The sequence below is a fragment of the Plectropomus leopardus genome, chromosome 12, assembly GCF_008729295.1.
Source record: "Plectropomus leopardus isolate mb chromosome 12, YSFRI_Pleo_2.0, whole genome shotgun sequence".
In the NCBI taxonomy this organism is placed as follows: Eukaryota; Metazoa; Chordata; class Actinopteri; order Perciformes; family Serranidae; genus Plectropomus; species Plectropomus leopardus.
The window spans coordinates 12661479-13238194 of NC_056474.1; the positions used below are offsets into that span (position 1 = coordinate 12661479).

The 576716-nt window shown below is 40.3% G+C and overlaps 11 protein-coding genes across 28 annotated transcripts in view; 6 read left to right on the forward strand and 5 right to left on the reverse strand.

Annotated features, from left to right (window-relative positions):
• Positions 1-2652: 2652 nt before the first annotated feature.
• LOC121951040 (zinc finger protein 521-like) lies at positions 2653-109503 on the forward strand. Of its 5 annotated transcripts, none has more exons than XM_042497218.1 (8): positions 2653-2783; positions 10361-10417; positions 18618-18818; positions 48766-52277; positions 52442-52526; positions 87037-87168; positions 94463-94578; positions 108055-109503. In XM_042497218.1, exons 4-8 carry the CDS (start codon positions 49122-49124, stop codon positions 108082-108084), a joined length of 3519 nt encoding a protein of 1172 aa, XP_042353152.1. In that variant the 5' UTR covers positions 2653-2783; positions 10361-10417; positions 18618-18818; positions 48766-49121; the 3' UTR covers positions 108085-109503. The 5 variants fall into 5 exon arrangements, with proteins under 5 accessions (XP_042353152.1, XP_042353153.1, XP_042353149.1 ...); XM_042497219.1 differs by having other exon boundaries at positions 10364-10417; XM_042497215.1 differs by lacking the exon at positions 2653-2783 and adding an exon at positions 2949-3477.
• An 11470-nt stretch (positions 109504-120973) lies between these two features.
• LOC121950886 (histamine H3 receptor-like) lies at positions 120974-127326 on the reverse strand. The gene is made up of 3 exons (XM_042496973.1): positions 127167-127326; positions 126527-126693; positions 120974-121726 (listed from the first exon to the last, which is right to left on the reverse strand). Exons 1-3 carry the CDS (start codon positions 127318-127320, stop codon positions 120974-120976), a joined length of 1074 nt encoding a protein of 357 aa, XP_042352907.1. The 5' UTR covers positions 127321-127326.
• Positions 127327-142241: 14915 nt separating this feature from the next.
• Positions 142242-176913, forward strand: LOC121951385 (oxysterol-binding protein-related protein 1-like). Its single transcript, XM_042497685.1, has 28 exons — positions 142242-142311; positions 142599-142779; positions 143524-143609; positions 143679-143753; positions 145201-145312; positions 145428-145513; positions 146637-146781; positions 146965-147032; positions 148364-148408; positions 148710-148783; positions 149881-149944; positions 150115-150216; positions 150335-150472; positions 150581-150659; positions 152612-152718; positions 161312-161480; positions 164432-164624; positions 167337-167412; positions 169210-169344; positions 169632-169729; positions 169863-170045; positions 170145-170252; positions 170543-170632; positions 170885-171011; positions 171102-171218; positions 172600-172723; positions 172835-172925; positions 175389-176913. Exons 2-28 carry the CDS (start codon positions 142656-142658, stop codon positions 175489-175491), a joined length of 2919 nt encoding a protein of 972 aa, XP_042353619.1. The 5' UTR covers positions 142242-142311; positions 142599-142655; the 3' UTR covers positions 175492-176913.
• Positions 176914-185567: 8654 nt separating this feature from the next.
• LOC121951723 (tetratricopeptide repeat protein 39C-like) lies at positions 185568-205620 on the reverse strand. The gene is made up of 14 exons (XM_042498172.1): positions 205165-205620; positions 201025-201073; positions 197796-197924; positions 197512-197626; positions 195730-196129; positions 193527-193695; positions 193318-193411; positions 193129-193236; positions 192274-192383; positions 191210-191333; positions 191007-191104; positions 190702-190806; positions 188527-188565; positions 185568-186352 (listed from the first exon to the last, which is right to left on the reverse strand). The coding sequence occupies exons 1-14, from the start codon at positions 205308-205310 to the stop codon at positions 186260-186262; spliced, it is 1779 nt and encodes a 592-aa protein (XP_042354106.1). The 5' UTR covers positions 205311-205620; the 3' UTR covers positions 185568-186259.
• Positions 205621-207293: 1673 nt separating this feature from the next.
• On the reverse strand, positions 207294-285725 carry LOC121950945 (laminin subunit alpha-3-like). The gene is made up of 78 exons (XM_042497082.1): positions 285438-285725; positions 283982-284134; positions 268921-269038; positions 266630-266748; positions 266358-266528; positions 264769-264869; positions 262896-263011; positions 262057-262175; positions 260779-260869; positions 260542-260673; positions 257942-258073; positions 255214-255264; positions 255042-255092; positions 253747-253881; positions 252837-252971; positions 252268-252402; positions 251204-251256; positions 250610-250709; positions 248388-248440; positions 248146-248251; positions 247150-247249; positions 246865-247021; positions 246184-246322; positions 245844-245986; positions 244206-244309; positions 243777-243933; positions 243077-243240; positions 242851-242959; positions 242670-242767; positions 241423-241621; positions 241148-241274; positions 240717-240865; positions 240096-240211; positions 239594-239805; positions 239296-239500; positions 237461-237605; positions 237210-237350; positions 236707-236865; positions 235406-235507; positions 235228-235311; positions 234399-234629; positions 230335-230448; positions 229236-229354; positions 229056-229136; positions 228212-228312; positions 228055-228108; positions 227806-227957; positions 227189-227299; positions 226973-227084; positions 226582-226749; positions 225648-225844; positions 225232-225348; positions 224772-224926; positions 224473-224614; positions 223572-223671; positions 223381-223497; positions 223091-223261; positions 221970-222121; positions 221671-221877; positions 221435-221583; positions 220686-220848; positions 220457-220587; positions 219096-219240; positions 218890-218985; positions 218478-218635; positions 218263-218380; positions 218004-218144; positions 217749-217879; positions 216747-216881; positions 216470-216590; positions 212153-212286; positions 211794-211974; positions 211507-211665; positions 211213-211378; positions 210068-210222; positions 209708-209801; positions 209473-209592; positions 207294-208528 (listed from the first exon to the last, which is right to left on the reverse strand). The coding sequence occupies exons 1-78, from the start codon at positions 285708-285710 to the stop codon at positions 208386-208388; spliced, it is 10395 nt and encodes a 3464-aa protein (XP_042353016.1). The 5' UTR covers positions 285711-285725; the 3' UTR covers positions 207294-208385.
• A 2447-nt stretch (positions 285726-288172) lies between these two features.
• On the forward strand, positions 288173-299897 carry vps4b (vacuolar protein sorting 4 homolog B). 2 transcript variants are annotated; one of them, XM_042497873.1, is made up of 13 exons: positions 288173-288280; positions 290292-290403; positions 291097-291197; positions 293953-294064; positions 294395-294545; positions 294703-294761; positions 294915-295034; positions 295171-295327; positions 295457-295605; positions 297678-297759; positions 297844-298063; positions 298169-298309; positions 298388-299897. In XM_042497873.1, exons 1-13 carry the CDS (start codon positions 288260-288262, stop codon positions 298487-298489), a joined length of 1527 nt encoding a protein of 508 aa, XP_042353807.1. In that variant the 5' UTR covers positions 288173-288259; the 3' UTR covers positions 298490-299897. The 2 variants fall into 2 exon arrangements, with proteins under 2 accessions (XP_042353807.1, XP_042353808.1); XM_042497874.1 differs by lacking the exons at positions 288173-288280; positions 290292-290403; positions 291097-291197 and adding an exon at positions 292297-292518.
• Positions 299898-300630: 733 nt separating this feature from the next.
• Positions 300631-308386, forward strand: kdsr (3-ketodihydrosphingosine reductase). Its single transcript, XM_042498193.1, has 10 exons — positions 300631-301088; positions 302125-302214; positions 303601-303657; positions 303793-303858; positions 303951-304046; positions 304716-304907; positions 305213-305296; positions 305383-305466; positions 305576-305677; positions 305779-308386. The coding sequence occupies exons 1-10, from the start codon at positions 300900-300902 to the stop codon at positions 305896-305898; spliced, it is 1080 nt and encodes a 359-aa protein (XP_042354127.1). The 5' UTR covers positions 300631-300899; the 3' UTR covers positions 305899-308386.
• Positions 308387-310291: 1905 nt separating this feature from the next.
• bcl2b (BCL2 apoptosis regulator b) lies at positions 310292-347995 on the forward strand. The gene is made up of 2 exons (XM_042497777.1): positions 310292-311330; positions 344089-347995. The coding sequence occupies exons 1-2, from the start codon at positions 310779-310781 to the stop codon at positions 344224-344226; spliced, it is 690 nt and encodes a 229-aa protein (XP_042353711.1). The 5' UTR covers positions 310292-310778; the 3' UTR covers positions 344227-347995.
• Positions 347996-352972: 4977 nt separating this feature from the next.
• Positions 352973-385213, reverse strand: LOC121951088 (5'-AMP-activated protein kinase subunit gamma-1-like). 3 transcript variants are annotated; one of them, XM_042497302.1, is made up of 16 exons: positions 385007-385213; positions 383006-383065; positions 379702-379963; positions 368040-368266; positions 364974-365025; positions 363415-363521; positions 361623-361704; positions 360598-360656; positions 360463-360508; positions 360296-360350; positions 360050-360176; positions 358725-358890; positions 358590-358627; positions 358323-358469; positions 358128-358221; positions 352973-353531 (listed from the first exon to the last, which is right to left on the reverse strand). In XM_042497302.1, exons 1-16 carry the CDS (start codon positions 385082-385084, stop codon positions 353500-353502), a joined length of 1632 nt encoding a protein of 543 aa, XP_042353236.1. In that variant the 5' UTR covers positions 385085-385213; the 3' UTR covers positions 352973-353499. The 3 variants fall into 3 exon arrangements, with proteins under 3 accessions (XP_042353236.1, XP_042353237.1, XP_042353238.1); XM_042497303.1 differs by lacking the exon at positions 383006-383065; XM_042497304.1 differs by lacking the exons at positions 379702-379963; positions 383006-383065; positions 385007-385213 and adding an exon at positions 374889-375525.
• A 2536-nt stretch (positions 385214-387749) lies between these two features.
• kmt2cb (lysine (K)-specific methyltransferase 2Cb) lies at positions 387750-477921 on the reverse strand. 11 transcript variants are annotated; one of them, XM_042497369.1, is made up of 62 exons: positions 477198-477921; positions 470827-471015; positions 458449-458537; positions 454678-454825; positions 452383-452589; positions 449932-450041; positions 449636-449745; positions 448865-449027; positions 446626-446797; positions 445227-445341; positions 441447-441622; positions 440878-441251; positions 437228-437305; positions 436215-436933; positions 433909-434031; positions 431049-431165; positions 430556-430660; positions 429444-429548; positions 429147-429328; positions 427099-427263; positions 426886-426992; positions 426594-426665; positions 426240-426452; positions 424579-424698; positions 424159-424284; positions 423903-424033; positions 421877-422069; positions 419195-419287; positions 418862-418909; positions 416412-416552; positions 416267-416299; positions 415125-415271; positions 414889-415030; positions 413942-414183; positions 413702-413775; positions 411279-411476; positions 409067-411046; positions 408162-408475; positions 405560-407139; positions 405362-405473; positions 404455-404521; positions 404292-404352; positions 403925-404157; positions 400871-402227; positions 400596-400774; positions 400154-400372; positions 399012-399176; positions 398782-398911; positions 397952-398099; positions 397645-397829; positions 397355-397494; positions 396476-396758; positions 396125-396264; positions 394955-395068; positions 392855-393971; positions 392620-392756; positions 391657-391799; positions 391372-391546; positions 391176-391292; positions 391000-391073; positions 390141-390249; positions 387751-389600 (listed from the first exon to the last, which is right to left on the reverse strand). In XM_042497369.1, exons 2-62 carry the CDS (start codon positions 471012-471014, stop codon positions 389508-389510), a joined length of 14898 nt encoding a protein of 4965 aa, XP_042353303.1. In that variant the 5' UTR covers position 471015; positions 477198-477921; the 3' UTR covers positions 387751-389507. The 11 variants fall into 11 exon arrangements, with proteins under 11 accessions (XP_042353298.1, XP_042353303.1, XP_042353301.1 ...); XM_042497364.1 differs by having other exon boundaries at positions 387750-389600; positions 398782-398908; positions 400596-402227; XM_042497367.1 differs by having other exon boundaries at positions 400154-400345; positions 400596-402227; positions 440899-441251.
• Positions 477922-528595: 50674 nt separating this feature from the next.
• LOC121951312 (dipeptidyl aminopeptidase-like protein 6) overlaps positions 528596-576716 on the forward strand; it is a 125364-nt gene continuing 77243 nt past the window's right edge. The window contains exon 1 of the mRNA XM_042497587.1: positions 528596-528843. Within this exon, the coding sequence (XP_042353521.1) occupies positions 528658-528843 (186 nt within the window). The 5' untranslated portion in view covers positions 528596-528657. The remainder of the gene's footprint in view (positions 528844-576716) is intronic.

A 576716-nucleotide genomic window follows, 5' to 3' on the forward strand; every position in this document is an offset into this window, starting at 1 on the left:
GAGACACTTCATTGGGATTAAAACTTTCTCCGAGTTTTAAAGTTTGGTTACTAGTTTTTTTTCTTTTGGACAATGTGCAGTCGGAGCCAAATGGACAGAGGGTGAGCGGGCCACAGGTCAGGAAAAACTGCTGAAGGGTCCCGCCACCCGAGGGCCGCGGATTCCACAGGGGAACATTTCATCCTGCTGAGAGGCAGAGTGAAATCTCTGATGCTGCGGCACACACACTTGCCGTGGCGTCTCAATGTCTAACTAAAAGCTACGGGTGGTGAAAAAAATCTCCACATAACTGCTCAGTTTTACTACAAATGCTGTGGTAAGGAGCTGAGGTGATCTGAAAACAGACTGTGCCTTTGCGCGTTTGATAGAATATCAAAGGCTTGTAGTCTGCGTGTAGCATTTTTGAAGGACGAAACAATTACAGAGAGGATTAATTAACGACTAAATATTAAGATGCACCATGTTTGCAAATTAATTTTGCAGTATCATATAGGTGAATGCTGGATACAATATTTCCTGGCTGGCATCGTTTTTATGACAAACATGTCACATTTTTTTATTTATCTTTGTTTGATTCCCTTTTCCCTCACGCTCAGAGGTGAGACTTGAAACAAAAACATTTTTGTTGATTTTCATTGTGCCTATTTGCTCCCCAAAAATTTATATTTGATTCTCCTTTCCATATTTATAAAGTTATCCCTGAGGGACAAGCCGTGTCAGACAGTTTTTTGGAGCATCATGAGCAACATTTCCTCACATGAGGTTTCTTCCACTTGAAGAGAAAAAAAAACAACTTCTGAGCAAGAGTGTACTGTAACTTAGAGACTGAACTGTGCAAGCACTGAGTCAAGTCAAGCCTTTTCCCAGTTACTTTGTCACTAATGAAAGTAGCAAAGAGCCCTGGAGGACTGAAGAGCACTGTTTGTTTGTGTTTGAGAGCATCCGAGAGGTACGAGGAGGGGGAGGCAAGGTGGTAAAACTTTGGGAGAGCCGCCTGACAGAGCGCCGAGACAGAGAGGGAGAACTTTGGAGCATTGTTAAGATTGAAGTTTTAAGGCAGCTGAGACCCTCCTGACAGATTCCAAGCACCTACAAATAGATGTTTCATATGTGTGTGTTTACCAACTTTACTGTAGTTTGCGAGGGCTTTGAATTTACCAAAGCACATCACGTCAATCTGTGTCATACTTTGTGTTATTGATCTTTTCGTGCACATTTTATGGCAGCGCGTGGGTAGGGAAATTATTTGAAAAAGCAAAGGGCGCAGATAAAATTACGAGATTCCAAATTGAGCAAACAGAATGAAAAGCCTCAACATCATATGTAGGTCATTTATTATGTTTAAGTCTCTGATCTGCCACTGATCAGGGACTAAAGAAGCAAAATAACAAGGCCTACTTGAAATAAGAATCTAATAATGACTGTCAGCTAATAGATATGTCTCCTCTGTAGCTCTGAATTTTCTTACATTTATTACTTTGTGCCACTGTAGGTGATTACCTCAGATGTCTATAACAGTATATGGCCTCATTATGAACTCCAAAGTAAAAAGGTGGGAATACCCTATAGAATAAGAGCAGCCTTATTATGTACTCACATCATTAACTTTTATAGTTTTGGTTAACTTTTATGGGGAATTTTCTTTAACAAAGTTAAATTCCGTCTCAGTAAAGGCTATCAAAGGTTGTTGTTAATTTTCTTCTTCTACACCAGCTTGTATTTGGGAGTTGCCCTATCGACTGTTTCTCTCCTTTCCCCATAGGCGTGCGGCGAAGAACATCGGTCTCCTCTTCCATTTGTCTCCATGAATCAGCCAGAGTGGAAATGCATTGGAAGTGGGAAAAGCAGTAGCGTGACTGTGATTTTTAGATGGGGCCCCTGGCAGAGGCTACCTCCAGGCTGCGGAGGGGCAGAGTGCAGAGTGAGAAGCCCACTGCAGGACTTCGCTCTGGATCTCATTTTCACATAGCAGGGGTAGCATGAGGCCTGGATATCCTTGTGCAGGTGAGGGTGTATTCCAATGCACCATTGTGTGTGTGTGAGAGAGACAGAAAGAGCGTGTGTGATGTTTTTTAAGACAAATAATCCATCTAATTAAATTGAAAGTTTGCAGTCGGACTGCATTTTGCTGATAATTAAAATGGTTGGAATTACAAAATAAGACAATATAAAGATTCTATAATAATATAAAAGGGGGGATGCTACATTGTTTGACTGAAAATAAATATAATTTTTTTAATCTGATATTTCTTCTTTTTTTTCAAATAATTAAGAGGACAGAGAATCTAATTTACAGTGAACAATCATAATGCAAAAAAACTCTCATCTGTAAATAAACAGATCGTCCCCCAAATTCTATGCGTGCCATTACATGTCATATATGTCAACAGTCACACAGAAAATGTATCTCTGCTTAACCATTTCTACCAGAAGGGGGACCAGTCCGTCTGCCGTAGACGGAGAGTGGCCGACGGCGAGCTGAGGCAGAGGAGACGCCAGGGTGAGCAAGCCGACTTTGGGTTTAGAGTTCGACTCCGGATCCGGGGACCAGCAGATCCAGCATTCCGCATCTTGCCATGATCCCTAGGATTTTAATCATGCCTCTCTGTCTGTGTGTGAGTGCAGGCAGGCTGACAATGATTTCCTCAGTGATTACGTACAGAGCGAGTCCCTGCGGGGTAGGGGCCCCCTCTGGAGCCATCCTGATGGCTTTGGGGGCCTTGCTTCCATTTTCCATTATTATGTGGACTACCGGAGCGACAGCGCAGTCCAAGACCTTGCAGGTTTGTGATGAGGAGGGAGCTTCCATCTTCTCTCTGCTTCTTCATCCTCTTTTAAGAGCAATTTAGACGTAGACTTAGATCAGATTCCCGAACCTAATTCATGATTAGCTGACTGGAGTGAGAAAAGGAAGAGTCTATAATAGTTTTGATGCTGTTAGGTGGATATGAAGTGAAAAGTGTTATTATCATTTTTTCCTCCTTTTTTTTTTTGGTTTTGTTGCATTTTTTTGCACTCTCACAGGAGGCGTTTTGCTGATGTCTTTCTCACGCGGATGCATTTGAGATGAGATGCGAAAAGCAAATATTCCGCTTTTATTTCTTAACGAACATGATGCCTTCACGCGTGTGTGTTTTCCCGGAGAATGGAAGCGCATGACGGGGATTACTATATTCTCACACTTTTCCCGATACCCTGCTCAACTATATAGAGTCGCCTATACCGATCGGGGGTAATTGGATTTTATAACATCCACCTACTCATCACAAAATAACAGCAAACTCGTGTTTAGACCGCGCGGCAACGGGGGCTAAGTTGCATCTTTCTGTAATGCTAGAGCCGCGATTTCGGTTAGTGAAATTTAGAGACCTTTAGACTATCCCGTCTTGCACAAATTGTCAGACAGAAACTGAGCAACTTCAGCGTTTTTCTATAGGATGTCGCGCCGCAAGCAAGCTAAACCAAGATCACTGAAAGGTAAGTGACAAGCCTATGTTTGGTGGCTCTCAGAACATTTTTTTATTTTGACAAGTCTAGACGAGCATGAACTGAACTTATCGCTCACTGAAATGTAACTGTCTTTTTTTTTTTTTTTTTTTTACGCATTACGAAGTGTTCTTCCTGTTATGTTGCGCATGAAATCGGCTTCATTTACGCACTTGGCATCGGGGAAAAGCTGGTCGGCTATAGTTCAGACTGTAATGTAGTGATAGTTAAAGTGCAAGGGCAGGGCATGGATAATTTAGAGAGCAACAGTGCAGCCCGACGCTGGTAAAACATCTGGATGTGTTGAAGACGCTCCTGGTCGGAACTTAAGCCGTCTGATGGAATGGGGTGCAGAGTCACGTGACCCTCCCCCCTGTCTGAGAAACTAAGGAGGAAACATTTTATATGTTGGGGAAAGGGAGGGCTGTGATGTGTGTGTGCATACATGTGTGTGCACAAAAGAGAAATTAAGAGGTAGTGTTGAGTGCTAATTGGATATTAAAAAGTTGTAAACATCTGGATTTATCAGGCAATGCTTGAAAACATCAGAACTTTTAGGATGTTTTTATACCACATAAAATCTCAGCACTGCATGCCAAGATACACACAGCAGACAATGAGTGTGATTTTTGTAGTTTTTCTTTTTTTTTAGTACTTTTTTGTAGGTTTTGAAACAGTTAGACCGGTGGTAATTCGAGCGTGCATTTGTGTCTGAGTGTACGTGTGTGATCGAGGGGGGAGGGAGAGAGAAATAGAGACAGAGCAACATGCATGAACACACTGACACACACACACTCATATTCACACACTACTTTTCTCTGTAGCATTTTGGCTGGGGGAGCTGCTGGGTTTTTGGAGGTTGAGCTCCAGTTCATCTGGCAGGCATTGTATTTTGCTCAGCAAATAATTGTCCACAATTTCACATTCCCAGCTTGTGGTCTGTGGACCCCTTTCTGTCTCCCCTTTCGTTCTCGGAAGTCTTCATCTCAAAGGAAGATTACATGGTCTGCGGTAGTACATTCATGCAGCCACCATTTTAAATCAATACCCAGGAGAGGGGGGAAATGTGAGTGCATGCACATCTTAAAAATTGTCACATTCTGTTTCCAGACCTGCACTGCTCTTTTCACAGTAAACAGCTCTATACATAGATTCCCTATTTTCTCAGACCAGATTGGCATTGACTGCTTTTTTCTTTAGTTGGTGTGACAATTGCTATTCTCAAAAGACACATCACTTATATATAATCGTCTCCTGTGAGCATGCCTACATGCTACAAGTGTGTGTGTGTGTGTGTGTGTGTGTGTGTGTGTGTGAGAGAGAATTGAGAAGAACATCTGTCAAGATTTGTGTATGTCTATGTGTGCAAGAGAGAGGGGTAGAGAGTGAGCAAATCAGTATGCAAATGAAGTCAGAGTGATGACATTGTTTGTTTTGTTATTGTCAGTAAAATTTAAATTGGAAAAATGTGGCGCACAAAACATCCCCGACTTTTATGTCCTCGTACCGACTGCTGAAGCGGAGCAGAAATGCAGATACGTCATAGATATTTCCCTGTTTTGGATCAGACCCAAGGAAGGCCAGGCAGATGTTATTTATTGTTCTTTGTCTATCTCTTTCCTCTGGGACAGACATACACTTATACAGATGTCCACAATAACTTTCCTTGTCATTTTTTAAAATAGTTGCTTGACACTGTATTCTCCATTATTGTTTTGCAGGAGACAGGAATTGTATTTTTATTTGTGGACTTTTTTTTTTAAAATTATTTGGTTAACGCAAAAGTGGCACCACATTTTTCATGTGTGTCCTCATGTGCATGCATGTGCGTGAGCCTGTGTCTGCTCGTACTGTATGTGTTCACGAATAAGAGTTCAGGTTACACTTTTATAGGTTGTCTTCTGCCGACTTGAGGCAGTGGTCAATGTGTTTTTTTTTTTTTTGTGCAGAAAGAACACTTTGTTCTGCGGAAAGGAAAATAAACAGAGGTGCCGATGGAACCTGGAGGCAGAGAGCGGGCATCATGTGCGGCGATTTAGGGGCTGTTATGGATAGCATGGACATGGAGTGTACGTAGAGGAGATGAGAAAATAATGCTGTGACAGTTGGCACTCTTTTTTCCCCCTGTGTGCCCCCAGCACACCCACTTCCTCAGTATTGGCTGCTTGTGGGAGTCAGAGGTTATGTTTTTGGTCCCATCGAGGAAAAGGGCAACATTACAAGTCCCGTTTCAATTAAGTCTGAGAGACAGATCCGGCTACGTTATTGCTTGGGGGAATAAATGGCACAGGACAAGACCATACATCATTCGCTTATATGCAAACACTTCACCCCAGCCACTGACATTTACTCAATCCAGAGCCTTCTACATTTCTCAACTGTAGGCACATTGTAATTTTGTTTTGATGTGCAGAGGCTTTGGGTCAGCACATTGCCTCAGTCAGTGGTGAGCAGCGAGGAAGGAGGATCTCACTCCCAAATCCTGCATGTAGCGTGTGATGACTGCCACGTTGCCTGTCCTACAGCACTTCCTGAATAATGTGAGGCTGGCTTGATATTTTCATTTGGAGCACAAATGACAAGTCTCAAGCCTGATGTGTTTATTGGCTGAGGAAGGAAGTTTTCCAGGTCTGTCATTCGCATATATAAATATATTTTCTGCTCCATTTACTTTAAGTAGAGAGGTTGTCATGAAATCAGCGCCGTGTCATGTACACCTTTAATATTTGATGTTTTTGAGGAGCTGAAATTTGTCGCCACACGAGTGAATTCGGGTAGTTTTGCCTGGCTGTACACGAAAGGAAATATTATTTTACACTAAATATAAATGGCATCAAACAGCGTGATTATAGAATCTGTGAAGGACGTTTTTAAAATAAAGTTAATATAAGTTAAAATTAAAACTAAAGACTTAAAGTTGTGTTTATTTGTTTATTTCCCTTCATGTCAGGGAATAAAATTTAAATTTGACCCATTAAGAAAAACTAATATAGATGTGCTTTTTTTAAAATCCACAATTGTCATTTTCTTTTATGAAGAAACTTGACGGTCTCCGTTATGTCCAGAGATTTATAACCACTCCCCCTTTCACTCCTCATAATCATAGGCCTTTATAACTAAAAAGTGATGACACCTTTAAGCTCAAGTATTTTTGTCACAAGAACCACTCAAAAGCTCATGTGACTCTTTATATTAAATACACACTGTGATCAGTTTGTTTCATGTTAAATGTAATAAAGGCCTCCTCTTAATTGGAACAATTAAAAACGTACAACATCCCGCTCTATTTTTTTCTCCCTCCTTTTAAAATGTCTGTTAACAGTTGCGTCATTCTTAGTTTATAGGAAGCTGCAGTATTCCAGTCTGTTCACAATTAATGATCTGTGGCATAACACCCATTAACACTTTTCTAATGTGACACAAAAATATGGTTAGTATTATCATTAAGGAAATTATGATGGAGCCGTGGAAAAATCCCATTAGCACGGCTGTCAGTGCTCTTGACATGCGGCTCAGTGTGTTGGACTGGGTGTCGCGGGAGCTGGCCGATATCTCTTCTTATTCCATGGCATGTGTCTCTCCTGTTGTCATGGGTTGTCTGCCACATGGAGAAGGAGTTCTGATTCAGAGACAATGATTGATTTCCACCGCTGCTGCAAATGAAATGATACGTTGCTGGGCTTATTTGCATCTGTCTCATTCCCCCTGTATGAATAGCATTAATATTTTTTTTTTACATTTAGGAGCAGAATTTGCAATAATTGCATGAGGAGATTATTGATTCATGACACTTTTTTTATTGCTGCTGCTGTTTCTTTTTTTGCTCCTATGATTTGCTTACAGTACATGGCAATATGTAAAGGATTACAAATATTATGCAATGTGATTAACATGCTCCTCTATTGCAAATTATTTATGACACTAATCACCAGTTCAAATAATGCTCATTAAGAAAGTTATTCATGTGCAGTGTGTGTCCTCCTCCCTCCCTTCCCCAGCCCTAATTGAGGAGGGTTGACCTCTTGACCCGAGCTAAATTGAGTTGTAGTCCCTGTGGCGAGCGTCTCCTTCCCGGTCAGTCAGGGCGGATTACACAGCCATTGTGTTCGGCACTGTATCGTCCAAGCTGGCTGTAACCAAGCAGATGAGTCACGCATATCCAGGAACACACTCAGGGCTCTTTTTTTTCTATGTGTGTGAAGTGCTGCGAGATACACACACACACACACACACACACACACACACGCACACACACACATACACACAATACGTGGCAAATAAAAGCACAAAAATGTACAGTAATTATACACACATGTTGGCGTGCATGTACGCGCTCTTCACTCTATTCTCTTACACAGCAGGATTTCATTTGATGGATTAGGAAAGGTCCAAGCTGCTGAGAGTTTGTCATGTTTTGCTTATTCATGTCTATTAAATCATTAGTTTTACGCAGGTGTGGTGGGCTGTGCATGTGGTGATCAGTCTGTTTGTTGTTTTTTTTTTTTTTTTTAATTTTGTATTTTTTCGCTTCCTGTTTTGCTTTGGGAAATTAATTCGCCCCTAAAAAGGAAATGTCCTGTCTTGGGGATTGTCACTCTCAACATAATGACAGTTAGTCGGCGTTCATTTTTTGTGTGTGGCCAGTGTGTTAATTAGTGGCCTTTAATGCTGTGCCACTTGTTGTGGGATTATGTCTTTTCCTGCTCCGCGTTTTGAAAATCAAAGGAGCAGTGCTGAAATGGTCCCATGTGTGTTTGGTATTGTATCAACAAAACCTAACAGCATGATTACAGTTTGTCACTGACTGAGTGATACACTGTACCTTGTCAAACATTAATTAACTGATAGCGGTGATGCATTAACAAGAACGTGGACTGGAGCTTTATTCAGCTGCAGTTATTGTCATTATGAAGCGATCACCAGTTTTTAATTAAAACTGTCCAGCTATTTGGATTTGCACTGATTGTTGATCAAATGTCCAGCCTGTATGAAACATCACAGGAGCCTGCCCTTACTTGACAGCTCACCCTCTATGATCGCTCCTGGCTAGCTATTAATTATCTAGAAGACAGGTGCAAATGAGAAAAGAATTTGCAGCGCGATGGAGGTTGTTTACTTTAAATGACAAAACTTTTAATAAGTTCACAGTGGTGACAAATCATCGCCAACTGCCGTAATGTTTAAGTTCTTATGGCATTGTGAAATAGAATTTTCTGCCTGAACTCCCTCATCTCACCAACAGGGACGGTAATCAAAACAAAAACTCCAGCTCCCACCACCAATCTCTGATAGAACCATGGGGGATTTATTAGGACCCCCATCTCTAGCCCATTTAAATGATCCTAGATGCAAGGCGCTCAACAGTGCTGGAGAAACTCATTAAACTCTCAGGGCGTCAGTCACTAAGGCCTCCTTTAACAGGACAAGGTTTCTGTGTTGGCTGATGCAGTCCTCTTAGGCGGCTCCGTGGGATACACCTCCATGGTGTCCAACTATGTCTATTCCATCACTTTTAATTGATTTTGCTAATTAATTGCCAGGCCCATTTGTTTAGCATATTTTCTGCGTACATCAGTTATAATTGTTACTAGGGGAAATATTACCCATTCTAGTATTTTGAGTGAATTGTGGCATTTTTTCCCACAAAGGTTATTTTGAATAAAAGCTCCTCATAGGAATTACTTTGGAATTCAATTTTGGCCGGACAAGGCCTGACAGCGAAACATAGTTGCTCTGTCGTTTGCCATCTTCATAAGAAACAGCTCGACACTTTCCTCTTCATTTTTCACTGAGGTTTGACACCCTGCTTGACACTGACTCTTGCTCCCCTGAGGGAAAGGCTTCTGCCACCATAGGATCCTGCCTTAATTATGCAAAGTACAGGATATTTTGTGCGATTTTAAAAGTGCGCCAGTTTCTGCTTTGGCAGTCACTGCCACACTCCCCTACTGGGAGGTCCTGTCAGACTCCCCCTTCCTCTTTGCCCAGGAAAATGAAAGGCTAGAAAGAAAAGACATAATGGAGAATGCATTTCAACTGCAGGGGTGGAACGCAGAGGCGTAAGAAGTCCTCAGTGAGACCCTCATTTTACATGGAACAGGTGGGAGACTCTTTTGTTCTCTTCCCGCTGTTAAAATCCATTTCATTTTTTGTACTTGACATGCCACAAGGAACTCTCACCAGTTCCAAAAAGGCTCCAGTGTAAAAGGTTCCTACCTTTTACTAAACAGAAGTCGTGTTTTTCAAGGCCATGCTGTTGTCAAAAAGTCAAAAGCGGTTTAGTTGCCATGCGCCTAATGAGCGGATTTTAGCGCCGATCAAGCTGTCACTGTTTTGTCAGCCACCCTGTTAAAGAGCAAAAGCACTTTGCCGCTGCTTTGGTTGTCATGATACGTAATGCAAATATATATTTTACGAATGTATGTTTTCTTTGCGTTTGGTTAGGTTTGGATCAAAGCTCCGTATTTATGCTGGAATCCTCTTTTTGATACCCGTCTAATTTAGCTAACCGAGGCACTATACAACCCTCTTACTAATGCAGTCATCAAGGTGTTTTTTTACTTGGTCACTGTTGATGTTGGGAGGACGTTTCATGGGAGACGTTCATAATTCATCACGTCATTACCCAGTCCAATATGTTATTTACGTGGGTGGCTGTTTGCCTTGTTGCCAAACCTCATACATATGAAAGGCTTGTGTGGATTCCCAAACCACAGGTTGAGCTGTCGAAAGCTGTTGAAATCTCTTGGAGTTTCCATACAGAAAATCTCAATAGTAAATAATAAAAAAGAAGGAAATCTCAATGTGTCTAACTTGTTTTTCACTGTTAACTGTTTCTTTCCCTCTTTTTCTCCCCCTTCTCTTTTTCTGGCAGTAGAAGACAATGTGACAGAGGACCAGCACAGTCCTGGGCAGACTGCCATTCCAAGCGGTAATGCTCCATTTCATATTTCATCATTTTCGGCTGGAAAGTGGATCATGTGTCTGTGTGTGTGTGTGTGTGTGTGTGTCTGCAAAATCTTTGTTGGGTTCAGAATGATATAAAGTATGCATTTCCTGTTTTTGAGGTTTTCAGAACTGCATGGTTGCATGTTTGTAGGAACCAGAAGGGCAGAGCGGTGTCTTCATTGTTTGTGTGTTTGTGTGCATGCAGACATGCAGGTGTGCTTATAGCTGTCCTTGTGTTTCTGTGTGTTCCTGCCGTTTTTTTTTTGTTTTTTTTTACACTCTTTGTTTCCCAACCCCTCTGTATGATGTAGAATAGAGCTACCCAGATGAATGTGTCCTGTCTCCACGCGTGCCATTCACAGTGGCCCTCCAGGAACAGAGCGGTAATTCAGGTCAGGCTAGCAGAAAGCCCCCTATGAATGAAGCCTGCTCCTGATGCGCCACACTGTATATTTTCATTTCATTTGTCTCTGGTAAAGGTTAAGTCTCAGGCGTGGTTATTTTAAACCCGATATGGATGGTTTTGCCCAGCAGGCTGGGGACCCTGGGTACTCCTAGGCTGCCACATTAGTCCAGCATTTACCCATAGCTTTCTGAGTGCTCCTGTGCAAAATACAGTAGCATGGTAGGTCTGGGCTTTTCTCAGGTACTTAAGACCAGATTTCAGGGCGAAATGCAGTGGACACATCCCCTTCAATATTTAGAACATGCGCATTTGCCCCCACAAATAAAAGTATTAAAAAAATAGCATAGCACTCTTATTTAGACGGGATTAAAGACACTTGCAGCATAAATCAATGCAGAAAATGCACAAATTATTGCAAAAATAAATCGCCAAAATTCAGGAAATTGATTGTTTGATGCTCAAAATTTTCTTGCCATCATATGTGGCCTTATTTGTCTACCTACGCTTTAACATTTAGCAGGTATTTAGAGGTAGATTTGACATTCTTCAGTTGATGGCAAACCGGATATAATTTTAGTGTATGAGAGCAGAACAGTAAAATTTAGTGAGGACAGCAGAGAATATCAGCAACAGTAACAGTAAAATGGTACAAAACATAAACTTTTTGCTGCAATTTACAGCTGGATGTTTCATAGCTCTATCACACAAGGAGAAAACACGGGTGTACTGGACAATTACTGGACAGTACTAGAATAATAACATGAAACATTAAACAATTGTACTTAATGTAATTTATTTCCGTCTTTGTAAACAATGCAGCATCACCATCGCAAAATATTGACATGCGTGTTTCATTTGCTATTCAATCAGACTGTGTTTGTTTTCCTGTGCCATCTTGAAGGTGTTGTCCATCTTTCGTCTGCCTGATTCCATGTGATTGCAGCTATACATCCTATAGTTTCTGACCTTTATGCATCATCCCTTTCATGTGTTTCCGATTGACCCTTTAGTGCGTAATTGATCAGATATGCCTGTAAACATTTTTGTTCATCTCTGGAAAAAAAAGCAGATCTTGAGCTCAGCTGAGTTAATGTTTATCGATAGGTTATTGGTGGGTGATTCTGTGGAAAGAAACTGCCTCCTTAGCCCCTCTAACCCCAGCTCAAGGGATGAAGGACTGGGCATAAAAGGCAGACTTGCCTCGGAGACCTCCTGTCATCCAGAGCCAAAGTAGAGCTAATGAGTGTGCCTGATTACAACGACCCCCTCAGACACACGAATCTCCCCTCTCCCCATCCCTCCACCACCTCTATCTCCAGAGTGAGGGGAGACAGCCGCCACATGATCGATGTCTGCCTGTGGAGAAATCAGGAGGGCGCACAAATTAATTTCTCACTTTCCTCATTTGACTTCGTCTGACTGATTTATTTTTTAACCCCCTCTCAGGATGCAGCTTGACGAATGGTCAATGAGGAAAGTGTTGTTTGTGGTGGTAAACTTTTAAGATGCTGGCTGATTTCTCTTGCTATTTGCCGATTTGTCTCCCCCAACTTTTAGAATGTTTTCACCGCTGCTTAATCGTAATTCATCCTTACGGTTAAACCGCTGCCCGAACAAGCCCCTTTTTAACATCAAATTGAAAAGCAGTGGAAAGGCTTACCTGCTTTTCATGCATTTGCCACTTTGACAGACACGGCCACAATAGCCATTACACTCCTGACAAGCCGAGGGCTTTATCAGGCGTGGTGTCAAGATCTGCCTCATAAGTAGACCCCCAGTTGTGCTCTTCTGTGACTCTGCAAGTGTTCTGCAGGCCCTGCATCCTGTTTCTCATTCATGTTTGATATGTAGCAAAGGCAAAGGAGAAATGCTAACAAAAGAGGCCCTCTAAAAGATAGACAGTATTATGCATAGTATAGAGGGGCAGGAACAGTGTGATATCTGAGATTTAATGAGGCAGTGCGCTTTTTTACCCAGAGAGTGTCGAGCAGGCTTAAGATCTGCAGCTTGGCTTTACCACTGCGCTGCCTGTGTGTAATTATAACCACATGCTCCGTGCTTTTTCTTCTCTCTTATATATACATCCCTTTCTTTTTTTTCTCCTTTCTTTTCTTTTTCGCTCTCGGCTATGTCAGATCGAGGCTGTTTTTTTGGAAGAGGGTGTCAGCTTTGTCAAAGCGGAGTGGACTGAGGCAAATAGAAGTGTTCTAGAGATCTGAAGGGGCGTCTGGGTGGCAAGGTGCCGTAGCGTAGAGTAGTGCAGCGTAGTGGTGCGGCGTCTGAGACTCGGGCTCTGGCTGAGGTTGAGGCTGCCCACAGATCAATGTACTGCAGGGCTCGCTACAGCGGGAAGAGGAAAGGACTCTTTCACTCTACCACTTCAGAAAATCATATTCTCTATTATTCATTTCCTTTGATGTTTTACTGCACTAATGGCATAGCAAGGCGCTCCGTTCAATATTATCACTCCCTGTGAGAGAGCAAGTGAGACAGTGTGAGAGAGAGAAAGAGAGCATTTGGTGCGTTCAAATGTTGTTTCTCATTCAACCGCTTTGATTTCCATTCTTCTTTGTGTGCTCATATCTTTTGGGGGGATTTTAATGGTGGCTGATACCGTCTGTACACCTGTGATTATATGTGCCGCTTCATTCATGTAGCGATCTCGGTGTTGTCGTCATTGTTTGTAATTGTTTAGCACCTTTTCTCGCTCCGTGCCGCTCTTATCTTTATCTCAGCATGCGTCATAAAATTTTCATAAGTATACTGCATGTTTTTTTGTAACGTATAACAAGGTGTGAAACATTTGTCTGTTAACTTTGAGCTTGTAATGAGTTTAGCCTTTTAAGAGAAACAGCTTTCGACAAACACCTCTGCTAATCTTTCAGATTTCAAATGCGCCAAAATATTAAACAGCAATTAGTGTTTAATATGAATCAGGGGGGCCTGAAGCTGATGACTCAAATTGTGTGCACCGACCATATGAACACAGCCCCCCATGCCATGCAAATTCTTGAGGATCGTTAACAATCTGGCAAGTGTCAAGTGCACAGCCGCGTCGTCGGATCATGACATTCTTTAATGATGGGGGATCAGTGGATGTGACGGTCTAAGTGGAGAGCCCCAAATCCCATCCACACAGAGGAGGATACACTCGGAGGCACACGTGGCATTAGAATGTAGTGTGACCTATATATGGCGGGTGCTCGGCAAAAGTTTTAGATTTTTAAATAATGAGGTGCCGGCAACCGTGTGAAGGTTATTCAATCTTAATGTCCTCCTATTTCTGACAGCCTCCCTCACTCTGATAAAGGAGCGCGCTCACCTTTGATCAGGCCCGCCGACATGTGTCGACAGAAGCTGCTCGCTGGTTAAAATAAATTCTTAATTCGAACTTGGGGGTGGGTGGTTGTAGGGTGGGTTTGCTGGGGAGGGGGCATCATAGGATCAGGATCTCTGGGAAATGATAGGGAAACGAGGAGATGGGTGAGCGTGTAATGATGTTTTCGACACCAAGGTCTTTTCGTTGCACAAAGAAAGACTCAGGCTAAGCCCTGTTGGAGCTAGACATACCATATCTACAGGCAAGTAACAACATAGCCCTCAGTGATTTGACGCTTTTTCGCGCTCAGTGTTTTGGGGCTTGATTTGAATGCATTGCAGTTTTAAACACTGACATCCATCACATGTTGCATTTCAAAAAATGGCTCAGTACCCAACAACAACTTTTCTTTCTCTTTTCCTTGTCTAGGCACTCAATATTTTTCTTAATCTTTAAGCTTAGGGTTAGACATAAGATCTCCAGCGAGGTTAAGGGCACTGTTTATGGTGAGAGTTAACTTTTTAGAGTTCAGGCTTTGCAGCTTGGCCAGACTCTTCACTTTTTATCTTTTGAGTATTCTTGTACGTTCATGCCCTTCCTCCTCTCCCCACGGTCAGTGTCTCCACCTTTCTCAGTGTGTGGGCCAGACAGTGGGGGGACGAGGCTTCCCTGCTAGGGACCACAGGTCCCCAGTGGGGCTGATGGAGCAGAGAAGAGAATATCAATTAAAAGGTTATAAATATTTAAGAGCAGAAATATTCAATAATATAAGGGTGGGGGGTCCAGGGGACTCTTTAACTCACAAGATGAAAGTTGTGGCATGATAAATGTCACAAGGCACCATAAGAGACATGAGTGTGTATGATGGATGGACTCGGACTCAGGTGGCTATTACATGGTTGTAAAGATGTCAATCACCATTTAGATATCCGCGTTATATCAGTGTAACGCAAGCTTTAGTGCCACAAAGATTAAAAATTCATCCTTAAAAAACAGATCTTCATCATATTCCCCTCATGAATAGTTTCTCATTCTGAGCTACAATCATCTTGCTTCGAGCTGACCTTATCAGAATATGGATCAGCGGTCAATGTAGCTTCCCTCTTCTCCTTACCTGCCGCACCAACATTGTCCAGCTGATTAAGAAAATTAACAAAAGTATCAGGGATGATGAAAAATTCTCAATATGCCACACATCTTCCCCCCCATATTCCACATGTGATTGTCAGCCATTCCAAGCATGTGGGTATTGATCTGCTGTCCAGCCTGTAGAGACTGGTAGAAGAGGATGTCCTGATCTGATGGATTACTGTATGAGGCCCAGAGGCACAGAAACCTCAGTATTGACGTGGCTCTTTAATCCCAGGGTTGGACGTGACCTTGCCGTGTCAAGCACCCCCCAACTCCCCCTCCCCTGCTCACGCTCCCCCAAGCGCCACCCCCAAATGTGTAGTAGTTTACACTTCCAGCGCCGCATCACAGCAGTGCACCGGAGGTCACTCGGCTCGACCGAGAGCGCTGACCCAGCTCGGATTCACTGGAACTTGGAGCTGAAACTTGTCACACAAAAACAAGCGAGCGAAACTTACACATGCATAAAGCTCTTTGGGCTTAAAGGAATAGTTCACCCACAAAATGACCATTTGTATATCAAGAGCTCATGTAGTGTTACCTTGAATTCGTTAGGAAACTTTTTTTTCTAGCATCCATCTAATATTCAATCGTATGCTCGGTGCCTTGTAAACACATGCATTTTTGCGAAGACTTAACAATTTAAAACATAATTTATCTATGCTGTATTGGAGTCTATGCTGCAGACTCTAATACTTACTATTTTCTGTGAAAATGAATGTTTTAAAAATTATGAGCCTACGTCGGGATAAATTAGGCTTGGATAATACTGCATGGGTTGTGTGAGGGTTTGTAAACGGATGTTTTGATAAAGTTTTGCTGTTGTTCAAGGTGGTCCCCAATAAGTCAATTAATATGTTTGTTGTTTTCTGTGGAGGCATGCAAGAAAAACAATGTTTTCTTTACAAGTTCAATGTAACACAGCATGACTAACTGATTTACAAATGGTGGGTAACATATTCCTCAAAATCTCATAAATGTTCCTGTTTCTCTGAAATATTTTAATTCCATTTGGTTGTTATGGTAGATCTTTTACCCTTAAAACAATATACAGGGTTCCCAAGGTCATGGAAAACCTGGAAAAGTCATGGAATAAGTAAGATGCATTGAAAGTTTTGGAAACGTCATGGAATTTGTTGTGCGTAATGTTGTTGTTACAGTAATATTCCTTGGATAACCTCCCACATAATGTAACAAAATGGCGTTTTTTTCTGTAGCTCTTGATGTAGCATTGCTCTAATATGCGTCTATATCTCACAAAGTTTTGTTTACCATCACGGACGTTTTCTCTGCGCGTTTCGTCTCTCCCTTTATGTATGCCAGCTAGGTAAAACTATATTTGAATAGATTTTAAATCTGATATGTTTGAAAAAGGCTGTGCAATTAGGGCAAGAAAAAAAAAACATATTTTATGAGTCCTTTAAAAGTCATGGAAAAGTTTTGAAATTTTGTCCAGAAAACATGTGTGGGAACCCTTATTATAAGAGTATCAGCCTTACACTACCATCAGAATAAAACACATCTACATTCTGCACTGAAAAATGCATTTTTATTGCCGATAAACTATAAAAAGCTTAAATATAGCCATCAGTTGTTTTCTCTGACAGGACTGAGCTGGAGTATTAGAGAAATGAATGATTAATAAAGGCCGCTGGAAAGTCTTTACCTCCTCCACAGGCACCCTGTAAAAAAAGACATGAAGTGTTCACATTTCAGTGCATATTGTGGATTCTGTGTCTGTGTCTGCGGATGAATCATTAGTCTATATTGTGTGGCTTTTGGCCCCAGTCAGAAGTGTTTCCCCCCAGAGCAAGAAAGGCCTGCATCTGTGAGGATTGGGTTGGGATTTTCATTTTCTTGAAACACCTTCTGTTCTGTTCTGCATGGTCCCACCGGGGACCACAGTGCTGATATTTTTAGAGGGCATGTTCCGAGAGCCTCAGTCGCCAAGAGGGAAGGACAATGGAGGGTGTGATGTTACATCAATACTTGGCGCAAGTGGGGGAAAGGAAAAATCCTGGGTGGCCTTGATGAGTTCTGGAACGCCTTTCCTCAAGGAATTTCACAGTTTGAGAGCACCCTACACAAGACTTAAAATGGCTGCCTATGTGTACAGACACACGGTATATGAACACCCACACCTACACGCATCGGTGCCACACACGCCTTTGTCCTCGGGCACTGTTAACTGTGTGCTAGGTGGAAAAAAAAGACTTCCTCCTAACGTTCCCCTCTGGAGTTTCAGGACAAGCTGAGGAACACTTGCATCAGTAGGGCTTAAAATGGCTGCCAGTGGAGTGCAAGGGCTCTTCTACCCTTACAGAGCCTTAACCAGGGTGACATGATTGTTTGATTGTGAGTATGGCTTTTTAATCAGTCTTATTGTGAAGTGTAATGGTCACAGCAGGGGAGAAAGAGGGCTGCAGGCCATGCTGCCTATTTATAAGATGCTGCTGTTGCAAGCCAGATTTACTGTTCTTCTGAGTGAAGATGTTTATGGTGTGAGGTTTGATTTGTCGTCCAAATATTTTAGCATCACGTGAAGAACTTCAGATTAGGCCAGTATCTTGAAAGATGATCCGTAGTCCTGGTTCAGTCAGTCGCCCACCCCTGGCGCTGCTGCAGCACAAAGCCAACAAGAGACAAAACTGCAGATGGATTGGAGAATATTGATGTGTGCGACCCGCGGCTGCCTGCGAGCAAGGCTGAATAATTTAGGGAAGTGTGTCGTGACGACAGCCTAACACACACCAATCTCGGGTTTTGTGTGTCTTACTGTGCTGCTCTCCATACATCCACAGTTCTGGCCTGGATGTCTGGATAATATGGCAAGGTCTGTCTCCTTTGATAGACGCTGACTGATGCAATTCAGCACTCGCTGGCGGAATTTCATATTTCTTTTGGTCGAGCCAAAACTGCAATCCAGGATTTATTAACTACACATATTCCCATCAGTCTAGTTTCATATACTGAAGTTTTGCTTGGGTGAAGCAGGGCAAACACAACGTAAAACCATTTCTAATAACAGAGGTGTGTGTGTGCGCATGTGTGTATTAGATTTGTGTGTGTGCGAGTGTCGTGCCACCTTGTCTGTGTGCGCCTGTATATCTCTCACCCTCACCTGCCCAACAGTTCTGTTATGGCATGAGTGGTTGAGTTACAGAGGCCCAAATTGAACCTGCATTTTTATTACAGCTTTTATTATTGTTTTTATTAAATCCAGAGTCTAGAAATCCATTTTATTGTCACCCAGAGGAAGCTGTAGTACCTCACTGTGTGGGTCACCCCTCTGACTATGTGGTGCTGTCATTTCCTGTGGCTCGGCAGATCCAGAGTGCGCCCTCGAGAGGGTGGCGGAGGATGGTGAGACCGGGCGTCTGAGGAAGAGGCTGCTCTCTCCAGAGGAAGGAGAGGAGGGAGAGGAGGAGGACGAGGAGCCTGCGCTGCACAGCTGCGACAGCTGCCGGCAGGTGTTCGAGTCGCTGAGCGATCTCACCGAACACAAGATTAATCAATGCCAGCTGACAGGTAAACAACGTTCAGCCCACCGAGCCTCCCCTCCACTCTGCCACTCAGCTCTTCTCCCACTCCCACTCTCGCTCTATGCCTTCACCAGAGAATATGCCACACTATGTGTGTTAGTACACTGCGCCAAGGGGAGCACAACACCAGACTACCAGCTTCCTTGGTAGATATCCAAGAACACACAGGCCTCACACACGTAGCACATTTTTTATACGTTCTGTACATCAATATCTACAGGCGTGACATACAAATAGGCCTCCATGTGTCCTTATAATAGATCACTGTAGGCTACAGTATGTGTATTTATAGTATGTGCATTGTGTCCTTGCCTGTTTCAGTGCAACATTTTATACAGCACTATACTGATTCTAGCATTTCACTAGAGTGTAACACGCAGCTACGAGGTCCCACAGTAACCAGACCACCAGCTGGAAACAGATCCTTGCTCCAGGAAAGTCCCTCAGCTGGTCCCAATGCTAGCTAGCTGAGGTAGTAGGGAGACTGAAAGAGAAGGATGCCATTGGCAGACTGTGTCATTGACCTGTTGATGGATGAATAGCGCTATAAATACCCTGACAAGGTGGCAGACAGAACTAATGATGTGAACTGAAGGTTTCCATGTGCTTCTCCTGGACTTGCTGTCCTCCTTTACACGTCCTGATGGGCCCGCACTGAGAAACGCCACCTGACACACATTTCCTAATGTTTAGGCAGAGACCTTGTCTCACACTATATTGTTCAGAAACATGTAATGATCCTGTTTCTGATGTAGTACAGAAGCGCCCGTTTATTGTTTCAAAGCAAATTCAAAATGCTGTTCATGAGAAAGCTAGTGAAGTCTCTTCTCTGTTTACATTCAAGCACAGTTTGATTTCATATTTTGCAACCCACAATCAGCAAGCCACAAATTATAGGGGAGATATCCCACGAGTTTTACAAAGATTTTCCATTAACTGTAAGACGGTCTCACAAACCAAGTCCTGTATTTGTTTGTGTGTGTGTGTGTGTGTATGTGTGTATATAAGTTTGTGCATTCTGTCATGCCCCCCCTCCCCCCAATTTGTGTTAATTGAAGCAGAAATGAATGCATGTTCATTGAAAGAGTGACTTTTTATGCGCAGGCTTGCTAGTTTACATGTTCGTGCACCTCGGGTGCACTCGTGTGTGTGCAAATTCAAAGTGACGCTCAGTCGACTAAAGGTGTGAAAATCAATGCACTGTTCACTTTCACATTACTGTCATCCAACAAAAGCACTCATTGGTTTGAGGGAAACTGTGTGCAGAACCTCCTGTCACCTTTTTTTTTTTTTTTTTTTTTTTTAAAAAATAACACATAATTCCATCAAGCCAGCACAGATTTGCGGACAGTCTGTTTGGGGAACGTAGGAAATAAAAACACAGAGGGTTTTAATAAAGGTATCGGAGGATGTGCTCTAACACAGTGTTTCCCAACTGGTTCAACCACAGGGTTCAGATTTTTACTTAGTCAGTAGTTCAAGGTCCACACATAAGATAAATTATCACATATTCAATTTTATTTAAAAAAATTGTGGCACTTCAAATTAAAAGCTTTGTGGTGGAAATTCACTGTACTTCAAAATGAGGTGTGTTTATTTACAAACTTGACATGTTCACGGGTCACTTGTTGTCCATCTAGAAATGATCTGTGACCAATTTTTGGACCAGGACCCAGCAGTTGGGAACAGCTGCTTTAACACTGCATGAATAGAAATTGTCCTTAGATTATACTTATTTGGTTATGTCATTATATTATGGAGATGGTCAATAATGTTGCAACAGTTTGATTCAGGGGCAGGACTTTTATGTTCAGCCCTGCTGTAATATGGTCATGACTGACTCAGCCATATTTTTTTCAATAATTAAGCCCAGCTTTTATAAATGTCAATCTTACGGACAAATAACTCTTAATTGCTCAATGATGAAAAAAAAACACAGTTTGGATAAGAGCCCCCGTGGAAACCAAACAAAAGAATCTAATTGCCATTAGGGTATTGTGATTGCGCAGAAACACTCTATTAGTATTCAAACACAGTGGGAGAAAAGAAACTTCTAGATGGCATACTAAGTACTTTGAATGTGTGTGTGTGTGTGTGTGTGTGTGTGTTTGTGTATTCTCTGGAATATGGGAGGAGATTTCCTATGTGGCATTATGTAGACATCCATGACCAATTAATCTGCCTTACATCAAGTCTCTACTCACAGATGGATCCTTTATTAGAACCATTTTCTAATCAACCACCAGCACCTGCTAAACCCTCCATTTTTTACAATTTCAAATGTTTTATTTTTGGTAAACAAATTGCAGTGCTTGACTGGAACCAATCCACATATGGAGATTTGCTTGCTGTTCCCTGACAGAGCTCCTTTTCCCCCCCAGCTGATATCCCATAAGCGTATACAGTGTATTACCACAACCAGACATGCCTGTATAAACCCACTACATCACATGTGTTTATTCTGGGCCTCATTATACTTTGCGTCCATAAAGTAAAACACAAGTTTCACCCAAAGAGTGAGACGAAACAGACTAAAATAAAGTCTAAACAGATTTGAGCTGCTGGTGGACCACGCCCGATGGACAGAGAGAAAAAAGAAAGATGTTACATGTCACTGCGATCAATGGCGGCCATTGTCTCTCCCCCGTCTGGCAGAGGTATAACACCTTTCCATGCACTTAAGCCGTGACCACTGCAGTGCGCTAAGGGAGCGCATGGGTATGGATTGCCTCGTGTCCCTGATGCGATCGGTGCTATTGATCGCACTAATGCTGGACTGCGGAGGAAGGCGAGAGTCTGAGAAAGGGAGCGAGGGAGAAGGAGGGAGATGGGGGAGAGAGAGAAATAGAGGGAGAGAGTGCTGCAGGAATGCGTCCCCAGGGAGCCCGTCTTGGGCTGGGGCAGGGCTTCAGGAATGCTCCCCAGGAGATCCCAGTGAAGGCTAGGGCAGGGCTGGAAGAATGCTTCTCTAGAGAGTTGAGAGTGGAGGCTGGCTGGGGCAGGGCTGGAGGAATGTTCCCCCAGAGCACCCCTTTAACTCTGGAGCAGAAGTGGAGGGGCTCCGCGGGGGGAGAGCGCTCCCCCGTCCCCCCTCCGGCTCCAGGATGGCTGCGGATCAGGTTTCCGTGTGGGGATCAGCATCCTGCCGACAGGGCTTTAGGCTGCCCTGGGGAGGAGACAGGAGGCTGGAGGCACTGCTATTCCATAGGCCTTTCCAAAAACACTTCAGAAATGCTTTGTCTCACTGTCTCACTGTATTGTCTGTGCACCCTTGTATTGTTAGGGATCCTTCACGGAGAAAGAGAAACAGAATCCACAGTTTGACTTTTGTTCTCAGTTGGCACAAGACATGTTCATCTGCTGGAAATGAGATTGCACTGGTAGGCAAGGAAACATGCCCTCAGACCTACTCGCCAAAGAAATACCTTGCTCCTTAGCTCATTTCAACTTGTGTTTACTAGCTAGCCCACACTGTAAATAAAAATAACACATCCAGCTTCGAATTTAATTCAAAAGATTGCACTTTCTCAAAGCCTTTTCACTGTCACTCCTCCAATCCTGCGTCTCTGAAGGTATTTGAATAGCCCAGTGCACACATGGGCTGTCAGCCTGGTGGCCATTCTTTCATTATGGGTCCAGCTCCCTTGAGCAACACCTTTTCTTGTGTCCTTCACTCGAGGAGGGGCATGGCTGCTTCCCCCAGAGATATCTGTGCCCTGCTATTTTAACCCTCTGTGAGATGACCTTTTTAATAAGTGTCTTTCTCTGTTTTCCTGCCGGCCACTGTGCGAGCAAACAGAGCATGTCTTCTGCTTCCCTCAGATAAAGGAATCAATCAGAGAGGGTGCAACAGAGAACGAGAGAGAGAGAGATAACTGGGCCATATATGGATTTATATTATGTAGATTTCCCCTTTCTTCTTCCCTGTAGACATTGCAAAATGCACTCAGCTTCAATAAAATACATTTCAGATTTATGAGAAAAATACAAATGAAATATTAATACTCTGTGAAACACAATAAGATTCCCCCACAATGAAGAGGATGGCAATATGATAGTTTAGACAAATTTCTAATATGAAGTCTCTGTTTGCGATGGGGAGCCAGACAAATTTTTTAAACCCACTGATATATGTTTTCCCTGTTCCATTCCCAACCTCGACATGTTTGTTTGAAGTGTTTGAATTCATTTACATCAAGTCGTTGGGTCAGCAGCATGGAAACATTCAGTAATACCCTCAACTATGAACAGGCTCCTGGCAGTCCGTGTTTTATACTAACTGTTTCCAACAGACTCCTATTGGTTGTACTGTTTCTTTTTTTTTTTTTTTTCTCAACTAACTTTGTGTATTGATCCAACAGCTGCTTTGTGGCTGCCAAGAAGAATGTGCCAAACTGCAAAGACTTTATTTGCTTCAAAAGGGCTCACATTAGAGAAAAGGGACATGAGCAAGACCTGATTAGCCGAACTCTGAGCCGCTGCCGTTCATCAGAAATTCTGCTGTGTTTTTGCCGGGGCGTCTTGCGACATCCTGGTACAAAGAGCAGCACACTGATTACAAGGCTTTGAAAGGAGGAGAGGCGGTCAGGGGAGAATAGCTACTTCTGGCACAACGCAGCCACTGAAAAGAGACCTCATGCTAGAGTGAGCTCTCAGAATTGGGCTTGAGTCTTTCCTGTGTGTTTGTGTGGGGGGCATTTTCTGTGCGAGTGTCTATGGGAGAAAAAAAAATAGGTAAGGAGAGAAAGAGAGGCTGAGAAAGAAAGGGAGTATTAAAGTAGATGTTTGACTCCACGGCGTAGCATCCCTGTGCGTTTCCTCTCTGTGCGACAGCGCCAGTAACGTTAACAGGAGTGTCATTAGGAATTCAAAGCATATGCCCTCGTGAGGACGCCCTCTTTCTCTCTCCCTGGTGCTTCACACCGCACACATTATGCACTATATAAAGTATTTATTGGTCTTTGTCAGACGAGGACTGCATTTTCTGCGGAAAAACAATCAAAATAAGAATAGAGGAGTCTGCTTTTTATGCTTGTGATTGTGTGTTCATATCAGAGATGATGATGGCCAGCACTGCAACTCCTTGCCTCCCTTACATTCACATCCCCCTTGATCCAAAACACTCGTGTACTTGCTTGTTCAATCAGTCATCTGCTTAGGCATGCAAACACACACACACGTATTATTGTGCATGCGCACACACGCTTCCTCACAGCACCTGTGTGCTTGCACTTTGCATTTTAGACGACACATAATTCATCGCCCAAGAGGGTAAACACACTATGACTTCATCCAGTTGACCTCTTTCTTAAGTAGGTAGCCACAATAGCAGGGGTGACGTGGACAAAACAGAGATAATCTCATGTACTCACCTAGAACTACACGCACTGAGTGAAAACACTATAACAACGACACCGTTATTTCCCTCTCCACTATGTAGCATCCCTTTGAAACTACTGACTTCAGTCGTGTGACAAAGACCTGGCCGTGGAGCGGTTGTCTCGGTTTCTCTTGCTCTCTTCATCTCTCCCTGGCCCTGGCTCTGCCTGCTCTTTGTTCACTCTCTTCCTCAGCCTGCAAGTCTTTTTCAGCGGCACAAGCAGAAGAATGGCACATTAAATCTTAATAGGACTGCGTCTGGCCGTGTTGAATTGCAGAGCGTGTTAAGCCGGCGCTTTCCTCCCCCTTGGCACACGCTCGTGGAAGTGGAAAACAATTGAATAAAAGAAACCGCTCCCTCCCTCTGTAACACAAGTGACTTCGGCTGCCCTGCTGAAGCTATGAGACTGAACTGACTCTGGCTCACAAATGGCATAGGCCCATGTTGAGAAACTGTAACATAAATGGCATTAGTCCTTTTAAAAAAATGCACAGATATACATGTGAAGGCAGACACAGGATGTCCATGACCACCCACAATGTAGCTGTTGCATGTTCCCTCTCAGTGACAGTTGGAAAATACTGCCGTAAAACTCGTTCTTATATTGTAATAGCTTTCTGGCTCAGAGAAATACAAAAGAGTAGAAGAGGACAAAACTAGCCAGAAGAGACAAGTGAAATTTATTGAGACATGGGAAGGACAGAGATAGAAAGGGGGATGGGTAAAAGACAAAGAAGTGGAGAGAGACAGAGTCAAGGTAGGAGAGAGCCAATCTTAGCAGCAGCAGCAGCAGCAGTAGCGATGTGAGTCCAGGCCTGCTTTGTAAGGCAGTCAGAGGTGGTAATTAGCCAGTGATGAGTTGACTGGTTGTGTGTCCAGTGCACGGCACTGCTGGGTGGGGCTGTGGGAGGTAGATAAGGCCAGCAGTGGGCTTATCTCTGAGAAGGACAGGCACCAGGCCTGCCAGGCAAATCCACCCACAGACCAGCCGCATTTTATTAACAACATCATTAATGCCAGACAGGTTATGTGCGGTGGCTCGGAAGAGAGACAGGAAAAAGTAAAAAACAAATAAAGTCTCAATTCCTGCTTGGCCGGCCAGTCTAAAGTACATAGGCACCGGTTGACGTGTTTTGAAAGCAAGGAGCTTGTGGAGATGTTTACCAGGTAGGCAGCCAACGGAAGGGCACGGAGAGCGAGCTTGGATCTTACCTCTGGGTTTTGCTCACTCTCCTCTGGGTCCCCAGAATTCAAATGATTTTCTTTTTTCTCTTTCAAACGTGGGACTGCTCACCAGAATAATGATGAAGCAGATACAGAGAAACATAACTAGGCACAAAGAAAAGGCAAAAATGTATTTTAAAAACTTTGTGGACATTCCGGGCTTAGTTTTCTAACAAATGCTTTGTGAAATGTTGGATTTTTTTTCTCCTCTTTGAATCTGCAAAGTAGAATCAGGTGTGCAGGGTACTTATTTTAAGTCATGAAATATACTTTTACGCCAAAAAATGCAAATACCTTAAGAAATTATTTTTACACTTTTGTTTGCTGTAATCCAATTTCCTTTGATCAGATGGCAATTTAACAGGTGTCTTTTGTGTTATGTGGCAAATGAGCATTGACTCTATCGTTTGATTTTTACAATCGTGTGAAGTGCCTATTAGCATATAAAATGCCAAAGAGCTTCTCAGTGGCATGTTTACGTACGATAATTTACAGCAGGAATTGACAGGATGTAACATGGCTTCGAGACAAAGAAAAGTTCACCAATCAAGACGTACCTCATTCACAGACACGTTAAAGAAACATCTACAGGCTTTTGAATCATGTCAATACTCCCTAATGAAAAGGTCATAGGATTTAGCTTATGTCTGCGTGGAAATGTTCTGCACATTGATCCCCATAGGGCTTTTTCCTTAGATGGCTTTTGCCAAACTCGCCAGTAATGGGAGGAAAGGAAGGAGGGAGATGGAGGGCGGTGGAAAGAGTGACCAGTCCGACAGGTTTATGTCTCCCAGCAGGCTGAGCTCCATGGAGCGGGCCCACAGGAAGGAGCGGAGCCAGCTGTGACGGCATCCTGCTCGCCACTGCGGTTTAGGAACTTTGGGGCTACACTATCACCGACTCAACATTTCCCCCTCTCCTCTACCCCTCCCAGGGGTTGTTTTTGTTGGCCAGGGGGTAGTGTTTGGGTGGGGGCTGCTATAGGGCTCCGTGGAACAGCCACTCCTATATTTCAGGATATGGGGAGTTCAGCCACCCACAAGGACAGGGATTCTCAAATATCATGTGAAGTAACACATTTGTTCCTTAGTGCTAATTGCCATTTTCGGACTGGAAGGTGGGTTCATAAATTTAGTTTTATGGGCAGGATGGGTGTCGTTTAAGGTCTCCGAGGCCACCAGCTGGACTACGCTTTGGCAGAGGGAACATTGTGTGTCGGTACAGAGTGTAATGGTTTGACAGTAAAGCCATGCTGTCAGGTAACACAGAGATGTCCTCTTAATGTTAAGAGCAGTGGACAGTGGGGGGTCCCATCACTGCTGAGAATGTAAAGGTCATCTAATCTATTCCACCTCCAACCTGCCTGGCTGATCGATCATCCTGGAGGAGTCGATCGATTTGATCAGAGAGCCTCTCCTAAGAGATGGCCTCCCAACGAGTGGCTGGGATTCTGCGGAAGGCTGCAGAGTGTGCCAGCTTGGTACATGTCTCCACGATAAACGGAGACATTAAAATCTCTGATTGAATAGTAACTCACCACCTGTGTTAGCCGTTCTCAAAGTAAGTCGCTGATTTAAGACGGCAAAGAACATGCAACTGTTACCGTTACTTCATCGTGTTATCAGGCTCATTCTATATGCAACACATGTACGCACAAATCAGATCAACAGAATCCTGCAGGACTGAGTGACAGCCTAGAGAGATTGGGCGGAGGTAAACAGAGTGGTAATCTGTATATTAGGACATTATGTGCCCCCAGTCAAAGCATGATGCATCTTTCTCATCATGAACTTGGTTTGTAGAACATACCCCACAAACAAAGTCAACAGACAAAACCATCGTGTGATTGGATTTTAATCCAATTGCATTATTATTCGGGCCTCCCATTGGCCATTCATTACTCTCACATGGAGCCTGTGTGGGTTGTTATCACCCAATCAGGCTCAAGACTGTATTCTGGAGAGCATGCTTTCGTTTGCATCCTTTAAACCCTGTGAGCCTTCCCTCTCTCCGGGCCCGCCAACGGAATACCTAATTCCAAAGTAAACTGATTGCTCTCTCCAACAAGATTACGCTGTGATGATGTTAGCCAAATGAGACCGCTATTCGGATGCAACCAGGGCAGGCAAGGATGCTTACCGCAAGATGACTGATCAGCATGTTAAGAGAAACGAGGTTGGGAAAGGAAGGGGGAAAAAAAGGAGGCAAAAACGAGGGATTGAAATCGAAAGAGTGTGAGAGAGTTGTGAGCGTGGGGGTAAGCAGAAATGTAATTTGCTTCTCACCTCAGGCGACTGGGCTCTGAGGCCAGTAAATATGCAAACAAGCTGAGCCTGGCCATCAATATGAAGACCCTAGATGATTACTAATCTCCACCACAGAAGTAGATTGAGGTCTGTTGAGCAGCGCCATGCAACATGAGGGGGGAAAAAACAGGGAGGTTAGAGTCCAAACTACATCTCCATATTGGCTCCAAACAGAGTTATGGGTATATTTGACCTTCACTCTGAGATGTCATATACTATTTATGATGCATAATGATCAATCAATCAATATTACACCATTAAAAATAAAGGTATCTTAAACCTAAAGGCCCAGACACACAACTTACATCAAAGAACTAGTGGCAATGAAGGCCGACTGTTGCGTCACCCCATATTGCTGTGATTGATGTCTTGCCCAAAAAGTTACACTGAACACACTGCAAAGACTACAGCCAACAACCAACTTGCACATACATTCTGCGCTTGCATGAGAGGAAATAACTTTAGCAGCAGGAGGCGATAGTCTGTATCATGGATGTATTAAGAAGATTGGATTACTTTTTGAAATTGTTGTCCATTGCTAAGCTTTCAAAGCAAGTGACACAAATAAATAGAGTGTCTGACAAAAGTTCAGCTCAATGTGGCAGCACTGCATCCCTTGCAGAGAGAACTTTTCAATAACAAACATTGCGATCAAACTAACACTTATATAGTTTGGTCACAAATAATGAAATCCCTTCAAGTAATATATTTTTAAAGACAGTAAATGTACTCAGTATACCTATCAATTTAAATGGTAATTATCAGAATACAGTTACTCATATGTTGCAATCTGAATACTTGGGCTGCCCCTTGAAAGTAGAGATCCAAGTCATCAGTCAGAGACCTCTTAGTTGACTGAGATTGCTGCAAGGCAAGCAGTCATTTTTGTTTTTTTGCCTGTCAGTGTGCTGTGCAGTGTACTTCTGGGGATGTTTTTGTCCCCAGATTTTGCTGCAAAGTGAGCGTTCTTAACTTTCACAATACTATTTGGTACAGACAGCTGCGGACATGATGCAAATTGTGCACCGCAATGTTTCAAGTTGATAACATTATCCTCTCTCTTCTGCTTTCAAGTAGTGAATTTACAGCACACGTCAACGTAATATGATATAGAACCTATCTTTTGTTTTATATCTAGAGGCGGCAAAAAATGTTGCACATTTCCAGTCTATTCTTTGCTTCAAACTGTTTCTGCTAAAGAGCTCTATGGTGAGAAAAAAAAAAACTAAACTAATACAACAAGTTTGTTTCGATCTTACACCCTCTTTAGTCATTTTTTTGTTTTCCTCACTTCTGTTTCTCTCATCATGTGTCAGCGACGGGCTCTGCCACCTCCAACATGGTGAATCAGCTGAAAAACAGCCAACAAAAACTGACTAATGCCAACAGTGCTACACACACCACAAAAACTTGGTCAACAGATGCTCACAGATAGACAGACATTGACCAACGGCAGACCATCAGCTTGGTGTGTCAGGGCCTCTAGGATAAATTCATCATATTGTAAAAAAGGCTGCCCCCTGAAATCCGAGACATGAGTCGACTTTCAGCTGACTAAGATTGCCTCAAGCTGAGCAGTCATTTTTTTCTGTACAGTGTACTTTTGGCGACATTTTGGTCCCCTGACTTTGCTGTGGAGTGCAGGCAGCTGCCTGGAGGAAGAGAGAGAAGTGGTGAATTTACAGCTCACAGCAAGTTAATACTATACAGTCTCTGGTTTTTGTTGATGTCTAGTGTCGGTAAAAAAAAGTCATTGCGCATTTGCGACGCATTGTTAGCACTGTTAGCTTGTTTACTATATGACGTGAATGCCGCTTTCACACTGAATGCCCTGCTGAGCCCGTTCAGACTTTGAAACGTTGCATGCAAAACAAAACGAATCGTCAAATATTTTTATTGAATAGCCAAATTAGATTAGGAAGAGTCGAGTACCACCCCAACAGCAAATATAATTCAGAAACTACTGCCATAACTTCTCAGTAACTTTGAACCTTGCTCTCAACTCACCCCGGTCTTTTCATCATGGAGAACTCCTTGTCTGATATGAGCTCTAGACATGAGGCACAGTAGTTTACTAGCCCATTGTCATTCCCCATCCGTAATCCGGGATAAAAAAACCTATGGGACACGGACCAGGCTGGAGTCATTAGGTGTGTGCGTGGCTTACCCAGACAGCTAGATAAACCAGATGCCTCGGGATGGCCAGGGGTCATCTCTCTGTGAGAACAAGTTGTTGATGTCCTTGTTTCTCTCTACCTCTTCTTCACCCGCACTCCTTCTCTCGCCCCTCTTCATCATTCCTTCTCCCGCTTTCTTTTCTCTCCGTCTCTCCCTTGATTGTTCTGCACAGTCATCTCGAACACAGAGGTCCGTGTTGGAGCTTAGCAGTCAGAAGAACCTGTCAGCTAAAGGGAAGGAGGAAAGACAGACAGGGGAGCTGTCTGTGGCCCTAGGTTGAATGCCTGAGGGTGTATTACGTGTGGAGGATAGTTAGTGCAGTAGGACGCACCGCAGTCTGCAGGTGAATCCTCTCATTTTGGGAGACTTAATGCATTTGAATCATTACCTCTAGGGGGGAGTGTTATGACTTTCTGTTTCAGAAGGAACCTTGATATAAAATGCAGCAAAAGTTGTGTCTTTTTTTCTCTCTTTTTTTTATTTCTAAATACAGCAGGAGGGCCATGTAAGAGGAATATATATTCTAAGAATGTCTTTCCAGTCCTAAACATAATTGACTATTCGTTGTATTTTAGAGTGTGTTTCCAGCATTGAGCTTTACCCTCTGCAGTGAGTGCACAAGGCTTGAGGATGTTTACCTGGCATGGTGCCTGTTGTAGCTGCCCTCCTGTTGAGGAAAAGCAGGTCAGGCTATAGCTTTGTTTGTTTGTGTGTGTGTGAGCACTTTTGTGGCTGAGAACATGTATGTGTTTGTGCATGTGCATGTGTGTGTGTTTGTGTGTGTGTGTGTGTGAGAAGAGGGGGGAGATCATTAGGATGGAGAGGGTCAGAGAGCATTATATACAGCCACGACAAAAAAAAAGATGAATCTCCAATGTAAGCATTTATTTTTTGGATAGGAGGGTGGTAGGGATCTGGGTTCTCAATCCAACTGAACCATCCATCTGCTCAGCCATCAATCTTCCCCCTCTCTATCTCTCTGTTCATTTACTCATCCAGCCATTTATCCATCCTTGCCCGTGGCCAAAGGGCCATGTCTCTTCGTGGCCCTGATAATCTGGACCAATTTCCCCTGCAATTTATTTCCTAGCCAACCACCCACCTGGTCAAGCAGCATCGGGCTTCTCAAGGTAGAGCCACTCATCCCAGCAAGCCCCTTTTCACCAATCATATCCTGTTTTTTTTCCTCCTCAAGCCTCAGATCTTTTGTATTTTGAAGTTTCAATTCAGCAACCGTTCCTCCTTTCTTTACTGTAGAGGCCGTTGTTTACCTCTAATGTCCTAACCCGTCTTTGTTTTCTATTATCATTTTCCATTTCTACCCGTAGCTTTCTCTCTGCGCTGTCTCACCTCTTTCTCTCCCTCCCTCCCTCCCTCCATCCTGTCATGGCTCCTCAGTATTCTGCTGCTGTCTTGTGTGGAGTGATTTTGCCCAGACACGTCTGGCTCTGGGTAAAGTGCGGTCCCCAGAGAGTGCGCTCCGCAGCCCCCAGGTCGCCGGCACCATGAATACATTATGATCCCCATTTCCATCCTGTTGCCACGGCAGCACTTTTGGAGCCGCAGGGCGATTAAGACGTGTGCTGTCGATACCCTGATAGGAGCAAAAGTTGGATCTGGAAGCTGGCCTTTGATCAGATTCCATCCTCCCGCCTGCTATTGGTGGCTCCGGTACAGGAAGACAAAGAGGAGGTCTTTTGGGCTTCTTATTGGTTTGACAGGCTCACCTGCTGCACATAAGCATACCGTGCATCCTCAAGCTCCTTTTTCCCACCTCTCTGCTTTATCTCCTTTCCTGCCTGAAACCATTTCCCTCCCTTATTCTCACTTCCGTCGCTCCTCCTACATCGCCGCAGTTCAGCTAAGGCAGCATTATACGCAGTCTCTCTCTGCTCTCTGATATTCTGCTTTCCTCACAAAGGAAGCAACTCCCTTACCTTTTATTGTTTCCTTTTTTTCTTTGGGGGATGATGTATAAAACATGGTGCCTCAGGTAGAGGATGTTGGGTAGGAAGCCATGTCCCCCTAAATGGCCAGCCGTGTGCATGCGCCTAACACTTCACTGAGCAATCTGTCAACATGTCAGCAACACATGTTTTGTAAAAAGCCTCTGGTGGGAGCCAGGGGAAAAAAGGCACTCCTGCCAGACCAGAGAGGAAATGCTTTTTTCTCCTCTATGCAGTGGATTTTCTATTGCTGGTGCTCAGTCCCACGGGCCCCCCAACACCACCCTCCCCTCCCCCATACATACACCCGTTGTCTGCACTTCAGAAATTTGAACTGGGGACCCTCGAGGGGGTTTACTGGGAGGGTGGGGGTGGGCAGGGAGGGAGGGGCTCCCTCTTTTTCAGAGCGTATGAAATTGTGAAGGTATATTGTGGCAGGTCCCCAAGCGGTCTTTTCTAATACCTGAGTTTCTGGCGAAGCTGGAAATTACCAGCGGCTCCCCCGAGGGACGGCTTTATCCACACCAGGAAGGGGAGCAGAACTCAGTGGGGAGGTTACTTAATGCATGGCTGAAATAAAAGAATTTCTGAGACAGAGGCTGAAAAGCAAGCTTTTTTCTTTTTCAACCCCCCCTCGCTCCCGTTCCCTCTCCCTCTCTTTTTTTTCCTCCCCAGTAGTATAGTTTACTACTCTCTGCCTTCTCTTGAAGGGTTCTAGTTTAATAAACTTTCAGAGGATCCTGCTGGTGCAGACAGCTAGACAAATACCCTTGTGTGTTCTCTTTTGTCGGAGATACAGCTTTTTGTTATGTTCTTGCAAATTTGATTTCTCCCTCTGTCTTTCGTTTTCTCTGCCGCCCTCTGTCTCTCTCCCTTTTTGCATTTGTCTTCATCTCCCTCGTCCTCTCCACTCCCTTTCTGTCTCCCTCTTCGACACACACACACTCACACACACACACACACACACACACACACATATACACACACACATATACACACACAAAGTCAAACTCTGTCTCTTGTGGTTGAGTTTATTGTTTGGTCTGTCTCTTCGTTCTCCCCCTCTGTGCTCCCTTTTGTTTTCTGTATGTTTTGTTGTATTGTGCGGAGAGGCTGAGATGCAGATAGAATGCAGACAGTTTGCCCTGGGTGAAGAGTGCGCACAAGAACCCTTGGTATCTATTTAACAAAACACATTCGTCTATTTACACATGACCAAATGTATAAAACTCTACCTACTTTTTCAGTGCCACTCGTAAGATGTTTTTAATCAAAGAGATTTAATGCAGCAGATTTTGGCGGTTATTTACTCATCCCTATATGGCTATATTTTCTTATATTTTCTACTTACTATATGCCAGGATGCCCTTTTTCCTTAGTAATCATCACCTGTATCCATCGTCCATGGATCATTAATCTCACCTTGTTCATAACCTCAAAAAAAAAAAACAACATAAAAATCTCATCCCATGTATGAAATGCCTCTCTCTGTTTCTTTCTCCCTCTCTCTTCCTCCCTGTCTACTGTTGGTAAATAATTCAACCTTTTCCCTGTAACAAGTGCTGGCCTTAATAGGGAGCAGTACCTGTAGTTGGGATAAACAAGGCAGCCGGCCTCACCAGTGAAACAGAGGGATTTGAGCTTCATGAGGGCAGAGGAATAAGTCGTTTCCTTCTGAAAGGCAGAGTAGACTGGCTGACATTAATTAAACCCTATAGGATAAAGGTTATCTGAGGCCTAGCAAAGCAGAGACCGTGCATGCGGGATGTTATGTCTGCCGAATCCTAATCAAGACTTCTTATTAAAGCGACATGTGTGGGCTCAGGCATGTATAAAATGTGCCATGTGTTTGTGCTATTATGTTTGTAAACCTGTGCGTCACTGGCATCTATTGACGCAACACCTTCCCTTACAGATGCAGCCTGATCATGCAGATAAATAGATATAAAAAAAACAAAATATGACAAACAATCATGCAACCACCTCTGCTACACTCTCAGTGTTCTGCACTCTCCTAAAAATAAAGACCGAGGCAACTTCCTAGAGAGTTCCGTGTTTAGAAAACATTGTGTTGCCCACCATGCTCTGTTGTGGGAGGTGAGCCTCCTCACCAGAGATCCTCCCATGGTGCACCTGTGACTGAGTCACCTGACCCGAGCATCAGCATGGCGCTCGGGTGCCATGGCTCATGTTTTACAAATTACCCAGGGGGTCGTGCACCACCTCTGTGCCCGTATTTCCTCCCTGCTGTATGCATAGTGCGTGGGATTATATTCCCCAACTCCAACTCCTCCCTCAGACAATGAACCGCCGCATAAGATGACAGTCACCTCACTAACCCAAAGAACGCTAAGGAAAATACAAATTAAGCAAGGGAGAAAGCACAGCTCTGACCTATCGGCTTCCTCTGTTTGTGCTGGATGTATGCTGGTTATAGGGGGAAAAAAAGCAGCATGGATCCTGTTACCAGGCGAGTAGGGCTCTATGTGTTATGTGTGTGTCATAAAGACTCCAATGGTAATCTTAGAACATCTATTTCTCACGCTCTCTTTCTGACTCATCAACTTATTTGCATGCCAAATGTAATTAAAGGTCACCTTATTGGTAATATTCTCTTGATATTAAAAGTAGCTTAGCAAGATAGCCACTGGAGGAGCAATGCAGGTTTTATTAGCACCTCATTGTATGTTCCTATATTAGTGGTACAGCAACACGACTCTTTCACAGTAATAGCATAATAGTAATGTCTTCTCCTTTCATATACAGATAAAGGCTGATGTCCTCTCGACTACAAGCCCAGCGAAAAGTAATTAGCTGATATGGATGTTGCTGTCAGTGATAACTGATATTGGGGGACTATTACATTCACTCTCTGGAATGATGATCCTTGAAATGGGTTCATCACAGTGAGCTGCACATTCAGATAGACGTGAGATTACCTCATAGAAGAGGGAAAGCTCCTTGTTCTTTGTACCTTTACAAAATAGTCACATATCCACAAAATTTAAATAAATAAAAAAAGTCTAAAGGGTGAAGGATTTAGGGGGACATATTGGAAGAAATGGAATACAATACAAAAAGTATCTTTAGTGTATGAAAAATTAGAAATGTTTTGTTTTTGTTGCCTTAGAATGAGACATGGAGCCCGACGTGTGTGACAAACCGAACCCTGGCTATAGGTAGGGCCATTCGCGCTTTTGTATCGGCCACTATAGTTAGAACCTCCTCCGTCAAGAGGGGCGGAAAAAAATGTTTGGTTTTTTTTATGTGAAACTTCTCTGTTTGACACAATATTATCACCTTCAGTCTCCTTTATAACTGTTGTGTACGCACAAAACAATTCCTTAAAGACACATACGCCACTTCCCATTCAAAACTGCCGATCTTTAAAAACAAACTTGATAGGAGAATGTGTGCACCTGTACAAAAACTCAGACCCATGTGTATGAACGTGTTGGAGATGGGAAATTGGCGACACGGATAGTGAGGTGGTTAATTGAAACAAGATCGTAGAAATTAAATGTGAAAGATTCCTTATATGTATAATGATGCCTCTCTTACATTTAATTTTTTTTGTCCTGTTTCATTAGTACATATTTAATGTGGATCCTACCTGCTGTTTTATAAATTAGTATTAGTAAATTAGTCATTGGTCTGTTTGTAACATGAAACTCTTTTACTGTGTTTTACCTGGTCTGTTTTTTTTTTGGAGAGGATGAGACCCCTGTGGATAATTCAGCTCATGGTAAAACCCCCCTGAACACTGAACACTGAGGGAATATTAACCAGGAGAAGTTTAAGCTGGTTGCACAATTTATTCTCATAGACTTGTTTTTACGCTTGTCTTTGAAAAGTAATGCACCCAAATTTGTATATATCCCACGTAATCATGAGCCAGTAATTGTGCGTTATATTGTACTTTCGGATGCTGGGATCATTCGACCAATGCACTGACAGGAGTTAAGAACAAAGTAGTCCCAGGCGGTCTTTAAGGAAGTTCGAACAGGTTGATGGGTCAGAAAACCTCGGATTTTCCCACGGGACTTTTCCACACAGTGACATGTGCTCGGTACCATTTGAACTTTGATTGAACTCTAAAGTGTTTTAAGGTATGTCCTCACTGTGTTTCTTTTCTTAAACTTAACCACAGCAACTTTACTTGCCTAAACCTAACCTCTGTAACGATGTGATGACGTAACTTCATGTTAAGGACGTAATCTCCTTCGTGGGGTGCTAATTTGTAAGATATTATACTAACTATTGTGTATCCATTTTCAAAAGATGTCGTAGCAGTCTTCAATCCTCACTGTCAGATTCCACTAAATCCGCCTAAATCTTTCACACTGTTCCTTTAATATACTGCAGTCTTTTTTTTAATCAGCACATGACTCACTTCTAGTATTTGATTTATTCACTTAATATTGTATAAGACGATTCCAAATTCATACTGGGCACCTGAGGTCTTTCCTCAAGTTTACTTGTATTGAATGGATGATAATTCATACGGGGGTGTTGGTTGGCAGTCAGACCGAGTTCCTCTCCAGAGAGAGACATAAATAGCCTCCCAGGTGGTGGTGTGTAACTAAGTAAATGGTTACTAAGCCAAGGAGTGCTGGGCCGATGTAAATAGGGAGAGGGGAAGTATCCATCGAGGTGTTGGAGAGAGAGGAGGGTATTCAAGGGTAAGATGAACCTCAATAATCTCTTTTAGGGATTTTTCTACAGTGACCCTGAAAGTTTTCCACTAAGTACCTCAGCATGCAAACTTTAAGCAAAACAATCCAGGGGAAAAGTTTTTTTTTTCCAGCTGATAAATAGATAAACAGGAATAAATCAATGTGAAGTGATGAATGAATAAGTAAAATGCCCTGTAGTCATTTGTCTGGTTGTATTCAGGCCTCATATTCCAGCCCCGTTCTGCAAATGAAGATGAGGGCGAGGGCAGCGAAGGAACTGCCTCATTCGGTGAGGCGTGTGCGTGTTTGCGTGCGTGTTTTCATAATGCTTAGTAGTATTAAGATATGATGATGAGCTGCCTGGATACCAGCAGAAAACAATAGAAGGGGAAACAAAGCAAACCCCTAAATCTGTCTGCCATTTGCGCTCACATACTGTACACACATGTCATGAGTATTCTGGCACAGTAACTGGGCCAGGGAAGTGCTGGTCTGGGGCCTGGCCCATTCTCCAGAGACAACCCCCCCCACCCGCCTCCTCCCTCTCCGCCCCCTTCCCCCTTCCTGTGCAAGTCTGTGGACACAGTCTGAGGCGACAAGGTTGCACAACAGCTCGCACAAACCTCCACTTTACAAACATGATCATAAAAAACACAGCCTGACATTAGAAATCTGTTAAAAGAGGGAAAAAATAATTAGGAGGACTGTGATAATTGTGTCAAGGGGGAAATAGATCAGACGAATTATGGGAAGAACCAGAAAATCTTGCCGTGGCTTTGTTACTTTGCTGTTGGTTCATTTTCGACATTGATCCACCCTTCCATCTGTCATCCTTTTCCTGCGCTCCTTCGTCAACTCTCCGTTCCTTTCTCTCTTTCTTTTCTCCCTTTCTTGGATTCGAGAGTGGAGGAGCCTTCTGGCTTTAACGGAGAGGGGATGAAGATGTTTATTCATCTGGAGGGTATTAGAGCCATGATTAAGGAGAAGAGGGAGTAGCGAGGCTGATGCGACGTCTGCATCGCTCGTTCATGGGCCGCCTGCGGGATTCTGGCCAACACGCCAGCAAAACAAGAAATGAAGAAGAATGAAAAAAAACTTGTAGTGAAATTCGAGTCTCTCGGGAAAGGACAAGAAGTTTAAATTTTAGCCGTCTCGCTCGCTCTTTTCATTCTCGGTCTCACTCCCTGTTCTCGCAGCTGAGCTAATTATTAATGAATGCGGTTTCTGTTGAACCTTGGAGAGGTGTCAGTGCTGCAGTCACTGAGGGTTAAGAAATCTTGACATTTAAGACAGGGATGCATGAAAATACATCGTCTTGCTTGAGTTGATGCTTGTTTTTTTTCTTCCCCCTCCCGCTCTCCTCTCCAAGATGCATGTTTTCTTCTCCCTCCTGGGCTGTCTCCAGTTGTTTTACCACTGACAAGCCGGGATGGCGTTGAGGAGATATCAAATAGAGCCACAGTGTATTAATCAGGGGAAGCAAAGGTCGTGGGTCAAGAGGCAGGGTCAGGCTTTTCAGATACATGCTAATGCTAAAGCTAACACATGCATCTAGTGTTGTTTGCCCACATGCATGCGATTTCATTGTCCTCTGTTGAAAGAAAAAAAGATGTTGATGTAAGACTTTTATGGGCGTTTGGCAGACTAACTGCCCTTTTTCCAAATATTCCCAATGTGCTGAAACATAGATCCAAGTGTCTGAAGTTATCCTTAAAAAGTGAAATAATTGTGAGTTGAAGCCCTGCCCAAGTTTTATGGGTCACTATGAGGAAGTTTGATTAAAAAGAATTAGACACTATTTTCCGAATTCAGTGTGTGCTGTGCATGGTTTTAAGTAATGGATAGCGCCTCTTGAAACTTGCAGAGCAAACCCTATTTTAATGAAGCAACCATACAGTAACTCAGCATATTTCTGTGCGCACAACAATTTTTTTCTTCTTCGAGCTGATCACATAAATCAAATTTCTGTGAGTAACTAAGAGCCGGAGAAAATAAAAGAGCATCCAACTAAACTCTTGCGCAGTGAGGAAATATTAATAGAGTCGTAGCATAGCACAGCACAGTGCTGCAGCATCTCTCACAGTGGCTGACTGACTGACTGGCTAGCTGACTGTCCGCTGGGTCCTGGTCTGCCGCAGTGTTGAGGGAGCAGCACACACAAACACACACACACACACACACACACAGAGGCTCCCCTGCCGATTGAAGCCCAGCCCAGCCCGGTCCCGCCTGGCCCAGCACTCCCTTAGAGCCAGTGCAGTGAGGCAGGCGGTGAAGGGGGCATGCTGGGGGACAGATTGTTGTCCTTCTTTCTCCCCCTGGGAGGCTCACTGTGGCTGCAGGTCCAGCCAAGACCTGGGGAACAGTCTCCTTCCTGTTTGTGCTGTAGCTCTACCTGAAGTGGTCAACTGTCCTTCCTCTCCACACCACCTGCAGCTTCGCTTCTACAGGAGATGACACCATAACCACCACCGCTCTCCCACACACAAACTGCTCCACCTACATCCCAAACACATCCTCTTACCATCTTACAATGCAGCACCCTTAGGTCTTATCACTCATAATGTGGCTGCCTTTTTTTAAATCAACAAATACTATGTAACACACAGACCATTTAAATTATTTGACTTTACTGAAATGTATTTTTGCTGCAGTATGCAATTAACATATATTTATTTTAATATAATAACGCTATATTCAGCCTCACAGAGGTAATGACCTGCATGCTGTGAAGTGTATTTTAGTTACAGTGTGATTCACTTTTAATATTTCAAACACTTCCAATCAAGTCAAATTCAACTAAAACAATAAGACTTCAGCATTAGCCCTGGAGCCCACCCACTGCACTCTGAGTACTAACCTATTATGAACCCCAAATCCACCTTTCTTGAATAATAGTGTAATTAAATGTCTCCCTTTTCTTGGCTTTCGTTTTCTTGTTTGAGGGAAAAAAAAAGATTTAATTTTGAAAGCAGCAAGATGAAGCACTCTTGACAATTTAATTTCTTGTTAACCCTGCCTCTGTGACTTTGCCCTGCCCTGATTTAACACTTGTTTCTTCTACAAGAAAAACACACAACAAACAGCAACAGGAGTGCAGACTCATCAGGGGTGAAAAGGTGACAAATACTAATGCGGATTTTGCTCTTTGCAGCTGTTGGAACTGCTGTTTAGTCAGTTAAAAGACAGAGCTAATGTGACATTTATGAATTGATTTCACAGCCACTGCAACTAAAAGAAGAAGTGTCACAGGGTAATTTTAGTTCAGCTTCTGTCATTTTCAGTGAGATTGGTATTTGCCCACTTCTCAAGCGACATAATGAGGCTACTGTAATAAGAGTGCAGTTTAACTTCATTATAAGTAATGTTGGTCCAATTTAGCTAAAATGTCTACAAAGTTATCTCATTAATTAGTCTCATGTTGCAAAACAATGCCAAAAGTTAATTGTTTAATTGCATCACAGTTATGACAGAATTAGCTTTGCTAATATTATGTGTGCATAAACAAAATAGAACCATCAGGGGCTAATGTTAACATTAGGTAAGTTGGCACATCTGGCTGAGGAGTTAAACTTCTGTTGTAGTAATTGGCAATATTATACTGTTGTAATGTTAAAATGAGTAGTCCAAGAGCGCTGACATCAATACTGTTATATGAGTGAAATCTAAAATAACAAGAATGCCAACTAAGGTCAGACAACATAAAAATAACTTTAACACCAAAGAGTCTTACTCCCAACTAGTCAAATATCGATGCTTGGGCAGTGGCTCTCAGCATCAAATACAGACTCACTGAGGCACCTTTCAGTAGCAGTATGAGACGCACAGGACGGTTGCATTTTTTTCACGCTCTAAGCAACTGCCGCAGTATAAACAGTGAGAAAGTCTGCATCGAGCGGGTGGGAGGAACAAACTCTGGACTTTCACCCAGGATACCGCTGTTCGTTTTCAGTGTGCAACAAAAGTAAATCAAGTTATTTTAACAACAACATATTGTGCCAATATGTGTAGCATAGTACACTAGTGTGGTACTTCATGTGACATATTTAACATATATGCCCACTTTGATGTTAGTGAAGCTAAAAAAAAAAAACAACCTTTTTTTATCCTATATTTATTTTTAAAATTCTGCTTTTAATGAACGGAAACCTGAAATTTATTTTAAAAAGCAACACAATGCAAGTAACAAGTGTAATTTGACATGCTGTCCCTAGGCGTTCAAAACTGACTCTGGAGGGGTACATACAATGTCATAGTTTGACATGTAGACTGACCACTGGTGTGTTGGGATTGAGAATGTGTTGTTACACCTAATATACCATCCAAAATGTGTTACCTAACGTTTGCTAAATCTAAACAACTCAACCTTGATATGAAGACAAGTTACATTGGTCCAAATGAAATATTGATAGTATTTCTAAAACAGTCAAATATATGACTAACAGCAGTTTTAAAGGCCTGGTCATCCATTATCTGCCATTCATATGTTGTGTTTAAATGTGACCTCAGTGACCTCAGTGTAATAATATGCAGTTGTTATGCAGGAAAAGAAATGTGTTACCCAGCAGTATCTCTGGCGTGCTTTCAGAGCTCAAACACTGCGGTTTATGGATTGTTACATGATGCAGATTTTCATAGGGAATAAACGCGGCTGACCCTTCCCAAAGCACAAACATAATTTTGCGGCATTATCTCAAGAAACATTATCATTGATTGTCATCATTAGTATTGATTTAAGTTTGTCTGTGTTGGTGGAAAGACATCAGTGTAGCAGGGACACATCTCTGCCATAAGTAATGGAATTCCACTTTTCATCGTGTCTTGCTATCACGGAAAGAAAAAAGCCAAGTAAAGGATGACTGGCCGCCCTACTTTCCCTCCTCTGGCCTCCCATTTGTCTAACTTTCCTGGGACGCCACTGGGGCACTGTGATTTCTGGGACAGTGACCAAGTGCTCCTGTCTGAGCTGGGGGACGTGGGTAATGTGGACAAAGTAGTTGACAGTTTGCCGCTTCCCCATGGTTGAGAGACAGAGCCATGAGGGCCAGAATAATGGACACCCAGACCACAGAGTCAGGACAGTGCTTGATGCTCCAGCTCTTTGTGTCAGGCCCTGTGTGAAAAAAATCCCCATTGACTGCAGCTTTGGGGGGTGTGTGCATTTCTCCTCCAAGTTTGTTTGAGTGGAAATGCGTTGTGTACATGATGTTAGGCCAGAGTAACTCGCTGCTAAGGCACTGATGAAACCGCGGGAAGTGAATCTTTATTTCATCTACTGTTTTTCCACCTTGTTCTGTAAAAGATAGCATCCTTGTTGGCTGCTCCTCACAGTCGAAACCCCTCCTTCTCATCCTGTAGCATAGTGGATTTGATTGATCTGTAGCAAGGGGAGGTGGGGGGGACCTGACATTTCTCAGTGATGTGTAAAAAATATATTGTGTTTGCTAAGAAAAAAGAGGAAAAGAGGGAGACAGGCTGAGTATACACACAACCCACACAGGCATAGACAACGCTATGTCTGGGGTTGAGTAATGGCAAATAGCAGCTCCTTTAAATACCTCTACTTGTGCGTATTTGTGTGTGTTAATCAGCTGCACAGTGCAAAAAGCCACGTCTAGCCACCTGGCACTTTTGTTGACAGCTACTGGGAATTATCAGTGTTTCATTTTGACTGGATTTGATGTCTTAAAACGGGGATGTAGCAGGACTACTGTGAGTAAAGCCCAGCCCTGGGCCTCTTCCAACAGCTCTGCGTCCTCTGAGCTCTCGGTCCTGAATCAACTGAGTGATTCGTTCATCTGACTGGAATTAGTCCCAAAAAATCGACCACCCCTCTCTCTCTCTCTCTCAGTCAGAGAGACTGGAAGCTTAGCTAATGTAAAAATTTCTCTCCCCACCTCCTCTATTAGATCTTAAGTGGTTGTGTCACAAACAGGGCCGTACATGATAGTGTGTTGTTCAGACACACATCGCTATTTGGGCATCAGAACAGGAAAAGCGTTGAGATGACACATGCATTGTCTCTTGGGAGAGGCTCACTACTTTTCCCAGTAACTGTAAAAAGATCCCCTCTCTGAATATGAAGTGGGGTCACGGTGTTACATCAGACAAGTTGTCAGCTTTTTGTTTATTCATTGAATCCCCAATCCCCAATGTGCCACAAATACACTCACACAAACACATCTCTTATGACAACCACTACGTACAGATCTCTGGTACAACACACAGGAAGATAAGGTTTGGCGGCTGAAAGCACGGCCATGCTTTGCTTCACTAGAATGGCTTTTGAACAAAGTCTAGCTCTGCTATAGAAGTGGCAGATGAGTGATAGCAAAAACACTTTTCTGATAAGATAAGGTCCTGGACCTGGATAAGAGTTTGGCTTCCTAAATAGAAGAGGTGTACTCTGTTGCTGTCAGGCAGTGATAAGCCATCTTGAACTGCTTCCAGGACCTCAGACACGAAAGGTCCGAGCGCCAGCAGTGAGTTATTCCCGTGGTCCCTGAAAGGTTTCAGTAGGGTGTATTACTAAATAAAAACAATAGAATCACAAATGCTTGTTTAGTAAGCACCATGTTTAAGAGTGAGCTTTGGGCAAAAACCTGCCAACAATTGTCAAAGTCTTTGAGAAAAAAAACAAAAAACGGAATAAAACGTAAAAATATTTATGTGATTATTTCATATTTAGAGTTACAAAGTGCTTCGCAATAAAAAATAGACAAGGCAGTCCAACAGAAATAAAAACTTTACAGAAAATCATAAACATTTATAATCACACACTTAATCTACAATTAAAATGAATTTTGTAATTATTTTTTATCAGTATTTTGCAGTGAAAAGTATTTTATTGTAGTTTGAAGACATCTGTGTGTGGAGCTGGTGGTTGTAAAAAGACATTGAGCAACATTTTAGAATAGCAAGACAGAGCTGCGTCTGGGTTTGAGAGTAACAAAATACCCCTGCTGAGCACTCTGCACATAGGTGTAAATTCTGGGGAAAATGCAGGGGAGATGTCTTCCAAATAAAAACATGAAAATAGCAGAGGACTTACTTTGACAGAAGTATAGGCATTTGCATCATAAATGACTACAGAAAAGGTTCAAATTGGTGCATAAAAATTCACCTTAATGCATAAAATTAAATGTTTGGCAGAGGACTCCCAACCTCTCATTTCATATGTGCCTCCCTTAGTGTTAAAACACCCTTGAATATGCATATATGGTATTTTGGGAATAGACTGTTTCTGTTTTGAGAATCACATTTCTTCTACCGAATATCATTTAAAATAATAATTATTAAACTTTTTTTTTTGTCTGTCTATTTTATTTCTTGAACATATGCATAATAAATAGAAAGATATTCTCTAATTCTGTTATCGAGGAAATTGTTCTACAAACCAAACATACACATATTTTTGTTGCACACTTTTGCAACAAGTGTGAAGAATTAAACAATCAAAGGTAGTCTTCCCTATGATCTTGCACAAAGCTCACACTATGACAGAATGTTATCTGTACACAACAAAATAAATTATAATAATTCTTTTCAAATTATGCATATTATTTAGCATTTAAAATGTAGACAGTATTTTCCACCATATGTGTTACAGTCCAAAGGGAAACAATGTCATCTGCAAAATTAATGACTTACTCTCTTAGAAACATATTTATATATTTTGCTAATTCTCAAATACATTAATTGCATAAATCAAAACATTCTTCGGGGGTTTTGAAAGCTGTGCTGCTGAGTACAGAAATGGCAGACCTACCTGTTCCCAGCATTAAGGATTTTATTTGAACAGGAGTATTTACTCTGGGAAAGGGTGCTATAAATGAACATAGAGGAAGTGGCGCACAAAGAGCAGTTCAGACTGGCTTAGAGGAAACTGAGACCTGCGTGTGAAGGGGGAAATTTTAGAGGTTACTTCTGCAGTAAAAGAAGAAAAGAAACACTAATTTGTGTAGCAGTGTTTAAAATGTTTTTATTGACCTTATGGATTCCTTAAATTTGACAGGCTGTGCTTTTTTAATTCTTAAAAAAGTTCTCATGTACTATAGCTCAAGGCTGAGTTTATGTCTTAGTAGTAAATATGGCACATTTTATGCTATCCCCTATAGGAGCTCTCCAAATGAGGTTGTTTTGTTCCATATAGGAGACATTTAAAAGAGAAAGAGGGAGGGGGTAGGGACAGAACTCCCAGAGAGGGACAGGCCTTAAGATGGAGGTCTTCCTCCCAGGACGTGACAGGCTGTTGGCTGGAGGATGCTCAGGAAGGCCTTGGCAGACCAACAAAGACAGCCCTTCAGCTGCAGGGTGTAGTTTTTCAGGCCCCAGCATCCCCTTTGGCAGCAGCACAGAGAGTGCTGGCGTGCACAGGCCCCCGGCCCGAGAGACAGGGAAGTAAGGCCCGCTCTTTTATTTACTCAGGCTGCTGCTGAGGCCTGGGCATTTCTTGTCTGGGTGAAGAAGGAAAAAAACAAGTCTCTCTCTCTGTTTCCTCTTGAGGTCTCCTGAGGAAGATTGCTCTTTCATCTACAGTTGTTCACACACTTGTTTCGGCCATTGCGCTTGTATCTGTTTCTTCTATGTGTACATGTATGTCTGCACATCTATATGTTTGTTACTATGAGGGAGTGTGCAGTTTGGGCACTCCTACTCTCTTGTGTGTATATTAGTGTGTGTGTGTGTGTGTGTGAGAGAGAGAGAGAGAGAGAGAGAAAGTAAAACTGTAGTAAGTCTTACTGTGAGGGACAATTGTACTCAAAAAGTTCAGTTTCAGCTCTGAATGCATTGAAACAGATATAATCTTTTTAAAGAAGCATTTTGATGGTCAGCACATAAGACAAAAGACTGCTGAAAGCAAAGGCGTAGGTTTCGTTCCAACATCTGGGGGAGGTACATAAAAATCTGAGCATAAATCACTTAATTAAAAATTGGGGTGTGCTGCATCAGGTGCTCTTTAAGGATAGGGCAAAACATTACATGAAAATAAAAGGCATAGACTGTTCCAGTTTACTCAGTGTGGCGGTCCATGGTATGAGCTGTCAATCTAAAAACGCATCCGAGGCAATTGGATTATAGTTATCATAGTATATCCTTTATTCTCACATGAATAAACCAACATGTTTCGGATTCAGACAGTCTTCATCAAGGTATAAAATGTATAGGAACAGGTGTGTCCATTTGAAACTTATCAAGAGATGATATGACAAAGGGCACATGATATGCTGGTAGTGCCCACTCAGAAAAAAAGAGAAAGAGAAAGTACAATGAAAAAATGACAAGAAAGTAATAAAAACTGTGACTGATTCACATGTGTAAAAGCAGAATCAAACAAACAAATAAGATAAAGCTTGAAATGAAAAAAAAGTGAAATGGAATAAGAATCATTATATACTGCAACAAACCTGCACATGAAATGACACAAAATAATAAAACTATAAGAAAAAATAGGATAGAGAGTAGTGCATAGGGTTGACTTCACAATACTTAACAAAAAAGCGATAACAGTAAAGTTAAGATTAAATATTATTCAGAGACAGAGACAGGAAAAACTTTGTAAGACACACAAGGAATCACCCAGAGTAATATATGTCCAAAAAACATCAAAATACAATATTGTGCATTTAGAGGAGAGTATGCAAAAATAATCATAAGGGATTGCCCTCAATAATACTTAATCAAAGATATAATACCATAAATGGTAGATACTGAGGAAAAATATATAGTTAAAAGGAAAACCACGATAGCTGACCCTTGATAACACTAATTCAAAAGCATGACAAAATATAAGAAGCAACACTTAATTTCCTGTATTAAGGTGATTTTTTTGCACCAAATTGAGCCTTTCTTGCATCAGTTTATGTTGTATGTTATATTTATTTATGTTATAAAATATCTCTGCTACCATTATGTTTTTATTGGCAGGAAGACCATTGCAAAATGTTCTAAATATTGAAATCTACACTTATGGCTGAAAGCAGACATTCTGGGTTTTTGGTCCAGCACACATAAAAACATATTGAAGTCACATTAGTATGATAATACTTTAAGTAGTACAATAGGTGCAATGCAGAGGCAAATTAATTACATTATTACTCTCTATGGTATAATTTCAGTGTACAGCAGCTTCTGTTTTATTTCAAAAACCTAATATTAGCACAGCAATTTGCCCATCTAAACATGTTAGCTGCTGGTAGAACTCAAGTAATGTTTGCGACTCCCACATGTCCCCACAGATACGCCTTTATGTATGTGTGTTATTGAAGCTAAGGCACTAAATAAATAATATACATTAAGTAAACAAACCAAAAAATGGAATGAGTTTGTCCTGACAGCTTAGTAATGTCTCAAGGCAAACACATCATTTAAGACAGTAGAATTTAATTTAGCCTTGTATACTGGCCCATTTATTTGTTTGTTTTATACTATTGTCTCCAAGCCAATATGTTTGACTGTAAGGCATTGGCTGGGGTCATTCTTCTTGCACTGTCTTCTTCTCCTATACCCTGGGAGGCAGTATGAGTGAGGGCAGATCCGCCTCCTCTGTGGAGGAGGGCACTGCACTGAGTCACCCATCCTCCCTCAAACCAGAGAGAGAGAGAGAGAGAGAAAACATTGAGACATGCATGAGAGATAAAGCAAGTAAATCAGGCAAGGTTTGCTCCTTGAGTGAGATGTGTGTGCAGAGTGGGCGCATTGCCAGGGGTGGGAGGTTTCCGGGAGGGCCACGGTGTGGAGGTGGGCTCTCAATGTGCCGCTTTCAGCAGTTTGGAGGGGCAAGGGAATGGCCTCCGACCCCATCTGTTTCCTGAAGATAGGCCCTGATGGGGGTAAGTGCTCAGAGAGGGCATGATATCCTGACAAAGGGCAGATCTCCCAGCAAAAACAACAGAAAGGGGGAGAGAGAGAGAGAGAGAGAGACTTAGATTTGTCAGCTGAAGGAGAGTACAGAGGTTGGATCCTGGAAAGAGCTCATGCTTTTCCTTCGTCCCTCTCATAAATCTCTACAGTTTCCTCTTGTTTTTCCCATTCCAAGTTTTGGCCTTTTGACATAGTTTTTTTCTGAAGGGGCTGGGATTACGTTGTTTTATTTAGGTAAGGAAGTTCACAGCACTTAGAATTCGGCAGCGGGAAGAAGTGGTCGGTAACCTTTTGAACTTGTGGAAAGTGGTGTTCTGTGTTTTCCATTCATATCCCTGCACAGTGAACCAGGGGATTGGAATGTCGGCAGAGGAGCGTTATGAAAAGGGACGCATTAAAGTAATTGCAAAACAAATGGGGGCTACATTGTCAGTTGACTGGTGTTCCCTGGTCAGTCCCTGCACCTGCTTGTCCTTGACTGGGAGAGTTAGCCACTGTCTTGCCCTATCCGTTTCCCTATCCCCCCTTCACCCCCCTTCTGCATCAGCACATGGTACATTCATCCATCCTGTATCAGTTGCCTCACGGCTCAGCGCAGATCACACAGACAAATATGATAATAATGCATATTCTATAATCTGATATCTATTGACTGATGTTCTGAAAGGCCCATGTTTCATGAAAATCATCTGTTTTGCAGCGGAGGCTTCCTAAAGGCTATGCGTAGCTGTGGTCTAAATTACACATTTAATCTTCTTTTTCACGCTTGAGAACTGCTTTTGCATGTTTTTTTTTCTCCCTCTCTTGTCTTAAGGTCATTTCAAGGGCTCTTGTTTTTCAAAAATATGCTAGTAATTGTTCAGGAATAATAGAAATGTTCTAATTTACCTCATGCCGGGCTTACATCCTAAAGTACACCCATTGTCTTGTGTTGGCTTTAAATGTCAGAGAGATTATGTTTTGAGTCACAGTGGGCTAAGCCATTACATGGCCACATACAAGGTTAATTGTGGTAAAAGTATTTCCACTTATTCTCTTCTCTAATTATACTTTAAATTGCATATTTAAGTGTAACTTTTTAGATAACACCTAAGGAGAGGTATTGTTTCCAACAAAGGAAAAAAAAGTATGGTCCAAGTTGCAAAGAATTCTGGATTCATACACTAGAACCTTATAATTACTGTGACAAATAACACCACGGTGGCCCACCTTTTGTATTCGAAAGAGTGAGACGAATGAGTTGCTAATACAGTCTTGCAAAACACCTCCCTGACTCACACTCTCCTTCTGTCTCCATCTTTTTCCCTCTCTTACCCCACATACACTCTTTTCTATCTTTTTCCTCTGTCTCCTTCTCCAGACGGTGCTGATCTTGAGGATGACCCATCGTGTTCTTGGCCGGCTTCATCTCCCTCCAGTAAGGATCAGACTTCTCCAGGACACTGTGAGGACTATGATTTTGGCGAGGATGAAGGGGGCCCTGGCCTGCCGTACCCATGCCAGTTCTGTGACAAGTCCTTCAGTCGCTTAAGCTTCCTCAAGCGCCACGAGCAAAGCCACGGCGATAAACTCCCCTTCAGCTGTACCTTCTGCAGCCGCTTGTTTAAGCACAAGCGCAGTCGAGATCGACACGTGAAGCTACACACCGGTGACAAGAAGTACCACTGTGGAGAGTGTGACTCTGCCTTTTCCCGCAGCGATCACCTCAAAATCCACATGAAAACTCACGCCTCTAACAAACCCCACAAGTGCCCTGTGTGCCGCCGAGGCTTCCTTTCCTCCAGTTCTCTCCACGGCCACATGCAAGTACACGAACGGGGCAAAGATGGCAGCAGCTCAAGCCTTTCTAGAGCTGATGAATGGAAGCTGAAAGAAACTCGTAAGTGCAGCCGATGTGAGGAGGGTTTTGATGTCCCAGAGGAGCTCCAAAGGCACATCGCCGAGTGCCACCCCGAGTGCTCTCCGTCAGAGGATGGAGGCCTGGGTGCCACCCTGCAGTGCATTTACTGCCATGAGCCCTTCAGTGACGAGGGCACCCTGCTGACCCACATTGACCAGGCCCACAGCCGAGACAGGAAGGGCCACACCTGTGCTATCTGCTCCGAGCACTTTCTGTCTGTTGAGGACCTCTACGCTCACATGGACATCCACCAGCTCCCTGAATCTAGTAACCATAGCAACAGCCCTTCTTTGCTGACTGTGGGCTATACCTCTGTCTCCAGCACCACTCCTGACTCCAACCTCTCTGTCGACAGCTCCACGATGGTGGAGACAGCACCACCTGTGCCCAAGACAAGGGGGAGGAGAAAGAGGGCCGCTCAGAACACACCAGACATCGGAGGTCGCTCCTCCAAACAGCCTAAAGTCTCCTACAGTTGCATCTACTGCAACAAGCAAGTATTCTCCAGTTTGGCTGTGCTTCAAATCCACCTGCGAACCATGCATCTGGACAAACCAGAGCAGGCTCATACTTGCCAGTTTTGTTTGGAGGTTCTGCCCTCTTTATTAAATCTCAATGAACATCTTAAGCAGGTCCACAATGCGGAAGACCACGCCGCCCTGTTAGCAAGCTTGCCTGATGCCCTCCTTCAGTGTAACTTCTGCCCTGAGGTATTGAGTGACCTCAACGCCCTCCAGGAACACATTCGCTGCTCCCATGGCTTCCCCAGTCCTGTGGCAAAGGAGAGCAATGCCTTCTTCTGCCCCCAGTGCTTCATGGGGTTCCTGACAGAGGCTACCTTGGAAGAGCATGTTCGTCAGACTCACTGTGATGGGGGAAGCCTGCGCTTTGACTCCCCCCTGGCTGTAACTCCCAAGGAGTCTATAGTGGAAGTGTACTCCTGTTCATACTGCACCAACTCCCCCATATTCAACAGTGTTCTGAAGCTCAACAAGCACATTAAGGAGAATCACAAGAACATTCCTCTGGCACTGAACTACATCAACAATGGAAAGAAATCTGTGCGCACTCTCAGCCCCTCTTCTCCAATCTCTGTGGAACAAACCATGCTGAAACAAGGCAGCTCAGCCTCACGCACTACCAGTGAGTTCATATGTAACCAGTGTGGAGCCAAGTATACCAGTTTAGACCTTTTCCAGACTCACCTAAAAACTCATCTGGATGGCCTGCAGCCTCAACTCACCTGCCCGCAGTGCAACAAAGAGTTCCCCAACCAGGAGTCCCTGTTGAAGCACGTGACAATTCACTTCACTATTACCTCCACTTATTACATCTGTGAGAGCTGTGACAAGCAGTTCACCTCAGTGGACGATCTGCAGAAGCACTTACTCGACATGCACACCTTTGTGTTCTTTCGTTGCACTCTGTGTCAGGAGGTGTTTGACTCAAAGGTGTCCACCCAACTCCACTTGGCTGTCAAGCACAGCAATGAGAAAAAGGTGTATCGTTGCACCTCTTGTAACTGGGACTTCAGACATGAGACTGACCTACAGCTACATGTCAAACACAGCCATCTGGAAAACCAGGGCCGTGCCCACCGCTGCATTTTTTGTGGGGAGTCCTTTGGGACAGAGGTGGAGCTGCAGTGTCACATCACCACCCACAGCAAGAAGTATAACTGTCGCTTCTGCAGTAAGGCTTTCCATGCTATTGTCCTTTTGGAGAAGCATCTGAGGGAGAAGCACTGTGTGTTTGATGGAAAGGCACAGAACTGTGGTGCTAATGGCTCTACTGTAAGTGGTGGGGATGGCCAACCGAAAGAAGATGCCGAGCTTCATGGTCTCCTGACTAACAGCCATGGTCCAGGGGCAGCAGTAGGGTCTGTGGTGGAGTCCCAAAACAGCCATGATGGAAGTGAGGAAGAGGTGGACACTGCAGAGCCCATGTATGGTTGTGACATCTGTGGTGCATCTTACACCATGGAGTCGCTCCTCACTAACCACCAGTTGAGGGACCACAACATACGCCCAGGTGAGAGTGCCATCATGAAAAGGAAAGCTGAAATGATCAAGGGCAACCACAAGTGCAATGTCTGCTCTCGCACCTTCTTTTCCGAGGCTGGGCTGAGGGAACATATGCAGACCCACCTTGGGCCTGTCAAACACTATATGTGCCCCATCTGTGGGGAGCGCTTCCCTTCCTTGCTCACCCTGACTGAGCACAAGGTCACCCATAGCAAGAGTCTGGACACGGGCAGCTGCCGCATTTGTAAGATGCCACTGCAATGTGAAGAGGACTTCCTGGAGCATTGCCAGATGCACCCTGACCTGAGGAACTCCCTGACAGGTTTCCGCTGTGTGGTGTGCATGCAGACAGTCACCTCCACATTGGAGCTCAAGATCCATGGTACCTTTCACATGCAAAAGACCGGCACTATGTCCAGCAACCAACAACCCATGGGCCGCAGCAATGTCATCTCTCAGAACCAGCAGCAACACCACACCCAAAAACCTTTCAAGTGCGCCTCTTGCTTGAAAGATTTCCGGTCCAAACAAGACCTGGTGAAGCTGGACATTAACGGGCTGCCTTACGGACTTTGCGCGTCCTGCGTGACAGCTGCTGGCTCCAAGAGCTCCAGTCCAACGGTGAACGGAGGAAGGCAACAGCTGCAGCACGGTGGAGCCACCACTCCAGCAACAACCACAGCTGCATGGATCCAGGGTGAGAGTCTCAGCCCCGGAGAGGGGAAAGGCAAAGCTGTCTCTTCGTCATCTTCATCCTCTTCCACATCCTCATCGTCCGCCGCCAAGACACGATGCTCCAGCTGTAATGTGAAGTTTGAGTCTGAAGCAGAGTTGCAAAACCATGTTCAGACGGTGCACCGGGAACAGGCTGGGGACAGCAACGGCGGACAGCTCAAGACCCCCCAGGTGTCTCCAATGCCCAGAGCCAGTCCCTCACAAACTGAAGAGGTATTGTCAATCAGTGTTGTATCAAATGAGGTTGAATAGTTCATAAAAAAATCCTGTTTTGCAGTGCTGTGTTGAATTGGTCAAACAGAACTGTTCTCTAGTGTTTAGTATATTTCTTTATCTAAGTTGATTAGAGTCATTTTTTCTCTTGTTCTAATTTTCAGAAGAAGACATACCAGTGCATCAAATGTCAGATGGTGTTCTACAGCGAATGGGACATCCAAGTCCATGTGGCCAACCACATGCTGGGTAGGAGATAACTTTTTATTTCATTCATTATGGTCTCTGTTGCACTCCTGGAACAAAGTCATAAAAACAGTGCTTGTGTAATATCTATGTAAATATGTTTTTCTACATTATAGCAACGATTTAATCAATGTGGCTGTTAGGTGTGCGATTTAAATGTTAGAGGGAATGACTTCATCAGTTCAATATAAAAACGTTAAGGACAATTCGCCAAATTTCACAACAAGTATTTTAAATAAATTTCAGTCTTTTTTATACATTTTTTTAAAAAAAAGTGAATCACATACTCAGAACTGATGTGATATATGTAATAAAATATTTGACCCTGTCTCATTCAGGCTCACAAGTATCTGGATCACATCACCAAATAGGTGGAATTATTTTAATATTTTGACCATCAACTGCATCCCCAGTGTTGTGCATTTTTAAACCCATCCTCTTCATTCCCCCATGCATGTGAATGGTATAATATAGTACGTGTGCATGCTTGTGGAGCAGAATCTCTCCACTTCAAACCACTCTGTACTGTATGGAGGTCGTTTGAAGTAGTGGAAATATACAGATGATTGAAATATTAAAATACCAAAACAGATTTTATTTAAACAAAAAAAAAAAAAAATCCAAATATTATTCCACTGTTGTTGTTTTTTTGTTTTGTTCTTTTTAAATCTCCACACTGCTACTGTACATTATTTCATTTGTTTGTTTATTGTGCCTCCTTACTTAAGTAGTCTGTTCAGATGACTGAGATTTGAATATTGGAAAAATACTTCCGTGCTCTGCATTTACTGACGTCAAATCAACTGAAAAAATGGATATTTGATTTTATTACATTGTGTATCACTACAAAAGAAATATTCCAAATTTCTCATTTTCTTTCACAAGATTCCTAAACAAAGAGTGTTGGTGTAAGACTAACCTCCACATTTTCAAAATGTCTCTACTTTTGGTCGTCATTTGTATGCAGGCAGAATAATTTGTAGAGAACAGACAATTGGAAAACAGGTTTTCTTGCCTGCAGTAAGTAGGCGTCTGAATTCCGGTCTCACGTTCCTTTATTCATTCATTTATTCAGCTCGTTTGGCGGCTCTTTCATTACACTGCATTATCTGTTGTCTTCAGTGGGAGAGAGACTCATTGATCTGGAACCAAACCGCCTCTCTGTTTGGGACACGCTTCTAGGCGCAGGTGAATTTAAACACGGTGGGCAATTCTATCAGGACCGGTAGGCAATTCTATCAGGGACCCACTGTTTGTGCATAAACAATCAGAAGCATGTGATTTGTGATTTTGATGCTTCGGTGTATTTGCAAAGGAGAGAGACGAGCAGAGAGTGTGTAGGTGTGTATTTTGTATTCATCTTTGCGATCTGCTCACCCACTATTCTACTGGGGGTGCCTAATACAGTACCATGCCAGCATTAGTCCTTTCTCTCGCAAAGGCAGGCACGGAGCACACTGGGAGGGTAGAAAACAAACCCCCCTACTGGTTATTTTATGTCTGTCAGCCGCACAAGCACACAGTTCCCCCATAATAGTGGAATTCAGACAGCTTAAGATAACAGGAGGATAGGTGATTGGGTTATTGTCTGATGTCTTACTTCTCTGATATGCCGTTGCTTTGTATTCAACATGATCACGGGTTTCATCAGACTCCTCAAAAGGGTTTCTGTTAGATGCATTTGTTTTGTGATCTCTAAAATATGGAGAAAACAAAACTCGTAATGAAAATTTGGTAGAAAGATGAAGTTCCTGAGAAGTGACTTCATTTTGTAAAATAAACAAAAAGGAATTGAATAAAGGTAATATATGTGGCTGAGTTGATTTATGGGGAAAAAAACGTATGCATGAGGTTAGTCTCTTCTATTATATAGCTGCTAAAAAATCGGTCCCCTTTAATGTAGAATGGGGTTAAATTCAATCCAGCCGATAATCACTGCAAAGCCAATTTGGGCCAAAAATCACACAAAAAAATACTCATTTGGAAAAGCTCTAAATACCTTCTCTACTGAAAAGGGGACACTTTCTCCTTTTAATGGCCATCTGCACAGGAGAGGGGAAACAGGGGGCTGGGGTCATCTCCGCTCAGCTGTCAGCGTTATTAGCGTAGGTAATGGAGCAGACGCTGGATTCATAGGGGTGTTGTTTTCATCCATGCCCCGCTCCATGGTGTCAGTTCACACTGATAACTCTATATATAGTGATGTGCCGTGACATAACCATAGTGCTAAGTGTATGGAACAACAAAACCTGAGCCTGTCTCACCCAGACAAGTCCATATTAGCTGCCTTTGTAATACAATCGTCTCCCTGAACCACTCAGCCTCCACCCTCACCTCCTCCCATCGGTCCGAAGTGCTCGTGGCTGCCTCTTCTGTACGCCTGCCAGCACATTTTGATGCATGGATATTACACTCAGACGATGACAGTCCTGCTTCAGACATAAAGCGCAGCTCTGGTGCCCAGCTACTCCACATTTACTATGATAATAGAGGTAAATGAAAGGGAAGGAGGTGGCCATGGGTGCAGAGGGGTGTGTTGCAGAACAGCCCCAGCCAAGCCTGTGAACGGCCCCACGTGTTTTAAGATGGAGGCCGCAGCCTGCTAGGGCCCAGATGGATCAGTACACATTTGCTGTACAGCTGGTCGCTCTGTTTGGGGACCTGGTGTGATACTCCTATGGAGAAAAAAATGATATCGCCACCATCCAAGGAGCAATTTAATAGCAGGCCAGAAGACAGCTGGCCACTCTTTAGTTTAGAGTTTTTTTGGCATGGCTCACTTACAGAATTGAGGGTGTCCGATTTTTCTCTAGAGACACACAGATTTATACAGCTTTCAGCTGCTGCAGTCACTATCAAACCTTTTATTTCTATTTTTCTTTGAGATTAGAAAACAAATCTGTCCAGCAGTTAATTTTGCCATCTTGATCCGAGGTAATTGCAAGGGAAAAAAATATTTAAAATCACAGTGCTTTCACAAAGTCGTCGGCCGTTTTTTAAGAGGACCTTTGAAGGTCTTTCATTGACACAAAAGCCTGTTTGGTTTTATCAGCATGCCATCATGCCACCCCATTGCTTCACTTTGACCCCACTGTAAACTATGACATTTGGAGCCTCATGGGGGGCACGTTTGGCCCATTTATCGCACTGTTTCAAATGTCCCTGTGTGGAATTTCAGAGCCCTGACATGTTTTGAAGCACGGGCTCTGTCTTAAAGGGTTTTAAAGGTGAAAAGGGTTTTTACTTTCCTGTTATATCTGCTCACAATCCAATTCTCATCTCACTCCCGTCCATTCCAAGCAGCTACTGCCAAGGTGGCAGCGCTCAGAAGGACAATTGTAAACAAACAAACCAAACCACATCCCAGAAAAGTGTTTTTTGGGGTCACCTCTACGGATTTTTGGGTCGGTGACAGCACTGAGCTTGAAGCCAAGTCAGGGAGGAGCCTTCTCTCACAGAGAGGAGCCGGTGGCCTGGTCGGCCCAGGCAGAGGGGGGCACTGGAGGGGTGGAAAGGTTCGGGGGCGGAGAGGGAAAGGCACATTTGCTGTACAGCTGGCCGCTCTGTGTGAAGCAGGCACTGTGGGCCGTTACAGAGCTGGAGAGGAGAGCAAGTGAGAGGCCTTTAGCTCTCCTCTAGTTTCTCCTCCTCCTCTCTGTTCTCTCTTTCTCCTTTCCCCCCTCTCTCTCAGTCTGCTATCTCTCCATTTTCCTCTGTCTCTCTATCTAGCACTCACATTTTCATATAAACCGTGCTCCAACCTGGCATAACAAACTGCGTTGGCCGTCAGTGGGGGAACAGACAGGAGGCACACTGTAACAGTATTTGAAGCTGGAAGGCTTGTTTTGTTTCTTGCTAAGGGCCGCAAATTATCCTTGACACATATCCTCTTGTCTTCGGCCCCCAGAGCAACTTGGCCAGTGTATGTTGATTACATGGTCTCCATCACTGTCTCTGCCCTGGTGGCAACACATTTACCACTCCATTAAGTGCTTCTTTTTTCCTCTGGTGCATAAACAGAATTTAGTATTTCCATTCTTTGTTTCTTTTCCTATAATCCGCTTTGATTAGGCATGTCTGTTGGTGTTCCCTCCATTTCTGGGACTCATTCATAGAGCACACACACACACACATGTAATCTGCTAACAAACATGGCCAAACACTCCTCATTTGACTCCTAGGGGGCTGGATCAGAGTCAGAACTCAATAGACAACACGGCACAGGAACAGGATCAATCTTATGAAATAAATAAGAGAACAGGCTTGGACCAGCCAGTGGAAACAAAGGAAACCATGCGTGCCATATACTGAGTGTGATATCTGCCTGCTTTTATTAATTGGTGATTAATAACGCCTCTCTGTTCGTTAGCGCAGTCACCTCCCGTGCAGCCAAGTGTGTTGCTGCTAATATGCAATTATGCGCACCTTACTGCTCGTTACATTATACCTCTCCCTGACTAATGTGGCGTCCATGAGGAGAATAGAAAACAGAGTGAGCTGCAAGAAAAAAGCTATCAATAAGATTCTCACATTCACTGTGTTACCTACCTGTCTGGATGGAGAGAAAAAAAAGAAGTTTCTTACAAATTCCTCAATGTAACCAGGAGACTGCATTAAAAGTTTTACAGCATTGCAGAGACTGTTTTGCTCTTCCTGGTGTTTTTGTTGTAAAGCAGAGGTAATTGACATCACCATGGGGATGCTCTGTTGCTAGGCCAGACAAGCTCAGGCTGATGTGGTCCTTATCTATTGATTTTCCTGACATTTCCCCACACTTCACAGACTAGGCCAACATGTGAGAAAATATCTGATGCTCTCAGTTCATACAGCCTGTTTGTACAAACTCCGAGCGAACACTTGCTGCCCCTTACTGCATCGCAATTGGTAGGTTGATGTCACCATGGTGATTTGGGGGCAAATTCCTCGCAGTGATTGGTTAAACTGTGCTCATTTGTTGAGCTGATCACTCTAAAGGATAAATATCAGGGCTGTCAAATTATTATATTTTTAAAAATGCTGAATAATCACTGAACTTAAGAAGTTCATCATGATTAACCACAGTTTTAATTGCAAAATTGCATAATTTTGCATTTTAAAACAAGTTTTAAGAGTGTCATGATTGGGAATCAAATTATTGCAACAAATTTACTTTATGATCTCGACTTTTACATTTGTTTCTTTAAACCCTTTGAAATCTGGAGCAACATCACTTTGCTTGTGCTGCTTTCAGATGCTTTTCAAACCTGAACCTTTGAACACAAATTGGCATGATTTCTTTCGAAAACATGGGAATTTTTGAAGATTTAGAAAATTGTTTTTAAAAAGCTAGACATTTTAAAAATGTCTCGAGAAAAAGGAAAAAAAGGAAGGGAAAACTATTTTTTATAATTATCATAAATACATATTACATTAGGTTACAACATTTGTTATTATAGTAAGCACTTTTCACGGGTCATTTCCTTGGGTTTTTTTTTTTGTCTTTTTCTTTTCTTTTCTCTTCTTTTTTTCTTTTATAGTAATTTTCAAGTAATTATCTTATACTTTTTAATAATTTATTGCAAATTTCTGGGTCATTTCTTCTGTCATTGCTCATTGTCTTCATCATGTTTTTGAAAGAATCAATCCAATTTGCTCAGGTCTCAAAGGGTTAAACCAGTGCTGCACTGCTGCAACAGTGTGGCCTTATAACCATGACTTCGAAGTAGGAGACAACTTCAGAGTGCTTAATTTGTGAAATACAGTAGGGTTTTGACCGGTGCATTGAAGGGACAAAATACTTTTTGACCTTAATCATATTGTGATTAATGTGTTAACGCTTACAGCCCTAACAAATAGATACAATAATGCAGATTTGTAAAATAAAATAAAATCTGAAATTTTCCGTTAAATTTGAAGACATCATCTAATGAAGGAATCACTGGTGTACTTTTAGAAACCTCCTATGCAAGTCTAGTCAGGGACTGAATAAAGGTAAGCCCTTCCTGTGCTTCTGGCTATGTTTTATTGATATACAGGAGGGATGTCTCCTTTAGAGTGTTAATGCCAACCCTTGTTCTGAAGTGAAGCCCATAAATACTGGATGATCAGAATTAACCTCTGCATTACTTCACCTCCCCATGGTCTCCGAGATGTCACCAAGGCCGTAGGTGCACGCGCACCCCTGGTCTGATGGGGTTGCTTAGCAGTCTGACTGGAGGGGGGCTTATGGGAGAAGTGCAAACAGACAGTCCTGCCTTAGTAAAGGTCAGAGCTGCAACCCACACCTCTCAAATCCCAGCCTGGCCCTGATGGGACCGGGGTTCCAAGCGTGCCTAGAGATGCTTGTGGTAAGGGAGAATTGCAGCAAGAGTGAAGTGGAGCGCTGCTGCTGAACTGCATTGCTTTTAGCGGTTGTCAGCACCAATAGCAGTGTGACAGATTTGATCTAACTTTGTGTAGTGGCTCTTACTCGGTGTGTTTTTGGAATGACATGCACGCTGGGACACCAGTAGCTATCATATGCTACTGAATAGGACAGAGTCTCAATGTTGTTCTCCAAATTGTTGTTAAGTACGCTTCATAGGTGTAGAGAGGTTTGTTTTAGGATACAAACAGACTCCAAAAGAGCACCCCGAAAAAGTTTTCTCTCTCTTTATGACGCACAACGGTGGTTTTACAAAGTACCATGTAACGAATTACTATCCTCATCGAACTTTGGCTGTGTGAATGGCAGACAGGGGAGGAGAGGGGAGGGGGATCGGGTTCTGAAAGGCCCCCCAGCGTCAAAGCCTTAATAATCATGTGAGCAGCGCTGGACTTCATTACCCTCCTGTTCGACAGGCCGAGTGCCAGCCTGGATTGCTGGCTGGCTGTGGCAAGGTCAACGGCGGAGGAAAAACCAGTTACTGTGTTACTCTGGAGCGGAATGGAGAGGGGCGGCCATCTGTCAGCTCAGGCCTGCCATACCCGCAGAGCAAATGGACACGGGCGGCCAGAGGAGAGGCCACAGACACCCATAGAGCTAAACCCAGTGAGCATAACACTGAGGCATGGACACAGATCCAGCCAAAGAGATGGGCCTTGGTACCACTAAAACACATATATACACACCCGCGCGCACACACATAGCGGAGAAGATAAGGCTATCTCCAAGAAATTTGGCAGCAGGTTGTGTGTGTTTATGCATGTTTGTTTTTAGTGTCAGCGCACTATTGGGCCCCTACTGTTTTAAGTCCAGATGGCAAACCATTTGATAAAAAGTTGATAAAAGTTTAGCTTGGCTTGCCAACGGTAAATGTTTTAATCATAGTGTTCCTTTATGAAGACAAACTCCTTGTGAATCTAAGTGCAGAAAATGTTAGTGACTATAGAGCTCATTTTTCATTTCAGCTGGGACCACAGGCAAATTAGGGATCTAGTGGATAGGATATTTTCGTCCTAAAGATAATAAAAAATCCCTGTTATATTTGAGGGTGGAGGTTTTGTTTTCATGTTGGGGAGGATACATGAAATGAGGGGTTTGGGGGTTCTTGGCCAAAAATTTTGAGCATTAAACATTTAATTTCCTATATTCTAGTGAAATTTTATGCACCAATTGTTGCCTTTTTGCAGTAATATACAGTGTAAATGTCTATTTTTGTTGAAATTAAAGTCCCCTGCTACACCGTAACAAATTGCAGCCAAATTCTAACAGAAATTTACAGTTTTTCCAAAATACATGAAAACCGTACACCTTAGTCATTTTTGGAGCCAAAACACCAGATAATATAAACAGCGAGCATTATGTGTTTTTTTTTTTTTTTTTTTTTCATTTTACCAAAATTGGGCCTAACAACAGAAGCCACATGCAAGTATGCTACAGTATTACTTTGTAAAACTCATTTAACTTTAGAATATTGTAAGAAATTTAACAGCAATATACTACTGAAGTAAATATGGTAGTCACATTAAAATAACAGTATTACGGCAACTGCAGCTGCCAGTATACGTAATTATTATTATTATTATTATTATTATGGGAAAATTTGTTACAGTATATGTTTATATTAATTTTATTTCTATTTTCAATTCAGTTTTGTTCATAAAACTCAATATAACAAATCTCAGTTTGCCTCAGATGGTGTTACAGCATACGACATCCCTCTCTCCTTGGACCCTCACAGCAGATAAGGAAAAACTCCCCCAGAAAAACTCTTTAACTGGGAAATAATGGTAGAAACTTCAGGAGGAGCAACTGAAGAAGGATCCCTCTTCTAGAGTGGATAGATGTGCAATAGATGCTGTGCATATAGAACCGATCAACACAATAAAGTTATAGTAATCCATAGGAAAAAATGATACATAGAAAGAGAGGGATGCACAGAAACAGCAATGATTATACTAACATCCATAAAAATACTTAAATAAGAATAGATAAATATTTGTGTGTTATATATTTAGGAGCATATGTCCACTGCATTCTCCCCCAAATCTACGCCTGTTGTATATATTCTCTTTATATACATATATATATATATATATATATATACTTAAATGTCCCACTCTTCCCTATCAGACTCTAGTTTTAGTGTTTCACCTTGCTGGCTGTTTGTCGGCGTCTGAGTTGCAGCGACCCTCTCTGCGAGGACCTTTACGATGCCCTCTGGCCAAAGTGGAAGAACCCTGTGGAATGTTCCAAAGCTCTCTAATAGGTTTCAGGTGCTGCGGGCCACCGGCCAGCCCCCCGCCATCACCCCACTCTGTGTGTCTTGTGTGATAGGACTCCCCGCTCAACATTCAAAGCACCGCCATTTCTCCTCTAAAGTGAGAGAGAGTGAGAGAGTTACGAAATGGATACCTGTCGTTGTTTACCGTCTTTACAAGTTGTTATCTTCTTCTGCGGTTCACTTTGAGCCTTGTGCATCTCCTTCAACTGAATATTTTCTCTTATACATATGGTTGAAGTTCAGGCAGAAATTTGCATCTCTTCCATCCCACAACTCAGCGTAGTTAAAGTTCCTCCTTGTTTTCCCTCTTGCACTGAGAGTACCGACCCCCCCTCCTTCTCCTCCGGCTTGAGCGTCAACATGCTCCGGAAAACAGGGAGATGGTCCTGGGCGATTCCCCCCACATTAATGGAAATCACACAGGAACTCCCTGGATGAAAGCTTTATTAGTTATTAAGGTTTAATGTTGATATCAGTGCTTATATGTTTACTGGAGTGCACAGTGCTGCTGATGTGGAATTGTCAGAGAGGTGCAGATTTAGTAAGGAATTAGTGTACACCCAGGATTTAATTAAGGGGATCTATTTCCATCTTGTTAGAAAGAGATAATGTGAGTACTGCATGCATCATAGGTTACCATATTAAATGCTGCTTCCTGTAACAGCATTACATCCACCACAGTAGTGCTTGTAGATTATAGAAAGGAAACTGTTTATATTTGGCTGCAAGAATGAGACATGAGACATTTTTAAGTTTGCAGTGCTATTTTTGTGTTTGTTTTCAATCATGATGCTAAAACACACATTCATCAGAGGTAAAATGGTCACACTTTGCATGTGTCTCATTGCATTTCCAGCGTGAAGTTGGAGTGTGAACACTGAAGCGACATGGCCTCTTTGTCTCTCCATTTGTCCCACTGCCGCCTAGAGACGCAAACCTTAAGCCACTCACTCTCTGATTAATCTTTAACATTTATAATTACTAATTAAGTTAGTAAGAGACTTTTAATGTAGTCCTCCTTCAATGGGGAGCAGAGAGGACAACAGATCATTAGCTTCAATAATGAACGCGGATGAGACAGATAATGGCCTATGATAGGTGAATACTGACAGTTATATTAAATGAGGCGAGTATATGGGAAATGCTGTAGCACTTCATGGATTCAAAGACACGGGGACACAAGGTGGTGAAGTATAACTCTAGACATAAAGCATGAGAAAATCTTAGACATAGTTTGTACTCATTAAAACATATATCTTTAATACCGTCAAGTCTCTTATAATGTATATCTGCAGTGCTAATTGTGTCAACCCCAGTTTCAAGTACAAATTTTATTTATTCATTCACTCTGGTTTCATTGAGTTTTTGGTCTCCCTAATGTCTTCGATGTATCTCATTATCACATTATTACATTAGCGTCTGCATTATACTGGTGGCTGTAAGTTGCTGCCCATTAAAAGAGTCATTTCATCTCAGTTTTTTTGTACCTTAACGACGATGCTACTCTGGCACATTCTGCGAGCCTTCCCACTTTGGGGGAAGGTGCTTATGCCATAATGATTATTATCATTAAGAAGATATTAATGTGCTTAGTGTTTGCGACCCAGCTGCTCATCATGGCCTGAGCTCCCTGCCGGGGAGTGGAAGAGAGCCGCTGCCAAAACGGACAGTGCACGTAGGCCACCGCCCACCTGTCCAGAGGTTTCAGGGTTGGTGGAGGTCACACCCACCTACCTCCCTGCCCTCTGCTGAACTGGAGGAGGGATGGCTCGGAAGCATAAAATTGGAGGAGATGAATTGTGTCGCGTGGGTTGAAGTTAAAAAATGCCACTGAGTGAATTGAGTAGTTTTTTTAAACCCCAGATTGTGAGCACCTACCTCATATACCAGCATACATATTAATTATAGTTATGTTACTCTGCTGTGAGGGGAAATGTGTGTTTTCCCTACAGAGATCCACATAATTATTCAGTGAATTTCAATCTTGCTATTATTCCAGGCAGTAGAACACTAGACTTTTTGTGTTTTGTAAATAAATTGTTCCGCTTTCTTAATCGATTTGATCAAAAAAGACTACAAATTCTTCACCTTCTTGTATTCTAAAAGAGGTACAGGGTGTTGTGTGACGACTCCTGTTTCGAATCTCGAATACACACACAGATAGACGGCTGGGGCTGAAGGCAACCTGGCTCAGCCTCCTCCAGTCTCTCAGTTTCAAATTGCTGCTTCATTAGGGCTTGGAAAAGAAACCCATGGTTACATTTAATCAAACGAATCGGTATGGCAGACCCACATAATCAATCACAATCCTTATCCAATATGCTACATTCTGTAACTACCAAGCTGGCTTGGAGAAAAGTCAATTATGGCCCCTCGCTCTGCTCCTCTGCCGGGGTTGCTGTGATATTATACTGTTTCTGCAGTTGTTTTCATTATGCAAACATGGACTGTGTGCATCTCACTCATGCAGCCTTTTACTATTCGTACAGTCATTTCCTTTTTATACTACAAGCTCTTGTATGATACACGAACTGGGGGTTTGTTGGGGAGTATGATGTGCCATATCTGGAATAATCAAATTAACTATTAATGATTTTTGCTCTCAAACCAACATTTGTGTTACACAGTGGGCTGCAGTCGGTGATGTTGTTCATATTTCATATGTTTCGTGTCCATATGGATCTGTTCTCACTGTCTCTGTACGAAATCGTTTACACCTCTACTTTCTCACCCGACATCCCTGAGTACATTGAATGCAAACACTGCGCACTAAAGCATACGCACGCCCACACACAAACACCATAAACACACGGTACACTCACTCATCACTCAATCCATCAGTCCCTTTTTTTCTCTTTTTGCACATCTTGTGTGTTCTCTCTCCCTACCTTTTCAGCCTCGCGCACAATCAGCGTGCTCCACGTAACACGCACAAGCAAGTAAAACACACACAGGCATGCACACACAAGGTAGCTAGGTTGGTGGGGGCCATGGCTGCAGCTCTTCTGCGCAGTCCCAGAGTGGCTCCCGGGGCTCGGCTGCCAGTTGTTTGCCAGCGTCTCCGGGTGGAATTCATTCAAATTAAAGCGGTGGAATGAGGCCCGAGTCCCAGAATGCCTCGTCCCTCTCCTTCATCAGCATTCCGCCGATGAGAGTAATTAAAGCAGAAATTAATTCTGCTGTAAGCAGAGGAGCCACAGAATAACTGATATTAGAGGCTGGATGATGAATGCTTGGCATCAAGGGAGGTCTCAGGGGAGGAAGGGGAAATTCACAGATCTCTTTTTCTTTCTTTCTTTCGTTCTTTCTTTTTCTATCGTTCCACTTTGCCTCTCTTTTGCTCTCTTTGCCCACCCCCCCTTTTTTATTTCTTTCGTTTATGTTGTCTACATTCCTCCTGTCGATGCATTTGTGTCTGCTTACTATTTGCCCCCCTCTCATCTTTACATTTCTTTCATCCTCTATAGCAGCATTTGTCCTCCGTGCCGCCTAAAGATTGCCACAGAGAGCCAAAGCCATTGGTTTTAAGCTTGACTGAAGACATCGCCACTAAGCCTCCTCTGCTCAGTAACAGTATTTCACATTCTGTCAGCACTAGTGCTCTCATTTTCAGTCAACAGGCATATTAGAGTTTACTGATGCTGCAAATGCAAGCGCTTTGTTGTTCTTCAACAGAAGCCAAAATGGAGAGTGCTTCCAGGTGAATGCTATAACACCAGAGGCAGACTATGAAGTGCCACAGAAAAAAATATAAATCAGTGCAATTGTTAATCAGGATGTGAGCACCCATAAAAAATGCATAATTATTGAATTAGACCACGTATTTAAAGCAGCTCAGAGCTAAACATGGAGTATTATTTCCAAGACAAACTGTCTTTTTTTCCCAGGCACAGTTTGAGATTGAACCTTGAAGCTCTCCAGATGATGTGATATTCTACCCAGGATGATTCAATGATCCCCCATGTCCCCTGACGCTTTATTTTTGGAATAGCACATCTTTAGCAAGAGCAGTCACAAGACTGAAAGACAAACAAGTGAACTCATGAAACACTGAGGGTGGATGAGGCTGTCAGTGAGACTGTTTTCCTCTCTTAGAATCAAATGGAATTGAACAAAGGTTAGCTCTTTGGGGCTTTATGGTAATGTGATATACGATGCTGCCATGGAATTTGCCAATGCATGTCTTAGCACTGTCTGACTCCAAGGAGGGAGTGAATGGTAATTACGCTGACCTCTGCCCCTCCCTCTCTTATTCTGCCCTCTGGGTAAAAAGCCTGAGGAGGTAATAAACAATAGATAGATTTGTCTTGTTTGTATTGCAGCTGCCGCACTCTTAATGACACACGAGATTGGTCTCTATTTTGAAAATAATACATGCCAAGATCTGCAGGTAGTTGTATTGCATTTTTAATTGGTTTGTGCAAGAATATCTCAATCAGATGTAAATGAATGGAAGCTCAACTTGAGAGTTACTGACTGTTATTAAGAATTTAGGAGACTGGTGTGGAGTTGAAACACAGAGTGAGTGATTAGAAACCATAAAGGGCCCAAATACAGAGGAGATGCAAACTGGAGACAGCAGCAAAACCAACCTCAGACCTGTTGATTAAGCCAAGGAAAGACTTACCTGGCACTGCCCAATAATTCTAGGACTTATGGGACAGACAGGGTGGGTTTTTCCTTGCTGTTTTCAGCTGGAATGTTATTGCTGATGCACAGTACATACAGAATGACAAACTATACCTCCAATGGAGCAATTACATATTATACAATATACACATATAATCAGTGAGGTCAATTTTGAAATATATCAGGTTACAGATTACTAGTTACCTTTATAAAAATGTAATAAGTAATGTAAGGTGTAACACTGATCATTTCTATGTTTACAGCATTTTTTTTTAACTCCTGTAGACAAGCTTTACCATGTACAGCAATTTTAGAGCCAAGTCAGTAATTATGATAAAAATGCTATAAAATATTGAGATATAAGTAATATTAATTATTAATCATCAATTTAATCATAATTAATGATCATAAATAAACTTCACCAGGCTGTGTTGTTGTAGGCTACTCCAGCAGAAGCTGTTGCTTGGCAGATTTGGTCCCTCACTGTTGACTCCATGGCTCTGGCCTTAGACCTTTTTTGATTTAGAGAGAAAACATTATTGAATTTCCTGCATTGAAAGATCTTCTTGTGCAAGGACATGGCTGACGCACGTTGTTCAGAAATATGCCAAAAAGAGGCATTCCTCCACGTCTAAAAGATGCAAAACAGCCGAACAAATGTTACATTCTACATACAGTGATGGGAAGTAATTAGTTACATGTAAATATATAACAAAATAAATATAATTGTAATCAGTTTAAGAAAAAGCATGTCTTTACATTACGGTTACTGATCAAAATGATGGTGATTACAAAGGGGTTACATCCAAATTATTATTTGATATATTTAATTATTATTAAATATATATAACATTGAGTATAACATTCATACTGTTGAAAATGTTAGAATATAACACTAATTATGTTGCTTTGCATCTTTTTGCCATGCAGGAATGCCTACTTTTGGCATCTATTTCTGGACATTTCAGCTGTATTTCCCAGTTTAAAACATTTGTTATAATAATAATAAAAAAAAAACCCAACAAATGTTAGAAGTTACATTACTTTGATGAAGGAATTAAAAGTCATTACTGGTTACATTTTAAGAGGATGACTAGTTATATGTAACTTATGAAATTTCATTTTGCCTGCCCAGCACTGTCGACATATAAGCTTTTTTACCGAAAACAATATATTCTGACATAATCCCTTTATAATCACTGACACTTTGACATGTAATTTAATTACATATGTTTCACCCATAACTGAAACAGATGACAATCACATTTATTTTGTAATTTAATTACATAACGCCATCACATGTAACAAGTTACTGTGGAGGATACAGTAACTCACTTGTTTACAAAGTTACTGTACAAGTTACTATAATATATTTTATGTTATATTATATACTATATGTATTATGTTATACATGTATGTAGGCTTCATTATAAAAGAAGAGTGATACTTTTTTTAAATTTGCAGATCAGCTTCATTAGAAAATACTACTACTAAAAATCTACATTTGTCAATTAAGAAATAAGTGATTTTATGAGCAGCCGTCAAACAAACTAACTCAGTGGTAATGTATGATGTGCTGAACCTTAATGTCGGGCCTCAATATGGGAGAAAAATAGGTGGAATTAATTTAGAGCGGTCGATGTCTAATATTGCAGGGAAACTCAAAAGCACAATATTATTCCACCCTCAATCTTCCAAGTCATTTGGCTGTTTCTCTTTCCACTTACCCTTTTTTCTTCAATCTTTCTTTTGGAAAGATGTTATGAAGCATGAAGCAGAAATAGTAATCATACAGTAAAGGCATTTCCACTAAATTATTTAGTAATGGTGTCTTTTTATAGACACATGGTTTACCTATGGACCTTACTAAAAGCTTGGTACACAGCAGCAGTTTTCAGAATGTATCCCTGCAGTGGATCATATTGCTGTAGTGCATGATATCGCTCTCTATCATTCAGAACAGCGATGCTGTCGTTATGAAAAGGGAGGGCATATCTTGATGTCTGCCATCCTGGAAATGGCAGCTGCATTGTTTGTTTGTCTACTTTGTTCCGCACACCAATAAAAATGCACTCAAAATGAAACCTTGGTGTAACGATGACCTTAAGCGCAATGACACTCTTTCCCATAACATTGTCCTGTCCAATAGTCCAGAACTCCCCAAGAGGCCTTACAGCAAGTCTAGGAGGAACCAAATGAGAGAGAAATCGATTACTTTCCTCTCTCCACTGTCTCTGCCCTGGCTGAATTACTGAAACAAGATGCTGCACTTAGAGGAGTCTTTGGAGAGGCAGAGGGAGAGAGAAAGAGATGTGGGGGAGAGAGAAACACTTTTAGGGACATGGGTGCCATTTAGACTAGGACCATCTTCTCACAGAAAGCCACTAAAAGCAGTGAATGATCCTCTTCCTGTCCCTGGCTGGGAGGCGGTTAGCCTCCTGTGGTTAAGTGAATACAGAACATACACTCAGGTTTGAGGTCAAGGCAAGATCATTAAAAAGAAGATTAATTTCTGACGTCCAAGTATGACAATCATACTCATATGACTGTATCTGTATTAAAGAAGTATTTAACTGCTGGAGACTGCTGGAGTCTTTTCATAAAACTAGCCTGTCTATGCATTAGACCCCCATGACCCAGCCTTGGATTAGTGGATGAAAATGGATGGATGGGTGGTCCTATATGGCCAGACAAATCATAAACTGTAAAAATAATGGATGTAGCTACCATGATGTCACCCATTCATTTGTGGACTCCTGTTTTGACCCCTTAAGTTTGGCATTTTGGCCTTCACATTCTTTGCTGTTATGAGCGAAGAGGGACCATATTTGGGCAAGAGGCTGGCACTGGGGAGGAGTGAGGGGTGGATCTGACTGAGGTCTTAAAGCAGCCTGCCCTTAATTATGCGTGTCTTTGGGCCTTAATTAAAACATAAACCGCTGAATTATATAAAAATTAACCCCTGTACAGTGGTCATCTAGGGTAAAATTAGCTTTACATTTTCTTGTATCAGACTGTAAACATGTATATTTGCGTTGTAAAGTTGGGCATTTCAACATGGTGGCTCCTGGAACCAGCCTCAAGTGGTTATTTGGGGAACTGCAGTTTTTGGCATTTCCATGTTAGACATTGCCACTTGGAAAACAGTGAAAAAGGGCTTTGGCATTGCTTTTGCTCAAGAGGTAGAATACCTACGATTACCAGAATGCACTCTGCTGCACTGGACCACTGGACTGTTTTCCAGTTTGACCTGAGTGTGAGAGAAAGAGAGCCAGTCTCTCTCTCAATCCCTCATCATACTCTGTTCCTCAAAAAACCATGCAGGGTTCATTACCAGGACTAAATGTATTCATGTTTGTTGATTTATACACATAATATGAAATTTAGATCAAGTAAAATTGCCACAGTCAAATCTGAGTGAACATTAACCACTTAAGTTTCATAGTAAAGGTTTTACAATAAACGGCTGTAGCTTTGTTTTAAATGCAGTTATGTTAGATAGTGTGGTAGTTATAAGTAAATAACGTTACCTAGCTAGCTATCAAGCAGTGCCAGTTAGCATCACCAGTGTTACTTTTCTTGGCCTATCATTTGAACAAAATTTGATGTTTGATGTCCCTATGTTTTTTTTTTTAACAATTGTATCGTTAGCTATTCAATAGAGTTAAAACCAAGTAATTACTATTGAATGTAACCCTCTGCAGCTATGCCATATTCTGTGAGAGGAACTCCATCATCACTGGCACACAATAAATTTTGGGATAGGTTGGGCCATGAAGGACTCATCCGTTGCATCCTCCACATGTGGTGACTATCATACAAAAATGCAGAAGTACAGTCTGTAGTTCTAGCAACAGCCCAGTTTATCTTCACATACTGCCCACACTGCTATGATACAAAGCCGGTTGAAAATAGGCAAAGTATCCCTTTAACTCGAGCTAAGCATATCACAGCTATGGTATGTCCAAAAGCTTGAGACCACATGGACCCAATCTGATGTTGTTTTTCAGACTACCTAATGTCAAATGGGTGTTGTTTAACATCCACACCAGGTTTTATTGTCTGAACTATGAAGATGAAAATGAATCCCGCTCGTTTGGTAGACAGAACGTGGTGCTTAAGGGACCCAATCCCTGTAAGTGCCATTAAGTGGAAATTGCCGTTCACATATTCCAGTGGTTTGATTAATTACACTCTCTCATGTGCTTTCATAAAGGCCCAATGAAATATGGGGAGCAAATTGCATTGTGTTCCTGTATCCTGTTATGTAAAAGCAGTTTAATTATTGACACATGTTTTGCCACCTGGCAGGGGAAAGGATGGTTGGACATGAATAGAAATCATACAATAGATGTTACGGACGGGTAGAGCTAGCACTTGAGATGCCATGTGTTTCCATATCCGTGACTCATTTCATGTCCCCGTCTTCACCTCGCCTCAGGTTCTCCTGCTGAATCAGAGCAGAGAGCAGACGTGATCAGCTGGATGTGTCACAGTTGTGAGAGAAGCATTTTGCCAATGTGACTGCTCTTTAAAAAACCTGTTTAACTTTGTGCGGCAGGACTGCTTTTTGAAAGGTCTCTTCTAATAAATATGTAGTTAAGGAGATATTTTGTGAAGGCTACGCAGCCTCTCTGGGGGATTAAAAGATCACTGCTGGCTTTGTGTGATATCTTGAGATAGCTCTTTTTGATCAGAGCACAGGCTTAGACATGCTTAGTTACTGACACACTTTGAACTCAAGGAAGCAGTGTAGGAAGACAACAATCAGATTTTAACATAAATGTCTTTATTCCCTTTTTTCCCCCTCTCTTTTGTCTTTGTTCCTGGGCAGTGTGCTTTCCAAGAGCAGTGCCCTCTACTGCCACGGAGACTCAATAACATGACAGTGTCAGGGCAGTGCTTCCCTTCTGCTGTAGCCAGTAGTACTTACGCTCCACTCTATTCTGTATTCTACAGTGTATGTGGAGGTATTAGCTCATAAAACCCTCCTACTGTCATATGAACCCACTGCCGTCCCTGAGCTCTATATGAACAGCAGGGCTCTGATACTTAGTCCCAAGCTGTTCCTGTTTGCCCAAAACGATCAGGCCTGGCCTCGTGCTCTCTACCTGATCTAGTTGACTGGGCTGTGTAAGTTAGGTAGGCAGTCCCTGTCTCCATCCCCCTCCTCCCTCCCAATATGCACTTGGACCCGGGCTCAGGCTGCACCTTTTGTGTTCCACAGGGATAGGGGGGCCAGATGGAGGAATTTGATTAACCAGCAGTGGAGGACCAAATGTTCAATTGGATACAGAACCAGTTGGAAGGCGGGAGGGAGCGAGGGATGAGGCAGGGTAGAGGGAGAAATCTAAAATGGCTGGTCATGTGCGCCGGCCAACACTTTCCAAAGGGGAGCCCAAACAGACACTGAGGTGTAGTAATGCAGAAGCCCTTTTCCAAGTACCAGCTGGGCCTTTTAGGAGCCTCTATCCCCACAGCAGACACTCGGCAGCCTCCGAGCAGCTTGACTTTACCATATGTGGAACTTTTTTATGCTCCACCTGGTTTCCCCAGGGGACCTGTGCCGCTGGGACGCCGGAGGCAGGTGAATTGCTCTTAATGCAAGGCACTGAATCACTGGGCCAACAACATGAGGGAAGTGCCTAGGGAGAGGAAATGGATCTGCAGAAAGGCTGGCGCGGACTGGCGCGACCTTGGAGCTAGTGCCCGCTGCGGAGCAGAGAACGAGGCCGCGTGACGTGTCACTGTGCCTCCGCTCACTGCACACCTCAAATTTGATAATATTCACACTTTTATTTCTGACATAATGTTGTGTATCATTTTACAAAGTGCCTTTCTAAAATGGAAGTGAATCCATTTGTAAACCTTAGCTTCCATTTAGAGCCAGTGCCTGATTTTTGTTCCTGTCCCTCCATTTCCCTTTTAGCTGTAATGTTTATGAAAGGTTAACTTAGGTATTTTTCAACCTTGACCCTACTTTCCAAAGCTTTTGATAAGTGACTAATGGAGACAACATTTTTTTTAATTGGTCCAGTACTGAGTGAGAGAACAGCAGCTGGCAGCCCCAAAACTACGGAGCCCCCAAAAGCACATGGGGGAGAAAAAAAATTAGGTGGTGAAAAAAAACAAAGGTGCAAGATTATGGAAAGGATCCCTACAGAGATAGACCTTTCTGTGAAACAGTACAATCCTTTTTGTTTAACCAGAAAAAGCCCAAAATTACTTTTGCCAAACCCACCAAATTCTGTTCAAATAAATAGTAAATTTAATTTATAAAGAGCAGCATGTTTCACATTTAACTGGGTGAATTAAGGAATTATTTTAACCAAAGCAGAGTTGGTGATTGTTGGAATAGTAGAAAGACCAATTAATACAATTTTAGTATTATTGTGTTTCTTTGATTGTAATTACTGATCGTTTAAATGAAGTCTGGTGGGTTTGGCAATGGCAACTTTGTGACTGTTTCTCGTCAAACAAAAAGGATCTTAAAAGATCTATCTGTAGGGATTTTTTCCATAATGCTTTCGAACACGTACATTAAAACAATGTGAGCCTGTCAGTGGCAAAAATGACCACTTTTAATGAACAAATGAGAAACAGGCTTGTCCCAAAGGAAATTTGTCATTTGGGTATAAAAGTGCAAAACACAGCTGCAAGCCACTCAGTACATAACAGTACATTACCACAGTGGACAGTGTTGTATCGCTTGACTTGGGCACAAAAATAACATTAAACTATTAAAATATTGCACAAACCACATAATAAATTAACCATACTATAAGATAGTAAATACTCTCAAAAAACCTAAAAACGTGATTGTGAGACTTTAAGTGGTACAGACTTAAGCAACTAAGCCTACCTCTTAATTTTGGTCTTTTCATTTCACTGCTGCCGTCTGCAGCCCTGTTGCCCAATACTGGACCAGTTTCAAAAACTGTTGTTGCCATTTGTTACCTAGATACAAAAATATGGGCTGAGAAACACTGAAGTTTGTCTTTAATGTATTGGTATTTGCAGTATTTGTTTCGTATATGCTGTATGACTACATTCTGCTATACAGCATTTTTGACACAATCTAATATTTCAAGCGTCTCATGCAAATACTGATTTACTCAGCAATATCAGCTCTTGTTCCTCCACTCGGTGATACATTTTTTTCCAACATAGTTTGCGAGTCCAGACCATGAGGACAGGCAGGTCAGATGAGGGAGATTTTTGCCTGGACAGTGGAGGTGTGGTCACTCTCCTGCCTGCACCTGTCTCACCGAGTCCGTGGCACAAAGCCAGAGGTCAGGGGTCACCACAGGGGGCTGTCAAGGTCAAAGGTTTATCACTCTCCGAGGGGTCCTGGAGCCATCACTCAGACCCTACAGTACACACGATCTGCCCAGTCGAGTTTTTTCTTCCCCCACTTTTTCTAATCCTTCCAAATGGCTCGGGCAAAACTCCTGACAGCAGCAAGAGAAACAAACTGTGGGGTGTGGAGCTCTAAGCCATCAGCTGGAGATTTCACTTTGAAAAGATTCCCTTTTACTCACTGCCCTTTCCACCAATCAGAGGGCCCGCCAGAGTCCAGGCACCCAGAGCAGCTGCCCTCTGACCCTGCCAGCGGTTGTTGGTTTATTTTGTTTGGGCATTTTAGAGAGGATGGGGCTGCTTTTGACAGGTCAGGCAGCAGGACTTGGATGAGGTCTTTAGCAAAGACAGCCAGAGAGGGAGAATTTCACAGCTCGAGAAAAGACTCAAGCTACCCCTAGCTGGTGTTGCAGTTCCAGTATTACGCTCATATTGCTGGAGCTGTTGTCATATTCATTGAGACATGTGGAAAATGGCCCATTTTGGGGGGAAAAGAGGGGCCATTCATGCAAAGTCAATTCCATCAAGCAGACAGAAATTCCTCGATACCCCTGTTTATGCAGCTGTGCCCTCTGATCGAATTACACCAACCCTCTTGCAACACCCACACCTCCTCCCCCCCCCCACCTCCCAACCTCCTCTGAATGTGCCAGGAGCCTCAGATGGGTCTCCCATCCACCGGGGAGGATGGGCGAGGTGAAGAGACACGAGGGGGCACATAACCCAGAGTTACACCTACCCGCAGCAGTAATTGGGGCAAAGCCACGGTGCTTCCATGGGTCAGAGCAGGGGCCTGTCATGTGAGGGGCACGTAGGAGCGAGCAAAGGAGGCGCATCCCCGGAGAAGTACTAACCGTCATGCTGTAGCACCAACTCTGACAGACCGCAGGGAATGGACCCGCCGCATCGAGCCTGTCAGCTGTTCCAGCAGCGCAGAGCGATCGTGGAGCCGTCCGCTGGGACTGTATTACTGAAGGCTTTTCTTCTCTGCCTCTGTTTTATTTTTTTGGGTGGGGAGGGCAGGTTTGCGAGTCTGTGTGCGAGAGGGGGGGGTGTTGAGGGGTATAATTGAGAGCACAGAGGGAGCTTCGTCTCTCCATCTTATGATTTGGAGGTGAAGACAAGCGCCCTCGGGGGCCCCCTGTCAGAGCTTTTGGGCGCGCTCAGTGCAGACTTCAATAAAAACACACAAAAAGAATTCCCCCACAAGGGCGCCTGGCTGAATTGCTGACGCCAATGTAAAAGATTCCGTTTTCTGTGAATCATTTAGTACGCGACCCTGAGCTCTCTACACAACGTGACAATAACAGGAAACCCCCCCTCCGTCCTCCCTATCTTTGAAAAATGAAAATTGCAACAAACCCAAAGAATGGCGAATTATTTTTTTTCACACGTACAATTTCACACATCGATCACCCCTCTGCCACTCCTCCGTTCTTCCTCTTCCCCTCCCACCTCTCACTCCTCTTTTCTCTTTTCCCTCTCACTGTATTCCTGTCATGACAAATGTCAAACACAGTCCGTTAGGAGGGTGTTTTTTCTTTTTGGTAACCAAGAGCTTGCCAAGTCGAATGTGCGCTGGGACAAGACTGCTGCGGAAGCATCACATTGGAGCATCAGCATCAGATATTTCTGTGAAAGTAACAGAAATGTTTGAAGGTGTTGTCACAAGCTCACAGGTTCCTGCTGTTTGTGTGCACCTGAGGGAAATGGTGCCTTCTCACCCCTTTTGTCTCCACCCTCCCTATTGTTGTTTTTAAACTTATTTCTCTGTTTAGTTGTTATCACTTTTATTGTGGTTAAGAATCTCAGCATGGCTGGTTTTTTTTCGTGGTTTTTGACAGAGGGGGTCGGTGTTGTAGTCAGAGTTAAAATTAGAGGAGTTGCTTTTCTGTGTGACTTGGAGACATGTCATCTTCTAGAAGCGGTGGGGAGTCTGTCAGTCACAGCCATGGTGTGTTTTAATCATCTCTGTCCCACTTGGAGGAGCGCTGACGGTTAGAGTGAGGGTTCCCTCCCCTGGACAATACCAGTATGCTAGAATCTCATACACTCTGATGTCAGACGTAGCAACCAGTTAAGAAATATGAGACGTTTCTTCCTCAAGTTAATCCTACAAATTCAATGGGGGAATCAAGCGATGTCTGGTGAATTTGAAGACATATCACAAGTGTGTTTGAAGGTTTTTGTTGATCTTTCAAAGGATATGACAGCTGGAAGGAGATTGGCAACAAAATAGCAGGAGTTTGTCACTATAATAAGAGAATGAAGCTGATAGAATAATCAAAACCCACGACATCTTAGAAGCTTAATGAGCGAGGGCTCCCCCCAAGCGAGCAATAATAATAGCGTTTTGTAATTCTATAGCCCTTTTGATAATACTCCAAGGAATTTTAAATAGACATTTCTTTGTAAAGCAAAGTAGGTTAGACTGCAAATTATATTTTCCATAATGTAGCAAAGATGATGGGAAGTGTTACAGTATGTTGCTGAGAGAGAATTTACACCATAGCTGGGAAAAACCAGGAAACTTTGCGCTGATTTCCTTAACCCTGTGCAGAATTGCCCACCGCGCTGCGCCCATCCAGCTCACTCTTCTTTAACCCCAGCCCCCGTCTGGGCATGCTCCCTGCAGACCTCTCCAGAGATACTGCCTCTCGTTTCTGAGAGCATCCTCTGACAGTCTTAATGGACAAGTAGTCTCTCTACAAGAACAAGAGAGTCCTCGCTGAAAAGACCACTCTGGGCATGTCTGGGATAAGTACTGTTTTCTCGGCTCTCGTCTAAGGCCCATCTCACGTGTTTATGAGCAGAAATGAAACAGTGAACACAGAGGAGAGGAAATTCGTCCAATGGTCACCTTAAAGGGATAGTGCAGATTTTCTGAAGTGGGGTACATACCCATAGACAGTATATTACAAACAGTAGATGCCACTTAGCACGTCCCCAGTTTGGAGATGCAGGTTGGAGTCCGACAAGCAATCTACTGCTGTGGAAGGGTCAGACACAAAATGTATTTTAGCCACCTAAAATAATTAGTTTAAGTGTATGCTATATTTGAAAAAAATCACTGCTGTTTCTTAATGTCAGGCAGTGATTTCCAGCTGGAAAATGATGCTGATATATTGCTCTCTTCAACTCCATTGAGAAAAATAATAATTTTACATCAGTGAGCACAGGAGCTGCTGGTCACCTGCTACCTTAATCAGTTAGTTTGTTTTATTGTGTAACTTTGGCATTTTAAACTTTTAGTTCGGATTCACCAAAGTCCCACAATAACACAAACTGGCTAACTGATCGAAGTAGTAGAAGATCAGCAGCTCCAGTGTTCAGCGAGCTCCTGTTTTTAAAAACCAGGAGCGTGTCGACTGACATCTACTGAATGTAAAACACTGTTTATAGACAAATACCTTATACAGCCCCACCTACAACAATCCAAACTATCACTTTAAGATGAATAACAAAAGCTGGTGATTTTATGAAATTGGCTGAGCCATGTATTACAGTATCTGTAATTAAAGCAAAACATATTTAGTTATTGAAAGATAAATTACAAATATATGCAAACGCTGTGAAATGTAACTCTTAATCATAATATCCTTTCTAATTGCAGCTGGAGTGAAGAGATTTACATTTAATGTTCACCAGAGTGACGCACGCCACTAAATTGAGCTTTAAACAGAAGTACTTAGAAAAATATTCCTACAAGCCCCCAAGCAATTAGTCCAGCTGCCTGCCTTTGTCCACCTACCCATTGTGTTCTTTGTAAAAACCATTCTCTTATACCTCCACTTACTCCATCCTTGGAGACGCCATTGGAAATCCAGGGCTCGAAGTTGAACCCACAGTTGGTTTAAGTGTAATGAAATGTGTGTCATGTCTCCGGCTCTCTCCCTCTGGCTCCCCCTCACCCCTGGCCCCCTGAAAGCACTGCCTTTGACAGGAAGGCCTCTGTGGCTTCTTCTGCAGTGATCTTTAGCCCCTTCAGGTCCCATTGACTATTTCAGGACGTCCCTGCGATTTGAGGGTGGACTCAACCGTTCACGCATGCTTCAGAGCATCGACTGAGGAGGAAAAATAGACAGATAGATGGAGCGGAAGCCTTGGACAGCTAAACCAGCCCACTGGGAAATCCTACCCTGATGCCTGAGGCCACATTAAAAAAAAAAAAAAAAAAAAAGATAGCCTCTATATTAATTGGATTTATTAGTTTTAGAGTATTCAAAAACAAGTTGCTTATTATATGTCTGCTGCTTTTTTCCTCAGTGGTTTACACATGTTTTCTGTGTTTAGTCTTATTTTGTGAACACAATAGAAACTATGGCAACAATAGTCAGGTGCGGTTTCTGCAAAAGGACCCGCAGAGCCATTCCAGACAGTGCACATTTAAATTTGAACATATATTGACTCAGTTCCTAGTATCTGTTTATTTATCCTATATTCAATCTTTATGCAGATGAGGGCGAACAGATCATGCATGGAACACTTACCTTGCATCCATATGTGTTTGCGAGGCTGCGATTTACCTGAAGCTTATAGTGAACATGCGACTGTTTGTTCCCGTGTGTACATCCGTGCGTAGACGTGTGTCTGTGCATGGATATTGCAGCTTGGAGAGAGTGTGCATGTCCACTATATTAGACAGAGCGTGCGAGGGGTGCCTCAGCATGCGCGTACTGCTGTCTGTTCGGAGCTCCCGGCGCCAGCAGGGTGCGCCATTCCAATTTACCCATCAGCCACGGAGGCAGGGGGTAAAAGCGCGGGGCATCGCTGTCGGAGATTTCACATTCGAGGGACGAGATTACCAGTCAGGGGACCCCTGTGTGGAGGTGATGAGGGAGGGAGACTGCAGGGGCACAGTGTGGGGTAGTTAGGACTGTTGGGGGAGCGTTGGGAGGGGGGGCAGCACGACTCAACGCCACCCTGGAATCTGTGGGCTCTCTGTTTTCTGGGGAGCGTAGCTGCCAAGCTGCACATCTGTTTGACACCAGGCGCTGTGGTATGGCAGTCAGGGGCTGTCTGTCCTGATTCACATCTCTTCGCTCTCTAGTTTGTTGTAAGGATCTGGACAACTGCTGAAGCACACTTTAGAGATCCTTGCAGAAAAAACGTGTGTTGTGCCAGTTTTTATAAAAAGAAAACAAAAAGGTGAAGCAAACTTTCATAGCGGCAAATAATTTATCCTGTTTTTTAATTCTACCAACATGCACAGGAACAATTTGTGCATCCTAAAACACTAGGAACATAATCGTGGCATTGTAAAATCATCTTGAATAGTTACCTCTGCTGTCGGCCGTGCTCACTCAGCCTGTGTTTGAGTGCCGGCCAAGTCAGCCATGGCTGCTCCAGAGGCCCCGAAGCCTGTTGGGGAGACGGGACATTCCAAACAGCATAACTCATTCTTTACACCCTCTCCGCTGCCATTAGTTAATTATATGCAGGTGTTTCCCTTTCTCAGGTTTTTTTGTGCTGTAGATCTAATAAAAATGTAACCATAAGTACATAAAGCCAGATAGACGGAGAAAAGGAAGGGGGAAACAGTGTGGAGGAAGTAGCTGAATGTGCTGTGTGAAGCAAATTATTGCCCCCATGTAGATTCATCAGTTCTCCCTGCTGGATTAAGGAAGGGCCTTTCTAATGAAGTTCGCCCCGTCAAAATGAAGGGACTAATTCTGATTTAGCTGAGGTAATGAACTTCCCCTCTCCTAGTGAGAGCAGCACCATGGGGCGAGGAGAGAGGGGTGGTTGTGTAGGGGGGGGTGGGGGCAAAGGAGAGTGGCAGCACGAGAGAGAGAGAGAGGGAGCAAGGCAAGACGAAGACGAGACAGGAGAGAGACATGGAGCGAGGACAGATAGATAGAAGGGAGAGGGGAAGCTAGGTGGAGAATGAGAAAAAAATTATGCAAAACGCCTGTCTCGTATTTGCTGAGATGTATTAAATTTCCAGCGCGGGTGCCTGTGTTATATAAAATTATGCTAATGTGTCGTGGCCCGCTGCGAATGGCGGCTTGCTGGTCCTGAGCATGCGTGGCTGGCCGCTACACGGAGCGCACTCAGTGGGACTCAGCTTTTCTATTAAGGAAAACCTCTAGACACCTGATGATGAATTCTCTCTCACCAAATGTTCCCCCTTTTTTGTGTCGAAAATATGAGCGCTTTTCTAAATGACTTTGGAGAGCCCGGCGTGGCACTCGGCGGCCTGCGTCGAGCAGGGGGGGGGGGGGGAGGGGGGGGGTCCCTCTGCAGCAGGCTAAGGGAGTCAATTAAGGCAAGCACTGATAATTATAAGCCGGCAGAACGCAGGGGCTGGCTAATTGTACAGTGTTCCATGCCGTGAGCCCAGCCAAGGGGCCTCTCCGCAACGCTCTCTTTCCCTGCTCCTTTGTGTGGACCACAGACCCCATAGAGCCACATACCTCAGCCTGACAATGCCACAGTGAGGCTAGCGAAAAAAGCCGGGCATGTGCCCATAATTAACTTTTTACATTCAGGCCACTCACTCTTTTGAGACCTGAAAGAGATTCTGGTTAGATTCACACTTCACTTCTTCTCTCCTCTTCGCTTGCCAGAAAGTTTTTCTTTGCCCATTTTACTTTTTCTTTGCTTGTTTTTAATTATTTTTTTCTCACTTTGCACAGCAACTTTCATTGAGCACAAGAGTCTTGGAAAGTCAGGGCGTAGTCACTTGACCTTTATTTCCTTCTAACAAGAAAAAAGCCCAGCAGTTTAGAATAGGCATGTATAGAGTAAATTAGAGCATTTCAGCGCAGAATGGTGTTTGTGTGGCTGCAGGGGGTCCGGCGCTCCCATGCAATCCATCTCAGCAGCCTGCACTGTTTGTCCCCAACGGACCTCCATACCTGCCTGCAGCTGCAGCGCCTACACATCATTCGTTAACAAGTATTCGGCTCTCGCCTTTGTTGTTGTGGATTTCTCCCTTCTCTTTTTTTGCTTTTTCTTCTGCCTCTGTGACCTACACACTGTTCATTTGACCGAGTTTTCGCCATTGTGGGTTTCAGCTGTAAGAATAGCTGATAATGCGGTCCAGGCAAAACACAAAATGGCAGAGTATCCTTCAAAGCAGCACCGAGTCCTGCTGAAACACCAGCTTCATCTGGTTTTACCAGCGAGTTTCCCTTTAGCAAGCTCGAGGGTGATATTTTGCATTCAGTGCAGTTGCAAATCTAAAAATACATACATAAATGAAACATTTTGGCTAAGGCTGTCTGAAATTTCATACAGTACATATCTTGACATCTTGTGTCACTTGTGTGTTTTTCTTGCTATTTTACAGCAATTGTAGCGACACTGCATGTTTACTTAGAATAAAAAAATTCTTGTAGAAAGAACAATGCCAACATACAATCTCTAAATGTTATATGAAAGATAAAATGTAATTTCCTCTTTGAAATTACACCACAGTTTGCAGCTATAGCTGAGTCATAAAAGCTTATAAACACTTCATGTAAGCTGTGCATAGAGAAACACAAAGCACAGCATGTTCTTCAAAAACCTCTGTGAAGAAAGTGGCGTATGCCTTTATTTTCTCTGAACCTATCATTTATCCAGGTTTTCTGGCATAAAGTGATTTAACACCTAATAATAATAATAATAATGAAGTGTAAAGCTGTGCCTTTTTTTCTCTTACGTATCTAATTTAAATGCTTTGACAATTACTTTTGGCCTTCTTTATTTGCTGCCACAGAGTAAAAAATCTGAGTAACACATGCACAGGGGCTCTTGGCAAATAACTGGAGTGGAAATGTCTGCTCAGTGCGTTTATGTTGGGGAGAAAAAGAAGCGTCCTTATGTTTTTGTCCCCCATGTTTTCGTGAACTCCAAAAGGTGTTCTAGTCTGCTAAACCTTTTGTAACATCCATTCAAGCGTTACGCATGTTTATCTCGACACAAAAACCTGTCAGTTTGGTGTTTTCTACCTCTGGCCCGGTAGCCAGGGGAGCTGTGAGGCGGTTAATGTAGGCGCAGAGTGGCTGATCCTAGCAGGAGCCTAGCCCTGCTCTGATTAGCACCTCCAACGAGCTGCCATGCATCAGAGCTGACATTCTCCCAGAGACGTGTTCCCCCAGAATCCTTTGCTCGTGCTGTGCGAGGGCGTCACCACCACCACTGACATGTCACAGCCAACACCTCACCCCTCCTTCTCCCGCCGGAGGTTGGAAAACAGCATCAGGCATGCACCGAACTTTGGACCCTGACATGAGGGCTTTGGTACCTCGCTATATCTTTCACTTTTCTCTTTGCAGACACAGAACGAGTCTTTTACATGCCCACTTCCCCACAGGCAAACTGGAATAAAGCCTCCCCTTTCATGCTGCGGTAGTTTTCCAATCTCTTTGATTTTATTAGCTAGCACTCGACCACATTTCCATCACTGTTCGTGTAATACATTAACTCTTTGATAGAATGGGGTGAATTTTCAAGGTGCCATGATTAAATCTTGTACTTTAATTTTGACATTTTGCACTTGATTCACTCTGTCCTTCACAAACTGCAGAGGCAGGAAATAGATATTAGTAATGTTCCCCCCAGGCGCCGGTTCTCCAATCAGCTTTGGTCCAGGGGGAGTCCATCCCTTTGCGCTCCCACCTACCACCTTCCTACCCCCGTCTGCAGCATTCTCCAGGCCTTAATGGGCCTTGTAGTACTTCTGAAATGAGTTTGTTCCTTATGAGCAGTGCTTCCACCTCAAGAGAGCACACCACACGGAGGTGGAGTCAATTTGTATTCACCCATAATTCCCTGGGCCTTAATCACTCTGATTTTCCCCCCATTATCTGTTAATGGATAGTTCCCGCGGAGAGAAGAGAGAAGTAAACCCACCTACTGTTTACAGGCCTGAAGCTGTCTACTCTGCTACCATCCACAATCCCGCAGTGGGTTGTATATACAGCAGTGAGTCCGCTGAAAACCAAATCTTCTTGGTTTATTAACATACAACTCCAACATCAGGCTGAATATTGCAAAACAGATGGTAGAATGGAAAGCAAACTCTTGCTAAAGGTGAAATTCCTCATAAACAAAACTGCTCCGAGCAGGTATTTCAGCCTTAATGGCGACGTTTGGCAGTTTAGAGACACGGTATTGCATGACCTGTACCAACTTTGCTTAGTTCTGTGTCCGGCCTTTCCAAAACAACCTATTCCCGCCCACTAAATATTCTTAATTTGTTCTCCCCACTTGTTTACTCATTACTTTCAGCAAAGAAGTCTCTTGATTGATGTCCTTAATATCATTTGTTAGAGTGTGCCGCTTTGGCGACACAAGCAGCATGGGTCCCTCTAAGAGTGAGCTTCAGAGAACCGTTCACTATGCCCCAGAGAGGAGTGTAAATCTAAGTATCAGATTTTTCTCTTCCAAAGCCAAATGCTAAAAGTGATCCCGAATTCCCCTCCAATTCAAACTGCTCCTCAGCAGAATCATTTAAATAGAGTAAGGGGCAGTGGTGGTGGTGGGGGGAGTAGTGATGTTGGAATGGAATAAGCTGAGGGAGAGTTTTTAATTAAGCACTGCCCTGCGTTATACTTAACTACACACTATCATCAGAAAGTTAGACTGTCTTTAGTTACTTTTAGTCTTTTACTCACTGATGGCTGTGCATTTACACTAAAGATGTCTCTATCAAATTCACGAACATCTTTACTGTTGCCTTAAACGTACAGAATTCAATATGCCGCAGCTGCTTGGGTGTTACATAAAGAGTTCACTAAACTATGCAAGCCAGACCTGCAAGCCCCAGTGTCCCAAACAACCTTCAACAGCACATGAACTTCAGCCCGGATAAAAAAGTAAACAGCGCAGAGAAATAAAGACCATTCTTTTTGAGAGTAGTTTTTTCCTCTCTCCCTCTCCCTCTCCTGTCCTCCACATGGGAGAGATATTAGGCGTTTGTGTTTTAAGGAGCTGTGAAATACATAAACCATGAGCCACAGGAACGCGAGGCCCTGTGGATATGCAGATGGGCTTACTTTGCTGGTGTCAGGGATGCTTAGAGGGAGCAGGCACAGGAGCAGTTCTCATCTAAAGGATTTTCTTAGGAGTGCAGAGGGACAGGGTGGTGGCAGCGGAGAACACTCGGGAGACTCGGAAACAGAGAGTCGGAGGAGGGAGAGAGACAGAGACGAGGATAGAGAGAGAGGGCTGACAGTCCCCCGTGGCCCTGTAACTATATCCAGAGTCTGCTCTGTGCAGAGCGAGGGGTGGGGGCCCACGCAGGGCCATGCTGATTGGGCAGCCCTGGAGAAGGGCTAAGGGAGCGACAGGAAGTGACCTCAGCGCAATGAGGCAGCTATAGGGGCGATCGAGCTGACTTCCTCCCTTGGCTCTCACTAAGAAACAGGCTGCCAGCTTGATTCAACCCCTGTAACACTGCTGAACACAAACCCAGCCCTACACAGGCTGCATTTCAGGGGCTGACAGAGCACGATTTACTCATAACAGACTCACAGTAAAACATCAAGTGCTCTCTCAACCTCTTGTCTCTTTCCATCTGTCTGTATCTACGTAGCACTCTTTCAGTCTAGCCATCTTATATTATATATATTCCAAATCAACATTTTTATATGGTCAGCAAATCCCATTAAAACACCAACACAGAATTAACCCTTTAAAAACAGACTGCTAGGAGACAGGGTGATTGTTGTTTGCATTTCCCTGTTTATTGGTCTCAAATTAAAACCATAACAGTTAGAGCATTTATTCTTTTTGCAGCAGAAAGCTAAGGCTTCTGTCTTCGTCATTATCATGTCATGACCTTACCTTGCCTTACATGTCATGCAAACATAGTATTTTGCAGTAGTTATGCTGATGTTACCATGTAATAGCTGCAGGAGATTGCTGTTTGCATATGTATATATATAGATCTAAAATAAGAACTATAATAGATAGAGCATTAAGCAGAAAGCTCAGTACCTGTCATGACGTCATTGTGCTACTTTTCGTGCAGTGCAAAGCCACGTGAAAACGTGCTGTGGTGCCTAAGGAATGTGTGATGAATCTGTTATAACGTTATTGCAATTTGCACCGAAAAATTAGCATATCTCAAAAATGAAAAATTGTTCATAGTTTGAATAACTTATGGAGTGTCAAGAAAGAGATCTGTTTATGTTGCAACATCTAAAAACCTATCGGATCAAAGTGTTTTGTGTTTTTATTTTGTAAAATGTGATGGAAAAATGTTTTGTGACTATTTTAAATGACACAATTTCAATAATATAACCAGTTATTGTGGTTTATTGACTTCAATATTTTTTTAGCCTTGAGAATTCTTTAGCTTGTTTTGTACAGATTTTAGGGATATTAAGCATTTGAAGGTGCCCTAAAATATGATATCACAATAAGCAAAAATACTAATGTAGGAACTGGAGGACAATTTCTACTGCAGAGTTCAAAGGTTTAAACCTCCTAACAAGTGCTATACTGTAGCTCACTCTGTGCCATAGACCTCCATTGTTGTCCAGAAACTATTAGAACACATCAGTGAGCCACACCTGTGTTCCTACATTATGACGAACATGGGCACTGTAGTTTATTTTGAGTCAGCTCCAAATATCCTGCTTGCACACCAAATGTGTATTAATTCAAGGAAAGTACTTCCCACCAAATGCACAGTTTAACAACTACCAGCTGTTTTAGCGAATTACTGAGTCTTTTTTATAATTTCAACTACATATTTTTGACTTGTTTTTAAAAGTGATCTTCCACAGTCAGGGTTGAGAAGTAGAGATGGACTAACACATTGTCGGTTTTAATCTGTACATGGTATTTATTTACAGAAAGAAAAATATAAAATAATACCAGCCTTGTTCTTCCAATTTGAATCACACTGTAGAAACATCTCCCCATTTTCCCTTGATGCACCTGCTCACAGACACAAACACACACATGCACGCACACAAGGTCAGTCAGGCAGGTGCAGAGTTATCTGCATAATGAAGCAGGCCAGGTCTCTGAAGGGACAGCGTTGTGCACTAGGGTCAAATGAGGGCTGCACATATGGCAGAAGAACAGATCTATGAACCCTGCAGCAAGCTTGACCTTAGTGTACACCCTCACACAGACAAGCAAACTGAATGGTGATCAAAGGGGGCAGTGATCCTCTTGCACGGCTGCGTGGATGCACTTGTGCCACCCTCCCTCCCCCCTCTTTTGCTGATGCCTGCTGGTACACTCAGACGCACATTTAGGCTACAGAATATCTCATCTGTCAAATGCATGATTGCAGAACGCATCAGCTTAGTCCCTTTGATCGGCCTTTACCTTTTGCTGAGGGAAAGTGCACTCTGTAAGCTTGTGCTGATGCACATTTGCTGTAGCCTATGGTTTGTTTTAACATTATAGACACCACCACCTTATGCAATATGCAATGCCATATGTTTATGTTATTGAGAAAAGTTGTAAAAGGACATGTGGTAATATGTTACAGTAAAAAGTTCAATATGTATACTTTGTTTCTTTTGGCACTGCAGGAGATGTTTCCATTCCCCCCCTCTCTTCCTGGAAATATCAGGGGTCATTGGGTTGCAGTTGTCACTATTAGTCAGAATCAATCGGTGCAGAAACTGAGATATTACCTTTATTATGTGGCCCCGTATCAGGTGAGCTTTCAGTTTAAAAAAAAAAAAAAGACAACAAAACACAGTAAAATGGAAAGCTGATGGATAACAATGGTTGTGAACTAATTCACAAAGCAGGAGTGTATTGCCCATTGCAAGCTACTATTTTATTGAATAGCACTGTTTTTGCCATATTTGCCTAAAGCCTCATCCATTAACCCTCTACTTAGATCCTCCAGGGCTCGAGCTGGGCACAGCTGGTCAGGTGGATTGTGTATTCATGCTTCTGGTACCCAGGGCCCATGCGGTGGGCACTGGGCTGTAGAGACCTGGGGATAAACCCTAGATGAGTCCCTAGTGTACTCCCCCCCCCCCCCCAGTAGCTGGCCTAATGTCAGGGTTGGCAGGAGTTTGATAGAGCACTATTCTGGCCCCATGGCAGAGTGTATAGGCCTTTTATTGACGCACTGGAGATGGGCAGTTCTCTGGAAGCCTGAGTCAGCAGATTGGTGTGCTGCAAATGAGTGTGCAGGTTCACAGTCTGAACGACATTTTTTTAAGCTATCAGCGGCCTCAGCTGAGGTGGTGTAATGTTTAGATGGACGTGGAGGGAATTCTAATACCAAGCAGATAAAGTAGGAATCTGTTGTGCCCTTCAAATAACATGCCGTATCACTGTATTAAAAATGTTGACATGTGAGCGTGTTGTTTTGGCAGCCTTGACAGTCAGTGAACATACACTGAAGAAGTGATAAGATTATTTGAAGACATAAAATGAAGGTTTCAGAAACAATTTTTGAATATTCTTTTGTCCTTGCAGTAGAAGTAATAACACTCTGCACATCTGAAATGAGACTATTTAACTATTTTTTCTTTATGTTTGTTTTTTATTCACCTTTCAGAGCACAACTGTTTACGTCATTCCTTCGAAATCAGTTTTAATTTGCTAAAAATAAATTATTTTTGCATGCAAGTTAATCAAAAAGATGACGCTCGCCATGTTTAAAGTGCAAGGCCTCGTCTGAGCGATTAGAGCCCCGACTGGTCATCTAATTTATGCCTGATGGGAGCAGATCACACTTTATATTATTTCCTGTCTTATAAAAATCACAGGAGGGGTCATTGCCACAAATTTGTTGAATTCAAATTTCATGTGAAAGAAGAAAAGAAATGAAAAAACAAGGCAGAGTGAGACCTCTGCCATTCATGCTCTGCTTATTTTCCTCCTTATGATTTCCTGTGTTTTTTGTTGTTGTTTGTTCTCTGCAGAGGAAGGATTGAACCATGAATGCAAGCTCTGTAGTCAGTCATTCGACTCACCGGCGAAGCTTCAATGCCACCTGATTGAGCACAGCTTTGAGGGCATGGGAGGAACCTTCAAGTGTCCGGTCTGCTTTACAGGTATGTGCATCTGTTTGTGTGCATGAGTGTGTCTCTGTGTGTGTGTGTGTGTGTGTGTGTGTGTGTGTGTGTGTATATATATCATGGATTTGCAATCCAGTGGATTGAAAGAGAGATTAAAAGGGTAGAGTTCATTTTGGAGACATTTACATTCTCAATATGCAAAGATTTGCACTTTGGTGTTGCAATTTTTTTTAAGGTGAAAAGGCAAATAGGTTGTAAATGAGTTGGGAAAGGTCATGCAAGCACACTGTAAAACCTGACAAGTTGATTTTACTTATAAAAAAAAAATAGAAAAATGATTGCCTTGAAAAATGTAATAAATATAACTATTAAGTATATCCTATTAAGTACAGAAATTAGTATTAATGATTACTATTCTCTTTTTTCAAGGCAATCACTTTCCAAGATCATTTAAAGTAAGTTTAACTTGTCAGATTTTACAATGCAGGATGGCTAAAGCTGAGAACAGTTTGCTGCTTGTGGCTTTTTATTTCGTCGAATTGCCTCCAAATCAAGGCCAGAGAAGTGTCACGAGGTGAGAGGGGGAAAAAAGAAAGAGCACAGGGGGGAAGACAGTGTGAGCAGAGGGGAGATGGGGGGGTGTAGTAGTGGGGAAAGAAAAGGAGATGTGCTAATTGTGGATGGCAGTGGTGCTGATAGCTGTAATGATCTCATCTGTCTCTGTGCGTGGAGGTGGAAGGACCGGACTCCTCCTGAGAGGATAGCGCCCTCCTTCAGTGTCAACAGGGTTAACTATCTCTATAATGAAATCTGCAAAGTCGTTAACTTCAGCTCTTCACTCTTTCTCCCTTCTCAGCTCTTTACTCTTCCTCGCACTTTTTGGGTCCTCAGCTCATTTCCCTCTTTTGCGCTTCCTGCACCCACCTCCTCCTCCTCATCCACCCATCACCCCCAAAAACTCATTTATCTCTCCTCCACTTGTTACACCAATTAACATCATTAGCTCACATTTTGCTCAAATATCTTTTTGTTCACATTTCTTACCTCTTCATCCACCTCAGCTCCTTATTCATTTTCCTCATCTCTCTTTCTGTCCCCCCCCCCCCCCCCCCCCCCCCTCTACTTCTCTCATTGCTGTTTTGGCCTTATCTCTCTTTTAGCAGAAGCCTATTGATATATCCACACCCCGAGCCCCCCTCCACCACTCACAGGGGTCTGGGCATTTAATATACAGAGCATGCCTCCTTCATCTGAGCCTTCATTTTCCACCGCCGGCTTTGACAGACAGGTCCCCCCTCTCCCTCCGCGTCCATATCGATCACGGCGCATGAGAGAGAGGGATGCTGGGAGGGAGAAGGGAGGAGGGGGAGACAGAGTAGACCCTCAGGACAGTGGTCGCAGAGCAGACAGACAGATGGGCGAAGGCCTATGGTGGTTGGGAAGGCAGGCTGCGGAGAGTATGTATGGACTGAAAGGCCTCCCTCTGTTGGGGATGCAGGGGACAGTCACACTGAAGTCACTCAGAGGAGAAGGAAGAACTGAGAGTTTAGCTGACAGCTGTCCTTGAATATATTTCTTCAAGTTGAGACTGGCATAAAGTCGGGAAAAGACATTACTTTTGCACCCTAACTGACAATTTATTGATAGATAAATATGTATAGCATTAGCAGGCTTAGTTTTCTTTATGTTTCAAATTTTACTTTTCAGATATATACAGTCATGGAGGAAGTATTAGGGTCTTTTATTAAAGTTAAAGTAGCAATAAAACAATTCTTTAACAATCGTCCTTAATTTTAGAGCCATTTCTCTCCTGGAAATCATATTTACAACATAGAAAATACATGTTTTTGGAATAATGATGACACATGTACAATACAATTTTGCAAAAGCAAATATGTTTTAAAGGAACTGTAAACAAAAATGATACTGATACGCTTCAGAAAAATGGTCACTGACTCAGTATTTCATTCCACACATTCACAGCACTTAGTTATGGTATTTCAGGCTCGGGGTAAAGGTTTGGGGTTAGAGGTTAGGGGTTAAGGTTTCTTGTCTCAGATAAAAGTTGAAAAAGCCAATGATGACTTTGAGTTCATTGCAGGATGTGTTTATTTTAATCAACTTTATCCAAAACCATGATCTTAAATTAACCCTAACCTCAGTGGTTTTGTTGTGTAAACCTAACCACACATGGAAACTGGCAAAACAGATCAGTAGTATGTAAATAAAATTTCTTAAAGGGTTGGATATTTTTTTCAGTATTAATTATTGTTATGATTCTTATGCAGAGATTGATATGTAATATAACACAAACTTTAGCTAAAGTACTTTATGCACCATGTTCTACAGTATTTTGTATGTAAATTTATGTGTTACTATTATGCAAAAGAAAATACGTTTGAGGGAAATGTAAACATAGATGATACTAAACTTTGCAGAAAAAATTTCACTGAAACGGTATTTCATTTGTTTTCCAACAACATTTTCCATTTACATGTAATTAACTTCTTATGGTTATGTTTAGTGAACCCACAGCACAGCCCATTATATGGTTAGAGGCTGGGGTTTCTGGTCTTAGATGTTGAAAAAGTCAACAGTGACTTGTAGTACACAGCAGGACGTGTTTATTTGAGACACACATTTATCCAAAACCATGATCTTTAATTAACCTTAACCTCAGTGGTTTTGTTGCGTAAACCTAACCACACATGGGGACTGGCAGAACAGATTAGTAGTATATAAACAGAATTTCTAGGAGATTGGGGTTGACACTGTAAGCATTGTAATGCAGTACTTTTAAGTTTTAGCTTGTTTAAAGGACTTTATGCATTATATTGTGTTTTGTACAGCCTGTTTGTTTGCCTTCTCAAAAAATCTGCTAACACCAGCTAACATCTGGTTTTTAATGTAATGGGAAAAGTTAGAATGGGCACCCCGCTCAAATGACTCTGCACTAGTCATGAATATTCATCAGCTCCAGCTCTGATTGGCACTGATGGAAACAAAACATCCAGGTGAGCATGCAGTTTGTAGCCCCTTTACTGGTGAGTTGCCAAGACGCACCATCACAAAATACTGTCTCCAGTCAATTCTGTCCGCACCAAGTTTGCAAAAAAAAAAAAAAAACAAGTGAGAGAGATATAAAACATAATAACTACCATACAGTTTTCACTGGCCTCCATGCTGCTTTTTACTGTTTATTAACCTGTTTTCTGGCCTGTCCGTGATGTTGAACATGACACACCAAAACAAAACACACACACACACACACACACACACACACACACAGAGTTAAAACTTGTCTTGTGCGGATAGCAATGAGAATGAACCACAGAGGACATATTGAACGTGTACAATTTTGTACATGTTTAATCTTAACATTTAAAGTAACTAACAGTAGAGGAGAAAATAGTACAATATTTTTCTCTGAAATACAGCAGAGTAGCAAGAATTATACAAGTACAAGTACTTTGAAATTGTGACTTCTGCTGTAATAGTTGCTTTCCATCACTGGTCATAAAGCAGCCTACTTAATGAGGTTCTGAATTCATGTTTTGTTTCAGCCAGTTTTGTTAAGTCATTGTGGATGAGATGCAGTTGATGAGTCATTGCATTCACGATTTCAAAAACTTTATTTACAGCTCAAAAGGATTACTATTACAGACATAATGAGTCTGAACATAAAAGCAAAACTTTGATCAAACTAGGTGGTACCACTAATAGTGGCTGCGTCACTGAGCTCACTCGATTTACAAGGTTACGCTTTGTTTAAAAGATCATCCCCACTTGATGCCCATGTGTTAGTTTGATCCACCCCCCCGTGACCTAAAAACTCAGTGGGAGGCAGGGAGTGATTGACAATCTTTGACATACCTGATTATCCTCAACCCACACCGAAGGGAATGGAGTGAGGACAAACCACACCACAAAATAGACCGGAGGAAAGAATGGTGAAAAGTAAGTCGTACAGACGGTACATGAGGGGAGACAAAATAGAGGAGAAAAGGAGACAAAACTTGGAGGAAGCTGAGAAGGTTGCAACTGGCAAGTTTGGATATGAGATGAAAGGGGGGAAGAGAAGGAGGAAAAGAGAACTGTGTAGGGGAGGGAGGGTAAATGGAGAGAGGTCCATAAGCCCCTGGATGATGAGAGAGAGGCTGACTCTCCCAGGACAGATTTGACAGGTTTCAGAAGTGGGGGAGCCTGCAGCTAGAAGTGTCTGCCTGCACCCTTAGGAGCAGTAGTGAGGGCTGGTGTGGAAATTGTGATTGGGAATATGTGCTTAAGACAAACAAAACAGAAGAAAGTGTGCCTGATGAAAGTCGTACGTGTGTGTACGTGCGCGTGTGTGCGCTTTTTCTTTTTACTTATGTCACAGCGTGAAGTACAAACTTGAAAAACTACAGGATGCAAATCCGCAAGAGTCTGACAAATACAGTAGTTTAATTGGCTTTTTGTTTAGTTGCTGCCCACGTTCTGGTGGTGCGTGATGTGAGAATTATGACATCTTACATCGTGAAAAACAACGACACAGGCTTAGCTTCAACTCGAAAAAATTAGTAGTTATCAGCTTATAGCTCCAAATCAACTTACGCAGCCGACTTGTTTGTGTTGCCTCAGAACACTTGGATCAGCCTCTGCATTGTGAACTCTTGGATTAAGCAGAAACGAACACATGTAGGCTAGACGAATAAATAAATGAAAAGGAGAAAGGGGGAAAAAAGGATAAACTTTTTTTCCCTCCCTGCACAAACAGCTTAGTATTGGTGCAGTGCAGCCTGCAGAGAGCACCACCCTGCCAAAATAAAGATGAGCTGGGGCCTGTAGTAAAGGAGACGTCTGCCATGGGCGGCCCCTGAGATCTAATCAGAGGGCTTAATATCCCCCACAGCGAGGAGACCTTGGCCCCTCAGCCCCCTCAGCCCTGACACCCCTGACGCCCAACCCGGCTCAGCGCTCTGTTCAGCTCCGCTCTGCTCTGGCTCCACGGCCAACAAACTCCACAAAGTTCTGTCTCTCTCTCTCTCTCTCTCTCTCTCTCTCTCTTCCTCCCTCCCTCCCTTATTCTCTCTCATTCTCAGCAGGGAGAGACACAATGGCCAGCCACTGATCCTGTTTGGATGTGGTTTTGGATTATTTCTTTCCCGTTTCTCTATGTCCTCATTTTAACCCTCTAGGAAGACATGCCTCTGTTCCTCCTCTAAATGGCATATCTCATATGTGCCAAATACCAATACAATGTCCCCTCATTTCAGCTTATTTCATGTTCCATGCTAATTTGATGATGAGGACAAAGAAAGCATCTAAATTTCACCGCTAATTAAATGGCTACCACTGTTTATATTGGCAAACACTGTGTTTCCCAATCATCTTTACCAATCGTAAATATAACCCAAGCCTGTAAAAATGTCAAAACTCAACTATATGAATTAGCTAAAAAGTTGTTGAGATTCCATTTACATCTTTGCCCTAAATGTCCAAAGTCCATTTAGTATTTATTGTGCTTGCAGGAGACTTGTAAGTGCCATTAGTGCATTTTAGGCTCTGGCACTTTAAATCAGCTGTCATTATCCTCTTGCATATGAATGAATGCAGAGCTATAAACTGATAAATGCATAGCTGATTAAATGTGTCTCTTACTGGAATCAGATCAGATCTGCATGTAAACAGCGAGCATCAGCTAACTTGACATCTCAGTTGTGTTTGGCCCTATTTTACAGTATTTGAAGGCCCCCCAAGTCTTGAATCCATTTTTATTTTTGCTGTATTGACTTTTTCCTCCGCTAGCCAAAGACATAATGAAGGCTTCCTGCAGCTGCTGTGACCTGCTTCTGTACAGTATATGCAGACAAAACACAGCTAAAGGAAAAAGGCTATTGTTTATCAGCGCTTTTTGTCTTTCAGAGCATGTGTTCCCCACAAAGAAAATTGTCATCGTTTTTGGAGCACAAAACGTGCGCGATCGCCGAGGCCTTAACCTTGAGCGGCAGCGTTTTGTAACAGACTGTAAAACCGGCCATCTATCTGCAATTATGTTTGTCTTCATATTGTTGTGGTCATTAGTTTCAGAAATGGACCATGGAGTTGTTGTTTGTTCATTAGCGGAGGTTTGTTCATTTCTGGTTAACATGCTGCCATGTTCCAGAGACAGCTGTCACCCAGGCATTAGCAGTCTGAAAGCATCGCCACAGTGTGTCTGCTTTGAATCCAAACTTTTATTTCCCAGGTCAGGAGTGTGACATTCAATGAAGCCGAGTGCGTCTCAAGTGTACGCAGCTCAATAATTAATAACCGCTCTCCCAGGTGAGCTCAAATTGGGACACGTTAATGTTGCAGAGTCCCGCCACGGGGCTGCAGCGACCCCAAAGCCATCTCCGACAGACACCTCACCTTTTGTGGCTTTTTTTTCCCTCCCCTCCCTCTCCTTGTGGCCCCACGGTGCATGCATTAGAAGAAAAGTTATTTTGAGCTGTAAGAAATTCAAATGAAGGCCCCACATGCTAACTTTTCCAGAGCATCCAGACCTTTGAGATTAGACAGCCATCCTTAAAGCACAAGGGTCTGGGATAACAAACGGCATGTTTGAAGTGCTCCTTGGAGAATGCAGACACATGCACACACATAGACACACACATGCAAGACACTCAAGACACACACAACTGCCTCCCCCTTAGCTTTTCACCGTGGACTATGGCTTAATTAAAGCACAAATGTATGGTATATGTTTTAAGTGCCAGCGAGTTGTGTGTTTATATGATGGCGAGTGGTGTCTAAGTCTGCATGAATAAGTAGTGCAACACCATGAATATTTATATTGTCAATATAATTAGCGATGTAGACTAATGGAGGCCATGTTTTGCACTTGAAGCCATGCCAATTTTTTGTGGTTGTTTATTTTCTGGCTTGTTGTCCCCACAGTAGTGCTAAATAAAGAGCATCATTATTCCCAAAACATTATGCATTCGCTAGTGCCATGAATATGACCACTCTAGCTTCACTGTTAACATCTAAATTGTTCATTGTTTTTTTTTTCAATTATATAGCTCATAACAATGTTTTTTTGCTGTTGTTGACAGTGCATTCATTTGTTTGTAATTAAGTAATTTTCCTTGCCATTTGACATCGTCTTTCTTCAATTTTTATTCTGGCAGATGCAATTATGATGTTGCCTTTGTTCCCTTAATGCATGCAACAAGGCTCTACTCTAATTTAGCAGAGTTAACGATAAGAAGCAAAAGAGTTGTGGCATCTTACAGTGACAATTCATATGTGCAGCACTTGAAAAATCTTTTCCTCTCTTCTCTTTTTTCCTCTCCCTGTCTATGAGCAGTATTCGTCCAGGCCAATAAGCTCCAGCAGCACATCTTCTCCGCACACGGCCAGGAGGATAAGATCTACGACTGCTCGCAGTGCCCACAGAAGTTCTTCTTCCAGACAGAGTTACAGGTGAGCCTCGGGGCCGGCGTAGCAAAAAAAAAAAAAAAAGGGCCACCAGCAAAAACTGCGACTGCTAATCACACATGACAGCTTAACAAACATTAAACATCGCTCACCCCACTCCGGCTATCCCCTCCATCCCGGCTGGGATGAGAGACTCAGAAGGAATTATTTCAGTCCGTTTCCAAAACTCATTTGTGATGTGCAGATATGATTTGATTTGCTTATTAGACCAGCAGAGCACTAAAATATCTGGAATTAGAGGATTAGTGGAATGTTCGTTTTTGAAGAGGTAATTACATACAGTGCAGAGGCAAAAACACAGTTGAGTCAATATGCCTGCATCTCCCCTCCTAATCACAGAGGAGGCCTCATGGCTAAATATGAGCTCTGTCCTCTGGGAGACTCGTATCTGCCCTTCAACAAAGTTAGTAGTTGGACTTATGAACTCGCAACGTTAGAGAGATAATCCATTTTCTAGCAATCTTTTTCTCCGGTCCTTGGAGAACCTGAAAAAATGAAACAGACCTTATTATATTATTTCACTGTGGTGGTGTTTTCAAGCAGCTCTGTTTTGTTTGGGGGATTCTCCTCCATACACATGGCACACTTCTCATATCCAGATCTTTTTCTATTACCTTTTGAAACTGAATCATTAAAATATGAGGAGTCTGTAACTACAGTGTTCAGTCCAATCACTGAAATTATTCTTAATTCGCCTTAAAGCGCAGATAGAAACCAAAAGACCACATCTATTTGAAACTTGGATTAGCAGCACCATGTATTAGCGGGTAGCCAGAGGAAGTATCCAGGGCTTGGCCGCCCATTGATCGGCAACGATTTTCATATTGAGATTCAGGTTGTAAACACAGAGGCGTGCGTCTGCCAGGAGGAAGGTGAATGTGATCATTATCTGCTGGTCATTTGAGCACTGCAACCATGAATAAAACAAGTCCTGATCCACCTCCACGCAACTTCACTATGGAGAAGGTTATTTAACAAGCCTCGCGCTCCACCAAACTGCCAACGTGGAGCCTTTTCATTCATGCCAAGGCCTCCTGTTTATCACATTTTTATCTCTCATTGGTACGAGTGTTCTCTATATAGCAGAGGTTGTTGCAGGTACCTGTAAACAATCTCAAATAACCTGGGGATGTTTTCCTACTTTTTTTGTTTGACATTTTTTGGGGAATGAAGTGATCTCCCCCTCCCAGAGGTGTTGTTTCATGCATGATTATATTGTTTTACACTCTGTGTGAAAAGACAAGAGTAGAACATGAAAGACCTATGGCACTTTGTTGTGGAACAGGGGGTTATGAAAGGAGAGCAGGAATGAGCTTTGGGGATAAGACGATCATTACGCTCAACCTGTGCCATGCTCCAAAGGCAGTCCCATGTGAGTGCCTGCTTACACTCTCTCAAACACATATGTAGCTCTTATAGATGCGGGCATGCGCACTGTTTCTTATTACATTCATACAGAAAAATACACAATGTCAGAGTTTATTTACTGTGATTGAAGCTTTCTTAAAGACAAAGTGAGAAAAACACAATCCCCAGTTTTAATCCTTTGTCCCTGTCTTAATTAATAATTTATAACTATATCCCAAACATCTGTCAAAAAATCAGTATAAGAGTATTTTTTACAACAAAGCCCCTGCTTTTTCTCTCTCTGTAAAACCACTGTTTCAAATGTTCAATGACTTATCCCGCACTCTGGAGCGTTCACCAAAGTTCATCCAATCAAATGAGACTTTGGGCAACTAGTGAGCTACACGCTTCATATAAAACCACAATTCACCGTTTGTGGGTTGTAGTAGCTAACAGGGCAATATGGAGAAAGATAGGAAGAGATGTGTGATTGGATACAAGCAAAGTCATGTTTTGCAAGTCAAAAGTAGGTCTCCTAAAAAGTCTTAGACCCACAAGTTCTGGGTCAAGTTCCAGGTGCTAAATCTTGAGTTTCACATCCTAAACAAGACATAATGCAATGTAATGCCAATTTAACAACATAATAATAATATATTAAATTAACAAAAATCATAAATTCTTTTTCAAATTTTTATTTATTCATTTAACACCAGTTTGTTGGAAGGCGTTGCTTCTTGTCTTTGATTTTTGACTAGCTCGCTTTGCATACTTTTTGTTTTTTTGTTGATCACTGCATATTTTTTGTTTTCAAACAAAGTTATCTCTGTATCATTTTTCCAACTGGCACTCAGTATCATTACGTTGATTATTCATTATTCTTTCCTGCAACTTGATTGGATGATGTCGGATTGGTTCAAACTAGGTGAATCTTGGGAATTAATTAGCAACCTGCTGGGAATGAATACCGTTAGTGTTGGTTGATTCAGCAAATGAAGGGAAATTAAATGATTTGTAGCACATTTTTTTAAGTGCATTATTCTTAATATATGGGCTTTGGGGAAAGTATTAAGTATTTGAAGTTAAAAGGCTCAAGTCCAAGTCATGAGTCACTGGCATTAAAGTCCAAGTCAAGTTGCAAGTGTTTTGCAAGTCGAAAGTCAGCAAATTTGTGACTCAAGTCTGACTCAAGTCAAAGTCATATGACCCAAGTCCACACCCCTCGATATCAGTGGGCAAAACTTTTGCTTTCATTTTTCAAACAATGTGATGGCCTAATTTATTCATCTCTCCCTCGTCCCTCTCCTGATCTAATGGCAAGGGAGGTGTGTGTGCAATGCCAATCGTCTACTTCACTGTGGCTCTGTATCGCACCAAACTCTAAGCTCGCCAACTCTAAGCAGTCCAAATGCAAAAGATTTGATTTAAATCCCTCTTGTAACAGTACACCACTCAAATATTCAGTTTCAGTGGGATATTCTTCACAGTAACATATCATCATACAATGGTTTGTATGCTATCTTAAGAAAATGCACATTCAACAGTTTTTGCGATATCTAACAAATTAGCAGCAGACGAATTACAGTACGTACCTAATGTGAAGTCACTCTGGTTAGGTTTAGGAAAAGAACCATGGTGACTATATACCTTAAAATAACTCAAAGTTCACTTTGTGTCACACGGTTCTAAACACCAGTCTTTCCTCTTTACTGGCGACAGAGCGCTGGTCACGTGATCGCATGATTACGTGGGTTATACACAAATTGCACCACAAGTAAACAAGTCGCCATTACTGCAGTGGTATCTCCCTCCCTCCTGTTGGTGTTTGAATGCGTCTGTAGTGAGAAGTGTAAACTTTTCTACTTTTACCTTTACTTTCTGTGTAACATTACTTTTAGAAAACGATGTCTAGGAGTTCGGGAAGAACCAGTGCAGTTCTTGGCTGCCCCAGTAAAGCAAACTTTAACTTTCACAAAAAAAAACTGAATGCGAAAAACACACGCCTTTATTTCATGAAGAGTGCCGCTGTATGAGACCATAGAGTCTGCACAGATTCCCTGGGTGTGCAGAGGACCAAGATGTTCATTATGTTCATTATGATAGTTAATAATGAACTGTGAGTATCTGACTGTATCTGACTGATTTTTTAAGAGTGATGTAGTCATCATCTGGTAGAGTGTGAAATATTTGGCCAACCAATCCGGAGCTCAGGTAATTTTGACCCACAGAGACCTGTAATTGGCGTGTTGGTGCTGACATGTCAGGTGATTGATGAAATAATCTTGAATACCTACAAAACAACATGAATTCCTATTTTTAAGTTTTTACCAATGTAACTGGTCTGTAATGGTAAATGCAACTCTTTACTGATTGTGCTAGCTAACATTAGCCAGAAAAGTAACTTTCATAATGTTACGTTACAGCACTTCATCACTTGATTATGTGTAATATGTAAATCTGAATGACGTAAAGATCGCCATCCATATAAAGTCAGTGACTGGGGACCACTGCCTAATGTTGTCAGTCCAACTCCCCTCGCTGCTGTCACCGTAATGTTATTGTTTGATACTGTATCTACAGCTGTCACTGTCAGCAGGCAGCAGTCAATTGCACCACAGTAATGGCGACGCCGCTCGATGGCAGAATACACAAATTGGTCGCCGGATTCATCTATACACAAATTGTGGTGCATTACTTTTTTTTAGGTATATCTATGAACAGAGCATGAGAACAGCCTGACAGTACAGAAGCTAAAGACACTCTAACTTCTGCTCCACTGGGACTTCAGTTTTTTTTTTCTTCGTCTCAAGATGCAGCTCCTGAACTCAGTAATGGTGGATCTTAGATTTACCTTCTTTACTGTCTATAGTTACAGTAAAGCCTCCAACAAACAGTGCAGGCTGGAGTCTTGTTTTTAGTTGTTGTTTGTTTGCGGTTGCCATTTCCCATGCATCACACTTCAAAATGTCTCACTGACACGGGGCAGTCGTTTGTCAGTCTGTCTGAAGTGGAGCTGTCTTCCAGCAGCGAGAGAAGTGGAAGCTCTCTCTCTTTGCCGGGTCTCGAGTTTGGAGTTTCTCCCTATTTCTCCCTGACACTCTGGCCCACTCACAGGCTGCCTGGGCTCCTCATCTCTCGCAGTAGTCGGAGGGGTCAAAGGGCCAGTGCAAGCTGGGAGAAGGAGCGGCGAGAGGGAGAGCTGCCACGGCAGGTAAAGGGAAGCAGGAACGATATTTTATTAATTTGCTGCTGAGATCCTGAAACAGACCAAAGGCTGTGACAGGTATCCAGTGCACCGCTCCACATCCTCCCCCACCGCCTCCCCCCATGAACTCTACCCTGCGAGGGGCTAGCCAATTTTCGCCAGCCTGTCGAGATGGATGATGGGAGAGCATCCGTCTAATCAGCCCTCCTAGGACCCCCCGCCCAGCCGCCCCCCTCAGACTGGCCAGATTGACTGACTCCTGGGCCTGTGTGCCCCAGAATCCAGATTCCAAAGGAGAATAATCTCTCTTGCTCTCCCTCTCTCTCCCTCTTTCCTCTTTCTTTCAGACAAAAAAAAAACAAGCACTGAGATGCATAGACCACCATTCCCCTCAAAATTCTCCAGAGGACTCCCCTCCACTATCACACATGCTCACACAGCCTCCACCCTGCGCGTCTCTCTCCCTTACCCCATTAAAATATGGAGCAAAGTCTAGATATTTCATGAGGTGCTGATGGGGAGGGCAAGCGGGCTGGCTGTGCAGCGCTCTCTCTGACCCTCAACTACTGCCCACCCCTCGAGCAACTAGCAGACATGGCTTCACATCCTCTCTCCCAAATAAGACCCACTGTCCTGTCATTTTAAAAGCAGCTGCCCCCTCATGAAAAAAAGTCCCTGGGTTCTAGCAAAGGCCACATTGCAATGTGAAACTTGATAATAAACTTCCTTTTCCCTTCAGATACAGTAGCTTTTCACAAAGCGAACAGAGCTGAGCCACTGACAATGCTGCTAGGCTGGATTAATTAGCCAGATTCATTAACTGATGGATGCGCAGTATTAGCCACAGCTTAAATCTGACATTTCTCTGAGTGCAGTTCATTTGCGAAGAAACACACAAGTTCAGCTCCTCCAGCGATCCAGCGTACTGGAGGGCTGCAATCAGAGACTCCTCTCCCAATGATCCCAATTCCTCCTAAGACAATAAGATTGAAGTTACACAACAGCGAAGATGACATTTTCTGCACGAGATTCCCTCGGTCCTTTTAAGCTGGGCTGTCTTTTTCTTTCTCTCTCTCTCTCTCTCTCCTTCCATCCTCCAATTTCATTATCATTCCTTCGAAGTGACACGAGATTGTAAGACGTGTGTTAAGTCGTGCCGCAATCGGCGGAGGAGTGGAAGGACTGGGTTACTGTATGTCTTCTCCCTCTCCTCAGACGCCCGCAGGACACGTACCTTAATTGGAGTGTCTTTTAAAAGGATTCCTTCAAAGACAATCCAAAGCTCCCTGGCCTTAATGAGTGCTGAAAGTGACAAGAGCACATCTGCATCATGTTCTACTTCCCCGCACAAATGAGATTCTCCTCTCCCCGTGTGATAGCCATTATTGCCAAGCTGTGACCAATTCCACTGTTTTAATTAAGCATATTTATAGGCTTCACGGTCACCAGGTGTAAACACCAATGCACGTCATAACGACCGTCCGAGAGAAAATAGGGAGAAAAAATGAGAGATGGACGGTTGGAATAAAAGGAGGGGGAGAGAAAGAAAGGAAACAAGTGAAAGATAAGGGTTAAATGTGAAAGTGTTTATCCAGTGTGCTGTGTTTTTATGTTATTATAACACATAAAAGTTGATTCTATGAATGATGGCTCTTCAAAACAACATTTTAGGCCTTTCTTCCCCCCCCCCCCCTTTTTTGGCACTCGTCAGCATGAAGCACAGAGACTTAATTCCCAAGAAGTTTTTCTTTCTTTCTTGTTTTAATATGAATTTTAAAATATGCCCCCAAAAACGCCCCAACTGCCCCGCGTCCCAAAAGTGTCGCACAAAAGCAAAGCTTCATGTGTTTGTCCCTCAGCGGCTCTCAAACACCCCATTTTCTCTGAATATCTTGATCTGCCAAGTATGACAGCTCTTCACGCATTTGAAAGTTGTATATATATTTTTTTTCCTTTCATATGACAACTTGTTTTCTTCTTCATCACCCCAGGTGCTCAGAATTCTGTCACCATTTCAAAAAAGTTGCACTACAAAATAAAACAACAATGAATTAGAAGAAGAAAAAAAACATCTGCTTGTGAGGCACCATCATTAATATTTAAGCTTATTTATAATTATGTTCAACACTGTACACACACTGTAAATGGGGACATAAACACCCTTAGATGAGTAGTGATGTATCACAATAGTGGTGTTCTAGTTTTGTAGGTGGATCAGAATTAGACAGCATGACAGACCTAATGATCCTGGGAGGATATTCTCTTTCTCAGTGCGCGTGTGTGTGTATACATCTGTGTGCGTGCTGTATGTATTTGTCTTTGAGTCTGTCTCTCCCAGGGTCTGATATGTGCATGCAAACACATTGTCTGGAGGGAGACATGACAAAAACTCCCAGAAGCCTTTGAGCTGTTCTTTTTTTTCTTTTTCCTGTGTTGCACCACTGGGGAAAGTTAAATCCAAACAAAGAGGAGACGCTCGGTGTACTGTGCTCCAATCCATCACCGGATCTCTCCCTCAAACATGTCTCTTTTACTTTTTCTTAGTTGACTTGTTCAGCAACTTTGATAAATGGCATTTTAAGCGCTTTCGCAGGAAAATTCACTACAGGCTTAATTTACTGCCTGTAGTGATTTGATTTTTCAAGTGTCTATTATGCTGTTGATGTTAACAAAATGCAGCAGAGGCCAAAATAAACAGCATTAGAACAATTATTCCCTCTCGAATTTCACGTTCACACACCGAAGTAATTTAACTCTTCAGCTTTAGAAAGGGATGTTGAACGACAGCGGTCAATTAAAAGCTAATTTTCTGATTCGCTGCCCCATTTCGGTGGGAAAACATGAGAGTGCAGATCGACTCTTCCAATAGAAGAATGCAGGAGAAAATTTAGTCCTCAAAAATCTCCGCATTTGTGAAGTGGCATATCTAGCAGCACAGGAGAGGGAGAGGGAAGGGGGGGGGGGGGTGGGCGCGCTAGACGCTGTGTAGCATCCCTAGTCAAAGTCTGTCCCTGACTGAAGTGGTTAAATGTGAGAGTAATTGTGTTTTGTTTCTGGGACTGACATGTGGAACCCCATGGACCCCATCTCCCTCCCAGTGACAGGCAGAGATCCTCCCCCCTCGCTCTGTCTAATTAGAGGATGTAGCCCAGGGCTCATGTCCCAGGAAGACCCATCCCCCTCCCAAGATGGCTCCCCTAAGAAAGCCCTTAATTGGGTTCTTTAGTCATAGTCTTCATTTTGGCTGGAAAGGCATCTGTGTGTTGCTATCACCTCAGAATACAGTTTGTATCGCTCTCTTGTGTTTTTTTCTCTACCTCTCTCCTTTTTTCCCTCCCTCCCTCTCGCTGGCCCTCTCTCTATTGCTTTCCCTCTCCCCGTCTCCCACTCTCTCCTCACTTAATGAGGCCCCATAATAACACAGCAGTTGTGCAGTTGTTTTGCTACCTCAGTCAAACAGCGGGATCACTGCATAGTGTGTTTCTAGTACCATTCACTTGTCTACTTAGACAGGGTAATGAGTATCATTTGGAGCTACAAAGCACCGGCCCACAAAAAGGGTGGTCCGTCATCTCCGGTTACACCTCAGAAGCATTTGGTTGGGGTAGTTAGACATCTAATCAAAGGAGCATTATGGATTTATTATTTATTTTTTACAACAAAATGACACACATGGAAGAAATCCATTGCTGTTGTCAACCAAGCCGAGTGCTGTTACTGTATGACCACGACTCCCCGGGCACCTCACTTCAAACAAGACAGTCTGTTACCAAGGAGACCAGGCCGGTTGTGGCACAACAGTGTTTGGGGTCAACCCTCCCCACGGCCTGATAAGTGATGACTGTGGAGAATGCCAACTGCTGTATTATTTATTTATTTGATTGTGTTCTTCATTGGCTAAACTAGCCAGCAGTAAGCCTGGCCCGGGGTCAGAGCAGGAAAGGATTACTCCCTCAGTGGACTGGTCAACAGTAGGGAATGCACAAAGGGAGGACTGAGTCAATACTGGACCGAGTTCAACACACCATTAAAGATCAAGGCAGAATGCAGCACTCCGGTCTTTCTCCACAGCGGTTTGGAGCGATAAGAAAACACTTCATATGGTGGCACAATTTTCACAAAATTCAGGATGCAACGAGGTCATAACTTTCCATTGGTTGCCTTTCAATCATCACACAAATATAAATTAGCTTAGATATCGTTGCTTAAAGTCGCCCTGCGGTTTCAAAGAAAAGACCACAGGTTCTTTGTTTTAGTATCATTTGATGACATTCTCCTCTGCGTTAATTAAATTCCTGAGTGATGACTACGGGTACGCACAGGTCTCAGTGGTTTTGCGTGCACTCCCCCGTGCTCCAGATGCAGCTATGCAGACTTGCCGTATGTCAGCCATGCAGGGTGAGAGAGGAACTCGGCGCAGACTGATAAGACTTTTAATCAGAGCTTAGAGGGGGATGTTTACAGTTTTGACTGTTTCTACAAATTTTTTTGATTATAGATAAACTAAATAAGACACTTTAACCGCAGGGGTTAAACTGAAGGTGCTTCTGATTAAATAGTTTCTTTAATGAGCCATTTTTAGTGTAACTTACACTAACTAGACTCAGAATAGCAAATCTATGCTTTTATGTTGAACTCACAGGAGTAGATTTCAGATGGGACATGGGGAACACGCTCCCCTGAATATTTAGGACGTGCATTTTTCTTTTTTTTTCACAAATTGTTGCAGAAAATTCACCAGAATGTAGGAAATTAAGTGTTTAATGATCAAAACGTTCTGGTTGGAGGACCCCCAAACCTCCATATCATGTCTCCCCGACAATGCACACAAATCTCCAGCAGATTTAGTACAGCTATTTTGATAGTCCTTTAGGCTATCTTTTCATGCAAAAATATTTCATAGCTTTTCAAATCTGAGGACTTGCCACTTTAACTCAGTTTTTTAATGTATTAAATTCATTTTTAGTACTTAACTACTGTATGTTTTAGTGATAGTACTTTTACTGTGGTAACATTTTGGCTGCAGGACTGTACTGGCCCTAAGTTCAACACAACACAAATAAATGTCTTAATTCTTTAAATAATGATTAACTAATGCAAATTCTAATTTTAAAAATACTTTCTTATACTTTTTTTCTGTCAGAAATATGCAATTACAATATTCTCAGAGAATATTGGTAATCCAGTCTTTAGATAAAGTTCTTCTTGCCTTTTTGTTGTCTTTTTATACCTTTTGTACCCTTAATGTGTTATGAAAAGTGATTTTAGATCTATTACATTTTGGCCTTTTTTTTTGATTGTTTTTCATTACTTTACATCAGACTACTATAGATACTGCAAAACATTATACTTGTTGATTTTTCAACTGCAATAATCAACAGTTTTGTAAAGAAATGCATTTATTTACGCGTTTAAGTGTTTGTTTATGCACTCATTTCAATTTTGGAAAGATTTCTATGTAGTAAAAAGTTAATATAAATATTTATATAATATAATTGGCAGAAAAATGTTAGAGCTATCTAAAGATATAGCACTCAGAATTTAAGGGCTACATAATGCGACAGATTCAGTTAAATTCAGCAGTCAGCTCTGCATTTGTACAAATTGCCCGGTTCTTTGTTTGCTTGAGAAGCCTTGAAAAGGCCATGGCTTAAAAAGTCATTACTGCTCACTCAGCTCTCTAACCACTCGATAAAGAACGGGTTTAATGTTACATGCTGGATAACGGCAGGTACAAGCACAGACGCAACGTACTTAACATGTGCTCCGCAGGTATTAACATTATGCTAATCAAAACATTGTTAGCGTTGCGATTAAGCTTTACATCTTCTCTCTGTGATGTTGGACAATGTTCAGATTGTCTTTAATGCAGCCGGATCAGATGAAAGAGAGAGTGTGTCTGCTGGACTTCCTTTGCAGAGCTGATGTAAGAGATGCACCTCTGTTGCCTCACTGGAGACCGGGTGCTATCGATGGAGACCAGAGCAATGGGGAACGACATAAAGAATGATTAGTTAATAAATCAACTCCCCAGCCTACTTGCTCTTTCTCGCTCTCTGCTCTTCCCCGATCGTTCCTGATTTTTTTTCTCACCCTCTCCCTCTCTGCAGCAGTGTTAAATTCCTAAGACATGTTGCACCTGTTTGCATGGGTACACAAGACCCCCGCCGGATGTTCCCCCTCCTCTTCTTCTACCCCTGAGGGCGTTGCAGCAGGGTGATGTAATCAGATGAAAGTGGTGGTTTTAACGGTGGCACAGAGCCGGTGAGAGAATAGTCGAAGAGGAAGAGGCTCGCTCCGAGCCAATGCAGCCAGTCTTCATAAGGGAGAAGCGGGTGCGCATTATTGATCAGAGCAAAATTTAATTTAGTGGAGAATTGACTGCTATGGTTTACCTGAACACTGCTGGTAACTGGGCCCTGCAGCAGGCCTGTGTGGCCAGCAGGTGGTTGAAAGGATCGAGGAGGAGATTAAGGGTTGGATAGAAGGGAAGGAAATGGATGATAAGAGGAATGGCAGAGTTTCAGGGGGAATAGGATGGCATTGAAGGAGGGAGTTAGGATGAGAGCTAAAAGGCTTAATGGAGGGCATCTAATCCTAAATTGCAGCGATTCTGGTGTGACACCATTAGTGACATCCTCCTTGCTGGGGCAGTGGACATTTTGGTCATTTTCTTGCACAAGATGTGAATTTCACATCTAATTTGACTTTTGCGGTTTGCTACTGTAAGTATTTAACTTACACAGCGCCGGTGCAGAGGTACTTGAAGAACCTGACAAGGATGAAGATTGGAAAGTGAATTTTTCCCCCCGTCCCTCCTCCCTCGTTTCCCCCTTCCATACTCATACACAGAACAGTTTATAGCTACTCTGCGGAGTTCAGTATCCACAGAGATAAAGGTATCAGTTTCATTTTCTTTTAACGTTTTTTTCCCCCTCTTTTCCTCTATTTCCCTTTAGTCTGCATGGCTGCCACAGCCACTGAAGTCGTTTAACACCGTCCTTGAGAAAGCCCTCAGTGAGAAAACTCCTGGCATGTTTAAGGAAAAGGTAGAATGCAGTGTGTGTCAGACAGAGCTGGGACATGCAGAGGGGGGAGCCATTCCCCAGAGGGGTTATTTTCCCCTCTAATAGCTGTTACGAGCCCTACATTATATCCAAGGAGCTACGTTCCTTTGGGGTCCACACACACACACACACACACACACACACCTAGACACACTGACACACTCACACAAAGGCGTGCACACTCAGTTGAGCACAATTTTTCTCTCTCTGTTTCTCTCTCTTCCACACACAGACACACATAAACCGGGCACACACACACTCAGTCCTAGCCGCTTTGCTCTCCTCGTGTCAATATCCTGCCATTTGAAGTCACGTACTGCAGGGGCTTCTGGGAGTCGCCGAGGAGCCAGGCTGACGGGTAATGGGCCGCATTCATTAATAAGGTTGCCGTGCTCCTGTCCCTCCTCAGCAACGCCAAGGATGTCTTCACCGGGGGGTAGGGGGTTGGTGGAGTGTGAGGAGGGGGAGGAGGTGAGGTGGGGCGAGAGAAAGAGAGAGAGAGCGTCCCGTGGGGAGTCTCCTCCCAGACTCACTTAAAGGAGCTTTATTTCAGCAAGAGAGGAGAGAGGGAAGCAGAGGAGCTGTCCGGGGCCGCCTCTTTAAAAAAGGGAGAGCAGGGGCCCAGGCGAGCCACGCTAACCCTTACAGGGGTCACACTCCTGCTCCCCGTCAAACAGCTTATTACCCCACCTGTCGGGAAGTAATCGCCCTAGCTGAAAGGAAAGCTGTCGAGGTGTTTAAATGCTTTATATGGAGGCAGCTGAAAGGGTAAAGAGGGAAGGAATGAATGCAAGGGGGGCTAATAGTAGTCTCCTGGCGCTGCCCGAGGGATTCTGCACCATCAGGACTGAAGGTGACTGCTTTGGTAAACCTTCTCACTGAGGTTGCAGTAATCATTTTCCTCTTTATTGTTTCACTTTAAGCCGTTGAAAATGTCATTTCACATCTAATTCAGGGACAAAATGTATGTGTGCACCGAGGCGTGTGCGTGCATGCATGCGCGCTGACGGCTCTGTGACAGGTGTGTCTAGTCCATGCCAGTTTCGAGAGTCCAAGGCCGTGTTTTAAACAGAGCGCAGCAAGTGGGGCATGTAGTTTGCATTAAAGGGATTAGCAGTCACTTCAAAAGATGACCTGGATTCAGCCCACCAGGGACACCAGTTACACACCCCCTGGTCCACACTCCCTTTAAAGAACCTGGCACAGCTGCCCCACTACAACCACTCTCGACGATCTGTGTGTGCGCCTGCATAAATTTGGGAGATACAGGCAAAAAACAGAGCGATATTGTCAGCTCGTTATCCTGTCACAGCAAATTGTGCACATATTCTCAGCAGTGCGGAGGATCAAGTCATCACCTGCACGTTAGGTATTCCTCAACTTCTTTTTTCTGTACATTCAATACATGTAGGCGCTGGATAAACAAGACCCCAAGGATGATATTCCATCAGGTGTGTCAGTGCCTTGTTATGGATTTGTTTCCATGGACACAGCCTTTGATCGGGAGGCAGGATTTCTGAGGAATGGGATGTTATCTGTCAGTGGTCTTGTGCCTTTGTGTTGGACCACGACTTAACTGCACTTAATCCCAAAGCCAACGGCAATTGATCCACACACAGATTGACTCCTGTGCAAGCTAATTGGATCTGGATGAAATGTCAGGATAATCAAAAGTCCAAACTTGTCAGTCATAATATTTAAAACACATTACATGGCGTAGAACATTGGCGTCCTTGGTATGGGAGATTAAACATCTTGTCCGTTTAATGAAAGCGAAAAGAAAATGAAAGACATTTGTTGTATGTGATCATAATGTTCCCCCTGTTTCCTTTTGTGTCCTTGCAGAACCACGCGTTGACTCAGCACAGCAGCTAACGTGGCAAAGATCAGCGCCGTGGCCGAGAACAAGGATCACATGACGCGGAGGATAATGTGCTGACCGCCAATTACCGCCAGTGCAGTTTCCCACTGACTGTCTCGCACTGAACTTTTCGATTCAGTTTCACCACAAGGAACCACGCCGCAACAAGAAAAAAAGCAAAGCAAAGAAAATAAAAGAAAGAGGGGGAAAGAACATAAGAGAAAACCCTCTCAGTTCTTTACTAACCATTATTTCAAAAATAGAGAAAACTTGTTTGTACATAGAATTCTTCATGTGTTGCTTAACTACAGCTATATTGCAATCTTATACAGTATTTGCCAATGTACAGTTCAAAAAATGTTTGTCCAAAAAAAAAGAGAAGGGGTAAAAAAATATCAATGACATTGTCAATCAGACCAGACGGGACTCAACCAGTTGTGTAAAGGAGAAACAGGGTGCCACTGAGAGCGTAGGAAGCTGTAAGAATCAGCAAGTGTTGTCAGGAGGACTCTTTTCATCAGCGCCACTCCTACTGCGCAGTTTGTCACTCTGTATCCTAACATGGTCAATCATTACGGGGGTAGAAAAGCTTGATTCACCAGCATAGGCTGAGATCTTGTCTGTGTGTCCGTCGTGACATGGCTGCCAGAGGACCAGCTGAGAACGGCGGTGCGACTAATCTGCACTGCCTGCGCTGGAGTTCAGCGGAGAGACAACAAAAAACAAAGAAAAAAAAGAAAAAACAACACTGAAAAACAGGACAGGATGCTGATATATGCAAACGCAGTGACACAGATTTGGAAAAGGCTAGTTCCTCTGGTTGGCTCGTGAACAGAGGCGTGAAGCTCCCATGTGGCTCTCAGAGCATGGGGAAATCTCCAGCCCACTGACTCAACCTGTACATTTCTGTTGTCAATGTTTACTGCTCGTTGAAGCCTGGAGATTACTGGAATTTTTTTTTCTTCATGTTTTGTTATCTATACATATTATTCCGGGGGAGTAAATCCATTTGTATTTGGGGTCATGAAGACTGAACATAATTTCAGTCCGTAGTTTAAAACTCGTCCCTGGCTCTCCTGGAGAGTGCCCGAGTACTCCCTCTTGTTTCTTTGCAGTGTCCCATCGCACTCTGCTCAAGCTGGAAGCCACTGTGGCGTCATACAACAACTTTAAAAACCATTCTGTTCTGTAAATGTTTTGCATTCATGGAACCTGAGATGCACTTTTGTATAAAACTTTAATGTTTTGACATTTTGATTGAGAATTGTTCGTACACAGTTTACAGGAAATCACCATCTCCTGCAGCAAAAGGACAGTTATCTCCGATGTTATTAAAATGTATTGTACAAATATGGAGTTCTGTATTTGGCAGAGCTCGTTTTTTTGTGTTGCACATGTGATGGAAATATTAAAAACTGTATGAGGAAAATTGATTTATTGTCCCTTCATTATAAAATACTGCAATTAACCCATTAGACAAGAGCTATGACGGCATTAACACGATCACCATCAAAAGCTTACACTGCCTTTTTTCATCGTATCAAATTGCATCCTATTTTTCCTCGCTCCCTCGTGGCTCGCGCTAACAAACATCTGAGCATCTTAAGGGAGGTCTGTGTTATTAATGACTCCATTACCCATCACCCTGTGCGGTCCCATTCTACACACCCTTGTGCTAGGTCTATTTAGGGAGCCTCCAGCGCTCCGGGAGACCGAGGAAAAGATTCTTCTGCCTTTGCCGGATGGGACAAAACCCATGCAACAACATCTGTCTGTCCCGGAGAATGATTCATCAATGGTGACACGCGAGCGGCATAACATTTGTTGAAGCTTTCAGTTTTGTTTTGAAAAGGCTTGCTGCAGCAGCTCATTGTAACTGGGTTATACTGTGAGAAACAAATGACTGTGAACTCAAGCTTTAAATACACAGCAGATACTGTATTTTATTAGATACTGTATGTATAAAATAAAGCATAATACCATGTAGCACTAATACTCAACTTACCACTCACTCCCCAAATCTGGGCCCCGATTCAGATGCCCCCCCCAAACATCTTCTAATTTACAATAAAAAATAAAGTGATTCACACTGGGTATTGTTTATGTTCTTTTAGTATACATAAGGTGCCAGAGTGCATAAAACTGCATCCAAATAGAGCTTGCTTATCAAAAATAGCACCAGTGGAGGATCCTCTGCACCCACAACAGAGGTCCTAGCTAAGCCCCAAATATCCTAAAATCATAGAAATGTCCAAAAGTCCTAGAAATGTGCGAAAAGTCCAAGAATTATCCTAAAATCCTCGAAACCGCTGCAGCTGACCCCTGGCCTCCTGTCATTTTGCAAGCAAAGCAGGTTGAGTACTCCTCCCTATAGTGCACGCATATTCAAACATAAATAAGAGAAGCACAAAAATACTGTTTTGATCTATTATGTGCAGTATATAAAAAAGAAACGTGACCCCCCCCAGGTGATAATATTAAAGCCCATTTGTCACACACAGTATTTTACAACACATCTGTGTAATCTGAAGCTTATCTTATTCAATTTTCTTATTTCACGCGTAACATCAGATGTGCATGTTGTCCGTTATGTATTATCTTTTATTACATTACCATAATGAGGATCGTATGAGGAATGGACAAGACCTCTTGCTGTGACAGACTTCCACAATGGCGAAGCAAACCCCTCGGCCAAAGCGGAGATGGTACGGCCCAACATTAACTGTCATACTGAATGCAAGCTGGGCATCCATTAAACAACTTTGCTAGCATCTCCCCGTGCCAGGCACTTTTAATAAGCTTCAAGGGCATTTGAACGGGTCCAGAACTTTGCTTTGCCAGAGATGGACTGGCCCACATCATCCATTACATTAAATTGGGTGGCGGCCTCCAGCTCATATTTATGATTTAATTAAATTCACTTGTGAGGCGTATCAGAACCACTGCGGCCTCCCTTTTTAACGCCAGCCTAAGCAGCAAAACACACACGTGCGGCTACACACACACACACGCACGCACACGAGCGATGTGTTTCTGACACTCGCCCAAGTGTGAGACTTTGTGGGCGCTTTGGCAGGGGCGTTCTCAGGGGTTCATTTAAAGCAATATAATTACACGGCCCCCAAGTATTCTTCCATCAGAAAGCAGCAGAATGGATGGCTTGTTCAGAGATAACTTAGCCTGGCTGATCCTCTGCGGTGTCGTCGCCTGAACATAACCTCAATGCATGTGGCACTCGATGCTGCTCCGAGCCTGGCCAGTCCTTGGTGAAACCGGGCAGTCGGGCCAGATGTTTGGGAGTAGCTGAAATGCCATTGTTCTTGTCCAGGATGTGTGTGAAATGGCATTTTGGGTTTTTTTTTTCTTTTCATTTGACAGCCTAATACCCGTAGTCCCCCTAGAGAAAAAGTGGCAGCCTGTGTTAAGACTTTATTAAAGAATTATGAGATTCTACTGAACCTGTGCAAGAGCTATGTTGCTCTCCACAAGGCTGAAAATGTGCCACTTTATCCAGTATGAACAAATGTACGTATGCATTCAGTGTTTGTCCCTTGTGTCCCGGTGTCCTTGCTATCACTCTTCTTTGGTGCAAAATTTAGTTTGGTGAAAACTCCACATTGTTAGGCTGCGCATTCCTCCCACTGAAGGAGACCTCAGAGACCTCTTATGGCATTCAATATGTGCGCCCAAGCGTGAGATCCAGATCCATTTGGCCGGGAGATCCGCTGGGAGTGTCTGGGGTAACCCAATCTCTCACACCGGCACTCCACATCCAGAGAGCCATCTTTTCTCTTCAGAACTGTGTCAGCAAAATGGACGCCTCAACCTCAGTATGAAGCCATGCCACACTGTTCATGGATTAAGCACTAAAGTGCCTTTGCTATTGTCTTTTGTTTATATGCTGTGTTTAAATTGCGTTTCTGCGTCTTTAAAAGTCCAGTGAGTAGGATTCACGGGGATATTGGCAGATTTGGAATATACTATAATAAGTATGTTTTCTTTAGTGTATAATCACCTGAAAATAAGAATTGTTGTGTTTTCGTTAACTTAGAACAAGCCTTTTTAAATCTTCATAGGGAATGGGTCCTTTTACATGGAGATCCTCATGTTGCACCCCCACGATTTTACGGTATCTGAGAACAGACACCAAATATTGCTTCTAGATACGGTCATTTGTGTATTTGCGCAAGCCGCTATTGTTAGCAGCCCCTTTACGACAAGCATTGCGGGAAAAACATATGTTTTTCAGCGTGAAATTGCTTTATTCAGTGTTTTTAACCAGTATAAATCACTGGGTCCGTTTGTTTTTGAGAGGAGGAGACCTCTACAGAAAATTCAGCTCCCGATAACAACCTCCTGAACTTCTGGATCAGAATTAAGGTGAGCACATACTAGCAAGTGTTGGAGTGTAAGTTTGATTATCTCTCCAAAAAGTTTTATTTCTGTTGATGCAGCCCTCCTTTTCATTGTACCACTTGTTTGTGTTGTCCCCCCTGACACCAGTCCCAACACAGACTCTAGCTTACTGCCAGAATGAACTCACTTCTATCTTTTAATTATTTTTGGCAAGATGATTTATTACTGTTATCTATTTATCTATCTATTTATTATTATTATTATTATTATTATTTTTTTTTTTTTAGTTTTTATTATTATCATTAATTATTTGTGACATATATTTCAAGTAACTTCTTGTTTTTTTTCTTTTTCATGAGAGCATTTTATGTCCCCCATTTCGGAGTATCAGAGAGCCCCATTCAACTTCTCTGACTGGCTTGATTGTTTTAACCTGTGAGTGGACTGACTCCTAATCAAGCAGATCACAATCACCTGTGAGATGAATGTGCTTGTGCCTATATATTGCTTGCTCTGCATTGCGACGGTGGTTTGATACCGCCAGATGAACGTCTCTGTTAGACTGAAGAGTTGCACTACTAAAATTACTCAGAGCTTTAATACAGGTGCAGATCCTGTCTGATTCCTGCCAAAGCTACTGCGTATCTAGTCCTCCTCAGAGTAGCTTTACTTCAGACATTTCTTGTGCAAAAGTATGGATGGCAAAAACACTTCTTAGGTGATAATTATAAAAAAGCGCCTGGAGCTGTGAATATCACCTTCAGAGAATATCCACCTTCATCCTACACTTGAAGGTACAAAACTATGAAATGTGAATAAATGTATTTAAAAATAAAACATTTATTCAGGGTTGATTTATGTAGGGGAAGATGCATCTTTCATCCCTCTATACATTTTCTAAACCGATTATCCTGTTCAGGGTCACAGGGGACTTAAGCCTCTCCCAGCACGCACTAGGCAGGAAGCAGGGAGCACCCTGGACCAGTCGTCAGTCTATCACCGAGCTAACACACACACAAACAAACACACTCTTCTCTCCTCTGTAGCCCCTCATAATGATCCCCCCTGTCTCCTGAACTGGGAGAGCTGAAGGTGAGTATCCCCCTCCAGTCATCTCCCTCTGTCTCACCAAGACAAACACTTGAAATAGACAAGGCAGGAGATTTTTTTTCCTTTTTTTTGTGAGGATGGGGCGGGGGGAGCATTTTCAAAAATGTATTAAACACCAAGCAATAAAATATAGACCAGGTGGGGTCAAATTCACTTCAGCTCTCCTGGCTCCGCAGCCAGTGTGGCCAGTGTGATGATACTGAGGACAAGGGAAGAGTCTAACAAGAGAAGAGAAAAGGGAAAGAAAGTATCAATAATGCAGCGTACACCATATACAGCTGACAGTAAAAATGGAAAACACACTGCCTGAGAGAGAGAGGAGGGCACGCCGAATTCTGGGCTGAGTCGCCTGCATCTACGTGGCACAACATGAATCTAATGGTTAACCCCTTGAAACCTGAGCAAATTGGCTTAATCTGTTTCAGAAACATGGAAAGAAAGCGATGAGCAAATTTACAAGAAATTACTCCAAATACAAAAAAAGGGGAAAATAAAACAAAAATAAATAAAACAAAACAAAACAAAAAAACAAGGAAATGGCCATCTTAAAAATCATATCATCCTGTAAAATAATTTAAAATATATAATTAGGATAATAATAAATATATGGTTCTCTGGACATTTTTCCCTAGCCTTTTAAAAATAATTTTTAAAAAAACAAGGAATGGCTTGAAGAAAAGTGCTTAAAATGTAAACATAATGAACTTGAACTTTAAATACGTTTTTTTTTAATTAAATAATTATTTTCTAAAATTTTCTTTCTCTCCCTCTGACTCTTTCTTTTTCCTGACTTTTTGAATAATGGAGCTTTTAATGGCAACAGTGTTGTAGATGGCAGTGATCTGTGAAGCCATTAAATACATCGCGACATGTGGATGGAAAATTGTTTTGACACCATTAAAGATTTGTTCCATTACGCCATTTAAAAAAAAGATAGTGTCAACCTAGTTTCCTCAGAAAAAAGTCAGTGGGATTTTTCCATTGGAATTCTGATCATTGCAGAAAATAAGCATTTATTATACAGAGCAGACAAGTTTTGTTCGGCAAGATAATCTCCACAAACACTACTTTTATGATCTTTTAAGCTAAAATGCTATTGCCAGGAGTTAAAAGCTGTTATGAGGTTAAAAACAGACAACAACAGAGTTCTGCACGATAATGCTCTGTAGTGTCACTGAGCAACATGTTATAAATCGTGTTTTTTAATACACGCTAAAGCTTCAAACATTTTGAGTATTTACTGACTGATTTTATGTTGTAGAAAAAAAACTTGAATGTTTCTCATGCTTGTGCTAACCACAAACCTTATTTCAAGCATTTAAAAAAAAACACAGTTCAGTGCTTTATATATCTTTAGCCATGTTTTAAAATGAGTAAAACGTCTCATATACAGTATGTGCATATCAATGCTGATGTGAAATAATCTTTGCTCAGTGACACCTGAAACATGTTTACTGGGAGCACACGTGTCAGATAAACACTGAATACTGAGATGTGTTGGACAAAATGTGTAGACGGAAAGTAGAGTACAAAAAGAGCTTTCTTTTTCATTTTGTTTATGTTTGTTCCATTTATTATTGAGGTTCTTGAATGTCAGCTAAACACATTCTGTCAATTTCACATTTATTTTCCTGATTATTGGTGATGAACTAAAAAAATGCTCCATAATGGAGCCCCATGGGAGAACCTCAGTCTCCCAGTGTTCCCCGCTCTCTCTCATCTCTTCTCCTTTTTCTTAATTTTATCCCTCTTTTTTTAAAGAAATCATTCTTGTCCTGTCTTCCTCATCCTTCACTACCATCCTCTCTCGCCCATGTCAGTCTCCCCCTCCCTCACTGCCCCCCTCCTCCCCCCTTTGCATCTCTTGTATTGTAAACAGCTCACAAAAGCATGACAAGGTCTCCGCTCATGTTCCCCCTGCCTCCCTCTCTGTTCTCCCAGCTATTTGTTATTGTCTCCCCGCTATCGTGTGTGTTTGTCTCTATCACGCGTTCTTTATTCTGTTTTTCCTCTGCGTCAGAAAAGCAAAAGTTAATTAAATATGGAACGAGATGGAGCAGCATCTCTTTAAACCATCATGTCATTAAAATGGCATCCCTGGGAGATCAGCTTAAAAGGAGTCGGAGAACAATGTCTTCTCCGTCAGATATTTATGGGCCTGGTTATGTAAACATGCTCCCTTTATTCTCTATGTATATTTCATGTAATTATCACTTTTTGTAGCGCTTCCCCCGTGAGATTCGTAGAGGCAAGAAGTTACTAGGGGAATGTCATTAGAGGAGACTATTGTTACAGCGCTGCTATGATACTGCACCGGGAAAAAGGCTGCATTCCAGTCCTGGTGAAACCTTTTATCTATATTTGACTTCATCATATAAAAATCATCAATGTCTTGGTACAGTGTGTCTGCAGACTAAAACTCATGGCTCGCGCTCTGCTGTCGCCCGCCTTTATTAAGACGAAGAAACACACAGACTAAGCTCCATCCATGCATCTGATGTACACTGTAAAATCTGACGAGTTGATCTTACCTAAAATAATCTGTCAAGCTGGTTGACTTAAAAAAGGAGAGTAAATATAACTATTAATCTTAATTTAAGTTTATTTTACATCAAATTCTAGATCTTATTAGAATTTTAACTGTATTTACTTAATTGACTTAAAGTTGTTGCAACTAAAAATAACAAGTGGAATTATCGAGTTTCAGGAACTTAATTAAATCAAGTTAGTCTGACTTAACTTGATCATCAAAAAGAGGATTTTGCCAGAAATTAAGTTAGAAGATCTGTGAGTTGTGTTTTGTTAACATGTTTAAGAAAACACAAATATGACTAACAAATTGCAATCAGCAGAATACAGATATATAGCACAGTATACCTGGTTTACTGAAGTTGCTAAAACTTAAAAAGGTTGATTTACTTAATCTTCTCATTTTTAAGTTGCAACTTCAGAAAATTAAGTAAATATAACTAAATTGTGAGTAAACCTAACAGTTAGATATACAGTAAACATCAGTTCAGATAAATGGTTAATTTAAAGGCTTTAACGCTTTAATCCCAATGCGAATAAGGTTCATACATAGCACTTTTTGGTTTTTTAAACCATATTTCTGTCTTTTTAGAGGCTGTAAGGCTTGGCAGCCGCACTGGGCTGAATTTTAAAACTAGAGCAATGATACTGGTATCATCTGGACCTGAGGAATCCAGTGGTGACAACCATGTCATGTTCCTTTGTCCGCAAATAAAACACTCTAAAGTCAGGCTAAATTTGGACGGTGGAAAAGAAGCATGGTCACTTCACAGAGGTCCCTTGACCTCTGACCTCATGATATCTGAATGAAAATGGGTGCTGTGGGTACCCACCAGTCCTTTACAGGCATGCCCACTTCCTGTAAGTCCCATGCAGCTTTTTGCTGTCATTTGATACCTAATCAATACAATTTGGTAAGAATTTCTTTACCTTGTCAATATGGATTTCAGAACTTTTCTGAAATTGAAAACATGATTAAAAATATGATTCATCATGATTAACTACTGAAATTAGTTAAAAAATCAATCAAATTCAATTTAAAAAATCAATTGTTTGACTGCCTTGTAAATTTACTTAAATATTTCAAGGCAATTGGTTTCCTAGATTTTGCCTCTGAAACGTAGTGAAGTCAAATCAGTGTGTCAGATTTAACAGTGTAGGAAATTCACAGATGATTTACAGGTTTTGCGAAAACCTTGATGCCTCTTCCACAGCCCGCCCATGTGTCCATCTGTTAGAAGCGCTGAAGATCTGGAGTGAACTGGATTCCTTCAGCAGCAGAGGCCGTAGTGACTGGTGCTTGAAGGCCTGGGTGCCAGCTGACGGAAGCCGCTAATTAAGAGGGCTGGGGAGCCAGTGGGGTGCCTTATGAAACAGGGGCACCTGGGTTTCACAAGAGGGGGCCGGGTATCCATCAGTACTCATCTGTGTTGAAGACTATGGTCCGCTCCGTTGCTACGCCACGTAGCACTCTTTCACTCAAGCATAATGTCGAATACGGCTCGCACAAAAGCCCTCCCCCCAGTGCCCTCTCTCAGCTTGTTTGCCATCACAGAGGGAGATGTTATTGCATGGCATGATGAAATTGTATATGTCAAGGTGCATTTCATTCAGATACACCTAAATGTAGATGCAGAACAGCTGTGAATGGTCACAGTCAAATGCACATATGTAAAAAAAACACACATCTGGGCTCCCACATGCATAACTTAATGTTCCTCTCCTTTCTATTGTTCATTGAGTCTTCTTTGCTGTCGGGTCAAAATGTCTCCAAGTAATCTAACTAGCTCTGACTTAAGAGACAATATAAGGTCCGCCATGAGTTCTATCATTACTGTTTTACCCACCGCAGGCAGACACAGCTCTCGACCACCACTGAACCTGCCATATTGCTATCCAACCTGACCCCACAGATGCAGTAAACCTAAGTGAACCGCAGTTTCGAAAGTCGACAGCAATAACCACTGCAGAATTGCTTTTAATCAACGTCTGAAATGAGGGTGACTTGAAGCGTCGCCCCATGCTGATTAAATGTAATTGTTTAATTGCCAAGTGCTGGGAACCCATCCTAAGAGGATTCCAATGGAATTATTTAATCTCTAGTCAGGAAGTACACTGCAGGAAAAAGCAGGGGGAAAAACGGAAGAACGGAAAAGGCAAAAATGAAGCAGAAAATAGTCCTTTTTTTTCTTTTTGAGTATGTCCCTCATGAAATATTAAAACTGCAGTTTACATTTGGTTAGCTGAGAAAGTGAACAGCCTACACGGAGGGGAAGATGTACACTAAGTGATGCTAGGACTTCAAAAGAGGTCACAGTTTTGACCTGTATCTGCAGACTAAAGTGGTTCAGTCTTGTCTGCCAGTTCCTTTTAATATTCCAGCTTAACTTGAAAATACTAGTGTAGCAAACTACTGATATTAGGTGTTTTTTCCTTATGCCAAACATTACATTACTCCACATCTGTCACCTTTTATTGTTGACTATTGTGTAGACCAGAGGATATTTCCAGTTTGAAAACAAGAGAACTCAGCATTAAGTCATCCTAACAAAGTGCTAAAGTGGAAGCTCTGAGAGTTTAACTATTCATAGACTCTCATGGGGAAGTTATAAAGGCCCTCTCCCCCCTCCGATCACTGACTGAGTCTCTGCTAATGGGACTCTATAAACTTAAGGGGCACAGGTGCGCTCCATTTGGGGTCACAGCTTTTAGATGCATTGCTTGGGGTCACAGACATCCACACCCCCCATAAACACATTCTCACACTGAATAGGATTAAACACACACACACACACACACACCTCTGCACATAATTAAAATCTCTCATCTGTATTTTTCATGGCGCTGCTGCTGCTAGTCCAATTTAAGTTGGCATGATCCACAACACAGCCTCAGTCAGCCAGTTTGGCACACATGCCATGACATTTCAATCTATCAACAAAATCAATAGCAGTAGTCCTCCTAATATAACTGCACACAGCGCGAGTGTTCCTCACAGCTCTCGCTGTCGCATTTAGATACACAGGGAGTAAACCCGAGCACGCCATTCTGCTGATAAATGCAGTTCTGTCGTCCCGAGGGAAATGTGCTTGCATCCCTCTGGTCAGAAGTGTGCCTCCGTCCCCCCACCACGCCACAGGCGGAGAGGGAGCGAGGAGGTGTGGGGGGGAGCAGAGGCCTGTCCCCGCAGCTGTGCCCTTATTCCCAGCACCTGACCAGGGGCCCAGATGTGCACACGGGCAACAGCAACAATTTGAGCAATGTAAGTCCCCTGTGGGACCCAGGCACCTGCAAATGTAACCCCACTATCAAACATGATGGCGTAATTACAGGTCTAATAAGTCTACATCTGGAAAGAACTCATTTAATCTATCAAATCAAACGCACCCAGACTGGGGAACAATACAAAAATGGTATTGCACTCTCAGCATTTCATCTGCACATCAAACAAAAGCCACTCGGCACTTGGCAGTGACCCAATTAGCCATCAGGTAGACAGCAACTACATTTAAAATGCATCACAGAGCTCAATTTATTCATTTAATGTTGTGCATAAAGATCCTCAGCCAGCAACAGAGATGTGTTTACTTTTGGATATCCTACATATAATTGATTTAATAAGCACAAATATTTGTACATTATACTATATCTTTCATCTGAGCCAAGAGGACAGAGAACATTTAGGGCACTACTCTGATATCTAAGTCACACAACCGAAAAAATATGGAGCACTGAAAGACTATAAAACATTTGCTAAAACATAGGATAAACTGCAACTGTTCAAGTTTTGCAATTAAATGTGACACTTTGTGACAGTGAAAAGACTCATTGTGAAAGAAAAAAGAGAGAACCGTGCAATTTTATAGACCTATGATTGTTAGATTATATTCTTTGATTACAATGTCAATCAGTCAGAGTCCTGCTGCAAAAATAAAACACAAATTTAAACGACAATTCAAACACAAATAGTAAAGTAAAACAGCAAATGGAAACCGAGGACAATCTCAGAGACAGACTTCACTCTGTGATGAATCTCATGCTCGAGCGCCGCGCACACACGGAAGCTGTGAAGGTTAATGGTGACATCTAGTGGCACATAAGGATGCACGCATCTGCTGATCACAGTCGAATGGTATTTTATCATTGCTTGTAAACAGATTACTTCTCTCTTTTACATACTGTCAGATGCTTATAAAATAAGCGTAATAAAAATAATGATAAAATAAATCATCATTAAAATAAATGTTGTCTTTTGTCTCATTGTTTTCCTACATTAAAGCAAAGGAGCTCTTTATTAATTCACTTAGGATGCAGAAATGTAATCCATTATATATAATAAAAAAGAACAACAACAACAAAAAATGTTTCACATTTCATTTGACATACATTTACACTTAATGGCACTTTTTGTTTTTCTTCACTGTGCTGTAATATGAATTATTAATAGTAGTAAATTTTCAAACAGCAGAGGGTGATATTGATCTGTTTTACTTCAGCTGAAGCAAAGATGTCACAGTGAGGGCAATATTTATCTTTTTACAAACATAAATCCTCTTTATAATTTATACAACTTCAAGGTACACGTTGCATAACATAAAGACAACATAATGGATGAACTGCTTTCAAGCCTGTATTGATTTCATTTTATAATTTCATAATTGTTTTGTTGGCATATTCAGACAGATGTTTACTTTGGATGTGAGCACAGTCAATTGTAAATAACATCGCACTGTACAGTAACAAGACATCCAAACAGGGAAAAGCACAATTGAAAATGGTCTATATGACAAACTGTGGTGCACAGTTTCATTTTGCTGAAACTGAGTAATTTATGGGTTAGATTTTGAATATTTCCATCCATAGTTTTGGCACATTGTTTGTCACCATCCCTCCATGGGTATCTGCTTGTCACTGGCCAGCACGAAGGACAGATGATGGGGGAGTCGTATGCCGCCTTGGGCAGAGGATCTTGCTAAAGGCCCTGCGGAAGCTACTGTGGCAAAGTGGGTACAGGAACGGGTTAATAGCCGAGTTGAGCCACAGGAGCCAGAAGGTGACCTCGTACCAGTGATGCTGGATGCACCGCCCTCTGCAGGCAGCACGGATGATCATCAGTAGGGTGTATGGTGCCCAGCAGATGGCAAACACACACACTATGATAGCCAGGGACTTAGCAATTTTCTTGTCCCTGGACAGACGGCTAGGCTGGGCAACCCTGCTGGTGGAGGGATCTAGTTTACCCAAACTGGGAGAGGAGCTCTGGGAGTGGATAGAGCCTCTTACAGCCAGTTTCATCCCAAACCCCCAGTTGTGGGACAGGGGGATGCCTTTCCCCTGGGCAGAGGCAGGCTGGCTCAGTTGAAGGTGGAGCTGGGCCTCCCTGCTGTGGAGCCTCCTCCTGCGTATGCTGAGGTAAATGCTGAGGTTGAAGAAAGCAACAGAGATGAAAGGAGAGAAGAACTCCAGCATGGAGGCACTCAGCAGGAAGTACCAAGAGTAATAGAACTCCGCAAAGCACTCATCTTTCGGCACGCGGCTTTTGCCCACCACCAGCTCCCAAAATATGATCGCTGGGCCGTACAGGACAAAGGCTAGCACCCAGACAGCAATCATCTTGATTATGGCTTGATGAGTCATGCCCTGTCTGGCACGGTAACTCACCTGCAGTAAATATAAGCAGAAATCACAAAATATACTGAGTAATAACACCAGTGTGGGGTCACTTAAGTCTTTGCACAATTGCTACAACTTACAATGATTGTATAAACAGGGCAAGATAGCAATTCATTCTCCTAAAGCACACTGTCTTTGGCCAAAATGTTCTTAACAGCAGTGGTGGAAGAGGTATTCTGATCGTTTCCATCACCCTTTGAAATCTGGATCAACATCACTTTTGAGCAGCATTCAGATGCCTTTTACAGCTATTAAGTACAGCAAATGTTAAGAAAAGTAATTATATATATCAAAGAACTTGGCAAGAAATGTCCTGTAAATTGCAAGATATTAGTGGATTTAGAATTTATTTTTTAAAAAGTTAGGGGAAAATGTCCAGAGAACTATATATAATTATCATAGATATACCGTATATTTAAAGCTACTTTACAAAATTCTTATAATTTTTAAGCTTTTTTTCCCCAGGTCATTTACTTTTTTTCATTTCCAGGTAATTTTCTTGTACTTTTTACTAATTTCTTGCTAATTTTCAGGTCACTTCTTCTTAAGCGGCTCATTATCTTTTTCCCATGTTTTTGAAAGCAATCAAGCCATTTTGCTCAGTTTTTAAAAGGTTAAGCAAAAGAGCAATACGTGTAAAAAAAAAAAAAAAAAGTGCATTACCACTAAGCCTCCACCAAAATATTAATTAAAACACCAGAAGTCCATTGTTGTCAACTACAACAAAGTGCTCCAGGGTTGATGTTTTTCTGTAGGCTGACACTGACGTTATGTCATCCTGGTTCCCTTGTCAAAAAGCCTATCGTATTTTTTTCATTGGAATTTGGATTATTGCAGAAAATAAATGCTGTGATAAACTTTTATGATACTTACAAGTTTTGTTTAGGAAGATAATCTCCACAAATGAACACAACTTTTATGATTTCTGAAGCCTTAATGCAATTGCACAGTCATGTGACTTAATGTTGTCACCACAATGAAGCTGTAAAGTTGTGTTTAGCCTCATAATGTTCTGTAGTCTAATTTAGCCACTTGTTAACAACCACCTTTTTTTTAGGAGTGTTAAAATATTAACTCATTTTTGGGTTTTAGGAGTCATACCTGGAGCACTCTGTTGAGGAGATAACCATAGAGGAAGTGAAACCTATGATCAGAATAGTCTCTCTTATGTCTCTTACTCACATTGGGTTCAACTTTGTAGTGAACCTGAACTCCCTCAAGGACCCCTGGGGGTCCGCAAACCCCTGTTTGAGAACCACTGCTGTAAAGCAATTAGTGATTTAACTGTAGCTGTCAAATGGAGTAAGTGGAGTAAAAACTGCAACATTTATTTGATAAAGTAGCATAAAGTAAGAGTAATCAAGAACATTTCAAATATCTTAAAAACCAGTGGTGGAATGTAACTAAGCACATTTACTTAAGTAAATTCCATTTGATACTACTTTCTATTTCTACACCACTACGTTTCAGAGGCAAATATTGCACTTTTAGATTACTGATACAAAATTAATACAATTACATCGACTAATAAAATGTAATTCTATAGCTTAATCTACCCAGTAGTATAAAGAGCAGTTAATATTAAGCCCCACCTTTTAGCAGCCGCAATATCAAAGTTAGGAACACATCCGTGCATCATTTATTACAATCAAGGTTCACATACAGTATATTCTTAATAACTACTTTTACTTTTGATACTTTAATTACATTTTGATGATATTACTTTTTAATGTCTACTCTAAGGAAAATGTTGAATGCAGGACTTCTTGTAACAGAGTAATTTTACACTGTGGTAATGCTATTTTTACTGCTATTAAGATCTGACTACTTGTTCCTCAACTGTTAAAAACTGTCCTTAAGTACATATTTTAGTAAATTTCTCAAAACACAACTTCACATCTCCTTGAAGTCATCACAGCACAGTGGTACAATGAATATAGAGGCCATCCCTTTAACCAGAAACTGTAGCTTTAAACCACCATGTCTACAAAAAACTTCCATTGAAACCCTTAATATTCAGGGACACTGATGAGCCCACACCTGAGAATTATATAACATATTAACACTGAGATATTTAATATGTACCCTTTGAAAGATACATGGTGATGTGTTTGTGGAGTCACATAATATTTTGGTGGAAAAACAGTGCATGTGCACATTATGCATTGCAGAAAAGTGTGTGAATGGGTGCTAAGTCGATGGAGCACCTCTCATGACCACTTGTCTCAATTAGTGTCACGTCCTATGTCCCTGTCCCATTCTTGTTCAGCGGGCAGCATCCTTTACACCCTCTCCAGCTGCTCTGATGCTTCTGTGACCAAAGTGACCAAAACCGAACTGTAGTTCCTCTTCAAAGAAGATGGAAAAATGGTTCAACTTACTTTTGTATAAATTAACTGTTATACAATCATTCTTGCTGCTTCATGTGTGATGTTGCATCAAGTGTGATCGTGAATTCATTCTGAAGTTTTGCATATCTTTTTAAAAAGGTTACATTCCTCCTTAGAGCTGAATTCACCTTACCTCACTCTTATAATCATGAGTAACACGTAAACAAGGATGTTTTCTAATATTGCGCAGCTTTGTTAATGCACAGACATTTCATCTAGCTGCCAAACATATGCATCCAATCTGACTCCACATTTTCTTTCAAAAGACAAACTTTGTCCTGTGGCTGGTGACAATCCTTTGTCTTTCAATGTTCAGAGAGAAAGCTTTTAGGAAAATGCTGCTTGGCAGCCGGTGGGCTGTTTCTGCTGTGATTGATCTCTCCAGGTTGGAAGGACCATGGCACGGAGGAGGATCTCTATGATCAAAGCTAGCTAATTAAAGAAGAGGCTCTCTTTCTCTCTGGTGTTATTTGTATTCATTGCTCTGATGTTAAGTGTTTGCTTGTGAAAGGAAACAGAACACTCTCTTTGTCTACTATGCCAAGCCTCATCCCACCTTTGAGTTAACACACAGTGTATAGAATACAGTCAGTCGGCTAATGCACAGACAAGACCCGACGAGAGGTTCAAGGGGCCTGAGAGTTGCAGAGATTTGCAAATGTATTCTAACGTGCCAAGACAGGCAGAAAATAGAAAATGGACATTAGTGATGTTGTACAATTGTGCTGCAGAAAAATAAAGCAGTGGCACATAGTTGCATGGACACAGCATGAATAATTGAAATCTGCTGAAGTGGAAATTAAAAGTGCTTCAGTAAAGACATCATATGTTAGACTATTAACATTCTACGTATTTTTTGAAACCCAGTCCCTCCCAAAGTCGAAATGTGACTTTTTCTTTTTTTTTTTTAAATCTGCATCATGGGGAAGGGCTATAATTAGGGGTGGCACTGGGCCTGAATGGGTCAGGAATGATTAACCTCTGCAGATGGGCACATTTGGGAGAATGAGGTGGCACTGCCCCTACCAATGACCTGGGAGACTCACCAGTCAGAAATTAAGCCACAGACCACAAACAGTGAACATTTGTATGGTGAAAAAGGAAGGGGTTCTTTAACTTTAACCATTGTACAACAGGGACTCTCAACTTGCTTTGGCCGAGGGCCACTTTTGCAAAATTATAGGAGGCTGGGGGCAGCTAATAAACAAACTTGACTGCAAAAAAAAAAAAAAAAAAAAAAAAACCGTTTTTTAACCTTTTAACATTTGCTGTCTTTGCTAAGAGGCAAATCCAGTCACAGCACCAGGAGCGTTTCTAGGATTCGAGGACATTGGGGGGCGTAGCCATGACATCTGCCAGAGGGTCCTGGGGGTCCATCCAAGTCGCTTTTTTGATGCTTTTTTACGCACTCTGGCACCTTATTTACATTCAAAGTATAAAAAAATCCACTGTGAATCTGTTTTGGTTTTTTTTATGAATAGGAAAATGGTTGGCAAGCCTCCTGGCATCCTATTGAGGGCCAGATCTGGCCCTTAAACAATAAGCTGAGTATCACTGTTATAGACATATATATGTACAAAGAGAACAGGATACAGCATTGTATGTGGAGCCCCATGTATTATTTTGAAAGTTATTTAGTGGAGCATAAAGCCAAAATGGTTCATCTGCTATATATAAAGTTACTCGGATGATCGGCACTGCTTCTGCACTGAGCTGAGTGGCCGAGCTGGCCACGCTCAGTTTGACACTGTGAACTTGAATAGAGATAAAATGATTCACTTGTGCTGCTTTTCAAGACTTTCCAATTGTTATCACACCAAATGATTTGAATCAAATAGTGAAATGAATCATTTTGTGGGGGCTGTGACACTCAAAAAATATATTCACTAATTTACAGATGTCTCTTTTGCAATGTAAGTCTTTGCAAAAAAAAACCCAAAAAACCAACAACAACACTGTATTGCCATTATGGAATTTGGCCTGGTTTCTAACTTGGCAACATAAATATTTTAAATTGATCCTTTTGTATTTCCTGTTGCAATGTTTGTATCTGACAAGAAATAAACAAGGGTCAGAGCTGCTCCCGTTACAATAGAACCGCAAAATGTCTCTACTTTTTAGCATTTTACTCAAATAAAGTGAAAAAAAGATTTTATTTCTGTCAAAATTGAAATCAAAAAGGGCAAATGATCCTGACAAAGTTTAGAATGAATTACAAACATCCTCTGATTTACCTTTACTTGACAATAACATCTATTGACATGATTTCCCACAAATAAATAAATAAATAAATAAAAAATGTCACGCTAATGTGCCACATGTATGAGTCACAACCCTAAATCTACTTTTAGGATGACTGTTTGCTTCACATAGTTGAGGCACAGGATGTTCAACTCACTGCTCTGGTGACTGACAGGAAGCGATCATAGCTGATGAGGACAATGTTGAAGACAGACGCGGAGCAGAGCAGGTAGTCCATGACCAGCCACAGCTTGCAGAGCCCCCGGCCCAGAGTCCACCTACCTGTAAGGATGTAGGGCATGTAGACTGGGATGCAGAACGCACCTGCAGACACAGTTATTGAAAAGGGCTCAGAAGACATACACAGTACATTTTGTAGTTATGTACAGTCATAAATGATATATAAGGAAAGAGTTATCATCAAATCTATCTCTCATTTACTGAACTTTAAATGAAGGAAGATGATTAAAAGTAATGACTAAATGTAAGAGGACATCATAGAAAGATTGCATACGCACAAAAATAAAGCAATGCCATTGTCAAAGAAAGAAAGAAAAGAAAACTGTATCAAGCACACTAAATATACTGTTGTTCCCATCAGTTGAACTAATTTTCAGCTGCTTAATTTCTTAATGTAGAACAACTCATATACTGGTACACATCTGGATTACAGGGAGACTGACTGGCATATGCCCCACCTGTCATATGTCAGCATGGACACAATAACACAATTAAAGTTTACTCAACAGTCTGTTCTTCCAAGGTCTATTTAAAAAAAAGACCAAGGTTGGACTTACCGACAAGAAAATCTGATATTGCCAGATTCAAAAAGTAGTAATTGCATTGTCTTCTCAAACTCTTGTCCACTTTAAAAGCCCAAATAACCAGCGCGTTACCCAAAACTATCACAATGACCAAAGTCATCATCATCCCCATCAAAACGACAAACATGGGTCCCGAAAACACGAAGCTGCTCTGGACTCTAGTTGAGCTGTTTCCAAAATAGTATCGACTGGAGTTAGAATCAGTTTGCTCCACCGACATGATCCCGATGTGATGCTAAATGATGCTAAATCCTCAGCAGACCCGCGCTGAAAATAAAGACAGCAACAGGTGCCAGGCGAGTGGACACTGCATCCCACAGCCCCATGTATGCACTAAAAGATTCGCTTTCCTGTTGAAACACTGAGCACACAGTGTCCAAGACAATCCACGAGAGAGCGCACGACGCCCTCCACAAAACGCAGCGTGGACACACAAGGAATTACGCACTGACCAATGTATGATCTAAGGTAAAGTCTTGCTGTTATGAGATTACTTATCTAAGCAAAGTAAAAACTATTGTTATCACACACTGAATCAAGTGCCAGATAATGATTAAAGCATCTTCAACCAGTGTAGCCGATATGAATGAAGTGAAATGAAGTGGTTCTCTTCATTAATGCGTAATTAAGAGTTAGTTGCAACACCAAAGTGTGATGTTACTCTATTGCGCACATTGTTCAGTGAAAAATATTTTGCAAGCTGATGTTTGAAAGCTTATATTATATCAGAAAATGAGATTTCCACTTATGGGCATTTTGGCTGACGTCAGCGAGTCAATTTCTTCTTCATCTTTTTCTTTTTTTGAAATATTCGTGCTGTGAATCCGCAGTGAATCTTCTCCCTGCTGAAATCCATTCTCTCATGTTGGATTCACAGGCACACCGTCTCTCAGCAGCGAACACAAATGAAAAGACTTTGCTTGCGCACATCACAACACAAGCAGCCTACTAATTTTAGTTTTTGCCTCACATGCGCATGTATTCTGTGGGTGAGTAGAAGATATGACACAAGACATGAATATGAACAAGGCGTGCTGAAGGTACGGTACAACCAAACCGTGATGACCCATACCTCATCCCACACTGCACAGGGTATTAGAAGAATTACCTTTCATCTATAAAATATGACAAAACTACCAGAAGTTGGAATAACTTTGTGTATTGTATTTTACACCATTACACCATAACATAGAAGAGTATTTTGAAAAGACACCATGCATTTAATAGGCATAAATTCTGGTGATTTTTACTCCATCAATTTCTTCCTTTTCGACATCAATTTATGGTGTAAATGTCTAAATGTGTTTATTTTTGTCAATAATTCTCATAATAATTTTTTGGGGAGGGAAGGAATATGCACGTCCTAAATATTGAGGGAGAAGAGCCCCTTCCGAAATCAAAAGCTACATCTGTGCATCCTTCATTGTCTGTAGAAATTGATGTGGACTTTTGTTTCATCAAAGTCATACTTTGAAAATTCAGAGTTTAAATATCTCATATTTTTCCTTTTACTTGTAGTGTTAATTATCAGTCTAGATTATTTTGGTGTGAGTTGTAGAGTGTTGGAGATTTCATCTGTAGAGATGTCTGCCTTCTCTCCAGTATAATGGAACTACATGGCACTCAGCTTGTGCTGCTCAAAGTGCCAAAAAATAATTTGAAAAACTAAACAGCAATGTCTTTTCCCAAAAAATCATGACCTGACCCATCCCACCCAGAATCTATACATCTGTGCATCTTCCATTATTGGTGAAAAATGGTAGCGCTGCTTTTGTGTCATCAAAGTTGACACTTTGAATGTTCAAGGTTTTATGATGCATGTACTGAGTTGGGGGAATTTTCTTTCCAAAATAAATCTCATGCTTTTTTTCTGCTCACCCTGTCGCCAGCAAGTAACTTCAATCTGACTGGCATGAAAAGCTGTACAAACCAGCAACAGTATGACAGATCAAACAGGAACAAGTGGTAGACACATAAAGTGTCACAGAGTTCTCTGTCTGAAGCTTTCATCAACACACCTTGTAAGACATTTTTGCCCATATTATCTATGAGAAAACACATTACCTCGCTAAAAATGTGAGTCTTTCTCTATGGTTTTACCAGTCACAGTAAAATATTTAGCATTATTTAACCTCAAAATACAAAGTTTTATGAACTTGGTGTTAAAATGTTGTGGAAATTTAACGTTTCCTCATTCTTAAAGAGAATGTAATGTCAATTGAAATTTGTTGTTTTATATGATGTATTGCTGTTTTTATTGTTTTTAGTTGTCTGCATGATGTTTTTTATTGTTTGTTTTGTATGTTTTTAGATCTTCCTGCCCAGGGACCACAGCTGTAAATTAGCTTTATAGCTAACTCTGGCTCAACAGCTGTGTTGTGCACGGTCCCTGGCAAATAAACAAATAAAATAAACAAAGTCCAGTATGTGAGGAATTTGTATATTCCACGTCCCTGTTTAGACACTGGTGGATGTGTGTAACCTCCCAGTGTCACACAGTGGAAGAAGCTGTAAGCCGTATTTGCATTCTGATACTACCCTGTCAGTTCCCCAGCTGAGGTCCAAGAGAAATGAGAAACACTACAGAACAGCAGAAGTGACTGAAGGAGCCTTCCTTGAATTACTGTGATTTTCCCCCAAATGGAACCACCACCATCTCTCAGAGTCAGCCACGTCACAGCTGCAACTGCAGGCAAAGGCACACGACAAGTGTAGGAGTTTGAATGCAACTCCATTCAGACTCTTTACCAGTGTTGTTTACAATAAGCTCAATTAAAGTAAAAGCTTGGCTCTTTAGAGATTTCACCATAGCTGCTTTTGCAGATTCTGTCAAGTGATTGGCAATCTTCATTGACAGAAAGGAAATGGCTTAGTGCTTCATCGTGTGAGAAAAATGTTGTAATGATCATGATACAGGAATTGTGTGCCTCTTATCAGTGCCTTTGCATCTCTGTGCTGTCTTTTTGTGTCTCTTTTTGGTCAATGCCATTGAGTGGCATTTTGCAGGTGAAGGCAATGGGGTCCTTTGACGCTTTGGACTGACAGCTTAGTGTACTGAAGTTATATACAGTATGAAATGTTTTCCCTTTACTGGAAAAAGTGATTCACAAATAACTTCATATTTGAATGGCCTCCAACCCTGTTGAATCGTAACTGCTCATATCCAAAAATGTATCCAAGGCCAGTCTCTTCATCCACCATTCAGATAGTTTTTGGCTATCTATAAGACTAGTAATTGTGAAATACCCATAGCGACAAATGTCGTTCAAAATGTTATTCAAGAATGCAGCAAAGGCCCATAAACGTCATGGAAACTGACGCTGTGCAATCATGGAAAATAATACATATAAAGATTTACACCATTGTAGTACTATTGCTGTGCTCCAGAGACATGTTGTTTTCTTGTCTGCCATCATGAGCTGCAAAGCACACACATACACACAAATAAGACATTGCCATTAATTTTGTTTGTAATTTTTATCTGCCTCTACCAAATTGCTAATATTCTGCTCTCATGAATAAATAAATGTCATAAAAATAAAGATCATGCAGGCAATTTAAAATATGTTAAACTACTGCAAATACACTAAACAGAATGCAAGAAAAGTGTGTCAGGGAAGCAATGAATTTGGCAGGTGCACTGCCACTGGATTTGGAAATACAAGTGCGGCGACTCATCTGAAAATGGAGGGCACTCAGAAACAAAGCAGTGCCACAGAGGGTACACAGAGGCTCTAGTGTTGCTGATTATACTGTGCCCTGCTGTGGCTCTCCATTACTCTGGTACTCAAGTGTTTGTGTTTGGATGCTGGGCTGGAGTACTGATGCTATCACACTGTAACAGTGTGCCTATTCACAGTAATCACAGCTTGAATTAAACGTTAATGTAAACAGTGCATCCCCCAGTGCTCCCTTTAAGCTGCAATGGAGGCTTTGTGGGGTCCTTCCAAGGCCATATACATCCTTAATAGTGCAGTATATTACAGTTAAATAAGTAATAGTCTGCAGGTAGAGTTCAGAAATAGATTTGCCTGATATAACTAAAGCAAAACACCAGACTTTGACCATCCAGTCCTGACATACCAATCAAAATGTCAAGGATAAAAGCACACTAGAGCTAAAAGCTTTTTTTTCCATTCAGTTTTGGTCCTTGTCAGACAGAGAAAGTAAAATGACGCATCCTCAAGTCAGACAAGACAAGTTTAACACATACAAAACAAACAAACAAACAAACCCACCCACAAAACAGACAGATTATTTCTACCCCCAAATCAAAAATACATATTTTGTCTTTTACCTCTAGTGTTATGTATCAATCTAGATTGTTTTGCAAAGTCTGTGTCTGGAAATTACGACCTGGTTACTCAAGGTAATCCACAGGCCTCTGAAGAGATATTGCTGTTGAGTTTTTCAGATGTTTTTTTTTTTTTGCCTCTTTGAGCACCACAGGCTGAGTACCATTTGGTTTTATTATATTTAAAGCAGGAGAGGCCAGGTGAATGAAATAAAGATGATTGTTCAATACAGATTGCAGGTGTACAGATTAACAGATGACGTGATGAATAAAATATAACAGAAAGTCTTTAGCGCTTAAACTCCAGAGGGAGACTTGAAATTGAGTGCCATCTGAGCAGCAGATAAATCTCCAATGGAGTCCAGACAATGGTGGTAGAAGTGGCTGATGACTCTGAGTGTGATGGAGGTGAATGAATTTAGGAGCTGACTCTGAATTACTGCAATCACCACAGGTTGTCCGGTTAGAACATGATGGCTTAATGACAAGATGAAAGAATCCACACTCTCTCTCTCTCTCTCTCTCTCTTATGACCACTCATTTATTGTAGAAATGGGTGTACATATGTGTGTGTGTGTGTGTGTGATTAATCCTCATGGACGCACACAAGGGTGTACACCAAGCCTGATCAAACTCCACGAGTGGCTGTGCTGAATAGTCCATCAGTGAAGTATGGCGACATGCTTCTCTCTCCCTCTCAGACCGACAAAAGCCCACGAAGCTGCAAATTACAGGCCTTAGCATACAGTAGTCTTTCTGACTGAACTTTTGCCAGAGCGGCATTGGAGAGCAGGCAGACATCTCTGCAGCTGATATCTCGGACACTTGGTAACTCGCACCAAAACAATCTGGATAAACAGCAGTGCAGGTAAGAGGAAAAATGTGTATTTTTTATTTTATTTTTTTTTTATTTATATAGCACCTCTTTGTTACAAAGTCCTCCAAAGGTAGCAAGTCGGTGGAGATTTGGAGACTTTTGAAACAGTTTACAAACTCTGCAAACAGAGTTGAGGAGACAGTTCAAGAGGAATGTGGCTACCTAAACAGCCAGAAACTGCATTATTTATAATTTTCTATGTGAGACCTAACTTTACTGATGGCTGACAGGGAAATACAATACAGAAAATGTGCAAAAAGCAAGGCTAGGAGAAGTACATTGACAATAGATGCTGAGCAGGTTCAAGTGCTACAGTTTCTGTCCACTTATAAGCTGAACTATTTGATGGTACTTCATTTGAATAATTCATCTTTCTACTGTAAGACTTGTTAGTAAAGAATTTTCCTCATTTCGGTTTAACCATTTGGGCCACCAATCTTCTTGATTCTCAAAATATAATGCTGCACATCCACCAGGAGCAGGAGCAATGCACTCATGGTGTGAGAGAAATAGAATATCACTTTATAGTTAAAAGCATACTTTTACTGTTGGACAGGCAGGTCTGCATCAATACACTGCGTATGGACTAATTGCCATTTGAACACAACAGAAACATCCCCTGGTAGTCTCTGTCTCCACATCACATCAGAGTTGTTACAGTTTACGTATTAAATGCTGATCATTAATGAGAGAGCTGAACTCAAAGTTGGACGGCTTCACAGCCTCACAGTCTGTTTGGCAGAGACGCTCGCGAGATGAAGGGTGCTGACATTTACCTTATGCTCCAGATCCACAGAAGCTCATTGAAATGCTGTGGGTGTGCCTCATCGTGACAGCATTTTGACTTGTTAAATTTTTTATTTCATCTTCAAAAGCCACAAGCTGGGTAATCTATGCATCTCTGTACCCAGATCTCATTCCAAAATTTAGAGTTGTGACAAGTTGTAATTGCAAACACCACTGTGCAATAATTATTAAAGTAAGAATTATGTAAATGGAAACCTTAAGTGATAAATAAACAGATGCACCATGTTTAAGCTGACAGGAAAAATGTGTACGGGGTCTAAAATTGACTTGTTTCACAGCCTGCCACTGAAACAAATACATTTTTTGTTTGTCTTGTCTTGACTGTTAGGCAATTATTTGTATTTATCTTTTTTTTTTTTGGTGCTTTTTAGCTCTTTGAGGTAATTTTGTACCTTTTTTGTTGTCATTTTGTTTTGTCCTTTTCCATTTTTTGAAGCTGATCCATTTGTGAGTGAGCATGTGTGTGTGTGTCTGTCTCTCTGTGTATGTCTCTCTCTGTGTGTGTGTGTGTGTGTGTGTGTGTGTGTGTGTGTGTGTGTGTGTGTTTATCGATTAAAATTTGGTGATCTTTGCCAGTCAAAAACAGTAAGGTTCTATGGCCTCTATCGTTGTTTTTATATAGCAGTTGTGTGTGACTTTCAAATTTTTCTCTTCAGTGAGTCCAGTGCTAACCTTACTAAATGCTGTGCATTTTCCCTGTCTGCCAAAGTTGTGGATAGCCTGGGGATTTAACACATCACTTCCAACAATTCAAGTGGATGCTAGTTTCAGACCCTAGCTGTGGACATAGTAAGAAAGTAAAAAAATTAAGACAAAGTCCTGGTTGCAAAAGGACAAAATGGCAAATATAATACAGATTGTATATATCATGTGTGCTTCCTTCATGATGTGTACAGCACTAGTTGCTTTAATGTCAGCAAAATTTGCTTTCAGTTGCTTTTAAATATAGTTGATGCAAATTTAAAAATGTTTTGAAAGTAGGTTATTTGCTCCAGTTTTATAGCTAAAGGTGAACAGACAAATAACTCAAGGTAATCTATCCCAAAGCAGTGTCACATCTATCCTGCTGTAATAAAGCAATTATTTTAGAATAATATCCCTCATGAATATAAATGTGTTAGTGTCCTAACACCTATCAGTGTGATTGACAATAGCCCTGTGAGAATAATGGCTTAACCTGATGATCCACTGGGGTTCATTCACAGAGGAGACAATGTACTTCAGAGTATTTTAGAGAAACAATGTGCCTGGTGATGAATTATATTGAAGTAGAAGTTACTTAATTAAGCATTGTGAACTTTCCTTTCCAAATAAAAAGCTATAAAGTAAAAAAAAAAGAGAACACATGACTTATTATTGGCACCATTTATTTCCTAAAACTTCTTCACCATTAAAAGTGCAAATTACAGTGCTGTGAATCTAAAAGGCCCTATTCAAATGGTTGGGTAATAATGGATTACATGTAATCAGGATTACACAATCAGATAACAAATGCTCTGGCTAAATAAAAGCTGACATATGACCGTTTTAGACAAGTGCTCCACTTTGTGGCAGACACGGTGGGAGGAAACAGAATGAGTCAAGATGGAGGGTTCAAGTGCTCTTTTTGTGTTATGAGAGCAAAGTCCTCCATGTGGCCATTAATTTAAATGCAGTGAAAATAAAGTTACACAAATTAAACATCCTCCAACATCATAAAGAATACACATGAGTTTGTGCCAGGAGTGTTTTTGTAAGGGTGATTTGACAAACCATAGTTCTTTTACTCATTATTGTGTTCGATACTCAAAAGTGATTTGGCCAGCTCTATGTGCCCATGTCTCAGTCACTGGTATGTTTTTTTATTTATTTATTGTTTTACAAAGCTACTCCTGGTAAAACTCCTACATACTTAACCTGTCTTTTGAATATGAAATGATGAAATTACAATCTCTGTTAGCAGGACTTTTTGCGTCTTTTTGTGCCAAAAGTCAAAGCTGAATAGGGAGAAAAAAGCATTTAGGTTCTCTGCACCTACAGCATGGAAGAATCTGCAAAATGATCTTTAGTTTCAACACATGGTGACCTTGTATTAATTTAAAACCATGGTGAAATATAATGAATCTTGGCTGTCTGTGTGCAACTGTTTAATCTGGTCGTTCTGTATTACTCAAATCTTCGTGCTTTTATTTGAATTTTATTTGTTGTTGAAATTCTCTGTTGCTGCTATTCTTGGCTGTAGGCCTCCTTTGTAGAAGAGATCTTTGATGTCAATGGGAAAAACCTGGTTAAATAAAAGCTAAATGAAAATAACTGAAATAAAAATGAATATGAAAATTAAATATTTTTTGCACTGAAAATATTTGGAGCTGTTTAAAGAGGAAAAGATAGAATATATGTGAAACTCAGTCTTTTGTGGCAGACGCTATTGTTATAGTACGAGGCAATTTTGTGGTACGTGAGATTGGTCTTGGTCTCAACACCACTTTTTGAAGGTCTCAGGCATTTTTGGATGGTCTTGTTTTGGTCTCAGAAAAAGAGGATTTTACTTCATGGCTGGTCAAGAATGAAATTGCTTGTGCAAAAAAAGGTGTTCGATAAAGGCATGATTTCAGCTCCTTTTTGTTTTTCACTTTTCACTTTTGCTCATAGAAAAGAAAGGAAAATTCCCCCATTCACCTCTGCAATGCCCTTTGATTATTTTATCCAGACATTTATTATGAAACACTAAAACATCTACTGTATCTAGGCAGTAAATATTCTATGGGCGTGATGCATCCCCCGAATATTCAAATTTGCTCAACACTTCCACCCCACTCTATTAAAAACAAAACATTTAAAAAAAAAATGCTATGCTACAACAGACAACCATGCACCCAAAATATCCTAATCATAATTCTCTCTAATACCCACCATACCCCCACCCAGTGTGATGCCATGACTATAGCCTGGTACTGTATATGGCATTAATAAAATAAGTAAATGAATAGGAATCGAAATTTTTTTGGTGTTTTTTTTCATGGCAATTTGGATTTTTTAGATCATTTTGAGGAGTGCCAGTTGTTTTCATTTTCCACATTTTATCATAAATGTGTCATGCAGTGTGGGACTTATATTGTTGTGGGCTTGGTCCCGTCTCGGTCTGGATACACTCTAGTCTTGGTCATGACTTGGTCTCAGTTGAGGTAGTCTTGACTACTACACTGGTTTAAGATGCAATATTTTTTTGTTTGTTTGATTTTAAAGTAACCCAAAAGTATTCAGATTTTTTTTCTGTAATCCAAGGGATTAGTAACAAAGACACCACAATAAATGTAAAACATAAGTATCACAAAAGAAGTCACAATATACAACCCGACACGAATATACAAGATAAACATCACCATATGAAATATGATTCTAGAGGTAGAATACTTCATAAAAACATGCACATTTAAAATAAAAAAACATTAGTAGCAGAGGACTTTTTTTTGACAAAAGTAAAGACATTTAGACCATAAATTGATGCAGAAGGTACAAATTGGTGCATAATATCTTACCAAAATGCAGGAAATAAAGCTTGATGCTCTTAATTTTCTGGCAGAGGACCCTCAAACAATCCGTTTCACATGTGCCCCGCCCACCCCCGGGCCCCAACGTTGACACAAAACCTTTGCTTTTGCACTGGGTGTTTAAAGAAAGGACACAAAAACTAAACACTAATGTTAAACTGTAGATCCTATCGTGCTGAATGTACAATGGCAACATAATTACATACTCTATATTAGACATACTGCAGCAGACTGCGGAGTGCTGCGTGCCTTCTCTACAATTATCTTCTCATATTTCTTGAAAAGAGTTCAGTTTACAAGAACTCCTCTGCACTTTACAAAAAAAAAACAAAGTTTACAACTAGTGAATCCCAGTTAGTGAGCTTTTAATAGTGTGTTTTACACCATAGGTAAGCACACCACACATTGGAATCAAGGAGAGAGACAGACTATTGATCTGTATTAGCCGTAACATTCACTGAACTCATGCTGTACAACATGAAATATAGTAGAATCAAAAGTGATTTATTGGTGGCTATTATCCTCAAAATACAATTTAAAGCTACAGTTTTAAAAGAGCACAATGTTTCAAAAGACATATCAAACCTGATTCCTTTGATGGCATAACTTCAATAAGCAGTCAAACCTCCCCGACAGACAGCTCTATGTGAAGGGAATACATGCTGTACTTCTTTCCCCTACCTTTCCCTCGCTTGCTGTCTCTCTCTCTGCCTGTCCCTAAAATGTCCCTGCTGGGGATTCTATCTCCTGGTTCCTTTTGAAGCAGTGGCCTCTCTTTGCCTCCATTATCTTGTAATTTGTGAGGGATTACGCTCTGGAGCACACACAGTCCACCCCGTTGCTTAAGAACTGTGACAGCTTACAATAATTGCCATGCTAATTAGCAAGAACTAGCCCAGTGCACTTCTTTTCCCCCACCAGACCTGATTTGATGAATACGCTTTGATTAATGTCTGCAGCAGTTTTTCCAGAACTTCAAAACCATTATAATGAAATATATAATAATAAGGACTAATATATGTTAACAAATAAAATGTAGAGACTATATTGTTTTTGAAGAGCAGAGAGAATGTGCATTCGGCAGGGCCACTGAGAAGGTTTTATTTAGGTGTTGGACCAGTATAGGGAGCCGTAATTGCAATGAGATCAATACAAACATCCCTGGAGTGTGGAGCGAATTATGATCAGCTCAAACATAATGAAAAGAGAGGGCCACCTTTAACCCATGATGCATTTCTCCATTGATGGAAGTGGTTCCTCTTTTCTATAAGAAGCATTAGAGCTGTACACAATGTGGAGCATGGCACTAATTAGAACCAACGACTAGATATGTACACTTAAAATTAAAGGGAAGCTGTGAAGTGGCTGCAGTCCACATGACCCTGTCTGTGTAAACAGCTGAGAGAGCAAGCACATTTTCAACCTTAATGGTCTGCAGCTTCAACAGTAGTGATATATAAAAAGTATAGTGACGCTTAGAAGCAACAAGGCCAAACATAAATAAATGCTTTTTGCAAACCCATCAAATCTACGTTTTTTTGTATTAAATGTGAGACCTCGCTAGCTATAATTGTAAAAACACTATATGAATGTGGACTTTAAAATTTAAGTAACTAAACAATATTTGCAGATATATACATTTTCTGCAACGTTAGGTTCCATAATGTCAAACTGCTGCACAGAAATCATTTGGTGCATCTCATTTGTTTTTCTTCTTTGTCAGAGGAGTTTGTCTTTGTTTGGCATAATCGTCACGATTTCCTGTTACTCTAAATTCCCTGTGTGATCTGACGGATGCATCTGCAATTTAGGCACCGCTGAGTTGGCCTCTTTAGAACTCTGTTGGATGTCTCTTGTTGCTTTGAAAACTCATACAAAATAGGGCTGATTTGGAGACTTCTTTTACTGCTAACAAATGCTCCTGATACTATCTAAACTCAAATGACACACCTCTGCGGCATCGTTTGTGCATGTGATCGGAGCCAGCACATCGCACAAACGCACAAAGTGAACTAAGCAGCTGCTCGGGCCTCCTGGCCAACAGAGGGCCCCAAGAGCACATAAAATGTTCATGGATGTATTAAGAGAACTGGATATAGAGTTGAATGCGGGGCCCCATTTGTTTCTATGATAGCTGCTCAGTGGCACATGAAGCCAAAACGCTGCTGCGTATAAATTACCTGGATTATACTGCACGGCCAAATAGCAAGAAATGATCAAAAAGTCACAGGATAATTACCTCAAAATCAGCAAAGGAGAAAAAAAGGAAAAGAAAGTAATAAAACAAAAAAACAGAATCAAAAACAACTAAAAACCCAAACAATTCAATAACCTCAAGAAAGTGTTAATTTCTTTAAAAAAATTCTCTTTCTCTTTCCTGAAACATAATTTTAAATACATAATTAAGACAATACAAATGTAAAAGTTTTTTGATAATTTCCAGGTAATTTCTTTGTCACCTTTCACTAATTAACTACTAACCACTAATTTTAGTAATTTTGCCAAGTTATGTTTTTTTCCTTTGTTTTTAGAAGACATCAAACCACTTTTTTTTAGGTTTCAGAGGTTTAAACGGTAGTGAAACGCACCTGAATGCAGCATACAAAAACTGATGTCAATCCAGGTGTTAAAGGGTTAAGGATCCTGGTATTGGTATCATAATTTTTCGAAACAATACCAGCACTAGACAAAAGTGAGGGTGAAATCCAAAGATTTATTACATATAATAAAAGCCAACAATGATTATAAACTGCAGCTCAGGTAAATGAAATAATAACACGTCACTGAGGGAAGGGCCCCCAAAAGTCAAGAGCTGGCCCTGCAAGTGATTTTGTGTGTTAGTATTCAAGTCCTATGCCCTCAAAAGAGACATCTCTCCTCTCACAGGCGACTAAATAACTCATCTTTGAAGTCCTTGCTGACACAAACTGTAGCTTCATTACAGCCTGACTTCCCATCACCTCCTCTACCGGCTATGCACTTACCTCAGGGGACCTCATTGCCTGAAGTAAGCAGGGCATTCAAAGCCACACACTCAGAACTGACAAGAGAAGTGACATTCAATATCTAAAAAAAATGTATGCAGTTAAAGTTAAGAATAGTACAGCCCAAAATGTCTCAGATGGATAACCTTTAAAATGGGAGTAAGATGCAATTAAGGGCAGATGGTTAAATGTGACTGTGATGTGTGGATTTCTGTGAGGTTTTTGTCAAGACATTGTTCATTTTTCAGAAGCTTAGGCTATAAACACAGATGTAACTTGTGTGGACATCACCTGTAGCAGCAAATACTTCCATCTAGTGTACAAAAGAAGAATTGGACTCATGAACATTAATAAGTCAAGAACAGCAAAACTCATGGCAACTATCATTTGGAAATATTGTGTGCTTATATGTAATGACATAAGCCACAATTTTATTTCTAATGTAGCTATAATATAACTCAGAATTGGAATAATGTTTTCAAAGGATGGAAGAGAGGTATAGTTCATATGGGTAGTTGGACTGAATGTTGATATTTGAAAACTTAGTGATATTGCTAGAATTAATCTACAGTAGTACAGTTTGGACAGTAATTATCTCTTCATTCAGAGGCAGATTATCATACAGTGGGCCCCTGAACACAGATGTGCAAACGGACCCCCCACCTCCAAAAGGATCAAGGCACACACACTTTATATTGCTTTGCCTGTTTTTGTGTCTCTGCTTTGCATCTCTTTGTTGTCAGAATGCATCTTTTTGTAGTTTTCCCAAACTCCATGTCCACCAATCAGCCTCACTTGCTTTCTGCAGGTGAGTCATTGAATCCATCATCACCTTCAACGTCACGGTCTGGTTTGATGCTTTGGGCAACATCCACCTCAGTCATGTCAACAAAATCATTAAATGAGCAGCAAATTCAATAGGTAGGACCAAGAACCACGAAATAGCATATTCAGCTGATTGACTAAAATGAAAGGACTATACAAAGAATTGGATACACATACACACACACACACACTACACAACCAATACAGTCACTTACCCTTCTAGCAGATATAGGTCACACCCACCAAGTGGGCCACATTAAGCTTTTTATTTTTATTGCCCCTACTTCTCTCAGACTCATTAATGCTTGAGCTAGCTTGGGTGCTTGACCCTTTTTTATTATTTATTTATGGTGATTTTTAAGGTGAACTGGGCTGCACTCTGCACTGTATGTAGTGACATGATATTTGTCATATGTCTGGTTATGTGTTGTGAATGCACTGATATTTTAACACAAATTAATTTCTAACAAATAAATAAAATTATGTTGATTTTGATAGGGATGTTGCAGTTACATGGTAGTTCATGCGTCACCATTCATATGGTGTCAGAATAATCTAAAAAAAAAATTACTTCCAGAGTGGGAAAATTCATGTGAAGGCCACCTCAAGTTGGAGAAACCACTTGGAAAGTTGATAAAAAAAAAATTTGGTACATGAAACACAGATTTGTCACCATACATGCAGGAACAACAAACATTTATATATTCAGATATTTCGTGTCATTTTTTTGCTTACATGTAATTTGTAATATGGCATTAAGTTGTAGCTGCTAGCTGCTGTCCACAAAGAGTGATGAAGAGATCATTTCAAAAGAGTCAGTTGGCTTTATGTTGTTGTATCGCCATCTGTGTGTCCCATTTCTGCTTTGCTTTGTTTGTTATAGTACTTTGTAAACTCTGTTTTTAAAGGCGCTATATAAATGAAGTTATTATTATTATTATTATTATTATTAGTTGTGGTAGTAGTAGTAGTAGTAGTATTGCCCTTTCATCCTTTGAAAATATTATTTCAATTCTGAGATATGTTATAGCTTCATTAGAAATAAAATTCTGTCTTTTGTCATTATATATAGGACACAATATTTCCAAATAATGGTTCCTGGGGTGACAGAGCCTTCTCCATAGCTGCCAGCTCTGTCTGAAACTCTTTCCCAAAACACATTTTCACCAAACTCTCCCAGTTCAAATCACTTATCAAAAACAATATATTGTGTAATGTTGTGTATATTTTATCATGTATATCCTAATCTATTTTATGTTTTATTTATTTATTTTGCTTCTGTAAAGTACTTTATAAATAAAATGTATTTTTTTATCATTATTATCATTATTATTATCTTGCATAATCCAACCTGGCAATGATACTATATCATTAGAAAGAACAATGTACAGCTTGTATTATTATTTGTTTATTGTTATGTGGTTTTTGTTTGGACTATGGAGGGAGTTCATCCCATTTTTTCCCCCTTTTATAGGTTTTTTTTGGGGGGAATTTTTCCCTAGACGATGTGAGGGTCTAAGGAGGGATGTTGTATACTGTAAAGCCCTCTGATACAAACTGTGTTTTATGATAATGGGCTTTATAAATACAACTGAAATGAAAATTGAATTGAACCCCTACAGCTGGCGACGCCTCTGCACACACCCCCAGTTTAGCTGCTGCCTGGTCACGTGACGGCTGCCAACGCTGTCAGCTGGTCGATCAAATTTCGGTTGTGAAATGATTGTGTCCCTCAAACTCTGGTCAGACCAAACCAAAGTCTGCGAAAGTTTGGTGGAATAAGACTGGAAAATCCTGACCTGTAAGTCTAAAGTTGTTAAATCATGCTAGCTAACGTTATTAGTCAACAAGCTAAGTTAATTAGCAAGCTGGTTTGTGTTCCGGTGAAATCGTCCTGAGCGCTTTGGTAATGTTGTGTCGTTTATTTTTAAGTTTTCCCTCCTCATTCAAGCTAAAAGAAAGCAAATAGGCGTGTTAAGTTAAATTAACTTGTTTCTAAAGACTTAAGCTAACGTTAATTTGCTGCCAAGAAGCTCTCTGGTTGTGTTTATGTCTGTTTTACAGACATTGGGTTTTTTTTGTCCCCAGTATCTTGGACAGGGATTAAATTAGCTTCATTATTGGGCCAAAGGAAGTCAAGTGGTGATGGAGGCAGACTCACTTGAGGAAAAGCTTCTCCTTTATGCCAGAGAGGGCAGTTTTTCAGACATCCAGAGGCTCCTTCAGTCGAGAATCGACCAGAGCAGCTCTCTCAACATTAACTACAGATGTAAGTAAAAAAGAAAACGCCATTACACTGCAAATTTGATATGTTGATTTTTACTGGTTGATTTTTTTAACTTTTTTTTTTTAAATATAGGAAACCAATTGCCTTGAAAAGGTTTAGTGAGTATAGCTTATTCTTAGTATATTCTTTCTTATATCCTTATGTTATGTTTGCTTTTTTCTCAGTGTAGTTAGTTCACAGAATTATTTTCATTTCCACAACATGCCACACTGAACATCTTAAGACAAGACTATTTATTGTGGAAACAAACTAAATTATACAATCAAAACAAACAAATATTTGAACCTAAAAAAGGAAATAAGGAAATAATCAGACTAAATATTTGTCTTGATTTTACTTAAAATTTCAACAGGAATATATGTCATGCCATTTTATCCCAAATATCAATACTTAGTAAAGCTTCAGCCAACTTGCAACATTCATACAATTTTTCAGTTAAGTCTGACTAACTTGGTTTACTTAAAAACTTCACTTGTCATTTTTAAGTTGCAACAATATCACAAAATTAAGCAGATGCAACTAAAATAGAAGTAAACGTAACAGTTAGGTATGAAATATGGCCCTACATGAACTACAACTAATATTAATTTTTGCTTTCCTTTATCAAGGTAGTCGCTTTCCTAGATTTATGAAAGTAAGATCAGCTTGTGAGTTTGTGTTGTACTCTCTGGTTAACATGATTTTATGTAGCTTGGAAAGTGTTCATGTTCCTTTCTGTCACTGTAGCTAAGTCTAAAGCCAGTTCAGGATGGACGCCTCTCCATCTGGCCTGTTACTTTGGGCACACAAATGCTGTGGAGGAGTTACTCAAGGTGAGAGGTGTTCATATTATGTCCAATAAACATTTACAATCTGTGGAATTTACTGTACTATATTTGCAGGCAGGTGCTGATGCAAATTTGCAGAACAACATGGGTGACACACCTCTACACAAGGCAGCCTATACTGGAAGAAAGGTAAAAAACACAACACAAAACCTCCCTCTGAAAGCTGGAGCAACATCACTTCTCTTGTGCTGCTTTTAAATGCCTATCACAAGTATTTAAATCTTTGAACATTGAGCAAATGGGTGCAATTTATGTCAAAAACACGTGAATGAGTGAATGACCAACTTGGTAAGAAATGTTCCATAAATTGCAAAACATTAGTAGATTTAGAAAATAATTTTGAAAAGGCTTGAAGGAAATATCTGGAGGAGGAAAGAAAAAAGCTAGGGAAAAGCTATATTTTTGTTAATCATAATTTCGTATTTTAAATTATGTTATGAACTTACAGGTTTTGAAGCAGCTTTCAGGTGATTTTTTTGGTACTTTTTACTAATTTCTTGCCATTTTTTCATCTTTCGTTGCTTGTTGCCTTCTCCCCATGTTTTATGGTTAAAGGGATAGTCCAGAATTTAAAAAGTGTGTGTATGTGGGGGGAATACTTATGCATAAGCGGTATATTACATACAGTAAATGCAGGCTGGAGTCTGACAGGGAAGCTTAGCAATGTAATGCTATGGAGCAGTTGGCAACAATTTGTATTTTAACCACTTAAAAAAACTCCCACCACAAAGAATCGAGATCTGTTTAAGTGTACACTATATTGAGTGTGTTTTCACTACTGTACCAAAATGTTAGACCGTGATTTCAAATGGGAAAAAGGAGCTGTTATCTTGCTCTCTTTAAAGCCAGACTCCATTGAGAAAAACATCACTGAACACTGGAGCTGCTGGTCTAACATTGCCTCAAACACCGAGTTTGTTTGTGTGATTGTGTGACTTTGGTGGTTTAAATCGTTAGTACAAATTCACCATAGTCACACAATAACACAAACTAACCAACTGATCCAAGCAACAGTAGACCAGCAGCTCCTGTGTTTGGTGAGTTAAAATGACTGTTCTTGTTAATAGAGTATTGCGGCTTTGTTTAGAGCATAGATGGGGAACTGAAGCTGTAAACCGCCTCCCTGTCAGAACAGGCTTTTTGACATTAAGGTAAATCTGTGAAAATAGTCTCAAGATAACGCACACTTGAACTGATTCGTTTTTTTATTTTTAGGTGGGACTTGTCTTAGGTAGCTAATTACACTTTGTGGCTGGCCCCTGCAAAACAGTAGATCGCTCAGCTTCTATGAAGGACTTAAGGTTTCTTCTCCAAAGTAGGGACATGTCGACTAACGTCTACTATTTGGGATATACTGTCTATAGATAAGTACCTCATTTCACCCCATTTCAAAAATTCTGCACTATCTCTTTAACTTTAATGAGGGGTGTTCATCTGAAACTAGTGATAAACCTTTTTGTCAGCCAAATTAATGTAAACTGTCACAGACTCCACCTGATATTTTCCATTTTCCCATTGAAGCTTTGGAGTGTTGGCAAATGATGGTCAGATTTTTATTTTTTCTTTCCTTACTAAGGAGATTGTTCTGTTGCTGCTGCGGTACGATGCCTGTTCCAACATAATCAATGGAACAGCCCAAATCCCTAAAGATGTCACAGAGGATGATGAAATCATTACAATGCTGGAGGGTAAGAAATGATGGGATTTTTTTTTCTTTTTTCTTTTTTTTTTCTAAATCGCTGATGGCATCTCATTACTGTAGATAAGATGCCCTTGTGCTCAAATAGTGTTTGATTTGTGCAGCTGCAGAGAGAAGAGAGACAAGGCGGCGGGAGGAGAAGCTTCTAGAGGCAGCCAGAGAGGGGGACATCTCCACTCTGTCTAAACTGGTTAGCTTCTGACCTTTTCTAAGAATTTTTCAGAATATATTACACTTTGACAGCATCTTTATTTCTTAAAGAAGTGTTTCAATGCTGGATGGTCTTTTCATAAAACTGTGCTGTCTGTGCAGTAGAAAAATGCAAATACATTTGAAATGGGAGCTACATGACCCGAAAAAAACTGAAAAAAGGGCTCTTGCAGTCGCTTGTGATCAAGAGGGAGAAAACTGACAACTTACTGCAGTTACTGCTCCCTCTGGTGGGTGACGAAATATGAGCTTGGCCATTTTGACACAGGAAGCAATAAGGCGGCTGACTGGTAATAAAAGATTCGGAATTACAGTTCAACAGTAAGCCAAAATATGTTTCTGAAAACATTTAAGAGAGGTTTTTATATGATCATTACTGCTCAGTTTTATTGTTTGATCTTAGTTTTTTTCAGCTGTAGTTTTTATAATACAGGAAACAATGTGGTGCCCATTTCCTGTTCATAGCTCTCGTAATACAGCCAAACAGTGTACTAAAAGAAGTTTCTAAAAGCATTTTTGGGGAAAGAAAGGCAATCAAGTAACATCATCACTGCCTAGTTTTACCGTTTGATCTGGTTTGGTCTGAGTTTGAGAGAGAAAGGGGGGGCAGCTCTCTGTCTCAATCTGCTTCTACACTCTTTGTGCCCATAGTAGTACAATCTGTAGTTTGAGCGACGGCCCCAGAGCCACCAAAAGTCCACCGAATGACACAAAACACAGATTCGAGCTGGGAGATCTGGGCACTGTTAAGATGAAAGTAAGTTTATCAACGTCATTTACACATATAATCCACATTGTTATAATACAAAGCTAGTTGAAAACCAGCTCCCTTTACATGTTTTGTGGTATCTGAGATATTGAAAAAATGCACAAACTACAGGATTACATTCAGAATTTGTCCACATTCTAGCAGCAAAAGTCCAACATATCTGATATATTTGCCAAGGGTCTGAAATGTAGGTGACAATGTTGAATACTAGACAGCCACAAACAACATAATATCTGCCAATTTACCATAGATGAGTTCCCATTGCAGTTAGATCTGTAAAAGAGGTAAATCAGTGTACTCTGCTTTAAGTTGTTTTCTGTCTCATGTTGTTCAGCTCAGTGGGAAAGAAGCTCCAGACGTTCACTGCAGAGACTCAGTGGGGAATACGCCCTTACACTGTGCAGCCTACAGGGGGCAGAAGCAGTGTATTATAAAGCTGCTCAAGTCTGGAGCCAGCCCCACTGCTAAAAACAGCAATGGTATATCACTTAACTTTAACCTCTTATTACTCTAATATATTAGTGGTGCAATAACAATCACAATGATGATTTTAGAGTCAGAGGTTTTAAATAATACACATTAAAATTAAAAAAATAATAATCTGCAGCATTTTGTGCTGGTTACGTCTATGTATTTATTGCATGATGATTATTGTGTTGCAGACCAGACAGCAATGGACCTGGTCCGCAGTGATGAACTCAGATTAATTCTAGCAGCCTATCAAGACAAGGTAAGTGCAGATGAGTAGTTTTCAATCAACCTGGTAATTATGTGAGGTAGGTACCGGCAGAGGATTTAAGCTACAGTTGCATATTTTTTTCATTTCGTTGCATGTAATGTAAAGCAAAACATGACTGACACATAGTATAAGACTGGTCACTGTATGGTCAGATTGTTAAAGGAGTAGTCAGCGGTAATGTCTATAATTTGAATTTCTGGATATTAAATTCTCATCTGCAAATTTATGTAGTAATCCCAATAATATTTGTCTACAAAGTGTGCTGAACTTAGTAGCATATCACATGACCTGGTTTAGGTATGTTTGAGACTTAGTGTGTGACCACAAATACTCATATACTGAATATCTTGTAAAACAATTTGATGATGCTGGCAACATATTATTTACACAAATGTGGACCTCTTCTGCTTTTTATCATTTTACTACCAAATCTATTTGTGTAATTTTGCTTTCATCAGTATTTGTGACAGTCATGTCTTTTGGAACTTTGTATTCAGGAAGGCAGCGAAAAAAGCTGACTATATATTAAAATGTAAAAAAAAAGCTTCATTTCCTTACATTTTACTGGTAAAAACAGATGCACATGGGCATTGTAGCTGCAGTACAAGACTGCGCCAGGCACAGATTTTGAGGCTGGGGCATAGAGTGGCGTTCATAATAGCTGTTTGTCATTTGCAACAGTGATCATAAATTCCTAATCATTGTGGTGATCCTCTGGCCTCTTCACTATCCACACCAGTGGGCAAATGGCCCCACCAAAGCTAGCAATGACAAAACTTAATGTAATTAAGCAATTTTATTGGAATTTACCCAAGTTCATTCACATTTCCCAGAAGATTAAACATTTGGATTTTGGGCTTTTTATGAGCTAATAACTCATTTTTTTGTACTGAAGCACTTGGTGTGTCTAGCACCTTAATCACAGAGTGCATGTTTGCATTTCTCTTTCAGGAAAAAGTGCTGTCCTGCAGCTGGCCAAAATATAGGTGCACACAAATATCTTTGTGCATTTTCTCCTTTCACACATCTCTTATATATGGTCTTGTGACTTTAGAGAAAAAAAGCAGCAGTCATTGCTCTTGCTTGGATGTCTGATAAGCCTGGCACAGCTTCAGTGTAGAGCAGTGCATAGTCATGGTGGGAATTAAAAAAAGAAAGGCCAGGCTATTAAGTAATTAAAAGATATATCATTTACCTTGGAAACTTTAACTGTTGTACCAAAAACCTGAGCTGTGTGTTTCTTGTGTCACCACAAAATCATTAATGCTGTCAATCAGGCTGTGTCTGTACACATGTCTGAAAATTGTTTTTCCCCCACAAAGGATGTGGACAGTGGGGTGCAGAAGATGGAAGGCACTCTTTGGAAGGTACCCAGACGTTCAAGTGTTTTCTTATTTCCTCTTAATATGTCAGGCAATGTTTTTGTTCAGATACATTTGATGGTGTAGACTGATTTTTTTTGTTTACTGTTACTCAGCACATAATTATCATTATGATATACAAAAAATCCCTTCAGAGCCCCTCAAGTGTTACCTGAAATTCTTATTTTGAATAAGATGAAAAAAGATCAGTAGAAAGAGTTTAAAATGAATAAATTGAAATGTTCATTCATGTGATTTGGTTTTGCTGCACAGTTTATCTGTTGTTTACTTTATGTTTCTCTGACAGAGTTCACGTTTTCTTGGATGGCGATCACACTGGGTGATAATTGAGGAGGGGACTCTCTCCTGGTACCCCAGACAGTGAGATAACTTTATATGTATGCAGTTTTCTTATGTTAAAAAATATGCTGCATATATGTCTAGTGTATTGAACTTTCTGTATGTATGTTTTTGCAGTGGTAGAAGTTTCTTTCTTGCTTGTTCATTCTTGATTTGCTTTGTGTAAAATACCTAACTTAAGCAGACAATGCCTTCTAAACTATAGTGGCTGAAATATAAGAAAATCTCATTTTCTCCAAACAGTTCTTGTAAGAGGTGGAGGCATCCATAGTTCCCAAAACATTCAGTGAAAAGTTGAACTTTAAAGGAATACTTCACCAGCGAAATGACCATTTCTATCTCTGTTACTCACCATGTTACATTAATATGTGAAGAAAACTGGAAAATCCAAAAAGGCAAACATTTTTTTATGATTTGAAGTAAACAAGGTTTGTTTTGTAGTTTGAAATTCTTATTTAGCGAAACATTCTTGACAAAAAACAAAACAAAACAACAGTCTCACACAACCCGTGAGATATAATCCAAGTGTGTTTATCCAGTCGTATGCTCAGTACTTCCAAACACATACATTTTTGGTAAAACGTTATGATTTAAAACACTACTGTACAAACGCAGGGACGACCCGTGTGCCTGGGCATGTTTGAATTTAATTCAAATGCTCACACATGCTCAGCGCACGCTACTCTTGTGTGTAAATGCTCAAAATGATGTTTTATGCATGTGCATATACATGTGTTTGGAGCTACTGAGCATATGACTGGATAAATGAGACATGAATTATGTTGCAGGAGTAGTGTAAGAGTTTGTAAACAGATGTTTTGATGTACTTTAGTTGATATTAAATAAAGGCCCCTTATTTACTTAAATTCTTCAAGAATTTTGGATTCCATGTTTATTGTTGAGGTATAGGAGAAAAGTTTTCTCCACAAATTCAACATAACACAGGATGTGTAATTGTTATACAAATGGTAATTTTTACTAATGAAGTATTCCTTGTAACAGTGACTACATGTGCACTGTAGTTAAATTACATTGTGATTTTTAAAATGTTTATATTTTTTACAGTATGTGCCTATGTGAGAAACCCTTTGTCTTATCTCTCATGTTTCTTTTTCGAGGGCCGATGCACAGGCTGGTGTTAGACAACAGGGCTATAAGTCTCTAACTCAAGCCTACTGCATGGTAGGTAGTAGAGGTTAGAGACTCACTGTAGTTAATTAACCTTCATGACTATACAAGGATGCTCATACCTTAGATCTTTCAGTTGTGATTACATCGTACTCATGACATGTTGATGTTTGACATCTAGTGCAGCAAGCGTGACTGTAAGTAATTTCGTTTTGTCATTCTAGGTCAAACCATGGGATCATTGCTTCTTCATGCTCAGGTGCTTTGATGGCACCGTTCATTATTTTAAGGTTCCCTCAAAGACAGATTCAGTGGCAACAAGAAAAGTGAGATGAGATTCACCTTCTTTGCTGTTACTATATCCCCCTTCCCAACCCCTCCCTGAGCAATCCAATTGTCTTATGTTTGTCTGCAAATAAATGTTTCTGATATTTCTCTACCTAGAGATGGTTGGATGCTTTTGAGGCACATTCATCCTACAGCACTCGCCACTGCACCCAAGAACAGATTCTTAATGATGCAGATGCAGATGGAGATGGAGATGGTGCCATGGCAGTGAGGAATATGTCACAAGCCCTTCAGGTAAGATTAAATTCATACCTTTTTAATGAGGTATATTATTAGGTGATAGAGAGGAAGAAGTGCTATTTACGGAGGAGGTTTCCAATGTGTCTTTCTTGTTTTGTGCAGGCAGCCAATGCTTCACAGCAGAAATTGGAGAGTGAAGTTTCAATTTTTCTGTCGATGGTGAAGAATGAGGAGAACTGTGGTAAGTGTCTGTTCTGAATTACATTTTGACTGTTAATAAAGAGAAAAAAATAAAAAAGTAAGTTACATATGATGTAGTTAATCCAGTGCCCATTTTTAACATCTTAGTGCTGAAAAAACCTGCAGTAGAATTTTGATTAATTCTAAATTAATCGTTAGTCAGTGGAATGTAAATTGATTGCAAACTGTCATGATAAATCTAATCGTTACTATGCGGTTGTCACCTTAACAGTTGGTAGTCCTTGAATGGTCACAAAAGAAGTCTAAGGGGTTGATTGGAGATTGATCTTTCTGACATTACAAATAATGATAGCCCCCATGTTGGCATTGCTTGGACATAAAGAGCCTGTTTACATGTAGTATTCAAATGCATCTTGGGTGATTTGAATACAAGTGGACAGGGCTAAGTACAAGTGTATATGACCAAAGGACACATTACCCCTTTTTGCACTGCCTTTTCAATGAGTTTTTCTGGCTCGCCATTCTGTATAAAAGGTCGGATCGCAGAATGGGGCGGGGGGCAGACGGCAGAGTAGTCTCTCCCTTACAGAGATAGTTCACCCAAAAAAGACAGTTCACTCATTATCTACTTACCAGCATGCTGATGGAAAGTTGGGTAAAGTTGTTTTATTTTCCACAAAACACTGCTGGCAATTCACAGGCTTTGCACTCATGTTCCAAACAATTTAAGGAAACGGTGACCAGAATTCAAATGTTAAAAAAAGACATGATAAAACCACAAAATATATCCATACTGCTCGTCCAAAGTAATCCATGTGTCCTAAAGCCCCAACATGCCACGCTGTTTTGAATAAACATCACTGGCGCCATGTTTTTAGCCTTGTTGAAGCCTGTAGCTCCCAGTGTGGGGGCTGCCTTCATGTATGCACGCAACACCAACGAGAGCTTCCCATATCTGCACACCAGTGTTAACATGCCACCGGGTTGCCTCCCCCACACACAGAGACTTGGTGCCAGTGACTTTTTTCAAAACAACTTGACACGCTGGGGCTCCAGGTCACTTGTATGAGCAGTATCGACACATTTTGTGGTTTTATTATGTATTTTTTTAATGTTTGAATTCTGGTGACTGTTTTTTTCAATTGTTTGGGAGATGAGTGCAAAGCCTTTACCCCAAGAAACTCAGGCAGTGTTTTGTGGACTATAAAACTTCACTTGACCCTCTACCGGCATTAGTGTTAGTTGATAATGGGTAGGGTGGGATCATGGGTAGGATGGGCGGTGCCTGGTAGGAAATTTCAAAAGCAGCTAGCAGTAGTCAGCAGCTAACTCAAAGAAGAACAGTGGCTGAAAATGTCAGCAGCGTGGGAAAACGTTAAGTTTGGGGAACCTTTTACCTTCTGAGCAAAGGATGAGATCAGCTGTGATATAACAGGACAAATAAATGCTTGATATTATCAGGTCATGCCATGGTTATTCTTTAGAAAGGGCTGCTCACCGGTATGTTTTATGGCACACTAGAGGCACACGCTCTTGTGTTCGTTATGCATCTTTTTGGCCCTGAAGTGCGATGGGATGCTTTTGTTTGCGTGTCTTTTGTCGAGTAAATGCAAATGTGTCTTGATGCTTCTCCGACGAGGACTACGTCATCAATGTAGACATGGTTGTTGTTTTGTTGAGAGCTCAACAGCGTTCTATAACTTTCATTTTACAACAAGTTGGACAAAGTGGTGTGTAACCGCCTGCTGTTTCTGCTGACAGCGCTATTGTGGGTATAATAACTCCATGGGGCCCTTCTAGTGTAATTGATGTAGGCAGTAACAACATCTTAACACAAGTGGTCAGCTGGCAATGCATGTCCACTTGTGATCTAATCACTAAAACTAATGTTAATACCAGGCGTAACAGGTAAATCAACATGAACAATAACTGTTAGTTGTAGCTCAATGTATACATCTGCACTGAAAATATAATTTTTGTATTTTTCAAAAGCTTTGGCTGCACCTCTTTTACTGAAAGCCAAAGAGACCAGTGAGCTCTCCAGTGAAACCTGTGCTGCTCTCCATCTGTGCCTTGAACTGCTGTCAAAACAGGACGAGGTAGGGAAATATCTTCATTATCTTAATTGAGCCGGTATCAGCATATATGCTCATAAACAATGAAGTTGCTTTATAGTCCACTATCATACCAATCTTGACAAATAATTTAGTGCAGCCAGAATCATAAAAACTGTGTAAAGGTTTCTAATATGTACTATATTATTTTAATGGTATGATTTCAAAACAGTGTTGTCCTTGTGCTGTGGGAATTTCACATTTAAATGAAATCTAATCTAGTAATCTGCAATCTTGCACTTGATTTAATCATTCTGGAATCTTGTTTTCTCATTAGATTATCTGCAGCCCACTGAGCATGTATAAATCTTTTTCAGTAATTCCCATACCCTCACCCATGAGCTGTGTTCCTATTGGCTGAATGCATTTTATTGAATGATTACAAAATCCTCAAGCCCCTCCCCTTTACGTTAGCTCCCTCATGCCAATCAGATTTGAAGTTTGTGTATGTCCCTGTCCACCTGTCCCAGTGGCTGTGCTTTGTCCTTGGGCTGGGGGGAGCAATAGAACAGTGTGGTAATCACTGGCACGTCTGTCGGAAGGACACAGGCGAGATCCGCTTTTATGCTTAGGTCTGCATTCAGCTCGCAGATCAGTGCAGACACACACAGACACCCTTGGACTTGGATCCACACACTCACGCTCTAGGGAGAGGCTGTGCATTGAGTGAGGGAACTGAAGCGCGTGCAGATTCACGGGCTCAGCTGGAGATGCATGCATTCACTCTCACACAGTGAAAACACATGCTTGCAGGCACACTTTCACATGCCAGAGCATCCGAGCACAGGAAAAAGAGGAGACAGTGACGGCACGCTCATCCAGTATCTGCACAGGTACAAACAAAACATTTGTTCTCTTCTTGTATCTCAGCGTATTTTATTTCCAATTAAACAATTGGCTGTGTTTGCAGTGGGCTGGTCCCTGATGATTTACTGTAGCGTAAAGTGTTTGAAGTTTGGCATCAATTGGATTCAGTCTGATGTTTTTAGTATGTTATTAATTTGATGGCTTGAAGCTTTGGCAAAGGATAAACCTGTACATCAATATGTGGAGGTCATTCTTATGGATTTAATTATCTGAATTCAGGGTGTGAAATTGAGCTTGTTTGACATGACTGCTTATTCATCTTTTTACTGATCATCTCATAATGTGATGAATTTTGTCAATGTAAGAGCATTGAGAGCAATAGATTACATTACATTGATGACTCATTTGAAATGGTGGTACTTAAAGACAGGCTTTAATGTAAGCATTGTGGATTTAACCATTTTAAAGCAGCAGTTGTTATCTTGTGTTTTACTATAGTGGCACCTAAATTGAGAACTGTGAGATCATGAATTCTTACTTTTTTATCCATTACCAGTTAATCTGAAATTGACTCTGTTAAAAAAAACAAAACAAAACCAAAACCAAAAAAAAAAAAAATACAGAAATGCTGACACTGTTTTTACTAATTACTGGTTATAGTATGGTGGGCTGAAATTAATGATTATTTTGATTGTCAATTAATCTGTTGATTATAGCCCTTTTTACATAGATGGTGTCATAGGACTGCTACAAAGTCCCTTCTCTAGGCCTCATTTGCATTTTTACACAGAACCAAACGACGGCAGCATCATCCCACTCCTGTGTGTGAATTAAGAGAGCATGCCGGCATTGTGGAAACAAAAGAGGCATGACTTTAACACAAAAGCATTGGCCTCTTATGTGACATATAACACACACATCAACATCATCTTATTAACATTCAAAATGGTATTAACATGGCATTGACAATCATGTACTATCCCTGTTATATGGCTGCTGGTGTTCTCTGCTTGCCAGGTAAGGAACACCCGCACCTCTTTTTTCCAATTTGCAGACATTTACAGCCACTGCTCTTCTTCTTTGAGTTAGCTACTAACTGCTGCTAGATGCTTTTTAAATTTCTCGTGGTGGGTCGCACACATAATGCACTGTCAAAACGTCACACTCGTCCAGCCCGTGGTCCTGTCCTGCCAGGTGTCCTGTTTATGCAGATACTGTTTTTGTGCTGGTACTTCCTCCCGTGGTTGCTTTAAGGTTAGACAACTCTGTTCCTCCATTCCTCAAACATTCCTTATACACAGAACATCGTGGCGACATAATGGAACAATATTTGTACCTTGAACACTTTGTGTAAAAGGGGCGTATGGTGATGATTTTTCTTGATTAATCAATTAGTTGTTTGGTCTGTAAAATGTCAGTCCTTCCTAAAGCCCAAGCAGACATCCTCAAAGGTCTTATTTTTTCCACAACCCAAAGATATTCAGTTAGCTGTCATAGTGGAGTAAAGACAGCAAATATTCACATTTAAGAATTTCAGAGAACTTTTCCCTCTAAAATAAATTCAAATGAAAGTGGACAACTAATTGATTAATGGATTAATCGTTGCAGTTTCATAGCATAGTATGGTATGCACTACCACTCTCTTACTGTAAACCACAAACAAAGCAGGAATTAAGATTATAATTATATGGCAATTAAGCACTCCTGTGTCTACATGTGTTTTTGTGCGCATGTGGTTTTATATAATAAGGAGACGTTTTAATAATTAATGTCCCTTCAGATACAATAAAACACTTCTTTCTAAGTCAGCTGGACATGAAGTTGCACAACAAAGCCCAAATGCAGCATGTATGCATTTCAATCTCAGTATGAATTGGCAACAGCTGCTGTCCTGTCACAAGGAATAACCCTACGCTGTTATCACAGGGAGGCTGAGAACATTTAATGCAGCCTCATCACCCAGGAAGCATTGCATGTGTCACAACAATAGACACTAAATTAATTTCTGACAACCAGATAATATAGTAAGAAGGAAATGTCTTAACAAGCATGTCACTGGTCTCATGCTAAGCTGGTTCTACTACATGCACTAACCGGATTATATTCTCTACACTGCTGAGATTGGCTGTATTAGGCAGTATTAACTCTAATCTTACATTCCCATTGTCTTGCCACAGATGCCTCTGTTGCTGCCACTTACGCTTTCATTGTCTACAGCACAGAACACGCAGTTATCACGTGCTGTTGTACTCAGGGCAGATGTGAAATAGAGAAGCATGATTTATACCAATTGCAGTGTTACCCTTCAGCAGTGAATATGTGCTCTGACCCATTTCAGCAGCAGCTGTGGAAACAAAGTATGCTAGTGAGAGTGCCATATTTATACAGCACATGTAGGGTTGGTGACTACACAGCGTTTAAAGTGGCAAGATTTGTGCAGCCATCTCTCACACACACAGCACAGATTTATTAGCGCAACCTTTCTTGGTGTTTCTCAGGCTTCCACACCTGTCAAGAAAACAAATGGGGGTTTACAGCATGAAACCACTTAGTGGTGACTCCAGATAAACCTCTATGTCAGTTTGGATCACTCTGACGGTAAGAGAGTGGCAGCAGAGTTTCCTTTTTTCTCTGCAGTCATTCATCACTTTGTGTCTACAGTCTGTAAGAAAGCAGATTGTCCTTCAAACCTCTGGGGACTCGAGAGCACAAAGTACCATTTGACCTTTGCTTCAAACATCACCACATAGGTAACTGACCCACTGACTGCCATCTCTCACCCAGGAGAGACCCTACTGGGGCAGCTCAATCTTTGTCTTGATCCATTACTCTGTATAAAATAATGGACACAGCTCCCATGATGTTAGTCCATTGGTTTTTAGACTCCCATTTGGAAGGCTTGACTTCGCCATTTTGGTGGTCACCATCAGTTTTTTGGGGGGGGGCAGAAGTGATCATATTTGGATGTGATGGTTTAGCCATGGTTGAGCAAGGGCTTGGTGTGACTCTGACTTATCTCCCTTTTACAACGCCTCTTCAAGGCGGGAATATCCTGGCGTTATGCCGCCTCACCGTTCTATATAATCAAAGGCATGATCGCGGAAGAGGGGCACAGAGTTTTCTCGCCTTTGAGTCAGCATCGTAGGTAGTAACAGCACCGAATCGAGGTCCTTTTAAAAAGGAGGGTATCATTGACGGGACAGGTGTGACGTTTTGATGGCGTGTTTCCCTCTGGAGATTTAAAAAGCAGCTATAGCAGTTAGTGGCTAACTCAAAGAAGAAGAACTGCAGCCGTAAATGTCTGCTAATTGGGGAAAACTATGATTTTCTGGGCATCTTTATTATGTAGATTTGTGCCATATCATATTGCCCATACTAATACCAGTATTTTTTATATAACAAGAATTATTCATATTTTGATGATGGCAGTATTTCAACTTGTTGACGTAATGGCCTTATACTGTTACATATGACAACACCAAGTGTGGGTGAATGCGAAATTGCAATCATTTAGATGTGTAATTTTTTTTTATTGCATTTTGATTATATTGTGTTGTATAGTTACATTTGATACAGAAACAGAATCAAGTTACTTTTGTTTTTTACAAAATAAATTTTTACTAATTTTTACTAATTTTTACTTAGTATTTGAAGGCAAACTACATTTATGTTTAAATATCCAGTTATAACACTTATTTGTTACAACTGCATGTTCTTGAAATTAATAATGAAAAATTTGCAGTATTTTTGTCATATCGTCAAGAATATCATTATTGCAAAAATACCCTGAAATATTGTGATGTGCTTTTAGGCCAGATTACCCACCCCGAGTTCCTTGCACCGTGAGCAGAGGATGAGATTTAGCTGTCATATAAAAGAGACAGTAGATGATTGTTTTTTCCATGTTATGCCATTTTTATTGTTATATTATATGTCACATTAGCAGCGGATGCTGTACTGTTAAACGTCACGGCATGCTACCTGAAAGTACACACAGGTAGGTCATGATTCTGCCATTGTTTGGTTCTGTGTGAAAATACAAAAGAGACGTAAAGAAGGAACTTTGTAGCAGCCCTTTAGGGCAATCTCTGTTATAACAGGGCTGTAGAATGTAGTCTGTCACTCAAGTGGCCCTGCCTTTAATTATGCATAACTTTAAGCCTTAATTAAATGTAAATGGGTGAGTTATATAAAAATTCATCACTCATACAGTTGCCATAAATGTTGAAATTAGCCATAGAGAACAAAACGATTTATTTACCAGGGTGTAAACATGTTTATTTCCTCTGGAAAGTTGATCTAAAGGCATTTTTAACATGGGGGTCTATGGGGACTGACTGGCTTCCAGAGCAAGCCTCAAGTGGCCATTCAAAAATTGCAGTTTTTGGCACTTGGATGTTGGCTTCATTTTTCAGCCCCGGAGGTTGCCACTTGGTTGGTCCCTGCACTGATTTCCTTCTTTTTCTAAACATATGAGATCTGAAAAACAGGAAGAAGTGAATTGTCCAATTATCTTTAATTGGTAACTGCATTGTTTTGCTGCACAGGTACACCCCTCATAACTGAATAAAATCATTTTTAGTTCCTTAGCTCCCAGCCATCATATAGTCATGTGCAGTTTGATAAACAAATACAGTTATTGCAGAGTGCAGCACTATATAGAGCTATAATGAGTTTGCCTCTGAGATTTGCTTCCCCCTTAGCAGAGAAAGCAAATTTCAGAACAAAGTAAAAGCACTACCCTTTGGGTTGTTGGCCAAGGAGAAGCTTCCCTCCCAGGCTCCAGCAACAGCTACTGTACACAGCCTCAGCAGGGCTTAAAATAGCGCTGTTTGTGCTCAGGCGAGAGGATGCTGAGAGAGTGAAAGAGCTGGCTGGGATAGTTACACAACAAAGTGTTTCATTCCTGGATGGGCTCTCAAGCCAAGTCCCTGGGACAGGTAATAACAGCCTCCTAAAGAGCGAGCTCTTTTACTTTACCCATTATTTTTGAAAAGAGGCTTGAATTAATTGGGGACATGCAAGGACATTCTTTTTGGCACACATTTGATATGTGTAGTTGGTCTCATTATCCAGAGTCACGATGTGTTTTTGCTGTTGCTGATTGGAAGCATATTCATATTCTTTTTGGCAAACTGGTGGATTTACACAAACATTTTAGAACATTAGGATAATGCTGCATTTCACTAGATGGATGTTTTTCTTAGCATTAACTTGCCAATTCATTTTCTTAGAGTTCCTCTAGTTTAGTATTGAAGGACAGATCTTTTAGTTGGAGGGTTTCTCAATTGAAATTTAAACATCACTAAATAGAATCTGAACATCTAAACAGATACTGTATTTCTGTCCACACAGTGCATTACCTACTGTAGAGGGGTTAAATATACAGCATAGTTAGTGTGATGCCACCAGTGAAGGTGTAATGTTTGTCTTTGACTGTATTTGCCAGACAGCTGTTGGAACTTATGTGAAAGAAGCTGCTTATGAGTTGTTGTAGTTGTTTTTACAAGTTTCAGTCTTAGTATAGAACACTTTGTAAGCTGCAAAAATAGCCTAATAATACAAGCGGTGAAATTGGAATACAGTCTAAAAACCCATCTCTCAACTTGTATACAATCTCGTCCTTATATCCACTGCAGCTATTTCAGCTAAAACCTTGTGTACATCTGTCCTGCAGAATGCTTGAGGTGTGCACATTCTCACCACACATCCCTCCTTTTGTGTTTATGCTTACGCATCGCTTATGCATTTGGCCCCTTGTGTTGTCATTACCTTAGAATAAGATGTTTATATCGATGTACAGAGCAGTTCCTCTTCCATGGAGTCGGCTATCTACAGTAACACAGAATGGACAAACCAAACCCTGGCTCTAACTCGGGCCATTAGCATTTTGCGTCTGCTACCGCCGTTCTCCTACATGGTTTGCACACGCTAGAAGTTTTTGTTCTGCAAGCTCACTGCAAGATACCACTAAATCCTACACACTGGACCTTTAATTAACTGAGTTTTTTTCCACATACTTTAGCATTTAGTTTTGTTTTAGTTAAGCTTTTAATGAGCTTCTATCACAGTTAACATGTCTATGTGAAGTCAGTCTGTAGATTCAAGTATACAAGGTCTATACAAAGTGCTCATGGACATCTTTTTGTGAGGTTTTGGTTACATCAGATGTGTGTATTTGTAGACATAGGGTGATGTGTAGTAAGCTCATGAATGCTTCAGCTTTGATAAACTTAATTTAGCTTGAAATGTTCTGACCTAAGGTGTTTTATTGCACTGTGTTGCAGATTTACGATCTGCATATTGTTGCACATGAGTCATTCTCACCTTTCTGCACTGTATGTATTATGGCGTTTTGCTGAGTCAAAGTCTTAGGCACAAAAGAAAATCAAATTTACATTATGTATTTCGGTAATGTATATACATAATAAACCTTTTGCTGGTATTAGGGTGCTCAGATCGATTATACGTGGATTGAAATCGATCAATATTCATTACCAAAGGCTTGATCAGCATCCTTGAAGTTTGCTGATCAGAGAGAAAACAATCAGCAAAGTGGTGACTATGTCACTCAATGTTTCTCAGTGCCTCATCCATCATGCGTGGCTGATCTCCACCGCACAAGAGTTGGAAGCAGTTTATGTTCCCTGAATAATGTTGGAGCTGCTTACAGTCTCTTGGGGTCATTATCTCTTTACTGTATATTAATTTTTTTATATCTTATGCTTTTAAAAATTGGTGTCAAAATCACAGATCATGAGCATCTCATAGAAGAATTTACCTGAAATTATCTTTTTGACCTTGTTGATTGCATTAAATCTCCATGGTGATCTCTAAAATATTGTTCCCATAATGGTTATGGCCACATATCTGAAAAGGACATTCATGACACACAGGCAAGAATTATAACCCACCCTGAGCACATCAGCAGGTGTCAGTGAGGTGTTTCTTTGTGCACAACTGTGCACACAACTGAAAATACTTCAGGCTGTGTAAATGATGAGGATGAACTTTTCTTCTTCAATAGAAGACGCTGGTCCTGCTTTGCAGTCTCAGATTTACAGTTTGATTTACAAGCCCCTGTTTCTCTCCGCCGCCTTCCTCAAGGTGACTCTGGAGGGGTTTTTTTTTTTTTTTACTTGTGGAGGCTATGCTCCATTTTTATGAGCAGCATTTTTATCCTCAGTGCACTTGCGTTGCTTTATAAATCCTTTCATGTCAGTTTATCGTACTAGGGAATGAATTAAATTCATAAAAATGTCCTGTTAAATTTTTAATTTGCTGTTTCAATGTGCCGTTATAGCCATTATCTTATTGTATGACATTTTCGACAGAATTTCAGGATTTTTGGTAAGTTTTCTTTCTTGTCTTAAGTTAATAAAGGATACACAAAAGCAGCATCAGACAATAGGAAACACTGATCTTGCCTGTCCCACAGTGGCCTGGCTCAGGTTGCCCTGAAGAGACACTCAATCCCAGGCTACAGAGCTGCCAGAGACTGGGGTATTTGGTTCCGACTGGAGGAAACCAGATATGTGGGCAGGGTTAGAACAATGACCTGCCATCAGAACCACAAAGACACACTCGCTGTGGCAGCTACAGAAGCAGATCATTACCCTCATATCAGTCAAACCATCAGTAAATCTCAGATTTGCTAGATTTTCCATTCTGTCTTTATGGTCAATCTCAGTATACATGAGAAAACTGTCTTCATTAATTAAACCTTGTCTCTGCTGTATGTTTTACACGTCTTATTGTCCTGTGTTTGCAGGTGTGGAGCTTGAAGTTAGAGCAGGAGGTGGAGAAGAACAAAGCTCTTACAGAGGCTCTGCAGACTTTGGCAACAGAACACCACGAACTCAAGCAGTCCCTGTGTGGGAGAAGCAGGTCGTCTAGCCTCAGTACCCTCACTGGAGATGACTTCTATGATGCTGTATCAGGTCAGCATGCTCTAGGTGGAGGATTAGTGAAGTAATCAAGAAGTTGATACTACAGGGGTTACACAAGAATAGTGCAATACATGTTTTCATACACTGTCTTGGCCAGGTTGTAATTAGACAAATTAGGACTAATTGGGAATTATCTGAAGCATTTTCTTCCTGGGCAAGTCCCTGCTTTCACTAATGTTGCAGTTAAAATAATACTGAGCGACACTGCTGCAGCTGTCAGTGGCAAAACAGGAGCTGTGTAACCTCTTGGTGCATTTGTGCATTGTCTATTAACATTCACTAAAAGTGCTTGGTTTTGCAGCTGACATGTTCATATCATTATGATAAGTTTCTGACTTTACTGAATAAAATCACTACAGAGACAGACCTTTTTTTGAAAGAGCAATATGTTTTTTGTTTAACCAGGAACAGCCGTGGGGTGCTATAGGCAAAACCATCACACTCAATTTAAATAAACAGTAATTTTAGTGTATATTGTGTCAGCATATATTCACATTTAGCTGGGTTTATTTCAGCCAAGCTGGAGTTGGTAATTGTTGGAACAATAAAAAGACAACCACAATGTTTTTTGTTGGTTTTATTTTATTTTTTATGTTGTTTTTGAATGAAGTATGTGTTACAATGATAAAATTGCTGTTTATATGAACAAAGTCTGCTGAGTTTGGCAATGGTGTGTCTGGCCTTTTCTGTTGCAACAGAAAGGACTCCTGCTCTTAAACTGAAAGGTCTATCTCTGAAGAGATCATTGCCATATTGTTTTCAGACACTCATAATAACAATCTGACCCTGTCAGTGACAAAAACAAGCACTTTTAGCGGATGTAAATTGAGGGTGCACAATTGCCCATAACGTTACTGCTAGCTGCAGTGCTCTCTCTTAGTACTGGACCAATTTTGGAAATTATGGTCTCCATCAGTCACTTAGAAACAAAACGTGGAAACATAAGGTCCAATTTGCAAAGTACATAAGTTTACCCTTTAAATGCGCTGTTCATGGAGCCTGTTTGCGTCATCCATGTGTAGGAGCGTGCAGGCAACAACAACGCACATTCCTGCTGTTGGTTTTACACTATTCTGCTGTTTGACAGTTTTTGGCAGTGTGGTAGTGAAGCACAAAGAAGCAGTGAAGAAGATTTAAAGCTTGCAAACATGAATGCAAACGATTCTCAATTTAAAAATAGTGTTGTTAATTTCATATGAGAAAGACATTTATCAGGTTTCCCAGGCCTTAGGGATAAAAAATTAATTGCAAGTAACACTGGATGTGAACGTAACTTTGTTTACAAGAAAGCGACACAGGGCATCTTTATAAGAATCGTATCCTGTATTTACATACTTCCAGCGGTGCATGTTGTTATTGTATCTAACTGCTTCACAGTTTTCAATTGTCACTTCACTTTGAGTATATTAAGCATACTTAAACAATACAGCATTACTGTGTGTGTGTGTGTGTGTGTGTGTGTGTGTGTGTGTGTGTGTGTGTGCGTGCGTGCATGCATGCGTGCGTGTGCATGCGCTGCATGTGCGTGCACGCATGCGTGCATGCCCAATGACATTCCTTTGGCACTCTGTCTATCTCAGAGATTGTCCAGACATTGATGCCAATGTCCTCTTCTCTTATGCTGAAGGGTAATTAGATAGTGACTAGCCTGATGCCCTGACAGCTTCAATTCATCAGTAGTTAAAAGAGTTTATTTGACAGTGTTTTCTGCTCTGTGTGTTAACGATGTACAGTACAGTACAGTTTACAGTGGTAAACTGAACTGTACAAAGTTTGCTTCTTTGTATACACAAAACCCTCGCCATGATGATTATTTACACAAGACTTCCTTCTACAACATGGTAGTGCACTATGGGCCAATCTTTCTCAGGAATCACTGCATAATTCAGAGATAGCTCTGAGATATCTACTAGCCAGAGACACTCTGCCCATAGGCTCTTAACTGTGCGCAGCATATACATGAGAGTTTTCACATGCTGAGGCGGGTGTGTTAAACCCAGTCATGTGCTTTTGTTTGTATAGAGGATGCTTATGAATAGGGGTTGGCCATATGGCCTTAACTTTATACCAGGATATTTTAGGGTATTATTGCAATAATGATACTCTTGATGATGTAACAAAATAATGAAAAATATATTTTTTCATTAATTTCAAGAACATATATCTGCAACAAAAAAAGTGTTATATTTTTATACGTCAGAGTTTGCCTTCAGTTATATTACTAATTCATTTGGCTGTTCATAAAACATTTGGGACTCCCAGGCCTAACAATGCCACTGATTCCATAGTACTCAAGTCCATCCCCTTTTTGGAAGTCAACTCCTCCACCATGGAGACTGTAGCAATTTGATTTCATCTATGCTTGTTGTTGCTGTGCCTAACAGTATCTCATAACACCAGCAAGTCGAGATATTTCCATTATCGCCACATAACTTTTTCTGATATTAAAATGATACCATTATTATGTTGAATTATATGATATGTAACACCTTTACTTATGAAGCTGTGTTGAATTTGCTGCCACCTTAAACTCTATACACAGTGCGTTTTTCTGTATGCAAGTACTCACAATAAGCTCTAATAACTCAGTCTAGCATATAAAGTCCTCCATCATACTGTACACACACTATTCTCCACCTCTCTTTGTGTAGAGTATGGACAGTACCTGTAATGTCATTGACGGGGGAGGAGTAGCATCCAGCAAGCACAGAGCAAACAATGTTGGAGGAAATGAAGCCTCTGTGTGGCCTCTCATTGGAACACAATCCTCAGGTGGGGTTAGGCAGGCAGCAGGGAGGGGGAAGTTAGAGAGGAACTGGAGCACAAGTGCTTATTTGCGGAAAGTTCCGGCTGCAGCTTTGTGAGCAGGTCACTTTAACCTGTATGTTCCTGTACGAGTGTTTGGCATGACCTGGCATCTGCCCCCTCTCATCATCCCACAGAGTCGGAGTCGGAGCTCTCGGTGAGCGGCTTCCTGTCTGTGGCCAGTCACTCCTGTGAAGAGGACGAGGGGAGAGACACCCCCTTTCTCAGCAGCCTTCGCCATCCCAACGCACTCAGGGGGCCTACCGGAATGTCGGGGGAAGGTAACCATGGCAACCAACCCACCCAGCACAATGGAGTCAAGAAGCACAGGTGGGACATGCTCCAGTTATGATGTCATGCTTGTTTGTTGGCGCAAACGATGGAAAAAGGACGAGTGGAAATGTAACATCAGCCATGCTGAGTGTTCATTAGACAGCCTGTTCACTGTTTATTATGTGCAACGCTTCGCTTATCAAAATTATCACAGCTGGCAGGATCTAGTAATATTTTACTTGTCATAGCTGAGCATTTAAAATAAACATTGTGCACGTGACATTTTAGTATGCGTGCCTGGTGACAGGTTGCAGACCTCAGTTGGCAATAAGATAGGCCAGTAAAAGGTAGAGTTGGTGTAATGGAATACCATCTTTCCATGCCGGTCTGTTTCTGTAGTCAGGTGTTTTTGTTTGAGCACCCAATCCACAGAGAATAGCCTGTTTTGTTTTTCCTGACAGATCCAACTCTCAAGCGAATAATCAGCATAGCGCTCTGTGGTCGTGAGTTGTTGGGTTTTTTTCAGTGAACATCTGACAATCTCTTTCATTTCCGTGGATGCTGATTCTGGCTTGGCCTCTCTTCCTTAATCCAACAAGTGATCCATGAATAATTCAGCATGTGCTGGCTCAAAGCAGGAGTTGGAGGAAAGGGGACTGGCTGGCTGGCTAGCTCTGTGTGCGTATGTGTAGGCTTGTGTGTGTGTGTTGTGCATTAAAGATTTATGGGGTTTTTGTTTATTTGGAATTACTCCTGTCATTCAAAGATGCATATATGCCTGGGTGCCTGTAGATAGGCCTAGGTGTAGTTAACATTTCTCTCACTCTTTACATTTATATCATGGCACCTCACCATAAATTCTCTCTAAAAAAAAAAAAAAAGAGAATCTTTGACTTAAAGGTCCAGTATGTAGGATTTAGAGGTATCTAATAGTTGAAATGGTGTGTAATATTAAGAACTATATTTTCATTAGTGAATATTCACCTGAAAATAGGAATTGCTTTGTTTTAGTTAACTTAGAATGAGCCATTTATATCTACATACAGAGCGGGTCCTCTTTCGCAGAGTCTGCCGTGTTGCTCTACAGTAGCCCAGAACAGACAAACACTGACTCTGAATCAAGCCATTCGCGTTTTGCGTCAGCCACCATAGTTCTCCTACATGCTTGGCACAGGGAGTAACGTCAGTTCTGCAACCTCACCACTTGATGCCACTAAAACGTATATACTAGTCCTTTAATACCGCAATTGTCCAGCAGTGTAGATGTCATATTTTTATGTTTGCAATAATAATGATTTTAAGACTGCTGGATAACGCAGTTTATATTTTAGAAAAACTGAAACATGAAATTGAGGATTTCTGTCCATATTCCCATCTAAGTGGATAAACTTTGTTGGTAAATATGGATTTTGTGCTTAACAACTACACGTCCCATGAATCTTTAGACATGTACAAGTACAGTAATAGATACATTTTTGACAAATATCTTAATATTAATATTGTAACAGTATTTCATGGTTGACTGTTGGTGCTTTTAAAAATATCTACAAAATGGATTTTTTTTTCAAAATATTCAGTAGTAATGTGGATAAAATGACTAAGTTGTTAAGGTAAAAAAAATAGAACAGCTACAACAGTCTGGAAAGTTCAGAAAATTACATCACATTAGTGCAATGCAGCCTTTAAAACACAATGCTAATGATAGCTGAAATCTAAGATGATATCTAATCTCATATTACGATATTGTTATGAAATCAATATATTGCCAGGCTCTTATCTCATTATAAAGTTTCAGTCCAATGAAAGATATCCTCCTTGTAAAACTAAATTTTGGGGCTCAGGCTTGTGGAACACAAACTAGGCCATAAGTATAGCATGCCATTCATCACTGCGCTGCTCATCCTACAGATGGAGCAACACCCCCACCCCCTGCCTCTCTGTTTATTTAGCTGAAGTAATGGCTTTTATTTGTGTAGTTGCTTCAGTACTCAAATTTAAACAAGGACACCATCTGCCTTCAGCAGGCATACCTGTCAAAGTCCACAAACTACAGTTGTTAGCAAGGTTGTAAGGTGAACTCAGTCATAAAACAGACTAGGTTTAGTCAAGCAGCAAAGGTAGAGTTTGAGAGGGAGTAGGAAAGTATCTGCCTGTGTAAAACTGAAGACAAAAGACAGTCCAGTCATAACTCAATGAGAAGGGTTTTTGAGTCAAGCTTCATATGCAAAATTACTAATTTAAAGAGTGCATCTTATTACCAGTCTTGAAAACCAACACACACAAACACCAACATGGTCGAACATCCATTCATGGGTATTGCATGAGGCTTCACCCGACAAACTAAAGGCTCATTAACTCAAAGGTGTCAGATGACTTTGTTCCCAAGTGGTGATTCATGCTATGTTTTCTATTCTGCAGCTTTTAAATGGTATAAGCCCTTGGCATGCAGTAGACAATAATTGTTTTAATGTGTGGTTTTTCCAATACTTGTAGGTACTGGATTTGTGCTCAGTGCCATATTGGAGAGGTAAATCAGTTTAAGTGTTAAGGAGACCAGATGACGTGCCCTCAGGCATCAGTGTTTATCCGCTATAAATTGCAGACCTGACGCAAAACAAACAATCAAATGATCTCACCTTTGAGAAAGTTTAAAATGTGTATACATGCCAGTGGATATTTTTGCATTTATTTGGGTGCTAATGGAAATCATTTTTATTATTGTAATTCTCTCTCATTGTTTCCCGCTCACCTTATACTGCTGCCCCACAGAACATCTTTACCGGCTCCCATGTTCTCCAGGAATGATGTCAGCATCTGGAGTATCCTGAAAAAATGCATTGGCATGGTGAGATGAGACTATTCTCAGACAGATTCGTTCTTTATTTATTGTGCCTTGAGTAATCATTTGGGGAAAATGAAAGTTGACATGCAATATGGTGGGTTTGTTGAAGACTTAAAGTTAGTTAATTTTTATAAATTAGTTTTTGTACTTCCTCCTCAACTTAGGTTTTAGGAATATAGTCATTAATATCAGTGTCTTGGAGTCCTTAGGGATCTCAGTCCTCACTCAGCCCCTGCCTGGATTTAATTACATTTAATAATGTCTATTAATGTTTTATTCCCCAATTAAGTGTGGCTAATGATTCACGCTTACACAGTTCAGTAGGCAGACATAGATATACAGTCACACATGAGATATGCATAAGTTGCTTTGAAGAGTGCATTCGTGTATTTGTTGGATTATAATAATGTTAATTATTATAATGTCTTTTTTCACTACACCTTTTTTCATATGTTGTAAACCACCGCATTACATATGTTTTTGCATGTCAGCATGAATGTTGGAAAAGATGGAAAAATACATTAAATTGAGCTGTGACAGTTGAGAATGATTACACCAGTATACATAAATCCATTAGGTTGAATGCACCCAGAGATAAAGGTCCTAGTGCAAAGGGTGCTCAGTGGCGTGGTGAAATTCACTGTGGCAATAAGGTGTCAATGGACTGGTTCAACTTTGAAGTCAACAGCCGATTGAAAAGGTTAAATGCACCAAAAGAAGTGGAGGATCCCAAGAATGGCCATGATTGGCCGAGAATTGTGGGTTTGAATTCACCGTTGCCAGTACCTGTAGTGGTTCAAAGGGCCATGCAGTAGCGGGATCTGGCGGGGTTTATGTTGACCATTTTTCAAAATGGCTGCCGGCGGTTGGTTAAACTTTCCTGTGGAAAACATAAAACATACAGAAGCAAAATAGAGAAAACAAAATAATGAAAAACACTAACATGAATAGAACTTATAGAGATACAAGAACAGAATGCAAAAGCAATAATACATCGCCTTGAGGGAATTTCTTCAAATTTGGCACAAACATCTATTTGGACTGAAGGATGAACTGATAAAATTTTGGTGGTCATAGACCAAAGGTCAGGGTTACTGTTACCTTTTCTATCTTATTCTTGAGACTTTTTCATGACATAAGATACTTTGACTTTTGAATAGGTTTTAAGACATACTTTATACTATGACTTTACTTTTTTATGACAATTTATACTATCACTGACACTGGAGAGACATTTGGTTGGATACTGAATTGACAACACTGATCTTGGGTGTCCACATTGAAAATGTGCTGATTATATGGATCTTCGGTGCGGTCAGGGGGAGGATGTGTGTAAAGCATCCATGTTTTCATGGACATGAATGTAAATTGTACTCATAGTCTTTTATGGTTGGATTCCTAAGGTTTAGGCAAAAAGAGTGAGATGGTAAGGGTGAGGATGAAAAAAAAACTTGCACCCTTCACTAACCCCCATTAGCACTGTTAGCTCCGTCAGTACTGTTGCTGTGTTTGCACCATTAGTGCAGCTAGCTCTAGTCTCTCCTTAGCCTTCTGTTTTAAAGGAAACAAGTAGAATCACATCGCACTCTGCTCCCCATTTTATGGGAATTAAACTGTAGCGAAACATGTCATTATTTATACTTGTTAATATTTCCCACAAAGATGGGATTTAGCTCTGTTGTATTAGATTTTAGAGCTGTGCCTAAGAAACATGAATCATAGAGTAGAAATGTAAAAAGTCTATCCCCCAAATGTCTTTGTTTTCACAGTTTCTTGCATCTTCTCCAACATCTTTTTCAGGAGTTGTCAAAGATTGCCATGCCTGTGATATTTAATGAGCCTCTGAGTTTCCTCCAGCGGTTAACAGAATACATGGAGCACACCTACCTTATCCAGCAGGCCAATGCCACAACAGACTCCGTTGAGAGGATGAAGGTACAACAACGTCCAAGTTTACTTTCTTGAATTAAAAAGAACAATAAATCTAGTAGTGATATGTCATTTGTTACTTCTCATTCAGTGTCCTGTTATTTATTTGATTTAAGTCAAATAATTCTATAGTTACTTTCCAGCCTTTCATTAAATACTGAATACCTGTGTTTAATTTTGTGCTGTCATTGTCTCTTTGCATAAAACAGCAGCATGCTATAATGGGACTCTGTCATTATCTAATTTTGAATTAGTTGTCCATAATTTGGTTATAATGAGTCGATGCTCTGTAGTGTGTTGCAGCATTTGCTGTGTCAGCTGTAGCATCTCAGTGGGAGAGGACTGGGAAACCCTTCAACCCACTGCTGGGGGAGACCTATGAGCTCATCAGGTAAAACAGTGTACTGACAGTACCTTCTAATGCACAAATGTGTTTTATGAACACACTTAAACACATAACATTTTACATTTATTGAAGGTTTATCCCATAATGCAGTACCAAACATGTCCCTGTTTTCCATCAGAGATGATTCAGGATTTAGGTGGGTGTCAGAGCAAGTAAGCCATCACCCTCCGGTCAGTGCCTTTCATGCTGAGGGCCTCAATGAGGATTTTGTCTTCCATGGCTCCATCTACCCCAAACTCAAGTTTTGGGGAAAGAGCATAGAAGCTGAGCCCAAAGGAGTCATGACGCTGGAGCTGCCCAAGTAAGTGCATACTCTAAACTTCTTTGCAAGTCTGATTTGATTTCCTTTTGAAGATGTGTCTTCCTTTGTGTTTACCTTTATTCTCCTTTGCCTCTGCAGGTATAATGAAGCCTACACCTGGACAAACCCCACCTGCTGTGTCCACAACATCATTGTTGGTCAGCTTTGGATTGAACAGTACGGCAGCGTGGAAGTGATCAATCACAAGTAACAGAAATTGCCTTCTCTTTGTTTCTACTCTGTGTCTGTTTGTCTGCAAATGCATTCTCGCCTGGTTAATTTGCATGCACAGAGACTTGGGTGCGTGAATTTCTATCTTTCCGTGCTCTGCAGTGGGGTGTTGATCTACTTTGAGATTCAGTTTATTGATCATGGGAGCAGAACTGGGACAGTTGCCATTTGAATAGAAGAGCAGGATAATTAATGTTTGAAAGGCTCAGCTCGCAGAAGGAGAATCGTGAAAGAGAATTAGTAAAGAGTCTGTCATTCTGTGGCAGGACCGGAGAGAGATGCAGCATGACGTTCAAGCCCTGTGGCCTCTTTGGAAAAGAGCTACATAAAGTGGAAGGATACATCCTTGATAAAAGGTATCTTTTTCATTTTATTACCATTTTTTTTTATTACTCATCTGATGTTTGAAGGGGAAATAAACAAGTTTCTTTCTTTACCTAATCATTTTGAAGTGTATGTTGATTGCGTAATGTAATGGCTATGGAATAACCGATTGGTTTGCCACATGCCTTATTTTCTCTATGTATTCTGATTATAGATCAAATACCAAAGGCTTTTAAAAGCTGTGTTTTATTAACAGTTGTTCTTGTATGTATGTATATTTGCAGCAAAAAAAAACTGTGTGCAATATATGGCAAATGGACTGAATGCCTTTACACAGTAGACCCTGCTGCCTTCGATGCCCACAAAAAAAGTGACAAGAAGAATTCAGATGAAAAAAAGGGCAATAAACAGGTATTATATTTTGCTGCTTTCAAAGTCACCTGTGTCCTGCCTCCCTTTAGTTCAGGTTTAACCTCTGTTTGTGTATCTCTGTGGCCCCAGAGCAGTGTGGATGAGGAGCCAGAGGAGATGCCTCCACCTGATGCTGAGACAGTGCAGGTCATCCCAGGTAGTGAGCTCATCTGGAAGATAACGCCACGACCAGACAACTCAGCCAAGGTATGAGAGGACAACGGGGGTGGAAGAAGAATAATAAAGAATAAGGGCTGCTATGAAGTCCTTTCTTTATGCTGCCTTTGCAGTATTACACAGAACTAAACAATGGTGGCTTCATGCCACTCCAGTGTGTGATTTTATACAGCATCACTCAAGCAAAAAGTTTGAAAATTAACACATCTGCCAGCAGTGTGATTTATAACATATAATGTGCACTTGCAGCCTTTTCTAAATAATAACAATGGCATAATCCTTGGCAATGACAATCATTTACCATCCCTGTTATATGGCAACTGAACTCGCTCTCTGCTCGCAGGGTAAGGAGCTCCCAAACTTTAGCGTTATTTTTGTTTGCTATTGTTCCTCTTTAAAGGTAGCTGCTAGCTGCCTTTTAACTCTCCTGCAGTGGGTAGCACGCATAACATGCCATGCAAACGTCACACCTATCCTGCCCCATAGTCCAGACCTACTGGCAGTCCCTTAAAAGCAGATCTCATTTTGGTGCTGTTACTATCTACTTGTGTTGAACCCCGAGTTTTTTTATGCTGCCACATGATCATAACATAATCACTCATATACAGATGAGGCATTAAAAAAACAAATGAAAAATACTGCGATTAAAGACAACAACAACAAAAACATTATCAGTGAATAAAAAACAAATGACATGACACAAAACCGCTGACATGGCGGACACACTGTGTAGTGCACTATATCCATGATAGGGAACGGTTTTGAACACAGCTACAGAATTAGTTAGTGTGTAAAAAAAACAACAATGGCAGAAGCTCCGGGAAAATAACCGTTATCTCCGTCACAAGCTGCAAAACTAGAATAAATATTGGTGTGACTTTTCAACGCTGGAGACAGCTCTTGGGGAGTAAGAAGATATAGTTTGATGCAGAACTCGCAACATTTCTTTCAGACTAGTAAGTAACATCTAATGTTGGCTATTTACCGAAAACATATTTTTAGTGTAACTAATAATAACATAAACTGTAGACTTACAGATCACGATAAATTTTCCGTTTCCGTTTTGACTGTTTTCTTTTTACTGTTGCTAAAACAGAGCTAAAAATAAGCTACAAAGTAAATTATGCAAACACCACACGTGAAGATCCTAAGATGGCAGCCTAATTTTGACCAGCTGTATTCTTGCACTTCTGTCAGTCATGAGCTGCCTTTATGAATAATGACTGTTAACTGTGGTTGTATGGTCACAGAAGTAGGCCAACATTTAAAGGGTGAAATCCGCCCCATTCCGTTGGACAGGATAGCTAGAAATTACAAATAGCTCCTTTAAGATGAGGTATTTTGTTACTACTTTGCTTCTAGTCCTCTATGACAATTAATTTTTTTGTTAATTTAATTCTCTTTTTGTCAGTTCTATGCATTCTCCACATTCGCCATGCACCTAAATGAGCATGAGAAGAGCATGGAGGGAGTTATTCCCCCAACAGACAGTCGCCTCAGACCTGACATTCGCGCCATGGAGAATGGCGACATAGGTACTGTGTATGACCTGAATTTTAGTCTCCATTATGTCACACCACCTTAGATACCATGCTTAGACACCACTGCTGGTGTTATTCAAGTTCCTGTATCCATGTCTTTCCTAGATTTGGCAAGTGCAGAGAAGAAGAGACTTGAGGAGAAACAGAGAATGGCACGGAAAAATCGCAGCAAAACAAGCGATGAATGGAAAACAAGGTTAGTAGCTGTGTAGCGATGTATTGTTATTGCCACATTGCTGATTTGTTTAACTAAATGCCTCCCTGTTCTCTTGTGTAACCGACTATGTCATCTCCCTTCTTGTAAATGAAAAGGAATGCTGCACTTGGCCCAAGGTTTGATTCAGAGCTTGCTTACTTCTTGTTGTGTCCTCTGGTGTGAAGTGCTGCACTACACCACCCTCCTCAGGACAAAATGCACAATTACAACTGTGTGTCATTGAATGCATTTGTCAAGACACTGTTGTTTGATACTGGACATTTACACCTAATCCCAATGTCCCCCTAATACTTTGAACCTTGAACCCTCAGGGACTTAACTGAGGTGACCTGATAAATGTAGGCAAAGGTTCAAAATGTTATATGTGATGTTGAGTTTGAGTTTATTTATTCATGCTCACAGTTAAAAATTAAATAAAAGCAGAATTTACAAAGTGCATCATATGAAAAAAGGAGAAATTAATGCTCACACACACATGCGCACACACACAAGTTACACAAGCACACACACACAAAAAAAACTATAAAAAAAACTATGGCATGGGTATATATTGTACTATCCATATTATCTTGAATAGTTGAAGTCTTATTGCAGTGCAGAGGGTTGCTGTCCTTACTCTGCTGGTTCTGGCCCGGAGTTCAGTGTAGGTGTTTCTGTTTCGCAGCACCCGATGGATTTTCTCAGCTCTTTTTTGTTGAAGTAGGTTATGGAGAGGGTGTTGTGTGTCAGTCATATCTTTGATGAGCTGAATGGCAGCCTATTCTCTCCTGCTCTGGAGGGAGTTGTGGCTGGGGGAACTGGCCCCTGGAGATCATTTTGAGGACCCTTTCCAGCTGTACTCCCTGCTTCTTGTTGCATCCTACCAGGAGGACACTCCCATACTCCAGACATGGCCTGACCAAGGTGGTGTAGATGGTAACAAGGTCCCCACAGGGTAGGTCATGTCTGGCTTGGACAGCCAGGAAGTGCAGGTGTTTTGATGCTTTTCTCACTGCCTCCTCTATGTGGGTGCTGCTGCTGAGATCAGAGTCCAGGTGGAAACCCAGATATTTGGTAGTGGTTACAAAGGGGACTTCCTGTCCACCAAAGAAGAGAGGGGCAGGTTGGGGTGGGTTTCTGGCGAAAAGGATTCTCAGCTCCACAGATTTTTTTCCATTTAACAGTTATTGTTATTGGATGTAGCCCACTTTTCCAGCTGCTCAGCCTCTATCGCCATGGATGTGTCCCTGTCGATGTCAGTCAAGGGTATGGCCTGAGACAGGCCCACATCTTCAGCATAACCCGTACCCAGTGTGTTCTGGACCCATAGGAGTGGGCCAACACTTAGTGGCAACCTATCAGGTTACCCTGAAGATGCCATAAATTTTACATTTGGCCCAATTGTGGGTTTGGGATTTTTATTTATTTTACCTTTTTCCAATGATAAGGTTCTGTAAGGAGTTGATCCTTGATTTGAACATCCACCAGGTTCTTGCCTTACAGAGTGGGTGAGAGGTAATTGCCACATAACAACTGGTCAATATGATTAAGATGAATGTGTAAGTAATGAATTTGCATGTTTGATTGATGTAAATATGTAAATAATTAATTAATATTTTTTATAGATATTATATCAGTAATGGCTTTATATATTTTGTATAACAAAGATGAAAGGTAAATACATTAAGAGCAGTTTAGGAAAATTAATTGCATTACAGGTTTGGATCAGTAAGGAAGCTGGTTGAATAATCTATGGAGAAGGGTTGGGATTAAATAAATTTGTACTTCTTCTCACTCTTTTTTGAATATGTAAACCAAGTCATCAAGTGTTTGAAAATTTCTTTTGCTTTCTGCTTTTCCTTGCCTGTGAATATTACTTTTCTGTTTCCTCTTGTTTGTATGATCATTTTTCTTTTTTTACATGTTTGAAATGAATTTCCAAATCAAATCAAAATCAAATAATAATTTTATTCACTTTCGTCAAAACAGCATTATTAAGCAAAATCATTGATTGAAGCACTAATTTTGTTATTTAGCCCATGCTTGCAATTCTCATATTTCATTTTTTTATAGACCATTTTAGGTCTTTAATTTTAAAGTTGTTTTCTGTGTAAATGTAACATCCCAGGCTGAAAGCCCATGTGCCACTCACCTTGTTTACCATTATTTGTTAAACGCTTCCAGTCTACCCCTTGTAACCCTTTGTTTTTACACCTCGACACTATTAATTTCTTCATGAAAGGTATGCAGAAATGGAGAATTGGGGAATTGTGCATAAAATGCTCAAAATGTCAACAGGATTGGGATTGGGATTAGGCCTTAGTTTGAACAAGACTAGCAACATTTTTGCCATGAATTAATGTTGTGCCTTTTTGTGTGTTTTGTCTGTGATTCTTTTATATCTTTGTTATCCCAAAGTACTGCACTCATATTAATAAGATCTTTCCATTGTTAACTCTGCAGGTGGTTTCAGCAAGGACCCAACCCTCACAACAAAGCTCAGGACTGGCTCTACTTGAAAGGCTACTGGGAAAGGAACTACACTCACCTGCCTGACATCTACTAATAAGTAAAAACACAAATATACATGGAGATCTGCTTTTACCACCTTTTGGACTTTATCTGCTGTATTAGGGTTTGTCCGAGGGCTCCCTAGCACATGCAACAATGTCACGGAGTTGGTACGGACCAGCAGGTAGTGAAGAAATGTTTTGAATAAGTCAGAAGGCAGCAAAGCACTGAATGAACCCAGAAGCATATAGTCTTTAATAGGTGTGTGTGAACAATGAAGCACAAAAACTCTTTTGCTTATTTTTCGTGGTTCTTGACCATTAAAGTATGGTATAGGCATGTCTTGGAAAAACTAGAATGTATTTTAGAAATATTTATATACATATTTAGATGGAGTGTTTAAAAGTCAACCTTGGTTTTGTTGTTGGTATTTTCCCCATAATTCCTGCAGGGGTGAAAACATTTTACTCCCTCAGTGCAGAGACATACAATGCAACACAGCGACAAACAGCTACAACATGCATGATGCATCCTGAGCTGATTGATTATAAATTCATCTCTGACACTGATTCTACTAGTCCATGCATGCTTATAATTTATAGTATCCATGCACAAGTAGAATCAATGTCGTACAGAACATCAGGGAATTGCCTTGCATAGTCTTTTGCGATAATTTTTGTTGGAAAATGTGATATTAGCATGTGTCTACATGTTCCTCAGCACTAGAAACAAGTGTGTTTGCAGACATTGCACGGGGACCCTATGTGATTGGTTGATCTCACAGGAAATTACAATTATTGGTCAACTTTGCCGAAAAGTTGCGGCGATTGGACACAATTGTAAGGCCACGTAGAAATCACAAGAATTGGTTGATTTTGCTTCAATTATAGCAAGTGCAACATTGAAAAATCCTGGATGGACTGTATAATGCAGTGTTAAGTGGTCAAAGAGAGCATGTGGGAACATTTCCCCTTGTCTCCCCTTTGTAGTAAAATGTGTGATGCATATAATTACTGTTTAAATGTTTAAAATCTGCTTGCTTGCGGAGTCCAAATTTGACTAATCAGTTGTAAAACTGTCTAGATGTTTCTCTGCAAAGATGATGGCAAGGATAATGTAACCATGTCAGGCAAGAATTGAGGCCAGTACCAAAACATTAAAACTTTTGATATAAAAATAAATGTATAAAATACTATTAAACCCTGAACTACGTAATGAATAGATGTGTTTAAAATCTAACAGCATTGCACATATGTCTGCCTGACTCTGTGGACATCGTAGCACTTTTTCCAACTGTACTGAATCAAGAAAACTGGCTCTGCACTTACAGATTTGTGTGTGTAAAAAGTCTTGCCATAGTTGAGTACAATGAGCTATATGCCTGAAATTACAATTATTGCATGTGCATCACTATAACTATGCAAGCCTTACCTCCTCCACAACCAAGCACTGAATATTCTTGTCATGTTGTGGATAGCTGCTATAGGTTTTAGTATTTCTGTTATCACTTGTTTGGGTATCAAAACAATTTCTATTGTTGCTAAATAAAAGCTTAATGTAGATTGAACGTCCTTGTTTTTATGTGATTTACTGTGATTTTTATGCCTCCTCACCGATGATAGCCGAGACTAAAGGCAATATGTTATCAGGTTGTCCATCCGTACGTATGTCCGGCCATAAACGCAATATCTTAAGAATGCCTTGGGGGAATTTCTTCAAATTTAGGACAAACATCTACTTAGCTCCAGGATGAACTGATTTTATTTTGGTGGTCAAAGGTCAAGGTCACTGTGACCTCATCTTATTCTTGTGACACCTTAAACACCTTAAAGGACTTTCTTAAAATTTGGCACAAACATTCAGTGGGACTTAACAATAAACCAGTTAGATTTTTGTGGTCAAAGGTCAGGGTCACAATCATATATGATGTACACCAAGATGACATGGAATTTACGTGCCCTCTAGTGACATCTATTGGGTGCTGGAAGTACTACATTTTGTGAAATATCTGCGTGCATTATCCAACTCACAGAAATGAAACAGCAACTTTAGCTGGAGCTCACCAGTACACAGACATACCTTGGGGTGTGAGGGCCCTTTCATCGCTGCTTGCAGCTTTAATTGAGGTCTGGATTTCATGAGGTTGAGACTTTGATCCTTATCCATGGCAGGTGAATTTTAAAATCAGTTGTCCAAAGCAAAGACCTATATTAAATGGCAAACACAGGTGAAGTGTCAGATGCATTGACTTGATCTGTTAAAACACTTTCTCATAAGGCATGAGAGTGTCAGGAGGTATGGCTCAGTGGGTAAATCAGGTGGTTAGTGTGTCTGAGGTCGGTGGTTCAAGTCTTATCTGGGACAGGTGAATTTTGAAGCCTGCTGTCCAAAGCACAGAGCTAAAGGGAACATCGAAAACATGCAAAGTGTCATAAGGTTTGGTTCATTGGGTAAGTCAGGTGGTTAGTATGCTTAAGACTGGTGGTTCAAGTCTCATGTGGGACAGGTGAATTTTGAAGACTGCTGTCCAAAACACAGAGTTAAAGGGAACGTCGAATACATGAAGTTTGGTTGAGAAACAGGAAGAACAATTAAGAGATAGGAAGTTGGGGGGAAAACAGAAAGTTAGGTTAAGAGACAGGAAAGTCAGTCAAGTTACAGGCAGTTGGGTTGTGAGACATGAAGGACAGTCAAGAGACAGGAAGCTTAGGTGAGAAACAGGAAGTTAAGTTGACAGATAAGAAGTTGACTTGAGAGATAGGAAGTTGAGTGGAGTGAGGTAGAGGATGAGAGTATAAGAGGTGAAATAGGAATAAGAACAGGATAAACAGAAGGGTCAGAAAGTGGAAAGTAAGGGGCTGGTTTAGGAAAGTTAGAAAAGTGGCAGACTAGTGAGGTAGGAAAGTCAGGAAAGTTGCTGAGTGGGTAAGGTAGGAAAGTCGGGAACATAGCACGATGCAGCTTAGCGCAAGTCTGAAAAGATGAAAGAAGGGGATGATACATCCCTTAGGTCTTGAATGACAGGTATTAGTCCTAAAACAAATAGTGAATTTTCCGTTTCAGAACCATATGACCCATATATCAGCAAAGCAGACAGATATATCAGCCGATATTTTTATTTATGCCATAAAATATAATTTGGTTGTAGGTTCATACAGTTTAGGCACTGACTGGACACTGGTACTGATATTGCAGAACACATTAAAGCACGTTAAGTTGAATGATATATCGTTTTGGCCAATAAATCAGGTGAAATTGTGCCGAAACAAGTAAAACCAGTATCAGCAAATGTGTATGTCAATATCAAAGAATATCGGTAAAGAAATGTCAAATTGAAATCTGAGGTAATGTAGAAACTGTGATGTAAAAACATACATTGTCAATTATGGATATTGTACTGTTGCATAGCCACTGTCCTTGTACCATAACCTCCCGCCACTCCATTTCTTTTTGGCTGGTTTGTTGTTTTTGTTACATTCTATTCGATGATATATCTCGATATGTTATACTATATGGTTTTAAACTGTTTTTTGGACATATATTTTGACATTGTTCGCCATACTATAGCATTGCATTTTTGGTTGTATTTTGTTCACGTTATTTTATGGTGTTTTGTGCTGTTTCTGCAACATTCTATGCTATGGCGTGTGTTGGGCATTTTTTTGACATGCTGAATTATGATGTTTTTGGCCTTTTTTTCACATTCATTTCCACTTTGTATGCTATGGCGCTTCTCTGCAAGCTTTTCTATGTCGTTTTTTTAGCCATTTTAGGAGCAGGCAAAATGTGACTTTTTTCAACATACTATACTATTGCCTCTTTTGGCCATTTTTTTGACATGCTAAATTTTGACGTTTTTGTCCTTTTTTGTCCTTTATTTCCACTTTGTGCGCTATGGCGCGTCTCTACAAGCTATTCTAGGTGGTTTTCAGCTATTTTTAGGAGCGGTCCAAATTTGACTTTTTCGCCATACTATACTATTGCCTCTTTTGGCCATTTTTTTGACATGCTAAATTTTGAAGTTTGTGGCGTTTTTTGTCCTTTATTTCCGCTTTGTGCGCTATGGCGCGTCTCTACAAGCTATTCTAGGTGGTTTTCAGCCATTTTTAGGAGCGGTCCAAATTTGACTTTTTCGCCATACTACACTATTGCCTTCTTGGCCATTTTTCGACATGCTAAATTTTGAGGGTTTTTGGCCCGTTTCGACCTTTTTTTCCACTTTGTATGCTATGGCACGCCTGTACAAGGTATTTGACGTTGTTTTTAGCCATTCATAGGAGCAGTCAAAATTGGACTTTTTTCGACATACTATACTATTGCCTATTTGGCCATTGATAGTATGAGTTTTCTGTCATGACTTCTGAAGGATGGAGACACCTGTTGAAACTTCAATCAGCATGTTTAATATGAGCAAAATTATGAGTATACAATTAAAATTACAATTACAACAAACACAAGTACAATAAGCAGGTACAACATAAATGAAGATGAGTACAAAGACAAACTAAAACGAAGACTACAAATGAGGACAAGTACAACAAAGATGAGCGCTCAGGTCAGCCAGACAAAGACAAGACTAAACGTAGACTAACTAACACAGAACATGGAAAGCTGGCTGACACCGATCACATACAAAGGCAGTAGTATTTATACAATGCTGTGACGTAGATGTTAGGTATCAGTTACTAAAATTTCAGGTATTAGACTTCTTTTGAGGAATGAGGCATGTATTTGTGTTGCTAAATTTACTGGCGCTGGTCCAGCTCAGGTATCCATGGTCAAGCATAACTTACAGGCAGTGAAACTTCACCATATATAGGTAGGTCTTCCTTGAGATAGACATACAGTCCCGAATTAACTATGGAGGATGCATAATCATAGCAATGCAAACTAAGAGCCATTGTTATGACATGCTAAATTATGAGGTTTTTGGCCTTTTTTTAACCTTTATTTCCACTTTGTATGCTATGGCGCGTCTCTACAAGCTATTCTAGGTTGTTTTCAGCCATTTTTAAGAGCGGTCAAAATTTGACTTTTTTCAACATACTATACTATTGTCCCTTTTTTTGCTATTTTTTTGACATGCTAAATTTTGAAGTTTTTGGCCTTATTTGACCTTTATTTCCACTTTGTTCGCTATGGCACGTCTCTACAAGCTATTCTAGGTGGTTTTCAGCCATTTTTAGGAACGGTCCAAATTTGACTTTTTCGCCATACTATACTATTGCCTCTTTTGGCTATTTTTTTGACATGCTAAATTTTGACGTTTGGATCCTTTTTTGGCCTTTATTTCCAATTTGTGCGCTATGGCACGTCTCTACAAGCTATTCTAGGTGGTTTTCAGCTATTTTTGAGGAGCGGTCCAAATTTGACTTTTTCGCCATACTATACTATTGCCTTCTTGGCCATTTTTTTTATATGCCAAATTTTGAGGTTTGGGGCCTTTTTTTGGCCTTTATTTCCACTTTGTGCGCTATGGCGCGTTTCTACAAGCTATTCTAGGTGGTTTTCAGCCATTTTAAGGAGCGGCCAAAATTTGAATTTTTCACCATACTATACTATTGCCTCTTTTGGCCATTTTTTTGACATGCTAAATTTTGAAGTTTTTGGCCTTTCTTGGTTTTCATTCCCACTTTGTATGCTATAGCACGTCTCTACAAGCTCTTCTAGGTCGTTTTCAGCCAATTCTAGGAGCCGTCAAAATTTTACTTTTTTCGCCATACTTTACTATTGCCTTTTTGGCCATTTTTTTTTTGACATGCTAAATCCTGAGGTTTTTGTTGCCTTTTTGGCCTTTATTCCTACTTTGTATGCTATGGCGTGCCTCTACAAGGTATTCTCTGTGGTTTTCAGCCATTTTTAGGAGCAGTCAAAATGTGACTTTTTTCGACATACTATACTATTGCCTTTTTGGCCATTTTTTGTGACATGCTAAATTATGAGGTTTTTGTTGCCTTTTTGGCCTTTATTCCCATTTTGTATGCTATGGCGTGTCTCTTCAAGGTATTCTAGGTAGTTTTCAGCCATTTTTAGGAGCAGTCCAAATTTGACTTTTTTCAACATACTATACTATTGCCTTTTTGGCCATTTTTTATGACATACTCAATTATGAGGGTTTTTTTTTTGTTTTTGCCTTTTTTGGCCTCTTTTCCCACTTTCTTTGCTATGGTGCTTCACTACAACCTATTCTAGGTCATTTTCAGCTATTATTAGGAGTGGTCAAAATATGCCCCTTTTTTTGCCCATTTTTTTACATGATAAATTTTGAGGGTTTTGGGCCTTTTTTGACCTTTATTTTCAATGGCATGTCTCTACAAGCTATTCTAGATCTTTTTCAGCCATTTTTAGGAGTGGTCAAATTTGATTTTTCGACATACTATACTATTGCCTTCTTGGCCATTTTTTTTGACATGCTGAGTTATGGGGTTTTTGTTGCCTTTTTTGGCCTTTATTCCCACTTTGTATGCTATAGCGCATTTCTACAAGGTATTAAGGTATTCTAGGTTGTTTTCAGCCATTTTTATTTGTCTAAATTTGATTTTTTTTTTGACATACCATACTATTGCCTTTTTTGGCCACTTGTTTGACATGCTAATTTATGATGCCTTTGGACTTCTTTTTACATTTATTTTCACTTTGCATGCTACTGTTCGTCTATACAAGCTATTCTAGGTCGTTTTCAGCCATTTTTAGGAGCGGTCAAAATTTGACTTTTTTATTGCCTTTTTGTCCATTTTTTTTGACATGCTAAATTTTGAGGTTTTTTAGCCTTTGTTGGCCTTTATTCCCACTTTGTATACTATGGCGCTTAGCTAGAAGTTGTTCAAGGGCATTTTCAGCCATCTTTAGGAGCTGCCAAAATTTGAGTTTTTTCAACATACTTTGCCTTTTGCCTTTTTGGCAATTTTTGTCATGCTAAATTATGAGTTTTTTTGGTCTTTTTTGGCCTTTATTTCCACTTTGTATGATATGACATGCCTCTACAAGCTATTCTATGTAACTTTTCAGCCATTTTTTAGACATGTCAAAATTTGACATTTTTCAGCTTATTATAGTATTGCATTTTCTGTTGTTTTTTGGCATGCCATATTAGGGTGTTTTTGACAGTTTTTGCAACATTCTCGACACAGCAGTTTTCAGCTGTTTTCACCAGTTTTTTGGACATGTCATATTTTGACATTCTTCACCATACTATAGTATGGTATTTTTATTCGTTTCTTCACCGTGCTATATTATGGTGTATTTGGCTGTTTTTGCAACATATTGTGCTCAAGCGTGTCTCAACGTGGTATTTTATGCAGTATGTTTAATTTCAGCCTTTTTTGGGACATGCCATATTTTGACATTTTTAGAAAAACTATACTATGACATTTTGGGTCATTCTTTCGACATGCTATATGTGACCAGAGGGAAGGTAGGTGGAACTCAAAATATGTAAAAATGACAGAGGTGTGGCTTCCAGTACAAATTTTTGAATGTTTTATTTAATGTTATTGGTTGTAAATAACTGCTAAAAACGTGATTAAACGGTGAATACAAACTTTTTTTAAACAGCCTGCAAAAACTTCAATTATATTTAAATAGGTAAGATTTAAACATGAACTAAAATGTTAAACCAGAAAGTAAAAAAAAAAAAAAAGAGTAAAACAAATGCTGCAAGGACTTAAAACTATGCTTGCTCTAGGTATTAACATAAACTATAGAATGTAAAATTAGGTGCCCATACACAGGCAGACTGTGAGAAGCTGGATCCATAAAAACAAGACACAAAAACCTTAAGCTGGTATCACCACACGTGCTACCCCAAAATACACAGCACAACACAAAACACCTTTACCTTAAAGTGACAAAACACCACACCATGGAAAGAAAAGCCCAGAGGCAGCACAGGGATAAAATCTCAACCAGGTGGTATAATGCAGTGGTTCTACCTCACAAGCACTAAAAACAGCGAGAATAAAAGAGCAAGATAAATTCAATTAAAGTATAAACATATTTTTAAAACTACTAAAACAGTAGCAGGTCACCCTGTAATCATCAGGCATTAGTCAGCTCTCTTCCTCACTTTTGCCACAAACAATGGCATTAATATATACACAATATTTAATTTAATATTTACAGAAAATATAGTTAAATGCCTACCTCTACAGCCGAAATACCACTCAAGTCACAGCACATGCAGTTGCCCAGTTATCCCCGACCTAATGTTTAAAAACAACAGATTAAGTTAAGTTTAATTAAAAGACCAATGAAAACAGGGGAGGGGGAAAATCTGCCGACACATACCTTAAAATCAGTAAGATTCAAGCCGCTGATCATGCCGAATGCAAGGATTCTGACTCTCTGCAGAGGAAGTTTATTCTACGCTGACAGCAGCGTTGCTTTTGAGTATACTCCGGATGTTCTGGCAATTGGCAAGGTCTCCTCTCCTTGCCAGTTGCTAATCCTTTATAAGGTAAAACAGAGTAGCCTGGCAACAGGTGACTTGGCAGGTCAAAGTAATAAGGTTGCCCCACATAACTTTTTTTTAAAAAAACACTGTCTGCTGCTACATATATTATGATGTTTTTGGCCGTTTTTTGGACATTCTATACTATGACATGTCACCACATGCTATTTTGTGTAGTTTTCAGCTGTTTTGAGACATGTCATATTTTGACATTTTTTCGCCATACTATAGTATTGTAATATATTATCAGAATCAGCTTTATTGGCCAAGTATGCTTACACAAACCAGGGATTTGACTTCAGTTAGCTTTGCTCTCAATGTACAGGAAATTAAACATTCAATATAAAGGAAAATAAAAAAGAAAATAAGAAAATGACAAAAAAAAACTGAAAAATATAGTTTTAAATTTACGTACAAGCCCTAATTACACAACTGTAGCTAATATATACAAGTTTGTGTGCGTAATAGTGCAATTACAAGTAGATTTAAAAACAGTGCAAAGGTTCATACGGTTAAAAGCAAGTTAAAAAGGGTACAAATGTGCATTAGTGACTATTCTGACACTCTGTGACCATTAAGAGTTCATCAGAGTGGCAGCCTGGGGGAAGAAACTGTTTCTGTGTTGGGTTGTTTTGACCTGTAACACCTTTCAGATGGGAGGAGTTTGAACAGTTTGTGTCCAGGGTGTGTAGGGTCGCAACACTGTTCGTCTGCCACACCTGCCCGTTTCCTGACCCTGGACCGGTATAAGTCCTGGAAGGAGGGAAGGTCGGTCCCGATAATCTGCTCTGCAGACCTGATTGTCCTTTACAGTCTGTTCCAGTCCTGTTTGGTGGCAGATCCAACCAGACAGTGATGGAAGTGCAGAGAACAAGAACATGATCAGCAGCTCCTGGGGCAGGTTGATCTTCCTGAGCTGTGGCAAGGAGGTACAGCCTCTGCTGGGCCTTTTTCCAGACAGAGTCTGTGTGGGAAGTCCACTTCAGGTCCTGAGAGATTGTGGATGCCAGAAACTTGAATGTGTCCACAGTAGACATTGTGCTGTTCAGGACTGTGGGGGGGGGGGAGTTCTCGGGTCTCCTAAAATCAACTGTCATCTCCACAGTCTTGAGCGGGTTCAGCTCCAGGTGGTTCTGGCCACACCAGAGGACTAGCTGTTCTGTAGTCCCATGCTGACTGCATCGTGCACGGACCTGTTTGCTCGATAGGCAAACCGCAGGGGGTCCAGCAGGGGGTCCAGCAGGGGGTCCAGCAAGGGGTCTGTGATGTCCTTCAGGTTGCTCAACACAAGTCTCTCAAAAGATTTCATGACTACAGACGTCACGGAAACTGGCCTGTAGTCATTTTATCCTGTGATGGAGGGCTTCTTGGGGACTGGGATGATGGTGGAGCGTTTGAAGCAGAGAGGTACTTCATACGACTCCAGGGAATGGTTGATCGGTTGTCTGCCAGTCGGTGGTTTCCTACAGGTAGGGGAGGATTGTCTCCTGTAACTGGTGATGTCCAGCAGGCCTCTCCAAACTGACGCAGGCTCGTTGGCTGAGAAGCTGTTTTGGAGTCGCAACAATGGCTGTGGGTTCGATTCTGTCCTCGGCTCTTCGCTACATGTTGTCCCCTTTTTCAAATGTATTTTTTGGTGCACACCTCACTTAAAAATAGTAAAAGTAGTGGATACAAAAATATTCTATTTTACAATATTCATTTTATTATCTGGAAACAAACAATATAAATGGAAACCAGTTTACAGCCAAGAGTAGCACTGTTCATTCAGGCCACTCAACATGATGTTGGCACATCTATTAAAACGTGTGCGCAAGACATATTTATACAGATAAAAACAATCTGCTTAAAAAAGGAGCTGCACTAAAAAAAGCCACTGTTTAGTACTCATGCCTATGTATTAACAAAGCCTTTATACTGTAAATGTCAACCAACACTGAGAAGACTGAGTCATTACTTTTAACTGCTTTGTCAGTTAATATTTTATGTGCCATAACTCTACTGACTCATCTCCAAATCACAGGACAAAATGTCCCTCTATGGAAGCAATATGTCTGATGCTTTCAAAATTATTTACAGATTTTAATCAGATTTTCCTGGCATCCAGTTTTTTTAATTACCCATGTAAACAATAAAAATGTGATTTTTTTTTAATTTATTGTAAACTACAATAACAGATAAAAACACCTCTTGTAACTATTCTCCCTTAAAAACACCTCCTGTTTATTGCACACATTTTAAAATGATGCATTGGCTCAGAATATGAAAATTAATAAATTAAAACTAATAAAACAGGGTAACAATAGTGACTTGAATGATACTGTGGCTTTTTAAAAATACGTGTTCCAGTTCTTTCTGAAGTGCAGATAAAATGTCAAGGCTGGGCCGCAGCAGCCCTCATAGAGGCGAGAGCAGAGTGAATGCGAACATGGAGCCTGTTCTCAAAGTCATAGCCGGCATAGTCCTCCTGCATTAAACACGAAAACAGGCAAAAGTGAATGAAATAAAAATGTTATTTCGTTTCTGCTCTGCCATCTAACAAGCTTTGCAGTCAGCACACTCAGACTGATCAATGCACTCGCTGCCCAATCTGTAGCAGCATGCCCATTAAAGAAGCAGAGAGCCTCCTGCTCAGCTCCTCCTGAGCTCCTGTCAGACAGAGCCGATTTTTTTTTCTGGAAATCTGCTCAGGCATGCAGAGTTGGCTGTTACAGGAATAGCAGAGCAACTGACATCGGTGCTCTGTCAATGTCAGCTGCCCGTCCAATAACAAAGTCAATGCTGCTGCACCAATTTCCATCGCAATACGTGTGGGCGAGGCTGCACCCGGTGATGTGGCCTGCTCTGCTGTCTCATGACTTCGTGCTGAGGTAGGTCGGACAATGCGAGTACACCTTAGCTGAACCAACAGGGCAGTATGACGTCTCCCTCTCCCCGAGGGCGCACAACATCCCAGGTTTCATCAACATGGGGCAGCATATCAAGGAAAGTCCAATTAACTGGCTGCTCCACACAGTGACGGGTAAAGCTTCGGCCAGCCACTCTCATTGTTTCCAAGGAGAACGCAGGTGTCGCCTGCGCTTATCCCTACAAATGAGCGTTGCCCCTTATTAAGGTGGACATTTCTGCACGCTCTCAGGACTGCTGACACCAGGGAAGTTCCTAACTACTCATTTCTCTGACGTTTAAGCACAAATTTAAACTAAGACTAGTCTGAATTGTGCTTAATTTTGACTCTTTCGTTTGTTTTAATTTTTTAAGGAATACTCAACCCACAAAATGGCCAGTTGTATATGAGTCATGCTGTGTTACCTTGAATTTAAGATAATTGATCTTGAGTGCCTCCAAAGGAAACAGCCAAGACATTGATTTACTGATTGTCTGGGGAAGACATTAACAACCGCAAAACTATATCAAAACAGTTTACAAACTCTCACAACTAAACTGAAATGAGTGGGAAACTTATCTATGCTCTTTTCAAAGCCAATATTAAGGGTTTTTTTTAAGTAAAAATGCATGTTTGTAGGGAACAGTAAGAGCCTGAGAATACAGTTAGAACTGCTACAGAGGCCTAACTCACAGGGTGGCTTGGCTACTCTCTGCCACTACTACTGGGCCACAAATGTTCAAAAAATCCTTCATTGGCTCCACACTCCTGAGACAGACTGGTGCCGATTTGAAGCCACAGCATGCATCTCAACATCCCTCAGAGCCCTGGTCACTTCCAGTCTTCCCCTCTCTATTCCACACTTTACAAAAAATCCAGCCGTCATAAATACCCTAAAGATATGGTTTAAGTTTAGACAGAACTTTGGGTTTAAAAGTCTTCTCCACATATGTCCGATATGCAATAAACATCTTTTTCCCCCAGCTAGATTAGACTCTGAATTCTCTCTTTGGCAAAAACATGGCATTTAAAGTTTAAAGATATGTATATAGACTGTGTGTTTGCAAGCTTTGAGGACCTATCATCCCAATTTGGCCTCCCACGGTCCACTTTATTTTGGTATTTCCATGTCCGCCACTTCCTTCAGCACCATGACCCTAACTTTCCACACATAACTCTAGCCTCAGGTTTGAATGAAATGTTAGGAGCCCCTTTTAACTCAAAAAGATTAATTTCAAGGATACGCAACTGTGTAACCTCCCTTAAGAACACAACCCTTGTAATGTAGGTATGGAGACAGGTTTTCAGACCGCACAAACCCTGTCCATGTCCACAACCTGTGGAGGTTGATGGCCGCTAGTTTTTTCAACTGGTGTTGAAAAGTACAAAGATTCACTGACTTCAACAGGAACCGAGCATTGGCATTGCTGCTCCTATGTTAGATATGCCATCACCTGATCAGGTAGTGAGTGTATTAATCTGTCAAAGTGCTTACATCCTAAATACTTTTACAAGACCTTGATCAAAACTTTTGACTGAGGGCAGAAAAAAGACAAAATCCAAACACCCTACCGATAGCTCTAAAGGAATGTCATAAGGAAATGCTACGATCTTAGGGAAAAACCAATAATAAAGCTGGTTGTAGAGAACTAGGCATAGAACTTGCTACCAACTACTTAAAAACTACCAATAAACAAATATAAAGCAGTATAAATCTTTAGAGAAAATAAAGCAAAAAAGAAAAAATCCTGTACCTTAGCCTGAAGCATCAGCATTCTGCCCTTCCCTGCAGACTGCAAAAAAAATACAATAAAATATTTAGACTATTATTTTTCCACAATCGCAAATATGGAAAACATTCTCTCTTTCCATCACACACACACACACACACACACACACACACACACACATAACACTTGCCTCTGGGGTGTTCAGCAGCACACCGCCCAGTTCATAGCATGAGTAGGGCTGCACATACCTCATACCCTGATGGCCTTACAGAACTCGATACAAAGCGCTCTACAGTTGTATATAGTTTACACAACTGCGCGATGTGATTGATGAACCAAGAAGGAGTATCTCTTACAGACACACACGACCAAACTAGAACCCCTTAGTTCCAACACTAGGGTCCAAACCGACAACCTGCTGGATTGAAGCGGATTTTGGACTTGGCCGCGTGCCGCTATTAGGTTTATAGTACTCTTTACCCATCCATCACAACTGTTTGCTTAGAGAACAAGAAGTTAAGTCGACAAGATTTGCTATCATCTGCGTGCGTCAAATCAAGTAGGCAATACTACAGAAGCCTTTAGATACATACTCTTTAGCATTAGCCTCCTCAGAGACCGATTTATATCAATAATGACCCTTATTCAATACCGATGAACCGCGAGGGGCGTACAGCGAACAAGAGAGTAATCTCAAATTAAATATCAGATCTGTCAAACACAGAGTACAACCACTTCCACTCCTACCAGATAACAGCTAAACTCTCAATTAGGTAAAATCTACAGAGATAAACCTGATAACATGCATACAACACTATTATCTGTTAACTTGGTGAGGGAGCGAACAACGCAACATCAATACAAAAAGACACAATAGGATTGCTAGCCAAAGAACACTAACGGCCCTACCGATTCTGCGCTTCATACAAATGCGTAATGACCAATCATCTAACTGGCAAAAAAACCGCTACCAATAAAACGAATCTTTAGGGCGAAACTAAAAACCGCAAATAATAGTCATCAGCTGAGAACACCTAGTACAGAAGCAGACTACACACAGAGCAGGACAATACAGACCAAGACATAAACTGCTCTACACACCGAACTCTACTTACAAAACCACCTTTTAGCACCACTGTGAAGCATTTCAAGACTCAATTATTGAAAGGATGCAGCCCTTCTCCTGCAATGAATCTTACCAAATCTAAATCTTCTTTAGATGTCAACAAACAAATTAAACAAGATACAACACAACACAAACTTCATAACATCCTTTGACTATACTACACTTATGTGCTCAAACTGCAAAGAACTATAATACAGAAATACACCTCATTCCTGTCCCCTCTCCCCTGATTCAAGTACTACGTTTAGCACAACAACTCATCAAACACACAAACAACACTATTAAAAATACACAAGCCACTGAAACACATATCAATTTTATAACCAATACTGCACACAAATATTTAAGAAGATGGGAAGGTTGTTAATAAAAAGAGTCTAATTAACAATGACTTACTACAACTTCTATTAATAGACAATTCTATAAGCTACATATCATAGGAGAACGTACATAAATACCGTCAGAAGTAGACTAAGAAGATACATACATAGTTAAAACATTTGACAATAATACTGATAAGTGTGAGGAGTAACTTGATGAATGTAATGAACATACATGACAACAATATACTACAATAACAGACTATTAAGATTGTAGAGCTGTGCAAGATTATAAAAGTTTAAACTTCTGCTGTAGAGATTCAGAAGACTTCGTCAAAATTATATAAATGACAGTCGATTGACTGGGTGTCTGAGATCTATAGATGATCTGAAGTTAATTGATGAAGTCTAAAACAAAATATTAAACTGATATGAAACAAAAAAACAGTTAAAACATTCCAACACAGACTAACCGATCTGTGTCCATCTGTAATTGAATCATCAAGAAAACAAACACTATATATGTTTCTCGTATGCTATTTTTTCTGTGTACCAGATTGAGACATGAGCACACACACACAAACACTAGGTTATTTAAAACCTTAACTGAATGGCGCAAAATCTCCTTAACCGCGTCTAACTCTCAACACACACACACACACACACACACACACACACACACACACACACACACACACACACACACACACACACACACACACACACACACACACACACACACGTAACACTTGCCTCTGGGGAGTTCAGCAGCACACAGCCCAGTTCATAGCATGAGTAGGGCTGCACATAAGAGTTGCTGAGACGACCAACCTCATCTCTTGCGGCCAGTTGGAAATACTAAAAAAAATAATAATAAAAAAACAGTCATTTCACACAAGATCAGTCGTATTAATCAGCACAGTGTTGACTTTTGTGTGATGAGTACACTGTTTAACTACAACAATCCAACAGCTACCGTTAATCAGTGCAGTGTGTCCTGCAGTGCCTCGTATTTCCACACCCTATAACTTGTATTATATAATTAGTGATAATAGTACCTGAATGGCATCTTTGGTATTATGAAGACATCTGTATATGGCACCAAGAAGCAGGTTTTTCAGGCCTGCACACGAGGCATCGTCAATTCCCTGCAGGACTGAAACAAGAAAAATAAAACTGAGCTATGCCAAACGACGACAACGACAAAAAAGGCTTCACAATGACACACAAACTAGTTTTTAAATATTATATAATCGAGTACCTTGTGTCATTGTCTGCAGCTTGGCGGTGGAGCAGTTGGGCAGAGCTTTCCACAGATAAAGAATCTCAATCACAGACAGGATGCAGAGTTCTTTGGATAGACTGGGGGTCCTCAGCTTCTCAGCCTGTTGAAGTATATGCATGTACTTATTTTTAGGGGTGTTACGATCCCATCTCAAAGTTCGGTATCAGGGCCAAACAAGGCCTTTTTCTGACTGATCGGGATCAGCTATCTTGAACTCCGATGATTTGTTTTATGTCAGCTGTCACACAGGTGTTTTTACTTTCATGCACAACAACGTGAAGTGTTAGCTTTCCAACTCTCTACTGTCTGTCTCTCCACTCTGCTGAGCTCCCGTGTGTAAGAGCAGTAGGCAAACTCTGCCCGTGGCAAAACAACACAAATCAGCAGTCTGAGACTGATAATTTATATTATGTTATGAGCATTTGTCTCATTTTACTGAGAGTGTTGCGTTTTGCTTTCGACTGTGGCACATGGTGTTTCTCCGCCCTGCTCTGATTGAGGACAAACAGCAGTGCAGAGCTTACAACAACCACACTCACCACACCACTGCAAGTGCAATAAAAGCCCTGCATAAAAGCCTAATTTATTATTGAAGCCTAATCTGCGCAACAGATAACAATAAACACTCAACGGTATACAGCAAAGCAACAAACAAGAGAATATTCTCTTAAAGGGACAGAAAAATTCCAACAAGACCGCGACAAGGACAAAAAGATTAAAGGGCAGGTTTGTCATTTTATACTTTTTTTTAGTAAAAATAAAAAACTTAATAGTATTAACAACAATAATAATAATAATAATAGGCTATTAAGGAACGGCATGGATGCAGGTATCTTTAAAGAAGCATATTCAAAGTGTGCACCATATAGCAGTATCACTTCAAATCAAACAAATCAGATCCAAAATCTGTATCAGAAGATACTCAAAAGACTCGGCTTGAAATAGGGGGCAAAAAAAATGCAATCAGGGCATCCCTTCTTGTTTTCACTGTGTTCTGCACGAAACATTTGCAAAAGAAAATCAGCTGGATGTACACTCACCCTCTTCATGGAGAACAACTCAATCTGATTATTCTTGCGTTTGAAAAGTCTTTCAACATCCTTAAAAACCTTGACAGCTCCTTCCAAATCACCTGTGGCTCCTTGGCACACTATAAAACAAATCAAAATATGATACAGATTAGGAGCCAATACTAAACTAACAAGAAATGCCCTTGAAGGAAAACTTCAACCACGAAACAATCAAATGTATATCAATCACGCACCCTGCTACACTAAATTTGTGAAGAAAACGCTGTTTGCTGGGGCGCCCAGTAGCTCACCTCGAGGACCGGGCACCCCATGTATAAACATGTCTTTGTCGCAGTGGTCAGAGGTTTGATTCCAACTGCAGCCCTGTGCAGGTCATCACCCCTCTCTACCCCTTTCACGCTATAACTGTCCTGTCGAAAACAGGCAAAAAGTCCAAAAAAAATCTAAAAAAAAAAAAAAAAAATAGAACGTTGTTTCCCAAACAAAAGCATTTTTGCTAATCCCAAATAAAAGCATTTTTGCTAAAACCTTACTATTTAGCACTTCCGCATAAACAGTCTCATGTAAAGATGAGTAGTGTACCTGGGCAAGCACAAGCAAGTGCGCCTTAACTCTGTTTAATGGTATGACACGAACAGAGTTCAGACATACGCACTTTCCCAGGCACACTACTTTTCCCTGCATGAGACCGTTTTTATAAGTGTTTTAAATATTAGGGTTTTAGCAAAAATGCATGTGTTCATTCATCCTGCAGGCCTGAAAAAGAAAGAAGATTTCTTCACAAATTCAATGTAAAATGGGGTTAGGAAGTGATATACAAATGGTCATTTTATTTGAACCCTTAATTGTTTTTACTGTTACCACCTCCAGTCAAATAGGCGTAGTAGCACTGGGACCAGCGAGACTCGGTCTTCAGTCGCTCAAAGGCCCTGTAGGCTTCTCTGTAGTTCAGCTCAATCATGCTGCACCAACCTAAAATGTTCAACAATCAGAAATTATGATGCAGACTAGCGCTGAGCAAGGTGGTTTCAAATCTGAGAGGGAAAGTAGTACCTATTTCATATAAACACACGTGCTGAATCTCCCTCTGGTCAGAGGCCAGATCTAAGGCATCACGGAAGGACGTCAAGGCAATACTGATCTGGCACTAGAAAGGGGAACTTTGTGGTGTGAGTTACAGGCTGAGACAATATTTAGCTTTCTCTACCAAAGGCTGGAGAACAGGCAGTAGATAATAAGGTTTATTCTTAACATGTATTTACCTCAAGGCGTTGGACTCTGCCTTTGAAAAACATGAAGAGGGAGGAGTTTGGATAGATAGCCTCCCTTTGTTGAAGGATGGACTTGGCCTCCATCAGGCCGGCCTGTGTGTCTGTGCCATCCAGAGCAAAGAAGGGCTGCACTACCGTGTGGTACCACAGGAGGGCCAGGCTGTGAGGGAGACACAGAGACCGCAATGAGTGAGAGAGCAAACATGACACCATCTGGTATGAAACTAGAACCATTTGTAATGATTTTAATGAGGTGGGAATAACTATATTTGATAAAAACCTATTAAAATATGCTAAATACAATTGAAACCATTCATAGTGATCATGGTTACTGTAATCAAAAAGTTCGGGATAGAATCATTCCTATACAAACACTGTTAAACAAATTTACTTAAAGTTATCCGGTAAGGCGAGACAGTGTTGCAGTGGTTAGCACTGTCACCTCACATGGTCACCTTCTGTGTGGAGTTTGTACTTTTTCCCTGTTTCAGCATTGGTTGACTCCAGGTTCTATGGCTTCCCCTCGCAGCCCAAAGACATGCACCTTAGGTTAACTGGTGACTTTAAATTGGCTGTAGGCCTGAATGTGAGTGTGAATGGTTGTGTGTCTGTATGTGTCGGCCCAGTAATAGTCTGGTGACCTGTACAGGTTTTGTTAAGCATCCACCCAATGTCAGCTGGGATAGGCTGGAGGCATAAGCATATAAATAAGTGATTATGGATAACGAATGATCACGTTGTCTGCTTAGTGTTCATTTTGGGTCTTTTTATACATGACAACATATGGAGAAAAAACATACTGTAGTTCTCTTTTTTTTAAATTTACTACCATGATCTTTTGCATTGCGGTAACTTGTCTGTTTCCAGCTGGCTACTTGAGGCATGCGCTGCATACACAATGAAGTCATGACTGTAAAAAAAGTTATTTTCTCTCAATGAAAAACATAGTCTCCTTGAAGCTTATGACAAAACCAAGCCAATAAGATGCAGCAGCGATGCAGCATCTGTGGTTGAAGCTGCCCTTATGAAGTGGATTGATAATTTCGGATCATGTAATGTCCCCATAATTAAACTTATTTAGTCTCTAAACAGTCAGATAAATTCAGTAAAAAGCAAATATGTCCACGTCTTTACTTGATATTAAGGTAATAAATATGCAGTTTTAAATTAAATAGCAAATCTGCATGTGAAATAAAGAAAAAGAAAAAAAGGAATCAATATAACCCAGACAGACGTGACCACTAGAAGCAGTTTCCACTGCAGCATTATGTAGTGTTACCAATAGTGACCCTTATTAATCAATATTTGGATAACTTGGTAGACACGACCAAATTTACACAGATATTGAAAAAGGGTTAACATTTGAAACCTGAGAAAATTGTCTTGATTTCATGGGAATCATGGGAAGAAGACAATGAGCAACTTGACCCAAAAAACAGCCAGAAATTAGTAAAAAAAAAAAAAAAGTAACAGAAATTACCTGAAAATTAGCACCAAAAAAAAAAATGAAAACAATCAAACAAAAACGGTAACTGACCTGGTAAAAAAAGTGTTTAGAAAATTGATAATTCCCTGCAAAATAAAAACAAAATTAAAGAAAAGAGTAAAATAATATTAAATATGTAATTATATTAAATAGAAATATAATTTTCTGGACGTTTCTTCTAAAAAAAATTTTTTCTAAATCTACTAATTTCTTGCAGTGCGCAGGACATTTCATTCCACATTCCTTATTGCCTTTTTCCCATGTTTTTGAAAGAAATCAAACCAATTTTCTCAGGGTTCAAAGGTTTAAAGTCTTGTCCAAAGGTTCAAACACCAAAACTGATGTTGAGCCAGGTTGCCAAAATATTGTATGAATAAGAAAGAATTAAAAATGATTCATTACGTAGGCATGATTGGGCAGCTTATGCTGCAGGTTCTGGCATCAATCTGTTTTACAAACCGTTTACAGAGGAAGTTTGCCATGTTCTGTATATCATTGCTTTTGTCTTTGTTAAATATTTGGTCAATGTTGTAATTACAATATACGGCATGATTCATGACAGTGCTTCATCTCAGAAGATGAATTCTCTCTTTCCTCTAGAAATTATGCTCCACTATCTTGTCATCTTGTTTACATTTGAATGATTTAGATCATGTGTCAGTTTCAGCCAGAATACAGATACACAAACGTACTCACTCACATACTCACGTAGCTAAGGGGGCCTTCATGTCCTTACTTTCACTGGCGTACGTAAGCGCTGATAGGCCTTGAAGGCGGTCGCCAGGGAAACCCAGCAGGTTGACGATTTTCAGGAGGTGCGGCGGCACCATGGAGATGCAGAGGTGGAAGAGGCCGTAACCGAAGCTGACCGAACCTTTTAGACGATCCAGAGTCTCTGGGTTGATGCCGTCCAGTCTCAGGGCTGGGCTCGGCCCGGGTGAAGAGGAGCGGCTGTGGTCGGACTTTTCAGAGGATGACAGAGACGGAGGCAGCGATTGCTGTTCAGAGGCTCTTCTTCTGCTGCCCTCCTGCAGGTGTGTGATGTCGCTGTAACATTTGTTGTACATTTTCCAGGCCTTACGGAGGATCCAGCCTCCTTTGATGTAAGCTGTCAGGAGATTGAAGGTGAAGTCAGTGAAACCTGGTATCTGACAGAGTTGGGCTGGTGTAAAACAAAAACTTAAGTCTGTTTGATAATAAGCTGAATAACAGACTGCTATACTAAATTTTACCACTAGGCAATGCACTTAACTCAGCAGCTGCTCCTGTGTGGTACATAATGACACCATGTCCAAAAACAGCCAACGAGCATCCAACCATCACATCGCTTTGCTCTCTGTCCACTAAATATGCCCCTCTGTTGCACCATGTAAACAAACCGTGTAGACTAGAGACATAAGCACTTAAAAGATGAGTGAGTGGCCTACTTGTCATCTTCTACGTGTGTACTTTTTGATCAGAAAACACATTTTATAAAGTGATATTTACTGTAGATGACATACAATTTAGCCAACTGCAAGTATGTTGTTATTAGTGAAGGTCATTCACCAGAAACTGTCAGTTCCCATCTTATTTAGGTTTTTGTACTAAAACCAGGAGGTATTGTGCAGATAATTTATCATACCAACTTCATAAATCAGCCTTTCCCCATGCACTGCAGTGCTATCAAAGCAAGCAACAGGAATAAATAGAACAGAGCGTCCAGCAAAATGGTGCGACAAATACATACGTAGTAAACAAACATAACTAAGCCACGATGACCCTCCCACCTCTGCTGAAATTTGATCTCATGTTGTCGGTGCTTGACTGGTCAGACGCTAGTGGCTCCGATACTCCCAAGGTCCCCAAATGTTTTAAAGGACAAAATTTCAAAACTTTTTCATGACTTTTCAAGGACCCATAATAACATTTTTTGTTGGCCCTACTTGGTCAACTTTACATATGAAACTGTCAAAACATCACACAACATTTTAGAGCCATGTTACATCAACAGCCACAGAAAATACATTTGCAGTTATGTTACACTGCATGGAAGGATGTTCACCGAAGATTACTGTGAAAAAAAATCATTGCATACAACAAACTTCCATGACTTTTTTTGGTTTTTACTAGTTCCGGGACTTTTCAGGCTTGGAAAACATGCTTGTAAAATTTCATGATTTTTCCAGGTTTTTCCATGATCATAGGAACATCATGTCATCCTGCCATTGGCACAGAATGTAGATGTAGGCTACTTTTTAATTCACCAGTCATAATTACGAATTCCAATTTAGCCAGTTTGCATTGAAATAAACCCGGTTTTTAAGCTTGTACACAGCAGAACAGCAAAACCGAACATCAACTCAACTCTGGTATTAAAAAAACAAAACAAATATGCATCTGTTAATATCAAAACTCAGTTTGCAGAACTGCTAAGTTCCTTATTTTAGTTTTGCACTGCTGAATGTGCAGTCTTCATAATTTACCAGCAAGTACAGAAGGTCGCCTTACATGACAGCTCTTGCTTGATGAAAGACAGCACTGCAAGGTAAACCTGGCAGTCTGCAATGATGATCTGCCTCTGGAGTCGGTTGACTGCAGCCACCCCCGACCTCTGAGAGTCCATCTGCCCACACAGACACCTCACATTTACACACTGATGTGACAGGCAAGCTGACAAACTGTAAACATGGACGTTATAGTCTAAAAATAAATGCTCCCTTTCGGGTAAATTACATTTGTTCTATAAATATCATGTACATTCAATTGAATTAAGTGATGAAGAGGTTACTCACACTCCTCTTGATCTTATTTTTGATGGTCTCAATGACACCAGTGTTTTCACTCTCACACAGTCTCTCTGTAGCTTTGAGGTCCTCAAAGGCCATCTGCATTTTCTCCTCCTCAAACGTCATCATGGCGTTCTACAAAAAGAGACAAATAACCACGTTACTGAAATACAACTACTCCAAAATAAAAGCCGGTGATCCAAAAGTGAAGCAAAACGTCTAATCCTGGATTGAACCCTGGAGTCCAGAAAGCAGCAAAACAAAACAAAAACTGTAATCTTCTTAAATTTCAGATTTCATTTGAACAAAAAATAGTCAGGACTCCTGTATCTGTCTATATATTTTAGATCAGTTTATCATGAACTTAAAGACAGCATGAAGCCACTTGCACCTACACAAAACACTTAAGCTTGGCCTACTCTAAACACATCGGATAGGTTGGTTTTAACCCAATATTTTGCTTTTTTAAGAAACAGAAATTCAGTTAATAGGGTTTATCTTCTCCATCTTTCTTTGTAGCAAACTTAGCATCTAATGTTTTATCCTTCAAACACACTGCAGTGCAAACCTGGTGACCATGTATGAGGTGAGATAAATGCAAACCACTGCTATCATACTTCATCTGTCTTTGGGTGCAGAATTGTGGTGGTGTGTCGTGACGCTCTGAATCACATTTCCTGAGGTAAAGTTTTTCCATTTAAAGAGTTCTTTATCACATTTAGCAGTGGCACAGCTGCTTCAGAGCTATGAGACCAGTAATGTGACAGCCGAGAGAGTATTTATAAATCACCACACCCGCTGATCGAGGCTTTATTCACCTGCACCCAGCCCTTTGCATGTTGCACTGCTGCAGGGGGTGCACGTGGAGAAGCAACATATATCTCTGGAGAGCACAAAGGTTTTGTGAGGGAACAACAAAGTTTTACAACGAGAATCGAAAGTATTTATCTAATATTACCATTGATTGTATCAATGTTTAAAGAGCAAGGAAATCCTGTCTGACCGGCATCAATGCCCCAAAAATATTTGAGCAAATCTCCTGATGCAAAAGCCCTCGACCTGCAGCCCCGAAAGGGGGCAGCTGCCACAGACGGCCTTTATAGCCTACTGCCGTTCACTGGGAGTAAACCAGCTGTCAAAGTGCTTACGTGGATGTGCAGTGAGGCGGGGAAATACTAGTCTGACACCAACCAAAGCCCGGCATACAGAAACTGACTGATGCGGGCCTCGAGGTGACGGAGATCATGGCAGTGAGTGTGCACACACTGGAGCGACACAGTCTGATCAAACTAACTCATCTGAATCACACAGGCTGCCAAAAAAAAATGTTTAAGACTTTTTTCACTGGAAACACACACATAAATGTACATGATACTAAGCTGCTGGTCTGCACATAACATGTAGACCACTCTCCCACAGATTAGCAAATTGGTAGATAGGAAAATGTTTATGTGTTGCTAGGGAAAAGCTGTCAGTCTCATCAGCTGCAAAACTGTTTGTGTTGGCGGAGCCAAAAAAATTGTAATAAACAGTCAAATCATTCAAAGTTGTGGCATATTACTGTAACTAATAAATGGCACTTGTTGAACACTTGTATACAAGCAATATAACACTCGAGGTTGTGCTGTTGTACTGTATATCATCATGGCTGTGATTATCTTTGGCACTCAGCCTGAGGCCTCTTGCCTACGACCGAATCACAGCTGTGATGATACACGGTACAACAGCACAACCTCAAATGTGATATTGCTTAAATCAAACCAAATCTGCTCTGATTTGCATATCACACATATATAACACCTGTACTCAAAAATAAAAAGGATGCTAACGTGTCTCCGGTCTGCTCTACGCGTAACACTGACAGTGGCAGTTACATTCACTGTTTGTGGTTATGTGTGTCTAGCATGTGTCTTGTACTGAGGATGAACTGTGTGTTATATTTGGTCTTCAAATAGAATGAAACCCTACGTATATACGTCCTACTTGGCTTTTTTGGATGGTCATACTACAAATATCAAACACAAGAGGCTCTTCAATCTATTGACCTTTGCTGCCTGGAAAAATGTTTCGCTCTTCTGGATAAATGATGCGACTCCAACGAAAAAAATCATGGCACAATCTTATAACGTAGTGTGTTTCCAATGAATATATTTCTTGTATGCTTCACTTCTCAGCGGAAGCTTTTTTTATTAAGTTTGGGTCCCTTACTTTAAATAAATTGGACCTACGCCGTCATATTCTTTGGGTTTCCCAAATCTGCGTAGCCAGTTTCTGTATGTTTCCTTGGAATCAATCCCGTGGTAACGTTGATATTTGTCCACACAGCGTGCGTTTGTATTTTGATGTTGTAGGGCAGCAAAACTTAACTTGCTTTGCCTGGGGGGGCATGTTTGTAAAATGCAGCAGCAGTCCCACACATTTTCTAGGATTTTAGGACATTTCTTGGATTTAAGTAATTTTCTTTGTTTTTGGGACATTTCTTGGATTTTAGGACATCTCTCAGATTTAAGGACATTTCACTGATTTTAAGATGTTTCAAGTTCTTTATAGGATTTTAGGATGCTTCAAAGATTTTCAGAGTTAAGGACATTTTTAGGGGTTTAGGGATATTTCTAGGGTTTGAGAACATGTCTAGTATTTTTGGATGTTTCTAGGATTTAGGACATTTCTAAGATTTTAGTGGATTTTAGTAGATTAGTGGCTTAGTGGCTGAATTAGCAAATGATTGAGGGGCCCACCCTCAAGTATCACTGTTGTATGGAGAGTGAAGGTTGGGGATGGATATGTCAACTTCTTTATTTTCTTATTTTTAGCTACTTATTTTGTTATGTCTGAGCTGTTTAATTCTGTGTTGTTTATGAAAAATGTAATAAATAAATTTGTTTTTAATTGCAGGCTCGACCATATTATATATGGTTATTTTATTTTTACATTGCACCGTGATCTCTGAACATGCTTGTAGTTGTTTATTTAGATGTTATGACATCTTCCTCCTCTTCCTATTGTGTTTTAATCTACTTATTGAAAAGGCATTACTTGAGTCAGTCACGCTTCTGTTTTTGTACCAGGAAAAAATGAAGTCTGGCTTTGTGCCTTGCAGAAACAAGATTCCTTCAACCTCATTATGAAACTGAAGCGCTTTTTAAAGGGAATTTACGATATTTCTGTCAGCATTATCTTGACCACAAAGTAAAACAGTGCAGTGCTGCAAAAAAGATATTGCGCCATAACTCACCAGAAAACTCACAAAGCTGGCCCCGAAACTCATCAAAGGACTGTGGTTCCTAAAACAGAGGATAAAGAATAGATAAATGGCATGTAAGTGACAGACGACCTGTGTGAACAGATAACAGATCAAGAGGCTACGAAGGACGTCACTGGGTGTAGCAACAAAAATGAGTTAAGCCGGTTTCATGCATACAGCAGCGGACTGAGTCGCTGTGAAGAAATGAACAAGTTGAGGCACAATGTGACAGTCAGACAAGAGCAACTGGATTCTATAAGGATGGTGTGATTTCAGATATCCCTCCATGGAGTTGGTGGTGTTTTAAAGGGGCAGTTTACCCAAATCAAAATATTTTCCTCTTACCTGTAGTGCTATTTATCAGTCTAGATTGTTTTGGTGTGAGTTGCTGAGTGTTGGAGATATTGGAAATAGAGAGGTCCGTTTTCTGTTGAATTTAATTTACTAGATATCACTCAGCTTATGGTGCTCAAAGTACCAATAGAAGACATTTTAAAAACTCAACAGCAATGTCTCTTTCCAAAAATCATGACCCGGCTACTCAAGATAATTCACATTATCTTGAGCAGTTTTAGGCAGGTACTATTTTCTTTCAACCAAACTACACCCGCCCATACTAGGCTATCACTGTGCAGGAGGAAGTGTGCATCAACTGCCAGCTCACACTGAGCTAAATGTTACAGCTCAGTTGAGGAGAACGCTTTTAATGATTAAAATCATACGCTGTCACAACCACGAGCCTGTCGACCATGAGTGGATGCACTCTTCCTGCTTCACAGTGATACCTTTCAGTGGATAGTACAGATGTCCCAATCCAATCTCAACGACTGATATCAGGGCAAATCAGGGCATTTTTTGACTAATTGGGATCAGCTTTATTCAGCTTATAGGGCAGATCCTTTTCTCCTCTGAGCTGTAGCAGTAACTAGCTCAGTGGTGCTAGGAGAGCTAGCAGTAGATGCAAGTGTCCTTCTGCACTGTGGTACAGTTGATGGGTGTAGTTTGGTATGAAGGAAATAATTCTTGCATTCTTGCAGAATAAGGTCTGTAGATTATCTTGAGTAACCAGGTCATGATATCTCAAAAGTGACATTGCTGTTGAGTTTTTCAAACATATATTTTTGGCACTTTGAGCACCAAAAGTGCCATCTAGTTCTTATATCTTCAACACTCTGCAGCTCACACTTAAACAATCTAGACTGATAAATTGCACAACAGGTAAGAGGAAAGCCATGCATTTTTTTTTCAGGTTGAACTGTCCCTTTAAGGCATCACTGAACCCTATTACCTATTCCCCTACACCCACAACACAGAACACAGAGTCACCCTGACGAAGCCTGGGGAACTCTATCAGCAAACTGGTTAATCAAGACGAAACAACCGCATTCAAATCCGGATGACACCTAGTGTTAAGCGCAATTAGTGGAGGAGGTGACATTTAAGGTGTCACCAGGGGTTGGGACACATAGGGTTCACCCTTCTGTGGCATCGACAGTCAAGCTGAAAGCAAACCTTTCCTATCAGCACTTCTAATTACTACACAGCATGATTTAATGTATATAAAATCCTGCGGATTCACTCGAGAGTGCAGCTCAGAGCATGGGCTCCAAACCCTTTTAACTTGTGAGCCCTTTAAAGTAAGTAATGTCTGGTTGTGACTGATCAAAGGTTGCTTATGGGGTCAGCCAAACCAGTTTTTAGGGGTTTTTTACATGTAAAATAGTTAGTTACATGTAAAAAATATTTAGCAAAGAATACATGTTTATTGCATCTATTATATCCAGTAAAATGTCATAAAAAAACAGGATCATGAAGGTTCGGGTTACGGCAATGATTCCCAAAGCTATATCTCAGCATTTCATTTATTTCCGTAAAAAAAAATGATATTGTCATTTAAAAAGTTTAGATTCTTATTCATGATATAAACTTAATTGTCTCAAAGGACAAGGACACATAAATTGCCTCGTCCTGCATTAGAAAAGTACACAATTATAACAATCAAAGAGCTTATAGAACAATGGCAAAGTATGGGGGCGAAGATAAAACTGAATTTGTCAAGAAAAGAAGCCTATTATGCAAGTACGACTATTTAATATACATTTAAAAAACACAACACAGACCGAGAACTAAAGGTTATTTGGGTTTTTTTTTAAACAGCACTAAAAATAGCTGTAAATCTTATCTCTGATGCAGTATTCAGGAAACAATCTACTCAAAATTCATCCAGATTGCTTGTTTTACACAAACTGCAGGTACTGCATTCACTATTTGGGTTAATTGTACCGTTCATCATTATGTACTGTTATGTTATGCATTGAATATAATGGGAAATATCCATAAAATATGTCAAAATGGGCCTGTTAAAGAGATGGTTTGGGTTTTCTTAAGTGGGTTTGTATGTATTAGTATATTACATACAGTACATGTCGGTTGGCACACCCACAGTTTGGAAAAGCAGTACAACATGGAAACTAAGAAATCTACTGTTGTGAAGGTGTCAGCAACAAAACACAGCCACTAAAAAAAAAGGTCCCAACTAAAAAAAAGTAAATATCAGTTTAAGTGTACACTATATTGAGAGTATTTTCTTAATGTCAGACAGTGATTTCCAACTGGAAAATGAAGCCATTATATTGCTCTCTTCAAATCCAGACTCTATTGAAGAAAACAGTGATTTAACATTGCAGAGTGAAGGAGCCGCTGGTCCACAGCTGCCTCAAACTGTTACTCAGTTTGTGGCATTGTGTGACTTAAGCATTTAAAAGGGGTTATTTCGGATTCACCAAAGTCACCCAATAGCACAAACTAACTAACAGATCAATGCAGCAGTGGACCAGCAGCTCCAGTCTTCAGTGATGTTACATTACTGTTTTTGTCAGTGAAGTCTGGTGGCTTTATGAGAGCACAGATGGGGACCTGAAGCTGTTTACAGCTTTTCCTTCAGAATAGGCTGTCTCACGGAGAGGACAAGCAGTAAAAATACTCTCAATGTATCGTATACTTGAACTGATATTGATCATTTTCTAAGGGGGCTTTTTTTAGGGGGATAAAATAAGTTTCACTGCTGACCCTCATCCACAGCAGTACATTGCTCAGCTTCCATGTCAGACTCCTGTATGCTTCTCCAAAATGTGGGGTGTGCTGAGTGACATGTACCATATGTAAGGGGTCAACAGATTAGCGGCCCAGCTGATTATTGAGGCTGATATTTGGCATTTTGCCAATTATCTGGATCAGCGTTTTATTTTATTTAAATCACCAATAAAAGTAATTAATTAAAAAGTGCAAAGAAAGCGTCAGCATGGGGAGAGGGGGGCTTCAGAGAGCTATTGTTATTTATTATTATTTATTCATTCATTTTTATTTCAATTTTCACTTGAATTTATAAAAAAAAAATGTTTCTGGGAACTTGCTGTATATGATGTTGAACATGTCAGTTTTGATTAAACGTCTGCTAAAGGTGTTTAACATAGTTTTGTGTTGGAGTTTGTTACAATCCAAACTCTAAATATTGACCGAAAGCTTTTCATTTTTATTGTGAATGCATATCGGTTCTCAGTAACTAATAATAATTGGTATCAGTATTAGCCCTGAAAAACCAATATCGGTTGACCCCCTACAGCATGTTAAACACTGAACAATGACAAGTTCCTCATACAACCAGAAAATCTGCAGCATCAATTTAAAGGTTAGAAGTTTTAGATGGTTTTCTTGGTAATCTTCCAAAAAGTTTCCAAAATAACCCAACTTCCACACAGTATTTAAACTGAATGATGCTCACAGCAACTGTAGCAGCCACATAAAAGCAGCATTAATAATATTCAGATACTAAAGTCACTCCACTGTTTGACTATCACAAGTCACGCTGTGGGTGTGGATATTTGCTCAGGGTATTCAAACAGCATCCATCCTGCTTGTGACCCGATCATACAGCAGACAAGCGTGACAAGCATGTTAGGTTTTGTTTTGCAAGCTAAGCAGAGACAGTGCTGGAGGGAATAAATGGCTTCTGCTCATGCTACAGTAGTTTGGACACAATAGCTACTCTGTCTCATTAAGAGGAAACCGTGCAGAGTATTCAGTCACAGAGGTGTGTCAGACAGGTTGTCTCTGAGACAGACACTCACAGACCTGTATGATCTGAAGAGCTCGTCGCTCTCCTTGAATCCATTGTTGAGCAGCATGTTGATCCCTTTCAGTGCCAGCTCTGCGTCGTTGATAACCTCCGTCTTCTCGTCCTCCGCGCTCCCCGGGGCTGCTCCTGTCGGGTCCGCCATTGAGACACCCGAAACCGGAATGAGAAGCTGAACGCGGCCGCGGAGACGGAGGGCGGGAGGGGACGTGCGGCGGTTTGTGTCGGTACTTTACTTACAGGCAGAGTAGTCTCAGCCGGTGGCGCAGTTTGGAGCAAACGCAGTCGTTTTCATTTTCTTACGTGAGGAGATTAAAGAGCGAAAAAAACAACTAGCCGGTGCCTACATGCGTGTGTGTGTGTGTGTGTGTGTGTGTCAGGCGTGTATCCAGCGGTTTGTGTCGCTGTTCCGTATTCTGCCGCCGCCTGACCGGTGGCTCGTGTGTTCCTGTGCAGACCGGAAATGTGCTGCATTTGGGTGCTGTGGGAATTATCGGCTTTCTGATAAGACATGAGACGCGCATAAACAATAAGTACCGAGACGGGGCTTTTAAACCCTTTGAAACCTGAGAAAATTAACTTGATTTCTTTAAAAAAAAAAAAAAAAAAAAAAAAAAAAAAACATGATAGGAAGGTAATGAGCCACGAAAGAAGAGTTGACTCAAAAAGTTGGAAGAAATCAGCAAAAAGTGGCCCATAAAAAAGTTACTAGGGCTATAAAACAGTTTTTTTTAATCGTGATTAATGGCATTGTTTAAACAATAATCGCATTTTTAATCAGATGTTTTCAATTACATTATTTTGCATTACAAAACAGTCATGGAGTCCATATTAACGAAGCGGGGAAATTCTCATCAGATTGTTGAGGAATCACATAACAGCAAAAAACTGCATGAGACTCACATTAAAAAAGTGGGCATGCCTGTACAAAGGGAGACTAATGCCTGCAGGAAAAAAATCTGATTTGGTTTTAGCTAGTCGAAGATGGTCTTCTTGCTGGTCTTTGATGGTTTGACATGCTGGTGTCATGCGAAAATTATGTGAAAACATATCTTAAATTGGTCAGGCTTGGTCTTCCTGCAGAACCTATTTCCATTCAGATAACTGGAGGTCAGAGGTCAACTGACTACTTGATTTTAAATCGCAAAAATGTATACTTTGGCGCGTTGTTTGGTCAGACATGATATGGTTTGTACCACTGGATTATTGCACTCATTTGCAGGAGTCTGCAACTTTCACTCGCGACTTCACAAAGTCCGTGAAGGCAGCACCGAAGTGGGCGTGGTGGTTTGTGTTTGAGATGCAGCCAAAGAGATGAGAGGGAAGAGTTTGACAAACAGCTGCAGTCAAAGATCCAGCGAATTATTTGTATCACTTCTTGTGAGGGCCACAGGTGTAATTTTAGAAGTATAATATATTAAAAATCTAAATAGTTCAATTGCTAGTTAGTGTTGATTTTTTTTATTTTTTTTTTTGGGGGGGGGGGGGTTATTCCCCTACATGATGGCCTAAATGTTGCATCGAAGCCTTAGCCACCCAAAAGTATAAATCTTTGATTGATTGCATCCTTTTTTTTAATGAAAGCAGTCAAATCTAAGGATAGGGCTTCAAAAAATGGGTGTAAATGTCTCCTCAGGTTATTGAAAATCTCCACATTCCCACACTGAACACTGAGGGTGTGACTTCAGTGTCCCTGTAACAACTGTCCTGCTCTTAGTTAAATTATATGAACATTATAATTCCCTAAGGGGCAATAAAGGATGTGTGAACAAAAATGAAAACCTGCTTAGAGTTGTATTTACTGAACATAATCTTAACTAGTCGTAGTCCAAGCTGAACAGCTCCCAAAAGGAAGGCACACTGAGATAAATCAACATTATGTATTCCAGCACAGCAGATGTTAATCCTTATTTCCTCATACCAATATTAAATACTAGACATATTTAAATAAATTGAAAATAATATTTATCTTATCTATAATTTAACACTTATTTCTGCATGTCAGCAAAAAAAAAAGCACGTTTTAGTATGTAAAACAAACTGAGTCGAAAGATATTTTTCAAGCCCTACTTATGGCACTGAGACGTATTTATAAAGTAATAAAACAGTAATTACAAAATGGCTTACAAATCAGTGGTCACAAGACAGGAATGCATGTAAAAATCATCAATCGTCATGCATATTTTTTCTATATGACAGATTTTTCCACAAAAGTACACAGCAGCTAAGGGACAGTTCGTCATCATTGTGGGGCTGGGGTTAGCTTCCGCGTTCAAATACTTAATTCTTCTCTATTCTAATTTGTAGCTTCAGGGAGGGTCAAGATTGAAAATAGAAAAAAAAATTAAATCCGAGACACCCCCCTCCCCTGATAAATAAAGTACAGTCCCTAAGTAAACACTTGCTGGGAAGTTTAAATACATCAAAAACATGTTATTTTGTAATATAGCTTTAACTTTTATATGGACAACATGGTCCCAAACATGAATTGTGAGTGTTATTAGAAGATAATTGCATCTATATGTTTTCAACTCAATGCTCCACAAACAGCCATGAAGAAAGTCCTCATGCATGAAAAAGGAATGCAAAATGGAAAATAGAACAACGGTGTGAGAAAAAAAAAGTGATTTCATGGCCTGTGTGAAGACACCACGTCTATTAAACCAGTTAAATGCAGAGCTCTACATGCTGGCATGTGGTTTTGAATATAAAACAGCTAGGCAGCCTCTGAAATGTCACTGATTTGAGCACCGTGGGTGTAAACGTAATTATTCTAGACTTTCTGACAAACAAAAATTAAAAATCATCATGAAAGCACCATCACAAAAGGCATCATTTGTTTTCTTAAAGTGCTGGGTTGCTCCTATTGCAGCCCTGACCAATCACAAGCATATTCATTAGCATTTGATTGTCGACAGAAAATGAATGGACCAACACATCAGACTGTAACACAAATGTTAGCATATGTAAATTGGTGCTGATTTTATCACAAAAAAATAAATACAGAGACGTTTAACCGAGCAGCAAATATTATGAACCTGTAAGCTGCTGCTCATATCTCCATTTTACACACAGACGCTCACACACTCACATTGAAACACACACCTCATAATATATACATTCTTACACACAAACACATTCTGTGTCTCGGTAACAGATTGCACATGGTTGGCGGCGGACGTGGTCCCAAGGTTTGATTCATGATGACGCAGTGAGATGTTCAGCCTGGACACTCTTTGAGATTAACCAGACCGAACACGCCAGACAGCCTGTCGAATGAGACTGAGTCGCCGTTGATCCTCATGTCCTGGATGCATCCCACAAACGATGATGTGACGGGGAGCGTCTGACGCATTGACATCTCTGCAGTAGATCAACACAAGTGGTAAACATGTCATATGTTGGGACAGTTTGGCCCAACATCAAAAATACATATTTTTCCTTTTACCTGTAGTGCAGTTTATCTAGATTGTTTTGGTGGGACTTGCAGAGTGTTGGCGATCTCGCCTGTAGAGATGTCTGACTTCTCTCCGATATAATGGGACTGGACTGCACTGGGCTTCTGGTGCTCAAAGCGCCAAAAAATACATTTGAAAAACTTAACAGTAATGTCACTTTCCAGAAATCATGACCAGTTACTCAAGATGAACCACAGACCTTGTTGTGAGCAGTTTCATGTTTGAACTGTTTACTTTCTACTGAACTACACTCGCCAACTGTATCACTGCGCAGAAGGAAGCGTGCATCTACTGCCAGCTTATGCTAATGCAACTTTGAGCCGGTGACACAGTTGGCGGGTCTTGTTCAGTACAGTATGAAAGTGTTTATGTTATTGAAAAATAAGCCTACTGAAGTGAGTATCCAATCAGCACCTGCTATTGACAGATACTCATTAATAAATGAGCAGTAGTATGGGGATGGAGGCAAAAAGAAAGAAGAAAAAAACATTATCGGGACATCTCTCGTAGAAAGAAAATTGTTCGGCAATGAAACAGATTTGTGAATTATCTTGAGTACCCAGGTCATGATATCTGGAGAGAGACATTGCTGTTAAAAAATGTATTTTTCTTTTGCGCTTCGAGCTCCCCAAGCCGAGTGCCATTTGGCTCCATTATATTTGAGATGTGGCAGACATCTCTATGGCCGATATCTCCAACACTCTGCAACTCACACCAAACCGATCCAGTCTGATGATTAGCACTACAGGTAAGAGGAAAAATATGTTTTCTTCATTTTGGGGTCAACTCACCCTTTAACTAAAATGAAACTAAGTAGATTAACTCTCAGATTAACAGATTAATACTCACCAGGAATGCCACCCACATACAAAGAGTCTTTGGTCAGAGTTGCAGTGGAAGATGGTGGTCCAATCTTGTAACTGTCTACTGTGTCCACATGCAGTTGCACGACATTTTTCCTCTTGATTACTAGAAGACACATGGACAGTGATGTAATGCAAAATATGATTTAAATCAGAGTCCTAATAGGTTTGAAAAGCAGTTTGTCTTGAATACTATCATGAGGTGATTGTGTGTATTTTACCTGAAATTTTATGAAACATTCCATCACATAAAGAAGCTTTCGGCTTCACAGACACCATGAATTCCCCTTTGCCATTGTTCGCTTGTGCCACCACCTGGAAATGTGAACAAACACAGAGCATTTAATCACATGTACAGACAACACACTCTAAGAAAAGACCCCTTTTTGAAATCTAGGTTAAATATAGGACCGGTTCTGTAATGTAAAAGTCCCCAAAACAAAGGCACACACACACTAAGAGATGTGTTTCTCTAATCCAGACTCACTTAACCCGAGTCTTTATTTTATAAAAACTAATTTTAAGGGTCAGGAGCAGAAAAAAGAGCTTATGTGGCATCATTAAACTGGCGGAGACCTCACCTCTCCTCTGTGCATGTAGACAGTGAGATAGTGGCCCATAGCAGGTCCATACTGGTTCCTGCTGAAATCACCGACATGCAGCAGGAGGCCACTCAGGTTACGTGGGCGAATATTAAACAGCAGTTCAAAGCCGGAGCTCACAACAAAGGAGTCATCTAAAATACATAAAAACACACATTATCGTGGTTGTCATCATTGCCATTGTTATAGATATTATAATTTAGAAATTAAGCTAAAAACAGTGAACAGAAAACCATGAAATAAACATAGAGTTTCATAGTTTTTTTGAAGAAACTGAAACGTCACTAATTTCCTAGGAAGTGTCTTTGAAAGGAAGCAGCAGGTAAATTGAACATGGAAAATGTAAAATTTGTCTTCCTGTGTACATTACTAGCATAATGGGGAAGTTAATCAATACCAGCGATAAACACTTCAAACACCCATTACATTGGTTCTATTGATTATCAAAATGTAATCACGGGGTTTTTTTTGGCTATAACATCATTTTTTATGTTACTCTCATTTCTATTTTCTTCCTCCAAACACAGTCAAACACATTTAATTAGTATCAGATTTAAGAATAGAAAAAGACCTTGTCAGAATACCACTAGTATGAAGCAATTACTATACTTGTAAAATATTTTTTGCTAATTTTCTGTACTAATTAAAAACTTTATCAGTCAGTGGGAAAGGCCTTTAAAATTCACATATGATCACTTATATCCCTCTCTTCAGACATACTTGCCTTTTTAGAGGGGAAAAAATAAGTTAAACCTGAATCATGTCCACTGGCATTTCCAGCTTTCAGAGATGTCTATATCACTGTTTCCCAACCAAGGGTTCCCAACCCCCACTAGGGGTCGCCATAGCTTCACAGGGGGTCACAAAGTCCTCTTGATTTAAAAGGGTGTAATAAATTTTTCAAAAAATTAAACAGTGAGCCTATATCTCAGGATATTAACCATTTTGGTGATCAAACTCAACATTTTTTAACTTGTTAAAGTTTAGATTATTATTCAAGATATTACTTGAATAGTGAGCAGGTTGTGTGGATGCTGTTGCAAGATCGCATACAAAAACTGATAAAGATCTTGATGAAATGCTTTTGCAGTGTTATCAGATTATTGTCAGAGAGATGTACTCACTGATGACGACATGCGCTCCATTCCCTGAGAAATAAGCCCCTCTCTGTGTCGGTCCCTCGAAACAGGGGCCAGCACCGTGGTTTGTGGTTGGATTTAACATTTTTGCTCCATTCATTTTAAAATTGCGTATACAGCCGGACACACTTTGCTTTGGAAGGGCCTTTAACTAAAAGTGAAAAAAACAAAACAAAACAAAAAAAACAAAATAATAATAATAATAATAAAACAGTGAATATAATGATATTTGTAAATTAACTGTTTGAGTGCTCTTTTTATTTATTCATTTATTTTTACCTTCAGCTCTTTGTGAAGCGACTCGGGGGCACTGCCCAGGTACACCGGTGACACAAACTGTTGCATGGATGTCAGCTCAGCATTGGTCAGCTGACCATCCTGGGCCCTGATCCCATCTACAACCAGTCGAAATTTCTTCCTCTCCAAACTAAATATGACCTGCAGGATTCATTGTACACATACAGAATGATAAAGCTTAGTTCTGTTATTGAGTAATTCTGCATTTGCAGCTTTAAAATTGTGCGTGAGTTGAGTTTCATTTGAAAGTATGATATGAGTCCACTGACCGAGTGCCACTTTCCATCATTGTACTTCTCCCTGTTGAAGATCTCCTTCTGTTTGCCAACTGACAGTCTGATCCTGCCTTTGGATATGTATAAAGCAAGATGAGAGCGCCCTCCTCGGGTAGCAGCAAAGAACAGCAGGCCCTCAAGGGCCCGAGTCTTCACATCTAGAGAGAAGTGGGGCCTGGAGAGGAGAAAGAAAGACACCATCTTTAGTGTTTGTGTGCGTTTGGCTCTGACAGAACTGTAGCATAAATTTTGAGATGACAGACTCTGTCACTTTTCATTTAGAAATCTTCCTCTGAAAGTTTTGTGTGTGTGCATGTATGTGTATTGTGAAACGGGTAAAACGGGTTACTCGCCTGGGCTGCAGGACCTGGAGTGGAAGGCTGTAGCTCAGGCTGCTGACAGGGCCGCCCATGCGATAAGCATTTGGAAGCAGAGCTGGTAATGCACATGCTGATAGGCTCTCATTCATTGCCTGCATCACAACATCCTGAAACAGCACAAAGAAGACACACTGAGCACAAGTTGGCCATCGAATCATCATTTTCTCACTCATATTTGGGACGTCTCCAAAGGGGCCCCACTCTGTCAAAATATAAAGATGCAGGGTAGTGGTAAAAATGACAACAATCTTAGTTTAACATATAAAAAATTCTTTAACCCACAGATGAGAACACTCAGGATTGGTCATACACTGAATGAACCAGCTCAGAACTGTATTATTTTCATTATCCATTCATCTGCCAATACAAGGAGGATTAATCGACTAATCGTTTGGCCAATAAATTGTCAGAAAATAGTCATACAACTGTCCAAAATGTAAATGTATTTCATTTTCTATCATAGAAGATTAAAGAAAACTAGTAAACATTCTCCCCTTTTTTAAGATTCTTTGCATTAAAAATACTAAAACAATAATCAAAATTGTTGCAGATAAATTTTATGTTATTTCACTGCTCATCTAAATCAGCTAATGTCATCATGCAGATCAGAAAAAGAGCAGATGATGGAGACATGCAATAGTTATGATAAATAGCAAAGTATAACCTGTTATAGTGATTTCATCACTCATTTAGTCAGTTTGGATCTTTTAGTTACAGCTACAAAATAACATACCAGATACGTTACGTTGGCACAACCCCCGCACACTTCCTGTTTACTCAGAGGTGTGTTTGGATGCAACATGGGAATTTTGTGCTTGTTTGGTTGCTTACAGTGTATGATTTGAGTGGTTTCAGTGATGACAGCAGTGAGTTACAAATACTATAGACTGCGAACAAACTCAAAGAGCTTTTTTAAATCGTCCATGTAGTCCTGATGGTACAGATAACACTAATGATAAAGGATGAAGGAGCAAAAAGAGTGGTATCATATGAATACTAAGTAAATTACACAGCCATTCTTGTACTCCTTCAGTTCTATTTTTCCCAAAACTCAAGACTCTTATGTGACAACTGATTATTGCACTTGTATGAACTCATGCAGCAGCTGAGAATTCATTATTCAGGCAATCTACTGTGGGTCAGGGTTGTTAAAGATTGTGGTGGTGATGCGGTCTCCATTAATCACATGCTCCAAATAAAAAGCTCAGAGCTTAGTAAATTATGATGGACATGCAAGATCCTTAGTGATTTAAAGAAATGATGTAACCATGCTTTGAAAATGTATCAGCACACAGTACGCTCTGCTAGGCCTCAAATTTTTCACTGCTTATCTGTGAAATGCCAACAATTCCTCTCAGGCGATGCTGCCAAACTTCTCACTGACTACATTTATTTGAATGTAGTTTCTAAACCTTAAGATTGTATTCAGAGTTGCAATAGATGGATAAATTTAGATTTGGTTGTTAATTCAAGACAAGTTTATTTAGGTAATGACAAAACACAGGGCTTTATTGGCCCACAATAGCAAGGGAGCCATTTACAGGATAAAACCACCTAAATTAAGAATTCCACTATTATTTCAGTAGCCAATCATTAATTGTATAAAGTTTGGGGCTGCTCAACAGACAATGAATGTTTGTTTTCTTTTTTTAAATACACAAATGAGTTGTATTTTAGTGTAGTGTTCTCCAGTCTGAAACAGAAAATGTCCCCATAAACTCAAAACCAGAGGTGTTTCTAGGATATGAGAACATTAGGGGCTTATTTTTTAAAATTTTATTTATTTTGAGGAACAAGCTCTATTTTGATGCCTTTTTTATGCACATTGGCACCTTATTTACCTTTAAAAAATTGCACTTTCGAGGTTAATTATGAGTTGTTATAGTAGTTGTTAGTGATTAGTGAGTAGAAATAAATGCTATCATTAAAAATCAATTGACCGGAGTTGGAAATATTGTTAAATGTATGTTTGTATAATCATTATATATAAACAATTTCCCCCACAGGATTAAAGTATTTCTATTCTATATTAACTTAGAGTGGTGTAATGTAACTTATTATATCCACTCAAGTACAAGTATAAACAGAATTATTACAGATTTTTACATCTGGGGCTTTTTAAATTATTATTTGGCCTATTCTTATTTTTGAAATATAGATAGCCTATATATTTACATCCAGGGCTATTTATAAAAACATTCTGGGATGAAGCATTGGACGGTGAGTTGCTCCTGATGTCATTTCTGACATCTTTCCTGATTCACTGTCTGTAGCAGCTCCCTGTGACAACATAAATTAGAGTTTTAACACTCTAGTTTTTGGATTGGGGATACAGTTCATGTTTACTAACACTTTTAAACTGTCTTCTTGAAAATGGCGATAATTTCCCAAAGCAAACTAATTTAAAATAATTTAACAAGTTTAAAACATATCATCTGTGTCCCTTCGTTTCCTTAAAAGTAGATTAAAAGTTTGCACATTCACATGAAGTCTAACACGTAAAGCAGAGTCATGGGTCAGAGAATGTAAATCCTGTTGTTTATTGAATATTAGCTGTGATGATTAGTAGTTTTATTTGATAATGAAGTTACCATTTGTATCATTTTAAAATCAGGCATGTCTGTGAGTGTTTCTATTAGATCTGACAGTAGTGAGTTAGAAGACACGTGCTTGTGAATGACTGTTAGTGGTTCATTACTGAGTTACACGAAAGAAAGAAAAGAGACATGAGCTGATTTCAAGCTTGTTATTCCACAAGTTTTTGTTTGAAATTAATGGACTTTTAAATAGAATAGATAGACAGAGATACAATACATTTAATAAATTGTGTGATTATTGGGAATGTTCATGATATGTTGTTTTATTTAAGTACACTGCAGATGAATGAGCTTGTGCATATAGGCAACAGAACGCTGTGGCACAAGCTGCCAGTTTTTCATGTCAATATTAGATTCTTGTCAGCATCAGCAGGTCTTAGGGCTCCTTCTTCTTCATCTCTGGAAATAAGGCAGCAAAATACAATTTGAGCAATGTCAACAATAGACAAACACAGAGTGATTATTGATTTGCACTTAACAATTATACAATAGTTTCACTGTAAAAATGAATAGAAGTTATAAAAGGGAAAGATAAGGATGACTTACTGCTAGTGAGTGGAATCAATCATCAAGTCACCATGTTCATAATGTACATGCTAGTTTTGAAAGTACCGCCTTTAAATAAGATGGACTGCTCTAGTTGTTAAACAGTTATTTTACTCAGTTTATTCCCTTTGAAGAAAAGTTAAAATTATTTCATCATAATGTCAGTATAGAAGCTCTGAGAAGCAAAGTGAAGGAAAAAAACCCTGGTGATCTATGTTTTAACTGTGATCCAAGTTGTTTTATCTCCTGTGTTTATGACTTAAGAACAGGTAAAAAAAAAAAAAAGATTTTGTCAGGATAATATTAAATTCCTTATTCTGTTTTTTTCATCTGTGAAATCAGATGGGAAAAAATTGGGGGCAGGTACTTATTTTTTAATTTGTCAGGATGATTTTTGTATAAGTTTGTTGTCTGTTTGTTGTTCTAAATAGGACTAAAAGCTTTCATGTTTTTTTTCCAGGTGAGTTTTAACCTCGCTAACGGCAGATTAGCGCAGATTAAAAACCATTTCTAGCCAAAAGAAAGACATGACAGTAATCTTACATAACTTACTTAAACACAATTTATGTACTTTGTGTTCAGAGTACATGAATTAAACTCAAACTGTTGCTGCCCCCCCATCCACCGACCCGCCATTACAAATAGATTCTTATTTTGTGGGAAATACAAAATGTTCATAACAATAAGCTCAGAATTTAAGACAGCATCACAATTACCGTTGCAATTTTCACTCGCCCCCTTATTTTCACTGCAAAACATGCCTAAAAATATTGCATCATGCATTTCAATCTTTTAGAAAAGCTGCTGTGAAATTGGGCATTTCAGGCTGCAACAGTCACAAAAACAGCCTGTGAAATCCAATTACAACAACAACCCACCAAAAATTAAATAATAATATGGATAATTCTGATTATATTGTTCACCTGTTATCCACAATGAAAAAAAAAAACGTAGGTTAGACATGAATATGCTAGCCAAACTTTTTTTAAACACCTGTTTTACAGATGAAAATTTAGGGAACTTAATGAAAGTTAGAGCACACTTAGAAAAATAGATCACTAGATCACGAGAATTTGATTTGTTACTTGCCTCTCAGGGCTTCTGTAGGTTTTTCATTTGTTTACAAAAACAATCAGCAAAGACTCACCTTCTTCGAGGCGCGGTCCAGCATCATTTTAGCAAAACTGTCGGGAGTACACACATCCAGCAAAACATCTCCAGAAGCAGCAAAGGTGCTGAGGTCCTCAGCCTTGTACAGATTGGCTGGCCTGCAAACAGAGTAGATGACAAATACATTATTAACACCAAACATCAAAGTGTATAGATATCTGGTGTGCAAACAAACTTCACTAATAAACGCTGCACATGAATCTGGAGATATTTCAAAATGTTGAGCCATGCAGTGCAGAGTGAGGAAATACTACCGTCTTGTGTAGAGGTTGGAAATGCAGCCTTGGAACTTGTTTTTTCCCAGGATCACAGAGCCACCTGTCTCAGGTATGGCAGCGCTGCCGCTCTGCTCCTTACCCGCATCTTCGTCATCAACGTACAGCTCAGTCCTGTTTAGAAAAATCGTGATATTTTTATCAGATTTTGGATTTTAGACTGCCAGCGTTTGTTTCACATTATATTCAACGACTGTTTGATTTTAACTGCAGCTTAACCGGTGTCGTTGTCAACGTTAATTTGTCATGTGTAGAACTGAGCCCATTTACTTGCTTGCTTGGCTTAAAACTAAAATCACACGAAACCACAGTGTAATGTGTGTCGTTGTCAAAAAAATGTTAAGTATGTGTGGATGTCAACATCATTTATTGTTTGTCTGCATAGCCCCTTTTACACTGTCTGTTCAAGGCGGAAATATCACGCCATTATGCTGCCTCGCCATTCTGTAAAAGCACAATCGCAGAATGGGAGCATAGAGAGCAAAGGGAGCATTGTCTCACCTTTGAGCCGGCACAGAAGGTAGTACAAGCCCCGAAATGGTGTTCATGTAAAAAGGTAAGCTAGTAGGATGGGATTATGGGCAGGCCGTGTGTGACAATTTTGGGGTCGTGTTACGTGTGTGACCCCCTAACAGAGATTGAAAGAGCAGCTAATAGCAGTTAGCGGCTGACACAAATAAGCTTCCATGAATGGTAAACGACTGCTATTGACATCTTATGTTATTGTTATTGTTTAGAAAGGGCTGCTGCTGGGTATGCAAACGTCACACTAGAGGCTGATGCTGTTGTGTTACATGTCATGCCTGTCACTCCTCTTTTGCTTCTACAATGCTGGCATATTGTCTGAGATCACTGCTTGATGCCACGGTTGTTTGGTTCTGCGTAAAAATGCAAAGACGGCATGAAGAAGAAAGTTTTTAGCGACCCCATAGCAGGATCTCTGTTTAAAAAGGGCTAATGTAAAATCAGTTTCTTTCATACCTTCCACTTCTTCTAGATATGGTCAAATAATGCCACTGGCCATCGTTATATTGCTTGTTTGATTTCCAGATCTTGTTGTTGAAGTGGAGAATCACATGGCCGTTTTCCAACTCAATACTTATCCCATTAGCCTGAAAAACATAAAAAATGAAAAGTTTTAAAATCAGACCAAGTTTTACCTGTTGTCTCACACAATCCAGATCTCATGAGGTCACAATTAAAAATTCAATGTCAGAATAAATGTTAAGGACTGACCGACTGTTTGTTCTGCAGAATGAGACCCTGATTCTCTGTGCTCTTGAATCCGAGGGACACAGAAACGTCATTGTTCAGAGTAAAGCCTGAGAGGCCAGATGACAGGGAGCTTCCTGTGCTGAACTCCGCTCTACGGGAAAGCTAGACAAAAACATGGACATTATGCATCAGTTAATTAGTTCATACATTAGCCTAAGTGTGGTTTGGGAGGTAATATACATGCTGATAACAGTTTGGGAAGCAGGGGATAAAGTCCTACCAAGGAGTCTGTGGGACAGCCTTTGCTGATGCCCACTTGCTCATCAAGAAGTTGAATAGCTGACAACTGCCTCAAGTTCCTCAAGCATCCTTTGTATGGCTGTATGTTGATGCCAAATCTGTGAAGAGGAACAGAAAATCAAGTTATGTTCAATAAAGTGGGAATACCTAACTCACAGCACACAATGATTAAGAGGAAAATTGACAACCACTTACTTTTCCCTGATGTCTTGTGGGGCGCCACCAACATAGAATTCTTTAAAGTCGGTGTTGGCGTACGAAGCTTTGGCTATGGCTACTTGTTTACTGGCCAAGAGGACTTTTATTTCTCCCTTTCCTGCGCTGATAATTAAGATTTCTTTCCATTCATTTATCTAAAGAAAAGAATAGAGAAGGTGAATGAATGATTCTTGATTTACAAATGTTACCTGGTTGGGTAATAGCAATTGTTAAGGGAGACCACTCACAAACAAGTATGTTCATTTGTCTTTATCGTGAATTTTGGGTCGGCACCCATTATACTGAAAAGACGAGATTCAAGATGAACCTGTCAGTCCTTTTGTTTGAATTGTCAAGGGGCGAACCTAAGAGACTGCAGAAAATGAATAAGAAGAAGAAAGCCTCTTACCGGGAATGACTTCTCTGTCGCCACAACTGGTGCATCAAGCAAATTACTACGTATGACAATGAAGCCCTTCTCCACCGTCACCATTAAGTATTTGTTCTGTGTTGAGGTGAAAATCGAGTAATCAAATTCTTGCACATAGTACATATACGTCTAACAAAATGCATCAAAACAAGATGTATAAAGCTAAAATATGAACAAAAGTTTACCTCATCTCCTAAGTATAAGAGCAGACCGTTTTCTGAGTGAGTCCGGAGGAGCATAGCAATACCCAGGATTTTTTCGGGTTTCTTAAAAATCACTTTGCCATAACCAGTGCCTTCATAGTATTGGGAATCATCTGGAGGTACATATCTGAAAGAAGGGGAAATCAGAAAATTACATTTCAGATTTTATTAAATGGGTGTCTTAAAGGACCCACAAAATGACCATCTGAATATGAATTAGTCATGAGATGGTACCTTGAATTTTTAAGGAAAACGTTTTTCTTGCATGCCTCCACAGAAAACAGCAAACATTGATTTATTGATTGGATGGGGACCAGCTTAACAACAGCAAAACTACATCAAAACGTGTTTACAAAGTCTCACACAACTTGGGCAGTATAATAAAGTCTCATTTATTCAGTCATATGCTCAGTACTTCCCAAACATATGCATTACTGCTAAAAAAAAAAAAAAAAACAACCTTATTGTTGGAGCATGATTTTAATGAGAGCATGGTTAAGTTTAACTCTAAGTTCAGTTTTAACATATACAAGGGAATATATTGGCGACAATGTGATGTAATATAAAAAGTTTTCCTTAGTTTATAATCACCTGAAAACAAGAATAGCTGTGTTTTGTTACTTTTGAATGAACCGTTGTCGACATAAGGAGTGGATCCTCGTCCACAGAGCTTGCCATGTTGCACTGCCATGTTCCTACAGTTGCCCAGAATGGACAAACCAAACACTGGCTCTAGGTAGGGCCATTTAAGTCAGCCACCGTAAATGTCAGAAAAACAATGATGGCTTATCAAGAAACTGCTTTATTCTGTGTTTATACCCGGTTTTAAATCACAGCTTCTGTTCGTTTTCAAGTGGAAGAGACCTCTGTGGATAATTCGACTCCTGGTAAAAACCTCCTGAACAATGAACACTGAAGGAATCCTAGCCAAGAATTTCAGCTGGTTGCTATCTGCAATCCTCACAACTAGATGCCACGAAATCTCCCCAAATCTTACAAAGTGTTACTTTAAAAAGAAAGGTTTTAGTGAAAATGGACGTATTTGGGATGTAGTGAGAATACAACTAGATAAATGAGACTTGAGGTATACTGCACAAGTTGTGTGAGAGTTTGTCAACAAATGTTGTGACATAGTTTTGCTGTTGTTAATAAATCTCTGTTTTTCTGCTGCATGTTTATAGTTAATGCAGAAGCAGCGGTGAAGTTGCGCAATAATTACATTTTTCTATGGCCAAGAGGTGTGTGTGTGTGTGTTTCAGGTGGAATTAAAATGCACGTCACCACAGGCCATACTTGATGCTGCTTGGTGTAGGTGTGTTTTTACCGTAAAAAGATATTATTACCTCTTGCATGTAGTGTTTGTAGCTGTGATCCCTTGTGCCTTTTGGAAATTGTAGAGACTGATGCCGTTGTCGTTAAAAGATGAGAACTCAAGGCAGCCTATGTACTTGGGATAGTTGAGAGAAGGTGGCGGCTGAAGAGGAGCAAAACAGAGACAAGTTTATTAACACATGATATAGTTAAAAATAAACAAATGAATGATATTACAGTTTTTATTTCCTTGGTGCTTACTGTGAAGTTGTCAGGATAGCCTCCAATGTAGAAAACAAAATCATCAGGACTGACATTAAGGAGGTTCTTGGTCTCGTCTCCTTGCCTGTCTCTTACAATTGGGTCTTTGGGTTTGGATGAGGTGATTTCTTTGGTGAGTGTCATCTTTGCATCTTGGTAAATCCTAAATCCGCAACACATTTACAATCTTCACAAATGTCTTTGGCATTTCACACTTACAATGCTATCTAGTAAGTCACCTTGGATAAGAGTGTGCACTTATGCCTCATTCCCACTGCACTTAAAACTGCAAACATCGACTAACATCTGGCTTTTTAATAAAATGGGAATGCGTACAATCAGCTCTGACATCCAGGTCAGATGACTCTCCGACGGAAACAGATATTTATTGCCTCTGGCTCCAATCAGCAATGATGGGAAACTGAACACGTGGTTGACACGCTAATTTCAGCCTAACCGGCAAGATGCAATGACGCACTGCCACTAATCATCGACCGTCTCCTCCTAAACAGTGCTCAAACATTGGTCCAAATTAATCTGTATCGAGTTTTCTCACACACACTCACACACACACAAGAGGCAAACTTGTCTGCTGAAAAGCCGTGTATACAGCTCTGCTCTCCTGGTAATGGGAAAGCAGTGTATAGCCTATTTTTAGCAGGTTTACCTGTGTTTAATAATCCCGAATGCATGCTGTAATTTTAGTGGACAGAAACATGTAGTGAAACAATTTTAAGCTGCAAGTTTACCTGCGTAGGTCCACTCTATCAAACGTAGATGGCTCAGACCCAGACCTACTGATGGTATCCAATGTTAGCTTGTTCTCGACTCCGTTGAGCTTGTACACACCATGCAGCACGTTGTTCTTCAGATACATGCCGATGTAGTCCTTAGAAGGCTAAAAGAAAACAGTATGTTTGCAAGTTGTTTGCAATCAGGAGCTAAATCTTCATCAAAGGATCTATATGCATTTAGAGTCACTTACATCTCTATTGCCAAGGTACAACACAAACATGTTTCCACTGTCTGTGACCTGTCTGCGTCTGCGTCTGCGTCCTCTATCACCCCTTGAAGGACTTTCAGGTCTCTGTAGCGACAGTGACAGGGACGTGTAGGCTTTCATATCATCCAGATTCCTTGGTGGACGCATCTCCACGTGGGCATTGCCTGAGAACTTCATTGGGATTGCAATCTGGGAAAGAGACATAAAAAAGGGAAATTAAATCTAAAAAGGCAAAAGGGACAAGTCGGTTTGATTTGTTTTTTTACAGAGCGGGACCTCACCCTGTTAGCTGCGTCCCGGGCTTGTTCGATGAGCTCTTTGATCTTATTGATGTTGTCAGATATCTTGGTTATGGGCGAGAACTGCAAGGTCAGGTTCTCCACCTCTGAGATCTTATCACTCAGATTTGGAATTTTGTTCAGCAAGTCCTTCACTGTGAGTAGAAGATAAGAGAGAGAAAACAAACTGTTAAACAAATTACAGCATCTACATATTTAATACAACGTTTATAATAAAAAACATGGTGATTCTGTACCTTAAAGTACAAAAAAACCTACTAGAATTACCAACTTGCTGTTGTATGCCTTCACAAATCTGTCAAGTAATTTACATCCATGTCTGTAAAAACAAGGATGCTGCACACGCATCTTTCTCCCGGCAGCACTGAAGATCTTTACAATCAGTGCAGATTCAAGGTGGACGCCGAAGATTTGTGTAACCAATTCGGTATCTGACCAAATGTCTCTCCTTCTGTTTCTGAGTTACGCCTTTGAATCATGACCAGAAAAGTTTTTTACAGAACATCATAATGTTACTGTGAAGTAGGCCTTTGACCTTTTGGATATAAAATGTCACCACTTCTTAATTTTAACCTATTAAACATCTGAGTGATTTTTTTTTATAATTGGTACATGAAGTCAGTGACCTTGATATGGCCTTAGGTCACTGACTTCAAACCATTTTATTCTTGAGTCTAAACACGTGTTCAATGTGAAGACATTCCCTCAAGGTGATCTTGAGATATCACATTCACAAGAATGAGATGGATTCAATATCACTGTGACCTTTGACCACCAAAATCTGATCAGTTTGCCGTCGAGTCCAAGTGAATGTTTGGGCCAAATTTGAAAAAAACTCCCTAAAGGCCTTCTTAAAATATTGCCTTCACAAGAATGTGACAGACAGGATCACAGTGACCTTGACCTTTGTCCTCTGCCCACCAAAATCTGAACATTTGTCGCCAAATTTGCAAAAAAAGATGTTCTTGAGATATTGCGTCATGAGATTGGGACAGACAACCTGCAAATACAATGCCTCGATACACGGTTATCACAGGCACGAAGGCATGAGAAATGAAAAGGTATTACCTAATGTGCCTAAATACATCTTTTCAAAATCTCACCTGTCTTGTTCACATCATCCAATACACCGCCTAGGTTTGAGTCTCCAGAAGTGACACTGATCTTAGCCATTTCCTTTTTGATGTCATTCAGTTTATCCATTGTATTTTTGGCCGTGTCATTGGCTGCAGCTGCCTTCTGTTTGGCTTCATCAATCATGTCACTGATGTCATCTGATGTGAAGAAATGAGTGATTAGGGAAAGTGAAGAGGAAACGAGAACCTTGATAGTAGACTCAGACACAATCAGTTAAATATTCATGCCAATGCTGTTGTGTCGTGACTTGTTCTACCTCTCTGGATGTTGTTTATTTGGTTCTGTTTATCCAGCAGGTCTTTCTGAAGATCTTGCTTTTTCTTGTCAGCATCTGCTAGGCGCTTCTTCAGGTCATTAATTTGGTCCGCAGCATCTTTTTAAGAAAAACAATTAGCGACAAAGCTTTTGGGTCACAAAAAACAACGGTTTAATTTTAGGGCTGAATACCTTGAAGGTCTTCCTCGGCATCGTTTGCATTCTTCAGGAGCTCATCACCATTCTTTTTGAGGTCTTTTGCTCTTTCTGTGAGCTTCTTGTTTTTTACATCCTAATGGGACAAAAAAACAGATTCGTTAACATGAAAAATGTTATCAAAATATATCTAAAAATGTAATTTCTATCATTCCAAAAAGCATGTACAATTACTTGTTTAAAGGTCCAGTGTGTATTTAGGGGTATATATCTGAAGAAATGAAATATGATATAAATATATTGTCTTTAGTGTATAATCACCTAAAAATAAGAATCATTGTGTTTTTGTCATCTCAGAATAAGCCGCTTATCTCTAAATAGGGAGCGGATCCTCGTCCACAGAATCCGACATGTTCCACTGCAGTGTTTTTACAGTTGCCCAGAAGGGACAAACCAAACACTGCCTCTAGATAGGATTATTTGTTTGTTTTTTTGTCACCGGAGTTAGAAGCCCCTGAATGAAGCTGAATAGCTACAGAAAAACACTTATTTTTAATGTGAAACTGCTTCATTTGTTTGTTTTTTTTTCAGTTTAAATCACTGGGTATGTTTATTTAAAGAGAAGAGGACACCACCACACATAATTTGGCTCCTGGTAAAACCTCCTGACATTTGCAAGTGCAATGTGGAACTGATTTATTCCATATATACACCAGTTTTGATCATCTGGTCCGTTTGTTTCGGAGAGGAGGAGACCTCTATGGATAATTCGGCTCTCAATAAAAAACACCTGAACCATTAACACTGAAAAAATCTTGACCAGGAGTTCACACTTGGCACAGGAGAAGTTTCAGCTGGTTGTAATCTTCAATCTCCACCACTAGATGCCCCTAAATCCTACACACTGTTCCTTTAAGGTATGAAGTCTGTGGCTTACATTCAAGGCTTTGTCCGCAGCATCTCCGGCCTCTTTGGCAGCAGCCTCAGCAGCATTTATTGCATTCGTGATGTTCTTGTAGGCGTCAGTAGCGTCTTGGGCGTCACGCACCTCAGGACGTCCCATAGCGTTCTTCACATCACTGTAAAACACACATGGAGAACAGATGCTGATGATGAGACACGTCTTGAAAACTAAGCTGACTCTGCTTGAATAGCACTGAAGAGAAGCTTAAATCTATTCCTTAGACCAATCAATAAAAGGACTGTGTGTCATTGTTGTGTGCATTAAAGACCCACTTCTCCATCTTATTTGCCAGCTCAGCAAGTTCTTTCGCATGATCCTCAGCAGCTTTCACGACGTCCTCCTTGGCTGCAGCCTTGGCGATCTCATTTACCCTCTTGGTCAAGTCAGTCTTGGCACCGTCCAGCTGTGCGGCCAGCCCTTCATATTCCTACAGATGAACAAGACAGGTGAACAGGTTTAAATTATTCATTACAGCAGGAAATGCCATTTAGCTTGCCTCAGCGCACAGCGAGCAAAAGCACTGATCATTATCTGAGAGGAGGGCATGTTGGGACCTGGCAGCGCACTCAAACTAGATCAGAGATGAGACTTTTTATTATAACAAACTGTAGCTACAGTGTGTCAAAAATGTTGTAGCTCACGCTGAGGCGTACGAGATAGGTAGGTGTATGATTCTGACTACAGGGAGTATTTTGGGAAAAGAACATGCAGGTTACAGTCTGCTAATCGTACCGTTTTGCTTTTGGAAAGCGTTTTCACCATGTCCTCTGTTTTCCTCAGCTCTTTTTCAGCCATGTCCATTTGGTCCTCAACAGTGTCCCTCTCCTTTTTTAAGTCTTTGATGCGTTTCTGTTGAAAGCACGAGTCAGTTTAGAGAATAATGACTATAAACAGCATTGATAACCAGCAGGGCATTCTTTACTTTGTTCATGTAATATCTTACCTTAATGTATAACTGCAGTTTTATGTTATCAACGACTAAACAGCACATCCTTACTTATCATTCATGCATTGATTGTTTATGAAATATAAGTTTAATCACATGTGTACATATAATCCTTGTAACGATTTCTTTTCTCACTAAATATTAACTCACATATCCACACATTTCTCATGACTGATTAACTACTTGACATTTGACTTATTACCTGCAGGTCTGTCAGAGAATCAGCATTGAGCCCGTTCTGGGTGTTGGCTTTTTTCACCAAGTCCACTGCCTCCTTCAGAGCCTTGTCCAGGTCCTTCAGCTTGGCTTCGTAACCCTTCAGCAGGTTCTGAAGATTCTCTGCCGCATCCTCGTTTTGGTCACTCTGCTTACTCACATTAGCCTTGATGTAGTCCAGCACTAGATAATAAAACAGAACAGATTAATTCAAGTTTTTTTCAACAACCACACCAGTGCTTTGATGAAGCAAATCTGCAGGGATTTATTAAAGCCTAGTCCACACTATACTGGTATTTTTAAAATGCAGCTTTTTCTATACATTGTGGCCTTCTGTCAACACCATAATCTGTATGAAGATAATGGATGTAGACCTGTAGACTTGTTTTGAAGCCTCAACTTTGGCGTTTTTTGGAGCAAGAAGTGGCGACGCCTTGCAGATGGCCTGTAACTCTAAACAGCCAGGCTCAAAATATGCATAACTTTAAGCCTTAATGAAAGTTAAACAGGGTAGTTATTTAAAAATTCATCCCCTGTAAAAGTTTCATGAATGCTATAATTAGCCATAGAGACTAAAACTGTTTTCTGTACAAGGCCATAAACATGTTTATTTCTGCTATTAAGTTGGGCATTTCAACATTTTAACGTCTATGGGGAATTACTCTGTTTCGATAAACTGCAGTTTTTTGCACTTCCTGTTGGCTTAATTTTTCAGCACCAGCGGTTACGGCTTGGTTCACATGTAAACTGTTTTAGGTCACTGAAAACAGACCTTTAGTAAAACTCCTGACATGGAGGTAGGGAAAACAGAGTTTTTGGCTAATAATGGCAGAGTGTGCACCGTTATCTCCTTTGTGAGGCCTCTCAAATGGGGTGAAATTTCATGTAATGGCTAACTAAGTATAGGCTACGTGTCTTACGTTTCTTCGCCTCCTCTCTTTCTTTCTCAGCAGCTGTCTTCTGTGGGGTGAAGTTCCTATTCTGCATCTCCTTCACCATGCGCTTGGCATCTTCTAGCATCTTAGCCAGGTCTGCATTGGGGACTATTTCACCGCTGGCACCTGAATCCTTCAGTTGGTCCAGCAGAGCTTCAAACACACACAAAACACACGCCCAGTCAAGCAAAGATTTAGTCTCTGATAGTCATTTTATTTAAGTCTTTTATTCTACCTATGGAGATAAACTACATGTACTAATGAACCAAACATAAATGCAGAAACCTGAAGAAAGAAGGACATCAAAAGAAAGCCAAAATCAAAAAATAAGGACAGAGAAGGGAGAGTGTTGCTTCTGAATTTCAGTAACTTTTACCTTGGATTTTCTTGAGCAGGTTTTGAATCTCTGAGTCCAGATCTTTAGCCCGATTGTGGGTTTTTCCAACTTCTGTCACTGCCTTGTCAGCATCAGCAGCCCTTTTATCTGCCTGAATAAAATACATACCAATGATACATACTCATGCATATTTTCACAACTGCATGCTGGTATTTTAAAAACATCCTACAGTAGGCCTTATCTCCCTCGCTCTACCTTGTCTTTGAGGGTGCGGATGTCATCTGAGAGAGTGTCCATGTCCTCGTCCAGCTGGTTGACTCTGGACTTTTGGGTGTTGATAGCAGAGTTGTATTTGTTGACCAGAACCTGCAGAAAGCACAGCAGCAGAAATGTAAAATAAGCTGCATAAAGGAAAATTCAGATGTTGCAGGTGGTGTGCTGAAGCCTGAGGCTGATTGGGGCTGGTTTCAATTTGTGCTTTGCTTATTCATTAGTGTCTCATGAATGCAAAAAAATGCAAATGAGGTGGATGTAACACTGAGATTATGAGGGAATGAGGAACGACAAGTCAGCAAGACAAGCACTGGCATCCAGTGGTGTGGTCTCTAACTCGTGTTGACACACAGGCTCTGGGACAAAATTCACTGAGATTGCTTATCAGCAGGAATCTCAAATGTTTGAACAAGCACACCCATCCTGTGCCACACTGTTTGTGTGTATGTGTGAGTGTGTATTCGTGTGCATGTGTAAGAAACTGACATGCGCAATGTGCTTAAGACCAAGCAGTTTGCATAAGGTTTTGGTAGCATAACTTTTGTGTCTACGCCAAATCTATAACTATTTAAAATATCTTTATCACTTCCTTAATTTACCTTGGTGTCAGCTATGGCTTTTTCCAGCTTATTCAGCCTGTCCTGAGAGGAGGCACTGGCAGTGGCGTTGTCTAGTTGAGTCTTGATCCTTCCCAGCTCGTCATCCAGCTTCTCCAGATCAATGAGTAAAGTCTGGGCACAATTGTCACACTCTGCACAATAACAAAGGATTGAATTAGCAACGGATCATGCTCAATTTGTTGCAAACTGCATGTCACAGCATCCAAACTCAGTTAGTTGTAAATTCACCTTGGCAGTGGTTATCTGTGTTTGTGTCTCCCGGCTCCAGGGTGTTCTTGCAAACTAAGGAAACCAAAGAAAATGTATGACAATGTTTAGATATATAAAAACAATAAACAACTAGTGGATTATTCCATTGTTTAGAGATGGGAGTCCATTATCTTACCTCCAGTCTTGGGATCACAGTTGTTCCCATTGCCGTAGCAATTACAGGGCCGACAACTTCCTCCTGGCGTCAGTGGATCACCATAGTAACCAGGAGCACATCTATGGGAAAGAAAAAATAAGATGGAGATAATAAGAAAGCCCAAAGGATTCCAAAATACGCAGTATCTGCACAGGATTTCTACACCATTGCATGGGCTGTAAGAGCCCCGACACACCAAGCTGACGTTTGGCCATTGGCAAGCATCTGTAACGCTGACATAGTTTGCGTAGTGTCTGTTGGCACTAGTCTGCCCTTGTCAGCTTTTTTTTTATCACCCAATTCAGCATGTTGCATCAGAGACGGTGGAGCCCACTGATGAATGAAATCACCCTGATTGGCAGTTTAGCTCCATGCACAAGAAGAGAAACGGAAGTGAGGAAAGTAAACAAATGATTAAAGTCAAGAGGGAATGAGATCAAAACAAATGCGTTTACATGTTTTCTAGCCATTGAGCTCTTTAGCAAAAACTGTTGGTAATTATTTGTGTTTTTGTTCGTTAAAGCACATCAAATATCCCCTGTTCTTTCAACACCAGGTTGTGTTGTTAATGTGCTAACTGGCTAACTAGCGTCTTGAATCCGTGCTGTTCGGATCTTCCAGTTTTCGTTTTTGAAAGATGATTACAGACTCCCGCCGCCAGCTGCTATGGAGAGTTATTTCCTCGCACACAGGTGCAAAATGTATGTGCAGGCTGGCCAACGGTCGTTGTCTTTGTGGCAGCTGACATTCATAGCCACTGGTTCTTTGATGTCAGTTTGGTGTGTCTGGGCCTTTAAACTCATCTGCCCATACAGACACTCACCTTTCGCACTTGTCTCCAGTGTAGCCCGCTCTGCAAACACACTCAATCTCTCCAAAGAAGTCTTTGCAACCTATTGCAAAACTGCAGATTGACAGAGAGGTCATGATTCAATTCTTGAGACACGCATTTCCATGTAGTTGTGGTACAGCTCTCTAGGGGTCTTTTGTTTTTTTCACTCACCTGTTTGTGGCGATGCTTAATGGGCAAGGGCAAACTCTGCAAGTCCTCAAAGCCGCATTTCCATAGTAACCTTCTTTGCATCGTTCGCATCGATCCCCAGCTGTGTTGTACAGACAGTTCTGAAAATGAAAAAATAAGTTTATTAAACCACTTGATAACTATATGTAGAGCACGAAGAGTGTTAGGAATACATTGATATTATATCTATATCATGATATGAGACAAGATAGTGCCTTAGATTTTGGATATCAAAATATTGTGAGTGTTATCTTTTCCTACTTTATTTTTTTTTTAATTTACCAGACTTTTCTAGCTGTTTTATTATTTGCCTTTACTCACTTAGACATCATATCCACATTAGTGATTTTTTTTTTTTAATCTCATTGTATAAATATTTTGTCAAAGCACCAACAGTCAATCCTACACTATCGTCACATTATCATTATGAAAAAATATGGTAAAAAATATAAATATAGAATTTGTTTTTTTCATATTGCCCAGCCCTACTCTACAGACCTTGTATAAAAAAAAACAAAACTCAAGTACTGTGTGTGCACTGCAGTGAGCCTTTTACATACATACTGTACCAACTCAACCAGACATTGAGTGTTTTATTACACTGAAGCAGGAATGCAAACGTCTAGGGGGCAAAGAGAAAAGACATTTCTCTTCCAATCAATCAAAGAGTGTGTTTGATGCATGGTGTGTGTTCAGTCGCTTGTGTCCATATGGCTTTGAGCTGCGAGGGTGTGGATCCATGGGTGCATTGCACACACAGGCCCGGTCTTGAGCGTCTTACATAACAATAACAAAACGGAGACGAGTGAGATTGTGAAATGCATAAAGGCACATCTTCGCATCAAGGACATTAATGAAAGGGAAGGGTCTGATGTTGAAAAATCCGATAGACATATAAAACAGTGCTGCTGATGTGGTTCACAGATGTACCCTGAAGGTGAGAGGTCTAGACTCTGACTAAACTGTAGCTCACACTGGAGTCAACTGGGGTGAAACGCTTGCTCTTGGTTTGAGGTATGTGTGGGCGTCTACTGTAACTGTGGTCATGAAGTCATTATTACGGGTTGAGGGTGTTTCTTACCAGGCATCTCCCTGTCCTGTCCTCACACTCATCAGCCAGACCGTTGCACTCACAGGGCACACAGCGGCCCAGGAAAGGCCCGCTGCCATCTCTGTAGTAACCAGGAGCACATTTCTGAGGAAAAACACACAGATATAAAAACTCAATTACCCATCCTGAAGTTACTGCTTATTTACAAGACAAACCCATATACCTAGGTATATAACTGTATCAGAATCAGATTTAGGAATATTGAATTGTGATACGTTGCTGTCGCTCCAATCTATAGCATATAATTACAGAAAGTAGAAATAAAAAGCATGAAGATAAGAAATATATTAAATCATTAAAAAAAAGAAATATGAAAAAATATGTGCATTAGTAAAAATAAAAATATGTACGTTATGCTTCAATTTCACACCTATATGTGAAAATTCAAAAATCTATAATATGTGCACTGCATATGTCAAATGTGTGATCATATAGAAATATAAAAATATGTGTCTCACGCTACATTGTAAAGGTTTAAATATAAAAAAATGTGTAAAAATGTATGTATCAGTATATCTGAATTCAAAAGCAAAATTATGTCATTACAACAATTATGATACATGAAGTGAATACATCTGTAGATCAAATTTGCTTCATCGTGATAGAGTATATTTTTATGGAAAGTAAATGTTTTGTTTGTTGTTTTATAGATTTTTTTTTAAAGATTAACTAACCAGACACTCTGTTTTGTGATGAATGAAGTCATTGATCACAATGATGTAAATTCCTGAAAATTCAATACTTGTAAGAAGCGGTACTGCTCAGTGATTTGCAATATTTCCTTTAAATACAATTATCAGCAGTGTTAACATAAATAATGACATTTCCATCTTCTTAAGTTATATACTGTCATATTGACCAGTCTTAAATTATACCATGCACAAATGATTAAGTTGTTCAGCACAAGTTTTAAATTTAAAAAATGTACAGCATCGGTTTTATTTTGCCTAAACTCAGCAGCGTCCCCCAGATTTTTTCACAGAAGATTAAAAATGACTCTCCCAGACTGTTTGGTCTGTCATGAAGTGTGAGAATTGGAAAAGCGCACAATAATGAACTTGACCTGAGGTCAAGTGTTATTAACAATCAACACTGAAGAGCCAAAGCATGAACTTTGCTTTCAGCGATAACAGTCTTAGACAATCCACACCTGGGATGTAAACAGAGAAGTGTAAAACAAAATCCTGTCAACAACAAGATGCATAACGTCCTCACAGATTATTACCTGAATCTGAGCACTGGAAGCGCTGTCACTAACAGATGGATAGTGAACTGTCTGTCCTCTGTCACGTATCCAGGGGTAGCGTATCCCCTGGGTACCCCGATCATTCACCGATGGAAACTCTATCCGCTGAGCTCCCTGGTCATTAGGCGATGGGAAGTGAATCCTCTGAGACCATCTATCATGACGCCTGGTGTGGCGCGGTCGCTCGCCTCTCTCTCGAGGCCTGTGGCCAGCGCAGCAAAGTCCAATCAAAATGCAACATAGCAGGGCCTGCATCAAAACCCCCGGACGCCGCCGTCTATCCATACACGTATCTGACATTCCTAACGTTTAGTCTGTGTGAAATAATGCTCCACTCTCTCCTGCCTCAGCCTCTTAAACACACACTCACACTGACACACACATGCATAAGGAGGACACGCCCCATTTCCTACCTGAGTCAGTCTTGTAGATCAGCATGAGTGTATGCAGGCGCACAAGCACACACATGCAAGTGGTCTATCTCTCCGCTCTCTCTCTCACACACACACATACACACAGACACAAAAGCTTGTGAAATGGAAATCCACCATTACCTTTTCTTAATAGAGTAAAGGAAAATCACAACATAACAAATGCCGCTGTGTTAATTTAACCCTGAGCAATATCTCTTTTCTTGTGCTGCTTTCAGACAGCTTTCACAGCTATTTCAATCTTTAAACATTGAGCAAATTGGTGCAATTTCTTTGAAAATCATGGGGAAAAGGGCAATGTGTAACTTGATAAGAACTGTTCCACAAATTGGAAAAAATTTGTAGTTTCAGAAAATTATTCATAAAACAGCTAAGGAAACAAAGTAAAAAGCTAGGGAAAAACTATATTTATAATCATCATTACATATTTAAAATCATGTTACAGAATTTTTAGAAATTTTTAAGCACCTTTTCCAACTCTTGTTTTTTTTTTTCTTTCTTTTCTTTATATTGTTCGTTGCTTTTTTAAAACTGATTTTAGGGTAATTTTCTTGTACTTTTTTTTTTACTAACATTCTTGCACATTTTTGGGGTCATTTCCTCTTTTATTACACATTGCCTTCTTTCTCTGTTTTTGACAGAAATCAAGACCATTTTTTCAAAGGGTTAAAGCTGAAATGGTGTGGTGCTAAAGCTTCTGCATAGAAATAAAATTTAAAAAAAAAATTAAATACGTGTGTGTATGTGTGTGTGTGTAATATTGTTTGTGCAAGCATATGTGACTGAGAATTCAGTCAGACATCCTCAGACAGCACAGACAACAAACTCACACCTGAATCACGCTCCTCAAATACACAACAGACACAACTAGGTGTGTCCGGTGTACTTACGCACACACACACATACACAAGCTGTGGGTGAATCCAGGCGAACGCACTCAGGTTTATGAGTAACCATGTGTTGCCAACTGCCACACCTCGTGTCAGGGCGAGGCACCTTGTCATATGGCCTTTGGGCACATGAAATCGACTTCCTTTAATCACTCCCCATCAGACGATTGTTCACGATTACACAGTTAAGTAACCATATCTATGGCAACGGCACTCCAACAAACAAGAAAAACATTTCTTTATATTCCTCTCTGCTAATAAATGTTCTTCTACATTTAAAAAACCTCCCTTTTAAGCAGCGGTTGCTCTATTCTCATTTTTAATTAGCGTCCGTGGGCAAAACTGTTGCAATCAGGTGTATACAAATCAGATCTGAGAAGCACAAACACACTCAGTCAAGTCAACACCATTCCCAGGATAAAAGGAATTCAAGTTTTCCTTAGCAACTACATCACAGTTGTTTGCACTACATTGCTGTGAGCTGCCAGTGATTATAGCCGTAGAATCACTAATATAACGTCTGCGTGATTGTGCATCGTATCCCAGCCCCGGGGCTACACAGTTTGGCTGCGAAGCTCTCCAGCCGGTATTTTCCAGTACATTCCATCCAAAGCTCCTCCAATGATGAATTTTTTCTCTAGAAAAAGGGTGCGGTGCCTAGCTCAGGCGTGTCAGGACACCCTAAAAATATGAGGAGGAGGTCTAGTTCCTCAAAGATGAGAAGATGCTATTTCACCCTTTATTGCTTTACTTGCTCCACCCTGCTTTTTCTCTCCACTGCTTCTCAGACCTGACAAAATTATCCTAACCACCCCACCCTGTCTATACTTTTTCAGATTTTTTTAAACACCTACACAGATTTCAGACACAGGAAAGACTTTTAGAGTGTGGAAGTTTTTTTTAGCGTGGAAGAATCAATGAAACCAGATTCCTTTATTCTACTGTACACCCCAGACACGATTCACTAATGTGCTTTTCTTAGAGTTCTAAGAGTTTCCTTATTATATATATATATATATCCTAATTCTAGAGAAAAAATTCATCATTATATACTGTTACATATAATGTTTTATGGAAGAAAATTACACATTTTTCTCTGTTAACATTCTCAGGACTTCAATGATGGTGCTGAGACCCCGAGATACAGAAGACCCAGACACACTGATCAATCAGAGCAGTTTTGGCTTTTTCGGTAGGGGAGCTTGGAGAGACAAGCACTACAACGCAGTATTTTCAGACAGGGAATGAATACAGGTGTTCCGGCACAGGCAATGTGTGGAAAAAAGAGCATTTTCTGAACAATAAAGCATTTAAACATGTTCTAGTAACAACCCAAAATTGAAGTATGAACCTGAAAATGAGTATCACAGATCCCCTTTCAATAATTTTACAATCTAACAACATTTACCATATCTACACACCTTTACACCACAGCATTGAGAGATAAATAGCATTTAAACTCCTCACCTCACAGGAGTCTCCGGTGTATCCGGGGGGACAGGAACAATCTTCCACAGTGTTTCCAGGACTACCAGTCCCAGTGTTAGTCGCCCCCTCCAGGCCCACTTCTCCTAAGCTGAGACGCTGGGTTTCAGTGAAGTACAAGGCTCGTATCCTCAGACCAACCAGACCAGCTAGGACCATCATCAGTTCCTCTCTGGAGACAGGCCTGTTGGTGATGGCATGGCGAAAGTTTCCCTGCAGACAACAAATCAGTTATTTTGTAACTACTGCTTAAAATGTATAAGGGGAGACAATGCTCAAAAATCTGATTTCATTTATATAAAACAAGAGAAGCCATACAGTAAAGCTGTCTCACTCTCTATCAATTAGATGCAGGGCAAGACATTATACTATATTATACTATATTATGTCATATCATATCATATTATGGTTCTTTGAGGATGAATCCTGATTGCTTTGGTGACTCCCTGACCTTTTCTCTTGCACCATTATCAAGAAAACATCCAAATCTAGATTGCTATGAACTTTGAGAAGCACATTTACATTCCCCTGAAGATGAAACTCTTCCATTTTAGATATTCAAAGAATTTTCCAATGGCCCGATTCTCAGGTCGAAATCTACCTCACACAAATATATTATAACAAATCAATCGCCAGATTGCCAAGGAATCATTTATTAGTTTGAATGATCTCACAACTGGTTAAGAATCTAAGAAAATAAATATCATCCGTGTGTAGTTCTTCTCTTTCAAACACTTTCATATCATGAGGTTGACTTTAAATCACAGCGTAGTGGTGCTTTAGATCGTCAAATACAAGAACTGTACTTTACCTCCACAAGCTGGACTCTGCCCTGATACAGCTTGTCTGGAAGTGGGACTTGCGGAGCCATGTGGATCAGGGTCATATTGTGACCCTGTGGGAAATAACAAGATCGATGAGTTAGCTGTGTTTCTGCAACTGATAAAAATGATAGAACTAGTAGTGAAGAAACTAGTAGCCGTACGCACAGTAAGCACAACATCAGGTCTTCTCTCCATGAGAGTCATCCCCTCACTGGGAATCCCGAAGGATTTGGACTGGTAGGTGAGGAAACCACCATAAGATGAAACCTGAGAGAGAGAGAGTAAAATTCAGTATCTATACAACCTGAGTATTATTTCACAACCAGGGTGTGATACTTGAGGCCATCATTTCTACCAGTTCTGATTTTTTTATTTTATTTTATCTATTGATCTAATTAATAATATTTTATAGACATTGCAACATTTCTAAAGGAGTACATCAAAGCAGACGACTTAAGAAGGGCAAAGAAGTAAACCTAATCCTCTAAAACGAATCATTTTGGATGTGAAAACAGAACAGAAGGAAGGTTAAAGGGATAGTTCAATCCAAAATAAATATTGTTCCTCTTACATTTACTGCTATTTATGCATATATATTGTTTTGGTGTGAGTTGCAGAGTGTTGGAGATATTGGCCATAGAGATGTCTGCCTGCTCTCGAATATAATCAAACTAGATGATACTCGGCTTGTGATGCTCAAAATGTAAAAAACCCAAAACATTTTAAAAACAGTTATGCCTCCTGATAAAAATCATCCACAGACCTTGTTATGAGCAGTTTCATGCAGGAAACTACACCTGCAAACCATATCACTGCACAGAAAGACGCCTGCATCTACTCATAGATGAGAGCCTTGTGCTTGTGACAGAGCGAGATGTAAACATAGACGGCATCCTCCTCGGCTGAGCTGAAACATTAGCTAGCTCAGTGGTGCTCTATGTCTTTTCTTTCTAATGCCAATTTTTAAAGAAAACATACCTTCCAAAACTGTAGGCCCACAGGTTTAGAGAGTAGGTTTTCTTTACAAAATTTTGGCAAATTTTCTTTCTCTAAAATTTTTGGCAATTTTTAAATACAAGCTGTTGCCTTTTTTTTTGATGATTTTAAAAAAACAAAAACATGCTTTCCATACCAGGGGCATGTTATCTTTGAAAATTACCTAAAATTTCTCCGTTTATCAAAGCTAGAAACCATAAAAACAGAATTATTGCTGGGTTTCCAAACACATCGTGTGTTATCAAACAGGTTGTGAAACAAAATTCCATGAATTCACCCAAACATTCTGGGTATGTTTAGTTTTCAAAAACCTTCCCAGGCCTGGAAATTGCTATTTGCAATTTCATTGACTTTTTCAGGTTTTCCATGACCATACAAATCCTGTATTCATCTGAAAATAGTGTATCTGTTTCCAGATCTACAGCAACATTTGTAAACGAGTACTGACAGTCTGTCTTTAATTGACTCACCCTGTCTCCCAGGTAGGACGATGGTGCCACCCAGTGTAGAGTTTGAACTGTCGGAGGAAGCTCCTGGATGTCTGCCACCACTGTGTTACTGGCTGTGTTCAGCACTGAGGTAACCTCCCGCTCGGGACTTTCCAAACGCCAGATTCGCATCTCAACAAACTGATAACAGGGAGTGTTTGGGGGTTAAACTTAAAACACTGTCCTAAAACTGTGCTGTATTTACAATACACAAGTGGCAAGTGACTCCATGTGGTAGTAGCTTCCACGATATTACAAACAAATGAACAGAGATGAATGTGAATCAAAGAATGTAACCAAATTCCAGTGAAATCACCACTATGCAACTGCAGGTCGTTCTGCTGAACATCTGCACAGTATGTACAGCTTTCATTTTAAAAAAATCAAACTGCTCACCACATTAATGCGATCAGCTAGAAAGCTCTGCAGGCATAACATTTCCAAAGGCATTCATAGACATGCATGGGCACGAAAAGCAAACACACCTTCCCCCTGCGCTTGCTGGAGCTCTGACACTGGTCAGTCGCTCCGAAGCAGAAGCAGCTGGTACAGCCGTGAGGGTTGGAGGGGTCAAAATAGAAGGAACCTCCCCGACAGGTATCACACTTGATTCCAGCAACATTTCTCTACAAACACGGCGGCAATGACAGAAAGAAAATCAGACCAAGGAAAGACAAAGACACCGAAATGAGCCAAAGGGAGTTTTAAAATCAGCAGTTTGATGAAATGAACTCACCTTGCAGAGACACCTCCCTGTGTCTGGGTGGCAAATTTCAGATGTGACACCACCAGAGTTACAGTTACAAGGCATACAGTCGGGGAAGCGATAGTATCCTGGGGCACAGCGATCACACTGCCGGCCCCCAATCCTCGGCTTGCAACTACATAAAAATACACAGGCGCATTATATTTAGTAAAATTCTTGTCATAAGAGGTTCAAATATTTATAAAGTCATATTAACAGATTTTTTAAAAAAGCAAAATGCAGTAGCATCACATTTTAAGCATTATTGTACAGTATGTTGCTTTGTGCCACTATTTGTTTATGCATTCAATTGTTTCTTTACGAACAGACACAACAACTGAGCTGGTTTTGAGACTGAAAACACACTTGACAGAAAAGATGATGGACATGACCGGACGGTGAACTAATCCCCTCATTAATCACTAGTAAGTGGTCATGTTTCACTCTCACAGTTGGAGGCTGCAGGCCTCACATTCCAGCATTTGTCATCACTCAAAAATGAGTACATGAAAGAGAAAATTCATTGGCGAGAGTCAGCCCTTACTTGTGCAGCTGTTGATAGGTAGTATAAATCATGGAGACATTATATATATTATTATATTATTATAATTATAATGACACATTTGTGTATCTTTTACCTCTAACTGACAACTCAACTGTGCGTTAAACTTTTGTCTTACACATTTAATTTAAAAAACAAAAACATAAACATTGCAGGTTATTATTGATTTTTAAAGTGACAAAGATCAAGCATATTATTCAAGTGTAAGTATTAATCAAGTAGTATCAAAAAACTTACTGGCTGGTCTTTTTACTCTTTTGCCATTTTAAATTATGTTTTTAAATTATTTCCCGTCTTGTCTAATCTGAATTTCATGTTTTAGAGAGTTTTTATTTTTATTTTATTTTTTAATTTCAGTAATATGTCAATACCTCAGGTTCAACTTGCATTAGCCAGGGCGACTTTGATAAGTGACAGAAGGCCAGGGGCCAGATAAAAAACAAACAGTAACATTTATTAGTATTAGTATTTTCTGTATACAGCCTTTTGATCTGCCCTGTGATCGGGTGTACGCAGTAGCGTTTCCAGGATTTGAGGACATCACTGCCATTAGCCTCGACCTCTGTCTAGGAGGAGGTCCAGGGGAGTGCCCTGGCACTTATTTTTTTGATAAACAAGCTCTGTTTTTTTTTAATATACTCTGGCACCTTATTTTTATTCATAGTACAAAAATAATTCCCAGTGTGAATCAATTTATTTTCATTGTAAGTTAAAAAAATGGTTGGAGGGTCACTAGGCACCTTATCGTAGGCCAGATTTGGTCCACAGCCCTTGACTTGAGTATCACTGCAATACATATTTTTTTTGTCCCTGATTTTCAGCTTCATACATAGGAAACAAAAACAAAATAGCGCACAGAACACTGTTTAATTGACTTCTCTCAGTAATAAACCCCAACCACCAATTTTATGTGTGCAGCTTTGTTGAGGCTCTGGGCAATATTACAATTATATATCAATATCGTGATATGATACTAGATATCATCTTAGATTTTCTGGTTTTATGGCTGTATTACAGTAAAATAATGCAATTTTCTGAGCTTCCCAAACTGTTCTTGCTGTTCAAATATTTACCCACTTAGTCTTAATTTCTATATTATCGATGTTTATCTTAAAATCTTGTTCTGTAAATAGGTTGTATAAGCACCTGTAATCGACCCTCCAATACTGTCATAACATCTATAATAACAATACAAAAATATTGTGATATTTGATTTTCTCTATACCGTCAAACCCTCCTATGCAGGTTTTATGTTCCCCCTTACCTGCACTGTCCAGTGATGCGGTCACAGTCAGGCCCTGCGTTGGCTTTGATTCCATTCGGTGAGCATTCGCAGCCCTCGCAGCCCAGCAACGGGTGATAGCTGAAAGTCTGATTCTGACAAACATCACAGGCTGGTTTGACAGTCTGCGGTGGACAGATGCAGCGTCCTGTCACCTCGTCACACAGTCGACGGCCACACTCACATGCTACAGAAGGGAAAGAGGGGATTTTATTTGAAAAAAATAAAAATAATTAAGAGTGTGAAACTCTCATATCCAGTTAAGAAACCGTTCACTCACGTCTGCAGTAGGGAAAGCCGTAATATCCCGTGGCACACTTCGTGCACTGTCGTCCTATGACATGCTGCCTACAGGGACACTGTCCCCCAACAGGATCACAGGTGGTCGATGTAGAGCCAGACTTGTCACAATCACAAGGCAGAGCTCCGTTGTTATAGGCTGCTACAAGAGAGCGGGCAGAGTCTCTGCAGAACTGGGGAGAAGTTCTTGGGCTGAAGGCACAGAGAAATAAAAGTTTAAATGCAGATGTGGTTTTTACTCCATCTTCACAGCTAGAGGGCACTATTTCCAAAAGCTTCCACTGTGTTTCTTATTGCAAAACTGCTGCACAGGTGGCTAAATATACCATTGCGCTTCAAAAATCTAACAAAGCATCAGTATATCAAAGATTATGAGATACAGGAGCAAATTACAAAATAAAAAGGTGGTTGATCAAATCTTTAAAGCGTCATTTTAAATGGATTTGAGTCTAGCTTGTTTTACAGACATGGTGGATACTTACTCAACATAGAAGCCTTCTCCTCTACATTGCTGAATGAAATCTGCAGATTTGTCCAGCGGCTTCTCTTTCAGGAGATCTGGGGTGTAACTGCTATCAGGAACCAACATGATATAATCCTGTTCAAAGATTCAAAGCATAACAAATGATAAAAACACATAATCTCACCCGAAACTTCCAGTTTGGTTTGTTTTGCACTTAAACGCATTTATCAGTGTGAAGCAGAGAGTGATGAAGTGATAAAATGAGGATTTTAAGTGTTTTAGCCACGTTTTTCGTCTTGATTTTATCTGAAGGAGAGAAAGCAAAAGCAAGGGAACAACAGGCAAGCAAAGCCCAACCTGCCCCTGCCCTATAGAGGCTGCAGGCTTAGGTTTTAGAAAGCTGTGTGGGGCTGCCAGGTAGAATACAGTCCCTTCATTGTTGTTGTTGGGGATATGGCATAACACTGAGGAAAGAGGACCTCAGCATGCCAAGTACTCAACCTGAACAACTCAAGTACAAAACATGGACCCACTGCACACAGAAGTGTTTTACTATTTTGTAAGAATATTTCTATCATTTAATTCTTATTCAATTTAGTTGGTAAGCATCATTTGGGCTGTGTTTGACTTCAGCACCGACCAGAATAAGTGTCTTCTTAGGTGGCACGATCACGGAGATGGTGGGCTGCTGCCAAGTATCCTGGTCAAAGTTAAGGGCAATGCGCCCGTCAGCGATCACAACCTCCCTGCAGCCTGAGACTGCAGGGCAGAAGGATGCATTTATTGAACCTGTAAGAAAAGAGAAGAGTTGAGTAGAGAAAGAGGAAGAAGCTTTGTATGCATCACAATAATCCGTCCCCCCTCTAAAGCCATATAGGGAAGTGTGTCTAAGACCTTTGATCATCTTGTCATGAGCCCGGGGACTTAATCTGCTCTTAAGGAGGAATTCCCCCCTCACTGAGGAAGCTCAATACGCGAGTAACCACACTTATATCCAATGGGAGCCGATAAACTCTTTAATTCTATTTCATTTAACTGGAGCCAGCCTGCCATTTCCTCCAACACACTCACCCTTCCACTCACGCCCTGCGTCCACTCGGACCTCTACAGGGAAGGATGTGTGTTCAGGCTGGCGATAATGAACCACAACCACATACGAGCCCGGGAGGGGCACTCTTGGAGTGAAACTGATCTCCGTCTAGAGAGAAAAAAAAGGAAAGGACGAAGTGTCAGTCGTGCTGAAATTGAAAATTAATGCCAGAGCAGCGATTGCTCATTGAATGTCTCCAACTCCTAACACCAGGGTTAGGTCCAGAAAAGCTTGAAATATACAACAAGCTTTTTACCTGAGGGAATTTAAGCAGTATCCCATCACTTTGCGGTTCACGGACAGGGAACGCCCCGGTCTGGCGCCTCCATCTCCAATCCGCATTTTCCCCTCGTTGGGGTGAAACAGCCGGTACCGCAGACAGCTGTCCATCACGGGCAGCATACAAAATCCAGGCTGAGGAAGGCTTGTCAAATTGCATCTGGATGCAGTGGCGACTGGAAACAGTAAACAGCAACAAAACTCTGTTACTTAAAGCCTGCTGAGGGTGTTTGCCAAGCGGTATTGTAGCAGAACAATGTGACTCAGGGGAGGCGTCAGCAGCCAGTCAGAGTTTGAGACCAATAAAACAACATGAATCTCCAATAATCCTTTTTATAAATCTTAAAATCCTCTGCTTATCACTCTCTCTGATCAACGTGCAGAAATCCTGACATCAGAGACTAAATATACACACACACTTCTGAGGAAAGTTTTTGTTTTGCAGGCTAACATACCTTCGGTTTGCATGTCCTCCTTCCTAATCCTACCTCTCCATTTCATGCTAATATTTGGTCAAACTTAATTTAATTATCCCTGAATTTCCCTCTTGGTTAAATGTGTGCTTTTCTTTCTTGATTTGGAAACTAAATTGGTACACAAACATGTAAAAAAGAATTCTGTATATATATATGTGTGTGTGTGTGTGTGTGTGTGTGTGTGTGTGTGTGTGTGTGTGTGTGTGTGTGTATGTGTGTGTGTGTGTGTGTGTGTGTGTTTGTGTGTGGGTGGGTGGGTGTTTGTGTGTGTAATTTTTGATTTTAATAGGATCTTTAATATTCCTTGAAAATTGAGGCACTTTCCAATCAATTCTATCTATCTCTGGCATATTTTTCCCTTTTGTGAAGGCTTTTCTTACACTGACATAATTGGATTACACCGTAAATGACAGGACTGCATACTGACGGCTCTGTAAGTGTAGCATACTAACCTGATCATTAGGGTTCAGTGTGAGAGTAAATTAAGTGTGACAGAGAGAGAAAGAGAGAGTTTGACCCTAAGTTCATCCTCAGGTACATTATCTTACACAGTTGGAGGAATGCCTGCAATCACACCTGGAAAACAGATGTGTGTTTCCACGCTCCAAAACAACAAGACAATACAGAGGTCTTGTCTTGTAGCATCATTTCCTGAATTGCAGCTCACATTTCACATAGGTGTTGAAAATGCTTCCGCATGAATAATGTTATTAAAAGATTAGAACAGGGTTTATTCAAGGTGACTTACCTGTCCTCAGTGAAGCGGCCATGAGTGGAGACACACAGCACCTTTGGATCTACATACTCAATGGAGAACTCTTCTGCAGGGACTGCATACACTTTATACTACAGACAGAAACAAATGTATGTTTAATTACATGTCTAGATATTAAACTATCATGTATCTTTTTTGGAAACATTTTGCTCACCAGCAGGAATGATGTCGTAGAAGTTTGCAGAAGAACCTCCGTCTTATGAGAAAGCTGCAACATTGTCACCTGATTACTGCTGTCTACCGCCACGCTCCGGCACAAAAAGCTGCAGCAATTAAAGACACAAAACAGCTGAACAACACACATATTCATTCTAGCTGTAAAATAGTATTAAATTAGATGTTTTTAAAGCTGAAGCAACAAATACAAATACAGGACTCACCTGTAGGCACAACTGTAGATGTTGGCCCTGGCTGGGATCTGGCCATCTGATTGGCCACTGATGAGTATGTTGACATTTTGGACAGCATCCACCTCGCTGGCATATTCCAGGACGAGGGCGTATGGGCCAGGACGAGGCACACGTAGACTGAGCTGAAGCTGTGACTACAGATTCAGATTCAGAAATACTTAACTGAGTGAAATCTGGACATGTTATATAGTTGTTCTTATACTATATACAGACATGGAGGAATTATAATAAAAATAGAAATAAGGAGTATGCAAGAAAAATGTGCAATATGCTACAATATAAAATACAATATATATGATATATGTGCAAGTATACGTAATATAAATACAGGAGTAAAATAGGTAGGAATTATAGAAGAGAGTATTGTACAGTTGAAATATATTCACGGGACTGGGCAGAGACTGTAAAACAGCATTTTAATTTATCCTAATATATTTGTTGAATAATATTTTGAAAGGATAAACTACTTAAATGAGGAAAAAAGCTATAAGTAAAGTAGGGCAGTAGTTCCACAGTCCCAAAGCCAAAAACCTGACCTTCTTTTTTTTCTGGACTTTGAAACAGCTCATAACAACCTGACGAAATACCTCAGTCTATTTAATAGCTTTATTCATGCTTTGAAGATGATGACCACAATATTGAAATTCATCTCTGTATCCAGGGCTGCTACCTGTCTGCCATTGAGAGCAGCCATCTCGGGGTGATATTGGGTGGGGCGTCGCACACGAGCCTGTCTCTTCCTGCGCCCGCTGCGGTCGGAGAGCATTCCTTGTGAGCCCAGAGCAGAGCTGAAGCCATCCATGGCTACATGCTTATACAACAGACAGCTGAGACAGAGACACACAGATACACACAGGGTCAGCAAGAATAATGAGTTTTGTAGTTGTAGTTTTGTAATGTAGTTTTTTACAAGTTATTTTAGCTAAAAAAAATCTGTACATTTAAAACCCTTGTGTTTATCATGATAAACTTATGTAGAAAACTTTTGGAAAATGTTGGCTGTGAGTGTGGTACAAACAAAAGAATGGGTGGATATGAAAACAAAACATAGCTATGTCATGTATGATTGGAACTCAGAACATAAATTTTTAAGATTTACTTTGTATCCCGGCTGGCAGCGGGCAAGTATGTGCACGGCTCGGTGACCTTCTCCTGCAGCAAAGGGGCCTCGTAGTAATCCTGGGGCAGCAGCACTAAATAGTCCTGGAGAGTGAGAGGGACAATGTGTACTTTAGTATTCAGTATATTGCTTTCTTTCTTCTATAGAGAGGCGAAGGCCCTGTCCTTCTAGTGGACAATTATGGGACTTACTTTTGGGAAAATTAAGGATGATAAAAAATACGTGATTTTTTATCCGTTTCAATATATGCCATGAATTGCACATATTATGGCTGTCAACTAGAAAGAAAATTTTACCCGTCAAGAAAGTTGCTGTTCGATTATAAGACTGTGAAAATTCGTAATTAGAAAGACTACACAAGTTGCATAAATGACATCATAACTTTCTCTCACTGAAGCTAAGATGCCTCCGTGTGTTGTACTAAGATGTACTGACACAAACAGCGGTCCTTGCCCGTTTTTTTGCTTCCCAGCTGATAAAAAGATCTCAAGTCGCTGGATGAAATGCACCACGTAAAATTACAGCAACATGATTAACTGATTAGTTGTCAGTTATTAAATAATACATCAACTAATTTGATAATCAATTAATCAGTTGGAGTAACTTTTTCAGAAACTAAAGAAATAAATTCTCTGGTGTCAGCTTTTTTAATGTGTATATTTTCTGGTCTCTTTACTCTTCAGTGACAGTAAACTCTGACAAAGGAAGACATTTGAGGACGTCATCTTGAGCTCTGGGAAATGTTTTTACTTCTTATAGACCAAACAACTAATCGATAAATCAATTACTGACAGATTAATTGACAATGGATGAAAGAATCCTAAGTTTCAGCCCCCGGTAAGATAATGTTAGACTAGTTTGTGAATCATTTTTTATATTTTTTTTAACCAGGTTGGTCCTGTTGAGATTAAGAATCTCTTTTTCAAAAGGCGACCTGGCAAAAACAGTCAGCAGTGAAAACACAAAGTTTCAGACAGCAGAGACACAGTGGGAGACAAAAGTATATTAAAGCAGCTCCTTAAATTTCAAGTCATTCTGCAACAAATTCCAATTATTTGTTTGTCTTTTGGGTATTCCAAGTTTCCCAATTTCTGACCGAGCGTTTGGTACACAGAGCATAAAGAGGTACTGAAAATGCAGTGAATACTGTCCGGTACTTTCCTGTGTGATAAAAACACATAAGTAGTGTGGGAACAGACCAAGAATTGCCTTATAGATAAAGATAAAGGTGTACCAGATTAAGAGCCTATGTGTCGCCAGAACAGGCCATCCTACCTGAGAGTAAAACTCACAATGGTGGGTCCGAGCAGCTAGCTGGTGCTGGTGATGTATATTGTGCAACATGAGAGATGCAGTGTACTGACTTATACTGGACTTTTTTTACTTGCAAAATTATTTTTAAATAGACAAACACCAGATGCGGTACTCATGGCACAATTCAAACTGGTTTAAAAAACTATTTGCTTCTCGTCATTGACTTCCATACATGACTACCAGACTTTGCCTCTCTATGCACAAAGAAACAGAGGAATTAATTAAATCCAAAATTAAACAGAAAGACTCAAATTACTGTTCTTTAAAAAAAAATCCACATCTTTGTCTTCTGTATAAACTCACCAGCAGAACCCCCTCTGCCTTTATGTGAATGATCCATTTCCCAGGGGTCAACGCAAAGGGCTCAGCGAAGCCCTCTCCTGGGACAGTGAGGAAGGACGGGGAGGGACTCTTTGGGAATATTACTTCCTTACTTTGATCTGACCCTAAAGACCAGCAAGCAGAAAGGTCTGTTATGTTACACACTCACAATCATCAGTATGACACACATCATGCACCAGCTTATGTATAATCACAAATCACAAATAAAACTGGTTATTTATTTCTTCAGTGATGCATTAGACTTGATGATATGACATGTACATGAGATGTAAGAGCTGATCAATGACAGAGGCAGGCTCACCTTCAGCGCCTCTGTTATTGGTAGCCTTGATGCTACCGGTCACAATGGTGTTGCTCGGGTTAGTGAACCGCAGAACCACACGGAATAAGTGCTGCTTCTCATCTTTTGGGTCAACATGCACTGTTACTCTCACTTCACTCTGCAGGAACGAGAGTGACACACATCTGACTACAATGGCACGGGTTTAAATGGACAATGGCGGTATAATGTATAACGAGAAAGGTTAGAAAATCATGAGAATTGGAGCAAACGGAGCGGGTTAATCAACAGATGGCAAGCGAGGTTTAGAGATGAAGATGCAGCCAAAGGAAGGCAGGCCCTTCACTTACAGTCACAGCAAGACTGAGAGCCAGCTTCGTCCACCACCAAGATCCTTGCTCTCACTCGTGCTCTCCCCTTTCTTTTGGGGGTGGAGTAGCGCATTACAATTTCGAAAAGGCCAGGAAAGCCAAGGGTAAGCGTGAGGATGACCTCCGGCTGAAGAGAGACAGTGTTAGTTCAAAGAGAGCTGGTGTCCACGATCCCACATCAGCCCTAATATCATAGAAGGATGTGTGCTTTAAGCAGGAATATCAGTGCAGAGGTAAAAGTGAAGCAATCATAAGAGCAGACTGAAAAAGGAAGCTATAAGGTTATTGAAGTGGCAGATATATTAAGGTACTGATTGGAATATGTACTAACCTGTGCAGGAGACATTATAGCGTAACCTCTCCAGCTGAAATCTGGGAACTCTTGAGGGTTATAGCCAAAGCGCGCAGGTCTGGCATTCGGCGTGGTGCCATCCTCAACCTCAAACTTCAGTTGGTGCATAGAGGGGAAATAGTAGCCTGGTGCAGGTCTAACAAGGTGCATGGAAATTTGAATTAAAAACTTATTAAAATAAGTTTATTTATTTTATTAATATATTTTATCAAAATATTCCATGCTTAATTTTGCCTAATGAATAATGACGTTCATTCATCTTACTCTGTGCATTCACGGCCAACTATATTCTTCCGACACCAACACTGGCCCGATGACTCATCGCACGCCACGCCAATAGCACCACCTACATCACACTGACAGCCTATCAGGGGAAGGAAAAGTCATTATTTTTAATTTAAGAGTGGCTTCACTGCTGGAAAGATGGTCTTTTCATAAAACTAGGCTGTCTTTGCAATAGAAAGTTGCAAATACCTTTGACATTAATGCTACATGCACTGTGGCATTCATTTATGCTCAAAAGGCACAAAACCTACAACTACGAGAATGCATTGCTACACACAGGACCAATAAACACTCCCATTGGTGGGTGGTGTAGTTTGAGCTTGGCCGTTTTGACACAGGAAACAATATGGAGGCCAGCTGAAACCAAGCAATCTCAAATTACAGTTAACCAGTGCACTAAAATATGTTTATGGGTTTCTGGAAGCATTTCAGATGAGAAATAGGTAACACAGTAACTGAATATTAGTTCATATTTGATCATCACTGCCTAGTTTTACAGTTTGATCTCAGTTTTACAATACAGTCAACAGTATGGTGCCCACCTCTTATTCACAAAAACACAACAGTGCAGTAGCATATGTTTCCGAAGACATTTTGGGTGAGAAATTTGCAGTTCAGTAACAAAATCTTGGTTCAGCTTTGATCAGCGCTTACAGTATGATCTGAGTTTGGTTTGAGTTTGAGAGAGAGGGAGAGGGTTGGGATTCTCTCTTGATCCGCTCCCATACTACTTACGTCTGTGGTGGTGGGCATACAAAAATTCATAAGTAAAATCTGTAGTTTCAGCAAAATCCCATGAATGCCAGACTGAAAAATAGTATTTCCCTGCTCTCTTTGGTTGACATTTTAAAGTGTGTTGTTTTTAACTTCAATTTCCTCATTTTATCATACGAGATACATAGTCACCAGCACATAGACTACATAGTATGTAAGTGAAATGTGGTATTAGACGTTTGGCTAGGAAGAATGTCTTACCTTGACAACCAAAATACTGCTTTTTCTGCAGCAGGTAGTATCCATCCTTACAGGTTTCGCATTTAAGTCCACATGCAAAAGGCTTACAGTGACACTGTCCACTTTTCTACGCAAACAGAAGATCAGGAGAATAGAAAACAGACTTTCAATAGTCAAAACTCTGTGGGATAACTGTCTAATCTGAATCACGATTTGATTAATAGATTTGTATCAGTCACTGCAAGTTCTAAAGAAATACTCACCTGCTGACACTCTCCTACACCACTCAGCGTCCCTTTCAAATCACACCGACACTCTGGTATGAGAGAGACAGAGAGAGAGGGAGGAGAGGTTATAAAAGTATAAAGGGGGATCTACAGTGAATAGACTCTGATTACAGGATTTTGTCACTTTCATGGGTGAAAACACAACGGCACAAAACCCCATAATCTTCAGAGATCTACACATCAAAGGTCCAGAGGAGCTTTACTGCCATGGCTTGCTTTCAACACAGTGAAAAAAGCTTCCCCTTAATGTCCGGCCACAGTCAACCAGAGGCATTCTTTGGATATTAAAGCTCTTTTTTTCCCCCTTTCGTCTTGAGTCTTCAGGCAGTGCAGCAGTGACAACATTCTTGTTCTGTAACATTAGACAGGTATCTGGACAAAGCCTGAAGCTGTTCCCTCAACGGATGGATAATGGCAACCACCTTATTCCTAAAATTATGGATTTTCAGAGGATTAGGACAGAGTTATTTTCTGTGTGGGTGGAGGAGTACTGAGTTTCTAATGTGCCACTGGGTGCTCATTACTGCAAAGTCACAGCATGAAATCACACAGGGTCACTTGCTCGCTCCACACTCAAAGCAGTTAACAGGAATTTGCCTGTATGTGTTATTCCTCAGCTCCCCTCTGAGGGAAAGGAAGGCAGATCCAGCCTTGTTGACAGGGGTGTGTTGACATATCCTCTGGGTAAAAGGGGCCAAGACCCATATCAGTACCCTGTCAGATTGCTACTGGTGATTTAATACAGTGGGAAAAATGGGCTCAGTGATCAGAACTAATACTCTTGGAGAGAAAGTAAAATAAGACAGGGGAACTCTGGCTGAAGGGAGGTCAGCTCAGTTTTTTTCTCTTTATTTTCTTACAACTTTTACAAAATTAGAGATGCAGTGTAGGATTTAGGCGGATATATTTGCAGAAATGTAATATATGATAAGTGTCAGTGTTACCCACAGAATGACGGCAAGGGTGGGTGGATTTTTTTGTCATCTTTTAAACACCTGTGTCCCTTTGTATCACTACGTGCTCTCTCTCTAAATTCTGATGTTTTTGTGGGTCTCTGAACGCAGCACAGGCGGTGCTCTCCATGACTTTTTTTTTCTCCACAGCTGTTTTACACTTGCGAGGCGGATGACTGATCTGTCGACCTGTTCTCAGCTGATCAGATCACATCCATGGATGAAGGGAACAGCTGTTTGTAGGTAAGCAAACTTTTAGACCCAGCAGAATGAACGGTTACGTTTCACTGTCAATGCATCTGACGTTCTGTTTGACTGTCTGTGCTCCAAATGCGCTATGATTACCTTCAAGGTACATATATTCCAATAGTGCTCCTAATTAACAGTCCACCACTTAAACCTTTTCTAAACTTTTTGTAGTGGTAGATGTTTTAATTACGGCGGCCTACAAACAAGTCAATGTTTGGGAAACACTGAGTGCCTTTTCTTCAGTACATAACATGCTGCTTTGTCATGTTTCTACAGTAGCATAGAACAGCCAAACCAAACTCTGGCTCTTGATAGGGTCAATCACATTTTTGCATCAGCAACTGTAGTTAACATCCCCTCTGTGACGAGCAGTGTTGGAAAAACACAGATTTTTTTTTTTTTAACACAGGCCTCCCACACATTTTTAACAATTAATTTTCAAACTTTTTCATGACTTTTCATAATTTTTTACACGATTTAAATTACCTTGCTTACATAGTTTAAAAAAGGCAAGCCTGTATGGCGATACAGCCATACATTATTAAATATGTAAATATGCACTTCCCAGGCATTTGCAGATTAGCAAACTACTAGTGTTTGCTTTAGTATCCGCCCATCAAGTATTCCCACTGCCAACTTGCTGCATGTGCCAATTGACGAGACTGACACGTGAGTATTGGCACTAGATTTTAAATTAGAACAACAAGGAATGTGTATTGTGTAACAAACATTACACACATTTTGGGATTTTATGAATATTATATTTTAAATATTAGCCAAAATGATGTATATTCAAAACTTTTCCAAAACTTTATTTAAATTCTGAACCATTTCCAGGTCTGGACAACAGTATTTCTGATTTCATAACTTTTCCAGGAATTTTTACCAGTTTACATCACCTTAAAATATGAACACTGAAGGAATTCAAACTGGGAGAAGTTTCAGCCAGTTGTAATCTTCAAGTTTTATGTTGTATTTAAATCTCCACTCACTCACCTACACAGCCACCAGCGTTGTCTGATGCCAGACTCCAGTAGAGAGGTTTACACCTGTCACAGAGGGTTCCCTCTACGTTTGCTCGGCAGCGGCAGGAGCCCTGAAACAACAAATGAGGAATCTAATGCTTGTTGAGACTGGTAGCCACTATTGAAAGCCACCTTCTATTTTTTAAATCAGTCTCAGGTGCTTGCATATTGTTCTGCAGTGCAAGTTTTCTGAATGATTTTAAATTAAAAGTTAAAAGTTTTTCTTACTTTCAAACATAGGCTAAGTTCTAAAATAGAGCGGGAAGTGCCCTTCCAGAATCTCGTTATTGTTTTTCTTCCTCTTCAAAATGAAAGGAAGTCTCTTTTCCTTTATTTTAACTACGTTCACATTTCAGGGGAAAACACTTCCTTGAAAAATCTGACAGAGGAGGTTTTAGCAGCAGCACAGCTGTGTTATTAGTTGCACAAGTTTGAGGTAAGGTAAATCCACACCCCAGTGCTGGATTTAGACTGTGACTACTTCTGTTATCAAGGCTAATAAAAACATGATCAAGGCTAGGCTTCAGTAGACAGAAAAAAAAGAAGTTTATTGAGAGTGACATACCGTTCGAGGATCAGCAGTCTCAGTTCCTACGGGATTACACACACTGATGGGGGCTGGAGTCACAAAACGAATACACAACAAAGTAAAAAAACATTAGTAAATCAGTATATTGTACACTGCAGCGGATGATCAACACATGGAAGAAATATTTTAACCTCCAAATGATCATTTGTATATCACTTACTCACCCCAAGTTACGTTGAATTCATGAAGAAAACATTTTTCTTACATGCCTCCACAGTGAATGAAGAATCCAAAAACGGAGAAAATTCTTGATGAAATAAATAACCATATACAAACTCTCACACAACTTATGCAATATTTAACCAGTCGTATTCTCAGTGCTTTCTAAACAGACAGACACTTTCCTTACAGCTCCCCGACAGGAAACTGTAAGGAATGTAAAACTCATTAATGCTCTCTTGAAAGCCGGACTCCATTAACAAAAACAATCATTTTGGCTCTCTGAGCATGACTTGCTGCTGATGTGCCGCTGCCTCTATCAGTAGTTTGTGTTACTGTGTGATTTCGGTGAACCCGAACTAAACCTTCAAAACACAAAAGTGATACAATAACACAAACAAACTAACAGATCGAGGCAGCCGTACAGTTGCAGCTCCTGTGTTCAGCAATGTAAAACTACTTTGTTTTTCAATAGAGTCTGGCTTTGAAGAGAGCGTAGATAAGTTTCACTTCCTGTTCAGTTCCCCATCAGAAAGGGGTGTCTGTTAAAGCATACAACCGGACAAATAAGACTGGGATTATGCTGGACAGGTTTTGTAAACGAATGTTTTGATACAGTTTTGCCGTTTTTAAAAAATTACGCTTACGCTTCCATTCATCGAGAATTTTCTTCATGTTTGGATTCTTCGTTAACTGGACGTGGACATATGTGAGAAAAATAAAGATTTTTTCATGAATTCAACTTAAAATGGGGTGAATAATAGAAAAAAAAACTAATGGTCATTTGGTGGGTGAAGTATTCCTTTAAATACCACTGGTCTAACTGCTGCTCCTACTCAGTCCCAAAATTACTTCATTTCTGAGTATGATGATGTGTTTACCTGAGCACTGAGGGAACCTGAGTCCAGAGGCACAGCGGTCACACTGCTGGCCCACCACCCCTGGGAGACACAGGCACTGACCTGACAGTGGGTTGCATATGCTGCCATATGAGCCTTCCTGTGAGCATTGGCAGACTAGGGGCAGAAAACAAGCTGAATTATGAACTCTTCAAAGTGTTTTCACCTCTGGGGTTAGGTGAATCTGGTATCATGAACAGGGTTTTTATTTTCTCCAAAATCTGATTTCCCGTAGTGATTCCCAGTTGTCTATTCTTGGGAATATGATTCCCTAGAAGGAAGAAGTCCATATATTTCTCATGCTCCAGCTCTCTGTGAAACGCAGTGTCATGAAGAATACATCAGTAAATGAATGGGGATGACAACAGAGGGTTTTACAGGATACTGTGGGAGAATGAGCGTGTTTGTTCCACAGAGTCATGAGAAGAGGCCACAGTAAAGCCAGTGAAACTAGTAGCAACATTTTTTCCAGCAGTGCACGGATCACATGCACCCAACTGGTTTATATATTGTAGCTACACTGGTGGACATAGAAGGCTCAAACCACTCACCAGCACATTCTGGGTATCCATAGTAGCCTGGTGCACATTCGTCACACTCATGCCCCGCATAGTTGGGAAAACAAACACACTGGCCAGTTGGACTGCACACACTGTCCGCCACACCAGACCCATCACAGACACATGCTAGGGGAGGAGAAAAAGGGTTATCAGCAGCTGCTTTTGCACAGTTAGACACTCCTTATTTCAATTCCCAGAGCTGTCGGCTGAGAACAAAGTTTACCCAAGATTAGCAGCACTTTATGAGCTGTTCGATTAAGTAGTCTACGTATTATCCTTTACAAGCAGAAATGCGTGTTTGAAGGTCAACAGGTTCGCTCAACCTGCAGGTGAGCACCTTAGAGGCGAGGCTAATTTTCATATTTATAGTTTAGCCCATACTAACTGAGGCAAAGGTGAGTTACATCTAAGCCATTTTAAGACATGAAAGGGATTTTCTCATGGAAAAAAAACTTCAATATGTGATTTTGATGAACAGACATAAGTTTTAAAAGGTTTAATCGATGCCTAGAGAGAAAGTTAAGCTTTAAAATGGCTGTTTTTTTCACCATTGTGTGCACTTGTTCCAGATGCTACTGCAAGCAGGTTCGTGTGGACAGAAGCACTCTTTTGTTTAAAAATAAAGCATAAGATTGCTGTACAAACTGTTGAATTCTTGGCACACCAACCCTTACCAATTAGTCCAAAATATCTCTACTCGGTACGCTGCCATGAGAAAACATATCCCCATTTTTTTTCCTGGCATGCTGTCCTTGTTTACATCTACAGTCTAGCATCATGCAGCCATCTGTTTCAAAATAAAGGTCATGTTTCATCATTATTCAGACAAGTTACACTGATGATGTTGTTTTTTGCAGGCTGTGGGGGGTAAATGCTCATTGGCACTGTGATTCTTTCTCACCCTGGCAGTTTGGGAAGGAGTAGTATCCTGGTTGGCAGCGGTCACATCGCTCGCCTTCCACACCCCGACGGCACAGGCAGCGGCCAAATGCGTCGCACACCCCGTACGCTGTCCCTCTGTAGTCGCATATACACTCTGTGCACAAACACATAAGAAATGTTTATTTTAACAATAAAAGTAATCAAATTAAATCCCAACTAAAGGAAATTCAAATGAGTAACCCTGCTGAAGCCTGCTTATAAATGAGCCTGAGCTCTTTCTTCAGTCCAGCTGAATAACAGGGAATGACAATTACTTCTGCCAGTAGATCTATTCTCATATTGTGGCACACAGTGGTGCGGCTACACTGGTGCTCACATCTTGCCAAGCCTCCCTTGGTATTGGTATGTGAATAGACTTGGCAATACGACAGGATGGCGACCATAAGGGCTGCCTCAGTTTTATTTGCCCCAAAGCTGCTCCAGAACATTAAAATCAGCTTTTCGAAGGCTGCTGATAAAATTCCTTCTCAGTCAGCTCACAGGGTAAAAAAAACATGTTATTCAGACAAGTTATTGTTTGCCTACATTCTCTGACAAATGATAAAACAAGGCTAAAGGGCATTGTTTTAGCAGAAATGCCATTTTTCTAATAATGGGCTTCCCAGCTTGGAGGAAACCAGAAAAGGGAATTTAGAACATAACTAATAATAGACCGGTTATTTCTCGCTGGACTGTCCCAACTGACTATTGCGATCTGGAGAGAACAGAGACCACTTGAGCTTAAATCCCCACTGACAGAGATAATAATTTAAGACCATCTGAGTGTTTTGCTCAACAATGGTAAGACATCTGCTGTCACTAAGCAGCAGATTTACTCATTCTGATGATACATTTTACAAGTATTTTCACATTAAGCCCCAACTATAACATACTGCCAGTTCTGTTTTCATAAGGCCTAAAAACATGACCTGACCTTTAGTCATGCCTATATACGTTGAGCTTTTTCCTGACTGACCCCTGCCGCATGTTCTTAACATTTAACTCTGCAAAAAATAAAACAGGTCAGACTCAGTGGTGCCTTAGAAAGCCCTTTTTACAACCTGGGCTGCTTGTGAGGAAATGCTACTCACATGATGAAAATGTCAAGGACTTCCCTGTAAAACAAAATGCTCTTCAAGAGGATAAAGTTTCAGTAGTTTTTTTCCTTTTGAGATAAAGTAATGCAAATGAGAATACCAAGAAAAACACTTAACATAACACTGCCTTGTAAACACCTTTACAGTAGCATAACATTTCGCATGCAATCACACTCACGCTGACAGCGGCCGGGTGAGCCGAAATAACCTGGAGGGCAAGCAGTGGGCCCTGTATGGAGAAAGAGAGAGAAAAAGGAGGGCTTGAAGAGTATAAACACTCTAAATTATTATTTAAAAACATCTTTCAGGCTATATTGTGGTAAGAGACACTGCTTGTTTTTTGAACTCACCCACAATGGGTCCTGCAGGGGATTTGGTGGTCATCTGGTATACGGGATATCCTGATTGCAAAGGAAAGGCAACGCAATTAAGACCTCCACTAATGGGAAACTGTGACCAAGTAAAACCTCAAGTGTCAACTTTATTTATCACAGTGGGGGATTGCTTTTGCTGTAACATTAAAAATTTGCATCAAACTCAAAAACAACAAACCGCTATGCAGTTTGAAGCATGTATTATTGAAGCGGTGTGACGGTGGGCATGTGAGGTGCTGTCCTGTTCCTGCTTGCTCTGCACCGCCAAAGGAATAAACACATTGGATCACCATTATAAGCAGTTCAGAGGCGGCTACAGAGCAGAGTTGCTTCCCACCCTCAGGAGGAGCGACCATGTGAGAGATGGAGCCAATCAGAATCTAGAGGACATTCCAGGACACCACCATTACCGTCACCAAAAGATGATCAATGAATTCGCTGAGACTGTATTTAATTTCAAATACAGCAGAGGCAGCTATACCCTAAACTACAGTCAAATCATTCCACAACCTGAACTGTGGATTACCAGAACCAGGGGAAAAAATACAGTTCAGTTAAAGGAGCTGATGGAGTTTTACTTTGTAAGAAACTCATGTGACAAATGAATGACTGATTGACTGAATAGTATGACATTTTTGGGAAATATGATTCATTGCCTTCCTTAGTGATTTGTTTAAATTTAAACAGAGCCAAGCTAGCTGTTTCCACTTTTCATGCTGAGCTAAGTCAACTGCTACATACCTAGCATTAAAACTACAGTTGTCAACGTTTTTGAAAATAATTTTGCGTCATATTTGCTTAAACCGTCACTTTTCCTGAAAGAAGTGCATAAGACAGATAGTCTCTGAAAAAAAATCATGTCCCTCTCCCTCTTCCTTCTGCCTTTCAATGGCATTCCCTGGAATTGACCGTGGGAAACTAAAAACAACCAATCAGAGCCGAAGTTTCTCCAATCCAGCAATCAATCAGGTCAATCAGCTGCAGTCAAACTGATAAGAGTCAATATTCTGTTACTGATTAGCCTGTGTCTCACCTTGAATGATTTCAGAAACATATTTAAGTGTATATTTAGCTGTAAAATGAGAAAGTTTGTTACCCAGACAGCATGTTGACAACAGTACCAAAAACAACTCACTGGTCCGGACATACATTGGTATTTCACAGCTAAACTAGTACACCTTAAATATGCTTCTGAAAACACTTGAGGCCAGAAATACGCAATGTCGTAACAGAATCTTGATTAATATTTAATCAGCGCTGCCTAGTTTGACGGTTTGACCACAATTCACGTGCACTAAGGCCATTAGAAGCACTACAAGGCAAGAGAAATGGCAGAGAGATAGATTTTTTTGTCCACAGATTATCTGTCTTATTAAGTGCTGTGTAAATATAGTTTTAGTATACGTGTAGTTTGACAATTTCAGCAAATAAGCAAACAGTTAAAAAAAAGTTACCAACTGCTGCTTTATAATTACTGACAAAAGAGTTGTATTAATCCTCTCATCTCCCTTTTGGCATGAAAGGAAATGAGCGTATTTCCCAAAGTCTGCCTGTGACACTGTGATCTCCTCATGTAAAGAATCACAGCCTTTTACCAGCAACAAACTGACTTGACTTTAATCTCCTCTATCACAAACACAAGTTGTAAAAATCTTAACGACACAAAATAAAGAGAAGAGTCTCTTGAAACCCAGACGGCCTCCTAATGACTGTGTCAGCATGTTTAGACTAGTCTGTCAGTGTTAACAGCCTGCTGAGATGAGAGACCCAGTTTTAATAATAACGCATACTAATAAATCTATCTTTCTCTCATAAATGCCAAGTCTAAATTTATTAGTCTGCTATTAATTTCACATTTATATGACATAAGAAACAATACGCCTGGGGCAGATTACAGATATGTTGCTTTTTCGTGTATTAATGCTGTATAAATGTTAAGGATGATACCACTGGTTCATCAAAGAGGTTTACAATTGTGCCTCTTTGAACCATTTTATTGACAAGCTGCGCTAATTTAAGTTTTAAAACATAAATGCCTCCTCAGGGAAAACAGTGACTGTCAGTTATACATTTATCCAAATTCCAGGGACACAGAAGATGAGTGCTGTAGCAAGTTAAACCGCTGACCTTAAAAAGGATTTAAGTCAGTCAAAAACTGGAAGAAAAAAAAAAACTACTCAAAAAGATGAAAGACGGGTGGCTTATCTCTGCACCCTGGCAGGCTTCTGAGCCTGTAGCCAGATCAGAATGAGATATGATGGGGAAACCCTCCTATGTGTGTATAATATTTGAGTTTATTTGTTTAGATGAAAGTTGGGCATGTGGAAGAGTTAGTCAGCACTGTAGCATGTGCATGCATCCTCCTGCATGTCGCCCTGCAGCACTAAGGGCATACTTTTTTAAGCATATAATAATAAGTTTAAAATAGTTGTATTCTTCCCCCAGGGGAGGAAAACTGACAGAGTGAAACACAAAAGGTTTAAAACTGGTGAACATGAAACTGATTCTGACATCAAAGAGTGGCTTTAGTTTCACATGATTGTGCACTGTATACTTTGACACACCGAGCTCCCAAACACAAAACACAGAAACATCATCTTATCAAATGATAAAGTTTTCCTCTTATCCGTGATTCAAAAAAGAAAAGGGTAAGGGTAAAGGTAAAGTGTACATACAGTATGTGGTAGGAGAAAAAAAAACTTACTTATGCACTCAGGGTAGTAATAGTATCCATCAGCACAGCGATCACAGTTTTCTCCAGCAAATTGTGGCTTGCAGAGACACCTTCCAGACCCCATTTCACAGCCGGCTGTAGTCCTTTCATCACACCTGCAGGCTGATGGAGTCACATGTTATTTTTAATTACCATACGCAGACAAATGTGCACACATGTAAATAGATGCATTGATGTAGACCAGAGTTGGGGAGTAACGGAATGCAAAATATTAAATATTAATATATTAATACATATTATTATCATTATTTAAAAACTACAGTGATGTATCATCTGAAACTAGAATATCAGAGGAATCCAATACTAGCTTCTCAGTAAGTTGGTTGAATAGCACTCCAAAGTTAGTCTAAATTTTGGTGATCGAAAAACAGCCATGTCATTTCACAGGGATCCCTTGACCTCTCGCCTCAAGGTATTTTAATGAAAATGGGTTCTGTGGGTACCCACGAGTCTCCCCTTTGCAGACATGCCCAATTTATGCGATTCCCATGCAGTTTTTTTTTTTTTTGCTGTCATTTGATTCCTAATCAAGACAATCTGGTATTGTTTAACCTTGTCAATATGCAAAATAATGGAATTGAAAATATGTGATTAAAAACTACGATAAATCACAATTAACTATTGAAATTCTGCTAATAATCGCAATTAAAATAATTTATAGTTTGATAGCTCTAATATTAATATGTTAAGTAATCCAAAAGTAATCCAAAGTATGAAAAATAAATTACTTCATTTGAATAATCTACTTAAATAGGTTACAAATGACATTTTAAGGCATGTATTCAGTAATCTGTCGTGACAACATTTTGATGGTATAGTTTGGAGCTTTTGAAGTGAGGTACTTATCCATTGTCAGCATATTATATACAGTAGCCAGCAGTCGGCGTTGGAAAAGCAGACAGGAATACCGCCACGGAGGCTAAGTAATGTACTGCTGCCGATGGTGGCAGCAGCCAAACATATTTTAGCCACCTAAAAAAAAAAAATCAAAAACAGATCAAGTGTATGCTATATTCCATATATTTTGAAATTTTGACCTTTCCATCACACAGTTCTTTCAGGCGAGGAAGCTGTTAACAGCTTCAGTCCCCATCTATGCTCTCATCAAAGCCATCATGAACAAAAACTATAATTTTAGCTCCCTGAACACAGGAACTGGTTAATCACTACCTTGATCATTCAGTCTTTGTGTTACTGCGTGACTTTAGTGAATCTGAACTAACCCTCAAGCCAAAGTCACACAATAACACAAACAAACAAACTAATTACGGCAGCATTAGACCAGCAGCTTTTCACAATGGAGTCAACTTTGAAGAGCGCAATATAATGGCTTCAAATCTCCATAGAAAATCGCTATCAGAAAGCAAGGTAAAGTTGTGAAAGTATTCCTAATATAGCGCCCACTTAAACTGATATTGATTTCTTTTGGTGGGACATTTTTTTAAGCTGGCTAAAATATGATTTGGTGCTGCCCATGCTGTGCCCATATAAATAAAAAGCTTAGCTTCTGTGTCGGTACACCTGACTGCTTCTCCAAACTGGGGAAATGCCGACCAACATCTACTCTATGTTATATACTATTCAAAAGATCTGAATTATCTTTTTGGAAGTTATGCTCCCAAACACTGAACAGACTAACATGGACATCCATTCTCACAAACACAGCACTTTCTGGTTATAAGTCAAAAAGACGTTAACTGTACATAAGTCAAATATGAGTAACAAGCACAGGAAGCTTTCATGCATCCATCATCTCAAAATAAGACATCACAGGGACAAATTATGATAACTGAACCTTTACTGACTCTGAATTTGGCAAAACGAACATCTTCCTCTACTGAGCTGACTTAATTGAGTTTGTGGATTTTATGGTTTACTTTTCAAAGTGCTCAGGGCAACCAGTTTAATTCCACTATCCTCTAATGTCCAAACATAACTGGCAGCTATTTATATGGTGAGGAACAGCCATGGACCATTAAAGTAATGTAAACAAGAGCCCAGTTTAGCAATAATACAAGCGGCGGAGCCAGTGTCGCTTGCGTAGTGGTGCCATTTGTGTCTGTCTCAAACAAGACGCTGATGCCTCTCTTTGAATAGAGCACTGTTTTGGCTTTGCTTGGCTGTCATATAAACTGAAAGTCAAATACCTACATGGTGAGACATCTTTCAGTTCACAAACTTATCTAGTGTTGTATCCTGATAATTTGACAGATGGCAAAGTTCAATACCATCAAGTAACATTTTCATTATATTTTATTTATTTATCTATTATTTATTAAAGCAGCTACAGAAACTAATCTGAACTGGCATCTGAAGAATGGGCATTTTTTCTCTCATAAATTTAATATAATTTACATGTTCATAGGTCTAGAGATACAATATTTTTTGCAGTACTCTCAGACACAATGACCATTTCAATCCATGCAGGAAACAAGAGGTCCTACATCTTAAGGCAAATTAAATTCTGAAAAAATGTTATAATTGAAATATTTTATTTAAAAAAAGAAAAGGATAAGGGTAAAGGTAAAGTGTGCATACAGTATGTGGTCGGAGAAAAAAAAAAAACTTACTTATGCACTCTGGGTAGTAATAGTATCCATCAGCACAGCGATCACAGTTTTCTCCAGCAAATTGTGGCTTGCAGAGACACCTTCCAGACCCCATTTCACAGCCGGCTGTAGTCCTTTCATCACACCTGCAGGCTGGTGGGGTCACATGTTTTTTTAGTTTTTTTAATTAATATACACAGGCAAATGTGCACACATGCACGGTAAATCAAGAGGATAAACACAGAAAACGCAACTCACGTATGCATCCAGTGGGAGACTCAGGAGGTACTCCATAAGGTCTGTAGAAACCTTCAATGCATCGCTCACAGTTCACTCCATCAGTGTTGTGCTAAAGAAGAACACACAAATAATGTGTAAGCAATAATCCCTATTAACTGAACAGGGAGAATAGAAGGAGCACAAATACTATGAAAGCCTATTTCCGCCAGTGCAATAAAAAAAAAAAAAAGGACCTTTATAGTCATTATAATGAGAAACTTGAAATAAATAATGACTTGTTTATTTGAAAATACAGAGGTTTTTTTTTAAATAATGACTTACTCATTTCAAAATAATCACTTAGTATCTAAAAATAATGAGAAACCTTTTCAAAATAACTTATGGATGTCAAAATAATGACCTACTGATCTAAAAAATGACTTGGTATCTCAATAACATGAGAAAGGTTTTTTTAAAACAAGTAAGTCATTATGTTGAGCAAGCTTCTCATTGTTTTGACATACTTTATCATTAATTTGATATAAGTCAGTCAATATTTTGATATATGAAGTCATTATTTTTAAGTAAGTTTCTTCTTTTTCTTGTTATTTTCAGATACTAAGTCATTATTTTCGGATACTAAACCATTACTTTTAGTAAAGTTTCTTACTATTTTGAGATACTGTCATTATTTTGAGATAAGTCAGTCATTTGGAGAGATGGCGATACCAGCTCATTACTTGAGATACTAAGCCATTATTTTAAAATACTAGGCCATTATTTTAGAATACTATGTCATTATTTTAAGAAAGCTGCTCATCATCTGAGGATACTAAGTTATTATTTTGGAATATTTTCTCATTATTTTGAGATGTTAACTCATTGTTTATCATTCTAATGACCTACAGGATAGTTTTTTTTCACACTGGGGGGAATGGGCTTCCACACAGAACAGTCCTCTGCTCTATAAAGTAGAAACATAAATTGATGCATTTGATGGGACACGGTGCTCTCATTTAATCTCTGCAGGCATATCATATTAACATAACACTTCATGTAACTTTATTTTAACAACAGAAAATGGCACAAAATCAACTTGTTGAGTGATAAGAGCAGAGTGCAGAGCAATGAGCAATGGACAAAGTTTGTCTCGGCTTCATAAACCCTTTTGCACAAGTTTCAGAGTAAACGTTGTGGTATCAAATGCTGCATAGAGGACAGACAACATGGAACTTTTCTTTTTTGGATACCCTCCTCCCCTACAACCACACACATGCACACACAGGAATCAGTTTAGACTTGACATGTATTTCATACCTGGCAGTTGATGCACACGCCTCCTCCGTCGTACCTGCCGTAGGTGTCTAAACTTGCTCCCCTCTTTTCCACCTCGGGGTCGTAATAACAGTCGAAGGCATGGGAGAAACACTGGCAGGCTGAGGAGGAAAGCCCCGAGACACACACACAGAATTATTCTATATGCCTTAGCAAATTATCTCTGACTCCCCTGTCTGTATTTAAGCACCTTAAGCTACTCATTCTCAAAAAAGGAGTTTTAAATCTGGTTGTTAAGTATGAAGAGAAACTATAAAATCCAAGTTATACAAGAAGGCACATCCTCTTCCTGTATGTGTCTTACTAATGTTTATGAATAGTTAGGGTGCATTTCCACTGCATGTGTGCACTAATTAGAGTCTTCGCCATCTTTCTCTCTCATTTGTGGCTGCTTCAAGGTCATTTTTCATAAAGGGGAAATTTGTCAACAGTCCAATGTAATTAGATTCCAGCTGACACAGGCTACGCTGGCTGACTGGATGGCTCGCTGATAAGCTGGCATGGGGGACTATCTCGTGGGCTGGCGTGGGCCTGGCTAACCGGCTGACTAGCTGGCTAAGCTGACAAAAAGCAGTTATCCTGGAGCTAGTTGTACACTGTGCTGTTCATCATACAGACCATATGAGGAATGTCCTCTCAACTCTTCACAGAGGCTCTGCACAATACCATAACAGGGCATTCACAACAGGGCTTCAATAACAGAGGCAAGAGGACACTTCGGTCCACTCCGGGGGTCGTAATTCAAGAAGCCAGCAGCATGGGGAGTAGCAGAGTGTGGATTTGTTTACACACTGAATGAACTGTTGTACATGTACACTTACGACGACACTCATTGGGGCTGTCAACAGTTGCAGCACGCCATGGTTTCTGGTTGAAGCCTGGGCAGCAGCGGTCACATGACTCACCGCAGGTGTTGTGTTGGCATTCACACTGGAGTCTGCAGACAGGAGATGAGACACCTGGATTTAGTGATGCTCAGGTTTTTATTTGCAGCAGAAGTTTGTCCAGTCCATCATTAATTGAAGGACAGAACAAGCTGTAGCTACAGACATATTATTACCTTATTAAGTTGTTATGTGTCAGCAAGCAGCTGCCTATTTATATCGACATGTTTCAGACAACCTGATGAATGTAAGTCTAACATTCCCTCTAATTTTAGCTCTGTTTTGGTCTCCACCATCTTCTGAGGAAAATATCTGGCTTTCAAGCTGTTAGCTAGCTAGTGCTAACTTTGTCAGTCTGTCATTTGGTTCTGGGCAAAGAGCTTTTTTCAGAAAACAGTGGGACAGATCCAAACTACTATTAGTGCATTGTGGTTGTATGCCCATTTCCAACTAGTCAAGTTGCAAATTACATGCATGTCTATCCAGACTCATATGTAGCAGAGACAGTCAACAATGCTTCAAATATGGATGCAATATGGAAGAAGCTACATGTAAAATGTTGATGCTTCACACACATCTTCAACCCGACAGTACAGAGGAACTTCACAATTAGCACAGTTTAAGATTAGTGTCACCAATTCAGTATTTGAAGAGTATCTCAGTATCTCAATATAAATATTATCACTTTAGCATGTTATCCTATTAGGAATTGGTTTTAAATTTTCTCATGATTAGCATATGAATCTCTGAACTATGGCCAAAAAGATGTTTGAACAGTTCATCCTTGAGTCTATGCCAAAGTCTGTGTCAAATGTCATGAAATTCTCTCCAGGCTTTCCTGACATATCACGTTCACAAGAATAGGACAGATGTGAGGTCACAGTGACCTTTGACCATGAAAATCTCAGTTCATCCTTGAGTCCAAGTGGACATTTTTGCCAAATTTGAAGAAATTCCCTGAAGGCGTTCTTGAGATATCACATTCACAAAAATGGAACACATGGATGGACAGGCGGACGACCTGAAAACACAACCTCCTTTGGCCACAGCTGTCGCCAGCGTGGAGGCATAAAAAGTAAAGACGGGGGCTGTACAGCCAAAACAACTGAAAGAGGCTAAAATGCTTCGTAGAGCTGAAGGGCACTTCAGAGTCAGGTGATAATTCTCACTGTTCACTTTATACATGGTCATTTTTAATTAGGAGCGGCTTTAAGCCTTTAGGAACATTTATTTAAAATGCCAAAGTTTCTCGCAAACAATGAAACACAATGAAGCATGATTGAATGCCATGTTACCCTGTTGTTTAGCTGCTCAGAATACAGAAGGCAACAGTGATTCAAAGCAGCACTTTATCACTCATCTTGCCCTTTTAACAACTATTTGCAACGTCACAGCCAGTAAACAGAGTAACTAAAAACATATGCTGCCCTTTACAATGGTGATGACAATTCACAAATGTATGAGGTCATTGTCATTCCTGAGAGACAATTCACTATCACTCAGATCACTCGATTTGGCTGCATCTCTGTGGTTTTGCTTCGATGTTTCCAGCATTAAGTCATCTCAGCAGATTGGTTAAACACAGCAGAACATTGTACAAAAAGACTATTCTACTCTGTTAATGAACAAACAAATGAAATGGATTTACTGGTTGAAGTTATACTTCAAAGTTAACTTCTGAAACACATATAAGGAGGCAGTTCAGCTTATGATTAATGAGTGATGAAAAATGCTTCAGCCACAACTTTCCACAAAAAATGTATTGCCTCGAATATTTAAAGTAGTGGTTGAGATAAAGAGCGTTACTGACCTGTTTGGGTTGTCCTGGTGTCGTCCCCCACCACACACCTGTGCGTGCCCATGACAAACGCAGCGTCCACCAATGCTGATGTCTTTGATACTATAGTAATACTGTCAAAAAAGAAAAAAAGGGAAAATGTTATCAACAGATACATTTCAAAGTAATACCTTTGTTATCTGTAAAATCACCCACACCAGAACAAATGTCTGGCTTTGCTTGGCAGTGGAAGTGAGTCACAAATGTAAAACGAACTACGGCCAGTTTCATAGAGTGAATCAGTGCATAAAAAAAAGATAAGATAAGAGTCAGCTGCTGACATCACTGATTTATTCTCAGCATGTCAAATAAAGCAGAATTAATTAGCTGTTCTGGACATGAACCTGAGGATACATCTCAGGAATTACGTCTTCAAACGATTTACTTTATAAAGTTTTACTAAAGCAAAGGTAGAGGATTTCAAACTCAGACATAAATCAAGAAACATATAGGCTTTAGCCTCATTACTCTCAACACTGTAAAATCTTGATCTTACTTGAATTTTACCTTTAAAAGGTGTTTGCAACTTCAGTAAACTAACTGACTTAACATGACCACGACAAAGAAGATTTTGCATGTGGCGGCATTAGGATATCTGCAAGTCCTGTTAAAGCAACAATTGAGTTCCCCTGTGATTACGAGCCACAGATTGCTATTGGGTACTGTTTAGCACCATTTTTGTTTTTTGTGTGTGCATAATATGCATATGGAAGTTGGCTGAAGCTTGACTGAATATTGGCATTTGTGGTAAAACTGTGTCATGAAGCCCTGTTGAAACATTAAGCTAAGTTAAAAAGAGTTAAAAAGATTTAATTTCTAATATTTCTAGATCTTTCCAAAGATATTTTATGAGCCTTACAAGAAAATCTGTGTTGATGACATTATTTGTTTCCACAAATACCGACCTTGTCTGTAGATGCTTATAATTAAATTTTGTTGTAGGAAAAATAATCCTGCAAACTAATCATTATTTGTTATTACTTACTTTATTTATCTGAGGTAATCCGTTTTCTAAATACTACTGAGTAAACCCCACTGATCAGTTAAGTCAGAGTAACTTAGTTTACTTGAGCTGCCAACAATTAAAAAGAACATGTTAATTTAACTTTGATTATGTAAATGCAACTACATTTTAGGAAAGCTTAACAATTAGATGTAACATAACTTAAAACTGAAAGTAATATTCACTTACAATTTTCAATGTAATTGGTGACCAAGGTTTTTTTGTGTTTTGGTTTTTTTTTTCAACTTTTCAGATTTTACAGTGCAGTTTTGTATTATAATGTATTCTCCTGCTGTAAGGAGCAGTGCCATATTATGCACCTGCAGCCTTGAGGAGCTGTCCCAGCTGAATTACCACGATGACTGGACAGAAAGATCTGGCATTGGTTCCTGACAGGGATGAATGTGTGAGCAGGAGGGAGCAGGTCAGTGTGTTTGTGTCAGCATAAAGGAAGCTGGAGGCTAGGTGGTGCAGAGTTGTAAATGTGGCTTTCCCAAATGGAAAACAAGAGTCTGCCAGCATGACACTTTCGTGTTATATTGCACAGTATGTGCCTCACCCTGCGTGTGACGGTGGGATCTCTCTGGGCCTTGGAGATCAGGTGGCCCAGCAGGGTGCTGGTGCGAAGGAAGCGCAGGCGGATGTTGGTGGCCTTTGTGAAGTCTCGCAGCACTGGCGAGTAGGTGAAGTTTCTGGACCCTGGTCGACCATTGACTAGAGACACCACAATCTGTACAACACAAATGTGTTTATTTCACAAGATTGTTTTGATACCTCATAAAATAATGCAATTTTGATTTAATATTCCACCAACTTGATGCAAAATTTTACCTCTCCGTTTTCCAAAGGGACGATCTTAGAGTATTCTGTGGTGCAGAGCTGGTCGTCATCATGTAATATACGAGCATTGGGCTCCTTTCCGAACTTTTCGATACACTCGCGCTTTGAATCTGCCAAAAAGTAAAAAATAATCATTGAAAAGTATTTTGATCTCTCACCCCATATTACTTAAAAGTTTAATTTCAATTTTAATGTAAAGACATTAATATTATCACATGGATAACTTCTGTGGAGCTTCTCTCTATCACCAAATAATATAATACAGCAATTGTTGTGTTTAGGTGCTTGTGCATAAAAACATCAAAACAGAGATTGTTTATCTAAAAAAGTGCCGGGGGAGGTTCCCCCGAATCCCCCCAACAGAGGTCTGCACTAACCCGACTGTCAAATTTGCAAGTCTCAGGATAGCGCAAGAATGACACGCCCTGCTCTCCCTATGAGTGCCTAGTACTCATCACCTTCGTTAAATGCACTGGTTAGGTTTTGTTTGTTTTATGCAATTGTAGGATTAAGTGTAATGTTGAATGGATACATCTTGCTTTTTAATATGAGAATTAAATAAAATAGATAATCAATAATATCTGTTTTTGATAAGGGAAAAAGGCCTTGATTCTCAGTCAATGAATCATGAGAGTTGTTTAAGAAGTTCAGGCTGTGCGTGAACCTGTACTTGCAAAGCTGCAAAGAGAAACTCTGATATTGTAAATCTGATGAGTCACAGCTGTGTCTCCTGGAAATCAGTGTGCACAGGTGCCTCCAGGATATTAGATATCAGAACTCTGATATGCCAACTCTGCAAATCGTGAGGATATATTCAGTTTAGATAACTTAGAAATGGTATGACATTACAGGCCTAGTAGTTAAGTTTGAAATGTGCTGCATGCCACCACTTGCCACCGCTAAACAAAATCTACCCCCAGAGCATCAAGGTTTTAAGCCTGAAATTTATCCAGGATTCCATTTAACCAATAATGTTCTGTTGTTCATTTTGATTTCCTCTTCTTTTCCAAACACCACAAACACACACACTTCCTGTCTTAAATTCTTAAGCAGGCTGATCAGTGAGTCAGGAAACGTGTGCTAGTAAACAAATTTATATTATTCACAGTGGGTCTTTTTCATAGCAGAAATTTAAATTTGACTTGTCAGGGCAGGAAAGACACAGGTGTAATCCATAATAATAATAATAATAATAATAATAATAATGACTGTATTATACTCAGCAGTGCCAGTTCCACAGCTCTGGTACTCCACATGATGGCTTTCTAGCATGGATTAGTGGGCCACTGTTAGACACACCTGCGCATTTCCTTATATAGGGTCATGCAGTCTGCCATAAGAAAAGGCTTATCTCCAAACAATATCTGTTAATTCTGATTTAACAACTGCTTATTACAAGACAATAATCCTCTATATCTGTGTTTTTCTGATTCTGACAGGATTTTGTTAATAAATGGGTGCTGCTGTTGTGTTTTTGCAGTGCACATCTTAGGAATCACTTTCCAATCTCCTGTTTATGCCAAACAAACTACTGTTGCACCTGAAGAGAAAACATGCTGCCAGGTGCACTGAACAAAAAATGTAAACGCTTTCAACAACTCGGGATGTGCTAAATCAATACTACGTTATACATATTTAGCAATACTGAATAGTAGACATTAAGTTAAGAGAAAATTAATTACTTAAAGTTCTCCTCCAGACACATTTTCTGCTATAATAAATACTTTGTTCAACATAAATTTCCCACATAAAAGTAAAAAGTGCAAGGTTTTGCTTTCGTTCCCACTTCCTCCAGCACAGGCGCAGTGCTAAACGAGGTGTGGATATGGGTATAGTTATAGAGGACTAGCACTAGGTCAACCGTTGAAATACTGGTACGCATTAACATAGCTAGTGTTAGAATTAGAGGAAACACTGGAGAAATTCTGCCGTGCATGAGCTTCAGTCAGACTCAGACTCATATGAAGAGTCTGTTGCACACCAAAATCGATGACTAGCACTGACTAGACAGTCAGACTAGTAGGTGTTGTTAGCATCTTTTAGTTACGTTGTTCTTTAACTTATAACTAGCAGTGGCTGACACAGCATTAGTCGTTGTGAAACTTACTAGTAGGTTGTATGAAATGGCTACTTTAGCTTTGATTTTCCAGCCCATAATGCCCATGATCAGCAACGCCAGAGATCAATTTAATTCTAATGTTTAACATTTGCTTCATAGCACAAGTAATGAGGCAGTGTGCAGGAGTAAAATGTTGAAAAAAGACAATCACATGGGAACTTACGTGCAAAATACTGCCAGGGGGTGAAGGTCCTGCCGTTGTCTACAGAGCGCTCCAGCACCCAGAGGTCAGGCCGAGGTGAATTAGCAAACTTGAGGAGGACGTACGCCACATGGAAGAGCTAAAACACAAAACACAAAGAACGGACAAAAAAAAAAAAAGCAGTCACTACTAAGAAGGGTTTTTTTTCCATTATGTTGTGCTTTCCTGTGCTCTGCTTGCTCTTACAAGTAAGGCCCCATTCTTGGCTGGCAGCTCTGACAATACTCTATTTCCTTTCTTTTGGAAGCTGGGACACAACATCAGCTTGGTTGTTGTATCTCTGCAAACAATCGCCAGCAAACTAATGACTTTGATGAGGACTGTGCCATCGCACTGAATCAAGGCCAAGGCCCTCTGCTCTGAGCTTTTATTCTCGCAGCTTGAACTCAGCACTATCTGTGTGGCCGTACAGCAAAGCACAAACAATTCACCAACATTTGTCAGCATGGAGTCAATAAAAAGTGGTGCAGGTGCAGCAACGTTAGTGAAAAGACATCAGCTAAGCCCACATGATCTACGTCTGTTCTCTGAGCTCTCTATCTCCACCTCTCATCAGACTATACAGTCCATACAAGGGCAGAAAATGATGCCAATGATTGTTTCTGCCAACACTGAGCTTTCTGTCAGACTCTGAGCTGCACAGTATGTTTCCTTTGGAGTTCATCAACATCCTCATCAAGTCCTGAAAGCGGGTGGCTTCAGCTCGATTGAACATTGTACAATGGAAAGGTAATTCGTGATAGTCAAAGCACTCTTTGTTAAGGTCTGGCACGGACTTGGCATGGCTTGGAATTTAAACCCAGTGACACCAGCCTGCACGTGACACCTGCAGTGTCAACAAAAAGCCTCACCTACACTTGACCACCACACCCCTGTCTTGTTTCTGTGGGGCTGAAACACAGTTTATCTCTTTGCAATTTCAGTGCTGGCGTGGATCCTAAATCAACATTTAACATGCGTCAAAAACAGCAAACTGTAGGCATGTTTGCTAAACTCGTGGTACGTGCCCTCGCGATTGGGGTGATGAATGAAAACTATGACTGAAATATTGTGTGCTATTGAAATAAAAGACATTTCTACAGACTGTCTTCTCTTTGAGGAGGATGAAGGCAGGCCCACACTCGTCTAGCATCCCTCAGCGCCTTGATGAAAACCCCAGCGGGCATTTGAAACATTCGGGTAGCTTTCTCTCCTTGCGTGAGGCGGGGAGCTATGCTAACACACATATCAAAGCAAAGTAATGAGTCATGGACTGTGTCAGGATCCACAATTATTTTGATGGATTTTCCCCCCAAACCTTGAAAAGTAAAGGCTTGAAGTTTAAGTATCTCTTAGGTTGATGGATTGTGAGAGAGTTCAGAGGTCAGCTGGGAAACTGTCTGGACTTTTTCTCTGAAAACTGTCAACAACCCCTAATGACAAACACCAAAATCATTAGGTTTTGACTTTCCTTTAATCACTGTTGTCACTGAGCAAAACAGACAATATGTAAGAAAATAAAATAACTTGAAACGCTTCTTCTTGGCCTGGACTTTGAATGGGGTGTGTCTTGAAATTAATCAGAGAACGCTTCCACCCACATCCAACAGGATGTGCAAAAATGGGTTAGGGCACACGCAAACAAGACGTGGGCTGTCATCCGGCTAAAAACAGAAGCAAAGCTCCTCCAGAGGAGCTGCCTTCTATCAATATGCTGGTTCTGCTGAGGACCAGGAGGAAGTTTAGTTCACACGGGCTGCGATGACGTCAAGGGAGGGCCAGGGAAAGGGAGGCAGGAGAGCAAGAAAGGGGGGATGGTAAAAAGGGGTAGGGGTGGCGAGAGACGTGCTGGCTGGCATGTGGACCCATCTCAGACTCCAAACATAGCGCCACATTCCCCTTCCTTCCTAATGCCCCCAAAGCAGAGCGTGCCCCTGCTTTCAGGAACCTGTCACAGACAGAAATGCGCAGCAGTGAAAATCTTCTCCACCACTTGTCATGTGTACAGATTAAGTTGGTAACAACAAGAGATTCTCCTGTTTCCAAAGAATAACAATGTCCTTTATCACTCAAAAAATCAGCTCCAGTTCTGCTGCGGTTTGTTACAGAATGTGTAACGTCTTGGCGAGTGGCAAGTCTGCATGTCATTTAACTGACGTGTTTCAGTCCACATTTTTTAACGAGTGGACTCAATGAGCTGGGAATTAGAAATATTTCTTGCATAATTCTAGAAGAAATATTAGTATTTCTTCTAGAATTATGCAAGGGGAACCCCTGCCAGCCCAAAACAAATCTATTTTAATGTCAAAATTTACACCAAATATCCATCCCCAATATTCGTTCTGCAATGGTGACGCCACTTTGAGTCTGTGAACAGTGTGTGGTTAGTTCACATGTCTGTGATAACATGATTGATTAACTGATTGATTAATTTCTTTGAATTTTGTGTCATGCACACAATGTGCCCAACCCTCATGGGTTTAAAAGACACCAAAATTAAAGTTGCAGCAGTTAAATAATTCAATGCATTTCATTTCAAGATTACAGATTATTTTACAGCTTGGTCTTAAACAAAATATTCTGCCTTCTTTCCCAAACTTGAGCAAGGAATTTTTCAACAAAAAAGTTTTTCAAATTCAACCAATCAAAAGAAATTCAGATAAACTGACACAATTTTTGTAAAATGTATATCCTTCAAGTCATCATAAACAGGGTGGCAAAACAAAAAATAAACCTCATTTACAATATCACCTAGGTCACTCAACAGTCTGTCCTCCTCTATAGTGTCATAACAGCAGGACAGTCATGTGTCTGTTACCCAAACTGTTAACAAACACAGGAGGGGGCGATATGGCGAAAATCAAATATTACAATATTTTCGACCAAATACACCAATATCGATATTGTGATAATTTTGTAGGGTTGACTCTTGATGTTTCCACAAAATATTTACACAATTGTATTTCTGATAAGTAATCACCAGTAACGTTGATATAATGAGTTCTTGGGTAAAGCCAAATAATAGAAGAGCTAAAACTGTCTGTTAAGTTCAGGAAATACATTACTTTAATGTAACATAGCCTTTAAAACCAGGAAAAGACAACACTTCAGATATCACTATATCTGAAATCTAAAATGATTTCTATTCTCATATCATAGTCATAACATAATTTTGTTTATTGCCCAGTCCTGGTCACACAGGTGACGTAAAGATAAAGTTGCGAGTAGGCTACCAGTTACAAACAGATGGTAGTGAATGACATACTAATGTGCTGATAAATTTGGTGTTTTATGATTTTAGCTGAGCTAGACCAGAAAACATTCAGTTAAAACAAGTTGGTGATGCCATTCTCGGTTTTGATGAAAACATAACTTCTGGCATTTTCTCCTGGTGTTCTTCACCACTGTATTGGAAGAAGGAAATAATGATAGTGTACCAACTTTAAAAGTGATATATTTTCTTTTTAAATAAGTGCTGTGTGGAGGATCTAACTTATGCCGATGTGAAGAGTAGCATGTGAATTTCAAAAAGTACCCCATGAATATTTGGAAAAGTAGGTTGACTGTTAAATAGATAAAGAAACAATAAAGTGATACATTTAAAAACAAAATTTGGTGTGGTTTTAGGTGATAAAATGAGTGTCACGTTTCGTCAGAACCTCCCCCTCAGCACCTGCTCATCCATCAGGCTAAAGCAGGCAACTTAGGGGAAACACAGGGTGCCAATACTATAACTAATCAGACAAAAGCATTCATGCTAACCTTTGGTACTTAAAGCACATTTCAATCAGTACAAAAAACTCACTGATGTTCAGTACTTAAGCCTACTGGTGAGGAACCAACATTGATATTGTTTATTGGTTTGTCCACTAGACACAGTCAGTCAAACATAAGAGTGTCCTTAATTACTAGAAACAATTTAGGTCTTGTTTTTTTAAAAAAAGTAACTTAATTTCATCAGAAAAGAACTTCGGCTGAATTCTCATCTAGCCTGACTGCTGTGATGCTGTTCACTGTGGTATCTAACACTGATTTGATGCCAGTAACTGAGTGATGGCGAGAACAATTCTCCGGAAACAAACCCAGCGAGAAACAGACAGTGAGATCTTGGAAGACAGGGCCTGTCCTGGCACGGCTTCTCTTAATTTCAGGCCTGTCTCTCCAACTGTGTCCTGCCAGTCTAAACACACACTCTTGAAATATGTCCAGCACCTACGTATTGTTTGCAGGGAGCATGAAATATCGTGATGGCATGCTAAGCACACCAGCGCAGGATTCCAGTGGCGTATGAAGACATGAAACAGATTGACAAGCTTGTGGCAAAAACACTTGGAATAACACTTGAGCGGAGCCATCCTCGCCCCTCCCTGCATCTGCAGCCTCAGGCTTTAGACAAGAGTGCCATGCCAGGAGGTTTTTAGCGTAGGAGGATGTGTGTGGGTGTCAAAAAGGTCAGAGGGTGAGCTGTGGCAGGTATGGACTGTTTGACACCCTGCCTCTCTGCCTGCCCCCCCCCCATCTCAAATTCCTGACCTTGACCCCCTATAATAGTGTCACATACACAAGGTATAAAGTATCCAGACCTCCTCTAACCTCCTAATTAACACAGCACAGCAACACAGCCAACCAATTCCCTCATGACCAAACACCATTTTAACAACAGCGTATTAACATTTCCCCTCTCAAAACATTTGTACACAATATGTTAATACATTTTGACAAAACACACACAGTCACACTCCTGGATCTGCTGACCCCTGACATTTCATGCCTCCGTAGTGTTTGCATGTGTTATCATTTCTGGAGTACGGAACCCCAGTTAATGCCTAGTTGGCATGTTTGATAGCAAGAGTGATAAATGTGCACCCTTACGTGCAAACTTTAGCAGCAATGCTTCAGGTAATAGAGGTGCAGCTTTTCATAATCATAGAAATATCTAAGATCTAAAAAAAAAAGAGGCCTGATTGCGTGACCCTTTGCCAGTTGCTCCTGCTACTGTGCCTGCCACGTGGATTTCTTCAATTATAATCTCTTTGTATTAATCAAATGAAGTGGATGGTAAACTGCACTGCCTAGGAATTTCTCACAGCCTCTCAATCAGCAACTACAGTACTTGCAACAATTACTGTCTCTCTTATTTCTTAATCCGTGCATCTGATATACTAATGTTATTGTATTGCCCTTATAGCAGGTGCTGTATGCCACAATGTGAAGATGAGGTGTCAAGACTAGGGCTAAGAATGTATTGAAATATTATCAAAATCACACTATCAAGTGCAATATCCAAAATCACAGGAGCTGCTATTATTTGATCAACATACCATTATAAATGAAGCATTGTGGTGCTGCAGAGACGCCGCAGCCTACAAATTGTGTTCCAGACGCAAGGGAACATGCTTATTCAGCACAGGCCAGAGCAAAAATCCCACCATCGTCATTTTTATATTTTATTCAGTGAAAACAAAAAGTAAAATCGCCATTGCTACTTAAATCACAACACATATCACATTTGAAATATCTGTCAAAGTAATCACAATATGATTTTTTTAGCAGGATTCAGCATTCATTTTTGCCTTTTTTTCCACTTGCCCAGTTGTTCAAATAGGTCAGAAATCAACTTGCCCAGCGCCAATTTTTACTTTCCTATTTGCAAACAGTTTATGTATTAACAGTTATCTAATAACAACAAAGACTTACATTAATTGTTGTGTTTAATCTCTATCTTGCACACATCTTTTAACACCTTCCAACAAAATTCCTGTTTCCAGGATAATTAAAATGCTTGCTTGCACTTCAATTCATAAACCTTCTCTTTACCCAATGCCATTATCTTGTGAGTGCCTGATCAGCACTTTGCATGTGCAATTCTCAACATGGAAGAGAAAGAAGAAGATGGCTCACTCCTTAGCTACTTCCATAATCAGCTCTGGAAAAAAACAAAGCATTTAATTGTCTTTTACTACCCAATTTTACTTGCACAAGGCAATCAGGCTTTCTTGATTGTTGAGCTCTGGACACGGACCGCAATAAAAAAACAATTACAGTAAGATGATCATGGTGAATTTACATTACAGGGATAATCCTGGATTTTGTGTCCAGTAGCGACCAAAGGGCAACCAACAATAAAAGAGACTCCACAAGCCTAAAGAATCGCAGCACTCTATCAAACACTGACATATATCAAAAGACATGATGTTTATGACTGTTAAAAAATATGTGCATCCTATCTGTGATACAATGATTAAAATGTGTTTCTTCAAATGTTTCAAGTACGTTTTAGTGCCATTTTAACAGTTTTAAGCATATTTTGATGATTAAATAGATATTGTCAATAAATTGCTATTATTTGGGTCTGGATGATTGTGACACGATCATTTCATATTGTCCAATGCTTAATCTGATCTATGCCACTGCCATTGATCTCAACAGGCAGGAGATGTAATTTAGCAATCTAACATCAATAAGTGCATTTGCAGCAAGTACAGTCAAGAAGCAAATGTTGAATATCCTAATGCCAAATTACAAGCAAGGTCACCGCAGATCCAAGAGGACTGTATCTAGAGTTAAAGAGGCATCCTGACAGAAAGAGACCATCTGAGTGAACGGCGGAGAGTCTGATGTGAGATAAGAGGAATGCAACTCAAAGGAGAGGAGGCATCACCTTCTGTTCGAGTGGATCATCCCTGCCAGACAGAGCACACTGCAGCTCAGTGGGGAGGAGCAGTTGGCCTCCAGCTTGTAACAATGCAATGTACAACTGTTTGTCTGTGTGCAACAGGTGGGCGGTGGAGGAGGAGAGGGGTAGTCTGGTGTATTTTTCTCTGTCTCCATGACAGAATTAGTTATGTGGTGACAATGAATAGTTGGCCAAAAGACCCAAGAGAGCTGTAGGTGTAACAGAAATCCATACAGTAGATGCAAGTTTCTACTTGATAGCAATCTTCACATTGTTAAAGCAGCTGCTCAAGAATTGTCTGTTTGCTTTTCGGCTGTAAACACTACATGTTTGCCTATTTATGAAAGAACATTATGAACCTTTAAAAGACTTCAAAATGGGCTTATGACATAAAGGGTTCAGCATCAGTGAATATGCTTACATGCACATACATTCAAATATTGTTCACAATATAAAAATATTTTAGCAATTTTTTATTACTTTTCGCCGAATTAAGCATTCTCTGGTTAAGACGTGAGATATGCTGATAATATTCAGTTATATTAGTATTCTTTTCTTTTCACACATTGCATTCAGAATATGCTTCTCAAACGAGGTTTTACCACAGTTTGTAGCACACACCATCTTGTCTGTTTTCGGTCAGCTCTGTGCGTTGCCAAGGATATGTTTTACACAAGTACAGGACTGTGGTAGAGATGAATGCATGTTCAAAAGAAAAGCCCACATTTCTAATCAAAAGGAGAAACACACCTCATTTAAACCACATGAAAGACATCATAGGGACATCAACAGGATTTGGATATGCACAAATATTGTAACGCCAACTTCTTCAGGAATGGGGTTGAACAAACGAAAGAAGGAGGGAGTGTTCACATGGTCAAACAAGTCCGACCCCAGTGAAAAAATTGAACAAACCCTGCCATTCCACTTTTCCCTGTTTAGGGCAATCATTAATCATTTACATGGCTACATGTAAATGGGAAAATTAGTGGAATGCTCATTTTCATTAGCCATGTAAACGGCTGAGTAGGAATTAGGGTTGTCCCCGACTCGTGTCGTATAGCAAACAAGCTAATAGTGCTAATGACAGGTCATAAATATGCAATTTTGCCGACACTAGATATCAAACAAAAGCCAGAGACTGTATCATATAAAGTTGCTGTGAGCTGTAAATTCACCACTTTTAAAGAAGAAGGTCTTTCCTTGCTTTTCTTCCGTGCCACTGCCTGCATGTCTGCAGCTCACAAAGAGTAGTGTGAAAGTCAAAAGCACTCACTCTGTAGAAAAATCTGGGGACCAAAACACCCCCCAAAGTACCCTCCACAGCACGCTGACTAGCAAAAAAAAAGTGCTGCTCTACTTGACGCAATGTCAGTCAACTGAGGGTCTCTGACAAAAGATTCAAATCTCCAGCTTTCAAAGGGCAGCCCTTGTAGAAATGTTGTGGGGGGGGGGGGTATATTTTGTGCATGTAATTGTATTCAATGTGTTTAAGTTTTTTTTAGGAATTGTTAAGCAAGTGAGACATTTTGGATTTTCAAATTGTTATTTGTTCACTATAATCTCTCTCAATTAAGTTATGAATCTTTGTTACAATTGGCTCAACCAAAAATATATGTGAGTAAATATTATATTGCAATATTGCCCTGATGCAACATTTCTGTTCATCTCTTGCATATGGGTGTGCTACTATTCATGAAAGCCTTGGCCTAGGAAAACTCCTGCTCTCGAAAAAATCCTATTGCATCAATGCCTGCGTCAGTGAACCTGTGAACTGATTAACATTTCCACGTATGAACTGATGACAAAGGCCTTGAAAAGGTTAAGAGATCCCACTTGAAGCCCCACAGGCTTTTCCAAATAGGAGTTCCAGATTTAGGAGGAACTGCTGTCCAACAGTCACCCGTGATGCACTCGCCAAGCCTGACTGCTATACTGCTAACTAGCACGAGGTGGCTGTTAGCAGAGTAGTAAATAGCTGCTGGGTTGGCCTGGCGCCTCAGGCAGCCCGGCTAAACACGGGCGCTTACATCACCTCCATCGTCACCACAGCTAAAGTCCAACAGCCAATCTTGTCTCTTGGGTCGGACTGAGCTAGCTGCAGTGTATGAACAAATCTTTATTACCAAGCATATACGACAAGATTCAACGACATTTAATCCATTGTTTTTTCTCAGAGTTTTTTGATGGCATATTCAAAAAATGACACCTCAATTAGGATTACAGCCGCTACATATTTGCTGACCACCTGTTGCATGACTTGGAAGGATGCAGCAACACACAAGTGCACACATGATCATACATGTATGCTCGGCTGTGGCTTAATGTCTCCTCTACTACTACTGTTTTTAGTCTAAGACTTGTGTGTTTGTGTGTGTTTTCTGTTTAAGTACTTTCTCACCACCGAATTACACCACCTCTCCATTTCCATCCATTTATCGAGTGAAAGGAGAGGGCCAGGTCACTTTCAGGGAGGCTTAAACAGAAGCAAACCTTTGTGAGAGTCTGAGAGCACAGAAAGGATGTCACACAATACCGCCTAGAAGGATTCGAATACAAAAGGGGGCGACGGCTGCAAATAAAACATTCAACTGCGGTGGGAGGTGGACCCCTGAGAGAGGGGATTAGGTTCCAAGGGAATGTCTCTAAAATTGAGTTCTTGGAAATTTTGTTTCTTGATGGCTGCAGACTTGTGAGCGGTGCCAATGCCATCGCACTAACCTGAACCAGACCAGTATCATGAAAAAATTAAAAATGCAAGAAAAGGAGCACTCTCTTAAAATGTTAAAATGCCTTTATTTCTATGGCATTGTCATGATGAACCTTAAAAACAAACTCCTTCATGTTTCGGCATACAAGCCTTCGTCAGGGTGCGATATATAAAATGAATATATCGCAAACATCCGAGTATAATTTGTCACATAATTTTTTTAAGCTGGCATTAGACTTGCTCGGGCATTTTGGTTGTCTCACTCTCACAGATACACACACAGAGAAAGACTCAAACACAACATGTCACACACACTTATACGCCAATCCAGACCACTTTCTTCTGAGCTGCAATGGGTGAGCAGGCAAGGTGTTTGTTTTTGTATCCCAAACACTCACTATTTAATTGGATTTTGCGACCAGGGAGCCACAGTGCGACTCGCAAATATTTTTAATATATAAACCGGAGAGCTATTAGTTTGTTTCTAGCTCACAGTGAATAAAGCCTCACATTTAAAGCCACAGCTGTATCAGTTCAATTTCCTGCTAACTGTTTCAAGTTCACAGCAAAAACAGCAACACTTCCAGAGCAATACAAGCCAGGTGATCAAAACAAAATCACCAGTAATTCTGCTTTATCTATCTATGTATTTATTTATTTAATCTGTCTGATTACATATAATAATACTTTATTGAACTTAATTACATGACAGTGGCTAATTTTTTAACTTTATTGTTACTATAGTTCACTTGATGATTTTGTATTTAAGTAGCCTACAGTAGTTTAGAGGAGAAATATCAAAATAATATTTTTTAGCCATATTGCCGAGCCCTGCTTGGTCACAACCCCTATAAAGTGAAAAGCATGTATATCCATTATCACAGCCTGCTGAACAAATAACCTATAAATCACAGATAAACAACAAGATATTCTGCAATCTGTGTATTTAAAGCCATAAAGCCACTACACACACACACACACACACACACACCACATCATCAACACATGAAACACCTGTCACCCACAGAAATAATCCACAGCTTAACCCTTCATAAAAATGCCAGTTAAGTCCCTTGAACATCAGCTAACCAGAAGTTCATCAAAGCCAATAATGTCCGATGTTCATTCAGTGACTGACGCCGACCAATCAAAAGCAGCTCAGTCTCATCAGATGGGAGACAGACAGCAGTAAGCCCTGGTATGTTTGCCTCGCATGGTCTACTCTGGGCTCACTCAGGCAGATAAGCGCATGTGGTCAGGGCTCCTAAAAATACATTCCCCAGAAAAAAGGAGTGACTGGCTGTCTGATATGTGGTGTAAATGTTTAGCAGAACAATAGCTTGCCTACTGTGCTCTGTAAATAGAGTGAGGGCAAAAGTTCCTGGAAATGTAGCCTGTATTTTGGTGGGCACAAATGTGGAATAAATTTATAATGGGATGGACAAACATTTTTGTACTGACTCTTAACTCGGGCAAAACAAAATGGCAATAAACATACAGAAGGCAAATCTATTTTAATGAAATCAATCGGATCCATGCTCTTACAAATATCTCCTTAACTCAAATTTGCCCATTTTGGTTTAATTATACTCATGATGTAAACACGCCATTTATGCCAAACACCATCTTTACCTGTACAGAAGCCAGTTTAAGATTATTGAGGTCATTTTCTCATTTAAGACAGGGGGTCACGGGTCAAAAGCAAAGAAGTCGCAAAAACAGGGAGCAGTTAACCTGCTGGCTTTGGCCTGTCTGAGACACAGGGCTTATCCAGAAGAGACACCGAGCTTGAGGCAGTTTAGGGAGTGATCCTGTCACTAGAAGCACTCAACTTTCGGGCTGGTTAATGAAAGTCGCACCAAGATTTGAAGATAATGCTTGAATGAAAACAGGACTAAGTGTCCACAGCTCTGTTGAGCTCTACACAAGGCAAATGCTAACATCAACAGGCTCACAACAGTAATACCTAAGTACCAATGTATGGCAGGCATTCGGGTTAGTATGTAGTATAATTACGATTCATGTGCATACATTTGTACACATACCTGTATTTTTCCTTTTTCTTTCTTTTAAATGTATCTTTTCATGCAAGTAAATATATATCCATGTATCTTAACAAACATAACACCAGTACTCAGGGATACATTTTCTAATTTAATGTGGACAAAACAAAACTGAACATGTTTCAGTCCAAAGCCATCAACAGCTAAAAAAAAACATTAGTTTTTGTTTCCCCCACATTTAGGGCTGCACCTAACGTTTATTTCTTTTGACGATTAATCTATCAATAATTTTTTCAAATTAAACAATTAATCTATTGATTATTTTTTTATTGATCTAACTATTATTTTTTTATTACTCGATTAATATAACAGCAAATTTACCGAAAATAACATTTTAAAACTTGTCATACACTGCAGGGCATTATTCTCCAACAAAAAATAGCCCAGTCTTAACTGGTAATCTGTGTTTTACAGTCTGATGAAGTCTGTCCAAAAATAAAATGAATGCAAGAGCTTGTTCCACTCAAGTAAAAGGAATGTAGTGCAATCTACATTTAGCAATCCAACAGCAAAATCAATAAAACAATTTAAAACTAAGTCATGTTTAGGAGGAGTTACAAAAGTGCTGTATTTTTATATTTATAAGCACATATTCCACTCATTTATGAAGTTATACAATCTCCTGCACAGCTGACAACCCCATCCTGTAAATGTTTCAAAATAAAATGCATTGCATCAGCAACTGATGGCATTCTGTCCACAGAGACACAGTCAGATAGCTTTTGTTTTGAAAGGCAAGCAAGAAAGTTGAGGTAAAACAATCTTTGCATTTACTCATCTCTGTGACAGAGAGAGAATTAAAACTGCAGTATAAAGTGGTATAGAGTCAACAAACACGAGCGTCACACATAAAAAAATGACGAGCCACCATTTCTCTAGATATGCTGCAGCTGACACGCAGCTCAGACGCGCCTGACAAGCGCTGCTCAGGCGAGCAGTGTGCACGATTTAACTTGATAACATGAGTGCTAAAACAAAAAACAACACGCTTGGTGCTGCTCATGCTCCCATTACGCATGCTGTGTGAAACAATGCGACGCATCGACGCATGTTATGTGAATCGACATATTCACGTAATCGTTTACGTCGACGCATCGCCACAGCCCTATCCACATTAAATTTGAAAATGTATCCCTGAGTGCAGGTATTCTGTTTGTTTTAATCTTTGTCACATCTGTGCACCCAAAACATTGTTTAATATTTGGAGCTGTAAGAGCTGCTATCAGACCACACATGAGATATTTCAGTCTGGACCAAAGTGGTGTACAGCTGACGGACTGACATTGCCATCCCTATAGCCAGACCCATGATAAAACATTTGACAAGGTTTTCTGTCAAATACTGCTCAAAATTTCATGCCCAGTTCCGTATAAATTCTCTGACAAACAATTGAGTTCACTGAAGTCAGATTAGTCTAGCTCTAAACTTGGCAGACCTAGCTTCAAACAATCCTCTATACAGAAAAACCGGAAACAGCCCTGTCTAAAGGCCTCGCTCTTTGAACTTAGTCATTTTAACATAAACAACTGTTATCTAATATCTCCATAGAGACCTATATAGATTACAGCTGAACAGCCACCTGCGTTTGTCTTGAAAGAAACCACAGAAGCCATTCAGCTGGGTCTCGCCCACATAGTTCATTGAAGACATCATTTATCCTTTGGAAAAAAATCTACTGTACAAAGCTATCAGCTTCACATGGAACAGTCAGACAGCTTGACAGCTCTAATGCATGTGCAGGGTGGAGGGGTGCAAAAAAGCACTCTGGCAGGCAAATATAACACTCAAATCCAAATGCAAATCATAACCTTAAGATATAAAACAGCCTTCATCATTAAACAAATCTTTCACTGCTAGGAATATGGTCTTTTCATTAAAAATGGCTGTTCATGGGGCGCACAGTAGCTCACTTGGTAGAGTGGGTGCCCCATGTATAGAAGCTGTGTCTTCGACTCCGGCCTTGGCCCTTTGCTGCATGCCACTTTGCCAAACTTTGCAGGTTTTTTTCAATCTATGTCTTATCATTCTGTGTCCCCTCTCCTCATTCTGCCGTTTTTGCAGGTCCATGAACGCAGTGCAGGTGAAATTCTTTATGAGTTCTGTTTCTTCCTCAGCAGTTTAAGTCTAAGGGTGAATAATTGATCTGTCGATCCAATCACAGCTAATCTACGATCTGATCAGATCGACGGATAAGGGGGGGAGCTGCTGCAGAGTGAAAGCAAACTTTTAGACTAAGCACAATCAACGAGTAAGTAAACAAGTAACAAATGTTCGACAAATAAATGAATGTGTGGGAAACCCTGTATGCATACACCCACATTTGTTGTGATACAAAGCTGGTTGAAAATCACCAAACCCTCTATAAAAGTGATATTGTATTCATATTCCTCAGGTCTTTCTCTCAATATAGGCTTTTTCCCTCCATATATAGAAGAGCCCTTCAAATGCTGAGTTTGCTGATTTGATACACCAGAGGTTGCAAAGCTGCCAACTGATAAAGTTCTCATTAGTAAATCATAAATCTGCCGCCACATACCAACCTTTTTCTCACAGAGTCTGTTTTTTCTGCTCTGCACACAGAGTGCTAAAACAACCGTTTGGCATGCAATGGTGGCAGGTGAGCACTGTTTACAGTCCTGGTGGTTGCATCAGATGCCATAAAAAGAAAAATGTGTGTGACAGGTGCGTGTATGTGGTGCTGTAGTGAGGGAGGGCAGGGTGTTATGCTTTTGGTAGTCACCATGAGAGATCTAGCCACGCTCGTTTTAGCACACCATAATACAATAATGCTACTTTCCCGGCTCCCAAATAAACTGAGCATTACCACGTATTAGAGTCAGACATCCCTACAAGCCCTGCATGTGTCCATCCTCCTGTAAGTGTGGACTATATTTAGCCGTATAGGATCTTTGCCCAGCTCAGTCTGCCTAAAATAGAGAGAGAAAAGCCCACACCCATTGTCTGACACAGTGCCCACTGGGAGCCAAAGATGCAACACGTGTGGAGAGGAGCTCTTTTGTTGCTCTCTTTTTTAAGTCTGTTCCAGAACTGGTCAAAAACCCTCCTTACACAAGAGGTCCAGGTCTCCACCTGCACTCTCTGAATCTGATTTTACATCCTTCTGATCCCTAATCCAGAGAAAGAATTCCTCTCTTTCCTCACAGTGGATAATTGAGCGTGAGGTGCAATTTTACGGGCCGCGAGCCAAACTCCTGCCAAAGACACGGGTCATGATGGAGGCGTATTCGCTGGCCAAAGGGGCATGAATCTGATTCCTGGCAAGCACCCAACTGCAGGACATTATTCACATGATCACTCAAACTGAAAGCATAATAATTTTTGGAATATTTGCAAATCAAACACCAGAAGTAAAACTGTGAAGAATACGGTGCAAAAAATACAGCTCTGCCACCTCCTAAAATTGACATCTTACACAGCAGCAGAGCAATTACCAAGGCAGAAAACTTTCCTTCTCTTCCCTCTCTAACATCCAAGTGCTATATTTTCCTGTCACCACACAGCAATCATCATTCACAGTGCAGGTAGCAGCAGGTAAACAGCTGTTCATAGCAGAGTAAAGTATGATAATCTCACCTGCCCAAGGTCCAGGGTAACGTTCACCTCATTGTAGCCCAGTCCCCTGGAGAGAGGAGGGCTCTGCCACCACCGCTCGGTCCCATCAATGGCATTGGTCACTGGGTGGGCTTTGTTTGGGTCCACAGAGTTGCAGTAGTCACAGAACTGACCCTAAATGGCAGAGGTGGGACCAAGTTATTGTGTTGCAAGCCGCAAGTAAGCTTCAAGTCATTACACTCAAGTCCCAAGGCAACACTGACAAGCTCCACGTTTTACATTTTGTATTTTGCGTTCTAAACAAGTCATAACACGCTTTTCACAAAACGTAATGCCATTAAACAACAGAATAATAATATATTACATTTTTCATGAATGCTTTGTAATATTTGTTTATTTATTTGTTAAAATAAGTTGTTTGAAGTTGTTGCATGTCTGTCTGTAATTTTAGAACTGTGTTTTGCATACCGCTTTTTGGGGCGTGTTTTTGTTTAAAACTGTGTGGTTATTATACGCAAATAAAATCATCTTAAGTATAATTTTTCAACTAGCGTTCAGTAAAGTAACATCTGTTTTTTATGGTTCGCTCCTGCAACTTGATTGGATGCTGTCAGATTGGTTCAAACAACGCTGGTCATTTGAGGAACACAGTGTCGACTTGCCAGGAATATATAGCGCTGACATTGGTAAATTCAGGAAATAAAGAGAAATTAATTGATTCATGGCACACTTTTTAAATAACTTCTTAATCTTTGTGCTTTGGGGAAGGTATCGGGTATTTTTAAGTCAAGGGCTCAAGTCTAAATGAGGTCATAAGTCGTTGGTGTTAAAATCCAAGTCAGTTTGCAAGTCTATTTTTTATTTTGTCAAGTTGTCTAGAAACATCTAATTTGTGATTCAAGTCTGACTCAAGTCCAAGTCATGTGACATGAGTCCACACCTCTGCTAAATGGTGTCAAATTGTTGGTATTCAGAAACATGCACACCCAAATAATTGTAGAAAAAAACACAGGCAGGTTTTATAATGGGGGCAGGCACTGGCCAATAACTAACCTCATGCAAATATGAAAAATATTGCACCTACAAACAAATCTCAGCAAAAGGTTTTTCACACAGCCATGTCAATCTGCAGTAATGTACAGTAGTGTCCTTCCCAAGAGAACAGGACCTCTTTTGAAAGGGCATTTCCTTTTGGAAAACTCAACTACAATGGTGTAAAACTGTTTCTGACAGTTGAACTACTTGGTCAGGGCTGAATTGTCAGAGCATTTACAAAGACAACAACGACATTTGTGAAGGACCATATTCATAAATAAATGCTTAGTATACTTTCTGATAATAGTTATATGATGTATATAATTTACTGTTCACTTTATGTATCCGGCTATAGTGTCACTTCCTATCGCAGCGCCTGCATGCTGTTGTTCACCTCTTACGCACGGACCGAAAACTTTATTGCGATGAAACTTTTTCTTACCTGTATATTCTGAGTAGGAAGTCCAGTGGCCGGTCCTCCAACAAGTTTACAGTATAATTCATATCTCGGTGTCCCAGCCTGATCCTGACCGCAGGTTGCTGTGGCAGAGATAGTAGCCCCCTCAGCGAGATTGAAATACGGAGGACTCAAACTATAACCTGTTATGTCATTAAAAGATCCTTGACCATCTACTTCCCTTAAAAGTGTTATTGAAAAAGTAAAAAATACAGCGAAGAGATGAGCTCCCCTCATCCCTCTCGCCATGTTCCACATTAGAGATCCCTGTAGATGCCGAGAACAACCCGCAGCGTGCAGGTCTTGTCATCTATAGATTTCCATGAAATGCGCCCAAGGGGCTGCGCGAGTTACGCGCGAGGTTCTTTCGGTAGGACTACACGTCCGCTAATGTCAACGACAAAGCTTTAAGTTGGTCTCCTGCCGTTGAAGGTGTGCTCTTTTTCCGCTGCATGTTTCCAAACTAACAACGCCATGCTTCCAGTCCTCCTATCCAAACTGTGCGCCACTGCAGCTATCAGGTGTCGATGGTCTGAGCTCGGTGCTAATCCACAGAGCGGGGCCAAAGGTCTCCCATCACACTTTACAACGCGTTTTCCAGCAGCACCTCTGAAGTCGCTTTTTCTTTAACGTCAGAAATATCTCTTACTTGCAAGTTTAAGATAGATACACAGCCATTGAGCATATCTGATGCATATACTCATTGTTTGTAGAAAACGTTTTGTATCCCATTATTTTACAAAAAAAAACTCATTTTGATGATGTTGCTGTGTGCCATTTAAAATATACACTGTATTATTCTCCTCACAGAGAAATTTAATTCCAACTGGCTGCTACTTTTGCAAATACAAAAAGAAATGTTAAAAGGGATAAGATGAAATTAAATTAAGTTGTCAAATCATATAAACAATATGTGACTTCATTAAGAAAGCCTCTAGACAGGGGTGAAAATATTGAGGCAGGCAGAGCAGTGGCACTGGGGCCCAAGGGACGAGGGGGGCCATAGTACAGTGGTTCCCATTTGGTGGGTCGAGGTCCAGAAGTGGGTTGCAGTCCATTCTGAATGGACTGCAAGTCACTTGTGAACGTCTCAAGTTTGTAAATTACATACTTTATTTTGGAGTACAGTGAATTTCCAGCAAAGGAAATTTAATTTTTAAGCGCCGTCTCTATTTATTCTTGGAATATGCTTTATTTGTTTGTGTTCTAAGTGGACGCTTTGTTTAAATTTTGTAAAAATTAAAAGCCTGGTCTAGCCACCCCTTGGCTAGACCAGTTGAGAACCACCAGTATATAAAGTAAGCGCTCCAACAATATGCAGGGGCAGAAAACGGGACCTTGTGAGAAATTCAATCTGCCACCTTAGAAATATACCTGTGTTTAAAGAAAAAACTCACAAAAAAATAAAACTGGTGCCATTTGCTTTGCATATATGTTTCTCTGTAGGAAAGTCAGGAGCAATCTATGACAAATTATGCTATAAATATATGCCTATTCTATATAAACTTTAGATAAACTAGAAATCATTTAATTAGATGAATATTCACTTATTTTCTATGCAATGATGATTTCTGTGTAATATGTTGGGGTTATCTGATGGTAAATCTCTATCTGATCATGTTGCGAGACAGTATGATTATACAAAAAAAAGCAGTGATCTTTTAAATATTTATTTTGCCATTGCTTCACCATTGTAATTGAACCCCCTTTGATTTCACTTAGTCAAAACTATGATTATTGCTTCTTATTAACAAATGTCAGAGAAGTCGTTGCACGCTACTTTAGAAGAAACCTGGCTAGCCGAGTAATCCTGATTGGTGCAATGCCCCCACCTGGACGCTGGTGTCAAGAAGGCAGGTGTCTGACTGATAGCAACTTTTTTCCAATAAACCCAACTGAGTTTTTGATGGCATGTGACTTGTTCTTATTATATATATTTTTTTAGAATGTCATATCTCATGTGCAGTGTCAGTTAGAAGTTTTTAACAAAGTAGTTTGAATGACTTTAATATTAGTTCACCAAATTAAATTTCTCTCTGGTAGCATTGCTGTACTTTAATTTCTTCCAGTGTGAAGTATTTGGTAAGCTTTGCTTTCAAAACATCTTCGCCAACACTGGACACACAATATTTAATTTATATAATTTTACATGCTTAAGTCTTGATATGAAAGTATTACCTCTTGTAGCAGGCTCAGTGGAGCCCCAGACCTGTAAAGTACCCCATCACTGGGTTTGCAGATTCTTCACATTGTTGGTCCTTCTACAGTGATCTTGGAGCGACCTCTGGTGGAAAAAACAGACATCACACGAGGGTTAGTAACAAATGATCACTGAAGTGGACTGAAGTATCACGCACAGTATCGAGGTCTCCGGTTCTACGTGTCACTCGACCTTCTGATATACGAGCTACAATATTGTGTTACAACTAAAACATCTCTTTTCTGTCTGTATCTTGTTTATTATTTCCACTCTCCCAAAAGGAGTCTCGATGAAAGCAAGTAATAACACAACTCTAACATAGTTGTTTCTATTTAGGGCATTAATACAATGACTCAGCAACTTGTATTGTCTTTGTAACTTGCACGGCAACAATTAAGCATCGTGAGTCACTGGCAGGAGGTTTGCAGCATCGCTGCCATTCCTTTAACTGGGCAGGCTGCTTTTCTTGAATGCGCGTGTCACTGCTGAGGGCGTGATAAGCAAACAGGAACTTGTTGTGCGGTGACATACGGCTGGGTAAACGAAACAAGACGTGAGGGGATCACGGCTTAGGACTGTTGTGTTTTTAATACCCACAGGACTCCGCATGGAGCCAACAAATCTACAGGTAGGACGAAGAACTTTTTTTAAGACTGGACGCTTTCCATTTGTCGACGAAGTTTAACAAGTGACTCAAACTGGGACGAATACAGCGAGTGTATCCCATTATCTGTATGCAGTCTGGCAGGTTTCATTTTGTTGAATGTTTTATTGTAATCCAGTCTATGTATTTCTAAAAGTATTAAATGTTGCATTGAAGTGGTTTTATAAAATTCTTACGTAATTTGCGGTTGTTTATTTGAATGCAGGGAGGGTTTTGTGTCAATATTTGTGTTTTGCATAAGCAGTGATGCTCCCAAGGGGGGGGGGGGGGGGGGGGGGCTTGGCCCTTCCAGATACAATTGCTGGTGAATATGATTGGAGGTAGATAGCGTCTTTATGAGGCTGCACTACAGTCACCAACCATGTTGGCATAGCTCGTTGGGAAATGGGTTAAATGATCCTCCAATGTTAAGCTAAATTTTGGCAAGGGACCAACTGGTGAGGCCATTTTCAAAGGGATTCCTTGACCTATCACCTCAAGATATTTGAATTAAAATTAAATTGGTACCCAGGAGTCTCCCCTAAACCTAAGAAGGTTTGTTTCTAGTAAATATTGTGTTTACAATCAAAGTACTCTTTTATATTAAAGCTGTATATATGTCTTCTTAAGAAAAAGGACAAACAGCATCATTGAGGAGCAATAAATTGTCAAGCACATATATTTACAGGTTCATAGCACATTTAAAACCTTAACTGTACCTGTATTAGTCTATGCACATCAGATAATAAGTAATATTACCTGTAAAATAAATCCAAAGTATATAATTACATGATTCCTTAACTCTCATACTGACATAATTTCCAACTTTACCTCAACAGCATAAGCAAGTCCCCAGAATTCAGTTATGACTTTTAGTTTTGGTGTGCCACCCCAAGATTTTAAGTGGCCTAAACTAGCTACCTCTATGAAAAAAATCCTGGGGGGCACCACTGTGCAAGAGACAAAAATAGTGATTCACATCAACCCCACAGATTCAAGGGCAGTCTGTGAAATGATTCATCCACAGTTTATTAACTGTTTTACTTAGGGAATGTCACCAAATACAAGGTTGTATTTGTGATATGAATGGTTAGATACCAATATGTAGTCAAATTCTCTTTAACAGGTGAATAGCAGGTGCCATAAATGTACAGTAATAGGTGGGTGGAATTTACATAGACCCCCGACTAATATCAATAATTCATTTCCCACTCAGTTATAAGGAACAGTGTTGTAAGACAGCTGCTACAAAGACAGTTTACTTTACTTTGTTACACAATGTCACCATATAACTGAATAACATTATATGAAAGTTAGAGGCAATTTAGACATAAACTTATTTGGTCACATCAGTGATATTAACTGGCAGATTTGAACTGACTATACAATAATCACTTATTACTTAATTTACTAACATTTAACTTTTTAAAAAGTGAACACTGATAATGTCCATAAGAAAATGTTTGGGACAGACCTTTTTCACAGTAGACATTTTGACAGGTGTAAGTAATACCACTATGGATAATTCATTTATTTTAGGTAAACAAGTTCCAGGATCTTGGTACTGTGGCATGACTTAACAATACACTTGATTGATGTTTTTAATTACACTTAGGCTAACCCTGCAATGACAAGTCAGAACACCTGCCATGAAGGTCTGTTATTACATAATAAATTCATAAAATAACTGGGGTACCAAACATGAAATTAATCAATTTTCTGTTGATCAGCTACTAAATGAGTCATGTCAGCACTAGCTCCAGAGCATTTTTAGAAATTAAGATTTAGTTTATAATATGGTACAAACTGTCATTGGTGTAACAATGTTACGGTAGTATATTTCGTTTTGGCTTAAGTAGATTTAAGCAGTTTATATAACACTGAGATTATGTGAACTCCCTGAATTTGAGGTTCCAATGTAGACTCTGTAGGTATTTCAATAGATATTTAATATATGACAGTATCAAAATTATTAAATGATTTCCTGCTCTTTCAGAAAGCTATTGCTGTAGCGCAGAAGGCCTCAGAGGAAGACCAGGCTGGGAACTATGAGGAGGCCATCCGCTCCTACCAACATGCAGTCAAGTATTTTCTACACATTTTAAAACGTGCGTCACTATGGCTGGAAACATCTAATGTCACATAATGAAACATTTGAGATCATTCTAACGGTCTGTAAAAAAATGTGCATCATTGTCATTGCCTGATGGACCAATTAGCATCTACAAGTAAAATTACTCAATGGTCTGTTCATAATTTATGAGAGGGGAGGGGGTGGTGCAAAACAGGGGAGGCACTATGACTAATTTTTTAAGCACTGGGGAGGGAGTTGTGTTTTTTTATTTGGCTTAGGGGAAGGACATTCAACTTTAAAAGGTTGTATTTTGTATTTATTTTAAATACCCTAAGAACCTCGAAGACTAAAAGTGGATTAAAAGGCATGTTTTCTTTCAAAATCACACCATTTCTCATAGCCAGAACCTGTGAAATATGGTTATTTATGGTGAACGGAGGGTCATGCATTTTGCCCCAGTCACTCTGGGAGGCTCAAGGAAAAGTAATTGTAGGGAGGGTCATGATATATAAAACAAAAACCTCACGCCACAGCCACCCCCCTACTCTGATAAATAAAGTACAGTCCCCAACTACTAATGTTTTTTGTTTGTATAAGTGCCAATTTTAAGTCGTGTCAACCTTTAACTTTTTGCAATACACAGTTTAACCAATGTCTGTAAAAAAAAAATAAATAAATCAATGACATTACAAAATGGTAATAAATTAATGTTCTCCTTCCCAATCAGGTGAGCCTCAGGGTAAAGACGGCAACCAGAAGATCAGAGATAGATGTAAACAGTACCTGGACAGAGTGGAAGAACTACGGGACTACCTAGATAATAAACAGGTTACTATAGAAATTAAATGAATTTTTGTTTTACAATAGAAACATCCAGTAATGAGTCCTAAAACACTGAAATGAATTAGCATTTCAGCACCACTGGTTCCCTCATCTCAAAGTCAACAGGTTTCTTGGCTGAGTTCTTGGTTATAAGCCTTAAATAAGCTCTGTGGTAAACAACAGCTTAAAAGACTTTCATGTTTTGTTCTACAACATAAAATACACCAGTAAATGTCCCACTAGTGAACTCTAGCTTTTATGTGTCTCATTAAAGACAGTTGCTGACAAGTGGCTAAATGAGACTACAGAACATTATCACGCCGAGTTGCACCTAACATGGCTTTATAGCACTGTAGCAGTGGTGACACAGTCATAGTGTAGTTCATTTATAGTCTATAGCTTTTTACCTCTGGCAATTACATTTAGGCTTCCCCAAATGTTATGTTAATTTGTTAATATTATCTTGTTTACCAAAGCGTGTAAGTATCATGAACTTTCATTCACCACAGAGCTTATTTTATGCATTTTATCATTCAAAATCCAATTGAAAAATCCCAAAGGCTTTTTGATGAGTTAACTAGGTCGACATTAGCTTCCAGGTTGGCCTACAGAAAAATGTTATCCCTGGGACACTCTTTATAGATGTTATTTTTCATGATGATGAATTCAAAGCAATGTATCAAGTTCACAGTACAGTTCACATTGTGAATGCAGAGTGGACTTTAAAAAGTTTAAACTTAATTCAAGACTAAGTTCAAGTGCCTGATAGATGTCAGATGATTCATGTTTACAGGGTTGATAGTTCATTCATAGTTTTGCAGTGTTTCATTTTGGTTAACCTATGAGGGGTAGGCCTTCATAAAGGTAAGGGGTATGTGGACTAACCACTAACCAAAGGCACCACAGAACAAGCCACATGATAAGACTAAGGTAACAACAATTACACAGACAGTAAACTCATTTCGTCACATTTGATCCCCTATCTTCACCCTATAGTTGTTAAAGCAGTCAGATTTCCCTAATGTAGTAGGTGTGTACTCTGGACACTCTGAACTGTACAAAGGCTGCGTCTTGACGTCATCGCATTCCGTGCATGCGAGTGGTATCGACTTTTCAATGCGGAAGTTCCCTCCTCGATCTGACTCGGGAGCGATTGAAGAAACGAAAACAAGCTTCATAAAAACATCGATTGTCGAGTTAACAACTCACCTATATGGTCAAATTATAAAGCAGGGTGTTTAAAGGTTGTTTACTTACGGCTGCGTTACATTCGATTCGATTACTGGACAAGTGACCGGCCATAATGGCTACTAACAATAATTTACAGGTAAGTTGAGAACCAACCCAAAGGCTAACTAGAGCGCTTAAATAAGACGGGGAAAAAAGTTGTTAATACCTTGAACCAAACTGAAAAAGTAATCTAGCTGTTGACAACCGAAATGTCTGACCTTGTTTTTCGGGGTGGTGTTCGGTATAAATGCTTCCGACTGTGTAAAATAGCGTAACGTTTGGAGTATTAGCTGCTAATTAGCATGGTTAGCTAACATATGCATGAATTCGGTAGTGAAGTCTAACTTGTGAACAACAAAAAACTACCATAACGTGACATTTTTGTTTCAAGTGTGCGATAAATGCTAGTGTTTTCCGCTGTTACAGCGACGTTGTAAGCAGCTGTGACACTTACGTATAACATAAACGTGACGGACAAGATTCTCAGCTAATGGGATTATCGTTGCTAGCAAGCTAACTGGTTTTATTTCGCCCCTATAATGAGACATCCACTTCAAATGAAAAGTAAACCTGTCAGCGTTATGGTCTGTACAAGTTGAGCTACATGTAGGAATTGTGTTTTAGGTACATAATATATAACGGTAAACAATAAGGAAGTGAAAGAGAGTGCATTTAAAGTCAGTCCTGGGCACCCCTACACCGGCGTGCGGAGTGCCACCACACAGGACAGGTGTCGCATTAAATCTGATATTCCCATATAGCTCGAAAATAACGTTAAGTATAAATAGAAAGTTTGCATGTAACTGACATATTCACTTGCGTATTTGTCACTTACTGCGTAGATTTCAAAACGGTCCCACTTATGATAAAGAAAAATGCGTTTTTATTAAAGGGGTGGTTCGTATTTTTAGTTATATAAGGCTCTAATCCATAGCCAATGTATCACATACAGTAGATGTCAGTTGGCATGCATGGACGCCTGTCTGTACTGCTGTGGATGGAGTTCCACAACACAACGTATTTTAGCCGCCTAAAAAAAAAAATCTGTTAAGTGTATGCTATGTTTAGAGTATTTTCAATGTTTTACCTTTCCATCAGACAGCACGATCCAATGGGGAAGCTGTTAATGGCTTCAATTCCTCCGTCCATGCTATGTTAAAGTCACCAGACTCCTTTGAAAAAAAATGTTTATTTTAGCTCACTGAACATGGGAGCTGCTGGTGTACTGTTGCTTCGATCAGTTTTTAAGTTTGTGTTATTGTGTGACTTTGGTGATTCTGAACAAACCCTTTTAAATGCCATAGTTACACAATAACACAAACTGCTTAGTTTCCATGTCATATTACAGCCTGCTTCTCCAAACTGGGACCTACTAGATCTACTGTATGTAATACACTGTCTATGGATAAGTACACCCTACAACCCCACTTAAAAAATCCTAACTGTCCCTTAAACTCACACAGCTGTCTGTTTTCTTCATTAATTCTAGTACCCCATAACTGATATTGTTATGTGTTTTTTCTTGTTTTAGAAAGCCATCGATCTTGCCGGCAAGGCAGCTCAGGAGGATAAAGCTAAAAATTACGAGGAGGCTCTGCATCTTTACCAGGCTGCTGTTCAGTACTTCCTCCATGTGGTAAAATGTAAGGCATAAAACAGCACATTGGCATTAAGTACAGTGTCCACAGTCTGATAATTACAACTTTTTGCTACAACACGAATGACAGTCCAATAATACTCATTTTTTTGACATGGCGTAAGAGGGGCTTTATATTTCTCAAAAAGACATGCAAGCTGTTCCGCAGACTGTCATAGCAGAGGTGATAGCAAAACTAATGATAATAGTCTTTTATAATAAGATTACATTTTTATTGTTTTTATACTAGTCACTTCTGGATACACTAACACTGAAATGTTAAGAGGAACAATTACACAGGCCTGAAAAAAACTTTTTTTGTTGTTATCCCTGACAGATGAAGCCCAGGGTGAAAAAGCCAAAGTGAGCATCCGGGCAAAATGTTGTGAATACCTGGACAGAGCTGAGAAGCTGAAAGAGTATCTAAAAAAGAAAGACAGCGCTCCTCCCTCCAAGCCCGTCAAAGAGTCTGGGTCTGATGACAAAGGGTGTGTTTATGGATGGGGCAGATGTGATGCCATTCAGACCTGGGTGGAAATTTTTCCAGTGGACCTTTGTTATATTTGAAGATGCAATAAATTATTTTATACTTAACATATACACAAAGTTATATATATTTCTAATATCATATGATTGTGTTTCCAGGAATGAAAGCGATGATGGTGAGGATCCAGAGAAAAAGAAGTTCCAAAATCAACTCTCAGGTTTGTAATATTACTTTTGAAGACTGTTAAGCAGTGTGAGGCGTTAGGTTTAATCTGAACTGAGTTATAGAAGTATCTGTGATTTCTTGTCAGTCTTTCATAATTCAGGCATTATTTAGATTCCTCATTGATGTCGTGTGTAATTTTCTCCAGGTGCAATTGTTATGGAGAAACCAAACATCAAGTGGAATGATGTCGCTGGTTTAGAGGGAGCCAAGGAGGCACTGAAAGAAGCTGTTATTCTTCCAATCAAATTCCCCCACCTTTTCACAGGTATTGAATCTTAATTAAGAGAGGCTTCTGTAATGACAGAGGCAAACATCTCTCTTTCATAAATCAGTCAGAGTGCTTTTGGTATTTCTTTGATGACATTAATGTATCCTAAATTACCTTTTTGCTTGATTGACAGGAAAGAGAACTCCATGGAGAGGGATCTTGCTCTTTGGACCTCCAGGTACAGGAAAGTCCTATCTGGCTAAAGCTGTTGCCACAGAGGCAGACAACTCAACCTTCTTCTCCATCTCCTCATCTGATCTTGTCTCCAAATGGCTGGGAGAGAGTGAAAAGTAAGTCATATTTACAGTAATCCACAAAATTTTGAGTTGAGCATGAAATAGTATATATAGTAGCATGTATAGTATAAATAGTAGCATGTTTTTTTGGGGTTTTTTTCAAGCATCCTTTTTGCTTCACAGGTTGGTTAAGAACCTTTTCAGCCTTGCAAGGGAACACAAGCCTTCAATTATCTTCATTGATGAGATCGACTCCCTGTGTGGCTCAAGAAGCGAGAACGAGAGTGAGGCTGCTCGCCGAATTAAGACAGAGTTCCTGGTTCAGATGCAGGGTAAGTCTGATGAACTAAAACTGTTGTTTTTATTCATTGATTGCTGCAATTAATATTAAATGTCTCTTATTGTTAAATAGTTTCACTTAACGCTTAAGTTACAAGTGACCCCTTTCTTGGCAATGTAGAATGTGTAAATGGCCTCTGGGATTTAATTCGGCAGTTCAAATAAAAAATGGATGTTTACACAATAAGTGGAGCAGTTCTTTCCATTTCCCTCTGCATCCTACATTTGCACTGGAATCACTGAAGTAACCTAGCATAGCCAATACAAATGTATCACCTTAAAAACTGAAGCTGTGCACATGAGAAAATTATTGCTGCAGTGGATGGGTGACAAGAAAGTACTTTTGGGCAACTTTAAAAATTTTTGGGTTGTTGCGTCAACAAGTCCCATTGGCTGTCAGAACTTTCATTTTAATGTTTTTTTGCACATACAATTTGTCCCAGAGTAGGGAAGTGAGCAAACACTCACTACTTCTCCCTGTTCACTTTTTAATTTTTTTTATTTAAGGGTGAAAAATCTAACTGTTAAATGATTACTGAGTCAAGTAGGGCAAAAAATTGCAGCTGCAGAGCTGTAAACACAATCAAACTTTACAGCATGCTGATTCTGGACACAGCCCTAACAAATGTCAGAGCAGATTTGCTCTTTGACAGGTGAATAGAAAACACCTGCTGTGACATCACTGATTGAGGTGTGGCTGGAAATGTTAAGATGAAAAGCTGCAGTCAAATGTTGTCCATCCATAATTAGAGTCGCATTTTGCAAATCAAGGGGGTGGACAGAGGCTGGAGAAGGTTGCTTATCCGTGATCGGTATTGATGCTTTTGGTAACTGTTGTATGTTTCCTCTTTGGCAACTTTTTATAGACTTGCTTCTTGTATTTGCATACTCAGTTTACAATAACAGGAACATGTTGAACAGAGGTGGCAAGCCACTCATATGCTGACACATCTCATCTCTCAATCAGTTAAGTGAGCAGACGACACAGCCTAAATTATACCACACTCATTAAGTGTATTTATTTTTATTAAGTTTTCTTTCCAATATATAATTTATGTTTTTACCCGAAGAATGCCTTCATGGAATTTCTTCAAATTTAATGCAAACATCAACTCAACAATAAACTGATTGGATTTTGGTGGTCAAAGGTGAAGGTCACTGTTACCTCGTCTTTCTCATTTTAGTGACCACAATATCTCAAGAAAGGCTTTAGGGAATTGTTTCCCAAAAAAGTTTTTAAAGATTATTTTTTGGCTTTTTCATCTTTATTTGATATGATAGTTTTACCGTGAAAGGGGGAGAGAGAGGGGATGACATGCAGCAGAGGGCTGACGTTGAAATCAAAGCTGCAGCTGCACCGAGGACATAGCCTTCGTTACATGGGGCGCCCACTCTACCAGGGGAGCAACTGGGTGCCCTGAATTTTTCCAAATTTGGCGCAAACATTTACTTGAACCCAAGGATGAACTGATTAGATTTTGGTGGTCAAAGGTCACTGTGACCTTGCGTTCGTTTCATCCTTGTGAACGCAATATCTCTAGATGGCATTGAGGGAGATTCCTCAATTTGGCACAAACGTCCACTTGGACTCAAGCATGACTGTGACCTCACACAACATGGTTTTCACCATAACTCAAGACATCATATGTAATAAATATCTAAATTGATGAAGTAATGACATTTTATATCCAAAAAGTCAAATTCACTGTGGCATCACAATGTTTTGCAAGAACTGTTCAGGTCATTACTCAACATCATAAGTCAGGAACAGAAGAGAAGACATTTGGTCAAACTGGTGACACCAATCTTGGGTGTCCAGCTTGAAATGGTGCTGATTGTTTAGATGTTCTGTGTTGCCATGGGACGATATGTATGAAGCATCCATGTTTTCACAGACATAGAAGTAAACTGTTAGTGCAACTTCACTGGTGCACAGAGGCATACAACTGCAAAGTGGTAATTTTAGTTTTGTAACTTGCACCCAAATGCCCTACTTTTTCTGTGAATTGTTGTTCTTAAAAGTAGAGGTGGTAGTGTACTTACCCTGATTTCTTTTGTTTTGCAGGTGTGGGGAACGACAATGCAGGAGTGCTGGTACTTGGGGCAACAAACATCCCATGGACCCTAGACTCAGCCATCAGAAGAAGGTAAGTGTTATTACTTGGTGAAAGTGATTAATAACCATGTTTTCAATCACCTTTGCTCACTGTGCACCAATAATACGCCCCCAGATTTGAGAAAAGGATCTATATCCCACTGCCTGAAGCACACGCCCGCTCCTTTATGTTCAAGCTCCACCTGGGCTCAACCCCCAACAGTATCACCGAAAGTGACTTTGTGACTCTGGGTAAGATGACAGACGGATACTCAGGAGCCGATATCAGCATCGTTGTCAGAGACGCACTAATGCAGCCTGTTCGGAAGGTCCAGTCAGCGACCCACTTCAAACGGGTACATCTTTTAAAATATCTGTCTCAGTTTTATGCCGCAGTGTAACACTTTATAGTTCACTAATTGTCATGTTTGTTTCTTTTATTATATTGTGATTTAAATAAGGTACGTGGCCCTTCGAGAACCGACCCCAACATGCTTGTAGATGACCTCTTGACTCCTTGCTCACCTGGTGACCCCAACGCAATGGAAATGACATGGATGGAGGTCCCTGGGGAGAAGCTAATGGAACCTGTAGTATGCATGGTGAGGATATAAAAATACTAGACGGTAATGAAATGCAGATTCAAGCCCTTGCTTAAATTTTTTTCCCTTTTTTTTCAGTCTGACATGATGAGGTCTCTGTCCAACACAAAACCAACAGTAAATGAGCAAGATCTGGAGAAGCTGAAAAAATTCACAGAGGACTTTGGACAAGAAGGCTAGGTGGGATGATTGAGCCAAGCCAAGCCAAACCAAAGCAAAGGAATTGTGATTGTCTCTCTGTCCTGTCCTTGTCCTTTTTCTGTCTCTGTCTCATCATAACCATTCACCAGGCTTTGTGGTTTTCACAAGTGGACAAGATTGCTCTGGTTTGCCAATGTGATAACCACACAAAGGGTCGAGGGCCTACTTTTATCTGATATTAACGGTTGTCCAAAGAAGATTAAAGATTTAAAGTCTGCAGCTGACCTGAAACAAGAATCAATACAGCATAGGGAATTGAGAGTTTTTTGGACTTGTGCACTAAAGGTATTGATGATCAGAATGCCCATACAACTTAGGGAAATCAATGGCAGACATGCACAGCAATTAATGCAAGTAAGGCTATTGAAATCAAGATAACTTCTTTTGAATTGGGACACACTGGTGTCCTTATTTTCCAGCCAGAACACATCTTAGTAGAGTAATAAAAACCATGTGTATTCTCTGTTTTATATTAAGAAAAAACAAGCATTCTATATTGCAAAATGTACTTTGTGGAATGTATAAATCTTGGGCTGGGGGAGTGAAGTGAAGGCATGAGTTCACAGGATTTGTTGCAGTGAAATATGTTAATTTCAAGGTGGCGGACAGTAAGGAGTTTTGAGACAGAGATAGTATGAGAGCTGCATTAGGCCCTGTGGAAATTTCTGATTGTTTATCTAGTTTCCATACAAAGGACAGTTGTATTTGTTCACTCATTTGTTTTTTGAATTAAACACAGCTGTAAGGGTGGATCACCAATGGTGCCAGACCAGCATTACTTTACCAATTTTCAAGGACTTTGAATTGCTTTGTCACTCCGCTCATGGATTTTTTTCAGAACCCACTGTACATATTTTTTAATACTAGCCACAGGCATTGCTGGTTATCCTTAATATAAACTGCAAAAAACATGCCTTATTGTTAAGACAAAATCACAATGAATTTTGATAAAACAAGACTAATTTAGACACTGATGGCTCAGGTGGAGAGATCATCTTCTTGTATACTTAACAATATAGGAATGCATCTCCAAGCATGAACTATATGTAGCCATGAGGAGCAGTGTGTGCACCACGTGCCTTCTAGAAGAGCTGCAAGCTTCTTTTTTGTTTATTTCTAAATTGGTCAAACTACTTATATATCCAGTGCTTTTTCACAACAACTAAGAAATGTATAATATTTTCACGTCATGTAAACTCATTTAGACATTGTATACAGCTGTGCTCTTTTGCTGTCTTTTGAGTTTGATTGGGGAACAACTATTATTTTGCTGTACATGTCTATACATATATCCAACTCTTGAGCCTTTTCTTTGCAAAGAGCTCACCCATGCGAAAAATTCATTTTTTTGTTTCCATAATGTAAATAAAAATTATAGATACATTAAGAAAAGCTTGGTTTTTAAAAAAACAAAAACAAATATATGACTTGTTATTGGGATTTACAATAGAAATGAAGGCTCATTGATGGAAAAATGGCACGGTCATTCACAGGGGCCCCTTAACCTCTGACTTCAAGAAATCAATTAGAAAATGGGTGCTTTGGGTACCCATGAGTCTCCCCTTTACAAACAAGCCCACTTTATGCCAGTGCCATGCAGTTTTTTGGTGTCATTAGATTCCTAATCAAGACTATTTGGTAAGAATCACTTTACTTTCTTAATATGTACTTCATAACTGTTTTTAATGCAAAATAATGGAACTGAAAATATGGGATAAACAAATGGGATTAATTGCGGTTAATTATTGAAATTCTGTGATTAATCACAATTTTAAAACTTTGACACATTTGACAGTCCTATTTTTTCAAATAGTTGAAATAAAAATATTAAATATTTTACAGTCAGATGCAGTTTTTAACTGGTGAATACATTTAGGAGAGTGTGTTTTTTCTTCTTCTATTTAACTCTTTATTGAAAATTGTAAATAGACATATCAATCAACATACAATACATCCATGGTCTGGGTGGGCGTGACGGCTAACTGAACGGATACGACGGATGAGGAAGCGGGGCATTGCATTGTGGGACTTGTTGTCAATGCACACTCGAGAAGCGTTCGGATTCCAAAGGACTCCACAAAAACACTGTCGGCTTCAGAACTACAACTACCAAATACGCCCGTTGAGCGTCCGTTTACAGTGCACAGTTCGATTTGTTTTGGTTTATGCAGACTGCGCTTTGTCACGGGGAGCCAAGGTCCACCGCGGTACTTAAACCTGGTCGTTACAAAGCTTTGACTCGCTGCCAAACCCCCGAACAACTCCTCCTCCAAGTTCTGCGTTTCGCCTCCCCCTTTTAGGGCCGCCGCCTGCCTCGTAGCTCTGTTATCGGACCCCAGAAGCTGGCCTGCTAGTTAGCAAACAAGCTAACGATTGCCAGGTTTCACCCATGTCCTCTGAAGAAGCGTTGAGCTCAACGATCACGGATTGGCTTTTCATCAATTCCTGGTGGCTCCTTCTGCCATTTATCATGCTTCTTGTAGTTGCAGCCTTCATCGTTGCCTTTGTGTTGCTGTTATACATGATATCGCCTCTTATTAGTCCCAAACCCCTGAAATTGAACGGGGCCCACGTCGTGGTAAGTGCACCGGAGTGCTAACTATTAGTTAGGCTGTTAACGGTAGCTAACGTCCAGTCATCAACATTACTGTAACGTTAGCTTTACAGCTAGCCTTCAGAGCTCGCCGAGTTTACATTTTAAAGTGTGTAACATTATGCCTATTAACACTAACATATAACGAAGAACCGGACATAACATTTTTGCTGAAAAAATATATTTTTTTAATGCAGAATTTATAACGATAGTCAACTGTCAGTTATGGAAACACGCCCACATAAGTTAAAGTTACAGGTATGCTAACGGTTACTAATGCTAGCCTCCGTACTTAATTATCTGTAGCTGTCAGTATATATTGTTAATATAGAATAACTAAATACATTTATTATAAATACAACTAATGCACTCTATCCTAGCAATATTGCTTACCTCCATAACGGTTAAAGTATTTAGTTTTGTTGAAACAATTGTTGATAGGTTCCAGTTTAACTTAACTTGTTGGTCAACTTCACTGTTATGTACATAATAGAGGATGGACTCACCAGAGGACCCAAGTTATTATCGTGATACTTTAGTCGCAATAAATGCGATCTTAAACGTTTTGCTATATGCTGAGTATTGTGATAATATATATGAAAAAGACAGCTTGTCTTAAGCTCAGAAAAACAGCCCTGCCTCAGCTTTATACAATGCGTTCTCCGTCGAGAGGGTTTTAAAAAAGTTTATGTAGTTTAATAAGGAGCAGAATTTTGTCAACACATACAGGAACTCTTCATCCGTCAGTTTACCAAAGTCAACAACAACAAACTGGAGATGCATGGGTTTTAATGGACATGAAGGGGATGAAAAAAAATAAACTTAAAGTAACTAAAGCTCGCAGACAGATGTAGTAGAGAAAAAGTACTTGAGTGAATGTACTTTGCTACTTTTTGCCATTGTTTACAATAGGCATTTGCATTGCATTTCCAGTTTACCTGCACCCCAGCCTGTGAGTTGCAGATCATTTACCCTATATTTGACCTTTGATTAATGATTTTTTTCCCCTTTGAATTCTCAGGTGACAGGAGGCTCAAGCGGGATTGGGAAATGCATTGCAATTGAGTGCTACAGGCAAGGAGCATTCATCACTCTGGTGGCGCGGGATGAGGTCAGCACAAAACCATATTCAACCAAAAACTATAGACTATTCATGCCACAAAAAGACTAAAATGGAAAACTTCAACATGTTAAATGAGGCAGAACTGAAGAAAATTGTTATTCAGCTAAAATCAACTGCATGCTCGTTAGACCCTATACCTGCTGCATTTTTCACAGAAGCATTAGACTGCCACCAGCACACTGGAAATACTGAACCTATCACTTCAAACAGGCACCTTTCCTGACCCTCTTAAAACAGCTACTGTTAGACCATTACTGAAGAAACATAACCTGGACCCCACTGACTTAGGACATTTTAGACAAATTTCAAATCTGCCTTTTCTGAGTAAAATCCTAGAACAAGCAGTCTTTACACAGGTCAGCCAATTTCTCTGTGGAAATAACATCTATGAGACCTATCAGTCTGGTTTCAGAAAAAAAACATTACTTCTATAGTCACATCTCTTCACTGGCTGCCTATATCATATAGGGGTGATTTCAAAGTATTCCTAATGGTTTTTAAAGCTCTCAACAATGTGTCACCTTCATACATAGCAGACTGTCTATCATGTTACACCCCTAATCGTGCTCTTCGATCAGACTCTGGACTACTAATAGTCCCCAAAACTCAAAAAGTGGCAGAAGCAGCTTTTAGTGCCTATGCTCCAAACAATGGAACACAATTCCACTGCATATTAGTCTCTGTGAGCATATTTAAGAAAAGGCTCAAAACACACATTCTTTACTCTAGCCTTCCCTTAATTCATAAACCTTATTAGACTAGTTTACCCATTTACACCATTGCTCTTTTCTGTTGTAAGGTGTTGTCGATTCATTGGTCATTTTCTGATATTTTAATTTTTTATTATTATTATTTGTGTGTTTGTTTATTTTATTATATTTTTGTGTTTTTTGTATGTCTGTGTTTATTATTATTATTATTTTATTTTTTATGGGTTACCTTACCCTTCTCATCATCTGTATACTTTATTGTTGTTTTTTATGCCTTCATACATCTGTTCTATCTCTGTGAAGCACTTTGAGCTGCATTCCATGTATGAAAGGTGCTATATAAATACAATTTTATTGTTATTATTATTATTACTATTATTATCATTATTAACCAATCATTCATTTCTTTCTAGCCTAGCCACAACCTGTTTGTTGTTATAGCCAACTCATTTGATGTCAAACACAGTAAAACCTATTCTAAAGGTTAACTTGTTCCACATCAGATTAAGGATGTGCTCCACATACGTATATGCTAAATTTTCTTTATTTTGTGTTAACTAACTCCCCTGCATGTGAACTTTCAAGATTTGACATGTTTTTATTTGTGAAATTTGATGACTCCTAAGTTCCTAAGAACAGAAAAATATATGCGCTTTTCCCTCAGGCTAAATTGCTTCAAGCGAAGAAGGAGGTAGAGAAATTTGCCATCAATGACAAACAGGTATGGGTGCAGCATCTATTTCAATGAAAGGTGTAACTCCAAGCTATTATTATGCCTGTATACGTGTTCATATAGTACATAACAGCTGATGCCATTTTGCATTACATTGCATAAGATCATGCTTTTCTTACTCAGGTGGTGCTCTGCATATCTGTGGATGTTTCCAGTGATTACAGCCAGGTGGAAAGTGTGATAAAACAGGTAATGGTACCCTCTTAGCAACAGTGGAACATCTCAGACTCTTTAAATAATTCATTGCCGAAGTACTGAAGTGGCTTTTTCCTGTCATGCAGGCTCAAGAGAAATTGGGGCCTGTTGACATGTTAGTGAACTGTGCTGGATCATCCGTTTCTGGAAAGTTCGAGGATGTGGAAGTGGACCGTTTTAAAGTAGGTTGCTCGGACTGTAGCCAAGACACCACTATGATCTTATTTATGTGCAGAAGCGAATAAGCTGCTCCAAAAAGTTCTAAAAGTTTTAATTAAAAAAACTATTCTCAGTATATTCGCATCTGATTGATTAAAATGTGTCAGAATAAATTTTTATATCTATAGTTTTATGAGGTTAACACGTTTATTTAAGTAGGGTAATTTGTTTCAAAATTATTGAAATAATACTTAACACTCCAAACTTTATGAAGATATGAGGTGCAATACTTAAAGTTTTATTTATATTCATAAAATATTACCCTCTAGCGGTCAAGACTAATGTGATTTTATGGCTTACTTTACAAAAGCACATATATTTAATCTCAACCAACATGGTAGATTTGCACTAAGACATCAAAATTTGTCTGAAAATATGTTTTGTACATTCAAGATTAAACAGATAGGTAAATGGGGGGTTTGCTGTGTGGCTCTGAAGAGGATTTAGTTACTGTCAGAAAAGATTAAGGGGCTTAAATTCCTAGATGATAATTTTTGCAAATTGCAGTGAATATATTAGAGAATTTCTTCCACAGTACTCAGGTTATAGAAAATGTTGCTACATTTATGCAGTGCTACACTGTGGACAACCTTGTTATAATAAGTGTAACCTTTGGCCTTGTTACCAAACAGAAACTGATGGAAGTGAACTACCTGGGCAGCGTTTACCCGACACGGGCTGTCATAACCACCATGAAGGAGCGAAGAATGGGCCGAATCATGTTCGTGTCCTCACAGGCAGGCCAGATCGGACTGTTTGGGTACACTGCCTACTCCCCGTCCAAGTTTGCCCTGCGTGGCTTAGCAGAGTCTCTACAGATGGAGGTGAGTTTTCTGTACTCTTAATACTTGAATATCATCTTGCACAGATTAGCAAAGAGGAACAGCCTCTCCCTGCAATGACATGTGATTGGCTGAAGTCTCCCATAACAACCTAATTTTTTTTAAGACCTGAAAACCGATCCAAGAGGAGGTGCAGAAGTCTAGCTTTCTCATAGTCCACTTAAATGAAACAAATAAACTGCCAACCCCAGGTCTAATTTGTCTAAAAAATTATTTGTTGTCAACTATCATCACGGTGAAACAGTAGGACATAATGCTCAGCAGGTGTTGCTGTTCTTCTACTCCAGATAAAGCCATACAATATCTATGTGACTGTGGCCTACCCCCCTGACACTGACACTCCAGGACTGGCTGAGGAAAACAAGACAAAGGTAAACATCTCTTTAACAACAACTAGTAACAGATTTTCACAATTAACCTCTATTCAAAAGCATCCTTTCTTCTTTCCTCCCAATAGCCTCTAGAGACCAAATTAATCTCTGAAACCTCCGGAGTTTGCCAACCAGAACAGGTGGCCAAAATCATTGTTCGGGATGCAGTGGTAAGATGTTCGTCTCACCTGCTACTGACACACCCTCTTGTTTTAAACATTAAGTGGATTAGTAGTCTTTTAAAAATCTACCTGTCTATTATTTTCTTTGCTCTTGTAGCAAGGAAACTTCAACAGCTCTGTTGGACCTGACGGGTACATGCTCTCAGCTCTCACCTGTGGAATGTCACCTGTGACCTCCATCACAGAAGGCCTTCAGCAGGTGAAGCCTTGTCCACAACGCTGTCACATTGGCTGGAGTCGTGCTGCTCCATGCTGTTGTTGACAATATGCAACTCTAACCTCAATTTATCTTGTGAACAGATTGTTACCATGGGATTATTTCGGACCATCGCCCTCTTCTACCTGGGGAGTTTTGACAGCATTGTGCGCCGCTGCATGATTCAGAGGGAGCAGTCGAAAGCAGCCGATAAGAGGGAGTAACAGCAGCCTTACCTTTGTCACAGCCCGATGCCCATTCTCATCCTCCCCAACACACCCCCATCCCCTCCCCTCCCTTCCCTTCGTCCAGCTGTACAAGTGCACAACCATAGGTGGGGAAAAGGCCAAGCTTTGAGCGCATTTCTGATATCAACAGATGGGATGAAAGGAAGCGGCAGATGTTTACTCTTCGCTTATCCAGTTATGTAACTCCTCCATAGATTTCACAGTCATGTTGATTTTTCTATCCCCTCAGAGCACTCCAGTGACTTTTCAGTTTCATGTGTCCACCTGCTTCTTTTTTGGGGAGCAGCCTTACTTCAAGGGAATGAGGGCAGACTAAACATCCCACAGCCTGGCTTTAAAGTAGGTAGGCTATGTGAACCACAGACTAGATATCAGTTCTCCTTACCTCTGCTTGCACAGAGCTGTTTTTTTCCCCACACAAACAGGAAAAGTGACGGATAGCTTGTCTGACCGGTTGTGCCAAATATGGCTTTGATATTCCCTCCCACCAGGGGCTATAGTGAAAACCAGAATGGTAACTCTCAGCAGTCATTTTGTTTCAAAAGTAGGTCCACCTTGTAGGAATTTCACTGTTTTCATCCAATAAGATCCTTCCTTCTCCTCCTTTTCATACCACAAGTCTTTGCAGGCAAAGCACCTTCCCTTTTGACTGAATAACCTCTGTGTTTGTGACCCTCAGTGTATTGTTTGTTTTGTTTTGTGCTCTGTGTGAACAAAGTGTGGATGTGAGACAAGAGTATCAGTGATATCAGAGAGAGAGAGAGGGAGCATGTGTGATGTTGTTTTTTAAAATTTACTAATGCAAAAACATAATTTCCAGAAAATAATAATATTGAGACATTATTGACAGTGTTTGGGGAAATATTTTCGGGTGAACGGTGTGCCTGGATGATGTGTGTATTTTGTGTTTGCTGTGACTGAGCCAAACCCCTGGGGAGAGAAAAGCCATTAGATTTTAGCGTCTCGGGAATAAACACACCAAATTATTTCTCAGCATCCCTTTTTTTTCATTGAGAAAGGAACGCAGGTACTATGGGTTTAAGCCATTAAATCAAAAGATGGAGGGAGGGGGGGGAAGAGCAGCACAGGTAGTTTCACTTTTCACCTGTGAATATGACCAAGATCAATACACTTTTTTTTTTCATTAAATGTGTGAAAGGAAGCGTATCGCTTATACATGCAGTTTTATGTGTCGGTGCACATATTCAGCCACCCCAGCCAGTTGAGATCCAAGTGGGATCCATCATTTGTTGGGGCGGTTTAAGTCAGGGCAGGGCAAGACTCGCTGGTTCGAGTCATGTCCCTGTAGGTCTAGTGAGGGCGCTAGAGATTTGTTTTACATAAAGGCCAAAATAATAGAGGGACTAGAGTGGTAGTGTGATCTTTGTCCCTCTGATTTTGACCTGCTGTCACCCTGTCGTGCACAGTTGGGACACTGCAGTTCCCTAAATGACAATATCGATTCCCTCCTTGTATTTACCACGTGTTTTCCACATGTTTCGCTTATAGGAGGAAAAAAGTACAGTGTCGACTCTTGCAAGTCTTCCTTTGGTCCATCACAAACGGGGAGAATGTACTTCAATACAAAGCGTACAAATCAGAGCATATTTTTTTTTAAATACACCAATATTTGAATGCCAAAATGTGTTAAGACAATTTCTGTAGATGCAATGCATTTATTTGAGATTTTTTTCGATGTTGCTGCTCCGTTGATCTTAGTTAGTTAAATCTGTGGAGCAGTGTGGGGACCCATTCTAAGCCTTAAGACATGACTACTGATGAAGCTAATGCTAAAAGAATGGACCTGTCCACAGAGAAATGTGGCTTATACCCACGTGTGGTTTACCAGTTAATTTAGTGCTTAATCTTTAATAATTTTCAGTGTAAAATGCCAACTGTTTTATTTGTGTATTTTGTCGATTTCCAGTCTTTGTATGAAAAAACCAGCCTTAAAGAAATCCAAGTTATGAAAGTGAGAATGGATGACTCACGTTTGATGATGTTCTCATTTGAAATTGGTTAAAGGCATACTGTCCTGCACTCAAGAGCTTTTCATTATTGTACATTTATTGCTTTCAAAGTTCTCTTTTACCTTGAGGTAGCAACACATGGTTGATAGAACATGTAGCCCATATAAAAGCAGTTTTGTTTTACCCTTTTAAGCTATGCAAATTAAGCCTATGCTTACAATATGTTTGAACATACAGTCGAGATTTAAATTCTGTAACGGCCAGGCTAGTTTCCCCTTATTTAATGGTGTCATCATCGGATAATTAATCTGCGTTTTTAGGTATTGAACATGAAAGTCATAATTCACTCTTTTGTTTCATTCTTGTTTCTTGCTTTAGACTTTTTTTCTGCCAAAAAACTTAACACCTTCACCTTGTGTGCCATTGAAAGAAAATGTGAGAAGTGGAACGTTTCTTTGTCTTATTTTCTTACATAATAAACTCAATAAATACCTGTGAAGAAAAAACAAATCGAATTCCTTGCCTGCATCCTTTAGGTTATCAGTGTTGATGGATGTTTGCATAGGTGCAGATTTTTGGGGGGGAAGCAGGGGAGATTTCCCCCTCAATTTTTAAAAAGTGCATTTTTGCTCCCTGGTGGTGTGCCATATCATGTCAATCACAATAACACCACTATAATACTGAATGTGATTTTTTAAAAACAAATATCATGATAATGGCAGTAATTTGGCTTGTTGACATAATGACATCAGACTGTTGCGTGCAACAATAACAAACATGACTGAGGTGAAATTGCTACCAGCTCCTCTATGGAGTCCAGTTCCAAAAAGGGAAGCGACTTCAGTCATGTGTAATCAGTGACGTTAGGCCTAGGCATCTGACTAAATGTTTTATGAGCAGCTCCGGACCTTTCAGACCCTTTTAGTGACTTGCGGCTCAGAGTAAACTCAGTTAGTGGGTCCTCTGGCAACAACACAGCACGTCTCCCTCTCCTCTCTCGCCTTGTGCAGGCAGACAGGAGAGTATGGTTATGGGAATCAGCGCTGCCTAGTCATTTTGTCATAAGCCTGTTTTAATGTAAGCCTGCTGTTGGAAAAAAAATTCTATTTTTGAAGGGTTTTGTAAAAGCAGGCTAAAGATAATAAGTTAGGATATGTAGTAACTTTGTAAGGATGGTTAAAAGTAAAATCGCCTGATGATTTAATTTATATGTGTACTATGAATAGATTCAATGGTATTTATTTGTAGTTGGCAACTGCAGATGTGTAATATGTGGTTGATTCTGTTAATATTTTACACACAATCTGAACCTCACTCTGGGTTTCTGTTTTTTACAAAATAAAAAGCGGATCAGTTTTTATTAATTAGTTTTTATTGAATATTTAAGGGCAAACTAACATTTATGCTAATATTAATTTTTAAAATATTAATCTATAATAACTGAAAAACACATCTCAGGGAATTCCCCACCTAACAGGCATTAAATATTTACAGTGTTTTGTCATATTATCAAGAATATCATGGTTTCAAAAACCTCTGAACTATTGAGATATTTTATGGCCATATTGCCTACAGCTAATTTCCACTATATGTTATTGCATAATTATTCACCAGAATGCTGAAAATGAACAAACGTTATGTGTAAAATGAAACTGACACCCTTGGACATTTGTGTATCATCTTCTCTGATTTTAATTTTTTTTCTTGATTCTATGTTTTGTCACGGCCACATGCTACCTTTTTGCGACTTAAGCCTCAATTCAGTAGCAGTGACTTTGGTCCTTCGGGAGTTTGATATTGGGAAGGTCTGGAGAGAGCTTTGGGAATGTAGGAGTTCTGTTTGAGATCAGATTTCAATCTTCCATGAGGAAACTTTCCAGAGCAGAAAACAGGATTTTTGATGTTTTGTTTGTCCCATCAGAGAAGACGCAGGACAGATGGAGGAGACCAGATAGGGAATCAAAGAAACACAGGGAAGTTGCACACAGGTACATGAATTTTGTACTGCCAGGTTGGATCTCCATCCACAAGGGGGTGGCTGGACCACATCAAAGCAGCCCCACAACAGAAGGGCATGCTCCTCATGAATTAACCAGGATCCTCTAAGAGCTTTTCTTGCACGTTTTTGTGAGCAACTAACTTGAGGTTGTTTTTATGTTATTCTGAGTGAAGTTTGTGCGGATTCCAGTCATAAAATTGCTGTTTTAAAACATGCAATCACGAGAATAGGGGCCATTAATGATTTTTAGTGCAGTTCTTCATGTGCACTTGGAGTCTCCGAGCGCAGCCAAAGGAATTACTTTGCGTAGCTGACGTCAGGAATACCTCACCAGCAGCACTGGCGGTGGGCAGGGAGCTGCTGAGGAGGATATGAGGAGCAATCGTGGAAGAGGACTCAGTCCGACCTTGTCTGGCTCACAGTCCCGCGCCTGGTTGTGCGTAAACGCTGCTAAAATAGTTGGCGGCGTTTGAAGCCCCTTCAGGCGCGTGCAACTTCAGCCTTCATTCATGCTTTTATCCGCGCGTCTGGGTGATGTGCACAGGAATAGATCAACACTACTCCAACCTCTTCCGCATATTGGATTTCAATGCAAAGAGAAGGTCGCCAACGTCCCTCAAAGGATTCGAGAAATGAAGACTGCTGCTGACACGGACTCAGTATTTTTTCACTTTTAAAACGTTTTTCTGCGCAGCTTTTAGGGGATTTTCTGCAACTCGCGAAGCATTTGCGTCCTGTGTGGGATTACTCGTTGCACTGCTTGTATTCGGACACAATCGAGTTTTGGATCACCCTGTGCTCTGCACTGAAGAGTGCACAAATTCGTTCATAATGTATTTAATTTAGGGCAACCTCTGTTTATACAGTCAGTGCCAAATTTAACCGGAATGGCGAACGAGTGTAATCGCAACATTGTGGAAAAGTATATCTGCCATAAACTCTCCAAACGGGGCTACGTGTTTGGATTCGATGATGTCCGGGATGAAGATGCTGCTAATAATGGGTCGATAGTTGTCCCTCCACCGACTTTGGTGCGCCGGTGCCGTGAAGCCAGCACCGGGCCTGAGAGCGACAGCATCCCCCACCTCTGCAAGCGGCTCGCGCAGTCCGACCCGAGCGCCGCCGCCATCCACAGAGTCCTCCGCGAGGCTGGAGACGAACTTGAGAGACTGTACCAGCCGGACTTCACGGAGATGTCGCGGCAGCTGTATCTCACCTCCACCACGGCGCAAAGGAGATTCGCCGAGGTGATAGACGAACTGTTCCGGGACGGGGTGAACTGGGGCCGGATTATCGCTTTCTTCGAGTTCGGGGGCACGGTGTGCGTGGAGTGCGCCGGCAAGGAAGAGATGACAGCGCAGGTGGACAACATCGCGGAGTGGATGACGGAGTATTTAAATGGACCTCTGAACAGCTGGATACAAGATAACGGGGGATGGGTAGGTCTGATTCCGTGTAGTTGAGCGCTTTGCAGTTGTGTGCCACGGGGGCGCAAAAGTCCTCATTTGCTCTGGTTGATAAGGTTGTAATTAATAAATTAACCTCGTGTGTAAATATTTAACTGAGATCAAAATGTGCATTCTGATATGACTTAATAGAAAACCACAGCTGTAGCCGATTAATATAAATCCATTTCTCTAGATGTGCCTATTACGCACGACAGCGCTAGACATGGACGGCGTCATTCATGGGCTGCTCTGATTGGATGTTCACGGTGGCTGTTAAACTTATTCAACCAATCAGACCACCTGCTCTGTCACACCTCCCGACGCTCTATATAAATCCCGCCCTATCACAAGCGAGCCAGTGGCTGTCACGCAGCTGTCATAGAGCAGATGGGAGAGCCTAATATGCTCTAGTGGCAATAAAAGCCTCGAAAAACAGTAATTAACGCATTATGATAGAAAAAGCTTTATGACAGTTTCAACATTTACTTGTAAAGAAAGCTTCATGCCGCAAAGTGGTCCTGTGCTGCTGTGATGTGATGTGTTGGGTCATGGTTGTAGCAGCAGGGAGGAGGCCAGACACATGTCAGCAAGCAGAAAACTATTGAATTAATGTGTTATGGCCTCTGGGCACGGCTGGACAGGGCCTCGCCATCAGGGCCATTTTCTGCACATCTATGTGACACATAAACTTCAGGTAGTAATGAAGAGAGGCATCTACCCTCCTTCTCTACCTGCCTACACACTAGGGGTGGGAATCATCATAGAAATCAGAATCACAGTACCTTATTGTCATTGTACAGGTGTACAATTACATTCTGCACTCCCTGAGTGGAGCTTAATAAAATGTGAATAAAACACTAAAATAACTAGTAAAAGGTAAAAAGTGATTCAGTTATGAAAGGTCCCAAGATACAGTATAATTAAGTCACGATACAATAATATTGCAATTTTAAATGTGATGCGATGTGCCAATCATCGCAATAACATATATTTCAATTTATTTCCTTTTTTCATCCGTAATTGTCCCAAAAGGAAAAATTTGTCAACATATGTTTTATCTGTTATGATAAAGTTTTCAGTCTGTTCATCTCAGTTATTCAATTATTTTCATTGCAGCAAAATGTATCTAGTGGACTGAAAAAACAATTGATTTTATTATTCTAGTAGGCTCCCAAATGCTCCCAAACTTTAATTTTTTTTTTGTCACTGTATTAGTTCATGACTTATTACAGAGCTCATGTATTGATGACATTCTTTTCTTTTTTTTTAAATGACAAATTACATGAATGGGTGTGTCACCCAGTGGTACATCAGAGTAGCAAACAATCTATATGTAATTCTAAATAAATAAAGATGGATAATGACAGTTATTACAATACAGGTTTAATTTTTTACAGCGTTATCGTAATTTTGAAAACGTAGAAAAATAAGTTTTTCTTCTATCTATTTGTAATATTAATCATATTATATATATATATATATATTTTTTTTTTTTTTTAAATGGTACTTTCTGTCTTTATCTATGCGATATTGCCACGCAAAAAATATCGCAATACTATGCTGTACTGATTTTTCCTCCACCTCTACTACACACTTCACATTCATTGAGAAGTTTTTCTTATCATATCCATTTTTGTAGCAATTCTCCTTTTCTGCAGCCTCCTCTTCTGTGCTCCTCGACAGCTATTAAACCAATCTGCCACGAATTAGCCTCTAATTAGCAGAATTGCTCTTAATGAGAGCATAACATTTGTGCTGCCTGGTTATCTTAGCCGGAGGGTATCAAAAATTTTGGGGGGTGTCATCAATGATTCATATCGAACATTTCATCTCAAAGGGAAGGACCATTTAACATTCCCCTTGAGTCTGCCTTGCCCCCGGAGGTGGCAGGTTGTGCCACATATCAAAGGCAGGCAACAGAGGGAGGGCCCCTCCAGGAACACATAATCACATAATCTGCAGCCGCTGTGTTTAACACACAGTTCGCTGTGCATCTAGGTTGGAGCTCTTTTGTCTGCTTTTTCAGACCTGTGCCTCGAAGCCGGCGCAGGCTGGGCTGCTGAGATGCCTGCTCGGGGTCTCTGGAGCCCGTGCCCACTGTGCGATAATGTAGGTCATCATAGTCTGTGTTTTCCAGCTGGGTGGAAATGACAGTGTCTCTGCTGCTCTGCATCCACTGGAGAGACAGAGAGTACAGTCTTTAATCCAAAGGATTATTCGGGATTATTTGAAAGCGTATGTTTCCACTTTGGGTCATTTTGGGGGATTTCTGCTCTCAGCACTGAGGGAAAATTATTTTGGCTCAAACTGAATCAATTTAATACAGAAACATGCGAACTTGTCAGTTTCTACCTGGGATGTTTTGATCTTCAGTACAGACAGATAAGACACTGATGTTGATTTATATAATCATTTGAATGCCTGTCAGGTGGGGAATTTCCTGAGGTGTGTTTTTCAGTTATTACCTGACATTTAATAACCGACACTGCAGACACAGAGCTTTGTCTGTGCTCTACTTTGGCTTTGTGAAATTCAGCTTATCCTTTTTTATTGACTTGCTGTGTTTGAAATATAGAAAAGTCGCTCTATCATTCAACACAAGCCAAAAAGGTCTTTTCCCGTGTTTTTTGTAGCTATGCTTACATACTACAGGATATGAGATTTTTCTTAGGCAACTAAAAATTTGTTGTTTTTGTTCTGGTGTCTTTCTGAATTATGCCCCCCACCCTAAATTGCTAAGATTTCTTATCAGAGATTTCCGCTGAGTGGTGTCAAGGCTGTAGACAGGATCTTAGGTTATGCGTCCCTCTGACCCAATGCACCTGCTCTTAAAATAATCTAACCAGATGCATCAAAAGAAAAGAATCATGTTTTAAATATTTGGATCTTTCATGTTTGTTTATTTTTCTCTGCGATCATACGCTCTGAAAACTTTTATGTCCACATGTTAAGTCCTAAATGTGGTTTCAAAATGTCTCTGTGTAGCCAGGAATCAAATTCTGGTACTGATGAGTGAATCCCTTTGTGCTTTAGGCCCTGTCTACACCTATACAGATATTTTAAAAAACACATACTTTCCTTTTACAGAATATTCACATACACAGTAAAACGCAAAAGCAGCCTCCCCTCATTGCAAAGATAATAAAGTTAAAAGGTCACCTTTTTCCAAACACTAACCAGAGATCTCATCACCTTTGATTCCCCTTCGATATAAGGAGTTTACTCAAAGACAGTGATGCTCTGGATATGTCTAAGTTTTCCTACCATTTGCCATCGACAACAATCACTCTCAAAACTGACTCATCATCCAGTTCGACTGGTCCCGATCCAAAACGGTTTCTAGTGGACTTTAAACAGTGGATGCTAAGGTACGCTGGGCGCAGCAAACGCCTCAGTTCGTCCATAAAGTGGTACAGCAGTAGGCTACTGACTTTTAGGAGTGTAACGATACATCAATCTTTATTGATTCAATGATCAACTATCCAATATTACCAATGCAAAGTGGAAACACTGATACATATTATCATGTTATTTTGAAAATCCCATGTCTTTTACACCATTTGCATTCAAGCACAACTCCTTCCTAAACATTCAGTGCTAGCAGCCTAGCACCAGGCAGACAATGGCAAACAGCAAGAAAAGAGACAATAAGGACATATACAGATATCATCTCATATCGATCACAGGTCCCTGAATTGATCTTATCGAATTCATATCGTGGCAGACATTGTGGCATCAGTAAATATCATTTCAATGTCCAAAGAAGTGATATAATATCATATCGTGATGGAACAGGTGATCTACACCCCTACTAAGTGTACAGTCATTAGATCAGGCACTGCTAACAAAATATCAAAGCAGTAGTCTGCTGTTGTTGTTCCACATGCTCATGCATGCACGAATTGAAGATTTTATATCATTGTATCATTGTGTCTCAAATGCTCTGTCACACAGATACACAATAACTAGAGTTTTGACAAGTCTACCTTAAAAAAAACTTAGCTTAGATCCCTTGAGGCAAACTATAGGTCACTAAGTTTGCAAGTGGACGTGAGGCCAAACGAAGAGGAAAATAACTGTTTTCAAAGTACCTGAATACATATAAAAAGGGCCTTAAGATAGTCAAAATGAAATGTCTGAGTCATAAACTAGTGGAATCAGCCAATAAATACCCACCATGTACCTTTTTAATTGTAGGACATAAACACCCCCCAGCTGTTTGGGCAAGTTCCCAGAAAAAACGGGGACATGACCTCAGTGTCCTCGGTAGTAACTACGACCCTGACAATAGCTGCCGCTGTTTGGATGTTATCTGGAAACCAATCTGTTTTAGTGTGAAAGCTTTTTGTGATGACCCAAATGTGTTTTTATGTCTAATCTCCTTATCTTGGACTTTGCTTTGGGTTTCTATCCATTTGGGGTCACACATTTTCGAGGTCAAAAATATTTGTCTGTCGATTTATTAATTTCATCCACCATCTGGACACTGGTGCTGCCTCTGGCTCTGTGAGGGGACAGACTTTAACAAGTGTATTATTTTCTCTTAATTGGGTTTACACAGCTTTGACATAACAATGAAGACACAGAATAAACAGTTCTATGTGCGTTTAGACAGGTTGGATTTAAAGACACTTACGCTGCCTATCGTGTTTTTGTATGCGAGAGGTGACTCCTCTGTTTTCCACCACCCTTAAAATAACAGCTGGGGGCTAATCAACCTATTACTGACATTATGACATGTGAGAGTGGCATGGAAACAGCTTTCTATCAGCCACCCTCTGTTTCCTGTTGTTTTTGAGACAATTTGAGCCCGAAATAGGAATGCCCACTAATCACTGTTGAGTCTAGGCATCACCGGTGAGTCAAATACACCTTTGGTTAAACAAAACTATCTGCCCTTCAGACATAACAAAGCAGTTACTGTATTTGCAAAAAACCCCAGCTGAGGGTGAAATAGGCTCCCAGTCTGCACTGACTACTTCCCACACTCTGGGATGTAAAAAACTGTCCTTTCATTGTCCTCAACGCTCACTTTTCTCCACTGTATCAATTCATCCTTTGTGGTGGCAGAAATTGCACTCATCAGGGGACGATTGCATTTCGGCTGCAGCCTCACAAACACGTGGTGCACCTGTGTTTATTTACAGGTCCTCTCAGTAAATACCAAGTGATTGAACAAAGTGATGGACGGCGTCCCACTTCTGAAATTACATGCGTGACCTCAGACATTTGACTGGTTGAGGGGGCAGCACGGAGCAAAATGCCAAAATGTGCTCTGAGAGATAAACAGCGGTTGCACAACTTTGGAAGGCTAACTGACACAGCTCCAGAAATGATGTTGACAAATTTATCTCTTTGGTCCAAACTGAAATATCTCAACAACCATTAGATGGATTGTAGTGGAACATGTGCAGACATCTATGGTCCCCAGAGAATTAATCATACTTCATCTAGTGGCAACATTCAACCTAATTGCCAGAAAAAAAACATTATTTTGTAGCTGATACTTATGCTTTAACAATGCCATGGTTAATATGTTAGGTTTAGGCACAAAAAACACTTGGTCATGATTAGATAAAAGATCATGTTTTTGCTTAAAATACCCAGTTTTGGGCGCACAGTCTCTGCTGGAAAATCTGTGATGTATTGGTAAAAAAAGCACCCACTTTTTATACCACTAACGCTACTGGAAAAACAGCGACAGGTCCCTTCAGATCAAACACATCTGGGGCCTAAAAAGCAGCTAGAAAGACAGCGATAGGTTTCTAAAAAACACCAATGTTTGGTGCCTGAAAATCCGCTAGAAACACAGTGATGGCTCGTCACAAAACATAATATACAAAACAATATTGCCTACAGAGCTGGTGGAAAAACAGTGATGGGTCACTACAAAACACCCATGTTTGGTGCCTAAAGAGCAGCTAGAAAAACAGCGAAGGGTTGCAACAAAACACCCTCATTTAGTGGCTAAAATGTCACTAAAATCACAGCAACCGATCACTATAAAAATGGTCTGCAGCTTGACAGGCATCTCGCATAGGTGACCTGCCATCCACCACTCCCTACACCCCTTGATGATGTCAGGTCATATACTACACCTCTTTGAAAATGTTGATATGATATGTATGAATCATGCAAATGTAACATTTATGGTTTTTGCAGAAAGATACAATGCCAGCATTTTCTTCTGGCGACTGGGCTGCAACATCAGTTCTGACTTTTATTTCCAAATACCTGCAAAACTAATAATATCCCCATCACAGTCAGGTGTACTACTTCTTTACTGTTGTTTGGAAAAGCTCACAATAATATGGCAAACATGGTACATATACCTGCTGAACACCAGCACGTTAGCATTGCCACTGTGAGCATGTCAGCATGCTGACATTATTATTTAGCACGGTACAGCTGGCATGGCTGTGGGCGTGTCTTCTTTTTATGTAGTATACAGGACAAAGGACTTAAATCACCTGAAAACCTTCTTTGATGTGTCAAACAGCAGGATCAGGTGTCTGAGGAATGCTGCAAGCCGGGTGGCCTATTTCTGTGTCATAGGTGTGTGTGTGTGTGTGTGTGTGTATGAGGGAAAGACAATGTAAGTTGGTTTGGGTTGGGTCCATCCTGTGGGGGATTCCCTGAGTACAATCTGCTAGTCGACGGGTGGGACCTGCATGTTGCTACGGTATTGCGGGCATCTGGTTGCGCCCCACTCCTCTCTCGTTGAGGCAGAGTGGATCTGGGACAGCGAGGAAGTCATTAATCTCCATATAGGTGACATGTCGGCAGAGAAGGGGAGGAATAAAAAACCCAAACAAACTCACTCACAAAGGAGGCGCCTGCAGCTCACAGGAAAGCAAGAAAAAATCCCAATGAGATCTCGATTACATCCAATTTGTGTCTCCTAGATGCAACTTCAATATGTTAAACACAGTCAATACTAACCATGGCAACGTTCAGGAAGTGTTCATGGCTATGTTTCTCAGGGCTGAGAGCGGTTCTCCTAACAAAACAAAACCATGGTTGGGGAGACATGCTTTACAGTGTAATGAGCTCTATAAGTCATGATTGATGCATCCGTTCTAAGCCAGAAATTGTTTCTTTTCACTCTGCGGGCTGTCACAACCAGTTGTTTCCTTTCTACATATGTTAATTTGTGGTTGTTTATCAGTCTGGCCTCACAAAATTAGAGTGCAGGACAAACTCTGCTTTCCTTTTTTCCAGCAATCAGATGGAGGAATAAACAATTACTCATGCAAATAGCATTTAGGGGCTTTTCCCTCCCACGCATCATTTCAAAATAGAGAAATAACAAGATAATTTCACTGTTGGAGAGGCAGAAAATGTCCATAGCGAACACTGAGTTTTGATGTTGACTCTCAGCTCTGTAGTGGAGAGCGTACACCACAAAAGAGCTCAGTGTGGAGAGGAGCAAGCCAAGGTTTTTCCCCATACTGTACCCCTTTTGCTGCGCAGTCGCTCGCCATCTGCCACTGTGTTTACACCCATCAGCCCGGCAACTGTAATCTCAGAAACATTTCCTACAGACGCAGGCAGCTCTGGGCTGCAACTCTCTGAATTAGTCTGACATGCACACTTTCTTTCAGGAACAGGCCTGGAGAGATCTCGGGTCTCTCTGCTGTAGGGGTCTCTGATGCACAAAGACCTTTGTTCCAAATCTGCAGTCCTGTGTTTGGAATACTTTGGAAAGCAGATCTAATAACACTTTCAAGTTTAGCTGGTGCAGTGACAATAGAGTGACTGCTTTGGTCACTTTACTCTGAGGTCACTTGTATCTGAATCACTGCCTAAATGAAACAAGTAGCTGACTGTTAGGTACCTATAATGACATAGATTACATGTCATCTAATCTACATTTAAAACAGTGATACAATTTGTCTTTCCGTATTGCTTGACGATGATACGTTTCCATCACAAAATTCACAAAAGAAAAATACTAGATTTCAGACCTTTTTCTGACCATTTTCACCAAAAACCAAATATATTTTCTTGCACTAATGCCTGCTGTGCCTTATCAGCCTCCAGCATTTCTCTACATAGAATAACAAACATAAGGTTTTGTTGCAGCTGGATACGGTGTGATGAATAATTCAGCTTTGTATTCAAAACTGCAATTCTTTTATTTTTCGAACAATAAAATCAAGTCAGTCCTCAAACTGTAGACATGCTGTCAGTCTTAATTATAGAACAGGCTGGCATCATGAAGACGCGCCGTCTCTCTGAAACTAAAATCCACCCAAACAAAGGATGTTTTATGATACTGTTGACTGGAACGTAAGGTCAGACATCGAGTTTGATCTCTTTGCAGCTCGACATGACACTCCTTGCTTTTATGTTGCGCTTACGCCATCTTAACCATTCCAAACATGCCAAGCATTTCATGAGCACAGCAGAAACGTGCAGCAATGGAAATCAATTTTTACAACACGGTTAGCAGAGAAATATTTTTTCTTGGAATATAATTCTGGTGCGTTGTGAGCGCTGTGCCTATTTCCACGACCTCACTTCTCCCCAGAGACCCTCCGCCCCATCCTGTGTGCTTATTTCTGGGCCTCCTCAGGAGAGGTGGAGGAATGTCTGCTGGAGAGCAGCGACTGTGAATAAATAATGGAGACGACCTGGGTGTTTCTTTCCTGAGTGGCCAGCGAAGGGTGTGGGCGACTTTTGTTGTCAGACGATCATGTCAGCTGAGTATGCTTCATTCAGGAACTACTGTAGGTGGTTTGCGTGCTGACGGGTGTGTGGTTTATTTATGTTTGCCTCTTGCAAAATTGTCTTTATGTACGCCTCTGGGGCCATGTGAGCCTACTGAGTGGTGTTTGTGAATTCAGCCATATGATTGTGTTTGGTTTGATTTTTTTGTAGAAATCAGTAATCACCTAAACCCGCTGTTTTCCTGTTTCATGAGGGACACGTGCCGAGCTGTTTAAAAGCACTACTATTCCAGTCAGAACACACACTGATGAATAATATATAGAGCAGATAAACTCGGACACTAAGTGGATGTCCCTCAAGTAGAAACCCAAAGGCTGTCTGCGCTCCAGCCAAGAGTCTCTCCTTTCTTTTTTTCTCACCCTCTTTCTCTCTCTATCTGTCCCTTACCTCACCGCCATCGACATACTCACACAAACGCACACGTGCCCAATCCACTCATAAACAACACACTAATACCCTGAGACCTGGCTTTCAGTGTCAGGTAACGTTCCAGATTCGTGAAAAATGCAGGGACATGTGAGAGGCCTCTAAATATAGCAGCGTTACCATCGCTGCTCCCGTGTGGTCCTTTAATTGTCATGTTACACATAAATCCCTGCCCTGTTGGCTTCAGCACTATCGCCTCGTTCACATCACAATCTCGCTCACAATCTACACAAGAAAAAAAAAAAGGTCCCAATGAACCATTTGAGATGGCAGATAAAAGAGTTTTCCACCTCTCCTGTCATGGTGGGAGCTGGATAATGAGGAGCCTACTGAGACACTAGCTGACTTTGCCACTGGGCACACCCTTGCAAGCTGCACAGCATATCAATATAGGGCAAGGTTAAACGGTTCCTCCCATTGTCTAGCTACTGTAGATATTTCTAGGACAAACCCCCAAAAGGGTTTCAAAAGAGATTTGATCTTCTCAATTAATTTTTTGAGCAACAATAGCCACCACTGATTGAAATGCAGCTGGGAGTGTATCATAAATGACTTCCTTGTTCACAAAGAGAGAGCCTGTTGCATGCATAGCATAACCTAAATGGTTGTTAAAGGGCCAGTTTCCACAAAACGTTCTCACTTACCCCTCGCAGCTGTCAGTTCCTGCAAAATAATCAATCCCATTACAAAAGTTTACAGAGATTATTAAAATCTCTAAAACATGCAACATTAGCCGATTTTGCACAGCTCGATCAAGGCAGGAAAGTCATGCTGTTATTCCGTCTCGCTGTTCTGTATAAAATGTACAATCGTAGCGTGGGGCGAAAGAGTTGTTTCACCTTTACGTTAGCAGCAGAGGCAGTAACAGTGCAGAATTGACGTCTTTGTAAGAGGGAAAGCCAGTGGAACGGACAATGTGTTATGTGTGCGACCCACCGATAAGACATTTCAAAATCACTGGCAGCAGTTAGCAACTAACTCTCAAAGAAGAACAGCAACCAAATATGTCCACAAATATGTTCTGAGGGTGGGAGCTCCTCACCCTCAGAACAGAAGACACAGCCACCATATAACAAAAACGGTAAAATATTGTTATTGCCATGTTACACCATTTTCAATGTTTAGAAAGCACTGCCTGATGCAAATATTTTATGTCACAAAGGAGGCTGATGCTGTTGAGGTACATGTCTCAGCATACTGTCTTAAATCATACACCGAGCAGCATTATGTCTGCATTGTTTGCTTCTGTATAAAGAAGTCGGTGTAAGGACGCTCCTTTGTTGTGGCGCTATCATGGGATCTCTGTAAAAGGGGCTATTGTTTCTGGCAAAAACACAATGACCCCCTTTACTCCTTGCATTAAAATGTGTTTTGGGGGATCAGATTCCGGTTGGACTGTGCTTTATCACATGAAAGTACAGGTGTAAACGCACCCAAAACCCATTAAAAGAATGTAAAAATTAAAACTAGACACAAGACACTCGTGGGCGGAGTCAAAACAAGACCAAGTGTCGCTTTCAATTTGGTCCAACAAATGTATACAAAGTATACCTAAGTTAAAATTGGCAATGCATATCGCAACTGAGCCATTTATGAAGCTATGGTTAACAGTAGGTGCATACTGGCCTTAGCCACGCCCAAGACAACTGTGACTGGTTTAAAAAAATGCAAAAAACCCATAGCATTTTATTCCCTATACCACAGTGAGTGCTTTCAGAGCTTTCTCCATCTCTGACACAGCGCTTTGGTGATAGGTCCAGCTACACAGCTGCTGAGTGGCGCTGGTCACCTTGCATATAAGAGAAGCAAGGAAACCAAAACAATAGAGTTTATGGCCATAAAACCAAAAACAAGGAGCTGAAAGGTTAAAGTGCCCCATAAAGTTGACAGAAGATGCTGAAATAACGCATTCAATTCCAGTTACTACAAGAGACACCATCATTTAATGAATCATTAACATAAAAATATGCCTGTCCAGATACCACCAGTGTTAACTATGTAATTTTGTGATTTGGGGGAATTGACCCTTTAAGGTTTACAGAGTTCATAAGCACACACAAGCAGGCAAACACAGAAGCGGATGTACTGGTGCAAATCAATTATTTGCTGTCCACAAAATGGCTGTGTACACACTCACGCGCGGATGCATACACACATACACTGTGGCACTTCGGCGTGTGCACACAGAAGCGGATGTGGTAGTGTGAATCAATAATGCTGTGTTGTCACAGTGACATGTGAGCCATGGCAGGGAGCAGATGGCCCCAGGGTGCCTAGCTTCCTGTTAGTCGTGCCAGTCAGCCTCAACACACACAAAACATGCTTGCACACACACACACACACACACCACTACAGTCTCCGCTGGGATTTCCCGGTGCAACTAGCCACAGCACTGGCCATTAACAAACAGCATGCCATTATTGGCTCTTCTCTGAAATGCTGAGTATATGCCCTCCAAAAAAAAGAACAAAATGACAACAGCCAGATGATGGTAAATAGATTTCTCTGCCTCGTCCGTGGAGGTCTGGGGTAAATAATTCTCTGCACCCCCTCCCGAATGTGATTTTTGGCAGCAGAGCAAATAGCCCTCAGGAAATCTGATCCGTGTCAGTGGACGCTAAGTGAGGTCAGCCAGTGCTCAGGTATCACTTTGACTATGTGGTATTGATTGAGCATTTCCGATAGTTTGTGTCGGTATCTCTGAGCAAAGACTCAATTAACGCAGTGAACCAGCAGCTGTAAATGTCAGATCGTGTATGAAGGTGATTTATTGAAATTCATGCTGTAGTGTCTCTGTGGAAAGACCTTGGCGAGATGTTTTAACACTTTTATGCTGACGGCTTTCAGTTGGGGTGTGTGTGTGTGTGTACAACCGAGAGCTCTCACTCCTGGTAAAGCTCACACAGCACCACCCTGTTGGCAGTCACCTTTGATGACGACTGATTAGGTTTGAAGTGCAGAGAAAACGATTCACCCCTGACGTTTGGAAGATAAAAGCTTTGCCAAGGGAGCGTTGCCGCCGATTCCTAGTGTTTCAGGGCAGTGATCAGTGTTCATGAAACTCCTTGCCATCCCGAACTCTTGATGTCCTCCCAAACCTACAACCAAATTCTGGCAGCGTGCTGCAGTGAACAGACATTTTGTTGCTGTCACAGATAACCCCTGCTGTTTTCAGAGGACTACTACTGCACGCCACTTCTGACACGGATAGATCTCGCCGGCAGGGGCTTACCCAGTATTGCCACAACGTTATATTACATCAATTTCACTGGGTCTTCTCTGAAGGTGTGCTGCCTTTAATTGGTTGTTGGGCTGTCATTACAACTTCAAATAATGACAGATACTTCAAAGAAAAAACAGAGAGAATTGAAAACTGGAGAACCGACAGTGATTCCTTTTCTTCTTGGGTGTTTTGTTTAGCATTTTTTGGCATTTTCTTTGACAATACAGTTATGCCTCACGCCTGTGTATGTTCTAAGGATGCAGCCGCCTTGTGACTTATGTCAGAGCAAATTTTTTATGATGCCTGGGTTCAGTTATGTCAGGCGCCATTTTGCTTTATAGAGGAGTGTGACATGTCTAGACGAGCTTCATGTCGGCAAATCTTACCGCGAAGAGTTTAATCAACTCTGCAAATTGACCTATAAAGTGTTTCATTTATCTTTCACATTTATTAGCTCTTGGTGGTGAAAAAGCTGTAAAAAAGAATTAAGAAAAAGTCCAATAAGTATGTATTTTCCGCAGTTCAAAAAAAGAGTTTGATTATCAGCTAGCTTTGCAAACTCATTTTCTGATACCACCCAATCTATCATGGCGGGCACTCAGACCCCTTGACCTTCAATGTTTCCAGATTTGAATTAAAGCGAGTCCACATTCCTGCACTCCAGGGAGGACAGTGGGTTAAAAAATATTCCTGGATGAAATGAACGGACTTCACAAGGTGTCTTTGATCAGGAGGTGAGGCTAACCGGGTTGAGGAGGAGGAGGAGAGATGGAAGGGCAAGCAAGGAGAGGAGGCCTATAAAGCTATAAACAGGCAGTCCAGGCGTTCTCACTGCCACATGTGCTGCAGCCAGGTTTGGACTGCTGAGGTAATTGCTGTGAAGAAGTATGGATGGTTGGCAAAGTGCGATTAGGCCACCAGGGTTGAGAGACCAAAGTAAAATGGAGCTTGTAGAGCAAATGGCTTTGGTTTAATTGGAGCTCATGCTGTTAGAAGAGAGTTGGAGACGCAGGAGTAGATTAGCTCAGTCCATAGAAGTTTATAGAGCAAACTTGGATAAAGTTGACTGTTAAAGTCATCTGACTCAACAATCATCTGATTCTCAGCTGATACATCTGCTGACTTAGAAAGTAGAGGAATGTACTCGTGAAAAACACCCACATGGGCATTAAAGGACACAAAATACTAATAAAAAGGACTTTTTCCACAACCTCAGCTCAATATACAGTAAGTTTGATTTTTTCCTCTATGATTTAAAGGGACAGTTCTCCCAAAAATCAAAAACACATATTTTTCCTCTTACCTGTATTGCTCTTTATTGGTCTAGATTGTTTTGGTTTGAGTTGCCGAGTGTTGGATATATCAGCCATCGAGATGTTTGCCATCCCTTAAATATAGTGGAACTAGATGGCACTCGGCTTTTGGTGCTCAAAGCGCCTAAAAATACATTTGAAAAACTCAAAAGCAATGTTTAATTCCAGAAAACATGACCCAGTTAATCAAGACAATCCACAGACCTTTATGTATCACCACGTAGAGGGAAACATGCATCCACTGCTAGCACCACCGAGCTAGCTAACATGACACCTCAGCCGAGGAGGACAGCATTAATATTTACGTCTTGCACTGTCATGAGCATGAGCCTCTCGTCCATGACTAGATGCACGCATTCTTCTGCGTACTGCTATGGTTGGTGGGTGAAGTTTGGTAGCAGGAAAATAGTTCCTACACGAAACTGTACAATTGAACTGAAACTCGTGACAGCGGGTGATGTAAACATAAATGGCAGCGTCCTCATCAGAGCTGTAAATGTTAGCTAGGTTAGTGGTCTAGCAGTAGAAACACGCTTCCTTCTGCGCTGTCATACAGTTGGCAGGTGTAGATCAGCAGAAAGAAAATAGCTCCTATGTAAAACTGCTCACAACAAGGTCTGTGGATTATCTTGAGTAACTGGGTCATGATTTCTGGAATGACACATGGCTATGAGTTTTTCAAATGTAGAGCCAAGTGTCATCTACCTTCATAACATTAGAGAGAAGACAGACATCTCTGCAACTTGCATTAAAACAATCTAGATTGATAAATAGCACTACAGTTAAGAAGAAAAACATTTTGAGGTGTACTGTCCCTTTAAAGTCAAATTTTGTGGCAGTATATTCTGATATTCACTGCACAGCGGCATCAAGGCTTCTCAGGCAGTCACTGAATACCACTAATGACATTTTCCATGGATTATTCCAGAGACAAAATGCCAAAAGGGAAAAAAAACCCTCCTCTATTATGACACTGACGTGAGCCTTATTAGCTTTCCGTACATTTTCACAGCAGACCTTCATTGTCACAATAGGCAACTTATTATCATTCATCAGGTAGGCTGTGCTTGTTTCCCTTTGGTCTCTGCATACAAGACAGGGAAGGTCACACTGCTCCGAGTGAGCCAACTTGCGCCAGATAGTTCAAACAATCGGCCGTTTTGAAAGCACGCTGCTCAACATAGCTGTCTCCAAGGTCCCTGAGAGTCACATTGAACTCAGACCAAAGAAAGGATAAAAGACCAGGAACAGAAGTAGTGTCCACCCCAGCCCTTAGCTGCTTGAATAGGCCTTAATTGCATTCATCTCTATCTCAGTAAAGGATTTAAATGTTATTTTATTACGTAATGCGAGTACGGGGTGAAGTCTTGTCTCTTGTCGTCCGACTTGGTTATCTCAAGGTTCATTCCTTCTCATATCAGGCCTCTCGGGCACACAGTGCGGTTGTTTGTTTCCACACATCAATGCATTCCACTCATTCCTCTCCCCCTTGGATGAAAATCAGCTGGTTGCCTGAGAGAGAGGTCATTGAACTTTTCCCCAGTATTCCCAGCCTGACAAGGGAAAGGGGGGAAACGTTTTTGTTTTTTGTTTTTTCAGCCAGGGGAGCATTTTAGTTCATTCTGAGATTGCTTCTAACACAGCTGACATTACATATACTGCGGATATATGCGAAGTTTTTTCAGGCGGAAGTTGAGTTGTGCAAGAATAATTATTGCTTCCCCTTCCCCCCCTGTTTCAAAATGACCTCATGTTCCATGCAGGAAAGAGAGGTTTTGTCACGCATTGCACAATTTTAACTTGCAGCCTGTGGGAAAGCTGCGTTCTTTTCCATTTTGAGTTTAGATTTTTCTTCCAACATGATCTTTTTGAATTCCCTGATGCAAATGTGACAGCAGTGGTGGAAGAAGTGTTCAGATCTTTTACTCCTAAATGAACAAGTACTGCACGGTAAGAACTCTATTATAAGGAAGACTCTAGCATGCAAAGAACATACTCTTTCTTTAAGTAATGGGAACATACATTTTTTGCCTATAGAGCAGTTTTGGTTGTTTCACTTAAGACATTTTTTGTGCTTCCCATTAGTGTGAGATGAACAGGCCTCAGTTCAAAGATGATGTCACATAGTTCTGTGTACCAATCAGAAATATCTGAATCAAAATGAAGTGACAGTGGAGAGGTTGTTTGTTCATGTTTCCAGGCCTGTCAGTCAAAGCTGACCAATCCAACCCACGCAGTCCTGTCGAAGTTCATTAGCTTACAAGACCTGACAGTAAGCTACGGGGCTTTAAAGGGACAGTTCACCCCCAAATCGAAAAATCACATATTTCCTCTTATCTTTAGTGCTATTTTTTAGTCTAGATAATTTTGGTGTCACTTTCAGAGTGTTGGAGATATCAGCAGGATAGATGTATGCCCTCTCTCCAATATAATGGAACTAGATGGCACTCGGCTTATAGAAGCACCAAAAAACTATATATTTGAAAAACTCAACGGCAATGTCTCGTTTCAGATATCATGACCCGGTTACTCAAGATAATCCACAGACCTTGTTGTGAGCTGTTTCATGCATGAACTATTTTCTTTCTCCACCTGCCAATTGTAGCACTGTGCAGAAGGAAGCATGCATCTACTCATGGAGGAGAGGCTCATGCTCATTACCGTGCAAAATGTAAACAATAATGGTGTCCTTCTCGGCTGAGCTGAAACATCAGCAGTGCTAGGTGAGCTAAAAGTGAATGCACGTTTGCTTCTGTAAAGTGATTCAGTTGGCGAATGTAGTCCCTGTGATAAGAAAATAGTTCCTACATGAGACTGCTCATTGTAAGGTCTGTAGATCATCTTGAGTAACCAGGTCATAAATTCTTAGTACACTTTTGCATAAAAATGATCAATCACTATATATATTACATTATTAGATTGTGATGTATCAAGGCATAAATAGCATTGTACTGTTGCAGCTGGTCAAAGTGGAGCTAGCTTTAACTACAGCACAGTGGTTTAGTCCAGTGGTTTCCAAAGTGGGGGTCAGGGCCTCCCTAAGGGTCAAGGGATATACCTGGGATAGAAGAAAAAACAAACTTCTTTCTCTTATCTGTGGTGTCTGTGAAATATTGGATAAGTTCAGTCTTTAGGCTGCAACAATTATTTAAATGAAACAATCTGAGAAGTTAGGAGGGGAAACATCTCTTTAGTGTAACTGCCAACAACCTGTAACATTAAAAATGTAACAAGGAGCCCTAACTTCACGCTGCCTTTTTTAAGGAGGGAGAACAACGGGTTTAATCGGTGAAAATGAATGCTACTTTAGAAGCCTATGAGGGTTTTTTTAGCTTAAATTTTCAACTGTAAAGTAACTACAGTTGTCACTATAGTGTCAGAGAGTATATTTAAACTGTACTTAAATACTGACTTTGAGTGGACATACTATCCACAGCTGGCAGTAGATGTCTTCACCTTGACTTTGTGGAAAACTTTCATTGTGGTTCAGCTCTTCTTCTCCTCACTTCAAAGGTGTTCCTGAGGGAGCTGCACCTCAAACAGATGACTGTTTTCTCTCCTACATTATCGGACATCTGAGAATCTCGATGCGCTCCGCTCCGCTCACAGCGTGCCCTGTCCCAGACTGTGGCCTCTCTCATTTACATGGGTACACAGAGAACACCACCTGAACCTGAAACCCGGCCCCATGTACTCCAATCACATAAACCGCTCTGATATCTTGTTGCCAAAACTGACAAGCTTTCATTTAGCAGCCTCGACTTTACAAGATGTGTATGAAAGAGGAGACTGTGAGAGGCACTGGGCGTCTGGCTTTGATGTTTTAATACTTTCTCCTTCGCCGACATGTTTAATTCTCCATTAGAAGATATTACACTCGATTTGTTTGGCAGTGCTCTCTAAATTACAGATGTAACTTGGGATTCCATCAAAGGAAAAACATTCCCGTTTTTTGTGAACATAAAGCGTGCGCATTTGTTACAGTTTGCCGTTTCTTAGACTTGGAGCGAAGATTTAGGAGTCAGTTAATGGTTCAAAACAAACACAAACCTCTTAGTTACAGTGTCTAACCAACTGCAGCTCTCTGCTGCAGCTTCCCCCTCCCTTTCTCCACGGTATTAGTGTGACTTCATGTTTGGCTTGCCTCTAGTCTTTCCCTAGTAACCCGCACAGAGTCTGTGATTTAACCATACTTGGCTCTACCACAGAGAAGCCATAGTCTCAAACCAGACAGTGATGTCATCCCCACAGCATCTGGCACAGGAAGTGACTTAACACTAAGTGAACTGTCAAGCTCTTTTACAAAGACTCAGTCAGTCACTGCTGCCCAAAAAGCACCCTTTTGAAGATCAGTATTGTGTCATCCTGTTACATATGGGCTCCTTTGACGCAACAAAACCACAACAACGGAACAGCTGAATGCAACCGTTTCAAGAAAACCAAGTGACTTCATTTCTTTGGGGTGACTTCAGGACAATCAGCGACCACATGAGCTGCACACCGAGCGTGCTGCAGATGGTGTTCCCACACATCCCATTCATTACACCATATACAGTAGTCGTTTTTGGCTCGCATCAGTTGGTCTATTTTCAGCTCCATTGCATTTGAGACGGTGGTTGTGTGGTCTTGAGATCTTCAGGGGTCAGTGAATGTGACTTTTAAGGTTTGCAGCAGCATGCCGCCCTTGTCGCAGGAAATGAGCCTCTCCCATGGGCTCTGTTTGTCAGAGGAGAAGCAACAGGCCACCTGGGAATCTGCTGGTTCCCACGGTCTCTATCAGAGGTTTCTATCTGAGCCAATCAGGCAAAGCGGCTCAGCTATGGGGGGTCTCCCACGCTCCCTTGTTTTTCCAAAAATAAGAGATACCCTGGTTCCTGTGCACTGAAATGTGAGGCTAATTTCAAGGTCCAGTGTAGATTTAGTGAGATTTAATGGCATCTAGCAGTGAAGATTGCAACCAGCTGAAACTTATCCTTGTTAGAATTTCTTCAGTGTTTATACTTCAGGAGGTTTTTACAGTGAGACAAATTATCTGTAGAGAACTCTTCCTCTCCAAAACAAACGGACCAGGTGATTAAGCTTTTGAGAACACTGAATAACACAGTTTCACATTTCAAATCAGTAATTCTCTGACAATTTTCGACATGTCGGAGTCCAGCTGCTAGCCTAGCACCTGCTAATGAGTGCTCACCCCTTTTTCTCTGACAACTTAAGATCCAGACGTGCAGGAGGGATTAAGCAGGGGACAAATTATCCGTAAAGGTCCCTCTTTCTTCAAAACAAATGGGCCAGGTAATTAAAAAAGGTAAAAAAAAAACCCAAATAAAGCACGTATACATTGAAAAACAATTGTTTTTCCAACACTCCGATCACAGACGGGCGGCTAACTACGGTGGCTGATACAAAGAGCTAATGGCCCTATGTAGAGTCAAGGTTTGGTTTGTCCATTCTGGGCTACTGTAGAAACATGACGCTGCAACATGGCGATCTCCGTAAATAAGCACCTGCTGCCTATGTAGATATAAACAGCTCATTCTAAGGTCACGGAATAGCAGCAATTCTTATTTTCAGATGCTTATATAAAGATATCATACTCGTTTTACAACGTATCCTCATAAAATGGTTTGTATGATATCCTGCGAATTAGAAGATCACGAACATTACATCCTTAATGTACAGTTATGTGATGAACGTATTTTGTCACGGAGGTTTAAGAGTAAAAATGGTGAGGACATACCTTTAAATGACCAAAAGATCACTCAAAGTTCATACGGTTCTGAAAACATATCTCCATGGGAAAATCCCTATGGAAAGTCAGTGTTTTTGGGACTTATTCACCATCCCAACCTGACTCTTTACAGGAGCGCTTAGGACTGCTTCCTTGTTTACTCATCAGCACATTGGTCACATCATTGCAGCCTTTCAAATACGTGGGATATGTACAAATTTGGGTGCATTACTTTATGAGAACAGCTTGTATTATATTATATTCCATTTCTGCCAATATATCTCCCTAAATCCTATACACCGGACCTTTGAAGCTTATAGAGCAGCTTGAAATGTGAAAGTTTTTCCTCTGTGTTTAATCTTTAACCCAAACCGCAGTGCATGTGCAGAATAGCATCGCCTCTGTGAGTGCTTCCGCACATTTCAAATGCCACAGATACTACTTTAATTTACCAAGTGGCTCTTTATACAAGTGCCCTTGAATTCCTGAGTGAAAAAAAATGAACAAAACAACCCATGGAGAGGGAGAGCTCACACAATTATCTCAGAAAAAAACCACCACAGGTTTTTGGCTTTCACACGCTTACATGGATTTCTGAAGCCACAGACACGTCACTGGAACAGCCGATGTACTGAGCAAGGCTTCCTTGGAGAAAACAGAAAGCTATTAGACATCCAAGTGGCAGACATCCTGTCTTTACTGGAAAGCCACTCAAGCCAGGTTTAATGCACTCCAAACACACCAGCCTCCACAAGCGTGGATGATGACTCAGCGGGCTCTTTTCCACGCTCTCCTCTGCTCTCACGCGTCATCGGTGGCCTTTTAAACGGGCTGAGCAGTGGACATGTGAGTCGTTTTATTAGAGCGGGCAGCCCTGAACCAGGAGCTCATTTGAAGCCTGATATTTATAGCAGCACTGAAGTCTTGCGGCTTCAACTATTGTCACTTCCTCCTCCGCTCAGGGGCCGGATGGGCTCAGCGCAGACATCCTCAGACGAGGCAGACATCCCCTTTCAGCTTCATTGTATCTATTTGAGGAAGCCATTGTGCCAAGTTTTGGCAACTGTGAAGGATTTAGGATCGATTGTTCATTTTGAAAAAGGTTTCAAGGTCAAAGTCACAGAATGAAAGAGATGTATTGACCGAGCAGCAGCAGTTGTCTGATTTATTGTGAGAGAAAAGGATCGTCTCTCTTTGCTTTGATGTCTCTTTGTTCGGCATGCTGAAGTGACTGATTGCAAATGATACACTCAGAGCTTTAGGGCAGATAAACCAAGGGCCAGATGCATAAATGATGTGCACGCGCAAAAAACATGCATATGCCTTTTCCTGCACATAAACTGGTATTAATAAATGAGGAGTGTGCAGTGAAAATGTGCGTACTTCAAGCATTCTTCAGCGCAGACGTACAAAGAGTTTTGGCTGGAGCTAATATGATTTGATGGAGATTAAATAAAAGTTGAGAGAAAAAACGTTGTCTTTAGGATGTTTTCCACTTTCACTGATTGTGTTATTATTTTTATTATATTATTATAGATTTAATTTTAAATTAGTTGAGTGATATAATTTAGCATTATTTTTTATTAACATTCATTTCCCTGTTAGGGATCATTTCATTTTATCATGTGGAGCATTTTGTAAAGTTAGTTTCCACATGGCCGCTATAAATTGATTGTCCTTCTGACATTTAATAATACTGATGATCAAGATATCGCAGCAAAAATGATTTGCACTAATGAATTAGTGGTAAAGATGCTACAAATATTCACAGCTGTGCGTAACTCCATAGGGCCTGTAATAACTTAGCGAGTGAGTATTGAATATGACAAACACCTTATAATAAAAATAACCATTTCCAATGCAGTATACATCACAGCCATGACCTGTTGATAGTGTAATGTATATTACAATGGAAATGGTTAAGTTATTAAGAGGTGTTTGTCATATTAGACACTCACTGAATTATTATTGGCCCAATGGAGTTATGGCAGACACTTATCAGTCCTGTGGAGCGTGAATGTGCATAGGTGCAAGTCATCCTGTGTACAGATTCATGTCAAATATTGTGTGTTTCTCTCATATTTTTGTGCTTTTATGTGTTTTTACTATGTATTTCCACTTGCTGCAACACAAATTTCCCTCTGAGACAAATAGTGAAATTGAAGTGAATGGAACTGAGCTGCACTGAAAAATGACGGCTGCTCTAACACCGTTAGAGAACCTCACCTATGCAGAGCAGTCGGTGAAATTGCACTTGCTTTACTGTATTTCTCAAAAACAGATGTAATGAACGTTCGAGGGGCACGCAATATGCAAACGGATGTTTGAGGGCATTTCTACATCCATTTATGGTGAACTGTGGCTATGGAAATGAGGCCTGTGCGCCCAGTGCTACACAGATCGAGATTTATAAAACAGAAGCAGGCGTACACACGGCCATATAAATTTAACAAAATTAATTCGTATGTATTCGTATTAATTCTCAGAAGTGCAGGAGTGACAGGAGAGCAAAAACTCTCTCAGCATCCATCCACACACCCTCACCTCTCTGAGCCTGCAAGGTCACTCAGTCCTTCATTTCATGTTGGATCAAAGCAGTTCAATAAAAATCAATGGCCTCAACAAGAATAAAGAGCCTGCAAGGATCATATAACTGCTCAGTGGAGGTAAAGTGAATAGATCAGAAATGTTTGTTCATTCAAAATCTGTCTGCACTCCCAAAAAAAGAAAAAAAAACCTCGACGCTGCTGCACAAATTGGATGGTTTAACTCCAGTGGTTCCTCTCCTGCCTCCTTGATGAGATAAAAACCAGGTTTACCGAAGCGTTATTCATCTCCAAAGAAACCAAAGTCTCATGTGTAAAGTTACAGTCCTCATTTATCTGGCTGGTTTAGACAATGAATAATGGAGACAATAAAAAACACAGAGTGTCATGAGGAGTGTGGGTGATTTACTGGCGATCACATTTCATGTTCCAGTAGAGCAGGCTCACTCCCACGGGAGAGCGTACTGTTTTGTAAACACAAATGCTGCTGCTGACGTACATTTGAATATTTATGAGCCTTTAGGGTAGCATCCAACGCCAAGACTGTTTCTCCCCTTTACAGTTCAGTCCGATCAAAGTACATCGCCGAGTATGAAACCTGAGTCTTCAGGTGACACGCAACACGAAAGCTAATTAAAAAGGTTTCTTTTGTTTCAAGACAGGATTTACGCTCTGCTTTGTTTTATCAGACAGACTGATATTACTCTGCAGTTATCATGCTGTCTGCACATTTAAATGGCTCTTAACTCTATGGGTGGATTTATAGGACTGTTTAAAAGGCCTGACATTTTTAAAGGATGTGTCAATGTCAAGTTTTCTAAAGATACTGGTGGTGCTTAATTCTCTCACCACGTCATATTTGAGTAATATCCCTTTAAAGAGCTCATGTATACCCCTTTTACATATGAAAATCTTAGTTTCAAATGTTGTAAACGTCACTGCCCTCACACTTACAGCCAATAGACGACACTAGATAGTAGTGATGTCAACAGAACCAATACTTCTGTACCAAGCCGGTACCAACATTTTGCAAATGTGACGGTACTTGTTTTTCTGCAAAAGCGTAGATGCCAAGTTTAAAGTTCTCTGTCGCTACAACAAACATCCAACGTTTGGAGAGATTGAGGGGGAGCGTGATGGGAGAGAGGGAGAAATGGGCAGCGTGCATTTGCGTGACACAAATCACCGTGGACTATCTAGACTAGCATTTGGATTAGACTTGCTTTTACCACCATCATGTCAGACTTTTCTTCTGACAACAGTGTCACTGCTCAAGACAAGGCCGGCACGCAGCTATTGTTGATTTTGGCACAGCGCCCCGGTGCTTCAGGCGTGCACCTTCTTTTAGCTGTCCTACTTCTGTGCGTGTTGTGTTAGAAAAGTGCGAGCAGCGTTGCTTTACAGACACAGAAAGAAAGGGGCTGTCGGTGTATTACTATTATTATTGCAAAGCCATTAGCCTAACTGGACAGAATCAGAAGCTGGACAGGATGGTTTTGAATGTGCTGACAATTTTTAATTTCAGCAGAAATGCTGCTTAAACACACACCAGCTCAAGCCCAAACTTTACTTTTCACTTTCTTTTTTTTTTTTTTTAACACTGTGGTATTGAATTTGGTATCGAAGATTGTGTAAATTGATGATATTGGTACAGACTAATGGATTTTTGGTACCGTGACAGCCCAAATATATAGGGATGCATGATAATATCGTCATGTTATGTATGTATGTACTGGCCAATACTGGCTTTAAAATGAAATATCGGAAACAGATTTTTTTTAAGTTGACAAAGTGAACACCTACAAAACATCAAACCAAAGTTTAATTTTTTCTCTTATTTGCGCAGTATTTACATTTATTGAAAAGCATTGTATCTTTTGTGTCCATCTGCTGGTGGGCCGTCACAATAAGAGTATGCATAATATGATGTTAAAACCTCTACAGAAGAGACTTAATGATGACTTAAATTAAGTGGGTGAAAAAGTTGATATAATGGTACTGGTTATCAGCCAAATGAGTTGTTACATATTGGCATATCGAATATCAGCAAAAAATCCAACATCATACATCAACTTGTGTAAAAATTTTGCAAAAGTAGAAAGTAGGTCAGTTAAAATGTACGGGGGTTCTTGGCAAAGTTCAAATGTCAACGTACAATAAACGCAACAGGATCTCTTACGTCCAAACCAAAAGTAAATTAAACTTTGCAGCCTGTGGATACAACCAGTCAATCAGTTCAGCATCCAACAAATACAAACGCTATGAACACCCGCAGCAGGTGAAAAAAGCAATATTAAGCTTAAATTATTTAACCTGACACTTCTTATTGAACCAACCGTGAAATAAATCATCACCAAGGCAAACAACATGGAGCTGCTGAAACAATATCAACTGCACAGCAGCAGCAGCCACAAACACTACAGCAGAGATATTCAACTTCGCTTGGGGGCCACTTTTCCTAAATGACAGGAGGTCAGGGGCCAGTCGCAGCAGCCCCATACATGTTTCTAGGATTTTAGGACATTTCTCAAATTTAGGATGTTTTTAGGATTTCAGGACGTTTCTAGGACTTAAGGACATTTCTAGGATTTTAGTACACCTAGGATTTTTTTTTTTTTTTTAGTACACCTAGGATTTTGTCACATTTCTAGGGTTTTAGTAAATTTCTATGATTTAAGGATGTTTCTAAGATTAAGGACATTTCTAGTATTTCAGGACATTTCTTAAATTTTAGAATTTTCTGGGATTTAGGACATTTCTTGGATGTTGGAACATTTCTAGGGTTTTAGTCAATTTCTCAGATTTTATGAATTTTAGGACTTTTCTAGGATTTCAGGACATTTCTCAGTTTTTAGGACTTTTAGAGGATTTTAGGACATTAGGGGCTTGGCAAGGACCTTTGTCTGGTTGTGTTTGTGTGTGTGTGTGTTTGTGTGTGTGTGTGTGTGTGGGGGGGGGGGGGGGGTCCTCCACTGGCACTGTTTTAATAAACAAGCTCTATTTTGATCCCGTCTTTGCACTCTGGCACCAAGTTAAGTGTACATAAATTATTGAACCACTTTATTTTTATTGCTAATTACAAAGTGGTTGGGGAACCGGATTTGGCCCGCGGGCCGTAAATTGAGTATCAATGCACTACAGCAGAGGAGAGACCACACCGTATCATAAAGGTTGCTGAAAAAGTATCATCTGGGGATTTGTACTCACCTGTCTGCATGTCACTGTGTGAGCTGGTGCACCGCGAAGTCCTCATTTTAATCTGCTCCATGTCCATGTCCATGTCCAAAGCATAACCAGTCCTTTAGCCACTCTGTCCCAGTAAAACCAGTCCACAGGCGTCTCTGCTCCACTTCGTTCCTCAAAGCTGTCCAACACGTTGAGCTAAACTCAGTCACACCAAGGTTTGTTATCAAAAACATTAAAAAGTCCGCTTGCAAATCCACGTTAGCACTTTAGCTTATTAGCCGCAGTCAGGCTAACACAGACCGCACCTGCCTCACGCGACAACTCAGGTGTTTCATTGAGGTAATTAGCCTGCTGGGCACGTGCAACATTAACTGCGTCATTAAGGTAGATTCAACATTTTATGCCGAGCCGATATACAGCGACGCTGATATAAGCGACGTTTGTGTGAGAAAGAGTAACAGTTTCCCTCCGGACTTTAGCGAAGTCCAAACCGTCCGAACCTCACGAGCTGGACTCTTCTTCTTCTCTCTCAACCACAAAACGACCAGCTTCCTGAACAGCGCCAACTAGTGTAAATACCTGATCCTACAACATCAAAACATTCCCGTAAACATTATGTGTAGAAATGGTAAGCCTACATATGGATTCAATAGTCAGACACAAAAGAAAGCACAAATTATCAGACAGAACTGAAATTGCCCTCCTGGCCCCCCAACAAATGACCCAAAAATGGTGTTTGTAGTCATTATTTATTTCCATTGTTTGTTTGTTCTTGTGCTGATGAGTCACCAAACTGACTTTTGTTCCTTAAACAATGACAATAAATATCTTATGTTATCTATTTCATTATTTATTATTTTTTATTTTTAGAAGAAAACAGAAATTGTAAAAAGTACAAGAAAATTACTTAGATATTAGAAAAGTATATTTTTTAGAATTAGGCAATGACCTGAAAAAAAAACACTTTAATAATAATAACAATAACAATTTTGTAAAATATTATAAAATATATAATTGTAATAATTCGATTCCATTTTAATTATAAAGCCCATTATCACAAATCACAATTTGCCTGAGAGAGCTTTACAGCATACAACATCCCTCTGTCCTTAGACTCTGACATTGACTAAGAAAAACTCCCCCAAAAAAACCCTGTAACGTTAAAAATAGAAATAAAAATGGTGGAAACTTAAAGAATAGCGTCTGAAAAGGGATCCCTCTTCCAGAACAGACAGACATGCATTAGATAAACAATAAAATTTGAAGTTGATGTTCAAAGAAACTTGATGTCGATTCAGGTTTTCAGGGTTAATGAAGAAAATGCATTTGTAGGTTTCTTTTGTTGCTCGTACAGACATCTCGCAGATGATTTCTCATCAAACTTCTGTTTGAAAAGCCATAGCCCTAACACGTCGACCTACCCCTCCATCGCAACAAGAATCGGGACACTCTGCCCTTTGACGTTAAAAACAGAGGGGTAAGGGCTAGTGGTAGGGGTGAAGGGTGCTTAGGGGTTTGGGCTTCAAGAAGCATCCTTGTTTTGCTGTAGACAGATCCACTAAAAGTTTGTGCAATTATTGGGCGTATTTTCCAGATTTGTACAGCTTTCCACCCAGTTTGTCATCATCACTTGGCTGCGAGCTTGTTGTTTCCAAGTATTGCAGTATTGTCACAGTGCGGTGAAGGGCTCAGCGTCCTCAGCTCCAAGCTGTTTGGTGCTGCTGACACAGGGGGATTTACTGGGTAATGAGTATCGCAACAAACTCCTCCGTCATCTCATTTTTGCCAGCCCGGTCGATGGATGACACTCCAGAGACTTGATCGAACCTGACCTTGCTGCCAGACGAGAGGCTTGCTGTCCTGTCACCCATTGTGTCTGGAGAAGGTTTTTTCTGTATGCATTGCAAGCATGTATGTACATGAAATAATTACATACAAACATAAAAGAGAGAGATATTAGTGTATATTTGGATCAAAACAGATCAATTACAAAGGACATTAATGCCTTCCTTGCATTTTTTTTTTTATCTCCCATTACTCTCCCTCGGCTCCTGAAATGGGAGTTTTGTTTGACTTTAATTAGCTGCAGAGATGTCTGCAAGAAGCTCATTAGAAAATCAAAGAGGGGCAGCAGCAGCGTATGCAATATTATAAGTACGTTACTATGTGGATGCTTAGGAAATAAACAGAGCGTGGGGAAAAGCTCGGTTCAGAGGTGAATATAGCAGCAAAGCCACAACAGGCACTTTAATTACAAGTTGAACTTTAACCCACTTCCCTTTCTCTTAGTCTCAGTCTGCCCGCAATTACCCAGAAACGTCCCAAAACAGAGATGACTGCCTAATCATTTTTCTGTTTTGGCAAAGCGTTGCTTGGGTTTTTTTTTTTAAACAGGGCTGGCCGAGCACACAAGATGACTCATTATCTTCCACACAAGTCAAGCAATCATCCCCAAAAGCAGGGGGATACCCAGAGGAACTGGCAAATGTTTGGCATTTCCTGTTACCCTTTAACCCCTTAAAACCTGGTTTTCTTGTGCTGCATTCAGACTCCTTTCACAAGCTGTTGGACCTGGGCTCATTGGTTTGATTTCTTTCTAAAACAAGGAGAAGAAGGCAATGACCAATTTGATAAGAAATTTCCCACAAATTGCAAGAAATTATTAAAAGGTGACAGGAAAATTACCCATAAATTAGTTTTTAAAAAGAGGGGAGGATTACTAGAAAATTATCCAGAAAATTGGGAAAACATGTCCAGAAAAATATATTTAAAATTATGTCACTAAAAATATAATAAAATACACATGTATATATTTTTTTATTTTTTTCCCTTGTTATTTTTTGTTTTTACTTTTTTGGCTTGTTTTCAGGTCATTTCCTTGTGAATGTTTTACAATTTTTCTGCCAATATTTGGGTCATGAGTTGTAAAGTTGCTAGTTGCATTCTACTCGTGTCTTTTTGAATGAAATCAAACCAATTTCTTAGGTTTCACGGGGTTAAATTAGCAGAAGAAACAACAGTGCAAAATAAAATCCCTTTGTGTTCATGAGAAAAACTCAGAGGTCTAAATCATGTGAAAAACAAATCAGAGGTCGAGGACAGGCGCTCTCCCGCTGGTGAGAAAAGCAAATCATGTGTGAAGCTTCCAGCCGGGGTAACCATGACACTCGGGCAGCGAGTTGCCACCCGATGGCTGAGTTTGGGATCCTCTCAAGTCTGACTCCTTTGCTCTGTGTGCGTCTCTCCGAGGGATTCATTGTGTGCAGTAAAAACTAAGGAAAGGGAGTGTGTAAACCTGGCCAGGCATTTTCCCATTGGATTCTTGGCTTCTGTAGGGCGGCTGTGACCTTTATAAAGCCATTGATCCAAAAAATGAATACTGTGGAGGACTGCAGCCTGGACTTTATGTCCCAGATGCACACCTGCTGTCGCTGGCAGATGGTTTGCTGCGGGGCAGTCAGATGAGTTTTTTTGAGGATTATAGAGTCTTTTGTTGATCTGATGAATGCAGATGTTTTGTCCTTTCCTGTCCCTGCAAACTTTCTGTGCCCTCCTTTGCCAGCTGCTTATTATCATTTTATTCAAAGGCTTCATAATGACAGTCAATACAGAAAGAGGGAGAGGAAATAAAGTACCAAAGTTTGTTTTTCCACACAGCTCACATGGTTGAGGCAGCACTGCTTGCTAACATGTGGGTGAAAAAGTTCCAGGAGCATGCCTCAGTCTCATGATATCCACCTGACACCCCCCCTCCCTCCTCTGTCTCTCCCCTGGGTCAGTCTGGAGTTATTACCATCCGCGTCCTTGTGGGATTCTTTTAAACATCCATCATCGCTCTTATGAACCTCTTACCGTAATTGGCCCGCTTTTGTTTCAGACTTAAATAGGAGATAATCTATGCTGACCGTCTGGGACATATTGAGGACACGCATCATGAGTTTGCCATTTTGTCGGGCCTCGCTGGCGGTCAGTCACACACACACACTTGCTGCTGGAGCTGTTGGCTGGTTCGTGTTGTTACCTCAGCAAACTGTTATTTTCCTGCAGTAGGTGGAAAGAGAGAAAAAAAGGCAGTGGCTGTGTTTTTGCCAGCTAACACATTCCCCTCAGCTGGAGGTCTGACTGAAGAGCTTGTTCTCTAATTAATACCTGAATCCTGCAGAGGAGGGGGAGAGAGGAAGGATGTCATCACTGAAAGACAGGGCCTGTTCACAGTTCTCTATAAAATAAAGCCATCTGACACTTTGCTTTCCATTTTTAGCCATGCAAACAGCATGGCTTAGCAATGGCAATGTTTGTTTGCCATGCCCCCACAAACAGCAACATGCTATGAAGTCAATCTGACATAGTGGCCAAAACATGGAATTACAACTTCTGGGTTCACTGTGTGACACCATTGGGCCACAAAAGACTTTTCCCCTAGACTTTTATTGTGAAATGGACATCTGGAGATCAGTGGATAAGGTAGTTCCTCTTAACCCTCAAATTGCGCAAATTGAAATTGGGAATATAAAATACAGCTAATGGAAACACATCCATTTTTTAAAAAAAACTCCCATTTATCACAAAAAAAAATTTTACACTTGCATGATTCGAAAAAGCCATATTTCACAACACTGCAATGGAAAACTTTTTTTTCGCTTGGTCATTCCTATGACTTAGGCCTTCTGCTTCAGGTTTAGCACTCTGCTAACTTGAATTGGAATAAAATGATAAAATGATTAAATCATGCAGCTCTTTGAGAATGTTAATGCCTAATACAATGGAAAAAAGTATTCTAAGCCTGCAGGGCATCACTTGACTGTGTAATTACACTGTTTCACCACTACGAAAATTGGCATCAGAATGCCCTACAGATGTCACCGCTCCAAGTAGCCTACTGGTAATTTTCTTTTTTTTTCCAGGCTTCTCAGTGGCCAACATTATCTTCTTCTTTGTGTAGCTTTATGGTTACATCACTGCCTGTTGAATTGGCATACTCTTGACAGCACTTCAGTTGTTTTCATATGTTTTAATTTGGATGGAGATTTTTTTAACAGTGTGTGTGGACTAGGCCTCAGCTTTGTGTTTAGTGCTAATTACAATATGTTAGCACGGTGAAACATTATACCTGCCTAGAATTTGAATATTAGCATGCTGAGATTAGCATTTACCTAAAAGCACAGGAGAGTTCAGTCTCACAGAGCTGCTGGCATGTCTGTGGACTCTTGTTTTCAGCCCTGGATAATAATTAAAAACGCTAAGCTGCAACAAAGGAAATGCCACGTGGTTAAAGATATTGCAGACTGATTTAGGAGTGCAGTGTGTTTGACACCAGAGGGCTTTAAGTGGGAAGAAACTGCTGATCCTTCCTCCTCTGTGGCACCGACTGGCCCCCAGCCTCAGGAATGCGACAGGACGGGAAGGGAGGAGAAGGAAACAGGAAATACTTTTGTCTTCCCACAGCACTTCAGAATGGATGTCTCCTTTTTATAGTCCTGTGTGGGCCTTTTTTATATATAAAAAGGAAACTGTATGTTCAAATTTGACAATTGTGAAAAACAACATAACGACCCAGTTTTGCTTCTGCTATATCAAGGTCGAATAAAGCGCGTGTATTCCAGTTAGAATTACACAAAACATAATTACTGCACGTAAATTGAGTTAAATCAAGACAGATTAAAATAGAATGATAATATATTCCCGTGGGAACTGACACAGTAATGTAGCAGTGAATTAAACTTAACAATTCACCATTGTTCACAGATAGGTCAAGCTAAAAACAGAGGCATCAAATACAGTTTTAAAACACTGCTACTAATTTGGTTAGCCACAACACAAAAGAGTTGATATTCAATAGGAAACTGTTGATATATCCTCTCTTAAACCCCTTTAAAACACACTCTATTCTCGTCTCATTCAAGATAATCTACTTGTGTGTGTATGTGTGTGTGTGTGTGTGTGTGTGTGTGTGTGTGTGTGTGTGTGTGAGAGCGAGGAGCTTAGCACCATGACTTCCTGTCCAGCTGTTCCTGCTGTCACTGCCTATGAGCAGATGTCTGTATTTCCTTGTCAGAGACACACAGCCATGGTATTCGCTCCACGGACCCTAACAGGCTCACACACTCTAAATTTGTAGCAAAACTCCTGTTAGCAGCAGAAAGCAGTGCACTCTCTGAATCACATTAATATATTTATGCCTGAGTGCTGCAAGCGCTTGTCCACATGCTTAAAAAAAGTGTCTACATGCAGTTGGGCTCTTTTTGGTGATTCCCATGTTTGTTTAGTGTGTGTTTCTGGGTGTGTTTTGTCTCTGTGCATGAAGGGCGTCTGAGGTTGTCTGCGTAGGAGTGTGTGTGTGTAAGCTGATGAACATTAATGGATCTGCTTGAAGCATGGGTGTAATAACACTCTATTTCCACCCATATTTGGTGGCGGCCAAGGGATTTGCATGTTAAAGGGTCAGTTCACCCAAATTACTTTCAACTAGGTAGATCCAGCCATGCAGATAGTTTTTTTTGCTCAGATTTTGAGATATCTACTACCAGGTGATCACAGTATGTTTATGTATTATAAATGCTTTTTGTTTATTTCTTTTTGGGGTTTTTTTGGGTTGTTTTAGGGGGGTTGTATCACGTTATAATTGGATGTTAGCTTAATCATTTGTGATGTGTGACTGTTGGGTTTGTGTTTATTGTTGACTCTATGTTTATGCCCCTTTTAAAGCCAGGTTGCTGTTGAAAAGTAGAGTTTTAATCTCTGGCAAAATAACATTTAGATTAAAATAAAATAAATTAAGAAGCAGCGTTTACCACAAAAGTAGTCCTGTGTATTCTGTGGATTATGTTAGAGTAACTTGCGTAATGTTGCTGACATATTGTTTGGGTATTATTTCAACATTATTTCTCTCCCCCGGCGTCAAATCTCAGAGACGGATATCTCAAAACCGGATGAAATCAAAGTAAAATTGCCAAAATTGCCCTCCACCAGCAAAAAGAGAACAAAACCAGTTATGTTGTTTGGTGAACCAATCCTTAAAATGATGAGGCCGCACTATTCTGAATTCATCTTCAGCAATGTCTCTTTCCAGAAACCATGACTCGAGATAATCTGCAAACTTTGTTGTGAGCAGTTTTATGTGGAAACTACTTATTCTCTACCAAACAACACCAACCAACTGTATTACTGTGCAGAAGGAAGCGTGCATCTACTGCTAGCTCACCACAGCGCCACTGAGCTTACCATGAGCCTCTGCTCCAAGAGTAGATGCACACTTCCTTCTGCGCATTGATTCAGGTAAGAAAAGAAAATAGAAGTAGAAAGAGAATAGTTTATACATGAACCTGTTGATTATCTTGAGTAACTGGGTCATGATTTCTGGGAAGAAACATCGCTATTGAGTTTGTCAAATGTATTTTTTTTTGTTGTTTTAAATGCCACAATATTTAGGTTTTCAGTTGGAACAAATGGAATAGCAGCCTGAGCCTTTATGGTGTTTTGTAGAAGACTCCACCCATGAAAGAACCAGCTGATGCAAGACCGCACACAAAGATAAACACAAGTTCTTTGACAGCTCAATTAAGTGTCTGTCTTTCTCCTCCTGTCTCTCCTCCAGGATGCCTTTGTGGAGCTGTATGACAGACAGAGGGACTCCCTCTTCAGTTGCTCCTGGCCCTCCATCAAGACGGTCTTCGGCCTGGCTGCACTCGGAGCTGCCAGCCTCACCATCGGAGCGTACCTTACACAGAAGTGAACCAGCCCTCTTACTACCAGCTTGACTTTATTCCTCATCCTGCTCCTCGTGCCTCTTCTTCTTTTTCCTTTTCATAGACGCCCCTGACCCCTCAGAGACAACCTTCAGACTCTTCCGAATCTGGCTCTCTTCAAAGCCCTCTCCCAGAAAGCTCCCTCTCCTTCGCCCTTCCATGTCAAAACAGACACAAATCAAAACAACTGAAGCAACCAGATGCACATACAGAGCAAAGGACGTCTTGAAAAGAGGCAGCTTAGATGTAATCGCGCTAAGCTGAACTGAGGAGGAAGGAGGTGGCATCAGCGGCATGCATCTTTTTTTCTTTTTTTTTTTGTTCTGCCTGCTTCTATACTAGTTATAGCATGAATGTTGAGTGTTAGTGTAGACGTTGCATGTGTCAGAGCTCATGCGGGACCTCTATTTGGAGGCCTTGATGATGGGGGTGCAGGGACAATGATGCCCCACGCCGGAGAGGAAATGGCTGCAGCTCCGCCCCTGCTTGTTAGGGTGAAGAACCCCGTTTGAACTATGGACTCCGGTTACCCCCCCACCCTGCAGCCGTCCTTCAAAGGACTTCCTCCACAGAACAGCTGCTCAGAATGTATAATGGAAACAGCTTGCTACAACCAATGCGGGTCTCTACTGCTTTCACTCCTCAGACACTGAACTCTGAACACACCATTATACGCTCCCTGGCCTTCAATATTTAGAGGAGGGGCCGGTGGAAAACTCTGCTGATCCTGCTTTTGCAGTGTGTCTTGATTTTTATGCTGGATTTAATTTTTTTGCAGCATGCAAAACCCCAAATTGTGTGGTTTGTACTGCGGAAATAGAGAATTTTTCAAGCAGTGAAAAATGAAGATGCCTGACGTTGCATAAAAATCACGTTGATGAACATACTGAGAAAATTGTTGAGCACAGCACAAAAGAGCGAGGTAGAAGTGAAAAAAACATTGCATTTTGCATCTTAAGAAGGGAGTAGGCCCCTGTGACAAAGATTTTAAGAGTGCATTTCTCGAGCAAAGCGTTTCGAACGTTCCTCTGCTGAAATTACTCTCCTTTAAAAGCACCATGTTCACACCAAGCAACTCCAAAAACTATTTTCTACCAGCTTTCTTTCTCCATCTGTGGTCAGATTGTTTGGGCTCACCAAGGTCTGAGAGCTGACCCTGTCAATATGTGTCCTCCAGCTGCTGAGGCCCCACAGCGAGCTTGTAGTGCTACAATCCACTCTGACAAAGACGCTTGTTGACTGAGAAAGCCTCGCTTGGCCACAGATGACTGAGTGGAATACCGCGGCAGCAGCCAACACGTCCCGTCTGCTGGAACCTGAGCTGTTCCTTTTCTCCGGGTCTGCAAATGCATTCAGTCATTGATTTGTTTTATTGATGTTTGTCTTGTGTTACAGTCTGATAGAAAAATTTGCTCACAAACGCTCCAAAATATTTTGTTGTACTTATCAAGTTGGTTATAGAACATAAGTGATTTTCTTTCTTTCCTCTGTCATTGAAAATCTTCTTTGTTGCATGGATAAAAAATCTTCACATGATAAATATGTGTAACCATATTTATAACAGAGTAGTGTAGGAGATGATAAATAAGAGCAAATGAGTTGCATTTTTCTATTTATTGAGAGGTACCAGATCACAGATTTTTTAACAGTACTTTGATGAAAATTGTTTTCACTTTTTTCTATTCTATGGAATCACACTGTAACTACATTTTCCCTGGCTGCTATTATAACAAGAAAGATGGTTGTTTTTTTTTTTTTTTAAAGTGAATTTCTGTGTTGTATTAATATTGGCTTATGGCTGCTATACTGTTGATTTAACTTTTACTTATACAGCTTAAACTGCCACAGATTTACAGTATAGTTCTAGAGAGCTGGAAACCAAAGTTAACTTGTATTAATCTTTAATTTAAAAAAATCCATAAAAACATAAAGTAGCTTAAAGGGACATTTCACCCCAAAACAAAAAAATATATATATATTTTTACTTACCTGCGGTGCTGTTTATCAGTCTAGATTGTTTTTGTGTGAGCTGCCAAGTGTTGGATATATCAGCCGTAGAAATATCTGCCTTCTCTCCAATATAATGGAACCAGTTGGCATTTGGCTTGCGGTCCTAAAAGCTAAAAAAAAAAAAAAAAAAAAAAAAAAAGAGACGCTCATCAGCAACATCCAGAAATCATAAACCAGTTTTTAAAGAAATTCACAGACCTTGTTGTGAGCAGTTTCATGCAGGAACTATTTTCCTTCAACACACCCCAACCCAGCTGGTTCTCATTCCAAACTCGTAAAGTAGAGCCACTTTGTCAGTGCTTTTGGCGTAAGAATAGGACGTGAAGAGGCACCTTTTGCGTGCAAATGAATACAGCCGGATGGTATTTGATGACGACACAGCCAGTCAGAACACAGCTAGAAAAATCTGGTAGCGTTGTTATTTTATGCTGGCGGACAGCCGGACAACACCTGGCGCGTCCGCTTGATACATACATGGGTGGCGCCACTTGAAAATACAGCCAGACGGAACCGGTTGTGTGTGCATTAAATGCAGCAGGAGGGCATCAGGTTGCAAAGCAGTCAGTATCATTGGAATATGAGGAGCATGAGGGCACCTATAGGGCGGAGAGGCGGACGGGAGGGGAGGTGGAAGGGTCGAACAAACTCAGACTTTGATGCCTGAGTCTGGTGTTTGCATCATACCCAGATGTGCATTTGTTGCCATCACAGTAGCAGCATCCCAGAACGTAAAGAGCAGGTGCAGAAGGATACCTAAAATGTAACATTTAGACACGGAAGTCCACTGACAAAGCTGTAATGTAAGACGACTTGGGGTGAGAACATGTTACCCAACCTTAACACGGCTCAGGAGGAAGCATGCAACATGCCCCCAGGAAAGCTGCTCAGCCTTGCTTCCAATTTTTCCCAGTGGCCACTCATGGTGCTCCAAAAAAACAAAATCCCCGGAAGCCCCAAATATATTTTCTTCATACACCACCATTATAATAGACCTCTGTAAAACTGTTGATATAACGCCGCCAACTATAAACAAGATCAATTATTACTCTTTCTATTTTGAATTCCCTCCTTGAGTGCCAAGCAGTTACATTTTATATGAAAGATGGCAGACATCTCGAACACCAATATCTCCAACAACTGGCATCTCACACAAAGACTATCTAGACTGATAAAAAGTGCTCCAGGTAAGCAGAATAATATGTATATTGATTTAGGTGTGGATTGTCCTTTTGAGGTGAACACGTCGCTTCACCTCACTGAGTTTATTCAGTGAGGTTTTATGATCTCTCTGTGGAGGGTTTGTCTCGTGTTACTGTACTATATCAGCTTAACTTTTGTCAGCTTTGTGCTCCGATGATAACTCAGTGCTTCTCTGTAAAATGTTGACCTGCCAGACTTAAACCTTGTCTCAGTCGTCACTATGAACCACCCCATTTCTCATTACAGCAGCTCACAGTGTGTGATATTCCCAGTGATGTGTGTGTGTAAGAGAGCAGGTGATTTATGAGCAGGAGTAGGAACAGTTCAACAGCAATATACTGTAATTTTTATATTCTCTGTGCATATATGAATGTAGGCGCCATGGTTGCTGTACTGTTTTACGTCTATAATCACAAACCTGTAGCACTTATAAAAAAAAAGAAAAGTGAATTGTGTTTCTGTTGTTTACTGCTATATCCACGATAAGCTAGCGGGATCATATTGTTCCTAATAAACCAGATTTCTCAAGCAGCTGCAGTCCAGGTTCATGTTGCGTCTGCTTCTTTATCGATTCTCCACTTCGTCTCTGAGCGTGTCAGCAAGACAGAAAGAGAATAAGAGATGGAGAGCACTGTATCAACAGTGCTCTTTTGATTATCTGTTATCTATCCGCAGCTGTGAACTGTAAGCTCGGCTGTGTCAACGTGACAGTCTCCTTGTGAAGGACTGTGCAGGCGCAGCAGCCGCACCCCATCAGACATCAAAGCTGTCCCCAAACACTGCACTTGTCAGCCTCCCTCTTCTGCTCCATGCGCTGCTAAACACGACTGCAAAAACCCAAAATGCCCTGCGGCCAGGTTTTTTTTTTTTTATACACCCCCTGCCTCTGTTCTGATCACACTTGTCTTCAAAGGCTACGGCACTGCTTGCTGCTCGGTGGAATTTGTGAAAAGCATGATGCAGTAAAACTAATGTTGAAAGAGTTGAGTGGGTGCGAGAAAATGAGGCGAGTGAAAGAAAGTGTTAGTAGTGTGTGTGTGTGTGTGTGTGTGTGCGTGTGTGTGTAGATATATCCCTGAGGAGACCAACAGTGTAGGGAAGTTCATTTGGGCTGGCGCCCCACGCAATCCCTCCTCTCTCTCCCACTCGCCATGCATATAAAATGCATGACACGCTCTGAAGAGGAATTTTAAATCAAGCCCCAGACTTTCAAAAGAGAGTCCAGTGTGGGTGTGGATGGTGAATGTGTGTGTGGAAAGAAAGAGATGGGCAGTGAGGAGAGGAGGGGGTGTGTGGAGGATAGTGAAGCCCTCCTGCCTCTTCTGCTTTAGGGCTACAAGGTGTAGAGGAGGCTTTCCCAGCGCTGGATATCACAGGGGAGATTGGGAGATCAAAGCAGATTGTCTGGAGTCAGTCTGGTCCAGTTTTACCCCTCATTTGGAAGTCCATCAGATCCACTCGAGGTACCTTTGCCTCATTTAGAAGCAACCTTAACTGCATTAAAAAACTTCCTGCTGAAATCTAGCAATTTCCGTAAAAAGAGATCAAAAACAGCACCCCTCAGAAATCATTCATCTCTTATTGCATTAATGTAAATATTCAATGAGAAATTGTTACTTATTACAGGATGGGATCGACTGTAGGAGCTGATTTTTGAGCCTTATACTGCCTGAACTGCGTGCTGCAGTGTCACCTTGTGGCCGCTCCACAAACACAAAAACATCAATGCAAAGAGTTTGCAAATTTCTACCTCATCTACGGGAAATGACAGCTGATTTCCCCGAGCAGATCATCTTCAGCTGCTGCAGTGTTCAGCTGAAATAAAAAACCAGCCTTTTCTCGGCACTCTCTGGCACTCGCTTGCCTATCCCTGCTCTCAAATATCCTCAGGGCAGCATGCCATAAAGAGAAAAAAGCTCCAGGCTGAAGGCTCAACTGCTTACAGCTTTGGTGATGACTGTTCAGCCGTCTGTGGTTAGTGATAGTTTTCTTAGAAATGTCTAATGACAAGTAAACAAAAGAAAAAAATGTGAGACAAGCGTCTGAGTCTCTGAGAATATGGTAATCAGCAGGGAGGAACACAGAGAGAGATTGTGGTGCATCTGACAACAACAAATCATGACTGTGATCAACAAACTATTTGTTGAAAGCTTTGAAAAGTGAAACTCTACCAGGTGAAATCCAGCTCACCTGGTAGAGTCTGCACCCCACGGAGCAGGGACGCTCAGCCTGCTTTGCCTGGGGGCCACTTTTGCAAAATAACAGGAGGCCAGCGGCCAGTTGCAGCAGTCCCATACATTTTAGGACATTTATCAGACTTTAGGGCGTTTCTAGGATTTCAGGGACATTTTTAGGATTTCAGGACGTTTACAGGATTTTTGACATCTCTAGGATTTTAGGACATTAGGGGCTTAGCTAGGACCTCTGTTGGGGGTTGTGGGGGAACCTTCACTGGTGCTTTTTTTGGATAAACAAGCCTCTTTTTGCACAGTGGCACACTATATATACTAAAAGTAACAAACAATTCCCATTGGGAATCACTTTATTTTCATAATGGACTAGAAAAGGGTTGGGGGGGCCACCCGGCACCCTATCAGTGGCCAGATTTGGCCTGCGGGCCATAAGTTGAGTATCACTGCCATATAGGCTGAGGCCTTTGCAGTGGCTCAGGTTTGATTCTGAACTGCGGCCCTTTGCTCCGTGTCATCCCCCCAGTCTCTCCCACGTTTCCCAACTATCATCTGTCCTATGATTAAAGGAAAAAAATGCCCCCAAATAATCTAAAGTAAAACTCTTTAATGTTAAATGATAGTACTAAAGGTTAGTACACATACCATAATACTGCTTTTGAGTTTGGTTTGTAGAGTCGCTTTTTCTGGGTTTTGGCTGTAATGAAATAAAATGCAAAATTAGGAAAGTATTGCACCAGTGTTACAGTAGTCCATCAGGAAAATTAGGGATGCATGATACTGTGTTTTTGCACAAATGCTGATATTTTCCATCTCATTTTGGCTGTTACCGATTTACTTACTATACTACTTTTCCCCCACCTGTTTGCAGAGAACATGTTCTTGTCTTAATGGTCCACCTGCGGATCCAGCCCTAAATTACAATGCTTTTCAAAATCTACATCTTCAATGGGCAAAATAAGAAAAACTACTTCAACCTATATTACATGTAAAACATACCATGTTATTAAATGTATCATTTTAAACAAAACTTTCAAATTCATCACACTTCGACAGACTTGGCTAATGCTTTCTAAGACAATCCTGACAATTGTCACCACCAGGAAATATACAGAGCATTTTGACCCAAAATAAATTGGTTCTTTACCTGAAAAGTTGTTTCCTGGAACCAAAAATTAGGTTTATTCTTTACCTGAATTGCGAACGGTGATGATGATCAGTGGGTGTTTTATATTAGAGGATGGAGTCTTGCATGCAATACTCTTCTACATCTTCTTGTAATTTTTAGCTGGCCCATGCTTGTTTTTATGATAAAAACAAATACCTGTAATAACAGAACAAAAGCTTTGAGAAATGTGGTTGAAAACAGGTAAGAGAGCCAAAGATTGACATTATTTTGACAGTATTTTTGCAGTTAAAATTAATGTCAGCCTTAAACATTGTGCAAGTACATTAAAATGTCCATCTAAGATGAATATCTTTATATTTATTCATCTGCCGAGTCTATAAAACGTAAGAAAAACAGTGGAAATCAGTGGACCATCACAATTTTCATAAGGCCAAGGTGACGTCACAAAATAGTTTTTTTCTTCAACTGAGTGTAAAACTGAGTTAAAAAGCGAGCAGAAAAATCAAGATAGATATTTAAAGGTAACTGCTAAATGATTTAAATACCAAGCTTCTGCAACCCCGACTGGTGGTATGAATGCCAAGTTGATCGAATCTTCTCAAACAGATTTGTGCATGAATCCACGTGCTATGGATGCAGCACAGGCACTGTGTTCTCTCTGCAATGGCATCTTACCAAACAGGTTCATGAAAGGCATCCCATGTATGATGAAGAGGTATTTGAGACCACCTGATTATGACCACTTGAAACACTAAGCTGTTGGAAACCAAGTGGCAACCTCCAAGCTAATAATGAAGCCAATGCAAAGTGCCAAAAACTGCATTTCATCAAACGGCCACTTGAGGCTCTAAAACAGAGTAAATCCCCACAGACACCAATGTTAAAATGCCCAACTTTACAGCAGAAATAATCATGTACACACAAGACAACCTGGTACAAAAAAATGGGTAATTTCAACCTTTCTGACATCTGTATGCTGGACTTTTCTTTTATAACTCACCGGTTGTCTGAAAGTCTGTTACTGGTCGCTGTAGTCTGTGAGTCAGATCCATCCCTCCCTCCTCCTCCATAACTTCAACCTCTTGCCAAAACTGGTCACTTCTGGCTCAAAAAAAATAAAAATAAAAAAAACATGTGATGGCTGAAATGTTGAACTCAAAGCTTCAAAACAAAAGTCCACAAACCAGTGGATGACATTACAGTAACATTATTTTTACAGTCTATGTTGGAAACACATCCCTGGACCAGTTAAAAACAAGGTGAAATAGAAACTTAAGGAGAGAGATTTAAAGTACATTCAGTGTCCATTTATTTTTCTGCAGCCAGAAAAATAGAAAAAAGTAAAACAAAAGACATTCATACTGCTGAAGTGTAGTTTCTCATGCTTGCACATTTACAGTACATGTTGATCTGATACAAAGTCTCTTTGAACCGGACATATTGCCACAATATATTTACAAAAATAACATTAAAACTGCAGTCTCTTTAAACATGTTGACACATTCATAAAAATAAAGCTTTATGTGACACGTTTCCCGAAAACGATCGTATTTACAGTCAAAGATGGAGATGAGTCCTGTCGAGCTAAAGCTGAGACAACAGAGTCGTTTTGCATGTTTGCGAGTGTCCGAAGCGTCAGAACTGAGAATAAATGTTTGAGAAAAAAAAAGACAGAAAAAAGAAGCTTTTTAAACACCTAAAAAGACATTTCTTTCGGTCTTGTAATATGATTATAAAAAACTGCATCCATAAGTCGCAATGACTCTAAATGACTAAGCATGTAAAATGAGTGAGAAGCTCACTCGTAGCTCTTGGCTGACAGAATCCTTATTGATTTACGGTCATATTTGCATCTGAACATGTGTTTTTGTGCCAAAATGATTACGATGTTATTGAGGATAGTTTTAGAATTGGATCTATTTTGCAGAAATTCTTGATACTTCTGATATTGTTTAAAATCACAGAAAATGCAACCAAATAAGGGAAAATCCTTTTTGAATTAGAAGTAGGTTAAATTTGCCATCTACTCAAACATTACACTCTCATTTCAAACTGTTTAAATAAAAAAAAAAAATCCAAATAATTGCATTCATTTGACAATAAAAAGCCCAAAGGACTCAAATACTGTCTGTTTTAAGTTGGCAGGGCGAAAAAAGGCACAAATTAAGATTGGGCATTAATCCATCTACGTATATTGGCACTGGCAGAGTCATAAAATGGCCACATTATAGGTGGAGTGTAGTTTTGCTTCCAAACAATAAGTTACATCTGTGAATTATCATCTTTCTACATCAAATACTGTTTTCCCGAAGGTGATGACATTCAGAATCGACTCCAAAATAAAAATCAACTGAAGACAGCAGCATGATCGTATCCACACACCCCGAAACACTGAAGCCCCAATCCATCAGAACCAGCCTTGACTCCCCACCTTTTTCCCCGGCAGGTGACCATAATGTGTGTGTTTAAATACAGTATACTGTGTGCGTGTGCATCTGATCAGTGTTCAAAACAAACAACAAAAATAAAACACTCAGAAAATCAATCCTCAGTGCAGGAACTCCACTTCATTCAGCTGTCTAGCTCTTTGGTTTCCAAGCCTCTATAGTGCATCCGTTGCAGGCGTCTCTGGGACCTTCGGACCGACTCTGCTCAGCCTCGCGCTCCCTACCTCAACATTCAGACGTATTTACTCTCAGCACGTCTCCTCTCCAGCTGACGCTTCCTCCCTCTCACTCAGCCAGGTTCTCCTCCTTACAGGCATCTGCAGAGAAGATGGAAGAGTTATGAAACAACATGATGCACGAGTAAACATACCGTAGCACAGATATTATTTCTGTTCGATAAGTTTTGCTCCAGTCCTGGAGAATCACCAGAAACCCCCGAAATACAGCTGTGGCTAAACAACGTGCACAATACTCTCCACTTGGAGGGAATCAGATTTGCTCAGGACAAGATGGATGAGGGGTGCGCTCCTTGTTAAACCATTTTGGGAAAAAGCTGTGGATCACACAGGGTATGACGGTACCTAAATCACAGAGGCTATGCCTTATGGGTGACCGAGCGGAAGTACCAAATGTATCAATATATGACTTTGTTGTGATATTTATGTAGGGCTCGTCCCAGCTGCTTGAGGAATCCTAAGATTTTAGAAAAATACATCCCCTCCAGATTTTGAAAAATGGACAGAAGCTATGTTAGAAATTGTGTCATACGAACACGTGAGGTCAACGATGAAGTTGAAAGCCTTGAGAGGTCTTGGGCAGGCTTTTTTTGTTTTCATTATGTCTGCTGAATTGTAATGATTTGGGGTTTAGCGGTGCCACTGTGGCTGCTAAATTACTATTCTGGGTCTAAGAACGTGAAGCTGCCAGGGGTCTGTGGTTATGTCGAGTTCCAATGACAATACTGTCGGTTTCTTCATGTTTGACTGAATAAATGAAAAAAAAGAGAGTCTGGGCCCTCTTCATTGCCTTTTTAGGAGAGGTCCACACCAAACCTGATTCTCGTTGTCCGACATCCAAAGAGGAATCGTACTAAAGTGGCATAATTTTATCTCACTTAATGTAACAACCCAGCCACTGTTGGCCTTTTTCCTGTTTCAATTTTATTTATTTTTTAACACTTCTTTTACTTATACTCTTACATATGAAATTATTTGTTTTTGTTGTTTGTTTAGATGGTTAATTGTGACTTCATCATATTCTGTCTACTGTCCTACATCATTTCAGAAGTTTGACAAGGCTTCAATAAAAATCACATTGAAAAAATATTGTGCACGAGGCCGGATATATACTCACTTTTAACCACGTTTTCACATACTTTCAAATACTTGTTGAAAGTATGTAAAGTATGTTACTGGAGGATTTCATAAAAGGGCACACCGGAGAGCTCAGACTGAACAGAACTTCTAAATTTGCCTAATGTAAACCAGTGTTGCGACCCTAAATACGTCACAGGGACATTTGTTTGGATCGCCAATTGGAGTAAAATGCGTAACAGTAATACAATATGTGAATCAATTTTCCTAATTAAAATAGAAGAGGATTGCCACGCTGGTCTGTTCTGCTCAGAGGCTGTGAGCAGGGCTGTTTGTTGTGTGTCTGTTTCCATGCCTGACAAGTGCCAAAAATGCCATGCGTGTGTGAGATTAATGTGGTGATGACAAAGAGAGTGCTGATTTTTAACGATAGTATCCTCCCCACTCCAGCTGACATATTGAGTGTATTGCCTCACTGCTTCTGTCTTTTTTTTTTCTTTTTTTCTTTTTTTGCAAGTTCATTATTGAGGTTTTGAGAAACCATTACACTCAGGGACTTTGGTTATAGCTGTGATGTAATTTATAACAAAATACTTTTTATATACACTTAAAGTTCATGGTTGCATTGTGGTTTTAGTTCATAAGATGATGTTATGGCATGATTTATTTTTTAGACCTCTTTGAGTGGTGTAACCATGGCAACACTCATTGTGTAATATAATGCTAATTCCATAGACTGTATAGTGGACGTAGTTACCGTGACATCACCCATTGGTTTGTGGACTGCTGTAACATTAGTAATACAAAGGCAGGTATGCGAATTATTCTGTTCACAGTAAAGCCAGTTGTCTATGCCAGTGAAAACATGAGTATATCCTCCGGCCTAACACAACCTCACCAGTGGCCTCATTTTTAGCAAACTTGCCTGCTCCAGGATATCTCCCAAGAAAAAAAAAAATCAGCATTTAGGCCTTAGTAAGTCTCTAGTTAGACATACTTTGATATGTTCTACCAACATATTTTCATAAAATCAATATTTCTAGCAAATTTTAATGGCTTTATTTTGCACAACTCCCCACTTTAATGAGGATACAACAGGCGGCAATAAAGTCAATAAAAGATGGAGTAAGCTAAATTCTGCGCACTTATCTGTCCGACATGTCTGTCTAAACTTAGCTTTCCGTTTTCAAAAACAAGATTTATTATTCTTTTTGAAGCCCTGAACGACTGCCCCATTGGACTTTGTTCAGACCCAGAGAGAAATTACATCTGACTGGTTAGCTTCACAAAATTGAGGTTGTGTTATACGCAAACATAAATGATATAAACATTTTTAATAAAGCCTGGGCTGAAAACAGTGAGCCTATCCTTTAAAGTGGAGAGTTTGTGTGCCATATTTCCTCCACAACACTTCACTGATCTGACGGCGGGTCAGTCTGAACACACGGCGATCTCCAACAGTGAAGGCTCTAAAATTATGCAAGCATCTGTTATTTGCTTTCAGGCGTATAAATACAAGACATGTTCACATCAAAGTGGAACTCGCTACTGCCAAAGCCCAATCACATCTACTAAAAGCCAAACATAAATGAGCAGAATTCATAATAAGTAAAAAGCAGCTTAGTTTACATTCACACCCAACATTTGAGATTCAAACCACTGCGGAAAACTTTGCTGCAGTTTTGAATTTTGTTTTTGTTTCAGAAAGCCCAATCATAACTGTATTAAATATAGAAACAAAGGACTCATTTTGTGTCATGGGCAGAGTTTTGGTAACATGTCTTTAACTTTAGGACCAAAGTGACAATTAATAAAATTTAGAAAGTGTTACTTAAACTCAGTGTGGTAAGATGTACATGTTATTTTAGGCTGCACGATAGGAAGGAGAGTTATTTTGGATATTGCGATAAGTTATGATTAAGTGGTAATTTTTGCATTTTATTTTCATTTTAAAAAAATACAAAAATGATAACAATGTGATGCCGAGGTCTGTACCAGATAAGCATGCTCCCTCACTTTTGTTTTGTTTGTTTGTTTATAATATTTTTTTTAATTTTCAGTTCAAAATAAAGTCATTCATTCAATCATTAAGGGATTTGGATATTGCACTTAGCCATATTGCAATATTGAATATATTTTGGTTAATTGAGCAGCTCTGATGTTGTTTGATGTAATTGTGCTCTTGCAGTTTACAGTCTGTAAACAGGGTTCCTCCTTTTCTCTAGAGATCATTTTCCAGGACTCTTCCCGGACAATTTCGATGATGATGCAGCTGATATGACTGACAGGGATCGGGCAATGCAGTAAAACTCTCTCTATGAAAGTCTGATTTATAAGATGTGCGGTCTATGGCTATAACTCATCTATGAAATCATCGCCTACGTGCATGAATAATGCAAACACACCTGCAGATGTTACAGCACTTCACTTTATTAGTGCGAGGGCAGTGCCCGCTCAAGACGTGCCTGTTCAGAACGAGCCGACTGCTTTGCCCCCGGGACACTGCTTGCACTTTTTTCACGAGCGGCTCATTCAAACACTCGACGCCGTGCTTCACTGACATTATTTAGAGTTTCAAGCACCTAAATTAATGTCATCTAATCTGCACGTTCTACAACGTAACAGAGAGCAGCCTGTTCAAATTCTCTCCATAAACTGACAGTTAATGTAACTTAGACCTTTCAGGTGGCAATGTTGTCTTATCTTGTCTGTTTTAGGGAGCCATGAAAGGTGGCCTTGTAATTCAGTTTCAGTTAAAGGAAAATAAGAGAAGGCTGAAATAATTTTTCATGACTTAAAAAAATGTCAACAGTTTTCCAGTATGCACTGGAACCCTGTCTGATAATTAAGTTAGAAACAGAAAGAAATAGTTTGATATGAGTACTTTTACTTACATTTGCCTTTGTTTTGTCCTCAGTTTATAGTGTTGAGCTCAGCTTTCATTCCTAAAATCCATCCACAACTTTGAATTTAGTTTCCTGCTTTGCTCTCAAGTACGTTATTTGATTCAAACTCAAATATGACCAACAAATAACTGCGTGTATAGATAAATGAACTAAATTTTCCAATAATCCACTCTGCACATGCTTGATGAGAACATCCTCTAGACAAATGTGGAGAATGCTTACTCCTTTGCACTACATGTGAAGGCAACAGAGGTGTCGACCAACTTCATTTCCCTCAATCATTCAATGCACCTACGAACTTATCAAATACAGAAGTATTGACATGCCAAATTTCTATTCACACTACGAAGCTGCAGTATAATGAAAAAACAACTTCCCCTCAGGTAAATATCAAACATGTTTCAAAGCACTGGTGAGAGCAGACACAGGGCTTGTGTTTGTCATAACAGAGGACGAAAGCAGCTTCATCCTCCACCCAAAAATTCACACAACACTGCTGCACAAAGCAGCGTCCAGCAGGACAACCAGGACGCCAGGCGCCATGCCTCCTTACAGCCAGCGACAGGCTACAACCAGCCAGGAGTCAAACATGTGCGTTTCCTACCTGGGACAGGGTTAGAGGACAGGGAGGGGGAGAGAGCTCAGGGTCCGGGACAGAGGGGGAGTTGGGGCTAACGATTCTGAGCATCTATACCTGCAGGGCTGAGCACCAGGGCCTGAAGGATGTCTGAAAGAGAGACGATGCCCTCGATGCTGGAGCGCTCGTCCACCACCACCAACCGATGCACCTGACAGGAAACACACAAACACAGGTAAATTTCAAATTGGTCCTGAGGTTTTTCACGTTAACTTAAGTAATGTATACGTCTCTGCGTTTCCAAAATCTCACTTCAGCTTTGACTATTCTGTCCACAATGGTCTCCATTGTTTCCATTTTATGGCACTTCATGACTCCTTCGAAGTACTGGGAGCGATGCTTCAGAGCCTGCGTCACTGTAATGTCCAGGTTGTTGTACGTCTTCTCAGCGGCCAAGTTCTACACACAAACATTCAAATAAATTGTACAACTTGAGACAATAAATCTCAGAGCAGCTCAGTCTCTATTATTTGGTATTCGGTGTCTTCAAAAACAGAAATTGTAGAAATGTCAACTTACAATCACGTCAAACTTGGAGTAAATATCCACAACTTTGCCTTTAAGAGGACATAAAGAACTCCAGTAAGTACGTTAATTTATACTCTTATTATGTTTATTATTATACTTTGTTAACACTGAAGTTTGTGATCTTACCCGACTCATCCACCACAGGCAGGGCGGACACTCGTCTCTCTACAAAGATGTTGAGAGCTTTGATGATGGGCGTGTTTGGGTGGATGAAAGCGATGTCATGGTACGAGCCGATGCCCAGCTCCCCGAGAGTCTGCTTCATGAAAGCTGGCTTTGGCATTTCACACATCTGGGGAACACAAATACACACACAATGAGGCACAGACATGCTGAGTATGATCATTGTCTCCCCATTAAAGGAAAACTTCGTCCCCCAAACCATTTGTATATAAATCATTCACCCCTATTATGTTAAACTAATAAAAGCAAAACAGTATCAAAACTTGCATTAACAAATTTTCCTTACTCGTGCAGTTGAATCCAAGTATTATTTATCCAGTCATTTGGTCATGACTTCCCAACCTGACAGCCCTTTCTGACAGGGAACTGAACTACAAGTTAAATTTGTCTGTGCTCACTTCAAAGCCAAATGTAATTTTACCTTGTTGAACACAGGTGGCACTGGTCTGCTGCTACTTCGATCCGTTTGTTTGTTTGAGTTATTGTGTGACTTTGGTGTTTTATAGGGTTGGACGGATTCACCGAAAATCAAACAATAACATGAGCAAACAAACTGATCGGGGCAGAACAGCAGCTTCTGTGTCCCACGAGGTAAAATTACTGTTTTAGTCAATAAAGTCTGGCTGTCAAGAGAGCATAGTTAAGTTTCACTTTCCTGTTATATTATTGTATTAATGTCCAAATTGACCACTAGAGGGCAGCAGACAAGTGAAAGTGGGGACAAGATGACAAAGTTCTGAGCATAAATGATCATAACCAGCGTGTCTACAGGTATCAGACACTTAAATTGAATGTTTTTAAAGACATTTTCAGGATGATTTTAACCAAATATAGGACATATTTTGAGACAAATCACTCTTTTCTTATTCAGGCATTGCAGTTATGAACAAAGGTGAATAGTATATGTGGTCTTGTGCAGATTTAAGTTTTCTGTGAGATTAAAGTCATTAGATACAGTTCAATTAGTTTGCCAACAGGAAAGTAAAAAGTAAAAAGGGAGTATTAGGTTCAGTGGTAGGTTAAAAGATTTGTAACATCAGAAAAGTAAAGATGGATAAATGACATTAGAAAAAATGTTTGTGATACTCAAAAATTCAATTGTATGACTATTCAATGACTTTTAAGGCCTAAAATGTATAAAATTGAATTTGAGACATAATATGACATTTTAGGACCTGCTGACACTGTGATAACAATCCATCATATAGATTAAACTGCTGTTCAAGCAAGACACTCATTCACAGATAGACCATCAGTAACTGACTCACAAAAAGCTGGAGGAACTTGAGGATCCTCTTGTGTGTGAGAATATAAAGTGCATTCCCCGTGACGGGGTCGATGACAGGCAGGCGGTGAATTTTGTTTTTGATAAGGGTGTACACTGCATCAAATAGGCTGCAACACAACAAACACAATGACTTGTTTCAAGTAGCACAAAACAAATCTGCCCACATGCATAAGAAAATATGTAAAAACAGAAATATTTATTATTTATAGTCAGAAAACCGTAGTACCTTGCATCAGGTGATATGTTGACCAGAGGTTTGAACGTTGCTTGAAGGTAAACCTCTGCAGCAAGAAATAAAATATTAAAGTTTTTTCATATTCTTCTTATAAAACAGTCATAAAATCCTGAAATATGCATGCTCCAACAACATGACAGCATAATCATGATGCTTACCTCTCCACGTCTCAAGCTTATGTTCCTCTAATTCATATATTTGCACCTGAAATACAAGAAATTGATGTTGCTTCAAGATAAAAAACAATGGATAAAGAAGCAAATATGTAAACAGTATCTCTCAGATAAACTTACCATTGGTGACTTATAGTATCTGTGTAGTATGATGATGAAATCTGTGATTGTCAGCATTCCTGCAATGAAAACAAGCATGAAAACACACACTATAAACATACAGTGCTGTGCCTGCAGGCATTGTGCGATTGGATAGAAGAGACAGCGCTTACAAGGGCGTGGTCCAAACAACACATCAATGACTGACCCCCCCCCCCCCCCCCCCCCCCCCCCCCCACTTTATCCTCACGCTGACTTGGCATTTCATTATTCATCACAGGCTGACTTGCAATAAAGTCTACACAGGAAAAAAAAACCCAGCACAACAAAGCCAAATCACCACTGGTTTGGCTTTGGACTCAACAGAAGGCTTTTTAGAGATTGCCGTGACTTTTTTTTTTGTTAAATATTATTTCCAATTCCTCAGAGTGCTGGTCAATAGAGAGGAGTTCTTGCTGCGTGTAATGGTTTATGACAGCACTAATGACTTCTGCTCAATACAGCATCGCACTCGACTAAACATGACCTGCAGCATTAATACACAGCGTCGCCTCTGTGTTCAGTTAGCAATGGTGCACCAGCACAGCAAGAGAAATGTAGCTTTTTTGGACTAAAAATGTGTAGACTGCACACCGACAGTTCATTAAAGGGTGCTAGAGTCCATTTATATTATAAAAAAAGTAGGAATAAAGGCATCTAAACATCTTTCTTTTGCAAGCATTTAAATCTGCATTGTACAAAGTGAGTGGAAGCCTTTCTTCCTCTTATTTGTTGGAACTATTTTCAAGCATTATTTAACAACTCTTTTAAAATTCAAACACAATGTTCAACATGCCTAACTTACATATATAAATATAAATAATAACGAAATCAGAAACAAACCTGGTAAACAGTAAACTAGGAAACAGTATCACACATGGGAGGCAATTTCCAATATTCTTTAAAATACTATTGTAAACACTGTGGAATCATGTTTCAAAACATGATGAGAGCAGACATGTAAAAGGCCATGAAGTTAGTTGTGTGATGGGTTTTGGGTTTCTTACCAACAAAGCTTTGCTTCTCTGTGTCCCATAGTGGAGCGGCTCGCACACCGTTGGCTACCAAGGCAAAGAACGCTTTCTTAACCTGCCAAGCAACAGTTAAAATTAAAAATACAATTTGATGATACACTTCACAGCGATATGTGATTATCTTTTCCTGAAGCTGAAAACTTCATCTCAGGGCTGTTAAAAATTTGTGTATTACTACCCAACAGTCAGAGCAGGGATCACGGTTCGTGCACATAGTCGTATGCAGAATACAGTACATGTAATGCAGAACCAGAGCTCACAGGCACGTGTTATGTCTGGATATTTTAAGTTGTACATCAATAAAAGCATATGCTGCAGTCAAATGGAGCTTTTGAGCTTGTGTTTGAGACATGGGAAGTCATGCTCACCAAGACGAGAACTCTGAGTTCTCTGAGTTTCCACTTACGAGGTCGTGAATACCACAAGAGAGGGGCATTTATATAGACTCTATTCATAAACACGGTAAACACAACCTCGTTTAAACGCAGCTTCATGCTGAGGTTAGCACAACAAGCGGATTGGTATTTAAGTCATCTACACTGTGGTGAGTGTAAATGGAGCACCACAGCCAATGACAGCAACACAGGAAGAGTTGTGTCTAAGACATGGACAGTGTGTCCGCTGCTGTATTAGAGTGGAAACACATCAAAACATGCTATCCAGTAGTCGACAACATTGCCCAGATGTGTTGATTATTAAGATAATAAATGTTGGGATGCTCTGAGTGATTGAATAAAGCCATGGTGGAACTAATTGTATTACAAAGTGTTATTTTATATTTTTCTATGTGTTTTGTATTTTTCATATCATAACAGATTCCTCATTCATTAGTACTTGTACACATTAATACAGAAATGTTTGACGTTCTCCTTATTTTTACAATGAAGATAGTTTACCAATTTTGACAGCAGGAAAAATGCTCTCAGTCCCGAGCAGGAGGATTGTGTCTGTGACTGACACCTGTACTAGTGCCTGTTCAAAAAACACGATATGAAACGTATCCTGGTACATTTGTGTTTTATTTCTGATGTGCGCTCGAACTAAACTGTGACTTCTGTGTGCTATCACACACTATTAGTTGGTCGAAGGTTAATCAGCAAGAATTCTAAAAATCAATCGATCAATCAAGTTGTTAAATTAAGCAAAAATGGCAAATATTTACAGGTCCAAGCTTAAATATGAAGATCTGCCGCATTTGTGTGTTTTCTTTGATTTCTGAATTCTGTTTCTTTAGGTTTTGGACATTTCAGGCTGTCATCTTGGATTCTCCAAACCTGTGATGGGAACGCTTCACTATTTTCTTGACATTTTACAGACTAAAACATTTTTTGACCAGAACAATTGGCAAATTTATATCTAATGACAAATATTTTTTGCTCGCAGCCCTTTTCGACATCTGATGACCTTTGTTTTGTTTCCATCACATTTTCATAAATAGTTGTGATGCATTTAGTGAGGTATGGTCTAAACATCTGATGGCTTTGTGCTGTTTTAGTATTTCCGTTTCTTTGAGATAAGGACTCTACACTCTGAGCTTTAGTGGATTTAGTGGTTGAAGATCTACACATCAAAGAGGCCAGACCTCCCCAGGATTACTCTTTAACAGCTTTATGACAATTTCATCAACCATTTCAAAGAAACTGCTCGGAGGCAAATACACCCGCATATTTTACTGAACATTAACTTCAACTGAATATCTCGTTTGCTTCTCAAGACAAGCAACCTCTGCATGGGGAAAAAAACATAATTTTGTCACAATACTAACTTGGAGTGCCGTGTCGAACACAACCAGCTTGGAGCTTGTGGGGATGATGTCGTAGCACTTGTGGGATTTCATGAAGCGCATGTAAATATCACTCTCAGGTTCAGCAGCTGTAAGAACAAAAAGGAAGGAAAATACTTTTAGAGGAAGGAGAAATCTCACAGGGAATAAATAATGAGAGCCTGGCAACAAAACACACTCTGAGAGCCTAAACAACCATTACGGGTCTGGACCACTTACTGGACCACTTTACTGCTCCATCTACCGATAATTAAGATCTGCTTTAAGCATCAACAAGCACAGAAACAGTGGAAAAACACAGACAGAAAAGTACCGTAGGTCCTACACTGAAGATGCAGTTTGAAGATTACAGCATTTTTTCCCCAACACTTGGTGGCAAAACACAAAATAAAATGAATGTGTAAATATTTATCATTTACTGAAAAATAAACATTTGTTTACTCAAGTTTAACAAGGGTAAAGCTTATATCATTGTTGATCGAAGATAGATGAGATACTTGGCATAAATTACATGTCTTCTTTATATACTTATCATAATGCACATATTCATACATTTTTATATACTTTACATGCTTAGCATAATGCATATTTTTCCTTTGCATAGTTAGCATACTGCATTTCAAATGTATATTTTTATATACTTATACTAATGCACATTTAAAAAATATTTTTTACATACTTTGCATGCTTAGAAAATACAAAAAATACATTTATATAAAATATATAAATATATTTTTAATACTTCATATACTTTCCATATTGCCCATTTTTTTATGTTTAAATACTTAGCTTAATAGCAAGTATTATGTTTTTTTACATACTTATTTTAATACATGTATTGTTATTATTGTATTTAATTTGTATACTTAGTATATGCAAACTTTTTTTTATCATTTTAAATACTTTACATATATTAAGTGTTACATGCTTTAGCAGATGCACAAATTTCTATATTTCTTATACTTTATACTTTATTTTACTTTTTTTATACTTGTTATATCACAGCAATTGCGGCCTATCTAAATCTTCCTCAGGGGATCAATAAAGTCTGTCAAGATAAACGATTAAGATAATTTCAAACAATTACTTTTAATCACGTGTTTCAGCCTCACATCCTGCAAGCCAGCTTTTAGGGCTACTTACCATAATAAAATGCTGAATATATATTTTAAATGGAACTGGTCTCGCTAACACTCCACAGGTTTGTGTCTTCATTTATCAGGACTGCTGTGCTAAAAACTATCGTTAAAAACATATTAATTTAGATAAATTACTAACCTATGTTATGATGACATAAAGTCTGCCGCCTGTGGACGAAATCCCACCTAATTGTTACACCTCTCATAACGAATGAATTGCAGTGTGGATATGACTGAGCAGACGCTGCATGCGGCTCTGGTATCTGTAACATGGTCTATTTTGGCTAAACACAGCTGGAAGACCTCTGATAAACAGATGTTATAGAGTCACCTTTAAATTCAATCACTGACTGCGTTAAAAAGAGAGCAGTGGGTCAGCAGATATCGCAGCAGGACACTTACCATCATCATCTAGTTCAAGTTTCTCCAGCATGCCTTCGAATAAACCGTAGACCTGTGAGAGGACAAAAGGCAAAAGTGCGCAGTCAAGATCGCAGCAAATCCCCACAACAACACGCGGCAGCGCACGGCAAAACTTTGCTGTAAATTGTGAGTGAGCAGCTGGGTGAAGCGACTCCCCCCCAGCGGCCCCAGAAGACTCTGATCACACCGAGTGCAGTGCGCAAAGCACCAAAACAACAACAAAAAGGACGCCGTGTGCCACCGGCCTTTCACCGGTTACATAAAACTCATCCAGATCCGCTAAAAATACACAGATAACATGACAAAACCTCTGTGCTCTAGAGCTGCAACTTTAGTGTCACATTATTATGAGACGAACAACACCCCTATAAACTCAGAGTGGAACAGTCCTGATCCATTTGCTGCAGTAGGGGGAACCAATGTCTCCTCGCTGCTCAAACAGCCTCTGCACATATGTGCGAGAATTAATCCCACCACAATAAATCAGCAGGACTCTTTGTTAAACTGTAATCTACCAAACAACACTCACCGCAGGAAAAGTCTCTCACATACAGCGTGGAGGAAAAAAAAAGCAGGAAGCTTCGCGCGCCGAAGACACACCCCTCCATGCACAGCAACCTGGGTGCTTCACCATATTAGGAAATCCCTTGCGTTGCTTAGCAGCAAGAAGCTGGGGATGCCTTGTCACATCCTCAGAGTTAATTTCTTCTGACAAAACGAGCAACATGGCTGAGCGCCACGAAAACAATTCAGAGGAGCCTCGGCAACAACATGAGAAAATGGCATGCAAATTGAGCTATTTGCATCTTGTGCAAAACATAGGAGAGCTCCCACAATGAAATCTGCTGTGTCATGGTGAGAGATTTGCATGCTCAAAAGTGTGCTTGTTGATACATGATTTCCCTGGGTCCCTAATTTGCAAGTGTATTCACAACAAGCCACTGCAGCAGTGTGAGAAAGCCTGCATACCTGCTCTGCGATGCTAAGACAGTCCCCAGTGTTGCCCTGCAATGGTGACACAGCGCTTCTCTCGCCAAAAACCTGCTCCTGCACTTCCATAAATCTTACTCTGCTGCATCACAGCGGACACGCAGTCTACTTTACAACAAACTCCAGAGACGCAGACATACACAAATCCATTAAATTAATTGCTTTTGAAATTGGATTTAGCAAAAAGTAAACTACAGCATCAGAAGATTATTTTGTGAGCCTCCCTTATGAATGATGGGGAGGGGGGGCGAGGGGGCAGACGGACACTGACTCATCACTCTTCCACCACAATCATGAGTCCCTGGGTGTTAATATCAACAGTATACAATGCTGGTGATGAAATATTGATTTATCCGCTCTGGCTGGAATCCACAATCACTCACGGCAGACAGGTCGAGGCAGACTTTCAGATAATTATTCATTAAATGGGCACACTAGCTGTGGGAAATCTGGTATCACGACTCAGACTGTGGTGACTTCTAAATAAAACCCACAATGAAACCCTCGTGACAAAAGCTCAAACTACTTAATCAGTCAATTGTGCGCCAGCTTAGTGTGATGTCTGATGCCGTTTGAGATATTGCTCTGATGAAGAGACAATATTTATATTCTCAGAGCAAATAGTGCAAACACAGCCCTGTTGACACACAGCATGCTCCAGGGCTTCAATTAAAGAGATTTGCGTCATCCATGCTTTCTGTTCACCAGTAAACCTTTTTAAAGCTGAGTGAAGCAGCAAATAACTCATGGACAGTCTTCTGTGTTGGAGGAACAATGGTAATTAGTTTCAATGTCTTGTGATCCGCACTGTATTCATAAGTACTTTTGGAAAACATGACCTAGTATAACTGATGCTGAAGTAGGGCAAATATGCTGCATTTTACCTGCATACCTGTCCTCTTTCTTCCAGGAAACACCCCCCCCCCCCAAAAAAAATTCACCTATTCTAGGAATTCACACGTATATGCTGTTCCTGAGCCCCAGGACAATTCAGCCAATGCTTGTTAACACATACCACCTTCTCCTAAAGCTATGGAGACGTTCTTTCAACTATATATGTATCTGTGATGTGAAATTTCTCAGCTCCATGAACAACTCTAATCACCAGTCAGAAATGTTAGAACAGTATAAATTTAGTGTGTAAAGTCATACCTAAATGTTTTTGCCTTAGTTTAGATTGTTTGAAGTGGGGCTGTTTGTAGACTTATCCATACTCAGTGAATTATATATGTATGTCCCCGGACATGTTCAGCAGCAAAATGTGTTTCAGCCACCTAAAAAAGTTCCTCCTAAAAATAAAAATCAATATCAGTTTAAGTGCTACACTACATTAAGAATATTTTGCACCGTTTCAGCTTGCTGTCAGACATGCTCTTGTCAAAGCCACCAAACTCCATTGACAAAAACTGTCTTTTTAGCTCGCTGAAGACAGAGGCTGCCGGCCCACCGCTGCCTCGATCGATTAGTTAGTTTGTGTAATTGTGTGTCTTTGGCGAATCCAAACTCACGCTTTTAAACACCAAAGTCACAAAATAACACACATTAACAAACTGATCAAGGCAGTGTTAAGAACTTCAGCTACTGTGTTCAGCAATGTTAAATTACTATTTTTCTCAATGGAGACTGGCTTTGAAGCGAGCGCTACAATGGCTTTTAGTTCCCCTTGGAAAATACTGTCTCAAGACGAGGAAAAGTGGTAAATATTCGGAGTATAAAATACACTAAAACTTTTCTTTTTTTTTTTCAGGTGGCCAAAATCCATTTTTCTTGCTGCCCCACTCCCATCCACAGCAGTACATTTTTTAGCTTCCATCTCAGTGCGCCTGTCTGCTTTTCAAACTGGGGACATATTAACCAACAGCTACTTTATATAATACATTTGGTTTAAAATAGTATCTCCTACAAACCCACTTCAAGAGATATGGACTATCCTTTTAATTCATTGCTCAGAGTTCAGAGGCGGTGACTGATCTGTCCCGAGGCAAACAGATGACATTTAGTTTCTTACTTAAAATAGTGCCTTAAAATGAGTAATACGTTTGCCGTGTGACTCACTTGTTGTGAGGTAGAGTAAGATGGCACAGGGCTCGAGGAGGGGATCGGAGGTTTGGCAGAGGGAAGGCTGAGGCGCTGTCCTGTGTCTGGAGGCGTAGAGGTCGAGCGGGATCGTGAGCCCGGCTCCAGGCGTTCAGGGCTGGGCCCGCTCGGCTGGGCCTCCTGTGTGAACACGGGTTGGCTGGCCGCCTGGGTTGGGGTGGCGGGCGGTGTGGAGAGTCCAGAGGCTGCAGAGAGGTAAAAAGTTCACAATAGATACCAACAACTTATCTCCTGTTCCTTCCAGTGTCAGTCCATACCTTGTTTTCAGCGACACTGAAACGCTGTGCGGATTGACATCACTGATGGGTTTAGTTGGCAAGACTGAGGTGCTACAATCGTGACTGCTGCAGATACCATCACTGCTGTCACAAGCTATAACAGAGAAGGAATGCATATCTGATCCATCAGGGACTGAGTCCTGAGTACTGAGAAACAACACAGATACTGCAGATAAAGTCTCAGTCCGGTCGCTGACAGACAGGGATGCTCTCCGTAAACCACCTTGAGAAAGACAGCTACACACCAGTAGTTATATCAACTTAAATAACATTTAACACTAAGTAACTGGTGTCATCAACAAACATTTTTACTGTCAGTATTTATGTGCAAAACTAACATCAGTAAATATTTGGCTCCCATTCACTTCCATTCATGCATGCAGAGGGGCAAATAAAACCTTTGCTCCTGGTGGCAAGACAAATTTGCATCTTTACATTGCGGAGATCAGCTTTGTGAACTTAGGCCAAAGTTGCAGCCTCAACCAATAGTTCAACCATGCCTGCTAAAATGATATTCATGCTGAATTTGAGTAGTGCCAGGTATGATGATACAGAAATCTGGCTTGCTAATAAATGTCGCAAAATATTATTTTACTGGAACATTTTCCATTTTCTTTCATTCTATGCCTGTCTCCCAGCCAGGCAGCATGTCTCATGTGGGCAGTTTGTATTTTCCATGGCCAAATTTAAACAATATTGGCTGGTAACACTCAGTAATAAACAATGTCTCCTCCGTACATTATTCTTTTCTACTGATTGAGGCTCCGACTTTGCTGGTCAAAATTAAACTCCAAGTGATGGGAAGATGCAAATTTGCCTATTGAGGGGTTTAAATCGCTCACTTTCTTGCACTGGATTGAAGTGAATGGGAGGCAAATATTTAACACGTGTGACTGTGCGCTTACTCTGTAACGAGTAAATTGTTTTACCCATGATTAAAATAAAAAATAAAATTAAACTTCCTTTTCTTGAAGGATCATAGACCTTTAGCACACTATGGTCACACTGTGTGCGGGCTGGATTGTGACTTTTTTTTCCTGTCATCCAGTTCTTAATTAATACATACATTCATTGATATCATATTATGCATATGCTGTAAAAAACAAATGTGTCAAATACTTATTCTACTCATGTTTCACAAGGTAATATAAAAAAAGCTTTTACATTTTGGAACAGTCACATCAACCAACACAGGTGTTTTCACTTCTGGCTAATTAGACCTGAGTAGAGGTTTAATTAGCCAGAGGCGAAACACCTGTGTGGATGTGCAGAGTTTTTCATTTTTGTTAATCCATTTCCTAGTGTGCCCTCCAATCTAAAACGAATTGTAATAGCTAAAATAAGCCTAAAAACAAATGATGAATATAATGATAAGACAAAATGGCAAACATAATTATTAAGACTTTAATTTAAAAAATGATTTAAATTATTTTAATTCACCTTTCATTTAATAAAAAGAGTTTTAGAACAGAACTATGAGGTTGTATTTATATATTTTTACACTACCCTTTGCTTTACATTTTAATGTAAATGTCATCCCATTTGAATTTTTTTAATGTATTTACAGCATAATTGATTATATTTAAGCACTAACTCAAGGCTATGATTAAACCTGTGTTATATTCCTCACTAACATGACAGCAAAGTAACAGCTGTTGACATCTGCATCAATCTGTGTTAATAATCAAACAAATCCCTTGATGGCACTCCAAAGCTCAACTCATCTAAAAGAATGCTCCAAAAATCAATAAAATTCAATACTGGATCAATACTGGAAGAGAAACATCATGCAGGTTGTCCTTTTCCCTGTTCCTGGCGTCCCTCCACTATAACTAGGTCGATTACAACATAAGCAGCTGCATTAAACTCCAGCGTGGCAGTCAGCTGTCTGTGACGCAGCTCGTCCTGCGGCAGTGTCAGGTTGAAGGTGTCAGTCACATGACAGCCTTCACATGCTCTTTCACATCAGGGACCACGGTCTTACACAGGGTGACATGTGACACTCGCGCTGCCCCGGCTCTACCGCGCTGACATATTTCTGAGGCCAGACAAAGAGTAACATGGGTGATGAGGAGCTAATGGTTCACATTACAAGGCCTCCACCATGAGACTTCCAGTTGACTTTTATCACGCCATGTATCACTGTGATAGTAAAGCCGGGAGTATGTAAATGTCACATGAGGATAAAACCACTGACATGAAAATGCAGTCAGTTCCAGTAAAACCTCCCGCTTGACTCAACGTGTCATATGAGACAAACTGAGATCATTATTAAAGAAATATGGACATATGACTGAGAAATAAAGCATTTGGGATCTCAATTCAAACAACTACTGTTTACTCCGAAATGAACCAGCGTAGAAGTATTCAAATTGTGATCAGTATGGCACATTGATTTTTGATAATTTCCCTCTGATAAACTTTTTTTTATCTAAATATAATCTTCAAAAAGAGAATTATAAAAAATCATTTGTCATAAATGAAGAACTGTGTATCGAGTTAACATTTTTCTTTGGCCTTTCCGGGTGCTCTCCACACTATCTCTTGACATTTAGTTGGCGTGCACCAGCCCTCTTTGGCGTGCCCTGCTTCCGCAGTGTAGCCTTCTTATTTTAGCCACGCTGTTGTGGCACATTCCACAGGAGGAGATAACAGCGGGGCCAGGAGCCCTCTCCTCGGCCTGGTTAATAGGAGGCAGCCAGACAACACACAGGAAACAGGAAATGCATGCCTTACTGTAAGTAGTCCAGTACATCTAACTTTACAAACAAAAAAAAATCAGTTATGCAGGACTCAGCATCGTGAAGCCACCTGAGAAGGCAGCACATATTGATAAGATGCACTCATGCTTTGGACACAGCTCCGTCTATGCAGGGAGACACAAGCAGGGAAGGTTAATCTCTACATAGCCTGATTATCAGAGTAAATTTCCATTTCCATATCACTTCATCATGCATTATTTAACAGGGTTCCCACACACTTCCATGTACAAAATTTCAAAGCTTTTCCATGACTTGTTAAGGAATTTTTTTTCTTGCTCCACTTGACTGGCGTTTTTCAAACACATCAGATTCAAACTCTATTCAAGCCTAATTTCAACTAGTTGGCAGAGATGAAGGGAGAGATGGAACGCGAAGAGAAAATGAAGAAACGTACGAGATGGTAAATACAACATCACAAACGTAGCAATGTCACATCGACAGCTACTGATACAGCTGCTGTTATGTTATATATTATTCACAGAATATTACTGAAACAGCTTCATTACACACAACAAAATTCCACGACTTTTTCAAATCTTTTAATTGTTTTAACTAATTCTATACATTTTCTAGGCCTGGAAATGTGTTGTGTGAAACTCCATGACTTTCCAGGTTTTTCATGACTGTGAGAATCCTGATGAAACAAGTAGTCGACTCAAAGAACTTTATGCAATTATTTTGATAAATGATTGACTGTTAATTACTTTTCAAGCAAAAATGTTGTAATTGTGACGATTTGCCAAAAAAAAAAAAAAAGGTTTACATTGTGCATTTCTGCAAAATGGATACGTTACACAAACTTATTATGGTTTGCTTAGGTTTAAAAGCAAAAATCATTTGGTTATAAAAGATCAATGCATTGGCTTAAAATACAGTTTTGGGGGGGAACAATCCCAGGCCAGAAATGCAGCAATGTCTCTGTAAAAAACAACCGCTTTTTGTGACAGTATCCCCAAAACAGCAGTCTTGCTAAAAAACATCTTTGTTAGGTGGCTAAAATGATATTGAAAGAACACTAAAACACTGCTGTGTACATACTACATCTCTTTAAAATCGTTGATATGTAAGAATCGTACAAATGTCACATATATGGTTTGCAGAAACGTACAATGCCGACATTTTTTGGCAAGTGGGCTGGAAGAGGCTGCTCTGACGGTAACAGAGGCTAGTCACACTTGGTCGTTACTGTGTTACAATTTACTGCAAGCTGTGTTAACATAACACCCATAAAACCAGATCCTCTCAGAGTGGCTGCCCCCTGAGGAGACGACAGGGTGTTTTCAGTTGAGTGGTTCTACAGTGACTTTGGGAGCAACCTGATTGCCAATAGTTGACGTCAGAGCAGTAGCGCGGCTGCTATAAGCCCCACGGACGCCGTGCTTCAGCGTTCTCTGGCCAGTCTTGTAGCACAATTAATCACTGGTTGGAACTGGTGTGTGGATAATGAAGCACTTGATATCAGTCAGTGACCCCAATTAGCAACACGGGTTTTACGTTAATTTGTTATGATATGGGCTCTTTGCAACAAGGGACTGTCCAGCAGCTCAACAATGCCGAGCTGACTATCATAAAGATGTGCAAACTGCATCATGGCAAAACATTACTATAGATGAACAGTCACAATCTGAACTGACATACAAAATGTTGCTGAGGAGCACACGGACGTCTTTTACCGGCAGCTACTGAAATATCTCATGTAGATGTCAGCAGCCACATAGCTGCGGTTGCATTATTTAGGCGCTCTGGATCAAAGGATTTGTGGTTTAGGGTGAGGTGTCACCACATCGTACGCTGCCTTTACAATGATTTCTACGTCAAAGCCACATATGGACGTACATCAGTGTGACAGTACTATGCTCTTCTCATCTACCCCACCGAGGTCAGGCTGGCTCTAAATCAGGAGCTGTAAAGTCTGTGATAAAGTGCCACTTAAACGCCACACAGCATGTCTCCATCAAGCACTGTGAGCGAACACTTAACGATAGCTGTCTTAAGTCTGCATGGTGAGCGCTCTTTGTTTGGCATCCATTTTCTGTCATTCATAGTGGCCTGCTTACGCTCATGAGAACCTGAAGCGTTATTACGAACGTACACACAGTCCCCACTCTAGGGCTGGACAATGTGGAGAAAATCAAATATCACAGTATTTTCAACAAGGTACCTCAGCACCGATTTATGCAACTATATTGTGGGAAGAGGTGAGAGAAAAAAATCGATACAGCATCGTATCGCAATATTTTTACCTTGCAGTATCATATCAATACACGGATGCCAAGTATGGGTTTTAATTACATAAATTGTTAATATTACAAATACAGATTTAACTTTTAACTTTTGGCAGCCTCCTAAAAGAAATAAATCAACAGCAGTGGGTCGTCCAGTAGCTCAGCTGGTAGAGCAGGCGTCCCATGTACAAAGAATGTGTCCCTGCTGCAGTGGCCGCAAATTCGACTCCAATCTGCTGCCCTTTGCTGCATGTCAGCCCCTCTCACTATCATGACTAAAAAAAGGCATAAAAACCCAGAAAAAGGGCACTTACATTGTATCGTGACTTGAGTATCATGATATCTTATAGTGGGGCCTCTCGTGATTCCAACGTGGGGTTGATTATTGGTGCTTTCACAAAATATTTACACAATGATATTTTTGATAAATAATAATCAGTTATGTGGATATATACTTAGTGGGTATGGGCAAATAATTAAGCAGCTATAACAATCTGTTAAGCTAAGAAAATTACATCAATTTACTGTAATGCAGCCAAGAAAAGGCAACACTTACGATATCCAAAATCTAAGATATCTAGTATCATATCCTGACGTCAGTATAATATTGATATAGTGCTGAGCCCTGGCAGGTTCTGACTGTCCCTACGTAAACTAAAATGCTTCCTGTCAATTTAAAGTTTTTTTTTTTTTTTTTAAATAGAGCAGCCGTTCCAACGAGACTCCCTCAGGATATGGGACAGAAATAATGAACTGACACTGTATCAGTCAGGGAGGCTCTAAAATTACTTTCCCACGATGACAGGAGGATTACCACAAATTAAAAACAAATTTCATTTATCTCTGTCACTGCTTATTAATTTGCTTATTAATGCTGCTATTATTTTTTTAAATTTAAATGTAAGAAGACAGAATTATTAATCACAATTCATAAAAGCATCATGCAGTATGTACAGCATTTAGCGGTTTGCAGAGTGATAGCTGACCTCTTGCCCCAGGTCAGCCCCTCATACATAGCTTTACCACTTTGGTCGGTGCATGCATTTGTGAAACCAGAGACCGGAGACCACGTAATCGGCACCTAAACTATATGGAGCAACTAAGGCCACAACGAGCAGCATTACCCACAGATATGCATACACGGCCTTGACATCAAGGGGAATAATTTAACTGTTCAATCTGAAAAACATTTATGCAGGACTACTGAAATTTAGAATAAATTATTTTGAAAATTTTGAAATGTGATGTCATTAAAAACGTGCACTAGCATGTTACTGCCACCACTAGATGAAAGCATTTCTTATCATCAAACCTATGTTTATAAAGGGAAAACTGCGTGAGCATTAAGCTCTTTTACGGCAGTGCACGGCGTTCATACTCAATGGGCTAGAAGGGGATGTAATATATGACAGCAATCGCAATAAAAACAATTAAAAGAGTCCATAAAAACAAATAACTTGCATTTACTGTGAACATAAAATATCTAAATCCAAGATTCTCTGAGTATTGGAGGAAGCTGTCGGAAATTGCACACCATATTACCAGATAGACATGACGACTCGGACTGATGCCTTCCTCCTAGCCCATCTTGCTCCTTCCGTTTCTTGCTCCTCCTCAGGCTGCCAAACCTCTTCATGAAACACAGTGGGTTGTAGGTTCAAAACTGAATTTGACCATCACGATAGGGGAGCTCAGAAACTGTTCCAAGTTAGAGTCAGTCCATGAAGAAAGTTGTACAATAATGAATTTAAAAAGTATGTCCAGCTGAAGTCCAATGATCTTGAGAACAGTAAGTCTTTGAAGGTGTTTCTTCTGTCTTTATGAGAGAGATGGAAACTGGTCACCCTCAGCTGGTGGATGAAGAATATATAGAAAAGTCTTCTGCAAAGGAAAAACTAATTTTGGCTACTCCGTGAAGTAAAGCATTGTCCTTGTAGCCAGCAGTGTGAGTTGCAAACAGAAAACGACAACCGCAGCAAGTCACCAATATGGACTAAGCTTGCATATCCAGGCAAAAAAGAAATCCTCCTGAGCACAGGAGCCAGCTGTGCACTCTGTGTCTGCTTATAGATTTGATGGAAAAGTCACAGAGAGTATGTAATTTCCACACACCTTCAGCTGAAAAATGTCCCTCACGCAAGTGATGCAAAGAACAACTTGGGCCGGACCGCCTTTTCCCCTCTCAGCTGTGTCAGTGCTGTAAATTGTCAGGTGCAGCTGAGGGTGGCGTCTCTTTAATATAGCACACATGTCAGCAGCCTGTAAAAGGAGGCCTGTCTGTGAAGGATACACCAGCGATTGGCTCAGGCTGCAAAACTTCCCGCCTCCCCCTTTTCCACTGTGCTGCTTCTTCCAACAGAGGAAAGTAAGCACAGACACATCTGTCTCACTCTGTCTTTACACAATGTAACATACGTTTAACAAAACTCAGCATTTTCTGAGATAAAAATTTCGAGAAAGAGAATTATTTTAGAGCTGGGAGTCCTGCAGCTCTGTCATTTGTACATTCGGTTGTCTGTAACTTTTGGGGGCCTGACCTTTAAGAGTGCTGAGGCCAGCCCCTGTCAGATGACAGCAGGGGGACATCCCATGTTTTGTCAGCTGATCAGAAAGCCTCCATTCAATACCAACCAGCCTCCCCAACCCGCGACAGATGGCCCATTCAGTATCTGCAGCTCACATTCGCTACAGCGTGTCCAGTACAGATCTCAATTAACATGTTATGCAAGTGTCCCACTCTGCTCAGTGGGTCAATGGCTAATACGAGTAGGGCGGTGAAACATCAATCAGTCACCTCAAACATCCTCTGTGATCATATTTTCAGTATCCCGATTAAACGAAATCATTTCAGTTTGTGTTGAAGGTTGCTAAGTTTCAGAGGATTTTGGTGTATTTTCTCAAGCTCTCCTCTAGCTTAGTGTCCACGCTCAAAATAAAACCACCCTGTCCTTGTAAGGTCTGCGTTTTGTGAATCTGTACAGCCAAAACTGCCCAGTTCCTTTATTTACTGATAACATACAGCACACAGTAGCAACAGAGAGGGGGTGAAAAAAAACTGCATGGTTGTATGCGGAGCTCCTGAGAGTCTGGTCACTTCCAGATAAGGTTATGAGAGCACCACAGTTGCCTTCAGCAGTGAGAGACTGACAATGTCCAGGCGATGGGAAAACACATATTTAGACCAGACGGGAATGAGAAAACATTCTGATCATATTTGTTGCAAATATGGATATATATGCACCTGAGAAAACAGCTAATAAATACTGTGCGAATTACACAAAATAAGATGTTCAGGAACACATTAAAGTCTGAAAAAATACCTTTATGCTTACTAAAATGGTAAAAAAAAAACCCCACTACTAGTAATGTAGCTGTACAAAACTGACATGACTTTGAGAACTATATCAACAGTATACCTTCAGCACACCCTTGTGGCGAAAAAAGGGTGACTACAAAAACATCCCACTACTAAAAACAGCAGCTCACTCAGTCGCTGTATTTATACAGTGGTGGATGAAATACATTAAAGCCATACTTTGGTAAAAGTACAGATATCTAAACAGAAAAGTACTCATAAAAGTTAAAATCAAATATTAGAATATTACTTGAGTACAAGTCTTAAAGTGTATGATATTTAGTGTAGTTAAGTATAAAAATTAGTTTCATGATATTAAATGTACTTAGGTGTAGAAGGTAAAATTACAAGTAAATGCTGGCAATAAAAAAGCAAGTGGTCAGAAAAATGAGATTTACTTGTAACATACAACACCTTAAGAATTGATCTGACTGTAGCTAAAGTCATCTTAAGGTTTAGTTTTGTTTCATGCTTCTTGTGCACAGACTGAGCTGGGACAGAAAGCTTTTTTTACTTGGAAAAGCCTCCCGTTGATTGAAACTAAGAGAAATGGTCTCTCTGCCTGATTTTAAAGCTCTCATAAGTATAAGGGTAAATGAATCAGTTGGTACTGGTCATTGTGCGTAGGTATTTCAATATTCCCACATGTTTACTGGATATCTTTTATGTTTTATTGTGGTTGATGCTTTTAACTTTTCTTATGCTGCTGTTTTTACCACATCTCATTTTCAAGAGAGACTGGGTACATAATTAAGACATGAAACAATATCGTCAATATAATGTACAATATTAATTGTTGTACATAAAATAATATTAAATAATTTAAAATCAATAATAATAAAGCAAAACAATACAACAATGATTCAATTAAAACAAGTTAAAATCAGTCAGGATTTTCGCTATATTTTTAACTGACAGTGTCAAGCTTCAAGGTACACTGAAATTTGTTCAGCATGTACAGTGCAACGAATCTAAAAGCACTATTTCCTAAATCAGTGTTAGTTCTAGAAACCTAGAATAAATAAATACTTTACACTAGAAGAAAAACAAGTTGTTTTTTTAACAACTTAAAGGACAAAATCTTTCCTTTGCTCCCTTCCTTCCCTATTTTGTAGTAACTAAAATTCTTAGACGAAATGTAGTGGAGTAAAAACTCAAGTAAAGTGCAGAAACTCCCCCAAAAATAGTAAGTACTGTAACAAAGTATTATTACTTTGTTACTGTACACCAATGCATTTATTTATTTATTTTAATTTTTTAAAGATATTTTTGGGCTTTTTTTGCCTTTAATTGATGGGACAGCACAAGTGTGAAAGGGGGAGAGAGAGAGGGGATGACATGCAGCAAAGGGCCGAGGCCGGATTCGATCCCACAGCCGCCGCAGCGAGGACACAGTCTCTGTACATGGGGCGCCCGCTCTATCCAATGAGCCACCAGGAGCCCCACACCAATGGATTCATAAGCATACTTTGTTGATATTATCATTGGCCCCCGACCATTAAAAACCACATCATTACTCAGAGAAATAAAGCAAGAGGATATAACATCTCCAACCACATCACACTGTAAAAATCCTGAGCAGCTGGCATGAAAAGCCCATAGCCGTCGGTGTGTTTTGGTGTGTTTTACTGGTTACCATCAATAACAATCTCCAGAGGAAACGGAGCATGCTGACTCTTGAGGTCTGGCCCTAACAGAGCTATTCCACCAGCCGCTGCCAAACTGACCCCTTTGCGAGGAAACAGAAGAATGAGTATATGTGCGAGCCAAAAACATATGACTCATCTTGGTGCTGTTTGATGCTGCTTCCAGCAGGGCCGTTTCCATGTGAAACAGGCTGCTTTTTGTTATGTAATAATCAGCCGCACAAATACATGGAGACATGAGAGCTGAAAATCTGCCCGTTAGGTCTGTTCTTTATAAAACAGGCCCTTGTTCTGCCTAGCTGGTCTTATTTCCACCTCTTAGTGCATACCAGTATTACCATTATTTCATTAATGAGTTTTTATTTTGACATGGAGAATGCATGGCAGAGCTCCCACCTGTGGGATGCCAAACCTGTAACTTAATCTCACGAAATGGCTCTGAAATGCACTCGGAGCTAAAAAAAAAAAAAAAAAATACCCAACCAAACCCCTCTTTAACTCTGACAAGAAACAAAGCTCGCCATTTTTCTTTTTCTGAGACAATTGTTGACATCAATAATAGGATGAGTGATAATGAAGGAAAATCTATCTGCACTCGAGCGATCGCCCATCTGTCTGACGAGGCTCATGACTATGTCGGCTTGCAGAGAATTGCAAAACAAAGCAGTAGATTTTTCTTTTTTTTTTTTTTTAACACCATGAGGAAATCTAGGCTACTACTTCCTTATTGGTACAATCTTGTTCAATGTGTGTGACAGAGAAAATGCTGCACAGCATGTTTTTATGTCAGCTCTGTGATAGGCTGCATCTGAACTCATGAACTCAATCAGATAGTCGCAGGTTCCTGTGTGTGGCTTTACCTCGCTCATAGAGCAGGAAATCCAAATAATCTCTGACATAACACTGTTTTATCTATTGTGTCTTACTTCTTTTACTAGACCTGCTTTTGCACGAAATAAGTTTTAGTTTGTTTTATTACCAGATGGCAAACTATATTTCACATTAATAATAAATCTATCACAACACACCATTAAACATTAAAGCAGTTTGAGTGTTTGTCATGAATTTGTGACACACAGCATTCAGCTGCTTAACAAGCTGTAATCGCAGGTCTGGCACTACACTTTTGTAACTTAATACTTACTTAAATTAACTTTATGTCCTTATCAGGTTTCCAGTGATGATGCTATTTGTGACATTTTCTTGTATGTTTTTATGTTATATGTTGTTGTTATCAGCCTTTATGCTCATTTGTGCAAAAGAAATTCCCCTTCGGGCAATAAAGGTTTTCATTCATTCATTCATTCATTCATTAAATGGGCAGTCAGTGCGATTTTGGTTTTTTCCAACTCACCTCTCCTTGTTCTGGAGAAGATTTTGATGCTTGCAGGTGAGGAGCTGGATGAGGAGCGGAAGATACCACTGAAGCTTAGGCGGCGGGGGGATTTGGGTGGGGAGTCTTGATAGGAAGGATAGGGGAAGATAGTTTTGGGGGAACCTGAGCTGGTCCTCACTTGCACTGGAGCAGACTGAGGACATGGCGGCAGAGTGGCGCTGGGTGGGCTCCTTGCAGACACTCCTTTGATGGGGCTGGCTGAACGGATGCGACGCTCTCCCTGAGAGACAATGAGGAGGCAGTTTTTATTATCCTGCACTTTTAGACGTGTGGTTTGTGTTCAGCGTGTACCCGCAGTGTTGTGTGAGGCAGAGCTGTGAAAAAAAACACTCTGTAGAGGAGAGATTTATTGTGAAATGACAGCCGCTGATTGCACTTTTGTGGGGGCTTGCTATTTTGGTTACTTCTTCTTTTTTTCACATGTGCAATTGTGTTTTGTTTAGTCAGACGCATTGTAACACTTAATTGTACCTCATAAAAGAGCAGTGTGAGGATTGTGTGCAAAGTGCAATAAAGATAAAGGTCTTTCATGATCAATAAAAGTTAATGAAAAACCAACAACATTGATTTTAACTGGAGAGCTCTTTGACGCAACATTTTTCACTTTTGTTTGTAGTCAATGTGCATTCTGGAGAATATTTCATTCGAACCAGGCAAACTCTATGCAGACCGATCTAATTTTTTCTGCATACACGGCCGTAAAAGTCAATATGGGAATCCATCAGCTGTCGCTTTGAGGACGTCAAACTTGTGGAGACAACAGATTTCATTTTTAATCATTTGTTTTATTTTATTTATTTATTTAATTATTTATTAGTCCGCGCCAAGACTTCCTCTTCCGTGAAGCTTTCATTGTTGACCTAAGTCTAGAAAAAGATATCTGCATATAAATTCAGATAAATAAATCTATTTTTAAAAAAGCTAATAAAAAGCTGCATCAACAGATGATAGCTGATGGGTTCTGAGTAGGGCTGCATGATATGCAAAAACAAACATATTGCAATTGTTTTGACAGATATTGCAATATGAATTGCTATTTAGTGAAAATGGTAATTTTTGCATTTTATTTTCACTGCAAATAATGACAATAAAAATTGATGGTGTGATTTTTGCTGGAGTCTGCACCAAATAAGCAAGTTGTCTTATGTCTGGAATATCATTTGTAAGTACAAACAACAGAAACATTCAACAATAACAGACACTCTGCGCACAGGCTGACTTGCACAAATGCATTTTGGCCAATGCATCGGCTGTGTCTTTTTTGCTCCAGCTGCATGCAACCAATGCCCGCTCAAACATAACTAGTCAATACTACTTGCACTACAAATGGAAAGTGGAATGCTTCAAAATCTTGGCTGCTGCTTTAGATTCAGCTTACATGCACAAATATCTGTTTTTAGACATTATAAATGACTTCTTAGAGCTGAAGAGGAAATCATATTCACAATTTTGCAATTCATGCATTCACAATCAGGGCCATGGGCAGATTATGAGACAATCAGCCTCTGGGCACAGACATGCAAACATGCCCCATCACTTCTTCTACATAGGAGCACAACACACAGACTTTGGGCTGGCTTTGCATCTTTTTGTTGTTTTTGTTTTGCATGTTTAGTGGTATCGTTTCTCTTTGTGGTCATTTTGTGTCTCTTTGTTATTGTTTTGTGTCTGTAGTTCCTTTGTGCCTTTGTGGTCATTCTGAGTCTCTTCCTGGTCTACACCATTAAAATTGAGTGACATTTTGCAGTTGAAGGCAGGGGGGTGCTGATACTTTGAGCCACTGTGCCTGTGCCCTGTAGGCCCAATCAAATAGAGCAGATTATTATTTACATCACTAATTAATAATTTGCCTGTTAATTTATCCATTTATCAATTAATCATTTTGTCTGCAAAATATCAGAAAAATAATGAAATGTACCCTGCGTAAAACCCATAGTGGATGTCTTGTATGACAAACTGAGGCATCAAATAATCACATTTAAGAAGCATGAAATCAGCAAATGTTTGCAATGTTTAGCTACTGAAATGATTTTTTTGAAATATTGCACAAATCCAATCTTTCTTCATATTCCTTTTAAGATACAACGCACGCACAGGGCATCGGGTTTAATGGTCTCACCTAGCGATACAATTCAGTAACAGCACCATCAGGCTTTCTGTCAGACAATCAGCACTTCTCGTAGTTAAACAATAGTGAGCACATTTTTCATTCGAACACTCTGTGTTAAAAAGTCTGCCTTTGCAAGGTCAATATCACGTAAACAGACTGAAATTCTTCTCTATTTGCTGTGCAGATACCAAAACAAAACAGGAGAGACGGCAGCCAATCTAGCCTGAGACAGAGAGCGCCTCCTCCCACCACTGACTGCTGTCTGCTCTGGATGTGCCAACAACAGATCTTTTAACCATTTGTGGGCTCCGATACAGTGAAGCACTCTAATACCAGCTCCAGCTCGGAGGTTGTATTTACACAAAACAAAAGTAAAATGTAACAGGATTGTTTTTGATAACACTACTGGCGGATGAAAGCCCGCATAATTAACAAAAGGGATGATTCGCAATGATATGAAGAGCAAGACACTGCAATGCAACACTCGAGGCTCAATTACAAATCAAATCAAAAAAGATGGAATTGTTTTGTCTGGTCCTCTTAGTTCAGACTGGTATTTGCTCAAGGCTGGCCCTCCTCCATGCACACATTTCTGTGCAAACCAATCCTGTGACAAATCTGAGGCAGCGAGAGCACACACCCATCTTTTCTGTTTGCCAACAACTCTCACTCTGTCATTGTGCAAGAGCTTGTTAAGGCAAGTGAACAACTATCAGGAGATTGTGTGGATATAAATTGGCACAGGAGAATGGAGGTTTTTATTACGCAAATGTTACAGAGGCGAAAATGAAACATGCACTCTGGTGGATAATGATCAGGGATTACTCCTATTCAAATCAGTCAGTGCAGACAGAGGGAAGAGGCTGCTTTCTTTTAGAGAAATCAATTTCCTGTATGTGATCCTGCTACGCCTGCACTGTGGGCGTAATGTTACTGTAAGCCAGCGAGAGTTGGCAGAATAGGAGCGATGGCCTTCAGTATTATTTTTGTTCTCCCTAATCAATGTCTAAATGTGTTTAAAGCCAAACAAACAAGAGCCAAAGAGACAAAATAAATAACGTGCTGGAAAAAAAACGCAAGCTTGAGAAAACAAACAGCTGGCATGTAACTGAAAAATCATGACACAAGGGATCGTCGAAATGATTTCTGTACCGTTTGACTTTTGCTTGAGCCACTTGTTTCCACTTGCGGGGAAGTAAACGCACCAAAGTCCTGCACAGAAAAGAGACCTGAGTGTCAAGGATAACTTCCAGGAAACACAGCAGAAACACAAAATGACAAGTCATAACAGGTTAACACCTTCCTAGCTGCTAGACATTGCTTTAGCAGGTTTGACAACAAACTGGACATTGTTGTTGTTGTTGTTCATCAATGCATTGAATCTGAAAACGTTTAACATGCCTTTCAAAACAGAAGAAAGACATGCTTCAGCAACACGGAAATATCTGCAATAAATACAGCACATTCCCCATACCAAGGGCAGAGTTTACATTCCACTTTAGACAGATCTCATTGCAGCACGGAGAAGTTTACTTGTATAATCAGGTGACCATGAAACCTGTTCTCATATCTTTTATGTAACTGTATCAGTGAATCCATCAAGTTGAGGTTGGTTCACGCGGTGAAAATCCAGCGCTTGAACACTGACCACAAAAAAGTGTTACATTTGCAAATTTACTTCCTACTGGGGAAATGATTTTTTCTGCTGTCTATAGAGCTGCACATTAATGCATCATGAAAAGTCAGATAATAACTCCAGCTGCATTTTTGTGTCATTTTCCAACAACAACAAAGTTGGGTATAGCATGCAATGGGAGGATCTCATGGATGCCATCCAAAACACACATGCCTGTAAGCTACAGTAACATGGCTGTTATCTACGCTACACAACAAATTAGTTGTTATCTTAGTGTGCTCAGATGTTTTAACCTTGAATAACAGAAGACTCAATAAAGCTTAAAGTCTGCACTGATATCATTCACTTAACACATCTTTGTTGAGAGACAAAGAAAAGCACAAGACCAGATATTGATTTACTCAGACTGATGAACAGAGGCAAATCAAGGCGTCCAGTGAAACATGACTTGCAGGTTTGAAGCATGCTGGTTCCTCTGAAATGTTTCCTTTAGGGACTGTTTGTGATTAATGAGGGGCGAGGGAGTGGTGCAAAAAGGGGGGGGGGGTATGTCAAATCATTTTTCAAGGATTAGGGACAGACTTATTTTTTTAAATCTTGGCTTAGAAGAGAGGCATAAAAAAATAAATGGTTGTATTTAGTTTTGTTTTTTTAACTTACAATTTTTCGAGGAAAAAAGCCATCCAAACCCGAGGCATGTCTTTTTTGAAAGTTCACAAAAGCATGCACATCCAGATGACAAAGAAACAAAACAACACCTAGATACCCGACAAGACGTAACAGAAGAGAATAAAATGTTTTTGTCTTTAAGGAAACATGTCGTTCAATCTGCAGCAAAATGGCACACACTATTTTGAGATTAAACGTGCCCCTGAATATGGCTTCACCTTTAAACTATCAAAAAGGTTAAGTATTAAAAATCTAACAAAAAATGTATAGTCAAAGTCTTGGAGGCTCAAGGAAAAATATTTGTAGCTTAGGAGAGGCTAAAAATAAAAATAACAACCCTTATCTGATAAATAATGAACAGTCCCTTCATTGATATTGCTTTTTCAAATAACACCTAAGCCAAAATACATAATAAAAGTATTCTGCAGATTATTTAAATAATAAAATATTTGATGAGTCACAGCCCTAGCTCATATTAAGGTTAGTTGCTACAGTGACATCACATTTAAGGGTAACTGTGGACATACTGATTCAAATATTTAAAGAAGCAAAATGTCCAAATTATATTTCAAACGCTGCAAGCAACCAAATGTTTGTAGGTCCTCTTCACGTAGATTTAAAAAACAAATGTCACATATTTTTTGGCTGTTGTGAGGCGGATGAACTGAAAAGTCGTGATACAGAGACAGCTGTCAGTCATGCACGCTCTCCTGAGTCGCGTGCAAGTACAGGCGACAAAAAATGGCTAAAAGTTCCCCCTCCTGCTCCCAAAAAACGTCAACAACGAGCCCAGTTTTTCTGAACAGTCACAGTAAGAAGCCAAATTAGTTGATACTTCACCGACTCACTGGCATGTTAATCCGCAGACTTCTCCTCTTCTTTTTCTTCGAGCTCTCCTTGCTGGACTCCATCACCGTGCTTCCCATTTTCTCTTCAAAGGAGCAAAAAAAAAAACCAAAAAAAGAAAGTGTGCTTGCTTACTAACTGCTGTGTCGCGACTGCAGACCATCAACAGCCGCCTCCACCTTCACTTCAGCAGCCCCTTCACTTACTACGACAACACTGAGGCGCTGTCTCATCCACCAGGAAGTAGGCTGGGCCGGAGAGGAGGCAGGACACCGTCTTCAACTGTTTACCGGTGTTACGACGCAGTCTGCACCGCGACAAATGTGTGTCCGCCGCCTCCTTACCGCTCGCGCCGGAGTGAAAATAAACATCACTCACGTCGTGTTTTTCGAGTCCTGGCAAAACAACGCTTAAAAAAAAAATTTAATATTTATTTTATATCACATACACCAATAACCAGCCCACAGTTTCTTTAAAATGAGAGATGATTTTTTAATTTGCTACTACAAGAAAGCAGGGCTGTAAAAAAAAATAAAGGCAGAGCTGAGGGCACACGGCCAGGAGAGCACATTTTTAAAGGGGAAGCTAATTTCGACGTAACATCAAACAGTGTGTCATGTATAAAGATGCTTCACCAACAGATGTCACTACGATTCAGATTTTAAGGGATTTGATGGACAACGAGATGTGATGTAGACCTGCTGTAATCAAATTAGACAGTACATTTTTATAATAATACAAATGATAAAAAAAGAATAACCTTATACCTTACCTTTTCAAAACACAAGTTAGACACTGAAAGCAACAAGAGATAAAACAAAACAAAAAACAGACACCAAAAATACAGAGTAGAAATAATCCTGGTAAATGCATAGTCATCTTTGATCAGGGGTGTACATATAGAAAGTAAGAAAACTACTAGCACTCATTTACCAAAATATTATCTAACATCAGATTTGTGTGTCGGGTTGGTTGTAATTTAATTAAACACACGTATTAATGATGCACAGCCTTAACTAAAATAAGAAAAGTTGACAAGGTTTCTTTAAGATTCTTCTCCTAGTCTAAATATATGATGCTCTATAATTTTCATTTTACTCCGACAGCATCAGAAGTGTCAGGAGGCAGCAGTATTTTAGGTCACAGTCAAACCTGCAGTGAGACTCCCGGGGGTGATCCTGGGATGTTTTATAAACATCCACTCCAAGCACATAGAATAATCTAAATTCAGCTAAATTTGCACCCAAAATGATCATGCAACTTTGGGGTTGAGACTCTCCACCTCCGTCAAGATGAATCTGAGAGGTCAGAAGTGATGCAAAGAGAAAAAAAATTATTGTGTAACATTTAATCAGATGTTAAAATTGTTGTCAATTGAGTTTCTGTCAGTTGTTTTTTTAAGCCAAAAATACCCCAAATTTGTTGATTCCAGCTCCTTACAAGTGAATAATTTCTGATTTTCTCAGTCTTTCATGATAATGAACATAGTATTTTTGGGTTGTATACTGTGTGTTGGAGAAAACGCACATTCAAGATATTTCTGTTTAAGCTCTGGAAATAATGATTGGCATTTGAATCTACAGCTAGGTAGTAAATATAATATATATTCTGGCTATCCCAATCTAATATTCAAATAAGCTCAGAGTGTCCCCCACAATTTATTGATAAAAATATATAAAGAAAAATAATTGCTATGGTATGACAGGCAACCAAACACCACAGTCTGAAATAATCATTGGCAAATGTAATCATAAAGAAACTTAAATTGAAATTATTATTGCTAATAGTTCTAATACTACTGCAGTATGCAATAATACTACTGTATTGCAGCTCTGTGTGTGGTTTGTGCAAATAACATAGTCTTAATCAAGAAAAAATTACATGACTGTTGTGTGCACACTGCACAGTCTCTGTTTCATAACTTTAAAATGTATAAAAAGTGTAAAACTAAAATATGAGTGTTATTTAAGCTATATTAATACTGCCTGTTTAGTTTTGGTAAAAGCTTAGTTTGTCATAAGGTCATAAAAACATATAATATATAGAGCACTTTTCCTGTATGACCCTCAATCATTTGCTGCCTTCCAAAAATATCACTCAGTCATCAGTTTTTTGAGAATCCCTGATTAAAGATTTTTGTTTCAAAATGCTCTAAAATGGTCAGATTAGCTGTGAAGTCTCTGAAAATGTATCAGTCATCAGTAAAATATATATCATGGAATGACATTTATATAACCAATTAAATTATCTCCCTTGAGTTCATAGTTATGTAACCAGCTAAATATTATTCATCTAACTTTTTTTCTGTTTTGTAGTCACAGACATTACTATGTCATATAATTTCTTACACTGCAAAAAAAGGGTCCCTCCTCAGTGTTTAATAGGTGATTACAGCTCTAATCTACAGACAGACCTACAATTAAAAATAAAAATAAGCAATAGTTGCAGCCATAAAGTGGCCATGAGCCAGAAAGACTGAAAATGACTAGTTGCTTGTATTCCTGAACATGAAACTGCTTATTAAATGACTGTTAAATATAACTACCATTTCTAATGTGAACTATTGTTATACTTTGCTTACTTGGCTTCTTCTACAAAGTCAGAGATACTCTTCAACAACCAATGTTGGGGAAATTTAAAATTTCTCATGGCATAATTTCCTTATATTTAACAGTTTAAATAAAGTGCAATTATTGATCCCACATACACAACTTGCTAACATGTAAAATAGTTTATTTTTGTAAATGTTTCTAAATTCAATTCCACAAACTCCAAACCTCATACTCTGTACACTTCAAAAGGCATTTTCAAAAAAAAAGAAAGAAAGAAAAAAAAAAGAAAAAATCTGACTACACGACCAAGAAAATGTAGCACAAACACACTGGCAGGATGATGTAATATCATACAAGAGAAGAAAAATATCCAAGAAACAATTTTGTTACAACCATTCATTGAGAAAATATATACAATTGAGTCTTCGGAAAGTTAAAAAAATACATGCCATATACATTACAAGTTCTAAGACTGTCTCCAAAATTTTACAGTCGACTTGAAATTGTGCACGCAAAAACTCTTCCGTTTCTAAGCATGTGACTTGTGAAGTGTCAGTATAAGAAATATTTCTGATTGAGGAGGATGCAATTTCTGTCCAAAAAAAGGTAGAACAACCTACACTTCCAAACAAGAGTTCCCCGTTACGATTCTTTCTGTCACACACTGGTTCGTCTAACTCACAACATCATTAGACGTTTTGCACCGTATTTTTAAAAGCAATGTAAAAACAAAAACAGGTAAATACATGTCGGTGTTCCTATTTGTGTTAAAAAGTTAAAAAGTCATTTTTGGGTTTCAAAACCTAATTCACAGTTCTTTAAAATCAAACCTGATTAACAGCAAACAGATCACACTGATCTCTTACTATTTGAAGAGTCTTTTTTTTTTTTTTTTTTAAATTCTGTAACTGATAATTCGTTACGTTAGTCAACAAAAATATTTCTTTTTTTTTTGAGTGGTCAAAGCATGTGTAAGTCACAAAACACTACGCTACAATACCTTACTTTTAATACAACAAAAATACTTTGTGAATTATTGTGGTTATATTACAAATTCTGTACAGAATAATCATAATATATACTCTCAAACTGAAATAACGTCCATCTTAAATAAATTTCAATGACAAACAGAACAAAAACAATTTTAAAAACACCCAAACATCAAGAAGGTTAAGGTAGTATTTGGTCGGTTATTCCTATAGTTTTCTTTATGTACATTTATACAAAAGTAACAGCATGTCTTCCTCAATCTTCAAAAACAATAGCAATCTAGCCTTCTTTAACTCAATCTCATCATGTTGAGAATAAAATTCATTCACTCAGTAATAAATACAAAACCTCTCGAATTCCACACAAATCACATGACAGAGACCTATGATAAAACTGACTCATGGAATCAAGTATTTTAAAAGTTTTCGTGTGTGTGTGTGTGTGTGTGTGTGTGTGTTTTTTTGTTTATTTTCTTTTTTTTAGTGCAAGTTAATATTCCCTTCGCGATATTCATTGCTGTACATTCCTCATTCAGTGATGTCTACATTTAGTCATACGGTATACATTAACAGTATGAAACAAAAGGGCCTGCCCTTAGTAAGCAATAAGGCCGCACCCTGCACAGTGCTTTCTCATTCGCTGGTGGATTCCTCACCCCATGTACACCAAACAAACGCACAGACACATACAGACAGACAGAGGCGTCGCGTACAACAGAGCCTCTCACATATGGCACGAGTCACATCCTGCTACTGTGTTACATTTCCCTTCCTCCACCCATTTTTTTCCTCCATGATTTCAAAAATTGATTCACCTCTCCAAGGGTTCAGGCCTTCTGCTCATTCATAAAATGACTTTAATGTGAAGCCTTTTTTTTCCTCTGTGCAGAGATCACATCATCCACACATGATAGCAAGGAATGCTTTTAGGTTTGTCGTGGGGTTTTTTTTTTGTGTTTTCCTCAGTTAATCCACTTCCTGCATTCAGGAGCTCCACAGTGGCAGGCGATCTTTTGCTGACCCTCCACAGCGTCAAACTGGTAGTCGAAACACAGCTGGAAAACAGAGAGGGAAACATCAGTTTCTGATAAGGGAAAAAAAATCGATGTAGCGTAGTACCGTGATATTTTTGTGTGGCAATAATGTATCGTTACAGGGAAGCCAAGTGCCAATTTTTTAATGTACAAATTATCAATTAGAAATAAGAATTTAACTTTTGATAGCCTACTAGAATAATATAATCAACTATTTTCCAGTCCACCAGATACACAAGTGACTAATGTGAAATGAAAAGACTGAAAACTTTATCTTATTAGATGCAAAGTTTACAATTGAGGTCATAGTTTGCAGTTAAAAAAAGTTAATAAACAGAAAAATATCACAATGTATTTTATGGCGATAGTCATATTGCATATCACAATATGTTGGAATCACAATAATACTGTATTGTGACTTATGCATTGTGATAATATCGTATACTGGTGCCTCTGGTGATTCTCATCCCTAGTTTCTAAATATCACAATTCATTCTTTTTTGAGACCTAAATTCATACAACTGTGTAAGTATCTGATTAAAGAAAAGAAGAGATATTCACCTCCTCTCCTTTTTCAACTCTGCGATTGGAGCTGATGATGATTTTGTAACCCCTCTCAAATGTGACCACCTCAGCAACGCAGTTCGGGGCACAAGAGTGGTTGATATATCTGAAAAACACAATGAAATAAAAAGATTTATTACATATCACACAACATTCTGCGCACGACTGGAAAGACATGTCGCACAGAGCCCCTTTAACTAGATTAAAACGTTTTAAAATATAGATCTGTTTTTAGGACAACATCAAAGACAAATTTTCTTTTCTTTTTGTACACTATGTTTAAAAAATGACTGATAAATCTACCTTGTACCATGTAAGATGATTACAGGTATAAACACATTAAATTTAAGACATTTAAAATACCACTTTAATTGAAATTTTCTACTGGAACATGTTGCAGCTGCGCCCTGTGGGATCCAAGGGTTAGACTCACTGCGGGATCTTAATGTGTAAAAGCAACGAGAAAATGGGCATTAAGCAAATACAGGTGGATGTTGAAAAATGTTTCCTGTCAAATTGTGTTTCTCCCCTTTTAATACATAGCACTCCAAATACCCAAAGTTTTTAAAAAGCAGTTAAAATTGATGCCACGTGCTGTATATACAAATTCAGGTATGGCAAAAGCGACGTCTTTAAAATTACTTGCATAACGCTTTTAATTTGTGCCTCCAGGAGCAGCACTGGAAAGCAATACTGGCGTAGCAGAATGAATGGAGGGCATCACCTTGAAAAACAGTTTTAATACACAAGAACTGAACTGTGGCACATTTGGAGCTGCAGGACCATGAAAGGTGTAATTCTCTTCTCCTTACACGTTTACAAAAATGTCGCAACCACCAATGAAATCTCACAGTACCTTGCTAACCCTCCAGTTCGGGTGGCATCCACAACATGTTCGCTGTCGATGCGGAACATGAACACTTCTCGGTTCTGTGTGGGAGAGAAAAGAATTTACTTTCTGTTTTTTTCTGGAAAGAGTAACTTTAGACAAACTGAATTTCAGCTAAGAAAGTATTAAAAATAGAAGAATACCTGAGATCTGTAGATCTTCTCCTTGCTGATGGCAACCTCATTTCGGAGGACGGTTCCATTGTACTCGATCACCATAGTTTGTTTTTCAATGTCTCGAGCAGCACACAGCCCCAGGCCCTGTGAACCCAACACACAAGTTCAGTCTTTCCACAGTCTCAAAGCGGAGAGGTAAATCAAATATCTATATAACACTGACCTGGATGCGGGAGCGGGCCAGATAGACATTGGCTCTCCACTCACTCTTCATCCAGCGGTACTGAGAAGACCTGGGGTGCACTACTGGAGGCTTGCTATGGGGGGCGCCACCCTCTCCCTGGGCCACATTCTGGTTCGACCTGGCACTGCTGCTGGATACAGCCTGTGGTTGCGGCCTTTAGGGAGGAGTAACAAAAATATCATTTTTAAAACAATGAAAATTAAATGATGCTGTTGTTTTGATTGGAGACAACATACAGACATTATCAGCTGTACTCAAAGTTACCTTATCACCAGTGAAGTGTAGGAGGAGCTGGTTCTCGGCTGGGCGCGCGCACAGCCGGCTGGATTGAATATGAGAGGCAACTCCACAAGAGGGTTGCGTCCGTAACGGAAAGAGTACCTGACGCAGGCCTCCACTCCTGGGAGCTGGAATAAATGAGTAAAGAAGGGTTATGTCCTGCAGCCTGTGCAGAATATTAGCTATGCAGTCGTTTAAATTTCATATTATTTAAAGGTCCAGTATGTACGATTTAGGGGGGTATATTGGCAGAAATGGTATATAAGTATATTTTCTTTGTATAATAACCTGAAAATAAGAATCTTCGTATTTTATTTCTGTTAGAATGAGCTGTTTATACCTACACGGGGAGAAGGTCCACGTCCACAGAGTAAACACATAAACTTTAATAATAACTAAATACCAAACCTCAAGATGGCGCCTATTTATTCCAATGGAGTTGCTCTCCTGGTGCATGTTGAAAAAGTTTTCCAGCTTCCGAGTTTACTTCTGTGATATGTACCCCACTGAATATGTGCAATAGTGTATCTCCTGCTGGCCCCACCCGCAAGTTCCTGCTCGGCTCATAGACGTAACACTGTGATGACGTTACGGATTTTTAAATTTAACTGAAAGTGGCCACTGGGAAAACGGGCTGCAAGGCTGAGCAGCGTTCCTGGGAGCCTGAGTCTGCCATGTTGTATAGCCAATTTTCCACAGCAGCCAAGATTAGACATATCAAACACTGGTTTTAGATTGGGCCTTTTGCATTCTTGCATCAGCCAGTTTTGCAATGACCAGTTCCCTCGTGACAAGCAGCGTTGGAAAAACTTTTTTGTCACGTGAAACTGCTTTATTCGTGGGAAAAGTTTCAGCTGGGTGTTATCTGCAATCTTCAGCACTAGATGGCACTAAATCCTACACACTGTTCTTTTAAAATGAATAAAACCACAAAAAGCAGCAACAAACCGATTCAGAGATCTTGGTGACTGCAGGGACCGTGAGTCCAAACAAGTCCTCTCCTTTCAGGTAAACAGGGAAGAGCTTCAGAGTGCCGACTTCGCTTCTTTTCTCAGCAACAGGGCCCAGAACTTTATCCCAAACTCCTGAGTACAGTGAGACAAGCACACGTGAAAAAAAACAGACTCTGAAGAGGCTGAAACACACAACAACAATATTTCTGTAAAGATATGAAAGAACAAACCTTTAGCAGAGTTGTCAGTCAGGACCAGGTCTTGGTAGCCCTGTTCAATGACTCTGATGGTAAACTCTGGCTGATCCTCTCTGTCCTCAACAGAACAGACGTAACGGCAACGGCGGTTGCCATGGCGCATGCTCCAGTAAATGCGGCACGCCTCGTAGCCAACTGGAAAGATGGCTGTTGGGGAATGGAAGGCTGCCATTTGTAGAGGGGTCAGTTGGCCCATTGCATGCAATACCAGGCTGCCGACTCGAAACGTATAGCCCAACTCCGGCTGCTGCACGGCAGTGGCGATCTGACGCACTTCATCTCTTTGAACGTAGACTCGTCGGAAGACGGCAAAGCAACGCAGCTCGTGCTCTAGTGCTTGTCCGGCTGTTCCTCGGGGCCTGTGGGCATGACAGAGCATGGTCTTGTCCTTGAAGAAGGTGCACTGAGCTTGCAGCGCACAGGTGAAATGGTAGACGTTAGTGCAGCGTAGGCGGTGGCAGCCGCTGGTGGCTCCAGTCTGCTGGCAGTAGGCGCAGCGTACCGTTTGGCCACGACGCAGCGCAAGCTCTACGTTGATAAGGGCACCGGCTTGTGTCTCATACACCTCAGTTGACCACAGGGCACAGTTTAGATGGACCCAGACATCAAGATCTAGATTAAGAAGCCGAGCAGGGCCGTCAGTGATCCCGTCTCCAAACTGGTGACAGAAACAGCACCGCCTGTGGTCCCGCAGTGAGGCAGGAGGGCGCAGCGAGGCCCCGAGCTTCTTCAGGAGCTCATCGATCTTATCCTCATCTGGGAGTTGGGAATTCCCTCTTGGCACGACCACCTGGACAGTCCACTTCCTCCAGCGGAGTCCTTTCTGTCTCTTTCCCTGATGCCAGCCGTCATGGGACCTCGGCCGGGCCTTCAGCTTCACCGTGACTTTGATAGCATCAGACTTAGTCTCCGTCTTGGGTGTCTCGCCTGCCATAGGGAAGGGGATGGGAGGAGTGGAGGGAGGAGACTGCTTGGGCTGAAGCTGAGCCAGGCAATGAACATCCAGCGATGACATGTTGTTACTGTACTGGTGCAGAGTTTTAGAGAGACTTTCTGTTTGCTCTGAGGCAGGGAGGAGGGACACCGATTCCTGGAAAGATGAGACAACAGTCATGATGTACAGGAACAAACAAAACAATCATATCAACTGCACTGTGGTGTAACATCATGGAGGTGTTTGGTCATGCTTTTCTGCCCCTGATCCCAGTTTGAGTCACTCAATATTGAGTATCTGCCGGTATCGTGTCCCAGTCTGATACTTCTATTTCCCCAGAAAATACAGCTGCACACGCGCACAATTCAAGCTATTGAAGTTATTAAAATCAATCCAATGCTTATGCTTGACAACTGAATAGCTCTGCAATGAATTAAGAAAAACGACCATTCATCCAAGCTGTTAATCTTGTTCAACTATTTTACCTATTATTGGTTTTTATTACATTTTTAGTTCCTTTATTCATAATAATTCATATGTATTACCCTCTTCTAATGGTCTAATTTACATATTTATTTCATTTAATTTTTTTTTTGGAATGAAACATGCTATATACAATAATGTTTTGCTTTTTTTTTTTTTTTTAAACAAACAGTATGAAATAACAAACCATCTTTTTGGTTAAGTCTACTGCCAGCGATCAGCACCTCGCTATAACCCTTGGTGTGTGTTACTTTTACATTTTAAATAGATTAAATGACCTTACAGTGAGACTGAAACTTGACTGGCAATTATTATGAAAATCATTTAAGTTGTTTAAGCTGAATAATTTGGATCTTTTCTCTGCAGTGGGTACTTTTACTTTTAATACTTAAAGTAAGTGTTCCTGATGTACTTATTTACTTTTACTTAATACTTTTCAGTACAGGACTTTTACTTATATCAGAGTATTTTCACAGTGTGTTATTAGTATTTTGATATAAGTAGAGGATCCGAATACTTCCTCCATCAAAGTGTAAAACAAAGGATTGGGTCGGGCTCAATACAGCCGATCCCGAACACTTCTAAAATGCCTTGATTGCCTTCAATACAAATATTTGAGATCTGATCAGTACATTCATAGTTACGCCGGCACGAACCTTAGTTTCCGTGTTGGATCTGGATTGCAGAGGCGATGAGGAGCAGTAGAGCAGGAAGCAGCTGTGACTACAGAAGACCAGGTCTTCCTCAGATTTCAAGCGGCCTCCGGATTCCTAATGAGAGAAGTCAGTCCAAGTTTTAACAGGCTGAATAAGGAATGAGGTGTTAAATCAAAGCCCGACCAACGTGAACTGCTTAAGTTAACTGACGTTAAAAGAAGTTATGAAATAAACATCAAAAACCTACAATATTTAAATAACCAAAATACTCTCCACTGAAGTCATGAGGTTTGCTGTTTAACCCACTAATTAATCTGAAATGGATTTAACTCCAGCAGGCAGGATTTACATAATCAGAGGATACAGGCAGTTTTACAGTGGTGCTGTGTGCGCACAGTATAGATGTGTATGGCTCTCCAGGCTGAAAGGAGATCATATATCCTCTAAAGTAAGATCTGAGCATCCAGTCACGGCTCTTGGGCCCCACTGGGAAATCAATAATAGATGATCCATAATTGTTTGACACAGATGACTTTTTATGAACTGGTGCGGTGTATTTAAAGCATGCTTTACTTCATTAGTCTCCAAATCACACGTTTATCACGAGTGCTCCGGCTGAAAGATGGCTTGATTACTTTACCCTTTGAAACCTGAGCAAATTAATCTGATTTCTTTTAAAAACACCACAAGAAGGCAACGAACATTTTAATAAGACATGGCCTAAAAATAAGCCAAAAATTAGTAAAAAGAAAATTACCTGGAAAAACAACAACAACTACAAAGTACTGAAAACCATAAAATATATGTATTTATTTTATATATATTTTAGCTGCAACATAATTTTAAATATAAAATTATAAATATAGTTTTCTGGACATTTTTCCCTATTTCTTTGGATAGTTTTCTTATAATCCTGCCCTCTTTTTTAAAACTAATTTAGGTATTTTTCTTGTTGCCTTTTACTAATTTCTTGCAATTTGTGGACCATTTCTTGCCAAGCTGGCCATTGTTTTTTTCCCACCATGTTTTGAAAAAAAAAACAACAAATAAAAACAAGGGTAAAATAGCTTGCGCAGCACAAGAAAACTGATGTTCATCCAGGTTTCAAAGGGTTAATATATCACCCTACTGCCTTTAAGTATGAGTATTTAAACATAATTAATTCTGCACCTTCATGTGAGCTGGGAGATCTTTGATGGATTTCTGAACTCCATTTCCCAGAACCACCACTTTACAGTGGCAGCACCACTGAGGTTTACATCCAGGGCTGGCTGGGGTCTTCTGGTCAGGTCCTCGCACTAAAGCTGCACCTGAAGTAACAGAAAATGTGTTTTTTTAATAAATGTATGATGCTTGACTATAAGGTAACAAACAAGTATTAGCCGGAAAATGTAACTGCCTATTATAGAAGTAAAAGAAATGAGAATTGCTCCTTTGCGCTTTTTCACAGGAAGTCATTATGTTTAGCTTTAATCAGAGGTGACATTTCAATTACAAATGCTTTCTTTAAATTTCCTTCACCTGGGCTGTTAGGATGGAAACGGAAATGGTGTGCCTGCTGCTGATGCATCATCGCCTGGGCTCCACCGGGCCGTATCATCTGTCCCGGCCGGCCGTGAAGCCCTCCGTTGTCTCCTTGTCCGTGGAAGAGCATGGGAGGTCGATGCTCCATGCCGTGGGGGCCCATCCTTTGACCACTGAGTATAGATAGGGGCCCCCTGTCTGGGGTGCTGCTGACCTCATAGCTACTGGGGATCTTCACACATAGTAGGTCTGAAATGGCTGCCACCACACCCGTGATGTTCTGAAGGAAAAGAAGTTGATTAGGTTCACCAAAAATCTTATAGAAAACCAGTAAGACTGTATTTTTGGCGTGTGATCTACATTTACATCCCTGTTGTTTTTTTTGTTTTTTTATGATGCAGGATATGGATATAGTGGGATTTAATGTATAGATAAAAATTGGGATGGCAATATCTCTATTACTGTAATATGCAATAAAATGTAAAGTTAAAAATAAAATAAAAGACAAAAGAGGTAGTTTTCTCTGCCATGTGAGACTGAACTTGCCAGCAAATGAATAAGCCAGACACAAAGGGCAACCCTGAGTGAATATAAAGCTTTAAACGTGGTGCATGTATGTAAGAATTTACAAGATATGAATGGATGTAACACAACCTGCACAAAAAATGTTTATATTTTTCATATTATTCATATCATATTTTTCATAATACAAATGAGGGGGGATTCTGTAAAATTATTCTTATTTGTTGTTTTTTGAAAAAAATTATGATCAAGTTTAACAGGATGACTGACTCAGAGGGACAGGACTATTGTAAAACAAAGGAAGACTAAAGTCTGTGCTGCATTTCTGTAAAACCACATATCATGTATTCCTACCTCTGCTGCAGCTGGTCTCAGTGTGATCGCTACAGACACCAGTCCTTGTTTGGAATCATTCGACATGGAGCCAAAGGGGGAGCCGCCGAAGAACATAGCAGAAGGCTCTGTTTTGATATCTTGCAGTTTGATTTCTGACCCTGGGGAACGAAAAAAGACGTTCGTAAAAATTTGCAATCTCACTTTCAGGGTATGATAGAGTTGTGTGTTTTAAACTGCAAACACAAAAACACCCAATCTATTATGACTGAAGTCACAGGAAAAAATGTGTTGCAGTTGTGTGTGTTTACCTTTCCCATCTGGAGCAGGAAGCATGGGGAGGACAGGAGACAGGCAGGGGGACAGTGGCTCTTCTTTCACCAGAGACAGGTCTGGGTAGCGACTGATCTCCATGCCGACCACGCTCTCGGGAGATGAGGATGGTACGAAACTGTCAGGTGTGTCCCTGTCCTTGCAAGGCTCCTGTCCTCTGTTGCTGTTATCATTTAATGGGGAGAAACAGTAAATCAAACAGCTCTGACAACACCATCCAGCCCAAAACAATGATCAGAATAAGATAACATGAGTGGTTAACACAGACTGTTATTCATCTGTTACCTGAGCTCCTCCTGGTTGTTGTGAGGAGGGGTGGGGAGGGAGGCCGGAACATCCACAGTTTTGGGTCCCTGTGCAATGGCCCGGGCTAGCAGGTCTTCCTCAGTCCTGAATGGGACATGGAGCGGCTTTGGGACCAGGCCTTTGGACACTGTGTGAAACAGGAGCACAAAGTCAGTAAGTATGTACAAAAATCTTATTAGTTAATTGTTAAGTCCAAATGAACATTTGTGCCAAATTTGAATTACTGCACGTGGCTGCTCACTGCTCCATTAAGTATTATATGTATATAGTACAATTTCTCTGTACAATGTACACGTGACAATAAGGAATTCTTCCTCTACTACTTCTTCTTAAGAAGAAGCCACAACATCAGGCAAAAAGGAGGGAGCACACACTGTCCCGACTGCTGTTTGGGCTGAAGAATCAGTACAAAGGAAACAAGATGATTCACAATACAACGAGCGATTTATAAGGACATTTCAAAGAAGCAACACTATGCCTGTTGAAACCCAGGGTGATGACAGTGATAGTGGTGGCATCTACCTTGTCCCATGTACCTTTACAAATTTAAATCATTTCCGTGTTTATTTGCATATATAGAGCTGGAAAGTAATATCTGATCACAAGTGGTCACTTGAGTCGCAAGTAGAGGCCCATTTTACTGCCAGCTGCCAACATACAAATTTAGAGTTGTCCAGTGATGACTGGATGTCCCCAGATGCATGTCAATATCAGGTGTTAACAAGGCGCTTGTTTCTAGGTTACAGCAGTGTGAGATTAAGTGGGAAAAATGTGGAATTAAAAAAAGGTATGCTCTGCTGAATGCTTACCCATGGCAGCAGCTTTGCTGGCCAGCTCTTCTGTTGTAGCAAATCCATTGATCATCTTTTGTCGGTTCACAGGTGGTGGGGTGGGAGGAAGAGATGCCGGTGGTGTTGGCGGATTGCTCAGGTTACTCTGCTGTGGGAGTCAGAACCAACGCAGTGTGTCAGCACAGCATGCTGAAGACTTAACACACATCAATCTGTTTACCCAACTTGGTAAAGTAAGCAGATCTCACCTTGTAGGCCAGCTGGGAGTAATAGTCTGAGACTCCATCGAGTGAGGCGCTGCCAAAGGTACCAGACAGGAGGTTTTCTCCGTTGAGCTGGCCGCTGCCATACGGAGCGAAATGGGCAAAGTTGACCCCAATCAGTGGCTCCATGAGGGGCAGCAGGGAGAGCTGCTGTGTTGCAGGAGAGGAAACAGGATCAGGGCAAGGAATAGGAGTGAAATCATTATGCAAGATCTTGCACAATACAAAAAATGATACAAAAATACTAAAAGCAACCTAAAACAAGACATTACATAGCACACATGATATTTATAATTGACCTAACATAACCAGGCCCATTTAGCTTGGAGAGATGGATTTTTAAAATTTTTTTTATATCAAATAACCTTCCAACACCACCAAAGCCATTCTTCAGCCCATGCAAGCATTAGTCATGTGTTCAGTATGCAGGGCTATTTTGCTATTTCATACTGTAGTTGTTTGACCTCCTGTAAAATGCCCACAAAAGTTCAGAATATAGCCAGCCTTGCCTGAACTGGCATCTTTGAGAATGTGGCCTCGACTGTATTGAATTGAATTTTGGAAGAATAACAGGAAGCATAATCTCTGGCTCAGTTATCAACCTTGCTGCAGACCAAGGAACAAGGCAGGTAAACAGGGGCAGAATCAGACTTTCCAATATAGAAGTTTTTCCAATAAGTTAATAATAAACTAGCATGAAAATGCATGCTCATTTGGTTTTGCTGAGCTGTCTCACAATGTAAAGATAAGATGATATTCAACTTAATTTCTAATAAGTGAGTAGGCTTTATAACATATAAATCAACAAGCGTCAATCGGTGAGGGACTTACTATATAATCACGAATCATCTTCCCTTCTCCTGAATAATAAAATCTTCTACTACCTGTGTGCCCAACCGACATCTAACAAGTACCTAATTATAGTAATATGCTTATGATATGTGAAATTAGTGTCTGTGCACTTTGTGGAGACCGTTTTCTACCCTGGCAGTAATTAATACCGGAAAATTCAGAAAAAAGCTTTATAGATTTTCAGCTATAATCTTTTTACCGTCCTTTGTTCTCAAAGAGCGTTGCAGCCTCAGTTTTATGAAGAACAGGTCACGAGGTGGTAAAATGATTCTTACCTGTTTGATTTGGGTCATTACAGTGTCGGGGCCTGAGTGCATTAGTTGCCTCTCATCCCCTTCCTTCTTCCTTTTCTTGTAGCGAGAGGCAGGTTTATCTCCTCCTTTCGGAGCCCTCTTGTTCCTCCCTTTCTTCTTCTCCTGTTCAGGGAGCACAGGCCCAGGGAAGTCTGTGGTGCCATCAGAGTACGCCTGGAGATGAGAAAATGATATTGTTGCCTAAAAATGCATAAAAAAAACTTGAAATTACTTGAGCGGCATTATGTCTCCAAGTTAGATGTTTTCAAACACAGAACTATGACTCATTCAAAAACCAAAAGCGATGACTCATCCCAATTTAACTATGACACACCTCCCATCTGAATCACTAAGCCCGTATATGACTCACTATGTTGATCAACCCCCTGAGCTCTCTCACTGTATGACAAACACAAAGACTGACCCCGTTGCTGTCCATGGAGCTTTGCCTCAGCAGGGCTTTGCAGTCTGCCGGCTCCTCCTCCTCTAAGCGCATGCTCTCCTCCGACCTCTGCTGGGACAGTCCAGGTGGAGGTGTGCTCTTGTTCTTCAGAAGGTGTTTCAGCAGTTCATTGCCGGCCTCCCCCTTGTTTGGACTTTGCCCTGCAGGGAAGGGAGACACACTCCCTTTACTACCCTCCTCCTTCACAGAGCTAATCTCTGAGCCGATGGACCCTTCCCGGGGCCCGTGACACTCACTCGCATCGGTCTGCTCCAGCTTTATGTTGTTCAGGATCCGGTCATGTTCCTGAGCCTGCGCTCTTGCTGTTTCGGATAAGAGACCAGGGTGACCAGATTGGCCTCCAGAAAGCTGCCTCTCCAGCTCTGAGTGACTCGGGGTGGAAGATCCCAGTAAAGGGGACCTTGACAAGTCCTGGTCACCGAAGAGGTGGGTGTTTCTGGTTGGAGTCGAGGAGGTATCTGAGACACAAGGTGTGAGAGGGGCTGTCAGGTCTGAATGTGGAGTTGAAGGTGTCTTGACTGAATCTGCATCATCGTCCTTCTTCTTTTTGCGGTTCCTCTTCTTCTTCCCCTTCTCGTCTGGGATGATGTTGGAGTAGAGTTGGATTAAAGACTGACCTGAGCCCGGGAAGTTAGACGGAAGAGGCGTAGCTGAGTCACCTCCAAACGGTGGACCCTCACCTGGCATCTGAAGCATCATTCCCGGTCCACTGAACTGACGCGGTCTGGGTTGACCTTGGGGGAAATTGGGTGCTTGTAGAGCAAGATTATCAGGCCCAAATCCAGGCCCCATGTCACGGGGCATCATTCCATTGCCCATCATGGCCCTCCTTTCGCTTTGCATAAACGCTCCAGGTGGTGAGCCCATACCAGGCTGCATGCCCTGCTGCTGCGGGAACATCGGTGCAAGTTGCTGCTGTTGTGGCAGAGGAGGCCTCTGAGGCTGCATGAAGTCCTGTGGCAGCTCGGCGTTAAAAAACGGCATCTGAGCGAGCGGTGGCATGTTCCCATCTGGCCCCATCATCCCTTGCTGCTCCATTTCCATACGATGTTTCAGGGCTCTCTGTCGTTCGACTTCCTGCATCAGCTGCACCCGCTGTCTCTCCTGCTGCTCCCTAAGCCTCTCCCTCCTTTCCCGCTCCTGGAAGCCTTCACTAAACGGGTTGTTGTCGTCAAACTTGACACCACCTGCCTGCATGGGTTTTACACCACCTGGTGGAGCTGGTGGCGCCTGGGGATCCACGGGCATTTGTGGGTGTGGAGGCATGTTACCCAATGGCATTGGATGAGGTTGGCCTGGATTGCCCACAGGTACCTGTGGGGGCATTATAGGTGGCATCGGCATCGGAGCACCAGGATGCCAGCCAGGTGGAGGGTTGGGCATACACTGAGGTGGATTTGGCTGACCAGGATGAAGTGGCATTTGCATCACGGGATTCATCGGAGGTTGGACAATTGGTGGTCCACCGGGGACCATGCCAGCAGGGCCTGGCATTGGGTGCATCCCAGGCATTATGGGTGTCATATTGTTCTGCTGCTGTTTTACTCGGTACTCCTCTATTAGCTCAGCGTGTTCCTTCTGCTGCTTGCGGATCTGAAACAAAACACAAGACATTTTCATGAAAAAAATGTCAGTGAGGTTCTTTATGAAATTCACAAAGAAATTACGTATTGCTTTCAAGGTGTTTTATCACATTCACAAGACAAATTTAAGAGGACACGGGTCTACAGAGGGGAAGAGATGAATGATTTTAATTTCAAACAGTAACTCAAGATTTTAACTTTAAAGCAGGAGTTGGAAAGTACAATCAGCCAAGAGCATTTTTTCAGCACTGCTTTTAGGGAGTCAGAGCAGGTTGACAGGCGCAGTGCAGACATAAGCTCAAACGATGTGCTCTGAATTCTTTATTTTGTTCAAATACTATTTTTTCAAGTCTGCTTGAAAGAAAATATTGAGATGTATACCTTTAAACACATAACAAATACCTACATAATCTCCTGGATCAATTATACTAATTAGTTAAAGAAAGGGTTCCCACACATTTTTGTGGAACAAATTCCTAAACTTCTCCATAACTTTTCAAGGCCCAATCATACATTTTTTTTTCTTGCCCCACTTGCCTAGTGTTTTTCAAACATATTAGATTCAAAATCTCTTCAAACATAATTTCAGTTAGCTGGCACACATGGAGGGAGAGTCGGAATATGTGATGTAAAAAAATGTCACACATCGACATATATTCGAGCTGCGTTCTGTCAACAGCTGCAGAAAATAATTTTGCTGGTATGTAACACTACGTGGAAGGTATCTACAAAGGATTTCTGTAACAATTTCATTACACACAACGCAATTCTATTACTTTTAGAAAACTATCAATAATATTTACAAATTCTATGTCTTTTACAGGGCTGGAAAATGTGACTGTGAAATTCCATGACTTTTCCAAGTTTTCCATGCCCATGGAAACACTGTTAAAATATAAAATGCAAGATTTTTAATAAGAAAACATACTCATACAAAGATAATCCTTCTGAATCATCACTAATGACCCACTAGAAGTGAGTGGTGGTGTATTTTTTCCTGCAGAGACTCTGCCCTTTGTCTATATCTTGTTATTTTCTATGCTCGGGATGTTTATGGGCATGCACCTTCATAGCGCTCAAGTGAGGTCAGGGCTTTATAAAAAGGTAGCAACAATAACGGAATATGGGTTTTGGTTTGTGTTGTACTTTCACTTTTGCTGGCGATCATGTTTACAATAGTAACTGAAAAATCCTGCATACTATACCTTTAACATTTAATACTAATTAGTACTGCTATAAAGCTGAAATACAGTCAAAGACAGCACCTCTGCTCTTTCTCTTAAAAAAAGCACAAATAACTGAAGGTAATGAAAATAAAGACTAGCCCGAAGTACGTGTTTCTCTTAAATCTTATAAGTTTATCTTTTGCTCTTGCACCAGCGCTTTAGTGTCACTGCAAATAAATTTGCCGTTGAGAAAATAATATGTCTCCGTAGTAAAATAACACTGATTAAAATTTTTCCATCTGTCACTCACTTATGCCTTATTTCAGCACCACACATCATCCATAAAATGGTCCTAAGCATGCCAGGGATGTGGGCATCTGCTCCTGGTGGAGGGCCAGATTTGGCCTAAGGGCTGTTATTTGCCAAACCCTCTTTAAACATTAAACTCTGCTCGATAGAACCAATGAACGGATAATGCTCAGGGCGGCCATTGTTTAGAGGATAGAATTCAGTGGTGGAGCTTGGCAGGCCGAACATTTACCTGCTCCAGTTGTTTCTGCACTACACCCTGCTGCTCTGTGACATGTTTGAGCTGCTCCGCGTCCTCCTCGGGGAACTCTCTCCCTGCCTTCTTAGCTGTTCTCTGCTTGGCAGACAGGGCTTTCTTCGACTTCCTATGAGCCCCAATCTTCTCTTCCAGAAACTTCTGCTGCATTTGAAGTAGTTGCTGAGTCTCCTGGAGCCACTCCTCGTACTGAGCCCTCTGAGCATTGTCTGAAAGAAGGAAAAAAGGCTCCTTTTGTTAGCAATCTTGACAGCATGAAAAACAAACATCTTAACATTTCAAGGCCTGACAGACCTTCAAACCAAAAAAGTTGAAAATGCATGTAGATTTTAGGAGAACTTACTGACAAATCCTGGTCCAAAGTTTGGAGGATTTGGTCTTGCTACTTGTGTCAATTTGCCATCCTGAAAGCAACGTTGATAAATATGTTAACATGTATTTGAAACTTACATAGGTTTTATTATATAGTTCTAAATAACATCAAAGCAGATTTATGATTCAATTACCTGTCCAACAACTTGAGGAGGAAGAGGTGTGCTTTCAGGACAAGGTGGTGCAGGACCAGGAGGAAATCTGTTAATAGAGCAATACCACAACCACGCACCAATGTGTCATTCAATAAATCACGGTAGCAATTCTTGCACAAAAAACTTGCATAATATCCCAGTGGCTCGGCTATTAGTTTGGTATTACCACTGCTTTAAAGAATAATAAGCATGTTCTTTTTAATGTACTATAATCATGTGAAAATAAGAGTCACTGTGTTAATCATTGTGAAGAGGCCGTTTATATCTACATAGGGAACCGGTCCTTGTTTATGGAGATTGCCAAGTTGCACCGCCATGTTGCTGCAATGAGCAGCACCGGAGTTACACTGATTTGTAATGTGAAACTGCTTTAATCAGTGTTTTACCAGTTTAAACCACACGGTTAGTTTGTTTTGGAGAGGAAGGGTAATTAGGCTTCCGGTAAAAACCTCCTGTATGCCTGGATCTCAAGTTATTGGAGAAAAACGATGACCACTCATAAGCATGTGATGAACGAGCCGCCCACAAAGACAGGCCAAACAATGTCAGAGATATACTGATTTGTCATGTGAAACTGCTTTATTCATTTTTTCACGAGTTTAAATCACTGAGTTGGTCTGTTTTGGAGAAGAATGCACATCTGTGGATAATTCTGGTCCCGATAAAAACCTCCTAAACAATGAACACTGAAGGAAATCTAGCCGGGAGAAGCTTAAGCTGGTTGCAACCTGCAGTTCACCACAAGACACCATCAAATCACCCTAAATCTTACACACTTGAGCTTTAAAGCAAAGACTGATAAATACACTTGCACTACGAGCATTAGATTTTCTACTAAGAAAATGTATTCATGCCAAACCAAGCCATACCAAAGTGAACTTTTTACCTGTTCATGACCATTGGGCTCATTCCCATGTTGTTCTGAACCATGACTTTGTTGATACCTTTCAGGGCAACCATTTTAGCTTTCATGATGGGGTCAGTGATGGCATCAAAATCTGCAAATGACAAATAAATACATCATCAGAAAAGACTCAAATATTAACCTACGCAGATGACGAGAGTTGTGGCTTAAATAAATTACCAATGTTTGGGAAGAAGGAGTCACTGGAGCGCTGTCGTATCATGGCCTGCATCTGCCTCTGCTGCTGTTGCTCCTGCCTCTCCTGGTCAAGGAGGTCCTGCAACAGAAGTGGCTGCTCCTCTAGCAGAAGAGGGCGGTGTTGCTGGCCGTGTTGACCCAGTGTCTGGTTCATCGCTGCCTGCTGGGCCTGAGTCATACCGCTCTGGTCCACTCCGGAGGCTAGCCCCACCTGGTGGTCTGCCACAAAGCCAGTCATCGAAGCCTCTCCTGCAGGGGTGGTGGCGTCGGGTAATGTAAGTCCGGAGGTATGCTGAGTGTCGGTGACTTGGTTCTGCTGGGCCAGGAGGTTACCTCCTTGATTGACAGATTCAACGATTGGATTTAATGACTGCTCCTCAGGCTGCTGCTTAACAAGTAAACTGGACAGGACTGGGGTGGAGTCAGAGAGCACTCCCTGCTGGTTGGAGGTTAAGGTGTTTCCAGTGGCTTGCTGGTCGACCACATCAGGGGGTTTCTGACACTCCTTGACCTCTGTTTTAATTTCTTGCCCAGGTGCCAAAGAAGCAGAGTCCTGACTCACATTGGCCTCAGGCTTCACTTCAGCTGAAGACTGCTCACCTGAAGCCTCTGACTTTGCAAGAGCAGACTCTGAGGTGGATGACGCTTCAGTTTCTGTGCTTGAGTTTTTGTTAATGTCTGAAGTGTCTGCATTATCATCCATAGGATCACTGAGATCCAGCTCCTCATTAAACATGTCTTTCTTGATGTCATCTAGTTCAGGGTCTGTATAAGCAATGATGTCAAACTTCCCAGATGTTAGGAAGTCATCAAGGTGTAGGTCATTTGTCTCTAGATCCAGATCTTTGCCGTCTTCAGGATCCAAATTCAGGTTTTCCAAGTCGGCATCCACCAAGTCTTTTACCTCCACATCCTCAAGATCTTTGACTGCTGATTCTTCTGCATCCAGTTTCTCCTCCACGGCTTCACTGCCAGACACTGAGACCGGCTCAGTCTGCCCAGCAGGGGGTGCAGTCAGGATCATAGATGCTGCCATGTTCTGGGTCTCATTTGAAGCTGGCTGGCTCATGGATCTCATCAACTGAGATTGTTTGAGTGTGTTGTTTCCTGGCATTTGGGCTTGCTGATGAAGATTGTCCATGCTGGCGGAGAGCTGTACGTGGCCAGTGTGGCCGGCCATGGGATCTACCATCCTGGGCATCTGATTTAAAGGGAACCTGGAATCCACTGCACCTGGAAAGCCTGGTAGCCTTTGACCCTGCAAGCTGGGATCCATATTGCCTCCTTGCATGGCACCAGGGGGAAACGGCATACGTGGCCTGTTTTCTACTGCTCTGTGTCGTAGCTCAATGAAAGGCTGGCCCATGATGTTGTGCTGCTGCACTGGCATACCGCGTGGTGGGAAGTGCTGGGGCAGCCCCATAGGGTTGCCTCCCATGGTCTTTGCCATTTCAGCAGACATAGATCGTCGCATTTGTGGAGGGACATCCTGCATTGGGTGTTGCCCCCGGGGAAAGAACTCTTGGCCATGAGGTCCAAGAACCCCAGGTGGAAATGCAAATCTAAAAAAAAAATAAAAAATACATGAATAGAGAGGAAAAGCATTCCTCGTAGAGATGTCTTGATTGGATCGAACGAGTCAGTATCGGGCCCATACAGTGCATTTGTAAAATTATCAGTTATTCTGAGAACGTGCCCTGCCTCATCCTTTGTTTACGTCCGCCATCACGCAGGTGTCTTAAACGTAAAGCATGATTTGCAGCACATATTCAGGTTTTTCTGTAATACTACTACTCCAATAAGTAGATTTTTTTTGGAATTAATGGGATTAATTTTTTTGTTTTTCATTTTCAGTGAACTAGTTTTAATCTACAGCTGAAATAAGTGGAACTGTGACCGATTTTTATTTGTTGTGACTGGGAATGTTAAAGTTCAGCTATAACTCTATTTTGAAGTAGAACTAATTATGTTACCCATTTATAATATTCGGTACTTTAATACAATGCTGCACTAAGTGGATTTGAGAGCAATTTCTGAAGACACAATTTAGTGTGTTTACTTAAAAAAAAAAAGCTGTACTGAGTGGATTTGAGAGCAATTTATAAAGACATTTCAGTTTGTTTACTTGGTTATTTCATGGAAAAAATCTTCCAAATGCTACATTAAGTGTAATTATAATAGCCATATTTTTTATTTGTTTACTTTGCTATTTTGTAAAAGATAAAATAAAACAGTAATCAACTCTTAAGGAACTGTATGGATGCAGACATTTCTTGTATTGCACTGCAGAGCTAGTAAAGTGTAAAACATATACACTGGATTGATTTTAATAACTTTAAAGTACTTGAAGTGTGAATTGTGCAGCTGCATCATCCAGGTAAATACAAGTATCGGACCAGGACTAGGTATCTACAAATACTCAATGTCAAAAGATTCAGATTGGGATCGGGGGCCAAAAACTGGATCAGGACGTCCCTAATTCCTAGTAATGTGTGGGTCTCTGCCTGGAGTAATGTGTCTGTGTAATAAATACATAAGATCTAAAACACAAAGATGTAATACAAAGGAATAATATCACACAAACCTTGGTCCCTGATGTCTTAAATTAGGGTCTCCAGGATGTGGCCCCCTGGGGATTTGTCCCTCATTAGGGAAAGGGACACGCTGATCGCCTGGAAAAGGTCCAGGAAACCTCATTGGCCCTCTCATGGGTCCTTGCCCAGGATAAGGTGGAGGAGGGCGGTTGAACATTTCCCCCTGCTGCCCTGGCCCCTCCTGGGGCCAGGGTCGTGGTGTTCCTGGGGTTATGTTGCCAGCAGGCTCCTGAGGGCCCCTCTCCTGTCGAGTAGCACTTCTCTGTTGCTGCTGCTTGAGGATTAGCTCTCTTATTCGTTGTCGCTACAAAACATAAGTACACACAAATGTAAGCCTTTTTTTAAGACTACAACTATAGCTCACATACACACAGTATTACCTGTTAAATCAGATTGTCACTTCATTTTGGCCGACTTAAACTCCACAGCTAATGTGTAGCAATGCAAGTCAAAGGTCCCTTTTTCCAGTAACAGCCATTGCATACTTTAAATTTTATTTTATCTAGTTGTTTAACTAATTTCCATTTTACCCTGTCTCACTACTTTTCCCTGTTTTAATAGTTTTTAAATCTATTTTATTTAATTTGCATCATTTTTACTATTTCACCTGCATTAGTCTTAAATTGTAAAAATATTTTTTGTCTCGTTATGTTCATACGGTCGACAGTTGTTTTTCCTATTATTATTGGCTTGTCAGCCATCTGTGAAGCACTTTGAACTGCACTTACTTCTCTGAAAGATGCTATACAAATAAAATCAGTGGGATTCATTGATTAAAAACATTGTTAATATAAACAAGCTAAAATAAGGAAAACACAAGCACAAACACAACATTTCAAAGTAATGTATAAGGGACTGTATGTATAATAGAAGATTAACAGTGATATTCATGTACCTGTCTGAGTCTTTCCTCACTCTCAGCCAGAGCGACGCCCTGAGCCTCAGAGGAAGCACCGGGCAGCTGTGGGTTGTTGGACACTTGGCCTGGGTCTTGAGGGACAGTTCCATTGTTACCCACACATGACTGATCTTTCATTTCCATTTTCTCTACTGATTGTGGACGAGGGGTCATTGGGGCTTGCTCGAATGGGTCATGGCCAGGTGTCTGACTGGGTCTTCTGGCGGGTGACTGAGTAAATCCATCCTCTGAAACACTTGGGTGTTTGGGTGTTTGAGAGCCAGGATGAGGGAAGGGCTCTTGAAGTCTGCCTTGAGGTACAGAAAAAAGATCCTGGCTTCCCATTGGCCCTTGCCTTGGCCCCTGTCTGCCGAGTCCATCAAGACCAGGCCGTGGGGTCCCTGGCGGCTGGGCGTACGGGTCATTAAGCATCGGTCTGGGGGCCCCAGGCTGGGAAAACATGTCACTACTCCCCGGCCTCGATGTCCCAGGTGTGCTTGTAAATGGCTCTATTGGCCCCCTCTGGCTACCCGGTGACTTGGAAAACCTCTCTCCCACAGAGGGCCGTGGAGTACCTGGTGGCTGAGCATAAGGGTCCACTGAGTGTGAAGGCGACATCCTCTGTCCAGGGTGTGACTGATGAGTGAACTGGTTCATCCCACTGGGGCGAGGAGTAGAAGGAGGTTGTGAGTAAGGGTCTGATGATGTGTTAGGGGTGTTTGAGGACTGGCCATAGTTGTCATGTGGACGTGGGGTGCCGGGTGGTCGGGCATAAGGCTCAAAGAAAGGGCGAGTTTGAGCTCCGGGTTCATTGATGGCTCGTTGGCTGCCTGCAGACTGAGAGAAAGGGTCAGCAGCTGGCTTGTTGGGACCAGATGGCTGAGCGAAGGGGTCATACGTGAAGTGGTCTGGCCTTGGAGTGGAAGGTGCATGAGCATATGGATTTCTAGACATTTGAGTCATTGGTCCTGGCTGAGCGAACGAGTGCACCTGAGGGTGATGCTGGCCCATTCTGGGAGGACTGGTGAAGTTGTCATTCCCAGATGGTCTTGGGGTATGTGGAGGCTGGGCATAAGGGTCATTCTGCTGATTCTGGGAGAACCTGTCAGAAGGATGTGGACCTGGTCTGTTAAAGGGATCCTGAGCTTGAGGAGGGGGCATAGGTGTTTTGAACAAAGGGACCGAGCCAGATTCATTGCTTCCAGGGATTGGTGTTAGTAAAGGCCTTGAGTACGGGTCAGACAAGATCATCCTGTTCTGAGCCATGCGCTGATAGGCCTCGTTTCGTATCATGGGCCTTGAGTATGGGTCTCTGCCTGGAGAACCCATTGGGGGTCTTCCTTGAGCAGCCTGACTGACCCTGGGGGGACCCATGGGCTTCAGGAAAGGGTCCATATCCCCAGTTGGCCTTGGGGTGTCAGGAGGTTTGGCATAAGGGTCACTGCTCATAGATGTTGGAGAACCAAAAGATTCATGAGCAGGTGAGGGCCTCCCTCTGTCCTGCTGCTCCATCAAGGATGTGGGAGATTTACCAGACTCCACAGGCAGTCTGCGACATGTATTTGGCGGCCTTGGGGTCCCGACCATCTTAGCGTATGGGTCCCATGGTGAAGAGGGCCTGGAACCAGAGGAACCTGGTGAGAATACCTGTGGGGACTGAGGTTGCGAGGAGGGGCCAGATGGAGGCGGTGGAGGGGGTCGTAGGAACACATCCTCTGGGGGACCTGACGTCGGCGTCCCTGGTAGCTGCGGCCTGGCAAAACCGTCTTTAGAACTGAGCTGCTGCATGGGGGACATGCTGCCATTGCTGGGCTGGGAGGCCGGGCTCTGGTTGCCGCTGTTGTTGCCGTCTCCCTCTGACTGGCTGTTGGTCTGCTGCTGCTGTTGCTGTTGCTGCTGGAGTTGCTCGTTCTTAACTTGCTCCAGTTTCTGAGTGGCTTCGATTTTGGCTTGCTGTTTGCTTTTCTGCCTCATTTGCTGTTGGAAGGACACAGTGAAAAAAGCGGGATTAGACATCACAAAAAGGATGCAGCAAATATCAGCCTCATGCCAAAAATGAACTGGACCTACTAACCACCAATGTCATCAGGGTTAATGTGGAGGATAGTGCAGATGTTTAGGGAGCTTTACTAAACCCCCACTTCTTAGCTGTCTTAATATAAAGTGGACCTGCCGCTGCATTCCCTGACTTCATTGCATACACTCTTACCTGTCTAAACTTCCACTCTTGTTCATGCTCTGACTCTTTTGGTTTCAAAGGGTCTTTAAACAGCAGTTCTGTGTCTAGTGGTATGTTGGGATCAAACACCTCAGGGGGCTGTTGCTGTGGGTGGTGCCTCTTCACCGTCTCATTCGACATCTGGACTTTGTTGATGCGCAGGGCTGCTCGGTTATCTCTTGCCTTTTGCTAAACAGCAAATCAATGACAGTTGCAAAACAAAAACACATCAAAAATAAATACTTAATAAACACAAGATTGCAGAATTTTTTTTACACATGCAACTTTTAGTATTTTATACAAATGTGATAGTGAAGAAATGTTACTAATGCTACTGTAAAAACAGGTGTGTATGTAACATTAATTCTCTTTCATGGCATTTGTTTCAATATCTCACTATAATATGTGGTGGCTTCAGTTAGCAGGCAAGTTCATATTACAAGATGGTGTCTAGCTTCCCCCACAAGTCCAACTAACTGACAGAGGACTGTATGCTCAATACGGCATGATGGATAAGAGCTTTGACATTCAAATTTTACAACCTTCTTAGCACCCTGGTAGCTCACCGGGTAAAGTGCATACCATTAGGGCTGAGTCCATACAGTAGCAGCCCGAGTTCGGCCGGGGTCCTCTGCTGCATGTTATCCTCTCTCTCTTCCCTGCCTTTCCTGTCTCTCTTTGTCAGTATCAAAATGATAGAAGAAATACCCAAAAAATCTTTAAAAAAAAAAAACTGTTCTTTTTTTTTTTTTACAACCGCCTACTTTATATATTGTAGACCAAGCAGCTTCAGCACCAATATCCCACATGGATACAACTCAAAATTAGGGCTTTTGCAATAACTGCAATATTGCTATACCGTACTATTGACAAGCCAACTGCAGTTGATGGCAAACAACTGCCATTGCATGTTTTTCTTTTTTTTTAATGATGCCATTGTATTATATTGCATGATGAGATGCTTATCCTCTATTCTTTGCTGAGCTGCATGTTTGGCGTTATTTTATGGTAACAGAGATTTGTTACCAGAGATTTGAGAGTGTTTTTTGGGTAAAACACTGCTTTCTTCACTGTCATTTTTTACCTAGCTGTCTAATCACAGCGGAGGAGGGGCGGGACTAATACCACAAAGACCAGCCTTCATATTCTACACATACAAGTGCTGAACGACAACAGTAACGGAGGAGAAATAAATACAGAACCCACACAAACCGGTGGGTCCTTCCTTTGAGGAAGAGCCAGCCATCCGGAGCAGGTATGCTATCTTATGCTAACACCTTTACTTTGGTGGTTATTCCATATTATAGCAATCAGACACAACAAAAGTGTCTCAGCTGAAAAAACACCCTACTCCTTATTGCCCTGCTTTGTTCTGAACAATGGACAAGTATTTAATTTGCTTCTTTGTTACTTAAACAGCAACAAAATACCTAATAGCTCATTTACAAAGGACTAAAATGAGGATAAATTAATTGGCAAATAAAGGACAAAAAAAACCCCAACACAAACAGGGCACTGGAAATAACTTTATGTTGGTTGTTTGGGAACACTGATACACTGTTACACCAGCAGTGTGAGTTGCAAAGTTCAAATATGCACAAAGAGTAGAAAATGTCTGCCTCTTTCTCTTTCTAACCATATATATCCTAATTGTAATCTAGCAAATTAAAGGGAGGTTCAATCCTCATTGGCAGGCAGTTGACACTTGGTGGTGACAGTGAGAAAGAGGTCTCCATCTCTGAGGCTAAGGTGGTTTTCTAACCTACAATAGGAACATGCCTGGAAAAGAACTCCATGGATGTTAAATGTAACATATAAATTTGATTTTGACTAAATTAGGCAATATATCACTAATATTGTCAAAGGAATAGCTGTTCTATGGTACAGGGTTATCATTTTTACCCACACCATTTAGTAACATGACCTCTTTGTACTGTATATGCATCACACGGTGAAGGTCATCCTGTTACTGTAAGTCAGGTGTCTTAACAGTTGGGATGTTTAAGTGGGATATCAAAAGTAAAGCCATGAAAGAGAACTTCCACCTTGTAACCAGAGTTAAAATACCCTTACAATCACAAATACAGGATACATTTTTTAATCAAGACTAAGTATTTGAAACTGGCCTCTGCTAGATAAAATTACTTCTAGTGAACTTAATTACTGAGACCATAGTGAGTTCTAACACTGAGCAGGCCTTCCTATGTTAATTAGTTCATCTGTGAATGGCCGGATTTCAAATTGCATTGGCAAGAGGCAAGAGGCCAGATGCGATAAAGGAGTCTGCCTTCTGCATACTAATATGTCAGTGCAACTAGTAGTGACAGTGTGATGTCTGGCAGGGTTCAAAGTGTTATGGGCTTTTTTAGACAGTTCAAGAAAATCTGCAAATTCAACAGTGTGAGTGATCTTACCACATATGGGGCCCTGTCTTGTGAACTAGCTTTCCTCCAAAGTTTTGCAATTTGCTTTACTCTTGTAGACCAGTCTGTTGAAAGAATAAGAGGAAATGTCATGCCAAAAGTCTCACATAGCATAAAAGGTATTTTTTTGTACTGACACTGCAGAGGGCACATCCAAACAAATACCCAGAGATAAACAGAGATAACAGCAATGATGACAAAGGGGGAAAAATTATGTTAAAATTTACAAACCTGGGTATTCTTCTTTGAGGTTGGGGAAATTGACATTGGTATAAAGGACGGGCGCTACAGTGGCTAGTTCTCCAAGTGTCTCCTCCTTCTCCCACTTGAGTGTACTCCTTTGGGCATTTGACATGGCTTCAGTCTCCCCCTCAGGCAGAGATCCAGGGGGTGTGGGGCCAGGGCCATGGACAGGGACAGGGGAGGGCCATGGACCAACTGCGTCTCGAGGCATCTGATTAAACTTTCTATCCCTTTAACAACAAAGGAAAAAGCGCTCACCTTTAATCACAACACTCTGGTTTTGCTGAGAAGAAAGAAAAATCAATTTTGGAATATTTAACAGTTTAAAGCACAATTCAGACTAAACATTTGCAACGAGGTGAGTTGAAACATGTAATTTCTTGCAATCTGCTTTGTCTGCTACAATCTTAAAAACCTGCCAGTTTACACAAATGCGACTAGACAAGAAAGTGTATTGTCTCTGGAGCAACAAGTCTCGTCTGTATTTCTGCTCTGATTCCCAGATTTTCAGGATTATTTAAAACATTTTTTATTATGGAGTGATGAAACAGCAAAAAACATTACCAAAAAAGCTGGCGCTTCAGCTGGACAACATTCAGAATAAATATGCCACAAAAAAATAACAATTAATCACTCACTGAGCAGTCTGTGTGTAACTGCAATGAGCACACACAGCGAGCAGCAGCAGCAACCCATCATCTGACATGCTGTCTGAAGTCGTTTCGACTTGGCCTGCTGACTTCGCTACCTTCTAAGGTACCTTCTAAAACCAGCCACTGGTGATTTGACAAGTGTAGTCGCAAGTGATACGAGGCTTGAGTCAAGCTGAGACTGGTCAGTTTACACCACTGCAACTTTTCAACTGGTTTTGTCTCATTCGTTTTACAAGAATCTTTGGTCTGAATTGGGCTTCAAAGCAGGAAGCAGTACATTACCTTGGATTGTCAGTGAAAGGCATACGGTTAAGGGGGGAGAAATTTTCAGGGATGCAGGGTCCTGCTCCTGGATTTGTTGGGAAGCGTTGGTTTGGTCCCATCAAGCCGTTGATCATTGGCATCCTCGGAAACATGGGATTCCCTACAGACATTAAAAGGTGCATTAGGTGTAAATATTTTCAACAAACAACAGTCAAATGCTACTTCTGACAACGACAAGGTGTTTGATGATCTACCTGCGTTGGGGTGAGGCATACTGGTGCCAGGTGTGGCAGGGAGGGGCCCTGGACCCGGGGGGTGAGGCACCTGTGGTGGAGGTGGTTGGCTCGTGCTGGGGCTGAGGACTGCTGTGAAGAGATCCTCCACATCTTTGCCCTCCAGCTCTGTAAGAGAGTGCAACAGAATGATGTGAGAGCATATAATGTGCATTAAGGTAGGGATAAAGGTGAGTAAAATCAACAAACTGCAGTGAAAAAAATAACTAATGCTGCCTTTATTTATTCTGAAAGACTATGTGACAGTTGTTTTTGCTTTTACGTCACTTCAATTTATTTAACTAACTTGTAAACATTGTTTAGTTAAACACAGGGTGCAATGCAAGGACTTTACAAGGACTTTTCAGGCTAAATTTCCAACAATTCAAGGACCCAACATGGCATAGTTTGAGACACTGCAGGATTTGCCTAAAAACAATACATGGTCAGTAACCAAGAATTCCTGCATAGTATACCTTCAACCACAGGGGTGAAATATGTTATTGATGCAAAGTAAAAATATTGAGATTTCCTTCATTTTGAGATTTCTTCTCTGTCGGTTCTTGGCTCACGGTTTCGGCTTGGGCTGCTGATCTTGTATATGTGGGTCGGGTCAGGTTGCGGAACTAATTGGTTATACGTGCAGGTGGCAGGGAGGGTGTGGTATTGCATGTTGTAGTTGATATTCAGGAGAGGGTCTTTAAAATCAGACCTGTGCAGGAATCTGTCATGATTTACACCCCCAATTAAAGAGTTACAAAACTGATAATTTTTATGAGAAGCACCACACTTAACAGAACCTCACTCGCAATTAAACATCGCCTGTTTACTAATTCAAGTAAAAAAAAAAAAAATCGAGAACTTCTAGAATTTCTATTCTTGTGCAAAATATATATAAGCACTTTTACCAATCCATGTCTTTTTATGTATATTTTCAAAAACTTTGGCTTTTGTTTTTAATACTCAAATTCACAATCTTTCGAGGATTTCCAGGACCTGTGGGAACCCTGAAAACACTAAACTGTTGTTCAAGTGCTGTAACAACACCACATTGAGAGTTCATAGTCACATTATTTAGTGTAGGAAAATGAATTTTGCAAAAAAAAAAAAAGGACATTACAAACCTGGAATTTTGTAAAGTTTGCTGAGAATTGATTCTAAAAGAATGAAAAAAAACAGAGAAAACATAATTATTCATTCTGTATGAAGTTTAAAAATAACAGTGTAAAACAGCTGAAATCGTCAGCGTGTCTGCTCTCCTGTACTGACCATCAGTGACCATCTTGTCCAGCTCTGGACTGAGAATGCCGTCCAGGGGTTCCTCAGGGAGGGTTCGAGGTGTCCTTCGGCCGGCCTGCGACTGGGGCGCCACTGGGGAACTGTCTGCCAGGGGCCCGATGTCCAGACCAGCTGTGAAAACACACACAGACATGCAAAAACAAATCATAACACGCACACAGACAGACATACACACAAAGCGACAAAGGCAATACCAAACAAAGAACGTGATCATAAATATAGACGTGAAGTAAGAACATGTTTATTGTCTTAACAGCCGGAGGAGTGCAATCAAAACTGAACAGTATGTGACTACAGCTCCTCAAGGTCCCTGTGTTGCTTAAAAGCAGTGTTTTGGGAACTGTGAAGAAACAGATATGTCACACTAATTCTCAGTAAAGGTAAACAAACACTTTAATAGAAAATATTACCCTGGCCCATCAATTATGTGCTATTGCTTTTTTTTTTTAAAAAGAAGTAAGCAGTGCAACATTTATCAGCTTTTAAATTGTTGATCCAATCCACAAGAAAGCACATTTCAATAATCTGGGTTAGTGCCCTGCTAGCAACTTCTACCAAAGTAATGATAGATTTTCTATCTATAGGCCCTGACACACCAAGCTGACTACAGATTGTTGGTCAATGTTTGGCTATGTGTGAGCTTCTCTAGTTTTTGAAGTGTTTCCCGCAACGTTGGCACTAGTGGGTCCTTGACAGCTTTTTCTGGCCAATTCAGCATGTTGAATTGGCCTTGGAGCTGCAAGAGCCCATCAGTGAAAGAAATCACTCTGACTGGCAGTTCAGCCTTAGTGCAAGAAAAGAGAAACGGAAGGGAGACGAGCAAAAATGATGAAGGTCAAGAGGGCGTGAAAGCTAAGCTTGTTATATTAGAAAAGATTATGTTTTGAGCCATTAAGCTTCTCAGCAGAAATTGTTCGTAATTGTGTTATTGTTCGCCACAGCTCAGTAAATATTATTTGTTCTTCCAACATTGGGATGTGTCAATCTGTCCCTCCAACATTTTGCATGCTGTTTTTGTGATTGTTGCTGCCCGAAATACCTGATTTCAAGGCAGCTTTGCTAAAAAATTGTGACGCATATTGCAATATTTCTAGACATTTTTTTCCATCATTCCATCTGGTTCGAAGTTTTCTTTGTTACAGACATCAGAGCCAGTCAGGAAGATTTAGAAGGTAACCACGAGGTTGACGAGGGTAAAACGGGCCGACCTGAATGTAAAGACAGTGATCCACAGGAATAATAGGCTACTTTACAGATGAGGCAGACACAGATGACAGAGACCACCATGTGCCTGGCAGCTTCTCTGTCATGTGAGGGAGAGTCCAGTGTGCCTCCAACAGCTTGACAGTGTTTGACACTTTATACTTCATATAGTTTGTTTGCTCCAGCAGTTACTCAATGCAATAATCTGTATCCAGTGTTCTAAAGTGGTCTGTTAAATTTCACTGTGCCACTGAAATGTGATTGCAACATTGCAATATCCTGAAGTGACTGGTTAATGTGCTGACTGGCAAACTAGCGCCTTGAATGCGTCCTGTCCGTTTCCCTTTTTGAATGGTGAATGCAGACAACCACCGCCTGCTGGTATGGAGTTATTTTCTCTCATGCTGGTGCAGAACGTATGCGCTTGTTGGCCATTCGTTGTAGTCTTTGCGATGTGTTCACGTTCAATTTATTGGCCGAGACACAGACTACAAGTGGCGATGCAGTGGTAAGACTTTGTTTCAACTAGTTCTTTGATGTCGCTTTGGTGTGTCTGGGCCTTCTTGCTGTAAAAACTGCATTTGTACGCTTGTCTATACTTTTAATTTCTCCCATACTCATCAACCCGAAACTTTTTACCTACTTAAGATTGGATGCAATCATTAATTGGCAATTTTAGTACTAAAACAAAAAAATATATAAAGGCACTTAGGCTGAACAAAGCAGTTTTTACAAAGAAAGAACATGTACTGCAGTGCTTTTTGTCATCCAGCCACAGGACTGAGAACAGAAGGCCTTCACAGTCTTTAGGAACTGAAGGATATTGGCCAAAGGCTCCTGTTATCTAAATATTTTTGATTCTAAATTGCTCATTTCTTGAATGCCAAAATGTCCTTGGTTGGTTTTCTTTGCATACTTGATGACATATTCAATCAGACAGCTTTTGAACTTGTTCTAATGCATTTAAAAAATGTCATCACTGTGAAAGGGTTCAGGAGGCTCACGAACAAAGACTGACACCATACGCATTTGAGTGAACACTGTGCATTGGGTTAGGTAAGCACTTAGCAGTTCATGAGTGTTAAAACAATTTGGAATGGTTGAGAAAAGAAGCTAAGTATGAAGCAGCTTATAAACATGCACACTCAAATATAGACAAACACTGTTAAGAGAGGAATGCACTAAAGCAAGGGATTAGCAGGCCATAGCACCCTTACCAAAAGGAGGAGGTGAGCTGTCAACCTGGAAGGGGCAAAAATCAAGACCTACAAGGACCCAAAACCAGATAAAATGAGTGAAAAAATAGTGAAGACAGAACAAGCACAACACGCTTCAGACAATGCAAACAAACAAAAGATAAAAACCAAAGATGAATAAAAAGTATTGTTAAAGAATGTGACATTAAAAAAATCATTAAGTGGTGAAAGGAAAATAAACTGGCTGTCTGGGGAAATTTCTGAACCGGGAGGAAAGGATCTTTACACAGCCACGGCTAGGTGACTATTGATAAATTCTTGCCACTGTGACTGCCTGTGAGATATAAGACGCACCAGAGTCACTGCTTGGCTTTCCGAGCATTCCCAAGATGTCTGCATCAGTGTTCAGAACATCAGAAAGATCAACTAATGGTTCCTCAGATGTCTCTGTAGATGGGAAGAAAAGGAAGAAACAAAAAAAGAAAGAAAACCAAACCGTCACAAATCATAATTGATGGTGATGTTGAACGGACATGAGAATGTGATTTGGAACCATTTGTTTGGATGCCACATGAATTTAGTCTTGAGTAAACAAGTGAAGAAACAGTATGTAAACAACAGCTTAACTGACTGGCCTCTGACTGGAAATGTACTACACCAAATGCATCTTCCAAGGATTTTATTTAACTGATTTCTGCTACTGTCAGAGAATAACTGCCAAAGATATCAACTGTAATATCGGGATATCAACATGCTAAAACATATTGGAGTTGGAGAACACTGTTCTGTATTTTAAACATTGCGGATTCATTTAATAAAGTTGCTGCAAGATGTTCCTCACTTCAGCATGGTGCAGTCAGTTCAATGCTTCAGTCTTTTCCCTTAACAATTTCCCTCTTGTTGTCTCAAGGTCACAGTCGTCAAGGTTAGCGTTTCATTTCTTTACACTGTTACAATGGAGGTTTATCTGCTATCGTTCGTTCTGCAGCACACCATCTGTACACTGAATAACTGTCACTTGTCATATCACAGCTTATGATTTCAATGTATACTGCTGCAACCCTATTATCAAGAAAATCTACTTAAAACTAACTAAATGGAAATAAATTTATTTACGTCAAGTTGGTTTAAATTAGACTTGATACATTTCATTTATTTTACTTGGTTTTTTTTTATTACTTTTTTCTCTGCTTTTTTCTCATATTACTTATTGAGTTGTGATGCTAATTGACGGTAAAAGAAAAAATATGTTGATATGTAAATGTACCTGTTTTAAGTTAAAAAATGAAACAAAATGTAATACTTAATTTTTAAGACAAAAAAAATGCTGTTTCTTAGATATGTGAACATGAGTTTTAGTCATTGTTTATTTGCTAATCAAAGTGTTAAGCTGTCACTCATTCAGGTGTCTTTTTCAGTAATTTGCCTCTCGTTGCAAATACAGAAGGAAGTCCAAAGTCTTTTAAGAGTTTTGTTGCACTGAGGTGAACAAGTTCAGGTACTTAGAATCAGAACAGAGATTAGACCAGCTCTTGATTATAGATATACTCCCATCAGCCATAGCATTAAAACCACTGACAGGTAAAGTGAATAACATTATTCATGTCAAGTTCTGCTGGAAAACTCTGGGTTCACAAGGTTGCAGACCAAGTACACCCCAGTGCTTCTCCCCAGAGGGAAAATGCACCATACAATACATCAAAAACTGCTTAGGAATAGCCGAAGGAACATGACAAAGAGCTCAAGGCGTCAGTCTGACCTCAAAATTCCCCAGAACCCAATCTGATCGAGCATCTGTGGGACGTACCGGAACCCCACCTAGAAACCCAGGTTTTTGCGGTGGGGCATGGCACATTATCCAGCCACGGGGGGCCACTGCCAGCGAGAAAAGCTGAGGGGGTAAACTTGGTCCGTAATGGTATTTGGGTGGGTGGTGCTACTTGTTGGTGTTTAGCTACTGGTAGGATGGTTTAGTTTGATTTCTAAACAGTACACATCGTTTCAGTAAGAGATTTTGATTGTGCTTCCATGTTGGTTAGTGTTGTGTTGTCAAACACTTGGTGGCTGTGCTCCATTTGGCTGTGTTGGTGCGCTGCATAATATGCGGCGCCAAAAACGCTTGAATGAGAGCAGGCAGCAGGTATGATGTAGAATCTCAACCAGCTGATGTTTAAACAGTGACAAGTTGTGTGGCTGAGGGTGTGCTTCTTCTTTATAGGAGGTTGCACTACGTAGGTATACTACAAACAAGTAGCAGTCATATCAGCATAATGAACATGTTAAATCACCACCAATTTTCATTCAATGCAAACTTTCTAAATCAATCTTTGGACAGCTTTGAAGTGTTGTCAAAGACTATGATAAAATTTCCATTAAGAAAAAGCCTCATCGAACAACTCTTACTATTCTCTTTCAGGCACATGGCTCTTGTTTTATTTGGCTGTACAAAATTGCACAACTTCATTCAGATTAATGCAAGGGGCATGGCCATTTCATGTAAGATTGAGAGAAAAGTTGAGAGAGCAAGAGAAAGAGTGAGTGTGCAGGCGAGACAGAGCAAGCTTGCAGAGAGAACAGACACTTCACTTTATTTGGTACTTACGGAGTGAAATTCTTTGTAATTCTTGAAGTGGATGAATTGCAGATATAGATATAAGTCAGGGAACACTAATGACCAGATTTACCTTTGACACTTTGACATAGTTTTGTGAGTGGTTGAAATGTGGTTTCAACATGTGTTCAGTTTGTCATACCCATTTACTCATATGTGAAAAGGGTTAATACTCTCATTGTGTGATGACACTGATGAGGGGGAGAAATGCATGGAATAAAAGACACTGTTATGCAAAATGCCAAAATGAAAATAAAAGGTTCCCTTGCTGTGTCAGCCCTTTCCAATACCTGCTTTGATTCCTCTCCAGGTCTAATTTCAGCCACAGTTATTTGGCCAAATCTAAAATTTACTTCACCGCTTTGAATCAGTGAATCATTACATCATTACATCTCTTGTCCTGGAGAACTTAAGTGTATACGTACGTGCTGCTGCAGGTCTGGTGGGAAGGGATGTTGCCGAGGCGCTGAGCAGGGGGTCTGATGAAGGGTCTAGGAAGCTGGTGGTGGGATGTTTTCTCTCCACTTGGCTTTGCCCCTCTTCTAGTAAGCCTGATTCAACCCCCTGCTGTCTGCTCTGCTTGCTTTTGTCGAGCAGGTCTTTTCCAAAGAATGCCTCCTGAACATGACAACACAAATCAGCAGTCAATTCTCTGTTGACACAAGAACTGTCAGCTTACCTTTCTCGATATCATTCTTGGGAAACACAACACCATGTCACATGGAGATCATACGGCACGCATTGAAGGCTCAAGAGAACTGACCAAAGTGAAACAGAGAAGCTCTGAAACTAACAGTTGCTGCTGACCTCACTTTTGTCAGCACCTACCACCCCCAAACCACTTATACCCACAAGTCATCCACTATCCTCAAAGACATGTAACTGCAGTTCCCTGCTGCACCGAGACATTAAAAGCCCTACGTGTTGCTATTTCAATAATTAATGAAATGTGCTTCACTGTGTTGGACCTTTAGGTTGGACTGAGCATCCCCAGACTGTGGTGGGATAAAGAGTAGCGCTGACAGCTGCCGGTGTCTTAATGCACATCGCATATCTATGTTTTGGCCAACAAAAGGTGACACTGAGATTCTGGCTAGAGACAAGGAGCCTTGAAGTCATCTCCAGTTAAGCTTTTGTGTGTCAATTCGCAGCCCAGACAGGAGCCATTTACAGAGCATGATCAGAGACGAGCATCATCCACAGCGACTTCCTTTAGGCTGTTCTTCTTTCAAAAAAGCTCACAGAGGGGGCACCGCGCACCAAGGTTCGGTAAGTGGTTTCCAGGCAATGTACTTTGGATTCCCCAACCTTCCCAAGGGTGAGATAAAAGGCATTTTATGAAGATACGGCATGACAAGACCAAGCAATCTGTGCGTATGAACAGGAGGGTTGCATAGCAATAAAAGAAAAATAGATTTGGAAACAACTGATGAAATAAACTGTTTTCATATGATGCAAAAAAATGTTTTCTTGTCTCAAAAATGTAATGTGGATTGACGATGCAATTGGGGATCAACTATGGTCAGAGTAATCGCCAATGGCTGATGCCTTTGTCAATGTCCAGGCAAAAAAAGGCTATTTTTTTCCATTACTGTTTTATTATTATTATTATTAGTTGTATTAAATTTGACTTGCACTGTCATTGTTTCACATTAGCATCTCACACAACACCAACACTGACACATGCACACACAGATACAACCCAACAGACAGTGCAGCGCTGTCCCTGGTACTGAACGGAGTGCAGAGGAGATAGACACTTTACTTAATGACCATGACCCTGTTGGGCATTATGTTGCTGATTTTAGCATCTGTCTCTTAGGGGTCAAAATTGTTCATGAACGATATTATTTTTTGACTTTTGCTAATACTACTAATATGAAAATTAATAACAATTTAGTAGATTGTATTTGTTATAGCCTGACCGCCCAGGTGATCAGATTGCGATTGCGACTAGCGATCTCACAGGGTGAAAACTGGACAATCTGATTTTGTATGGAGTAGATCTTCTAACACTTATGCAGTGATTAAAATATGGTACCTGTGTAGGCAAAACAAGCTAAATAAAATTTAACAAAAAAGTGGATTATTATCATAGCTAATAATATGTAGATAACTGTGTACTGAGAAAAAAAATGTTTTTAAATGAAGATTATCCCTGGGATGGTCATATAGTAGTTTTACACTAGGGGTGTAACACTTCATTGGTCTAAATTGATGTATCAATTCAATGATCAATGATCCAATATTATTGATGCAAAGTAAAAACATCAATAAATACTGTCTTTAAGAAATGCCTTTATTTTGAGTTTTCCATGGCACATCTTGCGATTTACGCCCTTATTGAACACTGATATAAAAATGTCATCTTATATTCCTGCTCTGTTTATACACAGCGTCAGTTTACTGTTCATGTCAAACAGTAAGGGTATGTTATCAAAGGTGACAGACCTGCAGGTAGGCGGGAAAAGCTTCCTCCAGTTTTGTTTTCTTCTTTCGGTAACGTTTCTTTATTTTTTCTGGGACCTCTGGTCCAGGGGGCGTCTCATCCACAGGAGTATCAGGCAGAGCCTCTGTCCATCCTTTAACATACGAGAAATATGACATCACATAAAAACACTAAAAATGAAAGATCAGGGGAGGATCTCATGTAAGAGAAATGTGTATGTATTATTATCATCATTATTATCATTATTAGTGTACACACCCTCATCTTTTCCAAAGGGATTCTCTGACACGGAGCCAGTGGAATCCTTTCTGCAGAGGGATCGTTTGGCTTTGCCTGGACCTTGACCTGGACGGCTTCTCTGGCGGACCATGAACCCACCGATTCCTTGAGAGGAGAAGTCATTAATTTATCAGCAATTATTAATAAATATACTAACAGGAAAAAAAAACTATTTTCATTAAAATTACAGAGGTGATGTGATTTGAGATACATTGATTTGATTACATGGTTCTATTAATTGTCCTGTGCTTTCAGCATGAAGGCTCAGAAACACTAGATAGAGCCCTGCGTACATCAGAGGCCCTGAGATGGCAGTGCTTTGCTACAGCTACAACGTCGGGCCTGTACTGCACCATTTTACGCTTCAGAGGAGCTGTCTCCTTCAATCAGGTGCCCTACCCGGCCGGTACGGTTTCCTCTTCCTCTTCTTGCCGCCGTCGGCCCCCTTGGAGTCGTCTTCTGCTGGCTCTCGCTCCAGGCTCGAGTCAGACTTCGCCTCACAATCTAGGAGCTCCGCCTCTGAAGGAGGGAGAGAGCATTGATGATGAGTGACAGCCCTGCGGCAGAGAACACCCCGGCCAGGCCCCTCAACAGCGCCAGGGTCAATTCTATCTGAACCGCACTCAGTGGCAGGACATTAGCCTGATTGAAATTAAGTTCACCAGTTCCATTACAGAGGACGTCACTTCCACTGAGACTTTTATTTTGTAATGCACTAAGTCGTTTTTTCCCCCCCAACTCTTACTTGGAGAAAGCATTTCATATGTGTAAGTAAGAGATACACTGATGTTATTTCACCTAATTAGAAGTATCCCATGCGTACCATCTGGATCATACTGGGGCATATCATGGCAGTCTTTTTTAATCAACTGGCATTGATTATGTGAAGCAGGACTAATTTCTTTTATTTTATTTATGGAAACATACTGTGGAGCTTAAAAAACATTAGACTGTTCAGAAAGCAAGCCAAATAAGTTGTGACTATCATTCGAATAACAATATTCAAACTGACGAAAAATGTCAACAAGCATACTATAGTAAGCAAATTTGCATTTTACTCTTCAGCGTTTTGTCCCTGCTCTGTTTATCTGTCCATTCATCTTGTCCAAAATTTCCTGCCATTTCAGACTTTCAGACTTCAATCTCCACAGACATTAAACAGCAATATAGCACAACACACAAAATACTGCAGAGAACCATTAAAAAGGGTTCTGTGATTCTCAGGCTGCATTCTGTTTAACCTTCGAACTCTGCAATAGTATTTTTGCTTATTGTGGTGTCATTTCTTGGAGTATCCTTAAATGAGTCATATCCCCAAAATTGGTACGACCTAAGCTAACAGGTAATGTAAGCCAATAAACCATAATAATTGATATATTGATACAAGTATTAAAATTGTGGATTTAAAAAAATCTGCATTTTTTAAAAAGCCGACATGATTTTTTTCAACATAAACCCACATAACATATTGATCCAAAAGATGAAACATGTAAGGTAACATAATGACTTCAGCCTGAGCGTACAACGTTTTAATACAGAAGACAGATTACCTTAGATTTCTGCTTCACAAAGAATGAACCTCCCAGCTGCTGATTAATATATATACAGGACTATACAAACAACTATCTTCCGTGACCTTTAAAAAGAAAGACTGGCCACACTGCACGTTGTAACCATGTTTGCATTACATGTAAGGTAATGTAATGTAATTACCAGATGACGCACACGAAAGAATCTTTAGCCTTCTGCTGCAAAAAGAATGAAAGCTCTATTATAGTTTTTATTTTAGATCTATTTAAACTGGATCATGCCATTAACAATCTCCTGCAGCTGTCAGCAGGATGTCCAATTTTAAAGGCTTAATACAGAGCTAGCAGTCAAACATATCAGAACTGGATCAGCCTTAGTAATTTTAAGTGTGAACTGTGCAGCTGTTTAATGGTGAAAAACATTTAATGTCACAAAAGCCAATACTGATAGTCCCAGTCAGTACTGCACTGAAGGCCTTTAATAAACAGCCTGAGATGAAAGAGGAAGCTTGTGTGAGAAGAGACAAGTACCTCGGTTGTCCTCAATGTCTTCATCACGAGAGTGCTCTGAGAGAGGGTCTACAGGAGCCTGAAGCACTGCCACACTGTTCTGGTTAATGATCTTCAGCTTCAGCTTTGGCTTGGGTTTCCTGCGCCGAGACGCTGTTGCGGACAAGCTCTGGAGCTGGCAAAGTCCCGACTCTGTCAAACAAACACCATCCTGGGTGTAGGTCCTTGACAGATCTGAGAAAACCAAAAAATAACAATCACAGTGAGAACAAGCATGTACATAAATTTAAATCAAATCACCATCTTCTCAAGAGAAATACTTTTTTTTTTATGTTGCCATTTTATAATCCACTGATTTTAAATCTCTGAACTTACCCATTTCTCTAGCCTTTGTGACAATCTGCGTCATAACTACAGGCTCAATGGCGTCTCTGGCCTTGGTCACAACTGCAGCAGCACAGAACACAAAAGCCATTTAAAACAAACATTACAAACAGGAGGATCAAATGTCAATAGCTGAGTCTATTCACTGTACAGCTGATGCACGCACACACACGTACACGCACAGATGTACACACACATGCATACACGCGCACACACACGCGCGCGCGCGCGCACGCACACACACACACACACACACACACACACACTATCACTGTGATCCCACCTTTAGTGGTCTTGAAAGCTCGGCACATTGTGCAGTCGAAGCTGCTGTCTGCAGCTTTTTCCACATCTTCATCTGAATGGAGACCCTGACAAGACGCATGGAACCATCTGTGGATAGAGGAGGTTTAGATAAGAGCCAATTATGTTAAAAAAAATAAAAATGAGTAGAGACCTGTTCTCCTGAGCCGACAGGTTTTGTAGAAACACTGCACACCTGTCACATTGGCGGCACTGCACAATTACGGTGCCTTCACTGTAGTCCACCAGGCAGATGGGGCATGTTGCAAGGCTGGCACAGGGGGCACACTGGGTGTAATTATTCTGCCACTCACACCTTAGGCCTGGAGTAGTGGCACCACACTGGGTACAGGACACACACCTGCAGGAGACAGGGAGGACAGAGGTCATTCTACCCAGGTTACTTCAAAGAGGATAATGCAGATTAACTGTGCTGCAAAACTCCTGCCTACTCGCTTCACCGCCCACATGCTGCAAATATGAAATTCTTTGCTGTTTGTTGAAAGTTTTATAAGGATTCTTGAATTCAGTTTGTTCCTGCTCTGTAAAAAATATTCAAGGCATTCACTTTTCATGCCTTTGTATAGTGTAAAAAATACCAAATTTTTGGGCTGATTTTCAAACTGAATAAGAGGAGAGATATTTATTGGTCTGGAGGAGGTGGAATGTGGTAAATTGCCCAAGTTGCCTGAAAACCAACAACAGTAAAATATGCTTTTGTTTCATGCTTTTAGTAAATGTAACAATTAAAATCTAATTCAAAGGTTTAGTATGTAGGACTATGACTCCTGCAAGTATGTTTGAATGCAAGCTGTATTGAGAAGTATACAATTGTCTACTTTTGCCTTTACTTTCTGGGTAGCGCTACTTTGAAAACGATGTCTTTGAGTTTGTGAAGAACCTGTGCAGTTCTCAGCTGCTACAACAGTTGTGGCAGACTTCATTCAGAGTGCTGTTGTCTGAGACAATACAGTTTACATAGATTCCCTGGGTGTGCAGAAGACCAAGATGTTCACCAGAAGTGGATCAAGAATATAAACAGAAAGGACCTTTCTTCCCAATACCAACAGCACAATAGGTTTGTGTTACAGTCAATCTCTTTTCGTCTCACAGAGACTAGCATGCAGCTCCTAACATCCTAACATGGTGAAACAAGTAATGTCAACTAAGTTAACACCGGGGGTAAGACACTGTGTCATGGTTGCAGTGGTCACACAGAATAAATAAACTCAATCAACTATTTGTGGCAGATTTGTCTTTAAACTCATACAAATAAATCCCTCTCAATCAACACTTCTGACCAGTGGTGGAGTGGTATGGTGGGTGTACTACAAAGTAGATGAGTAGGTTACCAGGGAGGAAGTGGGTATACTCTCTTATATATTACAGTAGCTTTTCGGATGATGTGTGGGAACACCGTAAACAGCCAGAAAAAAAGGTAGGCATACCCTGTAAACCCTCCACTACAGCACTGCTTATGACCCACTAGAAGGTAGGTTGTGTAATTATCTGCAGAGACTCTGCCCACTGCCAGTATTTCTTTATATTTTGCTATGATCGGGATGCTTCTGCCATATGGCCCTCAGTCAATAAAAGTAGAAAGGTGAGTTCGGGACTTTCTTAAAAGGTACAGACCAGGTGCCAGAACTTATGCGGCATACATTTGAGAGAAAGCAAAGAAAAATCACAAACACAGTGCTAAAAAAAGGGAATTTTGTGAGGTAAAACCATAGACCTGTAAATAAACCCCAAACTGTTTTTTGTACCAGGCTGTAAACATGTTTATTTCTACTATAAAGTTGGGCATTTTAACATGGGTGTCTCAATTGGCTATTTGATGAATTGCAATTTTTGGCACTTCTGCACTGGCTTCATTTTTTAGATTCCCGCTTGGGCGAAATGCCAAACAGACAAATTTGATCGGAAACGAGGGCAAATCTGGGTTTGGCTTTCACTTTTACTTTCGCTGGCGAGCACAGATGAGGATGGAGATAAGGAGCTACTCAGAGTTCTCCTGTTTTGGCGGTTAGCTTACTTAGCTTGCGAAAGTATCGTCTTTTCCTTTACAACAAACGTGACGTTCCTAGAAATAGTTGCTTGCAGTGTATGTACAATGCACATGTAGAGAGGAGGGGCCAAGTTTGAAAACTGTGTTTACAAACAGTCACAGACATTTCCTGTTTAGTATGCCTTTAAAAGAAAGTTTGAAGCTAATTTGGCAGAGGTCATCGTAAATGTACTCACCATTTGCACTTCCAGCTGTCCTTGGGCACGTTTTGCAGTGGAGGGTCCAGGCAGTAGGTATGATAGCTGATGTCACAGTCGTCACACAGCAGCAAGCGACCAGGATCTGTGGCCTGGCCACAGGCCTCGCACACTGTACACTCCAGACAACGCCAACCTTTACTCAGCACCACCTTGGTGATCTGTGGAAGCACCCGTGAGTCGTTAATATGTGGGCCTGCGTATGACAGGATGATATTTCTTCTATGTGCTTAAGAATAGTGTGTGTGCAGTGTAATCGCTAAATAATAAATGTACCTTTATGCCAACACAGAATGGATGGTAGCACTGGCCACACTGAGCACAAGCTAAAAGACGGCCCTCTGCACCGAGGCCAAAACTCCCACACACCACACACATGTCCTAAAAGGGAAATAAGACATTGTGAGTTATCCCATTTCAATAAAGCAGTTTAATTTCACTTGGGCCAATCAGGGGTTGGTACCTTAATAATAGGGCTGTGTACTGGGCAACAATCTGGTGAAACACATCACAATGCAGGGAATATGAACCAATATACTGCAGTATTGTGAGCAAGGGGATACACAGCAGTTTTTAAAAATATAACTTTAGGAAAACTGTCATAGAAAAAAAGAACACACCACCATTGAATAGTGGGAACTTGAATTGTATTTATCACAGTCCCTGTAACATCAAACATTAAGGCCTTGCTTTTTGTGCAATCGGAGCAAATAAATAGTTACCTATCAGTAAAAAAAACAAAATAAGAGTGCTTGCAGGGTTCTTTATGTAAAGGAATTAAGAAAATAATTGTGAAAAAATCAAAAATTGATCGTGTTTTTGAGAATTGATACCATGTCACAAAATATAACCTCCCAGTCCCTAAGTGAATCAAAATTGTTGTGATTCCTATTTTAAATGAATGCCCCTTTTATCCTGGACGTCTCAATCAACGCTGTTCAAACTCTCAAACTCTATGTGTAAAAGAGGCATAAATAGTCCAATAACTGCACTGAACAGCCAAATCCTATTCATGCCCTTGAATAATTATTCTCGAACAATACCGTATTTTGATGCTATCCCACACTGTTAACTTCATAGTTACTGCTGTCTTTGAAACCTTGATGAACCCTGATGTCAGTTATTCTTTACAAAGTTAATTTCAATGCAAAATCTCTCACAGCAGAAAGTAAGAAACAATAAAATTCCAATATGTTCCTGTGTTAAATAATCAACTGAGTTTCCTGCAGGCAGTTGGCAGTATCTCCACAGGACTTAATGATCTCCAGTGGGAGAGGTCTTTAAGCACAGATTTAATTTCAGGCTATCTAAGTGAATGGAAAAAATCACAGATGAGACTCAAAATGAAATATAGCAGCAACACACATAATTATTAAATGAACAATAACCTGTTTTAGCGTGAAGCTGTCATTGCTGGAGAATATAACCACTGTGTTATGCATGGCGTTCTCCTCCTCCTCCTTGACTGGATATGGTGTTTCTATTGTGGTGATCTGTGAAGAAACACACAAAATAAACATAAACAATGCTGTGATGACATAAACAATATCATTTTTTTCACTATCAGTATCCACAGTCAAAAGAAGTAATATGACTCATTTTAGGATACGCCAACTATAGGAGAACAGTTACGATCAGCTAGTACTATCTATTATTCATAGTTGCTGAGTCATCATTTGGATGTATTGAGGAAATGGACCACAAAAAATATGCAGCCTTTACCGTAAAATTAAACTGTAAGCTGATTACTCTGTTGTTATTATTAATGCTGCTTATAAGACATCATCAATGTCTTCAGCTGGAGGGAAAACAAACACTGCTTTGCATAGAGTGCAATATTTGCCAGAGATGTCGAGATCTCGCCCAGCTAATAGTACATACCCCAGGGTTGATGCTGGGACTCGCTCCATTCTTTCCTCTGGCCCTCCCACGTCCAGCTCTACCTGACAGACCCGCTCCTCTGGGCCTCCTTCTCCCAGGGAAGCCTGAGCCTCGACCCTGTGGAGAAAAGATAAAAATCAGAAAATGCGCAGCACCGCATCTAAGGAATGGATACAGACACATTGTAGGGGAACAATGGGACAATGACCTCTCCTCGACAACCAAGCTGAAAGCTCCACTTGTTTGCAAGTTTCTCTCTTGCACACGCTGAATTGTTCAAGTCATAGTTTACGAAGCTGACAGTTTACACAAAAATCCATATTTTCCTTACGTGTAGCACTATTCATTGATCTAGATTGTTTTAGTCTGAGTTGCAGAATGCAGGAAATATCAGCAGGAGAGACGTCTGCCTTCTCTCCAATATAATAGAACTAGATGGCACTCAGCTTGTGGTGCTCAAAGCGCCCCAAAAAATTATTTAATAAACTCAACAGCAATGTTTTTTTTTCCAGAAATTCTGACCCAGTTCACAGTCCTTGTTGTGAGCAGTTTCATGTAGGAACTTTTTTCTTTATACCGAGTTACACCGGCCAACCATATCACTGCACAGAAGGTGCGTGTGAAACTGCTAGCTCGCTGAATACCACTGAGCTAGCTTACGTCACAGCTCAGCCAAGGATGACGCCATTAATGTTTACATTTCATGCTGTCACGAGCCTCTCGTCGTTGAGTAGATGCACGTTTCTTTCTACGCTGTAATGCGTTGTTGGTGTAGTTCTGTAGAAAGAAAATAGTAATTTTAGGGCACTTTGACACCAGGATAGTTCGGGGGACTTGGTTTGATTGGGCGGGGAATGCCGAAAAATTCCACACATTCATTTGGTTTGGTTCACTTTCACACCGCACATTTGAAAGCGGACCAAACCTCCTGGACAACGTCATGCAGTTACAGCAGTTGCTTGTTTGGGGCGGTATTTCCCGAAACAAACACTGACCAGGAAGAAAAAAAGCATGAGGAAGAAGAAAACCCGGCTCATCGATTGGCCAGGACCAAAAACGTAAATACATCCCCTTCAGCCAGCTTGTTCACAACAAAACAGTGGAGCATCACCAAATTTTTGCAGTCTTGGGTTTTTGTTTTTACTTTGGTGCTCAAACCTTTCAAATCTAATTGTTACGTAATGTTGTCTACCCAAAATGCACTGCCATTCTACTTCACCTCCTCTCTTTTGTTCGCTGGATCGTCTGTTTGCATTTCCCAGTGTAAGCGAACTGCAACAGGGTTCATTTGCAAGCGAACCAAGACCCACGTTTTCAGGCGGACCAGAGTTCGCTTGTTTGGTCCGCACCAGGATTCGGATGAGCTTTCACACCTCCCTAAACGAAGCGGACTATCCAAGGATACGAACTCTGGTCTGTTTAAAGCAGACCAAACAGCTCTGGTGTGAAAGCCCTCTTACAAAACGGTCTGTGGATTATCTTAAGGAATCAGGTCATTATTTCTGAAAAGAGACAATGCTGTTCAGTTTAAAAAAAATATATTTTCTCGGCGTTTTGAGAACCACAAGCTGAGTGCCATCTAGTACCATTATATTCCAGTGAAGGCATTCATCTCCCACACTTCACAATTCACACCAAAACAATCTAGATTGATAAGAAGTACTGCAAGTAAGAGGAGAAATGCAATATTGATTTTGGAACAACTATTCCTTTAAAAAAAGCCTTTCACCATTCCCACTTTAGCTTTTAGGTCTGCATATTCTTGACTCTACAACAGGAAGAGCGATGTTCATTCAGTTTTAGAAAGGCAATGTCATTCTGTGGTGATGTTCATATACCAGTACAACGTGCATGATAGGTGATTTACTTAATAAATTCAAATATTTATGTTGACATTTCTATGGCTTCATTCCTGGCAAAAGGGGTAAAGACTAAATTAGAAATCTTACTTTTAAAAAAAACTTAAATGTGAACATTGTGCAAATACTTAGGAGGGAGGAAAAAAAACAATCAACCTGACACTTTGATAGTTCATGGAAATTACTGTTATTTCAGAGGTAGGCTACAATTTCTGACAGACAAGAGTAAGTAAGAGAGAGAAAAGGCCTCTAAGCTGTTGTTCTAGAGATGCGAGATCCATTGTGCCGTTAGCACATTTCCAACTAGAGGCTTCTGTCTAATCATGACTGTCAAACTTAAGTCTAACTGAATCTTTGAGCTCCTACCCCCAAATCCCTTTCCAGTTACCCCACATTTGACACTGATCCCAAACGGAGGCCCCTCCCATCCACTGTTCCCCCTGACAGGCACACTGTTCAGTGGTGTTTAACCTGGACTGGACGCCAGCCACAGCCCACAAATTAACCCTCACCCAGCCTTGCGAAGAGTAATGACAGTCACCATGGCAACCAACTGCCACAGACTTTTCACATAGTCAGTGAAGAGAAATATATAAATAAATACTTGAACAGGTTTAAAACGACAGAAAATAAGAGAGCACAGCAGAGCACGGCTAACAAAGAGGAGACGGGGCACATTCATTCATTAGTAAAAATTATTAGCCGAATACATAGACTGTTGAAGGCTTATTGCTTCATAACTTTGATCTCTCAATTCAACAGCAAAGCCCATTTTCAATATAGCTATGTATTTCGGTTCCACTTCATAAAGTCATTAGCGTGGCCATTCTTCTATGAATCTCCTCTTCTCACTGTAAGGCGCTGGTAATTGTTAGAGCAAGCTACGCTATACATCACAGTGACATTCAGGAACACTCGGGGAGTGTGCGTCACTAGGGTAAACAGAGGGCTAACAGAGGGCAGCTGCTGCCCTGCCGTCTCTAGTGCGCCACAGTATTTACCACTCTGATGCTCCAGCCGGGGCTGCCAGAGGACTGCCTGGTCTTTGGGACGTCCCACCCCTCTGGCTGGTCTGGCGACCAGGACAAGGGGGAGCTCACACTGCTATGGGGGCTCCATGCACCCTAAGGTAAGGGGGGGCGGGTGAGAGAGTGAGAGAGAGGGAGGGAGGAGGGCGACAAAATGCAGCAACTTAAAAACAAAGCCAGCGAAGAAACAAAACATACAAAGAAAGATGTTAGAGAGAGATGTAGTGAGCTTCTAATGTAGCCGATTGGGAACTACTTGATATGCATCCATCTATGCAGGGCTACAGGATTAGAAAGCATTTACTGTGCCAAAATATGAACAAGTTATAAGGTTACAGTCTGTGTTAAAGCTAATCCTTAGAGTTTTCATGCATACAAGTTAAAGAGGCATGTTTGTAATAGACTATTTGTAAAAGCAAAACTGGAGAGCACAATTCTGTTAGTTGCATTTCACATAGCATAATTGGCCGGGGCATCACGGCACCATACAGCAGCAAAGAGGCCCTGCAACCTCTCGTCATGACAACCGCGTATGCTTGGCATGTTGACAAAACAAGAGGAATTGCGTCAGCACGGCAGCACATGAGTGCAATCAGACAAAAGCATGCCGAACTAAAGAGGAGCAACATTCAAATTTCTGGAATAGATTCCCCCCAGGCCGTGTGTAACAAATTAGTTTGAGCCATATAATGTTTATTTAAAAGATGGGCTATATCTGGGGGAAAAAACACATTTTGCTAACTAAATTAATCTACCCTCATCAGCATCATTCATAATATATTATAGCCATGGGGGTGATTCTATTCCCATTATTATTTGCCTGAGAGAGTCTACATTCAGTGTCTCTATTATAATCCATTTGTTTAAATGACATTAAGACACTAATATTAGGATACTAAAAGTTTTTTCACAGTCACTAGTGACCCACTACCGTTGATGGAGTAAGAGGGAGCTAACTGGGATGTTGAAATGGAAATGATCACTGAAATTTGTGACTTGATGAATGCTCATCCTCAATGGCACATTAAGGTGGTACACATGTGTAATGTGGACATGAGATGAACATGGATGACTGATGGTGACTGAGATGGAATATGGTGGGGACTCTCAGGAAAGGGTGTTTTTGCAAAAGAACCCCAAAACAAAACACAATTCCTACTAGAAATAATAAATACTTAAACTGAGCTCAGGATGAAAACTGTAACAAACTAGTCACATGGTGCACAAACATGTGAAAAGGGCACAGGGAATACAGAGAGAGCATCTTTCGCCACGTTTTCCTCCTGCTATGCTTGCAAGGTATTACTTGACTGAAGAGAAAAATTATAATATGACTGAAGAACTTATCATAAACAATATAAGCCGCTTAAAGTAACCAAGTTCCTCCAAAAAACCTAATCCACCTTTATGGCAAAGAGCCCACAAGACACTTACACACTAGGGTTGGGTATCATTTGTTTTTTTTTTTCCCCAATACTGGTGCTAAGACGATAATTTTTAAAATGATACTGGTGCCTAGATGGTGCCAGAATCAAATCTTTTTAAAAAAACATAATGCACAAGACAGTTAATGACACTCAAGAAAGCCCTTTTTTTATTGCAAAGGCAAATTTAAACTTGAAACTGTTAGAGTATACTTAACAGTTTAAACAATACTTAAACATATACATTATATCTATAATACAAAGCGTTATTATCAAATTCAGTTTATGAAAAAAATGAACCCAACTACAATAATTGAACACTAAATGACACTTACAGGATTACTAACAGCAAAATAAATTTCGATCTTGGAATCTGCAATTGCCTCAATAACTTGGGAGAGATTCAGCAGAAAGCCATTTCTCTATTATCTGTCAGGAGTGGCTGAGACTAGAAACAGCTGGTCCACCTTAACAGGCCACCTTAAGGCAGCTTGGGAGCCTAAGTTAGCTTGGTAACTTTGGTGCTAACCCCCTTCACTGTTTGTACGCTGCACTTATACTTAACTTCATACTCTCTGCTCGGCTCGCTGCAGTCCCTCGATCACTGTCACACAAGCACGCTCGCTCTCTATCTTTCTCACTCGCGCCCGCTCTCTGTCTCGCTACTCACACAATCTGGCACTGAAATGAGGCATCGAAATCTGCATGATTTGGTCTGGTAGGTACCGGTCATATGGGAACAGGTTTTGGTACCCAACCCTGTTACATACACACACACCATTTAAGAGTGTGAGCACCACAAGCCCGACACAAACCGAACCAGTGGCTTCTGTAACTTGATATTCAAGTTCTTACCTGTTTCACCCGTGGCCTCCCGGGAGAAAACTTCCTCTTTGAGATGGCTGGCTTTCCCATTCCAATCTTAGGAGTGAGTGGTATGAGGGTGGTGGTGGGTATTACACTGTTGTGGTCACCCAGTGAAGGTATGGTCTGGGGTGGCTCTCTGGGAGAGGTCCCTCGGGCCAGAGGGGAGGAGTGGCAAGGAGAGGAAACCATTTCTGCCAACCTTTCCACAGATGTCTTGAGTGGTTTCTCCTCTGAAGGCAGGCTGGGGAAAGACAGATTGGGCTTGCTCTCTGGTGTAGCGTACATCTCCTCTGATGTACTGGAGGCTGAGGGTTTAACAGTCTCTGCCAGGTTCCTGTGAAAAATACCCTCCATCCTCTCCTTGTTAAGTTCTTCTGGAGCAGTTTCCAGGAATGAAGCCCTGACTACATCCATACCTGAAGGCTGGGGTAGGGAAACTTCCATTGGTTGGTCCGTGAAAGGTACTGATGCAGTACTTGGTTCTTTGGTGGTTGAGATGATGGCCTTAAAATCCTTTGTGCTAGGGTTGGCCATGCCCTGCTCGGGGCAGGCCTCTGTCTTTGCTGGTTTGATCTGCGATGTTGTATCCTGTGTCTGTAGTGCCTCGGTGGAGAGCTGGGCTGGAAAAGACTCAGACTCTTGGCTGAGAGTCGCTGAAGACGCAGGACTCTCTGTAGTAAGCTGGGCTCTTGCTGCTGGTTTCGTTTCTGGAGGAGAAAATACACAGTAGTATGAAGAACAGAGCTTAACATCATGTCCTAGGGGTGTAACAGTACATGCATTCATCACGAAACATGTGGGGCAGGGCTTTCAGTTCGGTATGCGCCATACGTTCGGCACGGGGCTTTGTCTAATACTACCTGTGAACAATGTTTACGCAGCATTATAACAGTTGTTATGCTCACAATTTATTCACACCAACACAAACTTTAAAACACTAATCACTGTTACATTAATGCAAGTCTATATGAGGTTCCATAATGAAGATTGTGTGTACAAACCTAGTTTGAATTCTGTTAGGATTTTGTTGACAGAGGGTTCAGTAACCTGCTTCTCAACGTCTGCTCCCACCGAGATTTCTATAAGAGAGAAGATTCATTATCAAAATGATTATATAAAAAGAAACTGATATCTGTTCTTTAATAGAGATAACTAATTCTAGAGACATTGTGAACATATTAAAGAAGAAGTGGTAAGATAATAAATTAAGTAGACGATAGGGAAATATTAGGGAATGGTATAGATATTTTCCAAAGCGCTCCTTATTAATGGTCTAGCTCCAAAAATAGAAAATCTATTTGTGGCAGCAGATGTTCTAATCATGGCGGGCCACCAAAAATAAATGAATGTATTAAACCTTGAACTTCCCTGGCGCAGAGCTCACACTCCCACAGCAGTAGTGTCATGATAATAAGAAGAGAGAGAGTGAGAGAAAGGAGGCACTGAACACTGTGTGCAGCTCTACAATAAAATAAGATGTTACCAATTTCCAAAAATAAAAAAAATTAAAAAGTCATGTTCACCACCACCTTTTGTTGGTTAATGCCTAATGTGATTAACAAGGGACGGCTATCTGTTACAAAAAAAATCTGAACTGGCATCCTTTGCTAAAACCTAGTGTTGCAGATCACCAATTATCTTTTGAGCCAATAAATGGAAAAGGGAATTCTCTATGGTTCAATGTTAAAAAGAGTAAAAAACGTTATACATTATGCATGGCAGCAACATTAATTTCACTGCTCAGATTTAATGTTGCATTAGCCTTGAAAAGGATGTGACAGAAGTGTTACTGAAAAGGAGTGGCTTTCGAGTAACAAGCAGTCACGATGCATAAAAAGACAATGAGGCAGGCCTTTATACGCTATTTTAGTATTAATCTAGTGTCTCCTACCCTCTCTCTCCATTTGGGCTTGTAGAGTCTCCTTTCCTCTCTCTCTCCATTTGGTTTTCGTATTAAAGACATCAATGCATTTGACTAGTCTGGCATGAATAGAACTAGTCATTCCTGGCTATCAGGCATCCACACATCGAGCCAATATTCTGCCAGACAGCCTCTGACCGTACAGATAGCCTAGTCTTAACGAGGAGCCCACCATTTCAATCCACAAGTTCCCATGTCACACTGATCCTGACACACGCATGCACCTGCTAAGCATCTCTGCCAGGGAAGGGAGTAACCATGACAACCAACATCCCAGGGTCTGTGTGCTCTGGGCTCATGACTGTGCAGCTTGCAGGTGCTCATCCGGTGCCGATGCCAGAAAGTCAATTAGGAGATGGGGCCTCCAACCATCTCCAGCCTTCAACTATTGACCAAGCCGAACACACATTCTCATTCATATTAGCACCCTGCTTCCTATATCTCCTACAGTGAATGAGGTGATGGTTAAGATAAATACGCGGCTTTGATTAATGCAGCAGGGGCATTAAGTCGGGTCTAACTTGCAGTTGCAGGATGGATCTAACAGCATCTGTCAGTTGAGTCACGTTAAGCCTGCCGTTAAACCCTGAGTGCTGGAGAATCCTGGCAGGTGATAAACAGCTCTGGTTAATGACTTTAATTACATTACATGTAAGCGTTGTTGGCAGCATAGCCATGATGTCACAAAGTCAAAAAATAAAACAAATCTAAAGACGTCTAAGTAAATTTCACCGCATTTTAAATAATTTTCCTCCTTTTATTTGGGGCTGGAATATCAAATGCAATGCAAAAAATAACATAAAATTCTAACTGTTTTCTGGCTTCAACTAAAAATCACTAACAATTACTCCAAGGGTAAGAGACCATTATAACATGTTAACTGAAAAAAAAAAAGCAAAACTTGACCAAGTCTTATTTTAAAGGGCTTGACATAAATCTCCTAAAGCTTCTCTTAAATCAATACACAGATCACCCAACAAGTCTTTAAAACCACAGTGGGAGAAGCATCGCTTTGCCAGATAAATCCAATGATGAGGCAGTTCATGACCACAGCAAAAAGCTAGTAAAATAAGAGCACATGTGCATGCAGAGCAGAGCAAGCACGCTGCTGTGCTGAGCAGTCATGAATGAGCCAGCGTAGCTCCGAGGCAGGTTTGCAGACAGGGGATCTAATATCATCACCATCATGCTACTCCTATCCATTCTCTCCTGCCAGTGGAGTCTGCTGTCTAGACAGAGTGGGCAGCGTTGCTACCACTGGCATCCCCAGCTCACCGTTAATTTGCCTTGTACTCCACTATACTCGGCTCCGCTGCTGGCAGAACTCACACGAAGTGGAGATGCAGCCCTGAGCTTCATGCAGGCAGATACCAGCATCATGTAATTGAAAGCGTTGGTACAGCTTGCACCACAATGAATCACAGGAGCACCGTGACCAGCAGAAACAATAGACAGATGTTGCGAAGCACAGGGTTTACCAAGGTAATGGTGCTTCTTGTACTAAATGTAATCTGGCTTGATAAAACTCATGCTCAAAAAACCTTGGGGTGTAAATTTGAGTCAATTCTCAAATCTCCATGCTGGTTCTGAAGTGAAAACAATATGGCTTTTTAATTAGTCTCATAGTGTGTCGAGGAACCACTATTAAAAGGTTCTGTATGCAACTTTCAGAGCATTCATACAGAAGCATAACACTAGGGCTGGGCGATATTGCAATATCACAATATTTTTAGGTAGAGAAAACATATCATTCTAAATTTTGCAGACAGTCTCTAAAAACCCAATGGCCGTAATTCATAGTCTGAATCTCACTGAAGCCACTAAATGACTGACACAGCTCACTGTGTTCTGATTTTGTGTCACACACACCTGTTGCAGGCAAGCATGCACACAGGGATATGACAGACATCAGAAATCGTGACAGTGACTTCACAACCTCTCCCTCTGCTTGGTATTTAACAAGTCTGCCTCAGACTGAGGTTGATACAGAAAAACTGCAAGTCAAATGTAAAGCTGATTCTTAGTAGTGTAAGAAGCCAACTCAAGTGCCCATCGCTGCCTCAAGTCACTCTACATAGTTTCACTTGGCTATGCATTAAAGTGAAATTTTGAAGAAATAAGCGCTCTCAAGCATCAATTTCTCATTTACATAGATTAGTAGCCCAAGCTACAGCCCCAGGAGACAGGAGGGAGAAACAAAGTACTTCTAATTTTCAAAACACAGACTTACAAAGACAAAGGAGTCACTTTAATCTGTCGCTAGTAGGACACCATCTGGTTATTGGGGAGTCCTCAGAAAATCCTACACATAAAAGAAGTGGCGCCTCTCTCTGGTCTTAGTCCAAACAACTCCAAATCCTTTCATCTGCAACAACTGCGACTTTCAAAACTTCATCAGCGCTGACACACTACGGCCCAATTTCGTGTTGCGCGGCCAAAACTTTCAACTGTTTTGCATGGCTAGAGGCTGAGTAAATGAACCCTCGACTACAAAGATTCTCTTTCATTTTCGATAGTATAACCTGGTGCTTCTGCGTATGATTTTGTATCATCAAAAGAGTAGCATTGCTCGGCTTGTCCTTGCGAGCACAAGGCATGATTAATATGCTGATGAAGTAGATTAGGTCTCAGGAGGGAAGACTTGGGCAGTGAGGAAAATAAAGACTTCAAGATTTAAAGATAACACAAGGAAGGAGATCAGAGCAGCCATCCTTCTGTGTTTAATCTAACCTTTTTGGAACAAAGACCCACCAGGCTTCGGGGCTGACGTGGCCAGCTTCTCCTCCTGGACGGTAGCCTGTACAGGCTCTGGATCTGAGTGCAATGGAACAGCAAGTAATTCCGGTTTGGGGTCATTGTGCATTTTAGGAGACCGCTGAGTGCCAGGTTCTAGGTCCGTGTGCTTTTGAGCCAGCTGTAGTCCAGTCTCAGAGTCTGTGTGCATGGAGGCTGGCTGAGGGCTGAGCTCTGGGCCGGTGTCCATATCCTCTGCCTGTAGCGCCTGCTCTGCAGCAGGAGACTTGCAGTTGGAACAAACATAGTCCTCTCTGGGGTGGATTTCTGCTTGGCCTGAGTTCTGACGCTCGCACTCCAGGTGTAGCCATCTGAAAGGAGTGCAAAGGAATTTTAGGAGATTATTCGACAGGGATCTCTGTGAAATCCCAGAATTTGACATATTAATTACTGTGGTTTCCCTTCATGTTACCAGGGAACATTAAATTGCCACAGGAATTAAAACAAAGGCAAAATGCAAGTGCATTTGAAGTGCTTGCAGTGAGTTATAAATAAATGTGCCTTACCTCTTACAAGTCTGGCAGAAGAGTAAGTCTTTGTGATGCTCGGGGTCCAGGATGCAGGCACACATAGAACAGCACAGAGCAGGGTCCTGGTTTTGGATGCAGTTCTCACACAGCAGGCTGGTGTGGTGCCATTGCCCGCTGGTTCGTGTTCCACATTGGATGCATACTCTGCAGTTCTGAGGAGCAAAGCCATTGAAAGCCATTCAGACTCAATACAGTGTTGCTGCTGTATAAATTTGGCACTAAAGGGATGGGAAACAAGCATGGAACCTGTCCAGGCCTACAACGAATGTGAGTATATTTAACCATGACTCTTTTCCAGCAAAATTTTGAGGTAGAGCCGGGGAGTATGACTAAAAAATAACATGAGTATTTTTAGGCCCCGATTAAATGGATTTAGAAGACAATTTTCTAATCAGATGGATCATATACACTAACCAGTATTTAATAAATGCCAAAAAGAATAAAACTTTTAAAATGTTGGCATGATGTTAATCAGGCTCTGGGTATGCAAATTGCCGACACTTGAATTTAAAGCAGGTTGTCAATAATCAAAACATGGGTGGGACATATTTATGAACTTTTTATTTTTTGCTTCACCATAAACATATATATTTTTTTTTAATGGATAGGTATCAGTAATTTAAAGCCCATTTCATTTGCAATCTCTTATTTTCTGGGTACACGAGTGGACAAAAGTCCCGCTGCTTTTCAAAAATCACGTAAACACTGAGCTCAGTTTTGTGAGTGACAGAATGTCAGAGTGGCACACGCAAATTAATGGCAGCCAGAATTTTTGATGAAATATCGACACTGACAGCATGCACCAGCAAGCAGAGCTGCATGGAGTAAAAAAAAAAGCCATTTGGCTTCTATTTCAGCAGCATGCTTCAGAAGTGCAGCTGTTCATTTAAAACTGCATGTGGACTTTTGTATCTTGCTCATGCTAGGAATGGAAACAGGCTGCCTAAATTTTGACATAATCTCCCTGCTCACAACTGCTTTTCAAACACAAAACATCATTAGACTTTGCAAAATATTAACTAGGAAAGTCAGCTATCCAACACAATTAAAATGTATTACACATTTTAAAATACAGCTACTTTGGGCTAAATACTCTATGAAACCCAATTATGCAAAAACATTAGGGTTGTACCAAATAGTTTAAAGCTTAATTCCTTATGTTCCTTATATGTTGACATTCCAAACAAAACAAACATTTGAATGCAGTCAGACTCAGCAAAAAAGACTATCTCACAATGCGGCTTATCACTTTATGTAAAATTGAGGATTTTGTTTAAGGATTTTTTTTTTTTTCATTTTTTAGGTTTTGGACATTTGGTACAGCATCAAAAATATTATAAAAACACATACTGGATGGGGCTTCAATTTCGATACTAAAGCAATCTCATTTATACCTGAAAAAACTACTTTTTAAAGTCTTTATGATAAACTAGAATTACCACCTCATGGTCAAGTTGCAGTTTGCATCCATACATCGATCAGACTCAACTGTAGCCATGCCAGCTGACAATGCTTCAAATCTTAAACACTGAACCCAAGATTGGTGTCATCAATTCAGTATCTGACCAAATGTCTCCCCTTCTGTTCCTAAATTTTGATGTCAAATAATTGCCAGAAAAGTGTTTTTCCAGAATATTATGATGCCAGTGAAACTGACTTTTGACCTTTTGGATATAAAATGTCATCTCTTAATCGTTTTATTCTATGAGACATTTACATGAAATTTTGTAACAAGGATTGAATTCTTGAGCTAAGGCCAAAAATATGTTTTGTGAGCTCACAGTGATCTTTGACCATCCAAGTCCAATCAGTTCATCCTTTAGTCCAAGTGGACATTTGTGCCAAATTTGAATTTACCCAAGGCGTTCTTGATATCATGTTTACAGGAATGAGCGTACATACGTACAGATAACCCGATAACATAATGCCATGGTTGTCCCCGGCATGGACGCAGATAGTGACGGTGGTCTTAATTTTTGTTCTCCATCTTTTCCACGAGACATGGTCACAAAGCTTGTTCATGAAATTTTAAGCAGAAGTGAATAATTTGGCAAATATAGTGATTTTGCAGCTTAGTAGATTAGCTAGCCACTCAGCTCAAGTAAGCTTTTGTCTCAAGCACAGCCTGCAATTCTGCTGCTCGTACATAATGGAGGAACAGGACAGAGCATTGAACCTAGAACAATGACTAATTCCTCATTGATCTCTACTTCAGTCAGACGACTCAGAACAAAACTACCGTGTGAGAGGGGACGGGTTGGAGGCGGGCACCCAGGAGAAGCGAGTGCCAAGGATGTGAGTGGGTTGTGTTCCTCCTATGCTGAGTCAGACAGAGAAGCCAAGTGTAAAGACCTTTCATCACCTGCTGGCTCTATTACCACAGCCTCCTCCGACTGCTGCAGAGAGCTGTTGGTGTGTTAACCTGCCGCCTGAGTGACAAGCATAGCATTTGCACTGCTGGAGGATGAGGGGTGGGGCTGCACTAAGGGATGCGTGTGATTAACATGCACACACATGTACACACACATACACATCACGTTATCTTAACCGCACAGAGGCTGAACTGAAGCCTTTAAAAGATCAGCTGGTATGAGTCATTTCTGTACCACAGGAAGTGCAAACATAAACCACCAAAGTCATATTCTCGAAGGTGGTAGACATTTTACACTGTGCCAGAGCAAAGATTTATATCTTGAATATGTTTCTATTGAATATTAATGTCTACAGTGGGAATATTGTGTTGCAACTGTAAAATTCCACTGGTGGAAACCATAGGTCGGCACTCCAATAGTGGAATAAATAACCACATTAAACCGTTTTTGTTTTAAAGGCCCCTTTCAGTAAAAAAGTGTTTTTCTAATGTATATGACCCCTAAAATGTCTGACCTTGACTACACTGACTTGTATCTGTGCAAAGTTTGTCACTAGAGAGGTGTTTTCACATTTCTCGACTGAAAGTTCACTTCCTTTAAAATCCAGGATTTAAATGTTCAGGCAAGATAGATTAGGTATGTCACTTATACAAAAGCCATTCGCTGTCTAATACAGGAAACACACAGCGATAGGGGATAGACTTCCACATAGCACTGCAAGGAAACCTGAAACCTCCAGCGCAGATCAGACGTGTCAGCACAGAGAGCAGGGTTTAACATTAACATAGTCAAAGATCTGACAGCAAACATGGTAGAGTGTGCAGTTTTTGGATGTAAACCAGACCGTGAGGCTTCCTCCCACCATCTACCAAAATCCCCTCATAGCAGTTCTTATTGTATGTTTCACAACAACTAATGCAATATCAGCCACTGCTGGTTACAAACTAACAAACGACATAAATAAAACATGCAATCTACATTTACCATTTTCATACGTCTGCTAGTCACAGATTTTGGTGCTCAACAAACTCTTCATCCGAGTGTGACTAAGGCTCAAACATGTATGAATCTCTCCGATGTTTCCCCTAACACGAGCCATGTTTATACACACTGCATTTTCACCAATCAACTCACTGTGAGCAGTGCTGGAGAAAGTAGAAAGCGAAATCTACCAAAACTGACGGTGGTGGGCGGGGCAAAAGACAGATCAAGAATTTCCCATTGAGGGAGGAAGAGTAGATCTGTTTCCAGCCCGTTGTTTTTTTTTTTAAAATACTATGTGGAAAAAACATCTTAGATGAAATATATATACATGTTTCTATAAGTATACACGTATGTAGAGAGGCTTTAAATATGCCATCCAGCCACATTAGGTTTTTCCTACCTTACATCTCCATCCGTTGGTGGGCAGAGTGTCTATAGCAGGTTGCAGACAAAAGGTATGGTAACCTTTGTCACACATGTCACACACCAGCATTTTAGTGTCCTCTCCTGGATTCCTTTAAGAGATAGAGAGAGAGAAAAGGTTGAATGAAATGGGACAGTGCTATGTAGGATTTTATGTACAGTAGTCACATGGATGATCATAGTCGCCTTGGTTCTCCTTTGGAAATGTCATCTTTAAAAGACAAATTATATTTTCTCTTTTAGTCTTCAGTTGAGCACTTGCCTCCCTGAGATTCTCAAAGCCAGGTTAAAGATTAAGTGTGTTCTTTGAGATCGTTTCATCCTTTGCTTGAACTGATCTGTTATTCCTTAAGATAGTGCATCTCAGTTTTATGCAGTACAAGTGCTTTTGCCGGACCAGCTAGAATACTGGCACTGAGTGCACTGATTGTCACTTGTAGGTGACGACATACAACAAGCTGTCATGAATATCTTGCATTCAGTGCCAGAGGGTGTATGTCTAGACAACAGTAAATTACTTTTTATATAACATAGTATGTTTTATTTATATACGCGTTTCTGCGTGTGTGTTTATTTACACTAAAGGTGGTGAATGTAGCTTGTTTCTAGAATGAATACGGACTATCGATTGCTGTGCATCAGAATAGTAAATGCAATACAAATGTTTGCTCTTGCAGAAATGTTAGTATGCTAAAATATAAGTCCAGCTGATACACAGTAGCTCAGGGCATATAGCTGTGCGTCACAGTGTGTGGGGGTGCTATATCTCTAATTGTAGGGTTGGTGATGAGTAATGCAAAAAGAACTGGTTAAAAAAAGGAAAGAGATGGCCTTTTTCTGACCTGCACTGGATGGATTTCAATTATTTTTACCTCTGTAAAGACAGGTGAGATTTAAGGTAATCGTAACATCCACAATAAAAGCTTTTCTTTGCATAGGCAATGATAAAAGCATTTCTGTTGTCAAACCTAAACAATTCAAAAGAACCAGAAAATTTGGAGCCATTCCATCCACAGTTAATAACGATGAACTCATCTTAAAAAAAACCATGCTGTGCAGTAATAACATGGTACTCGAGTTTCTATGTAAATACCGTTCAGAAAGCTCAATGGACAGTGTTCTCCTAAGGCAAACAGGCCTGGTTGCTAACAGAGCTTCTCTGCTGTTTAAATAAGGTCAGAAGTTACAAGACTGAGCTTCAGGGTACAGCATCCAGTTAGCTCCTCGCAAACCACAGAGGTAAACAAAACAGCAGTAAGCACCATGCCTGGTAGCCATACAGAAATATAGTAAAAAGAAAAAGTGAAAGAAAAGATACAGAGGAAAAAACATTCAGTTTGAGATGTGTTATTTAGGTAGATGGAAAGGTGACTCACTTGCATGTCTGGCAGATTTTGCACTCAGGGCACTGCCAACCTGCCCTCCTCAGAGGGGTCACGGCCATGTCCAGGCACATCCCATGGTAATGCTGACCACAACTGGTGCAGAAGAGCTGGTCCAGTAAGTCCCCTGGGCTATCACATAGCGCGCAATTTACATCATCTACAACTATGGGCAGGAAAATCAAAGAGACAGGGTTTTAATAAGTACAAATAATCTTAAAACAGTTTTAAAAAAAAATATATATCAGACAGCACAGTTGATTTGATATCATCTTGTTAAATTTAAAATTCCACTTAAGGAAGGTGATCTATTGTGGTAATCTTCAGGGTAATACTTTCATACATTTATGCCCAAGAAACACTTTCTTCCTCTCATGTGGTTGCCTGAATAGACCTATAGTCACCCTCTGAAAAGCTCTGTTTTGGCGCCTGTCTCTCTAAGACCGCCCATTAAGACCCACCATCATAGAGTGGTGAAGGGATGACTTATTTTTGTAGGCCAACCAGGAAGTTGGCATCGCACTGGTTCCCTTGTCAAAAACTTTATGGGATTTTTGAATAGGATTTGCAATTATCGCCAGAAATAAGCTCTCCGATGAACACAGGTTTATGAGACTTACAAGTTTTGTTTAGCATGATAATATTCACAGATGAACACAATTTTTGTGTGCTTTGAAGCGTAAATGAAATCGCTAGAAGCAAAAAGCTATTGTTTGGCTATACACGAACTACACTGCTGTCGCACAACTTAAACATTACAACTACAAACACTGTAAAAACACATTAAAACGCGATCGAAAAATATTATAAACAGATAAATCTACAAGTTTGCGTGTGACTCTGTAAAGCTATAAAGGTGAACAAGCGGGTTTAATGAGTTTATGTCCGCTGTGATGACGTGTGACATCCCCAACAAACACTGTAGTCCCATTTAGCCACTTGTTAGCAACCGCCTTTTATAGACAAGTAAAACCTTAAAAGTTGAAAAATTGAGTTCAAGTGGACGTATAAATATCTTTAGCCTGTATTAACAACAGACATTATTTAAGGCATTTTACCAAAAACCCATTCAAAAAACCCATAGACTTTAAGACGAGGGAGCCGGACGTGCTAAAAGGCTAACGGACTTCCGCGTTTTAGGACTCATTACTTCACCACTCTATTGCAGCCCACGGATGCATTAAAAGAAAATGGATACATTGTTGAAGGCGGGGGCCTATTTATTCTTATGAATTTATTCCTTTATTCCGTGGTTAATGAAACAAAGAAAGAATTGATTTCTGTGATATAACATTACCCAGATCTTCCGAATCATGAGGCCAATACAGCTAGCTTACTAGAGACTTCCGCTAACTGAGCGGCGAACTTCCGGTTTAGTCCTCCGCTAACTTGAATGGTTTCACAAAATATTTACTCATGCGGCTCTTCTAGACTTTCTAAATTGTATTTGTCTGAGTGATTTAGATAGCGATAGTGAAACAAGTCATTTTGCAGGGGTTCTGACGCTGGTATAACTACTGGTATATGGACATCTCTTTTACAATGTAAGTCTGTGGGAAACTGTATTTCTGGGCCAAAGGGAATCTGGTGAAGGTCACAGGCGCTGTAATTCAGTGTTTGGCCACTATGCACAATTGACCTCAAAGGCTGGCGCTGTTCCTGGGGGCTTCTTCCAGCCAGGGAGTGACTGAAATGAACTATAGCGGCACTTTGTACTGTAAAAAATCCCCAATAAAAGCTTCTAAACCCACATCTTCACAATGCTACAAGTTCCAACAGGAATTTGATCCAAAATAGGGACGAAATAAAAAACATCTGCAAACAAAATTATGATTACCTGACGTTAGCAAGTACCTACATGTAGCAATATAGACTATGTTAAGTAAACACTTGCAGTAGTGTGCCAATGGCAAATGACCATACAAAGAAATCTGTCATGAACTGACGTCATTTTGTCTCAAAAATTGAAAAGCAATGGTGGAAACTGAAAAAAAACCCTCAAACAAACAAAAAACGATGGTAACGGAGTATTTAGAAAGGTCTGAAGGCTGATGTTTTTGCTCACAGGGATTTCTTTACATATGTTTATGTCATTATTTGAAACTTTAGCCATGTTTAATATGAACATCAAACATTGTACCATTACACATATGACAGTCAATAAGGAAAAGGACAAAGGGTCCCTTTTTAGTAAACCATTTTGCTGAAGCTGCATGTACTACTCAACACTTACATTTGTGAATGGCCAGTTCAATGTGTTCTGGGCAGAGGAGCGAGAGGCTCCTGATATCCTGAAAGGTCCCAGCTGCCCCCGCACAGGGGAAATGGTAGAGTTGAGCACATCCTTCAGCACAGCACTTAACGGATGCTCCAAGGCGCTTACAGTATGCACAGTGCTGCAGAGAAAGAGAAAAATGTATCTAAAATGTCTTCAACTAAAATAAATGAATTCCATTAACAGCCAAGAAAACAAGAAACTCTAAAACATGTCCATGAAATTTTTTTTGACTGACTTAGCTTATGTACGGGCAGTGCTTTATCCTTTAATGTCTCTTTGGCAAAATAGTCACATGGTTGCTCGGCTTAAAGACGGCTCCTGTTTAAACCCCCGTTTTAGCCCCCTGATGATCACATTCGCGACAGAACCTCATCCATTCCCTCTTCCTCTCCGTTCTATGAGTGTGCACTAATAGCCACTCTGGAGATCAAGTGCAAGACTTGCTGATGGGCTACACGACCAATGGGCTGCAAATGCAATCGAAGAGCTGTGAGCTGTGCGGCTGCTAACACTAGGAGCTAAGCTGCCATGAGAGCTCAGCCCTGTTGAGTGGCGTGACCTTTTCCATTTCACAGCTGAGAGATCCACGCTGCCGGGTCGACCTTTACCAGCCAGTCTGATCCATCAGCTTTGCCGTGCATCACTGAAGCAGTCCCTCCCTGCTGCCCCAACACATTAAGATGGTGTTAACACCTATTAGTCCATGGATGTTCTCCCCTGACTCACCTTTGTGCTCCCTGAGTCAATGGCTCTGTCCACATTAAGCAGAGATTGTCCCTCGCCCTCACAAACACCTTCGGACCACAAGGCACAACTCTGATGTGCCCAGCATTGCCCTGAAATTTCATAATGTAAAGTATGTGATGATAGAAAAGGTAAAGGTCACAGTCTAATAGCTGGTGCAGATTTTGCATCAACATATTCAGCTTTTCAGATAACGCATTCATGAATAAATGTTAATTTTTCCGTTAGAAGTGCTAACAGTGCTTTGTAAAATGGAGGAAAAATGTTCAATGTCTTACCTGACTCGAAGAGAGACTGGACGTTGAGATCTTTTGGAAGGCCGACATGAGAAAGTTCATCCCAAAATCGACTGGCTGGGTCTGGTTCTTCTTCGCAGCTTTCAGACCCACTGGAACAAAGGAAGAGGTTTGCAAAGAATGCAGGTCAGCACAAGTTTTTTTTTTTTTCTTTTTGAATGCTACACGTGCTATGCTACACAGGAGAAGGACAGCCTGAGTGAATTCAGGAATGAAACAAGAGGAGAGACATTAAGGTAGAGGACGATGTGCAGTTTTTTACAAAAGCAGAGAGATGAAGACAAGAGAGAATGAGCTGGGGGAAAAATGTTAGACAGCAAATAAAAAGCTGTGGGGGAGGAGGGAGAGTAGGAGGAGGAAGAGGGCCATCTTGTTTGGCGTGTGCACAAGAGGCTGGCTGTTCTGTCTCATAAAATCTGTTGAAAAGGATGCGTTTCCCCGAGTCCCTGGCTTGAACCAGTGAGCTGCATAGCATGCGGAAAATGTTGAGAGGGAGCATTAGCATTTAAAAAGGACCTCGGTTCCAGTAAACAAACCAATGGCCAAAATCAAGAGACTGGTTTCTGGAAGCATGATGGCACACTCATGACAGCTCATTGTTTACAACCAAAGTTTCATCACCAACTATGAAATAACCGTCTCAAACCTCCTCACATTTCCACAGTTTTGCCCTCTGTCCACCACCTCTGCTCCTCTGACAAATCAATATATAATTTCTCCTCTGGCCCTGCGCTTCCTCCTGTGCCTCAGTGTGGCACAACCGAGGATTGGCCCCAACAACCAATCACAAAACAGCAACACAACAGCTCCTGGTTGGTTTGGCACACAGCCAGACCCATACTGCTCCAACTGCCCATTACGTCACTGGGAACCCGGAGAGACGCCCAACTGGTTCCAAAAGGACCAAAACAAATTAGGCAGCTGTCCAAAAGAGTCCGAGGAGGGTCTTTTGTTGCAACACTGCACAAATATGTAACGCTCATACACACACGGGAGTGGCTAATGTGAACCCTTCACCTGATGTGGCATCCCTGAGCCCAGGGACTTCGGCTCCTAATTTAGCCTTCAAATGGACGGTGACAACACAACCTGCTAACTGTGAGAGGCCCTTTAGCCTGTGAGGCTTGTGTGTTTGTTTTGTGTGCATGCTCCTTTGTGTGTATAAGTTAATGTGTATATTAGTGAACATGAGGAGGTGTAGCCATTTATTAACTGCCATGATTGCTCTCTTTCACCAGGATAATCCACTGATCAATAATGCTTTCTGGGGAAAAGATAATAGGTAATTTCATCCAAAATAAAAGATTCAATCTTCACAAAGATTTCCCAAACAAACACGAAGTAAAAATTTTTAGCCAGAAAAAAGACTTTGCCCGAATCCCATTTCTCATTTTTACTATTACTCTTTTTTGAGTTTTTGAGTGCCCTGAATGCTCCTTAAAACAGTTACAAGGGGTAGAGTAGAATAGAAATAAGATATTAATCCCGTCAGGGAAATTGTTTCGTGACAGCAGCAAATAAGAGAGGAGCAACTGAATAAAATAGAATAGAATAAAATAAAATAACAATAGTAATAATAAAGATATGTACAGTATGTACAGAGAACAAAAAAAAACAAACAAAAAAAGCCAGGAAGATTAAAAAAGCAATACAAAAGAAAAAAATTGCAAATAAGTGTGCAAAAAGTGAAGATGGATGTGCAAACATAGCAACGTGCAGAATTGAGATCAGAATAGTGGTTAAAACGTTGAAAACTGAAGTCACTGATGGCGTTTATGTAAACAGGCAACTATGGCAATAACAGTACTATCACAATAACATCGGCCATCTATCTCTTGGAGATAGAAAAGCGTGGATGCTTGCAGTTCATTCACAACATAAGTTTAACACTGTCAATAGATCAAACAAGTCATCAAATGTTGGGATGAAACACGGAAATATGTCAAAGCGTGGGACAGCCACGCACATATCAGCAATAACGATGTAATGTTAGCTAGCTAGCTAGCTAGTTAGCTACTGAGACATCAGCATACTACTAGCCATTTGTTTTGTTATGCTTGTTCCATAGAAAAGCACCGAATACATTGAAACATTGTGGGTTTCTTCTGTTGCTTGCCACTTGCCGACAACTTCTCATAACACTTGGTGCCTCTGAAAAACCACGTCACCTTATTGTCCCCCAAGAACTGGGACACCCTACTTCTGGGCGTGAACAACCAAAACGGAGGGGTAAGGGCAAAGAGGTAGGGGCAAGTGATGGTTAATTCCCCAGCACTGTCCAGTTTCAACAGGGACAAAGTATCACTAAAGTAAGGCCAGGAGCAGCATTCTGATTTCCTGCAGCTAATTAACTCATAACTGATGATTTTGTTATCTTGACCAACACTGACAACCAAACCGTTTGTCTCTACAGTGTCAGCCAGGCCTACTTACTTCGTCTTTTCCCTCTGTCCTGAGGTGGTCTCTCCGGCCATTTTTGGCTGAGTGGTTTTATCACCATCACTGCTTTCGCTCGTTGTGCCTCCTCCACCCTTGTGGCTGAAGAGTGCTTCTAGCTGAGGCGTGGTGCTGAATGCTTGCAGATTCCCCTGACCCAGCAGGCTACGGCCACCGCAGTAACAGAAGGCACAGAGACGCTCACTGAAACAAAGAAAATGGGTGGTAGGGGGCTGTTTAATTATATATACCTACTGTGACTTAATACAGTGCCACGCATGTCACCATGAATTAAGGCCTCCCTCTTCTGGCAATGGGACTGTCTGGGTCGCAACATACTTACCAGTATAAACACATAATGCTGACATTTGCGAGGCCTGCGCACACACAGTCTCCATACACACATATCCATACACTTCAAATATGAACCACTAGAGAAATCCACAATGTTATGAAAATCAAGCCGGACTCTGTCTCACATGCACTTTAACCTGTAACTTTGAGTCAGTGTAACAGTAAAAAGATATGTTTTACTTTTTTATAAATGGGCAAATTGAAAGTGAAAATTCCATTTTCACTTACAATTTTCATTATGAAAATAAGATACAGACAAAATGATCATTGCGCTGCATTCTATTTGCAATGATGCCCTTATTTTGTCTTGTGTTATGAATCCAGCGCACCCCTTTCCTTTACAGCAGTGTGCTCAGTGTTGTCATCTTGGCTGCTTTCTCACTAGATTTTAGCGACTTTTTCAAAACCTACAGTGACCTCTTTCCAAAAAAAAATAGTCGCTGCAACAACAACCGTCTGTGCAGCCTATTAGCCACTCATTGCATTATTAAGCAGAAACCTCAGGATGGCTGCTTAAATTTAATTTATGACAGCATGACTGCAATAATGCAATTGGGTGCCGGTTGGGCTCCCCAACATCTTTTAATGCACAATTAAAAATAAATAGATTCACACTAGGAATTTTTTGGTACTTTTAATGTACATAAGGGGCCGAGTGCAAAACAAGCATCAAAATACAGCTTGTTTATCTGAAAAATTGCCAAGTGAGGATTCCAGCACCCCCTGACAGAGGTCTGGGCTAAGCCCCGAATGTTCTAAAATCTTAGTAACCCCCTGCATACACCTGACCTGAGTCGGGCCGCTGTGACTGGCCCTTGGCCTCCTGTCATTTTGCAAACGTGGACCACAAGCAAAGCAAGTGTTTAACTCTGTTATCACTGTGGCTATCAGATTGTAATCGCATATATTGAACATCGTAGAGAATGCCAAATTAAAGCAGATGACCAAAGCGTTTGAGCTCCACAAAGATGTGCCTTTACACACATTTCTGTCAGTCCATTGTGCCCTCTCTGTATAAACTAGCACAAGCTACAACTCAGTTCAGACTTATCAGCAGGTCAGAATCTTATGATGGTGAATTACATTACTGACATATGTTATTCATTTTTTAAATTAATATGCCAGTATATGAGTGCCTTAACTATTCTGACCAATGAGCCGCCTACAGTTGAACCGCACAGACCACTTTTCATTGTGTTTGCAGTCTTAATTTATTTGCATTGTGTTTTTCTTGTGCATCGCTTAAGAGTCGTGAAACTGACTTTCATTATTTTTTAAGAGTGACAATAAAGATCTTCTCTCGAAATTATTATTAAATTCTATAATAAAAGTCTTTTTTGCTTAAGTTCAATAAATGCATCATATTTCCAAAGTCATTGAGTAATCTTGTTAGATAATTGTGACCTAAAGTAACTGTGATTATGATTTTTAATTTTTTACCAAGAACTTAAAAAGAAAAGTGTAACTGCACATGAAAGTGTTGCAGACTGCATGTGAGAAAGGTGTCAGGACACAAAGTGGTAAAGAGACAAAAAGAGAGGACAGCAGCCAAGAGCTGGAAAGTTAAGGACTAAACAGGGGGTAAATATTTATCACATTTTTAGGGGATGAGATGGCCTTGTTAATAAGATCCCAGGAGATGCTGCTGCTCTGCCCTCCATCACTAACATCGATAGCAGAGACAGGCCAGAAGATTGATTACAACCTTTAACAGAGTGACACCTGGGAAGGGAGCGCTGCCTCGAAAAGCTGATGACTCCATTTCAATTCATCTATGCATGTGAACACAGCGAGGCAAACAGCATGTCACATTGCTATGCATTTGCACAATTGCAAACTACTGCTTGTACATCTAACATTCATATAAACATTTATAAAAGCACAAGGGTCCTCATTTGTCAAACAGTTATGGTTCATGGGAAGTTTAGTGTTTCTAACCTGCTTTTGACTTCTCTACTTGCTGGGACAGATGGTCCTGCTGAATTCTCGGCTGGAGGGCTCTGGGCCAGAGGGGAAGAGGGCTTGTCCTCCTCTGGCACCTCAGTGGCCACCACTTCCAAAGTTTCCACTGGCTGGACTGGTGTTTCTGGTGGTTGTGAAAAAAATGAAAATATCAGTTAGTAAGAAATAACTAAGCATTTACGATATAATATGCAACAGGTTTAAAAGTGACTAGACCAGATTTATATATTTTCTTGAGTTATGTGCTAACATCATCCAAAATATATCCAACAGTGTTCAAACTAAGAGAAAAATTATTCAATAAATGCATTTTATTTATTATTTATTTATTTTTATGGGAAACACTGGAGGACACCTCACTGTGAATCACACAGTGTCACAGAATTTGACTTATTACCAATAATGCAGCATTTTTTCTGCCACATAGTATATTTGGGTGGTCTACCACTGTCTTGCTTATTTTGTTTATTTGTGCTGGTATAGCGCTGGTATACCCAACCATTGAATCCGCCACACATCGTTAGTACAGCAGCTGTACAGTGCATGGGTCCTCGTTCCATTCAATGCTAAAGGTACGCTAGCATGTTCGTGGCTATTTCACTGAAATGATATGACATAACATAAACATAACAAGAATAAAACTGTAATCAATGGTAAATGTTAAATGGACTTGCACTTATATAGCACTTTACTACAACGTGACTCATGTAGAAGTCATCTACATGAGTCACGTCAGGTAGATTTCGTTGTTTGCATAGATATAAAAATGTTTCATTTTCATTGTTTAAAGTCCGTGTAAAGTGATGATTAAAATGTGGTCTGAGTTTGTCACATCACATAAAGATGTTATTAAACACCTGACCAAGTGTGAATGACTAAAAAAATCGCTAAGTATGTAAAAGAAGGTCTCATAATCATGAAAAAATGCAGTTTTCTCTGATCTGAAACTCTGGGGGCGTGCCCGCTGGAGGAGCAGAGGCCTCGCCCAATCGTGGGACTATACTAATGATGCTTCTCATTTTTTACTGCTACATTGTCAGGGGCCGGGTTATGCTGAGTATAGCTCTACTGCATCACCTAGCTATGGTTTTATGCCTGCCCAAAAAATTTTAAAACAGGAAAATGGTGAAAAAACAGTCAACCGTCTAATTCAACAATTTAGTACCATGTAGTAAAGGGTCTTTGTAACAGGTTTTCAACAATCAGTTTCCAACATTTAGAATATGTATTGAAACAAATCTCTGAATTCACTTTACTTGGATTTAAACAATGAAGACAACAACTCGTTGATGTTACCTCATCAAAGTCAGTTTTTTGGGATTTTTTTCTGAGCATTTCTGAGCACCGCAGCCCATTCAACACTGGCCTCTATGCTATTAGCTGCCTGCTCCTCACTTCATTGCCAATTATGATGGTAAATTCAGCATGCAGCTTCTGACAGGTACAAGCTGTCACAGGGCAGGTTGACTGCATTCTAGTCAGTTTCCTCCAGGTCAAAAACACAGCCTTTATTAGTGAGATGGATGGTAAAATATGGGGACCATATGCTCTCGCACTGATTACAGTAAACCCTCTGGGAACATCAAGCTCTTGTACAGAATAGCAATAACAACGGGGGCAGGGAAAAAACAAGAATCATGGAGGGTAAAATGTCTCAAGAAGTGGGGTTAAATATTAATGGCAAATATAATGCCTGTTATACAACTAAACTCAATTATATTTTTGTTTCAAAAAAAAAAAAACCAAAAAAAAACAGGCTCAATTCACTGTGCTAATCATACATAACAAATCCCAAAAGTACCTCTCTCTCTCTCTCTCTGAGACTTTGGGCCATGCAGAATTTTTATTAACATTTCATTGAGATGTAATTAGGCTAACACTGCAATGATTCAGTGTCATCCAATAGAATTACACAAGGACTAATGCACTGAATGCACCTGTGGAAGACGCATCACAGACTTACAGTTTTAAAGCTTTTCATAATATTTAACAATAAAATCCTCTCATTATTCTATTAAGCATTTAATATGCCAATATGATATATGTGTGCAAGTATGTGGCTTGTTATAGCTTCAAATATATTTAAATTTTTTTGTCGGTTTCATAAAGCATTCAAGTTACATTGTGCAAGTAAAGCAAGGGTTATACGTAAGATAAATGCAGGCAAATGTAGCCCATATCTTGACTTTTTCAAAGCACACATATATAATGCTTGACCTCAGCTGCACGCACATCACTTTAGGGACAGGACTGTATGGAAATTGTACATTTCTTTTTGACGCCTGGGGGCAAGAGAGCCACTGCTGGAAACACTGAGGTTTTAGTGGATATCGAACAAAACTCAAGAGCATGCTCTTTTTTTCCCCGCGAAACAAACATAACAACCAAAACAGAAAAAAATGACTATGTTTCCGTGCACAAAATATCTAGATTTTTGCCATTATTCTGAAAAAGATAATATTCCAACTACAGTTAACAAGGCTAATGAAAATGAATATTTCCCATTTACATGCAGCCGTGCATACTCAGATTGAAGTGTCCTAACATGTCATTTGTTGGGTCAAAATATTGATGTTTGCTTTTTAGCATCAAAATTGGATTTTTTTGTACGTTCCCTACCAGTGGTAGACGTTTTGGACCATGTGAACTCAGCCTTCACGTTTTATTCCTTCAACCACCTTTTTGAAAAGGTTGTTGTTGCGACATTTGCACATATCTAAAAATATGTTTACAATCCAATTAATTTATTATATTGAAAAGTATGCGTTTTTCGTTTTTTTAATTTGAGCATGCATTTCTACACCAGCCCTGCAAACTATTGGCAAATTAGTTTGTATACAACATCTCCATGATAATGCACAGTGCCATAAACAGACAAGAGGCCGTGTGTCGCAAACAGCAGTAAAAACCCCAAATTGAGAAGCATATTTTGAATGTGCTGTATACAAGCCCAAATAATGTCATTGAAACCTAAATAATTCCAGCATATCCCACATGTTGATCAGAAAATGCTAAATTTAGAACAATTCAAATTATCCATGGAGAATATGCTGTTTACAAAATATATAAATGAATACTGAATTGAATATCAAATTCAGAAAATTGTCATATTCTGAAAAATGGTGAAATATTAAAGTGGATGCAAACATACTCAGTTATACTACTGAAATGTTTTAAAATGCCTAATAATTACCTTTTGTCTCTGAAATGTAAAAACACAGCTAATAAAAGAAAAGCTAGTCACTGGCAGAATTGTATTCCCCAATGTTTCCAGCACAGCAACAGGGCAGCACTGAGATGTATGAGAATGAGACGCTTGGTCACATGATGTGATGTACACACATAAAAAAGCACATAAATGGGTCTGGAGAGACTGATGGGATTTTAAAAAGCTTTTAGAGGGCATTAGCCTAGGGCTCTTTCCCACTGCACCTCAATGCCAATCTTGAAGCAAGTGGAGAGATGGAAGCAGTAAGGGGAGAAAAAAATACACACCCACTGCAGCTTCACAGCTCAAGCTAAACCCTTTCAATTATAGCCCTGAAGTAGAAGCATGGGGCGCCAAGAAAAAGCTCTCATCCATCCTTCTCCAGGAGAGGGAGACTCCTCTTCTACCTTGACTGAAATACCCTTTTGAAGCACTCTCCGCATGAGGCTGGCTGGATGTGCAAGTTCAAGTCTCATATCACTCCCTGATGTAACCAGCGTGTACATAATGGATCAAAAAGGGGGACTGCAAAGTCTCACCTGTGTCCTGAGGGCCGATGGACTCTGTTATCTCAGTCCCATCCATGCTGTCCTCCTCATCCACAACAACCCTCCCTCTGGTGCGACCCCTAGGGTGAGGAAGAGACACAAACAAATAAACAGAGGTGGTGAAAAAAAAGAACAAGACAAGAAAAAGTGCCCCGGTTTGCCCCAGCAGGAGGGGGTGTAGCGGTGCGGTCATGAATTAGTTAAATATAGTCACAGCTGTCACTGATTTTTAATGGAGGCACTCAAGGCGCTGGGCATGGCGGAGTGGTGGTAGTGGGGGGTGCACAATACAGACTGGTAGTATGTGGAGTTTGAAAATGGAGGCAGGCCAATCTAGATCACTCTCCTCTAAAAAGGTAAAGAGATTGGGTATTAAAATAAAGAGGCTCTATGGCAATAACATCAAGGGATGCATGACATGGATTTTTTCAAGAATACCAATAACCGATACCTACCTGGTTCTCATGGCCGACAACAGTTACCATAACCAATAATTTAACATTTTTGTCTTTTAAGAAGTTTTTCACCTGTAGTTCATGCACACCTCAGGGTAAGAAAGGTTAAGATGTAGTGAGAAAATATAGATGTTTTACAGGGTTCCCACACATTTTACTGACAAAATTTGAAAACTTTTCCATGACTTTTCAATAACAATAAGAAGAATTTAATGACCAACATAATACACGAGCAGAACTGTGTAGTATACTTTACTCTAAATGTTAATTATTGTATGAAAATTACACAGAAAACATAAACCTTTTCCAGTCTCGAATAGTTGATTGGGTTTTTTTTGTTATTTTTTTACATTACATGGAAGGCTATCAACAGAAGAGAACTGTAACAATTAAACTAATAACACATAAAAATTCCATGACTTTTCCAAAACATTCAATGATTTTTACTAATTCCATGACTTTACCAGGCTATGAGACTGTGAAATTCAATGACTTATGTTTTAGGTTTTCAATGACCGTGGGAACCCTGGATTTAATATTCCACAGCCCTGACTTAACCAAATCTAACTGAAATCATTTTTTTTAACACACCAAAAACTAAGAATAGTTCCACCATTATTGGAATAATGCATTACAATAAAAATGTCCCATTAACGACCAATAATTTCTCGGCCAAATATATATCACGCATCCCTATTAATGACCATAAATAAACGACTATGACTATGCGTGATGACAGGGTGACAATGGTTTAAACCTTACTGTTGCTCATACACTAAGACTGAAATTTGCATGGTTATCTGAAGAACATGGAACAAATGTCTTTCTCATTTACAGTCCCTGGAGGGCTGACGACTCAGTCTAACTAAACATGCTCTCGTTGAAATTCAAATCAGAGTACAAACATCACTTATTATATGATAATAGCTCTGTAATTTAAGACAGCAAAAACAAATATCTAATCATGCATGTGCATGAGTCATGTTGGGTATCCTGTGCAGACATATCCTTAGGGTTGTTTGTGCAATCATTTAGGGCAGTGATGAATATCACATCCCAAAAAATCTCAATAAAATAGGCATGTCAATAATTGCTTTTGACAAAACAAATGATGCAGATAATACACAACACATTAAACACATTTAGGTCTTTTTTGTTATTATTCCAATTTTAAAAAAGAAAGAAGCTATTATTTATGCAAGATCTACTATGATTCTACTTCTGGCACATTTGCTTATTATGGTGCTTTAATGGAAGTCCATGGATATATACATTAACAACCATGCTGTTTTAATGATTACTGCCAAGGGATATACAATTACCATGTATTTCACATACTAAGATACATCTCATAATGCATGGACAGGCCAGCCAATAAAAAAACTCCGCTAAAACCTCTCATTATAGCCTCATTCCCACTGCACATAAAAACCTGCACAAAAAAAACACCCGCTGACACCGGGCTTTTTAATGGTCAAATGACTCTGCAGTAGAAATGGTTTTTTATCGCCTCCAACTCCGATCAGCATTGATAGGAATGCAACACCCAGGTGAACACGGTAATTTCAGCTCTTTAACCAACTAGATGCCAAAAAGTGGTCGTCTGCCAGAAACAGTTAAAGCTGTTAAAGCTGTATCGCCCAGTATCCATGTCTTCAGCTGCTCTCACATGGATCAAGCAGTCGTAACATGTAAATACACATAACTTTATGTCAGTGGTAAGAGCATAGGTATGTCTTTGTGAAACTTTAATATTTCTTGAAACCCAATTTTCACGTATTTGCGATTTATAGTTTGATCAGGCATGGCTTTTACACGATTCTAGACAATATTGTTGTTCCCGTTATTTGTATGTGTTTAATGTCTAAAATCTTGTTTACGTTTTGAAAGTAGTCTATCATACTTTATGGATGGGTAATGTAAAAATAAAGCTATTATCTGCTATTTTCCTTATGAGCCTGCATTATATTACCTGCTCTGTGCCCGAGGTTCTAACCACTCCAGTCCATTTCACTGGATAAAGTGATTGCAACTCCTACCTTGTCACTAAAAGGTTGTTTCTGCCTCAAAATGACTGAATGATTTCATTCATAGTGTTATATTTGACAGATTAGAGCTCACCCAGTCCTTTTTAACTTGTGTAAATACCTCCAAAAGACAAATGCAATGCATAAAATGTAATTTATTACCTGCCAAAAAGTGATTGCAGCTGCTATCTTGTCACTGAAAAGTTGTTTCTGCCTCAAAATGACTTGATTTCATTCATAGTGAATATATTTGACAGACTGTAGCTCTCCCAGTCCTCTTTTATCCGTTTAACTACCTTTAAAAAACCAATGCAGCAAATAAAATGTAATTCTCAACTTGCCAAAAAGTGATTGCAGCTGCTATCTTGCCACAGGAAGGTTGTTTCTGCCTCAAAATGACTACATTTCATTCAGAGTGCATATATTTGACAGATTATAGTCCACTCAGTGCCTTTTTACCTGTGTAAATACCTTTAAAAGACCAATGCAATGCATAAAATGCAATTTTCAACTTGCCAAAAAGTGATTGCAGCTGCTATCTTGTTACTGAAAGGTTGTTTCTGTTTTCAAAGACCTCTGCTGTCTGCTGCTCTCCTGCCTGCACAATGCGCGCGCGCGCACACACACACACACACAAACACACAAACACACACACACACACACACACACACACACACACACACACACACACACACACACACACTCACACAAGCTGACAGAAAGGCCGACTTGCTCTCCAGCTGTAAGTTCAGTGGCAGTGGGAATAAAGCCATTTAGCGGGTTTACCCGTGTTTAAAAAACCCACGTGCACCCGCTAACTGTGGTGTTAGTGAGGTAGAATTATAGTCCGTGTCCACATAAGCAGCACTAAAACACTGATCAAATACATCTGCACCAACTTTGAAAGGGGGACTTAATAAGTAGGAGAAAAATAACAAGAAGAAACCACTGTAAACTTTTCCCAGACCTCTGTTCCTGCTGCTGTTTACCTGTTTTCCTGCCTGTCCGTGATGTCTCACCAACAAGTCAATGCACACAAGCAGACACACGTGCACACATACACACACACCAGTTGACAGAAAGTCCAACTTGTTCTCCATCGGTAAATTTAGTGGCAGTGGGAATACAGACATTTTTCTCATTTACCCGTGTTTAAAAAACCCGCGTACACATGCTAATTGCAGTAGAAATGAGGTATAAGATATGTGATCAACAGCTACTCTGTTGAAAACAAACTACTGATGCCATTTTGTGTGCAGAGAATGGCACTCTGAACCTCGGAAAATAAGGCTTGCTTTGTCTCAATTTGAGGTATAAGTCACAAGCTGAGTATGTACGCACATTAGTAATAATGTGATGGTTATATTTTCAGAGCTGCGAGTTTGTGAAAAGGTCAATGCTCCATTTAATTTCCCAATGACTAATGCAAAAATAATTTGTCATTAGAGACCTGAAAGATTGTCATGTTCAACAAATTTCTGAAAGGTCTGTTTGAGATTAAAAACTACACTTTAAAGCTGTGCCACAATTTTATTTTTAAGGACTAATACATTTATGGCAATCTTTTTCTTAATTAAAAAAAAAAAAACATTATCATGCTTAAATATAATTAAGCTAGTTCTACTGATTTTCAAGCTAAAAACAAAATAATTGCACTTCTTGTGCTAGTAGAGTCTACTGGAGATCCTGCCCTTTAAATGACCACTTATTGATACTACTCTCTATAGCCTAAATGTCACTATTTATGAGTACCTTACTGCATTAAACAAAGAGAAAACTCATGAAAAGACTGACACAATTCAAAAGTAGTCATTTCCTAATCTGCCCTGTTTAATGAGTATTCAGATTGATCACTGCTTGTGTTTTTAATTATTCAATTGGAATTGGTTATATGAAGTCAGATACAATTTTGATCACTTTAGGGGTGTCTTCATTTGTTGAAATCAGTGCAAAACATCAGCCAAACCTTAAAATGACCATGTTTTATTAGTATGATGAAGCTAAAACTGTCTACAGATAGGTAGGTGCTAAACAAATTTTTCAAACTTTATCATCACAAAACAAAATGTGTTGTGGCTAAAATTCTCCAATTTATAATATTTTTACTAAAGCAAACGTCTTGCTACAGCTGCATGCATTTTTGTTCAACATGGAAATGTAATATCAATCAAACTGCTGTTGGTTTATTTACTTCACGACAGGTCAAATCAAATTTATCAATATAGCACATTTAAAAACAATCCACATTGACCAAAGAGCCACACAGACCAGAGCAGGTAGCTAAAATCACAAATAAAAGACCAAAACAAAAAAAACTATTGACACAAATATTAATGGACACTGCTCATAGGCACAAATAAATATTAATGGATTTTATCTGTTTTTACATATAAACTCGTCTCAAATTAAATGACAGACAGGGTTTTGTACTAGGGATGAAACTTTTATCAGTTTCACGATAAAATTCCAAATGGTTAGCATTACCATTTCAATTTATCATTCAAACCATGATGGATTACTGCCTTTTGAAAAGTTTGCTGTAAATACTGTCCAGCATCAAGTTAGTAACTGCCAGGACTAACATGCAACATGGTTTTGTTTTGCATCAATGGAAACACAGCAGCAGTCAGTGACAGCGCTGTGGAGATTTTTCAGCCTTATCATTTAAAGAATGAGTAAGCTGTCGTCACTGATTCTCATGCAAGCATTTCAATAGCAGAAAAAAAAAGCATACCATTTGACAGCTGAATACTTTCTGTAGCTGAACATATGCAGAAATAGTAGTCAATCAAATAATGTACAGAAGTACTAGTAGTGGTGGTGGTAGTAGTAGTAGTAGTGGAAGTATTAGTAGTAGTAGCAGTATCAACATCCACACAATTACATTTTAATTCAGGTGTCAAACATACTGTGCTGTAGTGAGTTGGATTGCACCGTGCAGTTTGCAGGTAGAAATGCAAGTATTGGTTCAGAACTGTGATTGAGCTCCAAGGCAAAACAAAATTAATCAGGATATCCCTTCTCATGTGTCTACCTCCTGATGAGTGACCCAGAAATATCTAATTACTGCCCCTGTTCAAGATTTTCTCTCTGGAGTGCCATGTCAAATGTAATCTTAGCCTTTTTCCCCACTTACCCCTGTCATCTCTTAAGAGAAGTCATCGCAATATAAAAGGAAGAAGAAAAAAACATTATAAAGAAAGTGCAAACCTTCTACTATCTTACTGAATATGCCATGTCAGCATATCAGACAACCATGTCTACGTTTCCAACCATATGGCTGTGTGCCAACTCATACAGATGTGTGCACACACACACACACACACACACACACACACACATACACACACACATACACACACACAAACACCGGCACATACCCCCCTCGTTCATGCAGTATGGAAAGATCTGTCAGTGTCAGCATCCTCCAATGGGAGCTCTGTTAAACTAATCTTGGAAGCATCGTGTGGAGAGAGTAATTGTCATGGATACAAATTAAATAGCAACATCAATTGTTAGCATGCTAAGTGGTGAGAGAGAACGTGGGCCAAATGAGAGCAGCGTGTCTCATGGGTACTCAGGAGGATACAGGGGGTTGGATGTGAGGGAGGAGATGGGGGGGGGGGGGGGGGTTGGGGTAATTTTCGGTGCCACTGGAGAGAAAAATCACAAATGGCTGGATGCCAAATCAACCCCTCCCTCTAAATGACTCCCATGTCAAGATAAGGAACAACCCTATAAAAAATCCAAGAATGACAGAGAAGGCCTCCAGCAAACCTTGGCTAAAAACATAATTACCTGTAAGCTTGAGTCAAACATAAATATCTTAATAAGGTGGAAACTAATTCTAACAGAGAGCTCTTTCATGTTTTTGTGAAGGAGTGCGCAGTTATTGCTGAGCCATTGATGGGCTCCCTAGCTGTAGTTTTGGATCACACTGAATTTTGTGCATGACAGAGTTTGAAGTTATATAACTCTCATAAGGAACAATATTTTTCTGATAATTATAATAACTACACAGGATAACATTATTGTTACTTCAACTAGAAAAACTGATAATACTAATATACTAACCCAGAAGTATTCAATTAAAATTTTAAGAGGTCCAGTTACTAAAATTTTCTCCCAGAGAAAGGTCTGAACCTCATTTTTAAACTGTTTCCTACAACCCCCCTTACATCCATCAAATAAAATCAACAACATGGATGTCCAAATTCAAATATTTATCAACCATATTGTCAGACATCAATGCTTACTTTTCCAACCACGTGGCATAATTGTATGACACATGTATGAAAAAACAAATTACTATCTTTCCCATAAATAAAATGAGTCCTTGCACAATGAACTTAACCCTTTCAAACCTGAGCAAATTAGCGAGATTTTTTTCAAAAACATGGAAAGAAGGCAATGAGCAATGAAAGAAGAAATGACCCATGAAATGATCAAGAAAATTGTTTTTTTAAAAAAAGAAAACTAAAACAAAAAACAAACAAGGAAATGGCCTTGAAAAAGTGTTACAAGAAATATTTTTGCATCATAATTTTAAACACGTAATTATGATAATTAAACATATAGTTTTTCTCTAGATTTTTTTTCCCTTGACAGTTTCCCTAGCTTTTTGAAATAATTTTCTTAATCTACCAATTTCTGACAATTGTGGAACATTTCTTGCCAAGTTGCTGCCTTTTTAAAATATTTTTGAAATAACTTATACCCGTTTTCTCAGGGTTGTAAGTATTAAATTCTTGTGAAAGGCATCTGAAAGCAGTACAAGTGATGTTGCTCAAGGTTTCAAAGGGTCAAGACCTACATTACAGTAAAACAAGAGAGAATCTGAATAATCTTTTAGAAAAAGTGCATTTCTTTCTCTCTTGCTCTTTTTGAAAAATACATTTTTTCTACTTCCCTCCCTAATGAGAGAAATGAACCTGTGACTTCCCCAGGCCCCAGGAAGTGCAGTGGGCTTCAAAGTCAATTTACATAGGCCAAAAAAAAAAGGCCCAAACATGATCAAGGCATATAATGTTAGTTTGATTAGAACAAGTGAAACAATCATAACACAGTGTGTTGCAACACAGGTCAGTTACATCATGCTGTCTCTCACTATCTTTTGCTGTTGTTCTCTCTACCCAAATGTCTAAGCATTGTATACAGTCAATTTGATTGGCTCAATTGTCCGAAGATATTGCTGTAATAACCAGGTTTGCTGTGCCTACTGTCTATAAATGCAAAAAAACATGCTTATTTATTCTCATAAATTTATCAGAATTTGGTCTTGAGCCCTGACTGCCGTCCACCATGTGGTAAAACCTGATCTAGATAGAAAAGACTGCAATTATATACATTTTCAGAACTATTCTTCACCGGATCAGCATTACACAAGAGGCCGGAGATATGAAAAACTGCAGAAAGCTATGCACCAGGAAGAAGCAAACCATTTTTAAAATAGCAGCAGAGCAGCAAACCAGTTACATCGTTTGGTCATACATCACACTGCTTTGCTTTACATGTTCACAACAAACACTTTTACCATCTATAGCTAACGCCATTTAAGTAGGCTTTGATTCCTGAGGGGAAATCTAAATGCAGAAATTAACTGTGTGTGACATTTTCATCTATGACCACAATCTTGTGTATTACACGCAAAGTAGTCGATGGTGGTGACGTCTTTATATAGCCTGCTTCAAAACATTTTACTGTAATTATACATAACTACGCTGAAGGCATCGAATTTCAGCCTTGAGACAGCCATTTATTTCACTGACAAACGCTCAAGACTAACATTCAACCCCATACCCTGCACAACTTATCCCCCCCACAGTCCCACCACAGGGAGAAAGAGGAAAAAAAAAAGAAAAGGTGAAAATAATGCTGTGGTAAGTAGTCCCAGCTAGCAGCATGCTGCCTGGAAAACCTGAAAAGGATCATGCTGCTCTGAAGTGGACTGACTAGCAGATGGAGCGTGGGCAAATCTAGTAAATTCCAACAACCAGGTCTACAAGAGCGATTTTTGACACATCCTCCTTTGTCACAAGCAAACTGGCTTTTAACACTTAACATTGGCTATTTTAATATTTATACACACAGTGCTTATATCCAGTTGGTCTGAACACTAGATTGTGCTATGGGGATAATTCACAGCTCTGAAGTTGTTTCACTCTCAAGTATATGTGATTGAGCATAGCTTACAAAACTCACTCACTCACTCACTCACTCACTCACTCACAAATCATATCAAACGGTAAAACTAGGCAGTGCTGACTGAATATAAATCCAGGTTACATTACTGCACTGCCTATTTCTTGCCAAAAATGTTGTCAGAAACATATTTTAATGTCCCATTTCATCAATTGATGTAATAAAGACAGTCATGACACACCCATAAAGCTGCTCATCGGCGAATGAAGCAAAAAAAAGATCTTTTTCCGGGTGTAAAATACCCGGATCTACTGGTCAATAAGGCATTCCCACTAGATATTTACAGCGGCCTAGCTTGCCCGAGCAGGCAACCGGCAGAGCAACTGACTTCTGGTTTGGCGCTTCGCTGGCTATAATGGCAGTCTAAAAATTCTATCTTGCGGCTCTTTTAGACTTTCCGAATGTTAGCGAAGTAGATAGTGAGTCATTTTACGGGGGTTTTGATGCTTAAGTCAATGAGGAAAAGTCTTTCTGGGCCAGTGGGCATCATGTGACCAACCCAGACAGTGTAATTCCACTTTTGGCCACTAAGTAATATTGGCATCAGAACCTGGCTCACTTTCTGGGGACTTGGTTTGGCTGTAATGGCAAAAGTTAGTAAACAGGAAGTGGGCTTCACACTACATCACACAACTTACTGTTTGACTGTAATACGAGATCCAGCCAGCCACCATTGTTTCACACGGACCATTTAACATTATGTACCCACCAGCGGGAGCGTAGCATTCTGGTAGTTGTATGTTTGCTACCTCTTAAGCAAAAGCACCCTTTTTTCTGATTTCTCTGCTCTTGTAGCACCAGTTTAAAAAGTATTGGCATCTTTCTACGGCAGAGACGGCCTGGTTTTATGTGAGGGCATTCTTTATATCAGTGAAATACTTCTTGGAGAAGACCCACCATTGATTAACAATTGTTTTTATGACCAATACTTAGAATGGAAATTACGGGTGTTTTGAATTGACTGAAAGGCAATACAAACTGAGCTCCATCCACAAAGCTATGATCATTCGTGAGAGTTTGTGAAGGGGCGTTTTACGGAATATTAACTTACAGCTGAGCTTTCTAGAGGTGCAGTGGATCTATCAGTGACATCACTTCTATGCTACCCTTTATACCAGCAACTACAGTCTTAAAGGGATTCTTCAATATTTTTCAACCTTGACCCTATTTTGCTAGGTTTTTGTGCCCAAGTGACTAATGGGGACAACAATCTTTGAAATTGGTTCAGTATTGCAAGAATGCTGCAGCCAAAGCAACCGAGAGGCTGCAATGTAATCCGTAAGGGCAGTTGTGCACTGTCAATTTACGTCTATCAAAAGTGCTCGTTATTGCCACTAACGGGTTTGTTGTTATTAGAAGTGTCTAACAACATTGCAGAAAAAAAAACCTAAAGAGAAATTATTTTTTTGTTCACCTTTGACTGGTTTGTTATTGTTATGAATTCTCACTCAAGGAGAAGTCTTGCTCTGAAATCTCGCAAGATGTGACTTGTTACAGGAAAAATAATGGTGAAAATGGGGTCCAAGCTGAAAAATTGAAGAAAAGCAGAAGATGAAGAAACCCATTTCTGCTGACACTTTGTTTTTTTTTTTTTTTACCAATTCTTCATCATGAAACAATTCAAGTGTGTACCAGGTCATCCTTCCAATGTGGCATTAACGTATCGTCTGGATGCTTGCAGATTAAACTATCCATTGGGAACCGGGTATTAAGATTGATTGAGAGGACAGACTAAGGAGAGTTAAGAACCTTGTGGGCATTACATTACAGAGCAGCTCTAAGCTGCATTATATGTTGCTATGGAAGTCACAAAGAAACCAGGCACCTTACATAACATAACACATTTTTGTACTGGCCTTACCTGAAGTCAAGCTGCTGTAAAACTGTTAAACACGCCTGTATGACAAGGACTTCAATCATAATTCCAACCAGGACACTTCATCAAAAATCTGATACCAACTAAATGGCCACAACATGATCAATTCTGAACAACCAACAGCGAAGTCCAAAGTATCAACAAATATTTTGTATTTTACCAAAAACACATTAAATATGCACATATAATTACTACTTTTTTTCAAAACGGGTGTGGTTGGGTTGACTTTTTTGTGCTGAAATTAAACAATCCTACATTATCAAGATTTTATGAAGTGGTTTTGGTGCGCTTCGTAACCATGTCTGCACTATGACTTAGTTTACTCACAAGGGATATCTTCTTGATAATTCATTTAGAGATCTTTTTGCAATGGGATCACACCAGGCGCAACTCAGGAATCAGTGACTTAAAACAAACCAAGGGTGTACAAGTGGGACCGCCAATGGCGACCTCCCTACTTTCAGCACCATTACCCGGACCAGACACATCTTTGATCTTGGCCGGCGTTGTGATCTCAAGTAGACTCTTGTAGAGCATTCTGAGGCAGGGGCATGAGGTTGGGGGATGGGGGCTCCCGTGAATAAGTTCCTTCCCCACCCGCTGCCGACACCCTTGCTCAGACCACACCCATCTTTAATCTCGGCCTTCATTTTGATTTCAAGTACACACCTGCAAAGTTTTATGACTGCATCTTGCATGGGTGTGACATTATTGTGATGAAAAATTCTCTCCACAGAGAGACAGACATACTCATAAACACCTGGCAAAATACTCAAAACCAACTCTGTGGTAGTTCAATTCCAATGGGTGTCAATGGGAAACCATTTGCATCATGACATACCCACACACAGACTAGCAAGTTGAAAACAAGATAAAAATATCTTCCATTGTGACGGCAGCAACATAAGTTTTTTTGATCCGGCAGGGAGTCAAAGCAGTCTGCTGGCTGAATTCAAGTTGCTACAGTTGCTAACTGACGCTCCATATCTGTAAAGCCTTTTGAGACGACATACCAGGCTCTAGTTATCTGCACAAACATAAACTTGAATTGACAGCAGCTGTGAGCCATTGGCTCCGGTTAGCAGAAAGCTAAACTATTAGCAACATTTTCTCTCCATCTCTGAAACACTTTACGCATATTGACACATATTTTTGCATTGACTGTCAAGACTCTCTTTTACACCATCTTTTTGATAATTTCTTTTTTTGGTTTACTTTGCAGTGTAAGCGGTTGTTTCCAATTCTGGCATGGCAACATTTTCTGCATGATTTTCCACCACTGAACTGGATTTTCACCAACTGGAACATGCACATGCATCTGTATTTGTAGAGCAGCCAATAAGAACACCCGGTCTCAGAAATGGCTTTGGATTGCCCAAAGTCTCCCATAACAGGCTAGATTTTGTAACACCTGAAAACAGGACCAAGAGCGGGGTGCAGGAGTCTAGTATTCTACTATTCTTCCAGACCACTTGAATTACAATATACTAAAGGGTTATTTGGGGTTTTTTGCCCACTGCACCAAAAAACACTTATATGACTGTTATATGACTCCAATAGTGAATGGATCTTCTCAGGGGGTCAAGATGCATCACTGACTACTACTATATCAAATGGACAACATTAAATGGGTTGAACTGACGCCTGGCCACAGGCAACTACCGAAAAAAATGTCTTAAGTAATAATTTAGTTTTAATTCTGTATTACATCAGCAGCACTACCAAAATGCATCTATATCAAGGAATATTAAATTCCCTCATGCATAAAAACACAAAGGATTACTTTGAGCATTCAAACTTTAAAACCTACTTCTTTCTGTTCTTAGACGTAGATAAGGGTGGCGCCTGGGGTAGGATCGCAGCAGCATCCTTACGCGGCCTGCCACGGGGTCGTTTGTCTGCGTGGGCAGGACTTCCTGTGGATGTGGCCCCTACACTGCTGGAGGGCGGTGAAGGTCCCTGGTCAGAGGGTTCCACAGTCTTATCCTCTGATGACATTCTGAAAAAATAAATGCATAAATCATGATAGATGTTACATGTTGTTGTTTTCAGACTATTTACAGGCTTTCAAGGAGGGGTACAGGGCTGTGATTGTAGACCTAGACCTATTTGCAAATATGTGTGGAGAGTTGTGTATCTGTATTTCAATCCATGTGTGTGCATGATCAGATTTGTGAATGTACGATAAAAACATCTAAAAATTAGTTTTTAGGTTTGCTAATGTATTGAGATTTGTAATTGTGGACATAACTTTGTAAATGTGTGGACAAATCTGTAATATATTAATGGCTGAAAAGCCTAAGTATATTGCTCCAACAGGTGTAAATGCAGATAAATCAATAATTACGACTCAGGCGGGCCTTTTAATTAGAGGTTTTTTTACCCACGAGTTTCGCTTCACCTCTGTTGTACCTGCAAATGCGTCTGACAATTTGCAAATGTGCCTCATTAGCTATACAGCCTACATACCAATGGGCTGCAGGTGTACCCATTTAAGTTTATTTTAAGCACTACTAGCACTACCAACTTGGTGACTTTCTTACTGGATTAAGTAACTTTTCAAACAATTTCAGCAACTTTATTTACAAAAAAAGCGACTAGCGACATATTTAGTAACTTCCCAATTTTCCCCCTTTGGCCCTACCACACCCACTGCATAGGGTATGGTGTCCAGTTTCTTTTGGGGGGGTCGAGGGGTGGTTCTCATCCAACTCTCCACAAGGCCCTAGAAATGGAGGGCTTTCAGATGCAAACTCCAAACTAAGTGGTAGAAAAAATTCCCAGAATGCTTTGCTAAATGCAGCAGTCTAAACATAACAAACAACATGGCAGCTTTGAAAAAGGATCACGCGAAAATGGTAATATCCACGGGGATATCTTATATTAACCTAGCCACAAAGGAATATGTAATATGATTGCTATAGCAAGCATTTCAGAAAAAATGCTAATGTTACTGGGTAAACAGCCTTGTCCGATAATCCAACTGTTGTTGATGCATTACTTTTACCATCAGAAAAAAGACATTTGGCTGCTGGCCCACTGCTCCCGGTCAAAAGAATTTGCCACCGCACCTAACCACAGATTTGTCCACGCATTCACAGATCTATGTAACGAATTAAAGCTTAGTCAACACATTCAAGAATTATAATAAAATTGCAAATCTAAATACAGATTGGAGATTTTTTCTCTTTTTCTACTTTTACAAATATGATGACAGATTCTGAAAACACAACAATTCACTCTGTTGTTATTTTACAGATTGCACACACATAGGCCTGATATACAGACACATGGACCTATCCACATTTGCAGATTTCTATAGGCCTACATGTTCACAAATCTGAGAACACACTTAGAGATTATTTTACACATTTAAAATCTGATTACATGTGCAGATTAAGATACAGTTAAAAACGTCTCAATACACATTCACACAAAGTTCTGCTACAACGATGGCCCCATAGAGTAGATAGATAAAAGGACATGACAAGAAATCAGAAGCGTTCTGTCATTACTCGACATCCAGCGGCTAACAGTTTTCTATTTAATGCAACCCACCCACTGAAAGAAAATCCACAACAAAAAGCTAAATGGTAAATATGGTGAATGCTGCCCTTTAGCTGGATTGGAGACACAAAGGGAAACAGGACTGCTTTTCCTTTTCCTCAACTGTTCCCGACTTTTGAAAAACAAACATTACCATCTGGTTATTTTATTTTGAAATAGTTCTGCAATTGAATTTCCCAAAAATTGTACCATCACATTTTTGATTTTGGGTTATAAAATTTTGATATTCACCCCAGATAACCCACTCCTATGATGAACTGAGGCAAACTTTCATTTCAGTGAACAATTTTGTTCACTGAAATGAACGCGGAAAGCCGGAAAGTCTGAAATCAATTTGAAAGACTTTTTGTGAAAATACCCATTGGCTGCTTGCATCCAAAAGATGCACAAACATTCCAGCAGTCAGATTCTCTCAAATTAATTTGCTTTATATGTGACCGCAGTTTGCGAACAGGATGGACTTGCATCATGGGGTGATTGTATAATGGTTTTGTTTTATTTATGTGTACATGTGCGTGTAAATGTTGAAGTGTATGTATGTATATCATACATTGTTAGGATTTAGATTTTGGCACTCTTGCGTGTAAAGCACTTTGAGCTGCATTTTATGTATGAAACGTGCTATAGAACTAAAGATTATTATTAGGATTTTTTTTAATTAATCTACAGCTCTCACACACCATGATCCAATCAGATGTCCATAAGAGAAACAGGCCTTCCTTCCACTGGGTCTTTTGGGGTAAAAAAGAAAAAATAGAGGAAAGGTTTTTGTTTTTTTTGCACACCCTGATGTCAGTGTGATTGCCATACACTGATAACATTGTGAAGCTTTATGCATTAACACATGTTATTGTGATGAAGTGTTGTTGTTGACCAAATGAGTAAGTTCTTGTGGTCAAAAGAAACAACAAACTCACACCCTTCAGTAAAGAAATGTCTTGATGCGACTGCTTTGCACTTTCAGCTGCTGATTCTATAGATGGTGAGGAAACATACAGCTTTCTTTTCACAATCGATTTCAAGCCCATCTCCAAAAAGTCACCTTGCTTTTGACTATTGAGTACCAATACTGAATCCATGCAATGCCGAATACGCTGCAGATTAAGAAGAATGGGAAAACACCCCTTGTTCCTACTTGAGAGTGTTGACGCATTATTCCAAGTTTCTAACCATGGACTCACACCAGATGAAAAGACTGAACTACTTCTGTTGGGTTACGCACAGTGGTATAGTGGAGGGTATACGCAGGTATACAGGGTATACTAATTGTCCATTCATAGTATACCCACCTATCAGTAACCCACCCATTTCCCTTGTAGAATACCCATCATATCAGCTAGCTGATGTGAATGCTATTCTCCACTCGGCTACTGGTTATAATAATCAAAATGTAAAAGATTTAATCATCCTTTGCATAAATGTATGGGTCTCTCCTCCAGGTCTATGAACACCATTTTCCCATTTGGCATTTTGATGATAGCATTCAGCATTCAGTAGGTTGAGATGTGGTAACTCCAGAGAGCATAGTGTGTGATTCATATAATTTTCACCCTCAAACCAGACCCCTCATGCCCTTTATGACAGCATCCACATTTGTTGCTTTTCTCTGTTTATTCATTCAGATTTTTCTATTAATCTGTCACCTGTCTTCATGTGCTGCACAAGCTGCTTTGAAAAGTGTTTGCCTCCACATGTGTGTCTCGTGAACATCAAGCCTCTCTCAACTAGGCAGTGTGGTAAGGCTTATACTCTGCTGCAGGCAAATGGTGCAGCACAGTAAGTGTTTTGCACATCATTGAGAGCTAAGGTGTTGCATGATAAAAGTTTGTGTAAATAAAGATTAGCACAGATTTTTTTAATTTTTTGGGGGCTGAGAGCACTGTAAAAAAACCCTCTAATTTCACAGCATTACCATGGCTATATGCATTTTGTGTAGACCATGATGGCTGACTGCAGCTGCTGCCATTGTGCTGCTTTGGCCTCGGTGTGCGAGGCTAATGTAGACAAGGACAAAGTTAACAAGTGGCTGGCGAAGACATTTGAGCATCTAGCAAAGCAATAACCAGATATTTTTCTTAGCAGTTGGTGGAAAAAACTGAGCTAGTAAGGCAAGAGACTCCAGAAATGACCTCCTTCATACAGTCAGTAACATCCAAAAGGACATTTGTAGTAGTTTGTGTCCACTAAACATGAAAGCAGGCAACAGTTTTTTGTTTTCACCGTTTAATAAGCCCATAGCACTGTATCGCGGTGGTGTTTCAGGGAGATTTCTGAAGTCTCAAACCTTTCTGAATGTGGCTCAAAAATGTTGAATTGATTAATATTATAAAGTTAAAGCTACATAAACAAATGAAGTGAAAAACTTCACCATTTTCAGTCTTTTGTTTCCAAAGCATTGTTGTACACAACATAAAAAGTTTTGTGGTTAACTGACTCATGTGACCAGACAGAGCTTTTCAAAAGCTAACAACAGACACAGCATATTTGTTACCAACCAGTCATTTCAAAAAGTAAGATTAAAAAATCCACACAAGCCACTTGACTTGCCAGCTTGTTTTTCTGTACAAAAACGCAATTACATCAGACTACATTATGACTAATCTTTAGGATGAGTCATGAGAAAGTCAACTTTGTTCATTTTCATTTTTAGTAAAGAGGTAAAATAGATTGTAAACAATGGTGGGCCTTATTCGACATTTCATGACATCCTATGAAATGTAATTTATTTTGTACAATGCAATGCCAATTGAAGTGAAGTATATTGTTTAGCCCCACACTACACAAATTTGCTTTTAGCACTAGGGATGCACAATATTGTTTTGTTTTATGTTTTTGTTTTTTAAAAATATACATACAGTATGTGTATACATACATACACACACACACACACACACACACACACACACACACTACTTATTTGGCTGATAACAGATACCAATACATCCACTTTTTTACACAGCTAATTTGGCTAATCTTTAAGTCTCTTCTGTAGTGATATTAACATTATCTAATGCATACTATTATCATGGAGAAATGAAATACAATGCTTTTCAGTTTATGTAATATTCCTTCATTGTGCAAAATAAGAGAAATGCTAACTTAGGTCAGAATGTTGTTCATTTTGAAGCCAATATCCACAGATACCAATAATATGCTTATATAATCATGCATCCCTATTTAGCACATTTTGTTGTCCTAAACAGTTATTTAAAATGACTGTTACTGGTGGCTGGCTGTGTGCTGTGGCTTAAAGAGATACTATATGGACACCAATGATCTCCGATATTAAACAGGTGGGACAGATCTCAGTGTGATTTGACAGATATTGTGGAAATGACACCATCTCTCACTGCCGGTCTGTAGAAACACTCTATTTCTCTTATGTCTATATTGGCCTCCAGGCTCTGTGGACAGATGGCGGTCCAATAACACCAAACACCACAAGAAATATCACTCGTTACAATGGTTAGGCTGTCAGAACAATAATTCAGAAACTATGAATACGAACTTAAATCCTTAGATAAGAAACGGGGGCTTAAGCTGTTTGTGGTGTGAAGTGGTGATAATGTAACAAAAAATAGTAGGATAAGAACAATTTCACAAGCACATTTACCACCAGGTAAGCTTCAACTTAAAGTAATGAGAATAACGTTGATTGTTAGGGCATCTGAGTTTGGGATCCGGTGACTACTAGGCAGTCACGACCACCACAGGCACAATTGGAGACATGCTAACGTTAGCTTTTGTTAACTCAGGCTTGGGCACAAAGCAGTTGCATACAGCTAGCGATAGCTAGCCTGTTGTGTTGAACTCTGTCGCCTTTCCTTTGGCGACCACACACAAAAGTAATATGTCCATTGTCTGACTGTGACTAGAAATGCATTAAGAAATGACTCAGTTTTTGATATTTAACTGGCAATAGCAGCCTGAATTCGGCTTTGAGAGACATTAGTCGGCGAGACAACTTTGAAAGAGGTTCACATAGCAAACAGGTTACCTGTGGTTGCAGTTAGTTGGCCAACTCATCATACTAGCGTGTAACTAACGCCTACGCCGAAACACAAAATGTTAATGCTTCAGCCTTTTATTGTGCCACAGCCAATGTAAAATATAAAAGTCTGGGATGATGGCAAACTTGACGGTTCGCTTTAACAACGGTGTCCGTTAGCCAACTTACAACTGGGTACAAGGCAATGATGAGCATTTGTGCCCAGCACACACAAAGGCTCGGTCTATTCAATGAAACGGAAATGTTCTAGGGAACTACAATGCTCCACAAAAAGTGAAAATCATACGTTGTACAATGACGTAAGCTGCGATTTCTGTTTTTTATTATAATCTAGCATTAGTTGTGTGTGAATGTCGATCGCCAATATTGTGTTAAACTATGAATATATAACGTTAGCCTCCCATTTCTGATTGTATAGCCCCCCAGAACCGTTCTAGTAAATGCTCCGTTCCGTTGAATAGTCTGAGTCATGAAAGCCAAGGCGGCGACAAACCCCCAACATCAGACTGGAGGTGGATAATGTTGGCTCAGCTTTACTTCACAAGGTGAACGCCAAACAAATCTACCTCGCATGAAAAACAATTCAACATCTCATTGTGTCTTACCTTCCAGCCCTATGAATAGCGAATTATCCTCTTCATATCCAAAATACTGGGAGATGAAACGTCGCACTTTTATCACCCAGCTAGCTAGCAAGCTAATTGAGCTAGCTAGCCTCTCTCCAATGAAGCAACACCGCAGTTCTCAAAAATGCACAACGCATATCATTATATTCCAACGTTGCAATGTTATTCCCAACTTTGCCCATTTGATGGAAAGGCAGATGATGTAAATCCAACAGAAAACCGCTTCACTTGCACACGCATTTGTGGGGATCACTTTCCTTTCTCCAATGACAGCTGTCGTCGCACGAGTTCGGGTTATATAGCTAGTTGGTGTTAGCCACCCAAGTCTACGGCCAACAATTTTACCATCAACGTACACACAAATCAAAGCCAGAATCCAAGCGGCTGCAAAAGTCAACACCCCGTAAATGAAACTTTAAATGTGAATCCTCAGCGAAGGTACGGAGACGTGCAAAACAAACGTTGGGTGCCGACCGCTTGGTTGGCAACTGGTTCTATTTTCTTCAGCATCGACAAGCTGCGGGACCAAGCGGCCAGTTAGGAGACTCTCGCAGCCAGCCTGCCACGCAGTAACAGCCGCCTCCAAAGACATGTAAAAACAAACATTAGCTTGCCAAAAATAACATCTCGCCTGCCACAGCGACCGATCAGCGAAGTAACTAAGGAATATTACTAAATTAAGTTGAAGATGACGCTTCGGTGTACTCTATAACGGTGGCCATATCTAATGATAAGTGGCACCGAAGCACAGCCCCTCCAGGCTCCTCAAAAACTAGACCCACCTCCCCCTACCACAACTACGGCACACAAATCTTTCCAAAACGGCCCAGCTCGTCGACAAAGATATGTTTCGCGAGTGTGAGAAATATTTAACAACATCGATAAGAATATTTGATATAAATACCACGCAAACCGTTTGACAATTTCTTCAAAATACTCTCTGACCCTGCGGAGGGATATGGGCATTTAGTAAATAAAATAATGGCTAGGGAGGAAGAAAAAGATGGCGCCTGGATTAAAGACGGATCGGAGTGGGATTGTCAACCGTTTGGTGCTCCAGCTCATGCAAATCTTCGCCAGCAGCAGCAGCAGCAGCTGTAGTGACTCAAACAGTCATCAGCTTTCTCTAGAGCAGCGCTTAGACACTCAAGGATGGATTAACTTTAATACGTGCTGGTTCAGGGCTCATCCAGCCAGCATCCATTCAGATAAACCACGACCGGATCTCCCCACGACAACGTATCCTCTCCTTTTCTCTCGTGCATACATGCACGTACACCGATGCACGAATTGCATTGGGTATTTGGTACGAGGTAGCATGCAAAACTGGCAGACATACTGTACACGCAAGGGTTAAATTTCAGAGAAACCCCCAGGGGTCGGCTTCCAGCGGCTACCAACATAATAAGTAATAGAGCCAGTGGGTGTTACGCATTTACGTGCATTTGTCTTTTCAGAGCGCCTTTAGTTACAACTTATTGAGTTTCTTCGAGTGAAGCTCCAACAAATTAACGGGAAATAAACACAGCCCTATTCCTTTAAATGGTAAACCTTGGCACGTCTTTCCTAGCCCATGAGCTCCCCCTGCTGGCCAACACGGCTCACAATGTGTTTGCAATTTATTATTGTTTTTAATTAATATTTAATCAAGTGGAGACAATTCAAATAAATACAATGGTAACATACAGACGAGTGATAAATGACAGGGAAAATCTGAGAAAATATGTTCTTTATTTATCAGTGACTGACAAATTTCATGCCCCCTATAAATAGGCCCTAACCACTTTTTTTAATTTTTATTTTTTATATTACACCAATTGTAGGTATTAGAGCCAATGCAAAAAATGGACAGTATGAGAATAAGACTCATTACTTGGGCAAACAGCAATGATTCTTTAGTTTTTACAGTTCCTGGCTATGATAAATGGTGTGATTTTTTTTTTTTTTTTTTAAGAAAAAAAAGGGCCCTCAAACCCACCAGCCGGATTTGGGGTTCAGATAGTATTTAAAATACAGACATAACACAACCCTGATGTAAGACATGCTTTTCAAACCCACTTATGGGCTTTAGGGTTTTGAGGGTATTTAGAATAAATACAAAATGTGAGAATTTTCTGTTTTACGTCTCTTGGCAGTTATTTTGTCTGTGTAGTCATTTTGTGTCTCTTTGTGGTTATTTTGCCCTTTTTTGTAGTTAATTTGTATCTCCTTGCAGTTCCTTTGAATGTCTTTTTGGTCTTTTTGTGTCAGTTTTTGGTTGTTAAATCTCTTTCTGATCTGTTAATTTGAGTGACATGTTGCAGATGGAGGCCCATGGGCCCCTGACACTTTGGGCCCCTGGACTTGTGTGCGGTAGACTTATTCATTAGTCCATTCATGGTGGTGAGCTCTTAACAATTTGAATGGATTGCAAAAAAAGGCTTGGGAATCTAATGTAAATGGTCAAAAAACACAATCAGATACTACATGTTAGTTACAAGACACAACAATCTTTTATGTTGGCTTTTCCTTTAATTTGTCACCCACCCGTAGGTCTATATATATCATGCACAGTATTATACATGTTGTGACACACAGATGAGACAGCTGCATTTGGAAGCCCACAAACCTAGAATGAGGTCATAACAATAAAATAAGTACATTTAGTTATAAATAAAGGGCAAGGGAAGTAAATTGAGCCCTGACAAAACAACTTAAATATTGGAAAGTCTTTAAGTGCTTGTATACGAGCCTTACTTACAACATTATCAATCATACCCACATAAAGTGTTATCATCCAAATATGAAAAAATACAATTTTCATGAACAGAAATGACTGTCAGCAGAAGTATCCACGACATTTTTCCTTATGAGTAAAGTAAGAAATCCATGCCTGCATTTTGATTGGACTAATGTATTTGAATTAATAACGTATATAATAAGCTATTTGCCTTTCTTTTCTGGAAATAGTATCTTTCAATTTCAGCTATTTATTGTGGGAAAAAAATGTCTACAGCAACTATTCAGACTTAACATGCATTTAAGTCATCCATTGCAGTGAACTGAATGAATACCATTGTGCATTACTGCACATTGTGGCATTAAAAGTCTTGTTTTGGGTCAGGCATGTTGGCTGCTGTCAGTGAAGTGTGAGACGTCGCACATACAGGTGTCACTTTCTAAATTATGACCTCTGGGCTGGTATACATTTACACCACCAGCCACCATTGACCTAATTACCTAACACATGAAGCTGCTGTATAGTGTTGTCTCTGTGATACTCTTTTGGACCTAATTCCACTTGTGCAAAGCTGACAGACCTACTGACCTAGACCCAGGCTGTAATTACTATCAGTGTGACTCTATACGCAATAATGAATTGAACAAGTTGAAAACGTGTGCAATCAATTGTTTTAAGTTTTATATTGGAGCTACATTTAGATATGTTAGTATGGATTTGATTAAATTTTGCAATTTTATGTGTTTCATCTTCTGTTAAAAGTCCTCATAGGCCTTTTTTTGTGAACTACATTTCGACTAGAAAAGCACAGGTGTTCTATTCAAGTGTCCTGATAAGCCATAACAGAGTGACTGTAACTCAGGATGCAAAATATCAGAGCACAAGCAGCTAAATAGAATTCAGACATCATTAATTTCATTATTTGCACCTGCAACATGTCAAAATGTCTTACAAACCAACCAAATCTCGACCCATTTAAAATATTCATATTTTTCAACAATGAAACATGAAAAAGTCCAAAGGCAAAAGGCACTGAGAGAGAGAGAGATCTATGTCTGCCTGTCTATCTATCTAAAAGTGTGGATTATTATTTAAGATATAGGCCTACGCTTCAATAAATCTCTCAGAATAAGGACAGACCAAAAGACCTGTAGAAAACTATATTGACAGCACCTTCACTTTCTGCCAAACAGCCTCATCCTGCAGTAGAAAAGCATGCAGTTAAGAAAAGAGGTAATTGAAAAATTGTCAAACATAAGGGGAAAAAAACACAATACAGACAGAGGACTGAACAAAAAGTTTTTAAAAATCAGGGAAAAACTACTCTCAGTTCATGCAAATTGCTTAATTTGCACAAACTGGTATTGCATTCATTAATTTGATTAACTGTACAGTGTATCAGGATCTATTTTACTCCCACATAAAATTTATACGGAAGACTTAACTGTATGTAATTTAATTCACAAACATGAAAACAAAGACCAAATGAGACATTTCCTCTGAAATAATATCAAATGTTAATATGTTTTGGGTGGAGAAGATCAGTTCTGGTATATTTCAGACAGAGGGCAGCATGGCTCTGTTTTATACAACACTAGGAATCAGATCAAATTATCCAATTTCTCTGCATTTCCAACATCCTTCTTTTTTTAATCTCTTTTGCCATTCTTCATCTAGTCGTTCAAGTGATAAACAGTTCAGTCCGTTAGTGATATATTCTTGGGAGGTTTTAATATTTGAGATTAGATGAGCAGCCCCGTCAAAAAAAAAAAAAATTTTTAAATCGGAGGATTGTTGAGCCAGTGGAACAACGGTAAACCTAAAAGTTTAAAAATGCAAACACCTTTACTGCACTGACACAATGTGACTTTACATAAGCACTTCTCAGCCAGGAGTCTAGGGACCCCAAGGGGTCCTTGAGGGAGTTTCAGAGATCCCCAGAGGTCGTGAATAGTGTATTTTCATGTTTTAATTCACAATCTAAGTGAGCCCGATGTGATTAAGAGTCATTAAGGCGACTATTCTGATCATAGGTTTCACTTCATCCACATTTTCTACTCTTAAATGTAGTTGACATCTATAGAGTTCTGATCTTTACAACCAAAATCTTCTCAGATGGAGAAAAAATCTTATTAAATTAGGGTCCACAACCTGATGTGTGTCAATTTAGGGGTCCTTGACATAATAAAGGTTGAGAAGCCCAGTATTACACCAACAAAAACTCACCATTTTTCTCAAAGTTTTGCATTTCTTGCATGATGTTCAGGCATCTAATGGAAGTAAATCCCTCCACACACACACACACACACACACACACACACACACACATTTCTGCAGGAGACTCTCCCCACCTTTTCATGCTCATCTAAATCTCTTTGATATAAATTTATAATGTAGGTTTATATAATTATAAGCAGACAAATGTGTTTTAATACTATAAGTCATTTCAGCAAAATAAAACACAATTACACGCCGAGTAGTTAAATGCTCAAGGAGCTCTTTTCTGGTTGTTGAGCTTAATTGATGCCCCTTGGCTATCAGCATTAAGGACTAATTTTCAAGAGAATATGGAGGCAGTGAGACTGGGAGATAAAAAAAAGGCGTTTTCGAGGCTAATGACCTACACTTTGCTAGCCATGCGAGCCTTCATGTGGGTGTTAAGTCTCAGAATGCAGTGGATATGCTTTGCTATTCCCACAAAATAATTGCTTTCCGTTTACGTTGGTGGTTGCTTTCCTTATATTTATTCGAATGTGCCATACATACACAATCTACAGATCATTATATGCAGACTCTGACATTTTTATCTGGTGCAGTCATAAAGCAAGGGATACCACAATGCAAGACAATTTACATACGGTATATAAAAGATGTACAAAAGACACCATTACTGAAAGGTGATGTAAACCATGCAGTCGGACTCAAAGTTATCAAAGTTATCTGAAGAAACATCAGATCATTATTTTGCTCCTGCAACAAGAATAAAAGTGCTGATGAGATAACATCAGAGTTTCAGCATGACAACGACCTTACTTTTTCATTTCCCTGTATAGTTCTTATAGGAGGCTTTTAGACACAAAGCACTGATGTTGCTCGAGGTAGGGCAAGAAGCAGCTGCACTGACAGAATAACAAAACAGACAGCTGCCAGGTGAGCAGATGGATCATATTAATATAATGGAGGAGACAGGAAACATGAAACCAGATGCTGGCTGGGTGCTTTGTCTGCAGAAGAACAGGTATTGTAGAATTAAGCTCATATTAATTCCCTGCACAGCCAGATAATTATTTTGCGTTGTTACATGCAGAACACATTTCAAAACTTTAGTATGTTGGAAGACTTGGGCTCTGTGTGAGAGCTAAGAAACCACAGAGAGTATACAAACTTCAAAAGGCTCCAGGATAGGGGATCTGTTTTAATCTTTAATTTCAAAGAGATAAAATGTTTAAATATTTCACGGACAAATTTGCATCATAATTTCCTCTGACAACTGGGAGTTTAAACTCAGTGTGGAATGACTACTTACCTTTAAATAGAGAGTTTTTTCCATCACGGTCTAATTAAAGAACAAAAATGTGAACTTTCAGGAACAAAACTTCTGGAGAGACTCGACTGGGATACATTAGACAGACAAAACTGGAAAAGTGGATATGAGACAGAGAGACAGAGAATGCTGTCTCTTCTTCAGGCCATATCTCAGTAATCAGGTCTTTGGTCTTGACAAGCTTTGAATAAAGTAAAGAGAAGTGGGAATTGAAAGTTTGAGGTCTTAGTGAAATTAGAAAGTGCACCAAAGATGCTTAGATGTCATGAATGGATATTATTAAACTGTGCAGACATTGGTAAGCTTCATAAAGGAGTCAAGATCAATCTATTAATTATCGGCTGGTCTATGAAGAGACGCTGGGTGGACTGAGGGTCAGAAAATCCTTGTTTTTTTTTGTGACATCTCTCTTTGAGGCAGTTAAAGGTCCCACATTGTCATACTTGTATTTTGAGCTTCTACTAGAACATGTTAACATGCTTTAATGGCAAAAAAAACCCTTTATATTTCCATACTGTCTTCCTGAATGTATCACACTGTGAGTGAAACGTACTGTTTCAGCACCTGTCTCTTTAAGCCCCCCTCCCAAAGACCACAACCTACTATGACTGGTCAGTGTTTGGTTTTCCACATTTTCTTTCTTAATATAGCACCTATACCTGCTATATAATAAGAGCAGACAATGACATCTGACAGGGGACCTGCAGTCAGCCTCTGTAGCTTTAAGCAAGCACCTACATCAGCCACATGTGTGATTCCCCAGCATGGTGTTGATAGAATACTGGGAAATAAGTAACAATTATATTTAGTATACTGTTAGTATCAATATGTCCCTATATTTACTTCTGACCAATCGTCCACCAACTGCAAATTACTTTATTAGCTGATGTAACAAAGCAACCAACAGAAGATCCATCAAGGTATCTTTACAACTAACTTAGGTTACGCTCAGCTCATTGGCCATCCAGCTAGTTTTAACTACACTATGGATCTGGCGTTAGTTGCTTTGTAGCTGCTATAGTGATTTACAAACCAGTCGCGGGAGTCTGGATGAATTAACTGACATTACACGCCCCCAGGAGAGCCACTCAGTGTTGCAGTTCACTTATCCCAGTAGCCACTCGTGGTATTGCAGCCAATATATCCACTGCAGCCGAAAAAGACATTTTTTGAGTAGACCACTTCTGTAAAAGAGAAGACTTTAAAACTCTTGACAGACCACCTCAACAGCAAACAAGATCAATTATGAATCTTTATATTCTGGATTTTTTTGATCCATGGAGGTTTTATATTTCTTAAACTTTCCTGGAGCCGAGAAAAGCCTTTTAAAAATCTCTAAAACCGGTAACTAAAAACCTCTTTTGGTATATGCACTAAGTAAGCAACTCCACTGGAATGAATAGGCGCCATCTTTGGTCCAATATTTAGATGTTAAAGTCGATGACAGTAGCCTTGCAGAGCCAAAGAAAGATGCAGCATGAAGTTTTGAAGTTCCCTTTGGATTCTCCATTACACAGAAGCCAAATCACAGGCTGTTATAAGCAACCGAGAAAGTCAAGAAATGTCTCAGTTTTTAAGTTATGTTACAATGCGTTCACCCATTTACAATAAAAAACAGTTATTACATGTAAAAAAATGAAATAAAGGAGGTGACCTCGAGCTCACTGGGTAGAGTGTGCACCCCACAGGCTTCAGGCTTCTGCAGCAGCCCGGGTTCAAGTCCAACTTGTAGCCTTTTGCTGCATGTTGTAACCCCCTCTCTATCCTACCTTTCCTGTCTTTCTCAAGCTGTCCTACAAGTAAAGGGAAAATGACCCTAAAAAATCTCTTTAAAGTACCTTTAAAGCTGCTTTAGGTCATTACTTTGTTCTACATCTGTGTCCTCTGATTTTGTGTGACTTTCAGTCATGAGGTTGGGTTGATCTTTCTCAGTCCTTTTCAACCATAAGGGAAATTGATTGCACCATAGAATTATTTTCAAACTGATAAAATATAAGAAAATTAATCCCTGCTTTGCAGAGAAAAAAATTAAATTGAGGCAGAGGGGATTTGCTATTCTTCTGACTTTTGCGCAAGCTTTTATGTATAAAGGCCTCTGAGTGCAGTCCCTTCTTGATGAAGAATTCTATTGCCCATGGCTGGAGGAGCTAATTAGAATCTATTTATAATCATAGGGGAATATATCCACAGAGCTAAGAGAGTGAGTAGGATAGAGAAAGAGAGAGGGGGCTAAAGGGGGGGTTGGGTGTCATGAAATCTGTCTGCATGCTGTGATATCTGAAACCAAGATGTTCAACATCCAAGAAGCCCGACAAAACCAAATTAACAGCTTTGCACAGACAAGATAGAGTGTCTTTCTTCTCTTCAGGGTGAAGAGGAAAAGGAGTGGAGCAGCAGTTTACGAGACATTCTTGAGTAACACGAGGGCATAAGCAGAGGGATGAAGAGGAATCACTTGATCTTATAGTTTCAAAAACTTCTCACATCAGCTTTCAGTAGACAAGTCTTATGTAAAGCTCTCAGGGGCCAGTACAGAGACACCCATCTCCGGAGGACGAGAAGAAGAGAAAGCAAAGACCCAAAATGTGTTAGCCCCATGATCAAACCATCAAGACTCGTTCTCCAAAATATTAAGATATTTTTGCATATTAAACAGGAAAAGATTGTTATTCTGTTCTGTGCGTCTCTCTGGCTAACCTTCATTTGCACTGAACAGTTGCATCATCAAAGATTCGAGCGGGCTTGGCTTCACTACTTTGTGCAAAAAACATGACCATGCTGTCAGCTCTCAGCAGCCAGCCACTTATGTTTATGCAATGATGTGACCCAGAGCAGACGCGAACCAGTGAGTTCAGTGTGGACCACCCATCGTGGACTTACATGGATGCATCAATAGCGTGTCTGACTGGACTCGTGATTCACTGAAACACCCAGTCACATGCACATCGGCAAAATTGGATGCAGGCATGAGCAGACAGGTCGATACACTATGCTTTAGTTGCTATCTATGAGTTGTTTATGTAACCTCAGATTAGCAGCACATTTGTCCTTTCAAAGCCCGTGTTTATTTAAAGGCAAGGATACAGAAATAGTACAAACTGAAATAGCCTCTGATGCACTTATTAAAAACTCGATCGAGCAATCATTGATTGGTGCGACAGGATGAAAACAGCTTATAAAATATCAGCTTAAAGAGATAGTTCACCCAACAATCAAATACACATATCCCCTCTTACCTGTAGTGCTATTTATCAATCTACATTGTTTTGATGTGAGTTGCAGAGTGTTAGAGATATCGGCTTTAGAGATGTCTGTCTTCTCTTGAATATAATGGAACTATAAGGCACTCAGCTTGTGGTGCTCAAAGTACTTGTAAAAATACATTTGAGATCACAACAGGGATGTCTTTTTTTCAGATATCATGACCAGTTGTGAGCAGTTTCATAGAAGAACTATTTTCTTTCTATGGAACAAACACTCTGTTCTCATTATGATCTCGTAAAATAGCTCTGCTTTTGGTGTGAGCATGCAACGCTGAAAGGCACCTTTTGGGTGCACATGGAATGCCGGTGGATGGCATTAGTTGAGAACGTGGCCGAAAATAACCAGTCGCGCGGTGTTATACCTGTCGCATTTGCCCGATATGTACATGGGCAGCATCCCTTAACAACAAGGCCGGACTGAATCTGTCATGTACGCGTGAAATGAGGCAGGACAGCATCAAGGGGGAAACACTGCTGGTAATGACCTAATACAAAGAGCACCAGGGCCTTTAGGGTGGGCAGGAAGGGAGGTGGATGGGTCAAACAAACCTAGACTTTGATACAAGAGTGTGGTGTTAGCTTCCAATTTGAATGTGATGATTTTTTTCTACATTTTACCATGTGCCTCCTTCCCCTAATCCTAACCATCCCTGACTGTGTCGCCTAAACCTAACCATCTGTGCCAGCAATGAAGTTAATTTGTTAACTTAGGTTCAGGACCTGGACAATGCCTCAACCACTCCTCTACCACACCTCTAATTACCTGCCTGCCTGCTTATACCCGGCCAACCCATTCTGCTCTGTTTGTCTTGGATCTCTCGGGTGTTCGGAAATCAGATTGGGTGGACAGACTAAGACGGTACCTCCACTCTGAGTCTCCCTCCATCAAGACTTCCTTCCAGACCAGCCTTACATAGACGTCCCAGCACCACCCTTACCCACCTTCCCCACTCACATCCTTTCATCGACCCATACCACCAAACCTTCATATTACAATAAATCTTTAGATGATATATTGTTGTGGCGTGGTCCTTGCTAGTGAATGTGCGTTTGTTGACGTCCTGGCGTAGAATTTCATGTGCCTAAACATAAGCATGTGCAGTGTCATACCACCATGTGCATTTGTGGACATCACAGTAACAGCAAGCCGAAACATAAATAGTTCATATGATATCCTACACATTAGCGCCCAGTGAGTAACTCACTGTAGAATTACATACTCGACAAAACATTTCTGTGGTTAGGTTTACGAAAACCAATATGGTGATGACGTACATTAAAATGACTCAAAGTTCACATGGTTCCAAACACTGGTCTCCTGGGGAAAGTCCTGTGTTTTGTGACCCATCCACCACCTTAATTTGCCTCTTTATGGAGACTGTTTTCCTTTCCTCTCCTGTGACTGTACTGGTTACGTGCAGCCTTCCCAAATACATGGGTTATTTCTTGGCTCATGAAGGATATGTATTAATTTTGGTGCGTTACTTTTCGTAGGAAAACATACAAACAGTGCATCAAAACAGCATGATGGATGAGAGGCTTGTGGCAGCACAAGCCGAGTGTCATCTAATTCCATTGTATTGGAGAGAGGACGGACATCTTGACTGTGAAAATTTCCAACACTCTGCAACTCACCAACAATCTGGATTGATAAATAACACTTCAGGTAAAATGTATTTATGATTTTGGGGTGATCCGTTCCTTTTAAAAATAGACCTTTCTCTATTCCTCTCTGTCACATCATCGCCATGCTGCCATCTTTCCTCTCCCTCAGTCAAATGGTCCCTTGCTGCCCTTTTATATTCCACTGAGGAGAGACTCAGCCCCTCTTCACTTTCTCTTTTGGAAAAGCACCAAAGAGCTGCACGACAGTGGGCTCCCCTACAGGCACACCCAAGAGGCCTTATTAAAGCCAAGGTTAAATCCCACTCTGCTCTGTCTTACACTTCAGACTAGTATCTCACTCTAAGAGTTCTCTAATATCCTGGATTCTCTGCTGCACTCAAACTCCTCAGAGACACTGAGAGCACTGTACAGGATGGTACAGTAATCCCAGCAGTGTTACAATGAGCCAAGGTGAGATGCTTCTCTGTTGTTGCTCTGAATACCTCCAGGAAAGGAGAACAATAGGTTATGTGAAGCTTATCTGGCTTGGGTCAAAGATTATTTCACCTCATTATATGTTATTAGAAATTGTTTTTTTTTCAATTTTCGCAGTTGTTTCCGATAGATGGAGGCAAACAAAGTTGCTGCAATCCCATTTGAACCTTGGACACCGTCACCTTTCCTGCAGTGATTCTCTCACTCATGAAAAACTGCAATAGAAACCTTCCATGTGAAATGATGTTGTTGTAGCATCATCTCCTGTATCTTGGGAAAATTTCATTTGGTTGTGTGGCACCATAAAGCAGGCTCTTTGCTGCATAAATCAGCTGCCTGACTCAGATAATGCCTTATGGAATTTCTCAAGCCTGCTGCAGCAATAGAGGAGATGAATTCATGGGGCTCAAATTCCCATATAAACCCGGGAGAAAGGGTAGTGGGGCATGAGACACCAGAAGTGATGCTCTACCCTCGAGCCATATCTGGAGAGTGAAGTGAATGTGACAGAAAAGATTGAGGTGGGCTTTGCTCTGAAGATCCCTCGTCTATTGACATACAGCGATCTCAGTCTATCACAGGGGGAGTAGAGGGGGTTGAGATGGGGCTTATTTGAGGCACAATATCCTGTTATTCACCAAAACCAAAAAAGTCATCTTTGATGTGTACTTTGTGCTGATGGTTCGATATAATACTATAGTCATCATTATTTTGTGTCACAAAACAATTACAATCATTTTATGAATTCATTCCTATAAAGTTTGTACCCCTTCAGCTCAGTTGACATCTCTGTTTTGATTTAAATGATCACACATGAAGTGATAGTTCAGATTTTTCGAAGTATGAGGTAGTTATCCATAGACAGTACATCACAAACAGTAGATGTCACTCAATTTGGGGAAGCAGGCTGTAATCTGACATACAAATAAGCAATCCACTGCTGTGAAGAGTAAAAGTTAATGTCAAAATGTGCACCCATATCAGCCAAAAATAATGTAACCTATATGAATTTAACACTGTCCAGTCAAAACAGCCCAACAGTGGTTAGGTCAGCTACTTCAGGTTGACATACAGTAAAGCGGGCTAGGCTAAGCTAGCTTTCAGGCTTACCGTTCGTTACTCACTCAAGTGTTCAAGTCTGTGATCTTAAATTTTTGTCTAAATTCAGATAGTGCACTTAACGATAACATTAACCATACTATTTTCTTGCTACTATGGTCTACCAAACGTGAAGATCACAAGGTAACAGTGTAATTTTACTGTGAGTTTTAGCAGTTTTGTTAAATTTATTGTATTCTTGTCCTGCTGAGTTGGCTTGAAGGTGAAATGTGGCCCTTTTAAAATTTTGAATCATGTTGCCAGGAATTACACATTGCATCTTAAAAGGTCCAGTGTGTAGGATTTAGAGGGATATTTTGGCAGAAACCAAATATAATATTCATAACTATTTTTTCATTAGTTTATACTCACCTGAAAATTAGAGATGTTGTGTTTTCGTTACCTTAGAATGAACTTTGTTTTTCGTAAAATATACACATATTCTGAATTTGCTGTCTTCAACACATTATAAAAAGTTGGGACAGCGGCATCAAAACATTGGGAATGTTGTGGAATGCTAAAAAAAATAACCCGGGTAACTCGAAAATCTGAGAAGGCATCATGAATGCTTAAAATTGCATACAGTTTTGGGGCAACATATGCTGCCATCCAGACGACAGCTATTTTAGGGATGTCCTTGCTACATTCTGCATGTTACAACAGCGTGGCTTTATAGTAAAAAAATGTGGGTACTTGAGTGACTTGCTTGCAGTCCAGAACTGTCTCCCACTGAAAATGTGTGGCACATTATGAAGCACAAAATACAGCACTGTAGACCTGGGACTATTGAACAACCAAAGTTGTATATCAAAGAAGAATGGAAAAGAATTTCACTTTTGAAAACTTCTTGTGTCCTTGGTTCCCAAACATTAAGTGTTGTTAAAAAAAAAGTTGACGTCACATAGAGCTTAACTTGCTCCTGTCCCAACTTTTTGGAATAAGTTGCAGCCATCACATTCAGAATGAGTGTATATTTATAAAAGTTCATCAGTCTGAACATTAAATATCTTATTTTTGTACTGTTTTCACATTGACTAAATGCGAAAAAGGATTAACAAATCATTGTTTTCTATTGTATTTAGCCTTTACACATTGTCCCACCTTTTTTTAAATTGGGGTTGTATTTCTAAGGTGGAACTGAGCTTTTACATTCAGACTGCCCTTGCGTTTTTTCTTTTGTCCACTGCTAAAGTGATGCTGTTGTATGAGTCACTGCTGGTTTATGTGACAAAATAATAACTCAAAGGATAAGGAGGCTTTTGTTCTATTTTTTTTTTTTTTTTTGTAACTTTTGAAAAGTGACTATTTTGTCATATGTTCCCCAAGGTCATGAATGAACTTCTTTTCATAAAGTTGATTAAAAGTTTACTAAAAACATCCCTGCCTGTAGCACTTTTAAAACATTTCACTGAATTTAGCATATTATGACAGCCAACTGAGAAATTTTAGGGGAAGTTTGGACATGTTTATGTTTCACTGTGTGTTTTTCATGACAATGAGAGTCCAAATGCATTGTGTATTCACCACACAGATGCTTGTTGGAACAAGGCTATAACATTACAGCACAGATCATACTTCCTCCAATAACATTGTGCCAAAAATGTCAAACCATCCTTCAATTTACTTCTGTGATATTTATTTATTTATTTTCCCCATACACGAGAAATATGAATCCCGGTAATAAGCTTGTGCTGAGGGGAGAAATCTATGACAGTTTGTTGCAACTGTGATACTGGATACTAGACAGGAAATACAGCTACTCGTACTTTGTGTTATCAAGCTGTCATGCTGTTTGTTTACATAGCAATGAGCTATGATGAAGTGTGGGTGGTGTTTGGGAAGTGATTTACAGGCATTCATATTCCTCCTCATGTCTGCTCTAGACTGGACAGATGTCAGATATCATAAAAATTAATAACAAATAATTAAAAATAGTGAGGAGAGAGAGAAAAACTAATACAACAGTCATCAGTATGCATGCTGTTTTGATAAAACTGACAAGTTAACTTTTATCTAATAAATTTCTTGAAGAAGTGCAGCATAAAAAAATGATGTCCCTTTCTGTTTTTTGATTTAGGTAATGTGTAGAGAATATGGAAATGATTTTTGTGGGTAGGACAAGCAGTTAAAAAGATCTCAGTATCCATCCACCCATCTGCTTATGGAAGCTATCCCAGCACACATTGGGCAAGAGATGGGGGTACATCCTGGGCAGGTTGCCAGTCTACCACAGGGCTAACACAGACCTCAGTAGAGCCAATTAAATTCTGTGTTTCAGTAGTTCAACAAACCTCTACTGAGAGCTGTAGCTACAGTTCTAAAGATGCCCTTTTACATTTGAATAATCTGCAATTGTCCGCCCAGCTTTTGCTTTCATTCTGTTGTTTGATGAAGTGGTTTTCCTTTTGTGTCCGTAAAAGAACATTTGGATTTAAGATTGTAAAGTACTCTGTGGATTCTCCAAGTAATAAAATGTCAGACCCCAACTGATTAACTAAGTGCACTCAGCCAAGCTGCAGTATTTAGTCAATAAAACCGCTCATATTGCAGTCAGATAAATGAAATTAGTAATGATAAGACTTTAAAGCAAGTCCCATATGTTCTACATATGGAACATCACCCTGAAGGTCAAGGATGTACAACAATATGTCATGGCAAGCGAAGGCAATCCAGGTTTGTATTCATTACAGGTTTTTTTTTTTGGTTTTTTTTTACTGAGGTGGTCCAAGTGGGGCACTGACTTATGCAGGGGTGGCAAGAAGTACGAGCACTGCTGCGGGCACATGTGTAGGCATAGCTTTAATCTACCGTTATGGATTTTTTTTTTTTGTCTGCACTACCATACCTACTTCCAATACAAAGATTGCAGTGTCTTATGTTCCCATTTATTGTTTAGTTTAAAAGATAAATAGATGTACCAGTCACAACACATCAGACACCACCTGACACCACACAAATGTAATATACAGTTTACATACTTTATTAATGATCCTCATAAATTAAATAGTACAATAGCAAGTACAGAGAGGCAACAAAATAATGTGCCAAAAAAATAAAATAAATAAGCCTGTGTGAACAAATGTTTTAACAGTTGTATCAGTTTATTTGTATGTAAAATTTATCTGGCTAGCCAGTACTCTTGCACATTACCACCTCTCAGGTTTAAGACTGAATTGCACCTATGAAGGGAAATACAGTTTCCTTGGCATAAAGTTCAAACTGACTGAGCAGATCTCAGGCCAATCAGATTTCAGGAGTGGCTTGTGCCATCCCCTATCACTCCCTTGACAAACCCTTGTTCTAGCCTCGTGAATAAAAAGCTATTTAGGATAGTCACCACATTTTATACTTTGTTTAGTATTTTGGTTTATGACTTTTAAGACTGTATGTAAAGATGGACAACATCTCTCCACTTACTCCCACTATACAAAACTGAAGCCAAAATATCCCTGATACAGCTGCTGTCATCTTGCACTGGTGGTGTCATCTGGAGTCAGAGTCTGCACGGTAGCAATCCCCGCTGGTATTGAAATCCAAAACACCCGACCAATTGCAAACAGCCCCATTGATTGCGAGCATACCAATTGGCACACAGAGCTATCAGTCATGACTCCTCCTACTTATCAGAAAACCAAAAACTTAATAAACCACAGCATGATAAGAACTACTAAAATGAAAGAACCCACCTCTGGGGAAAATGTATTTGGTATATACTTTGAGGTTTTAGTTTGGCCCATGTCCCATTCACTAACATAGAGGAGGTGGGCTTTATGATCTTTATTGCAGCCAGCCACCAGGGGGTGATCTAAATGTGTTGGCGCCACTTTTGGGGAGCTGGCATGTTGTCCATCTTTATACAGCCAACAGTCTATGCCTCATACTTGCAAATCTTAACACATTCAATTTGGCCTCTGTTGACCTGTGTATAGTGGAAATTTGCAAATGTTAAAATGGTCACAAGCTCAATTAAGATAATGAATACTGTAAACAACACTGCTGAAAATGAGCCTTTCTGAACATGTTAGCATGCTGACATTAGCATTTAGCCAAAGCACTTTGCCCACAAGTATGGCCTTGCAGAGCCACAAGCATTGCAACCCAATTGTGACAAACGGACAGTTGTAGGACCATTAGAGTCTTGAGTGTTAGATTGTGTTTTCAGCAATCTTTTATTAACATTACCTCTCCTTTACGTTTAAGGGTCCAGATGAATTATATCCACATGAAACAAGGCCACCTTTCAAAATAGGCCAGTTTCTTGAAGCAGTGCATGCATCTGTCCTAAATTTCTCAGCTGGGCAACAGAGTGAGGAGTCTATCTGTCAATAATTAAGTATGTACTCATAGGAAATGAAGTTTGCAGGTAGTATTTAGGTTATTCAGGCGTTGAAAAATCCATTCTGAATCATGTCCCTCCTGTTACTGTGATCTAACTGGAGGAGAATCACATGACATAAAATTTATGCATGGTCAAAGATAATATAGTGGGTTACCCTGTTTCAATGTTGTTGTTTGTATTTCCCAAGGCTGAGTTTTAAAGCTGGTGCTGAGGTCAGCAATCCCACTCAGACATCCTTATGAAAAAGAAAATAGATGCTGCTTTAATAAAACTGCTGGCAACACCACATACTAACCATAAATCTGTCAGTTTGGTTGAAAAATAAATCTACACCAGGGATACTAGACTTGCTTTGATTGGGGGCCACTTTTGATAAATGACAGGAGGCCAGGGCCCAGTCACACCAGGCTATTTACATGTCTGTAGGAGTTTAGTAAATTTGACTGAAGGACTTTTTCTAGGATTTCAGGACATCCCTCAGATTTTAGGACATTTCAAGGATTTCAGAACATTAGGGCCTCAGCTAAGACCTCTGTTGGGGGTGCCTGTCTCCACAGGCAATTTTTTGATCAACAAGCTCTATTTTGATGCTGTTTTATGCACTCTGGCACCGTATGTATACTAAAAGTACAAAAACACTTCCCAGTGTGAATCACATTATATTTATTGAGAATTGATAAAGGGTTGGGGGGTCATCCGGCACCCCATTGGGGGCCATATTTGGCCTGTGGGCCCTAAATTCAGTAAAATTTATATCCTTGAAGAGACTTATTAGGATAAAATGCAAGCCGTTTAAACGAGGTCAGTTTGGATTTTTGCAGCACCTCTCCAAAAAATACAGCCAGAGGATCGCAGTGCAGACCCTTCATGTTATCATGTATTTTAGAACAGGGTCTTTGACAGTCCAGGGAAAGATGCAGTGAACCAACATTAGATGGGTAAAAAACTATCCCAAATTCAGTTGCTGGGCTGAGTGTGAGGCTGCTGAATAAGTCATGATGTCCAGGTCCATTAGGGAATTGCCAGAATTCTCTTTGTTGGCTACCAAGGGATCACTTCAAAGTTTGATGAGGCAGACGATGAGACTGTGCGCGTCACAAACCTGACAAAGGTTTTGCAGTGAAGTTATTTGAGGTCAAAAAAACAACCAAATGATTGTTTTCTGTTCTGTTTTTAACAACTTATTTACCTTATGTGCTGAATGACATAGTTAAAATTAGATGCCATAAACAAGGTGTTGGTAAAGACAGCTTGGTACCGACGTGGGCAGCTGTAACACAGACAGAGAAAGAGATAGGGCTTCTCAGATTCTCCTGCTGAGGTTCTGCATGTTGTCTGCAAGCAGCCAGAAAAAGGCTTGCAGTTTGGCAGATCACTGGCTCTTTGAAATGTTAAATATAATCTCAGACATAAAACAATAAAGGTCTTCTCTAATGCTCAGCCAAACAGAGTGGTTATCAGGCCAAAAATAGTGCATAAGGAGTGATGGGAGTAAACAGTCTGCGGCTGAGGAATATGCAAAACCCAAGACAACTGACTCAGATGAAACATCTTTTATCAGACAGCTGTGATTTTATGTTTGAACAATGTATATTAGAACAGTGAGGCACAACCGTTTTGGCTCATGACCCCATAAAATGACTTGCAGCCCTTTGTCGCTGTTGCATGAGTCTACCAGTTGGGGCAAAGAGTTTTATTTTCATTGTTTTATTGGATTTTTTTGTGTGTAAAATATGAGGAGATTAAGAGGGAGGCATTCCGGATTTCCAAAACTGAGCACTCTAAAATGAAGAGGGTTTAATGAGAAATTAGATTTATAGCCATATTTTTCATCTACTAAATTACACTCAGTCTCAAAGAGTATGCATTTGTTGAGAATAATTGGAAATTTAGTTAAGGTTTGAATCTGCGAGGGTCAGCCGCAGACTGACATTGAAATTAGTCAGGGTTATCGTAGACTCGCATAGCCATCATAATTCCTCACTAATGGAAAAAAACCCTGCTGTGGGTAGTACATATTCAATTGCGAACACTTTGTTCAAAAGTAAAAGTTGTCTGGGTGAACAAACTAAAATTAATCACTTTCTTCTCCCTTCACTACATGATTGCATATGTGGCTAGGCAGCAAGCTAAACACGCTCACATAAAGGACCCAAGACAGGAGCTGACTGTAGGCATTTTAATGGAAGCGGGGTAAAACTGTAAAACAATACAAAGGACATATAACATATGTCCCATATAACAATACTTTAAGGTGTTTTATAACTGTATAAAAGAGGATAAAAGACTGATTTGTATAAATGTATTTTCACACAGATGAAATAGCAAGCATGACATGGCCAGCGTGGCGGGATGAAAGCAAGCTATGTAGACACATAAATCTAAACAAACATTGCAAAATGATTCTTAATATTGGCATCTAACATTTCAACAGTATATAAACAAATAAACTTAGAGATTGTGCTTCATGGCCAGCAAAACAAAGCAGATGGAAGAGGGTTGTAAGACATTTTTTTCAAACAGTGTTGTGTCTAACAAAAGATTCAAACCTGATGACTTTATTAAGTAACTGACCTGCACTTGAGCAACACCAGAAGACGGCGCTTAACTACACTAGATGCAAGAGATACACTGTGCACAATTGATTTTATGTGTATGACATGCAGGAGAAGCAGAACACACTTCCTGAAACAATCCATTCAGTTCTCACTTTAGCTCAGGTCTGAGCAAACATGCAGGAACTTGCTGACTCACTTCTTTCACTGCGAGGGAATGGGTGCATGTTCAGTGATTTGTTCACTAGAAGTACAGTAAACATGAGTCCCTTAAACCTGCCCTTCTGCCTCTTTGTTCCTCCCAAGTCTTGAATTCTTGACGTAGGATGTAGTATCAAATAGTTTGTTGAATAATTAGGTATTCCGAAAATGTGCTGTATCTCATAGGGTAGGACTTAAGCTTTCAGTTTGCAAAGAGTTTCTTTATTTTTATCTAAATTCTCAGTTCACTAGTTGAGTGAGTTGAACTAAATGTTCAGCTGTGTTTCAGTTCGGTGAGTGGGACTGCATGCAGTTGGATCTTGTCAGTTAACGATTCGGAGGGTTGATCGTTTGAACTTGAAAATAACTGCTTTGCTCATCACTCACTCTGGGTTATCTGTATTTCCTTAAACCAATCACAACCACGGTGCTAAGTCCAGGATGCAGAAACAGTGCCCTTGCAAAATAGTGCTGGGAGCAAGCAGTAACCTCTGAGGCTGAAATATGGAAGTGCCAAAATCTGCAGTTTCTTTAAATGACCACTTGAAGCTGGCTCCAAAGCAGAGTAAATCCCCATAGACCTCTATGTTAAAATGTCCCACTTTACAGCAGAAATAAACATGTTTACAGCCTGGTACAAAAAAACATCTTTGTAGCTCATGACAACTGTATGGGGGTTATTTATTTATTTATTTTTTTATAACTCCCTCATCTTGATTTTATTAAGGCCCAAAATTACAAATATTTCAGGGTAAGGCAGCTTGAGTGAGCACTGTTTGAAGGCCGTTGCTGGTCTGAGAGTCAGATCCACCCCTCGATTCCTCCACTGCAGCAACTTCTCATCTATATATGGTTACTTCTGGGGGACAAAATGCCGACCTCAAGTCTGTAAACTAATGAGTGACATCACTGTAGCTATTATTTATACAGTCTATGGCTCACAGTCTACATCCTGTGAGTCAGACTTATCCAAAAAGATTAAGATGTTAAGATTGGAGTTTACTGTCTTCTGAAAAACAACAACTGAAATTCAATCCAAATTTACTTATAAAGCACATTTAAAAACAACAGAGTTGACCAAAGTGCTGTGCATTAATAAATAGATTTTAAAAAATAAATAAATATTATAAAACACGACATAAAAAACTGTTCACAAAAAGACAATAAAATCACAAGATAAAACTAAAAAACTGTCAATTCTTATACAAGTTCTGATAATGTTGAAGAGAACTGAGTTTTTAAACAAGATTAAACTCAGGCAAGGTGACATAATACAGAATCTGTTGCTTTACATTCAAAAGGGATAATTAATCTTTTCTACACATTGATGGGTTGAACTGTTAGATGGTTGTGATATTTATACTCTTGGTCAGTTATATTTGTCATGTCAATTCTTGTATTCTCATACAAAGAGTTAATATATTGTAAACAGTATGATGATGTTTTGTATACTTGTTATCTACAGCAAGGTATAGGTCATTTGATTAATCAAGATATCACATCTATAAAGAAAGTGCCTTAGACAGCTCCCTTAACATTTGGTGATTAAAGCATGTATACCGTGGATGAGTTATGTTTTAATTTTGATGGACATGCTGCTCACACTGGTCTATTGTTGGTGTGTCCTCACATTCAAACACTGTGGATTCCTGAAGAAGTTATCCAATGATAGCTGGAGACACAGCAGAGATTAGAGGAGAGTCTGAGACAATAAGCCTAACTTTGTGTAGCAGATTTATGTTTCTTTTCTTTCCAACTAAACATTTCCTGACCTCTCAGACTTATCTTGTAACTCCCACTGCATTGGATCACCACTAAAACTTGTTGGCTTACTCTAAGTGTGAATGTCTCTGATGTATTATAAAGGCAGTAAAATGTGGTGTTGGGTTGCTGACCTGTTAAACTAACTCAGTAAATAGTGTTAGAGAGCATCAACTTTTTTTTTCTCACAATGAAATATTTACGCATGCAGGACAGGTCTGTTTTCCGAGCCCTGAGAATCATAAATCATAAACCACAAATCACCACCGTCTCAAAGCCAAAGATCCAGCAGCGCTGACTGTGGCTGAATATGCTGAGGTACAGTAGCGTGAAAATTCACAGTGTCTCCCTCCATTCATGGTGATGAATGGACCCCCTCTCTTTGTCAAAACAAAGCACACAGAGACAAAAGGCTTTGATGATGAGTAATAGTTTTTGAGCAGGGATATGTAGACCTTTGTGTGTGCAGAGTATTTCTGTCAACGTGAGATATTTGGCTCACTTTTCCCTTTATAATCCCTCTTCATAAAGTATATAAGGCTTAATGTGCTGCCAGGGTGATGCATGAAGGTAGGTGTCCTCGGAATAATGTGATGTTGCAACAGTATCAGTGCGGTCGTTTCCCTACTGCGCGGATTGGAGTATAGAGTTGACATCTTGACCTCTTGACACCTGAGAGCATTTTAGAGGTATTATAGCTGTGGCAAATTACTGGGATCTGCAGCTAGGATGAGAAAATGGAGAGATTTATCCGTGCTGCATGTACCTTACATGACAGCCACTTACTCAGAGTGTGTGCACGTAATGTTGTTTGCTCAGCTCTTCACTACAAAACACAAAAGCTCCCACAAATGTGTCCAAATCAAATCTCTTGCAGGCTTATTTTGTGTGCTATCTGTCTTCTCTCATTCTCCCGTTGACAAATTCCATAATAAAATATGATGGTTTGCACATAGGCCGTGGAGATTATTGAATTGTTGGCTCATTTTGAAGATTAATCTGGGCCAACATAGCCCTTGTGGCTTTGTGAAACAGCATAGCCACTAATGGCATGATTTATCCCCCTAAAACAGCCACAACACTGACTCTGAGTTGGGAATTCCTCGCACTGATGTAGTCATATTACACACCATGTGATGAATGTTTACCATGCTGGGAACCCATGGAAGCTCGCATAAAACCATATAAACAAATCTGATTCTGACTCACAACAAATGGCAGTACTGCATGCAAGTGAGCAATGCAAATATCCCCCAAGTGGCGTAAAAACACTTCGACGTTGCCGAGCACATTGGTTCATTTGAGTTGTTTTTCTTATTCAAAACTCCTAATACAGACAATAAGTGCTCATTTTAATACAGACAGTCACTCTTTGTATCTCCCAATAGCCCATCTTCCCATCTACTCTGCAGCAAATAGCTTAGAGAAGAAGAGAAGAGGTTTCATTATCTGCCAGAGAAAGATAAAGATGCCCAATTCAAATTTAATATACATATAGAATATACATGGACTTCCTCCTGTATACAGTTTGTAAATACTTTTTCAGCGTAGGATCTAAGATTGGTGCCTTGTTGGGTCCGTTTTAATTACTGTATGTATGTCAGTGTAGCGGTAAACATGAGCTTTGTGGAACTACATGTCTGAAGGCAATCTGATAGGAAGTCGCTGTGCCCACAACCTGAGATTCAGTAGCTGGAAGTCTGAGACCTGCCCCTGAAAGCTGATGCAGTGCATTAGGTCTGTGTGTGTGTGTGTGTGTATGTGTGTGTGTGTGTGTGTGTGTGTGTGTGTGTGTGTGTATGCTCTTGTATGCAAGTCTTTGTGAGGACCAGTATGAATTTTAGACCTTGGGAGTGAGAATAATTTGCAAAAGTGAGGACAATTTATTTGAGGGTTAAGACTTGGTTTTAGGGTTACGGTTAAAAAGCAGGCTAGGGGTAGGGAAGTTAGGGTTGGTCCTGATGGTTGGGGGGTTAGGGTAAGGCAGGGGTTGGAAACAACCTGGTTTCTTTCTGAAGCTGTCAAATACCTCTGCCGCTTGGTCAGTGATTTCCGCATTAGACACATTAGTCAGAAAAAGCCATCCCTTCGAGGTGGTATGATGTGCCACAGCGTCAGTTTGTAACTGGACATAAACACAACATAAAGAGAGAGGAAGTTTGTATAGTGGGATGGACGGGTTGGTGGATGGCTCCAACAAACAACGGACCTTCATGCAGTAGACTGGTGTTGACTTCCTGTATGCATGTTAAGCCAAACTAAACTTAACCAAGCACTTTTGTTGCATAAACCTAACTATGTGCATTTGTTGGACAAGGAAATAAAGGTAAACAAATGTTTAAAATCAGCACAGAATACGCTGGTATCTTTATAGGAAACTAATTGAAGGTGCATTTTGAAGATCTTGACATATATTTAGTTTAAAATGTTCAAAAAATTAACTAACCCTATCAACAGAAAGTGAAAAGGTAACACCTTTGACATTATGTCCAAGATGCCTATGTATTGTATTGCAGAGATATCCACTGCTAAACAGCCGGGGATAGGCTGTCCCTTCTGTAATAATACATCCTGGCCTGGGGGGAGATAGTGAGTCACTTCAGCCTCTAGTGTGCCCCAGGAGAGGATGAAGAAGTTGAGCAAGCTAGAGTCAAAACATCCATTATACAGCATAGAAATTACAGTCTCAGTGAATTAGTTAGATAGTGTGTAAGAAACACAGCAATGGCAGAAGCTCCAGGAAAAGAACTGTTATCTCCATCACAAGCAGCTCCCAGAAAGAAGCAACATTCTGCAGCAAAGAAAAAAAGCAATTTAGGGGGAAGCAAAACTAGAATAAATATTGGTGTGGCTTTCTAACACTGGAGACAGCTCTTGGAGAGTAAAAAGGTGTGATTTAATGCTGAACTCAAAAGGTTTCTTTTAGTAAGTAACATTTAATGTTAGCTATTCACTGAAACATATCTTTAGTGTAACTTATGGCAACACAAACTGTCTGCTTACACTTTGTGATAAACTTTTCAAATGGTGTGATGTGACTGTTTTCTTGTTTTTGTGGCGTTGCTTAAACTGAGCCATGTAAGCTATAAAGCAAAATACACACAAACGCCACACATGAAGATCATAAGATAGCAGTGTTATTTTGACCAAACTGATTGAATTACAAATAGATCATTTAAAGGGTGAAATACTGCCCCCTGTTCAGTTGGACTGGGTTGCTGGTGCTTGCACATAGGTCCTTTAAGGTTACATAGCTGCAGCAACAACAAGTTTTTGAAACAGTCTTATTTTAATACTGATGTGTCTGTATGACCTACACACACAAATGTTACCATCAGTGAGAAAAAATGCTATTTCTATATAGTTATATGTTCCTGGATCCAAGGACTTTTACTGACGTTTTATGTTTATCTTGAAGAAGAGTGCATACATCTCAGGAGCAGAAACTGTACATTTCCTGTTCTGGTTTCCCAGAACATCAATAATACAACCAGGATGCCAAGCACATCATATGTGAAAAATCCACAGAATAAGCAGCGATATGTGATGAGTTGGGAGTGAGAATGTGTTGTTAGGAAACGCATTGTTTCAGTGACTCATTTTTGTTATGCCTGGAGGGTAACGTGCATTCAGTTGTGTGTGCATGTGCATGCGTGTGTTTATTTGTCTGTCTGTCCAAACTAATCACACAAACTGCTCGACCAACCAGCATTTTTTAACATATGTATGCCTGTATTATTTTGTCATTATTGTAATTTAATTGTTATTTATGACATCTGTTGCACATCTGTCTGTCCTGGAAGAGGGATCCCTCCTCAGTCGCTCTTCCTGAGGTTTCTACCATTTTCCCCCTGTTACAGGGGTGTTTTTGGGGAGTTTTTCTTTAGGTGATGTGAGGGTCTAAGGGCAGAGGGATGTCGTATGCTGCAGAGCCCTCTGAGGCAAAACGTGTTTCGTGATAATAGGCTTTATAAATAAAATTGACTTGACTTGACTTGTCCAGGGTAAAAAGAAGCCTTACCTCGTCTGTTGCCAGCCACATGTTGGCTTTCGTCATGACTCAAAAACTGATACCAATAGAAATGTTTGGTCTCATTTTGAACTGGAGCATTTGCAGATTAATTTTATACTTGACAGTTGGCACAATATGAGATAAATAAATCCCCCTTTTTTAAAGAAATCTTTGCCGCCATCTTGCCTGTAAGGAAACCGGGAGGGACAACATTCAACTCTTCTTCGTTTGGGAGGGATGTTGGAAGAGGTTTTATTGGACATTGTGTCTGCAGTTTGTCTCCATGTAGCCTTTTTACTGTGGTTAAACATTGATAATTTCACTGAATATTGTCTTCCCTTCATTCCAGTACTGTCGTAGAGAACACGTGGACACACAGCCTGCCCTGCACTCATCGTTCCCCACCCACATACCCCCAGACCACCTCACACACTCTACTGAGGGCACTTTTCTACTTTGTTAAAGTAATAGTCCTATATTTGAGAAACATATGTATTTCATTTCTTGGCCATTTCTTCAGGAGTCTCTGCTAGTTGCCTGGCAACCTCAGGATGACGACGATACTCCAGGTGAGCACTGCTCCCTCCCAAGAAATAGTCCAAAACATAATCCCTTGTAAAACTGCATCTATTTACCATCTAAGATCATCTTTGACCAGCTAAAACCAACTAAAACCAGCTACCAGCATACGCTGTTTTTTTGTTTTAGCTTTTTTTTAGCAGGGTTGTTAACAATAACAGAAATATAGAGTATCGCCCACTTTATCCTTTAATATATTTTATGTATGTTCTCTGTTTCTCTCTCTGTCTTTTTTTTTGCAAATAAGCCATATTTGAACAGTTGTAACTTGAACTTTCACAGTAATAAAAGGGCTAGCACTTTTGGCTTTGTAAATGTCCTGCTTCTCTGTTAGGTTTTTGGAAAATTTTCACTCTCCAAAGTGCTCCTCACCAAGTCAGGCACTACTAATGCATTTTAGAGGCATCATGTGACCCATGTTCCTGCAGGCACTGTGTTAAGTCATTCAAGGCAAAGTGGAGGAGTGTAAATGAGTGTCAAGGGCAGGGGTACTGCTGATGCTGTCTGTATGCAGTCTTATGTCACTCCAACCTCATGTCAGCCCTTCAGCAGCCCACACATCATTAAGTGGAGGAGGTTTTTAAGCTGATAGCGCTGCTTCCCCTGGTCATCAGGTCATTATCACTACAGGGCTTGGCTTTCCACATGCTGCCAGTGGTCCCCAAAACGTACATTTCTAACCCCTGAGATCCTCGAGTCCATTAAATCAGTGGTGCTCAGAACACAGATTTATTTATTGCCCCGCAGCCCATGTGGTCAACTTTGTTGATATTCTAATGAGGACAGGGAAAAGCCAACTGGGATAAAAATTGGATTTCCAGCAAGAAGTCTATGATTTATTCGGCGTCTAGATTGCTGTTTTCAGTGATGGAATAAATAAGTCATATGCAAATCTATGAAGCCCATTTCGAAATAAACTCCCTTTAGCAGACATTTCGGGGTTTCTACCTTGTCAGTATTAAAACTGTAGGAAATGTGGATGCTTCAAAGGCTGAAATCCCTAAATCCTGTTAAATCAAATGGAAGAAAAAAAAGTGGATTTTCTTTTAAAGAGACACAAAAAGTGATTGCCATGCTGTACTGTATTTCTTTTTTAAATGTCCCTAGTGTTTTAAGCTCCATCTAAATAAAGTGATAATGGACCGAAGGGACTGAAACAAGATCTGGAAATGCAGCACAGGATTCACAGCGCTCTCACATACCGTGAGACAGTAATGTGATAACAGGATCTTAGGAACACTGATACTTTGCATTGGTCAGCTGATTTTTTGCTATAAAGATGTAATTCGGTACAGATAATCATTCGGCTGACATGAAGGAACAGGAAGCAGAATTATAAATAGTGGTCCTAATGGGAAATAGTGATCACCACAGCTCTGCCCTACACTTTTTGCCATGTTTCGCCAGAGAGAGTATGCAAATAAAGTCTAGTTTTGGAACTTTTTAAATTAACAAATTATTTCTCCCAACTGTAAAAATTCCTAAAGTGATAGCCCACCAGACTCCACTGAAAACAGTGTTAAAGATTAAGTAGGTAACTTACAAATTCCTTTTTGTTAGTGACATCAAGAGAACTCCATTCAGCGTCTAGTAGCTTGTCCTCCAGGACTTGTACTCAGTGGCCAATGCCATGAAAGTGCACCTGGGTATCATATTTAGAGTAATGTTCTGCAGTGTTCATATATTTCATTAGGCCTTCATGATATTAAGTAGATTAACATTTGTAAATAACATAATTAGCTTTCATTACAAACAACCATGTAGAACAGCTAAGTTACAGCTAGCTGGTTAACATTAGCCCAGGTTATGGTTGGTTTGTTTGGGGGCTACTGTATCACTCTGTCACATCATTTATTGTTGGATTAATCAACACCCATTGTCATTAGCGTGAGTTATTATCATGTGTCAGGTTAGCTGGGGAAGTAATTTGACAACCTAGCGAACAAATCCACTCAGATACTATTTTACTAGCTATAATTTCACTTTTAATGTCTTTGCACACTGTTATGCTGAAGCAAGCTTTTTTCAAGTCAGCCCACAAACTGTTATAGGCAACTAAGAATCTCAGTCAAATTCTCAGGTTTTAACATTATGTAATAACCTGTTCACCCATTGGCAATAAAACACAGTTCATATTGGTGAAAAGTTAAATGCAGAACCATTAAGACTGTGATAAAACTACAAAGGTGGGTCATAAACAGAGATATAACAAGACAAAAAGGGAGAAGCCACTTAAAGCATATTTGTTATGCAGAATTCTCTCATTCATCCTCCCCCACTGTAGTTCATCTGGATGATTTTCAAATCATCTGAATTTGGGTTTAGTGTAACTCAGTCCCTGGTCTAAAACCTTTTCTCCACTTGAGCATTTCCACTACAGTATAACAACTGTAATTGGTATCCTGTGGCTTTAGAGCCCCTTGCCTGTTCTTCCATTAACACCGCCACCGAGCTGCCTGGCTGCTGTCCATGGTGCTGATCTGTAAATGATGGCTTTGTGATGGAGGATGCCTCCATGCTGCTCAGCCCTCTGTCACACACACACACACACACACACACACACACACACACACACACACACACACACAACTTTATACTTTCTCCTGTCTCATGCATGATTGCTTTTCTGGAAAACACAAAGGCATGTAACAAAGCCATCATTAAGTGTCCTTTTTGAAGTTATAAAATGGGAGAAGGCAAGTTTCGCCTCAAGGTTGTGCATCAACCAGGCAAACAAGAGTGACTGCGGCATGGCTTTCACATTTGATCAAAAAAAAAAAGAAGCATTGATATAAAAATGAAATAATTCTCACACATCATGTGAGTTTAAATTCACTTGCTATTGGAATTTAGAATTTACCATTGTCTCCACACCAAAGACAGAGCCATGGGGTCAACTTTGCAGGGGACCAAATCTGCTGGGGCTTTTGGTTTTTCAAAAAGGCTTTATTGGCATGGGAAACATATATTGTTAAAGTGAGAGTATTTATAAAATTATTTTTTGGGGCATTTTTGCCTTTTATTGCCAGGATGTAATGTATTCATAAAAGGAGGGAGAGAAAGGGGATGACATGCAGAAAGGGCTTGCAAGCTGGAAGCGAACCCATGGCCGCTGCAGCAAGGACACTGCCTTTGTATATGGGGCACCCCAAATTAAGTGCAAAATTAAAACAAAAAATGTATGTACAGTCTGTAAAGATCTACAGAACATTTATTTATACATGTTGCTGCTGATTGGGTATCACCTCTGACACACCCCCTAATGAAAGAAAATGTACCTCAAAGGCTTTTACCCAGTGTTTAAAAGAAATATGCCGTTTATCTCGGAACCCGTAGTGAAATGGTATACACCATTATGAGATTGAATGTGCCCCAGAAGTTGTCATTTTAAGCCTGTAATTGATATGGTTTGATCAGAAGTTGTTTTGTTTATCAGTTACTTGAAAATGATTTACATAGCAGATATTGACACATTTTGCTCAGATGATACTTGTACTTGTAACGCGTACATTATCCATACCAAATACTTGTTTCACACGAATATGTTGCTCGATTTGTAGTAATAAAGACATTTTTGTCGGCTGAAGACACATGTGAGCTGTGATCTGTCAGGGTACGGCAATAGCATTTGGACAAACCATATGTAGAGCTGCAGTACACTGTAATACTAGAGGTGGTAGTAATGGTATTTTGTTAACTTCATGATTATGGTTATATTTGCTATTGATTATTTTAGACCGTCGTAGAAAAGGAATTGTTTTTTATTATAATTTTTTAAAAATCTAGATATTGGGGAACATTTGTACCATATTTGAGTATTAGGGGATGGGTGTGGGGATGGGGGGGCTCCCCCCAATATATATTAGAATTACAGCTATGCTCTACTCTATAAATGTCCAACGAAAAACAAATATTGTGCCTGGCTTTTTTGTTTCATTTTTATTATCAACCTTAAAGGGAAGGAGGTATGTTTTGTGTTGCCCTGTTATTATTTCGCCAACGCAGCCCAGTTGGGAATTGTCATACCTAAACTGCCTTTCTTAGGGTATAATACTTCTTCTGTTCAATTATTTATAGTCCAACACCAGTGCAATGCGGCAAAAAATAACAGCAAGAAAGAAAGTTGGGTGTTATAGCACCTCCCGAGTTCCTCACCTCTCCACAGAGAGCAGTTTGAAGGCTGTCTTTACTGCCCACTGCCTGTAATCAGTCATGTACCTCAGTGAGACTCCTGATTTGTGAACATCAGAAGTCTGCAGAAGAAAAAAAAAGACTAAAGTGAAAAAAAAAAAACAGTCTGCCCCCTCATAGGATTAACAAAAGTATCCTTAAATAAATATCAATCATATTCTTCTTGTTAACAAAAGAAAAGCCTGTCCTTTGTTTCCTCTAATTAGCTGCAGCTGAAGTTGGAGAAAACTCCCCAGCCCCGTATCATTAGTATTTGCAGAGTGCGCCGCCACTTAGCTCCCTGTGGTTTCACTAAATTCACACTTTACTCTCAGTAATGAACTCTTTTGCATCCCTTCCTCATTAGACCTATGGAAAAATATTAAACCGCTGTGGGACCGGAGGTTGACACGGTTTCGCCTTTGATCACCACCCACCGCTAAAAGCTTCTAATTGCTGGCTGTGTGCGGAAGTGTGTGCCCTGAACCAGCCGCGGAGGGCGAAGGACACGCAGGACTCCGCAGTTGTCCTGCTCAAAGACACAAACGATTCAGCCAGTGGTGGAATGTAACTGGGTACATTTACTCAAACGCTCCACTTAAGTACAATTTTGAGGTAGGCCTACTTGTACATTACTTGAGTGTTTGCTTTTCATGTCATTTATACTTCACAACATTTCAGAGGGATATATTGTACTTTTAACTTCAATGCATTTATTCGACAGCCTCAGTTACTTTACACATTAAGATTTTGCATAAAAAACACGAGTTTGTAAAACATGATGTTTTATGCCAGATATTTTGATCAACATTTTCTTTTTTAAAATAATTTTTGAGTGGTGTTTTTTTTTCTTTGTCCTCCTTGTTTTTTTCTTTTAGAGCTTTTATTGTGTTTTTCCCCTTTTTAAATTTCTTTCCTTTTTATTCTATTTTTTCTTCATTGAATATTTTTACTTTTAATACTAATAATACTTAAGTAACATTTTATATGCAGGACTTTTACGTGTAACTGAGTATTTTCACATTGTGGTATTAGTACTCTTACTTTACAAAGGGAAGGAATACATTTTCCACCACTGCATTCAGCAGACTCAGATGTTTAAGCCTCTCCAGATAAGCAGGAGGAATAGATGCTGCTATTTGCCCCCAAAGCTCTCTTGTGACAAAACCCATCCTCAATATGTTTTGACATACTAGATTGGGCGTGAACGTTTCAGAAAAGGTACAGATGAGGCGGCCAACGCAGACTCCCATTCAACTAAGTGGATTCAAACTGCACACTTTAGCGTGGACACTTTGAGGATTGCAGCGGCGCCTCACTCCTGAGACGCATATGCAATTTGCTGATAAAGCGGTAGCTTCACTTCTCTTCTTCTTCTCTTTTCTTTGTGGAGACATATTCTAATTCGGAACACCAAACTGGCCGTGGACCAGCTCATTTTGAGCAACACCTCTGCACAAAACTATAAAAGAAACTCCGCTTGTTGACTGGAAATCGGAAACTTTCTGCTGATCACCTTCTCGCTGGTTGTCGGCGCGCATGCAGAAAGCGCAAACTGACTGACTGTACAGCCCGTGTACACAGAGGCTGAGCCTTTGGCGCTTTGATTCACCATTGGACAACACTTTAAAACAGCATTACTACAGGTGGGTGGTGTTTTAATCTTGCTCGTTGCTGCTGCAATAGCTGGAGCTCCGCCGCACGCAGCTATCAGTGAGCGACTGTTGCCATATGACGCTTTTTTCAACTTGCAGGATCCAAGAAAAAAAAGCGCAGACGTACTCGTTGTTATTGGCTGTGTGAGTGCGCGCGTGCTCACGTGCACGTGGGAGAGAGAGAGAGAGAGAGAGAGAGAGAGAGAGAGAGAGAGAGAGAGAACAAAGTTGATTGTATAGTGCGGCTTCAGGTGAATATTTTTGTATTGCAGACTTTTGCTATATGGGACCATGAACTCATCAGCAGGTGCAGGAAACTACCGCAGGGGATCCACCAGGGGAGAGAAGGTAATTTATATTTTAAGCCTCCCTCTTTTCCACTTCTTGCTCACATTCAGCCGGCATTTCTTTTCTCACCATCAGGCTTCAAATCCACCGTCGCCAATCGACACAGCGTCGTTAAAGTACTTTTGAGGGCGCATTGGTGCGTAAGGAGATGATGTTATTCTGTCTTCTTGCTGTGGACTCACCCTCAGCAGCAGAACAAGATGACCAGAGTGGTGTAGATATTGAAGGCGTTGCTGTCTTCTGCGTCTTTTATCTTGATTTTTTACTTTTTCCGATCAGATTCCTTTCTGCGGCTCACTTCCGAGTCATACCTTATTCATTCTAATGCAGGATCGGTTTCTGCAAACAATACAGCTGTGCAACAAATCTCTCTGCTGTTATCAACGATACGCCATGAAATGTTTCTTCACTTGTAGTTTTCTATTTGCCTTTGGAAACGACTCGATAGACCAAATCATTTGATAAGATACTTGTTTGCAAAGTTCATGGCCCAAATGGAGTGTCTGTCCATGTGCAGCCAAGCTAATTAGGTTGTCCTGATAAGAGTCTGGTTATTTCCTCTTTTCTCACAGCTCTGACTTGATGTGTTCTACCAACTTTTCTACATCTGCCAGATTTGTGTATTACCTACTTAGGCTAGTTGTGTGCATTACTCTTTTTCCAATATTCTCACAAAGAAAATAGCACAAATCAACCCAGCAATAGCACTCCCATAATGCCATTTCCGAGCAGCACTCACATCCAAAACTAACCTGAATTACACAGGGGGGTGCATCGATTGTGGTCTCACTAAGGGACAAAAATATGTTGAAGCATGAATCAGTTTCCCTGCATGTGCTCCTCCGAGAAGTATTTGAATTGTGACAAATCTGTCTGCCTCTAGGGGGCATGTCATCCCCAAAAATGTTTTCAGATCACAGGCTGTAGTAGGCTATTTTTAGGCGTTTCTGTGAGCTGAACAGTGCCTCATGCAGTGTTTGATAAAAAAAAAAGTTTTATATTAAAGATTTCTCACTTGTCACTCATGTGCATTTATTTTTGAAAACCTTTAGAGCAAGTTATGTGGGGAAGCTCTGTGTTTTGTCCAACAGATGCACTGAATTTAGAAAGTCACATTTAGATCTCTGCACTTTTTGTTTTATATCGTACTGTTTCATTTAGTCCTGTCAGATGTGGATATGTGGCTGCTTTCTGCAGGGTTTTACTCATTAGTCCCTGCTTCTGTAACAGATCAGACTTTGAATGACTCTTGATATCATCCCATGTGCTCCATTCAACCGATGCTGGAGTTAGTTTGCCCTCTGCTGGAGGCACAAAGTCACACTCTGACTCCAGATTAAGCATCCTTGCCAAGATTTTTCCAATTCGTCTATATCTTTGCTGATTTTTGCATCTTTATTTAGGAATGACAAGTCTCCAGTTTACTTCTTACCATTTCATTTCAATCACTACCTCTGCATTTTTTTGCTGACACCACTCACTTTACAGCTTGATGCTGTGAGAGGCCCCAAGTCCTAAAGTTTCTGTGACCAGAGTTTGACTCTTTAAGGACTCCCGGGATCAGCCTATTAAATTCTACCATAATCTGCTGTCAATTTGCATAGAGAGGAAATCATTAAGTCTGGCTGTTGATATCCAAGCTGCCCACCACTCTCAGAGGATAGAGCAAATTTGGAGAAAAATGCAGACATGTCTTTGCTAAAACTCACTACGCCCGATTTGGTAATTATGATCCTGCGCTAAGAATGAGAGCTCTGACTTAGAGAGACTTAAAAGCTGTTTCAATATGGATAAATTCCCTAATCATTTTTTTTTTTTTTGCGCTTTTATTTCTTGCTTGTTTCACCTCTTGTTTTTTCTTCTGTGAATGTATTGCGGAAATTTTGACATTACTTTGCGGGGATATAAAAACAAGTCACAGCCAAAAGTAGAGTCGTTGATTTCACAGACAGTGTCAAAATCACAAGTCATCATTCACTGCAGTTATGGTGTTTCAAGCTTTTAATACCTGCAAAACATTTAATGAAACCAGAACACATCACTAGTGATCATACCTTTTCAGTAAGGATATTACAAGTCTTTTTTGGGAGTTAATATGAAGTTTTGGTAATTTCTAACAAGAAAGAAGCCAAATAATTTTATTTTTTATAGCCTTTTGTACATCATGGGGTGCTCACTCTACCAGGTGGGCTCTTGGGTGCCTCTAATAGTGCCAAATCATAATACACTTTTCTTATAGAGCAGGTCTAGACCATACTCTTTAAAAATTTACAGAGACCCCAAAATTCAAACAATTTCCCACCAAGAGCATGCAATAATTATTTTTCTTTGTACAACAGTTGCAAAGAAAAACTTCATTTTAATAGGCAGAAACCTTGAGCAAAACCAAGACTCTATCTGTGGTGGGCGGCCATCTCACTTGGCTGTTTGGGTTGAGAGAGAGAGACAGAGAGAGAGAGAGTGGACAGAAACACAGGGGGACAGATGCACAGCAGCAACAATAATAGCACCAACAGCTGTAAGAATAATATAGATATGACAAATTACAAATATAGCAGCGGATATAATAGAGTACTATTATTAGTGGTAATAATAGCAGTGATAATAATGAAAGTGCAACAAATGATAATAATAGTGACAGTGGATATCATAGAGTATGATTAATAGTAACAATAATAGCAATAATAATATCGTGATAATGGAGGTATGACTATGATCCAATCCAGGCGCAACCAAAATCTAACAAAACTATGAAGTGAGAAAGCATAAAGACTCCAGGGAACAGGCCAAGTTTAATTAATGGGACAGTTCTAGACCAAAATAGCAGTCTGACTAGGGGCTGGTTCAAGGCAGGGCTGAGCCAGCCCTAACTACGAGCTTTATCAACAAGGAAAATCCTATGTTTACTCTTAAATGTGGAGATGGTGTGTGCCTCCTGGGCTAAAACTGGAGGATGATTTCACAGGAGAGCTTGGAAATCGAAGGTTTTGGCTCCCATTCTTCTTTTGAAAGCTTCAGGAACCAAAAGCAACATTGCAACATTCACTGTTCTAGTGGGATAACAAGGTCATAAGAGGTCCCTAAGATATGATGGTGCATGACCACTTTGTAGTTGAGGAGGATGATGTGGTTTTTGTTGGGAGGTGCTTTGTGCAAAGCACAAACTATTATTTTAGGTTGTCGGCCCTTGCGAGAACTTAAAATGTGCTATACTGTGCACTAAAATAATAGATTGTATAAATAATGGAGGTAGCTACCCTCCGAAACAGTTGTCATGAATGTTGAAATTAGCTATAGAGACTAAAACCATTTTCTGGACCAGGCTGCTGTAAAGTTGGACATTTTAACATAGGGGTTATGGGGATTGCTGAACTGCCATTTCTGACACTTATGCATTGGCTTAATTTTTCAGCCTTGGAGGTTGCCACCTGACTAAAGATTTCATTTTGAGCCCTTTAAAAGTTCAGAAAGTACCACCACGTTACAGCGGCGTTGCAGTATTTGTTATCAGCTGCTGTTGCTGCCTCTGTGGTGTAGTGTTTACGATGTTTTCTGTCAAGATTATTCTCCTGGCTGTTCATAATTAAATGTCACCCAAGAGTTGTCAAAAAGTCTAACATCATAATGTACTCTGCAAAAACTAGGCTGTAACATGGACCAGCATATTTGATCTCATATCATGTAGACACAGACACGGTTCATAATGTTGTAATGCCACTGCCTCCTGTCAACAAACTTCTATTCGTCATTTTGCATCTTACATCCACAATTTAAATGCACTTGACTTAAATCAAATGGAAAAGGTACTCAGTATGATTTAATCATATTCAGACATGGCCCAGATTGAATCATTGGCATCAGTTTATACCTCCCACACCACAGAGCAGAAAACATACTTCACATTTTGCCTCACGGTGTCTTGTCTCATCTGCTGTGTTGGCTGCCTCTGGTGTTGCCTGACATTTTCGAGGCCAGTACCTTTCTCCCGAGTCTAGACTTCCATCATTTGCATTTACTGAGAGAGACTGAGAGGCATTCAGTCAGCTGACAGCGCTCTCTGTTTCCAAGATACAAACGGTATTGTTTCATTCTTGGCAAAAAGTGGCAGTTGCTGTCTCAAATGATGATGAACACAGTCAAATGTGTTTTTATAAATCTGTCTGCAAGGTCATGTTGCATGTTGTTCTTCAAGTATAGTTTTTAGGGAACATGATCATATCTTTAATTTGTTTGATCAGGTTTGAGTGCAACTGTTTCAGAGATGTTTGGGAGTGTGTGTCAAGGTTTTACTGGCACTCTGAGCTGAATGTTAAGGTTCCCCGGAGGAGAATCGCGCAGACAAACTTTCACTGAAACAATTTGTATGCAGCAGGAATATGTACGGATGAAATGCCTTTCAAACGCATTCTGTATTCATCTAGTATCACACTCTGTATTTCTGCATTGAACGATTGCTCTTTGAATCGCCTGCTTAAAATGTTAGTATTGCTGCCCACAGCCACTATTAGCCGGTGCAAAATGACTTTCATTCTCCTAGTGTGCACGCACACACACATGCTACGGGCCCATCACGATACCATCTGTTTATTTTACCCACTGACCACGTTGAGAGTGATAATGCGGTGGCGAACAATAGCACATTGTTCAATGAAATGAAATCCGGAGACGGAGAAACAAGCGGGGACGGCCGGCAGCAAGGGACAACACCATTCAACAGTAGTCATTTGTCATCACTAACTGCTGTGCCGTGGGTTTGGCTTCTCCAGGGAGGGTTTGCTGTAGATGAGAACCATGTTTATGAAAGCTTTCCATGTTTTCGCTGCTTCTGGCCACCAGCGAGCACTGCAAGCTCTTCATACTGGACACAGTCGTGCTCTTGCATTGCTCCCTGGGGTGCTTGGTTCATGTGTAGCTGTCAACTCAAACAGATGACCTGATAAAGCTCTGGCTGAAATGGGAGTCACATGCATGTCGCTGATAAAGACACATCATAACCCGATATGCACATTCCATATTCCTGGACTCATTCCTATTCTGACAAACAGCATTGTATTCTCTGTTCATATCTTTGCACAACTGCCCTTCCATGTGCTCAAAGAGGAGCTGGTCTGAGAAGCATACCAAGTACAGCGGTGTGAATCTTTGGCGTCCACAGGGAGGAGCGCTGGTGGTGGATGCTTGGGGCCTTTGAGTTGATTAGCCATGGACAGGTGCTGCGGTGTGGCTGAAGGTCAAGATCAGAGAAGGCTAAGGACATAAAGGTTTGACGGCATCATGGGGCATAAAGTTGTGAAGTGAGTTTAGATTATTCCTTCATGCTGCACAGTAACACACACACAGGCACTGTTAACACCGGATAAAAACATGCGTTTACAGTGATCCAATCACATGTGGACAGCACTAAATAGTGTAAATGACCACTAAGAGGTTATGTGATCTGATCACTCAAACCCCTTTTCAAGGAGATCATTTGACCACATAGCTTTTGTAGTGTAAAATCGAATGTGTCCTGATGCGTCCCTGACAAGGACTACGTCATCAGGACAGGCAACACCTTGTAATCCCAAGCTGTCCGTATTGCCACTTTGCAATGGACTTCCATGTCTACACATTACTCTCTAGGAATCCCTCTAGGTCTTACGTTACGGGCTGCCGCTACGGTGATGTCACACAACACAAGCACATGCGGGCCTGACGCTGCACGTGGTTATGTTTAAACAACCAAAGCACATGGCAATGAATGCCGGGACATCAACAAATGTACATGGTAGCATGGATGGTTAGGATTAGGGCAAAATGACACATCGTAAAGTGTAAAAAAAACCCCATTGCTTTAATACAGGAAGTGAACACCTAACTCCTGCATGAAAGTCTGCTGTTTGTGGGAACCATCTGCCATCCCTACCACCAGCTATATAGACGCCTTTGCGAACTTTATAGTACGCTGTTAGTGGCAGCATTTCAATTTGACGCCATTCTGTGGTGTATCATGCGGAGGCGTCAGGTTCTGTCCGGCCGCATTCTCAAGTGATGTCACCCGTCCGCATATCAGGCTGCCGCTGCAGGTGCAATCCCGTAGCGTATCATAACACCATGAGCAGTTCTGTCCGAGCCTTATGTCAATAAGAAAGGTGGCTTTTGGCGTCAGGATCGTACGTCAAAAGCACTGTCAAAGCAGCGGTATTAGACAACTTAGGAATGAGACTGAGGTGGGATAGGACTGGTGGTTGTTCTTGCGACAGCACGCTGACGCTTTATAACTTGCCCTTTTTAAGTGGAATTGAACAAAGTTTTGTGTAACTATCCATCGTTCTTTTGGAAGGAGATGTGCTGAATTATGTTGTCATTGATATCACCATCTGTGCTGACACAACTGCTAACATGATTAGCAAGCATGCTACAGAGCAGCTAGCAAAAGTGTGGACGTAAAAACTGTGCGTGAGACATTAAAGAAATCTGAACACAAGTGGTCAGCCACAATGGCTTTCCACTTCTGTTCAAATCACTGAAAAGCATGTTAACAATAGGTCTAAACAGGCTCGCAGAGACGCGAACACACACATGCACACTGTCACATAAAACCTTTTGAAGGTCCCTTGTCAAGCCTAATATTTGTAGCAGTGGTAAAAACTTTGCTGCATAGCAAGATGAATACGCTGTTAGGGATGATTTGCCTGTGTTAAGCGCTGTTTGGTATTTACCAACCTTATTTATTGATCGGTTTATGATTTATCAATTTAATTCAGCAGCTGTAGACACCATTTAGGTAAACACTCTCAGATAAGCCAAAAAATGTAATTGATGATTTCATTATCCCTGTGGTATCACGTAATAAATCCAGCTTTCTCTCTGGATGTAGAGAGCCATGTGTGCTTTAGAGAGATACTTTGCCAATTTTCAATAAGCTTTGTGTCATAATAATGTGGGTAATATGTGAAAATGAACAGTGGTAAACCTCCCTCCATCTTGCCAGTGCCTAGATCTCCTTGCTTGTCTCTCAGCTCAAATCTGTGGATTTTTGCTTGCTCTAGAGCTGATGCTGGAACTACAGATGGTACTTTTGTACCATAGAAACAAAGATTAGAAGCAGATCACCATTTCATCTGAGTTTGGTCTAAGTTTGAGAATGAGACGCCTCTCTCTCTCTCTCTCTCTCTCTCTCTCTCTTTTATCTATCCATCTCAAATTAAGACCAAACTAAGATGAAACTGTAAAACCAGGCAGTGTCTACTCAATAAAATGTAAGAATCTGTCACTTTGAAATATATTCTAGTGTACCGTTTAGCTGTAGTATGAGAGTTTGTGGACAGGAGGTTGTCGTCATACTGTTTCCTATATTGTAAAAACATGGAGGCTGAAAATAACTTCAAACGTTAAAACTATATACTGCAGTGCTGATCAAATGTAATATGTAAGATTTGTTACTGTATTGCCTATTTCCTGCCTAAAATGTCTTCAGAGACACATTTTTGTGCACTGCTTGACTGTGATACAAGAATGAACAATAAGTGGCCACCATTATGTTCCCTGTATTTTAAAACAGAGGCTGAAAATAAAACTAGAGGTCAAATAGTAAAACTAAGCAATGGTAATAAAATATTAACCAAGTTTCTTTTACTGTGTTGCCAATTTCTCATCTAAAATGTTTTCAGAAACATATTTTAGCCAACAGTTTAACTGTTATAAGAGATTGTTTGTTACCAGCTGGCTGCCACATTGTTTCCTGTGTCAAAACAGATGAGCTTGCATTATGTCGCCCACCAACGGGAGTAGTTATTTGTTTGGTGTGGCACATTGCATTGTGGTAGTTGTAGGTTTTCTATCTCTTGAGCAAAAGCAAACGCCACAGTCCTTTATTCTTTGTTTTCTCTGGTCCTGTAGCACACATTTTTAAAGTGTTTTTTTTGTCTTTCTACTGCACAGACAGACTAGTTTAATTAATATACTATCTTTCCAGTAGTAAAATATGTCTTTAAGTGTTTCCCTTGAGCATGCTGATAAGTGTGATTAATTTAGACCAAAATGCACACTGCCATTCGGACTTTTAAGCTCTAATATAAACTAATATGTCTTCAATTTATCAGTGCCACGGATAGATTGCACAGACTTTATTAATGATTTTGTTTTGACATCAGCTCTTAAAATGCTTTAATAGCGGCTCACGTTCTGCAAAATCAGCAGGAGAAGACGGACGGAGGACATCAGTGAATGAGTGAGTAAACAAGTAAAAAAGAAATCAAAGCCATACTTTGTTAATCTTCTGTCAGTGTGATAAAACACCACATCACCTTTGTGCTTTACAGCATTAACAGCGCTGACCTTTTACACTAATTGCAATTACAGTGACTTACTGTGAGCCGGCGATGTTCATTATTATAAGAGTGTATGTCATGGCTGTAAATGTGACAAAAATGAATACGGAAGATGACCAATCAGGGGCTTGTTTAAAGGACCCTGGGGAAATGTCATGGCACAAAATCAGCCTGTTAGCAGCGACGGCTATAACTACAACCACCATGTCTTGTATTAACTCAAAGGGCTTTATTATTCCCCGTTACAGTCGCAGGAGCAATTATTCTCTCAGATGAAACCTTATCTCCTGTGGTGTGCATGCAAATATGAACTTTAGCTCATCCTTATCCTTGTAAAGGCTTTTCATGTTGGCTTGATTAACATTAAAAAAAAACTTTACATACGTCTTATCTTCTGTGGCCATACTGCCCACCTTTGCAGCTCTTTATCAACTGTCCCTGTCATCTTGGGTTAGTTGTACAAATCAAACATGTAAAATATGAGCCCAGCAGTCATTAGTAATAAACTGCAGCAGTGGCAGGGGGAAGAGTCTTGCCTTAAACAAGTCCATGAGTCACGGTCAAAAAAAGATAATCATCTGACTTTGAGTATAAGTATTTATGAAGCGCTGTGAAACCTTTAAACCAGTTCCCATACCAGGGTATAAAACACACCACTGTCTATTAAATAAGAACATAGGCGGTCCAACTTTATTTTATTCACTCCTCCGATAGATAATTGGCAAGGTCATATTAAAATAGTGCACATCTTGCTCATGAATGTGAAATTAGATGCCAGCCTCCGTAGCTGCAGAGTGTGAAAACATGAGGCGCCGTTCTGCAATGTGATGGCACCTTAATGACCCTGCACCGTCTCCAAAGTTCACACCACCTCAGCATTTTGATTTCACACACGAGCAAAATGCTGGACGGCAGCATCAATACAAGCCATGATTCAGCCCCCGAGTCCATATCTGAGCGAGTACTGAGTGTGTGTAGCCTTGTGATTCACTGCTCCTGAATGAGTTATGAATGCTTTGCTGTGTCTGCGCTGGTCTTCTCAAGGTATACTGCTTCCTGCCTGCGGCTTTTGTCATATTCACTGGGGCAGATTAGATTAAGAAAGGAAGAGGGTGGCTTGGATTTTTCATTGAGAAATATGACTACTCCTAGTTTCATGAAAGCCATTTCATTCCGGCTTTGCCGTGGTTTGGGGTGAATAAACGTGGTTACGTGGTTGCAGCCCTGGATTCAATACACAAGGCACACAGACGCTACATAAATAAAGCAGCGGTGTGGCTCGTGCCAGGCTCCTGTCCTGTTAGCATGGCTTGATGGGTGTGTGTGTGTGGGATGTGTTTTATGATGTGGAAGACAGGCAGCATAAATATTGCTCGTGCTTAATCACAACCAAGCTGCAAAGAGGACTGAATTGATCCATTTTCTTGGTAATATGCGCACACATTCTGGAAAAATACACACACACTTTTGAAGGGAAAAATGCCTCGCAGGCAGTATCGGTGATATGATGCAGAACTATTTGTGCTTATAGTTTACAGTATGTGTGTTTAATTTACTTATTGAACTCTCCACCTTCGCAGAGAAAAGTCTTGTTGAGAGAGTTCAAGTGTGTGAGAGAGAGGGAGTGAGTGAGTGAGCCAGGGAGGGAGGAAGGACGGGAGAGATAACTAGAGCTTGGAGCAGCGTGAGCGGAGGAGATGCACCCCCCTCTCCTCCCATCCCACCCCCTCGCCCCCCCCTGTGGAGGCGATGCCAGTGTCTGTGTGATTGATTCACCTTGCGAGGAGAGAGGGAGGCGTTTTGGTCGGGCTCCTGGACCCCCGGGTCATCCTCTCCCTTAGCTGGAGGGGAGGGAGGGGGGGAACTTCTCAGACACCTCCAGCAGCCTCAACTTCACAGCACAAAGGTGCGAGCACAGCGAGGGGGAAAGGCAAGTGACACTTTTCACCATGTCTGTCCTCATAGCCACCCAGCTGAAGATAGACACCAGCACTCCTTCCAGAAGGGTAAGTGGGCCCTTTTAGCATGCACGGCACGCTGTGGGGGAATGTCTGTGTTTATGGGTGAGTCTCCTGCTCCTGACAGAAAAGGCTGCTGGCTGATTTTGATAACAACTGGACAGGCAGCGGGTTCCGATGTCCCCTCTAAGGATCCTGATGGACTGCCCGTTTCTTTCGAGTGCCGACTTCTAATGAATGGTTGGTTACATTTGCTGTGGAGAATGCTTAACACCTCATTGTTATTCTTTGTGACATGTTGCCATCTAATGACTTTGGTGGGTGCCATCGTGGGGAGGAGTTGGATGGAAGTCATATGTCGTGTGAGATATTTGGATCTTTTTAAATGATTGGTTTGCTTTCCTTGTTGGCATGCTCTGAATTTGAACATTTTGTTTGCTCTTTGTTTTTGTGAAAATCATTCAGACGGCTTTGAGATCGGCTAATTGCACTAAACACAGACTTTCTGCTGCACTCGTTCTTGCATGCAAATGGGCTACAAGAGAGATTGATGAAGACTAGAAGTTAAGGATAACTTTTGTCGTTCTCAAGCAATTAAAGAGATGTACAGACACAATCTGATGGTTATTAGAGTTTTTTGTTGTTTTCAGATAAAAGAATGGCTTGTGTCTATGGCTCAAAATGCAGCAGAGAAACGTTTATTAAAAAAACAAAAATACTCTGACATTTATGATGTCTAAAAATGTATAGATGTGTATAGAAACACGGAATTTACCTTACATTTTGTTGCACCAGAAAAATCTTGCAACCAATATCCGAATACAAAAAGCTTGAGAAGCAGGGCGGTTTAGGTTATGTCTCATACCTCACATGTGAGCTCCCTCATTTCATTCATCGCAACCCCTCTTACCAGCTCTTGTTTTTCTACACACATTATCTATCTATCCACAAACACACGTGTGAAAATAAATTCTTAGTGACACGCTCTCTTGTTCGGTTTCTCCGCTCCCCAGCCTCCCCGTTTCTTCTCCTCATCATCTGCTGCTGTCACAATCCGCGACTGTAGTCTGCTGCTCCCCTCAAACGTAGCCACAGTCTATTCTACCACATCAGCCAGCATTAAACTCCATTTCCTCAGTGACTTATCTGCTGCCATTTCAATTTGGGCTCAGTACATAGCTTCCCTTCATCCATAATATACTGGAAGATTCAGCACTTATTCTCCTGCAAAAGATAATAATATGGCAGTTCCAACAGGCAGGCGACATGCTCAGCTGGTTTCAGTGCCAGAAAGTAGTTAACAAAGTTGAATTTTACACACTGCACGGTGTAAAAGTTGGTTTAGAAATGACCACTTACTGGAATATTTACCGTAATGTGAATTTGTAGTGGGACTTCCATAAAAATGATGCATGAATTGGGTAAAACTCCATATGGGTTTAAGCTAGTTTTATCAAGTGAATATGACCTGAACTGAATTCAGCAACCGCCTCAGTGATTTGTGGCATCTTTCTGCTTTTAAGCAGTAAGACACGATCTAATGAAGTGTCTTGACTTGCAGCACACAGTAATTGAATTCACCATCAATACATGGTGCAAAATGAGCCAAGTGCTGTAATGTAGTGTTGGGGTACTTGATCGAGAAGGAATGTATTTTTTTGCAGTGTCCTGTTGACTTTGGCCTTCAGTGAGGCATAATTCATTTTTGATGGAAAGAAGAATATGTTTCTAACCTTGCAGCAATGGATGCTCATGATGGGTCATGAGACGCACATGCATTTTCTCTCTGACTTTTTATTGTTTCTTATGTATTCCTTTTTTAAAAAAAATGTATTCCTTTTTATTCTATCTATCTATCTATCTATCTATTTATCTATCTATCTATCTATCATTTTTATTTTCAGTAAAAGGTTTAGAACAATATGGTACAATATATTTAGGCTTTATTGCCTGGTTTAAAACATTTGTTAGAAAATAAATAAGTAATAAAATGTAATTACTTACATAACTTTGATGAAGTTATTTCAGTAACATTACTGTATTCAGTTTCTAACAAACTAATTTGTAATCTGGAACCTATTTCAGTTTACATGTAACTTTCCCAACACTGCTATATCTAGAGTAGGGTTTTCAAAGTACGACCCAGTTGTGCCTCAAAAGTATTTAAAATATATTAATTATGTATGGTAGTGCAATATAAAAAGAGTTAATATCAAAGGATCCCCCCCCACTCCTATTATTATTCCCTATTCTACTATCTTGGAGATAATTATGTTCTCCATGGTGGTACTACATTTCCCATAATGTGGGTTCTCTGGGAACAGGAAGTATAATGTCACTATGGAGTCTCGTGAGTGAGCTGTGGGCTACAAATAAAGCCCTGCTTTTTAGCCGATATTTGTTTGCATTTGGTCTAATTTTTACCTAAAAAGTATGCCGAATGAGCTGTTAGCAGCGGACCCACATATGCACAGACAACTACCACTGGAATACTTTGCTTTTGAGGAAAAGTTAAAAACGGGATCATTTTCAGTGAAGTTCTGCAGTTTAAGCAGCGTCTTTTCGTGTTATTTTTTGATCGTGTTTTGGACGTGTATTCAGCGATGAACATCAGACATAGCGAAATCATCAGAAAGGGTAAGTCCCACTGAATGTAAAAATACGTTTATTGTGTCTTTGTGTGCAGGTTTGACTGTTTTGATTTTTCACGCGGAAATCAGGCGCTAACTTTAAAGTTTTCAAAGTATAGTTGCCTTCATGACAGCTGCTGCCGCTGTTCACCTGTCTGCAAAGGGAGCACATTCATTTTAAGCACTGGATAACCTACACTTATAACTAATACAGCCAACTTTAAGTTGTTTTTGAACACCTGAATGCACCTGTCCTTATCATCTTTTTGCAGTTTCTCCGTCTCAAATCTCTTCCCTCTGGCTTTGCAGTTTAAAAATCTCTAATGATTTATGGTTTGTAACTCCTGCTGGAAGACTGGCTCTGATAATTGGACAAATTTGATGTATACAACTCTGTTTAAGTGAATTCATAATGATTTTTAATCAGTGTGGGAGTAAACTATTTATGGCCCTGTGATGGACTGCGTTTGAGACAGCGTTTATATAAAATAAGCTTCCAGTAGACAGCAGAGCAGGGCCCTGTAATCCAACACAGGCAGCAGGATGATAAAAAATAAAGCATGTTACCGTGGTTGGCTCAGCTCAGCATCAAGGGAAATCATTAGTGCCCAGCTAATACCAAATGGAAAATGGTGCAAAAACTATGTGATTACAGAGGGTTGTAAATAAATCCATTCTATTACATGCATGTAGAGAAATGCAGTAATTTCCTTCCCCAGCTGAGTGATGTTCAGAGGAAATTAGATATTACTGCACTCCCAACAGACATTGATTGATTGATCTGTTTGCTCTTCCGTCCAATTAATTTGTGAGTCATCATTTTGTAGCAGAGTGTAGCATGCTGATGGGAACTGGTTAGCTTGTGGTGGCATTTCAGTTGATGCAAACACATTAATGTGTGCATCAAAAGTGCATTAGATTATATATATTATGAATCATGTTTGACATTGAACCACAGGCTATTCACTGCATTTAACTCTGTATTACATATCTGTGAATAAGAAAATACTATAAATGGGCTGAACATGAAATTTTCTGAAGCTCTGATAGCAGCCCTTAAAGGGTGAAGGATTTAGGGGCATGCACTGGCAGAAATTGGATATAATATTTATATATATAAGTTTTCTCTGGGCAGATGAGTTGCTGTGTTTTCGTTACCTTAAAATGAGCTGGTATTATCTACATATGCAGCGTGTTCTTGTCCATGGAGTCTGTTTGGAGTCTGTTTAGCCCATAATGGACAAACTAAACATTGGATTTAGACAGGGCCATTTGTGTTTTTGCGTCGTCACTATACTTCTTCTGCACACTTAATGTACAGGAGAACTTTCAGCAGGTTGTGATGCTTTAACCTGACCACTAGATAGTGTTGGATATCCTTAGTTTCTTTTTTATTTTTTTTAAATTTGATTTATTCTGGTGTCAAAGCAGTCGTTTTAAAATGGTACCGGTGTCAATGCTTGGAAAAAAAGAGCACATCATTCAAATACATTAGAGAATGACTTTTTATATTGCAGAGGCAAAATTGAACTTAAAATGGAACAATATACTAATATTATATATTATATATTTATTGTATTATAATAAATTAACTCTTAATAGTTGATATATTATTTAAATATATAGATCTAAATATAAATACATCCAAAACACTATTGACAAATTTGTATATCGAAAACTCAGAATAAATAAAAATGTAACCCAACTGCAATAATTTAACACTAAATAACAGTTATAGTACTTGTAACAGCAAAATAAGTTTTAAGTAGGGATCAAACAGCAACCTCTGAGGCTAAGAAAAATAAAACCAACATGGAAGTGCCGAAAACTGCACCTCATCATCAGGCCTTTTGAAGCTGGCTCCTCAATCACCAAAGACCCCCAAGTTAAAATGCCCAACTTTACAAGAGAAATAAACATGCTTACAGCCTGTTCTTGTAAATTTCCCCCTTCATGAAAAGTGTACGGGGGGTGAATTTTTATATAACTCAGCCGTATACATTTAAGACTAAGACTAAAAGTTATGCATCATAAAGGGCAGGTCAGCCCTGATGGACAGGCTGTCTGCGAGGCATCGCTATAGTCTCTGAGTCCGATCCACCCCTCGCTCATCCATGGTTACAGCCTCTTGCCCAAATATGGTCACTTCTGGCTCCAAAAAACCAAGATGGCAACAGCCGAAATGCCAAACAGGAGGCTTCAAAACGGATGACGTGACAATAGCTATGTCCATTATTTTTAGCCTAATACTTGTCTTCCTAACTCAAGAGAGACTCAGCAGCCAGACATCTCTTCATGAGATCCTCTCTGCAGTGAGAGTAGCTGGTCCACCTTAACAGTCCACCTTCGTGGAAGCTTGCAAATTTTTTCGGACTAACTCTCCTCCCTTCAGTGAGCAGGTGCAAACAAGACGTGGGAACTTGTCTTGGGTCTTGGGGAGTTGTAGCATTTATTCATTGCCAAACAGCCTAAACAGTACTCACACTGCACTGCTACATTTACCTTCAAACCTTCATACTCCGCACACAATCTGGCACTGAAATAAGGCACCGAAATCTGCACTGTGATTTGGTCTGGTGTGCACGGGTCATAACGGCACTGCCGCCATGGCAGCATCTGGTTTCGGTATCCAACACTACGGCTAGATACAGACTGGACCTTTAAAGCTAAAACAGAGCAAAACATTAAAAAGCCCTATGTGTTACAAACACTTTTCATTTTCTATACTGGATGACAGTGTACTCACCATTTGCGTTTCTCGGTCTTCAGTCTTTCTTGCTAACAAAACTGAAGTGACTATCTTTTATTTTACCTGCAGGCTACCTCAGAGTGTTCCAGCACCCAGTGGAGCCTGTGAGCACCAGTATATTGGTTTCATTTTAACAGTGAATAGAAAGCAAATCCTTCCAGCCCATATATGAAAAGATAACATCTGTGCTTTTCAGTTAAATGATGTGGTAACTTTTGTGTATAAACCCCTCACTGGAATCAGAAGTAAACTCACCCAGGGGAGACCCATAAAGCCATCACTTACAGCATCATAAAGTGCACAGAAGTGCATTTTGGATTCAGATTAAAATGCATCTGTTATGAGCCTGGAATGTAATTAAAACATCCCAAATCGCACCTGAAGTAACTTTTAGCTCGCTCTGGCGCCAACAGCACCATTAGCTTCCCGCCGAGGTATTAGGTATGCTGCAGCTATCAGCATCATTATAGCTGTTATTACATGCCTCTCCACATTTTTGCCTCTAATAACACAGAGCTTGACTGCAGCAGCGATGTTTGCAAGAGCGGGGGGGGGGGGGTGGGGGGGGGGGGGGGGGGGGGGGGGGGGCATAGCTCCAGTCAGCTGCTGGTTCTGCGAGGAGGCGATAGGAGAGTCAAGCCGAGCCTGTGGCTCTCAGCATGGTCCTGAGGGGAACGTTAAAGCAGCCAGGCAGTTCACAATAGCTCCCCAACAAGGTGAGGGAGATTGGAAGACATCTATCAGAGAGGCTCGGATGGATGTCAAGTGACTCGGACCTATTACCCGAGGGGTGCACAAACCCACGGAAGGCATTTATGAACTAGAGAAACAAATGATGACAGGGACCGAGCAGGGGAGCCACTGTGTAAGAGGACGCTTCCAGATGTTTAGCCTGCAACGTAAATCTCCGCTGCAATTAAAAAGCATACAAAAGCATCAAGCAAATTTATGATTCGCTTCATTTGAATCACCCTCCAAATGAAAGGAAAAATGATTCAAACTGAAGCAAAAGGGGGGAATAGGGACTATCTTTAATTAGTCAAAGGCAGTAATGTCCCGGGTTTGTTTTTGAATGGATGTCCAAACCTTTTGAAATCAATACTCTGTATTCCAGATACATATCCCATTAAAGAGGTTACATTCATAATTCAAGCCATGAATCAATGAGCCTCCAGCAGTTCTCTAAGAGCTGGAGATGACTCACCATTCGTCAAAAAAAGAATTAATTGAAACTCTTTGTTCAAAGTCAAATGTAGAATATTTTCTGCTGTTGCAGTCAATCCACCTCGAGTTGCAAAAGATTACAAAATGAACTTGATTTCACTTAATGGAAGATGCAAAACAGTGCTATTCAACAGAAAGTGTGAGGGAGCTGTTTTGAGCTCTGCTTTGAAGTTGTACCCGTGTGAAGATGACCTATTTCCCCGAAATACTGCTCGGCCCCGGTGGAGTGATAGTTTGAGCTGTCACAGAGAGAGGCTGAGGGGTGTTCGCCTGTGGCATTCATGACAGGGATGGCAGAGATTTGAACACTTTGACTTGAGAGCCTTTCCCTCCCCTCCATCACGTATAAGCCAATATTCTGCATTTACCAGAGAGCTGCATTGCTTCGGCCTCTGTGAGCATTTCAAGCATGAAATAGTGCATGAGCTGAATAACACTTGTGGATGTGGACTGACTGAAAATATAAGATAGAAGGAGGGAAAGTGCATACATTAGGAAGAGACACTTTCATGGTTTGAATTATTACTTTAAGGAATTTATAAGACTTAAAGATGCTGCAGGGAGAAGAAAACCCTTTCATTTTATTTTGTTGCAGGACTTAAAGCTGCTGTGTGAAGGATTCAAGGTGATATATTGGCAGAAAATCCTATATAATATGTATATTTTATCTAGTGTATAATCACCTGAATATTGGAATTTTCATGTTTTTGTTCTTAGAATGAGCCATTTACATCTACATAGGGAGCGTCTACAGACATCGCCATGTTTCTAAAGTAGCTCAACTTTATTTATGTAGCACCTTTTACACAAACGTGTAACCCAAAGTGCCTCACATTGGAACAGGGTAAAACAAAAAACTATACATAAAATTTTTGTAAGACTAGAAAATTATAATAAGACAATAAAATATTTTTAAAAATGAACACAAACAAGTCTATAGAATAAAAAGAAAGAATAAAATAGAATTAGAATAAACAGCAAGGATAAAAACCAATGATTAAAAATGAAACTGCTTTATTCAGAGATTGTACTGGTTTAATGAGTTTGTTTTGGAGATGAGGAAACCGGAGATGGATAAATGGATTCCTGGTAAAAACCTCTGTACAAGGTACGCTGAAGTAATTCTAACCGGGAGAAGTTTAATGTGGTTGTAATCTGCAAACATCACTGCTATAGATGCCACTAAATCCCCTTAAATCTTACACATTGGACCTTTAAATATTTGGTGCATGTTGCTGTATTTTGGTTGTTATTGTTGAAAAAATGGGGAAAAAATACACGTTTGTTGATCTCGACTTTATCGTAACAACATGAACTAAATTTGCAAGAGGTGAAAAAAAACAGGATTTGTTGTTTCACACCTGAAGTAGAGGTGTGTGGGGTCAGCCTGCCCTTATCGAGTGCGCCACAGAGAGGCACTCGAGCTCCGTCCTGGGACCAAATACAGTCATCTGGGAGAAAATTGTATGACCCCGTTCATGAAATCACAATTGAGTGCGAGGTGTTAATTAGATCTTTTAAATGGAGGTAAATGCAGGTGAAACTCGCGCATTGCCGATGCATGTTTGTGCGTAAAACAGCACCGGGAGAAGTGCGGCGACAGTAGCGCTATACAGTTCCGCTGCTCTCTCAGTGCTGGTCACTTCACATGCAGAGCGCGTCTGCGGAGAGTACCGCCGGGGCTCTCTGCGTCCTTCACACTCTTCATGCGCGAGGACGGACCGCCAAAAACAGCGCCGAAAGTGTCGAAACATTATCTTCTGCTCTTTTATTTTGTGGACAATCGCAGAGTCTGGCGGGGATCGAGTAATCTGATCGGAAACTCAGCGCATCCGCCTGCTATCTGGCTGTAAGGAGGCATCAGGAAACTGAAGAGGGGGAGACAACGTGTTGTGAATACAGATGAGCGCAACTATTGACACCTTCAGCCCACCAGTCTGCCGCGCGCCTGGACATAAAGGACATCGTAGCGAAGGATTCAGCTTTTATATCGGTCTATCACTTCAGCTTGTGAGTCATCCATAATCCATAGATGCTTATTTACTAGCTCGGTATCTTCACCTTATCTTTTTTGCTCCATCCTGGAGGTGAAAACTGGCTGCCTGCCATCGGTCCTCCTCGAAGCGCACAGAAAACCAATAGATCTACCCTAAAAAAACCGACTCTGGCGAGACCCGTCTCTGACATGCTGTAAGTTGTTTTATCTGGACTGGACCTATAATATGGCTTCGCTGTATCAGAGATTCACCGGGAAGATTAATACCACCAATTCCTTCCCGCACCCACCTGAGGCCAGTCACCTTCTCGGTGGACAGGTTGCAGACGAGGAAGCAAAGATCCCTCAGCAAGTCGTCGATGGCAGACCTCACGTCCAGTACCGCAAAAAATGCCTGAAGGAGGATGAGGATGTAAGACACTTCTACTTTATTTGCCATCATAAACCTCCCTTATGAAAAATACCCAGATGTTTAATTTAGATACACACACTTAAACAAACATGCACGTACCTATTATTTTACACACACAGTTATAGGCCGAGAGTATGTGCCTGTAGATATATATAAACTCTCTTACTGGTTTCACTTTTACATCGTGGTCAGAAAGTTTTAAAATCTTATCCTGTGGCAGCTTTTAACTCTTTTGTTTGGTTGTTTTTGTCAAGCTGTCTTGCGATTGTGTTGGATGAGCATCTAAGAGGGCCAGTAAACGCTGGCGTGCTTACTGTGTCTGCCTTTTTGTTAAATATTAAATCAAAGGTGGTAAACAACATCTCTTTTATTTTTTTTTAAGAGCATTTTTGTATTGACTTAATGTCTAACAGAGGATGTGAAAATCATCATCATCTGAGGTGTTACTCTTCAGTTTTGTGTTTTTAGGGAAAGCCTGTGCTTTCCTGTGGTGCTGTCTGTGGTGCTGAAATTACAAAGAGCATCATTTGGTGGTAGACTTGTGGTAAAACATGGATGTAGACTGTGATGTCACCCACATATTACAAACTGTGTCATTTTAAAGCTTAAATTTAGGTTTTGTGCTGGTCACTATCTTGGAGATTACTGGAGACAGAAAATCTCAATTTTGTCAAAGGGAAAGACATCTATGCAGAACTCCCATGCTCATGGAAAACCTGGAGAAGTCATGGATGTGGAAGAAAAATGTATACTCTTAGTTAGTATCCACTGTAATGAATAATCACATAATCTTGATGAACCACAGTTGATCTTACCTGAAATTTTTTTTAAGACAACATAGATTTGAGAAATCAAATCTCAGAGGCTTTTGGCACAACACATGTGCATGGAAAAAGACATGACAACAACTTGAAATAACAGGAAAAATATTTACTGTCTGTGCCTTCATGTCAAATAAGGAATCAAAGGTGATAAATGCCATCTTTTTTTTTTTTCTTTTCTTTTAGAGCGTCCAAATTATTGGCTTAATGTCTAACAGAGGATGTGAAAGTCATCACCATTAGACGTGATTTTCTTCAGTTTTGTGTCTGTAGGGAAAGCCTGTGCTTTCCTGTGGTGCTGTCTGTGGTGCTGAAATTGCAAAGTCCATCATTTGGTGGTAGACTTGTGTGGCAAAACATGGATGTAGACTGTGGTGTCACCCACAGGTTTTAAATTTTGTTATTTTAAAGCTTTGATTTTGCTTTGATTTAGATTTTTATGCTGGCCACCATCTTGGCGGTTACTTCACTGGAGCCAGAAAATCTCAATTTTGTCAAAGGGAAGAAAAATCGATGCAGGACTCCCATGTTCATGGAAAACCTGGAGAAGTCATTGATGTGGAATAAACTTTTACTATTGGTCAGTCTACATTTTGATAAATTATCAATTAAACTTAATGAGCCTCAGTTCACCCTTAAAAACCTAGATAAACGTATTTTTTCTTGTGCTGCTTTTGGACCCCTTTCAAAAGTATTTAAACCTTTGAACCTTGAGCAAATTGGTGCAGTGTGTTTCAAAAACATGGGAAAAAAGGCACTGTGGAACTTGTTAAGAAATTTTCCACAAATTGCAAGAAATTGGTAGATGTAGAATTTTTTGTTTTGAAAAGCTCTGGGAAAACGTCTCGGTAAAAAAACAACAACAAAGTAAATAGGGAAAAGTATATTTATAATTATCATAATTACATGTGTAAAATTATGTTACAGAATTATTACAATTTTTAAGCACTTTTTCAAGTAATTTTCTTGTTTGTTTTTCTACATTTCCTTTTTTCCCTTCTCTTTGTGATAATTTTCAGGAAATTTCCTTATACTTCTTTACTGATTTTTGGGTCATTTATGCTTAAGTTGGCTTCCTTCCATCTTTTTAAAAGAAATCAAGCCAATTTGCTCCAATTTCAAAGGGTTAAACTTACCTGAAAATATATGAAGCTTTTGGCACATTTAGACATTCAAAAACTTTCATATGTAATGAAACCCATGGCAGTCAAGAAATGTAATTGTGACAGCAATCTTCCATAACGATTTGTTGAAAATCACGTTTGTATTTCAAAAAAACACCAGGCAAGTTTAGCAAGACAACAATTTATGGGTCCTTGAAAAGTCATGGAAAAGTTTTGAAATGTTCTCCGTGAAAATGTGTGGGAACCCTGGGAAGGTCGACCTCTTGGTCGATTTTCAAAATTGTCTTGAGGACCGAACACCAACTCTAGTAGCCTTTGACCTTCTTCTACCAGTTACTCAGTTTGTATTTTGAGAGAAAAGTTGCACTTATTGAATCCTGTCCAGTTCAGCCAGTATAGCTTAAGACGTTGGCCTTTGCTTGGGTTTGTCCATAGTGTTTGTTTCTCATCATCTCTCTCTTACATCATCGCTATTATAATGGATCAAACATCTATCTTCAAGTGACAGAATTGTCTTGAGTTTCCTCATATGAGAAATCATATGAGCTATAATTAGTGTGAGTAAGGCTTTGCTTTTGTCCGCTGGATGAACAGATACTACTTAAAACTTTGCACCACTTTGTCCAAGTAGTCTTTCATTTCATTTACTTTACTTTATTTATTTCCAACACAGATTAATTAACATTTCTGTAAATGTGCCAGTGTTAGCCATCAGGCTAATTTTCAACTGTCCCCTGGCAAGATGTTTTGAAAATTGTAAAATGATCAAATTTACATAACAACAGCAGCAGGACACCACAAAGACAGCAACAGGTACAACAAACAGGGGCTCTCAAGACAGAACACGAGCCGTGTGAAGTAACAAGAAACAGCAGAACAACAGCACAAAAAATAGCCCAGGAACAACATGTAGCGTTTTGGCACAACATAGCAATGCACGCAACATGAATCAACAACATCTAGCTTTTTAGCACAAATCGTTATGCATGCAGCATGAAGCAACGACACACATTAAGCACAATATGCAGACATGCAAAGCAGCAAAAGAAACAAGAAACAGCAAAAGACAGAAACAGATAAAATACAAGAGTCATAAAGTAGACCTGTAATAAAATAAGATGCAGTTATGTATGAACAATATGTTCGTATGCACTTAAATACAAACAGGCCATGCAACACAAAGTTAGGCAAGTTATCAACACTGTACCTTTTTGCAAACCATGCATATGTTACTTTTTTATGTTTTATATGTATTAGATATGTTGAAACTTTACGTTTCTCTTATTCTCAGTTTTATGTTGTGACAACGCTGTGTTTTTTTATTTTGTTTTTTAAATTAGATTTATAACATTAAAACAATACACACAAAATGCACCAAATTACCAAACCACCACAAGCCATCCACATGCCACAAAACGAGTACAAAGAAAAACGAACAAAAATAACACGAAGACAAAGACATACTAATGAACAAAACAAACAAAAACACAGTTATCATGATCATCAGTCTTCTAAACATGACCGTAAGGTATTCCATTTTCTTTCATAGTCCTTAATTGTTCCCTGTCTATTTGCGATAATGCCTTCTTACCTAAAATAATGTTTCAAAAAAGCGAAAATCAGGAAATGTAAAACGTTCTTTTTTTCAGTTCAAAAATAAATCTGTTACCCAACGAAGTACCTGTATTTAAAATACTTGGACAACACTGTGGTTGCTTAGGGCTAGGAAAAGATCTTGTTTAGCTTAAAATATCTGATTTTGTTGCAACAAACATGGTACCAAAAGTCCAGACATGTTAAAAAAAATAATACTGCCCTTTGTTGTTTGTTTGTCTGGAAGTGTGGTCTGCTGCTGTCTGCTGCTTGGCAGCCATCTCACTGAGTATTACGCCACCCTTCTCCTCCTGATGGGAAACTTGGGACATATGCACGTAATCTGAACCAACTCACTTTAGAAACACTGATAATATGATATGTATTAAATGCACAAATGTAATATACAGCTTGCAGAAACATACAATGCCAACATTTCATTCTGGCGACTGAGCTGAAATGCAGAGCAGCAAGTACAAGTTAGATGGTTAAAAGTTTATCAAAATGAAATGCATTGCACAATTCCCCTTCAACAAACAAACAATGCTTTATTCTCAGGGTTTCCCACATGTTTATTTATTAGTTATGTCCAACCACAATATCAGCATTTGCCACCAATTATTGATTCTCTATTTTGGAACTTGACCGTTAATTAGGAGCGATGTTGGACTGTATATATGGTTTGATTATTCAGAGTACCACACTCTCAGAGTGCAGGGTGTACTAGGACGGAGCAGCATAATGCCAGGTGCAGTGAAAGTGCACACTTCATTAATTCATATAGAAATAGAACGCTCTACTTCTTAGAGCAGCCGTCCCCTCATATAAGTGTTGTCCATCATTTTTACCCACCTACTTTAGATTAAACTGGCTGCATTCCCATGAATACCGTGCACCCCACAAGACAGTGCTTCCTGTAGGGTCACTATAAGTCCCTTCTTTATGCTGACTTCGCATGTTTACAGACAATCAAGCAACAGTGGCATCATGCCGCTCCAATCTGGGATTTTAGATAGCATGGCGGCATCACAGAAGCCAAAGAGGCATGACGTTTAACACAACGGCGTCGGCCTCAAGTGTGACCTATAATATCTGATCAGCAGTGCTTTCTAAACAATAACAACGGAAAAACATTGCAAAACAATAATTTATCGTCCCTGTTATATGGTGGCTGATCTCGCCCTCTGCACGGAGGGTAAGGAGCTCTTGAATCTCATTGTTTTACTAACTTATGGACATTTACAGCTGCCATTCTTCTTCTTTTAGTTAGCCACCAACTGCTGCCATAGTTGCCTTTTAAATCTCCAGCTGTGGGTTACACACATCGTCAAATCGTCACACACGTCTTGCCCATGTTCCCGTCCTGCTAGCTGTCCCTTTTACCCAGACACCCTCTTGGTGCTGTCACTGCCTCCGATGGTGGCTTTAAGGCGAGATCGATCTGTACCCCCATTCTGCGATCGTACCTTTTATACAAAACGGCGAGGTGGCATAGCAGTGCGATATTCCTTTCTTGAAGAGGCAGTGTGAAGGTAGCTAAAGATTCAAATTCTGTGGGAAATACTGATTCTCTGAACGTTTTTGACTATCTCTCCATCATCATGGTGGTTATTGGTTATGGTTTATTTATATTTCCTCTTTTTTTGCCTCTCCAAAGACCTCAGAGGCAGATATTAACTGATAAGTCCTCCTTAAACTGAAGAGGAGAAATCAACAAGTGAGCACAGCAGCTTTAGTATTCGGTTTGCCTAAAAACTCTCTGCCTCCCTTAAGACCTGAGGAAGTGACTTGTAAATACGTCTGAGGCTTGTTTGCAGATGACACGACTTCAAACCTACAGCAAACAGTACTGTACTTGCCTGGCCTTTTAGCTTTAAATAGCTGACGGCACTGTGATGTTCCTCTGAATTATTGATGTCCGTCACATCAAGAATCAAGTGATAAGGTTGGCAACAGGCTGAACACCGACACTGCTCGGGCTGTCAACAACAACACTTTTGCTGGGCACAACGCTCGCCATTTTCCACCCATTTCCTTTAAGAGCCTCTGTGTCCGTTTTATGATACCTCACTGGGGTAAAATTTTAAATCACAATTTTCTCTAGCAATTAAACCTTGGGATTGGATTTTAGGAGTGTGACCAGCAGCTGTTATTGTGCTGCTGGATTTCCAACATATTTATTAGGTTTGCACCGTTAACCTTGAGGTCACCTTTAGTCCTGATGTCCCCCTGAGTCGTGCTGGAGCATGAAATTGCCTTTAGCCTCAGGAGATGAGGAGACCATTTCAAGGACCGCTATTTTCAACCCCTTTTCCCCTTGCAGTAAAAGTTTTAAGAAGTAATTGTTGTTTCCATTTATTTTGTGATGGGGGAAACTTGGAAATGTCACGAATTTAATGTCATTCATCCAAATGTTTACCTGTGCGGTTGTTCAGCCTGTCTCTAAAATCCCTCACTTCCAGATAAACGTTGAGTCGTTTTACCAAAGCTGGTAAAAAAATGATATTAATTAGATTTTCATAAACATCAGTGTAATTTGTTTACTGCAGCCTTCTTCTGAGCTCACAAAATGCAGGCAATGCATCTTTGTTTGTAGGAAAGCTGTGTTTCTCTGTGTGTTGTGGGATTGATTAATTGCTGCTGTGCTCTGTGTGTGAGCGTCAGGATTTTGTAGAGTTTGAATCCCAAGGGGAGACATCAGCAGTAGTTCTCTCTCCTGGTGAGTACCCTTTACTGCAAATAGAAACCCACACGTGTCTTTAATTAATTGTTGCTGCATGTAAAGGTGAAATCCGCTGACATTTCACCTTCAGACCGCAGCCCCGGGACTCTTTTATGGCCTGGACTGTATTGACTTTCCTTTATGCATGGACAAAAGCAGAGACAATGTAAATAATTCTCTCTTGTTTGTGTTTCACATTGAAAGCGGACACGTGACTTTACAGGATCAGGGTCTGCAAATGCATATTGAGTGAAGAATGAATCATGCAACTTTTATGAGAGATGTGTACATGAAGGCGCGACTTCTCCCTGGATTTTAAGAACTTACAATACTTTAAGAACAGACAATAATACAACACAAGTCAGCAGCTAACAGGAAATAATTGAAGAACAGATATAATATCTATGCACATGATAGTAGCTAATAATAAGAAAATAAATAAATAAATAAATGATAATAATTAATAATAACAATCTTTATTTATATACAACTTTTCAAAGCACAGTGAAAATGCTTTACAAAACAAGATAAATAGTGCCATCAAGACAAAAGTAAACCGATTGATAAGATGGCTGAACATAGGCTAAGACCAGATAAACTAGAGTGTATATTAATAAAAAAATAAAACTGATGAAAGAGGGACATAAACTAAACAAAAATCAGATGTACTGTAAAGAAAAAAAACCCTGTAAATGTAAGCTTTGAGGAGAGATTTAAAAGAAGATACTTAGTTTGCTAACTTAAGTTCCTTAGGTAACACAAATAAAATAATCCATTATATTATATATATATATTTATATATATATATATATACAAATGAAAGCAGTTTACAAAAAAAATGTAAAAAAATGTGCATTGTATGCTCCATTAAACTACAGATACATTACATTTTTAAGTTTTTATGCCACGTTGAATAGTTGAGTTTTCTTTACATTTTAAGAACACTGTGGTTGACGTGTTCAAAAGATCATGTTTTGGCTTAAATAATATTATTTTGGTGGCTCAATCCCGGCTGGCTATGCAGCAATCTCTTTGTAATAAAACAAGGGCTTTTTGTGACACTATTTCGCTGGAAAAACAGGTTGCTAAAAACACCCATGTTTGGTGGCTAAACAGGAAAAAGAACCAACCTTGACTCGCTTTAGCGAGTCAAGGTTGGTGCTGAACAGTGGTCTGCAGTTTACGAGGCATCTAGGTTTCACCCCATCAGCTTATGTAGTCTGTCACTTTAGAAACATTGATATTATATGTATGAAATGTACAAATGTAATGTATTTGTAGTTTGCAGAAATGTCCAATGACAACATTTTCTTCTGGCGATTTGGCTATAATATACAATAAAAATTAGACAGCACATTTTTGCAGTAAAATAGTGGGTATATTTACGTTCTCTATGTAATTATTAGAAAATATGAAACCAAACTTCATAGCAATTCCCTTGAAAACAGTGATGGCCCTCGATGACTTTGTGTCCATCTGACTCTTACATTGGCAGACAGCAATCTTTCAAGTGCGACTAAAAATAGTCAGACTCCTTGTTTTTCAGTCAAACTTCCTTCATCTCAAAGTGAAGCTCCTATATTTGGAGTCCTGTTGTTTTTGATTTGGCGATCTAAACAGTCTGCTGTGCACCTTTTCAGTTTTGGATTTATTGCCCGTCAGTTTCTTGAATGAGTTTAACACTTTACTGATTATAATTAAGGCACATCACAGGTTCCTGCCTCGAGTTAGATCTCAGAACACTTACTGAAATGTAATTACTGATTTCAGGTACTGGCTTGTACCATGATAACATTGACACATTTGTACTTAATCATATTCATTTTTATGCTGTCAGTCATCATCAGAAATGTTGATTTTTATAAAAAAGCGTCATGTTTTTACTCACAATACCTACACCTTGCTACTTGTTTATTGTGATTTCATGTGATGTTTAACTGTAAGCACTAGTTATTAGTGAAAAGCTTATTTCCCACGGGGCTACCTTAATCCGAAACTGGCATGCTGCTCCATAATGCATTAGTCATCTTTTTCTCCTCGGCTACAGATTTTTGATTAAAAGTACAGTGGAAATGTGTTTTTATATTACTTTTAATGAGCTGCTCTTGCTTGAAAAGTACGTATGACAGGGAGAAAGAGTGATATTCTCCCTTTGGAGGCCGGTGGTAAAAACGTGGCTTTGAAACATTGAGGTTACACTGGCTACATCTCCGGGGATGAACACAAAGAGCTGTGAGCTATGAGATTTCTCTTTAGAGATTACTGTTTTTATAAGCATTGTATTTCATGGTGTATTCTTAGCAGGGTGCTGTAGAGTTCATCTAACGTCATTGTGCCTGCATGGTTGTTGTCTTTAAATTAATTTGCTTAAGTTTCACTTTGGTGTAATCGTACTTTGTCAAAGGTAAATTCCCCGTCTGTGTAACTGTGTTATCCTGTTTTTGATCACAGCAAGTTCAAAAGGAGTGGATCATAAATCACCCTGACTGTGTGATTTAAGTGTAAAATTTAATTCAGATACCACTGCCCAGGGCGCGCGCGCACACACACACACACACACACACACACACACACACACACACACACCCTGTCCTCATATGCACTTAACTGTGCCTTCTACTTAGAGATACTCCAGATCTGAGTAAGACAATTTGGCCCAGTTCCCAAGTCTCAGTTTAGCTCTGTGCTTCCTTTGAGGTCCGGAAGCTCAGATAAATCAGCCAGACGGAGCTCAACGAGAGCAGCGAGATAAAAGAAAGAGAGCAGCGAGATGTGATGGGCTGTCCTCATTATCTCTCTGTGGCCGGCCTGACTGTGTATGCTTCAGGTGATGACTGCTTACTGGTGGCCGCGCCACTGACTTTGTTACCCGCTGCACTCATCCAAAATGATGATGGTGTCCTGAGATGACCCCCCTTATACATCCCAGTCTAGTGTAAAAAGCCAGGTTTGAAGTAAACAAATAATCATTATTTCTAGATCTGGGTACAAGAAAGATTAAATGAATGAATCATTTGACTTGAGAAGTTTAAATATTGACTGGAGAAGTTAAAATAATGCTTGATAATGGGTTCATATTGTTAATATCTAAATGGTATTGAATACTGATACCAAGCCCTCATGCTTCACTGAAGCACGCCAGCATTCCAGTCTGCACAGGATTGTTGCGTTTTAAGTATTTTGTGTGGAAATGGCATGTCTTTATCAGAGTCAAGAGAGGAGAGGAAATGAAGGGACAGAGAGATGGAGAATGTCGTGCAACAAAGGTCCCTGCTGGACTGAAACCAGTGACTTTGCGGTTCATGGTCAGCACCTTAAACCCCACCAGGACACCAGGGAACTCCTTTGCTTCGTGTTTTGAGGTCAGCAGTTTTTATTTGAGGCATGACAGTCACCTCATGACAGTGAAGTGCTGTGGTCACATTTGACCTGCTGATAAGTACAGTTATGAACTAAACTTAATTGTGGGAAATTAGCATCAACTTATACTGTGGTGTTTTACTTCTTCTTTTTGTCTTAAACACACATCAGTTCTTAAAACTGAATGAACTGTTTGGCACCTGTGGACAACAAAAACAAGTCGTGAGCACAATAACGGACATATTTTGAGTTGACATGGCTTACTAACACATAAAACATTAACAGACTGACTTAGCATTTATGTGGAGTCATGTGTCCACCTGAGAGAAATAATTCCTTTTCTGCTAAATGCTCTACCATGTTCACCAACTAGTTGCCAACTGTGTCTGTCTGCTATTTGGTGCTAAGCAGGAAGTGCACAGTGGGTTTTTAGAGCTTTTCTGTTTTAAACAGCACTATGAACGGTGGTGAGAGTCAACCAAAGCAGCTAAGTTGCGGGCCAGAAAACCAAAACAGTGAACCGAGAGATGATCAAACGCTAGCTGAGGGGAACTGCTGAATTCGTGATGCAGCAATTCTCTGTGGGATCACCACTATGACTATTACATGTAGTCACTGATCCATTGTCAATATAGAAATATTAATTATAGCAGCTTTAAGGTCTAATCTACAAAACTAATCTCAAAACTTAATGCAAATTTTAGCCTACATTCATGCAAGATAGTGTTTTATTTTTAGAGCACTTTTCAAAAGTGCAAGGCAAAACAATTATACACGAAATTAAAGCTATTTACAGGTCATAAAAGACAAATTAAATGAATTTTATCATTAAATAAGGTAAACATAAAAAATCACATCAAAAGCAAAAAATATATATATGTTGCAAGGTTTCTGAACATTAAAACCTAAAAGGGCACACAAGACAAACACGCTGTCACCCGGCGCAGCTCCTCCCTTCAGGACAGCACGGCATCCTCAGTAGGACCTCTTGGTCTGCGTTGCCATGGCTGCAAAGGTGGAGAGGGTGAGGCTGCATAAGCTCTGGGAACACACACGCTGCTGCTCGCTGTGACTCTGACTGCCATCTGGAGATGACGCAGCTCTCACATTGCACACTGAGCATCCTGTGCTAATGTGTCATGCAACATGCAACGTCCACCGTAACAAGCATGACTTGTTTTTTTTTTTCTCCTCAATTCCCCCATAGAGATCAGCCTCTCCTGTTTCAGGGGCTTGGTTGCTACTGACAGACATATTCATTATCGACCTGTTTTTTCGGAGGGGCTTTGCTCCTCTGTTCCTAGAGGGCATCTCAACAGGTCATCCATTCCCCAACCCTGCACCTCTGAGCTCTGTTGACAAGCCATCGATCATCCCCGCCACACTGCCCCTCCCCCACCACCTCAACCGACCTGTCAACAGTGCGTCAGCAGGCTGCTGCCTCGCTGGGAGGCTGTGCCTCTTTCTCTTGATGATTTACTGTATTATTACACAAGCTGACAGTGGATATTAGTCAGTGTTTAAATACAGAGGAGCCTTATTACTCCCTGATGAGACGAAGATCCTGCAGAATGGCTGATGCTGAGCTTCAGTCTCCTGTGATAGATTTTCTGCTCCGAGGATCATGTGAAGTAACAAACACATCATCGGCTGTCATTTAGACTCTATGGAGGCATTTTGTTTAATTTGGATCACTTGTGAAATCCTCCTTCACTTTTCACTGACATTTCATCAATCAGCGTGGTCGAAATTTTGCCGATTAAATATTCAGGCTGTAAAAAAAAACAAAACCCAACTATCACTCCTTTTTTGCAATTTTTGATCCTCTGCTTCATGATGGCAGTCACATCCTCTCCCTGCTTTCCACAGGAGATTAGCTCTCTCCACAGATGTTACTTCACTGTGCATCTTAAAGATTTCTTTTAAACTTTCTGCCAGTGTGTCGCTAAATATAACTCTTTTTAACCCAGCCGTTTCCCATTTCCTTTCCTCTTCGTGTTCACATCTCCGTTTTTTGTTTATAACTTCAGGCTATATCTTCAGTGTTTCTCTTTTGAGGTTTGACTTTATTAGTTGCCTGGCTGATGAACAGCGGTGCTACTCTTTTTGGAGGGGGGAAGAAGCAAGAATTGTAGATCAAGCGTTAATTTACTCCTTTGTCTGCCTTTTGTTGAAATGACATGTTTTTATTTAGTGGACTTTGTCAATTCATTGATGTTCAAAATGCCAAGCACATGCAGGAAATCATTGCTTTAGTAGCTTTTCCATGCAGTGTTTCTGTTCTGCCACTAGAGACTGTTGTGTTCCAATCAATGCTCCGACTCCAGACTGCACTGCACATCTACATACAGGAGAAGAGCTCAGACTTTGGCTCACACAGACTCAGACTGCCATCAGCACTAATCAAGCCTATAATCCTACTAAACAAACAAACAAGTTGCTATGGTTTCCTACGCAGCTTCTCTAACTGAAAACCAACCAGACGCTGCAGCTAAAAGTGTCTCATCCAGATCCATGAAGAGGAACATAATGTCACCTCTCATTAGGATTGGAAAGGTTACTCGGTCACCTTGCAACATCAGCCACATTGAGGGATTTCTGACCTGCAGACAAAGGCCTTTTTCTGGCGGAGACAGACAGGAAATCTTCAGAGGCATCGCCTAATTGCCACATTTAATTCAAGAGGGGGAAAAGATCAAATTATCATATCGGTTGCAGAGGGTGTGTAGCGAAACCAGAGATTGCATTTTGGTTGCCAGCAGCCAATTTAACCCGCAGCAGAAATGTGTTGCTGCTGCGGAAGTGTCTTTGAGCAAGGCACTCCCTTTTACTGATCTTCTGTCACTTTTCAGCAACGCTTGATGTTTACAAATGTCCCGTTTTCTTATAATCAAAAGAGAAAATAATCCAGAGTAGATCATTAATAATGAAGAAAAAACCTAAAAGCAAGTGAATGAAATTTCTCCAACAACATTTCTGTCAGCTAGAATTAGGGCAGCAGAGCGGAGCTGCCATTTCTCCTGAGCCCTCTCACAGTCTTTCTCCAGGCTGAGACCAGGCAGCAATAATCCGGTGTGTCACACGGGCAGATTCGCTTATCGACCACGCCATGATACAGCAGTGGCACACCCCTGGGAGGCGTGCACGCATAGACGCACACACAGGCACATAACTAAACTGCTACATAAACACATGCAAAGACAAGGAATGGGAAAAGAAAGGCTGAGCTGCAAAGTCAACGGGGTCATATCACAGCATAGTAAATCCTGCAGGGAAAAAACAGCAGAAGCAACAAGTAACTCGATTTGGTACATTTGTAGTTACGGTGTTGCTGCAGAGAAGAAGATAGCTTTTGTTAGTGTTTAGATCTTTGTCCTGATGCAGCAGCAGTGCTAAAATATCAAATCCTTCCTAAAGCTCAGAATGATATCCATCATCATTTTAAGTCTTTTTAGCAACAAAAATGTGCCCCATTCGCTCTGACAGAGAGATGCAATGCTTATTCGCCTTCTTGCAGAGACGTAGATGAGTAGACTGATATCATCCTCATGTCTCTTTATTGAGGATGAAGCTACAGTCAGCAGCCTGATAGTTTTGCTCAGACTGGAAACTGTAAGAAACAGCTGGCCAGCCTCTGTGCAAAGATAATGAATATCACCAGTGAAAAGGATACTTTGCTGATTTTCAGCTGTGTATCGTAACAGTCTGGGTAATAGGTATAAATGAACTTCCCTCCACCTTAGCATCCAGATATCTCTGCTTCCTGTTCACATTTCAGCTAAAAATCCTCAAGATGAAGCATTTCTACCTTCCATTTCTTCCGGCTGTACAAAAATAAAGCCAAAATATCCCGCTGCCATCTTGAACTGGTGACATCATTTGGAGCCAGAGTCTGCTCAGTTGAGATCTCTGTGGTATCAAGTTTCCACCCAAATACACGTCTGACCAATTTTTACCATTTTCTGACATTGTCAAGCACAAATAACGTTTTGACCAAAGGCTCTTTTCCACTGCACAAAAATCCCACTAACATCCACTAACATCTGGCTTTTCAATGCAGTGCAAAAGTGTACAATCAGTATTCACACCCGATCAAAAGACCCTGCAGTAATCACGGGTATTTATTACCTCCAGCATTGATGGAAACAAAATGCCCAGGTGAGATCGCTAATTTTAGCTACTTAACTGGCAAGATGCAATGATATGGCGCCACTAATTTCCGTTTTTCTCCTCCTAAAACATTGATTTAAATTAGCCATGGAGTTAAAAAGTGAGACTGAATAAGTAAGATGTATAAAGAGAAATAACCACCGTAAAGATTTCACAGGCCTCTGTCCATGCTGCTGTGCTGTCTACTGTTTACCTGTTCCCCGCTCTGTGCATGACGTTGAATGTGACACACCAAAATAACACACACACACAGAAAGGTATACCCGTCTGCTGCAGAGCCGTGTACACAGCTGTGGTCTACTGGCAATGGCAAAGCAGTCTATAGCCTATTTTAGTGGGTTTACCTGTGTTTGAAAAACCAATGTGCATGTGCTAATTTTTGCTGTGAAATATAAAAAATAATTGACTGATTAATCAAAAATGAAAGTAATCATTAGTTGCAGCTTTAGTTAATAATCAGCATCCATGACTCAGGGGTGCTGGAGCCAGAACAGCCAAATAAGAAAGCAGCCATTACATGTAGTTACCTATGTTTAAAAAGTCAAAATGTCTGCTGTGACAGAAGCAGCTGTTGTTATCTCTTCACTCACAAAGTGATGCCACAACTGCGCGGGCCCTCCTCTGCCTCCAGGCTCTGGTTTAGTCTTCTGATGAATAACGCATGAGAAAGGTTTTCATTTCGCATCCTCGCCAGACCTTTCTGTGAATTCTGGTGTTTGTGAGGAGCAACAGGAAAGAAGTCCCTCCAGTCATGAAGGTGGGTTTGTTGCTTGTTACTTTTGCTAGAGAGCTCAACAGGAAGGAGACCGGCCACGCGAGTTGTTTGCTGCGTCTTGGCTCTGAATTGGTGGTTTGTTGTACGGTCACATATGGGTCATTGTCATTGTGGAGAGCTGTTTTTTTGTCTGTCAGGCACAGCTTTTCCTACATCATCATCTCCAGTCAATATTTCTCTCCTGTTCCTCTAAGCCAAGAGTCAGGAGTCTGAATGAGACCCAGAGCTCCGGGGACGCGAGGAAGAAGATTGCTTTTCCCTGAGCTGGGAGCGGAGCGCTGACTTCTGTGATGATGTTCAGTGTGTGGAGCTCACATGGAGCAGAACAGAGATGGGGGAGATAATGATTGTTTGGTGTAGCGGAGGTGGAGAGAATGGGGAGCGCTATTGAGTGATTCGCTATTCTGGAGCTGGCAGCCTGTCAAATCATACCCCACCAAAGACAGGAAAGCCGAACTGCGATGATTGATGTTCCTCCCCTCACCAGATTGGCTGTTGCATCATGGATATATAGAGACTTTATTGCTGAAAGTGTTGAGGGGAGGCATGTTGCTGCACTGACATTATGGCTCATGTGTTGAGACAAACATACACATCTCATCAGCTTCACGGAGAAAGTTGTGTGTCTGTCCTTCTGCACGTCTGTCTGACTGACTGACCGCTGGATATTGTATGACTTAATACCCATGATGTTTTATTGTTGGACCTGTTCAACCTAAACAGTTGATTCAATTTTGGCATCTGGAAATCCTCTGTTTTAACCTTTTCATTTTTGAGCAGAAAGAATGTAGATTATGCTTTTTTCCTCCAGCTTCTATAGGTATAATTGGCAGTAAAGAGATTGTTGTTTTTAATTTGCATTAATTGATTTTTTGGCCACTTGGGGGCAGCACAACAAGCTGTACCATTGATCGCTTATTTACTCATCAGGCAGACATGGAATAACATTAGCATTCATTTAGAGCCATGTTTCTGGCCTCCTGATTAAAGTCCAATATTGACCCACTCAAAGCTTTATTTTTGGTCACTACTGTACCAACTCCTGAGGGAAATATCGAGGCGTATTCACAAACTGCGAACACTCTCTGTGAGCTCTTAACTTCACCTAAAAAAATTCTAGCATGGAGTCCTGGTTTATGAGTGATTTAAGAAAATTCTTAGCTATGGGGAAAGAAGGGACAGAAACTTTTACGTTTTTGAGGAGATAATGTTGACCCTGTTTTTAGATGCATAAAGAGTTAATTGCTAAGTGGGGTCAACAAAGAATCCACTTGATGCAGAAGCTTAACTCTTTAAACATGTCTCTAAATACTTTATGTAGCTTTTATCATTCTTCCTAGTAAGTCTTTTAACGTTTTCTTTTGTGTGCTGGTTTTATGGTCTGTCTGTGAGGGACAAGAAAAGCCTCAGCATCATCGTAAAAGTCTGCTCCAAGATTATTGGTGTCCGGCTGACTGACTTGAGCTCCCTCTGGAAGAGACGTGTTGTCCAGAAGGCTAAGGGAATTATTAGTCAGTCTGACCATATGCTATCTAGCCCCTCTAAGGAAAACTAACAGATATTCAAATTCTTCTTATTCCTTTCGCCATCAGACTTTTAAATACTGCTGACAGCAGTAACTGATGGTCATAAGGGTCAGTGCTGTAAATCTGGGGAGTGATCTGTGAGTTGTTGATGCTGTGCTCAGGTTGTCCATCTGTTTATCTGTCGCACTGACATGGCTGTGTTTGAATGCTGCTGTTGACTGTGTGTGCTTATACTGTCTTTACTGTTTTATGCGATTGGTTGACTGTAAACAGAATTGCCCTTTTGGGATGAATAAAGTTGTCTCTATCTTTATCTCTGTCTTTAAAATAATGTGGTTGTTTGAGCCTGTCACGTGTGTACATCCAATTTTAAAAAAGTTTAAGAATTAAATTAAATATGAGACAATGAAAGCACAGCAATTTTTTGTGTTCAGTCTGCTGATGAAGGTTGCGACAGACCTAAGTGCTCTGAAGGGCTAAGATGCTTTGTGAATAACTTATCTTTACCATAATCAAGCTTAACTGTAAAGGCCCTGACACACCAGGCCGACCGTCGGCCGTCTGTAAACATGTGTTGCTCTCCTTTTTGCGGTGCGTCCCGCACTGTTAGCGCAAGTCTACCACTGTCAGCTATTTTTCAGCAGACTTAGCGTGTTGAATCGGCAGTGAAACCAGTCGGTGAGAGAGTCACTGTTTGGTAGTTCAACTCAGTGCACGAGAAGATAAGGGGAAGTTAGGAAAACAAAGAAAGTGTTAAATGGTTGAAGATCAAAAACTTTTGCAGAAATGATTCATAATTGTTTGTGTTCTTATTGGCTACTGAAACTGAAATGATGTATTTTAACTACATGATTTGTAGACTGAAACTTGCCTTGCTCTTCCTCCTTTCCTCGCGATTGGCCATGCTTGTTTAAAAAGGGGGCCTGGCTCTGCTGCGGTAAAATTTAGATGATGTAGAACACTCAGATTGGCTTTTAGACGTCTCACCAAATAAATGTGTGCATTTAGGTTTAGTATGATGGCAATTATCATAGATCCAGATATCCTAGAAAAGTAATGTCCGTTGGAATGGACGGGGGATCTGATCTGCTTCAGCGTTTAAATTATTGCTACGTCTTACGTCCATGTGTGTGATGTCATTTAGAGAAGTTTGTGCTCCCTGAGTATTTCTACTTAACAGATATACTTTTTATCTGTGTTGTTTTTTAATCTTTCATGAAGAATAAAGCTCCAGAGGGAGAGAATCCAGCAGCAGTCACACGTAACATTCCCGCAAAGCCTCGTCTGCACACTTGATGACGCCTTGCAGATATCTGCTTCACCGGTCCACGATCCTCGTTCCTTTGACCTCTCAAGTGTTCATAGAATTACAGCGTGCATCAGCCTGTAGCTCTATAAGCAGAGCTTTTATCAATCCAGAACGCTGGTGTTGTGGGTAAATTGCTCCTGGGAGAAAAGTAGAGGGGAGACAGGATAAACAACCCTGGGTAAAAAGCGCCATAAAGTGGCCCAGCTCTGCGTGTGGTGTGTAATGCTGATCTGTGCTGAACGGCAAGATGCAGCTAATGGCTCAGGTAAAGTGGTTCAGTGCTGATTGTTGTGAACGGGGCCCGAGAGCTTTGGCTTCAACCCTGTGAGCGCTCCTCTTCTGGGGTTGTGTTTCAGAGATCAGTGCGGACGTCAACGGCTGTTGGACACCCTGTTCTGCCTGATTCTCCCTCAGGGTGCTGACGTGACCTCCTGTGGTGTGACGGTGGCGGTGTCGTGTTCTCGTTGGCATTCTGGGGTGTCCTCGATGATGCAGAGAAAACAGGGCAGTGTTTCAGTTAGGAGAAATCCATGCCAACATTTGCAGGCGCGCACACACATACCACACCCACCCACGTGGGCACTCGCTTCAACTTAATGTGTGTAACTTACTGTAGTGCTGAGATGCTGACTCTGGAGTTATTCTCACAGAGAGCTGAGGTGTGTCTCTGTTTATGACCCGATCATTATTCACTTCTCTCTCTGCATCTACATCACTCCGCCCTTGCCCTCTCCGAATGCAGCCACTCTGTCACAATGAAATCGCGCAAGTTGTCCCGGGTGGAGAGACTGTGGAAGGTGAGTGGGTTAAATCTTTTCAGGGAAATGTGTAACTTGTGTTTACATTCTTGCAATATTTGCCCTGCAAAGCCTTTTAGGGTCATTCTTCTTTCTAATTACGCTTTTAATCAGTCTGTTGTTGAGCACTTGAAGGACATTTTCAAACATAATTACAAGCTGTTTCTATGCATGAGGAAGTGTCAGAGCTGTTAATTTATTTATTTAGCTTTCAAACGGTCTGATGATATAATGAGCACTTGAGATGACAGCCTGTGTTGTAAGTTGTTGTTAGAGTTTGCAGCAAAATCACTGTCATCAGCTGGTAAATTTAGACACCAGGCTCTTTGGAGACGTGCTGAAATGCAACTTGATGATATACACATATGAAATGGTAATAAATTGCAGTTCATATAAAGTATTATGGATGAGTTTGATTTGTATCATAGTTGCTGCTTTTTACTGCATCCCTCCTTGTGTGTTTAAATGGAATTTAAAGTGTTTTTCCTGCATGTCTTACTCGGCTGCTGCAGGGAGACATAAAAACTAAAACCAGACACACGGGATCCAGCAGAGAAATACCTTAATGCACTTTCCTTAAAGGCATTAATTGTGGTTAAGCAAAGGCAGCACTGTGCTGCACAGAGTGCTTCCCCAGTCCCGTCATGCATTATCAGCTTTTTTTTACTGAGATGCATATTTAATATACACCCCAGTAGACAAAAGTTGGACCTTGACAGCACAAAGAATTAGTATTAAACAACTGATGATTGGTGGAGGTATTAAGACTTTTAATTGGTGTTTCTAATGGAAACAAACTTTTTGTTATAAATTTTCTTGAATATTAAAGCACCAGTTTATCTAAACTTGTGCTGAGCCTTACTTTATTTCATTATATGCTGAATCTAGCCTCTGGACTTGTTAAAGTAAAGTTGAAAAAAAGTTGAATTATTTCTTCTTTTTTTTTCTTTTCCACTTGAATGTATTTGGGGAAGTTTCAGAAACTGATCAAGCAGGTGCAGTTGTTTTGAAGGGGAGTCTGTGTCCCGTAAAAAATACTTTTTCGTTTGTCTCTGACATGCTATATTATATAGGTCCAAAAATGTCCAAAAAGTGTCTTGTTAACCCCGTCCATCATATGAAACCATGCTTATTGAGGTCAGATATATCCATGTAAAGGGTGGGTCCATTATTTTTAGGTTTTTATGTTGTTCTCCAGCTTTTCAGTAGTTTTTTAAAATTGATTAAAATTCGAAATATTCAGCTTTCGGTCAAAGTACATATGTTTTTTAGCGTGAAAATGCTATCTTCCTAAAAGGGCTCGGCGATATGGCTAAAAATGCTATCACAATAAAAAGGTTCATATATGTTGATACCAATAATTATTCAGTAAAATCATAAAATCATAGTTTCTTTCGGGTTTAAAGGCTGGTTTTTGCTTCTGCATGAAAGTCAGAGAAACCACCAAATTAAACGGCCTAAACGACTCAGAAGCTACGCAATTTACTACTGTGGACAACAAGTTAGTTTGGACTCGAAAATCACACAACAACACAAGCAAACTAACTGATCAAAGCATTGGTAGATCACCAACTCTTCGTGCTGAAAGGTAAAAGTACTGTTTTTGTCTCTTTAGTCTCTTAGTTTTGAAAGAATTATTACAGCTTCAGTTCCCCATCTGAGGGCAAGGTAAAGTGGTGAAAATATTTCACAGACTGTAGATAAGTGCCTCACACAACCCCACTTAAAAAAAACAAGTTACAATTATTATCATAATTATGAGCGCTCACTGCTCTAACCCACGTCACTGCTTTTTAACTTGGAAAACAATGCAGATGGACTCGTCCTTTAATCATTATCCTCCTGCTTTCCTGAGCTAATAGTGTGTGTAAGTGAGGTCAGTGTTGAGGTGAACGGTCCACATATCGCCACAGCTCTGTATCATGCAGTGCTTCATGTGCTATAAGCTGCAATAGGAACTTTTTTTTGCATCCCATCAAAATTTCAGTGATTTGATTTAATTAAATCTTCCTTGTAACTAAACCCCAACCTCTGTCATTTCACTGAAAGTTTAATAAAAGTAGTTTTTTGTAGTGCAGTTTTGTATTTGTGGTACCTACAGCCATAATATCTAATTTAGAACATACTTACACATATATCTTTCTGTATTAGGCACTTTGGGGCTCAGCAGGGCAGGATGTTTCACTTGATGCTATCAGCGTCACACAGGGAGCGGCAGGCAACAATGAGACGCTGTCTGACTTTGATAGACTCAGGCTACAGCTTAGCAGCTGATACTGATCTCGCCGGGTATCCTGGGGTTTTGTCCTTGTGGCTGCCTTGATGCTTGAAATATGCATTCGTTTTGACATGATACTAGTTTGACACGAGTGTTTCAAAACTGCATCCAAATCCCCTGAGAGGCTGAGCTCTGGCAGAGAGCTGACGGTGTACAAGCTGTCACAATGTTTTCATATTTTCTGTGTTTCAAGGACACTACTATATCACTATTACTGCTACTACTACTTGTAATAATTTAATACCTACCATGCACTGCAAAATTTTTAAAAGGCTTTTAAAAAACCAAAGTCCTTCACACTCTCACATCTAAAGAGAATGTGAGTTTTTAGTCACACACAAAGCTTTTGCAAAGACTTGGCATCTTGCGGGGTCACTGTTTGCAAGACTACAACTAGATTTCTTTTGAGAAAATTTCCCATCCTGCTGTTTGTGGAAAATATTTTCCCAAACTCAGAAGAAATACAGCATATTGGCAGTTTCTTTTGTGTCTACCAAAACACATAACTCTGGCAACACAAGATAAAAGGCGCCACATGTCAACAGTATTCTTGTCAAGTCGCCATATAGTTCTTAAAGATGAACAAGATTTGCATAGAAATGTTAAATTTGTGATGTTTTCACCTCAACTCGCTACCAGCCTCTGTTGGTGAGGTGCACTATTTTAATGGAAGGAGACCATGGGAACGAGAGGCGAAAAGTTTAAAAAAACGAAGATTTCTTACTAAAGTACTTGTTAGTTGGTGGATCAGATAAATGCCGAATTAAACTCAGATTCTTGTTCACTTCACAACTCCACCCGGGTCTCCTCCTCTTCCACAGTACGAGAGAACTGAGACTTGTTCACGTTCTTGTGCCTCCTCTGAATCCCCTCCATGTTTACTGTCTACCTGGTTCGCTGCTTCCTGTTTGGTGCCGGAGAGAGCACAGCGGTTAGTTGTTCACGTCTTTGTCTTCACTGTTTGCATTATCCAAGACTAAAAACTTACAACAACATTAAACATGATTCATTTTTTTAGAATGTCAAGATAGGGAAAAGACTGACTTCACTTGGAAAGTTGTTTGGTGTAAGGCCAGCATGAGACGAAAAGTGATCCTGTCACTTTAGTAATCACCAACTTTTGCTGTAGTGTTACCATGACATTTCATTAGAGGGAATGCAATAAAGTCACACACTCAAGGGCCTAGGTTTCTTTTCAGTGACATGAAACAGGGGGTCTGGGGTCCTCTGACAAAAAAATTTGGAGCATGAAAAACTTTATTTTTGCAGAAATTCCTGGTGTAAATATCTTTAATTTTGTCAAATTAACGTCCAGTCCATGTCCTAAATATTATAGGGACATGTCCCCTGGGTCCCCCCCAAAATATAAGCCTATGCATCACCCCAATCAGAATGAACTGTGAAGATTTCGTGTGATCATTAGATACTACATTCATGATTTTTGGTCAGAAGAAGGTGGATTGGGATGTTAGTAGTGCAGAACCTCGACCAGATCTTCTGGTTTACTTTGAAGACTCCTGTCTTAGATTTTGGCAACAAAATCACTTTGGTAAAAGATGTGATTGTGGTGAACATAATAACGAAAAATTATGCTGTAGTCACTGCGAGATATTGTATTGCAGGACTGCCTTTTTTGGTGAAAAATAACTGGAATATGTTGTTAGTGAAACTTTTTTAATAACTGAAATAGATTTTTGGTAAATATTTTGCAAATATGTTAAGAATCAACATTTTTGCGATTTGCCAGGTATGTTAATTGGCAACATTTTCTCATTATCTTCACAGTAAACATAATTTGTACTTGAACTTGTACTTTTCTAGGAGACAGGGCTGGAGACGGACATCTTAAAACCTGAAAGACTGCGTCATTCAGGTGAACTGGCCCTTTAAACCAAAGTCGATAAAGGTTTAAATTACAATAATACTTGGAACACTAGAAAAAAACAATAACACTTGAATAGCTTTGTGCTTGTTCTGGGTGGGCAGCGTCTTGGATTTCTTTATCTCTGTGTGTGCAAGAGACAGATACAGGTTTGTGTGTGTGCATGTGTGTGTATAAAATACCTCATTTGGGTCTGGAGTACTGATAGAGAGAATAATAAAACATAAACTAGATTGGAATTTTTTTTTTATTTGGTGCAGGGTCCTTGGAGACGCGGAGTAGCGGGATGATGAAAACCTTTTCAAACCCACAGTGAATGGGTAACGATGAAGCACAACTCATTCAGATGCCTCTAATTTGCTTTTAATCACTCCCCTTGGTGTCTCTACTACTCCATTCTTAAGAAGAATAGAACAGCGCTGATATATTAATTATCCAATCCTTGTATGTGATTCATTATCACTTCCTTTCAGCCCACTGAATCACGTTTTTTACACCTGTGACTTTTGTTTATTTGGTTATTTGATGATTTGTATCTCCCTGATCTGAATATAAAGCACAGGCCGCTGCTAATTCCTTGTTTATTGCCCTTGTGGTTGTGCTTTATCTCCAACAAATTTCCATAACAACTCGCCAAAATGTAGTGCTAACTCTAAACTTTGTTCCTCTTTTCATTTAATGGCCCTCTTGTAAGCCATTGATGAGCACACAAAAAGTTCATGAGGCTCGTAAGTCTGTTTTACGAGAACTAGATCAGCAGATGGGGTAATGCTCTGTAAATGCAGGCTGACTCACCCCGCACCTCTCTTTTTGTGTGTGTGTGTATATATATATATATATATATATATATATATATATATCTGTGTGTGTGTGTGTGTGTGTGTGCCAGATGCCCTTATGCCATACTTAATGAGCAACTCTGTTGTTTCCTTGTGAAACATAATTTTCTCGCTGTAGTGTTTTATTATAAGTCATATTCATTCAGCAGAGATGCACTCAGCTTCTGTTTGATTAATTTCATGTTTACCACAGTTGCATGAAGGTGCCTTCAGGTGTTGTTGTGAATTACTGCAATCTTCAAAAGACACTTTGATAAAATGAGTTCATGAGAGACACTCTGATGTTCTTTTGATATTGCTGTAACTTTCTACACATCATTGTGGCGTCAAATTTGTCCAACATAACCGAAAACAATTGAAATGAGAATTATTTATAACAATAACTTATCTTTATAGACGTAAAAATTTTTTTTATGTCCCCCTTGGCTCTAAAAAGTTTTTTGCTTATTGTCACTTTACAGACATTTGACCATCAATGTGCAGAATAATGTACTGTATGTGCTCAGAGTTTGACACCACAGGGTCGTTTTAACATTCATGTGCTGAGGAGGGAGAGTTTCTCTGTGCCAGTCCAGTCGCCCAAAGAAAATACCGGCATTGTACATTTCTGCAAACTACAAATATATTATTTCCATAGGTATTAAATTAATGTTTCTAAATTTAGTTCTGATTACATGTACGTATATGAGCTGCCATCGGGAGGTGGAGGAGATAGGGGATGGTGTGACACCTCGGCGAGATGGCTGCCAGGCTGCAGATCTCGGTTCGAGACAAACAAACAACATAACTGGCTGTTTTTTAGTGAGACATTGCATCATTTCCATCCGTGATTGTGGCACCAAAAGCAGGTATTTTAAGCCAAAACATGATCTTTTCCTAACCCTAACCAAGCGTTTTTGTGCCAAAATAAACCCCATGTCAAGTGTGAAAAACGTACATTACCAACATTCATTCTGGTGTTTTCTGTGCTCGCCTTAAATCTGAGTAGAGCATTGTGACATTATAACTTGTTAACAAGGTCGTCGATGTCCAATATGCAACTTACATAAGTAAGTTGTTGAAACTAGAAGCCTCCGGTGTACGTACAGTAAGAATGGGCATGTCAATGACATAGGGGACATCTTGTGTAACGCTGCAAGATATAAGGACAATATGTAATATGCGAACTGCTGTTGAATATCATCATAATAATATTACTTGGAATAAAAAAACAAATATTAGAGTGTACTCAGTTCTTTTCTTCTGCTTTTGATGTACTACAAAAATACAAGAAATTGCTTGTTAAATAAAAAAAAAATTAAAAGGAAATCAGTTACAGCAATATTTTACTAAACAGATTGAACATTGAATTGAACACAAAATGCACCAATTTAAAAAAAAGAATAGTGTATTATAGTTATATTTTTTTTAAAAAGCAGTTTACTATTGATACTCTCTTTCAGCAAACTAAAAATACTAATAATGCATTTTTCATGATGTGTTTATTGTACAAGTTGACATTGCAATTACAATAATTTAAAAAAGTAAAAAAGTATTGTGCAGCCCTAATCCTTGAATCGACCTAATCCTTGTACCTAATCGGTACTCACTAACCTAGTGTTCCATGTAGCCCTGATAAAAGATAAACCAACAGTCAAACCCAACAGAACAGAAAATAATTCAAGTGTTGTTTCCTTGAACCATAGGGTAAGTTACACAGTCAATGCTGGAGCTGTTTCTCTTGAGAGCCTTCTCACAATGAAATGATTATCTTCATAGCTCTATTGAACGGAAGCACAATGCATCCACTTTAGACAAAAACTACTGTTTTTTCTGAATTAACGAGATAATATCTGTCTTTTTTTAAAAAAAAAAACCCCACAAATTTTCAAGATTATTGTATCATTAATTTGTTGACTTTTCTCATGATTCTGAGATAATAATCTTGTCCATTCAGAAAAACAGGGCAAGTTTTTTTTCTCAAGTGAATGCATTATGCTTCCATACTATAGAGCCCCATAAAGCTCTTGTCATACGGTGGCTGCGGCTCAGGAGATAGAGCGGGTTGTCCAATAATCAGAGGGATGGCGGTTCGATTGAAAGCTCCTCCATTCTGCATGTTGAAGTATCAATGAGCAAGATACTGGCACCCGATTTGCCCACAGTGGCTGTTCTATCCGTGTGTGGTTGTGTATGGATGTATAAAAACAGAGTAGCAGGTGGCACCTTGTACGGTAGACTCCGCCACAGATGTATGAATGTGTATGTGAAAAGACGAATTTGAGTCGTTAAATGATTAAAAAAGCACTATACAAGTGCAGATCAGTTTACCATTCATATAAGCACTGAGTCTCTTTTAGATCTTTTCTGTCTTCTATGATTTTGCACAGACTAAAAATAATATAAAAGCCTTGAGGTGAGGCCATGTTCATGGGAACCTGTTGTAACACTAGCGATAAATGAAGGGCTATGAGTTTGAATGTCCTATAAATGGACTCTTGAGATCTACTATGGGGGCCAAACTGGGACCGAATTGAGAGTCTCCATTATTGGCAGCCTCAGCACTGTGATACTGTTTCTCCTCACTGTTATTTTCTCCAATGGTGCAGTTTCCCCTTGGAATAGCCCCATTCTGGTCCCCGAGGCTGTCGTTTGTCAGACAATGCTCTGTATGGATCTTTTATTTCTGTTTTAGTTTGGAGGCCTGTCCCGCTCTGCTCTGTGGCGTGTTGTGTAGTCAAGATAATCCTTTTCCTCAGGAGGGAATTTGTGAGTGCAGGCTGTGGAGAGCTGGTGGGATGCTGTTGTTTAGGGCTCACAGGAGCGAATACTTTTGGGTTACTGCATACAACGTACATTTAATGGGGCACACCGCAACACAGAAGGATGCAGAGCAAAAAAACTTCCAGTCATGAGCTTGAGTCAGTCAGAGGAGGCGACGTGAAATTGCTGTAATGCAAATTGAAAAATGAAACCAGAAAAAAAAGCAACACATAAAATAAACCAATTTCATCCTCCGTGGTCTCATTTTTCTACAAACGCTGTACAATGCTGTTTGAATAATAAAGAATATTCTGTGCAAAGGTCTATTAAAGGAGGTCTTTAAGACATTCAGAGAATTAATATCGCAGGAAACAACTATTTGCTATATAACAATGTATTGGAGAAATGTCCTGAGCAGAGAATGAAGTCACACTCCCTGGGTGTGTGTGTGTGTGTGTGTGTGTGCGCGTATCACACTGGCTAACTTATCACTGATGCTCTGCACTACCCTCATAGGACAGCTACTGCTAATAACACCTTCCTGTCCCACAGTGGCGGGACAGCATCATCATGGAAGCGTAACAGGGTTCCCCATCAAGTTATCACCGTTAGCTCTGTCAGCGCTGCTGCTGTTGTTAGCACAGTTTGTGCTCTTAGCTCTGGTGGATCTAGCAGTCTGCTCTACCACCTCCATGTTGAGAGCCATGAGCAGGCAATTCCCTGCTCAGCACTTGAGGACACAGCTTTTTCAATGCCTTTTGTCCACACGTAACCTGCATTTTAGCTCACTGAAAACTGATTTCCAGAAAAGGGAAAATACAGGAGTACATGCTATTATCTCCTCTGTGAGGCATAACAAATGAGGCAAAATTTTGTGCAATATCAGACATGTTCTCACTTTGCTAACAGGGCCACCTATTGGTTTGGCATGCTCATGACTGCTTTTAAATTGTGTTTTGCCTTTTCATTTGGATGGATATGCTTGTACAACAGTGGACTTGCTCTGAATGTCACATAGAGCTCCTTTAAAAGTCAGACAAAGATACTGATTAACAGTGAATGTATTTCATTTATCATTATTAGTAGAAAAGGAAATTTTATTTACACCAGAAAATTATACTTACACCAGAAAAAGAATGGATTTTCAAATATCTCTACCTTCTCTGCAGAAATACCTGACTTCCTTTCAAGATTTAAAACTTGACTTTTTTATCATTAGATGGGAATCACGTAGATGGTGGAAAAATATAATTGGCCTGTTTACATCATGTTGGATTTTGTGGAAATGTCAGAGAAAAAGAACATGTCAGCGTACAGAGATAATTATGGGCATGGATGGATTACTGAACAGGCTCTATCATCATCTGGCAGACTTTGACTACAAGGAGATGCAAAGCAGCATCAGGGAGACTTAAAATGACTAAGAGACATAAAATAACTACAAAGAGATGCAAAATCACGACAAAGAAACACAAAACAACTACTAAAAGACACAGAATCACTACTAGGAGATGCAAAATGACTACAGAGAAATGTTAACAACTACAAAAAGAAAAAAGTGACTAGAGGGAGATGCAAAGAAGCTACAAGGAGACTTAAGAGGACCAATAAGAGACACAAAACCATTACATAAAGATGTAAAATGACTCCAAAGAGACACAAAATGACTACAAACAAATGCAAAATAACTACAAAAACACTCAAATGACACTAAAGAGAAGTAAACGACAAGAGACTTAAAACAACTACTAACAAAAACAGAATCACTGCAAGGAGATACAACAAAAACTACAGAGAGACGTAAACAACTACAAAAAGACAAAAAATGAACAAAAGGAGTCACAAAGCAGCTACAGAGACCCTCAAATGACTACAAAGAGACATGAAACAACTACAGAATCTCAAAATGACTACAAGGAGATACAAAACAACTACAGAGATACTCAAATGACTACAAAGATATGTAAATAACTACAAAGAGACTCAAAATGACCAAAAATATGCACAAAAACTACTAAGAATGCCAATTGACTTCAAAGGGACATAAAACCACAGAGATGAACAACTACAAACACACACAAAACAACAAAAAAAAGACAGTAAGTAATTATTAAGTCTTTGATTTATACAATGGATCTTATATAAACCCCTCCTCCCCACAGGCTCAGTGTCATTGAGTAATGTGGACCAACTGGTTCTGTTGTAATTACTTAACGAGCCAGTTGACCAGCGGGGCAGCCTTCCCAGAAAAACTGTTAAGTATTGATGGGGGTCAAGGAGTGAGGTTCAGAGGCTAGGGAATGATACAGAGTTAATGTAATTTTTTACAGCGTGTGTATGGGTGTGTGTCTGTGTGTGCGTGTCCAAACAATTCTAGAGAAGACAATGGTAGATTAATTGTTTCCCCTGAAAGTCCTCTCTTGGTAAAAGACCAATAATGAGTCTGATTAAAGACTTGTGGACTTGTTAATTACTCCTCTGTAACGTCCGGACAGTGAAAAACTGCCTCCGCCTGCAGTCTGAAAACTTCTCTGCCTTTTGTCACTCCACAACACATGTGGGCGTGTATTCAGGAGGTCGAATTGATGACCTTGAAGTGTACAGTAATGATCTGTGATGAACTCTAAAGCGCGGCCCACACGGCGGCTCTATCCTTAACTTGTGATTTATAGCCGCAGCTCAGCAGATGGAGAGTGGAGATGCCAGCAGCAGTGTTTACACTCTGTGAGGCAGGTGTGCTGCTGGTCGGACAGCTGAAGGAGTCATGGCAGGCCAGAGGGCGAAAGGGACGTGCCCGATGATTGAGTTGTTTAGGCTGACAGCAGGCAACGCGGCTGAATGGAAACAGCTTGCTTCCAAACCAGCAGCCATCGTTGATTGATAATATTTTATTGACATTGTGCGTGAGAACAATTTAAATTTGCTGTCATGCTGTTTTATTGTCATTTATTTTCTTTGCAGAGTTTCATTGGCAGAATTTCAGTGGTCCAAATGCTGTCTGAGAGGCCGGGCAGTAGCCAAAAAATGCTGAGGTCCAAGTTCCCCCAACACATATCCAACAGTTTATACCACCTCTTCAAAAAATTATGGCCAGACACTAGAAAGTAATTCCCTACAAGGTTTTATTTTTTTCCATGCCTTAGCTTTTTAGAGTTGTAATCCTGAAGGTTTAACAGCATGTCAGTTCAATGCTACAGCAAACACTCACTGAGCTTACTCTGTCAGAAATACAACAAAAGAGCAACAGGTCTATTTGTTCACAATTCAAACAAACAAACCCAGTTTTTGTCAAATAAGTCAGTCAATAGTAATTGGAACCGTGATCTGACTCATGCTGCATATGTCACACTCCACAAAACAGCAGTGCATAGTAAAGTTTGTGACCTTGCTGAGGATTTGGAGGTGTGCGGCCTGTTGCTGGCAGCTCTTTATCTAGTAACTCACTGTGGCTGTTCCTGACTTCCAAAACTCTTTCCTATATTTTCCTAAAAAAATGACAAAAATGCCTGTTGTTTAGCTTTGTATACACACGTTTGATGAACAATTATGGTTAAAACTCCATCAACCTCAGCCATGTGGTTAGAAAAGGACTGATTGAAGTAATGACTGCAGTGATACGTTGCATTTCCTTTGGCTGCTTTACAATGAAAACCGTTTTGATCCAAATGTACTCTCAGGTACAATCAGTAGATGGCAGTATGAAAGTAATTCAGTCGCTACTTGTAAAAGTATTGCATTCAGTATCCATCCCTAACCAAAACAGGGTTTGAGTTGATTTTAGGATTCTAATGATAAACTGCTTAATTATATTCTCTGTCCATTGTTTTAAAACATTCAAATCCAATGTTTAATCCTTTTTCAAAGTCTTCTTCATACTGTCGATGAGTAAACAGGTTGGGAAATGCTGAGTCAATTTATTTATGTAGGCTATTTATTGGTTGACCTACGAGTAGTTCACATGTGAAATACTGGGTTTGAAAATACTGGATTCACCCTATAATTTCTATTTTTTGTTATAGTGTATAATTGTCACAGGCTGCAGTGCTCTCAAATTTCCAGAAAAAAAATACAGAGGGAATGACCTCTATGTCCGCGGTAAAGTACTAAGAGGTCGTCTCTGCCAGGTATAAAATGCACTAAATTCTCTTTGTGAAAGGGTAACATTTTAACATGCTGATCATCAGTACACAATAGTGACCATTAGAAGTCACAGTCAAAAAGCATGTGTTGCTTAAACACCACCACAAAAGCAAAAACTACAAACCGTTTTGACCAAATGTGAAAATTATAACCTTTTATAAAGGTAAAAATGTATTGCAAAGATTTTGTATTAGATTGCACAGGTGTTGGTGACTTTCGGTTCATCACCGTAGCGATAATGTTCTGCCAGTACGGTGGTAAAAAAAAAACCCCACAGGGATGCCTTCATACAAAACAGGGCGGATAATGGTGTGCTGCCTGGTATTGTGGGTTTTAAGTGGCTGTGGCTGTGTGAGGCTTTCTGCTCTGCTGTTTGGTCTGCGGAGAGAGTGCGGCTGATAATGATCGGTTATCAAACAAAACTGTCCCAGCCTTTGTTAGGCGTCCTCATTTCTCTCTCACTCTTTTTCTCTTCAGTATGAACTTAGGACAACTGCAGGCAGAGTTGGTCATGGATTTTAATATTTTCTCTAACCACAGTTTCCTTCACAAGAAACACATTTCCTGCCATTAACCAAGGAAACATAGTTAATAGGTTCCTTGACTTAAAGAAAGTGAAATGCATTTTTAGCAACAGTACCACCCCCCCATACACACACACATACACACAAGCCTGCAAGCTGATGTCTTCAAAATAAACTCTAATTTGTGTTTGTGTTTTTTGTAATAAAAATGAACACAAGCCCTGGAGTGAAACCATTAAAAGGAATTGTCCTGTGAGAAATTTGCTGATTTTTTATTTATTTATGGCCAACATAAAGATGTCAGACAATAAGTGATCACTGGGGGGAGCTAGCATGCAGTTGAAGACTTTCACATTGTTTATTGACAGTTAAGCAAAAGTCTGTTTGTTGATCCCTAAGACAGGAAAAAAAAAGCTGTCAATAACTTCAAAAACACTGCGCAATCATAGCTTGGTGCAAAGTGCTTGGTTCAGGTCTTTGGATTCATTTATTTGACAGAGGCTGCCTGGAGATGCTGTCTCAGGCAGCACATAAACCACTAAATGATAAAACAGAATATAAATGAAAATGATGTCAATTAGCTGATAAAAATGAGCTTTAAAGGAGTGCAACAAAGGCTCCACTGCCTCGCTCTGACCCCACATGGCTGCATTTTCTTTCACTTCTCCAATTAAGGCTGATTGTCTGTTGTTTCTTTTGTTGTTGTTGCCAACGTGTAATGTGTTGTGATGATCAATTGTTGTACCCCTCACTGTGTTCGGGTTTCTTCTCTCGTTTATTAGAGCTCGGCTGGTCTCTCAGCTCCCCGTGTTCGCTTTTTGTTTAATGCAGTGTTTATCTTGTAAATGCTGTCCTGTTGCCTTTCACCTCTCTTAAAACTTTGTTCAGATTTTCTGTGGCTAATTGTTAGGAGCTTGCATCCTTTTGACAGCGAGGTGAGTTTAATCTACCACTGAGCGACTGTGAGAAGCACTTTGAGTGAAAACAGATAATAGGGAGAGGAGAGCGACTGTCACATATTTGAGGATTAAATTGCAAGCTTCAGTGCTGAAATGCAGTTTAATTTGTTTTATTATTTATGATGTTAAATATGCAAAACAGACCCAATTACACATGCTTTATGTCCGTTTTTGGGTGAAAGGTAAACAGGCTCTCTGCTCATGTGTCAGTGGAGCTGTCCGCAGCAGTGGTGCTGAAATGAGTCCTGGCAGTGAGCTGGTCATGCAGCTCCCTCGGGCCATGTGTGGAGCTCCGCAGTGACAGCAGTGCCAAATGTTGTGTTTGGTACGCTGCATGGCCTTTTAAAGTCCATTGTTAGAATCGTCCTTGTTGTGAAATGTATGTTTCATCTGCAACATGAGGAAACCGCATCTTTGCATCCAGACACTTTACTTCTATATTGATTTATATTATCTGTTAGTGTCTGTCTATTCCTCTTTTTTCACCCTTTTATCCTGACCCATTTATGCTCAGAAGCACCAAGGATGAAGGCCAGAATTGGGCTGACCAGAGTAATGACCTCTGGTGTTAATATGCTGCCAATTTTTTAACCTTGTAATATTACCATTTTTACTGTTGGAGCTATTTTGAGGGGCAAGCTGTGTATCAAATCTGAATATTGTGATTCTTGCACAATCTCACAGATCTAGCTGCTTTGCAAAATAAAGCGATTTGGGCAAACATGGATAGGCATGGGAATTGATCAGATTTTATTGATTTATTCTATCGATCAGATTCCCATATTGATTCGTGATCAATTTTCTGTGTAAATAAAAGTAGACCTACACAGGTTTCCAGTATTGTTATAAAAAAGGATATTTACCCTCTGTGACAGATGTGCTGCTCAGTTGGGAAGCAGTGGCGCTCATGCATAGAGTATCAAATACATTGTATTCCTAGAATTTGAGCCCATGTTTCATAGACAGATGTTCCAGCACATTGCTGATGTTACCATCTTTACTGGAAATTATCATTTTACAGACAATAAAAACAACACTGTTCACCTTTCTTTGTGAAATGAAGCCACGCTTTCACCTCTTGGACCATTTCTCTCTCTCTTCCATGACTCCTCAGCTCAGATGCTGAAGTTTGACATCACTGTTTTGCGAAGCGTAACTGGTAGAAAAACATGCTGGCATTATTAAAAGGAACAGCTTGAAGGCACAGGATTGAAATTATTGTTCTCAAGAACTTTAAAACTTGAAATAATTTTAGTTGTATTGTTTGAGTCTTTTGTTTTATAACTTAAATGTTTTTTCATGTGAGGCAGTTGTTCTTTTGTTTGTATGAAAGTTTTGAATAAGAGGGGAAAATCAAATTTGATGAAGTACAGTATGATTATTTTGAACCATTTCTTAATTGAATTTTACAGAAGAATTACTTTTATTGATCAGTTACCATGATAGCGTGAAGATTTTGGCCATATTTCCCACCTCTAACTATATATTAAGTATATTTTGATGTTGTGTACATGTGGTAATACACACATCTGACTTTTTCTCTCTGGATTCAATAGCTCAACTCAGGGTATCCAAGCACTGGTCCACTACTAGTGCTCTCATTTTTCCAAATTTTACATCCGTATATCTCACTGCACTGTGAGGAAGTTAACGAGGGATTGTTGTGATGGCAAAAACTGAGTCATTGTCCCCAATGATGGAATTAATGTAACTGACAAGTTTTTTTTTTAATGACATACCTGAAGAAACTGTATTTAAGATTGATCCTGTCGTGGCCGACACCAGACTCTCCTGATAATTTCTGGTTTTGGTGCAGATACTCCGAATGTCCCTACATTTTAATAAAGTAAAAAACAAAAAAAAGAAAAATGGCTACAAGATGAAAGAAACATGATATATTTCTTAAATATGCAAATCTAGGAGTGAGCACTTTGTTAGGGTGCCAAGTACACTTGATAGCCTAACAGTGATGATGATGTTCACAACATGAGAGCACAAAGATTTTCAACAAGCTGATCCTTCAGAATTTAGCCTGAAGAAATATTTTAAAAACAGAGAAACAAAATCACCAATAGAAAAATATTATTATACTCAAATTTGTACAAGTGCAAACCGAGTTGACAATATTGGCTGTATTTTGTTTCTAATCTGACTAAATGATCTGGCAACACTTTGTGTCATAATGTTCATAATTTACATGTAACTAATGCATGAAGGTGTGATCTAAGTTAGAATGCACAGTTTAAATTTCCAGGAGCAGTCAAGAGATTTCTTTTTTGCACTGTATTATTTATGATAATCCTCATTATGAATTTAAGATAAATGGATCATTTTTACTTTGAAGTTCAGCATTTGCTCTGTTTATTCCTGTTAATAAATAGATTTAGAAATGGCTGAGAGAAAATGCACCACCACCGTGCTGTCTGTGAAAACAATAATTACTCTTTAAGATGATAATAAAAGCACTGCTACGCATTATACCGAACACATCATTGTAACGAGGGATCTTTCCATGCCAAACACATTCTCCTCTTTGCTGTTGACTCACATCTCGGACTTTCTTTCTTATCTGAGATTGTTCGGTTCCTTTCCCTCCAACAGATGACTGGTTCAAAAGGCCAGGAGCTCTGCAGAGACTGTGCATGACTTCTGAAGAAAAGCTCTCTTCAGAACAAGAGGGCTGCATGTGTGTGCGTGCGTGTGTGTGCAGCACAAATAGTCAGACAAGCTGTGCTAACAAGAATGTGGATGGTGTGTGCACAGAGATGTGACACACGGTGAGAGAGTTACAGCACAAACAATGATTTGTTAGGAACTGGAACTATTTCTGCTCTATGTGGGAGGACGGTAGCACTGCTTCTCAAGAGCCAGGCCAGCAGCAACCCTTTGTTTTATTGGCAGACAATACAGCAGCATTGGCATCCAATAAAATGTAGTGAATATGATTTTTATGGGTATGGATATGCAAATGTTTGCTCTCTTCTTTCCCCAAACACGGATGCACAGAACACTGTCAGTCACGAATGTATTCTGAACTTAAAGAAGTGTTTTGCTGCAGGAAAGATGGTCTTTTTAAAAAACTGGGCTGTCTATGCAGTAGAAAGACCAAAATGCTTTTGGAACAGGTGCTTTATGACTAAAGGAAATAGAGGGAAAAAAAGCTGTGGCATTCACTTTTGCTTCAGAAGTAGAAACCTGCAACTACCAGACTGCACTGTACTGCACTTAACCAATAAATACTCCCATTGGTGCAAGCTTGGTGGTTTTTAAACAAGAAACAATATGGCAGCGAACTGGTTACAAACAATCTTGACTTACATGAAATGTTTAGCTGCAGACACATTCGAATTTAGCGCTTATAAGGCACAACCAACAATACACTTTTTAATCAAGATCAGATAAAATTAGGGGCACCCAGTAGCTCACTTGGTAGAGCGAGCGCCCCATGTACAGAGGCTTAGTCCTTGATGCAGATGCCGTGGGTTCAATTCCAACCCATGGCCCTTTGCTGCATGTCTTCCCCTCTTTCCCCTTTCACGCTATACCTGTCCAATCTAATTAAAGAAAAAGGCTCAAAAGCTTCAAAAAAATAATATGAGATAAGATAAACCTATATTTTCTCCCATAGGAGAAATTTGTCTGACTTTCGAGAGAACACAGACGACACAGCCACCCACATGCACAATCAAACCAGCAAAATACTGCACAAAAACATGATTCTGAAGACTTTTTAGGCTATGAAAAAATTGAGCAGTATAGTAACAATATCTTGGTTTATATTTGATGAGCACTGCCTAGATCTCGTTCAACTGGAATTTGGTCCAAGTTTGACAGAGAAAGGGGCTTATCTCTCTTTTTATCCCCTTCTATACTCTGTGTTGATGGTGGCCAACACACATCTGTAGTTTGAGCAACAGCACTAGAGCCAGCAAAAATTCACATCCAGCTGATTTGAGCTGATAGATGATAGATAATAGGGAGATGAGTGCTTGTAAGACGGAGGGGATTTCCCATTAGTTCATTTACACATACTACCCACACTGTTATGATATGAAGCCGGTTGAAAAATGGTAAAGTATCCCTTTAACTTAAACCGGATAATTCAGAAATTCACCCTGAAAAGAACTCCACTGATACCTAAAAGTATTTTGTTCTTGTTGCATTGATTCCTGTTTCCATTTCCTGTGTAATGGACTTGCCAGTAATGAGTGCCTCTACAGTGATCTGATCCGAACTGACAGCTCTCCATATTATCAGTTGCTGCGAGGTCGGGGCTGAGCGAAGTGGAGCCTGGAACAACTAAATATAGGTCCAGGTGGAAGGACAAAACCTTGAGCTCTCCTTTATATTATGGCGGAGGGAAGAGGGGAAAGAAAATGGAAATGGTTGCAGTTTTAGATTGGATTGCAGAGAAGACTTCTGCACCGCCTGGAGCTGCCAAGTTCTGCTAATGAAATAATTTCAGTTTTTGCTTCTTTTTGGCTTCTATTTAGGGGTAATTATCACTGCAAAATACACATTTTTGAAGATAATGATGAAACAGTAACTTTATGTGCAGTTGCATGATTTTTACTGCTAAAACATTGTCTAATATTCCTGTCGCTAATTATCCATCTGTCTGAATAGGGGTGAAGTCAGGTAATTTAAGACACTTTTTGGTAGGATACAAAAAAAATAAAACTACCTAAAACTACCTTAAGTTTTACTTGTACAACTTGCTGTGGTTCTCTGCTATATTTATATGAAGAAAATATGATGATATGTAAAATGATTTAAAAACTTGTAGCCTTCAAACACATCAAGAACCCTAACCTCACTCTCGATGTGCTTGGATAAAATGGGAGAGCTGTTAAAGTAAAATGGGATTATCATGTTTGTTTTTTAAATAAATAAATTCATTTATCAGTTTAGTCCTTAATTCATTACACCATAATGTAACTTCTGGCTATTTATTAAAAATATTGTCCAGCTTTTCTGCCATGATTTCCTGTTATTTTGCTGCTTGTTTCCTTGGTCCCATATTTTCTACAACTATGGCTAATTCTGGATTATTCTGGCCAATATGGACTCACTGCATCATCTTCACACGTTTTTTAATGAGACAAAAATACTAAAATGTCTGAAATGTGACAGGTTGGCACACAGTAGCTTAAGTCATGAATTTATGTCACCTGGTAGCTTAAAACCATACTGATTTAATTGTAGAAAAATGTCCAATTGTAGTTTATTTTTTGTCCCATTTTACCTGAATGCATCTCAAAACCTTCACCCATGAGAAGTAAAGTGTATTGTGAAAATATTTTGATTATGCGTCAAACATTTAATAAAATGCAACATCCCAAACCATTTTTGTCATTATACCCTAATTATTTTAACTGTAGTACCAACATGAGATAATCAACACTGTAAAATCTGAAGTTGATTTTACTTTTAAAAAATCTAGAACACTGATTGCCTTGAGAAATGTGTGCAACTATAACATGTTTATTTGATATCTAATTGTAAAGTTTATTTAAAATTTAGTTGTATTTGCTTGATTTAATTAAGCTGTTGCAACTTAAAAATGATTTAATAAATTTAATTACATCAATCTTTCTAAGTTTTAGCGACTTCAATAAATCAAGTTTAATGTGCGATACATCTGTATCCTGCCGGTTGCAAACTATTTGTGTTTTCTTGAACATGTTAACAAAAACAGAATTTACAGACCTCCTAACTTCATCACTGTGATGATCAAATCGGACTTGGTTTACTAAAGTTATTCAGAAAGAAAGAAAAAGTTAGTTGAAACAACTTTACAAAATTCAGTAAATGGAGCTCAATTTTGAGTAAATGTAACAATTGGATATAAAGTAAACATAAATTGAGACTAATATTACATTTATTTTACAAGGCAATCGGTTTGCAAGATTATTTTAAGGAAGATCAACTTGTCAGATGGAGTTTTGCCACCTTTGCTCTGCTCATCCTACTTATCTCAAAACCATTAAATGAATGTTTCATGAAAAGCACATTTGTAATAACAATGCAACAACATCTTCGGTGACTGTCTTCTGATATTTAAGGAGCCAAAGATGTAAAAACCTTATTTGTCAGATTTTTGCCTGATGTCCTGCATTACCTGACTTCACCCATAAGTGCGTATGAGTGCAAAATAGCGCAAATTCAAGAATAACATCAGGCATGAGTGTGAGTTTTCGGATCCTATTGAGCTGCGGGGTGATGGCAAACTGAACCTCCCACATCGCAGCCGTCCACAGTTTCTAGCACATCAGCTGAACTCTGCGCTGTCTGCACCCACGGTCTCTCCATTATTCTGGCAAATCACTTGATATCCTTGAACACTTTGTACGCCTCTCTCTCTCTCTCTCTCTCTCTCTCTGCGTCTCTCTGCGTCTCTCTCCGCTTCATTATTCTGCACCTGTCAACAGCGGACGCCGGCTCCTGCGCGCGCTCCTCTTCTTCCTCCCTCCATCCTAACTCCTCTTTCCGCTTCTTTATTTACCGTCATGACTTCTGGGAAAGACGCGAACGGGCCGGTGAAAGCGGCTCAGCAGCAGGATCAGGTAGGACTTCAGACGAGCCGTTTGTGTTTATATAATTGCGCGCGCGTTTGGCGTTATCCCTCTTTAACTCTCTGTATGCAGGAGCAGCTGCGAAAAACAGATTGAACATGATATTCGACTTACGGTAATTTATCAGTGTGTTTATCAGTGTGTCAGTTTGACTTATTTTCTTTCTTTTTTTTTTTTGATTTTGCATTTTCCGGTTAGAAATGGCTGCAGTTTGAATGTATGCACCGACTTCTAAACTTCTGCCTAAATATTTAATTAACTGCTATTGTGAGCCCACAGGTGTAGTAGCATCTATACCATAACAGCCTGTGGTGTGTCTTGTCTTCATGAATTATTTGACTTTGTGATACATTTTTTTGTTTTGGTTCCAGGGATTTTTGTGATAAAAGTTTGCAGCGAAAAGAAGGCAGAAAAAAAACAACCTTTGTTTATGTGTGTTTGAGAGAAAAGACAAGAGAGTGGGTGTTAATTGCTCTGCATTGTTCTGTCAACTCATTGAGTTTAAATTGTGCTGTGTATGAGGCCATAGGGAACACTGCGAAGTGATGTAATGGCACAGTTCCACTTCTGGGTTTACATAACTGAGCCCCTGGCAGTGATACCATAATTTAGGTTGAAAGGTGCTTCACAGAAATAAACTCATGTTTGCTCCTATGAAGTGAGAACATCTTGACAATAAATCTGGTTGCATAACAGGTGTTGATTGTTAAGTGTTTGGCTCGCACAGGGCATTTTCAAAAGCTGTACTGAATATGTGATAATAAAAAAAAAAGCTTATTTCATCAGTTGAAGCAAAGATTCTCTGCAATACATATATTTTTTTGCACGGGCAGGATATAATTAGGTTTGATATTTCTCAAAGCAGGAAGAATTTGAAGAACCTCACCTGCATTTTAGTGTTTCTTGCCTTCTTGTGCACTTTCCCTACAGCGTAAAGATCTCTTTCTTGTGTCTTGAATGCAGCCAGCACCTTTTGAATATTTTAACTTTAAAGTGTTTATTTTTTGCGTCCTATTCATACATTTATGAAAGTGAGAGTGCAGAGTCGACAGCAGAACAGCAGATCCTTAACCATGTTCAGATCAGGAGGAAAAAAAGGGAGCCTGAGCATCTTTTGAAGCTGAGAGGAAATTGGATGTCAGACTTGAAAAAGGAAGCTCGCACACAGTGAAATGCACATAAGCTCATCTGTGTATCATAATACACAGTTATCATGATACTCATGCAGCTATCATTTCATCTTTGACATGAAAAGGAAGGAACACGTCTTTATTCGCTTTTCATTAGTGGCCGGCCTCAACCTCTTTTCTTCTTTTCAGTGTGCACAGTTTATACAAACAACGCCGTTTCCTGTTGGATGTGGCACTGGAAAATCTACCCCCCTCCCATCACTGACGCCATAGCCTCTACAGTGACCTTGCTCGTTGGTAATATCAGTTTCAAATGCAAATGCCAGCCCTACTCTTTAATGATGCGGAGACAGAGGCAGAGAGACGAGAATATCAGAGCACAGGAAGTACCGTGCAGCTAAGAAGCACATCTGAACTCCAGCTCTTCTCTGCTGCTGACAGTGGAGGTTTTAATGCAGTTGGGCAATGTGTTGCACTCGGCTCTTTATCCAGCTTGAATCTGAGAATACAAGTGAATAAATTCAAGCTATCTTATCTTCTTCTCCATATAAAATATGCTGCCGTCTTCATCGGGGCAGTCGTTACACGCTCTGCAAATGTGCCTCCATAGTCTTAAACTGATATGGCATCACTGTCAGTCTCTTTTGTTTGGCACCACTGCAAACAGCCCCTCACATTGTCGCTGATCGTGATGCTTTAAAGGCGTACAGAAATTGCCACCACGCAGTGTATTGTTGCTCTGGGTTAGTTGTTTATGATCATATCACCTCTATTACTGTACTCTGCTGCTTTTCAACTCCAGGTCATTGTCTTGTTCAAGGTAGCATCCTCTTTTACTGTATCTCATTTCTAGCTGCAGGGTAGGCGCTCTGTCATTTAAAACGCAAGCACCTGAAACAGACTGAGGGGATCAAAGGTGACTCCTGCAGTATAAGAAGACTTGTTATATAATGGATGAGCTGGGGAGACTCTACTGTGATTAAATTCAGTTTGAACATTTTTGTGATTTTTAATGTCTTTACGCTGGTGACAGCAGTGACTTTAGGAATGAAGTTTTCAGGTTGCCTGTTCGTCCCATTGTTGTGAACATGATATCTCAAAAATGCCTTGAGGGGATTTCTTCAAATGTGGCACAAACGTCCACTTGGAGTCAAGGATGAGGTGATTAGATTTTGATGATCAAAGATCAAGGTCACTGTGACCTCATATCCATACCATTCTCATGAAAATGATATCTAAAGAATGGCTGGAGGGAATTTCATTAAAATTGGCTCAAACGTCCACTTGAGCTGCATTGGAATAGTCAAAGAATTACATCCTTTGTATTTTTCTGAAGAATTTTCCCTGACCGTGTTGGAAACATGATGAGGTCTTAAAGATGTGAGAAAAGATGTGATGGGAAGAATTTATACGGACATTGAAAAATACAACAGCGTTGCTGAGAGAATCTGATTGCGCTTACGCTAACCTCCACAATTATGCAACGGCAGATTTTATTTGAAGCGATGGCATATTATATCTAAAGGTCAAAGGTCAGCTGCACCATGACATCATAATGCTCTGCAGAAACACTTTTCTGGCCATTACTCAACGCCATAACTCAGGAACAGAAGTGGGGACATTTGGTCAAATACTGAACAAGTGACACTAATCTTGGGTGTCCACTAGTGATGAGTGAGCAGGTGCGAGTCCTATGGGTCCCACAGGTCCTTTCCGTCAGGTGGTTCAGGTAAGGTTGTTTGAAAATAACTGGTTGTGGGCATGCAGGTTATAGAGTGGCAAAGCTATGCTCTGAATGAACAGAACAAAATTAATAACTTTCAGTGCAATAATCCACCTTCCACCTTATCTTCCCTTCTCTCTGTCTCTCTGTTTCTCACACAGAATGTATCTTTATCATCAGCGGTGCTGCTCTTTGGCTTTCTGATATTCACCCACAAAAATCTTCTACCATGTCCTAACAGCAAACAAGTGCCTTTCTGTCCACACTGACTCCGTGAAATATGCACTTCTTTAAGGTCATGTGAAGAAACCACTGTACCTGTTGGCCTTGTGCTCAATATCATTGTCAAGACATGTCAAAGATGGATCAGTACTTGCTGTCTTCCTATGTTTGTAATTTTTAATTTACATGAAACGCACTTTATACTGTGGTATTTTAACCCGTTTTCATTACAAAGTCTTCAAATACTGCCACTTTTGCTGTGATTTCAGCATAAGATCCTAATGCCAAAAGCAACCTTTCATGTTGGTATGATACACTGCTGCACGGCGTCAGGTGAGAACACAGCCAGGCAGAACTGGTTGTAGTTATATACGCCAGTGGACGGCACCTTCCGCAGCATCATGATACACGGATGGGCGGCGTCAAGTTGAAATGCTGTCGGTAATGACATAATATAAGGAGCACGGAGGTCCCTGTGGGGCAGGCAGAAGGGGCTGTGTTCGCCTCCTGTTTAATTGTAATGTCTTTTAGCACACCTTACCATCTGCGTCTTTTGCCTTAACCTAACCATGTGCCAGCATGTGCTTTTGTTGACTCCCTGGCGTTGGTGGCCATCTGCTGTTGTTGCCTAAACATAATCACGTGCAGTGTAATCCCAACATGAGCTTTTGTTTAAATCACGTCAGCGGCATCCCGAAACATCAGAGGGATACGCACAGCATAATATGTAGATGTGGAAGCCCACAGCAAAGTGGAAATATGTGATGAGCTTCAGGTGATTGCTGTTGCGCCATGTGAAGTGTGTTAAGTGAAGACAGCATGTTTCTCACTGGGAATTACTCGTTCATTATAAAGTGATAACTTCCATTTCACCAATAACTATACTTAATACCTTTTATTAAATTCCTCTAAAATCTCCATTACATATGACATATGAGTCCGGAGAGACACGGACATAAATTGCAACTTAACTGGCTGGCGGCAGCATACAAACGTGATGCGGTAATTCTAGCCTCCCCCTGAAACTTTCATCATTCTAGGTGCATTTGGTCTGCACATAATTATTCTGAAGGGATAATAGGTCTCCTATCTCTCCTTTAACTCAAAATGGATTAAATTTTCAGGGACATTTTGAGGGAAACGTTCAATTTATTTAAAGGACAGAAAAAAGGAAGGAGAAAACAGCAGCGAGGGTTATTTCCAACTGATCCATTCTTGAGTGATTCAACTTCAGTCACGTTGTTGTGCGCTACAGTTCTTCTGATGATTAAAAGATACTGTGCCAGCTTTGTCCAGAGGCAGGCGGTAATTCATATCCTCCTGAGAAAACACTTCTTTTCCTCAGTCTTGTCTCTTCCTGTCGATAACACAGCCTCATTTTTACTTTTCTCATCTCAGTCCCAGTTTCACATACTCAGTACGACATGTTATTAATTCTTACAAAGACCAATGAAAAGCTGCACAAAGCCTAGAAAACATCTTCTGATAACTCCATCTTTTGTATTTTTTATTTTTTTTTTTGTCACAATGACACATTTCCTACTTCTATGGATCTCCCCCCACAGATTCTCACGTCTAATCTGTGATTTATTTGTTCACAGATTGGGATGGATTGTCTCCCTATCTGTTTTGTGGATCCTTTTAAACTATTAACTTCAGGAAGGGTCGCCCAGAAAATCAACACACTTTCAATTACGGCAGCACACTAAGTCTCTCCATAGTAACTCTTTAGCAAATGCACTAAGCCACTTTTCTTCGGTTTCCTTTGTTGGAATTACATTACAGATGAAAATTTGCCAAATCATAGGCTCATGAATGTGTGTGTTTGTGCCACTGCAAATGTTAAGCAAAGACAATATTCAAGAAAAACTGTTATTTTGGAATTTAGAAGTGACTCAGTGATTGCTTCACTAATCGGTGACATTTCAAGCTTCTTAAACTTGTGTTTGTTTTGAAAGAAAGACTCTTGGAAGAGAAACTCTTCATCGGTCACCCCCACCTGCTGCTAAATGTTGGAGGACAGAACTGCTGCTCGAATGTGCAACAAGCTTTGGAAAACATTTTGTTCTCATACTGCAGTCGAAAATGACAGCACAGTACTGTTTTGTATTACCTTTCAAAGTGCTTTGTGATCACGTAACTAATTGTTTTTGTTGGCTCTCTACTCTAATTGCACAGTTATTCCCGTCTGCTCTTCAAAAGTGAATATTTTGAATTATAAGCGGAGGCTCTTTTTAGCCACCTTTTAGATTTGTTCCTGCTTTATTTGCCCTTTTTTTTTTTTTTTAAATAAATTAATGAAAGCTCTTTCAGATAGTGTTTGTGTGGGTCTGGATGTTTTTAGCCGCAAGGTTGACATTTGGGGTTTTGTAGTGAAATGTCTCTGCAACTGTTGGATGGATTGTCATTAAATTTGGTGCAGACATTTATGTCTGCACCAAACAGGATGAATAATAATCACTTTAGTGATCCCCTGACTTTTCATCCATCCCCATTATTAGGTCAAAATTTTAATTTATCTTTTATGACCCTTCATTAATCACCAAATACCTGCAAGACCATCCCGTCAGCCTTAATTGTATTTTGTGTCCAGTGCTTATTTGCAAATGTTAGCATGCCATGGACATTATGGACAATTCCTGAAGCTTATGGATATGGACAAAATGGAGCAGTACCACCAGAGACCGTGGGGGCAGTGTAGCGTAGTTCAAGCAAGACATGATCATACGAGATGAAGCAGACGTTTAAAAAATCACAGCATTGAACAAATCGATAATATAGTGAAATACTCCAACATGTTGTGATGTACCGTATATAATGGCCTTACAGATGATCAGCACCTGCACCACTGCCTCTGGTAACGGGCGCCCCATGTGCAGGGGCTGTGTGCTTGCTGCAGCCGCCATGGGTTTGATTCCAACCCTTGGCACTTTGCTGAATGTCATCAGCTCTCTCTCCCCCTTTTATGCTAAAGCTGTCCTTTCAAATAAAGCCCCAAAACGGCCCAAAAAATAATCTTTAAAAAACAGCAGATTAAAATGACCTCCTTCACCTGGCCTTGTTTGTTGTTGTGAGAAACTTTTGAATCTAGTGTTATCTATTGGCTGTATTTATGCAATCTTAAAGGACGCATGGAAGTATGAGGGCAGTGATGCTTACAACATTTGAAATGGACGGATCTATTTTTGTACGTAAATAGAGTATAAATGAGCCTTAAGACGTGAACATGGTAAACATTATACCTGCTTAAACTTGTTAGCATTATGTATGTGAGCATGTTAAAATGCTGATGTTAGCATTTACCAAAAAGCACTGCAAATACAGCCTAACGCCGGGTTCACACTGTACATGTAGACCACACAAAATGCTCCAGTTTTACATAAAGTGATGCCTGCTTCCTTGCGGCACCCATGTTAAGTTGCTGGGCAGTTAACATCGGACACACCACAGCCCTGCTACTGGCTCACAATCTGCAGAGAAAATTTCGGTGTCTGAACTATTTTATATATATATATATATATATATATATATATATACACCTCTTATGTGTCCGGCCAGGCGACTGCTGGTCAAGGTACTTCCACATACACTGTAATCATGACATAACAGAGCCAGTTGTACTCTCAGTCTTGTTACACGGCAATTAACTTATTTTTGGATTGTGGCAGTACTATGTTTGCTATGTATCTACAGTATGTTGTAGTGTATGGTGTTGTGTGTCCTGTTTTTTTTTTTTATACATATTTTGTTGATTTGTAATGCATAAAATGTTGTTGTTTTAAGTCATACTAAAAGACATCCAGGTACACGTTAGAGATTGCCACTTGTTTCAACACTAAATGCAGAGGAGTGCACACACACACACACACACACACACACAAACACGCATACGCTTGATATAGAATAGATCCCCCGGAGCACCTCCCTCTCCAGTCTGGTAATGTATCCGTTTTGACAATAAGACAAATGCAGCGCCTATTGTATTTTTAAATGAGACACGCTGACTGGGTGTAATTTAATTTAACATTGTCAACATACAGAATGCTGTGGCTGACTGGAAGAATTTAAGTGTCTGAGCCATGGAAGAGAAAAAGCATCTCATCAGTTATTGAATAATTTATTCCCAGGTGAAATCAAATAATGGCATAAAACACAGTGGTCTAAATCATTTAATATCATTTTGACTTGTGAAAAAGACAACATAATACACTTCGTCTTACTTACCTTTCCATATTAATGGGGCAACTAGTAATACTACTGCAACCACAACCACAACCACCACTATAACTACTGTTATTACTCACTGAAAAAACTCAAACCATGTTTGAAAGAAGTATATGTTGCTGTATGCGACATTTGGGGCATAAAGTCCCTTCTTTATGCCTCCTTTGCATTTTTACTTAGAACTATACAACAGCAGCATCATGCCGCTCCAGTGTGATTTTAGACAGCATGCTGGCATTGTAGGAAAAAAAGAGGCATGAAATTTAACACATTACATACACATTGGTAGCCTTTTATAAACAATAACATGGCCATAACAATAATTTACCATCTTTTATATAGCAGCTGATCTCGTCTTCTGATCAGAGGGTAAAGAGGTCCCAGATATCATTGATTTCCCGATTTGTCATCAATTACGGCATTTATGGCCCCAAATTAGCAGCTATGTGTTAGCCACTAACTGCTTCTTAAATCTCCTATGGTGGGTTGCCATCAAAATGTCACACCTGTCTTGCCCATGTCTGTCTCTTTCAGACCCCTCTAAGGCAAAACAATTCTGTTCCCCAATTTCGTGATTGTACCTTTTATACAAAATGGCAAGGCAGCGTAATTCCTGCCTAAAACAGGCAATGTAAAAGGGGCTTGTAATTCAGAGTCTGAGCCACAATTGTCTGCAAACAGCTCGCAACGTGGAGATGGCTGAACTTGTGGCTAGCAGCTAACAGTGCTTACTTAATTAACAGTGCTAACAACAGCAGCAGTGCTGACAGACTTGGTACAGCTTTTGCATCAATGTTGTGGATCACTCACTATGTGTGATGTTTACGTTGCTTGTATCAAGAAACTGCCTTCACTGTTTTAGCTCACTTTCTCACTAGCCTGTTTCTTCCAGCATTTGCTGTCAGCATGTAATATTCTGATAAACCCGCTGTAGCTGCTGAGCACCAAACAGACACACAAAGTTAGCGACTTGCTGGAAAACAAAGCGGAGCGTGTAGCAGCTTAAGAGCCAGATATTTTCCTCAGGAGTTATTGGAGGCCAAAAAACAACTGCAGGGAAAACAAATGTTTGACTTCAATTCACAAACAAAACTCCAAATGAATGCTAATGTCCCATTTTGTCTTCTGGATATGTAAATAAGCAACTGTTTACAAGCATGTTCATCATGTTAAATTTATAAATTCATATTATGTCAGTGTTGTCTTCTCAGCATGTGCTGTGGCTAAAGAACAAATTAATACTAATCCATAAAACTTCAGATCCCCCCACAATTAATTATAATGTGGATAGAGCTTAACTCTCTCTGATTTGCAGAGTTGCTTGTAACCAGATGGAGCTTTGTAGAAGAATTTTATAAGTGATTTAGTACCCTACTTGTTAACCAGTGATGATGTCACTGCAAGACAAAACTTTACTTGCAGGTAATGAGAATATTCCTGAGCTCTTTCGTTCCTCTTCTGTTAAACAGCAGTTGAGAAAACCACTAGAGTCAAAGATGAGCTAACTTTACATAATGTTATTCTCATCTTACACATTACGTGAGTACCAGAAACTAAACTCTGTCTCCTTTCTGTGCTTTTTCTTCCTCCACTTCTGCACATTACTTTTATAGAGAATACATGCTGGAATATGATGTCTCTTTTACTATCTTGCAGTACTTTGACTTAATGTCTTTTAGGGCTGTACTGAGTAGTTCAAAGCTTCATTTGTAATTTGACATTCAAACACTAAATGAGCATTCGGAAGCTGAACAGCCTTTTTTTTGCATGTCTATTCATTCAAGTTCAAGTTTATTGTCATATACATTAAAAAGCACAGTGTGCATTCAGTGCAATGAAATACATCATGCCCTAGCTCTCTCTCAATCCTTAAAACATACAAATAGTACCACAAATAAAAATACATAACCTGGTAATAAAATAATAGCAGAATATAATTAAACATCGATAATCAACAGTATCTACACTGTGCTGCTGTTCAGTTTGAAGCTTTTATTTCTGCACAGTTGCAGATACTGATAATGATAAGAGTATTAGTATTATACTATTTGTGAAATTAGATTCTAGTGATGACTGCGTAAAAGAGATGTAATCATTCCCAAAATCTACGTGTTTTTTTTTCCTAACAGAAGGTTTAGCTCCTGTCAATATTTGTTGTTGTACATCCTTTATAAAAAACAACATTTTCAGTGCAGTCAAATGCAGTTTCGTCCCCCATTTGCCACACTCAAAGGGTGTCATGTACATGTATTAAAGCTGTAGTCGGTAACTTATATAAAAATAATTAGTTTTCATATTTGGTGAAGCTGTGATTATATGACAGATAATCTGTGAAAAAATAATTTTGCAAGAATGAACTAAAACAACCAATCAGAGCCGATGAATCTCAAACGCAGCAGTCTGTCATGTAAATTACTGCTCATGAAATGTTGTCAAAC

What these genes read in the sequence shown, in the direction of transcription:
- LOC121951040 (XM_042497215.1), top strand. Translation starts at nt 3,438, where the DNA reads ATGTCGCGCCGCAAGCAAGCTAAACCAAGATCACTGAAAG. An exon ending in GTGTCCGGTCTGCTTTACAG is followed by an intron (nt 87,169 to 94,462) that starts GTATGTGCATCT and finishes GTCTATGAGCAG; the next exon opens with TATTCGTCCAGGCCAATAAG. An exon ending in TCTTCCAGACAGAGTTACAG is followed by an intron (nt 94,579 to 108,054) that starts GTGAGCCTCGGG and finishes GTGTCCTTGCAG; the next exon opens with AACCACGCGTTGACTCAGCA.
- LOC121950886 (XM_042496973.1), bottom strand. Translation starts at nt 127,320, where the DNA reads ATGTTTGTCGTTTTGATGGGGATGATGATGACTTTGGTCATTGTGATA. An exon ending in AATATCAGATTTTCTTGTCG is followed by an intron (nt 126,694 to 127,166) that starts GTAAGTCCAACC and finishes CTGTGTCTGCAG; the next exon opens with GTGCGTTCTGCATCCCAGTC. An exon ending in TCCTGTCAGTCACCAGAGCA is followed by an intron (nt 121,727 to 126,526) that starts GTGAGTTGAACA and finishes TATTTACTGCAG; the next exon opens with GTGAGTTACCGTGCCAGACA.
- LOC121951385 (XM_042497685.1), top strand. Translation starts at nt 142,656, where the DNA reads ATGGAGGCAGACTCACTTGAGGAAAAGCTTCTCCTTTATGCCAGAGAG. An exon ending in GAAGAATGAGGAGAACTGTG is followed by an intron (nt 150,660 to 152,611) that starts GTAAGTGTCTGT and finishes ATTTTTCAAAAG; the next exon opens with CTTTGGCTGCACCTCTTTTA. An exon ending in TGAAAAAATGCATTGGCATG is followed by an intron (nt 167,413 to 169,209) that starts GTGAGATGAGAC and finishes CATCTTTTTCAG; the next exon opens with GAGTTGTCAAAGATTGCCAT.
- LOC121951723 (XM_042498172.1), bottom strand. Translation starts at nt 205,310, where the DNA reads ATGGCGGACCCGACAGGAGCAGCCCCGGGGAGCGCGGAGGACGAGAAG. An exon ending in CATCAAGCAAGAGCTGTCAT is followed by an intron (nt 196,130 to 197,511) that starts GTAAGGCGACCT and finishes ATCTCCTGACAG; the next exon opens with CTTACATCAAAGGAGGCTGG. An exon ending in ATGAAGGCCCCCTTAGCTAC is followed by an intron (nt 193,696 to 195,729) that starts GTGAGTATGTGA and finishes TCTCCCTCACAG; the next exon opens with CCTGGCCCTCCTGTGGTACC.
- LOC121950945 (XM_042497082.1), bottom strand. Translation starts at nt 285,710, where the DNA reads ATGTGGAACATGGCGAGAGGGATGAGGGGAGCTCATCTCTTCGCTGTA. An exon ending in AGGCAGAGGGGGTTCTGCTG is followed by an intron (nt 244,310 to 245,843) that starts GTGAGTTTATAC and finishes CTCACTCTCCAG; the next exon opens with GACTATTTAGTGCTGCTGCC. An exon ending in TTCTGCAGAACAAACAGTCG is followed by an intron (nt 217,880 to 218,003) that starts GTCAGTCCTTAA and finishes TATGTTTTTCAG; the next exon opens with GCTAATGGGATAAGTATTGA.
- vps4b (XM_042497873.1), top strand. Translation starts at nt 288,260, where the DNA reads ATGGAGCCAACAAATCTACAG. An exon ending in TGGAGCCAACAAATCTACAG is followed by an intron (nt 288,281 to 290,291) that starts GTAGGACGAAGA and finishes CTGCTCTTTCAG; the next exon opens with AAAGCTATTGCTGTAGCGCA. An exon ending in ATTCCCCCACCTTTTCACAG is followed by an intron (nt 295,035 to 295,170) that starts GTATTGAATCTT and finishes CTTGATTGACAG; the next exon opens with GAAAGAGAACTCCATGGAGA.
- kdsr (XM_042498193.1), top strand. Translation starts at nt 300,900, where the DNA reads ATGTCCTCTGAAGAAGCGTTGAGCTCAACGATCACGGATTGGCTTTTC. An exon ending in TTGCCATCAATGACAAACAG is followed by an intron (nt 303,658 to 303,792) that starts GTATGGGTGCAG and finishes TTTCTTACTCAG; the next exon opens with GTGGTGCTCTGCATATCTGT. An exon ending in TCACAGAAGGCCTTCAGCAG is followed by an intron (nt 305,678 to 305,778) that starts GTGAAGCCTTGT and finishes TCTTGTGAACAG; the next exon opens with ATTGTTACCATGGGATTATT.
- bcl2b (XM_042497777.1), top strand. Translation starts at nt 310,779, where the DNA reads ATGGCGAACGAGTGTAATCGCAACATTGTGGAAAAGTATATCTGCCAT. An exon ending in TACAAGATAACGGGGGATGG is followed by an intron (nt 311,331 to 344,088) that starts GTAGGTCTGATT and finishes TCTCTCCTCCAG; the next exon opens with GATGCCTTTGTGGAGCTGTA.
- LOC121951088 (XM_042497302.1), bottom strand. Translation starts at nt 385,084, where the DNA reads ATGGGAAGCACGGTGATGGAGTCCAGCAAGGAGAGCTCGAAGAAAAAG. An exon ending in GTCTGCGGATTAACATGCCA is followed by an intron (nt 383,066 to 385,006) that starts GTGAGTCGGTGA and finishes TTTTCTGTGCAG; the next exon opens with GACTTTGGTGCGTTTACTTC. An exon ending in TGTTCGACACGGCACTCCAA is followed by an intron (nt 361,705 to 363,414) that starts GTTAGTATTGTG and finishes GTTGCTTGGCAG; the next exon opens with GTTAAGAAAGCGTTCTTTGC.
- kmt2cb (XM_042497362.1), bottom strand. Translation starts at nt 471,014, where the DNA reads ATGTCATCAGAGGATAAGACTGTGGAACCCTCTGACCAGGGACCTTCA. An exon ending in GTGAGGAAAGACTCAGACAG is followed by an intron (nt 408,476 to 409,066) that starts GTACATGAATAT and finishes TATGTTTTGTAG; the next exon opens with CGACAACGAATAAGAGAGCT. An exon ending in TTTCCATCCTAACAGCCCAG is followed by an intron (nt 396,265 to 396,475) that starts GTGAAGGAAATT and finishes CTGTTACTTCAG; the next exon opens with GTGCAGCTTTAGTGCGAGGA.